This window comes from Strix aluco, chromosome 1, assembly GCF_031877795.1.
Source record: "Strix aluco isolate bStrAlu1 chromosome 1, bStrAlu1.hap1, whole genome shotgun sequence".
NCBI lineage: Eukaryota > Metazoa > Chordata > Aves > Strigiformes > Strigidae > Strix > Strix aluco.
In genome coordinates this window covers 157062806-157607485 of record NC_133931.1, presented here as the reverse complement: position 1 = coordinate 157607485, position 544680 = coordinate 157062806, and the positions used below count along the sequence as shown (strand labels likewise).

The following is a 544680-nucleotide window of genomic DNA, read 5'->3' as shown; positions in this document are numbered from 1 at the left end:
CGGGCCGTGGGCCGTGGCTGCAGGCGCATGCGCAGTGGCGGCCGCCGCACCGCCGCCAGGAGCGGGGAGGGGGGGCCGGTTCGCGGCCCGGCGCGGCCCCGCGGTGCCAGCGGTGGCCTGGGGGCAGGCGGCGGGGAAGGAGGACGAGGAGGAGGAGGAGGAGGAGGAGGAGGAGCAAGTGTTAAGAAGCAGGGGAAGCGTTGCGAAGGGTGCTGAGGCGCCCTCGCCTCCCCTCCCCGGCTCGGAGCGCGGGCTCCCGGCGACGCTACTGAGGGGGCTGCCCTGGGCGGGTGTCTCCCCTCTCCTCCAACCCCAGGCGGGCGGCGCTGAGGGGAGGTGGGCGAGGAGCCGCTATGGAGGGGCACCCCGGGCTGGCTCCAGCGCCCCGCCGTGCTTTCCTCCTCCTGCCCCCGCAGGGTTCAGGTAGCCGGGTGCCTCGGCGTGGCTGCTGCCTGCCTCGCCTCGCCTCAGCGCGGCGAAGGGGAGCGGGAGGGAAGCTGTGGCAGAGTGGACAGCGCGGGAGGTCGGGCTCTGTGGGACCGCAAAGCCAAGAGCCCCGCTGCAGAGGGGGAAATGAAGCTGCTGCCTCTCCAGCGCAGCCCCCGCTTTGTCAGGTGGAGCCCTGCAGCCTCTTTGGCCCAAACCCTCTGTCCTGGTTTAATGTGGAGAGACCACTGGGGAGCCACTCGGTACACAGGCTAACTGCAGTGTAGCAAACCTGCATGCAGACTACCAAGAATTGACTTTTACTTCAAACGAAGACTGCTTAGCGCAGGATCTGTGACTTGAGGTGGCGTTTCAGGGTTGGTTTAAACTTGTCCAAATCCCCATGATGTTAGAAAGGGGAATGGTGGTCCTGTCCTGCTCCCTCCCTCCACCTTGTCCTAGCAGTGTGTTCGTGGGGCCTCTCAGGCTGCTGAAAGTAGGTTTGTAGTTTTCATGGGCAGGAAGATGAAACAAAAGAAAGTCACTTTCCCTCTCCTCAAGCCCAAGCTGCTCTGCTTGGGCCTGGTCTTGTCCCCTGTGCCAGGTCCTGTGTTCACTGACTGCTTTGGGTTGATTTAACGGGCTAAATGAGGGAGTTGGTATCTGTGAGTTGGGCTGGCTCACAGGCAGAAGCACAGGGCTCCAGAGATGGGAAGCGTAACAACCCCTGTCAATGGCAGTGGACAGTGATATTGTCCTGCTGTCCCTCAAATACTGGGAGGATTCCTGTTACACCAAACTGCAAGTTGCTGTTGACACAGGCGGTCCTTTTCTTCCCCTGCTGTCATGTATACATGTATACAATCCTTCCCTTTCTTACACCAGAGCTGGTGTTTATTTGACTTCATGTAAACAATTCAGGGAGATAATTTTTTTCTTTATTTTTCTCCCTTTTTTTTCCCCCCAGAATTAGTTTTTTGCTGATTGAGGTTCCTAAATTGCCTCACTTTGGGGTTAAGCAAGTGCAAGAGTTGGAGCGGGGAAAGTAGAAGCAGACAGCCAGAAGTTGGATGGGGGAGATAAGGGCTGGTGGGACCTCTTTCAATGGTAGCCATTGTGTCATGAAAGCTCAGCGTAATTTCAAGACAGCACAGTCGGGCTGTCTTGCTTGCCTCATTAGTCCTAATGCTGCGGGAGGGTGAGTCTGCAGGAAAGTGGGGTACTCCCTTCATTTGGCTGCAGGATTTAGGTGTAAACTGACTGAGGAACCACACCTGCAAATCGCAGTTTCACAGCAGCATAAACTAAACTAAATTGGTGCTACAGTGGTCCTACTTGCCTGCTACTTCACAAATAGCATTTTCAGGAATTCTGCACTTCCTTTCTGTCCCACTGACATCTGTGTGACCTTGCAGAGGGCTAGTTCAGGGAATTGATCTGGCAAAAAAAAAAAGGGATCTCCGTCCACAGGCATAGCAGAAGGCAAGACCACAAGCAGCCTTTTGTTGATTTTGGTGTGATGTGGCAAATTCGGGATCCCATGCTTCACTGGGCCCTAGGCATTGCAGTAATGAAGATGATGAAAAAGATTATAGATGCCTTGAAAACAAAAATTTATGTATTGTACTTTGAGCTTATTATAATTTTACAAAAAGATGATGAACTGCTCATCATGTTTTCACAATGGATTTCCCTGTGCACATATAAAAAAATGTAATTTTGGATGGAGCTGAATAGTTCTTGTCCTGTGTGTGCAATGCCATTTACGAAGCTAGATTATGAAAACTTGGTGTGGAATTACTAATTGCTTTTATTGAAAACAGGACTCGAGAAACTGCTGGAAATGGAAAAATAAATATCAGAATAAAAAAACTGCTTTGTTAATTTTTTTTAGTGCACTACAATCTGATTCACTGGTGGTGTAAGTTTAAAAAGTAATTTTCTTGCTGTGAAAGTTTTAAAACTAACTTGATCAAATAAGATTGTCTAAACAGAAAAGAACTGAGGAGATGATACTGGACTCTCGGAATATCAAGAACTGTAAACAGTTTCAGTCCACTACACTTTCTGAAAAAAACCCAAGTAGTTTAAAATTCCCCTTTTATTATAGTCCAAGTTAATGTCAACCTCTTCAGACAAAATCCTAAACAAAGAGAGGGGGTAAAGCTCGTGGCACTAGCTTTTCTGAATTCCTCTTGATTCAAAGCAAATATACCGATTAGGTAATCTAATTGCTGTGAATAGCATTGAAACTGAGGAGAAGGGTAAAGTATAATAAGATACACACTTGAAATGCTGAAACTATTTTGTCAGCCCAAAGACGACATCACAAAGCTATGTTAAGGGCGAAAAGCCATGCTGGGATATGTGGCTTTTTTTTTTTTTTTTTTTCCCATTTCATGTAATAAGTGTTTTCTTAGGAAACACAGGAGAAAATATTTGCCTCTCTGTAAAATCAGACGATTAGACTACTGTATTTCATCCTGTTACTACCTCCCAGCACTAGTGCCTTTATATTGTCCAGACATTGATAGAACACTAGAAAATTGGTAGCCTTTTTATCACTGAGGTGTTCTGATAAGTTCTCGGCAATTTCCTTTGAAATCCTAGCACTGAAAAGAATTCTCTTTTTTGTGAGATCAATAAATGTTGGTGGTTTTTTTTTTTTTCTCTGCAAACAAATAGCATTTTGATTTGGCAAATAGAGCTTCTGGATACGCGTTTCTTTTTCTAGCAAGGCAGGAGTAGCACTCTGGTGTCGAATCTAGAGCAGTCCCCCAGCTTGGATAAAGGACATGGGTTTTGTTGTTAGATGTTCTCACAAAGCCCTAGTGGACTTTATACCTAGGGATGTGGGCTAGGCTCCAAAAAGAAGGCATTTTCATTCAAGCCAAAGATCTTTTAAAGCCTCTTATTCACAGTTAAGGAGATTGCTTCCTTTGGAATGCAATCTTCTTTTTGATAGGCAAGCATGTGAGCGTAAATCCACTACTCTCGTGTATTTGTACAATGCATAATATTTTGTAGAGCAATTAAGCCCTGTAATTGAGCACAGAATCAAAATTTCTTTCAGTCTTCTGAATATGACTTGTTAGCAACCAGAGCAATTACAGCAGGAGCTGAGGTAAACGACACCAATCCAGTGAGGCGCATTTCCAACCTGAATTGCACACCAAACCTGTTTCTACGCCCCCATCCCATACAAGTGTGCTGCGCCATTATCGCATGTAATGTCCTGTTCTGGAAAAGGTGAGGATCGGACAGAGAAACAGGCTCGGGGGGGAGAACGCCGTGCTCTTCACTCCTTTGGCTGATAAGAAAGCACGTACTGTGTTTCAGACTCTGTTTCTACCCGCTTTCCTTTCCCAGCAGTGGCTTTAACAGACTGAGACCATGTGCAACCCAGTTATCAGTCTTCTGTAGCGGGCCTGTCAGTCATTCCAGCAGAAAAGCTACTTCCACAGACTGACTTCCCCTTCTGAAAAAGCCTTCCTATGCAGAAGATGCAATCCCATCACTGAAAGAACCATAAAAATCCCTTTAAAACCCTCTGATTAAAAGGTCTCTATCAGAAATAGCAAGCACAGGACATAATAATAAAAATAGAGTGAATTTAAACATGAGTCACTCAGAAAGTTCCCGTAAATTATGCTTGACGTAGCCTAAGTTGACACTGAAGAAATCTGTGAGAAAGTTGTCCTTACATTCCTGTTGGATTCCTCAGCAGCCGGACAGTACTTCTGCATCATGTTCCACCCTGGGTGGCTTGAAGCAAATGTCCAGATTGTGCCTTGGATGTGGCATCCTTCAATCACACACCACCTCCTTTTAATGTATTCTGGAATAACCATTGGCTTTTAGTTGTTTATAGGTTGGAGATCAGTACATCAAGGTTTTTTTTAATACTGTCAGGGGGTAAAACTGTCATATTGTGCTATTTTAAGCAGAAATGTGGCATTTTTTGTTACCTGTGTTGTTTAGGCATTTATTTTACATCTTTTCTTACGTTAATTGTAAAAGGATGATGTGTATCTTCTCAGGTTGAATTTATCAGTGCTGATCATTTTTAAGAATCATTTGAATTCCTCCCTCTGGGGTTAATAATATCAGAATAAAGAAAATATCTTCTGAATATAAATCAATTAATTCACGAAGGAAATTTCTGGTGATGATGTTGCAATGTATGTACCAAGCTTCTTGAAGTATTGCCCATTTCTTCTCACAAGGCCTTAAAGATGAAATTAGATGTAACTGTATAAAAAATGTACTTGTTGAACTCTGCTACGTTTTGGCTTGTGCCATGGATGTTCTTGAAATTACATATTTAATATCAATTGCTTTCACATGCTTGTTTGTAAAGAAGTCAGAGGTTGAAACTAGTAGTCTGGTACTTTTCTTGTACGTACTGAGTCAACTTGATTACAGAAAAGGGGCGTGAGGTGAGTCGGACCGATGCCCAATTACTGGATTACTCCAAGGCATTAATTTGTTCCTTATTGTCAAATATGTTTTAACATGTAGATGCTGCAATTAAATAATTCATCCTGATAAATCTTAAATGATTCATTTGCTAATTTTCTTGAACATGTGATACAGAGAAGGAAGAACGAGTGAAAACCTATGGGTAATGAAAAATAGGAATAACAGATCAAGAACATAGTGTCAGAATTAACGTGTAAGTGGCTAATTCTCTTTTATCGTGGTAGTCTATCATGTCTTCTATAATAACTCAAAGCACTGCTACATAACTTGGTATCCTTTATGTCATTTTTGTACAGTGGCAGAAATGTTTGTTTCTAGTGGTAAAAGTATTTAACTGTGGTTTGTCAAGAGAATGATTGCATCTGTTCCGTGCAGCAGGTTAGTTTGCTAGACCTTGATCAATTGTGCTTTTCTACCTTTCAGTTTCTGTGATGGAATATCATATGCCAGTGTTCTGTGTAAAAACTTTGTATAATGTTGCTGTATAATGATTTAGTGTCATGTTGGAAAAATTTGGGATGCAATAGCTCAACATAATAGTCCATCAGTACAAAATTTTCTAAATTGTTAAACTTAAGAAATTGATTAAACTTCTAGTTAACATACCTATGTGAACTCTTTCAATATAGATGCAGTTACTTTTGTGTTGTCATGCTATTGTTTGTAACAGCAGTATGGAAGAACTAGAAAAGGATCCAAAATACTTGATTCATCTGACCTGAAAAGTAAAAGCTAGTGAGCACACAGTGTACTGTACAGCAGTATCAAGGGATGTGCAGCTGCCTGTATTTTGGCCTTGGAATGGCAAAATATCTGTTCTTGCAAAACAAGTCACGGCATTTTTATTATCTGCAGGAAGCGTGCAAGACAGTGAATGCACTGAAGAATGTGAAAAACTCTGCAGAATGTTACAGTCTCATTACATAGAAACAACTCTCCAAGGCAGGCAGTGTGTTGATACTCATCCTAGTAACGCTAGTGCAGCGGCAGACTCTGCCCACACTTACACAAAGCAACCCACTTCTCACTGCATGGGAATTAGAAGGGAAAGGGAAAAACATGTGTGATCTGATTTGTTGGTCTCTGTTTTGGCTTGCTTTTTTTTCCTGTAATGCAAACCCTGCTATAAATAGGAACAGATTCAGCAGTCATTTATTACTGGAGTAACTCCTACATTACCAGTATTGATCAAGAAAGGTTTTCTCAGGTAAGTAGAAGCTGCAGGGTTCTTCAAAAGAAAACAAAGTTTTCCTTACATACATATAGCTTAAGGCATACATAAATTTGCATACATGTAGTTTAAAATGTTTTTTTTTTAATAAAGAATTATATGCATTTACATTTTTAAATTAATTTAAATTGATTGATTTTTTTGGCTGTTACCTGATTTTGACATGCTTTTCCCCTGTCGTTTGAAAAAAACTTGTCTGACTGCTTGAGAGCTCCCTCTCGTGGTAAACTTTCCCGGAAGATCTTCCCAAGTATTCCCGTCCAAAGGCGCGTAGCTGAAACTTTACCGGCCGGATCTATTACTGATAACGCCGTGCAGCAGAAGAAAGAAGCCAAGCTAGCAGTTGTTACAGATCATATTTTTTGCTTGGCTCTCCACCCTTCTCACATAGAAACCTACTGGTTTGGTATGGATGCAAATATCAGTTGGTGTTTGGGGGGAATTTCTGTAAATGAGTATGCATATGAAAAAAATGTAAGTATTCATCTCCGTTCTAGGAAAAAAAAAACAAGTCATGGATGATTTTATTTTTTACCCCGAAAAGAATAAATTACTGTCCTTGTCTCAAATAGTTTAGAATCTCTTGTATCTGGGTTGGTGCTGCTGAATGTGCAGTTTAAATCAGACTGTACTTCTTACAGCCGTCAGCAGCTTTGACCAAATATCCCCTATGATGGGTCTGCGCTGCAAAAGGGTGAGTTTTTACTAAACTGCTCTGCAGTTCAGAACTGCCACCCGCTCTGTGCAGGAGGAGTACCAAGGGTTTGGAAAAAGAGGGTCAGACTTTGCCCCCTCTCCAAGTCTTGACCTCCCGTGCCTCACCTGGGAAAAGATGTGCATCTGCACCGTCAGGGACTAAAGCAGCAGCCACAAACCCTGCAAACCTTTTGTGCAACGTGGTGGAGTCATTGCAACTGGCTCTTTGAGTCTCCTGTGAGAAAGGCTGAGTCACGCTTTTTGGTACCTCAGCATCAGCCGAAACGTGGGGGTGTGAAGGTTGTTTCTGAAAATACGGAGGCTGTGCCTATTCTCCCTGCTTTCCTATGGTTAAAGTGATGACCTGTCCAGATCTTCCAAGTTAGATTGAATTATACCATTTTAGAATGAAAACTGAAATGAGATAATAGCCATAAATACAGCTCTGAAAATAATAGCACTGTATATCAAGTAAAATAGTGGGAAAAGTAAAATAGATTATGGGGGAAGACAGTAAGGTTGGTTTTGTGTATGTGTATCTTGTGGGTTTTGTAGTTGAATTCATAGTGTTTTAATGATCAACAGATAGCTCACTCCATCATGGAACTAAAGCATTTAGTCACATATAGTTATCTAACTGGGAAACCAGTAACAAAACCACATGAATCCAAGCAACTCAAATTCAGGCAATTTTTGAAAACTAAGGTTGAATTCAGATCCTATGGCTCTGACCAGTACCAGCGATTTGGCTTGCTATTTTGCTTTTTTTTATTTCCAGGAAGAGGTTGAAGTACTGATGTGATGTGTACTGATGGGATCTTTTAAAGAAAGCATGTGGAAATAATAATTAAAGTAATAAAAGTGAGTAAAAGTTTCTTGTAATTAAAATGTAATACAGTTGTCAGAACTTAGATGATAAATTGTTGTATAAACATATATGCACAAATTTAATTAAAAGACCAACCTGTTTCAAAGAATTATTCAGAACAACTTCTAATTTTTCTCTGATATTTTTTGAACCCATGTAGATCTTTAGTTTACTTCCCAACAAATTCTATAGCCACTAATTTATTTGATGTTTGCAGATGCCTTTTGATACATATCTATAAGGAATTTGATACTCATGTACCCTAATCCATAAAGTTGCAGTTAGGACTTTCATAAACCAAGGCTTAGGTGCCAATTTAGCAGTATTTTAATCCAAATTTTAGGTACTTCACCATTTCTACATTCTCGAATGGAAATGATTAGAGAAGTGAACATACAGATTTGATACATAAGCACTTTGAACAGGCACAATTTCTTAGAGTCAAATTACGAGTAGGGGTTTTGTTCCCCTTCTGGAGTCTGTCTTTCTACTGAGAGAACTCACTTATCCACATTGCAGGTCTGGGGGACTATTTCACTATAGAAAAATCAAGAAAAATATCTCATAATATAGGCAGCAATATAAGATAACTTTTTTCCTATAAAATCCCGAGTAATACGCAAATTTGTGGCAGCAGAAGTGGACTCTTTTTAATCTGCTTTTAACTGAGTAACCATAGTGTCTGTGATGCCTCAATTATGAATTCTCTTCTTTTTAATATTGTATGACTCATAGCAGAAACATTCTCGTGTTCATTGCCAGTGTTTAAAGACAATAACCGTCCTGTTTAGAAGTAAATTCCTATTGAGATAAAAATGTCTTCATATGGGTATTTCTGCATACAAATGAAATCCTGTGCTATGCATTTTCCAGAACATATGCCCAGTGCGTAAGGGAACAAGCACGTCAGTGCTCAAAGCGGTGACAGAAGCCAAACCCTACCCCCAGCATGGTACATGGCTGCCTTTGCATTGGACATCTGAACCTCCACCTGCACTCGCTCTAACGGATGTCACGCCAGACACTCATAGGAGATTGAGAATGTGTAAAAGTGAGAGTGATTAGCTGAACATCATCTATAACCAGGCTTCTAGTTCATTTAGTTTAGATACCTGCTTATGTTAAATGTGTTGGCTGATTTTAAACCAGTTTAAATGTTGGTCTATAGCCTGATCCAATTGGCAGGAAAAGACTGTACAACCTCAGCTAAAATAGTATCAATTTAGTGACCAGTAGCTTGTTTGGTTTAATAAAACATCATTCTTCATTCTTAGGTCTCAACAGCGTAACTTTTGTTCAACGATCCTGGTATCAAGCAGATGTTCTTCTCAGTTCACATCGGACCCTGTGAACCACATGGGGATGACTGCAGCGAGGGCTGCAGCCAGAGCAGGCTGCTCCGAGAGCGAAGGCAAGCCACCGGCCGAGGTGACAACAAGGCAAGCCGGGGCAGGGGCCCCACTGTGCCCGGTGCTGCAGCAAGGCGGGCAGAGCGGTGCCCTGGCAGGGCTAGGGTCAGCCAGCGGCCCGCTGGCTGCAGGCGCGAGGCAGGTCCCAGGCCAAGCCCGGTGCCTGACTCGGTGAGGTTTGGGCACAGGCACAGCCATAAGGGACGGCAGGCAGGGGCCCAGGGTGAGAGCTGGAGCTTACATGCAGCTCCCAAGCGAAGCGGGGCGGCTTCCAGCGGGACTTCTCTCAGCTCTTCCTTGCCCACCAGCTTTTCACAGCCATCTGGCCCGAGGTTACACGGCTCCACCACATCAGTGCTGGCCTCCAGCAGTCAGGCCTCTGCTGGGGGGCTACACCCAGGGGCCTCATACTGCGGATTTAATGCTATGTTCATGGTCTCTGATTTGTTGGTTGCAATTAAAACAAACTAATTTCTTACCTCCACATATAGTCTCTCATTTTCTGAAGTGTAAAAATGCTGCTTTATGTGTATGAGAATGGCAGTGTTCTTTTCTCTTAAATCCTTTAAACACCTGGTACTGAATGTAGGAGAACTTGTATCCCACTTCTGTCACAAAGCTATGTGGTAAAGGAGCAAGAGCAGTAGAACCAGTCCATCTGAACTACAGATTTAAATTTGAGATGGACCTGAATGGCAACATCTAAAATGTCAACACAGGGATTTTCCACCCACAGTTCACTTTTATTCATCTCTGTGGTTTTTCTGTGGACATTATAAGTCTAAGGACTATTTTCAAAACTTCAGCTGTAGACCTGGGCTGAGATTCAGAAATCCAGAAAATCCTGTTATGATGAGGTTTAGTGTCAGTCCTTACCTAATCACAACTTTCTTTGAGTGCAGTGAGTGCTGCTTAAGTATGAACTTCCGAAGTATGCCCAAAAAAAGGAACCAAGCACATCTTGGCAATGGGTATGATTCCTCATATTTATAAAAGCAATCCTGGGGCATGATGACATTTTCAAAACTAGCATCCAGTTATATGTATTTTTGGAAAAAAAAAAATGTACTTCAACAGAGGATAAGAATGTATTACTCTCCCAATCTCATTTTTCTGAAGTATCTATGATGACAGTGCTTCCCGATCATCCATTTTATTTCTTCAAGCAAACACTTCAATCAATCAGATTTTGCTAGCTGAGAAGACTGCTAGAGAAGTTGCAACATGCCTGGCATTTTGTAGCACTGCTTTCTTTTCCTCTGGATCCTAGAAGTTTCACTGTGCTCTCTGTTTCACTGGGACAGATGAGACTGGCAACGTTTTCCTTCTTGATGCAATGTAACTGATATTTGATGCTGCTTCAAGACATGCTAACTTGAGCCTAGAGAATGAAGCAGATACGCTGGCTATGTCTGCGCTGCATTTGAGGTTACCCTATCCACATTCACACTGCAGACTGCTGGGTGCTTCCAGGCTATTGCAGGCTTGTCCATATATAGGGATACACTATAGTTATGCCAGAAAAAGAAATCACACCTTTTGGCTTTGAAAGCATTTTTGAGTGCATATTTGTGCAACCTTATGTGTTTAAAGGTGTGGGTTTGTGCAAACTGAAAGCTGCTTCCAAGGCACCATTTCAGGAAGCATGGTGTTTCTATGGCTATGGGACCATGTTCCTGGCCAGGCCAGGAATTTTATTGAAGGAATGTTATTCAATACAAAATACTTTTGCTGTTCTTACTAGCATAAGTTGTAGCCAGAGTCTGTCATAGTCAGCTCCAGAGAGTCTTGCTAGGCAGTGCTCGGCGTCCCAGGGTTGGGTGTTCAGCTGGCATTGCTGGAGGAAGGTCTGCAGCTGCGAGTGAAAGCCAAAGTGAAAACAGAGGTATATTTGCTGTGGCTGTGCTTGTCTGCTACCAACGTTGCTTCTTGCTTGTCACTGCAGGTGCAAGGCAGACTCTGGCCCCAACGTCACAAGCGCTCAGCCTTCTGGAGCTGCAGTGTGTTATCCTCTCTTGCGCCTTGTCGCTGTGATGGTGTGGCCAGCCTAGCAAACAAGATGGCAGAATATCCCACCCATGCTGCAGAACATCTGACATCAGCCCAGGCCTCCTCATTTCACCTACAGGTGGACACGTGAGGAGGATCCTCTGCTAAGCTTAACTAGGTTACCCTCTCGGTGCCTTGGAGTGTGCATAAATAATTGAGAGGGGACAGTCAGGGTCTCTGGCCTCAGGCAGTGCACAGTCTAACACAGTGATACCGCTGAGATCACAGAACCTGGATCACGAAACACAGTTTCAAGTGTACTCTGTACCTTCCATGCCAAGACACAATCATTACATGAAAATCTGAGAACACAACTGTCACAAAACGTCTTCCTGAGCCATAATTGCATCCAGTAGTCCACGTAAATGAATATTTAATCCAAATAACATTTTTCCACAAAGAGGCATGCCCCATCAAAAGATAATGTAAACTGTATCTCACAGAACTGGGCAATGGCTGTGTAATCACTGCTTGAATCCAGACAGTCTTTATCACCTTTAAATTGTGTCTGTAATCTCTTTATAAGCATATAGATCTCAGCAGGTGTTTTGCCTGAAGGGCTGTACAGCAGCGGCCCTTCTGAGAGTAATCAAGCCGAAACTCATCATATGGTTTCAGTATAAAACTGTTACCAATATTTTAAATATTTCCAGCTTTAATTAAGTAAGTTTAGCTACCATTACTCACTCCTATTTAATGTACCACCATTATGGTTTAATTGCAGATTGACTTTCTTTCCATAACCACTAACTAGCAGTTGGTTTTATGAGCCCTGTTTTTCTCCCACTCTGATAGAAGTCCATTATACAATAAAATCTGACTCAATTTCGAATGTGTTCTGGTCACTGTGTTTTATTTTATGTGTCAGTAGTCATAAAGTAGAGGGCTGATCCTGCAACAAGGAGAAAATCCAATATTAAATTAATACATAACAGCTTCGTGCAGTGTAGTTTTTTGACACCGGGAGATGAATTTTGTCAGCGTGGCATTTACAGTTGGTAGTAGATTCAAGAGATACACTGCTGCTCTCAGGAAATAAGTGAAAAGCATGGCATGAATACTATTAGTTTTAGCTCTATTTTGTGGCTAGAAAAAATGAGCTCCCTACTTCTGTCAGTATCCTCTATTTATTTAGACAGTGCTAGGGTAAGGGTGGAAACATGATTTACATGGTAATTGGTTTTAAAAGTCCTTTCATTCCCTTCTACAAGTCAATTTTTAAGATAGAATGGAAAAAAGTGCGTCTTGTTCCTTGATGGTAAGAATATTGTGGGTTGTACAGTATGGTGTGACAGCCACCTCTCCGGTGATACAGAGCTAATTGGCTTGGGGCAGTGCTTCTGGATGCTTCTGCTTTGAGAAGTAGTTCTGGTGGGGCTACATCAGGAATCCCTGCACTGTGCATTAGATAAGTAACCTTGTACATTTCCATCTGTCTTCATCTGTTAGCTCTTCACAATTGTACGCTGCTTCAGACAGCATTTTTTTATTTGCTTGTACAGTAATTCAGTTGCGTTCTTCCTCTGCAGCACAGTAATACTGACAACAGTAGAAAATTGGGACGCTGTCAGGCAGCTTAGTCCCTTTCAGGTGTAGTACAGAGCAGAAAGCAAATGCAAGAAATATGTATTTATCTCCATTCTGAAGTTGCCACAGGCCAGTTTGGTCCCTGGAAAAATTCCAGCTACCCTAAGAGTTGCCCTAACTTGTACCGTAATTGCTGTGTTTCCCATAGGACTTTTCACCACTGTGCATGACAAGTACTAAAGAACATCTCAGCCACACCTCAGACTGCTTTCATGCTGGCTCACACACAGAAAGATCTTTAGCAAACACTACCAGTCTAGTAATTTCTTCATTTTTAGGGAAGACCTCTTCTGGTATAGGTGTTCTTGAGAATGTGAAGAGAAGTAAAAGGGGAGAGACAGGGACAGCTAATGGCCACAATATGTTAATGAATTCTACTGGAACAGAAATCCCTGGGTCTTCTCCTGGGCCTGGCATAAGAGGTCTTCTGGAAAATAACTTCTCTGGTATATTTAAGATAGGTCTATTAGTATATAATTGCTTCAGTTATTGTCTAATTTTGCAAAGACCCTTGCAACACTTGCATGCACTTATAGTTATTTGCTAGGTATTACGGCAAATAAAACCACACTCCCTATGTTCCTCATTGAACGTGTAAAAGCCCAAAATATTTTGCACTCAATCAGGACACCCTGAGCTTGATGTTTTTTCACAAGTATTCTGAGTCATCACCTCAGCTTGCAATAATTGCCCACAGTCCTCCATTCTTTACAGCATTCCCCTTTCCATTTCCTAAAGTCACCATTCTTAATTCCTCTGTTTCCCTGCATATAATCTGGTTAGTCTGCCATTCTCAAACCTGGTTTATTATTCCATGTGAGCATATAAGAAAACAGAAGGGGAAATGAGTTGAAGCAAACTTCTTGTTTGTCAGTGATGCGATACAGTGTCGGCATGCTGTCACAGCACAAGAGCGCAAATGACTGGGTACAACTATAGCACTTCTGAAAAAACATTCTGGTGAGACTTCAGTTTTCATCTTTAATTTTTACCTTTGCTCTTAACAAATGATACATCACAAGCAAAATTTCCCATCTCTCACCGAGCTGTTTTTTGGGCATGTATTTTGATGTGCATGTAATTAGCCCTTATATGAGTTTTATACAAACGGAGATGGTTACCGTTGCATCACTGAATATATTTCTGGCCAATAAAACAGAACATTTAAATAATTAGCATATAAACACAAGGTATGTTGAATGAAAAGTCATATTGAATCATCTACATAGTAAAGAAAAAAATTCTTTTGCTGCTTCATCCCTGAAAATAGGTACCTCGTTAGTCACTGATAAACTGCCATGCCAAGCAGGTAATACTGGTAAGATCAAAATGGAAAAAATGACAGTCATGAGGTGGAACAAAACATGCCATGGGAAAATGAATTGACCTGCTATGATGACTCACATCTAGCTAACCAATCCGAAGCACATTTTTGGAACCCTGTGAAAAGTGGAGGAAGCAGATGCTAGAAACAAATGTAGACATAGAGGTACAGAAAGGATAGACACACAAGCCTGAAAGTGGACAGACACATGCACATCTGGTGTTATCAGAGTTACAGAAGCATGAAGGGTACTATCGGTAAAGAAGCGGTTAGTCTTTGCTTTTTACTGTGTGAAATTCACTTGCTGTCCTAGAGTGACTCCAAGGACAATTTAATGTCAGTTATGCCTAGTCACTGTCAAGCTCCTAGCTAAGTAGTTTGTAGGTAATGCCAGCTGATTGCAAAAGTGACCACTGATAAGCCTGTCAATGCTTGCATGGAGAATGGATAGTAATTAAGCACTCATTTAAACATAATATTTGAAGCAAGAATATACTATCTCGTGTTCCTTGAAATATCTTACTGTATATGTCAACATCTCTGTATCTGAAAGGATGGGAAACAGTGTTAAGTTGCTAAGCATACTAGTTTGAAAGGAATGTGACATTACAGTTTATACCAGTTGGTGTGAATGGAAGAAATGTTGCATATACAAATCAGCTGAATGTCTGATTCCACAGAAGAAGATATCAGTAAGAAAATGGCTTTTTTTCCCCCTAAAAGTGGCTCATTACAAATATTTCAGTCTGTGTATATGACAGTAAGAACTTCCTGGAACTTCAGAGGGAAAGTCAGGCAGAGCAACCTGAGGATTCACAAAGTAAGTATTAGGGATAATCTCCTGAGTTTGTAGAACATAATTTGCATGCTGAATTCCTTACAGTGACATTTTAGGCACTGGCATTAGTCAAGCCATGTCCAGACACTTCATGCCAGGATGAATCATATATGACAAATAGTGCGCTGAAATCTGCCCTAATTTATACAACTTTTGCAAAGGTGTTGACTGAAGTGCAGTCTCATAACATGAACTGGCTCATCCAGTGCCTCTCAAACGCTCCCCTTTAATGTCTGAGTCAGACTCTGTGATGTGCTATGGATGTCCTACCACAACTAGAAGCAACTAGAGCCACAGTTATCTCCTTTGATGAAAAAAAAAAATTAGAAAAAGGCATGTGTTGTAAAAATGCCCCTGATCAAATCATCCTCTCCTTTTTTGTGCAGAAGCACACTGCTAATGCTGGATTGTGGTGCCTGCTTGGAACACATACATTAACATACAGCCAGGAGGATGATGAAATACAAGATTAAACCACATTTTTTGCATCTCGCTTTTTTCAGACTGCACCAGTGCAAGTTTGTCTGTCGTTTCTCCTTTGAACATTGCAAAGCAAGCATTTTTTGGAGGAATCCTCTACAGTGTTGTCAGCAAATCCTGTTGCCATTTCTTTATCCCGAAATTTTTGTGGTCGGACCAAACTTTGCAAAAAAGCTGCCTGTAGTGGCGTTTGTTACATTATGTCACAGAGAAACTTTGTTCTGATTCATTATGTTTGGAACGTGTAAGATAAAAACATCATATTTTGGACAACTTTAACAGTAGGACAAGAGGATCTTCACTGCTTTCAGAAGTGGATTCCCTATATTACTAGAGGTGGCTCTTTGTAAGCCTGTCTGTACATGTATTAAGGAGATGTTTTGAATTGGGTGAAGTTATAAACCCCTCCCTGCACGGACTGTGGAACAACCCTGATCTCAGGGTCTCCTATCTTTTGTTTGATCTTTCAATTTTTTGTAAGGTCCCAGACTGCTGTGCACTGGAGTGGGTTGTTTCCAGAGAATAAGTACCGCAGCTGTTCTTCCTGGACTGCGCTCTTGGGGAACGATTCATTTGATTCCCACATTAGAAGGAGGAACCTTGTATTTACAGCTTTTAAATCGGGTCCTTGCTTTCTTCCTTACATGCTTGTCATCCCCTTTCACCTAAAATTAGGCCTTGGCCTCGGCTGTCGTTGCCTAATACCGCTCCAGCAGCGTGGTTCTGCTCTGTCCAGCACATAGTGGCAAATTCTTCCCCCTGACTGTAAGACCCTTTTACGTACTAGATTCCATCTACACAGTGACAAGGGCAATATGCACAGAGGGGGATACAGAGGATCAGCTCATACGAGCACGCTCAAAAGTATGTCTGGCTTTCGATTCACCTTGGTTCAAAAACCCTCAACGTCACTTGACTGAGTAGGCAGAGCACAGTGTCTCATTGTTTATCTGAATTAGTGAGTGGGTGGCAAATAACTTAGCAAGGAGCAAAGAGCTGAACCGCATGTTGGGGGAGCTGCTGCAAAGGCACACGAGTAGCCCCCGGCTGAGGGACAGATGCTTCCCACCTCACACGTGAGCAACAAGCTGGACTCTGTCGGGCCGCATGTACCCTGCCCACAGATGGACAAAGTTTATTACTGTCTTCTCAAAAAACAAGACTGCTTTGTGCAGTAAAGGAGCTCTAGATAGTTGAACTGTGACTTATTACAGGCTCTTCTCCACCAGAAATGCTGAAAATAAAATACTGTCAATAGAGATGATTGCTTAGTGGTGTAAACCTCTCACTTGCTATAAAAAGAGTCCATTGAATGACAGAACTGAATTTAGCAGGGTTTTTTAGTGAAATTTACCAAGTGAAGGTATTTGTTGGGATCTTACTTACTGTCCTGCTTGTTCCATGTAGCAAGAAGCGATGTCTCTATACTAGTAAGCATTATGCTGTATAATGACTGACTCCCTAATTCCCTACTTCCATCCAGACCTATTTCCAGCTATGTAAAATTATTTCTAATTTAAGATTTTATAAGATATTTCAGGACAAGAAACACTCCAAATAGAAAATACTATTGAAATAAATGCTAGGTCAGCGATGACTTACAAAGCATCTTCCCCAATTAACCAGATTTAATTTCTTTCATATCTTCAATGTAATAAACCTAGTAGTCTTCAAATTATACATGGAGTTTTCCAGTCAAGCCTTGTAATTGCAATGTAATAAACAGGAAAAGGTATTTTTCTTGCATTGAATATACAGACAAAAAACAATACAAAATTTAATTACATACTGTAAAATACCAACAAAAGACAAGTATTAATTTATACTTCTTTGAAGGCTACTCTGTCCTTTGGTTCAAAAAGTATTTGGATTGAATTGATGACATATTTGGACAAAATTATTCATAAAATGTGAAATACAATGCTTTAGAAAGCAATGTTTTAAAGTGAATAAAAGAAAGCTGTTGCTTTAGGTATACCTATATTGCAATAATTAAGAGATTCAATGTTTCCCCATTATCTTTCATCTATTTTGTTACTTTCCATTATTGACACATTTGCATTATTTAGTAATGCAGAATTTAAGCGAAAACTTTCTGACTTTCAAATCTTAAGGGATAGCTTAATTAGCCAAGCTTGTAAGAGCAATTTGTAAAATAAAAACCTCTTCTCTCCTCCGGAGTGAATATAGAATCACATACTTAAGTTTCAGTTGTTTATTATTTCAAAATTAGAAGCAGTAAAAACACAGCATAGTAAGGGGAAGGATATACTGCAAAACACTTGTGTTTCAAGGTCATTAATCCTTTCGTCTCTTAGCTTTAATTAAAGATGTGATAACACTAGAACACTATCCATCTCCTGGTGGGGCCTCTGAAATCCTGTGACAGTTCAAGGAAATGTTCATAGCAAGAATAAGTGCAGTGTAAAGTAAAATTTAGTTCATTATCACAAAAAGCAGACGTTTGATTTTTCACCTGCTTTTAATGCAATATGACAGGTACTTTGTTTTTCATTCCTAAGGGTAAAAATGATTTAAAAATTACATAATTTATATACGTAAAGTAGAATTAATGATTTACTAAGTAACATCAACAGTTCAATACTGAACAAAGGTAGAACAAACCTTTTCTTTCTTTCAACAAACTTTCAGAAGAAGGCTCTGAACTTTTTTCAAACCACACACCATAAACTTTGCACCAAAATGTGTCGACGACAGAGTTTTCACGCCAAAATGTAAGTCAAATACTCATGCATGACTTTGGATTTTTCAGAAATTTATAAGCCGGGTTGAGATTCAGTAAATAGCTGTGCAATCTGCCGAGGATTAAATGACAACAATATTCTCTATTACATCCACCTCTTGTGCATAGTTGCCCCATAACCAACAGATGAGAAACAGGGTGTAAATCTATATCCTCACAAACACTCTCATTCAGAGTTGAAGTGGCCATTTTGAGGGCTACTAGTCACCTGACTTGTATCAGTATATCTATAGCACTGTGTATTTATGCTTTGGCTTATACCAGGATAATTGCTTATGTAAACATTGCTTCTTTTTAAGTAGAGAGTGTGTATCTGGAGGCAGAATGTGACTGTACCCTAATATATGATATACAGGACTATGGTAATACAGCTAAACAGCAAGCAGTTTTATTCAATGCATTGCAAAAAAGCATTTTATACATTTGTATTTATACATCTTGCACCTGACCTTCAGCTTTTGGGAAACATGTTTTATTAGCCTCTCAGCTATTTCCTACTGAACTGAAAGCTGCTGCTGTCTTCTACAAGCTGTTCTGCTTTGTAAATCTTCTAGAACCACAGTCATATGAAGAGTGTAAGCAGTAAAAATAATAACATTTTAAAACTCTTATAAATCTTTTTGAGTGGGACACAATTGTACCACAGATTTTTAAGAGGATATATGAAAACACTTTAGCAATGCTTTTGGTGCTTATTAAGAAGACCCACTACTACAAACTATGACGTGGGACAGTGAGGAGCTGTTTCTTCCTGTTTGTGTGGTGTATTTGAGTAACAAGCACAGGCACTATCATTATGTGATCGGTAATATGGCATGTTTCTGAAGCCTGCTGAGACTTGAGGAAAATTCTAGGGTGCACTCTCCTTGGCCTAATAGCTAATATTCTTGCAGCCATTTACAGAGAATACTGCACTAATGCTCGTCAGATTCCTTGTTTGCTCTGTTCTAGTCCACCTACTATGCAGCAGCTAAAATGACTTACCTAGGTCAACAATTTCCAGGCCTTGCATAATCTCCCTCTCTTCCAGATCTCATTTAAGTTCCTGTTACTTCACCTCTATCTTCTCTTTAGCCTTCTCCGATCCCCACTTCTGCTCCTGCTTGCCATTTACTTCATCTACAAAGTTTTTTTCCGCGCCGCTAGCTATGCATGTGATGCCCTTCTTATTCTAGACCTTCTGCCAGCGCTCTCTCCTCATAGTCACTCTCCTTATTTAGCTTGTGGCTGAAAGGCAATTTTGTTGTAATTACCACCATACACAAGTTTCTACCCTAGTAAGTGCACCGACAGTATTTAGACCTGTTTTACCCCTTCTCCAGCCTCTCATTTCTCCATCCTGACCTGTATTGCATCTGGAATTTAGACTGAAAATGTGTTTTTCTTATTTAGCACTGGAACAGCAGGAGGATGGTATATTGAGCATTCTTGTGAACGTGGCTTTACAGGCACAAAGATAAGCACGGCCCCTGCACATCAGAATTTGCTATCAATGTATCTTCCGGTTCGGGTTCCTCCTCACCTGCGGGAACTATAAAACTCTAATAAATACAAATGAAAATTGAGGAAAATAGGATTAACAGTTCCTCTAAATTTTGAAGCAAAAGGTAAAGGAGTGTCGAATTTGAAGGAAATGGTGGGAATTCTTCCTTGTGCTTTTGATTATGGGCTGTCAGGGAGAAATTTCATTCATAGGTCATGAGAATTTTTCATTTTCTTCTAAATGGGCAGTAGGACTAGATGGGTTATTTGGATCCAATCAGAGCTTCTTCTGACATACAACTTGTTTTCTGCATTCTCACATTTTGGCAACTGATGATAATCACTCCTGATACTCATGGTCAAAACATAATGGTGATAAAAGACTTGGTCCTTACCCTATGTCACCAAAAGATGATGTTAGGAGTATCAAAATGGGGTTGGATCTGAGTGATTAAATGAAGCTTTAGGCAAGAGGACCACCAGATTTAATGAAATGAACAACCAGCTGCCTTATCACTTCCTTTTGCTGATTTTTGATTTGTTTAGTTATAGCATCTCTTTGCCAATGAGTGCAATTGCTACAGGGTAACTCTTACGCTATGGATAAAAGCAGCACGATCAAAATCTACAGAATAAAATACAGCAAATGCAGACTATAATCTTGCTTCAAGTAAATATCTGTACACAGAATTTGTGAACAGAAAGCAAGCATAAAACAGAACATCAGAGTTCAGTGAGAAGTTTTCTGTCTAAAAATCGTAGACAAAATCCATGAAGCATGCAGAAAAGCCAGTTTGCATATTGAAAACAAATCTGACTTTTAGAAATGCTTTTGCAAAACTGTGGTGCTCTACATATACGTAATGGCTGTTTAGGAAAAAAGAGGAAAACTGGGGACACCCAATGATCTGTCTATACTAGAATTAAGTATATTAGTGACCTTGTTAATGCCTAAACACGGCTATAACTCGTCTGTGTTGCATTACTTCAAACATTTTAGGGAAAACCTGTTTTAAAGTGGTTCCCCTAGATACTATCTTAAATTTGTTGAAGAAGGAAGTATAGTCTGTTGTTTAAAGCACAGGACTCTGAGTCAGATGTAGATTATGCCCCCTGCACTGATAACTACTGACTTATGTGGCTTCCTCATCTCTAAATTGGGAAATAGTACTTAACTAGTCAGAGCTAACAAGGAGACAAGTCATTACTGCTTATAATATTATAATTGTAATAATCAGAACAAAGCCTTCAGAGGAATACTGATTTATTAAGAAATCTGTGGGAAAGAAGCAAACCACCTGCATGTTTGAAGTTCTGGTAACTTATTCCAAGACAAAGTGAAATTTCTGTGCCGTGTTGGTGGACAGTTTAGGAATGCAAAGTATCAGTCATTGCATTTGTTAAGCAACAGCCACCTAAAGGTCACCATGGCTCCAAAGTAGAACTATGATCTCATAGCTGCAGTTTTTGCCCTTCCCTGTTCACACCCTTTCCGTGTTTGTGATTGTTATGCTGGAAGGTCCTGATGGCTTCCATCTTCCATATATAGACAGCCGTGTATCTTGTAATGATGTGTAGGGTAACGATACCCCGCAAGGTCTTGATGTTGGAAAAAAAGGGAGGCAACTGCCCAGGTGACCATATCTTAAGACTGATCCGAATCTAAGCTTGTGAGGGTGGAGGTTTTCCCTGGGACAGGAAAGTCAGTGCAAGGCTGACTCAAGCTGAGAGACCAAATGCTTACAAGTGTATGCGGGCAATAAGACCTGGGGAAAAAAACAGAAGCGAGGAACTCACATAGCCAGACAGGAGTAAGGCAGGACAGCTTTCTGTATTCATTCTAAGATAAAAATATTTTTTTTAAATGTAAAATTAACTCAACTACTAGTTGGTTTTGACTGAGCTATGAGAAATCAAGCTGGGTGTTTACTCAGCACAGGGAGGTAGGAATGCACCAAAGAACCGTTAACATATATATTCACTTTTTGTGAATATTGCAAAGGTTTGTAACAGGAGCAACCTGGCAAGGCTCTGAAGGATAATCACTTGGGCCCCACCGACGGTGACTGGAAGCAGCAGAACGAAGACAACTCCATCGCCTCCTTCCTGCTGCCTGTGCCCGGGAAGGCCCGGCTGCTGCTGCCGCAGCATCTCTGGGTTGTATACAGGGATGGTTAACACCGGAGGAGCTGCCCCTCCCAGCGGCGACAGGAGCAGTTAAGCCTGATTTCCCAGTCTCTACCCTCTTCCTCTTATGCCACCTCTTCAGACGTTCATCAGATGACAGAGATGATAGCTCTACCTGGTATAGCACACTTTCAGTATGGAAGGATCGTCGGCTTTACAGCAAAGCTCCTGGTCTCCTACAACATGAGAACAAATCCTTTTAAATAATTCTAAAAGCACTTTTACCACTCCTTTTTGTGGTATGATCACCTCGGGGTTTATGTAATATGAAAATTAGCAGGCTGACAGCCTTAGCTGTCTCGAAGTGGCAGAAAAAAGTGGGAAATGAGAACATGGGTTGAATATTCCTTTTCAGTCTGCAGCCCCGCCAGCCTCGCAGACGGCCTGTCCGGCCTGCTGGAGCTGGGCTGGGCTGAATCAGCAGAAAGCAGGCGTGATGCGGGGAACAGCTCCGTCATCACAGCAACGCGTGAAACTCTGCCTTTGGCTGCCTTAGAGGCATCGCAGCATTTGCCATGGAAATGTAACGCTTTAGCTTATTTAAAACACCGATTCTTAGGGTGGGGTGGGTATGGGACCCTTTGCTCCCCTCTAACGCGTTTCAAGCCGGACACCTCACGATCACCGGTGTGTCATAGCTCACGTTACCGGCTACCGACGTTTTCATGAGCACAGCTCAGCTCCGCGGCCGCGCCTTTCGCTAAGCGGCGCCTCTCCAGAGGCAGCCCGCCAGCTCTCCGCCTGCCCCGGGCTCCCAACACCCCTCTCCCCCTACCGCCTTCCTCCCGCCCCCACCGCACCGGGGCCGGGCCCGCTCCTTTCGGTAAAAACGCGCGGCTCAGGCGGGCTGTGCCGTCGCTCCCACACCCGGAGGGGGGTGTGGGGGTATCTGAGCAATGCGGGGGGGGGTGTGTGTGTGTGTGTATCTCAGCAGCGCGGTGTACACTCCCCACAGACCGTCCCGCCGCTGCCGTGAGGCGACGAAGGCCGCGCTGCGCCTGCGCAAGGGGGACGGGGCGGGGCCACGGCGCGGGGCAGGCGCGCGTGCGTGCGTGACGGCGTCGCGTAGGGAGCGCGCGACGATCCCGGAAGCGTGGGGCTGGGGCCGCCGTCCGGGCAGGCAGCGCGCGCGCGGTGGGCCGGGGCCGCGCGGAGCGGGAAGGGGAGCGCGAAGCTGCGGTGTCGGCGGCTGCCTGCCTGCCTGCCTATTTGCCTGTCCGCCTGCCTGCTCCCCCTCCGCGCGCGGCGGCTGCCGCCGCCATGACGAACTTCATCTCGGTGCAGCTGAAGAAGGCCTCGGAGGTGGACTTGGCCAAGCCGCTGTGCAAGTTCATTCAGCAGAGCTACCCGGGCGGCGACGCCCAGGCCGAGCACTGCCGCGCCGCCGAGGAGCTCAGCAGGCTCCGCAAGAGCGCGCTCGGCCGCCCGCTCGACAAGCACGAGAGCGCGCTCGAGACCCTCCTCAGGTAGGAGCGGGAAGGCCGGGCCGGACCCCTCCGCGCCGCAGTTAGTACACCCCCCCCGTCCCTCCCATCTCCGCCCGCTCCCGGCCTCTCCCGGTGCCCTGCGCGGCTGAGGGGCCCCGGCGGCCGCTCCGGGCCCAGGCCCCGGGCGCGGCGGAGCCGGCACCAGGTGCGGGCGGACCCAGGTGTAGGCGGCGCCCGCGGGGCGGGGCGGCTCCGGCGGGCTGTGGGGGGCGGGCCCGCCTCCCCGCCCGCGGCCTGTGTCCGGGACAGGCGCCCCAGCGCTCGGGTGTCCTGCGGTATCCCGGGGCGCCCCACCGCCACCGCGCGGCTCGGGTGTGGGGCGTTAGGGGGTGTCGTGTGATGGTAGTGCAGGGCGGGCGGGGGAGGCGTCGAGAGGAGGCCTTGGGCCGGCCAACTTCCCCTTCCGAGGGTTTGTAATGTGCCGCTCGCCGCTGGGTCTAGGTAGAAATGATCTTAGAAGAGAGTGGGTGTGTCTTAGCAAAATGTAACGCTGTTACAGTTACAGCTGACGGCTTTCTTTGCAGTTTTCGGTATTTTTTTTCTTGTCATGTTTTCCTTCTGTTTTCTGTGTTTAGCAGCTTAACATTTGCAAAGTCACATCTTTATTTTCTACTTAACACACCTAGTTTCCTATCTGAAAGTTTACTGGTGCCTCTATCGTGCTGGAATTATCATAGGTTAGAGGAGCAAATTATTAACCTGTGCCTTCTGCCCGGTAAACTGCATGATGCCTGCTTTAGGACTAACTGCTCCATCATTCACAAAAGCACTCGCTCTTTCCTGTCTCTCTAGAACACTTACAGATTGCAGTATTGACTTACTCTGGTAATCCTGTTATTCTGTTTCTTTGTGTTGGAAATTTTTGAGCCCATTTATTTGTAGCTCATCTACTCACTGAGGTCACTGTGATTCATTCACTAGGTTAGTGCTGTGTACACACTTCTACTTGCAAAGTTGGGATCAGAGATTGCAATACCAGAATATGAGTTTTTATGTAGTGGCAGCAAGTGTGGTTTTGTTTTTTTTTTTTTAAAAGAAGGAAAAGATAGAGGGATCTTCTAGTATAGGGAGAAATAATACTTGTAGGCATGACATGTTTCTGTAATATCATGAACAAGTAGAAATACATTTGATGTTCACGAGAACTTCTTATAAACTTAAAAAAATGAAGGGGAATGGAAAAGAAGCAAGTGATATTAAAAAGAAGGCAAGATTTGTAAAACGAGTTATTGATCTTTTTTTAGCTTATCAACCCTTCACTGGGTGTTTAGGCTATAAAAGCTATGACTGCAGTGATCATGCTTTACAGTATCTTTGTCGTTTCCTGTTCTATTTCTGTTTATTACTGCGTATGCTTTTCAGGGTACTACTGTGCGTGCCTTTTGAAGGTCAGGAAAGTAATGAGCATCTATGAACCGAAAGAGGGACCCTGCTAGCCAAGTTGGAAGGCATACTATTGTCTTCCCTTGCACTCTGGAATTGAGCTTCCTTTTCTGATGGTATTGGTCAGGTTTGTGATTAGTTTCCATCTGAAATACCTGGTTGGCCCAGCCACATTATATGACTTGACCCTCTCCTAGCAGCTCTACACTGCCAAAAGGAGAAGGCCCTCTCTTCAGTTCTGGTCCTTCTCTCGCACCATTTCTGGAAAGCAAAAGGTGTACGTGGTTTTCTGACAGGTGAGCAACTTGAGTGAGTTCGGTGGAAGGTCAGACGAACATCAGAGCTGGTGCAGAAGAGGGTAAAAGTAGTGTTGCTGGAAGCCAATGGGCTGAGCAGGACCTCCCTCTTTTAGTGCCAGCAGGTCATTAAATTAATTCAAGCCATAGTATGCAACTTCACCTCAGGTTTTCTCTCTGAATAATGAAGGGAAGCCACTTGCAATTGCATAATTACCAGTTTTTCATTTGAGTCAGTTCCATATGCAGCGATCTGTTCTCTCTGCTGTTGATCAGTGATCAGCAGATGCCTTCAGCTGGCCCAGGTGCTGTTGCAGTAGTCATGGGGTGTTGACTGTGCTCAGCACCGGTGCGTGCCATCTTATGTGCAAACACCAAATGATACCCCTGCCCCAAAGAAGCTCCTCTCATAAACCATCTGCAATTTGAATTGTATCATTTGAGAATATTTGTTCCCTTTACAGTGGAAGAAGGATAAGATGAAGGTCTGAATTAACTGTAAATTAGAGAAAATAAAAAAATCAGATGTATATTTTCCCTTACCTCTAACAAGTTATGAGTGGTTTGTCCCTGTTGGACCATTTGTATTCATTACAGTTGCTGGAAAGTAAGTTTGTTCTTATCCTGTAAGAATATTCTGATGTATATTCTGTTAATATTCTGTTAGGTGCAGTTGCTTTAAAAAGTCAGACTGTCTGCACACTCAGAAGTTTGAAGCGTCCAGCTGAGCTTATGCCTGAAAGAGCACAAGCGTCTGAGCACCTTGTGTTTTCTCTGAAAATTCCCTTACTTCTCCAACTTCCAGTACTTTACCGTTGCTATGTAAGAGTTGTATGCAGTCTTATGTTTAAGTAACAACTTTAGCAAGATTTTTGTTGAAGTTGGAGTTTAAAACTGGTTTGTTAGTGAAGTCAGGTTGGAAAAGCTAATTGAAAAGTGGATACCCTTTGCATACATTTACTTCATTACTGCTTTTTATAAACCATAATAGCTGGTAGAGCACTGTAGACCATTTAACTGTTAAGAAATGAGGGCTTAATCTTCTGCTAATTAACCTAGGATTTGTCCACGGTTTTGTAATCTTTAGAAGCCTTGTTTTACTGAGTAGTTACTGCATAATTTTTTCTTTTATGGAAGAAATGAACTCAGTTGCAGGCTCATTTCCCAGGCAGACAGTGACCAGTAAAGCTTTGAAAGTGCTGGTGTGCTGTTGTTTCACTGATGAATGCAAATACTTCTTTTGGAGAAGTATTGGAGGTAGTCAGTGAAAAGGGGCACAGTGTAACTGGGAAAGACCTCAGCCTGCTTCCAAGCTTTCTTTGTGTTGTGAGAATCTGAGTGCTCTGAAGGTGACGTAGGTGAGCTTGGTACAGATGTTTCCCCTTAAATTCTGTCATAGCAGATTTGATTTAGTGTGGTGTTTTTTTTTTTTTTATCCTGAGTATAATTATAGCTTCAAGGGGTTCCCTGCTTCCTCTCTTAATATTAAAGATAGCCTGGGCTTAATTTCCTTTTTCTGGAGGGATGGGGTGGTGGTGCGAGTTTAATAGTTGCGAACAACTCTTGCAGTTCTTTTTTTTTTAAAAAAAAAAGAGGGACTTGGTTTTATTTTGAATGGTCAAATTCTCTGAGGGCTGAGAGTTGCATTTCTGGTTTCCAGCTGTGAGTTCAGGACTCCAGTTCTTATCTAGAAGAGCGAAGGCAGATCTTGGTCTCTTTTATGTTCTTTTGAAGGAGATTTTTCTTTCTGATTCTTTGAGGGAGGAACAGGATTTGAAGTTCTTAATGCAATACGTATCTTTTAATTAAATTCTAATTTAAACCTTGACTTCCAACTCATCTGACTGCAACTCATTTTTACTAGCGTTTAGGAGTGTGTAATGCCTGTGTTGGTGAGAGATTGCTGTACTTCGAGAACTAGATCTGTGTTGCTGACATCTGCCCTCCCTTTCATTGCTGTAGTTGGAACTCGGGCAGTTGATAAGTTTGCATGGTTTCCTGTAGTTCATCACTGTGGCCCAGCCAAACACACAAAGCTCATCTGTGTTGTGTGGCAACTTCTGTTCTTTGTGTCTTGATAGTTAGATTGCTGTAAATCTTGTTTTAAACAACACCTCTACCTTTGCCCTCAACCTTCAATGTGTAACTGACTTGTGCATCAAATGCAGCCTTTCCTTCAATATTTATTTTCATGCTTTATACTGCTTGTTTTATGCTCTTCTGTGGTCAAAATCTTAATTTACCATTGGTATATATGTTTAATTTATGCATACCATTATATTTATATAAGGTAAGCTACTGCTAAACAAAAACAAAATGATTTTACTTTTTGTCTGCAGATTTTTAAAGAGCTCTTAAATCTTGAGTAGAATTCCAGGTTCTTTAATAAAAAGAAATGACATCACATGTTTAAAATAGTAAAGAAAATAGTAACATAAGTTCTGAACTTGATTAAAAACAACCAGACAAAAAGCCCTGTGTTGTTGGTATTCATTGATGTTAAATGCAGCAGCAACGTGCATATTTGGGAGGAACATACACCTCCTTGGCTTATTTTCTTTTTCTTTGTGGCTCTGTTGACATACAAAGAATAGTCTGTCTGCAAACAGCCAAGGCCTAGGCGTACCCAACTTCGCCAGGCCATTTAACAAGCTTTGCCTCTTGACTCTACCCTCATGGCAGAGGACAGGGTAATCGTGGAACGTGGGAAGACAACTTGGCTTTCTTGGTGGCTTTTGGTTAACAAATTAAATTGAGTCAGGCAGAGACAGCATGGGAAGGCTTGCTTTCTTTATGATACTGCATGAAAACGACTGTCGAGACCGGCCAAAGGCAGTGAAGGAAGAACATTAAAATATATCAGCGCTAGTTTGATTTTTTTTTTTTTTTGAACTATACCTTTCACATACTTGATAAGTCACAGTAAATATCTGCAGACTTTTGGTTTTTTTTCACCTTAGGAGTAATTTCAGCTCAATTATTAGTGGAAGTCCTGCTGGGTTACTATTGCAGATTTTGTAGCTTTTGACATGGCTTAGTATATCACGTCTTAAATTGCAGTGGCTCAGTTGAAGTCAGAAATCTGTAGTGTTATATACGCTGGCAGATAAAATTCACTGAAGAATGTGCTGTTGTTGTTTATGACTTTTAAAAATGCTTCTTGAATTTTTAAACAAACAGTTATTGTCTGCAGAACATAGGCCTTGTACATCTGCTTCCTGTCTAGATCAATAGTGATTAATATTTAATAATGTAACGCAAGGAAACCGGGACAATGTTAACCCTAAGTTTCACTGACCGTGAAACTCATTACTGCAAGGTGTTTTGTATATTGGGAGTATAAATTGTTAAAACAAGAATTTGACAGGTACAATGTTGGGTGTATGCCCATATGGCAAGTACTATAGAAAGAGTATAGGAAACAGGCTTCACATGTATTCTCAGCCGTTGGCAGCTTAAAGGTTTTCCGTTTGGAATCCAGCCTGTCATGTTTAGCAAGTGGTGCAGGTGTAGGGTACACCTCAGGAAAACTTTGATTCACTAACTGTTGCCTGGATAGATTGTGTGAGGCGCTATGCTATACTTGCTATATTATCTTTCTGGCTTTCTTTCCTAAACATCTTCCACTGTGAGTAGACAAAATATTGGCACAGAAAAACTTTTGGTTTTAATTCACTGTGACTGCTACAATATACTCTAATGAAAACTAAGCTTACAGCTAAAGAATTTTATCAAGGATTAGGCTCTCCCGTTGATACTGTGCAAGGCAAATGGCATCTACTTCAAAGACCTTGAAGTCTAAACAGATGAGTCAGAAATTGTAGGGTAGTGGGATAGAATGTTCAGATCAAGAGTGTGCAGTGTAGCTTGTTAATATGATGTTAAATGCTGTACTTAATTGACTTTTGCAGCGTGACTTAATGTCTAATGTACTCTTTGTCTTCCTGTATGTACACAGGGACTCCTTTGCATGACATTCTTTTCTAATCCACCCCCCATCAGAAAGTGGAATGGGTCAGCGTCATCTGTGATACTCTTCTCCTCTGAGACAGGGTTTCCACATTAGCTGTGGAAGGCTGCCTTCTATTGAATTTATTCCTGTACTGAAAAAATCCCTTTAGGCAAAATTTCTGTCTGTCCTGCAAATCATCCATAGTTACAAATGAGCTTCACAACTTGTGTGTGAGATTTATGTGCCCTTTTCCTTACATGCCAGTGTAAGAAACAAAACTTTTAATTTGATTTGTTCAATAGCTGTTTTTTTTTTTCCTTGTAGATACTATGATCAGCTGTGTTCAATTGAACCAAAGTTTCCATTCTCTGAAAACCAGGTAAGAAGACTTATCAGACCATTAAACCAAATCATGACACCTATGATGTATGACTTCCCAGCCTCTACCTAATCCACTAAACAGTACTTCTCTTGGGCACACCATTTAATCTCTTGGAGCCTTATTTTCATAGTTCATAGTTTATTTTCTAGTCGGTGCTGTCATGAAGTTTATACTGCAATTTCACTTCTAGTGGCCGTAATTGCCATCATTTTACAGATTCAGAAATGTTTTGGCTTTGGCTAGTGGTCACTGCGGTCTGGGTCAAAAAGACAACTTGTGCTGCACTGATCACTCTTCAACTCTTTTTTTCCCAAGAAATCTATTTCATGCTATGTTCTAAAGGCTTTAAAAAAAGTAATTTCTATGGGAAAACCTTTAGTAATGGATGGATTATGATCTTTGGTTTTGGAAGTAGAACAGATGTTTCATTCACAACAGCTAAAAGAATAAGCCACTTAAGAGCTTACCATTTTATTCCTGCTTCTGCATCTACAAATGACATAATTTTTATATAGATATGGTGTTCATTTAAGGTTTTTTACACTATTTCTTTAGAATCCTGTCTGTAAGGAGAAATTCAGCTTAAATCCTGCCTATTGAAGTCTTCCTCAGATGGAGACTGGAATAGATCTTTAGACTTCTGTATTTTGGTGGAAAAGATGTAGGCTTTCTTTGGATGTGTTTACAAATAGGACAGAATTTACATTTCTTTACTGATCAAATCATATTTAAATGGTAATGTGATGATTAAAAGAAAAAGTTTTTCAGACTTAGAGGTTAGTTACAAGTTAGGGAATAGTTTTAATGCAGTTCAAACTGATTTTAAGTTTTGCATATAGCTGCATTCGCTTGTTGCCAAGAACTTCACTTTGGTTTTTAGTGTGCGAATGTTTTGATATGGTGACCTGCAAACCCTGAGACATGGAAAACTGGAAAACTTTAAGAGCAAGTTCTGCAGATCTGTAAACTGTTCCATCAGAGGGAAGAAGCAGTCAGTGGAAGCAGCAATGAGCAGCTGGGGGCCAGAACTTCCTGAACTAGCGTTGCTGCTAAGAGGAAAATATGTTATCAGACAGTACTGTGCTCTTTCTGAAGTTATTCTGCCCAGCCACTTTAAAACTTGTCTTTTCTGATTTGATACCAGTTGCCTACAACCAGTTTCATCAGCTGAATAAGGAATCAAATTGTGGAAGTTCAAAGCCGATTCTGTGAAGTATTTGCATTGTCGGTGAAATATATGCTGGGAGTGTAATATAAAACACATTGTTTTTACCTGCATTCCCTTCCCTGAGTGTGTTTCCCGATAATGCTGCTATTGAATTCACTCAAAAACGAGTGAATTTTGGTATCGCGAAACAGTTCCAAATATGCTAGTAATTTGGAACAGTGGAAACTGCCTGGTTGGGTGGTTTCTTTAACTGTGATTATACCAGACTGTCAGACTTCTTGGGAGAGGAATATCTTGGTTTGGAAATAAATTTATCTGTCACTCAGAATATGACCAGAGCTGTAAGATTATTTTGAGAATTTCTGTCTTTTCTGCTTGAAATGTTTTGTGCAAACTAACAGGAAGGAAAAAAGGTAGAATAAAGGGGTTTTTAAATAACTCTTGATGATTTCCTGAAACTTCTTGAATGTTTGTAACGTTACAAATGAATTAAATGTTTTACACAATTAGAATATAAAAGGATAAATATGTGAGTTTGGGATATTTTCTGAAGACTTCATATTTAATTTTAGAGATAAAGATCTTTCTTTTTCACAACTTTCAGGTCTGTGTAACATTTACGTGGAAAGATGCTTTTGATAAAGGATCACTTTTTGGAGGATCTGCCAAATTGGGTATGTGAATGTACTGAAAGTGCGAGTATTAATGATATTAAAATTTGAGAATATTTTTATATAGCTGAATTTTTAATAGTTTTCCTATTATTCTCAATATAGCTTTCAAATTAGTTCAACTGTATTGGTAACAGATTAATCACTTCAACACTGGTAATGAGTAAATGGGTACCATGCAAAGAATTGCTATAAAATTGAGACTTAATATTAGTTTTCTAAAGGCATAAGTACAAGTGCAGTCTGATAATAGTTGTGCTTCCTGCTCCTCAGACTTTTTCTGGGAGCAACCCCAACTAACATTAATCAAAATAGTTCATATTAAGTTTTACTAGTAGGTTTTTGGTAATCCAGTTCTTACTGTCCTAAATGAGTAAGATCCTCATGAGACGTGCTTGTTAGTGAGTCCCCTCCAGAAGGGGAGTGATGGTCGCTGGCTTCAGTAGTCTGATACCATATTTTGTTCAAGAGAAAGGAGGGTCTGCCTGTGTGCTGAAATGATTCTCCTATCACTTCTTTTAAAAATATTTTCATACATTTTCATACATTTTCAACACTTAGAAAGGAAAAAAAAAAAGGTATTTGGTTCCTGCAAACATAAGGAGTTTGAGTCTAGGATTCGTTTTAGTCACATAGGGACAATTCTGTGCTGCAAATTCAGGATCATTAAATGGATTTGGAACACTTGCCAATAGAAAAACCAAGACTAAATCTTTCTGAGTTAAGTGAGGAGCTGTTCAGTCATGTGTCATCATTCTTTAGTGTTTCTATTTATATCTAAGTGTTCATCATGACTAGCATTGCAAGATGACCATCGCAATTTTGAAGCTCCAGACAAAGCCTGAAAAAAATGTTAGAATACTTATTCTGTTTTTAGGTTTTTTAAAGTTCTTGTGTCCTTTATATAGTTCTCTGTTAAGAGCTACCAAAGTTACAGTTTTCCATGTTCTGAATACACCTGCTGAAGTTGTGCTTGTGTGAACTGTATGGTGGAACAATAAAGCACATTCCTGTGCCTAAGCAGGTAGTGCACACCTTTCCTTGCTTTATTTTCTAATTGTTCTTCTGGATAATTGGAGACCTTCCTGAAGATGCTGTGTTTTTTCTCAGAATTTGGTTGATTCTATCTTCTTTGGGGCTAACATTTCATGACGATTGAACCTGTTTCAAAGTAAAGCTCAATATTTAGTTATGACTTAAACATAGTCTGTGAATGGCCAGAGATCTATAATTGTGAGAAAAAGAATCAGTAATCATAACATAATGATTACCCTGAGAACTTGAATAAATGTCTTGTTACAGCAGCTTGAGAAAGCTTGCTTGTCTGCAGGTTAATTATATACTAGTCTAAATAATCTGTGAGGCAGATGGCCAGAGATTTATGCAACAGTCCGTGTGAAATATCAAAGAAATTCTTAACTGAGATGTGAGTAATGCTCAGTTAACAAGCAATGGGATAAATTTTATTTTGCAACTTTAAAGCAGATCTTAGTGGAAAGAAATTAGCAAAAGGAGTCTTTTAGTCTTTACAGTGCAGATTATCCAGGTGCTGCTCTCCAGATTAACTATAGCATGTGTGTATCTCTTCGTTACAGATCAGAATTAGCAGTGGGATTTCTCAGTGTAAAGCAAAGTTTTCAGTTACTGAGGGAGCAAAGCTTCTGTTGACTTTTAAGAGGAGGCAATCTTGTCTCCAGATGGAAATTCAATGTAAAACTCCTTTGACTTCCATGGGGCCACGATGCAGGGGTGTGACTTGAGAGCTCTGGCTCTTGCTATGGTGACAAATGGTTTTCTTCCCATTTTGCCCTGAATCCGAAGTCTGTATCACAAGGGTAGCTGACAGATACTGTGACTGCTTGAAAAGTGACCCAGTTCACAGCATGGCATGTAATCTGAAGTATGTTGGCTTTAGTTAATAGGTAGAGCTATAAACAGATGAGTCTGAGGAAAAGCTATATTGCTAAACAGCTGTTCTCACTGTAGTAAATCACACTGGAGATGCAGTCCAGAGTATAAAGTAATTCAGCATATAAAATATTGCTGCACTTCAGAAGCTTTAAAGCTGTATTTTCTTCCCTTTCTTGTGTTTGTTTTAGTCTTTTGAATGATGTGTAAGTTGTACAAGATGTTTTTAGAAAAATTCTGCAAAGTAAACTACAGAATAGAGATGATACAGATAAGTGATTATTATCATGATGAAACACAGTGACTGTGTAACTCACTTTTCACTCAGGGAAACAAAATGGGGAAAATGGCATGTCAGATTTATGGCTGCTTGTCTGAAAACTTAGTGCTGATCAGGGAGTACTGACATGAAATTTCAGCAATACATTAGGTAAATATGTAGCTGTATAAGGAGGCTGGATGTTGGTGAAATAAAACAAATGTGCCTCTTCAGTACATTCATGTTTTAAGGATAACTTAGAAGTTGTACCCGGGTTTGTGAAATTGAAAATTCAGTAGTTTTCTGTTTTCTACAAGAGGAGTGTCTAGACAGTATTTAACAGTAGTAGGAAACTAATATCTACAGGCTTTAGATTTTCCAGTGCTTGCATATGGTCCATAACCTTTTGAAAGCAATTAATAGATTCAAAATGGTTCCTGTTCAGGTATTGCTGTTTCTAGACGTGTGGGCTCCATCCTCTGGGACTATGAAGTACTACAGGAGTTGAGTTAGGACAGACTACTGCCTAGTGAGCACGTTTTAATTAAGCAAACCCTTATCTGTTTCAGTACATGTATAACCAAGATATTTGTCAGCATTTTCAATCTGAAACAATAGCCTTGAGAGGTGAAAAAGTCCCTGCATTTCAATAGATAGCAAGACAGAGCATGTAAAAATCTTTGGCCTCAGTGAGAGAAGGGTAGTTAATCTTGCATTTAAGATACAGTAAGAGCATGTAATTGGGCAGTTATTGCAAAGTGATTATTGCATGGAAGTTCCTATTTCAGATTATTCTTCAGTAATGTGTGTGTTTCTGTATCTTCAGGAGCCAAAAAGCTGCACTCTAGTTAGAAAGACTTCCATGCTTCTTGCCATGCTTTATAGTTCCTCATGTGGAAACGTTTTGTGAAAGTACAAAATTAGACTATGTAAAGCCTTCATAATGAAGATGACTTTGACTTCAAAAGTTTACTATGACTGTGGTGTTTTTTTTGGCTTGAAACTGTTGATATCTTCAAGTACAGCTATTAGTAGTGTTGGCCTCATCTGTAGGATGAATTGACTGAAATTTATTTTCTTAACAGTATGGGTAACTGTTGGTCTTGATTGCAGCTCTGGCAAGTTTGGGGTATGAGAAGACCTGCGTTTTGTTCAACTGTGGAGCACTGGCAAGCCAGATTGCAGCAGAACAGAACCTAGATAACGATGAAGGACTAAAAGCTGCAGCTAAGCACTATCAGGTACAAATGCTCCCTACTTATGCTTAGGAATTCAGAATTACTAATCTTAGAACAGCAAATAAGTATCTCTCTCAATTTGAGCTATATGTACACGTACATAAATATATATACATACTTTCCTCCTCTTAATTGCAGAGGTGGATTGGCAAAGTACCTGGTCCTGGCTCATATTTACCAGCTCTGAAGGATTTTGTTCAATACAGTTCCCTATAACCCTTTCCCCAAGCATGTTGGTAGCTAATAACCTTCAGTTTAAGATTTAAAATTTTAGCTAGTATAAATTTTAGTTTTAACAAGTTATACAGTAGTAATCTCTTTTCTTTTTGGTGGAATGCATTACATTTTCCATGTTCTTATGCCATAAGGTGTAGCCAGTATACCTTTACTTATAGTCTGTCACGATAAACGTCTAGGTGAAAGTGGCTTCAAGAACAAGAAGTCACAGGGAATTGTTTTTAGGGGCAAAACAATAAATGGGAGACCATATACCAAAACCCCTCTATTTTGGGGGAAATTGTTGTATGTATTATATTTGTAAGAGAAAAAAATATGTTTGGAAACATGAAGGATAATATATTATTTTGTTTTACTTAGTTTGCGAGTGGTGCTTTCCAACACATTAAAGACACAGTTTTGTCAGCCTTGAATCGAGAACCTACAGTGGACATCTCTCCAGACACAGTTGGAACTCTCAGTCTTATTATGCTGGCTCAAGCCCAAGAAGTCTTTTTTTTGAAAGCTACAAGAGGTATGTCTTAATTTTCAGCTTGTGTATTTAAAAGCTCATTACAACTTCCGCAAAAACTGACAAGTGTGTAAGTTATTAAGAGCTTGTAAAGGGCCTTTCAGAAGTTGTAATTTTTGTGTTTACTGATTTTTTTTTTTCCCCCCTTCCCCAGTTGCAGGTCATTAAACACAAACTACAGATGCCACTTCAGAATTTGTCTGAGATTCACCTGACAATGCAGTTGTCCAAAACCCTAAGTCTTTATGTCTACAAAGGCTTTTGCTAGTTTATATTTTTTTATTTTTCCTCTTGAGAACAAAAGACATTATTTAAAAGAACTGAGAGTACTAGAGGTGGTGCATAGGGGTTTTACCACTACTCCCTTCCTCCTGTGTTTGGGGAATGATTTCATGAGAATTTAGAAAGAAAGGTATGACTTAGGAAGTTTGCTCAGAGTTTAGGGGAAACAAATTCTGTTTGATTGCTCTTATTTTTGAGAGGAACTATTTGAACCAGTCTAACTTAGAGAATGCCTTGTTTATCTTGGAAAGTGAAATTCTGCGGTAAAATTCCACTGCATAACTACAGATCAGTTCTCTAATTTCTGAGCCTTGCTTTGTGTTTTCTTTAAGTGTCTTCAAGTCCGATGTGTTCGCTATTCCATCTCAAGGCTTGCATTGTAGCTGCAATATTTTAAAGATACATGAGTAAAAACTAAAGCTTCTGATGGCGAAAGATCTATTCTGAGCTGTCTACATGGACAAATGAGTCTCCTCTAGCATTTCCTTTGTTAATAGAAATGTAGTTAATAAGCTAGTATTTTTTCTTAAAGCTCAAGCTCTATGAAGGAAGATGCAACTCCCACACACTAGGTGGGGCTAGAAGGACAGTCTATTTAGATTTTACTTGTTTTGGTTTTATTAAATATGTAATGCACTGGACAGAAACATTTTAGCAAAGTAGTAAGTTGCTAGATCTCATAAGCTCCTTTCCATTTGTCATCTAAATCCTGTTCCAAAGTGAAAAGATCATCTTGGCCTATACCTTAAATGCATTTACATCTTAGAAGGTAAATATATTACATCATAGCTCATGCCTGAAGTGTTGTAGATAGATGTGTGAATGTGCTGGAATGAGCAGACCACTGGGGAATTCTTTTGATTTAATTTTGGCAATTAAGCATACTCTGCAGACTTCCTGATCTCCCCATACCCCCACTCCAAGCTTATCAATCTGGCAGTACATATAAAAAAATCACATGAATCAGAGGATACTTGTTTGTAAGGGCAGCTATTTAGAGCAGTCAGCAATCAATGTTTGCACTGATTGCCTGCCTTCTCTTGGAGTGCTGAATAGCTAGTGCAGGCCAGAGGTGAGTAGAAAAGGAGATAAAGATAGGTGCAGCACGTTCCTGTCTTAAGTTTTGGCTTCAGGAACAGGGTGAGGATGTGAGGTAGGGAATACTGCTGCCACTAGGCACATGCGGCTCTGATATGGAGTAGTGGTTACCACTTGGAGGAGCTGTAGTTATTTATGTCTAGGAATGGTGTTTCTATACTCACCGTAAGCTAACAGTGGTGTGGATCGCCATGGAAAGGACCCTCCCTTCTCTTCTGTGGCACTTCTGCAAACTTTTGAGAGTCTTGACATGGAGTTGGGTTAGAGAACAGATCCTGCTGAAAACTAACTATTTTTTGTGAACTAGATTTCAGCTAAGTTCTTTGACCACAACTGCACAAATGCTTGTGTGGCACAAGGGAAGGGCTGGGAACAAGCTGCCAGAGTTAGTGGGACTGTGGCTTTTATTGGCAGCTTGCCACTGGTATGAGGTAAAGCATCACTCTTAATCCTGCATAAATGCCAGCAGCTGCCAAAAGATTTCTTGTACAACTGACTGAACCTTCAGTGTCATGACGGAAGTGGAAAATGGAAGCTGCTGCTGGGTGTCAAGAGAAGAATGGGATCCCACCTTTGAGTTGCAATGTAAAGCTATGCCCTTAGAATGCAGTTGTTGCTGTTTGAAGATGAAGTAATTTACCTGTTCGCTTGTAAAAACTGATGATAATTATAACTGCTCTTTGTTTTTTCTCCCCTTCCCCCCAGATAAAATGAAAGATGGTATCATAGCTAAACTAGCTAATCAAGCTGCAGATTACTATGGTGATGCTTACAAACAATGTCAGTATAAAGACACTTTGCCCAAGGTTAGTAACTTTCCTGGAAATAATCTGGGATCTGCTGTTACTGTGAATAACTGTTATTGTTACAATGTACTTGATGAAATACACTTAAAATGTACCCTCAAGAAAAGCTGACATAGTGCTACATGTAAGGGGAATGAACCTGTAATTTGAACAACAGAGAAGAATCTAGGAGGCAAAAGATAGTGTGGGGTTTGTAAGTAAGTAAAATCTGATTACATGACGTGTGTTTACTTGCAACACATTTCATTTAAAGCAAACTTGAATTATGGTGGCATTTAGGGATGCCTTCTTACTTAATGCCTTACTAAATCTGGTTTTCAAACTAACACTTTCTAATGGGCCTTAATTGGCTTCTAGTCTCAATGTTTTCATGTGAAATTTGCTCTCACGTTGACAGCATGAATATAGTGGTACTGTTCACTTACCTGTTAATGAAAACCATGACTGGAAGTCAGTGTGTGTCCTCTGTCCTTCTGCCTGCTTTCTCCTCTTCCTCCACCCCAACTCAATCTTAATACTTGTAAATTATCTCAGTTTAGTCTTGACTGTTCATTAGAGTGCTGTTGGGTTTGGAAGGTGCAGAAGGATCTTTTTTCATGCTCTTCGAATATATATACTGTATAACAGGTACTTTAAAAATGAGCAGGTTTTCCGTGTATCAAATGTATCAATTATGTTCAAATCATAAAATAGTAGAAAGCCTTTTGTGCAGTGGTATAAATGTAAAAGTTGGATAAGATTTACTTACTTTTGATATAGCTGGACTCTTGAAACTTATATGTAGGTAAAGTAGGAGATTGTCTTCCATAGCGCTGCTTTTGTGAATGTCCCTGGGAAGCATCCCTTGTTGCTAATTTGCAGTTATTTTTCATTCATTAATAGTTTTGAAACTAAAATAAATATTCCAGCTTGCAGTGGTCTTTCCTGTTACAAATAAAATGTGAAATATACTAGATTTACTAAAAATACATTAGAATAATTACTAAAAATATTTTTACCAGTGATAAATGGAAGTGGTTGATAATCTGGTCCTATAACTGAATATGCAATCTTAGTCAAATAATTGCCAAAATATTTGCCAAAGGCACTCTTATTCCCTCTGGGGGAAAAAAGCCCCAGGTAATATCCCCCCCCCGGTTTCTAATGCAGAATAGAATCGTGGTGATGATGGGAACTGTACTAAAGTAAAAGTATGCATTTTTATTCTTAAGCAACAAATTACACAAATGTCTTTGTAGGCCAGTCAGTGACTTTTTATATATATTTTTTCAAAAAAATGGTTTCTTAAAGTTAAATTGATACCTTGCTTGGCTGCAACTTAATAGATTCTTTTCTGTACGCACATATTTCCTCTCATGCATTCTGTGGCATTTTGCAGATTGGGCCAATTTCTCACTTTGGAATTATGTTCCTGATTTGATTTCTGAGAGGCAATGAGATATAATAAAGCCATTGCTTTGTCTTTTGTTGCTGTGGATCTTTCTAAGCCATAGATCTGCTCCCTGTTCCAGTTGCACAGTAATCTGTCAATTGATTATCTGAAAGAACATAATAAGGTTTGCTGGTTTCATGAGTTAACACCAGCTCTGAGAACAGTTACATGTTTAGGAGTGTGAAATAGAGGTTGACTTGATGCATCGAACTCCAGTTGCAAGGCCTCCCAGACAGCTTTTTCTTCCAAATTTACCACCTTTTTTTTTATCTCTGTGGGGGCAGCAAGTTTGCACAAATGTAAAGAAGCAGGTCTTTATATACTGAGGTCTTTAAAACATCACTCTGGTTTTCCAGTGCTCCTTGATTTAAGAAATAAAACAGTAAGGCCAAATCCTTGATCAAAGACCATGCCTATACTGTGGGCTGCAGCATAATGTTTTCTTCATGTCTTGGTTGGTACTCCTGCAAAGATAAGTGCATTTATGTAAAAGTCTAAAAATGACTTTTAAATCTCTTAAATTGCTTTCCATGTCAATAGTTATTGGTCCTCTTTATTTGTTCTTTGCTTTCATAATGTTACTTTCTTGATAGGCCTGCTGCTGTTTTAAATGTAATTGCTTTGTTAAAAAAAAAAAGCTTCTGTTCCCCCCCTTTCCCTTCTAAGAACACTTTGTCTTGGGTTTGTCTTGGGGGTATTTGGGGGTGTTCTTGCAACTATCCTTTCTAATACATGCATGCATTCCTAATCTTTGAAGTAAATGTTATGACTTCATGGCTTGAATTTCAATTGTAGTTCTTCTAAAATAATGGACACTTCAGAATTTTGCAGCAACAGTTTGCAAAAAGAAAGACTGAATTCAATCCATGCAAAGTCACGTGGTCTCTGACATTTACCTCTAATGTTTTAACCTATCTAAACCATTAATTGGGTGATTCTAATTTCCTTTTCTTCTTCCTTTTTCTTCCTGCATCCCATGTTGTCTGTGGTGGTTAATGTGGTTGGACTTTCCCCTGGTCAGTATTTTTATTTCCAGGAGGTGTTTCCTGTTCTGGCTGCAAAGCACTGCATTATGCAGGCCAATGCAGAGTATCATCAATCTATCCTGGCAAAACAGCAGAAGAAATTTGGTGAAGAAATTGGGAGGTTGCAGGTGGGTAGCTTTTTTTTCTTCTCTGAAAAATATGGGAAAACTTTAAATCCTGAAAAGCTAACTCAGAGTTCTAAAATTCAAATAACTAAGAATGAAGTGTATTAAAAAATTACAAAGCATGTTTATCACATGAATCAAATTATTAGAAGCTGCAAAAATGAGAGGTATTTCTACCTTTTATAAAGATGTATTTTAATGATTTTGTGGCAGTTCGATACTGCTTGACATGTTAAGTCTGTATCTTTATGTTTGCGTAGGCTTCTTATCTCAGTATAGCTAATATAACAGATTTGTTAATAAATTTTCCTAAGTAATGTCATTTAAAAAAATCCCCAAAACATTAAAATTCTGCCTGGTCTATACCTAACTTCTTTCCTGCAATCCTGATTTAAATCAATATTTTTTTAAAAACGTACAAACAGTTGTGTTTTTTTGGCTTTTTTTTTGCCTATCTGGTTTCTAGAGGGACTTGGATATAGATGTTACAGTGAGTAAGGTCTTATGTTTTGAGTAAGGTAGGGGAAAAAATGGCTAAAAATAACTACTTTATTCAAGTCCCCTGGTCCTTGGGGAAAAAAAAAAGTGTTGTTTCGACTGACTTTGTAGGATCCATGTGCAATACCTATTTACTGATATGCAGGATTGTTGAGAGACTTATATAAGAGTATCATGTTGTATTTTGAAAGTCACTATTATGCATTTATTGACTTGAACGGGATGGAGCATGAAACTTTTTTGTATGCTTGCATGACAGTGAGTGAAGCGCCTGTATGAACTCCTAATAGCAAGTGGTTATATTATGACTACGTTCCTAGGTGGTAGATGAAGGTGTATCTGTGGTTTATTCTTGAGTTTCAAATCTGCCTAGCAGACCACCTTTTCTAGGACTCTACTGTAATAGAATATTAATGTCTCTTTTTTTTTTTTTTTTGTGCTCACCCTTGACAGGTCTGGCTATATCAAATTTACTGTCATTGTTAAATTGTATTGTAAATTAGCTTGTGTCCATGATTTTTCTTCATGTTGTGTTATAGGAAATATCCCCTCATGCTGAGTAGTTAAAGTTTTGATGGTTTTTGGTGATTTTTTTTTTTTTTTTTTTAGTGAACCCTGAGGGGAAATAGTCCATTATTACTTATTTTAGCCCTGCTTCATGAACGGCATGTAGTCAGAAGTTAAAATCCTGTCTCTTCTTATTTAACACATTTAGTAACATGAAACTTAAATCCTATTTTCCGTAGTTCTTCAAATACTGCTTCTGTAATGAATCTAAAATAGAGGTTTAGTATCCTTTTTGATGAGTTTTGGAAAAATGCAGTTTCTGTGAAGTAATACTCTTCTTATTTTCCTTTTTAAAAGCTAGAGCAAAGATGCTTTAAATTGGGGGGGGGCAGACATTAATGCACACCCCTGTTTCTTCTCCCCTCATTTTCTGTTTCTGGGAAATGCTAGTTAGACTGTAATATTGTATCAACCCAAACCTTATATTGTGTGATTTATGGCACAATGGAAAGTGGCAAAAAATCTCAGTAGACTTCAGATATACTTCACTTTTAATGTAGCTCAGGTTCCACTTCATAATCCCAAGAAATTTGAGTTTTTTAATTATTGTGATTTTATGTAAACCTCAACTGACATTGCTTCTTAATATTTTGTTTTTACACATTCGCAACTCAAATGTGATCAGGATTGAACAGATACAACCAAAGGACAATGTTTTTTCTTGCATCTCTCCTGCAGTAAACTGGATGTAGGAAAACCAGATACCTCAGGGTTGCATCTAGGCTGAGCAGATAGAAGCGAAGAGACAGCAGACCTCATACTTTATCTTAATTTGCAGTAGGATTTCGGCATAATTTCTGTAGCTTCAGAGCTCAAGGTTAGATGGGTGTTAATGGCAGATGTGAAAAGCAGGACTCCAACCTCTTCCTTCATGAATGTGAGCAAGGTTTGAGGAATAGTTTGTAGGTACCTGCAAAAGCAAGCTGTGGGTTTCATGAAACAACATGAAAATGACATGGTGATGTGTGGTGTATTGGGGTTTTTTTTGGGTTTTTGGTTTGGGTTTTTTTTTTGCGTGAATGGGTGTTTGAAGTGTTGCTGCCTCTGACTCACAATCACTTCTTTTGGATTTTGAAGAGTCACAGTGAAGCTATAGTGAGGTATTAACTTGGTTACTGGTGGTGGTTCCTGTCCCCATATGTCCCCCCTGATCTATTTTAATGAGTAAAATCTTCTTTTTTCTTTTTGATACTTAACAGGGGAGAATATTTTTTTAAGGAAATAATCATATTGATCATATGCATTGTCAGCAGTTACTTGACTAACTGGGAAGCTCATCTGTTTTGCATATATAAGTTTTGTATATATGACAGGGAAAAAGAAAAGTTATTATTTTAATTTTAACTGTATTTTAATTTTTGTTAGCATGCAGCAGACTTGGTGAAAACAGTGGCATCTCGTTATGATGAATATATCAGTGTTAAAGATCTGGTTGACAAAATCAACCGTGCACTTACAGCTGCCAAAAAAGACAATGACTTCATTTACCATGACCGGGTTCCTGACCTGAAAGATTTGGAGTCTGTTGGAAAAGCCAGTCTTGTGAAGTCTACTCCAGTTGTTGTTCCCCTCAGTCAGAAATTCACTGGTAAGTGAAGTCTGTGGAGCGCACAGGGTAATTGTTACCTTGAGAAACACGTGACCACCAAAGTTTGTTTGTACCATGAAAAAGTAAACGTTTACTTTTGAATTGTATTAAGTATACAGCAGTGTTTTTGGAAGTACCATTTGTCTTTTCCAGTTTGTTGTTCTACTGTTTGATGATAAAAAGTACTGGGAGAATAAACCAGAGTTTGAAAATCATTGTCTGCAATGTGCCCTTCTCTTAAACATTTTCTCAGATTCTCTCAGCAACTGTATCTTCTATTATAAACCAACCTTTTTAATTTCAGTAGGAACACTAATATAAGGGAAAAGTATCAAATTGTACAGTCTTAACTAACCTAATTGCCGGCCTTCCATGAAACTGAAAAATTTCAGTTTGTTGACGGTACAGGGGAGTTCAGAAAAAAGATCCCCTCTTCGCTTTCTCGTTTTCTTCATTTAAAAAAGCAGAATTAGAAATGAAGCAGTAGAGAAAATGATTTGTGATCCTACAATTGTTTTAAATATAAAGCCTTTAAATTATTTCTAAATCAATTTCAGCCTTAAACACTGAGATCTAATCTAAAGACCTGTAGAAATAGATTAATTTTTTTTTTAAAGACATCTTGGGGAGTTGAGGAGAGTGTCTTACACTGTTCAGATCAGTCCCTGTAGTACAACCTGTGTGAAAGAGCTGTGAAGGTGTTTGTGTCCTTTTACTCTCACAGTGCAACTTGAGTAATTTATACTACTTCAATTGCAGACCTGTTTGAGAAGATGGTTCCATTGCAAGTTCAGCAATCTCTGAGTGTTTATAACCAGAGAAAGGCAGATCAAGTAAACAGGTTAATAGCCCAGATGAGAGAAGCCACAAATCTGGCAAATGGGTAAGTATGGCTTCTTGTTAAATTTATCAAGAGGAGTTATGGTACAGCCTATAAGGACTGGTTGCCTTGCAGCCTGCAGATGTCCAGGTTACAGCATCTCTTCTTTATTACTGCATGGTAGGCTGGCAAACTTAAGCCATAGCAGGGGTATTTAGAACGTCTTTTCTGCAGATAAGACTGAAAGCATATTAAGAACAAATAATATTTAATTTTCTTCAGTCTTTCTTAATTTTTTAGGAGTCTGACACTTGCTCAGAAGAAGTTCCAGTTCCATTAATCTAGAAGGATTTTCACATTCCAGTGGTCATCTTGATTGTACCAGTGACTCACTGCATGATATTTTTCTCCAAAAAAATTTGTTCTTTAAAGTGAATCATAATAAAAAGAATTACATCAAGCTGAAAGATAGGGATGTAATACAAGGCAGTTGGTTCTTTATCTACCAGATAGTTACTACTGAAAGTGCAAAAAGACTAGGATTTGTTTAGCTTTTAAGAGCTTTGAAACTTACTTTTGGTGAGGTATACACTAGGAATAAGTTTAGAGTTTTCAGTTAGAAATTTCCATTCAGGAGTATGTGAGACTATGTTTCCACTATAATTGACTGTGTGTTTGTTTGGATAGCGGTGTTATTTACAGGATAAACCATCTAATGCTACAAACAAGTTGCTGTTTAACACGTTGACTTTTTCAGTGTGTTGGCTTCCCTCAATCTTCCTGCTGCTATTGAAGATGTGTCTGGTGATACTGTTCCTCAGTCTATTTTGAACAAGTCTAAGTCTGTGATTGAACAAGGAGGAATTCAGACTGTTGATCAGCTGATCAAAGATCTGCCTGAACTGCTACAAAGGAACAAAGAAATTTTAGATGAAGTAAGCTCAGCAACTGCTAACACTAAAACATTCTTAAACACTATCACTGAACTTTTTCTCTTTAAATGGCGAGAGAAAAAGTGCACAATTATCCAAAATGCTTCTAACTTTAATAGCACTTTGAAAATACGCCATGTAAGTGTTTAGTCTATACAAAAACTGTTCTGTCACATGTAGACGTTCCCTTAACAAGTCTCTTGTTTTTAGAATTGTTAAAGGAGGGAAAAAGCTTTCTAAAGAAATTTGGGTGATTTGTGCCTTTCATGGCAGTTTTTTATTTGCCAAATTAAATGTATAAAAGATGTATAAGCATTCTTTATATTTTCTACAATAGCTGTATATTTTGTAGCTGTTTAATGTTTAAAACAGCTTATAATGCATGTAACATTTTACTCTTGTAGTCACTAAGATTATTAGATGAAGAAGAAACCACAGACAATGACCTGCGAACAAAATTCAAAGAGCGCTGGCAGAGAACGCCATCCAACGAGCTCTATAAGCCTTTAAGGGCAGGTAAAGTTTGTGTTTCATGCTTCCGATTCTGGGGATGCTCTAAAAATGTCCATTCTCATTGTCTAAAGTAATTTTCAACAATCTGATATTCTCTTCAAAGACACAAACTTCAGTTTAGGAGAGGTTATGCCAAACTATTCTTACTGTGATATGCACCATTATTTGGAGTTGAGAGATGAAGTGATAACAGAGAATTTGCTGCTGCTTTTGCACCCCTGGAGTGCCTGTGCATGCTACAGTTTCAGAAAGCATATGTAATGCAAACCAGCTGCTCTCCTAAGAATCTGGTTGCAATTACCTCTTAAATGTGTTAGTGTGTTTTAGTTTGTATGTTAACATCTTCTCTTTGTTTGTTCTTTTGTGTATCCCATCGAGGTGTTCTCTTTGATTTGGTGTTTTGTTTTGGTTTTTCCCCCAGCAGTTAGTCAATCTACTTAGGGCCATCACTATATCATGTTTTCTGTGTGCTTAATATGTGTTGTTTTGAACCTAACAAGGGATTGATACCGTTTCCTTAGTTTGGCAAAGTTACAGGGGTTTAAATCTGGGGAGTAGCTCAAACCAGTGTTCGTTCATATACTTTGCTATGTTTCTCTGAAGAATTAATATAGGTGTCTAGTTTATGCACTATTTAAAACATAATTTAGAAACTTAAGTTTTATTTATGAGTATTAATAACTGCACAATATGCGGGCTCATAAAAATATATGAGGACTTGCTAAAAAGCATGAAAACTGTTCTGGTGCAAGACTTGGAAAAAACAAGTTTTGAAATGATATAAACATGCTTTTTTTCCCTCCCACCACCAGAGGGAGCCAATTACCATAATATTTTGAATAAAGCTGTGCAAGCAGATGGCCAAGTTAAAGAGCGCTATCAGTCTCACCGGGATACAATTGCACTTCTGTGTAAGCCAGAGTCAGAACTCAATGCAGCCATTCCTTCTGCCAACCCAGCAAAAACATTACAAGGAAATGAGGTAAAGCTTTGAAATCTGTCTCTTTTGAATAGAAGTGCTATTTGTCTAACAGAGTAAACTTACATGAATTGGTGTGGGAGCTGATCCTTTGCTGCTCTTGTTTCTGTCACAATTGATACAGGAGGTAACTAACATTTGGAAAAGAAGTTGTCTTTTTGTTGAAAATCTGCTTGAGTATATTTTGTTACATCTAGTGTGAGCAAGCTCAATCGCCATGGTTGGCTACAATAAAAGGAGCAATCCTTGATGAATATTTTTGTTACATAGGGTGGTGGAGTGTAGTGCTCAGGTTCTTGGGACAATTAGGCAATGTAAAAGACATGACCCAGTACTTTAAAGTATTGGGCAATTACACCAATTTGCTTTCCAAGAAAGTCATGGCTAATCTAAAGCAATATGACTATTTTTCTTCATAGGAGTCATTTGAAGACAGTGTTTTTGACTGCCATTTTAGAATATCCTATTGGAAGGTATCTGATCAGGTTTTTTTACAAAAAAATAATTTAAAAATTTGTGTAGCAATGAAGTGTTACTGGTGGAAGCAAATCTTTAGAGCAGAGTATAGCTTGAGAAATGCTTGAAGATCTTTGTTTCATTGCATTTTGTCCCAGTTTGTCATCTTAAACACATTTATAAACAAATACTTATGCAGTAGTGTTGCCAGCATCAGTGAGGAGTGCAAGACAGAAACAAGTAATAGAGTATACTTCTGCTATAATTCCTCTAAACATGCTAACTTCTGAAAATTTTTATTGCCTAGGTTGTTAATGTCTTAAGAACTTTGCTGGCCAATCTGGATGAAGTTAAGAAGGAGAGGGAACAACTGGAAAATGACCTGAAATCTGTAAATTTTGACATGACAAGCAAATTCTTGACTGCACTTGCACAGGATGGTGCTATAAATGAGGAGGCTATCTCTGAGGCTGAGTTGGACAGAATTTATGGAAGTTACAAACAGAAAGTGCAAGAGTCCCTGAAAAAGCAGGAAGAACTTCTCAAAAACATTCAGGTACAACACTTTATATGTCTGTCTTCCTCTTAAGCTAAGGAACAATGATTATTCTACCTCTCCAATGCTTTAGAAATCTCACTTTGCTTCCTACTGTTTTGCTTGGTGCTCTGTCATAGGCCAGTTAATACTCCTTTACTCCTCTGATCACTGAAAAATACAGAGGTGTGTTTTGTGTTTGCTGGAAAGAAATGTGAACTTTTAGCAGACTCTCACGAGCTCCAGTGTAAATTCTCTTGGACCTTTTCCTGGCTCACTTCTGCAGATGGCTTTGCTATTGGAAGAAGCTTAACTGGTGTTTTAGGAAGTTTTGGGGTTTGTTCTGTTTCTTCCCCTCATCCCATCTTAATACTTCTTTCTGGGATAACAAGACCTGTCCTTAGTGTCTACTAAAAGACATTTTGGGTCTCTGAAGTACACTTTAGTTTATTCCTAATGGCTATTTACAATGTGCTTGACTTCCAGCATGTGCAAAGCTCAGAGTAAAAATTAATGAGGATTTCCCAAAGTTTATATATAAATTCAGCCTTAATTTGTCAGTAACTCTAGGGACAGGTACCTGAAACATCTGGCAAAAGAGGAAGTCTTAGTGCTTGGACAAGTGACAATTGTGGCTTGATGGGGCCTATTTGTGCACAAGATTAGTTGCAACTTCTTGACTGTAACTTGGATTGCAAGAATAAGAGTCTTTTCCAAAGGGGAAAAAATTGTTTCTAAATGACCATATGGCCCATGTTTATCAAGGATTTTATATTCAAATATCTTACAATATGTCTATTGAGATTTTAGAAGTGTTACTTTGATGTTTGATTGTCCCGGAGTTCAAGCTTGGCTGCTTCTGACAGCTGAAGTAGTCTTTAAGTTTGCTTGCTTGTTTATTTTCCCCAAAGAAATGAGATGTAGTTGATCCTTTTGTAAGTTTTTTGCTTCCCTGTCCTTTTTAATAGCTTGCCAATGTCAACCAGATTTGAGGTAGCACTTCTTAAAAGTACAAACTTTCAGTATGATTTCCTGAATATCAGTGGAGGGTAGTACAGGAGAGAGCCTAATTAGTACAGCCTCTGAAAGAGTGTCTGCAGTATGAGCTGAAGGCAGCCCACAACAGAACAGATAATTAGCTGATACTGCCAGTGAGTTAATATATGTATAGTTCTGAAATAGCCACTGCACTTGGCAGATAGCGAGTATCGGGAAGTACAGTGTGTGGATGGAAGGTGAGGAAAGGCAGGTATTGGGAAAAGGGGGGAGACGCAATGAGTAAGGGGGGGAAAAACCAAAACATGCAGAATCTTACATGGAACTAGCTTGCATTATTTTCACTGCTTGTTTTTCCCCTTCTTTTAAGAATGCACATCAGGATTTTTCAAAGATGAAACAATCAAACAATGAATCTAATTTAAGAGAAGAAGTTTTGAAGAACTTAGCTGTAGCAAATGACAACTTCGTGGAACTTGTAGCCAATTTAAAAGAAGGCACAAAGGTATGGTAACACTTAAGGGATTGGAAGAACTTTTTATTTTGTTTACATAGAGACGTGAATCAAAAATAGTAATAAACTTTGCAGACATGCTAGATGAGAGGTACGTTTCTGAGGATTTTACTACTGCTATGAGGACAGTGAGTTGCTTGAATTTTGATTGTTTCGACAGTTGTGAAATGCTTTTTTGTTCCTGCCTGAAAAGTAAGCTTTTCTGAGCATTGCTTTGTATTAAAATCGGAAAAGTTGTTAATTACAGCTGAGTAACTGATGTTGAAGTACCCAGATGAGCTACTTTATCTGAGGAATTCTTTCATCTGTTCTCCCATGGTATTTAATTACCTTATCAAATTTGTGTTTTATATACTGCTACTGCATATGTGAGCAGAGATGAGGAGGGCTTTATTTAGCTTCCCTTTTTTGATCTGGGCTTCTGGAAGGTGTCTTGCTGCTTCTGTATTAAGTACTTTTTGCTGGTTTATTGATAGCTCACTAGAGGAAAAAAGAAAAAACTCTGAAATGTCTGTGCAAATGAAATGCATGGAACTTACTGAACGCAGTAAAATTTAAAAGAAAAAAAAATCCTGTAAAAAAAATGAAGTTAACCACCAGAAGTGATCTAGTTTTGTTCTGGTTTTAATACATTTTCTAGTTGTCTTTAAACTATTTTTATTTTTTCATACAAATACATATATTAACACCCCCCCCCCCCCCCCCCCGATCGTATAATGTTACAGGGATGGGCAACAGCTGACTAATACTTATTTCTGAAAAGCAGAATAAAATGCACTAGCAAATTGTACTGGAATGGCTGTTTCTGGGCACTGTAATAATACAACACCTATAACTGGATCAATATGTAGAAATATGCTTGCATGGAGTGTGAAAGTATTGATTGAGCATGTTGATAGCTTTTTTTTTCTTCACTAGTTTTACAATGAGCTGACAGAAATCCTGTTGAAATTCCAAAACAAATGCAGTGACATTGTCTTTGCTCGCAAGACTGAAAGAGATGAACTGCTCAAGTAAGATTTCAATATTTTTAGTTTAAGCATTGTAGCAACAGTTAAGTGTTTATCAGAAATGAACCTTTAGGGACATGTTTATTATGGTACTTGATGAAGTGAGAAAGGGAGAGTAGGTGTGTTAAGACTATCACCTCTTCTTTGCCTTGATGCTAACCCCACTCTCTTCTCTCCTGAAAACTAGGAAAATCATAGGAGAAATAAATGGAGAAATCTACTTTGAAGTCTGCTCTCGTGTTCCTATATACAGTTCAGTATGAGTCTGTTGCACCTTATGATCTTACTCTCAGTTCTTTTTGACATGCATTTGTTAATTATTTTATTCTTTCTTTTGAGGAATGTCAGATTTCTCACCTTGCTCCTGCTGTCATTTTGATTTGAGAAATTAGATAAACGTTTCAGCATATGATTGCCTACCATGTGCCCAGTGCTGTGGGGTTAAAAACATTGGAAAATGGTTGGGAAAATAGTCTGATCTGGTCTAATAATTTATCGTTGTATAGATATGTGGGTTGCCTACACTGCTGGGGAGAGAAGCAGATTTTGTCCTTCATGTGAAGGAAAGTGCCTGTTGTTGTCCTCGATGTGTGATCAGGCTAGTATAGTATGCTTCAGCTGTGATTTTTAGGCTCTCCTCTTAAGAGGAAGGCATAACTGAAAAGGCTTGCCTTTAATCAGTATTCTTTAGCAAAGCACGTAGCCTTTTACTAAGGTTTCAGCTGGTAAAACTGCAGCTGTTTTGTGCACGTACCATGTTGTGAATGGGATGCTTAGCCCTCAAATTTTACCTTTCCTAACTTTATCCTTTGTAGAACTGTTCTTTTTCAGTTGTGCTTGTAAATTAATTTTTAGTAACTGTATACAACCCCTTCCACCTCTTTTCCACTTCCTACATGCATGCAATTTGGAAGCTGTAGGCTGCCTAACCAAGGCTTAGGTCTGAATATCTCACATCTCTAATATGTTAACGTTCAGTGTTAAAGCTGTAGGTTTAGTGTTTAACATTCAGCTGAGTCTTGCCATGCTATCTTTTACTGCCTCATGTGTTAACTGCTGACGTGAAACCCTGTCAAGGGTGCCCCTCTTAAGGGCAACGATTGCATTTGGGGTATTTGTAGTATACGTCTACAAAATGTATTTCTCAGTGCAGCCAACCCACAGTTTGAGTGAATAAATTGTTCCCCCCCCAAATATTGACTGTGGGCTGCATCTTCACTTAGTGAAAATAAACTTTTTTAGAAGGTTTCTCAAATTGCGCCCCCCCCGCCCCCCCCCCCCCCCCTCATGATTGCCCATTGGAGGATCAGTTTTAATTTGTGTTTTGAGCTTCACATCTAATGTGTTTGGTCACTTTATGGTCAAAATATACTTCACTCTGAATGATACCACCGTTCTGGAAACCATCGGTCTTTGCAGCAGGATGATCAGGGGCTGGAGCACCTCCCCTGTGAGGACAGGCTGAGAGAGTTGGGGTTGTTCAGCCTGGAGAAGAGATGGCTCCGGGGAGTCCTTCTAGCAGCCTTCCAGTACCTAAAGGGGGCTACAGGAAAGATGGGAAGGGATTCCTGATCAGGGGGTGAGGGATAGGATGAGGGGTAACGGTTCTAAACTGAAAGAGGGTGGATTTAGATTAAGTATAAGGAAGAAATTCTTTCCTGTGAGGGCGGTGAGACACTGGCACAGGTTTCCCAGAGCAGCTGTGGCTGCCCCCTCCCTGGCAGTGTTCAAGGCCAGGCTGGATGGGGCTTTGAGCAACCTGGGCTAGTGGAAGGTGTCCCTGCCCGTGGCAGGGGGGGTGGAACTGGTTGGTCTGTAAGGTCCCTTCCAACCCAAACCATTCTATGGTTCTATGCCATCTTTTAAGATGTTAAGATTTGTTTTTATTAGTTTCAGTCTAATATGGTGTTGAATAGTTACTCCACTACCTTCAAGAAATACTTTGAGATATACATACATATATGTAACATCAGGACAGTATTTCCAGCTTTTTCTCCATCATTCCTCTTTACTGCAGGGGTAATGGCGAGGACGGTTTTCTTGGAGTTTATTTCAGTCTTATTTTTTCTACCAAGTTTCTGCAAAAGTTGCCAGTTTGTTCTCCTTAGGGTCTCACCTTTGCATTCTGTATAATAGGAGCCTGTAGTTTGTTGCTAACTAGACTGTGTACCTTTGTCAGTCTCCCATCTTCTGTGTCAGAATGCCAGGTATCAGGTTCTACCTATCATTTTTACACAAAATTGTCTGAAATCTTAAATGCCTCCTAAAGTCTCTGTGAAGAATCTGCCCGATCTCAAATATTGAATTCTTTGCATTGAGAAATGCACTACACTTCTCTGAATATGTAGCTTAAAATTGCTTCCTTGGAGTTTTTCTGACAAGCTGACTGTAAAATTGTGCTGTTAAATGACAGCTTGTAGTACAACATGACACCAAAGCCTCCTTGTGTCTTACCAAGGTATCTTACCAAGAGTAATTCCAACACCTAGAGGTAACAGAATAGAGAACTTGAAATCTCATGTACTGAGCTATTCAGACTTTTGCCAGGGTTTTTCTGATAGTTATGTTTACCCAGATATAAATGATATTCCAGTCTATCTAGCGGACTCTTTTTTTTTTTTTAAACAGTTCTGTTAGATGTATGGTATTTGTATGCAATTTCATTTAATTTAGGGCAATCTACAAGTAATATGACATGGTTTTTCTTCTGTATTTGAGCATCTCTTTGCATGTCAAAATTATTGAAACTTAATTTCATCCTTTTCCATAGCCTTGAGGTTTCCTTAGGTTGTCAGGAAAGCTTCCAAGTTGCTAAATGTTTTGACTATTCTATAATTTCTGATCCCAAACTTCTTGGCTAATTTGGTGATCTATATCCAGTATTGAGTTGGAACATAAAGACGTTATTAGAAAGTAAGCATAACACTTAACCAGAGGGTTGGCTAGAGGATTTTCAGTGATTTGGACTCCATATTTAGTTTGAGTTAGCTCAGTGATCATGCTTTAAGTACTAGATTTATTCTGTTGCATCTCTAGTTCAGCTTGCTGAAGTGTATAACAAACAATTCTTAAACTAAGCTGTATGCTTGCTTGTTTTGTTTTTAATAGAGATTTGCAGCAAAGCATTGCGAGGGAACCCAGTGCTCCCTCTATTTCTCTGCCTACATATCAGACCACCCCAGCCGGAGGAAGTAAGCCTGCTGCATCATCGACTCCTACTCCAGCACCCAGAACCATGGTGGTAAATATGTGCTATGGAATTAGAGGGTTGAGAATAGTAGGTGGTCCGTACATTGGAACTCCAAACTTGTGTATAGTGCTCCTTAATATATTGGTGTATTTGGAAATGTGCCGAAGTGAAATAGAAGGCAGTGTCTGAACACTTTGCAGAGAGGGGTATTATGTACTATTGGTGTTCATAATTTATAGGTTTGAAATGGAAGGCTTATTGCTTTTTAGATGCTTTGCATTATTATCTGTATAGACTAAATATAGAATGTCCATTTAAAATGAAAAAAAAAATAAACAACTGATCATATAATTGCAGCTTTTGATTCCAAGACTTCCAGAAAGAAGGTCCATCTTAATTCACTTTCTTTTGTTAGGGGACTAAACCACAGCCACCAGCACGGCCACCGCCACCAGTGATTTCTGCAGCAAGCAGTCCCTCTTCTGCATCAGCACCCTCTGGAACGGCTGCAGCTCCTGCTGCTGCTCCTACTCCTACTCCTGCTCCTGCTCCAGGAGCCACTGCACCTGCAGGAAGCACTGCACCTTCACAGGCACAGGGACCTCCTTACCCAACTTATCCAGGTTACCCAGGGTAAGCTATGGGAGTACTTCAGCAGTTCTTCGTTATCCTGTTATCTAAAAGCACCTGTCTGTTGCATGTGACATTTCAAAATCAGTTATTGTTATAATTGAAGAGGTGTTTAGTGTTTGAGGCAAGATGATTTTTTTTCTGTTGTTGTTTTAATCATGTAATTCTTGTTAGAATTGATTGCTGGTACCATTTGTGGGAGGGTTCATTTTAAGTTGTTGTAGTTTAGCTTTTTTAAAGGAGAAGGGAGATAGAAGTGCAGTTCCTTAACTGTGGTTTGTGGACTGTTGCCAGCCGCTGCATAATCAGTTGGTGGTGTTTATCTCAAAAGTGTTGCCATATCTCATTTTTCAAATCTTAGTATCTTGCTAAAGATGATGAAAAAATTCCAGTTGAGTAGTGTGCTTTCTTCTAATGCTTTTTTCCATCTTTCTGGAGTCATCACGAGGAATTGGAGGCAGCTGCTCTCTCCTTCAGTAGCAGGCTCAGCAAATGTTAAAATATGTACAATGATATTAAACATGAGAATCAATTTAGATCAGTACTAGTTCCAGCAAGTTGCCTTTACTCTACCTTCTGTTAGCATTTCTGTTCCATGTATTATCATTTTTTTCATGTTTGATCCTTGAAAGTTACCACACTTCCTGCTGCACAAAAAGGGAAATGAAAGGAAAGCATTTGCAGTGATTGCGTGTCTTTTTGTATCTATTAATGAGTTGTTGTTCGCAAATTATCATCATCAGTATTTTGCAACTAAAGTATGTTTGTTTTTTTCCCCCCCTCCCCACACAGGTATTGCCAGATGCCAATGCCAATGGGCTATAATCCATACATGTATGGTCAATATAATCTGCCATATGCACCCTCACCTGTGTATCAAAACCCTGGACAAGCACCATATCCAGCACCTCAACAACCCGGATACCCTTTTCCTCAGCAGCCTTATTACCCTCAGCAATAATGTATCTGCAAAGAAGTTCTGCTTGTTAAAATTTGGGGAAAATTGGCAATAAGCATACTAAAACTTCTAGCTTTGGTTAATGTACCATACTGAACTGTATGCAGTCTGTAACTCCTGTTTATTATTAACTGCTCAAAAATGTCTAGAACAGTTTTTATTACACTAAACACTTTGAAAGATCTGCTGCAGTGGTTTAGACTGTAGACTAATGCCAGAATTAGATCCTAATTCAGTGGTTTGAAACTGTACACTACATGTTGGCTAGACCAAAATATTTCTTTGCAAAAATCCTATAAGTAACAAATGGGTTCAGATGAGAAAAATGAAGCGGTGCGTGCACTCTGGGTGTGATATGTTCTATGGAACCATATAGCATTTCCTTCTATACTCTATTGGTTTGTATTTTTTGAGTTTAGTTAAAATATGCTATTTTGTCTAATAATCAAGGCCTTGTAAATCATCAGTAAAGAAAATAAATTACTTAAGAATGGTTTAAACACTTGGCATTCTCATTATCATAAAGATGTGTTTTGTGTGTCTGCAGATTCCTTGACTTGCATAACATAACTTCTCAAGTGTTTAGCCTTACAACTGAATTGCCACCTCTTCTCCTTGATTCTGTATTTTTGTGACAGAATCTATAATTAACCATTTAAATGTTCGTAGATTGCAGGTAGAATTTTCCTATAACTTTGAAGTGTGTTGGACTAAAATATGTTCATTACTGTTTTAAAAGAGTGGTTGCTCTTATCTGCAGAATACTACTTAAAAGAAGGGAGATCAGGGTCCCTCTTAGAGGACCAGGGACTGGTTGGTCTAACCCACATTTTCCAAAGAAATGTTGATCAGAAATGTGTTACAGCTCAAAAGAGGGCAACTGTTGATTGTTGGAGCTTTTCAGATTATGTTTTTAAATGATTGCTTTTTTCCCTTGAAAAAAACAAATGTATTCCCTCAGGGAGCTTGTTATCAGTGGAGAAACTTTTTTTGGGGGGGGCGGAAAAAAATACTATCTTGTAAATTAAAGCACACTGAATGTCTACTTTTGGATCCATCTTCTCAAGGGATTAATAACCTTGCACTACGTTTTGCATTAGATAGTGAAGAATATAAGTTTGGGGTTAATGGCTTCTACCAAATATTTACTAACCATCTTTCAGTCTTTTTTTTTTTTTTTGAACATGCTTGTCTAGTGAGGGAGTCTCCATTCCTTTTAGCCCTTGAAATGAATTACTTGGTTCTGTGAGACAGTTAATTTCCTGAGTGCTTCATACAGGATGTTCTGGCCTTACAGAATAGCTATCACAATACCTGTGTTAAATGTTACTGCTTTGTTTTTCTATTTAAGTGCCTGATTAAAATATCGAGGTATATTTTAATGTAGGGGTGTAGAGGGTACCAGTTACTGTAGCATCTGGGTGGAAATCTCACTGGCTCGTGAATACTCTTCCTCATAAAGAAAGCAGCGTACATATCCATATGAGCTCCTTTCTTCCTGTCTCAAGTTCTTGCTATGCGATCACTCCGATTGCTTTGTGAAGACTACCTGTCTTTAATATTCCCTGACCCCAGTAGAAAATGCAGATCAAAACGTAAAAATAAGCATCCTTCCTAGAACATGAGTATCTAATTCCAAACAAATTTGTTAACCCTGTAGAAGCTCAGTGATGTGGGGTAACAGGGTGAAGTAAGGGAATACAGCACCATAGGTACAACTGTGCACAAGGACAGGTGCTTTGCATTGCTTTATAAACATTGCTGAATGGGGTGGCATAGGAACCTCTCCATTTTCTTTAATTTTTTTTTTCCCCTGAGGAGAATATGTAAGAGGCAAGCGAGGACAATGAGCACAAGCTAGGAAGATAACTGGAACCAACAATCAGAACCTGATTTTACTCTAGCTGGAAAAACTAGTTTTCTACTAATTTCACTGTGTCAATGTGAGCAAGTGCAAGTCTGATGCAACCTTTTAAGTTCTAAATTTCTAGTACACTATGGCCTGTAGATTTTTCAGTTTGCACATTAGATGCATTTGCGCTATTGTGTAAGTAAGTTTGTTTCTAGTGCCTCAATTTTTAAAACTTATTTTAATGCTGTATAAAAATATAACTTGGTTCAGCATAAAGAGTCCTAGAACTGAAATTTCCTTATTAAAATTTTGTAGACCTGGAATCACTGTTTAAATATTTTTTTCCAGTTGTGTTGCTGCTTGCTTTAGTATGCTGTTACTTCAATATGTATAGAAATTATGCATTACATGGAGCTTTCACATGACCATTTTTCTCTTTTTTTTTTTTCTAAATAGAACAGAAAAATCCAGAGACATGTATGTATCTGCTTTTAAGCATGCAGCTGTCATGACTTTGGTTGAAATGCTATCTTGTTCTTCTATAGTTTATTAAAAAAAAATCAGTTAGAAAACCTGATTTCATGGCTTTTCTCTTGAGTCCTTTGGCTTCAGACAAGCGTTATTTTGGAAAGGATGGAAATAAGCTGTGGTCCCCCAAGTAAGTTTGTGCTGCAGTGAAGGCGCTCGGTGTGTCAGCTACCATGTGGAACGGCAGCCTGTGTCTGTCCAGGTGCTTCATGGTACAGCTGCTGCTGTGTGTGAGCAGCGGTGTTTAAATCCTGGTAGCCGTGTTTGTTTCCAGAGCGATGGAGTGTATTTCCCTTCGATTACAGGAGGAGGGAATGGTGAGGCCCTTCAGAAACTTTGATTCAAACTTTGTTTTCATGAACTTGTGTTCGGCTGGGTTTCAGATGACTCTCAGCAGCAGGGGTACACCAGGCAAAGCCACAAAAGGCTTGTAAGGGCAGTTAACTTTCACCAGCAGATAAATGGCCCCCATGGGCACTTGGAGAAGTTTTTTTATTTTTTATTTTTTTTAGAAAAAGACTGCATAATACCATGCCTATTGTAGTTGCTGTGTGGAGACAAAAGTTTATAATAATGTCCTTTCAGAGACTTTGAAGTCAAGCGTTTATTTTGCCTTGCATAAAAGCTTTCAATGCAATTAATGAGAAAAGTCTTAGAAGCAAACTAATTATGGATCATCAGTGAAATATCAAACTATTGCAGGGCTAGTAGGTCTTTCCTCATTTTTTTGTTCCTTTTTAATGTGGTTTCAGCCCGTATAAAAAGGTGTTTTCTGTCCTGACTGCTAATTTGACATTGTCAGCTAATGATGGTTCTTTTCCTATCATCCTGAATAGGGTGTAGGATTATTTTGAGTGCTTTTAGGCCTGATCTGTGGGATTTAGTCTGAATTACACTGAATTTAGTCCTTTGCTATTTCAGAGTACCTTGAGGTAGTATTTGGACCTTGATGTTCTGAAACAACATCACCTGTTGCCAGGTAGCTAAAAATGGCAAGAAAAGTCTTTGGAAAGCAAACTTTTTCTTTGCGTTAGCTGAGAGATGTACTTGTTTGTTACTAAAATGTGTTTGCTTCTGAAGAGACTTGTGTCTCAGAACCTGTGTTCTGGCACATATTTATCCTGACTGAACATTAAAGTAGACTAAGCTGAGTGATTGAATTTTTAAGTTTTGGTTGTATACTATTGGATGAAGCTACCTGAATTTTCAAGACTTCACTATGTTTGGTTTAAAAGAAACTGTTTTGAAAGTTCTAGCACTTGAAAAGATGAGCTATTACAGCAGAGCGACACTCAAAATTGCTCTTGTATTATGGGGAGGATTGGGGGCTTTGTTGTTGTTGTCGCTTTTGACTAACATTAGACACCTGTTAGCTTTTTATATTTATTATGACTTTTAAAAGTTATATTTAAAATGGTCAGTGTTTATTATTTTTTAAAAGTTGACATCATGTTTGTCATGATAATTAAATACTGCTAGATTTAAAAAAAGGTCAAAACTATCTTTTCAACTGTTCTAAGTACTTTCCATTATGCTTTTATATTTTGACAAATAGCCAGAAACTTTATACTCAGGTTGAGATTTTTCTGGTTTGGCCTCAAACTTGGAACTATAGTAACTTCTGCTGGCCAGCATCATTACTGTTAATCCTGAACAATGACTTCAGTCTTGCGTTTAATTCCCCTAATTGAGTGTAATAGTCCCTGATGGTAACAACTGTATCTCAGTTGTATCACTTTTTTCTTTTTTTTTTTAAATATAATAGGGTGATGTTTCTAAATCCTTGGGAGAAGCTGGCCACCAATTCTGTTAACTAGGTTAAGAAAAACTTTCTACGATCAATGATGAAAGAGGAGAGACGACTGCCATTGCGAAATCAGTACCAAGTCTTCATCACAATTTACTGCCATTGGTTCTGTTATAAATGCAGAGGCAGAGCCGAAAATATCTTTTATAAATTTATTTGCAATAAGAACAAGTAAAACAAAAGGGCTCGGTACACCGGGGAGCAGGGGGGCTTTCTGCTCTGCACCGACGCACACCAGGTGGTGCTGCGTCACTCCCTTTATAGTCTATCCTTATGCATATTCACAAATGGGCGTAATTCTCCCCAAAAAGTTCCCACCTCCTGGTTGCGCAAGCGCAATAGAGTTTCTCGAACCTTCCCCTGTCCGCACATGCGCAGTAGAGTATCCCGAACTTTCCTGGGCTTTCTGGTGTTGCTAGGGCTCCTGACAGGGGTTCCTCCAGTCAGCAGGGTCCCTTACACTTTCCCGGGCTTTCTGGTGTTGCTGGGGCTCCTGGCAGGGATTCCTCCAGTCATTTTTCACCTGCACAATCCGGTGTTGCTGGGGGCTTCTGACAGGGGTCCTGCCAGTAATTTTCCACTTGCATAACAACAGTCACCGAGGAAAAAAAACCTCCAAACCATTTTAACAATAAAACTACGATAAATGTCCTTTAACTTATGTACATGGCAAATACCAGTAAAGTCACTATATTTTTAACATGAATCACCACCATATTCTTCACAGTTCCTTCAGCTCTTTTGCTGGTGTGTGTTTGGGCAGGCACGCGATCGCGGGGCTGCTTGAGGGAGGGGGTGAAGGAGTGCACGTCAACAGCTGATAGCATCTGGGTGTCAAAAATGCATTTAGAGGCCTGGTTCTGGCTTCCAGTGTGGATGCTGGTGAGATTTACACCAGAATTAGATTTGAGGTTAAGTAACCTTTCACCTAAAGTAATCTCTGTCCTGTGACCTGAAGTAACCTTTATCCTAGAGTAACTTCTGTCCTCTGACCTTGAGGAACCTTTGACCTTGAGGAACCTCTGTCCACTGACCCCAACTAACCTTTGACATCGAGGAACTGCTCTCCATTGACCTCAGGTAACCTTTGACCTTGAAGACCATCTGTCCTGTGACCTCAACCTTTGGCCCAAAGTAACCTTTGACCTCAAGTGACCTCTGTCCACTGACCTTGACTAACATTTGACATAGATTTATCTTGGTTGTGTGACCTTGAGTAACCTGTCCTCTGACCTCAAGTAATCTTTGACCTTGAGGAACCTTTGACCGCAAGTAACCTCCATCCTATGACAAAGGCCAGACTGGCCTCACTCTGGAAATCTGCCTTAGAAAGTAACCTCTGCCCTCGAGTAACCTTTGATCTCCGGTGACCTTTGTCCCATGGCACAGCCAGGCCTGGGCTCACTCTGGAAACCCCCCTTTGAATTTGCTGTGGCGAAGCAGCGTGGTGTGATGCGGGTGGCCAGAGTGCGGGGCTGTCGGAGGACCAGTACGGGGCAAATGGCTTCCGAGGCTGAGCCCCTGCTCCTCCTGCCCCACCTCAGGCGTGCTGCTTGCAGTGGGGGTCCCCTGGCTTCAGCGCTGGTGGCGGGTTCCTCTGCAGAGCTAAATCCCTGGGGCCAGGGTGGAGGACGGGAGCGCCGTCATTCCTATGGTGGGAGTTAGGCTGTCCAGGCTTTACTAATGCTGACTTCCCCTGGAGCGGAGTGGTTGCCTGAAAGAGAAGACTGCCCCGTGTTTTGGCCGGTACAGTGTTTACAGGTTATTGCATTTAAGTGGGGTTTGCTATGGGTCTGCCCACTTCTCAGGGTGTGACAGTGAGAGCACACGTAGCGTACGAGGGGGGGAACGGCAGTGTCGGTGTAAGCTACCTCACAACCAGAGAGTTAACAACAGTGCTGTCTGGCTGAAGATGTTCCCACACAACTCTGGTTTCCCTGCTTTGTATTTCCTACTACGGATTTTTAAGTCTCATTGTCCCACCTTGTTGGACCTCTGAATTTTTACCAGTTTAAAGTAAACTTTTCTGAGTTGTATATTCATGTAAGATAGGGCCAGCCCGTGCTGTTAGCGTTCTCAGAAAATAAATGGCAACAGGGCGTGCAGCGACGCGGTGCTGTGTGCTGAACCTGCAGCAGAGGGCAGGCTGAAATCGCGTAACTGAGAAATGCTCTGCCTTGCCAACAGATCTTGGTGCGACTGTATGCAAAAAGAGATTTTGAGTTCACGTTGGTGGAAGGAAGGGCAATTCGCTCTTAATTAAGCCTTGCCAATTTTAAGCTCATGTAGATAGCATGAACGCTCCTTGGTTGATGACCTGGAGCCTGAACTGTAGAACTAGCCAGGTGCAGGGACAACTATGTCAGCTGCCCACATCCACCATCCTGACCAGCTGCACACTGGACTCAGAGCTGGGATAGGTAAGACCTCACAGTCATCCTAAACTGCTTTATCGCTCTGCAGGAGTTATGTAGCTTTTGGGTATGTTCTACTTTTAGTTGGCATACCCGGACAGGCTCTTTCTGAATTTACTCAGTGTGGTTTAACCCCCCCCCCCCCCGCCTTATCTGATCTGATAAGATGGCTCCTTACCCGGTGCAGTGCAAAATTATCTGATTAGGCTTAAACAGCTGCTGCGATGATGAGACGTTGGAGCAAAGTGGATGGCGAGCGTTATCATGACCGGTTCTGAGAGTGGGAGTATCAAAAAGGAGCGTGTGATGTTGCTGACAGGAGAAAAACACGTCAGCGGTAACAGCTTCGTCACTGTGGGGCAGCTACAATGCTAACAGCAGATGTTGCACCAGGGGTATGAAAAACACTTAGAGGGAAGGTGTCAAAGTGGCCAGAGAGGAGAAAGAGCCAGGAGAAAATGGAAGGAAAACTGAGGGACAGCTGATGGTTGAGGAAATGGGGCTTATCGAATGAGTTTTGGAAGAGGCGTAAGCATGGAAGAAAGGCCCTAGGACTTTGACAGCATGAAGCCATAAACTGTAATGTTTTGGCTGGTGCAAGGAAAACAGAATTAACTGAAACAGAAGAAAAAGAAATGGTAGTAAAGGGAAGGGAAAAAGGAGCTTTAGCTGTGCAGACAGGGAGAGAGAGTTCAGAAAAGGAGTTTAAAGATGAAGGAAACGAATCTTTTCCCCTCCTCTTTGGGAGAGGGAAGAGGTAATGATAAGGAAAGGAGTTAATCAAGAAGGTGATTTCTAGTGGGTGTGAAGATCTGGAGAGCTGGGTGAAACCTAGGGGATGGTGATGGGCAGAGAGGGTCTGCAGAAGGGAAGACGCAGCAGACCAGCTGGATTTGACCATGTTAGCACAGGCTGGCTCTAATGGGGAGTTGGGTCTTAGAAATGAGTAGGAACATCCATGGAGTGACCAATCTGAGTAGAGGAATCAACACAGGTGTGTACATGCCAGTCTCCAGTATCAGAGACAAAAAGGGGACGGTGTGAACCCCGCAGCCTATAAAGGGAAGGAGAGACAGCAGCTCAAGGCGAAGAGCCCAAGAACTGGTAGTAAATAGGAGTATCTCAAAGCAAATGGAGTCTCTCATTTAAGTGAGAAAGCTGACTTTCTTCTCTATTCAGCCTCTTGGTGCCACTAGTTATACTTCATTAGTGAAGGAGCAGTTCATATTCTATTAGTAAATTTTTAATTAGTCAGTAGTTTCTAGCAAGCATTAATTTCCATAAGCAGGGAAGGAATATGTGATCTAGCGCAGAAACAGATGTAGATCCAGCAAAAAAAACCCTGCCTGGTGTATTGCTGTTTTCCAGTGTTGTCATATGGCCACGTTGAAACACTTTTTCTTGTTGTTTTGAAGTAAACAAAACTTTGCAGTGCACCTCCAATCCCCAAATGTAAAGAAGTAACTAACCGAGAGTGTCTGGCAGTTCCTTAACGCTAGGTGGCATTACATGGAAAGACATAACCCAAACCCAAAGCATCCAGCACGTACTGCACTGCTGTTAAATCCCGGCATCTCAACGGCATCATCAGCTTTGTGTGGAAAATTTTGAACAGCATTGTTAAGGGTCAAGATGAGATGATGCAAGCTGATGGAAGAAAAAGTTTTGCAGTGCTACAAAAAGAGATTGTTGTGAAGATACTAGAAAATTGGAATGCTACCTGCAAGTCTCTAGAAGACAGTTTTCTGGATTTAGAGATTTTTTTTTTTTTCCCCCACCTTTGGCTATGTTAAGCATGTGATATTTCACCGCAGGGCTGCCAGTAGGACTTCACAATGGAGGCCCTCCTTCTGTGAAATAACACCTCATACCCATTATTTTTAATGAAGGGGCAGAAGGGCACTAGGTTGTGCAAAATACTGATAGCAGTGACCTACATTATCAGTTAATAACCTTGTTAGTATAAAATATTTCTCCTAATCTCTGAAGAGGAGGTCATAGCAGATGTGGGAGTCTTCCCCTTCTTCCTCTCTGGACAAGGGCCACAATTTTGGATAACTGCTTATGCTGTTGGGTAGCAAAAGCAAAGTGATACGAAGGTGACAGTGCTATTGGAGACTTACTGGTTTCTGCTGTGATGTAGAGCTGACAATAGGACCTTGAGTATTAAATGCTCTGTAATAGGCCAGTTATGGCAGAGAAGGAAGACCGTGTGCCCAGGGTGAATTTATCTGGGCTAATTTTTTACCTCCTGTGGCTTCGTGGTGGCTGTGTTTTGCGTGGCCTCTCATCCACCATGGAGAGAGCGTGAAGAAATGAGCTGGAAACTCAGGGTAACGTAAGTAGAAACTTCATGTGCCTTGGTGTACTATTCCCTAGAGCTGCCCTTGCTGCCTTCTGGGGCGGTGTGAGGAGATCTCTTCCCTGCACAGCTGCAGTAATATTTGGCACATGGCACAGAAAACATGCTGGTATTTGGAGCACACTCAGTAGATTTTTACCTGTTGCTGAATGTTACCTGCACAGAGGTTATTAAAACTGTATCTGTATGTAGCAGCAGGTACAAATCCCCTGTTGTGAAGAGGATAATCCTGAAATACTGCTCAATAGTCATACAGGTCACTTTGAAAATGACCATAGGTGTAAACTGAGTTTTCCTCTTCTAGAACATTGATTAATACAGGTCACAGTGGTTTTATGCAGCTAACTTTAAGCATGGATGATTTCTTAAAGCATATTCAAGATGAGGCTGACAGGGCTTTGTCACAAATATCCTACACAGTAAACTAGCCCCTAAAGCTTTTGAATAAATGCAAATGATCCAGCTAGCAGGTGTCTCATTCAGCCTGATCCTTTTGTCTCCATACATGCTCTGAGCAATACCTGTTGTGGAAGCATTGCTTTGCACACTGTGCTTTAATGCTGTACGTGGGGAAGATCAAATATAAATAGAAATTTGCAATCAGAATGACCTTGAATTCTGCTTGAGAGCCACAGAGTAAAGGTGAGAGCAAAATCAGGCTCTGTGGGAAAGAATCTAGTGTGTGTGTTTGCTGACAGCCTCTGCCACAGCGATCAGAGAAATGGCTGCCAGTTCTTGTAGAGAGCGGATTAGAGATTAGAAAGTGTAGTAAAAGAAGACAAAAGTACGGGCTATACGCTTGCATGCTCTTGCAGCCTACTAGAGTGCAGTCTTGTGTAACTTAGTTCTTGTAATTGGATTACCAACAGTGACAGAGGGGCATAAAAACTATGAATATAAAGGTATGCTGAAGGATTTCATCTCTTCCTGAAATGAGAAATGTAGTGATGGACGCTCAGCATTTCTCCCTAATTTAGCTGGATGATCTGACTTGTCCTTTTTCTTGTCTACATGGCTGTGGGAGGCAGCCTGGTAGCTCATTCTGAAGGAATGAAGAGATGGGCCAAATTTGCTTGACTACTTCATTTTCTTTTTCTGAAGTGTGCAGGTGTCAAGGCAGCCCGAAAGATGGACAAACAGGCAAGAGAGATGTTAGTTATTCTGTTGGCATCCCAGACCTTCAAGCAGGATGTCATTTTGACTGTTTCTAAACAGGAGCCTTGACTTCTAAACTGAAGAACAGATTTCCCATGGCTCTGTGCCTTGTGGCAGGCAGTGTGTCACAGCATTTGATGTCCAAGCAAGTATGAGCTTTCCTACTGGAGCTTTACCTTCTGGAGATGCAGCAGTTACAGAGGTAGGCTTGTTCTCCTCTCATGCAGGTTCTCTACTGTCTAATGAGATTTCTTTGGCTGGGGAACTTACGAGATGACTTCTCCCTTACCTGGATGCTTTCACAAAACTGTTTGCATCTAATTATGCTTGGAACCTCAGCAAATTTGTTCAAAGTTGCTGCAGGCCAGGAGCAGAGTACACAGATGTACGTACACATATGTGCATCCACTCACTCCCTTGCAGGACAGCACCATGGCACAACTGCTGTTTCTATGGAAACAAGGCTAAAAATACTGATTAATGGATTTTATAGACATATCTAACGAGTATTTTCTATCCCGGACAAAGTTATTTGCATCTGTGCTTTCTGTCTGCGTGTGTCTTCACGGGTTTCTAAAAGACTGTGGCTTTTATTTTGTTTTGTTGGTACTCTTTTTCCTCCTATACCCAAAGAAGGACCCTCAGCAGTAGCCCCGGTTGTTATTCCTTATGAAGAAAAATGCTGCATTGCATCACTATGTGCTGCTGAAGCACCTCGATGAGATCAGAAATTCATGTTAAGGATTCTTCTCCCATGTTGGCTGCTCTGCGACCACATCCCGCAGAAAGCAGCCCCTGGGGCACTGACACAGGTAGCCCGAAGCCGGCTGTGTACTGGCGGTTCTTGGACTTTGAATCAGGGACAAGCACTTGCTTCGTGCCAGCGCTGGGAGTGGCAAAAAGGCACATTAGACACTGATTTAGCCTTGCCCTGCAGCTCTCCCAAACGGGCATTCAGGACTGCTGGGCCCTGAGCCCATGGTCTAACGTGCACCAGCACCTGGCTCTGCCTGCCGGTGCCCTGCCCCAAGCAAGCTGCCACAGCCAAACAAAGCCTTTAGAAGCCTACAAAAGTGCTTGTGCAATTTGCATATAAGCAAGACTCTGCACTTCAGAAAATCTTACATTTTATTTCATAAACATAGGCATCTGCTGCTAATTAAAGTAGCAGCATATAATTATACCCTTTCTTATTAGTAGATATAGAGTCTGACAGTTGCTTAGATACAAAATAAGCAACTACAGATTGTCTTCTGCACTTTAACAAGCACAGGGAGCTTGAACAATAGAATTGTAAACTTCTTCTCTATTATCTTCAGTAAATGTGCCTGGGAAAAATATGTTTAATTTCATTGGTAGCTTGTAATTTTAGCTGTAATGTTCTTCAGCTACCTCTCTGCTTTCCTCCATGAAGTACCAACCAAAAACTTTCCAAGGAGAGGTCAGGATACTTCCTTGGGGAAAACATTAGACAGAAGGAACAGCAGTACAGTTAACAGCCACCATTTTGCTGAGACCCCATTTTCTAGCTTTTTTTTTTTCTAATGAAAGTAAGTTTCATCTTATTGATTAAAAAAATCCAGGAGCTAGTGCAGTTGTGTTGTTGTTTGACCCCAGCTGGCAACTAAGCACCAGACAGCTGCTTGCTCACTCCCCTGCAGCAGGATGGGGGAGTGAATCGGAAGGGTAAAAGTAAGAAAACTCATGGGTTGAGATAAAGACAGTTTAATAGGTAAAACAAAAGCTGCGCACACAAGCAAGGCAAAACAATGAATTAATTCACCACTTCCCATAGGCAGGCTGGTGTTCAGCCATCTCCAGGAAAGCAGGGCTCCATCACGCATAATGGTTACTTGGAAAGATGAAATGCCATCGCTCCAGATGTTCCCTGCCTTCCTCCTCCTTCCCCCAGCTTTGTATTGCTGAGCATGATGCCATATGGCATGGAATGTCCCTTTGGGCAGTTGGGGTCAGCTGTCCCGGCTGTGTCTCCTCCCAGCTTCTTGTGCAGTCCCAGCCTGCTGGCTGGTGGGGTGAGAAGCAGAAAAGGCCTTGACTCTGCTTAAGCACTGCTCAGCAGTAATGAAAATGTCCCTGTGCTATCACCACTGTTTTCAGCACAAATCCAAAACATAACCTTATACTAGCTCTATGAAGAAAATTAACTCTATCCCAGCCAGAACCAGCACTGTAGACACTGGCAGATAAATAGGATCATAAAGCAGGCACACACCATAGCTAATATCTTTAAAAGGCAGATGTTACAAAACGTAGTTGCCTTATTTTTTATGGGTTAAGTTCACAGCCAAAGCACTCTGGATGTGACAAGCTGGATCTACAGCTTTCCTAACAAAGTCCCTATTGCTTCTTATCAGAAAACTCATGATGCTGTATTGAGAAATCACTTTTCTTGCCCCACAGAATATGTCAGCTGTATCCTGAGAGGCACATTTGAGTGTGTGACCTTTTCTTTTCTCACATTCTGCTAATAACCCCCAACTTTCTTTGCTCAAAAATCCAAAACTCTGTTGATACACCTACAGTCTCATTGCTCTTGTTATTAAACTGTAGGGAATGTAATCAGAGCAGTTAATGCCACAATAATCCTCCTGATCCGTGCGGTTATCTCTGAAGATATCAGAAATGATGCTGCCTGTAAAAGAGATGATGTATGTTCTGGTTAATTCTGCACCAGCAGACCTTTGGAGGAATACACTGAGCTAACCTTCAAGATACTAAAACACTTGAAGCCACAATGAGATTTCAAATGCCTTTGTTATTGACTATCAAAAATGTTCAATATTTCTTGATGGAAGTGGCTATCTTATTCCTAAAAAAGAAAAAAAATCATCTTGGACAAGGTCTGTCTTTTCTCTACAGCAGTGTTGTAAGAGACCTAAACAAAGGGATGGGGCTTGCAGGGATGTTGGTAGGGCTTGGGCAGCACAGGGTGGCTGGCAAACGCCACAGCCAGCCTTGCTCCTCTGGGAGTGAAACAGCAGCCTTTCTTCTGTGGCCAGTTTGGAGAATTAGGGCTCAGCTGAGCAAAAATCTGAAGTTTCTTTTGCACTTAGTTGTAGCAGCTTTACCAGAATTTAGGGCACTCTTTAGTGGAAAGCTGAAGTCAAAGTTAATAGGCAGACAAGCAGGTGAAACTTGCTCCTCAGGTTTGAGCAGTGCTCGGCCTGCTGTTGAGTTACCTGTTGGATCACCAGTACAGTAGCTTGCTGCACATGGAGATAATGGGATTTTTTTCAGTCACCTGCATAATTTTTAAGGTCTTTAAGTTCTGCTAACTGTGACCCTTTACCAGGCAGAGTCAGATGTGAAATGACCCTCCTGTACAAGAATCTTTAATTTCTGATTTTCCTCATCCTTCCCAAATACGTGATAAGGGTTGCCATCTGTGCTAAGTAGTATTAAATATTTCAGCCAGCAGAGTGTCAGACAGGAGTTTGGGTTCAAGATGGAGGTGGTTGTGCGGTTTGTTAGTAGTAGCTCACAAGCAACATGTCTCCCAGGAGCCCTTCCTGGTGCACATAAGTCCAGGAGATGATGGTTTGCTTACTACTGCCTGTGCAGCCTGGTGGGGCTGACAGGTTGGCAAAGGTTAGGCAGGTGAAGTTAGGCTGTGCAACAGACTTGGAAATTACTTTCACATACTTGTTACTGTCCCAGATTTTACAAAGAAAAAAAAAAAGAGGGGGGAAAGAAAAAAGAAAGAAGGGGAAAGAAAAAACAAGAAGAAAGGAAAAAAGAAAAAAGGAAAAAACACAAGAAGAAGAGAAGGTTTCTGAGCCTGACACAGTCTTTGGGTGTAAACGTTTTATAAGTACTCTGTGATGGCTGAATGTTGGTGGGTTCAGAGCACCTCTTCCCCTCTCCAGATGGCCTTTTAGTGTCAGTGGGTTGTTGCTGTTCTCTCTCCTCTGAAGCATCACCAGTTTTAGATTCTGTCTTATTGTTTTGGCAAACGTGCCTTTCAGTAGCTGGCATGAATATCTGATCAGTCTACTTGACACTTTCCAAGTTGGACAGATCAATAGCACAGGCATTCCTGAAATGCAGATAAAAATGCTTTTTGGTTCAAAGTTCTTGTGCTATGGACAGCATCAGGATGCCAGCAGATAAAGGCCAAGGCACCTTTTACTCTTGCTGTGTCGGTCCCTGGAGTCTGAATCCCTGTCTCCTTCCAGTCTGCATGTGAGCTAGTTGGTTTGCTCTGTGCTGCGTGTCTCCTCACAGCCCACTGTGAAATGACATAAAGGAGGACGCACAGATCAAAAGACACTATTACATAGAAATGTGGGAAAAACATTACAAGAAGGCAAAGTGCTGCAGTGAAGAACTCTTAACGTCTTTCCCCACCTCTGTTTTAGCTACTGGGCTATTTCCCTTTCCTTCCCAGTGTGATATAAATTTTATCATCCCAGTAACATTAATTTGTCAGATCCACCTCTCTCTGAGAGACTCCTGACAAGAGGGTTGCACTGTGAGTTCCTGTGCTCTCTATCTCCCCATCAGATTTTTCAAATATTTTGATGTGGGTTCAGAAGCTTCTTTCTTCTGCTGTTTTTATTTCTCAGCACGAACTTCGTGGTCCCCAGAGGTAGATACAGAATTTAAAGGTAAGCGCAATGCAGTGTCACTGGGTATGCTTCAGGCTCTTGCACACAGAAGCATAACAATCCCTTCACCTCCTTCCAAACGTAAGTAAGTGTAGCCCTGCTTCCCATTGGACAAAGTCATGCAAAAATCAGTAAAATCCTCAGTATAGCCAGCTGAGTTGGCTGTTCACCCTCTTCATCTGTGGGCAGTTGACAGTTGTGTGAGATGCTTTTTAGCAACTTTCTGATGAAGATGCTTGTAAATTTTGTCCCCTCCAGAGCACCACGGATCCTTTCCAGGAAACCAAATTTCAAACCAAGGTCATCTAATAGGTTGTCTACCACAGTCGTGCTTGACATTTTGACTTCAGGCAAGACATGTAGGTGCTCGGTGTGCTATGTCAAAAAGGTATTTCTCGTTTTTATGTCTTGACACAAAGCATCTTCTAACCCAAGCTCAGGCAATGGAGTTACCTAGTGGCGCTGTAGATGATGGGGGTTTGCTTTGTGCTTGGATGCAGGCACTGGGTCTACTGAGAAAACACGTGAGGCTCGTGTGTGATAAGAAAACCAACCTCCAATGAGCTTACATACTCACTCTGTTCCTTGGTATTCCGTTTCTTTCATAGACCTCTCGCTACACCTCCTTTTCTGTACTTTTCAGATCCCTCACCTTTTTTATAGGACTTTTTAATAGTTTTTTTTTTTTAATATTGACCTTTTTTATAAGAGATTCTCTCCAGCCAACGTGCCTCTTTCCAGACAATGCCTCAGGCATCTCACATAATAGACCTCTGAAAGGCTGTGGATGTCCTGTCTGTTGGTTCAGTGTCTGTTTGCCAGTCACCCTGCAGAGGGTTTTGCTACTTCAGCAGCACAAGAGCAGCAAGTAGACCTCATCTTTCTTAAAAAGGGCTTCATAAAACAAGGGGAGGCCGTTCCCAGACATCTGTAACTGTGAGGCTGCAGGAGGAGGCTCTCTGCATGAACAAGAAGTGCTGCCCAGGGACCAGCTGGAGTGGAAATGTTGCTCCCAGTGCTAAAGTCCATGGGCTTTCGGTGCAGGCAGGTGCCTGCATGTCTCTGAGGAGGTAGGGGCTGTGTGGGTGAAGCTGTAGAGGGAGAGACGTGGGGTTACAGCACCAGAAAAGAATGGGAGGGCAGGGAACATCCTTTTTGCTCTATCTGGGGGCGGCACACATGGCCTGGCATAGGACGTAGGTACCAAATTTGTCCCACCATCACTGCAGAGGGATCACAGCAGGTTCAGTCTGAGAGAGCTCTCAGAGCAGATAGCTCTCATTATGTGCAAGTTACAAGTTACTACAGATCCAGGATTGAGTTTCTAATGCAATACACGTGATCTGGGAAAGAAGGTATCTGAGAGGTGGAAAGATGATCCTCCAGCTAGAGTGGGTGTAAAACCCCAAAGTGCCAAAATGGCTTCTCATATCCCAGCATGGGCTGAAACAATATTTAATTTGTGCTTCACAAATGCACAGAGCTCATCAAAGCTGCAAATGAAATCAGCCTCTGTAAACTGACTAGCAAGAAAGGAGGAAAACTGGGGACCCAGGACCTGCTTTGAAACTGCAGGTATCACCAGTGTGAGGGAGAGCCTAGAGCAGGGTACCCTTTGGCAGACAGCTCTTTTCAAGCTGGCTGAGGCTTACCTGTGACAGTCAAGGGATGTCTGAAAGGTACAGCTAATTGGAACACCTTCCTGTATCTTGATGCATCTTATACCTCTAGCATCAGTAGTATCTTTGCTAAAAGGTATCTTGGAGAAACCTTAAATAAGTCCTTAGCAGAAAATTAGATTTCAAGTCTGCCTTTACTCATGTCATGCTTTTCTTTTGTGACTTCCAATATGTTACTCAAGAACTTGCCTCATTGTTTTGCCAGGAAAAAAAAAAAAGTTTTGTTTTTCTCCAAGGTTTGTGAACTGTTCAGCATGAACTTCAGTGAATCTGACAAATCTGGGATGCTTTTGCTTCAGTGGACTATGAGATACCCAGATAAATGCTGTTGCACTGAAAACTGTTTTTTGGTGTCTGCAGTCCAGGCAAAATGGGGAAACATCCATACTGTCACAATGGGGTCATGTTGTTCCCTCTACATAAAACAAAGCTTTTTTCAGAATACAGGTTTCAACAATTTGTTAGTCACTGAGTTTTTGAAAAAGAACCTCCAATTTTCCTGTTAGTTAGTGCTCTTCCTGTGATGTAAACAGTGATGCTCGGTCAAACAACCTGACACCATTATAATGAGCTGTACCTGATACCTTAATGGAAACATCTGTGTGTAGGCTACAGGGGAGGTGAGAAGAAATAGAGACTATTTTTCTGACTGTATTAGTGTGTTCAAAACTCTGTAGGGTCCAGCTAGATAGTCTCTCTTCATACCTTTCCTTGCTCGCTTTCTTTTTCTAAATCTGCTCTGGGTATCCAGCACTGGGTATCCAGGCCCAGTCCCACGTCCTCAACTCACGTGGCAGTTCTGCTGCTCGGGGCTGTATTGGTGGTGGTGAGGAAATCCAGCAACCAGGAAGGACTGTGGTGACACTTGGTGGTTTCTCTGCAAGCACATCCCATGTGCCATGTTGCTCTGTTCTCTAATCCCCTTGAGCAGACATTTTGATTCCCATGTCACACACTTCTGACTTAGGCCACATTTAAGAGCTTTCAGCTTCACCTCCTGTTTCTCCAATGGTTAGAATATTTTTCTTGCATTCTCTGTGCGTCCCTCAAAGGCACTACTGTGCATGAGGGCATTGATCAGCATGCAATACCTCATTCACAAATTTTCCCAGGCACTCTTCTAGACCCAGCCAACAAGGGCATTTTTTAACAGAAATGGGGTTTCAACCTATGTGATACAGTGTCTATGGAGTTGACTGAGCCTGTGGAAAGCTGACAAGAGATAATTTCTTTCAACTGTGAAGCCTTGAACCGTGAAGTTCGCAGCATTGCTCATCCTTTCAGAACACTGTCATAATTTGATGGATTAATCAGGGTTACTTAGCAGGGATGCTTATATGGCAAGACGATTCTCTAGCTTTTCATACAATCGTAGAATATCAGGTTGGAAGGGACCTCAAGGATCATCTGGTCCAACCTTTCTTTTGTGCCTCTTGTGTACAAAACTCAAGGCCAATGAGCAGCTGCATCTGGCTGATACAGTACTGTTAAACTTCAGTACCAAGACCTACGTGAGTTTTACGTTTCACATGTGATCTTTTTTCTCCCTTGAAGATGCTGCTGTACTTTGTCTTTGCTGAGGTGCACAGTTCATTGTAACCTGCATCATAGCATCTGATGACATTCATAGACCCTTTTGCCCCAGCAGCATTGAGGAGACGTGTGTTTTCTATCTCTGGTATGTATTTGTTATTAACAGTCCAGTGCATATCAGCATTATTGTTCAAAGGATATTTATGCTTCAAGTCCTCTGGTGCAAGTTCTGTTGACAGCTTTGAAATCAAACTTTCTGCCCTTCCCCGGTAAGTCTTCAAGCTTCCTAAGGCCTATCTTGGGAGGTGATCAGCTCTCAGACACAAGACCGTGCACAGGTGTGTGTGCCAGTGTCCTGTGGCTCAAGTGTTCTTTGTCCTGAGGAAAGGTCATGAAATGACTTTTGCTAGTGAAGCCAGGGCCTTCGGCTAGGTTGGCTGTGAGATGGCAAAGACTCTTATTGTTACCTGCATACAATATACTCGGGTTGAACTTCGAGGCTTGTGATTCTTCCTGCACCCTTCTGCGTGGCAGCCTGATGTTCGGGTTTCTTTCTTCTCCCATCTTAAAGAGAGGTCAAAAGCAAACTAGCTTGATGCTTTCTTTCCTGCCTGCCCTGGTTTGTGTACCATGTTCTGTGCTTTTGGCACCTGCCTGGGCAGCTTGTATTAATACTTTGATTTTAGTTTTCAGCCTTTGATCTGCTCTCCTTTAGCTATTAATTGTCTTATCCATCAGTGAGACTGTTTTTCCCTCGAGAGGAGATGCTCTCTTCCTCTGCCCTGTTTTCCCTCATATTAGAGCTACAACGTGTTCACAGTGCCTGAACTTAGCTTTGTAATGTATTTTTCTCTAACTCATTGCATACAGTAGAATGCAGCTTCTCAAATGAGATCTCATCTACAAATGGACTTGCTTTTAAATAGAGTCTTGTGGTATCTGAATATGACCATGCCCAGGACTGAAGGGAGGAATGTGTTTTGCAGAATGACAGGGATGTATTTCAGGTTGGAGTCAGCCCCTCATGAAGCAAATGATGCTTCTGCCTCAGATCAAATGCTCAGACTAGAAAATGCTGATCTGACCCACCTGGGGCTGCAAGTTCAGCTTAATAGCATCTTATTCCTGGTGACAGGAACCTTCAGAAACTCTCCAGTGTTGGAAGGCTTGGATCACTTTTTCTCCCCGAAGAGCTCCAGCAGATCAGGAGCAAGCAATATGGTCTGATTATGGCTTCCAGACTAAACTTCATGACTGTTTCAATAAACCTGAAAGCAAAAGCTGAATCTTTTTCTAGGCATCTCCCTACAAATTGTTCTGTTAATTGAAAACCCTTTTTAATTAACATTTTCAGAGTATCCTTCTTGAATAGCCACTAATTAATGTTTGCTCTATTTTGCATAGTACCCAGAATAAAATCTCTTTTTAAGTGTTTTAGTTTAAACCATTGCAATGTGCAGAGTTTTATACCTTCTAAGTGTTTTGGGTTTTCACTGTTTAGGTAGCTTAACTACATATATTTTTAATGCTTTTCCTTTTTCCTTTTAGTTCTGCTGCAGTCTGCTCTCGAAATATCCTGAACCATAGATTTCTCTTCTGTGCTAATTCTGTAAATGCCATAAAGTCTTCCTGTTTCCACATGAAGGTTTTTTTAACCTTCTCTTACCCAGAAAAAAACTTCTGGCTGCCGCAGAGGAATGCCTGCTCTCAGCCATGTTGTTTCAATACAGCTACCTCTTGGCTTGCTAAATATTCCACTTCTAGATGAGAGTCTGTTTTAAAGATTTTAACAAATTGAGTATTTCCTCCCTTTTTCATAAAAAAATAAACACCCTTTTGTCACTAAACACATAAGCTTCTTTTAGCCTCACCACTGCTGAGCGTTAGCAGCACGGTGCGATGAAACCTTATTTTTCTGAGTTACAAAAGGTCTTCTCCACTTGCACGCTGCTGGATGTCTACCCCTCTCTCTCCACGCCTGCCTGCGCTGTGCTGCAATGCTGCCAGTGGGAAGCACCAACCTTCCAGCAGCTGACCTTGCTCCAGAGCTGGGGGCAGCTTTCCAACTGGAAGTGGTAGGTGCCGATAGCACGATGCCCATGCTGATTTGCCTCAGGTCTTGTACCACTGCACTGACGTGATGCTCCAGGCTTTGGAGGGTGCCATCCCAGCACCTCCCACTGACATGGGGCAGCTGGAGTCAGAGCCAGTTTGGGAGCGAGGACAGGCAACCACTGAGTGCCCCCAGAGAAGCAGTAACCCCAAACACAGTGCTTTCCTTATCTAACATTTTTCCCTTGCAGATACACATTTTTCAAGCCCATCCTGCTGCACAAGGTGATGTACCTTATTCTGAGTAAAGGTGGGTCTGGCTGCTCCTGGTCATGCTGACAGCCCTGCGTGAACCTTGCTAGATCCTCAGTTGATCTGAAATCTCCAGATAAGAACATCCCTGCCTCTATTCTTTCATTTTTAGTTGTCAAAAAGATTGCAACACCATTTTTTCTACAGATGGATGTGAACTTGCCCTAACTATCCAAGCCTTTTCCATCTTCATATGAAATTACTTCAGCGTATTTCTACAGAGGGCTACACTGAGTACAGCATACAGGAAAGTTAATAATAGAAAAGCAAAGAAGTTAAAAGTAAAATCTGAAGTTTTAAAATTCATTCATGTTAATAATGCATACTGCTACTTTTTAAAATTCCTTGTTATGTTTTTACAGTGCTATTTCAAAAATCTCTCTATAAAAAAGGCTAAAAATTGAATACAACTCATAACTTTTAAAGTTGCTTATGATTTTAATGGAGAAGCTGCTGGTGACCATTGATTGGTTCAATGATTCACGCAAAGACCTTAGGAGCATGGGAAGAAATTGAGGAAAGGTCACATATTTCCTTTTGTCTTTCTGTTGCTTGTGATACCATTACAACACACTGCAACACTCAGTGAGGCTTCTCTGCTAAGGGCTTGTGAGTGTACTGCCAACTTCATATGCTGTCCTAGCATGAGGTTTAAAAGGGAACCACCAAATTGGCTCTTCTCACCTTCTGGGGGAATATTTTCTAAGGCCTGGAAGGCTGGATGTTTTCCCTCTTCCTTTCTAAAAGGTGGTTAAATTTCCCATGGAATTACCTGGTAAAAAGCCTGAAGAGACAGAAGTCTCTGAACATTTGGGAATAGTCAAGCCCTGGCATGATGATGGATGCTCAGATAGGCAGGTAGGAAGGCTCTTGGTGCACAAAGATTTCTCTTCATGAGTTTTCATACTGCTAGCACTGCTCAAAAGCTGTTCTTCATTTAGTGGTACTTAATGGACTCTCAGAGCCTTTGATATGGGGCAATTTGGCAGATTAACATTGACTTAGAACAGTTTAACAGTTTCTAGGTGCAGTATGTCTGTTGAGCTGGAAATACTTAGATGACAAAGGGTATATGGAAGAAAGAAAATCATTCTTAATATCATTAAGATACATTTGTTTAAAAAATAGAAAAGACTTGCAAACAGAATTTACTGCTTCTAAACACCAGAACAGATAGAAGTACCAAGACTGTTTTGGGGACTTGAATTTTAATGCTTGGAGAAAGCAGTTTGGAGGGATGCAGCTGCAACCAGACAAATAAGGCGGTTCCCAATCAGTGCTCATGGCAAATGCAGGACCTCTTTTTGCAGCCACCTCCACAAGGGTAGGCCCATGGCCAGTGGCTCACACGGACAGATCAGGGAGGTGGCCTTTTTCCTGATTCCAACTCTAAAAAGCAATGAACTCCACTTTGTTTGGGATTCTTCTGGCTGGAGGCCGTAGACAGCAAACAAGAAACACCAGGTGGAGGCAATGCCTCTCCCCAGGAACACATCAACCTCTTAGTGGACCCAGCTGACATCACCTGAAGTCCTTCCCTACCCCTGATCATGCTCTAGGAATCCCATTTCATCCCAGCCCAGGTTGCTCTTGGGCAGTGGCTGGTTTTTGCTGCTGTGTGTCATGCAGGTAGGTATGTGTGTGTGCATGCTGTCTCACTGGGTGTCTGGGTCTGCGCTAGGGCTAGTCCCAACATGGAGGGGACAAAACCTGACTAAGTACATGGTAATTTGAGGCTTTTGCTGGGGTTTGCACTGCTCTGACTATGTGGCTGGTGCTAGCCTGCTTGCTCTGTTACAGCTGGCCTGTGTATGCCTGCACAGTGGCGGCTACGCAGGAGGCTGCCTGTCCCTCTGAAAACCGTGTGCTACTTGGGCTGAAATAGCAAGTGTTGTGCTGCTAGCAGTCAAGGCCAGCTGAGTTCACAAGCTCTTTCAAGGAGGTCTCCGTGGATGAAATCTAACAGGGTAAATAAGATCCCCCTCTGAGAAGGGTCCAGAGGTCCCTGCAGGAGAGGTGGGAATGGGTGCTGTCTTTCCCCTACCTACAGAATGACAGTGTCTGTAAGGCTGACTGCTTACAAAGGGTCTGTAAACCCCGCATCACCTTTGAATTTGCTTTGTAACTCAAGGAAATCTTAACTTGATGCCATACTTTTCCCTGTTAACCAAATTGTCTTGGCCCTGGAGCTGGTTGTTCTCAGGCAGCCCAAGTGCTGGCCACAGCAGCAGTGTAGGATTTCACCACAGCTTGTTCTTTGGTTTTCACAACGTTAACAGGGTGAGCTGAAGAATTTAAAAGGAAAGGGGATAGTTTCCTCATCTAGGGGCACTGGTAACTCTGGGAGCCTTTTCTAGCCTTGTATTTGCCATCCACTTCCCCAGTGGGAAGCCTGAAGGAGCAAAATTAATCTATTTCCTACTGTTTAGCTGTATTTATTTTCCACTGCCTGTGTCTCTGCCTGCAGCACCACTAATGTTCCCAAAGCACCTGAAGTCATTTATTTTCTACCTCTGCCTGTGGCAGTGGTATTGCACCCTAGAAGGTTCTGCCTGAAGCCTTCTGGGCTTTATTGGGGGTGCTCTAGGCATGTGAGAAAATAAATAGACTTAGGAACAGTATGTGTTAAATCCACGGTGGGTGTCTAGACTGCCAAGGTTTGTGTATGTTTTCAGTTTTAATAAGTGTACATAGATATATTGCTAAGTATCTGGTAGGCAAGCATACTCTAGATGCTGCAAACTTGCTATTCGTATGGTCCTCTCAGGAGCCATTTGAACAGCATCAACTTCCTTTTATAAACACTGTAACATTTCTTTAAAAACTTAAATTACTTTTGATGGTCTCCATTTAATTAGTAAAATCTTTGCTATGTTTGTCTTGTTTTATGAGCTTTCCCGGGTCATTCAAAGTCCTCTGTGAATAAGGAGGGTGCTCTGTCATTGCTGGGGCTGTTCAGGTCTTGCTGCTCTGAACTGAGCTGTGCATGCACAGACCAAGGTTCAGGGTTTTGGGAGAGATCAGCTGAGGAAAGGAGCCAGTTGGCTGTTTTTTTCTGAAGAATGGTGAAGTTTGTCATGATTAAATGACTACAGGCTTCAAAAGTAACAAGACTTTAATTCTTTTCCATGATTATAAATGGCTGAGAGTCAAAATAGGTCCATTTATTTCCACAACTGGCTGCCTAGGCAGTGCCTTGTTCATGCTTTGAATAACTTGTGTTTTCCCCCCTTTCATGCTCCCAACTTCCGATGATCTTTTGCAGATGTATCTACACATATTTCACATTTCTCTCAGCTGTGTTCCTTTACCCCAGGTGGCATCACTAATATGGCCTCTAGATCTTCACTGGCATATTTCTGAGCTGCTGGCTCAGTCATATATTTAAAAAAAAAAAAAGAAAAAGTTGCTGGCTTCAAGGTGATCTGGGGACAGCAGCCCTACTAACCAGTTTGTAGCCAGTCTGGTCCCTAACCATGAGCCTACAACCAGGGAAGATCTGAGGAAGGGAGGTGAGAGGGTAAGCCAAGCATGTTTTGCTCTTATTTCATTTGGGTGCTTTTTCTCTTTTGCCTGTATCTTGCTAGCAAAGGCACCTGCTGCTTGTCTGACAACTGGCTAAGGCTCAAGCTGGATAAAAGCTCATGAGATATTTAAAACTTCTGTAATTTGAGCTCCCATGTAGCTTCCCTACTTACCACAGGGGAGACAAATCTTCTTACCCAACTGTCAAATAAGCCCAGCAGCAAAGCTGGAAGCAAGATGTGCGTGACCGCCTGGTCTCTGCGGGAGCTCCCGGGAGCGCTCTTGGTCCTCTCCTGCCTTAGAGGTGTTGCCTGGAGCTTTACAGGGACCTCTGGGGTCATCCTGGGCACTCTGGCACCAAAGAAGTCACCTCTGATGACTTTGCTGAGCAGAGTGGACAAAAGCTGTTTGAGCAATTGATGCAGTTTGAAGTTACAGATGAAAAGGAACTTCTCATCAAATAATTCAACATTTTCTGTAATGCTACTGCCCCCTGGCTTGCTCTTCTGATGACCCTCCATTGGCCTGTGCTCATAGGGGTCACAGAAAAACCTCTCTGTCTATTGAGGAGGGGGTGGAGGAGGAGGAGAAACTAAAAAGAAACTGTTTTTTTTTTTTTTTTTTTTTTTTCTGAAAGACGTTAAGTTCTCTAGAACATCATGTCTATCTGGTCTTGCTATGGATCAAGATCAGTCCCATATACAAATACAGATATTAGGGAAAAAAAAAATTAATGCAAACCAATGTCTTATTCCTGTGAAACTGAAGTAGCTATGCAATAAATACAAAGCATCCAGTCTGTGTTTAACATGCTTTTACTGAAGTTACTCAAAAAGCTATGAAATTAAAAATAACAGCTGATTCTTATGAATTTTCCTTCCTGGGGGTTTATAAATATCTTAGGTATTTTTGTTTTGGATCATGTTTGACATTCACACAGCCCAATGAAGAAGATATATATAAGATGAGTAGCTCTAAAATGCCTTTTTGGAACATTTTGGAGGCTTCTGAGCAGGGTCTGTGCTGAGGCATAATTGACATTATGGCATCTATCCTACCTCTCTAAAACTGAAACATAAAAAAAATGACTTCTCCAGTGCACTCCCCCAGGTCACAGTCCAAATTCTGCTGTTTTTTAGCAATGTGGGCTTTTAAAAAATACACCTTATTGGGAGGTGAGGGAAGGCCCTCCATGAACTTTGCATCCTCTCTGTTGAGGCTGCACCTGAGCCAGCTGCTCCTCCAGATCCTGCCAAGACTCGTGCAGGTATGGCTTATAACATTTGTCTCTAGGAAAAAGCAGATTTCTCAAACAAGAAGGGCAGTGTTGAGAGCTTTCAGAGCTCTGGGTTGCTCACCTTGAGTGAGGTAACTAGCTGCAAAGCAACCAGGCATCCCGTAAGAAAACTCCCTCAGTAAGGCAGTATTTCAGAATTTGCCAAGACTGGGCATTTATCTGCTATTTAGTCAGCACCCATCAGGATAGCAACTAATTGAAGCCAAAGGGACCACTCGTGGTGTAAGATACTGGGCAATGTGAGTAATGATAATACTAGTTGGCCTTTAATTAGCCATTTACAGTTCATTTCAGAGCTTAGAGAGCTCATGTTGGTTTCACTGCTCCTGCATATGGGTTCCTTGTGGATTAATTTGTAGCTCCCACAAAAGTTATGAAGGGCTGGTGACTGCAGAGCTGCTGATGTCTGCAGGTGTTTGCACCATTCTCCTATCACCTCCATTCATCACCTGAGAAATCAGGATTTTTCTCCTCCTTTGTCACAAAATATCTGTGGTCTCTCAGGTGTCTCAAATAAATCTTGCTGATTTCTCTTGGTGCCTGCTAAATTACAGCAGCTTTGCTGCAGGATAACAAGTCTGGCTACCTCCCAGCTGGTTTCTTTGCTGGCTGTCCAGCTGGTAACCTGACCAGGAAAGTGCTATGGTTGTCTGTCACAATGCAGGGTTTATTCTTCTTTCTCATTCCTTATGTCACTGTAAGTATATTTGATTAGGGTTGAACACCTGAAGTCTGTGGGAATTAAAATTCTTGATTATTGCCCATTAACATCTAGGCAGGGAGACTGGTTCTCAACAGGGCTGGATGGGGATTTTTAATTTTTTTTTTTTCTGATGGGTTTCTTTTAGAAATGTATCTTCCTGGAAACATTTTTTTGTTGTTGTTGTTGTTCTTCTGTTGTTGTCTGTGTATTTTAACAGGTAGGCTGACTACTGTGGTGATTGCTGCTGAAAAACGTTGGCTGGACAGATAGGATTAGCAATAAGTTTCAGTGCACCCTTACTGTGTGTCCCTTGAGGTCTGAGATCTTTCCTGGGATCCTGTGGTCTGACTGTTGTGATTTGATGTGGATTGCTGCTATAGCAGTGCTAAATCTCATTAGATTTGACATTGCTGTGAACTCAGAGAGGTGATTTATTGTTAATCAGCTTCTCTGTTAATCTTGTGCATGTCCCCCTGGTGTGTAAAAGCTCCCCACAAACTTATACTAGAGTCTCTTCTTGGCGTTGTCTCCTTGTTTCTGTTTGTGCTTGGCGTGAGCAATTATATGTATTGCAGTGAGTAACATATCATTTGCTGAATCCTGCCAAGAAAAAAGTCTCCTATTCTTCATAGTTGTTTGGGTTTTTTTAAATAAACTGGCTTCTGTAGTATTGGTCCTTGTCTGTTCTGGGAAATGAATCCTTTGCTAAAAATGTTTTTCACCAATACATCTCGCTGTACCAGTATTGAAAGCTAGTCTCATCTTGACAGGGATACAACCCTTTAGAAAACGTGACTAGGATTGAGGAATCCATTTTGGTACCTTTGGTCTTCTTCATTGCTACTAATGAATCACCAACAGGACATGCTCTTGTTTGAGTTTTAAGTGGGCACAGCTTCAAAGGAAAGTTGCTGCTACACAGACAGTGAAATCTAGAGCTGAGTATCCTGCGAAAGGTAGTGAATGCTCATTGTGTGGAGGGGAGTGGCAGTGTTTTTGGGCAACTCAAGTCAATGTTGAGCTTAAGCACAACAGTAGCAATCAACTTGAATATGATTGCTACAAGATCTGCTTGTCCCCACCAAAGATCTTCTCAAACAGAGCCTACAGTGCGGACTCAGACCAAAGGGTGGGAGGGAAGTTGCTGAGGGGAGATGGGCAAAGCCAAAGGAAATGCATTTTTGCCATTTCTGAAACAGAAGCATCTAGATTTAGATCCTGTCTAGAGGCCTTACCCTGCAAAAATAATAGCCACAACAGTACAGGGTTAGATCCTCACTCACCTCCGATTTGTTTGTAAAACTGGAAGGTTTGGATCCCCTCAGCCCTCAGCTCCTGCAGTCTGAAGCTGCTGAAGAGTTTCATAAGGATGTGTAGCTAGTGTTATCCCTGTTAAAAGGGGGGAGAAAACCAAACCACAACCCATCATATACTTTATCAATTAGCAGATTGGATCTGGATAAAGAATTATGCCTACCTGTCCTCAGCAGTTTCCTGGCTGCTGGATTTACTGAGCCTATTCCTCTTGACTGAAACATATATCTGAATACACAAGTTTTCATGCCGCTACTTAATATGGGCAAAGCAGAGAATTTAAAAATCAACCCTTTTGAGGAGCAAATATTTTCAGCCCTTCACTCTTTCACTTTTCTGCCTTTTCACTCTGTTCTCTGAGCTGTGAAAGCTTTTAATTTCTCTGCATTTGACTGTCACCCCTGAGGACATGACTCATCAGCGGAGGGATGGGCACAAAGTTTGTGTTCTGCGGTTTCTTTGTAGGGACACATCTGTCCTGAGGCAGTTCTGCTTTTTGAGTAGCAGGGGGCTTTAGTGAGTAGAAGAAAGGTGTTTTTGACTAGGAATGATAAAGGGTATCTAGTAAAGGCTTCTAAGAAAAATGCTCCCCTAAGTTCCTTCAATTGTGTGTTAATAGGGCTTTGTGTCTGTGAGCATCCAAAGGTAGAGTTTGGTCTGTGGAGGCAGCACAAAAAGACGTGGGCATCCTAGAGGGCCTTCTTTCCCTGTATTGCTCTGAGCTTGGAAGGGTCACTTCTCTGCTTTTGAGCACAGTTCCAGAAGGAGATAGATCTTATTTACACTACAAATAAAACTGTGGGGTGTACCTGGGTTCTGACACATTGCTCCACGGAGAGCTCCCAGCAGCAGTCTTCTCTGTGCAGCCATTTATTCCTTCCTTTGTCCCTTAGGTTGTTCCCACTATCATGGTGTCAGGATGCCCCAGGGAGTTTTGCAACTTCAATTAGCTTGTGCTGACTAATTTACCTGTATATATCAGCTAGCTGGCTTGCTCTGGGGCACAGATGTTTGTGATTTACCGCAGGTGTTCAACACCACTTGGAGCCAAGTCACAAAAGTTTGCTTCTGGACAGATACAAATCCCCTTGGAGTGCTCGGTCTTGCCTGTGAAAAGGCAATAGCTATGTGGAGCTAACTGGCAATACTGATGCATGTATGTATTTTTTAAAATTCCAGTGTGGTCATCCCTGGCTTTACAGTCTCTGTTCAACCTCAAGGAAAGCACGAAGACTTTTTTTCCAAATAAACCATCTCAACTAATTGTCTGGGAGTGCTATGTGACAGGAGGAGTGGGCGTTCTGGTCCCAGAAGATTTACAGCTGGCATGATAGGTGCAGTCTGAAGAGTGTTAATGAAGTGAATGGAAAATAGGAATATTGGACTGGAGAACAAACATGAGGTGGCTGTACAATACAGTGACTTTTCCTGGTTTTCAGACCTAGGAAGGAGCATACCAGTGATCAATCTAGAAACACCTTGCACATGTACTATTGAGATCAGTATGACTGACCATGCATAATTGATATAGTACAGCTCTAGTACTGACTCACTCAAAAGTGGATTTTTTTGGTGATTATGTGTGGAGCAGTGAAGCATTTTGAAATGTCCCTCACCTTCAGACCACTCTGCTGACTGGTATGTGCAGGAGAGGTTGGGTAAGAGTTCTGCGGAAGGGAAAGCTGCTCAAAGCCTCTTTCTCTTGTTCTTGCCAGGTGGGGTAAGTAGTTTTCCTCTTCAAACAGATCAGCCCGAGAAATGTTTCTTTTCTGACTGTCTGCTGTTTTTAGGGCATCCTGGGAAGATATTTTATGATGTTCATGAGTGAGTTCAGCAAATGCATATAATGTTTCTCAAACTCTTTTGCTACTGTTAAGGGAACTTCTGGGATTTTGCTTTTTCTGTTAAAGGTGACTACACGTGTGTAGGAATTTAACTTCATAAGCCCACGAACTTGAAGCTAATGAATGCATTTCCTCCAGTTTCCTATGTCTTTAATCTCAATAGGCTTTGATAATATAAGAACAGGGGAAGGACAGCTTGTTGTGATGGACAGTTTAATCTTACTTGCCTGCTGGTAAAACATACTGGTTGATCTAGAGAACTGCAAAGTATAAATTACCTTTGTACTACTGATAAACAGTAATGGGGGGGAGGGGCGAAACTTAAGGAAATATTACATCTTAATTGTAGTTCTCTGCTGAGATCAACAGATCTGGTTCATCCTTGAACTTCTGCTGTTTACTAAGTCTCTCAACCCCACAATAATTACTTCCTTAACCCTTAGTATGTTGGTGACATAATCTTTGGCACAGCAGTAATTGTATAACAGCTTGATGATGGGACTCTTTTGTCCATGCTTATTATATGGCCAAACCAATTAGCCAGCTAAGTACGTCTGATTCTTCTGTGACTTTGTAAGCAAACTCATAATCTAAATGATGTCTTAATACAAAGAGAGGGAGGTTAGATAATCCCCCTAGTCCCTTAAAAGAGAGTAAACTGCATTCCCTGTTACTTCAGAGCCTCTTTGGCTGCATAGAAAAGGGATAATAGGGGAACAGATTGAAAATACATACCCTGACTTAGTCATGGAACTGTAGGACTGGCAGTGACGCTTGAAGAGCTTGTCACACCCAGCCCGTTGTTCTGCCCTCAGAAGACACAGGACCCTGTCAAGAACTTCTTACTGTGTCTTGCCTCTCTATTATAAGGCAGGGTTGGCTCTTACCAGATTTTCAACCTGATCTGACGTAAGAGAGATTAAAAGTCCTACGACCTGTCAGCTGATGACCAAGCAGACTACAGGTGTCACAGTTTGGGAATGCAAGGATGGATATTGTTTGAGAAGATCAAACATGGGAACACAGAATGAAATTGAGTCTAAGCTGAATATCAGGCCAATGTTTCCCAGCAGTAAGGTCTAACAGTCTGCAGAATACTTCTGGGAAAACGGCAAGATAAATGCTGTTTTGTATGGTCTTTGTGTGAGTGTTCAAAAAACAAAAACTTGTGTACAGGCCTATAAAGGGCTGTACTATGCCATTAGGAATGAGCAGGCATTGCCTTGGCAACACGCACCAGCCGGACCCAGGCTAAGCTGGCTGTGATGGGAGCCACTTGCTGCAGGAGCAGCTTTCTTCCCTGTCTAGGCAGCAAATTACATGTTAGTTAATTGACTGCAGTCTAAGGAAGGGCCTAGGCCTATTTCACAAAGGTGGATATTTCACTAGTTTAACCAAGAGGAGGCTGAAGTTCATGGGAATTCAAGAAGAAGTTTGGTAACCTGTCCACCTCCCAGACCTTGTTCTGACCTTCAGGTGTGCTGACCCTGACCCACCTGTGGCACTTCAGCCTGATTTCAGTGTGTTGCACTGAAGTCTTCTTGTAGCAAATCAAGCCCACCAAATCCAGAGTAGTTGTCTGCCCTGACAGAGGGGATCTATTGCATTTGCCTATTAAGCCTTGTTTTAGATGACTTATTTTTCCTTCTACTCCAAGATCTCAAATCCTGAAGCACTTAAAAGAGCAGGCTCTGTTACCTATCCCACAGGAGTGGGGCAGTGTCAGAGGCATATGATTGTGCTCAGTGTAGCAGGCACCAAAACCAGGCACAGGAGCTCAGCATTTTGAATGTCTAGGAACGGGTAGAATTTTGCTGTCATGTCTTGCGGGAAATGGTCCCCTTCAGAGGAATGAGATCTGCTAACACTGCAGTGTTGTGTGGAAGGGGTGATGTTAATATCTGAACTGCTTTCTGTAACACCTGTATGGGTCACTGACAGCTCTCCAGTTAGCTTGCTGCTGTGAGATGGGAAAGCATGACTGGACTCTGTGTTTTAAATGCAGCCTGTATCTACCTTCTTTAATTGTTTTATGCAAGCCTGTGAGGGCAGGCATGGAGGGCATCCCTTTCAAAGAGCAAAAAGGGGCTCATTTGGCTTTACTCAGTATGCTTAAGAGGCAGAATAAACTTAAATATCCCCTTCAGTTTTGTTAGGAGAAATCCCATTTGCACGTTACACCATTATTAGCAGAGACAATGGGACAAACATTGGTATCCTGTTAATTATGGGCATGTTAATGATATATATTTCTGCAGTCAAATAGCATTGCAAGTCTATTTCCTGTCTTAATTTTGTGCTGTGCTGTTTGAAATGTTAATAAAGCCAGAATTCTCAAAGGTCATCTTATGAATGCATTGGCTTTTTTTTTTTTTCTGTTTTGTTTCAGAACAATTTAAATGAGGTTTTTGTTCCTGATGTTGCTAACAATGTTAACTTTCCTTTTTAATTAACGAAGGTGTGGGTACATGTCTTTGCCCTGGTCAGTGAGTTAAATGAGAAAATCTCTGTATTCTCCTTAAAACAATACCTTGGCATTTTCCTTCCATTATGTGTGTCCTGTGTCTCCTTTCCCCCAGCAGCCTCTACTTCTTTCTTTTCATAGGCTGTGTAAAAGAATGGTTTAAAAAAAAATAGAAAAAAACCCCAAACCCAAAAACCAACAGAAAAGTGCACATTTAGCAGAACTGAGCATAGCATTTTCCAAGCAGCCATTTATCATCCTCGGAAAGTTTTGATTCTTCACAAATAATAAAGGAAAGGACTGGTAATTGCAGTTTTCAGCTAATTGACAGAATTGTGTCGTAAAAGAAGGAGAATTTCTGCATTGCCTTTGCTGATGACACTTGAAGGTTGTTTTAAACTTTCCATTTCTACTAAATTAAGAGACTGTCCTTTGTCTGTGTTCATCATTAATCCAGTAGGTGGTTTTTTCACTTGTTTTTAATACTATTAGATGACAGGGAAGTGGCAAGTATAAAGGATGTTTTCATCAACTCAGTTTGTGTCATAAAGCCCTACAAGTTTGTAATATTCACCTTAATATTGCAAAGTAGTGCCTTATTCAGCTTCTACTTTACAATCTTTCTACTGGTTTCACTGGAAAGTAGATGGAGGCTCTTAAGTATCAGGTGCTTTAATTCATAACCCTCCATAGAGCTTCCTAGGTGTCTTTAACACCTTTTGTCCCAGCCCCGGAGCTGTTCAGTGGTTGTTAAACACACAAACACACTGCCTGGCTTGTTCAATTTCACAGTTAGTGGATGGTAAAGCTTTCAGCTCTGTGAAGCTGAAAGCTGATGCCAGCAACTGCATGCTGAGAGGAGTGCAATGCTTGTGAGAGGTACCCAGGAGGCATCTGAGGAGGCTTCTGGTGCCCAGAGCCCTTGGGCTGTGTTTCTGGAGGGACCAGGCAGCAGCAAGGGCTATCAGCTGCTGCATGCGACCAAGATGCTGGGAGACTGGCTTCACCAACCCAACTGCCCGCCTCCAGGCCCCTGCCATGAATCATAACCCACCCACAGGGAGTTCAGCAAAGGTAACCACCTGGCAGAAAGCTATGGCCTCTGCATCCCCTGTGGCATTAGCATCCGTTGGGACTGATGCAGCTACCCAGCTAGAGCTCACAAGGGAACATGCAGCCTTCTAGGTCTCTGGCTTGCAGGGTATGACAGGGTTTTTACTGCTGCCTGAGGGCAGTAACGAGAATGCCTGTGGGAGGTGTGCCCAGGTAGAAGAACTGCTCAGCTTGGTGGCTGAGCTTCAAGAGGAAGTGGACAGGCTGAGGAGCATCCAGGAGTCTGAGAAGGAGGTTAACTGGTGGAACCATATTCTACCCTCTCTAGAAGAGAAATGTCAGCTAGGTAGAACACATGGCAAGGGGAATCCTGCACCCTCTCCCCACCAGGCAGAAGGGAGTGACTTGAGGGATAGAGGTTAATGGATACAAGTCTCTGCTTGGGGTGGTGGGAGAAGCTCCTCCTTGTCTACCTTGCCTTCCCAGGTGCCCCTATACAACAGATGACAGGCTCTGGAATTGGAAAGACAGAGATGTGACGAGGTGGATGATGAAGCATTGATACTAGAGGAGTCACTGAGATCAGGTCAGCCTATCCCCCACTTCATGACCACCTCTGTGAAATAAAAAATGGCAGCTTATTGTCATAGGTGGCTCCTTTCTAAGGGGAACAGAGGGCCCAATCTGCCAACCAGACCCACATTTTAGGGAAGTCTGCTGCCTCTTTGGGGCTTGGGTTAAAGATGTTGCCAGGAAACTCCTAGTCTGGTATGTCCCTCAGATTATTATCTGTTATTGCTTTTTTATTTGGGTACCAGTGAATTTGTGATAAGAAGTCCAAGAGAGTTCAAAAGAGACTTCAGGGCCTTGGGGAGATTGGTAAAGGGATTAGGAGCGCAGCTGGTATTCTCCTCTATCTTCCCACTTGTAGAGAATGACATCGAAAGAAACAGACATACCCAGCTTATCAGTACCTGCCTCCAAGACTGGTGTCACTGCAGAATTTGGAGGTTTTCGATCATGGAAAACATCAGACCTGCTGGGCCCTGACAGGATTCACCTTTCTCAATGCATTTGAGAAAAAGCATTTGATATTGTCCCCCACGACATCCTTGTCTCCAAATTGGAGAGACATGGATTTGGTGGATGGACCACTCGGTGGACAAGGAATTGGCTTGAATGGTAGCACTCAGAGTTGAGGTCAATGGCTTGATATTTGAGTGGAGAGCAGTGACAAGTGGCGTTCCTTAGAGGTCAGTGTTGGGACCAGCGCCTGTTACGGAGAGTCTCAAATAAACAACCAACTACCAAAAATTAAAAATTTGTCAACACAATTAACTAGCCCTCTGGAAATTACAGGTTCGAATGTCTGTGAGAGGAGAACAGAACAACTTCCTAGGGTTTAACAACAACCCAAAATGCATAACAAAGCACAACTCCTTAGGGTTTAATGACAACGCAAAATGCTCTATCACTCACCTAACAAGTGAGGGCTCTCAACCTCGAGGACCTGCCCAGGGTAGCGTCCCGACCCAAGGCACCTCGAGAAGTTACCTTGGGCAGCATCCTGACCCAAGGGGAGAGTCCTCAACCACAGCTGTGCTGCTCCAGGGCACAAGCTCAAAATGGCTCCGTGGGGGACTCCATTTATACCCAGGCCAAATCTGATCTGTAGTCAATAGCAGCTCCCATTGGTCAAGGGCCCCAACTACCATGAGGCCCCAAGAGCAAAGGCAATCAGGAGCTGCTACACTTCAGCAGCCAAGAAGCCCTATTTTCATTGGGTGGGTGCACTTGCCACAGCGCCGTTTAACAGCTTTGTTGGCAACATGGACAGTGGGATTGAGCGCACCCTCAGCAAGTTCACCGACAACACCAAGCTGTGTGGTGCGGTCGACACACTGGAGGGAAGGAATGTGCCATCCAGAAGGACCTGGACAGGCTGGAGAGGTGGGACTGTGCAAACCTCATGAAGTTCAACAAGGACAAGTGCAAGGTCATGCACATGGGTTGGGGCAATCCCAAGCACAAATACAGGCTGGGTGAGGAGTGGATTGAGAGCAGCCCTGAGGAGAAGGACTTGGGGGTATTAGTGGATGGAAAACTGACTGTGAGCCAGCAATGTGCGATTGCAGCCCAGAAAGCCAACCGTGTCCTGGGCTGCATCAAGAGAAATGTGACCAGCAGGTTTGGGGAGGTAATTCTCCTCCTCTACTCTGCTCTCATGAGGCCCCACCTGGAGTACTGCATCCAGCTCTGGGGCCCCCAACATAAGAAGGACATGGACCTGTTGGAGTGGGTCCAGAGGAATCCACAAAGATGACCGTGGGGCTGGAACACCTGCCTTATGAGGACAGGCTGAGAGTCGGGGTTATTCAGCGCGGAGAAGAGAAGGCTCCAGGGAGACCTTATAGTGGCCTTCCAGTACAACAGACATGAATAAATCTAGAAAATTCCCAAAGAACATTGAGGATAACTTTTTGATACAAGTACTAAGGGAGCCAACTACAAAAGATGGCCTCCTAGACCTGTCGTTTGTCAGTAGAGATGGTCTCATGGGTGAAATGATGACTGGTGGCTGTCTTGGCCACAGTCATCGTGAAATGGTTGATTTTACGATCTTTGATACTAGAAAAACTGTCAGCAGAACTGCTACCCTGGATTTTGGAAGAGCAGACTTTAGGCTGCTCGAAGGATGAGTTAGTAAGGTCCCCTGAGAAACTGCTTTCAAAGGTAGTGGGGTCCATGAATGCTGGTTGCTTTCTAAGAGCCATCTTTAAAGAGTGCAGGAGCAGGCAATTCCAATGTGTCAGAAGTCAAGCAAGCAGGGCAGAAGGACAGCTTGGCTGAACAGGGATCTCCTGGAAGCAAGGTCAGGCTACACATGAGGACTAGAGACACTGTTTACCACTGTAGGGAGAATATTTGTATGGCCAAAGCTCCATTGGAGTTGATGCTTTGCCTGTAAAGTACTGTGGTGGATTACAAAAAACTCTTTTTAAAGTATGTTAACATCAAAAGGAGCACTAAAGAAAATGTTGGTCCATTATTTGATAAGGTTGGCCACCTCACAAATAAAGATGAAGATAAAGCAGAGACTTTTAATGCCTTCTTTGCCTCAGTCTTTAACACCAATGATGAACTCTGGATTGGAGGATTGCAACTGGCGGAGTGATAAACTGCCAGTTGACTTTGAATGGGTACAGGATCTGCTACTGCAACTGAATGCACATAAATCTATGGGACCAATGGGACTCATCCCAGGGTACCGAAAGAGTGGGACAATGCTATTGTGAGACCTCTCTGTTATTTACCAACCATTTTGGGAATCTGGAGAGGTCCTAGTCAACTGGAAACTAGTAAATGTTATTCCAATTTTCAAGAAGGGCAAGAAAGAAGACCCTGGTAATTACAAGACTGTCAATCTCACTCTTGTGCCTGGTAAAATTATTGAGAATGTTATTCTGGGAGTTATTGAAAACACCCCTTGAAAGACAGTGCAGTCAGTCAAAGCCAGCATGGGTTCATGAAGGGAAACTCATGTATTATTAACTTAGTATTCTTTTATATTACAATGTTATCCTCCTAGTGGATGGAAAGAAGGCAGTGGATGTGATTTTTCTTTTTATTTTTTTTTTTTTTAGCAAAGATTTTGATACTGTCTTTCTCAATATCCTCTGGAGAAAATATCCAGCAGACAGCTAGACGTGTACACAGTACGATGGGTGAACAATTGGCTGAAGGGTTGGGCTCAAAGAGTTGTAGTAACTGGGGTAGCATCTGTCTGGCAGCCAGTCACTGGTGGTGTTTCCTAGGGCTCTATTTTAGGGCCATGTCCCTTTAACATTTTTATCGGTGACCTGGACACAGGAGTTGAGTGCACAGTAAGTTTGCTGACAATACTAAATTAGGAGGAGCTTCTAATTCTCTTGAGGGTAGAGAGGCCTTACAGACTGATCTTGATAGATTAGAGTACTGGGCAATCACCAACTCTATGAAATGTAACAAGAACAAATGCTGGATTCTGCACCTGAAATGGAGTAATTCTGGATGTATGGACTGGGGGAGAAGAGGATGGAGTGAAGCCCTTCAGAAAGGAATCTGGGGGTTTTGGTTGATGGCAAGTTCAGTATGAGTCAACAACATGCCCTGACAGCCCAAAGGACCAACCATATCCTGGGGTGCATTAAGCACACTATAGCTAACCAGTCAAAATGAGTGATTGTCCCACCATACTCAGCATTGGTGTGGCCTCAGCTCAAGTACTGTGTGCAGTTTTAGGGTCCACAGTATAAGAAGGATATAAAAATATTAGAATGTGTCCGAAGACAGGCAACAAAGATGGTGAAAGGACTAGAGGGCGTGACTCATAATGAGCAGCTGAGGATAATAAATTTGTTCAGCTTAGAAAAGAAGAGGCCGAGGGGTGACCTCATTGCTGTCCACAACTTCCTCATAATGGGCAGCAGAGAGGGAGGTGCTGATCTCTTCTTTCTGGTGTCCAGTGATAGGATGGGAGTGAATGGCTTAAGGCTGTGTCAGGGGAAGTTGAGGCTGGATGTTGGGAAAAAACTCTTCACTGAGAGGGTGGTCAGGCACTGGAACAGGCTCCCCAGGGAAGTGGTCATGGCCCCAAGCCTGTAGCTGTTTGAGAAGCATTTGGACAATGCTCTTAGATATATGGTTTAACATTTAGGTGGTTCTGCATGGAGTTGGATTCAATGATCCCCATGGGTCCCTTCTCACTCAGGGTATTTTATGATTCTAAGCTGTAACCTGGCTCCCAGTTTTTAAGCCTCTGATGGTGGAGTGAAAAAGAAACTAGCCAGAGTGATAATATGCAGATTTTAGTTTCTACTGGGTTAATCAAAACTGGAATGGGGGGGTAGAGCACAGGGATTTAGCGAGGTATTTTATCAGTTGTACTTGTGTGTACTTATATATCTATGCAGGAGAGGCAAGCCTGAGACCTTCTGAAGTAAACTTGTTATTTTTCATGTCATTTAGACATCATGATCATATTGCATGTAGAGGGCAAATGTGTGAGTGGAATTTTACCTACTTCTAATATGAGCAACACAGAGTTTACTTACTACTTACTTCTTCTATGAAGGTGACTTTGGTCCACTTCCTGTGTGTCTCATTTCACTACTGAGATTGTCGATGTTTTTTACCTTCACTGCCTAGGGCTGGAGAGTTCCTCAAATATTATTTTACAGCACACATTTCCACCCACATCTCTAAATTTACATGTTAGAGCACTTCAAGGGCAGCTTTCCAGGCTGCAAACCCAACTGTGATTCAGGTACAGAGGACACTTCATCAAGCCTCTGAATGGAGTTCAGCGTGTGCACAATATGCAACCATTGCACGGGCATGTCTGGTTTGTCCCTATGTAGAAGATGGGAAAATATTTACCTCGTGTTGAACAGCTCTGGATGAGAGCTGTATGGGAAGAATTCTATGGCATTCATAGCTCAAGAATGCCCACTAGCTTAAAACCAGGGTTGTGGTTGCACAAGCCTCTAATTTAACACAACTACAGAGGTTGGGAACCTCTTGAAATAACAGTGCAAAGGAAAGCTGGGTTTTGCTTATGGCAACTACGGGCAAGCACATTCTCTGAGGCTGGTATTGCTGGGAAAATCAAACAAGAATGCCATTGGACTTGGCAAAGCTCAGAGGACAGGTTTGTGGGAATGCTTGCCCATGGAGCGCAGCGATGGAGCTGCCCCAGACCCTTTTCCCGATGCTGCAGGGGAGAAAGGCTCTGTTTCTCCCTGCTTCTTACTGAGGTTTTCAAGCAGTAATTGATGCAAAGGCTGATCTCTGCTTAATTTGCAAGTGAAAACAGACCAAAAAAACCTACAGGCAGAGATTGTCCTCTACTAAATGTTAAATGAAAAGGAGTGTTTGGAAGAATGTGTGTTGGCATATCTCTTAGACTAAAGTTTCTTATGCCTCTGCTCACAAAGTTTAGAGCCATATCCTCCCCTTCTCAAAAAAACAATAAATGCAAAGAAAGAGACATGGTGAAGTGGGGTTGGGGGGAGTCCCCAAACTACTGGACAATATCCTCTGCAACACCCCTGTTTTGGGAGGTTAAATAGTTTAGCTATGTGGATGTTAGCCACACTATGCTATTGGCCAGCTGGAAACTTTTTTATCATTATAGATTTAGTCCCAAAGTCCAGCCATGTACACAAAGTACTAGCACATCCGTCAAGATGCATTATGCTCTCTATGGCTTTTTATTGTATTTTCTTTAAATAAAGACTGTATATTTGGTTTCATATTAGAAATCTGCTTTGAGAGAAGATTGATGTTTTCAGCAGATTTTGGTATTTTATGATATTTACAAGGCACAGAAAAGTGCAGAGGGAAAACAATGTGACAATAGCTTTTCTCAAGTAGCCCAAATAGTTAAATGGAAGTAAAGTTCTTCGCAGTTCTCTGGCAAAAAATGTCTTTTTTGTTTTGTGAGGTAATTATGGATTTTCACGAGCACTCCTTGCTAATCAGGTTTAATGACACTAAACCCAAATCACATTATAGTTATTTTCCAAGGCTGTGTTGGAGACATGCCACATTAACCCAAAAGAACAAAGCATAGAGATGACAACAATAAGAACAACAGTAAAATGAAAACAGTAGAGAAGCAGGATTCTTACCACCTGTGGCTCTACCCCTTGCACAATGAGAGTAGCACAGCACTAGAGGAACAGGCACTGGTAAAATGATTGATAAATAGCATTGTCCTTGAATCTTCTGGGAATCTAAGGGACTTTGGAAAAGTAATTACTCTTAATTTTATCTTCTTTATTATGATGTCTAGCTGATTAAGCTAACAAAAAACCTGTGTATTGTAGGGTTGCATTGTTGTATTATAATGTGCTGTTCCTTCTTGCGTGCTAAGTCTAACCTTCTTCGGTTGTTCAGTACCAAGAGTTATGACTGAGCCTTGGTCATGAGCTCACAACCTGAAGAAAAAAGGGTGGGGATTTGAGGGGTGGAGGAAACGCCTACAGGAAACTGATGGTGGAATCTCTTGCCTCTGGTGATGTGTAAGGCTTTAGCAGATGGGCATGAAATGATGAAACTAGATCAATTACACTGACCATGTGGAGGACTGAAAAGTGCAGGCCTTGGCAAGTCTCATCCAGCTGGGAAGCTGTTTGCTTCTGGTCTCTACAGATCTGTTGTGTCTTCTGAGAACAGCATATACCAATGTAACAGCAAATGCCAGTGTGTGTTGCTCACTTTGTTCCATACTCTCTTGCATTTACCTTTCCTCTTGTGTGTAAACCCACATGTATTCCATATTTTGTTGAGACTGAATAAATGTTAATGTCATTTAACATACTAGGTACTGGCTTTCTGGGAAAGTATTGCTTTGAAAAAGCAGTAATAATGAAGTTGGTTTAAAAAGAAAGTTTGGGGTTTTTTTCTTCCCCCCCCCCCCCCCCCCCCCCCCCCCGAGAAAACCCAGAATGTTATACAATTTGCATGTTTTTCTCTTGGCTGAATAATAATTTTGGAAAGCCTGTCCATGCAGGCTGTGCTCCAAATGAAGAGTTGATAGGAATTTCATTACTGAGCTGAGGAAGGGATATGATCAAGCTGGAAGTGTCTTAATATTCAGAGCATACTTTTACATACATGCACCTTCTTAGTCCTGGTAAGAAAATAAAGCAACACACTGACACATTTGTATCTCTTTTGCTATTTTGTCATGCGCACTTATTACTTAAAACCCTCCTTGTCATCCTTATTACGTACTGAAGGGATAAGATAAATTACATCACGAATTTCCCTGTGCTATAATTTTGCTGTCTAGCCTCCATAAAACACCGTGAAAACTTCATCTGTAGTTAGTACATGAGTTATTTGTGGTATTGTAAAGAACCAACTGACTGTAACTGTTGTCTTTTGGCACTACACAACTCTCAAAAATGGAGATGTGGTCTAGGATATCATCAATCTTTTCTTTGTGGTTCAGAAAAGGAATCAATTTTCTTTGATAAAAGACCCATTGGTCTTTGTGATCTATAAATCATTCTTTCAAAAGAAGCCCTTTGAAATATCAATTCCAGGTATTCTCACAGAATATCACTTTATAGCTTTTTCTAGGGTTGGAAGATAATCTTGTGCCTATCAAAAAGGAAGATCTGTACTATTTTTCATTGAATTTTGCAACTTTAGTAGAAGCTCTCTCAAGGCCCAGTATTGCCATCTCTAGGCTTGTGTACTGCATGAAGTTAGAGCTTTTGTGTCAAAATAGCATTTCTCTAACGTCTAGCAGTCTGAGATAACTGAATTAAAGCCAGGATCCTATAAAACAGCATTCCTTATGATGTTGAAAATCCTTAGCCCTGTTAATGAGAGATATTGGTATTTTGTGTGTGTTTTTGCTGGGTTTGCTAGTTTTTGTTCTTTTAAATCTTTTTAGTCTTTTTTCCATCACTGGAAAACTGCTTTAGGGACCCTGCTGAAGTAGCCCTTCTATCAGAGGCCTTTCTTATAACTCACTTTGAACATATCTTATGTTCTGTGGAAATACTTGCTATTATGTGAACCTGTTCCGGATGTACCTGCCTGTACCCAGACTATAAGCCAGTACTTTATCACTGTGTGCTCCTTGGTGAAATAGCTGAAGGGGAGGTTGCCAGTTGTCGGTGTCGCTATGTCATTGCATTCCTGCAGCTGGAATAAGTGTGTGGTGTGGTGAGTCTTTTGGGTTTGTTTTCTTTTTTTCTTCTAAAAGCATAAATATCATCAAATTTTGGTTACTCTATGAAGGACAGAAACTTTTCTTCATATAATATGGAAACTGCAGTGGCCATAACTTTAAGGAAAATGCCACACAGTGTAAAAATGCCTGAAAAGATTGCCAGAGAAGGCAACAGAGCAGACACAGGGTGGCTGCCTTTCAGTGGTATAAGAAATGAGCAGCCCTTAAATGTGCAGTTTGTCATTCCTCAGAGGCCTTCAAAAGCCTGCTGTACAAACTAAATAATAATAAACAATGTAGCTCTTTTACATAAATAATCCTTTCTGTTTCTAATCTACTGGTTTATTCCCGCAGTGTCATATTGTTTGGAGTATTTATCTCGAGGTATTGTTATTGATCTCCATTGTGCAAAGGAAATGAATTTATCTGCATGAAACTACATTGTTGGAGAGGCACTCCATGGCTGTATTTACAGTTTTCTTCTGTTTAGCGATTACAGTATTTTTTGGTTGCCTTTTTTTTTTTTTCCTCCCCAATTTATCTTTTAGTTGGCTGGCTCAGAGCAGCAGGATGTTTGGTGTGGGCTGTGAAACAGATTTAAGAAGTCAGAGGTACTTTTAATCCATCCCTAACTTCTTCAGTCTTTAACCTGCCTGTGGAAATAATGTTATTTGTTTCCCTTTTTATAGATTTCTCATAGGGTCATCATCAATCTGTACTTTAAACGTTTCCAAAGAAGTGAGGATGGTCATTAGTAGAGGGCAGAAGGGTGGTGATGGGGGAAGACTACTGAAATTGCATCCTTAGCAAAGCTAAATACGGTAGTCCTAAAGGGTGAGAAAGGGACCAAGATCTGAATCTAGCTGGAGGCCACACAGGATGGGTAGGGTGTTATGGCAAACACATTCCTTGGCCTATATTCCCTGCTGTGAGGAAAAAGTGAGGATTGAAGGCTTGTTCAAAGAGCAGAGCCTTCACCACATAGTTGTCTCATCTAAAGCTGTATAACAAAGAGTGAGAAGCCTCTTAGATCTGATCCTAGGATGAGGGGATAAAAGAGAAAAATCACATTTCTATTTCTGTTCACTCGTCCTTCGCAACATTAGAAACGGGGCGGTTGTTTTTTAGACTTCAGTAAGTCAATTATTTCTTTGCTTTTTACTTGGCTTGTATTATGGGTGGTGTCAAGGTAACCGACAACTACCAAAGCTTTGGTACTGTTCCCATAGGTTTTCTCATCCTTAAAAAGGGAACTGAACTGCTTTTGTGAGACCCAGCATTCTGAGCTGATTCTCTAGAAGATCCAGAACAACCAGGTGCCCCTCAGCCCAGCTGCTTGGGCTGGCTCAGCAGCTGGTTCCTGGGGTCTGAGGGGAAGAGGAGCCTCCTGGTGATTGGCATTAGGCATAAAATACCCAACCCAAAAAGCTCCTTGACCTGCAGCAGGATGTTGGGGAAGGGGTTTGAACTCAAGAGAGTTCTTAAAAATTGCCCTTAGAGTACCTCTTTGCTTTTCCTTATAGACCTCAGATGCCAGTTTGCTTCTTTCCTCCGGATAAGTCAGCTGCACAGAATTACTGTGGAAATCTACTGGCTTCAGCTTCTTGTTTGACTGCCATAAACAAGGAAATCCATATCCTCCTTGCCAGTTGTTCGGCAGAACCAACCTGCTTGTTCCTGGGCGTCTGGGTGAATTGGATTTTGGAAGGATGCTTTGTGTCTTTGAAGTCTTTTCTGGCTAAATATCATTAATCTTCAGAGTGATTCAGTTCTTAAGGTAATTTGTGGCTTTCTTATTTTCTTTAAATCCTTTAAAGGCGTGATATGGAAAAACTTCTTTGCCTCAAGATTATCCAGTGTAATTAGAACAGTGTCACTCAACTTAGTAAAGTCCTTTATAGATTTTTTTTTCTCTGTCTTGTTAAAATTTAAATCCACCATATATGGGAAAAGGTGCACGTTATTGTTAATTTATTCTGTATGTCCCCATACACTGTATGCCTAAGACTAGCCAGCACTACTTGTTTGGTTTTGTGGCTTTTAGGACATTATATTGAGCACAATCGGTTCTGTGAGGGGTTGCTGTCTCTGTGGGAGGCTCTGAGGTGCTCTCCACTTGTATCAGGTTTACTAATTGAAATCCTTGTGTAAAGGATGGTTGTGCAACAAGGCAGTGCAACTGGGATGTCAAATATGAATTTATCCTTACCTATGTGTGTCTATTGATGAAAAAGAGAAACCGCTTGCTAACCCACCTCCATAAAAGCCTTGTTCCTTGGAGGGGAATATTATTTTAATAGTGTCTAGTGTTGGTGTTTCCCTATTCCCTCTAGTGTAAGAGACAGACTGGAGTGAGGCCAGTGGAGGGCTATTAAGATGGTCAGGGGATGGACCATGAGACATACTGGGGAGGTTGAAGGACATGGGTTGGTTTAGTCTTGAGATGGCCAAGGGGGGGCATCTAGGGATCTATTTGCAGCTTTTCCATTCCCTACAGGGGGGCTGTAGAGAAGATGGCGTTTTCTCAGGTGTGCAGTAAAAGGACAAGAGGCAGTGGGCAGAAGTAGCTGCAATGGAAATTCCATGGGATTAAGGGAAAATTATTCACAACAAAGGGTGCTCAAACACAGGAACACAGGGCCCAGAGAGGCTGCGGACTCTCTAACCTCCAAGACTTTCAAATCTTGATGGGTTGAAGCTCTGAGTAACCTGGTCTAATTTTGAAGCTGGCCCTGCTTTGAGCAAGGGATGGGCCTAGACGACCTGTGGATGACTCTTCCAGACTGTATTTATCTATGATTATTAAAATTATGATTTTTTTTTTCTTTTAAAAAGGCAAGCTGCAGTGTTATTTTCAGCTAATATGTTGTCTTTGATGAAGTACTTGCTGTGAATCCTTCTGGTTCTCAACCAGGACCTGAATATGGTTTGTTGATCACCAGCTCCAACTTGAACTCCAACTTGAGCTGTGACTTTCCAGGCTATGTGGATCAGGTTGCTCTCATTTCCAGTGCTCAGGATGATAAAGAAACTGGCTTTTCTCTGCTTCAGTGCTTTATTTGATTGTCCTTATTGTCCAGATACAACTCATATCTTCCTCCTGCAAATACCTTGGTTTGGTAGAAAGCTGACAGGGAAGTCATGGGGTGCTGTTCCCTTTCACGTGCTCATCACTTCAAATTTTATTAATTTAATACTGTTTAAAACACTATTTATTAATTAGAATTTGTATTGCTAAATGTGATATTCTGTCATGCCTTTATCATCATATAAAGGGATGACCATGCTGTTCAGTAGACTTCAATAGCCATTTTGCATAGGTGTAAATGACTATAGAAGGTAAAAGAAGATTTAAGCCAGCCCTGTGCTAGTTGCATATCTGTAATAACTGTTTTCCAAGTATTTTATCTGCATGAGTTTCCTTATTCTTTGGACTTGTCTGTTGTTGTTAAAAGGTCTCTTTCTTTTTTCTTTGGCCTTGGTTTTCTATGCTTCTCATGGCTCTTTGTTTTTAAGTATCACAATTTATTTCTCTATCCGCGCAATGATAAAACCTTCACCTTGTTTCTTTTTCAAAGATTTGACTGACTTGTTCACCACTTGAACCTTGGAAATGAGAGTTTGATTTGTAGCCTGCTGGATCTATAATAATTCTTTGTCCACATAGCTCACATTCTTTGTCAGAAGTTGTAATTTCTTACAAGTTGCTGAATAACTGCGTGGTGTTTTGCTTGCTTTATGTTTGTGTTGATTTCCTGGCAACTTCCACCATTCCCTATTTGTTATTACTGTAGTCTGCTCTCTGTTCAGAGTTCAGTTTTCTCACTTCTACAGGCCTTTGGTATTCCGATTGTCCCATGTGAAGCCTTCAACAGGCCCAGTCTTGTCTAGCAAATATCTGTTTCCATGACTTCATGAGTTACCTTTCCCCTAACAGCCTCTTAGGGGGAACTCTTTGTCTGTAACTTCATGGGAGGTGTACCTGGCTAGATTGCTCACTTTCCAAAAGAATTTAATAGAAAGCTGTTATTTGCAGACATTTCTCCTGCTGTGTCTGAAGGACAGAGGAAGACAACTTAGCTTTCTCATGAGCCTGTGAAGGTGGTTTAACAGCAGGTAGTCGTGCAAAAGTATCTTTTCGAGGACAGGAGGAGTGAGGTCTATAAAAAATATAATAAGTCTTTGTGGTCCAATTTAATTATCTTTCTTTGTGGAGCAAGAGAGTCAGGCTTTATTTTCATAATCTGGAAACTCTAATTTTAGTTTGATAAAATGCCTGGAAAATATTGGGAAAGGCTAAATGGCAAGTTAAATATCCCTCTTAAGTGTTTCAAGCTTATAGAATTCTTTTTTTTTTCAGTTTGATTGCCCTAACTCAAAATCCTTTTTAGTGCCTCTAGGAGTTTGGGAATTGCCATAAACTGCCAGACACATGGTCCATCTCATAATCTCTCTCTCCAGGTGTACAGGCAAGAACACGAAGTTGCCTGTAAGCTGGTTCTGAAGTACTGCTGATTCAGTTCACGTCCTGAGACATGAAGAGATCGTAGCCCTAAAATTTTCAAATGGTTAGTGTTGTGCTTAAATTGTCATTTTTGTTAATCTTCACCTAAAACAACCATGGCAATGCTTTTCACAGCTCAGCTGTGCACTGCTTAAAGCTTTATTTGTAGATTATAACCGAAAGTTTCAAAAATACAAAATCTAATTATTACAGCTGTGCAACTGAGGTAATGGAGCTCTGACAGGGAAATAAAGGGTTAAGGAGCAGGATGTCAATCCATCAAAGGACTAAGCATAGACTGTGGAAGGCCTGTATGGCTCTGTACAAGGAGAATGTATGGCTGGGAAAATTCAGAGTGTAACATCTGCAGGTAACAGCCCAAACGTGAGCTGTATCTGTGGTGCTGCTAATCACTGGAGCTTGTGAGCATGCTTCTCCTATGGGGAAAAAATAATTAACCAAATAGAAAATACATCATAGATGACAATCAATAAAATGGTGTGCAGTGCAGCATACTGATACAGCCTATAGTTTGGGTTCTTTGGATTCAAAGTGCTGTGTTGGACACCATCACCGGTTGTTTAATCAACAATGATGTAATATGTTTACTACCTATCAAATATAACAATAAATCCAGTATTAAATTGAAGCGTGTAGTAAGTTAAGGTTGAGGAATTGGGTTCATTGAAAGAGATGGGATAAGAAATGGCTTCAAGAACAGTGAAACAACTGGTGGGTGATCAGTTGTATTCTGGAGTGCTGACAGTGACTTTGGGGACCTAGCAGTAATAGTTGTTGAAATGCAGACCCTGCTGTGAACAGACAGCAGATTGTTTAATTTAAAACTTATTGCTTTCTGATATTTTTCCAGTCACTTTTTCTTGAGGAGAAATAATTTGGGTACCAACTCTATTTACTCATTGTGTTTGTGTGCATAGCTCCTTTGCCCTTTTAATTTTTTTTGGTGGAGAGGAATGTTGTCTTTCAGCTGACTAGCTAGCAACTTTTCTAATACATCATTCTGCAGGAAAGAGGCTTAGTTCTTGTTGCCTTTGCAGGGTGGGAAATGCTGCCATTTAAGTCAGTAGAACTGCTCTGTTGCAAAACAGCTTTATATATATTAGGAAACAAGTTAAAGGAATTTTTTTTCAGCTGCTTGGACCAAACTGGTTGCCTGGTTTTGGACCCTTCTGCTGCTTTGTGTATCATAATTCTGCAATCAGGCTTTGGTGTCAGAGAAATTTCTGGAACTCTTGCAGATTTTGTTTCGAGAAACTCTTCCCCAGTCTGAGTAGGTGTTTCTTATACAGTTCAAATTATATTCACAAATAACTTGTCTGTATGTGTATACCCCCACCGGCTCTGTGCCTCAGCATGCACCATAGTATTACAGATGAATTCATTAAGATACTTAGACATTCATTGCTGACATTTGTTCTGTTTAATTGAAATAATTTCTTCACCTTCTAAACTTAGCTTTTATGACACATCAAAACTTTAGAACAGTCTCTTTTCAATTATTTATAAGCCTTAAAGTTATTTCTTAATTTCTTGTTTAGTTGTCCCAGATCATGTTTTTATGTGGGTATGTATTCATATAATAGCATGCCCTTCCTCTTAAGAATGCTGCCTAACTTCTAGCTTCCTAGAAAATGCATGTTCTATGAGCTGTATGATGAATGTACAACACAAGCTGCTCTGTTAAAATGTATAGACCATAGTGATGTTATGCTTTTGAAACAGGAGTACTTTAATATGTGTTTGTGCTGTAACCTGTCCACTGCTGCAAGTAACCCAGCATCTGAAGCTGCCTAAATAAGGATTTCTTTGTAACTCAATGATGTTACAACCACAGAAAAGGCAGGACACATTCTGTCTTCACTTATGCTTTTTCCAGTTTACTGAAATCATGGAGGTTTTCATGGCTGAACCTGAGCTTGATTACCTTAACTTACTGATGTGTGAGCCTGCTCTACCATGATACATCCATCCTGTGAGTTTGTAATTGAGCTGGAACAGAGAAGGAAAAGAGGGTAAGGCTTTATTGACAGAACAGCATGTTCTGTGTTCACAGACTTCAGTGCAGTCTTGTATTGTCAACTGAAACATTGCCTCCCCAGCATATAGCTGCTCTCTGGCTGTCTTAATCATTTTGCATTCTAACCTCTAACAGCGCTTTCAATGTGTTAGCACCAGCAGGGTCACTCTGTAAATGAGTCTGAGGAAATGTATCTTGGGTTTGGTCTGGGTTTTTTTTTTTTTTTTTTTGTTGCGTTTGAGAGGGAAGAAAAAAAACCCCCCACTTCTGCAGCACAAATAGGTTTTGCCTGAATGCAGCAAACCCCAAAGGGTGTTGATTTTTTTAAATAGGGGAGTCTCTTCCTAGATTGCTACATCTGCAGTCAAGACGCTGAGGAAGAACAGCCTGATTAAGTTCATCTGCCGACACACGTGCACTGTTCCTGAGAGCTGCGAGGGCTCAACTTTTTTCCAGGTTGAGAGGTTCCCCACCCCCCCGCCCCCCCCCTCGACTTTTTAAACTTAATTTGTCTAGCCAGCCACTTGAGAGGGTGGAGATAGCACTGAGGTGATACGCAAGTCCAAGTCCTTAGAACTGCAAACTTCTCTTTTTGCTCATGTTGAAGTGTGCACCTCTCAGGACCCCTGGCTGAGGCATGTGTTCGAGTTAATTTTCAGTGCAGAAGTTCTCTCAGTTTCTGGGACTGTGTTCTTGCTAAACTGGAGGATTTTTTTTTGGTAGTGTTATAATTGATGATCAGTGTTGGAACTAATACCTTTGCTGTGGGCTGGGCGAGAGAGATTCAGAAAAAACACAGGGTGGTTGTTAGGTGCAGTGAAAAGCAGCCGTGTCTGGTAAAACAAAAAAATAACTTGCAGGAGTTCCATGGAGGTGTCTGTTTTCTTGATGTTCATGTAAGTGCTCAGTATTAGTGTTCATAAAAAGATCTTAGTGCTAATCCTCCTGTAGGTTCCTTTGAAATATAATGTTTAACTTTTTTTCTTATTCCCTTAAAAGTTTTTAACATGCCTCCTACACTTCTTTCAATGAACACACAGTCTCAGATTTATTAATGCATAATGTGTCCCAGAAATCAGTTTAACTGATTCCCATCCATCAGTCAGCAGCACTTCTTCTATTATTTTGCAGAATGGATTTATTTGAAGCCCCATTTTGTAGACTCTGGATGATATCTCTGTCTAAATTCCTGGAGAAGGGAGAGAACCTATCAGTTCTGTTATTTGAGATTGAAGGGTGCATTAGTAAAAGCCAGAAACCTACTTTCCATATGGATATAGAGTTCTATTTTTCAGAAGCTGCCTTTCACTCACACTTCTTAACTCTTAGAAATGAATTTGATGATCAAGAAAGGATCAGCAACACTGGGTAAAGAAATTTTTAAGGCCAGGTCTATGTAGAAATGTGCGGTCTGTAACCATAGAGTATGCTTTCCAAATAAATATAAACTGGAAATGTTATGCCTCAGAGGCGTACAGCACACAAGCCTGGTGCAAAGACTAGATTTATCTTGATATGTTGTCAAGCAAGCATCTTCTGTCCTGCTGTTTCATTTCTGTCCTTCCCCCAACAGTACTCCTAGTTGCCTGTCCTGAGGCACTGATCTTTGCCAAATACAGACTACGTTGATTTGCATTTCTGCTCTGTGGCATTATTGAAGCCTATATAGGGGGATGTAAAGCTAGTATTTGTTAGACCACTTCAGCCATAAAATACTGCCTGTACCAAAGGAATCTAGTGGTTTCTGGTCAGAAATCGGGCAACAACTGGGGCGCAAAGACAAACATTTTCCTTGAGGACCCTTTATCTTAGCTGGCATCTGGGAATGCTTTAGAGCCTCCCCCAGCCAAGCATATCCAAACCTACATCTGGAGCTGATAAAGCTCAGCTACGGCTAGAAAGACTTGCATCTCCTATGGAACAAATCAGGAAATAAGCACCGAAAACAAGTTGGTCAGCAGTGAGGTATACTCTAAGCTAGAAATATTTAAAGCAGAAGCCTGGAATTTGCATTCAAGCAAAGAAAGTGAAAGACATGAGAAATTTCTGGTGCTTAGTCCTACACTCTGGGCATGAAGATGGCTAGCTGCAGTTCCCTTGAAGTGATCCGGTTTGGGTTTGCTGATGGAAAAACTGTGTTACCAGAATTCCCCCTCTATGCACTTGGAAAATTGAGGTTGTCCAGATTTTGAATCAAGCAGCTTCCTGCCATTTAGCAGGAGTTTGTAAAGCCTTAGATTAGTTATATCCTTGTTTTTCCTGGGGATGAAATCTCTGTGCAAGCCCACGGGCAAGGCTCCATTTCATCGTTTCACAGTAAAACGGTGCCTACAGCTTTATGCATTTTCTCAGAGCGTGTGGGGTAGATGTGGAATCTATAACGAACAGCAGCACTTAAAAGTTAGCTAAGAGGCAGATCGTGTATTGGCACTGCAGAGTACTTGAGCAAGCAGTTCACGGCCACCCTGCGCGATTGAGTCATTGCAGTGTTGGAGCTCGAACTGCTGCGCTCTGTACAAACAGTTAACCAGGCGAGTTAGGACTGCTGATGAGTGTAGGCAATTTGGGAGTACAAAAACCTGTGCATCAGCATGTCTAAAATAGGAAAAGATGTAGAAACCTCAAATCTGGAAAAGTTTTATGGGTAAGCAGCACCCACTTGCTTTAATCAAGACTACAGGAGAAGAGCTGAAGGTGACCTGTAAGGATCTGCTGCTTTACCAGGTATAAAAAGAGGCTTGAAGCTGGTGTGTGTAATACCATAATAGTGACTTAAAGACCTGGGAGAAGAGAGCTCAATGTTGATACTTGCCAGTGAGGAAGAGGAAGCCGCAGCTTTTGCGTGAGCAGAGACCTCCTGACTCCCTAGGTCTTAGTTCATTTAACCATTCAGTAGGAATCCATACTAATTGAATGCAGCCCCTTTCTTCCTGCTAAGCAGAGGCTGACAGAACATTACAACAAATTTCAGCCTTTCCTGTTTTGTGTTTTTAATTGTGACTAAAGGGAGCAGGTCAGCCTTGTGACTGTTCCCAGAGGATACAGTTCAGAGGTGTAGCGTACAAAGCATAACATCTCCCTTTTCATAAAATGTATTGCTCCTGTTCAGAGGCAGATTCTGGCCTTTGTGACGTCCTGAGAAAGATCTGTTAAGAACTCTGGTGCAACAGCTAGATAGACAGTCACAGAATTTAATTAATATTTAACATCAGGAAGCCTTCGTTAACTAACAAAATTAAATTGATTTTGAAGAACAAGCAGGAATGGAGATTTGAATAGCCCACGCTCTCCTCTAAAAAGGAGAGCAATGCCATGTGAAAGTCTGGTAATGTGCTTTTTATCTAGAAAGACATTTATGGACAATGTTCTGAACACAGATATCAGTACCTGATTTGTTTTCCAGGCTGTGCCTATGCCTGGACAATTTCATTTTGACAGGACTCTAGTAGTTGCTAGTACTAAGATTGCTGGGTCATTTACGCCTGAGGGAGAGTCCTGATCTTGGTGTTTGGGCTGTGTGCTCTACATGCCATGTGGCTGTCAGCATTCAGGCCCATGACCTTCCTCTGACTGGTGCATCCCATGCCAAGCTTTGGAAAACACACACATGCACACCCGCTACTGCACAGAGTTCACAGAGAGGACACATGAATCACACCAACTTTGTTATTGAAATCTGTGGTCTTTGCCCTTTGCTTATTTGTTTGTAAATGTTTCTGTACAAGAATGAGCTTTGTGCATGTTTGTGTCTAGTTAATAAGTGACAAAATCTGATCTCACTTTATGCTTGCACTTGTTTACTCCCAGAAAGTGATGTGATATAGGTGCTGAGAGATACATCCATTGTGACAACAAAATTAGACCCAGATGTGTTTGTATACTTTCTTTTTGTGATTAAACCTTTTCCTATTGCATTATCTTCAAATCAACAGGTAATAGAGTAATAAATGTTCTACGTAAAGTCCAGGGACACTTATTAGGTCATGTCCTCATAACACAGTCGTAGCTTTGGATGGCACCTTAGTGACAGTAGTATTAGATGGCCAATTAGTAAAGGACAGGCACTTACTATAAATAAAAACCTCAAACTCAAAACAGCTTTAAATCTTAAGTCATTAGAAAGATGAGCTCTGAACTTTCATGTAATCATTTGCACCAGGGCAAAGTAAGTGGAGTACACTGTGACTAACCCTGCAACTAGTAAGCACTAAGTGTAAATGGTCCCCTAAGAGGCAAAACAGGAGAATTGCATGCTGAGGTTTGGTTAGTACTTCAGGTTGCTATAAAAACTTGGGGATAAGGGTGACAGAGAGGAGTTGAAACAGTTTTTACTCTGATAACAAGGTGAGTCATGCTGAAAAAGCCTTTGTTTATCCTGGTTAGTAACTTCAAAGATCAAATATGAAATTAGGGAATGATTGCTTTTCAATAGTAATGTATTGAATCTAGTTTCACTATACAACTAAACAATCTTAACATTTTTTCCAAATCAAAATGATACTACACAAACTTGCAGATGACTAGTAGAAACTTCCATTTATTCAGGAAAGCAAACATTACTAGCCACTAGAAATACTGACCTGAATGTGCTGGTGTGGTTGTATTGTCAAATGTGAAGTTCTTTTGTGTTTTATGGTTGAGTGTGCATTTTTTTCTATACGCATGTGTTGCTTTTCCTTTGAAATACCACAAAAATGTCTTCTCTCCTTTCTTTCTCAAAGGAAGATCAAGAAGTATGTGGCCTATTGGCATATCAGCATTTTCCTGGGATAGGATGGTAATTAAACTTGAATCAAAAAGAACTTGAAATGGAACTCACGTTCTGTTGGGTGAAACATATAATTTGGTGAAACTAATAGTTAGCCTGTGAAAAATGGAACCGGTGTAAGAAAGTTAGTCTTCTGTGGTGGGAAACACTGGAATTCCACAAACTGACTTTTAAAAGTATTTTACAAGGGGCAGTGGATTTAAATAGGTCTTCATTTCAGTCCTGATGATTATGGAATGACCTACACTGTGCTCTTAGCCCCGGGTAGTCCTACAGGCTCCTCCCAGACCTTATTTAAAAACATTATGGAAAATGGGAGAAGTGGTTGTGAGTGTTGATAAGCTAAGGTCATTTAATCCAGATTCACCACTTTGTGGGGAGCTGTGCAATACAAAGATGTAGTTTCATTACCTGCACAGTCTCCGCCATCTTCAGGAAAGTATGGGCTTGTCCATATAACAGGGGATGAGGGAAGGAGGAGAATTTTAGACTGCTGATTTCTTAGATATTTATGACTTTGAGGTGCTTAAATTTAAGACATTTCAGCTGTATCCCCCTTTTAAGAGTGTGCTATTGACTGATGGTAGATATCCTTTCTCTTCTTGGTGTGCTAGTCCCAGGAAACCTCCTTGTAGTCCCCAGTCATTGTGCCGCACACGGAATTTCAGTGCTGGACTCTGCGAGTTTTAAATTTTGTGGCCAAATTCTTGAAACTTTCTTCCTGGGTTGGGGCCGTATTTCTCCTCTGTGTGCAGGTGCATTGCTCAGCTGATAACGACAGTGTTTATTTGTGAAGCTGTAGTGCGGGATAAAAGCAGCCACAGAAAGTAAGGCTGCATCAAAGAGAAAGCGAACGTTTGTTGGGCTGTACAATGCCCACAGCAGGTGTTGCCTGCCTTGGATGCATCACATCGATAGAGATGACAGGAAATCATTTCCATGTTCTTTGCTGGACTATTTGTTACAAGGGACTTAGATGGCTATCTTGCAGAAGAGTGGTGGGCTCTTTTTCCTGTTTCCATTTTCTGTTCTCCCCTGTTCATTGGACTTTTCTGACTGTGTAGAATGCAGTGTATGATCGCTAAGGCCTATCCAAAGAGGTGCAGCCTTTACAGCCAGAAAAATACAGTTCTTCAAGTGCAACTGATGTAGGGAGAATGCTATTTGTGCTTTACAACTTATTATTGTTGAACAATTTAATATTATTGACCATGGAGCAGCCTTGATTAGTCTTAGTTGTAATGCAGACAAATTCTTTAGAGAAGAGGAGATTCATGTGGAATTGGGATAAGTGTTCTTAATAGGCTCTTTCATTTGACAAAGCGGTAGTAATAAACTTGTATTGTTGTATGTGTATTTCCAGACAAGTCAATAATTTGCTTCCAAAACCACTTGGAAATACATGTGGCAACTCATAATGAAAAGGTTTGTTCTAGTTAATCTTCAGCATGTATTTTTTAATCTCTCATTGAAGATTGAACTATGATGCCTAATGTGGTTCGTGAAAGGGACAACCTTGTTATGCTTTGCTAAAAGAAAGTGTTGTACTTGTAGTTTTAAAAGGGATTAAATTAAACTTGACAATGCTGCTGTAAAGAGAGGAAGTAGGGAGAGTCCAGCATCACTGAAGTCATTGCTGGAAAGCAGCACAGCTCTTCATCAATTCCCTGGTAATTTTGCTATAATGAAGTATGGACAGAATCTAAAGAAAATGGCGTAAGCTCCTGCTTAGTCTCAGTCTCTTTAAGTCCTCAAGTAAAAAAGGTTTGTGAATCACCTAGAACTGATGTTTGAGTAAGAGGGATTCATTTGGGACTGAAAGATTTGAAGGATTTGTAAGGATCCTTATACAGTTGTAGTAAAGAAACCCACGCTTGGGGCCTGTCTTAAACAGAAGAACGAAGTTCTGGAAGCTAGTACAGAGCAGGCTTTATATTCAGGGTTGGGGTTGGATATATTTAGGTGTATATATGGTATCCAAATTTTCATTATGAAGAGCTATGGCTTGATTCACTTGCCTGTACATCCACAAAAGATCTCAATTTAAATGACTTAAGATATCCTGCCCGACCTCCAGCTGTTGCTCCGGATCTGCCATGTGGCTGTCTCTGATGTGCCAGAGAATATCAAAGGCTAGTAGGTGACCTGATGCTTTGGCGTCAGGTTCAGGACATACCTGCTCCTTGAAGAGTAAGGTGGGAAAAAGGATGTTTGTGCTCACCAGAGTCTGAAAGGTGTTGGCATGATTGTTCTTCCTTGAAAGCTTTGCTGTGGAAGAACAGCTCAGTTCACTGGGGTTTGTAGTAATGGAGGTTGCCTGGAAGATAACTCTGTACTATGACACTGAATTCCTGGCTAGGCTATATACACTCTGGTACGGAGCTGGGTAGTTCTGTCTCCTTCATTATTTCAATTGTACGTGCTCTCTGGACAGCTGTGTGATGTTTGGGCAGATCCCAACATGAAGGCCACTGCAGTCATTCTCCCTTCTGAATACGGTGGCCCTTTTGATTCTTGTGAAGCCGAAGCAGTCTCTTTATGCTCACTTCTGAATAGAAAGGTTTTGCATGCCTCTTGTGTCCGTACCTGGCCTTTAGGTCAGATGTTTTCTGCTCTCAAGGTCTCTTTCAGGAGCTGTGGCACAGAACTTGGTGTTAATTTTTTTTCTCCTGGGACTTTGGGAGTTAGGAAATGTAAGGAAGTGCCATTCTTGCTGTGTGGGTGAGAAACCTGAGACTGGTGGCTCCTCAGCACATCAGCTGCAGTCAGGTGTGGTTATTAACTATAGTTACAGATAAAGATAACTTGGGTTTTTTTTTATTAAAAAATCACAAATGATGAAGTTAATAAAGGAAATACTGTATGCTTACATGTGACACTAAAATACAAGACTTGTAATCTGTATTATTAATGTTGTATTAAGAATCCCCACAAGCAAATTGTAATGGCTTGTTATAGACTTTATCTTAGTAGGAGCAAGGTGAACAACAGATATCAAAGATCACTTTTTCAGAACAGTAATTGTTTTTAATGAAAACTTTGACTTTATTTCTTGAATGTTTTAAAGTATGCATCTTAATCTGTTTTTTACTTATGCTGTTATCACCAGAAATGCAGTGTGGTTAAACTTAAAGTATCTTCAGATAATAAAACTTTACTGAAGTCTTATATGGGCCCTTGATGTTGAAGCATCTTTATTACCAGTTTATAGACACTTAAAATGTCATTGTCCTATAAGATTAATTGCTCTTGCAACTTCAGTAATGACAATTACCTGGCTTGCCTTGTATTGAATTAAGACATTGTATACTTACGTCTAGAGTCATATGCTTCTTCCATTTTAAATACTCTTACATATGTTATAGAAATTAACAAAACTTTTTTAGATGGGCTTTTTAAAGGCTGATGTAACTTTTAAATCGTATCTGGCTTCTGTTTGTTTACTTGCAGAGCCATTAAAGAGAGAGGCCTAAATCTAAATGATATTGTAATATATTTGATGCCTTACTAAAATATGGGTCTTGACATACTCAGCTGTTATCCTGGTTCTCACCCTTGTACTATTCTGCTCTTTTAGCAAAGTTGAAGAGGGTATTTACTGCTCTTAACAGCTTGGTTACAAAAAAGGACCTGTAGGGTGTCCTAAACTGATTCATTTATTATCTACTTCAAAACAATAACGCAAAGATTGTTATGTCTTCAGTATGGGTAGATAGGGGAGGGAAAGAGATCAGAATGAAAAACTGTGAGGTGATGTAATGAGTTGTCATGGCATGCTGGCATATAAACATCAACATGCTTAGGGGCATTTGCCTGTGTGCAGCGCTTCCGAGCGTGATGCACAGAGATGGTGTTTGCAATTGCCTCCAGGGCAGCTTGGCATGCAGCTACCCGCTATATACTCACAACAGTTTAGCAGAGTGCACAAATGCAATTTGTGGATGCATAAAAATATGTGCTGAGAATATAATTCCTCAGGAGCAAGTGTACTCATCATTTGTCTCAAATTGTTTCTTAATTGAAACACAAAACAGCTCCTCTTTAAACTTCAGACTACTTGAAATCATGTCTGGTAGGGAATATATAAACTGCATCTTCGAGGAATGGTGTGTCTACTTTTTTTTTTTCCACCAGCAGATGCCATTTGGATTAACAAATAAGGATTGTCCTCACAGCACCAGTAGCTGATGAGGTTATCAAATTCTCCTAAATTAAAGAGAACTTGACAGTAGCATAAATCAGGTGTTATTGCTGCACATATAAATGCTCATTTGTTAGCCCAAGTGGTAGTTCATCTTTGCATAGCTGAGGAATTATTTTCTTTCAAGAAAATAATTCAGCAAGTGTATTTGACCAGGTTTGTATACATAAATGACTTCAGTAGCACCCAAAAATGTTTGTTCCTCATCTGGGGCTTTCCATCATCAGAGCTTGGTCTTTTTTTTGGCCTGTGGCATGGGGCAGGGTAATTTCAAGTTGAAACATCCTCTGGTAAATTCACACATATGTGTGTTTCACCTATGATTTTGTTAAATTAAGCTTGTTAAATTCCAGTCTTAATTAAACCTATATCAGATCTGAGGTGTCTGGACCTTGAGTTTTTCACTTTCATTTTATTACAGAGTAGGGATCAGTCTTAAAATCCCAGTTTTGATCCTTAATGTTTGGGGGGGCGTTCAGCACTAGAGTTTTTTGTAACATTCCCTTTGTGGTCTTAAACAAAGTGATTGCACTAGTGGCTATGTTATGTAGCTAAGTATAAGTACTCTGTATGTGGATAATACCTGGGCTTAACAGGTTTCTTTGTTCACAGTCTTATCAGGCATAGCAACAGCTCCTGTGTGTCAAAAGCTTTTGCCTAGGGAATACCCTTCATGCCTTTCTCAGTCAATCTCCTCTTACCACTGAGGTTCCCAATAAGACAAAAATATTTTGCATGCATTTCTGATTTCCTAGTAGAAAAGTTGGTCGCTAAGGTTTTTTTCAGGCCTTGAACTTTGAAGAGGTCCATTTCCTTATGGTTGCCTTTACAGGAACAATTAAAAAGAGCAGGACAAAAGCACCATCAGCCCACAGTAGCTGTACATTAGCACTCAGTGCATCACATTAACTTTCTGGGCCATTTCACTAATTTAGTGGTGTTTTTCAGTGTTTACTAGGTGGGAGTCAGAAAATCTTCATGTTTTATTTCTAACAGTTCAGGATTTAGTACAGTCTAGAAATTATATCATGATCCTTCCATAGTGGAACATGAAGAAAAAGGCTACACATCTATGTGAGCATGACCACACTGGGACTTAGAGTCCTGTGGTGAGTGATGTTAATTCATGGAGGGGAGGTCCTCCTGTCCACACTATTCTGGCCCATAAGAATTCAGTTTACTTTTAACATATTTTAGAAAAACAATTGAGGGATACTTACTGCTGCATTTTTCCTCAAAGCATCCAGTAGGGCAAAAGCACAGGGGATTTGGTTCATTCGCAAGGTGGGCAGAAGCAGTAGAATCCCAATCTGTGTTCACACCTGTTGGTGAAGGGGGACAGATGCTTAGGAATGCAGAAATTGTACTTGGAAGACTCTCTGAGAAATATTTGCTTCTTTAGATTGTCTTTTGGACAGGCCTATATATATTCTCTGTAGAAAAATGCTATAGCTATCCCCATCCCTTTACAAGCTCCCTTTGGTAGTTTTAAAAGGTGCAATCTGGCCTTGCTTTGTTCACATATGCACATTATTTCTAGTTTAAAAAGTCTGCAGTGAGTAAAAGCAGTCACAGGGTAGGATTCATGTGCCTACAACTGAATTTCCTTTACAGTCATTGGAGATCAAATCAGGACAGTCAACAGATTCTGGAGTGTAACTCCTGCTATCCTAAAGCAGCACTTAAATAGGTCAGATAAACGATGCCTGAGAAGCTTATTTCTTTCCACTGATTTTTAGAGGGAGAGTAGGTGGCTGTGTTACAGTCATCAACCCTGTATACACTGAAGTTTGGTGATGTGTGTCCCACTCGTGTCAATGGAGAGGGGTTCCTACAGCAGGGTGCCCTCACTTATGAGTATACAGCTCTGCCCTTCAAAGGGCTGGGCTCTTCTGCAAGCCCTGACGTCAGACTTCATCAGTACGATGTGGAGTCCCCAGATGTTCTAGAATGCTGTACTTGTGTTAAAAGCGACATGCTAAAATTAAAACATTTGAATTTGCATAACGCATAGGAAGGGAGTGGAGGTGCTGCAGGAGGTTTTTGTCAAGTGGGCCTTTTGCTGTAAACCTAGAGCAAGTTAGTGCTGCTTTGACAGGGGCTGGATTATGTGATCTCTGAAGGCCTCTACCACTCTAGCTTATTCTGAGATTCTTCTGCCAAAAAGTCTTTCTACTGCATGATTATTTAGTTCCAGATTTGGAATCAGTGTGTTTAGACAGTTTATCCAGATCACAAAACAACTCTCAGTCTCCGGTGTGGAACCAACCACATTTTCTGACTTACTGCCGAGGCTGGATGAGGAGGTTTGATTAGCTTTTCTCCCTGAGATGAGACTGGATCTTTGCAGACACCCAGAGTACTGTTCTGCAGTACTAAATTAATTTTTTTCCTCCTTCTCTACAAAGAATAAATATATAAATTAGAGTGGAAGAAGATGTTTTTCTGTCTGCTAGGAACATTTTATAAGACTTGGCATGAGTATCCTGGGAGTCTGAGCTAAAGATGGTGAACATATGGGAAAGCCCAGGAGGAAGCATACAGTTTTAGTTTTCAAACCTTGCTCTTGGATTGTTACACTAATGTAATGAAAGGACATTAAATGAGCGGATGTTATTAAACCCTAAAGGTTACTGAGTCCTATTGGGGATCACATTAAAAATGTAATTAAACCAAGTCCAGATATTTTAATTTCTAGCTGGAGATTTATGCAACATAAGCTGATTCTTTTTCCAATTCTGAACTTTATTGAAAATGGGCTTGTTAATTTGCTTATTTCTTTTTAGCAGTAACTGAATAGACGTTGTTTAGGCCCACTTGGCTCTAGTAAAACAGTAAGTACCAATATCAAAGCCATGGTTTGAATCAGATCAAGTATCTGGGAAGATAGATGCTTGTGTACTGTTACTAAAATCTTAGTCCCCTAAAACTTTGTAAAGTCTGCAGACAGATACCCTCTAAGGCTCTGGCTGTGTGTTGTTCCAGACGATCCCTTTGCTGGTGTAATTCTGTCCATTATGGTGTGAGAGAGAACAATAGCCTAAACTGTTAATTCCATTTATTAGGAATCTGAGATAGCACTTATTAATATGGGATTTTTTCCATCTGAAATGTCCCAATTTCATTGTAACATGAATGAAATGATTTTAACTCTTTAATTCTAAGAACATTAAATATCCTATAAAAAATAATTTAGAACTGGTCATCCTGAAACCCCAGAGTTTTCTGGATTTGACTTTTAGTGTCAGACTCAGTTGTTGGAATGGGTCTTTCTTCTACTTTCATCTGACTATCTTAGCTGGTCTTCTCTGACAGTTTAGCTCTATGACATGTTTTCCTCAGGCATGTAGCTGGTCTAAGAGGTTCAGCTTCCTGGTGCTGCAGTTTGCAAGTCTGTGCTGATCCATGCCCCTCTCCAACTTATTTCTTGGACTATTTTAGTGACCTATTTGACACCATGGCTCCACACAGAACAGTACATTTCTGTATGAAGCATGATCTGAGTGTGTCCTGTGGCAGCTCTGGAGTGAGGGATTCTTCCCCCTGGTGATACCATCGCTATTCATGCAGAATATGTGAAAATCAATTGAGAGAGCAAGGGAATAGCTGTCTGCCTTGGTGACTTGTGCACACACTTACTGGTTTGACTGACGCAGAATGACCAGGCACTGTGGCAGGGTGCAGCTGGGGACTGTGAAAGACATGGGTTAAAATCCCCAAGGTCAGGAGAGAGACTCAAACCGAAGACTCACATGCCTTGGGCAGTTGCCTTCACTGTTGGAGAAGATGCAATGGTACTACGGAAACATTCAAGTTTTGAATTTAGAAATAATTCTTGGATAACCGAAGCTGTCTTTTTAGGAGAACTTACTACTGGCTCTTTTTTTTTTTTTGCCTGTTAGACCTGTGAGAATGTGAAAAGGAGGAATCATAGGACAAGGAGGATGATGAGGAATGTTTTTAGTGAAAGGACTATTTCTTTCTTAATATCCAGCCACTGGATAAACAAGCTTGCTGTGCCTGAGACAAACAGTGTAGAGGAAAACTTTTAAGAGATCTACTTTCCTGCTAGAAAGTATTCCTGTTTGAGGGTACTAGTGATGCTTTACAGATCATAGGCAGGCTGGGGTAAAAGCTGATTCAAGGACTGAATTGAGGGAGAAGAGTTTGTATGCAGAAGGAGGATGCGAATCTTTTTCTTTTTGCTGCTCTGTGGTAAGGGTTCATCTTGGGCTGTGTAGTGGTGGGCTACTTAGGTGAGTGACTGTGTCAAATTAGGGAAAAGGCCAATTTAGGATACTTTTCCCCCTTTATCAGTGATCAGAAAAAATAGACAAGTGGGAAGCATTTGGTAATGTGTGACAGTAGCCTCAATATGCAGAACAGCCCGAAGAAACTGGCTCAGCAGCAGATCTGTATGTGGGAGTCAGCCAATGCTCCCACATCAATTAATGAGGTGAGGAAAGAAATGGAAAGGCTTGTTCTCCAAGTTCATTCTCTATGGAAGATTTATCTGGAAAAGCTTCTAAGTAGATTTAATGGAGATCTACACACTCCTGAAAAGAATTTTTACACACAGTTCTAGGCTATTTGAACAGAGGTCGCAAAAGTAAAGTAGGGCAAGTGGTAACAGGTTTCCCCCTGTTGGTTATTTCACGTTTTATTTATTTCTTAGCGAGTGAAAATCCTGTGGAGTTGAGGGCAATATTTGAGCCAGTTATTCTCCTGTTCTCACTGGGGGCATCTCCCTACATGAGCATTTACTGAGGAAGAACTGATGAAGAATGGAGATTAAGGAACCTGATTTCCCCCTAGAAGAGTAGCTCTGGTAGTTTTGTCTTGAAAGGGTGCATGTTAGCACAGGCCAACGTATGAATTTATTCCATATCCAAAATGCTTAATGCTGGCAACATGCCAATGACCAAAAAAAAAAGAAAGGGAGGGGGAGGTGGGTGGTGATGGAAGAGGAGACTAAGTGGCAGCAATGTGTAAAATATATCCTGCTGAAAGGGATAAAGTGATAAGTGAGTGTGCTGTGGGCAAGGGAAACTATTTTAGGTGAGGTCAAAACTGAGGGGGGAATGCTTCTTGAATGCAAGCTGGAGAAGGTCAGGTCTGAAGGGTGCTCAGACTTTTCTCTGCAGTGAGGAGAGGCAGCAGCTAGTTGTGACTCTGCTGTTAGGACTGAGTTTTGAACTGACACCTGTTGCATATGAAAGGTGCGGCAGATTCTCCCCAAAATGCTGGCTGAGCTCAGAACTGGGTTTTCAGGGACTGCAAGAATGAATCAGTCAATTGGCTCATGAGCTAAAATGAATGGAAAGTGGGTCACTATGGAAAGTCAGTGCCTCACGGCAGCTGATGGTTCTGCCTCAAGTGATGCCAGCAATTCTGTGCACTCTCTGTGGGATCTCATCTGTGTGGTGGGTGATGCTGGCAAAATAGGTGTAATGCAAGCAAGGGATCAGAACTCATTTGTTTCTTTCTTTATGCAACCTTGATGCTGTACTGTGCTCCTATTTGTCCTTACACATGCAAACACACAGATTATGAGCTGCTATTATGGCAGCGGGGTGAGAAGTCCCCTGCGGCAGTCTGCTGGGCTTGGGTGAGTTGGTTTGAGCACTGCTGGGACTCTTGCTGTCCATCCAGCATGCAGTTGTTGCTGGAGTTTGGCTAGCTGTACACTGCTGCCCTGGGCTGTGGGAAGCACGGCCCTTGCACAGAAAAGTGTCGTGTCATGCTCTTCCGGAGAAGGAGGGAAAGCGCAGGCTGCTGTCATTTGTGGCAAGGAAGAGAAACTGTATAAGAAAGCCTTATTTTAGAAAAGGAGTAAAGCAGTGGCTAATGTAGGTGCTGAATGCCAGTAACGGAGTTTAGGAGACTGTAACATCCAGAACCAAGCACTCAAAATGCAGAAAGTCCAGAAGCAGTCAAATGCAAAACAGACCTAAATAGTCAAAAGCCTGGAAATACACAACTAGGAAATTTCTGAAGCTTTAGCTTCAACTAGTAGTGTAGGGAATAAAAAAAAGAAAACAAAACATTCCTCATCTCACCTGAACTCCTTCACAACAAACAACCTCTTCAGGTCTCAGGTGTTTTTGAAAATTAGTGGGACCATAAATATTCTTATATAGCACTCTGAATGGTATTATTACACCTTTCAAAGAGGAAAAAATTGTTTTGTGTGACTTAATAATGCATTTCCATGCATCACATTTTACCTGAATTTCTTTTCAATTTAAACTTAAATTGGAATTCCTTTAGCTTTATGATTCTTGTTTGAGGGATTATTACAATATTCCTATAATGTTTTTGCCTTTGCTGTACTGCTGTAATTCCAGACTAATATAGGTTTGATCTAAAATATAGAATGGAAAAGAGCTAGCGCTGGAGTTTGAATGCACTTGAAATTATGTGCATATTTAAAGAAGCCTTCTCTTTCGTAAAATTGTTTGACTAATGGAAGAAAGGTACCCCTATGTTTTCTGACAATTGGTGGGGAAAAAGCTGGATAAACTGGAAATATTGTTCCATCAGTCCTATTGCCTCCCACTCTTGCACACAGTGCTGAGCTCAAGCGAGAGCTCCAGGGACTGGAACTGATTTTATGGAGTAAACAGGTTCCTTTTTATTAAAGCTTATTTTCTCAGCTTTGCAGAACTAAACTTAGTGCTCTGCTGTTGATGTTGCTTTAAAACCTATCACTTAGGTACTTTTAAATCCTTGACAGACCAATTATAATTAACATGATGGGCCTAAATCGCACAAGAATTCTCAGCTCTTGAAGTATCTGCTATGTCAACATAAAAAAAAAAGTAAAATAAATACAATCTCTCACTTAAATTTTTAGGGTACTTTAGTCTTCCACCTTGTAATAGTTATTTCTCCTGAGATATTTGTGTCCTTAGTTTTTCTGCTAGTTGTTCCTTTTAGGCTCAGTACCTGTGGGGCCAGCAGGCCTTAGTGGTTGCAGATACTGTGTTGAAATTTGAATTAGTCATCTTTTCTCTCCTCTTTCTTTGTCTAAACTAGCATAGATTAGGTGGTTAAGGGTGTATGGCACGTAGATACCATTTCACTGAGAATTTCTAAGTGGGGAGAAGATCCTTGTGAGGAAAGTCTCCTTTTCAACAAGAGCTGCCTCCAGATCCCAGAGGCCCTGGAACAAGTGCAGATATGCTTTGCAGTGATCTGGAAGGCAGGAGAAAGATAAGGCTGATCAGGAAATAAACCCATAAACCTATAAAGCATTTGAAATGGGCAGCTTTCCTGCTGTCTCTGCATATATTCAAAGTCTATGTTGTTTGGTGATACCTCTCTCACCCTCACCAAAGATTTTTGTTGTGTTGCTGTTTGCTTTGAAGCTCTAGCAGAACACTGCCATAGTACCAGACTTAATCTGAGGGTCAACAGACAGCAAACTCTGTGGTCACCTAAGTGTCACTGGTGCCATGCCTCGAATACATCCTGGTATGGTTTTCCTTGAAGAAAAGATGACAGTTTTGAAAAAGATCATGAAGTGAGAATTACCAAAGCAACATAAATGGGAGTGTGTTCACTGAAGAAAGGAGAAGTTTCCTTCTAGGATCGGGGGAAGGACAGAAATGAAATAAATCTTTCTTGTAAATGTTATGCACTGGGAAGAGGTGGAGAGAAACTCCTTGCAGGCTTGGCTGAATGATGAAGTTAGCATGAAGTAAGCTAGAGAATAAATTATGTAGAAAATCATATAGTCAGACTTTGAATGTTTTCATAAAGACAGTTTCCCACATGACGTTAATGCTGTTGATAAAACACCCACTTTTTCCTTACATCTCCAGAGGTTTGCTGGATGGTTAATACAAATTTTCCACAGATGGAGATTTAAGAGTTTAGTTTGAACTCGGTTCTAGCTGATTTTTTTTTTTTACAGTCACGGACTGGCATCTAGATGGTAGGTTATTGTAGTAGTTCCCTTTTTTCTTTTACTATTGATTTTCCTGTCAGTATTTCAATCAGTCTGTGATAATTTTTGATCCAGCATTATTTTTGAGAGGGTGTTTCTAAGAGCAGTCGGACCTTTGGAACCAGCATAAGTGGAAAAGAGGTTTTCTGTTGTCCTCTGGATACAAAAACATGACAGCACCTACAAAAAGACAACATATAAATCATGAGCAGAATGTGAATTTGCTGAAGAGGGTCGTTATAGGCTCCTTATGTTAGAACAACTTGACGTTTTCTTAGAGTGGAGACCCTGGAAAAGCATTCAAAATGGAGAACTTGATACGCTTGATGTAAAAAGAGGATGACTTAGTGGAAGTCATGCATGGCATTTTAATATTTACAGCTTTGCTAGGGGAGGAAAAAAATCCAGTGGCTATTTCTAAATGAGTTCTAGCGGTGACCCATGCAGTCCACCCTCTTCTTTTACGCACACAAGGGATCTCTCACTGTAAAGAGTGCTAAGTTTGCATGCTTTAATTTAATATCCTGCTTAAATAGAGTTTAACTGAGACCTTAGCTCTGTTGACATTAGACATAATTATTAGTCAAAGCAAGTACTGTCTTTTATTAAACTAACTGGTAGAGCTGGAAAAAGTAGGCAAGCTCCTGGGTATACAAGGATTTGTCTGTTTTTCCACCTCTCCTAGTCAGTCTAAGAAAAAAGCAAGAAAAGGTATTTTTCCGTTCAAACTTTGTCTTGCTTATGGCCTCAGATCACCACAACTCCATCAACACTGAAGTATACATTATTATTAACTATAACCTGTACTGTAGTTGTGCTATACAAACATGAGGTGGGTCCTGCTGGGAGAGGCTGCAGTCTAATTGGAAACCAGACTCCACTGCAAAGACTAACAGGCATAAGAGGAGGGAGCATCAAGAAGCAATTACTAAAAAAGCACATTGGCCTAGCTCTCCATACAGCTTATTTCAAGGTGCTGGCGTGTGCTGGAGTACACTTCAGAAGTTGCCAGTAGCCCCTCCTCCTTCTTACTGGCAGTTATTTAAGGGCTTGAAGGTAAAAGAGGCATTTTTGAAGGATAAGTTAAGGGGTACGGCTGGAACTGGTGTAATTTAAGAGATTACATGTTAACATTTAGTAGATGTGGGCTTCCAATGTTAAGCTGGTCTTTATGTCCTGTCACAGGTGTTTGGAAAATGAAAGGTTTGGGAAAGCATGGGGAGTTCAGACCTAGGACCTGGATTAAGTCTTGAAGGAGTCAGAGAACACTTACAAAAATTGGTCTGAATTGGGGTTTTGAACAACCAGAAGATCTGAAAGGCTCAGGTTTGATGTTAATGTCAACCTTTAGCTGATGAGATGCTTGAGCCTCTCTCTCCTGCTCAGATGGTAAAATAGGGCTGAAGTCTGCTTGGATTTTCCAGCTGGAATTTTCCACTTTAGCAAAATTTTAACTGGTACAACTCATGTATAAGTGGTGTCAGGGATTCAGAGCATGGTGCAGATACATCTTGGGTGCAAACAGCAGCTGTGGTTACTGTGTTGTATTCACCAGCCATCTCTGGTCTTGTGTGGTATCTGTTAGAGAATGATGCAGATATCCATGGGCAGTTGGAAAGCCATAACAAGCAGACCTTGCTGTAAAAATTAGTCCAGTTTGCAAGAATAACTTATTCAACTGTGCTGTTCCAAGATGAAGTTTTCTAGGATAAAATGGAAACATGGCTAATGAATTTCAATGAATGTACATTAGATCTGGTAGAATGGGGGTCTAATATGTAATAATTAGTACAAAACTCAGGGAAAGGGGATTAAGTGTCTCAAAAGTCAAAGTGTTATATCCTCTCTACTGCCTCATGGTAACCAACATCACCTCCTAACTAAGCTTTCTGCAAGGGTGGGATGTGTAGTGCTTGGCCCCAGAACTGGGTCTGGGTCTGAGTAGACAGTGATTTATATCAGGGTTCAAACCATGTGTAACCCATTTCTATGAAATATTTATATTCCCAAGAAGAATTTTATCATGGGAGGATTTCCCAGCAGGTTAGGCACATACCTATGCAGCCTTCATTTTTCATACTCTGATTTAACTGGGTCTATTCAGGGAAAGAATAATTGCTATGCCATTATGATTTTTGCTTTCTCTTAGAATTACAAGTTTAGCTGTTGCCTGCAAAGTTCTAACCTGAATCTGATGAAACAGGAACAAGGTGCTGCCTTGGACTATAGGTGAAGTTGAATCTTGACTTAGATTGCGTTGCATGATTCCTGGAATAATCTGTAATTTCTCCAACACCACAGCTGCTTGACTTCAAAGGATAGTGGGTGGTAACTTCTTTAAGTCAGCAAAAAGTCCTCTAAACTCAGACAAATTCAGACTGCACGGTCCCAGTAGTGCTATGCTGTTCTGGCAAACCATCCTTAAGGATGAAGTGGCACTGACAAGCCCTGCTGCAAGGGATGTTCAGTCACTGCCCCGGGCTATCAGCTTTCTGAAGCATGTGCTTAGGAAGAGAGCCTCTCCAGGCTCAAACGCTTCCAGGTTGTTTTACTCCCAAAGTTTCCGCTTAGGATTGGGGCCTGAGGAAAGCATTTTCAGTGCCTTCCACCTGCTAATTGTTGTTATCTGTAGCCCTGTTTATCTGATGGTTTCAGAAGGCCGTGAGACTGAGAGGTAGCTCAGCCTATACTGCCTGTGACTGACCTGGCCCACACCTGCTGCCGCCTTGGACTATATATGTTGTGTTTAGCTTTTCCCAGTTGCTTCTTTTTTTTTTTTTTTTAAAAAATAAACCAAAACAGAGCAGTGGAAAAACATGTAGGTTTTGCAGTAATTGTGATTGTAGCATTTGTTAGTAAAAATATTTCTAGTGGTATCCACAACAGCAACTGGGGATCTTCTCTTTACTTTCTCAACCTTATGCTTCAAACTGTAAGCTTTCATCAAGATGTGTATTGATTTTTTTGGGAAGGCTATTTTGATTGTGTGTTCATTTTCTATCATTCTCTCTTTTGGGGAAATCTTTTCTGCCAACCATGATCATTCACATAGCATGAGAAAGAAAAATAAAGAATGAAAAGTGAGACATAGCCAAAATCCAAGAATTCCATCTAGTGCTGGTATTGCATTGCAATATGAATCATGACTCACCAGGCACAAAAATGCTGTAGTTAAGCTTGGGAAGTCAAAACTAACCTATGTTACTCAAGGAGCTCTAAAACACAAGGCTGAGCTGGGCAGAGAGCAGTTCAGATGAATCTACTACCTGTGGTTATTTAAAATGCAAAGCCTATCCAACTTGGCAGCATAATAACTCATTTTTCATCTCTGAAGTGTTTTCAGACTGTTGCTTTTAGTCCCAGAAAAAGAGGGAGGTTGAGGGACTTGCTTCAGGTCACAGAGGGGGCTCTATCAAGGCTAAAATCTGGTTTCTGTCTTTCCTGTCAAAGGTTTTGAAGCCCTGTGCCGTACACTTGATTCCTACTCGACTCAGCATTATGGACCCCAAGAAAAGCCAACTGAAGCCTATATCTAATTTTTTTTTTTTTTTTTAAACAAAGCAATGTCTATATTTTGTTGCTCCACCTCCACTGCAGCAACACTAATGCAAGTTTCAGCCCTGCAGTGGTGAGAATGCAAGGTGTTTGTCAGGTGACGGCTTAGTGTTTCTCATAATGACATCTCCACACAAATGATAATTCAACAATTCTGTGTTCGAGTTATCTGATGGCGATTTTCAGAATCAAAGGTATGGGGATAATTAGGACTCTTGCTAATTGTTCTGTGCATTTTTGGTTTTTTCCTTCTCAATGAAATGAGATTCACATGGATTAATTACTACCTCCTATAAATAAACCCTGTGAATGGCAATCTACATTGCAGAGGCAGAGGGTAGCTGTTGTTTAATATATCACAGCTTTCCACGCACCTGTTCGCCCGATGCTGTTGCCATGGGAACCGTACTTTACAAGAGAAGCTCTGCATAATTAGCATGGATCGAGGTCTATATCAATCAGAATAATTTGGAGGAGTATGAAGAGCCCAAAGGAGAAGGCAAAGCTACTTGTCTCTATACAGAAGGTATCAGACCTCTGCTGCGTGGTAAACAGAAAGGCAGTTACTGGAAGAATTCAGTGGAATTAGCAAATCTAAGGGAACCAAATTATACAAAAGACAGAAAACTTTGTCCCCTTGGTTTTCATTCTGAAACACTGTTGGAATGGGCTTTGAAAAATGAATAAAGACAAAAAAAGAGATACTTGTGTAACTAATTTGGAGGCTTTGTCACAAACTAAGAAATTTCAGAGGCCGCACTAGTGCTCTCAGCCTGGGAGCCTGGCGGTGTTGCATGGCACTGCTGGTAATGCACAGCTCTACCTTTTGGACCTTCTGATTATATTAAGATTTAAAAAAAAATTAATTCTCTGAAATAGATGAGAGAAGGCTAGCAACTTATGTATTCCTTCACTGCTGTTTCATAAGCCCTTGTACAAGTCTAGAGTTCATTGCATTTTGCCTAAACTGTAAGACACATGGCAAACCTACAGATGCTGTTATCCAGCCAGTGCATCATCCTAATCACAGTGCAGCAGATCAAGGCTAGAACAATAGCTGTAACTTTACTTTTTCTTCCTTCTTGTCAGCTGGTGTCAGAAATATCACTTTAAAGAAAAGGGCTTAATGGTTTTGTAAAATGCCTGAAATTGAAAAGTTGTTTTTAAAAAAAGTTGGAAGAGCTCTGTGTGTGTGTATATCCATGCACAAATGACTAAGTGAGTGAATCTTATGCTAATATTGTCTTGGTTGTGAGTCTCAGCTGGATGTGATACAATATTAGTGGAGTGACTGCAGTACGGGAGCTGTCGTAGATTGTAGCTGTATGTGGAGCAGTAAGTTTGAATTCTTTAGGGATCTGAATGCAAGTGTCAATGTAGCATTATATTTCTGTGTTGATAATAAATCATTGATAATATGAGCCATCAAAACAGCTCAAAAGGAAAAGGTGATGAAAACTTGAAAATCTGTTCTCTTTGGCATTAATAATGACAGGAGAGTGTTTCAAACACAATGGATAGTAGAGGTCATCCAACTAAAGGACTTCTGGTAGAACAGTAATGTGATGTGGTGTAGTATGTGTATTGTCTTGGTTTTTGAAACTGCAGTTACTGAAATCAGTCTAGGTTTGAAGAATTTGTAGGCCTTCTACAATAGACAAGTTATAATTTTTGGATGACATGGGAATGGCCTATGCTACTTCATTTAACTTACATAAGAAGCTCATGGTAATCTTCTGTATAGAGCAGATTGTGAGGGGGGGAAAAAACCAGGAATTAAAATCACAAATTGCTTTAGTTCATTTCCATGGTATTTTAGTCCATGTACTGAAATCCTCATTTACCCTCAGGATTTTATTCATGTAGAATCTTGTTGCACTGCTGAGTGCTGCACTAGATTATGGGCTGGAGAAAACTCTTTTGCAACATGTAAACAACAAATCTAGATGAGAAGGTGAGGTGGTTCTTCACCTCTACTGAACCTTGGTGGAGGGGCTTCCACCTGTGCTGTGTCTGCTGTCAGATGGATGGAGGATACTTCATGGGCGCAAGCACAGCTTTGGATGCAGCTATCACAGACTGTGGAAAAAATACCTTTCATAGTTGCTGCTGTGAAAAGACAGGGCCTTGAGTCCTGGGTTTCTTGAGCAGGGGAATGTTCTCACCTCTTCTTCCTCCCCCTTGAACTCCTTCCTGTGCGACATCACAGCTTCGACAGTCAAAGCAGTGTGTGTTCTCTCCCAAAATGGGTGGCTGGAGAGCTCATTTTGGAAAAACAATTTTGAATCCCTTCACTCTAAAGAGGGACTCCAGAAAGGAGACCCATGGGTGCAGCCTTTCATAGCTGTGCTTGCGCCAGCCTGGATTTGCATCAGGCCAGAACTGGGTGCCACCACTGCTGTCTTGGGCAGTCTTGGAAGAACAACTCAAGACAGCTTTCACTTAAAAAGAAAAGTGCTTCAGGAGTTTAACTGCTTCCAGGAAAAGGTTGCAACTGAGAAAAATCTTTTGGGTTGTAACTTTGCAGGGAGGCACCTACATTCAGCAGAACATCCTTTTTTTAAGAGCAAATCTAGCTTTAAGTCACTATTTCAAGTTAAGAATTATAGCTCTGAGAGTAATGATCCAACCTAAGTGCTTCCATAAATTCAATTCATTAAAATAATATTTCCTCTGGCCCCAAAAGTGCCAGATCTCATAAACTACCCATTTGAAATTGTTAGATAAGTTTGGGGGTTTTATTGTTTTTTCAAGAGAAAAATATTGCCTTGAGACTAGGAATGTGTTTGGTACAATTTAGTGAATTTTAGAGGTGTTCTCATTGGACTTGTTCCTTGTTTTACTTTTGTATAAAGGAGAGAACTAAGTCCTTAGCTCTAGTGCTGCAAATCCATTTATACCTGTACAGTAATAATTTAGAGAGAAAGGGAAAGACTTAGTCAGAAAAGCTTAAATAGTGTGGGGACAAGTTTGCAAGGTAATCTTTGTACTGCATTAAGATTGAAGGACGGCGTAGATGAGAGCAGTTAGAAAAATTTCTTAGCCTATGTCAAATTATTCTGTGATCTAGCCTGCTGTTTTACTAGATTTTTCTCTGTGTCTGCTTCCATTTTTTCCCTTTTTTAAAATAAAATAAAAAGCTATCTGTTTTGTCCTGTCTATCAAAAACAGAGGGAAAAATGCATATAAATCTTCCTTAAATATATTACCATCTATTTACATATGCCCCACATACATATCTGAGAAGAGTATGAATAAAAAGTCTCCTGGTAGAAAACCTTGAACTACTGGATGGAAACGAAGATTATTTTAAGCAGATGTTTTTAGTGTTTATAAAGGGGCTGGATTGGGACAGCAGGAAAAAATACTGTAGGTTTGAATTATTTAATAAGGAAAAAGCCTATAGCTTGGGTAACTTCCCTGGCTGCAGCATTGCTGGTACTTTAATGGTAATTGGTTGAGGTATTGTCCCCCATAGAGACGAAATAAGAGTTTACTCCCCACCCCCTGCCCCCAACTCATACCTCAGTTTAGTGGTATTGGAAAAGGACCACTATCACACAAAAGCTAGAGTGAAAAAACTGATTAATTTCCTATGTGCCTTCAAAACCCTCTTTCACCATGACAGACTTAAATCACTGTCAATACTAGTCATTTTGAGGTGAAATGAAAGCCTCGTGTGCATATTTTCTTTTCACAAGCTAGCCAATATACTTGCTGTAAAAATATCATCATACTCTAGGCTTAATTTCAGTGTGTCTGGCTGCAAATAAAAAGACTATAACAAAATTGTTCTATCTTTGAACTTACAGCTGACCAGTGGAAGGTGGTGAAAATGGGACCAAAGATGTCCCAATATATCTTCTAGTCTGTGATAACAATAGCAACAGAGTTGGTACTTTTTGTAAATTCAGAAAACTTCAGTAAATTCAGAAAATGTCATCCTCACACCAAAGAGGTTGTTCAGTCAACAATGTTTACTAAACACCAAGTGATGAGGCAGGCACAATTGCAAGAACTATCTTTAAAGGTTTGAGGGTTAGCATCAGGCATTTGGAGTTCTGGTTTTGCTCAGAAACTGCTTGGTCCAGTTGGTGCCCACAGAATTAGTTTCTTCTGGAAGCATGGATTATTTTTTTGTGTTGTTGGGTTTTTTGCTTGAACTTCTACACCAGAGACCTTCTTAAGTCTGTGTGCCACGCTGGAGAACAGTTGTTGTAAGTTTGCCTTTATTCCCCTTGCCTCTCTTTCTTTTCTAGTCTTTCTTCTCTTGTGGCTTATTCAGGGCTGGAGAGCTGCAATGGGAATGGAAAAGCAGTGAGCCAGAATCAGGTCTATAAGCTTCACCTCTTTGGCAATGCACGTGGCATTAACTCTAGGTCTTCACTACTTCTGTTTCAGTAGTATGCTGGATTACTACACTGACTTTTCAGTGTAAACCTGGCACAATGGGTTTTTTGAAAGCGCTGTGTAATTCAGCTATATCTTATGTAGTCACACAAGGCATATTCTGGATCTTTGCCTTGTGTGGGAAGGATGGAGTAAGAAGAGAGACATACCTCCGTTGCCCAAAATCAGTTAATAACACTCTGTGGGTACATTTGTTTTTGCTGACATATGGGGCTCAGAGGTGCTTTGGAGAGCAAAGGGATGCAGAATTTACCTATCTGAATGAGACTGGGCTTGAAATGTCACATATACTTACAGGGGTCCATTAACCCTTTTTGAGATGCTTGTGTTGGGCATGAACACAGATCTTGATGGACAGCAATGCACTAAAACACAAAGACCTAATTAATGATGGTGCAAGAAAAACACAGCATCCCTAAACCTTCTCTTTGAAACTTAGAGAGTCTTTAGAGATTTGTAGACAGCAGGGGCTGCTTCTGTTGCTTAACTACGTCTTCCGCCACTGACAGAGCAACACCTTGCTTTTATGGTTACTGCAGCAGATTCTCTCTTTCTATCCCCATTTGGCTGCCCACGGAAGTTATTTACAACCTCAGCAGAAAGATCAAGGAACGCTGTGATAACTGGCCCCTATCGACACTGTCAGGTTTCCAGGTCTGTAAGACAAATGTCGCTTCTGGCTCACAGCACCCTGTGTGCTGTGCATTTTGATGCAGATTTTTATTACCTGGCAGGTGGCTTGGGAGTCACAGATGGAAAAAAGGGCTGAGATCAATAATGGAGAATGATCAAGTCATGTCAGAGAGAGGTCAGCAGGCAGCAGTTGTGGAAGTTGCCCCTTGACATGACTCTTGGGGGGGGTGTGTGTGTGTGGTGTGTAGGGGAAGTGCCTTGATTTCTGAAAAGCATCATGCTGTGTTAAAAGCGCCTAATTACAGCTGTCGCTGTGGCCAGCTAAAATAACAAAGAGCTTTGAAGAGGGATGGTGAACAGGCATTTTGTTCTGGTTGTTGGTGTCACTGCTGTCTCTCTTCTTGTACTGGGCTGTGCTGGCCCCAGGGCCCCTAAAGTGCAGGCTCTGTCTTTTCTTAGTTCATAGGGTTGGGAGAAGCCCCGGGAGACCCTCTAGTCCCACATGAGATTGACTGCAGCCATTTTATTCCTGACATGGTCTTATCCTGCCTGCTCTTAAAAACCTCCAGTGTCACCTTCCTTTAATGCGCTCACTTCTCTATATCAACAGGTGCTGCCACTGTTTTATCTGTAGGTATTTCAATAGAGGATTAACTTTTCCAGCTCTAAAAGGCAAGTGGCTAAGACTTCTGGCAAAGCATATGGGCTGCTATTGTGCTTCTATCCTGCTGTACTTCTTCCAGAATCAGAGGAGTCCTGCTTTCTGCAGTAAGACCTGCAGATACTGCTGTTTGATTTCAATGATATACTAACACCTGAGGAAGCCTTAAAACAAAACAAAACCAAATCTTACAATTTTTGCTCTGGTTGCACAAACAGGGCTATGACAAGGAAGGGCCTCATCAAAGTTTCAGATAGAACTCAATAGTAGATTTAGCAACCTCTTCATTTTATCTTGGTTTGTGTCTCCTTGGAATTAGACTAGCAGCAGATTCTGCAGTTTTCTTCCAGCACAATCCAGGAAGATATCTGTAAGAAATTTCTGCATTATAGTCCCTATGTATATCTGTAATTAAAGAAATAAGTATCATAGTTATCTTTCTAATTTCATAATTACCTCTTTGAAATAATAGCCCCATTCCAGGTGTTTTCTAAAATAAAACAGCTAGGGAAATTAATTTCAATTAGAAAGGAAAAAATACAAACTGAAGTGGAGTTTTATTAAAAAAGCCAACCTAAAACCACAATCACAGAAACGCCCCAACCAAACCCAACATGCATTTCTTGGAGGGTACTTCATTTAGGTAATTAAATCTGTGCAGTGTGAATGAACCATTGGCAGCAGTGCCCTTTATCAAATGACATTTAGAGCGCATTAATCTGCTGAATTCTGAGGCTTCCCAGCAGCTTAAAACACATCTGGAGGCAAAAAATCAGTGAATTCTTAATGGAAATGAATAGTCTTTTGGTACGTAGTACAGATGCTCTAGGCTTTCTCACTTGGAAGATTTAGTAATGTTAAGAAACCTGAGTTGTATACATCTAAATTCATAACCAATCACAAGTTTATGGCATGTGCGTGTTGGAGTTCAGAAGAAAGGTAAGTTTTTCATCCAAAAGAAAATGAACCCATGAAGGAACGCTCTTATCTTAGCCATTGCTTTCTTTTCTTTTTCCCTAATCTTTCTTCCAGCACCTTTTGTATTGTCTGTGACCACTGTAAATCCTATTTTCTTCGTGAGACAGGGTTGCAGGGGGAAACTGTTTGATGTGGGATATGTGGAAAGGAGCTCTCAGAGAGCTGCCAAGGCTGGCAGATTTTGGGAGAAAGTCATGCTCGTTAAAGCTCAAAGCCTGAAGTTGAATTCTGCGGCAGAGCCTCTTCTCTTCTCCAGCTTTAGGCAACCCCCAAAAATGATCACTGGAACAGAGCTCGTGAGAACAGATATGGCCTGAAAGCAAATTATTAAGGTCACAACTCTCTTCTGGAGTTTTTCAAAGTGTGTCTGTTGCTATTACTCTTGTAAGATTGCTATTCTTATCAGGAATTACATCTGCAGGGTATGGTAGCACCCACCATCCTGCAGGCCCCATTGAGCTATTTAAGTTTTTCAAAGTATCAATGTTTTTTTTCCCTTAGGCTTTAATTCATTCATGCTGCCCTTCTGGGATGTGGAGGGTCCTTGATGAAGTTTCAGGTTTAACCAAATGCTTGGCACAACTGAAGGGCTCAAAGTTTGCACCTTTGAGTTTGTGTGTAAGTTTTGAAACTGGCCCGGCCATCTCTTAAGAAAGCCTTCTCCGGTAGGAACCCCAAAGTCCTTGGCTTCGTCTTGGGTAAGACTGGAAATTGTTCTCAACCAGCATAGGGAAGGGTGAAAATGAACAGGAAATTTCTCTTTAGAGGTAAAATATGGTCTTGGGGATATTCAGTGTCTGAAAGTATGTACTTTTAGGCTTAGCAAAAACTTATCAGAGCTGTATGTTTTGCTAGCCATGTGCTTCTTCCATTTCAGGGTAAGATCTGGTGCACATCACCTCATCCCACCACCCACATCACCTGAACTAAATGACTGTTTACAATTGCAGCAATTCCTTTGAATTAAGTGTCAGTCCTTTCACTAATAACATGGGACTACAAGCTCGGCAAGGAGGTCCTCAGTGAGCACTGGGAAGGGACGGAATGAAAAATGACCAGGATTCATCCACAGAAAGGGCATATTTCAAATGGTGAGTGGGATTACAGACTGGAAGAACAGAAACTAGTCATTTAGGATCTCTTTGAAATTTGTTCTTCAAAAAGCATTTGCCTTCTAGAGAAAATATTCCTTGAACATTGCAAAACATAAGTGAATTTGCCTTGGATGTATTTTTCATAATTGTTCTCTTTCTTTGTGTTATTAACTAAGGCTATTGCTGCTTAAGGACTTGATCCCTTACAGCCTGTCTTTTTCTCTCTCCTTGATCCTGCAGTGAAGTTATAATACTGCATTTTTTGTGATATTATGATCATTTCCATGGCAACAGACTGATGTCCAAAGTATGGGATCACGACTTTAGTGTGGGATCAGGCAAGAGGAGATAAAGTCCTTATTAAAATACACTTTGTCAATAAGAAGAAAAGGAACTCATAAAAAAAAAATCCATTAATTTTATTATGCATTTCCTTTTCCAACTGAGCATAAGAGCAAATGACAAGTACTTCTTTTAAGGAGCTGTTTGTTTTTTACTTGTCTATGTTTTACTTGTTTATGTTGATCTATAAAATGTTGGTTTGAAAGGAAACATGAACTAAAGAACTGCAGCTATAATGTATACAAAAATTTACTTAAAATCCTCATAGTAAATGTTTTTTGAAGCAGAGAAGTGCTTTCTAATACCAATAGATCGATATAGAGCAATGACCATGAAGAGTTGCTTGACAGACCTTCCCTAGGGAAGATTACCTTTGTGATTTGTTTGTAGGCCCCTTAGGAACTTCCTGGTCCACCCAGCTGTAGCTGTGCTCCATTAGGCTCCCCTAGTCATGATCCCTAACAATTGTTCTGCCTGCAGTCACTCACACCAGGGAAAAAGAAACCACAGCTCCCCAGACCTGTTCTGCAAATCCTTGCATATGCTTAGCAGAGAAGATCACCTCCTGCCCTACTTTGGAATACCCTGAACCCAACAGATATTCTGGAGGGCATTATGAAGGCCAGGCAATGTTAAAAGAAGCCCATCTGCTATTGGCAGTCCAGAGGCATCAAACAAATCTACCCAACAAAAACTCCTACAGTTTTGACACACCTTTGCTTTGTGTGTTCCCCTTCCCTAGAACTGGGGCTAGGTTGGAGAGGACACTGCATGAATGCTTTCTAGATATTTCCAAATAGGAGCTAGAAAGAGGCAAACGATACCTGGTTTAGTAGTCCTATACTGCAAAAGATGCCCTTGATGCAACAAGAGGTGGCCAACTCATCTTCTGTCATGCAGTGGTTCATACAGAGAGGACAGAGAGATTCTTTCTGAATATGAGGCTACAGTCAGTCCTGTCTTCTTCCTCCAAGACCTTGTTCTAAACAGTTGTCACCCCAGCAAGGAAATACCAGGTTATCTGTACTTCTGTGAAGTACATGTGAAAGGGCTGAAGGTATGGCTGGCCAGCCTGTGACAGAGACGAGGGGTAGTGAGGTAAGGATGGCTGAGTCTGGAGCATGAGTCCAAACCTGTCCCTTACTGTCGGCTTCTGAGGAGCCATCATGAGTCAACCTGTGTTACTCTGAACCCTCTTTGCGACTTTTGCCAGCAGACTAACATATCAAACTCTCTGTTCTCATCCCACGGGCCTGATTCTCCTCTGACTTACACTGAAGCATGTCAGAAGAGCTCCCCCTGAGGCCGATATATTGGTGTAAATGAGAAGAAAATCAAGCAGCGAGTGAAGACAGTCGTAGGCTTCAGGATCTGTTCTCCATTTCCATTTGGTGCATGCTGTGATTTATGCACAGAACTCCTATTAGCAACAGTGAGAGAAGAGATACTTACATTGCGAAACAGGATTTTTTTTCTCAGCTGCCCGAAGCTACTTGACATAAGCATGTTGTGAAAGTGATTGGAGATTTAGGGGAAGGAATGCCAAAGAGAAATAAGGGACAAAAACTAATCCTAAACTAAGCAACTGTAAGAATTGTAGGTTTCTTGCTTTTTTCTTTTTTTTTTTTTTCCTTGAAACCTGGAGGGTTTTTTAAGAACTAAATAGGGTTTTTTAACAGCTAAATAACTGTTCTTAATAGTCCTGAATTTTTGGAGTGGCTCTGTGGGTGGGGATTTGCACAGCCACTGATGAGGGTGGAGGTAAAAGGACAAGGAAAGTTGAAAGTGGAAAATCTGGAATTACTTCTCTGCTCATTTCCTTCATTGTAATTTACCTTATAACAGCAGACCTCTACGGAAATACAGCTGTTGCTCTTTCTATTTCGCAAACCAGGTTTTGCTCCTTTTTCCTTTTAATAGGAATGTAACTTTTGATCTGGTTGCCAGCTTCAGAACCATTACAATTAAGATGCGTTTTTCCTCTCTTCTGCCTTCTCTGCAATGTCTTCTAAATTTCCAAGTCTTCTAGATTTCTAGTCTCTTTAACAAAAGGCTTATTCTCTTGCCTTGAGATCTATGCATAAGGGCAAGCTACTCCTTGACGTTATAGGGTAGAATCTACCAGTTCTGCTATTATCCAAGTCCAGGCATTGCAGCAAACTGGCAAGAGTTAATCTTTATTAAGCAAAAGCATATAGGACCCACACAGGCTCTATAGTTGCACTGTATTCTCATGCTTACCATTTCCTTTATTGATTTGCCTGTCTAAATGAGTACTTCTAAACTCTGTGGGTGTTTTCCAATTAGATAAAAGGCAATTCATGTCACCCTGCTGCAGCTCTAACAGCCATAACCAAGAGAGTGCATTGAGGACTTCTCAGCAGAACAACCTAGTTTAATCAAGGCGGCCCCCTTCAGCGCTACCTCATCTGCAGGACATCTCTCTTCACACGCAATGCTTCCTTTATTGGAACTTTAGAGGAATGGGCTGCAGCTACACTAACAGCTGCGGCTGTGCTTTATGGGCCGGCTATATGGTTAGTGGAGAAGATGCATGAGCTTCCCTCTCTCAGGCTGTTTAGGGAAAGTGCTGCTTCTCCAATGAGAACCTAGGTGCGATGCATGCAGAGCCCGGCGCCTTGCTCCAGTAAGAGCTGCCAGCGGCAACACCCTTCCCACATGGGAACAAAAGCATCTCAGAAGATTGTCGCTGCTGTTTATGGGAATGGTGATGCTACTGTGAGAGTTGAATCTGATAAACCTCCTAATGGTCAGAGCCGAACAGGCATTTGCTGAGTGTTATGCATTTGCTGGAGAATCATAGACACTGTCTTTTGTGGGAGAAGCATGTTTTCTTGCATGCGCAGAGAGCTCTGATGTTCCCCTTCCTGAGGCAGTGTGCAGCTGATGGACAATCCCAGGGCATGGCTGAGGAAACCACAAAGGGAAGAGAGGGTTTCAATCTGAAGCTCTGTTTAGCTCAACACTCTGCATCCTATCCTGGTTTTGACCCTTTGAGTTTCTCCTTGCTGCTGTCTTTCATAGTCCTCTGTCACACACTATCCCAGCAGACCACCCAGCTGAAAGACTTTGCGCAGATGCTTCCCTTCTCACCTTTAACAGGGTCCATGTGCTTCTTGCTTCACTATCCAGCACCATGTCCCCACCACTGTCTTTGATTGCTCTAGTGACACATCCCACGTGACAGCCATGGAAGCCTTATGTCTCTGAGCCTGTTTGTCACTTATGTAGGACCACTGGAGGCAACTTCTGATGGATAAAGTGAGCACCCAGCTGCACTTATGCATCAGCTAGAGCTCTGAGAGAGATGGGGGAGTAATTTTTGGCCCCATGTATTTGTTATTAAAAGAAAGAGAGAGAAATGTGGCTGGGTACACAGAATTTAATTTGTGTTGCTTTCTACCTGTAGTCCTCTTGGAAGATACCATGCCTTCGTACAGATTCAGAATCACTGGGTGTCTCTGAGTTAAGGGAAGAGGGATGGATTTCTCTCTGTGTACTCCATGGACTCATTTACTATCTGATAGATCATAAAGTATATTCATAGTGTCCTGCATCACAGAAAGGGCTATTAGCTCAAACTGTAGAGGACAGAAGTGGCAGAGTATAAACTCAGGTGAGATCTGTCTACATACTGAAATGTCTTTACCTGTGTAATAAGGTCTCACCCAGAACCTTTTCAGTATCAAAGGGTCTTTCTCAAGGGACAGGTCCATCTAAGTGCTCCTTGAGACACTAGGGCAATACTGCTACAGACCCCAAACTGTGATTGAGCCTTGTGGAGCATCAGGTGGTTAAGGAATAGTTTTCAGTTGCAATTCCTAGACTGTAGCCAAAGTTACAATGAGGAGTATTTTATTTACCATCAATATATTTTATTGTTACCAAAGTTAATGCTGTATTTTTTTATTTTTCAGTGAGAGGAGAGAAAGGAGTACCCTGTTATTTTGTTTCTTATCCAGTCTAACATGTGATAAGTAAGAGGAGATAGTGCTTTTTATTGTTGTTGGTTTTTTGCTTTGTGGAATTTTGTTTGTTTGCTTTTGAGAAAGGGCAAAAAAGAGAGTGCATGGCATTTAGTTATTATTCTCCTTTATTTTAGGTAGGGTCTGGTATTAGTGCTTGTGCATTGCCTATGCAGAGCAGCCAGAGGAAGCACACCATGATTCTAGAAATTCTGGGTGTGATTTTGAGCAGGTTCTTCTCATTTTTCCTGTGCTTGAAGCAAGAGAGCTGGTCCTTCTTGCTTCAGAAACTACTAGCACTCTTGCTGCAACAGTATGAAGCAAAAGAAGTATCTCAAGTGCTGCTGTGAAGGGTGTTGGTGTAGGCTGCCTGTCAGATATGACTTGGTCTCTCTGGGGTTTGGAGCTCACCTGGCACCTTCTGGCTTGGGGCAGCATGCACAGAGTCAAGAAGCTTTCCAGTGCCCTATGTAGCTTGTCAAAACCAGTTGTTGGACTCCACTGTATTCACAAAATGCAGCTGCATCACCTTTAAGGTGTAAAGAAAAGAGTCACTGCAAAAGGTAACGTGCTTTCTTGGTGAATATAGCTCCTTGTTCTCCTCCCATTGCCACATGTGTCAGCCAGGCTGAATGCTGCAGCAGCTCAGTAGTTGGCTCCCTTGCAGACCCTTTTCAAAGTATATTAACTGTCTGCTTTTAAAAGTCCCTGCTGCCCTTAGTCACAAGACTACTTTAATTCTTCTATTGTGTACGATGTCCCTTAGGTGGCATGTTTCCAGGCCACGGTTCTCAATCCTCAGAGGTGCTGCAGTTTTTGGAGGAAATGGTGTTGAGATCTGACTTGGCAGACCTTGCTCATCAGGAGCATTAAAATACACTGCCAGTGAGAAAATATACAACGATTTGTCCCTCTTCCCCCCACCACCGCAACAACCCCCTGGCTAACCTGCAGCTTTGCATAGCCAGTACATTAATGCCACCTGGCTGCTGTAAAGCAGAATGGGAGATGGCTCTGCTCTGCTTGCCTTTCTTCTGTGGTGTTACTGGCCACGTTAATTTGTGTCTGTCTTCTCTAGCCTGCCCATTTTTCCATTAAACTTGTAGGAACACAATTATATTAGAGACTTATATTCTCTTCTTTCAAATTTGGGCGAAATTAGCCATTGAGTTCAAAAGATGAGGGAGGACTTGCACATTTACATATTTACTGGACAGACAGTATGAATGTATAAGAATCTTATTATTAGAAGGTTAGGTTAAAAATAAATAGTAAAATGCCTGGAAATTTACAGTGTGACTCTCCTTATCTTAAATGTCATCATACAGTATTATATTTGTCTATAAAGATCATTATAAGAACATTCCAGTGAGGAAAAATAAGGAAAAAAACCCCAAATAATCATGGCAAATGGCATTTTTCAACTCTCAGAGCATGAGCAGAGAAGAAAGTAAAAACGAAAAGGTAAAAGGAGTAATATGTTACTCATTTCTCACACTGAGAGACTGAGAAAAATGTGAAAAAGGATATGTTAAGAGTAAAAAAGTAATAGATGAGATGAAAACACTTTGATGGCAGTTTACATTTATTTCCTTCCAAAAATCAAGGCAGTTCATTTTTTTTCAAAATGTGCACTTGAATGCCTCTAGCTGTAAATCTTACAAGTATACTAAAAGACTTTATTAATTTTAGGAATTCTTTAACCTTGCTTTACATCATCTGAGAGATGTAGGTTTACTCAGGAATGTGTAATCACTGAACAAGCACTGCATCAGAGGGCAAGATGAATAGAATTAAGGTTGCCATGGGTACTTTGCTTTTGAATTTCTTCACTTTTGAGTTTAAAGTCTAAACATAAAATTCCCAGTAATTTTTGGCTTTTGTAGTTTAGCACTGAATACACACGTAAATTAACGGCTTACTCATGGCTGCAAGTGTAGCTATTACTGTCTAATGTATAATTCCCTGTAACCAGACAGGCTTTGTTTTTTCCTTATTCTCTAAGTTTTTAATTGCCTAGTGTTTTGCAGTACGACATAAAGAGCAGGTGTTTAGAAACCATGTAGAAATTAAAAAAAAAAAGGAGTAACAGGTTATCTTTTAACCGAGAAATTTCCTCTGGCGTTTGGAAGAATAGAAACAAGATAAATGAAGACCAGTGTTGAGTTAGGGTTTTTATGGGTACTAGTATAGGCTATAAAAAAAAAATAATCAGAAGTAGTAGTCTGTGAATAAAGACATGTAAATGGCATTGATTTGGGGAGTATCAAATTGCAGAGCATTCCTTCTCCTTTACGCAAACTCATGAAAGCAGTCTGTTGCCGTGAGGAGGTTAACTGATTCTAGCCTGAAAGTTTCATCAAAAAGTTGTATCGGATCTGTTTGATGTTCCCACCGGCGCCTGGAGGGGTGTGCAGATGTTGCGGTAGGTGCTGCATTAAAATACAGAAAGCTGAAACCATCCCCAGAGGCCTGAACTTGCCTCCTCTATCGTTTGCAGCAGGGACCGCAGCCTTGCAGGCTGAGGCTTTGAAGCCTGACTTTTGCACCCCTTCAAGCTTAAAGTGCTGAGGCGATGCTCTCATCTCCTGTTGAATAGGCACAAGGGTGACACCGGCATGTGCTGACCCCCTGATTGCAAAATTCTTTAATGAATATTTCCACTACAGCCTCTGTAGACAGAGCCAGGCAGTTACTGCAGAAACTGCCCCGGTCATTAGGAACAGCATAGCTGTTGGATGAGGCTGTCTCACCTTTGCGGGGAGAGTTTTGCAGCCTGTTTTGGGTTATGCCTTGCAACACTTCCTCTGTTAGGCAGTCCCAAGCGAGCAGGGTTGCTCAGAGCTATCCTGGGCATCTGTAGGAGCCTCAGTTGCTGCTGCGCAGGCGTAATCCTGGTCCCGCTCGCAGGGTTTCTCTCTTGGCTAACGCAGTCCTGGAAGACAGGGTATGTCTGTTGGCATCCCTGCACCCCCTGGCAGCGCTGGTTTGTTCCCCAGATTTTAGAGATGTAAAGAACCTAAAAGATCATCCTGTCCATCTGCTTGGCTGGTGCGTGATTGTTCCCCACAGTGTATTTTCAAGTGTTTTGTCTCGCTTAATTGATTCAAGTGGTAGGGCTTTTGTTACTTGTCTTGGGAGACATATTTAAAAATATAATAGACTTCCTTGGTGAAAAATATTTCCTGATATGCAGCCTACACTTTTGCTCGTTTAATTACTACTGCCATTTTGCAATTACCAGTGCTAATTACCATTGCCGTGTTCACTTCTAAAACAATGTCGTGAGTTCTGAAGTAAGCTGGCATTTTAGGATTCTGACAAATACAACCGTACGTGAATACTCATACTGTGGGAAACTCTCCAGTAAAATACAACATCCCATTATAAATCAAAGTAAAGCATTGAGATGTAAAAATTTCTTCTGAAATGAGGAGTTCTGGTAAAAAAACCCCAACGACTTCAAATCAAAATAAATATTTTCAAGTTTGACGTTATTTTAAAGAATTTAATCTAACTTTTAAAAATATGCTTTCATTTTATTCACCTGTCTTTCCAGGTTAACTTTAACTTTTTTTTTTTTTTTTTTTAAATGACTGCTATTCTTAGAGTTAAGCAAAACATTTTCTTTCCTGACTGATGTGTCCTTTGATTCAGATACACGATGATGTTTCATCCTTTGGAGCATAGAATTGTTTTCTCACTATACCTGGGGCACCTGAGGAACTGGGATCCCTGCTTCTGAGACAGTCCCCTGGCAGAATCGCTTTTCATACAAGTCCACAGATCTGGCTCTGACTTTAGAGCAGCCTCTTTGCTGTTCAGCCAAAAATTCAGGGCACCCAAGTAACCCTTACTGCTGCTGTACTGGAGGTCAAGGAGAAATTTGTCTGGAATTATCTGCAATTGCCATAGTCCCATAAACAGGTCATTTTTTAGCCAGTAACTTCCCATGGAAAACTATTTTGTTGGGGAAAAAATTCTGAGCAGGTGTAGGGAGAGTTTCTATGCAAGTGAGCAGAGAAATGATGGTTATATTGGAGCACTGCTAGCAGGACTAAATTCCTTCTGGTTACTGGAGATACATTGGTATGCTATTATGCCTCTTCTCGTCTTGTGAGACGTTCTGGGGGATATCTTTTTAATGGTAATGGCCACACGTTATAAGATGTGCCTTGAGACGAGATGAATTTTATACACTCTTACCTGCATTACAAATGAGACACTTGTGGTATGAGTTGGTGAGAGTTATTCTTGATAGAGTTTAGTCGTTATTTCAGCTTCAGTGCATTTTAATCATGCTTCCTCTGTCAAACATGGCAAATATTTCCATTCTTCACTCAGGTAGCTTTTTCTTTCTCCCATTGGCTCTCAGAAATGAAACAGAGCAACAGAATTATTTCAGTTCATCTCTACGTTTGTGTGTCTCTGCTCTTCACCAAAAGTACGGCATTTAAAAAACCATGTTGTTTTGGGGAACTATTACTATTACCCTAGCTGGCTGATATTCTACAATGCCTGTAAAACTGAAGTGCACTGGAGTGTTTAAGGCTGGAAAAACATTTAATAGTGGGAAGGAAACCTGTACAGAGAATTGTATTTTTTGAGTCCAGTTGCTGGAAGGGTTTGCAGTTTCTAACCAAGTCAAAACAATAGTGGGTAATTTGAAGCAGAGGAACCAGAAATCTCAGTAGGATAAGCAGTGCTCAGGTTGGGGTCTGGAGGCAGTAACTCTAAAATTTTCCCGATTCTCTCCCTGATGTACATTTTAGTCTGGGACAAATCATTCACTCTGTCTCCAGCTTCAGTTTTCCTGAAGGTGATAATGTTTGCAATGATTAAGAAGAGGAACACCGTGCTTATGCAAATGGTGGAGTGTTGGTGTGTTGTTGTTTGCTTTTTTTTTGAGTGTGTGTCTGTGTGTTCTTTTTTTCTCTCCCATATTTAGAATGAATATAAAGCAGGTTTATCTTTTAACATTTTTTCTGAAAACAGATTTGTCTAAGCACTTATATTAGTAGCCAGCCCTCCATAGGGTTGATACACTTGTTCCAGTTTTATGGTACTTTTGTTTCTTTTGCCGGTATACAAGGTAAACTGTGCTTGTGTAAACGGAGGATGAATTCTAGGGAAGAAGAAAGTGGGGAAGAGAAGGTTATGAAATGTGTCAGTGGAAGATATTCTCAAATAATAATTCTAGTACTCTGCAGTCTCCTGGGTTTCAGGGCCTGTAGAAGTAGTAGCAGGCTTCCTTCCTGGACAGGGAAGCAAAACCACCAAACCTTCACCTCTGTGGGAACAAACCACATTTGTGGCAGTGGGGTCCCACCAGGGGCTTTAATGGAAATTTGCAAGTGAGCCAGTCAGGGAAGGAAGTGATGACTGAGAATTAAAAAAACCAAAAAGTCTGTATAAAGAAGGTGAGAGGAACTTTTTTGTAAGCTGTAGAACTAAGGTTTTGCTGTCCTAGAGGAGTCTGAAAGTGGTCTGCAAATAGTGTATTCAAAAATTTGTAAAATAGTAAACCTAAAAAGGTAAGCAGCTGATGACAAGAGAGATCTGGACATCTGTTTTGCCAGAGCTCAAACAGTCATTGCCAGCCAGAAGGAAAATACAGTTCCAGTGGGAAATCACGCGTGCCACTGTGCACTCTGCCTACCTCAAACTCCTCCTCACCTCTGCTTCTTAGGGAACATTTTGTCATTGTCTACCTGAAATCTCCAACTATTTTCACTGTTTCACTATTCTTGCCCTTTCCCCTTTGGGTTAACCTTTTTATTAAGTCACAAAAGTGGCTTAAATTCTCCATCTGCCGTGAAGGGGAAGATTTGAAGCAAAATCCCAGTAAAGATACAGGTTCTTTAATTCCACATGAAGGAAAACAGCTGGAGTGGAAGAACTTTATGGAGAGGGACTGATCTGCACTGTTAGACAGGGCAAGAGCAATAAGAGGAGCCCCAGTGAAAACAGCTGAATCACATAGCTGCAAATGCAGTAATAATAGGATGTAAAGTATATTTCATGCAAAAATTCTCTATAGATGATAAATGGAAAAGAAATCTATTGTACATCTGATTTATGCTGATGTGTTCCTTAGCAGGATGTCTTTCTGTTGGATGGCTTTCCATTTGGATGGTTTTCCTGGGATGGGATGCCATGAAGTCACCATTCTTCTTTAGCCCCTGGTGCAACAGATCTATCTCCTCTGTAACTACCCCCCCTCCCGGGTGCCCTTGCATAGCAGGTATGAGGCTCTGCAAGTGGAACTGAACAATGATGAGGATGATGGTTCATCTAGCTTGGAGGTCTCACCAAGGTTAAGTCAGCCTACACGCTGCACCAAAACTACTCCCATAAAGAAAAAACAATGCGTCATTGTTACAGGAGACTCCTTTCTGAAGGGAACAGAAGGCTCAATATGCAGCCCAGACCCACTTCTTAGGGGGAGGTCTGCTGCCTCCCTGGGGCCTGGGTTAAAGATGTGAAGAGAAAAGTTCCTACCCTGTTATGGCCCTCAGATTATTACCCATTATTGATTTTTCAGGTAGGCAGAGGTGAAATTGCAACAAGAAGTCTGAGGACAGTCAAGAGAGACTTCAGGGCCTTGGGATGACTGGTTAAGGGATCAGGAGCACAAGTAGTGTCGAATAAGTCATGTGAGGAGCGGCTGAGGGAACTGGGGTTATTTAGCCTGGAGAGAAGGAGGCTGAGGGGAGACCTATTGCTCTCTACAACTACCTGAAAGGAGGTTGTAGTGAGGTGGGTGTTGGTCTCTTTTCCCAAGTAACAGGTGATAGGACAAGAGGAACTGGCCTCAAGTTGCACCAGGGGATGTCTAGATTGGTTATTAAGAAAAGTTTCTTCACCAGAAGGGTTGTCAAGCATCGGAACAGGCTGCCCAGGGAAATGGTTGACTCGCCATCCCTGGAACTATTTAAAAGACGTGTAGATGTGGTGCTTAGGGACATGGTTTAGTGGTGGGCTCGGTGGTGTTACGTTTACAGCTGGACTCTATGATCTTAAAGGTCTTTTTCAACCTAAACAAATCTATGCTTCTATGGTTTTACCATTATTTTAATATTTCTTTTGAGTGTCTCGTCTCCTATGAATAACTAATCACAGGCTATTTTGAACTCCTGAATTTGAGGCAAAGTTATATTTTTGATATTGAATGGAGATTTTTTCCATTACAACAGGCTTTGTATTGATTGACATATGTACACTAAATAAAACAAAGTAAGCTCTGTTATGCAAAAAAATTTTTTGGTAATTATTCCATATAGTTGAAACTTATAGTTCCATAATAAAGATAGGTTTGAAACATCAATCTGCAGAAATTTCTTCATGCAGTTTTACTATTGGTCTGGGAGATATTTTATATATATTCTTTGTGCATGGGCTCCCTCTGGAGCTTTGTCTTATAAAAAAAACCCAACCTTGAAGTACTTTTAAAGGTTTTTATCAAAAACATCAAGCAAACAAATGAAACAAAGGTATTGTTTCAGTCACTGCAGCATTCAGTACAAGTCTGTTCTTCATGTATGTTAGATGCGTGACCAGAGTTTCACCATAATTATCTCAGCTGAGGAAAGGAGCCATTAGAATTAATGTCTAGTTGGACATCAGGAGAGCCTTGGGTGAAAACTATGCCACACAGCACAAGAATAATTAATTACAGTACTCTGAAGATGCAAAGTGTCATGAAAATCCCAGGCATTCATCACACCATTTAGAGTCTGATGGCTAATAACAGATTTGATTTTGCTTTCAATGAATCATCATCAAAGGAAATTTTGTTTCTCTGAATATTTTCACTATCTTCCATATGTGTTTTATTAGAGTGTGAGCACACACAAAGGAGAAACATTTAATTTATTAAAATCAGACTCTGCCAGTATTGGTGCAGACACTTTCAGTCCTTTCCCCTGAGAAATTCTAGATAATCTTGGACAGAATTGCATGTCTGAAACATATTTGATGATGCTGAGACATTTACCAACTTTTCTTTATTAAGAACAAAGTAAGCGTTAAGATCTATGTTGGTTTTATCAGAGGAGAAGACAGTCGAAGTCATAATTCCTTGAATTGTGTTATTACTATGTGAAGGGCTTACAAATAACATTATTCTGAGGAGTATTATTCTGAGGAGTATTTTCTCTTTTCTTTATTTTCATAAAATAGGAAGTTATTGTGCTTTAATGAGCTGCATTTCCTTTTTGTTAAGGAAGGATTCTGATTGATATCAGTAACCAAAGACAGATTATGTACTTTAATATTTATCAGTGATCTGTATGCTGTGCTGTCTTGACTTGAGCAGAATTGTAGTTTTGTTCATCTCTAAATGCACCCTGACTATGGGCGAGGCATATCAGAAATTTTGTCACATTCTGACCATTACTGTTCTCACAAGAGATTTTTAATGCCGTAACAGACTTAGAGGAATTTCTGTTGCATGGAGGCCTGACTGGTTTTCTGTTTCTTTTTGAAGCTATTTCAGTGTTTTCTTGGTCTGCCTTTTTTTTTCCCTAACATGAGTGGCACCTTGTACCATCAGTTTACAGACAGTGATATGATGGAGGTATTTCTTACATACTTACTGTAACGAGTTTGTGACCCTCCCTGTAAAGGCATTCTGGTGAAAAGTGATTCTTTTCCTGTGAAGCTCAGGGCAGGATGCAAAGATGTTCAGCTCTGGAAACAATGACTACCCAATCATTTTTCCTGAAAAAAAACCCAAACCCAATAAAACTTTTTTGTTATTAGCAAAAGCTCTTTTGTCTTCTGGGAGTGACCCACAGAACAATGACTCTGCTGTTCTATGCATGAGGAGATCTCATCCTGTTCTGTTGCTCAGGTCCCCTTTGCATTTTATCATATGGGCTATTTTCCTCTTGAGTTACATTGGCCTGGCTGATTTTTCTGAGGTGAGAATGTCATGGATGTTCATACAGAGTTTCTTTGAAGCAGCGGCTGTTTGCTTCAAGCACGTTCCAATTACAATAACATTAATCTTCCTCATTTGTTCATTTTATTTTTGCAGCTCCTCTTTCCTTGTTAGGAAAGGTTGCTAGTGGGTTATAATCTTGCTGTTTATTTTAATTTATTATCTGACGCAAGGCTAACAATATATGGATTTTTAAAAAATAATAGAGCCATTATCCTCAAGACTATTACAAGCTGAATCACTTCTTCAGTTAATAACTCACATTTTTTAAAATTCAATTTGCCAGTTAAACATCCCATTTTCATTTTTAACATTTACTGCTTTTTGGAAAATTTTAATTTCCCAGCATTGTCTTATAATTAAGCTCACTGTGCACATTGTGCAACTCAAAGGGCACTAATAAGCAGGACATCACACAAATTGTTTCAAATTGCTGCCCTTTAAAGAAGACACATTGAACTTAGTGTGGTAAAAGAAAAAGTAAGAGAAGCAGCAAGGTCCAGTGGGAAAAATTGTCATATTGAGCTTTGTGACTATAGTCCTACCTCAGGAACAAAGTTTGTTGAGACTGGCGAAATGTCCGTTTCCTTTCAGGCTGAAACAGTTTTCTGAAAGTCAGTTGCAGTCAGGTTTGGGGCATGGTGCATGCAGGCATTTCTACACCACATTTCTTTTCCTGGGTGCAGTTACTTTTCTCATGTGGTGGGAAATGGAGACAGGGGCTTCAGACTGGCAGTGACTCTGGGCTGAGATCCCACAAGGCTGATCCTTTGAATGTAAAAGCAAAGTGCCTTCCCCAGGTGAGCGCAGAGGTGCAGCAGAAGTTGGTTTGCAGTAGAGATGCAAGGGTAAAAGAGGCAGGTACAGGATCAGCAATATTAGTAAATGAATCTTCTGGGTATCCAGACAGATCCTATTAATTGGGACAGGTCTTGTTTTACCTTGGTGACAGCCCCAACAGCTTGGGGCTAGGCAGATACTGTCAGCACCCTGAAATTTCCCCTTCTCTGTTTTGCTGAGTGGATATCAGGTGTTTTATAAACACATGAAACCCAAGGTTTGTCTTGGTCCTACACTGCTAACAGGGACTCTTTTCCTTTGTCTGCTAGAGCAGCTATTGATGCTGCACAAAGCTGGCAGGAGAGCCCAGCCGGTTGTGCGGGAATAGGAAATAATATTCTGTGATTGATCTGAAAGGCAGAAAAAGGCAAGGGAGGAGTGAATGTAATTGTGTGGGCTCAGCTGTTTACTGTTTGCAGTGTGAGACTGTCATCAGGAGGCTTTTCTGAAGCTCAGGCTTCTTAAGCAAACCCAATGAATTGAACATACAATGTTAGCGCAGGCTGTAGTCCCTCATTTTTCTATGGTTTGGTTAAATAAGGACAGTGCTTGTAGTTTTTCCCTTGGTTCCCTAAAACCCCACTGAAAACTGACTGAAAGTTGTGTGATCATGCTGTGTTTGTTACTGTATCTTTTTTTCTCTCCCTCCCAATTAATGTGTTACTTGGTTAATTTTAAGGTAATTTGATGAAGAGATAGAAGTTTCAGAAATACCAAGTTCCCATTAGTTTCATGAGAGTAGGTGGCTGGTCAGACAAGACAAGCACCCCATGTGTACCCCACAATGGGAAAAGCTTTGGAAAATCTGTAGAGAGCACAGAGATGTGGAAAGCCTTACGTCAAAACTTTCTGGAAACCAGGCTTCCTAGCTTTGCCTGCTAATGGTGCTGTTTGCTTTGCATTTTAAATGAACCAAGTTTGTGATGACAGAATGGGGGTTATTACTTTCATTTGGCTTATGTGAGGAAATTTTCCATACAAATGATACATGAATGGGTTTATGGTCCAATCTGAGGTAAATTTGAGTCTCCTGAATGCTCTGCTCAGCCTGAAAGCTTGGTGATTCATAGGAGTTTGACACCACTGCCAAACTTTCTGATTTATGAGAACATAAAATGTTAAAATATTCTTTTTCTCTTTATAATTGGCCATCCTGGATCTCCTGTGGGGAAGGCCTATTTCACATTAAAATAAAATAAAATTAAATGTCAAAGTTATATTGAGGATGACAAGGATTTTTTCTGTTTAATTAACCATAACATTGTTTTTACACTGAAAGATTAGTTTCCTTTCCTACCTTCTACAGATAACATTCGGAGGGGTATCTGTATGAATCTACAGTTTTTATTCCTCAGTTTATATTCCAGAGAGTTGCATCTCACAGAAACTTTCCAAGAAAAGGCCAGGGAAATCAAAATTGTTAAAGGTCTTATAGCCGTGCCGCTGAAGTATTCTAATCTCTTTGTTGCTGCATGGATGCAAGCCTACAAATATTTCCACTGACCCAAGTTTGTTCTGGGTAACATAAATGGCTGCTTTTGATAGATGGGACCTGTCTTTGCAGAGACCAAGAGGCCAAGTATTTTAGATCTCATGTGATTATGGTTTCCTCTTTTATTCCTGCTTATATGAGCCTGATCCAAAGTCTAGTGAAGGAGATAAGACTTCCTTCATATGGCACTGGAAGGAACATGTAGATAGAGCTGTCTGAAAGATTTTGACAGTTTGTTTTTGTTAAAACTGAAATGGCTGTGTGGTTTCTTTGAGGTACAGGGAGGAGGAACCAAGTAAAAGACTCTGTACTCTCTGGCTGTGAGGAATATGCCTAGAGGGAGAGCCAGAATCCAGTACTGGCTCCTGACCAGGCAGAACAGCCCTGAATCTCTTGCCCTACACTGTAGACAAGTGTCCAGAGTATATGGGGTTCCTTTTTGTTTGTCATTGAGTACTTGAAATTTTGTTTTCTTAATTACTATACAGAGAGACATTAATTTAAGCCAGTTTTCCAACTGGTCCAGCTGATGCATATGGGGTGCCTAGTCTGTCTATTCTCCTTTGGGGTGCTCCTACAGCAGCATGTGACTGCAATGGTATGATGGTCATCCTAAGTGATGAAATTTCCCTCTGTGCAGAGGAAACATGCTTTCCACAGGAATCCTGGTCTAAAAGTGAACAAGGATTTTAACTGGCCTTTGGGGGTAAATTTCAGTGGTGGTTTGTATCAAAGATCAGCCTCTGAACTTTTTCCTTTTCTGGTGTTATTCATGCCTTCTTTGCTTTGGCTGTCATTGAAAAATCCCAGCTTGGTTATTTTCATGGATGCATAGTTTGAGTTGTTTTCTTGTGTATTTTTAAACTTACTCCTTTCCTCCTTCTAGACCCCAAATAATAATTTCTTGTATAATTATCTTGTGTGTGAATTTTTAGAAAAGTATTCTGTTCAAGCTGTCAAGTAGCAATACAACATTTGTGTTAGAAGCAAACACCTACTTAGGTGGTAAAATATGAAATGGGTATGCATGCACAATATTTAAGTGTGTGTCTGTATACATATGTATAAAACCCTGTATTTGTGTGTGTGTATATTCATATATGAATATGTGTAAGTATGTGTGTACACACATAAATATGTATGTGTATGTAGGCAGGTTCTTTTGCTGCAAGTGGGATAGGTCAGCTGCAATCTGTGGAACAACCTTAAATGATCAACATATTGCGTGTTGAAATCAGAAGAGTTATGAAACAGTGAACGTGCGTAATGAGAATACAACAAAATGACGCAAAATATCAGGTAGTTTTGCAGTCAAATGTCTCAAAGTTTTAAGAGAATGTAGGAAAAAAACTCATTATAACTGTCCACTTTTGCAGTTGCTGTCCTGTGCAAATAGACTGCAGAGCATTTTGGAGAGATCAGGAGCAATGGTGTGTTTTCAAGAAACTGCTTTAGAGAAAATGCATTGAAATGTAATATAATGCATTGAAATGTAGCATAATACTGTTTTAATGGAATTTAAAAAGGGTATATTTCAATTAGGCTCACATTGAGTCAAACATTGTCTCTGTTGTGCTAGCTGTATACAAGAGGGTTTTGCAGGAGCAGAAAATGTGTAGTTGTCCTTGCTTATCATGTAAACATCATGTGTATTGTCAAGCCACAGCAGTCTCCCACCATTGAAATAACATCAAGTCTTGACCATTAAAGATGGAATAAATTTATAGCAGAACTGGGAAGGGACAATATCAAAACTGTCAAGGCACAGAATCAGCAAGACAAAACAGTAATAGGATGTCTAAGGGCAGAGTTGGTCTCCTCCTGGGAATAGGATGTCTAAGCAACAGATGATGTTGAGAAATTACTAATACTCCACCAGCTTTCACTGAATTAGTGTCAGACACACTTAGTATAAATGACAAAGGGCAAGATCTCAGCCTTTAACAAGGAAGAACAGAATGGAGACTTCTTGACTAATTTGATATTTTTAAATCAAGCTGGCCTGAGAAACATTATCCACGGCTAAAGCACTGCTGAAATGCCACAGCCAGTTACCAGTAGTCAAAATACTGGGGCTATCTTAGACCCAGTATTACTCAATATTTTCATCAGTCACCTAGAAGATGGGGTAGAGAGCTACTTGTTAAATGCACAGATGACAGTAATCCAGGAGGGACTGCCAGAATACTTTAAGGGAAGACATGAATTCTAAATGACAAATTGAAGCTACTTATCTGAAAACAATAAAAGGCTATGCAACAGTTACAAGGCAAGATGCTACAAGTCAATAGGAGCAATCAATCATGCAAATCCAGGATGGTTAAGTATTGTGGAAAATGGATGAAGAGGAACATGGTAGTCACAAAAACAAAAGAAAAAGAAAAGATGATTCTAGGATGCATAAATGTGAAGTAATTTGTTGCTCAGATACTGCCAAACTGCTCGCCTAGAGTGGTTTGCCCACCTTGGATACCACACTGCACGGAAGACGTGAACCAACAGAAGAACAAAGTAAAAGATCAGAGATTCAAAGACACAACTGAAGCTTCCTAGCATAGAGGAAAGGTGACAGGGTAGGGATGTGGTAACATTTGTCAAATATTCAACATAATGCACATAATTTTGTGGATAAGGTACAGAAAAATGTTGGAAGAGACCTGTCAAGTAGTACAGCCAATGTGTATTTGTAGCCAGCATATGAGCAATTGAGGCATGTACATATGAAGTAACAAGTGTGAACAGAGAGTAGTTAGTTTCAGACTTTAAAATTATTTCTTTAAACTTGGCTTACTTAAATATAAAGATGGAAAATTGACTTGGTTTCCTGCGTAAACTTCAGCCATCCCGATAAACATATGCAATGATGTTTGGATAACAAAAGAGAAAGCATTACCAAGGTGATGCTTAATTGTGCTAAATCCACATATAATCATTCCTATTACAGTGAAGTACTGTAGTATTTAGATGAAGTAAGCCACTTAATGATACATTTGCAGAATCTTCTGTGTTGGTGCTTCTTCACTAATTTACGCTGACAGGGATGAAGAAATGCTCTATTGAAATCCATAGTGCTAGGCAACTGTTAAACATCATTTGACATGCCAATATTAAGGCAGACTCATGTTTTCTTTGATTTTCTTTTTAGTAAATTATTCATTATTTTTATTATAAATGAATGGGCAGAGCTTAAAAAAAAGCCCAAGAAACAGCTAAGAACATGAGGAACCAATGTCGAACTGTTGATGGTCATGGGACAGGTCTTTCTTGTACAAATCTGGAAAAATTAATAGGTGTAGCCTTTGTCCTAAATCATCTTTTTCCAGTCAATTTTCTTAGCAGGGAGTGTTACACAGATTTTGGCTCTCCTTAATGCCAGTTTTATCCAGCCTAATTTATCTGTTGCCATTCAGGTGTCAATTTAGCTAACACAGATATGTTCATGGGGAATGTCTTACACTGGTAGCATCCAATTTGTCTGGGAAAAGAAGGGTCAAGTTAGCATGCTCATCTGTTCTCCTGTTTTAAACATTCTTGCTTATTTTTTTAATCAGAAGTTGGTAAATGATTAAAGAAAGGGGAGCAAATGGTGAAGTCTACAGTTATTTGTAGTTAGAGGTTATTTTCTGGGCATGATCTGGATTCTTTGGTCTCTTCTAATCTTGCCTATGGTGGATGGAGATGGAGGGTATAGTCCTGGCTTAAAACCACCATCTGTTTCTTTTATTTTATTTTATTTCTGATATTTTATTCTTTGTGGTCTTCTTAGCTGAAGTTAAATGCTCTGGAAGTTACTTGAGTTGTTCATGATGTTTTTCCACAGGAGAAAGTGAAATATTCCTAATCTGAGCAGTATTTTTCTTTAAACTTCTTCCTTGCACTTTCCGTGCACTTGCATTAAACCATGCCTTTACCCTTTAAAAATATATATGCAATCTCATCCAAGTGTGAATTCAGAAAAGTAGAGAACAATGTTTGGCTCATTTTCTGAGAAGGGCAGATGGGGTTCTTGGCATCTCTTCATTCTTTATTTCTGAATATTTGGTTGGGTACAGTTTTTAACAGTCTTTGCCTGTTTCTTCCTCCAGGATTTGGTCAGCCTGAATTCTAGAACAGCTGGATCTTTTGTGAAAACTAAATGCCAAAAAGTCCCTCGGGTCCTAGATCAGCAACTTCTTTCTTTCAGTCTTTCATGTCGGAGAGTGACTGATTGTGGCTGAGAATGCTGCGTTTCATAAACTTTTCAGTCGTTTATGACAAATGTAAGGAAATCTCTTCTAATACTGCTTTAGATGAACAACTTGTTCTCTGTTTTCTTGCTGAAAGCTCACTAAGATCTTATTATTCAGAACCCAGCGATTAGTGAGAATAACTTCTGTAAACTGGACTGGGAACGTAGGTAATGTGGCAGTATTTCCTTGAGCCCACTATGTACAGCAGAAAAGAAGAGGAGGAAAGATGTGAATGAATCATTGAAAAATATTGCAGGTACTAGTTAAAGAAAAATATGCACAAACATACAGAATGCTTATTTTATGTTAAAGCAGTACAGCAGACCTGGTTAGAATTTAGTCCACAGGAGCAGTGCTAAGAATTACCTCAACTAGACCTCACTTTGTCCTTTAGGATAACAAGAGGTAATTGTTTTTCAAAATATGAAATAATATTGGGATTTGTTAGATATGAATCCTTTCAGCTTTCTTAAGGCCATGTACATCACCTGTAGATGTTAGAGATGGAAAAGCCTTATTCACTCATGAACAAGGCCATTAACAGGTTTTATTCTCTGGAGTAGTTTCTAGTATTGTGCTCTCCTAGTTCTGTATTGTCTCAACAATAAGGCTGCCTTATCTTCTTCTCAGGAGGCTATTCTACTGTCTAATAGGAATCACTATCAGGAAATACTTGAGATATCAAGTGTACTGTTTCCAGGAGCTCTGATGCAGCAGTGTATGGACAGTTGTTCTGTACTGAGCTGGTGCCAATCCTTCAACACAGAGAAGCTGTCTGAGCTTTGGGCTGCTTGAGTTTGCAGGAAGGTTCTCACCAGAGGAGTTTACTACATCACTGATGGATTTATTTCCCTTAAAATTAATTCTGCACAACACTTCTGAAAATAATTCCTTACTTGTGAAATATTCTGATTAACCAGAGGACAATGACTGATAGCTAATCAACCCTGGCAAAACTGGGCTGCTCCCAAAACTTGTCACAGGACCCACAATTTCATAATGTTCATTTCAGTCATTCCCCTGGTGCACATTAAATATGACCTCTCTGTGTCTGTTGTCATCTTTTGGGCATTTCCACGCTATTGATATCTGCCTTTCCTCATGGTTTGAACAGGTTATGGATACTTGGCTCTCTTAATTCTTCATTATAGCTGAGTCCCTTCATCTAGTTTGTCTTGCTTTTCTTTGAATTCTGTCTGCTTTACTGACAAACAGCAAACACTGCGATCTACTAGCCAGGACTGAAAGCAGTTCAGCAAGTGGAGTCACTCTGGAGCCACAGAAGCAGGGATTTTTACCTCCCGGATTTCTAAGCAGCGGCTGTAATAAGGCTGAAATATATGTATTAATTTTATTCTAAGTGTGCTCAATTATGTGAATCTTTCAGCTCATCTCTAAAGTCAGTGCCTACAGAATACCAAGAAAGCAGGTTACATTGTTAGGGATATTTTATTACCTACTTCATCCCAACCACGAAACTAGTAATAAAGTTTCTTCTCTGTAGTACCTTAGTATATCTTTGATATGCTTGTAATCTTTGTAGATGTTTGCAAAATTCTTAAAATCTCTGGTGGCTGAGCATTTGATGAGGTGCCCTATTGCTGGCTTAACAAGGAAAGCAGCTGAGAGAAGGAACTTTCTGACAGTCAGAGCAGAGCAACCATTAAAGCCCATTTAGAAATCTCTTGCAGCTTTTCTTGGCCAAGGGCTCCCTAGGGTTCTCCCTGGAAATAGTTCTGTCCAACTGCTGTTAAGTAGGGATGTGTGTTGTAGCTCAGCTTTGCAGCCAAGCCAATTCAGTCATCTAGAGGCAAGGTATTAGCGGTATTCACTTGTTATCACATCATCCACTTAAGAGTATGCAAAGTGTGACTATATTAATGATGGAGGGAGCAGGGGGCATGTTGTGTGCGTATGTGTGCTAGTGTGAGGGGAATGTTAACTGAAAGAACCTGCATTTTGTTTTCATCAGAAGTTGCCAAGTTTGCCTTTTGATGTGAGGAACAAGATAAATAACTTGACCAAGTTTTCTCCAGTTTTTGTCAATATAAACCTGAATTCAGGCCACAGAATCCCACAGAGACACTCTATAAGTTTATACTAGTGAGTACAAAATTTGAAACTCTGCCTGCACAGGCTTTTCCATGGTATTAGCTCTAAATTTCCTCTTCATCCCAAACTGTCCTCTTTGCCCATATTGACATACACATCGGGTCTTTTGAGATGTGTTTAATAGAGGAGATCTCCAGTGAGGTGGATCAAGAAGTCTGGCAGTGTGTTGTTCACCAACAACTACAAACCAAAGCTAGCATACTAAACTAATAGGTAGCTCTGCTAATAGTGGCTGGTTAACCTTTGAGACGCCCTCCATTGTTCCTTCCACCATGTGAGACCTCCTCTCCCAAGGGCATTTTGTCCATTGGTAAATGAGAAACCCATCTGTCTTGGATGTGCCATATTCACAGTCTCAACCTGCTCCAGTTGTGTTTTCCCAGTCCTTTTCAGGCAAGAGGACAGATTAATGCTTATATCTCCTCTTCGTATGTTTTTGTGAATCCGTTGCCTGTTCCCTCATAAAATATATCTATCTGCAATAGCAGCCTCATATAATTGAGGGCAACCTCTTGAGACAGTATTGCTATTTACAACCATTGTTTCTCTTCATTGAGATGCACGGTGTTATTTTCATGAAGTAGGGCAGTTCCCAGGGCTTCAAAATGTATTGTTTTATTTTTGTTTTTCTTTATCTGTTGCATTACACATCTGCAAATCTCTAAAGTGTGTGACATCAGGTTTTAACAGTGCAGGCAGGCAGTCTGGTTTTCAATTTTCTGTTGAACAAAATGTCAGAGGGTGAAAAACCCACATTTCGATGATATTGTTCCTTAATTAAATAGTACTAAATGTGGATAGGAAACCGATTCCAAGGTCTTTCAAATAAGTACTTATTTTGATATGATTTCCCAATACCTTTTTAAATTAAGTATAATGGCAATTATTGGTTGCTTCTCACTAGACATTGTTTAAATTCATGTGCATTACATTCTAGTGCTGTCTCAGATGTATCTCTGGGCAGGTAGAATATGCAAGAAAAATGGATTTGATAAAAGCAATTGTTAATTTAGTTGCACTATCTTCTAGTGAGACTATGTCAAAGAAGTGCAAATAGCAGTCTAAGGGAAGTTTATTTTTCTATGCGAGATGAACAAAGGTTGGAAATGTGCACTTCCAGCCATGCTCTACTCTGTACAATACTTCCTGTGTGAGCTAAGCCTTGCCAATAGCTATGAAAATGGACATCCTTGTGTAATTAAAGACATTTTTTATAAAAGCAGACTGACACACATGAAACACAAGTTTTGTCCCAGTGGAGGCAAAGGCTGTTGAATACATGCCTGCAGTCACCAGATCTCTTCTTTAACTCCTTCGGTTTCCCATGTCTATTTTCACCATGGCAGACTTGTTTTGTTCATTTAGACACCTGATTTGGGTACAATTCCTTCTCCTGCTTTATATCCTTGAGAAATCTCTGTGTCTTACCTTATTCTGCTGGGTCACATGTATTGGTGATGACTCCAGCAGTGCTCTGTCCCCACTACCAGGGATTACCTCAGGTATCCCACAGAAGTTGTCTTTGCCTCTAAAGGGAGGCAACTAGACAGCCCCCAAAAGAAAGTTATATGATCAACTCAGTGCTGTCTTAACACTTTTTTTCAGTGGCTGCTGGACTGAACATAGCTCACGGGGCCCACCAAGGTGTGTTGGATTCAAGAGGTCAATCACATAGCCTGAGTTGAGCGCTCTGTATAACATCAGATCTCACTAGCAGTGTAACTCTGTAATTCATTTTTAGATTAAAGCATCTGTCCTGGATTTTAACTTTTTTCTGCATAACTAAGGGAAAAACTGCTAATGTTCAAAACTAGCTGATACAGTGAGGCATTGACATGTTTTGGTAGTTTAAAGAAGCACTAGGGTTTATTGTAGTGAAGCAGAGTATTTGCATTTGATTCTGCAATTCTAATCTCATCAGAGTTAAGACAGCCAAGATAAACCTAAGGCAACTTTATACTTCACATATCTTCTTTACGCAGTCATGCTTAGCAGCGCTGCTATATATTCCCAGGACAACTATGGCCTGTTTTTTAGTGTGTATTGGAGTGTTTCTGTTTTTAATATACAGGTCTGACTTTGAGGAGGAGAAAAACATGCTTTTTGTAAGTTTTTCATGCTGAGAACCACAATTAAAAGTAATTGCTTCTATTTCCAAAGTAAAACATGCCTTTTAAAAAGTATAATGTTCACTAGTACTCAGGGGGACACTTATGCCATGTAGAGACAGTTTCCATATTTCACTTTGTAGGTGCTCCCATCTGCCTCTCTTAAGGCAGTTCTTCCTGAGAAATGAATGAAGCAGTTTCCTGAAAAAAGCCAGTATAAAGGGAAGAGGAGCGCAACATACCAGAAGTAGAAAAATGAAATAAAAGTGATCATTGCATCAATCTAAAGGCATTTGTGCAAATTGCCTCATAAATATAAACAGTGTAGACTGCTGTGATAAGTAGAGACATTTTAAGGTTGAGATGTTTTATATACAAGTCTGATGCTAATTGTAAACTAAAAAGATTATATTGATAAATGAATCTTGTGTTGCATTTTTTTCCCCTTCATAAAATATAGAAATTGCAAGAACTAAAGTAGTTTTACCTAGAAACCATTATAAATAAAGGAGAATCAAGCTAATACATGAACTTTGAGGGCAGACAGAGCAATGTAAAATGGATTTGGAAAAACAGTCCTGACCCAGTAACAAATTTTCCTGAAACAGCCTAACACAGAAGCCCAGATCAGAATATCCCACATTTGGAAACTGGAATTTTATGCCTGGAAAGGAAAAGAGACCCATAAAAAAATGCAGGTTTAGATTAAACAGAAAGGGTAGACGTGGCTTTCTGCATAGCTCATGCCTGCCTGGGATAACCTGCTGTGGTCTGATGCAGCCAAGGGGAAGCAGGCAGGGAGGTCCTCTGTGTTCAACCCCTCCATGGGCAGCAAAACACATACAAAAGCACAGGTGTGGGGGCATACCTTTGCTCTTTCTGGGTTATGAGCTTTATCTTTTTAGGACAACTACTTCACAGTGAGGAACAACTGGACAGGTATTAGTTTTGCCAACTACCTTGATGTTTATGTTCTCTAGTGTGCATGCTACGAAGAGTGCAAAAGTCAGATACTTGCCAAATACTGATGAAAGGAAGCACAGAATTGGGTCCCTTTGCAACCTTTTAAAATGTTCAGAATCTGGTGGGATTTACACAGTGCCATTGTCCTTTCTGGCTTACTGAATGGGCCAAATCCATTTTCCCATTCCCCTTGGACTTCCTCTGTAATTCAACCCCCTGTGCAGATAAATTTTCAAAAAAAAAAAAAAAAAAAATGCAGCTCAAGCTATGAAGTCCAGGCTTTCAGGAATTCTGAGCCTCTGTATGTAAAAGCCTGGTTTTCAGAGGCCGTGTTCATGTAGCCATAGACGTAGGAGGTACTTTTGGAAGGAAGGATGTGGTAGGAGGCTGGGCCACTGGTTGGATGCTTGGGAGATCTGGTGCTCTGACATCCTGCTCTCCATAGGTTTCTTGCAGGATTTGGGGCAGATCACTTTGCCTCTCTGCATCACAGTTACTCAGTTGTAAAACAGGGACAGCTGTCCTCCTCTCTTTCTCAGAGGACTTGTGAAAATAAAGGCATTAAAGATTGTGAAGCCATCTGTTGCTATGGTGATGAGGCTCATTTAGGCACCGAAGAACCAAGATTAGAAACTAATATGTTTCCTTGTACAACTTATTTAGAATATGGATGGGAGGTGCTGACGTATAGGGTCTGGTTCTGCCTCCAGTAATATGGTTATTGATTCTCAGTGGGGACAGGATCAGTCCTCAGTAGATTACAACAGACACATTTTGTTAAACTCTGTGATTTTAAATGCCTCAAATTGGGTCAGTTGCATAATGCCTTATGGTTGCCTGTTACACCAGATAAAAAGGATGTGGAGGATTTTAACACCTGCCATGACTGCTAGATACTTCTACACTTCTTGTCAGGTGTTTGGAGCTAAGGTGTATGCAGTGGAAATGTTGAAATTTAGCAGTGGGGAAACTTTGCAAAATTCCTGGAGGCATGGGGGGAAAAGACTGGGGAAAGTGTAAAGGGGAAGGGATTTCCTTGTTTCAGATCTGTGGCAGTGCTGTCATAGGGAGCACGCTACAGATGACTCAGAGGACATGGAGCAAAGTGTTAGAGGAAAACAGAGTCAGTGGGATACCTGTGATACTGCTGTTGATGGGGAAGGCTGATAAAACTTCCCTTTATGTGGTGGTTTGGCCTGCAGGAGTAGGCTTGATATTCAGAGATCAACAGATTTTGCAAATCCCCTTTGCCTGTCTTTTCTCAGTGCTGTGAGGATATCATTAGTCCATCAACACTGTTTAGTATTATTGAATAATTTAGGTTAGAAGGGACTTCTAGGTCCTCTGGTCCAAACCCCTGCTCAAAGGAAGGCTAACTTCAAAGCCAAACTAGGTTACTTGGATTCTTGCCTAATCAAGTCTTAAAAACTTCCAAGGATGGATATCGCACAAACTTTCCGGGCCCCAGTTTCAGTGCTGATCCTCTGTGAAGAAAGTTTTCCTTATATCTCACCCGCAATTTCCTTGCTGCAAGTTGTGACTGTTGGGTCCTTACTGGCCTACTCTGAGAAAAATTGCCAGGCAAGCTCAGTACCTTGAAGCCATGTAAGTGTGTCAAGGGGATACTGGGATTATTAGCAAATGCAGTTTTGCATGAGCACAAGTCTTACTGCTGGCTGAACCCAAGCTATAGCTTCTGCATGGGACAGCCCTGTACTACCTACACGCTGCCTCTCATCCTCGTTTGCTGGGTATCTCTTGCACTATGCTGCTTTGCACCATCTGTGTTTGCCCTTTGAAAATAAAAGCATATTTAGAATGGGGAGCTTTAATAACCGCTTGGTTCAAATAGATGAAGCATCTGTGGTCGGCTATAAGATGTTTGCTTTTAAATAGCCTATCAAAATATGAAATACTTTCTCTAAATCTGATCTTGAGAGAAGTCCCAGAGATCTATGTCCCATTTCCAGATGGACTAACTTAATATCTCTCTGAATTATTTGGCACATTTTAAATATATTCCTCTTTTCCTTGCACCTGAGACAAAAGTATAATAATACTATGTCAGGATAGCTTGGTGAATTGTTCTGATTCTTATTCTAAGGAACAAGCTATTCCTTTCCAGACTTTTTGGGGCCTGGTTAATATTTTCTCTCTTTTTAAACTTCACATTTTTTTTCCTTATGTATTTGTGTGTCTGGGTTATTCTAGCATCCAATTCTTACCCAACTGTTTTTGCCCACTGTTTTGTTCCTTTTTCCAGCTGCCCTGAAGCTCTGATATCTCTGACGCAGATGGAACATAGGAGCTGGTAAAAAAAACCCAGCAGCTAAATGATTATATGTTCTTGCTTGACCAACGTGAGTTTTTCCTGGTCTTTAACCAAAGCAAATATGACCACTAAATGCAAAATTCTCTGCAGAAAAAGAAACCTAATAAGCCTTCCTTGTTTTCTGTATTTTGCCAAGGCATTTTAGTCAGAAGCAATAGGAAAACATTATTTTCTCACATCCAGGTGAGACATTGATTCTAATTGTTGAGAAAAAATTTTGTTTGTAGAGTTATCTGTGCATCACAGCTAGCTTTGACAGTAATTTTCTTTAAAAATAATAAGCAAACTGTGTAGAACACCAAAGTAAATATTATTTACCATTGTCTATGGTTTAGTAAATCATTTCGGGAGGTAGGATTCATGTTTCCTAGAGTTTATAATATTTGTTTATTTAGTCATTCTTGGCTCTTTCAGATGTTTAAGCTAAGGCTCAAAATCAGCTTTCCTGTACCACTGAGTCATTTCAATGACTTGCACTTTTCATTTGCTTCTCTTGCCTGAAGTAAAAGCCAATAATCATATGTAAATGAACTTCAGAAATTCCACAGGTGCTACATGGATAACTGGCTTGTAAATTGAAATAAGACAGAGTTGGATGCTGCTGAAACATAAAAGTAAAGGCTGCATAACCGTGCTCCTGCTACTGGGACCATGACTTGGCAGGCATTTACCGATTCAGATAACCCTCCTGAGTGGGGCTTGAAAAAACGTAGGAAAGCAGCCTGGGAATCGCTAGTACAGCTCAGGCTGGCCTTGCATAGGCTGTAGCACCTCCACAAGCCCCACCGCCTGCTCCAAGGGAAGCAGAAGCAGTTGCTCTGGGTGCTAATGGCTGGGCTACAAATGTCTTAACTCCTTTCTCCTTATCAGTGCCTCTGTGTTGAAAGGAGCAGAGTTCCTGGCTTTTTCCTTTCAGTCTGTTGGCCTAGGTCTTTGGTTTGCCACGGATATTTTCATTAAGGGGTTGCAAAGCTCTCTTCAGCCTTTTTGTGATTAGCAGACTGTGGCCCACGGTTGCTGAGACAGGTGATGTGGCCTTGCAAAAGCAGTTACAGTTTAGAGTGTTTTTTTTGCCACACTCTCTCAATGGATGATTGATTGCTCTATTATCCTCCGGGGTAGGGAGGGGATCAGCAGACATCGAGTTATCACCAAACAAGAAAAGTGCATCATCCTGGTGTTTCCTGTTCTACTCCAAGCACCTGGGTGAATCCATAGAGACCAAGGGATGCATTTAAATGGCCCAGACTTTTTTTCATTTCCCGGTTTCAGTATTCTCCAAACAGCTCACAACTTTCCAGCTGTTCAGTGTTATGTCCATAGGGCAGGTTTCCATTAGCTGTACCCAGTATTGAGTAAAAGGCTTTCCATGCCAAAAGTCTTTGGACCTTCACTGCATTTCTACATTGGAAATTGGATTTAAACACTGCATCTCTACTGCAAACTTAGGCTTTGCTTTAGAAACTGGACCAGTGTGTTTCAAAGGCCAATGGACTACATGCGTGGCTATGAAAGCAGATTTGCACCATGATTCAAGCTTGATATAAGCAATAACTTAGCTGATTTGGAGGAAATGGCCCTTCATTCCCTTTTCTTCCATTGTTTAGAGAGAGAATGTTTCATGAACAATGACCACATTAAAGTTAGCTTCACAGCTGATAGCTGTATCCCTGCCTGTAGCAATATAATTTCATTTCAACCCTCAGTGACTGCAGTGAAAGATTCAGTGGGTCTGATTATGGTCCTACTCAGGTGTGCTTATGCTGGCACACTTCTGTGGTGGTCTCGTTGTTTGTTTATAACAGTGTCAGAACAAGAACAGAGCTTCTGGGGACAAATCTAGATATCTGGATTATTTCTGTGGAATTCAGCTCATCCCTTACTCTCCCTTATCCTGACTCAAAAGCAAACTGCCTAGACAAGGGACTGAACTAACTTTCTAGGTTGGTACTCTTCCAAGAAAGTCATCATGGAAATTGTGTTACTTGCCAATGGTTCAAAAAACCCCAACAAATACTGCTTGTCTCTTTTCATTGATAGAAAATGGGCGCCAGTCTTAAAGAGGAGGGTTTGAGCTGTGAATCCCAAGCAGACAGAAGCATCTCTTGTAGCCTTGAAGAAGTTGTTGGAGGAAAATGCTGGAGAAACATCCTATCCTTACTGCGTCTGCATTGGTTAGCTAAGGGCAGAGTGCCAATTTTAGGTGGTCCCTTGGTATGCCCGTTTAATGTGCGTTCGATTTTGCTATCATGCACCAAATGCACCATGTGCTAGAGAGACCTGTCACTAGGGGTGTGATCTCTAGAAGTGAGGTACGGCAGTGGCCATCTTCAGTTTTGTCTTTAGCATCACCTTCTTTGACCAATGAGGGAAATTGTTTTAATTGACTTGACTTTATATTTTCTCTAACAGCTAAACTAAGATTTCCTTACATTACAGAACATTTTGCTTTGGTAAAATAAGTAAAAAATCCCATTATTAGACAAGGAGAGGGAAAGAGAGTGAGACATTTTGTCCCTCAATGTATTTTTAAGAAAATTTCAAAGATGGGGTGGTGTTTAGAAATTGACGAAAACTAGATGGCATTTAAATATTAAAAGGCAGGAATTTGCCTTCAGGTAAAGGATGACATTTGCATAGTAACAAGAATGACTCATATGTTGTTAGGTGAATGTCTAACTAGAACCTAAGATTCCTGTGCATCAGTCACCTTCTACCTTAGATGGCAATGGGAAATATGCTAAGCAGGGTATCCAACTCTCCATCATGTCCCACCACAGGAACTGACTGGAGAGAATTCATAAATAAGGTGTAGCAAAATGAGATGCTGAACCAAATTTTATCACTGCACAGGTAAAACTCCCATTGTTTTTTATAGAATTACTGAACTACTTTGTTTTTTCTTTCTTTTTCTTTTTACCATGAAAACCATGCAGGCAGGAAGGGGGAACCCCTTCTTGAAGCAACTGCTTTAGAAGCAACTACTGCAATTTCACTTCTACAGTTTAAATTACATGAAATGATGTGCTGATTTACCTTCTTAACCATGTCTCTCTTCTGCCTAGAATTATAATTTTCAGAACAGAGTATCCAAAGGTAGAAAGTCAGTGAAATGTCTCTGTTAATTTGTGCTGATTTATGGTACCAAAATGGAAGTGATTGGTTCAAACATAATGTTCTGTTTGTAAATCTTTGAACCAGCTTTCCTGCAGAGAATTTGTTTCAAATTCAATTCCTCATCTTAAATTTTTATTATGATTTAACAGTTCAGGCAGGTTAACATCAGCTGAGCTTTCCCTCAGTAACTCAGCTAGAATAGGAACCTGACCCCTTTAGGTACTAATCCCTTTGCTTACACTTTTCCAGAAATGTTATAATTCTGTCACTTGTGGAAAAAATATATCCAAGGCCAACTCAGTTCTTTAGCACTTCCCCCATATTTTTTTATTTTCCATTTTTTTCTCCTATGTCTATAAATTTCTTGCTTATTGGACCTCGAAAATATTCCATACAACTACTGAACCTAGTCTGAAAAGAAAAATATTACTTTCATAAGGAATGCAAGGTGAAATAGATGACAACTTCTACTTTTAATTGCTTCTCTATGCAAAGCATCCAAGCAACTATAGCACTAAAATGCAGAGACTCGGGAGTTATGGTGTCTGCTGGAGTCATACAGAGTGAAAATATGTGACACAGAAACTTCCCCAATTTACACTGCCAGAGCCCAGAGTTGCTTGCCTGCAGTAACTCTCATTAGTTCTGGTTGAACTCAAACAGGTACTTGTATAAGTCCACAAAACACATCTTAACTTGAGATTGAAATATACAGCCTGATAATGAATTGACCTTAGGAAACCTGTGCAATGGCAGAATTAGCCGCTGGTAAGCAGGTATGATGAACATCTGATAGCTTCCTCGAAGGCAACACTGCAGTTTCTGATCACGCAGTTTCCTACTGTGGCTGGGGATCCTGCATTTTTTATTTTTAATAAAAATTGAGGTGTTTTTCCTCATTTCTATCAGGGTGAATAAGGAATTGCTCCACTTCTTACTGGCAAGCAATGGCTTGGAAGAGGTGTCTTAATTAGTTTCCATGGGGAAATCTTTAGGATCTTGTGGGTGGACAGATACAAGAATACTTTTCTATGTGTCTTTTCATGTGCCATGTGGTTATTTCCATGTGAGGAAACGTATGGTATAACTGTGTAACTGTGTGCTACCTGAAATCATTTTGGCCTGCAGATTAAAATAATTTTATGGGAAATTTACTGGCTTGCATGTAGTTCTGCAAGCTTTATTTCAATACAGATACTTACAAAGCTGCCTTTTTTTTTTTTCTTTTTTTTTTTTCCCTTAAGTGCTTTTAAAGAGACTAAAGCAAACTTACCTTGTCTCTCTGTCTCAGAAATGAGTAAGTCTGCCTGTGGATGTTTTAAATCATGTTTTCAGAAGTGAAGATTTCTGCCTACATTATTTAAGTCAAATTCAGCATGACCGTAATTCACTGCTGTAAATTGGGTTTGAAGATGTCTTTGTGTTACTTTTTTCCCCTAACACATGGAAGTTTAGCTCTCCTAAAAAGAATAGCCTCCACCTCATTTGTTGGTATACTTTAATCTTCTAATAATCGGCGCTTAATTTTGGTGTAATCTTGACTCTGTTACTTCCTCTGCCATAATATCATAGGCAAGGTCCTTAACCTCTGCCTGCCTTGAGCGATACACTTAAAGATGGTTATCTAAATAGCAACCTACTTATATTGTTAAAGATCAATTCATTTATTAACTGAAAGCACTCTGAAAATATGAAGTACTATAGATGTAATTTTTATCATTAACAACGCTTCAAAACTGGGAATGCTAATATATTCATTGGCAAAATTTAGTGGGTACTGAAAGAATACCACATTAACTCAAAATAGGAAGGTGTATTATCTGGATACATGTGAAGGTGTATACAGTATTGGGAGTGCAAACGTCCTGATTCTGGGCTTCCCTCATGCCAGCTCGAGTCAGGGAAAATGCCCATTGCCAATAGTGAGTGGTGAGAAGTGTATCAATAATTGGGACTGATTTGCAGTAGGTGTAGATCTATATTATGTAAAAGTGTTAAAGTTTGTTTGTGTCTTATGGTCTGTTTGTAATCCTTACCTATGACCTTCCAGAGTATTTTTCCCTCATCCTCTGTGGGTTGCCTATTTCACATCATGAAAGGATGAGCAAGAAAGAAAATTTATTTCTCGATATTAATTGCTCCAATACATGGTGCTTGTTTGTGCGTCTGTCTTCTTCAAAGTTTGCTCCTGCTCAAAGTGCATGCTTCCTGCTATGTTGTGTTAAAGGACTTTTAGAAAGGAAAGCTGCTGCTCGGTGATGGGGAGGTTGTCGTGCTTTGATCAGCAGCTTTTGTGCCTGCTGAACACCCTTGCTCTGATCTGAATGCTGTCTGCGCCCCTCTGGATTCTTGATCTGTGTGGTTTGTAGTTCTTGTCACAGTATTATGCAAAGCTTGTTAAAATGCTGACGCTTCCCCCACCCCCGGATTATTTTGCCTGTGTTATTTTTGTGACCTCTGGTGGAGACATAGCCTCTGTATACCTCATATACTAATTTGCTGTTGTTTATATCAGAAATAGGATTCTCTAACTTATCTACAACTATCTAGTTGTATGTAGGTATGAAAATATATATTCAGCAAATACATCCCCTTTGTTTTTTTTTACTTTTCTGCCTTCTGTTCTTTTCAGCGCCTCAGTATAGCTCAGACTGACCAAACCTAGAAGCAGCTGCTTACTCCTGGCAGATTTTAACATTCACATCAAAGCACATGACATTCTTAATCCTGGTATCTGTGTAGCCTGCATACATACCCCCAGGGCCATACTCACTACAAAATACCACTTCAATGCTTTCCTTCAAAAGCAGGTGAGGCCAGTGGAGGTAGCCAAGGTATGTCACTGGGCAAGTGGGAGAGACTGGCCTTTTTTCTTACCCCACTGGAGGGGATTCAAACCCACTTCTATAGGACAGAAGTGATTGCCACATAAGTCATTGCATGCTATTTGAGGGCATGCCCCAGATGTCTTTTCCGAGGTGCTAAATATTGTTAATATTAATAAAATACTTTTTTTTTAAACCCCACAGTATATGTCACACTATCATGATCATGAAGAAAACATATGATACCTTAGTTTTACCCTAAGATAAATTTAATGAGATAAGGGACAGCATGGACCTCGTCTAATTTGTCTGCAGTAAAAGGTAACTGGTAATAGCCTTGAGATGTAGGTGGTATGAAAGCAGGTGTTTATTACTTACAGGCATATATTTGCAACAAAAGATGCATTTACATGTAAAATGCATTGCCAAGATTGATCAAAAAACAGTATTGGCAGCAGTGATAAGGCACTTTATGATCAGTCACGTGGCATGGCTTGTCAATCAAAGAGAAATTGCTGCTCTACTCCTCCATGGCCTTTGTAGACACAAGGTCAAGGTAGTGAGAGCACTAACAGTTAGTCAGCTCCTTTGCAGCATCAAAAGCTCCATGTCTGCTCTTATTTGCTAAATATACAAGAAACAGAAATTCTAATTCTCCGAACATCTCATTCCAAGAATAAAAGTTGAAATTTTATCTACACTTTACATGCATGTACTGCATTTACTGTCTTCTGCTGCAGCTGAGACACCCTGCAAACAATAGATGTTCTGCCGTTACCCTTAAATCATGCTGGTAGGGATAGGGACTCGATTCTGCTCTCACACCAGCGACATTCTGAGTGAAGGGCATGGGAGAAACATGTTTTCTTTAAAAAGTGCCATCTGCTTTTTTAATCTTAAGCTGACTTTCATTTATTAGATCACTAAAAAGCCCTCCTTTTGTGGGTTAAAATAAACCCTAATGGTGTATGAGCATAAGCACGTAGCAAAAGGCAGGAATTGTCTTACTTTTGCAGTATAAATTCTTTAGCCATTTCTTTAAGTTATGCAAACAATTCAGGGTGCAAATAACATGGACTAAACTGATTTCAGGAAGGAGAATTCATTGTGCTTAGGGACAGCTGCTCTAATCACTTCATCCTTGCATACGGTGATAGGATTCATCTGTGGAAATATTGTAAAATGCTCATTCCTGTGGCAGTCTAAATCAGCAGCGTGGGAGCTGGCTGCTCTGCAACAGCAGCTGAAAAGCCACCCTTTGCTTTTCCAAAACTATATAGAGGAGGACTCCAGATCTGTAAAAACACATCCTGCATAGCAAACAAAATAAAAAAAAACCAAACCCAGTTTAAATGACATTTCTTTTGAAATGGGAGCAAGAGAACATACCTAACCCTTTTCTGTCTGCTTCTGTCATTGCAGTAAGACTCTGGTATTAGTTTCATAATGCTGTTCAGACATATAAGCACCATTTCCTTTACAACCTCTCAAATTATTCCACAGTTTCACAGGAAGAGATTTCTTGTGCAAAGAGATATTCCCAAATCCCCTAGCCAAGGAGCCAGGTGGATTAAAAAAAATGAACAGAGATAACTCCTCTGCCTTAAGGCAGCTGAATATTTAGCCTATTACTTCTTTTTTTTAAAGCCTTATCTTCCCAAAGCTGTCCTTTCCCCCTCCCCCTCTCTGCCATATGAAAAGCTCAGTATGACTTGGGCAGCTGGCACCTCCAGGTCGCTTGCATGCCACTGCTGCCCAAGCCTCCTAGCCTCCAAAGTATTCCCCTGACATGAGCAAGATTTTTTTTTCCCTTGGAGAAGGATGTGGCCATTTTCAATCTTGTCTGTTAGTGCTGACTCTTCCTTCTACCTCAGTGTATGTAATAACATTAATTAGGGCTGAGCACATACAGGGTACAGCATAGGTGACACTCTGTGTGTACAGAGACGTGGAGGGCCAGTGGAGATGTAACGTACTCGTTATTTAAGGCTCACTAATAATCACAGTTGTTCTGTCTTGGTTGCCAGTTCTTAGATTTGTGTTGAAACATCTTGAACAAAATGTTAGTGAGACCATTTCTGCAGCGTCCTGCTGACTGAATTCAAGGTGCTGCCGCGTTTGCCATCTGCCTGTGAGCTCACAGTGGTAATTATAGCGAGTCTCGCAAGTGCTGGAATGAGAGGTATGTCAAATGCATTTTCCTTCCTTTTGAAGGCAATTTTCATTTTCTCAACTCATTTGAAACCGCATATGATTATCAGTTGCAGGTGCGAGAGCCACACAGAAGACAGACATGTGTACACACCCACAGAGCAAGATATCAACTCCTAGAGTGTCCAGAAGAGCTTACATACTAATCCTGGCACTTTTAAATTAAATATAGTGCTGGAGAATATTCCCTCATTATTACTGCTCCTATCCTTGTGCGTAGAATCATAATGTCTCTCTTATTAGTGTGACAGTATTAAAAAAAAAAAAGCAGTTTATTTTGAATATCACTGGAATAACATGCGCTGGAATTACAAAACACGTATTATAAAAGCTGCTGAAGTGAAAGTCAGTTATGGTTTGCTGAAACTTCCATGGGTTTCTAGTTTTAGTTGAATTGCTGCTGTTACCTGTAGGTTGTTTCAAATCCTTGCAGGGTTAAAAAGGATTGTGAACAGTGGAGAGAGGTAACTGAAGTAGATGTTATTAACAGCCTTCCTCCGGTTGCTGCAGGCATTTCATTTAGTTGCCATTCAGAGCATCTGACTGTATTCTGTCTAGTCGGCGGACGAAAGAGATGAGTCTAGAGGCTGGTCCAGAAGACTTATGTTAGGTGTGTATATTCCCTGCACAGCTGGTGTGGAATGTGATGCACAGAGCAACATATAGGATCCTTGACCCTCAGCCTGGTGCTAACGGTGTGTCCTTCCACGAGGCAGAAGGGAGAGTGGTGGCTTATGGACACAGCCACGGTGAGGATAAGCAGGGTGAAAAGGTTAAAACGGCACTGTGTGAGGAACAGTTTCATTTGGTGCATGAATGCTGCTGAGGAACTGGGGTCCTGGAACTGATTTTTGGTTGGAAAGTGATTAAAGACCTGGTGCATTTGAATATTGGCCACCTTGGAGGAGGAGGTTTGGATCTGGCATGGCACATAGGAGTGAGCTGGATGCAGGGGGCTGCTCCAGTCCTTCAGGAGTCTGCCCGTCTTCATGCCAGGGAGTAGAGAGTCACTTTTCAGGGCTGTGGCTGGGATTCACTCTGAAGCTGTGGAAGAGCAAGCAGGCAGAAGGAAGACTCTTATTATCACATATCTTCTCTACTGATCCACTGAGAAAACCAGGGTAGGAGAGAAGAATGAGTGAAAGTTTGTTCTCCCTGGATTTCCTGCTGGGATCTGCTTGATGTGACCCACTGGAAGAGACAGTATTTGTCTGAAGACAGTTTGCCACCTGTCTGGTTCTGGTGCCTGGCCAGCAGGTGGGAAGGGGTTACTGTGAGAAACTCCCTTTGGCCACTGCTGTCCCTTGTTTCTCCCTTAGAAGAAAAGGGAAACTTTGTCCAAGCTGCATGTTTTCCTAAGTGTGACTGTTTGACCTGCTTCCCAGCCTGCTCACCCTCATGCGATTGGAAAGATAAGGGCTGTGCAAGGAAAGAGCAACCGAAGTTGATTGTCTCAGTGAGGGAGTCTTACAGGCCTTCTGTGCCATGGATAGATTTTAAGGGATATAGCAAAGGGTCCTTCAGGAGAGTGTGAGCAACAGGCATCTCTCAGCCTGCTTAAAACAGGACACTCTTGTATGCTTTGAAGTAAAACCTCTACATTTGTAATTGCAGGCTTAAGGGTCAGGTGTACTCAGCAGTTTAATATGTCAAAGACAAGAACAGACTTGAACTTTCCTGATTTTATGCCTTAACTAAAAGCACAGTGTAATGGTCATCTTTCCTGTTCAAGATTTAAACTAATTCAAGGGCAGTGGAATATCTTGTACTTTTCAGACAAGAACTTCTGTAAGCATGTGGACCAATAAGGTCTTGTTACCCATGGATTTGTGTTTCATGGTAGCTTATGAGCTCCAAAAGATGTCTTTCCCATGACTGGGCTATATGCCATCTTCTTTCCTCACCTTTTTCCATGCCTCATTCATTAGACTCTCTGGTGGCTAATACAGGCTGAGCTCACTCAGCAGTCTTTCTCTAGTGAGGGCAACTACTTGGATACCCAACTGCTTTGCACAAAGTGGAGGGCTTCACTTATCCCGAGCAGTCCACCATTCTGTCAGAGGTAGCTGAAATTAGCCAAAGGGGGCAAAAGTTATTGAGGAACATGTATATAGTGTGATCACATAAGTCATGTTTCCATGGGAACCAGCTAAAAATACATCTGTATGAACACTCAGTGTCTATCGTGATGAACCATTATGTAAGCTTTTTTTTTTGTTTTTTCTCAGTAAAAACATTGCAGCTGCTTGTTAATAATTTGTGGTAGAATTTACAAACAAGTTTACAAGTCATCCTATGTGCAATTGAGTGTGTGCTTATTATATCATCTGTCTTCTCTCCTGCTGACTAAAATGAGAAATTAACAGAGCATCCTGTCTCAAGACTTAAGAACATCCAGAAGATTAAAAATAGCCCGAGGCTTAAAAACTTCTTCACCTGGTAAGACAAATAGAGTTTTGTACTAACAGTCATACAAATGTGAATGTTGTAGCCACATAAGTGCCGTATGTGAGAGGTGGAGACGAAGGCTTAGAGGCCTCTACATCATGGCAAGTGTGCCATATTGCACCGTGGCAACTTGTGAATATTTGCTATTTGCAAGTAATGAGTCGCTGCAGACCAGGAAATTGTCACCAAATAAATTATTCAAATTATAAATACATTCCTACCTTGGGATAAACGTTCTTGGGATAGCAGATTTTTGTGGAGCAGTGCTTTAGGTTGTACGAGATGAGACAAAGAGGGTATTTTACCATGAGGTTGACATATTATAACATCATACATCCTCATGACTAAGATGAATTTCTGTGCTTGAAACTGCTTTTGTCTATGTTTCCAGAAGCAGGTCAGGAATTGTCTGTTGTGCCAACTAAAGGATGGGACTGGATGATGCATTCTTAGGAGACAAATCACTGCAAACATCTGGTTTGAAAAGTATAAAACTATCCAACACTGGACTTCTCCCAGCCATCCTCTAGCCTGTTATAATACTCTGTCTCAACTTACCAGAATTTAATTTATAAATATCTGGAAGCATTTTTTTTCTGTCCTGATTTTTTATTTTAAGTTTCTTTCAAAATCACATTTGAGTTCAAATTGTAAAGCTTAACATCAGAAGGGTTTTTTTTTTTTTAAATTCAGATTTTAACTGTAAGACAATATAAGACCATATATGTAATAGTAAAATTTATGGTGTACATAATACTGTATTATGCATATTGCTCCAAAGAGGGAGGAGGAAAGAATTCATATGTCTTCTGAGCCTCAAAAAATAGCATGCTACTGGACAAATCTTGAGTTGTGAATATTAGCAAATGATGAATAACTTACAGAGCTGGAGTTAATCATCAAAGATATTATTTAAATTAAAAATGAATTCAAGAATTCAACATGCTGTCTCTGGACAATTCATTGATAGAAAAGAAAAAAGGATGAAATTAATCAAATAAATAATTCATTGTAAATCATGTGGCTCTAATTATAACAAGGTGTTAAAAAATAGATCAGCTTCTGAAAGCATGGTTGAGTTCTACTACACATACGTATCACCACAAATGCAGCTGTCGAAGTATAATCCTGGTTTTAATTGCTTTTGGTTCAGGACAATAGTTAGGTACAGGAGTGGTAACAAAGGCATTGACTTACCCCATTTATTAAAAGCTGGTTTTTTGTTTGCTTGCATGATAAAGCACCCTAAGGTAGTGCTTCTGCAATGTGAGAAAGACCAACCTACCCCTCCCAAATCTCTTCAAGGCAAAAGTGTGCACGAAACTGAGGTTTTCTGACCTTCTTTCTCACCAGCTGCCAGCTCAGAGGTCTGTCTCTTTTTCTGAGGGTCTGGTTATTAAAAAGATCAGCCCTTATTCATCTCTCTTGTCCCTCAGAAAGCAGCACTTGCTGATGCTCCTGCAGGACACTCGCCAGTTCTCAGGTGGAGCAGCCAGTGAGAGGAGAGGATCGCCTCGCTGGTGGATGCGGGGACCTTGTCAGGAGCATTGCTTAGCAACCCGCACCCAGCTGAATTTTAGATGGAGGGTGAGGGAGACAGCACAGAAACTAATGAGACGTGTATGAACACATTTGTTCTGAGGCCTCCAGAGTGGCAAATCACCAGACACTTCATCTTCAGCTTCCTGAGCATTTTGATAGCCGAGAGCTGGGTTTAGTAAGCCACACAGGTCCCACTCCCTCGTCCCACTGAGCCACCAGCACTCACACTGCAATGCCTGTACCAGTGAATAGTCAGGATCCAGCATTTATTACATTTTTATTTTTAGCTTTCACTTACTTTCCTCCATAGCAGCAGAATGAGGAGGACTTCTTTCTCAAGTTTTTTTTTTGTATCTGCAAAACAAGTCAGGGTTGGATGCTTCTCGCTTGCAGGAACTGCTTTACACAGGCAAGAACAGATCCATCGCTGTGCCCTGGACTTGTAGAGGTCCCAGTTTAGTTCCCATTATGATAAGGGCTAGCAGCAGTTGTAGTGAGAAGATGAGGGCATTTCTCATGCATTATCTGTATAGATTTTGAGCAAAATGGCTTTTACTGCCTTAGCGACTTTTAGGGCAATGCCAGAACAAAAGCAGCCTAGAAATACCAAGTACAAAAATAGCTGGTGTGTGAACTGGAGCACCCACTTAACTACAAATGGTGCTTTTCCCAGAGAGCTAAAAAGTCCCTGTCCTGTCAAAACTGGTGTGATGATTGGAAGTTTGAGATGCTCCGTGGTGGTGGGTTCACTATTTTTGAATCTCTCTTGCAGATTTGTCACATCATTGGGCCAGGCAACAGCTGGTAGCCTGACTCTGTCACCATGCTGTAAAAGTGTCCAGTCCTTTAGCCATCAGAAATTGCTGAAGATGCTAGTTTTCTCTGCAAGTCAAATAGTAAAGCAGAATGTAACTTGTGTACAGTACCTGTAAGGTGATTGAAAAGTGAGGTGGAAGAGCATGAAAAGATGAGTATAAAGAGGATTAAAATTGCCTTTATATCAGCTGTGCCATATCATATTAGTAAAAATAAAATCATCAGAATAATGCAATCTGACAAATGTATTTACATCAGCATTTTGTTCTCTGAAAATATATTAGCAGCAGCTTTTGCACTGTCCTAGCAAAATTCGCAGTGGAAGAAAATTGCTTACCATTAGTATAAAATAAGGCTTCCATTCTTCCCCTTAAATTTCAGATTCCCAAATGCTACATAATAGTCCCCAATATGCTGGTGACTTTAGGATTTTTCTGATGTTAGCAATTTTGAATGTACTCACAATGTTTTTGCCTTAGTGATATGAAAGCAATCGGCATTGTAGAACAGGAGAAAAAAAAAAAGACCAATACCACGTATTAACCTCAAAACATCACAAAATTCAGATTGCCACATGCTGAATACAAATGTGGTAGCAATGTTCAGAAACTGCAATCAAATAGCTTTGAATGTCAAATGAAATTACTTTGGGAATATTCTAAGCCCTCTTCTTAAACCACACTGGAACATAAATCCCCTGCTTTCATTTGATTAGTCCAAAAGGCTATAGGATATATTACTACATCTAGAAAACATGACTGGAGTCTCAGTCATTAGCATCACTGAACACACGAATTCCCTAAAGTCCTTATTTTTTCTTGCTCTGTGTCTTCTGAATGGCATATAATCAGTGAACTTTTAAAATAAAAACATACCTTAAACTCACTGATAGTAATAAATAATTTATTTTTTAAAGAAAATCCCCTGGGAGGTTTGCATCTGCTCAATTAGAGTGTGACAGCAAAATTTAAAAAATTATGTTATTAGCAAATATTAAGAACTGTGGATAAAGTTATTTTGTTCCTCATAGGTGATAAGAATCTTTGATTGACAAACCCTGCTGCAATAGTAGCGATCAACTTTGGCAACAGAGCTTTGATGTAGTTAAATCACAGACGCGTGCACTCAGTCTGCCCTTAATGAATTGTTGGAGTACTGTGCACTTTTTGCTTTTTTTAACCTGGGACAATGATAACAGAAGGTGAAGACAATTGTGCAAAGACATTGACATGAATAGTAACAACAAGACCTCCAATCCCAGAAAACACCTCAGTTTAAGAAAGGATTTGTGCCTGTGCCTTAGTTCTATTTAATAAGACTTAAACATGATCTTAAGCAGGCAATTAAGCACCCTCCTGTCTCGGGAGCCCTGGGGTCTGCAAGAAATCATTGCTTCTCTCTCGTGGCCTCTTTTTGGAGGAGGTTGAACAGAGCATTGAAATGGCTGTATTGGTCCATGTGACACAGTTCCTTACACTGACTAGACAGACATACAGGGTATGACAAGTAGATAAGGGCAAGTGTTTACTCCTCCTTGCTGGTAAACTCCTCCAGCCTCCAGTGGTTTGAGGTCCTCAGCCTGAGATGCTGTCATCATGTTTAAGAGTCTTTGATGGATTTATTTATTTTCCCCTCCATGATTTTTTTCTGATCGTTTTTGTAACCATGCATTTTTAGCATTCCACAGGTTTGGTAACAACTTCTACAGTCGAGCTGTGCATTCTTTGTTTTGAAGGTATATTTTGAAAACTTTGTTTGATGCCTACTAGTTCTTGCACTAGAAAAGAAAATGAGCAATTTTTTCCTGTTCTCTCTGTCCTTCATGTTTTGCCAACCTCTCTTTTTCTCCATCTCCATTATCTCTTTTTTTCAGATTGAGGAATCGCAATGTATTAGTTGGTCCTTGTTTGGAAGCTGTGCCAAACCTTTGATCATCTTTATCATGTTTCTTTGTGTCTCTTCTAGCTCAACTTCTATTCTATCTGAGATGAGGGGAGCTGAACTGAACACAGTAATCAAGATGTGGGCATAATGATGGTTTTTGGTTTTGTTCTCTATTTCTTTCCTAATAATTCCTAACATTCTAGCTGCTTTTTTTGACAACTACTGAGCACCAAGCTGGCATGTTCACAGTGCTATCTATTATAAATCCAACATCTCTGTCCGGAGTGGTAATAGCTAGTTCAGAGCCCATCACTAGATCTTTAAAGTTAGCAATCTTTTTTTTTTTTTTTCACCTCCTTATATACATTACTTTTCATTGTTGCTTTCACACCTGACACAGAATGTTGTATTGACCCTTTTACTGTGGAATGTTATGTGAGAGCTGCTTTCTGTGTTTGGCACACATATCAGGCCAGAGTTTGAACGGAGTCAAATGCATCTTGGCTCTGAGGACTTCAGTGGAGCCAGGGCCCTTTGCCTTGACAGAAGAGCTGTCTGGTATTTGGAGTACCTTGAATTTCTTGGTTAAACCAATATGTTGTGTGACATATCTCCTTAAGAGATAATTGAATAAAAAATGGAAAAACTGGTCTGTGTGATGGACAAAAGGAGAGAGATCCTTTGGTTTATCTCAAATTCCCTCATGATTCTCACTAGGTAAGAGGTGTTGCCCTTTTTGGTTATGAAAGGATTGTTGCTGACTGCTGCTTTTACACCTACGTGGTGTACAGCTGTGTATCAGCTGATGCTGTGGAAGGAAGGGTCTTCAGGGTCAAAATCTGCAGTTGTTGGTCATATAAGGGTAAATGAATGCACCTTCTTGAATATATCTCCAGGACATGTATTTTCTTGACACGTAGGTCTCTTAAAGATCTATCTCTGTGAGGATGCCTTAAAGAAGTCTGATGTTGTTATAGCAGGGATGTGATTTCTGCACTGTTTTGCATATGGATTCTTTACTGAAGAACCTTATCTTTGGCTTAACCCACTTCATTTACATCTACATTTGTCTTGAGACTGTGACTATAATAATAATAAGCTATAGTTTCTATGGAGTATTTAAATAAATGTCAGTGACGGGCTCTTTCCACAAATATTTTTTTTTGTGGAAAAATAGTCCATATCTGTAGGAGTGAGATGTTATGGAGTCTCAGCAAAGGATACTATTATTACCCCTAGCTGCAACATGAACACAATAATTTATACAACATACTTTTTACATTTGCAAATAACAGTATTAGGATGAAAACGAAAAATAATAGCACTCAGAGATGGGCCCGGATCTATCTAAAGATGCTACTTACACTTTTATTTCAGTTTATTTATACTCAGAAGTCATGGTTCTGTGTGTGGAAAAAGAGAAAGATGAAATCAGCACTTTTCCCTCCAACCAAGATTTATGTGTATGTTGTAATTAAGGCAACAGATTATGCCTCCAATTTTAGAAAATTTTCTGTTTAAAGTTGCAAGTATATATACGCCTCTACAATATCTGACATCTGCTTGAACATACAGATATTTGTTCTGACACTGACAGTTGCAGAAAATGTATTGGCTTTTTTTTTAATTTTGAAACATGTCAGTGCGATAATTAGACCTTAATTCCCGTTTGCCAGTAACATAGATTTTGAAGTCAAGTACTTCCTGATTTATTTGCCAGCCATTTTCTTTAGTCCACACTGGTTGCTTCTGAAACCTGTGATATTTCTGTAAGATGCAAATTTTATTCAATAATGTGCTCAGCCCCTCTCCCTTTACTCCATGTCTTCAGTATCTTGAGACCTGTCAAAGGCAGGACTTTATTGTTCCCTGCTGTTGGCTTACTGATTAGTGAAAGATATATTGTCTCAAGAAGTTTTATAATCCAAAAGAGATGACCTCTGTCTTAGTGGTTGAGTCTCTATAAACATGTCATAAAGCTCTCAAGTGTCTACTCATTTCCAAGCATGCTAGACGTGTTTCCACACCATACAGCTTATCTCACACTAAGTCGATCCACAGGTCAAATGATTTTCCAGTGCTTTCATCAATTCTTGCCCTGAAGAGCACATACAATGCTATGCAAAGCCATAAAATAGGAGAGGATTTTCCACAGCTAAGGGAGTCCATCAGTACCCCCAAATATGTTGTGACTGTAAGATGCAACCTTTCCTATATTTGTTGCTTTGTGTATAAGGTTGTCTGTTTTATGTTGTGCCTCCTGTGCTATTATGGAGTTGTAACCTGATGGTATTTGCTATAAATTGCTACGAATCATTTAAGTTTTGTTACCCTGTCCCCAAGCTCCTAGCATTGTTTACTTCTCCAGATTTTGCTTAGCATTTTCAGGAATTCCATCATAAATGTGCTGGTTCCTTATGCTTGTGATGAAAAGATGATCTTTTGTTCTTTCTTCACAACCTTTAGCATTTTGCTCTGCTCCCATAGCCATGAACATCTCATGCGTACTTCCTTCTTTCTTACAGATCTATCTTCTTTCTCAAAAACCATTCTCTCTTTTTAGAATCTGTTTTGAACAGCACGGAAGACCTGAAAAACATCACAGCAAAAGATAAAGGCAAACAGAAAAGTCAGAGATAAGTCCAGCTCTGGAAAATTTCTAGAAGCAAAGTTGGGAGTTAAGGTCATTTGTGATCTCAGGGGTAAAATATCTTTTCTCACCCATGAGTTTGGTATTGGGTGTTTTAACATTATAGGATTATTAGAGGATAATTCTGCTCAGGACTTGAGTCTTGGATTACTTTTTTACTTACTGTCCTGGTTTAGCCAGGATAGGGTTAAGTTTCCCCAGCAGTGGGGGGGGAGCTCTAGCCGGGTTATTCAGATACCATGTGGACGTCACATCCTGGCACCGAAGTGAGACGGGTCGGTTAACATGTGTGTTATGCCATCACGCTTCTCACTGCTGTATTGGTAGATATTTTGCTCTGTTCATTGTTATTACTGTTATTCTTATTGTTATTGTTGTTGTTTGTTGTGTTGCTGTTACACTGCTGTATTAAACCTTTCCTTATCTCAGCCTTGGGGCTTTGCATTTCACTCCCTTTGTGGGGGAGGGGCAGTGGCCGCGTGGTCTCAGACCCCGGCAGGGGCTAAACCACCACAACTTTGGCGCCCAACGTGGGGCAAGAGAGGGCTGAAATAAGGACAAGAGGAGAAGGTGTGTTAGAGCAATCTGTTAGGTGTAATTTTTTCTGTTTTGTATTGTTTGATAAGAAACGTTTGCAATGCTGACCAATTTGCTTGAGTGGTGGGGCTGGATTAATCCTTATATCTATTGTGCATTCCCAGTGCTGGTGTTTGTTCTCGGTGGAAAATGTATCAAGGGTCTTGTTTTGCTGTATTGGCTGCAAACTGCTTATAATATGGTTGTATCACTGCTTGTGGGGGTGAACCACTGTTATCTGTTTGCTGCCTGGGCTTTTGTTAAGGGTCTCACCCCCTCTATGGGTGAGCCAGGGGAAGAGATTCTCTCAGTTTTTGAGAGTTTCAGCTATCCCTGGAGCCTCCTGGCCACTGTGTTCGCGGCACAATGCTTTCTAAATGTCTGCCAGATCTTGTTTTGGGCGATGCGGTATTTCTCCAACAATAGCACCACCTGGAAACCTGCCCTGAGGGCAGATAGTTGTAAATGGCAAGGTGTGTGAGAAAAGATGGGCAAGTACCTGAGTCAGTGGTCACCCCCAATGCTTTGGGATTTCACTCCCGAACAAATGGAGAGTCCTGATAAACTGGTGGAATATTTGGAAAAGGTGTGCTGCCAATGTGACAAACCCTGGGAGACAAGTCGTTGCGATGTGCTGGGGGCTTGCCCATGCCTACAGTGTCATTTTTAACGCTGTTCACTGCCCTCAAGGGGGAGAAGGGGCTGCAGGATCTGAAAGTGAACCTGCTGGTACAGCAGCTGGGCCAGGGGGACAGGCAGTGCCAGTACCGGTCGCCTCCACCAGCACAGCAGCAGAGCCAGAGGGACAAGCAGTACCAATATCAGTTGCCCCGATATGGAAAACCAAATATACCAAAAAATCCCCTTGCAATGTACAGGGTGATAATGAACCAGGACCATCACGAGAGCAGGAGGAAGAGCCGGAGGTAATCATCCGATCTCCATCTCTCAGTGAGTTGCGAGATATGTGGAAGGATTTCGGCCGCATTCCAGGTGAGCAAATTTACACCTGGCTGCTCCGGTGCTGGGATAGTGGAGCTGCTGGTTTGGAATTGGAGGGGAGAGAGGCCAAGCAGCTGGGACCTTTAGCCAAGCAGGCTGGTATTGACAAGGCAATAGGGAAACCTCAGCCTTTGGAGGCGACTCCTGCTCAGTGTAAGGGAGAGGTACCCCTACAAGGATGATGTTCTATGTTGGTTGGGCAAGTGGACCGACATGGAGAAAGGCATTCAAAACCTCAGGGAAATGGCTGTGTTTGACATGGTCTATGGTGATCTGAATGATGAGCAGTCACCAATGGATCCAGATCAGGCCCCTTGCACACAGCTGGTGTGGCAAAAGTTCCTGCAAAGTGAACCAGAGGGACATTCCAAAGCATTAGCAGTAGTGTCCTGGTGGCGAGACACCCAGACTCAGACAGTGGACGAAGTGACTATCCAGCTCCGGCTATATGAGGGAAGTCTCTCTTCCTCCCTACATGCTTTGGTTTCAGCCGTAGAGGAACTGTCTCAGAGGCTCCAGAAAGTGGAATCGGACATGTCCTATGTTCCACCTGCACGGGCCAATGTCTCAGCTATTAGAAGCAGGCGCTTCCCCACCCAAAGGAAGGGCAGTGGAAGACACACACCACGGGGCACCCTGTGGTTCTTCCTCCGCGACCATGGGGAAAACATGAGAAGGTGGCATGGACAGCCCACTTCTGCCCTAGCTGCACAAGTACAGCAGCTAAAGGGAAGACCACCATGAAAGGGGAGTCTTCCTAGAGAGGTGCAGCTCCAGTGTCTAGTTGGAAATCCCCCAGACAGAATAGAATGGCCAACAGTATGCTTGACCCTCTTGAGGGGACCAGGAAGTCATTCTTGCAGGAGTCACTCTTAGATCAAGTGAGTGATGGTGAGCAGGATTAGAGGGGCCCTGCCTCCAGCCAGGTGGAGGAAAGGGATAATCGGATTTACTGGAAGGTGTGGATCCAATGGCCTGGCACATCAGAACCACAAGAATATAAGGCCTTGGTAGACACTGGCGCACAGTGTACCTTGATGCCATCAAGCCACCGTGGGGTTGAATCCATCTGCATCTCTGGAGTGACAGGGGGGTCCCGACAGCTGACCCTATTAGAAGCTGAAGTAAGCTTAACTGGGAAGGACTGGCATAAGCACCACATTGTGACTGGCCCAGAGGCCCCGTGCATCCTAGGTATAGACTACCTCAGGAGAGGGTACTTTAAAGACCCAAAAGGATACCAGTGGGCCTTTGGTATAACTGCCCTCGAGGAGGTTGAGCAATTGTCCACCTTACCAGGCCTCTCAGAGGACCCCTCAGTGGTGGGGTTGCTTAAGGTTGAAGAGCAGCGAGTGCCAATTGCCACCAAGACGGTGCACCGGCGGCAGTACCATACTAACCGAGATTCTTTGGTCCCCATCCATCAGCTGATCCGTCGACTAGAAAGCCAGAAGGTGATCAGCAAGACTCATTCACCTTTCAACAGCCCTATATGGCCAGTGCGAAAACCTAATGACGAATGGAGACTGACCATGGACTACCGTGGCCTGAATGAAGTTACGCCAGCAATGAGTGCTACAGTGCCGGACATGCTAGAGCTCCAGTATGAGCTGGAGTCAAAGGCAGCCAAGTGGTACACCACGATTGACATCGCTAATGCATTTTTCTCCATTCCAATAGTGCCAGAGTGCAGGCCACAGTTTGCATTCACTTGGAGGGGTATCCAGTACACCTGGAATCGATTGCCCCAGGGGTGGAAACACAGCTCCACCATTTGCCATAGACTGGTCCATACTGCACTGGAGAAAGGTGGGGCTCCAGAACACCTGCAGTTTATTGATGATATCATTGTATGGGGGGACACAGCTGAGGAAGTCTTTGAGAAAGGAAAGAAGATAATTGAAATCCTCCTGAAGGCTGGTTTTGCCATCAAGCGACAGAAAGTTAAGGGGCCTGGAAGGGAGATTCAGTTCCTAGGAATAAAATGGCAAGATGGGCATCGCCACATCCCAATGGAGGTGATAAACAAGATAACAGCCATGGCCCCACCAACCACTAAAAAGGAGACTCAATCTCTCCTGGGCGCTGTGGGGTTCTGGAGGATGCACATCCCAAACTACAGCCTGATTGTGAGCCCTCTCTACCACGTAACCCGCAAGAAGAATGATTTTAAATGGGGCCCAGAGCAACAACAAGCCTTTGAACAAATTAAGCAGGAGATTACCCAGGCAGTGGCCCTCGGGCCAGTCCGGACAGGGCAGGAGATTAAGAACGTGCTCTACACCGCAGCCGGGGAGAATGGCCCTTCCTGGAGCCTTTGGCAGAGAGCAGATGGGGAATCCCGAGGCCGACCTCTAGGCTTTTGGAGCTGGGGATACAAAGGCTCTGAAGCTAACTATACACTGACTGAGAAGGAGATACTGGCAGCATACGAAGGAATTCGAGCTGCCTCAGAAGTGGTCGGCGCTGAGACACAGCTCCTCCTGGCAGCCCGACTGCCGGTGCTGGGATAGATGTTCAAAGGAAAGGCTCCCTCCACACATCATGCAACAGATGCCACGTGGAGTAAATGGGTTGCGTTGATAACCCAACAGGCTCGAATAGGGAACCTCGACCCCCCAGGATTAGTAGAAATGATCATAAACTGGCCAGAGAGCAAAGATGCTGGGATGTCACCAGAACAAGAGGTGAAACTTGCTGAGGAGGCCCCACCATATAATGAGCTGCCAGAGGAGGAGAAGCGATATGCCCTGTTCACTGATGGGTCTTGTCGCATTGTGGGAAAACATCGATGATGGAAGGCTGCAGTGTGGCATCCCACACGAGAAACCACTGAAGCTGTTGAGGGACAAGGTGAATCGAGCCAGTTCGCAGAGGTGAAAGCCATCCAATTGGCTTTGGAGATTGCCGAGCGAGAAAAGTGGCTGAGGCTCTATATCTACACTGACTCGTGGGTGATGGCAAGTGCCCTGTGGATGTGGTTGCAGCAATGGAAACAGAACAACTGGCAACGCAAGGGCAGACCCATCTGGGCCGCTAAAGTATGGCAGGACATCGCAGCCCGGGTGGAGAACCTCGTTGTGAAGGTGCGCCATGTGGACGCCCATATACCCAAGAGTCGAGCCACTGATGAACATCAACACAACCAGCAGGCGGACCAGGCTGCTAAGATTGAAGTGGCTCAGGTGGACTTGGACTGGCAGCGTAAAGGTGAACTGTTCATAGCCCGGTGGGCCCATGAGACCTCGGGCCACCAAGGCAGAGATGCAACATACAGGTGGGCTCGAGATCGAGGGGTGGACCTCACCATTGACACCACCGCAGAGATCATCCATGGATGTGAGACGTGTGCTACGATCAAACAAGCCAAACGGGTGAAGTGCCAGCGGAATAAAGATCGATGGATGAAATATAAATATGGAGAGGCCTGGCAGATCGACTACATCACACTACCACAGACCCGCCAAGGCAAACGCCACGTGCTCACAACGGTGGAAGCAACCACTGGATGGCTCGAAACTTATCCAGTGTCCCACGCCACCGCCCGGAATACCATCCTGGGCCTTGAAGAGCGAGTCCTGTGACGACACAGCACCCCAGAGAGGATTGAGTCGGACAATGGGACTCACTTCCGAAATAACCTCATAGATGCCTGGGCAGAAGAACACGGCATCGAGTGGGTCTACCACATCCCCTACCACACACCAGCCTCCGGGAAGATCGAGCGCTACAATGGACTGTTAAAAACTACACTGAGAGCAATGGGGGGTGAAACCTTCAAACACTGGGACACACATCTGACAAAGGCCACTTGGTTAGTCAACACAAGAGGATCTGCCAATCGAGCTGGCCCGGCTCAGTCAAAACTTCCACGTGCTGTAGACGGGGACAAAGTCCCTGTGGTGCGCATGAGGGACCTGCTGGGAAAAATGGTCTGGGTTAGTCCTGCGCTGGGCAAAGGCAAACCCACCCACGGGATTGTCTTTGCTCAAGGACCTGGGTGCACCTGGTGGGTGATGCAGAAGGATGGAGAGGTCCGATGCGTACCACAAGGGGACTTGATCGTGGGTGAAAACACACCGTGAGTTATACTGTGCTTTTGTTAATTTGTTAATGCTAATTGCTAAATGGCAGCTGGATGTGACGCACATGGTATAGAATAAAGGGGTGGATTATGTCCTGGTTTAGCCAGGATAGGGTTAAGTTTCCCCAGCAGTGGAGGGGGGGAGCTCTAGCCGGGTTATTCAGATACCATGCGGACGTCACAGACGGGTCGGTTAACACGTGTGTTACGCCATCGCGCTTCTCACTGCTGTATTGGTAGATATTTTGCTCTGTTCATTCTTATTACTGTTACTGTTATTGTTGTTGTTTGTTGTGTTGCTGTTGCACTGTTGTATTAAACCTTTCCTTATCTCAGCCCAGGGCTTTGCATTTCACTCCCTTTGTGGGGGAAGGGCAGTGGCCGCATGGTCTCAGACCCCGGCAGAGGCTAAACCACCACACTGTAGCATTCTACAGTATCTTGGTGCTCCGGAGTTCTGGCCAAGTCTTAAAGGAGGGTCAGCAGGGTATAGATTTTTGTATCTGGGCACAGGGGTAGTTCAGGCACTTTGGAAAGTTTGAGTGTTTTTTGAACTGTTTGGATGGAAACAGCTAATCTCTCCAACCTGCACAACTCTACTTTCCTTTGTTCTCTTTGGTTTGCAAGCTCTTTGAGACCAATCTGTACATGTGTTTGTGTAGCACATGGCACAGAGGGCTGTTCTATCAGTTGGGTTCCTGCTTCAGCAGTACTTAATTAAACTCACTATTTCTTTAGAAGAATGAGAAATACACAGCCTGCCTAAAATACACTATCAAATCAGTGCCTTAAAATGGACACGTGAATCTCCTTACTAACTTCTTCCACATGCATGTGCTACTGTGGTTATAAAGACAATACAGCTTCTTGTTTATGTAGTTTCATGAGTGGCCTAGGACAAAGCTGCCCACTGCTGGGGATTGTTTTCAAACCATTGTGTTTGCTGACTCCTAAAGAGGAGAGCAGGAGATGTGTTTAAGAAGCTATTTTACACGTGACTGCAGTTTAGTGCATCTGTTTTTTTTCTGTCTGCAGCCTTCACTCCTGCTGGGTTGTTCCTTCCTAGGCTCTGATGGGACAGCATTTTCATAGGACCTGTCCGCTAAACATCCATGCATGTAAGAGCTAAGGTGTGCAGTCTTGGTAATTCAATGTACCAAGGCACCATGAGATCATGGGGTAGAGAATATGGAAGAATAACGTGCTTGCTTAAATATACGTATTGAGGATTTGACAAATATAAACGTTGTTGTCTCATTTCAGCATTGGTGAGCCCACAGCTGGAGTGACGTCCACTCCTGGGCTCCCCAGTGCGAGAGAGGTGTGGACATACTAGAGTGAGGCCAGTGAAAGACCATAGAGATGATTAAGGATTTGGAGCCTCTCTCATACACGGAGAGGCTGGGAGAGCTAGGGTTGTTCATTCCTGGAAGACGAGACTTTGGGGGATTTCTTCAGTGTGTATAAATACCTGATGGGAGTAAGGAAGAGGGAGCCAGACTCTCCCAGTGGTTCCCTGTGACACAGAACAAGAGTGCAATGGGCACAGATTGAGTTACAAGAAAATCCATCTAAGAATAACTTTTTCTGTGTGAGCACTGGGACAGGTTGCCCAGAGAGGTTGTGGAGTCTCCATCCTTGGCGGTATTCAAAATCAGACTGGACATGGTCCTGGGCATTCTGCTCTAGCTGACCTTGCTTGAACAGGGGTATTGGACTAGGTGATCTCTAGAGGTCCCTTCACACCTCAGCCATGCTGATTCGGTTGTTCCTGTTGACTTTGAGTCCTTAAATGCTTCATTAAATGAAACCAGACTTTTATAAAGGGAAAACAGAAGTCTGTGTTGCTTCCAATGGTTATAATACACTATCAGGTAAATGGCTCAGTCTTCTGAATGTGCTTTTATTTTCCCTTCTGTAAATTTCATACTTTTTCTGAGGACTTTCTTTTCCCTCTTTATTTTCTGACAGCTAAGGGAAGGCTTTCAGTAGAAACTGAAAATTATTTGCTCTAGGAAAGAATCCTGGGCCCAAATGCTCATACATTTTGTCTGATGATAGCCAGATACACTTCTAGGACTATTAAAAAAATAATTCAGATAACACTATTGTTCAGTAATAGAGTGCAACTTGCTTTTACCTGTGCTCTCAGCTAACTTATTCCAAGTCTGGAGAGAGGAAGGTGTTAAAGTCCTACCGCAGGTGCATTTTTTTTTTTTTTTTTAGCTCAAAATCTACCAGCTTCCTGGTTCAGTTATAAAATGGTCACTTCCACAAAGCCAAGTATTCAGCTTCTCAACATTTTATAGTGCTTCAGGTATATTCACTGATTAAACCTCTCAACATCCCTATGATGGAGATGAGTTGGTATATATTGCAAATTAATAACTAAGGAAGTTAATAATTCAGTCACACAGCTATTTTATTTAAGCTTTAGTCCTTTGACTTCTAATTACATGCTGTAACAACCATACTATGCTTCCCTGGTAGGGAAAGTCCTTTAATGAAGAGCTTCGTTCCAGGAAATATCTTGTTCCCCTCCTGCTGATCAGGAGAGCTGTCGGATGGCTTTTCGAATCAGTGTGGCAAAAGAGACGGATTTTACTCCAAGACAAACTTTGGAAAGCAACTTGAGGTTTGATTGGCAGAAGTAAAGGATTTGGGCAGACTTGGCATTAAATGAGGGCAGCAGCTGGTTAAAGTGCCTGAAGCACTGTCAGTCACTTACTAAAGATCTGCTCATGAAACAAGAAAATATGCTGGTAGCAGCACCTGGGTAATCTTCCCTCTCACTCCCCCTCAAATCCAGTATTGGACATATTCAGCAGCCTTGTAGCTCTGTCTTCTGCAGAAGATAACCTGCACCTAGTTTTCTTTCTGTGTGAGGAAGGATTTGAGTTGTGGAAAAGGAAATCCTGACAGCGAGTCTGAGAGGGATAAGCATGGTCTCCTGTGCAAAATTAAGTCAGCTGGTTCATCTCTTGGAACGACTCAAAGCAGCCTTAAGATTATTCTAGTATTTTCCAGGTCGACACTGGCCCCAAGCAGCTGTTCCAGCAGCTGGAGAATCATGGTTGTGAGCTGCTGCTGACATTTGCCTACATAACCTCCGCAGGGAGGAAGAATGATACGGAGTTGGTGTTTCTGGCTTTGTGGTGCATGAATTCCCCATGCAAGGGGAATCTCTGGCTTGTCAGCCAGCGTGGTTTTATGGATCCTTTGTGCTACTGTGGGGATGTACGTTAGAGCCAAGTTCTGTGCTGAAATAAAGCAGAAGATGGCTGCTACTATTTGTAAGGACACAGCTAATTCTTTCTACCCATTTCCATCCTTGCTTGAACTTAAGGAGGCTGTCAGGTTAGTTCCACATTTTTCACCCTCTATATAGATATGTGGCTGAGAAACTTCTCCAGGTTTCCTTCCAAGAAGCTTGGAGCATCTGTGAAGGGTATATTAGAGTGCTTAGATATGATTTGCATCACTGTTCCTTGTAAAGGTGTTGGTCATGTGTGGTTATACAGATGTTTATACTGGGTGGTGATGGTGGGGTAGGACCTGAGGCAGAAAAGCAAAGACCTGTATGGTTTCCTTGACACCTGGACCCAAACTTTTTCTCCAGTGCCAAGTACTTCAGACACTAAGTTAAAATCTGAATACTTCCATGCCTGATTTTCTCTCAGAATGCTGACAGGGCATGTTCTGATGTCAGTGTCATCACAGTTCTTATGATGCAAATTGTCACTCTCTGCTACCCAGCAACGTCTCTTGGGGGACCTATTTCACATTAAAAGACCAGCCTCTGCTCTCAGTGACCCCAGTGTAAATCTAGAATAAATTTTATATTGTCAACAGCAATTATACATGCCATTCAGGGCATAAGTTATGGATGCAGGTCCTGCCCAAAAGTCGATTGAAAACTCTGATGATTAGAAGCTATCTCTTACTGCCCAGTACAGATATTTCCCATCTTCTCAACTTTTGACATGGACTCATTCTTTTCAATCAATCTTTGGATTCACATTCTCATTTCGTGGTGCAAAACCAAACTCGCCTACAAGTGCAAAATATGACCTGGCCATACTCATTTCCATGTGTTGTCTTGGATTTGAGCAGACTGTCCATCAAGAACTGAGTGACCTTTTGCATTTTATTTCTTCACCTGGCTACGGTCACTTGGCTGTGTGTTGGGCAAATTAATGTTGCCTTGGATGGCTCTGGTTTTACCCATTCGGAAAAAAGTTATCTAGCCTCTCTTTCAAAGTCTGCTTTTTTTCCAATTAATTTAAAAGCAAACAGCCTCTTCTTAAAAAAGGAATAACCACCAAAAATGAACAACAAAGAAACTTAAGTAATAGGTGCAAAATAAGCTAAAAGCCTGTTTCAGGTGGGCAGATGCTGTGATATCCTCTTTTTTTTGTCAGTCAAGGTTACTACCAAACTGTAAGAGCTCACTGAATAAACCACTGAACACTGCGAATGCTCCCACTATATCACAATTACAGAAATAGAGGCATAAGTAAGTTTATGCTGATCCACTGGGAACATTTTTAGAAAGTTTAATAGCCCTTAAAATTTCTCATTTCTAACCTGTCATGGGCTTGCCTCATGACTGCTCATTTTGCTGTGTTATAAAAGCAGATAGAAAATCAGATTTCAGGCTGAAGACCTCACCAAAACCATCATTCCTGTTTAAGACAGCAACAGCCACATACTATTTAAGCCTGGATAGCCATTTCTTTCTACATGTACTGCAGCAACATAACAACACATTGCACAGCTTGAAATGCTTCTGGTCTAATTAGAAGAGCTTACAAAATTCTGTGTAAAGATTATATGAAAAGATCACTGAAAAGAATAAATAACATGAGTCTAATTTCTAGTTCTGGGTACTTCACAAATGAGAAAGGCATCTTTAAAATATGCATTCTGTTGATAAGATCACTAAATAGCTGCAGTGATTACACAGGCTTTGAACCCACATCAGTAACTTACTGCTATGTTATCACAGAAAAAGGAATTTTTTAACTGTCTGATGCACTTCCAGTCTAGTAGCTTCAAGTATCTGGATCCTGTCCAAGTGCACCTGAGCAGAGCACCTGTTGTGGCAAAGAGCTTAACAACACACATAACTTTAAGCACAGTAATTATCCCTCTTTTTTAAAAGAGCATTATTCAGTTGAGGGAATTGTCCTTGAAATGAAGGACAGTCATATATGCATTGTTGGATCAGAACAAAAGTACCCAATATATTACAGGATTTCATTTGTGAAATAAGGGCTCCTTTATAGTTGCTTTACATACGTGGCTGGAAACACAATCTTGTATTAGCTGATTCAGTAGTCAGTAGAGAAAGTTGCAAACTATCCTATAAAATCACTCCTGTTGCGATATCAAACAGCTATTAAAAATTGAATTGATTAAGGTTTCAGTATAGTTCCAGAGAAACATGGTTTTAATTAACCTGGCAAATGGGGTTTATTTCTCTGTCATTGTTTTCCCTGCCTTGTTCTGTGTACCTCTTGTGCTGCTCCATTTCAACTGGAGCAGAATGCACGTGCAGAGGAACAGGGAGGCTGGAGAAAGGCAGAGATCACTTTAGGATGAACAGAGCACTCCTCTGGGTGAGCCTGGGTTTGGGGCAGAAACTGAACATGCTGTAAAGGAAGCGTTCATCTTAGCTTGATCTTTTTGTGGGGTAGGAGAAGGGCTTCAGGTTAATTGCCCCTCAGTGAAGACTGTCAGTACTCCAGAAATCCAGCAGTAGATGGCCATTGTTCTTTTTCAGATAGCCCAGTGGGGCTTTGCACTGTTCCTCGTGGAGTGGACGGGCCACTCTTTGAACTGTGTCAGAAGTTTACTCCCCATGACTGTAGCTGCGGTGTGTGGTATGATAGTCTGCTTGGCAGGTTTAGGTTTAAGGTCATTAAACCTTATTTCTACAAGGAGATGTAGTCTGGTACAAACCCCTGCTTACTTGGGGTGCTAGGACCTAGCTGAAATTCTGGATGAACTCAGGAATCTGCTCTTCTGCATTTAAGTGGGAGATTCAATCTGATGAAAACAAAAGCAAATGCAGAGTTTGCATCACTGGCTGGATGTTTTACACCTGCAGTGCTAGAGACTGAAGGAAAGATTTCATGAGGTCCCTTAAAATACCTTCCTCTCACTCCTTGTTAACACAGTTTCTTGTTACATCTTTCTGAGGGTGCAAGTTAAACACATCTCCGGCCTTGAGGTTCCTTATATCCTGTTCCTGATAACACTCTGGTTGGACTAGATGACCTTTAAAGGTCCCTTCCAGCCCAAACTATTCTGATTCTATGATTGTCTTCAGTGACTTCTGTATAGGAAAAAAACCCACTTCAGCCAGACAGAATCATAATGAACCAAGGGTAGAAATTCAGCCAGATTTAAACCAAAGAGGAATCAAAACTGGACAAGATGGATGGAGCAATGCTGAAGAGACATTAGAGCCCTTAGAACACGTTTCTGGGCTATTTAAAGTCCCCACTTTTCTTTTCTGGAGTGGACTGTGGGCAGCCAGGGGTGATCTTGCCGAGGTCCTGGCTGCATGCAGTTTGTGGGGAGGGAAACTTTTGTGCACGATGCCCCTCCCACTCGAGTTCTGTGCTGGTGTGACTCTGCCAGCTTTAGCATGGTTGCTCCTGGTGAAAAATCTGTCTTGTTTCATGTTTTCTCTTCTTCTGCTCTCTTTTGGTGTGTTTTTTAAAATAATTCAGAGGTCTGTGTTTTTTTAAGATTTTGTTTAAACCGTCTTTTTTTGTTGTTAATTCCTATTCCATTAGTTATTGTACTCAAAATATGGCCAGTAACTGTGAATCCATTTCATTTACATGTATTTCATTACTCGTGAGAATTAGAGGGTTCATAACTGACGCAAGTTTTCTGCTTGAGAAGAAAGGTCTAAGTTTTGCTAAGCACTGATGATAAAGGTGGGTAGCCAGGATATAACCAGCTCTCACTGGCACCCCTGTAAGTTAGAGTGTTCTCGGTGCCAAAATGTACTGAAAAATTTGAGAAATTCTTTCTTGCTTTTGAAACATAAAAGAAAATGAAAGCGAGTACTCCCAGGGTGATCCATAATATCAAATGCCTTTCTGGCCATAAGTCAGACTGAAAAAAAGCCTTATGCAGTAGTGTTGGGTGAAACTATGTAGTCATTACAAGTAATAATAATATGAAACTGAACCCCCCTTCATGAAAAGGTTTTCACACTTCTCACTATGTCTTCCGAGACATTCATAAGCAGCTCAGTAGCCATTATCCACTTAGATTAATACTAATACATAGCAAGATTCAGTACATGTAGCATCACAGAAGATGATGTAAGATAAATCTTTGTAGTATTGATAGAAGCAGGTCATATATTTCTCCTTTGTGGATGGATTAATTTGTTATTGTAACAAACTTTTTTTGTTTGCCTTTTTTTTTTTTTTTTTTTTTTAAAGCCTTTGAAAGCCAAAGTACATCCATTCCTGCTATGTTTTTTTATTTTCTGGTAATGGGCATCATTTTAGCTGGATTGAAGTCTCAATTTCAACTGTTTGCTTTATACCAGGGCTTTATCAGGTTACGTCAGGTACTCATATCAGTATTTGTAATTCAGCTGGTTCAGAAAGAAGAGCTGAAAAAGCTATATGCAAAGGAAAAGCAAAATCTGTTTGAGGTCTTAAATTTCCATAGATTTCAGAAAACCAGCTAAGTCCAACTACCAATATTTGAGTTGGGACTGCAAACAGGGGAAGAGGAGGGAAAAAGTGTTTTTTTTTAAAGAGCAATGCACAGAGAAATGGGACTGGAAGGGACAACCTGGGCTGAGGCAAGTCCACTGTTTTGCAAGTACTTATGTCATATAATCCTTTCAGAAAGGGGATCACACTGCACCTTAAAACTAGAAAGAGTTCTTATTCCTCTTTGGGTTCTTGTTATTACTTTCCCATAAGAAGATGGATCTTCTGCCTGTCTCCTCTTCTGATCTCCATCTTAATATGTGATCATGACAAATTGATGCTTTTTTGTGCCCATGCTGTCCTTTAGCATGACATAATTTTTCCTAGTAGGTGTTTATTCTCTGCTGTGCTTGTGGACAGTATTTATATCTCCCGAAGCCTTTGTTTCACTTCTGTTCACAGCCTTTTGGAAGACAAAGCTGTTCCTTTCCTTGATTATCCTAATCACCTGCTCTAGATTAAAAAGTTTTTTTCCTCTGTTTAAATGTGACTGCCTAGAAATGTACTGCAGATGTTATCTCTGTGCAGATGTTATCTCTGTGGCATATATGAGCTATACAATGGCACTGATACTTCCCTGTTTCTACTAGAAACGTTTTAACTGATAACAACTGGAGACTGTATTTACACTTTCTATCATGGCTCTGTCATCCCATCCTGCATGAATACCCCCAGGCCTTTTTACTCTTCTGTCATCACTGACTAAGCTTAGAGAAAAACTTCTTGCTCCTAGTCTCTAAGTGCAAGGTGATGTCACTTTTGTACTATGCAATTTAATTCCATTTCCACTACTCCTGTTCTTGAACATCTCAGGTTCTTCCCACGCAATATGCTAATACTCATCTTTACTGATGACATCCCTCAGCAAATGTCGTAGCTCAGTCCTGGTTTTAACTGAAGTCATTATATGAAAATATGAGACATGAGTGGTTCCCACTGATTTTTAAGCTACAGCCACAGTCAGCTCCGTTTTGCCCAAGAACTTCCTTTTTAAACCCAGAGTGCTACATTCCTTCCACTAATCCCTATCTTCTCCTGCTTAATAAATACCTTCCCATGTGACATTTCATCAAATGCTTTTCTCATGTCAAGCTTGATGAAGGCCCTGCATTTCTTTCATCTAGACAATCACTTATCAAAAGAAAAACAGTTAGTTTATTTTGTGTTGTCATCCAAACCATTGCCCCCAGTCGTTAACTCCTCCACAGGCTCTATTTTCTTTGTCTGCTACAGGCACTATACACAGGCCTAAATGTCTCCTAGCAAGAAAACTCAATCACTCAAAAAATCCCTCACTAATTTTTAAAATACTAATGGTGGTGTCTTTTCATCCCCTTTAAACAGCCAATGTCTTTCCTCTTATAGTCTGATAAAGATTTGCCATAAAATCCAGGTTGCAGAATGACTAAAAGTCATGACCCTTCAGAATAGAAATAATGTTTTAGAAAATAAGAGCCTAGTTCTCTCATTCTTCAAAGTTTAAAGCTTATTTAGGCTTCCAGATAAAGTATGCTTTATTGTTTTCTATCACTACCACATGGATATTTGTCTGTGTCAAAGTGCCACAGACAGCTAGAAGTACATTAGTTGAGTATCTAGTTAAAAGACATCCTGTTGTGAAATACCCGAGCTTTTAAATTATTTTTATTTTGTCTCCTGATAAGGTTTAAAGTGAAACATGGAGGTAAAAGAGCAAGTTTGAAATAGCATCTGCCCAGGCTATGCTTGTTTTTATCTAGGGCTCTACACACCAGCCTTCCTGAGCTCCTAAATTCATTCTTTATTGCAAAAGAATGAATGTTAACACTACCTTTCGTTTCAGTCATGCCATTTCAGCAAATTTACCTCTCTGAATCACTAACTGAACTCAACAAAAGGTTTTTATCTGCTGATAACTTTCCATCTGAGAGATTTAAAGTGCCAGATGACATTAGCTCTAGCTCAACGATGTTATTAAATTCTCACCTTAAATCTCACATACAGAAAGCTCTTGTCAGGTCACATGAACAAGATGATTGCATTAGTCATACTACAAGAGTGATATACTTATTTCAGTAAGTTCACTGTATTCAGGCTGAAGTTTGATCTATGACAGGACACTTCATATCTAACATGGTGGGGTTACTTCAGTGTTTTTACTAGTTATATTCTTGTCATTGTAATTTATATCCCCTTTGCTCTGGAGTATGCATTCCTCAGTATCCTTGCTGCTTTTGTTAAACTGTGATCTGCTACAGTAAAAAAAAAAAAAAAAGCATGATTAGTTTATTCAAGAGATTTCTTTTGTTCATAGTTCAGCTTGAAGCTAACTGTACGGTTTTGAAGTACAGTGTCCATGCCCTGGCCTCTGAATTGCAAAACTAAATTAGCATGACTGACATTTTGCATGTGGGAATTTATGCAGGGATCTACTTGTGAAAAGTTTAAATACACCAGCTGAAACATTGATGAATTATGAATGATTATAATTAAGTGGTTTTATTTATTCATTGTTTTTATTTCATTTCCCCCTTTTTTTGGCTTCTCTTAACCCAGTAATATCCAGATGGCTTGGGATAGATAGATTTTTTTGGTGTGTGTGTTGATCTTGAAGGAAACCGGTGCCATTGACTAGATTTGGGGATTAAAATGCATTTATCTATGGATTAAGAACTCCATATGCCAGTTTTAGTGGGTGTTATGAAATACGAATCAGCTAGCTACAGAATTCCTAATACACTTATGTACTTTTATAGCCTAAATCATCTTAGTATCAGAGCTCTTCAGCAACCTGAATGTACCTACAACACCCATGTGAGTTAAAAGGGTTATCTCTTGATTCTCCTAACGGGATAACTGAACTGCAGAAAGATTAAATGGCTAAGTCAAAGCCAGTAAGAAATCTGCAGCAGACTCAGAGCTAAAAGACAGTTCTCTGGGTTTCAGGCCATTGACTTGAACAGAAAGTTATTTCTCACTCCTTGCATAATAGCCTTATGAAAACCAAAAGCACACCTCCCCAAATGTTCTGTGAATGGGAGCTCCTTAGGCACGGCAGAGCCAGGAGGCAGATGCCTGTCCTCCCTATTTTCAGATCTGTAACTCTGGCATCTTTTGTTGGAAGATCATAGGATGCTTTACAGTCCTGAATTGCGTCTCCCAACCCTTCTGGTAATTACAGGAGGCTTGTGAGTACAATTACCAATGTTTTATAGTTGGGGAAAAGGGAAGATGAAGTGGTTGGTAAGTGTGTGTATCACTGTAAAACTAATCTGTGTATGAGTCGGGAATTGATTTTTGCTTTCCTGAGATCGTCCCATGTCTCATCCGCCAGACCCAGCGCCATCTCTGGAGGAGACCCCCCCCCACCAGTCACGTCAAGGAAACAGCAGCAATGCTCAGCAATGCAGCAGGGGTCTTGTAGTTAATTAAGATTTGCAAATGGTTTGAGAGAGTAGATTTTTAAGTAACATTGGGGTACCTGTGTTGCGCGCAAGTCTCGGAGAACAGTGATGGCCCTGTTTTCTCTATATTATTTACCTCAGCTGCCCCAGCCTCCTGTTAGCACTGGCATGTATGCCACACCAGCTTGTATTGCAACCTTATTTCCTGTGACTCAGAAGTATACCTACATGCATCACATTTGTTCAGTGAAAATACCAGTGGCATTCTGTGCTGAACGAAACCAGATGTGCTTATTTTGGTGTCTTTTTTGGTGTTATAAATATCAAGCAACACCACAAGGAAAGCTCTGGGAGTCCCAGAGCACTTGCAGATGTGTCCTTCTGGTGCTGGGGCTAGATGTGTGCTTCAGTGTGGGCAGTTTTGTAGTCAGCCTTTCTTATCACCATTAGCTTTCCTTTTCCTATTTAAAAATTTATCCCTTGCTCTCCTCTTTTTTCCAATTTCTTTCTGTTGTATTTCTCTAGGCCTTCAGATCCAATAATCATATTAAATCATTTTGACACACACTACTGGCTTATTTGGTATATTTTCCATCAGCCCAAGGACTCTTTGGTCTGGTAATAGGTGTGTTTCTCATGGGACCTTCCCTTTGCCTTTTATGTCATCTGCTGGTTCAGTGGCCATTGCCAACTTAAAATTTCGTGTCTTGCCACTCTCTTTCCTACCTTTCTATACCTCTTTTTTTTTCTTGTACAATTTTTATAAAAGAACAGTATTTTTATTTTTTAATTTTTATTTCACTTTTTTAAAAAAACTACTCCCTAACTCCTTTCATACAGATCTGTCTCTCTTCTTTTCTGTTCTATCAGTCCTGATTTTTTATTTTGGTCTTTTGGCTCCTTTTTAGGGCCCTTTTTCAGCTCTAAGCACCTGCCCAGTATCTCACACAGACCCATGCAGAGGAGTGTATTAGAGAACTGTAAATTATTGTGCATGCCTGAAAAAGCACAAAATGGCTGATGGCTCCTTGAGAGCTTTTCTTCACTGTGGGCTGGGGAGCTTAGAAGAAGCTGTTGCTCCAGAGTTTCAGTCCCCAGTTGGAGTACTTCTCCATGTCCCACAGGTCTGGTTTTCCTTTTCTTCTGACAGCCCCAGCTCTATTTTCTGCTTCGTCCTGCTGCAGGACAGGACAGCGAGAGACCTCATTTTTTTGGTACTGTTTTCCGTCAGTGTGGCCACACAAAGCTGGAGTTGGTCCTGTCCTTTCTTGATTTCTCGCCAATCGTGGTTGGACAGGGGCTGTCCCAGTCTGTTCTATGGCCCCACATTGTTGAGAAGGGGCTTCCCTCTCTTGCAGTGCAGTGTTGGGACCAGGGTGCGGCTGGGACCATGCCATGGGCTGGCTCCTGCAGCACCCAGCTCCACCCTCCACATCCCACCACCCCAGGATGATGCCTTTCCATGCTCTTCCCTCCAGCAAGAGCAGCCAGCATTCAGTGCACCAAAATATCTGTGCAGGCAGGGTTAAATGGCTGCTGCTGCCTTTGGAGCAGTAGTGCAATGGTGCGGGACCCCGCAGGATGCCATTTCTCCCTCCACCTGGTTTGGTTATGTGGACTGTGCTGCAAATGGATGGGATTTGAAATTTGCAGATGGGCAACCTGATCCTTGTGATAGATGCAAGCCTGTGCTCTGTGGTGGTGGATGAAGTGACAGAGGCCATGGCTTGAGGTATCACTGATCTCATGTGTGTAAACTTTACGCTTCCAAGCTTTTTGGCCTTCCTGGTTGTTGACAGTGACATTCTCTAAAGCTTTTTTACCTTAACGTACTGGCATTTATTTAGAACTCCATCTTGACCGAGTTTTATTTTATTCTTTCACGTGTAAAATACATTGTTCGTGAAAACAAGGGACTAAGAGCAGACTAGAGCTAAGCCTAGTAAAAGCAGGTGTTATGCAGTTTGTCACTGCATGACTCTGCTAATGCATCTTTAGTCCAGGACTGTGGTACCCCTGCCATGTTTTAAAGTGCAGAAAGATAAGCGTGCGCTGTATCCTGGAGTGCCTTAGTCTATAAATGTAATTCAGAAATATGGGAAACAGTGATCTGAATCTGATGGCCTTTTTCGACACAATTACAGAAGCAGTGTGAGATGTTGAACATTTGCAGCAAGGGCGCACAGAGTAAACGGGAAGTTGGATGTGAGGACTGTTAATTCAAGCTTAGATAAGCTTCTGACTAAGAGGGTTTTAATTTGGTTTTTATCCTAATATGGTGCTTGTATGATAGCAGTTTTCCTGAGAAGACCTATTACGCCCTGTGGTCATTTGTAGAGCCACCTTTAATGATGAAGATACCTCACACTTTTGAATGGGCCTATACAGACATCAAGGATATGAATCTAAAAATGTGTTGAATATGAAAATGTTTTTATTTGGCTGCAGATGAAGACACTTTAATCTGGAAAAATTGTGTGTAGTTTGAAATGAAATGAAATGAAATGAAATGGGCAACAGATGAAAAAGAATATTTTCTCTCAAGAGGGAGACAGAAAAGATATTTGATCCCATACTGCCATGTTTGTGTCTGTCCTTTCAGGATCACTTCCAGGGAGTTATCAGGAACCTCTCCTGAGCACACGGTGTCCTCAAACTCTTGCTGATATGAATGGGAATTGAAGACTTTCAGTACTGTAGAGGAGAGGTCACAGATAGGAAAGCATATGCCTCCACTGCAACCTCCAGATACACACCAACAAAGTATTAAATCACATTGGCAGAACAAACCAGGTAAGGTTACTAATAATTTTTCAAATGGTTAAACAGCTACAAATCATTCCTCTAGTTACCCTTTGAGACCTCACTGAATAATTAGAGCCTGCAATATAGCTTGAGAATCAATAATCCCTGGCTCTGCATACCTGGGAGTAGTTAAGAACTAGACAGAGAGGAGATGGACAAAACAAGCATCAGCAGATGCACCCTTACTGGGAACACTCAATCTCCATCATTTAATGTGTGTAAAATCAGAGGGAGCTTTTTTCTCTGATTTCATTCAACAACAGGTGGTTAGCTGGTACATGTGAGAAGTTGAGTTTATCTGGTATATTTGGTTTTCTGTTTCTTAAGGGTATAGAAGCAGTTTCTGTGAAAGAGTAGATGGAGAAATCTCAGTTTTTTTAACATGGTTCCCTTTGGTCTTACCTGTTGGAAATGCATGATATCTAAGCAATTTTCCTGACAATGAGTTATGACATCATATCAGGAAAAGGTTTTGGGGTAGGCAGACATTGCAAAAATTGCCGACTATTGCTAGAGTCCTTTGATCTACATGTGTGTGCAAACAAGTGCTCATATAGCTGGATGGCAGCTCTTTGAAATAATATCAGCAGAGAAATGCACTGCTCTTGCTCTTTGTATATTTATGAGTCATTCTCTTTAATACTGATATTGTGAGAACTATTTCTCTCCCTACTTTGTACTCAGCAAATAGTGTGAGAAATAGACACTTTTTTTTTTTTTTTTTTTTTTTTTATTCTGATGGAGTAAAGTTCTCAGGACCTTTCAAGTGTTTATCAGTAGCAGATGCTGGATGAGATATTACTTAACTTTAATGCTGTTTTTGCAAAGGTACAGGTTGTGCAGCTACCAGCACTGTGTGTGCTTGACCAGGTGCTTTCTTCTACAAAGAGCTAAGACTGTGTCCCCCAGGGGGAATGTCATCATCAGCCCCAAGGGTGGCTCTGCAATCTACTTAGCTGTAAGGACTGTGGTCCTTTCAGGTGCCGCAACCGAGCATGGCAGGTTGTCTCCCTCTTCCTCTTGTGCACTTCAGTGATGCAAAGCCTTCCTCAAGAATATTGATTCCTGCAGACAGGGAGGTCTCTCTTGCATAAAGTGATAACAGATATGCACTAATGCAGGCAGAAACACCATGTGGCCCTCAGCATGAACAAAGACCAAGGGCCACGTTCAGAGCCTCTTCAGAAACATTGAACTCAAAGGGGCTGTGTCTCTCTTAAATTTTGGAAAGATTTTGGCCCAGGTTTGCTTTTAAGGGATTTCTGCAAGTGAAGCTGAACGTGCTGACTTTTGCCCTTCCTTACCTGTGTGGGCCATTCTTCAGGGCCAACCAGACATAGGGGTTCACACTGTCATTTGTCTTGGCTGTGCCTGTTTCTACACACCGTATGCCTTGAGCCCATGCTAGTAATACAGATACAAATCAGAAAGGACGTGGATGTTGCTGGAGATAAGCCTGCTCTCAAACTTCCCCACAGCAGGGAAAAGGATGCTCCTGCCTCTGAGAAGTTCCTCAATGCATTTCTGCTTCAATTGATTCTTCAGATTTCACCCTAAAGGTTATTTGGCTTCTTTTGCTATGCCAGGTAATCCCAGTGTTTAGCAATGAGGTATGCTGTTCCTGGCTGTTCCTAATTAATATATTTTAATCTGTCAATAATTAATGTGGAAATCGGGAAGAATAATGCCGTGGAGGCTACAGACTGAGATCTGCTGCCTGGCAACAGTGGATGTACATATCCATTATATCAGGAAATTAGAAACTGGAGCAAGAACTGATCTGTCTGACATTTTGTAAGATGATATAAATGGGCCCACTTAACAAACAGTAGATTTATGTGAGGATATGAATGATACGTGTCTGGGGAAAAGATATTATCTCTCTTATGAGGGTGCAGTTAATACCAGACATCAATTACGTGTAGTTCATTAAAGCCTCTGGGTAATCTTATTTTTGGACTAGATCAGAGTAGCAACCTACAAGGACTGACAGTGGGGTTATCTCAGTAATAATCTCCACTTTTGCATGTAGCATCTCTCATAGGATGGGCTAAGTGAAGTAGCATCTAGACTAACGAAAATAACCTTTTCAGCTGAAGAGACTATGCAGTGAAAAGTAATAGTGGCTTATTATGTCTGAAGTAGTTGCATCAGGAAGGTATATTGAGATATGCCAGTCATGATAGTAGTGATCGTATGATAATGGTTGGTTTATGCACTCACTCCCCATCCTCAGAGGGGTAGCTTTGCCTCTGCCATGTTCATGGTATATGGTTTTATCTAAAATATTTCATCCATACAGATGGAATGACTGAAGCCAGGGAAGATTATGGTACTATTAGAGATAAGGAGGTGACATTTTCTTGCTCCTTCCTGCTCTGGCTAAAATATTCCTTCATATAGTGAGAGATAGTGTTTTAATGGAATCAGTTTGAATGTTGTTTTCTTGAATTTGACTAGTTGTCTCTACCTTTTGAACCCCAAGTATAATGCACCAATTGCTGCTAGGAAATAAAGTAAGCGTTCAATAAGATAAGGTGTTAATGGCTATTGCACTGCCTTATCTTATTCCCAGTTAGTGATGTGACTGTCAGGCAAAGAGACAGGAGGAACAAATTTCTTCAACACACCTGGAAGAAACAGGGTAAAGCTTGGCATGGAGCCTGAGTTTGCAGGGTAACTTCTGAGAACGTCTCGCATTCCTACATTCTGCCACTGAAACAGGTTCCACACTTGCATTTTGACATTAAAACTAACTCCTTCCAAAATCTGCCCCCCTTTTTTATTTTTCTGGTCTTTCTTGTGAAATCTCCTGTGTCATGAAGCATGTGGGTTTGCTGCATCATGGGCTTGGGGATGCAGGAGGCAGTGAGGAGACTGAACACTGCTGGAGGTGTTCCAGGGTCCCCCCAGAGGGGACCAAAGGCTCCCAGAGGGCTGCTGGAGGATGTCAGGAGAGAGAGAGAGGGAAGAGGATGCCTGCTTGTGGCAGAGATGGGCTATCTGGCATCATCCTTTTACCAGAGAGAAGGCTAAAGAGGAGACAATAGAGAAACACTGCTCAAGAGAGGGTCATGATTTTAAGTCTTTAGATGTTAAAGACAGTGTGCTGACTTTCACCAAGTAGCTGTCTGAAACTGCAGCTCTAGGTGGGATGACTTTTCCAAGCCACTTTTTACTTATTTGCTTGAGCTAGAAGCTTCACCAGCACTTAGCATTACCAGCACTAGCACTTTAACTTGCAAACCCTGTCTGTAGGGGAGAAAAAAGAGCTTTGCTGCTCTGGGATCTCCTCTGAGATTACATCCTCCTCCTCCTCCTCCTCCTCCTCCTCCTCCTCAGATGCCTCCCAAGGTGAGAGATCATTGGAGGGATGCTTACCAAGAGCTGCCATCCTTGCAACCCATGCTGAGGCCCTGTGGAGGAGCAATGCTGCCAGGCACTTCTGCTTAAATGCTGTGGCATTGCTGTCCACCTCTTCCTTACTCACCATCTCCCTCCTTTTCCCTTCTCCCCCCAGCATGGATCCTCAGCCTTGCTCACTGTGTGGGTATAATAACAGCTACAGCTCTCCAGAGCTCAACACAGCCTAAAGTATGTTGTGTTTTTGGTAGTGTGTTTCAGGTAATCTCTGTTCATATCTGGGGTTTTCTGTTTCAGAGGCACTCAGAGTAGGTAGTCGTGCCAAATACTGTATAATGAGAGAAAACTGGCAATGCTGATTTACTGAAAGGATTATTTCCCACGGCCCGTTCATACCATCATGCATGGTGTTTGAGTTTTCTGCTTCCCACAACTCTCCCCAAAGCCTTATAGTATCCTCAGACATCTTTTTCTAGTAACTATTCTGCTTTGTGGATTTGAGTCTTTTCTTTTTCACTAGCTGTGTTTATTGGACAAACAATCATGCTCCACATCCAAAGGCAAGAGATAATCTGTGGAAGTTTTAGGACTAGAGGGGGATATTCAGAATGGCATAAAAGCAAATCTGGTGTATACAACATGAGTCAAAGCAGAGTAATTTCCAAAAACCCCAGCACTAAACATCCCTATTAGCAAAGCTTCTGCTCTCTACTTAAAGAGTTGGCAGTAATATAGCTGGCTTCAAAAGTATAAAATTTTATTGTATTACCTGCCTTGTTGCACTATAACTAGCACGGTTCTTTGTTGGGCCATGCTGTGCCTCAGTCCACAGCAGCTGTCAGCTCCTATGGTAGAGAAGATAAGAGAGGAACATATTTCATGGCGCCAGGCTCTGAACAGTGCCCAGCTTGCTCTCATTTTCAGGGCAGCTCTGACTCAGATTTCTGCTGTGGGGCTTTGAAGCAGCAGTGCTGCAAAACAAACAGTCTGTGGGGCTTCATTGCCCTTTCAGAACACAAGGAAACTTGCAGCTTCCTGAAGCTGAAGGATTTTAATTATTTTTTAATTTTTAAAATTTTTTTTCCCTTTCTTTCCTGGTAGCTTTTTTGCTGGTCCTACCTGGTGTTGGTTTTCAGGTTTATTTGCTGCTGTCTCCATATGAAAACCTGCTGTTTTCCTTGCCAAAGTGCTGTCCCTCGCACTAGAGGAGAGTAAGCTAAGCAGGCTTTGCTGGGCTTGGCTGAGACAAACGGACTCCATAGCTCTTCATGACATCTCCACTCCAGGTTTAGCCTTGGCCGCTGCTGTTACTTGTCACCACCTGAGGTCTCACTGAAACCTGAGTTCTTTATCCCTCCTATGTACAATTAAATTAAGTCAGCATGGTTCCCCAGAGAACGCATGGACCAGAAGGGAGAAAATAAGACAGGAAAGAGTAAACGGTTAACTAGTTATCTCTTCCATTTATACTTTTAACGAGATGAATTAAGAATAGCACATTTAATAGCAAATCTCACTACAGCATTTTCTGAAACATCTTTGCTGTGAGGCTGGGAGAGACTTCTAAGGCTGGTGTTCTGATTAAACAGTGTGCTACTGAAGGGCAGCTAATTAGTGAAGCCAAGGTATTTTGGCTGTTTTGGTAGGTTCAATCACATATTGTGAAAGTATAGGAGATGTGAGCATCTCCCAGTCTATTTTTCAAAAGGCTTCCTTTTGTTCAGACTGGCTAAATATGTAATTTCAGGGTTTGTTCCCATTCACACCAATATCCTAAATTTTCACAGAATGTATATAATAATTTGCTGGTCCAGCACAACTTCTGTAAACATTTAATCTCTTACCATTTTGTGTGCATGTGCTGCCTTTTTGCTGCCTGCTTGCATTAACTGGACATCTATTAATGCTCTGTAACCAAAGGCAAGAAATAATCTTTTGAAGACTTGGCATTGGAGGCAGGAACTTTGAATGACATAAAATCATGCTACAACTAAAACTCCATAAAATAAATGAGCATGCAAATATGATACATTCATTAAAAGACCCCCAGATCTTTACATCTCCATCAAAAAACTGTGCAGTTATGCTGAGCATGGTAAATTAATCTCCTTACTCTGTCTTTCCAGGTTTCTTCTTATTGTATTAATTTTTCACCATGTGCACCATTATTCATCTGTATTGGCACCTATGTAACATCGGAATCCAGATGATTACTCAGCAGATGATCTGTATCCCTTTGTGGTCTTTTTACATTTCTCATCTGGTCCCACTGTATATCTTGATAAGCCTTGGAGTAAAAAGTAGGAGAGTATGACAGCAAAAACCTTTGCTATTGAATGCATAAAGCAGAAAAGACTTCACAAGAAGGATCTGTGTTCCTGTTTCCTGTGTTATAGATAGGGTCATTTAGACATGGTGAAATGCTTCAACCTTGGTCACCTAGGAGGCAAACGGCAGAGTCAAGATGAAGACACAGGTATCCTGAGTTCTGATTTAATCTACTTCCCACTGACCCACACTGCCTTTGAAGCCCTGTCATCTGGAGGATGTTGGTTTTTCTCTTGCTCAGTAAGTAGCAGACCCACATAGAGATCTGTGAGAACAATCCTACTGAAGGCAACGAGGAAGGCTTACTTGGATCTTATTTTCTTCCCTTAGTGGTAAAAACAAATAAGACCATAAATCTCCCCTTTCAAAATAGAGTTAATATATGGAAGTGTAAAAAGATACTGTCTTATGTGAAGAGCGAATGATACATGAGCCAAGAATGTGCAATGAATTACATGTGGGTGCTAAATATCCTGCTCATAGTATTATAGCTTTGAGGATCAAGAAATTCTTGTCCTAGATATGTGTGCTGATTCACTGAGAAAATGTGCAGTGTTAAATCACTGTGTCATATTTCTTACCCACGCTGGGGTTAGACCGGAGGTTGCAAACTGGGTTGTCAAAACAGCACACGTGGGATTTCACAACTGTGAAATCTGACTGTTTTAAACACCCATTCAAAATCTATCTTCACTTGAAAATACTAGGAGGTGGGAGGATATGCCAGGAGAAGGATCACCCTGCTGCTTGCTGTGTTTTACAGCTTTATTTCCCTAACCATCTTTTTTAGGCAGCCATCTGAGAGCAGGCCACAGATCAGGTGAACCTTTGAGGTGGCCCTAAAGAGCCATCCATATACTTTTATGTGATGTTTCAAGAGCCCTAAGAAATAAGCAGCAAGCATCCACAACACTAGAGCTTGTAATAGGAACACTGTTGTGTTTAGCATTTCCACTGCAGAATAATTCAGCATTACTGTAAAAGTAATAGCAGATTATGCCCACGTTATGCAGTAGACAATAAGCTCAACATGACCTGGCAATGTGTGCTTCCAGCCCAGAAAGCCAACTGTATCCTGGGCTGCATCAAGAGAAGCGTTAGCAGCAGGTCAAGGAAGGTGATTCTTCCCTACTATTGCACTCTTGTGAGACCCCACCTGGAGTACTGTGATCAGCTCTGGGGCCCCCAAAGTAAAGAGGACATAGACCCGTTGGAACAAGTCCAGAGGAGGGTCATGAAGATGATCAGGGGCTGGAGCACCTCCCTTATGAGGACAGGCTGAGAGAGTTGGGGTTGTTCAGCCTGGAGAAGAGAAGGCTCTGGGAAGACCTTGTAGCGGCCTTCCGGTACGTAAAGGGGGCTACAGGAGAGCTGGAGAGGGACTTTTTCAAGGTCATGTAATGATAGGACAAGGGGTAATGGCTTTAAACTGAAACAGGGTAGATTTAGATTAGAAGTAATGAAGAAGTTCTTCACTGTGAGGGTAGTGAGACACTGGAACAGGTTGCCCAGAGAAGTTATGGATGCTCCATCCCTGGAAGTATTCAAGGCCAGGTTGGACGGGACTTTGAGCAACATTGTCTAGTGGAAGGTGTCCCAGATGATCTTTAAGGTCCCTTCCAACCCAAACCATTCTATGATTTCCTTTGGTACCTTTTGGGGTAGAATCAAGGAGAGGGATTTTCACTACTATCACAACCCACACAGCTCTCATGATTCTCAGTGTCATTTTGTTCTCGAGGAAATAGCATGATTGAAGAGAATGACATTGTCGTGATGTCTTCAACTTTTTCTTTTTTTAAGATTGCTTGGGTATCAAGATTTAAATGAAGACTAGTAGCAGAACCTACAGTCAGGAACTTGCCTGGAACAAAAAAGGAGCTGTATCTTAGCTGCAGAACTGAGTATTTGTTGTACTTGCGCCTCAGATTTCAGTAGTGTTTCTTAGAAACATTAACGTGAATAACATTAGGTCACACATACACACTAGGTCACAGATACAAGTCTTCTTGGGGGATTAACATGTATATAATGCAAAATGTGAGTGAAGGCTACTTAATTATTTTGGCAGAATTGGGTTGGGTACAAGTGGTCTGCTACGAGGTGTTTGTCCTCCGAGGTATTGATTAGAATATTGCCAACCTCAGCAAAGATAGCTGTTTAATGAACATTGAAGGATGCGTCAGTAATCTCACCGAGTTTTAAAATCTTAATTTCCCCGAAGCCAACATTGTGAAAGGTGCCTCTACTCTTCTGTCTTACTGTTATTGCTAACAAAACTGTTAAGGATTTGATGGGCACCAAGACTGTTCTCTTTCAAGACATCACTGGTGCATGTCACTGAGAAGGATGTGATGTAGTTTGCATTATCCCCTCTGCACAGGCTTGTATTGGCAGCTTGCACTGGTGCTGGGTGCCTGGAGCAGCTCACATAAAAGATGTTGCATTTGACATTTCTGTGACCTCTTGTTGTCTGTTTCATAAGTAGCTCGTTGGAATTTTGTTGCTGGTCTTGCAGACTCAAGTAGAAGTTGTCTCTTTTTTTAAAAAAAATTATAGTCTAACTTATACTTCATATGCAAACAAATGCATATTAATAGTAGGAATATATGTTCGGCAAATGATGTCACAGCTGATATCTTCACATACAGTACAAAACAACTATTTGTGCTGAGATGGATGGATGATTATTACCTCTTTGTTTTCTTTTTCATTATCCTTTTGAATTAAAACCTCCTTGCAAAGCCATTATCCTTGCTTTAAACAGCTCTCTATATTGAATATGTCTCTGCCTTTTCTACCCTTTTTTTCTTTGCTTAGATTGAATTCTAATTTTCTGTGATTTCTGAGCTCTAATTTCCTTATTGTTTCATATTTGTACAATGTCCTGTTCATAAATTCAATATGTGCTCACTCTATTTTGTTTCTCAAGTGCATGTAGGCCAAAAAGTAGCAGGAACCTTCTCTAAAAGCTATATTTACAGCTCTAGTGGCAAGCACTTTCCTCCTACACTGGAAAGCTGTGAAAAACTGTCAAGATGTGAGTGTGCATAACAATGCTCCTGATGGCTGGAGCTGATTTATTTTTTAACCGTGGCTTCATTTTTGTCAGTTAGACCAAATACAATGGGAAAGAAGCTCTTCTGATAAAACCCAGCAAAACACAGCAGCATCTCAAACTACACCCAGTTCTGCAGTGCTGCATAGAGTGGGCATAGGTATAATAGAACCAAGAAAGACTACTTGTGCCTAGATCTAGTTCCTTGCTTTTTCAGTTTCAAAATTATCAGGAATGTTCCCTTTACATGTGACAGTACCTGATGACCTCCAAAATTTGTCCTACTTGCCACAAGACTCACTCCAGGACAAAAGTGAAAAAGGACCTCAAAACTGCCACATGCCATAAGAAGGAAAGAGGAAAGGCCGTGGGTGCCATCGGTGTCATAGATCCCTGCAATGGCACTAGCTGTACTCCCTAGAAGTGGACAGTATTTCATAATACAGAGGAAAGCCAATAACTTCTCTGCCCCACCGTTGTTTTCTTGCCAATATGACCCAGGAAGGAAACACCCCTTCCTGTCCTTAATTTAATGATTGGTTTCACCCTAAACATCTGAGGCTGATGCGTACATTTCATCCTGTACATCAGCCAGGCACCTTCAACAATGTGAAGCTAGTAAGTAGGATAGTTTTCCATAACTCTCTCATTATGGGCCAAATTCTGATACTCCTGCTCATACTGGACACTATTTGACTATGGTCTGATTCAAAATGTGAAGTCAGTGCAACCATTGGCTGTGATTTCAGCATATTTGGAGTCAAGCTCTAATTGAATAATCCTGTTAAAGTCAATGGGAGTTCTTGTGAAATAAGGTGTCATTAAATCAGAATAAGGCCATTAGAATGTCATATGGAAGAATGACAAAAGTAATTCAGTTCTGTATATGTCACATTTACTTGCAATGTAGCATTTGTATTTTCTGCAGTCTTTTCTGCACTCAGGATAGATAAAACTATGTCCTTGTGCAGTGGGGAAATACTAAGATACAATAAATGATCGGTTTATTCTTTTTTTTGCGTAAGAATTTAAACTGACTATCCAATGGAAATTTAAAAAATCTGATAGTAGAGAGAAAAAAAAATAGAGCCTTTGGCTACGATCCTACTTCGGCTTCCCTGTTTCATGGTCTTAAACTACTCGTGATATTAAGGCTGAATCCTTTAAAAACCCATCTGATCTCAAAAGTAGCTAGTATGAAATGGAGATAGGAGCATATGTCTAGTACTGGGCTTCTGTTAAGTAGCTGCAGTTGTGATGCCTGTTTCCTGCAGATATCTGTGATAACTGTTTCTCCCTTGTACCATATTCTCTCCTAGACAACCTTTGGGTGACTTTTTTGTCCCACAAAACTCTTGTTTGGTTATGGAGGCTCTGTGGCATTTTAATGGGAAGTGCTGCTTTGATTTTGCAAAGGTGTCCCTGTCTAAAAAAAAACTTCTTGTGCTTATTAGATGAGATAACTTTCATTGGCTAAATGAGCCTTTCAGGCTGGTACCTACTTGATACAACTGGGAAGTAAACCTGCTTGACCTTTCAGCTGAGGTTTAAGCACTCTTAAGCCTTTTGCCTGGCTTGTGAAATATCTCCATCCTTGGTCTGTCAGTGACTGATTTCTTAAGTATTTGTTGTGTGCATTGAAGACAGGCCTGTGATCAGCGTCTTCTCCTCATGCTGTTATCCACCCTTCTCCTCCTCTTGGGTTTCCCCAACACTGGAATTGACCACAGAGATGGATGTGCACTATAGGAATTGGGAAACAGGAAAAAATGCAGAAAATCCCCAAGAAGGAAACAGAGCATCAAGAAATGGTAGTTACTACCCCCTTTTCTAGGCAAATGATGGATGAGGAAGGAGGTTCATGGGAGAGTGAAGAAGAGTTAGATTCAGGTGTCTGGAAATTTGGGAGATGGAAAATAATGACTGAGTAATGTAGAGGGTTGGAAGCAATTAGAGATGGCATAAGGGCTGAAAGAGATGAATGGGCACCAAGGGGAAAGGGACAAAAATTTGAAGTGAAGAAAAGACATAAGAAAGAGGGATAGAGGTTATCCAGAGGCAGATTTTAACTTTTTCCTACACAGTGTAAGAGAGAACTGGTTCTGAGAAACCTTGCGCTGGAGAGAGGATGAGGAAAGGGGACACAAGATGGGAGTAGGAGGAGGGAACAAGTTTTACATTGTCGACTTCTGTAGGCCTGACAAATAAAAAACCTTTGGCTTATCTGGAGAGCACATATAATTTGTCTAGACAAGTGTCATTGTTTATTTTCAGCAGATAAATAGGTTTGCTATATATAGTAGGTAGGCATATCTACTTAAAAGTCTGCTATGGGGACATTTACTCAACATCCCTTATCGCCCCTGTCCTTCATGTTGTGAGTAGGTTACCTCTTCAGCAAGGGCATCTTGTTTTTCTAGACCTTAATTGCAAAACTTGGCAGAGCATTTTAGAACTGATTTAACAACTGCAGACGAATGTCACATGAGACTGGCCTTTTCATGGGCTGGCACGGTTCTCCAAGCAGTTCTACGTGGTCCGTTGTAGGATCTGTCAGTTATTATGAGAAAAGATTCAGCTGTCAGAAGAAAAATGCAGGGCACAGACAGTTGGATACTGACCCATCAGATTGACAGATTGGCAAGAAGGCACACAAAGATGCTTTTGATATTTTCAGGCTACAGTCTCGCTGAATCACTTGGAATAAGAAAAATAATATTTTATCTGTAGTTTACATTTGCTATATAGAGAGAGACCTAAGGTCCTCTTAGGGTGTGCAGAGATAGATGCTTGTGTGAAAGGTGTAAGAAACTTTTTCACAGTCAGTTAAGGATGAACCCCTCTGTAGAACTTTTCTTCTGAACCTTATTCATGTTAGCATGAACCTTATTCATGCTAGTTCATGTCCTGGAGCAAAATATCTTATGGTTTGTGTAAACACTGCATAGCTTAGCTAGTGTAACAATAGATTAATATCTTGGCATCCCTTTAACTTGCAAAAGTCTGAATAATAGTTGATCATTTCCTCCTATTTCTGGTCATTACTCTTGCATAAGTGTGAAAGTCAGTCTTGCTTTGTATACAGCAGTCAGTAGTGTGTGGCCCTGTTATTCATATTCTACTAGCCCATTAATGGAGAACACTGAATGTAGGATGCCTGCATGATCAACAAATTGCTCTGGCTAATCCTCTGTGCATTGTTTTTTAACAACAAATAGCACTCAGTCAAGAAATGAGCAGAACAGCTACATATATACTGGCTTTTCTCCTCATTTTACAGATATTAGGAGGCAGTTTTGTTCTTTTTTCCACGTACAACCTTCATTTTGCTGCACAGCTTGAAATGCTGATGTTTCAATATGGCAAATACTGATTTGCTGAGCCTGATATAGAATTTTCTGAAACTTGTTTTGGGGCATGGACATTGCATCATCCATCAGGGAAATCAAGCTAAACTCAGGCCTCAAATCTGTCTTAGCTCACAAATGAAAAATATCAGTGGACCTAAGTCCCCAACAGCAGACATTTATTTGCCTTACGGAACTGCTGAGCAGTTGATAGACCTGAGAAATTGGTATGCCGCAGGGAGTAAAGGACCAATATATTTCCTAGTTGGAAGCTTTGTTGTAAGTATGGGCATACTTTATAAAATCTCGTGCATTTTAGGGTAATATACACCACCTTCAGCAGTGTTTTTATGAATGAAGGAGAATGATAACAACTCTAAAGCCTTTCTACCTTGTCATGGATCAGTTAGCAGAATCTGGACATTGAAAGGATTTACAGGAGGGGCCTCTCTCCTTTGCTCCTCAACTTCTACCATTAGTCTAACTTCAGTGCTAAGTCCCCAAGTGTTAGCTAAGTGCCGTAAACCTCAACAGGGAAAGTTTGTAGAATTTGTGTCTGAAACTCATCTTGCATAACACCTGTGTTATGGCATATAGTGACAACTGACATGATACACATTGATTTTTCAGACATTGCCTCTTAGCGCAAACAGAAAATTAACGCCACTATGCTAAACACTTGGGCCTCTAGTGCTTCATACTAGATGAACTGGCTTAATGGTTGCTGCTCTTACATATGCAAATAAAAATGTTTGGTGACCTCCAGCTAAGAAGAAGATATCTTTTCATCTTGGACAATGACTTGGTCACTGTTGTTTCTAACTGCCAGGTCTGACTGATTATTTTCATCAGTGCTAAACAGAAACATTCCCAAAATTTGTCAAAGGGACCTTGGTTGTCCCTTATTTTCCTTTTTTTTTTTTTTTTAAACAGGTGGGCAATGTGTCCAACCAACATAGAATTTGATTTTCAGGGAAGGGAGGTGTTCAAGGAGACCTGCCCAGTGCTGATGTAATGCAACAAGGAGAGGTATTCAAACTAGCTTCCAAGAATAAGTTTGAAAAGTCTTTCTAGGAGACGTGTGCTCTAGTATCAGAAGAACTGTGTACCTAACCCATGCCTTCAATCAGTATTATACCATCAGGGGCCTAACTAAAACTGCATGTTCCCAGACCATGTAATTCAAGATCAAGATCATAGTCTGTAAAGTATCTCTCTGCCAGTCATTGCTGTTCAGCGTATAGCTGCACAAATGCATTTGTTTTCTATCCTCACCTTTTCACACTTGCCTGTTAGTTTCTGGTGGATTGGTAGCAGAAAGCTTAGCCTCTGGGAAGTCACACCATATGCCCAATCACAATTGAGTTGGGGTCCCTGCAGTACTTCTTAAAAAAACTTCTGAATATGTTTCTCACATGAAGATCACAAATGGGTTTCACTTGTGAGATGGCAATAACAATCTCTTCTTTGGTCTGTCTTCATGATATGTCATGTAGTAAAGAGCTGAGCTAATGTTCTTCTCCCCCCCTTCCTGCATGCTTTATCCTCTGCTGGTGTTTCTCCTGTTTTTCAGTTCTTAATGTGCCAAAGAGAACAGCTCGCTTCTGACAGTGAAATCACATTTGCAGGGATTGACAAAATAAAATGTTTGTACTTATCTAGTTCCTGAAGACACCAGCTGCACAAAAATGTGCCATCCTCTACATCAGGTTTCTCAGTTGTCCTGTTTTACCTCTTGGATGGATTCTCTCTATTTCCTCCCACCCTTTTCCTCCTGTCCCTGGCATGGGACAGGGAGAAACAGGTCAGAAAGATGTACTGTTTGCACTGCTTATTTACAGTCCAGAGGAAAACAAAGGGAGAAACAAGCAAATCATGAAAGCAGATTTTCTGTCACACAGAAACAGACTGGATCTGTAACACAGCCAACGTGCTTAAATCCAAAAGACAGCATTTTGGTGAATGAGTGGGATCAGATTACAGAAGGAAAACATTCAGGTCTTAAGTTTAGCTAAAGAGTCTGGTACTGATGGGAGCTAGTGTTAGTTCCTCCTCCGCAGACAGCAGCCAGCTACACCAGAAACGCGAGAGCATTGCGTGGTGGGAGCAGCTGTTCCAGATGTCAGAGAGGGGCACAGATTCTCCTCCTGAACAGATGTAAACCAGCACTAATGCTGCCTCGGAGTGACAAACAACATGAGGGAGATATTCAGACCTGAAAGTGAAGCATAATCCCTACTTAGAGATGGAGATATTTATGTAGACTAGCCAAAAGCGTGCTCTGATTGAGCTGAAGCTATGCTATTTTCTGAAACGCTGCCTTCAGCTGTCTCAAAGATCTCAAGTCAGTGACAGAGATGAGCAACTTATTTTGCCCTCTTTCAAACACAATCTGAGGATCTGCATGACATTTTGGAAACTGTATGGGAAAGGGAGCGTAGGTGCAGGGTAACAGAAAAGAATGCAAGAAAAGGAACTGAGTAAAAAATAAAGCAGAGACTGGAGAGCATAAAAGAACAGGTTAACAGACTAGAAAGACAGAGAAGCACAAGAAGAAACCAAAGACAGATACCTGCCATATATAAAAGGTAAAAACAGATCAGATAAAATATTTTAAAACAGAACAGAAGCAATGGGCATTGCCTAAATTCCAATCTCCAGGCTCTGTGGTTTGGCCTATTTTTGTAATTTAAGTAATAAATTTGCATGGTGGGTAGGTAGTTACAAACATAAACCCTGGTTTCTAAACATCTTTATGATTTGTGATGATTAACATCTTTTCCTTCAGAGTTCATAGTCTTTCTTTTGTTCCCTCCTTTCAGTTCCTTCCTTCCTTTCTTCCCTGAAAGAACCTCTCTGCGTTACCTAGTTTCTGAGCAGTTACCAATGAGAAACATCTATCATAATCTATCATGATGAATTAGCAGAATAGCCAAGCACCTTCACAAGATCCTAAGACTTGACACATGATACATGTATGTATAATCTATGTGTAAGTTCTCACTGCCAGCAGAAGTTATGTATGAACCATTAGCCCATACTCCTCCTCTAGAATTATCATTTAAATGAACTCTTTCTTGTAAAAGTTTATTGCTTTAAAAGTAGAAAAAGATAGAGAGAAATTTCACCCAGTTCTCCTGAAAAGAGGTTTTCCTAGCAAAATGAGAGGTAGTTAAACATGGCTTTCTCTAAAGCAAAACAAGTATTTGCAAACTGACTGCTAGATTGCTTGTAGGGAAACAGTCTAATATTTAGTATCCCTGGGCAGCTAATCCTAGCCCTTTGAGAGATATGAATAAATCAGTATCATTATGACCATCTTACAGGTGCCTAAGCTGAAGCAAAGCTTTCACTCCATGGAGACCATAGATACAGTTGGTACTGTAGATCTGCAATCTTTGATCATGATACAATACCTGTTTTAATCCTGAGGAAAGCTAGAGCATTTGTGATGTAAATGCAGAAGAATTTGATGCAAGAAAGCTCGTACAGTGCGATTCATCTTTCTTAGAGCTGATTAAGAATTAGATAATTTATTTTTTGAGCATGAGTCATATTGTTTAAACATTAAACTAAAATCAATCTTCTAATTGTTTAGTCATTATTTCAGAGGAATGGAGATTTATTTACACTCTCTTTCATTAAGTCCTTTACTGCCCTTGCCACAAATTATGACATTTTTCAGAAGGTCACAATAACTTTCTGCAGGAACTAATATTTCTTCCCAAGCCATCCAAAAGATATTTACTTACATGGTCTATGAACTGGACCATGAGCCTGTGAATTGGGAGGTCCCATTTCTTCTTCCTAGTGTCGTCTTAGACTCTTTATAGCATTTTGGACAAATCATGTTGCTAAAGATTGTTGTATCTGTCTGACTTTTGTAAGGAGGTAGATCTGTGGAAGGAACAGGCTTTTGCTAGAGAAGGTTTGAAAAAAATAAATTGGCCTTTTATTTGCATAAGTGCTCATTATGCTGGTGAGGGGATTGTAATTTGATTCTAATACTATGAGTTTGAGGATTGTTGTGGAGATTCCTTAATCATGATATAGCTACAGTAATGGTGATATCCACGTCATTTTCTTCTGAAAGGCTTAAGTAAGTCATGTTTCAGGAAAGATTCTTGTTAAGCTGTGAAAAAAAGGACTATCGTCCCTACTCATGATCAGGCTGTAGAAAATACATCACTACTGTCCACAATTCTCCATCAGGTTTTTTATCCCAGGCTCAATGTACAGGGAAAAGCTGGCCCAGGACATGTGGTCACACTGCATCATGTCTGCTGAGCAGATCAAAATGGAGTCCTTTCTCCTGCCAGATCTTTGCTTCTGCGGCTCATGTGAGTGAAATCTGCATTAAACACTACAGGCAAATTCACATTCGTTGTCTGTTGGTTTGTATATGTGCAGCTGACTGCAAAACTGAGATGTATGTCCCAGAAACAGAACACATTTTGTATGGATAAGGTGGGAGACTGGGGGTTGACCGCCCACTCGGTTGATTGTAAGTATGCAAATCTCAACTGGAGAATAATGTTTGGCCTATGGAATTTTACTTGAATTTAACACCCAAATATGGCATCAGGGAAGCATATCGAGAGGAAATTGTTCATTAGACGTATTCTATGTGTGTGTTTGTGCATATGTATTCTACGGTGGTGCTATATATAAATTTTATGTATTAGCTAGATGTGGATGAGAAGGATGTTTCTTTGAAAGGTTTAATTTCTTGAGTGTTGAGAATGGATCAATTTACAAAAAGAACATACAGTAACAGCAAATCAAATTGACAGTTAAAAAACCCCATAAAATTTCTAGCACATTAGCAAAGCATTATGTATCTCATTACGGACAGACTATAGGAATAGAGTAATGAAAAGATGGCTAATTACAGATGCTCAAACAGAGCACTTCGTGCAGATTGGGTAGTATAATGAAATTAATCAAGTATACATGTTGAATTAGCCCTCAAAGGTCAAAGAAAAATAAGCAGGACATGTGTGAAACTCTGATCTTCCCAAAAAAACAAGTACAGTGTACAAATTAATGTCTGAATCAAGACACTTTGTTAGCAGTTGACAAGACTTTCACACATGCTCATGTCTCCCTAGGTGTATTAAATCTCCCTTTTTCAGAAAGAAATTATGGAGTGGGGAAAGAAGCATGTGATCCCTTTAAAAGGACATTTGGAAGTCAACCAAAGAGACCTTGTTATCAGTCTTTTTGATAAAATGCTTAATCCTCCCCCCGCCGCCCTGTCTATTAAGAAAAAGGCAACATGACAGTGAACTTGGCAGAGTATTGAATCTGAATGTGTGTGAGACTGTAACACCTCCAACAGCTAAACTACTTCTGTTGTTGAGAAGCAGCAGAAGTCTCTCCTCCATTTGTATCTATGGGGAGCTTAAAAAAGGTTTTAGGCTAATGTGCTTTGTTGCTTTTGTCGCTGATTCAGAAAGTGTCTTCTGCCTTAATTTGATTAGAAAGACAAAAGGAAGATTTTTTGTAACTTCTCAAATTATATATCTTGCACATATAATTCTACATCTTTTCTCAAAAAATTCTCTGCTAATGTAAAAGACCTGTATTTTGTCACAAAGAGAGCTTTGCAAAAGTCAAATTACTATAACAACCAAGTACACCTTTTCAATCCAGGAACCATGCTCTTATGCTAGTCTTCCTCTTTTTTTTTAGAATCATAGAATCATTTAGGTTGGAAAGGACCTCTAAGATCATCAAGTCCAACTGTTAACCTAACAGTGCCAAGTCCACCACTAAACCATGTCCCTAAGCATCACATATACACATCTTTTAAATACCTCCAGTGATGGTGACTCCACCACTTCCCTGGGAAGTCTGTTCCAAAAGAGATAACATAGATGGATACCCTCACAGATGCACACCAGGTTTATATAGACTTAAAATGTTCGCTTAAAAAGTTTGGACATATATTTGAGAGACATCCAACTTCATGCACACATGTACATTTCTTCATCTCTACAACTAATCTAGAAGTGAAGCAAGAATAGAGCAAGAAATTTGTCTTAGTTGTTTCTGTACCAAAATACCTACTTTCCTTTCAATATGGTCCTTCTGAAAAGCCAGTGGAGAATATTAATCAGGGTCATTATTGGATGAACTGCATTATTTACCTACTGGTGTGGCTGGGGTCCCACTCTGCCTCTCCTTTCACTTTCCGTGCTGTGGCTCCTCTGAGCTGTTGGCAGCTGATGGAAGAAGAGCTGTCTTCAGACAACTCTATATGCTAGAGGACAAACTGAGGCCCTTTTCAAACCAGAGGCATGGGAAAAATATTTTAAATAATTTTCTCCCCATTTTCCTTACAAGTTGCCCTCTGAAGTCCTTAAATGTAACTAAGAATTTGACCCTCTAACTCGAGTAAGTAAGCACAGTGTAGAACAATTTAGTTTATAACCAATCTGTTTGCTAAGCACTGTGTTACCTTTTCAACTTTATACTTTCCTGTCTGAAAAACTACCAAAAGTCTTAGCACTGCATTGTCAAAAATGAAAAAATAGCACAGATGAATGCACACAAAAACCAAAGCATACAACTCAGCCTTGATCCTCTCTCCACTTCCATCTGTTCTCCCAAAGTAAATTATTACAGTGTGCTGCTTGTGAAAGAAAACAAGCTGGGGTAAGCTATTAAGAAAATAACACTATTTTGGTTTTAAGACTAAAGCAGGGAAAAAATAACTTCATTTAGGCTACTCAGAGATTTTTAAAACTGGAGTTGGTCTTCCCTGGTGTCTATTAAATGAATAAAGCCCCAACCTTTCTGCAGAAATCTGTCAGAACTTCATATGAAAAGCTTTTTGATGTATGCCATAATGATTGGTTTGGAAGTTGTTGAAGGCAGCAGGAGTGAAAATACGGGGAAAAAATTCTGTCCTCCAGGGCTGGATTGTGTTGGGGAAAGTCTGCTGCAAATAATAGTTACAGTAAAGGAACTTTCCCTGGTCTCCTGAAGTGTAGACTGAGGCTTGAATAGCAAAAGTGCCTTTATATGTGCATCAGAACATTTTGGGTGAGTTGTTCCATGTTGCTGTGTGTCCCTTTATCAGTCAGGACTGTGGCCTTCATCTATAGTTGTGAGCAAGGGATTTGAAGGGAGGGATCACAGATGAAAGAATGAAGAGTTAGGAAAGGATAGCTAAGACTTGATCTTTTTGCGCTGGGCCGCTGCTCTGTGGTCAGTCTGGGGAGAGCACCCTTTGTATATAAACAAAACAGAAGCAAATCATCTGGCAACCTTTAAGATTTTAGGTCTGTGAAGATACTGCATTTCCTGACAACTGTATGGAAGAGGAAGAAGTAAGGACCAAGTCCTCATACTGAGTAGACAAAGGAGGTGGGAGCAAAAAAAGGGAAGCTGAAATATTGTTTTCATGTTACTGCTGGTAAAAAAGATGAAAACCAAGTTGAGACTTTTGCCTGGAATAATACTTAGAAACAGAGAAAGAGAAAAACTGATAGGTCTTATTCAGCTCTAGTGATCCCAGATAACAAGACCATAATATGCTTCATGCTAGAAACCAAGAAGTAGAAAAAATCCTTGACCAAGGAGAAGCAGGATCCAGTTGAGATATTCCCTACAGAATGGCAGTGAGACACCAGGGGTCCTGCCTTGAGAAAGGCACTGTAATTCTGGATTGTGCTGGGAGAGAAATTTCCAGTACAGAAGGGGAAGCATTAATGCTTCTATGCAAGGGATGTGGAAGTCTGCATGCTCTTCTGATCAGCCATACTCAAGAAAGATAAATTCAAATTGGAAAAGATACAGAGAAAGGCTACTAGAGTAGCTGAGAGAATGGAGAGCCTTATCTTATAAATAGAGATTAAAGGGACATACTCTCTTTAGATTAGCAGTATTAAGGCTGAGCAGGGATGATTGCTGTCTACACACACGTCAGGAGAGTAAACACTGTAAAGGCATAAAAAACACATTAAGACAAAGATGGCAAATGAACAGAAGATCTAAACTGGCTGTTAATAAGCAAACGATAGAAATTAAAATAAGATTTTCAACCATAAGGTCAGTGCAAAAAACCCCTTCCCCAAGGTTTTAAAAAGTTTGACAGGTTTATGAAAGGAATTATTAACACATTGTTTAAGATTTAGAGTGCTGTCCCTGATGGACCAGACTTGCCTGCCTCATGCCACATTCCCAGAGTAAATAGATGTGTATGTCACCGAGCTGAGATCTCTGCCCTCCTTATGTAACTCTGGAAACATAATATATTGACTAATTAGAACCAAGAAAAAATGTTTGTATGACCACTGACATCAGTTTGCAGGAGAGATTATTGAAAACCATATTTAGCCTTAGAGAAATGCAGGCAAATAACAAGAGGAGCTCAACTATCCAGAAAAAAACAAGGATCAAATGAGACAAACAAGTAGTGGAAAACAAGTATGAGGGTTTAAGATAAAATTTAATGCTAGCAAGACAGAGACAGACAGTCTGAGAATGCAGATGTCTTGCTTTTGAGTGTGGGTGCTAGGGAAAGTGATAGAATGAGTAAGGCTTGGCCACCACCCAAGAGTCCATAAAGTGGGAAACAGGACAGCTTTATGAACTGTGGCTACTACTATCCCAGGCAGAAAAAAGCAGCAGAACGTAGAAAGGATTGATGATAATCAGAGTGTGGCCCTGAAGCTGTGCCCAAGTTGAAACTTCCCTTGTATAAGAGTTGTTTAGATGCCAATCTGTGCTCAGGGAAAAACTTTGAATGAATTTTATAGCCTTGTTGGAGACAAAGCTTCAGATTGTGTTATTTCTTGTTATGGACTGAAGCACATGAGCTTCTGCATGGAGTTTTCTTGTCTGAAGTTCACTTCAGAAGCAGATTATCTACCTTTGCAGTACCAGCAGGTGGCTAATGTCAAGTTGGTAAATTGGCCACAGATATCCCCCTAGAAGGTCTTATGTTGTATTTGGCTAGACAAAAGAGCACTGGTGGACAGTCATGGAATAACACTAATGTGCCATCTGAGATACAGTTGTCCTGGCTCTCTGGCCTGTACTCCTTAGCATAGTGACATCCATGAAAGATGTCTTCAATATGTTTAGAGAATCACAGAATCACAGAATCATTCAGGTTGGAAAAGATCCTTGGGATCATCGAGTCCAACCATCAATCCTACTCTACAAAGTTCTCCCCTACACCATATCCACCAATATCTCATCTAAACGACCCTTAAACACATCCAGGGATGGTGACTCCACCACCTCCCTGGGCAGCCTATTCCACTGTCTGACCACTCTTCCTGTGAAAAATTTTTTCCTAATGTCCAGTCTAAACCTCCCCTGTTGCAGTTTAAAGCCATTCCCTCTTGTTCTGTCACTAATTACCTGTGAGAAGAGACCAGCACCAACCTCTCTACAATGTCCTTTCAGGTAGTTGTAGAGAGTGATGAGGTCTCCCCTCAGCCTTCTCTTCCTCAAGCTAAACAGTCCCAGCTCCTTCCATCGCTCCTCATAGGATTTATTCTCCAGGCCCTTCACCAGCTCCTTGCCCTCCTCTGCACTCGCTCCAACACCTCTATATCTCTCTCGTATTGAGGTGCCCCAAACTGGACACAATACTCAAGGTGTGGCCTCTTTTTTCTAGCCTTACATCTCTGGCAGGTCCAAAGTGTCTTAGTGCAGCTGCTGGCTGAAGGAGGGACCAACAGTCATCATACAGTGCATTAAATCACTGACCAAACGGATTTCATCTGCCCTGTGGCCCAGCTTCAGTGTAATACTGGCAGTACTGATAAGCACCAGTACTAGATCAGAGAAAGGTGAGTAGATGCTACTGATGTGGAAGGAGACCACTTAGAAGCTACTAGCATATGCAAGCTGCTGGCAAGAAAAGTAGCAGAATATCTTGCCCGGATAACCCAGTACAATAAAAGATCCATAGCTGAACGTGATCAAGCATCTACAGTGTATGTTGCCAAGGCCTCAGTATGTTGAAACAAAGATAAAATGATACCTGAAAAAGACATTACTGATGGAAGGTACCAGCAGCTGGAAATAACTTGCTGAGTACGAGAGGTAGCTATGTGGAAGAGGAAATATAGCAAACTGGTATTAGCCTCTGCATTTTTATCAGGAAGATGCTGGTGATCCACAAAAGTACTGAATAGGGTGTGATACAGTGGGTAGTTGAAAGATTCATACTGCAGGTGTGAACAGAGCTCAGAAAGTAAGCAGCACAGGAGAATATGTTGTAGATCAGCTGTGGGTGCAGAACAGGATTTAGTTTAAAGCAGTGCATGTGAATTTCAATGGGGTTAGGAGTTACCTTCACTGGGTGGATTAGAGTTTACCACTCTACAGATTTTCTTTTAAAAATTCAGTGTGACACAAACTCTTTCTTTCTTTCTCTTTCTCTCTCTCTTCCTCTCTCTCTCTTTTTCTCTCTCTTTTTCTCTCTTTCTCTCTCTTTTTATCTATTTCCTTCCTTCCTTCCTTCCTTCCTTCCTTCCTTCCTTCCTTCCTTCCTTCCTTCCTTCCTTCCTTCCTTCCTTCCTTCCTTCCTTCCTTCCTTCCTTCCTTCCTTCCTTCCTTCCTTCCTTCCTTCCTTCCTTCCTTCCTTCCTTCCTTCCTTCCTTCCTTCCTCCCTCCCTCCCTCCCTCCCTCCCTCCCTCCCTCCCTCCCTCCCTCCCTCCCTCCTTCTCTCCTTCTCTCCTTCTCTCCTTCTCTCCTTCTCTCCTTCTTTCTTTCCCTCTTTCTTTCCTTCTTTCCCCAGGAGTTTGGTTTAATGACTGAAATGTAAAAAAAAGTCCATTTCATGCCCAAATTCGAACTGGGAGAACACTTTGGCAAGGACTGTGATCAGGCAGCTAAAAAAGTTAGATGCATCAGAAATGAGACAAGCTTGAGAGCCTTTATCTGAGAAATTTCTGAACTCCATTTTGCACAGAGTGAGGTAGTATTTAAATAATTCAGATGAAATTTGGCTAGATATTGTATATGATACATTTAGTCTCAGTTGAATTCTTTAATGCTTCACTTGAAGTTATATTTTAGTGTACTGGAGGGTCAGATTTGTAAAAAACTCTTTCCTACTTAAAGGAATGAAATGGAAAAGAGATTTTTTTTAGAACTGATTGACACCCTCATGGTAAACTTTTCTGCAAATCTGGCTGAATATATTGGTCTTTACATGACAGTAGATCTCTTCTGAAAATCTGTCTTTAAATATATATCTCAAAGGCACAGAGGTTATAGTTCTTTCTGTAAACAAAGCAAGCTTGTTCAGTGCTTAATCTATTATTATATATATTATATAAAGTCTTACAGACTCCAGAGTCTTACAGACTCTAGAATAGCATAGCTATATGCAGTCTCCCTGATGGGAGTGACCTGTGCCACAAACCAGGCTTGGGAACTCTTTGAGAGCACGTGGGTGGGCAAAAGGCAGTTGCTGCCCAGTGTCTGTGAGCCTTCTGGACTCTCTTTAATGCACTTGCAGGGATGTAGCCCCAGAGGGTAAACTCTGAGTTCCTGATGTGATTTTGGATCAGTTCTTGCACTTTAATATCCCAAATTATGGTCTAACCCAAAACAAAATAAAAATTTCAGTATTACAGCCCTATGTACAGCTGAGGGAGGAAGAAAAGCCAGAAAGCTTTGATAAATGTATTAGATGGCTAATTGTTCAGTTTAGTGCTTGGTTGGTAACGAGATCAGACACATATGGTAATAAGGCTGTGGTTTTACTATTACAAGACACTTTGGGACATTTTGAATATGCAGGGTGCAATGGTATATTAAAGCAAATTCTAGTTCAGTATTTGACAATTTGGCTTTGTTACCATAATACAATTTGTTTTTATTGTAGCAGTGAAGAGGGAAACATTTTGATAATAATTTTCTTTCATTATCCATTTATATTACTTCTTTCTACTCAATATTTTATTTTTATTTTTTTAAACAAAACAGAAAGCCTTTGCAACCAAAGGGGCTGATTAAAAAGAAAAGTAATCCCAGTCTGATTAGTTCTGTTTTCAATAATATTTAGCAAGGAGAGTGTTGGCATAAGACCACAACTTTATTATCAATCAACTCTCCACATATTCTAGACATTTTTACAGAAAAGCCTAAACATGATATTTTAAAATCTTCATGATAGTAAGAAGTTATTGTGCTTGTGATTCTCTCAGGATCTGAAAGAGAGATGGTTTGGAAGGAATGATAATATATTTTATTAAGTCAACTACTATAACTGGAAAAAAAAATGAGAAAAAGCACATGTAGGATCTTGCTGTTTTTTCTTTGCAGCAGTATCAGTCTTGTCTAATAAAAGGTATTGTTTCTTTCTTCAAATCTTGCCTCTTTTGAATCATAAACTTCTTCCATGAAAAATCTTGCTAAGATATTGTTTGTGTGGATTCTAGGGAAAATGTGAGCCCTCTCTTGAAGGAAATGGGAGACCTAGTTACCTGGGACATGGAGAAGGCTGAGGTACTCAATGACTTTTTTGCCTCAGTCTTCGCTGGCAAGTGCTCCAGTCACACCGCCCAAGTTGCAGAAGGCAAAGGCAGGGACTGGGAGAATGAAGAACCACCCACTGTAGGAGAAGATCAGGTTTGAGACCATCTAAGGAACCTGAAGGTGCAGAAGTCCATGGGACCTGATGAGATGCATCCATGGGTCCTGAGGGAACTGGCAAATGAAGTGGCTGAGCCACTATCCATCATATTTGAGAAGTCGTGGCAGTCTGATGAAGTTCCTGCTGATTGGAAAAGGGGAAGCATAACCCCCATTTTTAAAAAGTGAAAAAAAGAAGACATGGGAAACTACAGGCCAGTTAGTCTCACCTCTCTGCCCAGCAAGATCATGGAGTGGATCCTCCTGGAAACTATGCCAAGGCACATGGAAAATAAGGAGGTGATTGGTGACAGCTAACATGGCTTCATTAAGGACAAATCATGCCTGATGAATTTGGTGGCATTCTGTGATGGGGTTACAGCACTGGTGGACAAGGGAAGAGCAACTGACGTCATCCACCTGGACTTGTGCAAAGCATTTGATACCGTCCCGCATGATGTCCTTGTCTCTAAATTGGAGAGACGTAGATTTGATGGATGGACCACTTGGTGGATGAGGAATTGGCTGGATGGTCACACTCAAAGAGTTTCAGTCAACAGCTTAATGTCCAAGTGGAGAGCAGTGATGAGTGCTGTTCCTCAGGGGTCGGTGTTGGGACCAGCGCTGTTTAACGTCTTTGTTGGTGACCAGTGGGATCAAGTGCACCCTCAGCAAGTTTGCTGATGACACCAAGCTGTGTGGTGCGGTCGACACACTGGAGGGAAGGGATGTGCCATCCAGAGGGACCTGGACAGGCTGGAGAGGTGGGACTGTGCAAACCTCATGAAGTTCAACAAGGCCAAGTGCAAGGTCCTGCACGTGGGTCAGGGCAATCCCATGCACAAATACAGGCTGGGTGGGGAATGGCTTAAGAGCAGACCTGTGGAGAAGGACTTGGGGGTGTTGGTTGACGAGAAGCTCAACATGACCTGGCAACATATACTCGCAGCCCAAAAAGCCAACCGTATCCTGGACTGCATCAAAAGAAGCATGAACAGCAGGTTTAAGGAGGTGATTCTCCCCCTCTACACCACTCTCATGAGACCCCATCTGAAGTACTGCATCCAGCTCTGGGGCCTTCAACATAAGAAGGACATGGAACTTCTTCATCGAGTCCAGCCTCTACTATGAAGACAGGCTGAGAGAGTTGGGGTTGTTCAGCCTGAAGAAGAGAAGGCTCCGGGGAGACCATATATCAGTCTGCCAGTACCTAAAAGGGGCCTACAGGAAAGCTGGAGAGGGACTTTTACAAGGTCATGTAATGACAGGACAAGGGGTAATGGCTTTAAATTGAAAGAGAGCAGATTTAGATTGTATGTAAGTAAGAAGTTCTTCCCTGTGAGGGTGGTGAGGCACTGGGACAGGCTGCCCACAGAAGTTGTGGCTGCCCCCTCCCTGGAAGTGTTCAAGGCCAGGTGGGACACGGCTTTGAGCAACCTGGGCTAGTGGAAGGTGTCCTCATGGCAGGGGGCTTGGAACTAGATGACCCTTAAGGTCCCTTCCAACCCAAACCATTCTATGATTCTATTATTCTGTGATTCTCATGTCCCTCAGTCTTTTTGACTATGTCCAGCTACGTCTAGATCTGGTCATTTTCTTTCACAGCCTACTCCTTTCTTCCACAGCTGGATTTTGGCCAGCTGCATGGGTGGCCATGGATATCTCTGCCACCCCCTTTCTGCTGCTGCTGCCCTCTCTCTGTCCTATCTTGCTTTTCCCACAATTATCTTGGTGATGACACCAAGTTGGGTGGGAGTGTTGATCTGCTCGAGGGTAGGAAGGCTCTGCAGAGAGATCTGGACAGGCTGGAGCGATGGGCTAAGGCCAACTGGAGGAGTTTCAATAAGGCCAAATGCCGGGTGCTGCACTTGGGCCACAACAACCCCCAGCAGCGCTACAGGGTTGGGGAGGAGTAGCTGGAGAGCTGCCAGTCAGAGAGGGACCTGGGGGTGTTGATTGGCAGCCGGCTGAACAGGAGCCAGCAGTGTGCCCAGGTGGCCAAGAAGGCCAAGGGCATCCTGGCTTGTATTAGAAATAGTGTGGCCAGCAGGGACAGGGAAGGGATCTTGCCCCTGTACTCGGCACTGGTGAGGCCGCACCTCGATTACTGTGTTCAGTTTTGGGCCCCTCACTACAAAAAGGACATTGAATCACTTGAGCGTGTCCAAAGAAGGGCAACGAAGCTGGTGCAGGGTCTGGAGCACAGGTCTGATGGGGAGCGGCTGAGGGAACTGGGGGGGTTTAGTCTGGAGAAGAGGAGGCTGAGGGGAGACCTCATCGCCCTCTACAACTCCCTGAAAGGAGGGTGCAGAGAGATGGGGATGAGTCTCTTTAACCAAGTAACAAGCGATAGGACAAGAGGGAATGGCCTCAAGCTGCGCCAGGGAAGGTTTAGACTGGATATTAGGAAGCATTTCTTTCCAGAAGGGGTTGTTGGGCATTGGAATGGGCTGCCCAGGGAGGTGGTGGAGTCCCCATCCCTGGAGGGGTTTAAGAGTAAGGTTGACTTAGCACTGAGGGATATGGCATAGTTGGGAATTGTCAGGGTTAGGTCAATGGTTGGACTGGATGATCTTCAAGGTCTTTTCCAACCTAGACGATTCTGTGATTCTGTGATATTCTGTGATATCTTCCTCTTTCCCCAGTGTCAGCCTCAGCAAAAAATACCTTTTCTGTTGTTCCTTATCCACTACCTTCTCTGTATTTTGTCTCTAACCTCTAGGTAGGAGATGCGCCAGAAGAATGAAAAGTGCTTTTGGTTATCTAGACTTAAGCACCAAATTTGCCTGTGCTCATCCCTTATGGCCCTGTCATCCCCTGTAGGGGTAACCATAAGGAGGTTGGATCCTGCTAAATCTGTGGCTGAGAGGTATCTTTCTAGTGTTCTGGTGCACACTTAACATGCCTGATGGTGGGTCCTACCTGCCCACGAGAAAGGAGACATTGCAAGTGGAACTTAAATCTGTGGCTGTTCTTCCTTTTTTTCCCCCCCGAAGGAGAGAGAATATCTGCATTTCGGTATCCAATCTTAACCTGCATTTCACTATCCCATTTTACAGCTTTGAGTTGCTCTTTTTGCAATACAGGCATAGTTAGTTCCAGCTCTTAGCTGTGGTCAGTCATTAAATAAGATGGCGTTATTAAGCTAATTTAAAAAAGTCTAACAGGAGAACAGAGTGCAGACTTCTGCAGGATGTACAATTAACCTTAAGTGAGTGAGGAAGGGAAACAGCAAATTAACAAACCTTTTGCCATTATTCAGTTACCACGCTCAGCTTTCCTCTCTCTGTTAATCAGACAGATTGTTACATGCTTTGGGAAGTTTAGCTGACTTGCCGTATCAGCACAAAGCAGAATCTTGCCGAGGAGATCACACAGTGTTTCCAAAAGCATCTGAAGGAATTTATAGCTTGTGAATTACAAAATCAACTCTAATTAGTCCCAAGAGGCAGTTGCATAAGAAAAACTGAGAACACTGCCTCGTCATATTTGCTGCCTTCTCGTGATTTTCATACGAGACTCTGATAATGAATGTTTTCTAACAACTGGAGCTCAGAGACCCTATGGCTAATAACACTCCTGAGTAAACAGCATCCTGTATTTGCAGTCCCAGAAAGATTGGTTGGATACCGGTACTTTTGCTATGTGTCAATATTACCACAGTTGCACAGAGGTTTCAGCTGGAAGATTCCGTAGCCACCTGGGAAATGTCTGAAGGAAAATGAAGGTCCTGATAGTCTCTCAGTAGCCAAACCATTTGGCAGCTGGTCATTCTTCAGTATATTTTATTTTCTTTTTTTGATGTGTAGGTTTTATTTTTAAGCTCTGGAGGTATGAATTCTTCTCAGTGTTTCTCTAATGGGGTCTGTTCCTACATTATGGAAATCACTGGCAGTTTTGCTGTTATATCAGCAAACTTGATTTCAGATAGGCAGGAGCATGACAGGGGTGAATGCAAACCATCACTCTTGCATACTTTCTAGGTCTTACCATACTCCCTAGCCCACTCCCAGATGTTGTTTTCCTTGGAGTTTAGCATTTGAAACAATGCAAACCAGCTGCCTGCAAAAATCCAGGGAGCCTGAATTAAAAAATTTCCCTCGTGTGGGATCAGTTGAATAGGGATTATAAGGTCAGGCCCATTGATAGATGGCATTCTGAGAACTCCCTAGTCTGAGACAAAGAATTTTAGTATAGTAACAGTTTTCTTGCTATCTGCTACAAAAGCAAATGTAAAATAATGCAATAACTATCTTAGACTTTGCAGACCTGTGTGCCTTGATTTACCAGTCATTACGAACAATTTTATTTGCTAGTTACCTTAAGTCCCTCAGGTCAATAAGTCAGTGGCACCACATATCAGTTGGTTTGACATTATATGAGATATAAGAAGTTATCTTCTTAGTCCGATAATTTACAATTGTCAACCCAAAGCCCAGTTTTGATATTTTTTATTTCTTGTACTGGGGCAGAAGTTTCTCAGAATAATATTCCTAAAATGAATATTTTCAAATGTGAATACCTAGTGTTAGGCATTTTATATGTACTCAATTTTTCACTAGCAATGGAGAAAACAAAGTGACTAGGGAAATCAATGGGAATTGCTGGAAGTTCTGTATTTTTTTAAATTGGGTTGTTTATTTGGTTACTTATATATGGATTTATGTGCTTGTCATTAAGCACCTAAGTAGGAAATGCTTGGCCTCAGGTAGTTTGTGATTTCTCTTCTATATATCTTGATTAGTGGATGCTTGTTGCAAATTCCTTACAGGAAAGTGAAGAAAATCTTCACTCTCCGCACTGGGAAAAAAGAAATATTTGAATTAACAGCTTGATAATTAAAGAGTTTTATTAGTTTTAAAGGTGAAACAGGACCTCAGAGATTCAGGGAAGAAAAGTAGGGAAAGGAAAAAAAAGGTATGCAGAGTAGGAAGAAGGGATGAAAGACAAAACCAAAAATTATATATCGTGGACACATCATAAAATGAGATTAACATGAATGTTAATCTCATTTAAGTTTTGTGTTTGATTGTGAATTAAAGGCTTTGGAATCAAAAGAATCTGACTTTTTGGATTGCTTGTTAGTTTTACTTTTAATACAGAGAAAATCAGCCACCTATCCAATGACAGGATTCCTGACTGGCATTCACAGATAATATTTTACAAGGCAAATCAGGTTTTCTGAAAAGATATTTACAGAACTATAATACTTTTTGTTTCTCAGTCATAGTCTTTGTTACAGACAAAGTGGTCTGTGGTTGACTGAAACACAGACCAGGGGCACCTGCTAAGATCACATTACTTTGTGGTATGCTGAGTGCTGCTGAAGCTCATTGACTCCCTGAATCAACACCTCACACAATGCACACCTGGAATGATCAAAAAGCAGGAGCTAAGTAACGGTTCATTGAAAAGCTTGCACTCTACTGCACCAATAGATTTATTAGATAGGATGATTGTCTCTGCTGTGCATTTGATAAAATACAAATAACAGGGCATTATCACAGAATCTTTGCTCTTACTGTAATAGAGGATGAGTGGGTCTCTTTTGCAATGATATTTGTCCATTAAGTGTTCCAGAAAGGTCATCTATCTTGCCAGTGCATGAAGTTATGACAATAATGTAGTCCTCAGACATTCATTCTGCAGTCTTATATATTAATAAGCATAACTTCTAGGCCATTAAAAATATGTAAAACTTTTAATTAGATATTTAAAGCCATTCAGCCCCACATTCCATTGGCAATGAGCTGCCATCCTGACATCCCTGTATCAGATTAAAACACAAGCCTAACTGCTCAGGGTTTGGATGTGCTGAGAGAATTGCACCAGGACCTGTTTGATCACTGAAGCAAGACAGAAAGGACTGTGATATAGTCTTGATCCTTGTCTGATCCTTGAAACAATATTGGCAAATTGATCAGGTCAGCAATATGTGCAGGTCATAGCAAGGGAGAAGTGTATCAGGTGTTACTGAGGTGTGAGAGGTGGGCTGTTATCAGCTGCTTCTCTGCAGCTCTGATTAGTCCCTCCTCTGTAACACAGCAAATGAAGTAACAGGAAAATTGGGGTGAATCTCAGGGGATCTCCATTATATTCCACTGCCTGGGTTGCTCTGTTTAGTTCTCCGTAATCTAAAAGATATGCCCTTTGGTGCATTTTTTAGTGGTTACTGTCTTGAATTTGGAAGCTGACATTTGCTTTTCCAGTGCTTATGTCTGGATTGCTACTGACACTTCAGATAGACCCTGTGATTTTGGCTTAATTGCTTCTGCCAACAGGCTAGCCAATTTGCATTTCCTAGGTGATGACCTGGCAGAAGATGCAACAAAAAAGCAACGCAGTAGCAAAGTGGTGAAAGAAAAAGAAAAAAATAATTGTTGAGATAGATGACATTTTGAAGTGCCTTGAGTACTCCACAGAAAGACTTAAAGGATCCTCTGGTCTTTCCAGCATGATAACAAATAAGTTTAATGGGCAGTAGGCTGAGAGTTAGTCAAGTGATGAATTGATACAATGGTTATCTCCAAACAACTCATTTACTGTACCTTTTATCTTTGAGGATTTGTGGATGGCTGCCATTTATCTAGACAGATGAATTCATTTACAGGAAGAGGAGAGGCAGAGATACAAAGATTGACGTTTCTACCATGTGATTTGAAGCTATAGTGTAAAGCCCAAGGTCCCTACTGTCCATGGGATGCTCATCTGCTAAGGTGACTGAAATGTAAACGGATCTAGAGAAAAACGACTGCAAAGGGCAGATAAAAGCTATATCCCTGTGAATCCATTTCTATGCAGAGATCAAAAGTGGGTGAATGCCAGAGGACTGCTGACATGCCATGTCATAACAGTCACCCTTGAAAGTGAGATTAATTGACAGCAGACCTACTTTGAAGGGATCTTCCTGGCTGCAGTATCAATCAGGAGCATGCGGGCAACAGGCTGTGGGCATCTGTAGGCATCTCTTGGCTGCTTGTGGATCATGTGGGGCACGGCTGAGACTGCAAAATAGGCCCATCTCAGAAGAGATGGGGAAAGTTATTCAGAGAGGATGGGGTAAGGCAGGGACCCCAAAGAAACGGTAGGAAAAAGATGGAGTGAGAAATGTTGAAGGAAAGATGCAAACTGTTTGGCAAGAAACGGTTGGCAGGGAGTGGAAGGAATGGAGCAAAGGAAATCTGGGAGCTGTCCATGTGGGTCGAGGAGGGAGGTGAGAGCAGAGCTTACTTAGCATGCAGGCAGCAGGAAAAGCTGCTGCCTGCAGCCTTGAAAATGAGAACCAGCCAAGAGATTCATAATCATTTAATTGAGGGAATGACAGTGGGCCGGGAGGGCTGACATTTACCAATTAGATTGAACAGAGCAAAGGAGGGAGTGTTTATATTTAAGAACAGCACTCAAATTCACTCTAAATTGGAGGGAGATGCACAAGAAGAAAAATGTTTGCAATGACTTATCTGAATCATTAGCAATGTTCCTCCAGGTCATTTCTACACTGTTCAAAACTCTGAGTCCTTTACTTGTTTCTCTATTCAGTCTTTTCCTTTTCATTTCTTAGCAATTTATGGCCTCATCATGCAGGTTTTATTCAGGTAAATTTCCCTTTCAGTCTCAAATTAGCGGAGGTTTTGCCTGAGTAATGGCTAAATTATTTGGTTCTTCAAGCTATTATTTCAAGTATTGTAAAGCCATTATTCATCAGTAGTCAATTTGTACCTGACTTGTGCCCTACCTGAATTAAAAAAGAACACTCTGTAAGAAACTGTAAGCCAAAGCCTATAGAGCAGGAGAGAGGTCCACTTCTTATGGGGCTTTGAGCACCGGCAACGCGCAACGCTTCCTAAGAAATACCTTCTAGTGATGAACAAAATATAATAAAATATAATTGTTCAACACCTTCTCGTGATGAACAAAATATAATTATAAAAATAAAATTTAAAAAAGTACTGACATTTCAGTGAACAGAATTGTGCTTAATTGAGTGAAATGGTATTTGTTTTAGTTTTTTTAGTATTTTCCCAGTTGATAAAATAATTGAAGAAAGAGTACTTCAAATTGTGAACACGTACATTCAAACTTTTTCTTTGATAAAAGGTATAAATGCTGAAGACATCTGAAGTGACTTTTGGCAGTGTTTAAAAAAAATCAGAACATTTTTTGAACTGCTTTATCATTGTGATGCGAAAGAAATTTTACTTTGCTTTGCTTTGCTTTCCTCTTGGATGTCTACATTTCTGCTGCCCTTAGCATGTGAAGTTCTCCTCATGACTCTGTCCTTTGCTGAACTTTTCAACTGTGCCACTGGTGTCGAAATACATTTCAGATTTTCCTCTGGCTCTCTGCCAGCAAATATCCTTCTATGCTCACCTGATATCAAGGGGTTGAATATCTCTCCATGGGTTGTATAGTTCATCCCAGAGTCTCTCTAATTTAGAATACCTTGTTACATTTAACTTTTTAAATTAAGATTTTGCCTTTTTTCCTCATTTTTCCAACTTCTTTCATAGCTATGTTCATCTACCTTAAACCTGAGTTAAGTGCCCTGTACCTTATCTGTACCTGTTTTAGAAATTACAAAAAGCCATCTGATGTGGGCTTTACACAGCTATGTGATTGACAAGGACATACTTCCAACCTGTATATTTGAAAAAATGATCGAGGACTTTCTTTGCCTGACACTTTAGATCCTTGTTCTTCAGGAGAAGCGAATCTGCTTTCTGGCTCAGAACTCATTGCTAGGAGCAGAGACTCTATGTTAACTTATTTATTTTCATTGTTTGATACCATCTGGAGGTGACTTATTTCGTGGGAAAGGAAAAAAAGAATCAATCTTTGCAATGACAGAGGACCCCAGGAACTTTGATTACTATCCAAAGTATTTTGAGAGCTAATAAAAGCAGCCAACATGTCATTTCTTGATGATATTTCTTCTCTTCGCACTTACTTTCAGAGCTAATCCAGTGCTCCACGGAGGGGTGCTTGTGTGTGAAAACAAGGAGTTCTTCATTGTCACAAGCCTTAGCATACTGCTCTGGTACACGTGCCTGTGAAATGCATTTCATGCTTCATCTGTTACCTAAATGAGATGTGAAAGCAGTTCACACCTCGTTTACATTTGTGCTGTTTTATGGAACAGCATAGATGCAGTTCCACTGAAAGTAACGAAATGAGGTCACCAACCCCCTTCTCTCTCCTTGGATTGCATCCATGTGGCCTGATCCTTTCAATTCACTAAACTGGAAATGAGTCTATTTCTCTGAAGCAAGTTACTACGAAATGCCAGCATCCTCCAGTGTGCAGAAGTCATCGGTATTTTACAGAGATGTAAGCTGTCCACGCTGAAAATAAAAATGTAAGCTATACATTTACATGAGTTATTTGAACTCAGAGTGACTACTCATGCACTGAACAGAATATAATCAAGGTGAATAAACAGGAAAATTAGCTAAACTGATATGGAAATAACATCAAAAAAGAAAAAGGTGAAAAGAAATCCATGCATCTGTGCTACTACCTCCTTGGCTGAGTTTGCAGCAGACAACTGCAAGAGCATGTCTGAGGGGCTGAGGGCTTGCTAAAAGTGAGGGCACTTCCATGGCTCTGGGAATCCCGGGTGCTGGTTCAGATCCATTTCTGGAGAACTGCAGAGATTTTAACTCCAGAGCCTGGCTCCTTGCTGCCTTACACTTTACACCAGAGTAGAGAAGTGCAAAATCCTACCTTTCTGCCTCAATATGTTGGTTGTTTTTTGTTTTTTGTTTGTTTTAAATTTTGAACCTTTTTATGGTATAAATAGCTTTGTAAGAAAGGACAGTGAAGGCCCAAGAATATAGTTGTAGAATTCAACAACTGCTGTTCTTTCATCAGCTGAATCCTACTGTTGAAAATAGAGTGGAAGCGTAAAACTTACAAGGTGCCATCTACGTTTGTCATCTTGCTAATATTTCAGAAGACACGGACTGAAAACACTAGCTTTCTTCAGGGCTATCCTTATTTTTCTCCTAGTGCTCTGTGTTTGTTATAAGATCAGGATGCCTTGGCTAGACTTCACCTCACATAACTCTGAGACTACAAAATAGCCATGTATGTCTGAGCAGTCGGACTTGACTGCTGCTGTGAATGAAGAGACACATATTTCAGTAGCACGTCTATTCTGTACACATTTTTGCAAGAGAAGATAGAGCATGATATGCAGGTGCCTTTTTCTTTCTGTTGTCTACAAAAGAAGTCTAAAGTGCATGTCTGGGTACCAAGGTTAGGTGAGATGAATCCCTCTTCTTTGTCTGCTAATGGAAGGAAGATGTTAGGATAAAGGAGAAAATTCTCATGTTTCCCTGGGAGGAGGCAGTGCAGGCTGAGGTCACGTCTTCTCAGTGTCCTGCACTAGGGATGCTAATGGTTCTCAGTTCATTTGATAACTGCAAGAAAGGCAGATCAGGGATGCCAGCGCATAAACAAAGAAGCAAACAAAACAAAGCTGTCTTGGCTCCCACCATGTGACAGCAGAAATACTATTGGCTAAGTGGAAAAAGACAAAATCTGTTGAGGAAGAAATACCATTTCCAAGCTTTATAAGAGGAATCACAAACATTAAGAATAAACAAACTGGAGAGTATAAAATATTGGTTGTGTTCCCCTTTTAGTGTTTGCAAGAATGACGAGAGGGAATGTGCTGGACCTGCTGGAGATGTGTGAGACTGTAACGTGCTGAAATGCTTGTCTTACAAAGCTCTGGGGTTAAATCATTATATGAGCAAGAAAACTTAATGAGTAGGTTTCTTCTAATGGCTGGCTCTTTGGCTCAGTTCTGTACAGTGCTGTGTGCCCTCAGACATGACTGAAGGTGCTTGCAGTGATTCACAGGATTCCTCTCTTTGTGCTCAGGTTTAACGAGATGGAGAGAATTGTTTGATTTGTTCCATCATTCAAAGATGATCCTAGCAATAGTGTTAATGCTTTTCTTTCTCTCTGTGCAATGACACTTTTACTTTCTTTTGTTATTATGTGCCTGTTGTTTTTGCAGCTCTCTGTCAGGGCCAGTCTGCAAGGTGTCTGGCCCATGTCACGTAGGCACTTTGCATACATGGATTAACACAGTTCAAAGCAGATCTGGGGTACCTTTCAGTTGTGTGGGCAAGTGTTTGGGCTGCCTCACTGGGGAGCAGCACCATGCTGACTAAATTCCTGAAAAAATACCTGCCCTCCCCCTGCTTTGCAGCTTGCCACACCCTTGTCAGGATTGGAAAAATCTCAGCCCAGGGTTTTTTCTAACTCTTGTTATGTTAAATGCATGAGGTGTATATTTCATTTCCCATTTCTTTTGTATTTTACTTTGCTTTTACTTTGTTGTAGATGCAACACATTGGAGGATTTAAGCCATGATTCCACCCCCACTTCTCCTCTGCAAGGTAACCTTCCTGGGAAACACCTTGGGAACAAAACACTCCTTCAATATATAACTGGAAACACTGAAGAAAAGAAGCAGTGTATTCATTGATGTGGAAAATTTCTCCAAGGCCAAATTACTGTGTGTGGATGGACTGGAAATGTTTACAGTGAATCCTGCTGGACCTGAGGAAGTAGGTGCAGTAGCTAGTTTTACAGTGAGAAATTCGACCATCTTTAAAAGTAGTAATGAGATCTGGAGTATTTTGTGGGCTGAAAAGAGGTGAAAAAAACCACAGTTCCTCTCTATTTAATTCACAGAGTCTAGGTTTATGGGGTCCTGATATATGCATGCAGGCTGCTAGGCTGACATTGCTGACATTTCTAGATGTGTTTTGATCATCTGTGTGAATGACCAAACACTCTGTTGATGGCCAGTGTACTAAGTCCTCTGCAGACTTTTGTAACCTGACAGTGTGTGCAAAGCAGTGCCTGGCAATAAACCAAGAGAGCTAGTGGGAAGTGTATTTTAGCAGGCAAATGGTCCTACTGGTGCCAAACATGGCATAGGATCATCTTTGTGAATGAAGGGCAGGCCTCTTGATTTCTTTTAAGGTTTTACATCTTTCTAATATTCATAGGAATTTAGGTTTTGCCTGAGGCAGTGGTGAGTCAAACCATGCATGGTGAGATCTTTTGCTTTCCTTCGATTGTGTCAGTCTATTCACAAACTCCTGACAAACTCTGAAGTTGTTTCAGGTCAATGTAAATCAGGCAAGCAGTTAGGTAACATTTTCCCTGGCTTGGCAGCAAAGTCCTACTGGTGATCTAAATTGTAAAGCCCAATGTCACGAAAGAACTTCACTGAGCATATTCTTCAGGTTAGCGTAAAGGTCAAGAGTAAGTATTCTTGAAGGGTTCATGTTGATCTGTGGCAAAAAGTTTCTTGGATTTAGCTCTAGTTTCTAGTGCTGATCTCAACCCTGCCAGACCACTGCACCAGATGCTTGGAGGAGAGTGAAGTATGGTTTGCACATGAACTGTCCATATTCAGACCTCCTGAGCTCTAAAAATAATCAGATTTGAGATCCAGTCAGATTTGTTGAGAAAACACATGAAAGCCTCTTTGAGCAGTCTGGGACAACCACGCCTCTACCACAGGCTAAGCTGACACTACCACACATACTAAACTAGCAACTTCTGTGGAGCAAGAGAAGAGAGGGTAGAAAAGAGTGAGAAGGGGAAAAATATGGAAGAGAGCTTCTCCTAAGCAGATAACAGGACAAATGAACAAATATTGGAGATATAAAAAAGTTGGGAAAGGATAAGGGGAATCCCTGTGTTGCTTAGCTAAGGCCAAATAATTCCAATTTTGCCTATCAGAGCAACACTTCTCTGGAATAATGAAATTTTTGCTCAGACTTTTGCATTGGAAAGATGTGTTGTTTCTTGAACTGCTAAAACTGCAGTAAGACTCTCTTAAGTTACATACAGACTTCTGTGAAGAACTTTACATCTTATGTGAAACGGAAGACTCCTGACCTCTGAGTCACCTGGCCAGTATTCAGTTTCTCCTGCTTAGCTTAGCCTTTTCAGAGAAACTACTATGTAATTCATTGGATAAAGTTTTCCTTTTCTTCTGCAAAATACTAAAGGCACATGGGAGTGCTGCTAGAAAATTCCACTTGTGTTCCTTTTATACTCTACTGTAAACCAGGGGCAGAAGTTGTGCTGCCTATGAAGGACAGTGGAGAAAGGAGAAAGCTTTTAAATACACAGAATTTACAAAATTAGGATTTTTTTTCAACCTATCTGGAACTTTATGATCTCACTCCAAGGGTTATGGAGATACTCAGGAGCTAGAGAAAGTCAGGGGCCTGAAGAACTGTTTTGTTTTTTCCATCTGTCCTCCTTTTCTCAGTATCTGCATCTCATGTAGGCAGATCCCCAACTAAATTGTGAAATGTCGCATCCATTATCACAGCACTTACTGTTTAGATGAACATCTTAAGCTGCCAGAATATTCAATAGTAGACCCCTTAACAAAAAAGTAGCATGCTCCATCAAGAACTTGGCTGTTCTTGTATGTGTCAAGCATTTTTTCAGAAAGATGTTGCTTTATTTTTGGCTTTGTTTAGAAGAACATGGAAGTGTTAACAATTTATTCACAGTGTGAGACAAACAGATATTAATAGAATTTTAATGAAGGCCTCTCAACAGGATTTGAAGATTTTTTTATTGAGTGTTGTGTGTGTTCCTGTTAATACTGTGAGAGTCAAAAATACAGGCATCAGAGGACAAGTATGGAAACAACTGAACCACATTGCCAGAGACATCAAGAAAGAAGAAAGTAAGGAGGCAATTTCAGCTGGACAGTACCAGATGCTCTGTCACCACCAAAGCCAAAGCAATTATTTTCAGATTCCCTTACAAATTATCATGTAACAGCATGAACAGAGTCGGGGACACTTGAAATGCATCTTCACATATTGCTCCAAGGTGGAAGGGGCTTCCCTGTTTTGGGTTCATCTTATGTCTCTCTTTAAGTAATTGCTTCTCAGTTCTGCCTCTTTATATATATATATAATTTAAAGCAGCTGCTACCTGCTGATACTCCCTTAAAAGCCTACGTTTTTAAGTACACAGAGGCACAGTTTCAGGCCTCCAGCTTCCCATCCTTACACCTCAGTGACCTTAATAATGCCTCTGCCTACTGAAGTGATAAAGAGAGGATGTACTTCTGTTGGCCCCTGCTCTCTGAAGTGAAATACTGAAGCTTTCATTTTGTTAGTGAGAAAATCCTTGCTATGCACTCTCTCATCTCTGACCCCATATTTTTTTACTGTACTGTAATCTTTTTTTGGGCCACCACTAGCTCTAATGCCTGCTTTTTGTGGGGAGTGCATGATGTATCTATGGAAGGCAGCTTCTCAAAGGCTGAATGCCCTTCCCTGATGAAAGATGCCTTTTGTTAGTGGACAAGAACATAAAGGTCAACTATAACCAAGTGCACGGTACCAACCTACTTACCATCTGAATGCAATAAGGATGCTGGTGACTTCTACTCTATTAGCCCATAGAGTGGGTTTATAATTAGCAATTTCCATTTCAACACAGCACATTGCTGAAGGGCACAGCTTCAGGTGCACTTCATTCCCAAATGAACACTGGTAACTGCATCCCTTCTAAATCTTTGTGCCTTTATACCGTCCAAAACATTACCTGCTTTTAATGTAGAGTATGGCTCAGTCACATTTCCTTTGCCCTCTGCAGTTAGTTTAGCTAGTTTGGTGGCTTTCACCCAATCCTTTTCTTGAAATGTGAGCACGTGGAAAGGCATAAGATGGGTACTCATTCAGGGTCCCAGAAGAAAACCAGATTGGCAGTAGTGACTTGGTGTGATATATAGGTCCATGATGTGTCAGGACTAGTTAACTTAAATCTTAGTGTGTATCAGAACAAAGACCTGTAACTGTAGTCGGTTTTTCCCTCAGTCCCTGGAGAGATTTCTCATGTGTGCCACTGTCACCTACACTTGCCCTGTCAGACTTGGTCTTTCAGTATGGTGGTTAGAAGGAATTAAGCCTAAGAACCATCCTCTTATATAAGGCTTTTAAAGGATCTTACTTTCAGCTAAATACTAACAATACTGAAAATAGCTTACTAACCTCTTCAGGAAGTCAACTAAACTCCTAGATCTTATTCAGAGAAGGGCTTTGCTGAAGTCAATAGAAAAAACTTAGGATCCCTCCCTCCAATGTTCAAGGGCCTTAGGATATTGAAGCCATCACTGCAAAATACTGTAGTGATATCCTAAAGGGAAAAGCAAACATCATGGTTCCAGTTTAGTTTGCTCTAACAGCTTGTGCTCTTAGGAGCAGCTTCCATTTCAGTTTTTTAGACTTTTATCTTGGAGGGCAGGGCAAGTTCACTGCTCACATCTAGCAGGAGCTGCTGCCAAAAGGACAGTTCCGTTTGATTCCTGACACTGCATGCTAGCAAAAGAAAAGAGGCAAAAAGGATTCACTGGTTATGAGGGAGCCTGTGTTTGCAGAAACCCTTCCCTCTCCCTCTCTCTGATTTTTATTGCTTTCATTCTGTATGATGGCATCTTGTTTTACCAAGACACCTGTAGGGTAACTGACTACTTTTATGGTCTTTTATGCACATTCACCTGCATCAGGACAACAGAAGCTACAATATGTTTCATCTGCACCTTGGGAGAAATGTGTTATAGTCACAAGAGACACCAGACAGATCCCTTTCCCCTATTAAACTTGAAGTATCACCTTTGCACCTGCTCATGCTATGGACACCCGCGGTCCCACTGACAGTGCATGAGATGCAGCCCCTTTTCTCCCAATCTTCAGTGCCACCATCTCCTACCCACTGCTTTTATTTATTATGCAAGCCTTACGCATAATTACCCAGTCTTTCCAGGCTCCTGTGTGCATGACCTTATGCTTAAGATTTAATTCTGAAGTGACCTTAAAAAAAATCTGTTTTCTCTGCCCGCTTTCACCCTTTTTATTTTTCTATTTCTATGTATGTGTCTCATGTGCTGAATATTAAATAGGAAAACAAAGATGTATATCATCTGGAGTGGAGAAGGAGCACAGGTGCACCTACCAGGCAGTGAACGAAAACAAAACAATTCATTTAAAAGGTTTTGATTCACTATTGTGCTCTCATGCTTTATTCGACAGCCCGATATGACACCTCGAGTCCGCCTACGCATGCACGCAGCTTGGAATGGAGATATTTTCTTGGCTCCTGCACATTGTGAATTTGTGCCACGGCTCTGCTCGAAGTTGCTTGGCACAGGTGTTTTGCTAAGTCTACTGAGGTGGCGAAGGATAGGGAGGGGATGAGAGAAGAGTGGGGGGTGAAAAAGAAAAAAAAGAAAAGAATATGAAAAGAAAATTATATCTTAAATATTTATAAGTGTATTTCTTTCCCAAATTTGCTAGCCTCACTCCTATTGGCTATAGGCAAAGTTTCCATTCATTTTCCAAGTCTGTGGTTTTGACACATGCTGGGCAATCCTCTGTCTAGCAGGGCACAAGAGCAGAGCTTGGCTCTGGGTGATTTAGACTGGGGGTTTGGGTGGCAACAACAGAAAAGTGACCTCTGTATAGAAATCTTTTGTTATCTACCAGCTTGAGGTTTTGTTTTTAGAAGAACAAATGGTTAGCCAAATTCCCCTAATATTTTATTTGGTCCTGGTCATGGTAGGCAGAAAAAATAACTCTTACATGTCTTAGGGGTGGAGCTGCCTCTCCTGGTTTTGTTCTGACTTGTTGTGTGTCCTTGGAAGTCGCTTCAATCCCTATGCTTTACCTCGCCTTCCTTTGTCTCCTAAGATTGTAAGCTCTTCTTGAGGTAAAATGTTGTTTTTGAAGTGTTTGTGTCATATCTACCACACAGGAATTGGTGAGCTCTCTGGTGGTGGTGGTATGTGGGTGGAATCTGCTCACTCCTCTCCTGCCTGTGAGAGAAGGAGGTGGGATGTGAATTGTCCCAACACCTATGTCTGTGGCCTCATCCCATTTTACTGCAAATCCGTAACTGGATTTAGTCCATTTGTTTTACTCTGCAGATGGAGCCAGAGAGCAGCAACCCTGACTCCTGGCCCCTTTCAGGACACTCCCATGTTATTTCTGCTGTAGCTTCCACACTGTAGGCTGTGAAAGGATGTGTATATAGGGAAAAACAACATCAGGCTGTACGTTTATGGGCTCTGAGCTGTTACTCCTCAGGAGTAAGATCTTGGAGTTTTGACAGATCCTTCAAAACATAAGCTCAATTTTTGGTGGAAATGCTCACTTTTTTTTTGGTGGAAAAACAAATAAAATGTTAGGGATTGCCAAAAAAAGGATTAGAGAACAAAGCAGATAAGCTTGGTTCACTCCTGTCTTTAATACTATATGCATTTCTCATCTTCTTGTCTGAGGAAGAATGTAGTGGAACTAGAAAGGATTCAGAGGCAATGGGGGTGGTTAAAGATATGTAATGACTAAATAAACTAGGACTTTTCAGTCTGGAGAAGAGATGAGAAAATCTTGAAAGTCATGGATAAGGCAGATAAGAATTGATAATATATTTTTTGTGCCAGTGGGAAAGCTAAGGCACATGGAGTGATGCTAGGGAGAGCTAGGCTCAAACCAAACAAAAGGCGGTGGGTGTTTCCTCATGCAGTGGGCAGAAACACATCTGTGCAGCTCCGTGCCAGAGAAAGTTGTGGATGCTAACACTTCGCAGTGAGTTTGAAGGGAGGCTAGACAAGTTTATCCAGTTCCACAGCTGATGTACCTCCAAGATGGTAAAAGTGGTTTCACCAAAATAAAAAAAGATAGTGGCCATGAGATGAGCCTGACACCTATGAAAGCTGGCCAGATTCTGAGCTATCGCTTCCCCTGAAGAAGCAGGGCTACCAAAATGAGCACCAGTTGGTTTGAATAGTTACCCTTTTACCAAAATCTTCAAGCTAAGGGTCATGGATATTAAATAATTATAAGAACAGTCAGAATAAGATAATTCCCTAGTGCAGGCAGAGGGAGCAGTGAGGAAAAAAAGACAGAGTGGCACATTAGGACCGGAAAGGAAAACCTGGGATAGGTTTCTATGTGTATTATCAAGATGTGTTCATAGGGTTTTTGCCATACTGCCTGGCAGGATAGTGGCTCACATGTTTCATAACCTGCTGTGCCAGTCCTGGACCCAGCTCCTGGCCAGTGCTGAGCCAGGAGAGAGACACTGGTTTGAAAAGGCACTTAATGAATGGGTTAATAGGAGAAAATCACGACCCACATGCAAGGGAGCATAAAAAACCTGATAAAACTTTGGACCTGGTTGTACTAGAGTTACCAGGAGAAAAGCAGGAAGATATTCTCTTTAAAAAGGTTAATTCTCTGAAGTGGGGATGTTCCTTAATGGCAGATGACTGACTTCAAGAAATATTGCTAAAACAGTGGATCAAAAATGGAGGAGTGTGAAGTGCAGACTAGCTACTTGTAGGTGTCCTGGAGGTTAGATGAGAGAATGACTGAGGAAGAAATCCCCCCTGGAAAACAGCCTGTGCGTGGGAAGGGCATGCCTGGTTGACAACACTGGGGATGCAGTAGGACCCTGCCCAGAAACAGCAGAAACAACAGCTGAAGAGAGCAGGAGCTAACCAGGTATTCACTGAAGGGTAAAGTTCTGGAAAAACTACATTGGGTTAAAAGATGCTCAATCTGTAGAAAGCACCCAGGTAGGAACTGGAAGAAAATGTACAGTCACCATACGCATAGTTTAATTCATAAAGGACTCATGCTGAGCCACCACAGATGGCATAGAGTACCAGCTACCGCTTAGGATAAGGACTCTGCAACGCAGCTGAAACTCTGTGGTGCCACATGTGTTGTTAATGCTGTGTACACTTGGTACTGAAGGAATCACAAGAGCAGCCATGTTTTCCTGTGTGATGTTCAGTTGCACCTACCAGGAGGAGGAAGTGAGCGAGCAGTTTTTAGTCCCTTAATGGTGTTTTTTTGTTGCCTACAGGGAGATAAATGGTTATAAATTACTTGTAACTCCCCCAAAGGGCATGCTCCCAGGAACATCGTTTGGAAATTAGCAGTTGATGGCAGTGTAGCTAGTTACCTCTGACCCTGATTCTGTGTTTGTAGAGATGCAACCACTGAAGGCTGAGATGATGGTAGATGGGTTGCTGAGCTTACCGCGACGGTTTATGCATGTAGTCATCAGATTATTGTGATCAGGTTTCTGTATGCCCTGGTTATTTCACAAAGTTTTCCAATGGTTCCAGCCAAGCAAGGTCTGAACAGACTATGCCAGTGCAAAGCTTATCCATCCACATGAGGGCTCTCAGGAAAGGTGAACGTGATTGCACTTTAAACTGGATCTGTTACACTGCATTAAGCATTGAAGACGGTGTTTGTATTCCAAATTAAAGAGGTTTTTTTCCAAGTTTCTTTATTCCAATACCAAAACAAAGCCTAGAAAAGAGGGAGCTGCATTTCTATCCAGGAAGACACTAAAAAGCAGTCAGGAAAAAATTCCAAGGGATGCCTTTTCTTGAGAAGGACTTTACACCCTTTAAAAAAATCAAACAATGTCTCCTTGCAGATCCAAAATGTGAGAGTTTGCCTCTCTGTAGTACTTTTCAAGCACCTGCACAGGAGGAATAGAAAAGAGCAAGCAGACAATTTGGGGTGAGAAAAAGAGCTTATTGCCTTTCCATTTCTGTTCTCTGGCTTGCTCCCCCTCCGCACGGTGGGAAAAGTGACAGCTCCAGGCACTTGACCAACTGTGTTTACCTGGTAGTGCTTAACCAGCTTGATAACTATTGCTAATTCTGAGTCAAACAGATTTATCCATATAACTCAGTCTTTTTGTGTGCAATAACCTTTCTGCATGAGTTGCTTTTCCAAGATGGTCGGTGAAATGAAATTGGATGCCATTTCATTTGTACATCTGCTACTACTGTTTTTATTTACTTGAGCTGCTGAATTGTTGTGCAGCTTACAATACAGACAGTGTTTTTATTGGAGGTTTGGAGAATAAATGTCACATCTATGGAGATAAGCAGAGAAGAAGAGGGAGCCAGTGGACATTCTTCCAAATTAGCAAGGGAGACGTGAATGATTTAGACGACTTCAGAAGATCCACATGCAAATGCACTGTCACTGCAGAGCATGAATTTGCAGTATGCCCTTCTTAAACCTGCTCAGAGCCACTGTTGCCTTTCAGTTTTGGAAGTTGTTCACGTGGAAGAGAAGCACTTAAATACATCTGTAATGCTTATGATGATACATGACAAGTACTTTTCAGTGGAGTTTTCTGTAATGACTGATTTTCACAAATCATCAATGTCCTTGGAGTGTCTCTCTGTCACCTAAAAACATGATTACCTGGAAAACATCGGTAGTGGAACCTGCCAGAATTTCTGTATTTCTGACATTGGTATAGTCCACATTATGGTGGGATTATTTTGGACATTTAAGCAAGGTGGATGGGACAGAGTTGTGTTCTGTGAGTCCTCTTTGCAAGTGATAAATTGAACTTCTGCACCATAAGGAAACCATATCTTTACTAGAAAGCTTCCCAAATGTCCACATGCATCATAAAAATGGGAGACATTCTGTTTGAACGGAAGTGTTTTCAGTAAAAAAAAGATTAGTAACTGGTGAAAGGCCAAATAAAGATATATTTTAAGTGCTACGAAGGGATTTATTCTTGAACTAGGAGTAGGTGCTACTTAGCTGTTGAGCAGTGAAGCATTGTATGACACAATAGACTTGGCAAAATGAATAATTTCTAACTCTGGTAGATCTGTAGCTCTCTAGTATTCAGAAATACCAACCAGCTTTTGAACTTTCATTGGAATTGCTTGCAAACAGTTGGATAGACAGGGTAAGAGCTGAATAGATATAATCCACCTGTCTGACTGCTAGCTGGCAAGTCCTGGGAGGAGATATTGATGACAGCAACAAAGATAAGGAAGGAAGTGCGTGGTGATTTCAAGAAGAACAGAGTGATGCTTTTGAAACTGACCCTCCCTCATTGGAATATGACCAGATGGTAGCAGAAATAGCTGATGTAGATCTCAGGAAATTAACTTTTACACAATACATTGCAATTTTTTTGGTAATGATGTTAATTGTTGTCCAAAGATGGACATGAGCAAAGTAATATGCTGAATAGGATTTGTTCTCTGGGCACCAGTGTGGTTCAGTGAGTCCATATAAAAACCACACAAGGCAATAGAGGCATAGTACAGACTGCAAGTGCTGCTGAAAACATCCTCTTGCCATCTGATTAGGATGAGCCTGTTCCAGAGAATAAATGGTAGTAACAGGGCATTTTCACAGCTTATGCACTATATGCCTGGTTGTCAGCACTGTGTGAAGATGAAGAAAGTCCTGCAGAACTGATGCAGCTTTTAAAGTTTACCAGGAGATATCGATAAAAACTGCTGAGAGATGCAAAGTAGATCCAAGGCAAACAGTCTTTTCAAGAGCATAACAGCAAGTCCCACACCAAAGAACACTTTTTTTTCTAGCAGGTCAACAAAGTCAAGCTTAAATAGATTCTTGAACAAAGAATAAGAGAAAAATAAGCACATTACAGAGAAAATTTGTCGATGCTGTACCAGAGTTCATATGCAACGTGCTGACCAAAGATCACTGTGTGGAAGTTGAACTCAAATTATCTCAGAAGCAAGAAGATTCATGTATTCTTTTACCTATGTTTAATGACTCAGATGATAGCTGCAAATCAGTCATAACCCACACATATATCCCTGAGCTCTTCCTGCATTCGTGTCTTGCTCAATATCTCAGAAAGCTGAAACACAGTCCTAATTAGGACACTGTTAATGTAGTATAATGGACTGTGTAAAAGTAGCATGTTCTCCTGGAAACTCTGTGTTTGAAGCACTTGAAAGCAAGTAATCCTAACATTTAGGCAAAGGGAATGCAGCTGTCACCTGCCCTTTTTCAATCTCGGCAAACACTGTGCAAACACCAGTTTTGTCAAATGTTTTCATACCAATGATCCTAGTTCAAAAGGGATAAAAGAGCCCACCACATTTATGCCACAGAAATCCCACTTGTTCTGTCATGCTCTCTGCGTAAATTGTCAAGAAGTAATTTGGGGATAAACTGCACCATGTGGATTCCTCCTCCTGTTCTGGATCCATGAAGTCATGGCTGGGTAACTGATGCCAAGAGGAGTTCGGCCAGTTAGTAGATGTTTGTATTGCCATCACCCAAAGCAGTCTGGGCATCTGGAATTCCACTGTCTACTCCCCACCAAAACAGTGACTGCACTATCAGAGACTGCATGAAGAATGGTCTCAAGAGCCCAGAGACAGGCAAATGACAAGTCTGAACCAACCAAAGATTGATTATAAGGAGGAGAATTATGTGCAGTATCATCTCAACAGAGATTCTGAAGAGGCGAATTATGGTATTAGAAATTTTAGAAACAGTAGTTTTTTCCAAGAGGCTTACAGCAAATCTAACATGCTTTCATTAACAAAAAGAATGTACTTACTTTCCTAACATTTGAAAATAATACATATGAAAAGTGTCATAATGCAAAATATATTCATCAGAATTTAGGAGGGTACTCTTATTAAGAATGTAATCACATCTACTAAGCTACTGGTGAACAAAGATTATTACAATTGATGGGAGCCTATAGACAGAGAGATCTGAAAAACAAAATCAAGGAAAAAAGATCTCAGGTGACACCAATAACATATTTCTTTCCATGGTTCCTTGACTTTGAAGAGAACTTGGGATAATGCAGCAAGTTCTCATGACTTACTGTGAGACACTGGTGGTAGACTGTTACAGACTAGAACTGGATGAATTTTTTAGAAAATTGGAAAGGAATTACTGGCTAGAGTTGAACTAAAATAGGAATCCTGTAAGAGCTTGATCAAAGAAAAAATAGTGTTTTGTGCAACCAGGATAATTGTGTGTGATGTGGGATGAAACATTTTATTACTTTTCTTTTAATATTGCTATTCTTTAGTAAAATTTTTCACTCCTGTTGTTAAATGTTAATTTTTTAAAAAAGAGAATGCAGTTTTACAATGAAAACCCAAAGTTTTAATGAGAGAATGGTAGGGTTTCCTCAGGATTTTCTCTCTCTCCTTGTCTCCCTCTCCCCAGCCTGAAGTGATGAAATGCAGGAGACAGTCGCTGAGGCAGCCAGTCGATAGGAAACCCTTCACACGCCTCTTCTGCTAAAGGGAATTCTTTGCCGCCTTTGATCACAGGGAAGAAGCGGCCAGAAAAAAAGTTGAGTTCTGCCTGCATGTGGCTGAGGTGGTGGTTTGCAATGTTCCTACAAGCCCTTTGATTTCTAGGGCGAGGTGTTTCCCCATTGTGCCTCCTCCTGCCTGGCTCCTCCGGCCTCCCTGGCACCACCTTCATTGATGCACGTTAGAGATGCTTCGCCTTCTTGTCAGAGGGAAACTGTAAAATGAATGGGTTTGAGATCTGCAGAAGGGCTTGTTTAAATGTGTACTGATAGCGGGCACGCTGGGCAGCGAGGGGAGCGTGGCCGGGTCTGAGTCATGGGGTCAGGTAGCCCCTGCTGCCATCGGGAGCACAGGAGCGGGCTGGAGGGCTCTGCCAGGCTCCCACCCTGGCTGGGCTCAGCAAACCATATCAGATGGCCAGGCTGACTGATGAGGGGAGCCGTGCCTGCTGTTTTACAGTTGGGGTTTTACGCCAAATACCTTCCTGGGGTCTCTTCTGCAGTGACGTTAATGTCCTTGACAGGTGGCCATCACTATAGTAGGGTGAGTCGTGGTGCTTGAGAAAATAGAACCTTGAAGCGACAGCATAAGGACATATATCCTTCCCTGGTTGTACTTTTCTGTTTTATGGAGCTGTAAGGAATCACTTTTCCTCCTTTGTGAGGAGATAAGTCAAAAGTAATTTATATTCTTTTTTCAGATCAAACTAACTCTCCAAGTTCTGCCAAATGAATTGGGGTGAAAAAAGAGCAAATAAGGCTCCTGATCTTGGTATGCTCTCCAGGCACAGAAAGATAGACAAGCCTGGATGAGAAGAGAAAGTTTCCTGCTCATCGTGCATCTTAAAGGTCAGTGCCCCTTACACTACATCACTCCCTCCTACCTTTAGGTGGTAAATAGTTCACACAAACCCAGAGTCAGACGATTTAGATCTGGAGCTAGGTTTCAAAGGCTCCAAAAATCAACTTTCTCAGCAGATCTGGGCTTAACTTTGAGCTCATTGGGAAAACAAAGTTCAGCTGCAAAAACTCCACATGGGGTGTGAGATCTGTTTCGCGGCCTCAAATGTGGGTGGTGGGAAACAGTTCTGGTGTCAGATTATGGCCATGTTAGATTCTAGCAAAACTGGATTTTGTTTTTATTTTAGTTCTGCAGAAAGAAGTTTAAAACCCCGGTGAACTCATCAGCCTGGTGCTGCAGTTTCCAAAGTCTTTTCTGAGTGCATCTGTCCAACACAGCGTTGCACTGACTGCCAGGTAAAACTGAAATATGTTGCTCCTCATAAAATACCATGTCATGACATTAAATGCTTAGGGAGAAATATGTATGCAACTGACTGATCAATGGATAACTGAAAGACAGTTCCATCAACATATCTTTAAAATCCTAAGAACATTTTCTTCTTCTTCTTCAAAGATATTTTAGGGCTAGGATGGAAAATGGAGGTGTATACCAACTTAACGCTGTGTTATTTTTTGCATGGCTAGCCAGACCTGCCTGCTGCCCTTCTACCTGCATGCTGAGGTCTGCACCTTCCCTTACCCTCCCTGTACAAGCAGGGGACCTACATAAAAACTATCCTTTCTGAAGAGCCACCTCAAGGGAGGGCAGTTATCTGTAACCTCCATGTAATCCCATGTTGTGGTAGCTTCCTTACTGCGCAGATCTTCTGACTAATCTCTTGTCTCACAGTTCATATTCTTATGTTTAATTTCTCTATGGGGCACTTGGGCCAAATCCTTAAGTGGTGTAAATCATGATGGTGCCATTAGCCATACTGATTTCAGCAAAGCTTCACTGATTTATAGCAGCTGAGGGTCCGGACCCTATTTAAAAACAGAGTTTTCTGAACTCTGAATTCCTGGACATTTTTAAACCTATTTCTTAGAAATGGATATAGCTGAAATAAATAAATAAATGCATAAAGTCAAGAGTATTATAGGATGTGGCTCTGTTTCCATGGAAACCTGATCTTTTTCTTATCCAGTTTTTTTTTCTCCGTTAGCCAATATAACCTCTCTATCCTTCTATTAAAACTCCTCCTCATTAAGCACAAGGTTGCAGGGTTGCAAGAGAAATGTGGGCAGAGAAATATCAGCTTTTGCATCTGTTTGGTGAATTAAAAAAAAAAAAAAGCATCTGAGCTGGAAGGAAGAATGTGGAGGAGGGTAAAAGTAGCAGGAAATATAATCGTATTAAAAATAAAAATATGAATCAGTTTGGGTAATCACTCCATAAATTGGTAGTGGGCATGCAATCCATAAGTCGGTATCTTTTCTTCCTGTATTTGTTCCACTCCGTGTTACATTAAGAGATGCTCTGTCACTTAGGTGTACAACAGGGTGTAGTTTGGAGTAATATGATATGATACTAGTTACGTAATGGTATGTGACCAATAACATTTAAAAGCAGAATTTGCTGGCTGACTGGATTGATGGGTTGATGATGAAGGGGGAGTTGGATATTGTGGCAGTTCTCTGTCTCTTTCTCATTTTCATTTCTGAGTCACTTTCTCAGCCATGGTGACAGGTCTTTCACATTGAGAACTGCCAATGAAGGATTCAATTCTCTTCTGAAAACCTTCTGCTAATTAATTCATACTCTGAAATGCACCTGAATGACAATGGGGGCTTCTGAGCTATTCCTGAGTGCTTCCTACTGGGCCAGATTGCTCTTTCTGTTATAACTTTGCACACAGCTTTTGTCCTGTCTACACTCCTGGTAATGTAGTGGTGATTTTTTTAAGTGGTGACCTGACCCAGCCTTGGGAGCAATAACATTGTTTTTCTCTCTCCCTCTGTTTTGTGGTTGCTCAATAATGTAGTGTGCTTCAGTGGCAAGGTGATGAACTTCTACTGAGGACAGGAGTGCAAGTGCTGAAGTCAAGAGATATTACAGAAAATTACATAAATATTCCTGCATTTTTGTCACCAGTGGCAGCTAGTGTTTTTTAAGCCCATCTTGTGTAAAGATCTTGTTTCAGTAAGCTCCAGGCTGGTCCTGATCTCAGTGTAGTCTTGTAGGTCTTGTGAAGCTGTGATTTCTTCTGCATGGAGAAGGGTCAAGCAGTTTGACCGTGGATGAGATCAGAGGGTGTGAAAGCTCCACAGGGGTGAAAATGGTTTTTTGATTTTCTGAAAAAGCATTAGTCAAGCTTATGTGGTATATGTAAATATTATTCATAGTGAATTTTATGACACCAATTGTGTGTCTGACAGAAAGATATACACTCTAAAGTGTCAAATGACATCTTCTTTTTCCCTCCCTTTCATGCTCCCAACAACTGTAATTCCTCCTTTATGTTGCCTGGCTTCAGAACATGGCTTCCACAGGAGTTTAATTCACTCATGTCTGAAAACACATTTGGGAGTAGGGCAAAACAGACATCCTTCTTTCCAGATCTCCACGCTTGCTCTGTCTTCCCTGACAGCTGGGAACTGCAGCTGGCTCCTCTTCATCATTACAGGGCAGCTGCCCTCTTCCTTCAGCAGCATCTGTTTCAGTGTCCTGTGAAGCTGGTGGCCAGGAAGGAGCCAAGGCCAACCAGAGGGATATGGCCACACTTCTGATTTGCTCATGGAGCAGTAGTAAAACTGGTTTATGTGTTGTCAAGGTGCTAATCAGGCCTGCAAGTGAGAACCTTGTCTGTGATACAGCCACTTTTCTCACCCTAAGCATTCAGCAGAGTTTTGTGTCAGAGAAGTGAGGTGTAAAACTAACTGAGCACGTTGTGTTCATTGTGGCTCGGTGGAGCCATGTTGTATGCACTTTGCAAACCAGGGGGCTTATTTGAAGCAACTAAGCTGGATTTCCAAAAAATCTTCCATGCTATGGCCCCGTCGCTGGCCATATATCCAGGTGTCCAGTCCTAAGAGGGAAAGGCTGGGCATCTGTTAAGCAGGCTGCAAGGTGAATAACTTTTTGCTGGGCTGAAATGAATTCTTGCCACCTTTATATGCAACTGACTCTCTTTCCTGGGATCCTGTATTTCTTCCTCTGTCACATAAACAAATATTATCTGTCATATGGCTAAAATGCCTCTGTCACATGCTTTGTACCCTTTGTGTGACAAGGCCCTGCTTGTACCAACAACATGTGACCAGATACATGTCAGTCATATAATAATAAGGCAGAAGAACTCTGTGATAAGGCAGAAGGTGACCTGAGAGATGACATGAACTGCACATCCAAATAGTTGGATATGACTTCTTCAGATCACTCACAAACTCTCTCACAAAAGCAAGTTACGATGCTTGTCATCAGTAGAAGCAGAGAAAGTCTCCATTTCCCATCGCCAGAAATGATCTCCAGATTCATTCAGTTCCCACAGAGATACTGATTTAATTAAATATGTATCACTTCCTCTAATTATATCTTGGATAAACTTGGTGGGATTAGGGAATAGGAAGGGGGAATTCCCATGGGAAACATCAAGCATGTTACTAATCTGATTTAGAGCCTTTTCTTTACCTAGGAAAATGTATCCTCTGCTAATCCTAGGATGCCTTTGTTCTTGCACTGGACTTCCTTGCAGGAGAGACATCTCTCAAGAGATCTTTCAAGAAGAGATCTTGGCTACAGGAATGTGCTATACCACCAGCAAAGTGCCCAATTACTGATTCGCAGATACAAAGGTCAGAAGAAACCATTTATCTTGTCTGAGCTCCTGCATAACACAGGACATAAGATTTCACCCACTAATTCCTGCATTAAGCCCACAACTTCTGTCTGAGCTAGATAGTGTTTTCTGTATGCCCTGCATTAGTGCTTTATTTCCCACCGTGGGATTGTCTCGTGTTTTATGGATGTACTTTCAGTGGAGAGTAGCTTCAGTGCCCTCTTCCCCTCCCTTCAGGTAGTCACATCATCTGACAGTTCTGTGGGGCCGAGAGTGGAAAGCGGCTCCTTGGGGGTCAGAGGTCTACTGACCTCTGGGCTGTGGCAGAGGGAGCTGGAGGGACGCTTCGGTGCAGTGCTGGGAATGCAGGAGTTGCTGCTGCAGTAACCAGAGGTTGGGAGCCAAAGTTGCAGAGGGAGTGGAAATCTACTAGGAGTGGTCTGGTCCAGTGGGAGCTAGATTGAGCTGTCAAATGTACGTCACATAACCAACGATCGCCCACCAGGTTGTTATGGAGTTTGAGTGGATTTATGAGGACAGTTCTGGGGTTTGATTCTTGTTTTTTGTTTACTGTCATTCTACTTCTTATAGTTGAGATTTTTTTATTAAATATTTACCTATTTAGAATTCAAGTATGCATTCAGGTACACACAACAGTAAAGCAGCTCTGTATATTGAGCTAGTAATTCTATTGAAATACATGCCTGAGATGACAGCTCACACAAATGTCAAAAAACAACAGGTATATTTAAATCAGTAGTCAGCTGGATAAACTGATAAGGAAAATATACCTCTTTAATCTGATTGCTATCAGTAGCATATCTTGGGCTCCCAGATTTTTTTTTTTCTTCACTGGAAAACAGGAGTGAGTACAGGGTCCTTTGTTGTCAGGTGCTCCATGTTTTCTTCCAGTGATGTCAGTTCTTCCCTGGGAGGGGTGCTTGCTGTGGAGAAAATGAGCAGAGGAGTGAGATTAAGTCATTGGCAAAAATATAGGGAAAAAAAAGTGAATTTTAGTTTTGATGAGCAAGTAACTTCCATGGATATTTTAACTGCCCTGCTGAGACAGCAGCTGCTTCACCCGAGCCACTCAGCCCTCCAAAGGGCCTGATGGAGCCTTAGTGGATGGGATGCAGGTAACTGAACTCCTTGTGCTTAGCGCAATAGTGTTACACTCTTGGTAGGATCTCTTCTGCATTGTAGAGAGCTCTAGGTATGTCTGCTCGGCCAGCATAAGTATTAATTTAGCAAGCTATGGTGTGGCTCAGGCTGATAGCAGACGGATCACAAGATGCAGTGTTGGAAGACTGAAGGTTATGAGCCTGTTGATTTTGTTGGAGCAGGACTCTGGTAGGAGATTAGACCACTGTGCTGTTTGCTGAAATGCTGAATGACATCCTTTGTGCCCATTGTTAAAGGCATTGTCCTACCTGATCCCAAATCAGAGCTGCATTGATAAAGGAAAATGTGGATAAGAATAAATCTGCATTTTTTTAGGTCAGGCAGAGAACTAGGTAGAATGTGCTCTCCTGTGTTCTTGTTAACATTTTTACAATTAACACTGCCTACAAAACATCCTTGTGCACTTGTGCCAGTCTCTCTTCTCCACAAACTCCAGTGCACCTGGGTCCACTTCTTGCCAGCCTCCTGAAATCCAGGGAATACTTGACACTGGATCTACATTAACACCACATTTTGTTTGAAGCCCATGGTACTTGCTGGGTGCTTTGTCTTCAACAGCCTTTGTTGCAGGGTTGCCAGCTACCATAACTCTTGGGGGGCTGGTAGCACTAAGCTCATTTCTTCTTTTTTTTGTGTATCGTGGTATCACTTTGAAGAAGATTTATTTTCTCAGAAATGACCTCTTCTATTCTAAAGGTGTGAAGGAAGTTTGAAAATATGAACTTCCAAGCTGAAAAGCACATTTTAAGAAATCCCACATAAAATTTCATGAGATCAGAGGATATGATCAGTGGCTTCTGAATATTGTGTATCTACTGTGACAGTGCACTGTTAACTTTCCTTAGATAGTCTTTTACTGTTTTTCTCTTTTTTCTCCTGGCAGTCTTCCATGTTGCCTTTTGCCTTTTTTTTGTTTTGTTAGACAATGCCAATAGAGTGAAAAGAAGAGCTCTAATATGTGGCATCTGCTGGAATACATTATCAAATTAAAAAAATTAGCACCACAATAGCTCCATTATGTCATAAACTTGAGGATTCTGTGTTGTGTTGACTTCATTATAATTACTCCAGGTGGAGTTAATTATGTTAGGTGTGCCAAAGATCTAGTGATTTCAAATAACTGAGCAAACCTTAAATTGACAAATAAAGATGAATTTCCTATGTCCCTCAAAATCCTTCATTTTGGAGAGAAACTTCTGCCACCCATCTTTGAAATCTCTGCAGTAGTTGGTAGCTTGGCAGTGAATTACCCGATTTTGCTGGCACGTATATAAAACCTGTCTCTCCATAGCAACAAGAGATGATCATGGTAATAAATGCAGCTAAGCCATATATATGTATTTTATTCTGCTGTTCCCTATTCAGTTTGCCTTAAGTGACTTTTCCTTTCATAGTCAGTATAAAGATACCATATAGACTTTTAGGGAGGAGTAGTACCACGACACATAGTTAAGGTTTACAAGATCGAGATGAATTTAGCAGATATCCTTCCCATGCATTGCCTTGAATAGTACAAGAAGGACTATAGGGAGGTGAGCATTTCTCAGTAGAAAGCAGTTGGAGAAATGTGTCAGTTTAAATTTCTTTATGCTGCTTTCAAAATCCCAATCTCGCTTTTTGCTCCAAAGTCCTTTCTAAGTGCCTGCTAAATTCATTGGCAATTGCTGTCTTATTCTCATTTTAACAGGAAGTGGTGGTCATGCACTCATTTAAATAAAAGCCAAAGAAATATATAAGAAGATGAATGCAGAAAGAAAAGGGAAGGGTAGGACTGTAGCAATAGTTTCACCCACTTTGGCTAGTAATGCACAAATCTCTTCTTTTTAATCTAAAAATGAAAAATGCTTCTGATAAATCTTAAGAGTTATTTGATTATGTCATTCACTGTTTTCACCATGTTGCTTTCAAACTTTCTGCATGAATGCCTAGTGTCAGTAGGATATAGCCTCCAGCCTGTGGACCCTATGCAGTTTACAAATCTAATGGCTGCATCCCAGTCACACCCTTTCCCAGGGGAACTGCATGGTCTTCCCCTGTTGACTTGAAATAATTAATCCATAATTACAGCAAGTCAAACCCGCATGTGGTTGCACCATGGCTGTGGATCCGTTCCCATCAGATATGGAAAACGAAAGGCTTTACATCATCTCACATCCTAGCAGAGGGCTGGCTGCTAGAAGAACAAGAAAAAGAGAGTCCCTTCCTTCCACAAAGAACTTCATGTTGCAGACACGGGAAAACCACAGTGGGCAGGGCTGGCTGTACCAGGCAGTAAGAGACGTTACTGTTCAGGAAAGAGGGCAGTGCTCTGAGCCACCCAGAGCCCACCCGCCATGTTTGTATATCTCTATGTTATGACTATAAAGCACACTTTTCTATCCTGCACAGTTGTGCCCAAGAATAGTGGAATTGTGGCATATGACATGTGACCATATGTTGGAAAAATGTATTTTAAAGGGCGCTGCATGCCCTCAGCATGTTTCTCAAAACATCGTTAGCTCCCTGTGGGACATCCTCTCCTCCCCCACAGCAGAGACTTTATAACTGCGGCTTTAAATCTGCAGCAGGAAAACTTTAAAAGCAACTTCACCATCTCAGCTGCCGAGAGACCTTACTATATTCATTCAGATCATTATACCCTACACAACTGTGTAACCTACCTAATTTTTCCTTAATGATTGCTTTCCAACATAAAGAAACATCCCTCCCAAATTGACTCTCTGCAGCCAAAAACAAGAGAGTGACTGGAGGCTGAGAGTGATGAGGATGCATCTGACCTCCTGTTCTAGTCTCATCTCTGCTCAGGAGAGGGCCAGGAAAGGTCACAAGGAGCACAGGGCTAATAACGAGCAGTTTGAGGAAATTGGCCATACAGCTGAGTCACCAGGTGCCTTTTTCTCCAGCTTGCAGTATTTTGCGCTCAGAATGTCCTCTGCTTCTGGCATTCATAAACACATGAATTAAGTTTGCTCAGACATATCCAGAAAATCTGGATATTTATTGACACCAACTGATCTGTAAAACAGAGTTCATATTTTTTCCTGTTTTCTTTCAATGCAGCTTCATTAGATCCAGCATAAAACACAGTAACATACTGCGAGCAACTGAATTATGATTAAGCCTGTAATAATAGCAGAGACATCTGTCAGTGCTGAGCAACAGGTATGTCAGCCTTCCTTTCATCTCCTGAAGGAGAATTATAACAGTGGGCGAAATGAAGGAGGATGAGGTAATGACAGTTGTCTCTAACCTTCGACAAGAAAGTCAAGCAATACTCCTATAGTTCTTTACTGCGGCAACACAGATATAGATCACAGAATCATAGAATTGTTTAGGCTGGAAAAGACCTTTAAGATCATCAAATTCAACCATTAACCTAGCACTGCCAAGTCCACCACTAAACCATGTCCATAAGCACCACATGTACACGTCTTTTAAATACCTCCAGGGATGGTAAAAATATTGAACATTTCACGAATTTGCATGTCATGCTTGTGCAGGGGCCATGATAATCTTCTCTGTATTGTTCCAATTTTAGTACATGTGCTGCCAAATTGAGGTTCTCTCATATGCCATAGCAGTCGTGTGTAGTTTCATATCCAGAGAAAAGTCAGGAGTATTTTTATTATTTCAGATTTATATATTTTAGTTGCATAAAAATAAAGTGTTTTCCTTTTTCATAATATGACATTAATCATCTATTTTGATGTGGAATAGCAGTGTACGGTTGTAGGTAGCATGAAGAAACCAGTCTAAACAGCGTTGCCAATGGAGACAATGAAATCACTCGGATATTCAAAGTTAGGTTTGAATACTGCTGTGAATCAGGACTTTAAACCATAATAGAAAGAAGAGAGGAGACATAGTTTCAGTCCAGTACTGTTGTAAAAAACTGAACTATCCCTAAGTGCTTTAGTCCCATTGAGAGGACAAGAGCTTGTAAGGAACTGAAAGAAGTAATGCCTCAAACATTCATCAACACAGAAAACCTCGAGGACAAGCTGTGGCCTTTGGATTAGTCTAAGGAATGTCACCCAAGGAGGTGGGAGTGTATTGAAGGATGCACCCCCACTCCCTTGCAGTTGGATTGACAAACTCCTTATCTGTCTCAAAGGGGCAGACATAGACTGAGCGAAACCCTATTGTGCAAGCCAGACACCATGCTTGCCTTGCTTAATGACTTGTGTCCTGGTTTAGCCAGGATAGGGTTAAGTTTCCCCAGCAGTGAGGGGGGAAGCTCTAGCCGGGTTATTCATATGCCATGCTGACATCACGTCCAGGTCCAGGCGCCAGAGCACGGGAAGAATCGGTGGACACGTGGGTTGGCGCAGCCGGTTCTCTCACTGCTGTATCGGTATATACCTTGCTCTGTTCATTGTTATCACTATTACTGTTATTGTTATTGTTGTTGTTTGTTGTGTTGCTGTTACACTGCTGTATTAAACCTTTCCTTATCTCAGTCTTGGGGCTTTGTATTTCACTCCCTTTGTGGGGGAGGGGCAGCGGCCACGTGGTCTCAGACCCCGGCAGGGGCTAGACCATCACAACTTGATAATGACTAATGGCTCCTTCACCATTGCAGTGGTAACAAGAACTGATAAGAGGTGAGCATTTCTGGGATGACTGATAAGATCTCTGGGAACAGAGAAAAAACCAAAGCTGGGCAAGGACCACCGACCACCAACTCAACTGGAACCCATGCTCCACCTTTTTCCTCGTCTCTCATGGAAATGAATTTGTGGAATAACTGCCCCTCCTCGTCTAGTATGCTAATCAGCTAATAAGATGAATTTAAAAAGGCAACAGAAACTTTGCTGTGTGTGCACCCATCACCCAGGATTACCAGACCTGAGACAACTCTGGATCTAGGGGTGCTGATCCTCATTTCTTTGACTCTTTCTCTCCTTTCTTTTCCTTTCCTTTCTTTTCTTTCTCATAGATTTACAAGGGACGCATTGCTTATTATCCTTTTCCAAGTTTAAATTGTTCTCAAAAGTAAAACATTTTAACAGGTCATTTGGTGTCGTTTCACCTTAATTTAACCTGAGGGGATCACAGAATCATTGAGATTCTCTGGGCTTCCAGTCCGGGTCATGACAGAGCTATGAGTGTTCATTGCAGGAAATACTCAATTCATGAGAATGTATTTAGCAAAATACGGAGTAATTGTGTTAAATTTTTATTTGGAGCTCAATTTTACCTGTTCTTAAATTACACCATGGTATGGATATAAAAGAAACCAGTATTTTCCTCAGAAGAAGTAATTTCACTTAAGCTATAAAATAATTAGAAGCTTGAAGCAATTATAATACCAATCAGTCATTCAGAAATGGTATCTCCAAACTAAATGCTTTCTTGGAGAAATACGTCCTGAGCTGGGATACCTGTATACCCTGACCACATTACAGTGTTCTTGATCAGAGTACGGAAAGTATTTCAGTGACCCATCACTGTACTCAGAATGCTGCAGCAAGTACATTTTATTTATTCCTTTCCTTAACTTTTTAATAAATGTCATTGTGGTAATTTCCTGTATTCCAAAGAAATATGTTCTTTCCTGTATACCTAGCTCTATGCATTCTGTCAGGTAGCAAATGTTACTGCTGATGGACAGCTTGAGCTCTTTCTTTCAAGCTAATGATTTCATTGTCTGAAGCTCATGCTGGTATTTGAGACTTATATTTTAAAGTCTGGAATTCCAAAATAACAGAAATATCAAGTGAATGTGTCCATGGCAATTCTTTTCAAAATAATTGGGAGACAGGGAAGAAAACAGACAAGTGAAGCATATGTAGCAATAGATGTTTTTTTTTTTAAAAAAAATCTTTAAAACCCAAATGTCAAGAGAAATAGCTAAGGAATTCTCCTTTCCATTAAAGCAATGAAGAAGAAAGAAGCTGCTGCACTACAGAGAGCTAGAGAGAAGTGAAAATGGCACTGCTTAATCCACAGCCACGCCCTGGATTTTATGCCCAGATCTCCCAGATACCTCACAAAAGACAAGAATATATCATAGAATGACAGAATCATAGAATCATTCAGGTTGGAAAAGATCCTTGGATCATCGAGTCCAGCCATCAGCCCTACTCTACAAAGTTCTCCCCTACACCATATCCACCAACATCTCATCTAAACGACCCTTAAACACATCCAGGGATGGTGACTCCACCACCTCCCTGGGCAGCCTGTTCCACTGTCTGACCACTCTTTCTGTGAAAAATTTTTTCCTAATGTCCAGTGTAAACCTCCCCTGTTGCAGTTTAAAACCATTCCCTCTTGTTCTGTCACTAATCACCTGTGAGAAGAGACCAGCACCAACCTCTCTACAATGTCCTTTCAGGTAGTTGTAGAGAGTGATGAGGTCTCCCCTCAGCCTTCTCTTCCTCAAGCTAAACAGTCCCAGCTCCTTTAATCGCTCCTTATAGGATTTGTTCTCCAGGCCCTTCACCAGCTTCGTTGCCCTCCTCTGCACTCGCTCCAGCACCTCGAGATCTCTCTTGTATTGAGGTGCCCAAAACTGGACACAATACATATCAGTGGTTCCAGAGCAGTTTTGCTGTCAAAGCATGAGTGTGGGCAGCAGGGAGAGGCATTTCTAGAAAAGCAAGTCCAAAAATTGTTCTGCTTGTTGCTCCTGCTGCTGTATTTTTGAAGCCTCTCCAGAAGCCTCTGTGATGAGTAGGAAAAGAAAACTGAAGAAAGACTATTTTTTGTCCTTGCAGGACTGTAGGTTGAGGCCACGTGCGTGGGGCACAGGAGCCTAGGCTGACTCATACGCAAGCTATTAAGCTGCTAAGTCTTTCACGTCTGGTTATTGCAGAGCTGGAAGGACTGATGTTAGTGTTATTCCTTGAAGATGGATTTAACAGCCTTCACAAGCCATATCATTTCACACAGGACGCTGTGCTAGAGCAGGTCAGGCTTTATGAAAGCCAGGTTCCTGACATGAGTGATTTCCTGGATTCACTCACCCGCTCAGAGTCAGCTCCCCATTCTGGTAATGCTGTTACCCTGGTTTTAAGCAAGGCTCTCTGCAGATAAGGTGGGCTGTTCTCTAAGAGCCATTTGCAGGATTGGGCCCAAGGGCCTAATGTTCTTAGCTTTTTACTGCAATTAGAGGTACTGGGAATGAAGCTGTTTATTCTTTCAAAGGCCCATTCAAAGGTGAAAAAAAAAAAAAACCAAACCAAATCAGAACAGACAAAGTCTACCTCTGAGTCTTCTATCTCTGAGCTGTAAAAGAAGAATGTGATTTTTACATGGAGTATGCATGGGACCATAAGGCATCTGCTTGTCAGACAGCATGTGCATCCACTGCCCTGTAAGATAGGAAACATTTCTCTTATGCCATTCAGTTAGGGGATCTACACATGTAAATTTAGGGGATGACGATGGCTTCTGGTGAGTAGATGATCTGTCTCAGGGTTCACCTGCTGCCTGATTGTAAGTATGGTTGCGGTCCTGCCTCTTTTTTCATCCTTTCTTTTCTGTGTATGTGCACATGCAGCCTTGCTTTCATTAAATACAGATTTCCTTGATGTTTATGCAGGATACATGTATATTTCTATCAAGTCAGTTGCAATTGAATGGAACATGCCAAACTTCCCAAAGCAAATACAAGCTGCCTGCTATATCTCTACTAGAACATAACATAGAAGCCAAATCTTATCTCAGTCCTTTCCTTGGGAACGATTAATGCTCACTCATCTGAGTCCAACTTTTTACAGCTCATATTACAATGTTTCTTCCCAATTATGCTTAAAACACAGTGGTATATGGCGTTTCTATATAAGGAATATACTAATGTGTTTTGTCACCCAACACATGGTAAAAGTTTTTCAGTTCCCAGGAGAAATGGTCTGTGTGTGTGTGGGAGTTACAGCCACACAAGTCCAACTGCATATATTCTCTGCAGTATGCTTCATTTTTTTGAAAGTGAAATAAAACCAACATCAATAGTATAATTTTTTTCTGCCTTGAAGAAAAAAAAGACAAAGTCCTGGTAGAAGAATATGAGAAGAATGAACAGAAAGATGACCAAGGAAACATTACTGACAGCATGCATGTATACTTAATAAAGGGAAAGGAAGGGGAAATTGGGCTAAAGCAATGGATTGGCCTCCTTGTGCTTTGATATCGCTCACAATGTGTGGTAGTTTCGTCATGGGCTTTGATGGAGGTGGGTGTCTGAGGTAAGTCAACCCAACCAGATTATCCTGTATGATGTGCACAGTGAAGCATCACTGTGGGGCTGTGCTGAAAAAAGCGTCAGGTCCAGGGGGACCAGCTGTTGATAGAGAGGGTGCGTTAATGCAGTGTGCCAGCCTGCTTGCCTGTTTGTCAGCTCCTCTGCTTGTCTTGCTCTATGCAGTTCCCAAAACGGAGATCCAAACAGCAGTGAGACAGCACAGACAAATGCACAGGAATAAGCAAAGAGTTTCAGTGAAATGCCCCAATATGTGTCCTTTTACTCCTTCTAAATGCTGGTAGACTTCCCCTTACCAATCCTTCTTGTTTAAAATAGAGATGTGTTCTGCAGCATCCAGACATTAATGCTGAATAGATGCAGCCTTTTCTATCTGTCAGTTAACCTGCTGCTACTCACTGTGATCTGCAAGAAGCCCACCTAACCTTACCTTGACCTCTAAAATGCACTAAATTTTCAAGACGCTATTCAAAATAGACTGCGCAGTGCTTGTGGATCTGGGGCAGAAGTATTTTATGACTCTGCTACTTCAGGTGTAGATCCATGTGCCTTGGCCTGTTAAACTCTTTGGGGGTTTTGTCTTTGAAATGATCAGTTCAGTGCAACAAGGGAGGGAGGATTATTGGAAAACCAAACCAGAGAACAACAGAAAGGCTTTAGGAAAGAACATTTGGTTGGTGGGAGGAGATGAGGAAGGAGAGGACAGTGATGAACTAGTGACTGTGTTGTTGATGTAGGTGATACTCCTAGGGCCTCCTCCCAAGCCACTGACAAGACTGACAGTGATGGCAGGATGTCATTAACTGGTTAAACAGACGTTTGGAGTGGAGGAATGACGGATGGCTGCTCCATGTGGGATATACAAGTCTGTGTTTAAGCAGGGTGAGTTGGGAGCTTTTCAAACTGCCTGGATCATGACACACACCTCAGCTGCGTTCCCAGATGCACACAGGGGTAAGGGGCGGGTTTGCGTCCATCTCCATCCTGCTTGGCCTCTGGGAGGACACCTCTGTGTTTGGGGTGAAGAGGAGCCATTTTGTGTTTAGAGCAGTTCTCTGGTCTGGAGACTTGAGAGACCATGACTCCGAGGCAGAGACTCAAAAGCACTCACACGTACCTGTTATTTCAGATGCAGCTGGGCTTTGCTCAGCCCCCGGGGGAGGGGGGTTTGGGGCAGCAACCATGTATACAGCCTGGTCCTGAGACCCCTTGCCTCCTTGCTGCCTTGCTCACCCTCGTAGAGCTGCCTACAGCTGCTCTGAAATGAGGACTTAACTTTTCACGGGAAGCAGAGACAGCTAGCAGCCGTTCTTGCAAAGAAAGGCAGTCTTTCTAAAACAAACCAGCATTTCCTTGTCAACGGAATGAGTGCACCACTTGGGTCAGGGCTCTGCCCCTGTAATGTCCTTGTTGGTCAGAGAGTAGCGTATCTGCTCAAGCTTTCTTTCTCAGATCTGGAAAACATTTATCAATGTCTCTCTCACTCCCCCTTATCCATCATATCTCTGCCTCATCTGCTGCCATTCTCAAAGGACTGCTTCGGTCAGAGAAGGAGTCTCTGTTGGAAAGCAGTGCTTAAAAAGGACATTGCTTCCACCTTCTCTTAAAATAAACTGTTCCTTGGTGTCCTTCTCTGATCAGCTCCAGGTGGCTCATTCGCCTTCAGATCAGATGAGTGAAGGCAAATGTCCCCTTTTTTCCATAGGTCCCCTTTGTCTTTCAACCTCAGGCAAGAGTTTAACCCATTTCTCTTATGACCAGGGTTGAATCAGGCTGTTGAATCACACAACTTAAAAATTAAAATATTTCAGAATATTCTGACATTCACTAGACTTAAGAAAACTGAGTTTTAAGAACACCCTAGTAATTGATTGTTTTGATCTTGACACTTCTCTTTGTGGCAGATATACCCCTGTCAGGATCATGCCATATCATTGTTCTTAAAATCCAGCATCTTTCCCAGGTTTTTCCACCCGCTGCTTCTCTTTCACATCCCTCTCAGTCTGCCTACAGCAATCACTTCAATTTCTAGTCTTTTCCCCATGGCAGTCCTTTTCATCAGTGCCTCCTTAGTTCTTTGCACAGCTCCCTGCATCTCTCCTTGTTCCCTGCAACCCCTCTCAAAACACTTCTTGGCGCCTTTCCTGAGTAGGAGTCCCTCTACCTTCCATATCATCCTCCATATCACCACACCAATACTGCTAGTCACAAGGGCCTGAGCGTGAGTATAATCTATTTGGATAAGTAGTTCTGATGTTAAAATGGGAAAACTTTACAACCTGAGCCATTTGCACTGGTATTTTAGTTTGGGAGACCATCAGAAAGAAAAATGATCAGCTGAAAACAGTGGGTTTGTTTTTGTGCTACACCTGTGTGTGAGATTAGAAAACTTAGAAGGGCTAAAATCAAGATGCAGACTTTCAGTTTTGAGCCAAAATCAGGTTTTTTGGGCATGGATATGTAATTTTTATTCATTGGTGGCTTAAACCAGTTTTGGTTTTGGCATGTTCAAAATGAAACAAGGTTTGAAATATCCACATTTCCTTGCATAATGAAACTTCTTTCATAGTCTGAGTACTCCTGCTTCCTACTTCTAGAATGTCCTTTTTTAGGTCAGAGGATTCCTAGATGTGCTTCTACATATTTTTCTGTGGTGCCTTTCTTCTCAGCCAGTCATGGCGCTATCACCAGTGGTTTCCTCCTTTTTAGTCCATGCCCAATTTACGTTTCCAGAACCATAGCCAGAGTGGCACAACCCATGTCTTTGAAAGTTAATTTTGTGTAAAACAACCAGAAATTAAATACAAAATTGTCCCATCTTTGTATGTCTTAAACCTCCACCCAACTCTCTGTTTTCAGACACAGCAAAAACAGGTCCTTCTCCACGCCCCCCCCCCCCCCCCCCAACCTAGAAAAAATTTCCTTTAGACACTCCACCAAAATAAAGGACAAGACTGAGCCATTTCAACATCTGAAAAAAAACCACTTTCAAATACCCTGTAATTTCAAAACTAGTTTTGATTTCTACCAAACTTCTTGGAACAGGAAGGGATAAAATACAACAGAAAACAATCTAATACAATATCTTTTCTGTGTGGGTAGCTAAGGGGCTTAAAATCACATCAAGGTTTGATTTATGATAGTAAAGGTGATGAGTCTAAGCAAATTATCTGGATAGGGAATCATTAGAGGACATTCAGAGTTACCAATGGGATCTTCTTTTACCTGTGTTTTCTGATAACATTTCAGAAACGCTCAAGAGACACCAGCAGCTCAAGTGTTGCATCTATTAAAGGATCCAACAGGCTCTAGCTAAATTATTATTTATTATTTTTATTACACTACTGCCTAAATGTCAAATGATTCACAGCTGTTGCAAAAAAAGGTACAGTCTTTTTACTCTCAGCATCTTTCCTACATTACAGGAATTTATAGCAGACATTTTGCAATCTGGGTCGCTGCTGAGGTGAAATTCCTACCCCCTAGATAGCTGCTGTTATACCAAGTTCCAGTCCATCATGTTGCATGTCATGTCACGTTACATTGTACTGTGCCACATGATATTATTAAGAACTTCCTTCCACATTCCCTCTCCCAGTTGGTGATGCTTTTCCCCCTGGGACCATCGGTTGCAGATACAACTGTGTGATTTAATACATCCGAGCACCTGGCGGTCCCCGAAGGGTTTGCCGAGTAACACGCTGATGAACGCTCGCTGGATGCTGCTGTCACTTCGGCCTCTCTTGCAGCGCTACGGTCTGCTGAATAGCAGAAAGAAGGTCAAAGCGGAGGGCTTGGATTCCAGCTCTAAGTCATGGGGATTGCACTTTCACTTTATTCCCCAACTTTATACTTCATCACCTATCATGCAGCTCTCCGAGGAAAAAGAATAAAAGTAGATTATACACTTTGTAGAAGCAGCAAGTATATTTAGCTGCTGCTGATCTTGTAACTTTTGTTACTTTGTCTGTGGCTAGCCATCCATTCTTGCCAATTACCAATGCGGTGCTTTGACAATAGCGGAATGAGATTCACAGCTACGCAGTCACAGCTTGAGACTTTGCAAATGAACATTCATAGCATGCTTCTCAGCTTCCTTTTTATAGAAAAACTGGCACTTACAATTATATACTTTTTAACAAATAGTCCTTCTGCATCTCTAGCTTCCAAGTTTGCTTTGTGATCCTAAGGGAGCATCCTTGCATTGCTAAACTTCCCAAAAATAAAATGAGATAGAGGGAAATTATGCCCTCTCATAAGCAGGAGTAGCTAACAGAGGGTATTAAATGAAGATATCAGTCATCTGATTCACTCTTTGAAAAATATTGTTAATCTAAAAGTTTTATTATTATTTTTGGCAACACCAACTGCATCTAATCCAAGAGAAAAGCTTTTCTAGCTCAAAGTTTTTATTTCTTGGGAAAAGATGGATATGAAACATTAACATAGCAAAAACCTCAAAGCAAGGAGAAACAATTCACTGTCCTTAAATCTACGGTAATTTCTGCTGAAAAGGAGATGATAAGCGACCAGTACTAATGGTCAGCAGGTAGACTTACAGTGCTGCAGGTCACAAGAGGCTAAGGCCAGTGTCTCAGGGCTGTTAAAGTGAATGTCTCATTCATATCTCATGTCAGTCTTTAGAGTAGCCCAGTGCATATTTATTTCAAGTTTTAGCTGAGTGCTAAATGAATTTTAGCTGAGTGCTATCTCTTAAATCAGCTGGGAGAAAAACCCCAACCCCCTAACAGAAGATGGCTGGGCGATTTTTTGTTGTTTTGGTTTTGACTAGAACACAGATGAGCAAAACCTTCTCCCTTGGTTTTGGTGATTGCTGCTATCACAGTTATGTAGCTGCAGGGCAGGGTGACCCCTACTCTGTATTTCTGTTTTATTGCTTCTTCCTTTCCTTCCCATTCCTACAGATCTCATGCTTCTTCTCTTCCCCTATATCCTCCCAACATGAGACCGGGGTCCAGTTAGTGCACCCCGGCTTCGGTCATAGCCACTCCAGTGGGGGCTGACCTTCCCAGGACATGTTTCTCCATCCAAGGAGAAGCAAATGGTGGTTTTCAATGGTGACAAGACAGATTTGCTAGCTAAACTGAAGCAACCCTTATCAAACCTTCATTTAAGAAAATGAGGTTGTAAGGTAAGAGAAAGTCTTCACCTAATTCGTCCTTACTTGAGACCATTCACTCTGGGAAAAGAGGCAGAGGGAAAGACTGCCTTCTTCAGATGCTTCAGTGAGGTCTTCCCACTTGCTCTCCATCAAGCGCTTTCTCTGTGAATCCATCACACTCTCCTCTTTATAAAGGTAACTTTAAGTCATCAAATTTTGTCCAAAAAAAGCACTTTAACTTTTAGTTTTCTAGATGGGACTGGCTGTTCATGATAAACGCAGTGAGATCGTCAGGAGATTCTCTGAGACAAAATTTTCCATTGTATGTTTAGGAAGTCTTGCTTTCCAACAGCCTGCTATTATATTTGGCCAATATAGTCATACAGTCAATAGTTGAATTGCACAGTTTTCATAAATGGTTACAGATAAGAGCTATTTCCATCATGTCAAACCACTTCCTTGTGTCATTGACATTACCAGAAACAAGGTGATAATGTCTGATACGGTCAATACCTATTAGAACTGGAGACTATAATCAGAGAAATAAATAGAATTTGCTCCACCTAGAATTGTAAAATATCACTGAAGGTACAGTGGTGAGTCACAGTTTGTAAAAGGAGTTGGGAGTACAAGGCAAATAATAAAGTGCTTGAGTGTGTGTTTGTCTATCCTTGTTTATGAAGACATAGTTGTCAATAGAATTGTATTGATGTGCCAAATTGTCTGAAGAAATCCTAGGCATAAATAGTTCTCTAAGGAGGAAACATTTTAATAATTAGTCCTTTTGAAAACTGAGTTAAAATGTATGTCTTTTCTAATTTTAAGGCACATTCTGCAGTCCTAATTCACACAAAACTGTTACTGTCATCATGTTTCCCCTGATAATAGACAGGAAACCATTAATTCCTTATTTTATTTGGAGTGCTACAAATATGAATACTTTAACAATATGACTGTGAGGTAGGCATGGACAAGTTTTAATTCTGTAGTTAAATGTTAGAGTTGATGGAGAAACTAAATTTAAATAAATGTTATTTGCTTACTAAGTTTCTCATATTCAAGTTTAAAAATAGAATGTTTTCATCCTTTTTTTTTAAATTTATATGGGAGTATATTACTCAGGAAATTTTTATATAAATTCCCCCCTTTCCTCTGTCACTGAGACTAACAATATGAATATTATCTAATGTTTTTTACTTTTTCTGTCTTTTTTCTTTTAAAAATGTTTACTCTTTTCAGCTATGGGACTCAACTTTTTAAAACTTAGATTGTTGGCTGGGTTTTTAAAATTTCTTTCTCCTTTTGTTACTCTGTCTTTTCAGTCTTACTGAACTCTCTGATGACTCAAAAGATGGGAAAAAAATCAGTTCTGTTCACTCAAATGTTTATAGTTACAAAAGAAGTAAACAGAATGAAAAGTCTTGAAAGTCTTGAAACCCGCTGAAACCAGAATGCTTATTTAATTTTATATAAGATAACCCATTGAAAAAAAAAAGAAGCTAAAATAACATTTCTTAGCCAAATCTTGTTCTTGACACAATCTCATTTTTTATAGGAAAAATTTCCAGATGACAGTTTTCAACTGCAACAGTTACTAGTTGTAGGAATGACAGAACAGTTGGAGCAGTGGAGCTTTAAACTATTGTTCTTTTCCTCGGGGTAGCCTTGAAAGAATACATTCACCCACTTACCAAGGGTGAACTTATTTTTAGCAGATGACTAAAATATAAAATTTCTTTTTCATTGACATCAATCATCATGATAAATATCTTGATTCTCAGATCTCCTGTGGCCATTTGCAAATATGGAGGGTAAGTAGAAAATACTACGAGACAGTGTAAATGGTTGCAAAATTCTGTATCATCAATGATTTGCATATATTTTTGCTGAGTTTACCTACCTACAAATTTGTGTGACACAGCAATGCAAAGTACAAGAAGTGGACAGTCAAACTTCACAGCAGTATTGCGATCACAGTTAATGATATTCAACAGGGAGCTGAGGGGAGTCTGTTGTTTCAAAATCATGTATTGCCACATATATATATCTCAGTATCTGTAAACTGCAGTTTCTTAGGCAGTATTATACCATCTGAAGAGAGAAATGAAAGCAGCCTTTGCTAGTAAACAGTCAATGGGCATGAAAATCAGATTGGATTAAATAATTAATCTGCAATAACGGTATCTAAACAGGAAGGCACCGTCAATTTGGCAACTGAGGGGATGGGATCCATTTGCTAATGCTGGGGAAATGTTTTCATTATGAAGGATAAACTAACCTTGAGATGAAAGCCATCTAAGCTGTAGACTTATGAGGACAGACTTTGGCTCAGTGTGTAGCAGCTAAATTCAGTGCAATTTACAGTCCCACAATCATGATTAGGTTTCTAATACAAAGCATGGGAATTCAGAAGTTTCTCTTAGGGGAATCTTTCCACATTACATTACATTTTCAGGAGCCCAAAGGCATCTAAATCACACATACCATGGATTTCTTTGATAAGCCAAGCTGCCCTGGCTTCAAAAAGTGGCAGATCAATGATGCAGCTTCTGCCAATGTGCTGGCCCTGCACTGAAATCTGTGAGCTTTCCTGCGACTGAACTGGGGCTGAATTTCTCACGTTTCAAATTCCTGCTCTCCTGTGTGCTGCCGTCTCTTCTCTCAGCCTGTCAGCGCAGTCTGCTTGTGTGTGGGTAGCTGCCACCATGTGATCTGCTCTTCCCCTTATGCGTCTGTAGCCTTAGGGACCACTGAAAATGCTACCTGATGGCTTGCAAGCCTCTGGGTGCATGTGTGTGTGTGTGCACAAGTGTATATATACGCATGTTCATAAAATACCATGTGTATTTATGCCAATGCCCAGGCAGCCAAAATAAATTGTGATTAAGCTCTGTCCTCTCTGAAATTCTGGCTGCAAAAGCAGGCTAATGTCACAATGAGACCTAGGTGCCTAAAGAGGCAGATGAAAGTTTGGGATTTAAAATCACCCTAAATGCTGAAATACCAATGGGTGTTGGATGTTGACAGGCTTTTGAAAATCCTGCCACAACTGCTTTGTACTCTAGATACTAAAACCCGGTTCAAAATTACTGTGGTCCCACTCTGTTTCTGGTCTGTCAAATTTTGCATCATTCTGCAGTCACACCAGTGATGGTGTTGACTCAAGAGAGGAGCGCTACAGCTGGCTGAGCAGCCCTCACTGCTGAGCAGCTCAGGTGTACACCAGGGTTTAAGGGAGACAGAAAAAGTAGGGACCAAACTGTTATAACTGACTTGCAGTGAGAAAGACCTAGCCAGTGCTAGGCTTTAGGATCTCTATACTTTTGTACAACATATAAATGAAGTGAAGAAGGGAGATGTGTGATCATTTTTAAGTATTCTTTTCTTTCTGTTAGTTCTAAGGAAAAATGATCTGGAATCTCTCGTCCCCTCAGTTTAGTTGTTGAAGCACTGCTTGAGTACTGAATTTTTGGCATTTGGATTTCCTGCAGCTGTTAAAATAGATGCTAGCAGAAATACCAGTATGAAAACCCCAAGGAATTCATCAAACATCTGTATTTAAAACAGGCAGGGTAAAAAGTATTTCTCCTCTGTCTGGATTCCCTCTTTGGATAATGCTTTCCACATACTGAAGTTGAAGTATCACACACTGTGTTTTTTGCTGTAGGCTGCTTTTTGGATGAGGAGCAGTATTTAAAAGTATTTATGTAAGTAAAGACAGAGATTTATCATTAGTGAGATTTGTTCCAGAAGTGCAAAGTTAGTTACCTAAACCTCTAATTCATAACTTAATTAAGCTCTTACTTCACTTTAAATTGTTTCAAGTGTAAGAAATCTGGTATTTGACTTGCAGTCCAAGGTATTTCTTTTTCCAGGTCATACTATAAAGGTTCTGCTCTGGAAAAGACTGAAAATAAAGTCTGGTGCATGTACAGACTAAGAGAGGACTGAAACCATTGGGATAAATGGCAGGGAGACACTAACCTGATCAGAGAGACATTTAACAATCTTCTAAGGCACTTATCTGTATTTTTTTTGAGGACACAAGCATCTAAAATTGTCCCTAAGCTACTTAGTCTTGATAGTGCTGCAGATACTGAAACCTCTGAAAGACTTAAGGCAACTGAGGGAGACACTGAGATTTAGCTGACCTGAGCTGCTCCTGAAGAAGCCTACCTCTGTCCTCCAGAGGGAACTGAGGAAGATTCACTTCCCCAGGCTGAAGCTGATCTTGCAAATACCTCTCTGAGACTCTTAAAGTATTTTAGTTCTTGTGTATTTTGATTATCTAATCCAAACCCCTGTGTGAGTGCCCACATACCTTTGAGGATTTATACAGTGGATGGTTTGGCTTGTACCCAAGACTTTCATCTGAATATTAAAACCACTGATGGAGGGAAATATTTGTTAACAGTAAATATAAAACTTTTCAAGGTGTCTTTATAAAACTAGAGGGAGCACAAATACCTTTCTCTGTCCTTTGTGAATTATCATCAAGATACTATCAGATACTATAAGAAATACTCTGTGGGCTCCAAAAGCTCACGAGGATATATATTGGCAGTAGTATTTAGGTAAAGATCAGTATTTTTAGCCTGAGTTGTTCCTTTTGGAAATGTGCTATTTTAGCTTAAGAAATGCTACATGTGTAACTACATCCAAGAATTGTCATCATGGCTTCTCTCAGCCCATGTTTGCTTTGAGAGCTGTGCATGCACTGCAAGCCTACTTACATTAAATTCTTAAATTGGTACACTTTTAGCCCAGACTGCATGGCAGAGGCACTAGCATTTTGCAGCTGTTATTGGTTGGTTTGCCTGAGTTGTAACAGCCTCTAGAATGTGCTTTTATCATTAGGAATATTGACTTATGTTTACCATCTTGGCTTCAAAATCACATCATGGATTTTTCTGTGTTTCTGTGTAGCAACAGGCAGAATAGCAAACCCTGAGACTGCCAAAGAGGAAACTGCAAGCATAGACAAATATCACTGCAATTTCTGTCTACAATTTTATTATTGGTCCCTATAGGTTTTTTTTTTTTCCCCTGGAATAAACCATGTGAGAATATCTGAACTGGTTCTTAGAATCCATTGTAGGAACCTAGGAAGAGGGTGACTTGGCAAGTGCTTACAGAGAAAGACAGGCTATGTCTACATTGAGAGACCCAGGAAAGATTTTGGTTTCTTGAGTTGAGACCTTCTTTGACTATGGTCATACCTACATTAGCAAGTAGTGTGGTGTAAGTGGAGTGGGTCTGGAAATCAATACAACTGGTAACGTGAAAGCAAAACTGCCTCAGAACCAAGGCCTTATGTCAAATGATTTTCATAGATACAGTATATTTTATTATTGTGTGAACAAGAAAAGAGTGCAGCTAAAACATCACAGCTAACCAATAAAAAATGAAGCACTCTACAGAAACATTATGATGCATAAAAAATTAACTCCAGGCTTGTGTATTCAAAACTTAATTACATAGGCTTCAAATCTCATCAGAGTCATTGTTTAACTGCTTTTCCCAGAAACTAAGCTGACTCTTGAAACATTTCATATCTATCATTTATTTTAAAAACATTTTAAATGCAGTAAATGTTTAAACTTCAATGAAAATTCAGTTTCTTTGTCCTGGACTAAGTTTGCTATGAGGATTTTGTTGTATTGCTATTTAGACAGATGTTCTACAAATACAAATATGAATGAAATAAGACTCTTGAGTCCATGGTTAAAATCAATGTAAACTGGCATTGCTTTATTAAAGCTCATGGGGGCAGATTTGCCTTAGTAGAAGAATTTGCTCTTGTCTCATTTTGAGAATGTAATTCAACATGGTCAACATCCTAGTCTGAAAACTGGGGTTTTGGTTCTGGGTAAATCTGAGTACCTGCAAGAGAAGCAAATAGTCACCCAATTCAAGAGTTTATGCTAGTGCTTGAGGCTTTGTTTCTTCACCAAAAACCAGAGGCATTCATGGGCACTGGATGCTCAGTGCAATCCAGAGAGGACTGTTTTGAGATGTTCTAAACATGTTGTCATTTAGTGTCCACATTTTAGAAGCATACCTGTTCTAAGACACAAATAACCAGCTCAAGAAATCCTATATGACAATTATTATGTTTGAGGGTCTGAAATAATCCAGGATGTAATGACAAATTTTTTTTTTTTTTTCCAGTTGAAAAAGAGAAGGAATAATGCTACATCTTCCACTATAGGAAGAATCAACTCATTACTTTTCCTTAATACTATACTGAAAGCTAAGAACTGGTTTTACTTTGTTATCTCCAGTCCTGCCCATGCTTAAATAACGTGTTGAAGTAATGGTGATAATAATACTTGCTGTGCAGCAATATCATGGTCTATCAGGGTGTCACCCCTGCTAATAACTGCTGTGTCTCGGTCCCTCTTTTCTCTTTTGTTTAAGGAAACATTTTTATAATAGGAACATTTTAAATATGGCTGATTTTTTTTTTAACATTCTGCAGCAAATAATGATGATGGGTATAGAGCCTGGCATACTTTTTAACATTGTTGAAATGCTGCATAAGGGATTTGGCTGTCTGAGTCCCATTAAGGTGTATGGGAACCATATGGCCACATCACCAAGTACCACTTTAAAAATGTAGGTGATTCTGTCTGTAACAGAGCACAGGATTTTGAAAGTGCTATTCAGTACTCCTCTTTTTGAACCTGTCTCAGGTTTTTATTTTCTGCATTTAACTCATGGAAATTGCTGTAGATAAAGAGTCATTGTGGAGGCTGGATTCTGGGTCACATCCTGCTTCCCACCGCTTTAGTTTTCCCACTAGTGATGGGGTGGACAAGTCTTCTGCTAGAGTTCTTCTAACAATGTGTCATTTGGGGCACTGTAAACATGTAGCCTGGCTCTGTTCTAAACATTATTTATTAGATGTCTTGGATTCATTTACGCTCCCTGTGAACATCCAAGGCAGGTAAATGTTTACTAACTGAGGAATCTTTCTCATTTGCATGCTGAGAAGTCTGAAATGCAAGCCTCCTGATTTCCCTCTGGCTCCTCTGACTACAATGTGTTATTTAAAGCTTTTCTTTCAGAATTACTAACTAACTTTTAGAAAGGCTAATGTGAGGGACAAGGACAAAGGCCCTTTAGACCTGGTTATGGCAGGAGATGCTCCCATGCCTAATTTCTCTAATGTAGAAACAAGCACAAAAGAAGCTCCCAGGGAAAATGGAGGACCTGGGTTTTGATAAGCTAAAATATGTAGTGAATACTTCTTGCAGGTTTGCAGAGCTATAGGGACCTGCCCTGGGATCCCTGTGTGGATGCCCCTGGCTGAACCTGGCTTGCTGCTGCTGCCAGGGAGGGCAGTGGGATGGCCAGTGCCCTGCTCTGGGGTGAGTCGGTGGTGGTAGCAGCTTGAAGGAGCCAGGAGAGGATGGAAACTTTGAAGAGGTGAAGGTGCATATATATAAATGCATATATAAATATATATATTCAAACACTTGTGTCTTGCAAGGTGCATACACTCTGGTTACCAAAGCATCTCCCTGCTGGTTCTGCTTATCCTACTTTTATACTGTCTGCTATTGCACAAAAAGCTTTAAATAGGCAAAGAACAAGAGAAAGACAAGAAGATGGAAGGAAAGGATAAGAGACAGCATATAACCAGAGAGGATGACTGGCACATACTGCATCTGGCCTGTTTTTTCTTACTGCTACTTATTCCTTGACTCCATTCATGTGGGCTCCATGGCAATTAGGTTTGGGATGTATTTGCAGCTGATAAGGGGAGAGGTTTTCCCATCCAGATAGAAGTGTTTACATTGCACTTGAATGTTTTTAAGCAACTTCAGAGCTGCATCTGATGTAGTTGGACCTGCTTTTCATACTCAAGTGGTCTTTGCTGCCTCCTTCATCATTCAGGCAGCCACTCTTGTGCAAAAGGTGTCTGTGTGCTACAACAAAAATTAGATAGCATCACCTCTTTGTAATTATGTAGCAGAGATCCTTTTGTCTGTATATGAGAATTATAGGGGCATAAACACCTTTGTGCTTCTTCAAAATAAAGGCTGTAACTGAATTTTTAACATAAGCTGAAATGTGTGGCTGGGTTCATTGTAAACCTATGTTTATGGGTAGGTACTGTACATAAGACTGTTGGCAAATAAGTATTGGTGTTCAAACGTGACCCTTACATACATGACTTTCCAGCTGAGGGGAGGGTCTACCTGACATTTAAGTGATAATGATTAGAAAGGAAAAAAAGAGGAAAAAAAATAACTTCTTTGATTCCCCTGAGTTCCTTTGAGTGTCTCCTGGACATAATGATAGCTTCACTGGCATGTAAGAACCAAGAACATGTTGGAGAGACCTCAAGAGACATCACTTACTTCATCTCCTGTCAATCTCAACAATCTTTTGTTTTTGTGGTTTCTGGATACAATATAGATCTCTGTCCCTCTCTGCTCTCTGTCCCACTGTCTTTTCATTTCCAGTCATCAGTGACAATCCAGCTAAATTCCTGCTTGACACTGCTAAAACTCGGTTGCGACAGCAGGTTCTCAGAAATGCCCCAGACGATGGACAAATGCCCCAATTCTCTCAACATCTGTGCTAACCTTGAAACCTTACCTGGTAGGCACAGTGCAGTCAAAAACTAATCAGTGAAATCAAGCTGGGATTTGATCTTGGGAGCTAATAGAAGAAAAAAAAAGATGACTGTGCAAATATGGTATGGCTTTCAAGAGAGGAGATGCACAAAGCCAATCTTAATCATTAGCATCTCAACAGAGTAGTGATAGAAGGACCTGGCAAAGCCTGTCAGCATCTGTGTTAATCCAGTTAATTAGCATGAAAAGACAAACTCCTCTGGAAGTACCTATGTGACGGGCAATTTCTCTTTTATTTTATTAGGATGATTGTTTTAAAGGTTGCAGGCAAAACCGTGCCTGTGTTGCTTTATAGCTTTCCCTTACTGCTATGTTAAAGTTGGGACATGTCAGAGGGTATGTGGGGCTGGGAGGTAGCTTGGGGCAAAGAGCGCTCAGGCAACCTGGCTTCATGAGGCAACAGTGCGATAGGGAGAGTAACTTGAGCTACAGCCTACGCAGTCTGTGTGATTTTCCTCTCCCTCCTCTTCTGCCTTGCTCTTTCAGTGAGGAAAAAAAGAAAGGGGGGAAAAAAAAAAGGAAAAAAAAGGAAAAAAAAAAGGAAAAGGCTGCAATGTGTCACAAAGGAACAGACTGGCAGACATCTGCCTCTTGCCTTATTTATTTAATTCTTGAAAAAAAAAGGAAAGGGTATAGAGCCAACTCTTCACTCCAGAGCCCCCATTCCCTTAACAAACCAAATGGTGGCTGTTGGCAGGGTATTGACAGCTTGTTAATGAAGGAATTCTTGACAAAATGACAACCTGTGTGGGATGCCGTGTGAAGCTGAATCCTCCCACAAACCAGTACTAAGTAATTAGGAGGTGGTGAAAATAGCAACTAACTACTGTTGGGGAGAAGAGGAAGGGGGAAAAGAAAAATTCTCCTAAATTAATTATAAAAGCAGTTCTGGTTTGAAAAGTATCCCTCTTCCCTTTCCCTGAGAACACACAACAATTTTCCCTGAACTGTCTATTTTATCCACAAAGTTTCTCTTAGTGGGCCAAAGGGTGCATCTCAAAAGACTGAGCCTGACGACTGTGAATTCAGTGCTTTTTCTCTGCAAATATGATCAGCAAATGAAGCACTAATGAAAATCAAACAAAATGTTGGCCACTGGGGCTGCCCCTTCTGCTCCCCACAAGGGCCCTTTCCAGTTCACCTTACTCTGTTTTTCCCTTGGTATTTGTCTGGTTGCTTTAAGCAGGTGGGCCCAGCTGTGGATGACTGCACTAGGTTTTAAACCCCAGAGAGGAGGCTGGGTGATGAACCAGCCAAAGTAGAGTGCCTGAGTTACAAAGTGGGCACATTTTTGAAGAGTGGCTCAGCATCATGGGCTTGCAGTAGCAGCAGCATCCACATTCGCAACCATGGCATCAGTATCAGGTGCTAGAGCATTGGTTAGCAGCAGCTGTAGCAAAATTCATGACTTGTGGTGAAATTACATTTCAGGTGGTCATTCAGTTTGGCTCACTAGGGAGATACCATTCTCCATGCTGTCTTGAACATGAGCTCATGACAGTTTAACTAAATGGTACAGAAAAAAAGAAAAATAGTTCATATAAGAAGGAAAACAATGTATTCTTTTTTAAATGTTGATTTTTTTTTTTGTCCCCTAGAAACTGAAAACTTTTGACCAACTGTAACATGCAAAAAGTAACTGAAATAAAATGAGTGGAAAAAAAGAAAAAAAAAATTTAGGGAGTTTTTAAATGAAAGCCAGAATTTTGAGAAATTCAGCTAAATTTGTTGTTTTGTACTTTTAATCTGTCTGGTCTTTTTTGACCTTTTACAGCTTCTGGGAGTGACATTTACTTTCTACAATTACAGTTTCAGATAGGTAATACAGATGGAAATGAACATTGTATACCTTTCATTTTTAAAATAACGTGGAGAAATGAAGCTTGTAGACTTCGAACAGCACTCAAACAGCTTATATGCATTTTCAATTCTTCATGACTTTTTTGTTTTGAATGAGCAAAGGAATGTCACTAACCTTCTTGTATCTCATCTATTACTTAGGTAAGTTTTTTCCCATTTGTGGCTTTTATTAGTCATGCTCTGTTAAAACATTACAAATAAATAACTGTTTCAGAAATTATTCATTGATTCTTGAAGTGGATTATTATCCACTTGTAAAGTGGATTATTATCTTATTATCCATTGATAATAAGAGATCTATACATTTAATTCTATGAAATATTTTTGGAAGGAACAGAGATTGACTTAGTTCTAGTTTATTGCATGAGGTCAAGAATAGACATAAGAAAGAACATTTTAAAGGTTAAAGGCTTCACTTTACAGGGAACTGTCAAGACATCTAATGTTTCAATAACCTGCCGTACCAGTGAGAGGCAAAAGCCAGGTCAGGGATATTTTATTCTTTCCAAGTATACTAACAGAGCTATGAAAAAAGTGTTTATGCTGCAAGTAGACAATCTTGTTTTGCCTGTATCGTGTGCCTTAAATTACTGATTTTTTTTTTTCCAGTGACTTCTCACCCCACTCAGTTTTCAAAGAAAGCAAACCAGTTTTTGATGTTGGATAATTACGCTGCTCAGTAGCATTGGCAAACTAAGGATAGGACATAAATGAATGTTTTATAATTTGGATAGTCAGCATTTTTTGTGATGTGAAGAAGTATAGCAATACTGATGATGAAATTTTGACCCATGCAAATGCATATTAGCATTGGTTCATAAGAATATTGCTTTACATAGATGAAAAAAACAGGACTGAAAGTAATTTCGGTTTCATTTCTGGCAGGTGGATTAAAGATTTTGGAAGTGTTCTTATGACAACAGGATCAAGAAATTACTCTAGAAAAGTAGTATGCAGGGTACATGGTGAATCAATGAACCAGTTTTGTTAAAAATGCATACTGTGAACTCCTTTCTTTTTAGGAGGAGTTACTTCATGTTCTGGCCCTCAGTACAGGGTCACAGGATGCTACTAACCAAAACAAAATATGTCCAAATACAAAGAAAACAAGGCTTGTCAGATGATGGCTTTATTAAAAAAGCAAATAATAAAGAATTAGTCACAGCACTTACTAAAATCTGGACTGTACTGTAGAGGATAATCTTTCCTTCAGGTAAGTGTGTAATAGGTGCTATAATAAACGTTCCCACAAATGGGAAGAAAAAGTATACGACCCCTTTGTGTTTGTGCTGGCAGTTTAGGGCTGGCTTGGTGATAATGAATTAGGAAGAAGTTAATTTTCAGTGAATAGGACTTCTTGTGTGACCGTGCTCCCGGGGTCAGGTTCTTTGCTTGTAGAGAGAGAGGCAAATATTAAGACTACCACTGATTTGAAATTCTCAGGCCTCAGGGGGATGCTGTTGTCTGTGCTGAACATAGATCATGACCTCCCAGTTCTGGTACCCGTGGAGGAAGTGGAACTAGCACTGGTTTCAGTGGAAAATGCTCTCTTGCACACTAGGTAAGAGCTAGCGCTCATCAGTGCTACAGAAGGTGACCCTGAATGGGGCTTGCTCCTCTGTCGTGCTAAGTAAAACACATTTCTTATGTCAAGCACTTTGCAGGCTCAGCCTCAGCGTGCTCAGTCTTTTGTTGTATCAAACTGTCAGTGAGGAGCCACACACCAGAGAATCTCTTCTTGCTCCAGGGTCTTATTTGTCCAAAAGCAATCTGAAATGCAAGTAAATTCCATGTAACCGCATGAGTGAAACTGTTGGAATATTGTCAGCAGAGAGACAGACGTGTGCAAGCAATGCGAACTATGCTAAACACACTTGCATGGGATTTGTTCAGCTGCTAAACAACAAAAAAGTGACTGGATGAGATCTCTCTCATTTATTTTAATAAATCTGTACATTTCTTGTGCTAACTAAAATAAAAGGAGAAGGCTTTTCAAAGCCTGACAAAGTTTACCTATTACTGCTTTATGTATGAGCTCCTATTACACTCAGGTGTTCAGAAAGGCATCCAGGGTGCAGCACAATAATAATATTCTTCAAAGATCTTTCTCTTGTCTTATGGATGAGGAAATGTATATTACTTTGCATTTAAACTTCATGCGGTTGGATTTCCTGTGGAGTAGCAATAACTAGCTGAAATAGAAGCGCCTCAAACATGCTCGCTTTTGTGACACTGCAAAATTAAGTTTAATATTTGCAAATTGGTTATCTAAGCTCATGTTCTGTTTAATACACAGTAAATATTAGGATTCTTTCAGAGCTATATTTCTTTTACATTTCTTGGGATCAGCTGGAGGTACTAAATACTTGACAATTTTGAAAATGAAATTGCTCAGATAGGTGCTGAAGTATGGCCAAGGGAACTCTGTTTCAGGGGGTGATTTTGAAAATTTTGACCTGAGATCTGCCTTGGAATGAATCAAGAAAATGTAGTTACTCTATTTAACACTTTTGTGTATCCTACCCATTCAGCACCAGATTTCGATTTGTCCAAATTCTGTGTTTGTTACAGCTTCACAGTCAACGAGTTCTCTTCACGAAGGCTGTCAACCAAGTGTCTGAATTAGAGCCTGCAATCTGAGTCTGTTTAGATTTAATCATTTCTGTACAGTAGGTAAGGAAAAGAGCAGCACTCAGTAAGCAGCCTTCTTTCCCTCAGCATTCCTGGCTAGTATTGTTCAGGAACTCTCCAAGAAGGGTATTTGTGAATTTTAGAGCAGAAATCTGTTTTCTCTGTTTTCACTGTATGAGCTAGGAAAAATCTCGATAACATCAAGCTGCCTCCTCTCTCACCAGCCAGCACCAGCTTCCATTCTTGCATGGGTGCTGACACTTGGCATAGTTATTTTTTTTTTTCATACAACAGTTGCATTCCCACCAGCGCTCACCAATTCCAATAAGTGATGATGGCTGAGCAAATTGTAACCTGGGGACTCTCCTTCCTGTACCATAGCTAACTGAACTTTCCCGTGCACCACATGACCTCAGTGACGGACTGCCTGTGACTGTATAACTGCACAGTGCCCCACATGGTGAAAACCTGACCCTTGACAGTGATTGCACCAGCATAATCCTGGTTCTACCCATAATACCATGAAGCAGAGCACTATCTCGATGTAAGTAGATTTTACTACAGCGTAGATGTATGTTGAGGGAAGATATAGATGAAGGAAGCTGTACCAGCAGCAAAAATGTACATATGTGGCAATACTTTACAGAACTTCCAGAAGAATAATGGCACTGTTTGGAATTGTTGTTATGCCTTCAAAATAATTTACAAAACCAGACCTAACTAGGGTAAGTAAATAAAAATGAAAAACTGAAAAGCAAGGCAAAGAAAGGTAAAGGAAACTGTCCAAGGAGACTGCACTTAAACCATGGGAATTTCTGACTCCCAGGCACATATTCAGCTCAGTTTGTCAGACCCTGCTGCCTGATTATTATTTAGAGTGAAATGTATGTTGGCTTGTTCACTTTATTTATTCACTTTAATCAACTCATAGCTCCTTCCACTCTAGGGCATTGCTGGTGGACAGAAGATCTATAATTTGGAGAAATCCTAACCCTGGAAATGGGTGAATTGCTACAGCTCTTGTGCAGGTGTCATTTCATAGCAATAGATTCTCTGATTTAGACCAGTGGACATTCTGGGCTAACAGAAACAGAGCTTGTTTAGCAGGCAGAAATATATAATTGGGAAGCTATATGTTGCTGCATCATTATTAGGATAAAAACTAGGGCTAGGAGATGTTTGCTCTGTCTCAACAGCAGGCTATCAATATTTTCAGCAGCATTATTAGTATTTATTGAAATTCTTTTGTAAAGCACTGCTAGTTTACACAGAGGTAATTTACATCAGATAATTAGGATGCCTAAAACCATATACGGAAGGATAGATGATAGTAGTGCTAAGTATTTGATTGTATTACATTGCAATGCTATTCTAGGGGGATTAGAGCATTTTCTGTCACTCTTGATTGCATGGCAACAAAACAAGAAGTTTTTTACACACGTTTCTGCGTCTGAGTGGTTATGAATTCTAGACTGCGCCTTAGAATTAGTCTGATCCTGCACAGTCTAGGTGATACTATCCAGCAAAATAAGATGCAAGTGACATGCCACAAAACACTGAATCTCATGTTTTGCATAAACCATGCTGTTTGCGCATACAAATGTTTTGTAAAGCACCTATGTAGAGCTTTTACCAGTGTGCAGTTTTGAAAGACAGTATTGTCAAATGCAGCCATATTTAGCCATGTTTATTGATAGCATCTTATCACAAGACAATCTTTTCCCTTTACTGTAAGGGAATAATATGCCATCGTCCCATCAAGATTCTGGGCTTGAACTTGACTTTTTCCATTTTGTGAACTGTGAAAAGATCTGGATATTACCAAATCTTTTTTCTGTCCACACAGACAAGTTTTAATTTCAGTTCCATATGCTGTGAAACTTGCTATTTGTCCAGTAAGAGGATGTAGTTCCGTATGTTGTATATAAATTCAGCATACGCTTAGGTTTAGATTGGATCTTGAGCCACACAGCATCCCAAGTTGGTATCAATCAGCCCTAAATTCATGCTGTGTTAGATCCCTAATCAATATTGTGAGCCTGGTACAAACCCCACAGAATTCATTGGGAGCTTTTTGACTCAAAACAGCGGTCTTGGTAAGAATCCACTCTGCTTAACTGAGCTTTCCAGCTAAGACATAGGTCTGACCATGCCGTAGGCCTGTATCATCTCAGAAGGGGCAATCAGCAATGCTACGCTTTGAGGAATTTATTTGCTGCTTCCTCAGTGTATGTCAATAAATGGCATCTGGGTTAACTAGTTTATCTGCTACATATCTGTAGTCATTTGCTGACTCTACTGAGATGCTGAGGGGAAACAAGATGAGACAGCACAGGCACCCCTGCGGTAGAGAGACTAGGGAGTGCATTTCTTCCACATTTGAGCTGTTAAAGGTTGTGAAAGCCTCTATGCCACCTCCTACTGCTTCTTCCTTACACAGGGGCCAGGCAAAATGTGTTGTGCCTGACAGAAAGATTTTGCTAGGTCAGGCATGAGGATGATGCTCTCCAGGGCTAAGGTTTTGTGAAGAGCAGAGGCACAGAGATCCAGGAGCATTACTAAATGGGCCAATCAATACCGAGTCCATTTTTCATCATTCATTCACAGGAAGAAAAGGGATGTCTAACTTAATCATTCCTTATAGAAAATAAACAGGCACCTTGTCAGCCCATGAGAAAAATAATTCACTGATGCCAAGATAATGTTTCTAAACAACTGTCTGTATCAAAGGTGAAATTTAATTGATTATGTGTTAAATATTCTCTCTCTCCCTGTCTCTGACATAACACTCTCATACACACAGAGTGAAAATACCCAGACAGTAGGCCGAACAATTTCCCTCTTGTTGCCATAGAAATTTCAGGCAATTATCTAGTACCATGGCTGGATTGCTTCTAGAGACACAGGGTTTGATTCTTTTACACTTAAATGATGTAAATTAGAAACAGCTCTGCTGAACTCAAGGAATTGTGGAACTGGTGTAAATGAGAGGAGAGTCAGTGTTATAATGTTAGCGATTCTTTCCTTCTTTTGTAATTTTTTAACTAAGTGAAAGAAATGATTGAATTTTTCACATAATCCACAGCACGTCTGTTGTGGCCAAGTTCAAAAGCCTGAGTGGACTGTTACAGCTTTTTAGGATTTTTGTTAATTGCTGCTAAAGTCTTTGGTGCAGGACTTGAGTACTGCTCAAATTCATAGTACAAATATATCCTTCACAGCAGGATTTATGTCTGAATGTGGGAAAAAAAAAAAAAAAAGTAAGAGGAGAAACTAGAAGCATTTGAGCAGAGCAACTTGTTTGGAGTCATAGGCAGATCAAAGGCAGGGTAGCAGCAGATCTCCTGTCTCTCCTGCTCCCATCTTACTAGACAGTGCCTGTGAGTATAAGGGCCGTGCGGCAGGTAACAAGAAGGCAATGCTCCATTAGCTGGATTGCTTATACCAGTATGCATTTGTCAGATCTAGTTCGTAGGCTAAGATCCAACTGGGTATCCCAATAAACTTGATATGACTATGACATCCAGCTGTGGTCTGTTGCTGTTGTGTTGAATTAATCAAGAGTTTGGCGCTCTGTGCTCTTCGTGGTAAGGGAGAGGTGAGGGAGTGGATACAAATGAGACTGATCTTCTTTTATGCCGGGCATGTATATTTGTAACAGGGCATTTGACTCTTGCTCAGGGCACCTGCAGCTCTACATGTCTCTGCCCACCTCCTACAAAAAAGCACTTCCAGTGCCTGCCCAGGAGGGGAACTCAGTGGGCAGCTGAGAGGGAGATGTCCTGATGGAGATGTTCAGGACCTGAGACTTCCTCTAGGTCCAGTCTTACTATCAGGAGGTTGAGTTGGCTTTGACCCAACGCTGGCACAGCAAGGGTGTGACCTGGTGGTGTACAGAGTTTCCAGCCTGGGCTTGGACAAGTGCACCACCAACATCACATATCTGCCAGGGTCCTGTGCCTTCCCCCTTGCCTGGAAAAGCTCATTCCAGCATATATACCAGAGTGCCTGAGAACCGCTGTGTTGGGGATCTGCAAATTCCAAGGCTGGCCTTGCTGTTTGTACATGCAATTATGCGCACATGGTTTTAAATATGTTCATTCGGGCTCATTCCTGGACTCTAGCATGGGGAGTGTGGAGTGTGTGATAGTCCCTGGGACACAGTGCTGATTGTGAACTGGAAGCGTTCACCTCAGAGCATGACGAGGTGCATGGCACACAGCAAGATGTAAGTTGTTGTTTCTCTGAGCAGCATTAGTTTCCCATCTGTAAGCTGATTAGTCTCTCAAGTGCAAAGGCTGATGGGATGGCAGTAGTAGGGATATGAGCCACCACTACATGAACTTTAAATGAATCATGAACAAGTTGAAGTCTATCTCCATGGCCTACAAAAGTCTGTGTCTACAGACAGGTTTTCCAGCAAAAAGTCCCTTGCCAGATAGACCTTCTCTGGGGAGACTTTCCTTCCCTTTCAGATATTTATAGTCATGAGGAGAAAGATTTGCCATGTTATATCTTTCCTTCTGTTTTGTGCTGTAGTATACAAATTTCTAACCTCAGGGTGGTGTTAGGCACCTTCCTTGGGCACTATTTTTATTACTTGCCTCTGTCTAGAAAAGTGATTCTGTAACATTTGCACTCTGCTCTTGCCTGGTAATATTTTCACAGAATTAATGGATGAATGCCTGTCAGTAATACTGCGGGTAGATATTAACACAGTTCAAAGGCATTAAGATGCTGTCATGCCTGAATATGCTGTATGTTCTATAGTAACTTTATTGGGAGCACTGTGGACTTTCACATTTGGACCATCTGTAAATACAGAAGCTCCATGACTCATGTATTTTTTTTCCCTATTTGAACTCAAAGAAAAATTAATCTGGCCCATCTGCAGCTGGACTTGTTTAGAAAATCTGATTGCCTTCCAGACACCAGCCATCCATGCTCCAGGGATGACAGTCTTTCCACATGCTAATTAACTGAGGACAGAAGAAATCATCACAAAACATTCCCATCTTTGTGCCTGCAGCTGTAAATTCAGAATTAAAGTAATTTGGGGAGAAATAATGTTGTGAAGTGTGACAGAAGATTTGCAACTGCCAGTGCTTTTAAAGGAGCTATGCTTATAACCATGCACTGAATGTGATACTGAAATATAATATTCACTTGTTTAGTGACTTCTTTGTTCTGCCAAAAAAGCCCAGCAGAATTTGGGCTCTAGAAAGCATCTACATAATTTAGATTAGAAGCTTGACCAGGAAATTACAGAGATGGGGGCTAGAAGTAACTCAGGTATGGGCCTTTGATGTCTACTCTATTCTCTGTTAAACTAAGCCACTGAGAGTCATTAGGACTCTTTCAAAAAATAAGATGTGCCAGGAGAAATGGCAGAGGCATGAGGCTCAGCTGCTAAATAAGGAAATCTAAATGAGCAATATCTCAAACTCCATAGATTTATGTTATACCAGCTGCCCGAAAGAGACAAATGTTAGTTATTCAAGAGGAATCACACACAGTAAAGTCTTACACACTAAGAATATTATGACATTGGTAACTGCTGCATGCAAATGGGGAAGGTGAAGGATGTCCATAAGGAATTCCTCAGTCATGACTGCACTTTTGTCAGCTTTTATCTTTTACCAAAAATCTTATGATATGTGCTATTTTCCATTGATCTTTGGTGCTATGATAGAAGAATCTCAGATTGCATAGGAAATAAAGAAAATAGTGGGGGGGAAAAGCCTAAAAACATGATGAAAAACATTCCCCATCCAGAAGATGAATGAAAAGAACCTAGCATTTTATCTTTACCTCCAGATTTGTCCTTCAATAAAAGTGAAAATAACTCCTTAGCTGCAGGACTTCGCTCATCACAGTGGCTCTGAGCCGACTGTGTATTCCCATTTACACCCACCCTGATTTCCCAACAGAAATCTTTGTGGGGATGAGTGCATTCAGGGCTGTTCCAAATCCCATTAGTCAGTCAGAGTCTTTCAGTTGCCTGTAGTGGTCTTTGGATCAGCACTGTGATCATTAATAACAAGTTAGAAATGGCCACTCCAGTGTCTGACTACCCCAAAAGACTTCTTATAACATTTTTCTGCTGCAGCAAGCCTAACCAGTGACTGTTCTACTTTTATCTGTACCACTGAGCATAATCGGTCTGCATGAGGAGTGTGAAAAAAGCAGTAAGGAAAATGTCTTCTGCACTTCTGTCTTCCAAGTATCTCCTTTATTTAGGTATGCCTGCATCACTGTCAGTCGAACGCTAGATGCCTTGGTAATGAATTAGAATTCAGCTTCCCCTGAGTATTCTGCACTGAACAGTTTAAAAAAATAATCCTTTTAAAAGAATGACAGATTGAGAGCAAAAGCAGTCCCAGAAGTTTTGTATCCACTTTACGTGTGACTCAAATCCAGGGTGTCCAGCTGGTTCAGACAGAGCTTGCAATGATTTTCATCTTTGTAGTTCCTGGCTCCTTGGGAACGTGTTATTAAACAACCTCCTGTTGCATGGGTACGTTGGTAAATGTGTGTGCTATCCCATGCCTGCGAAAACAGCAAGGGTAGAAAATTTCAGATGGAATCTGGAATGTTAGTGTTTACTAATACAGTGAGCCAGAGCACTCTACAAATACATAGCAGCGGGGTCAGCAATCCATGAAAGGTGGCAGAAAGCAGACAAATTTTTGATGAAAGCAGACAAATTTTTAATAACAATCAGCAAGACCAGTGAAGTGCTGGGAACTAAGTCCACAAAATCTGTAGACAGGTATCTGTGAAAGGTGACACTGGTTGTCTTTTTTTGAGGGGGAAGACTTGGTGGCTGTTGGGAGTTTGTGGATCCCCAGCCTTATGCTGATACAAGACAATACAAATCAGCTGAACAGTAGCATCTTGCACTCATGCTGGGTTTCTACTGAGAAATCTGGTAAAGTAAACACAATCTAGCCAACCTCCTATGAAAGGGACAGGGTCTCATCTTAGATGGGAGTCTGGACATCACCCTGGCAGACATCTAGAGCTGGGATCTGGCCAGAAACTTGGCTCCACATTGTAGATAACATCACTTATAGCAGCAACTTGTTATGTGGATTGTAAAGGTGCACATATAGGGCAGTTATTATTTTAGCTGACACTAAAAATGCATAGCTTCGTTTGGTCCATGTCAGTTAGCTTGTGTGCTGACACTGCTAGAGCCATTTAGTGGATTATGGCAACTTCCTATGTGACTTTTTGATTAACTACATATTCCTCATTCAAATTCCTGCACGAGAGGGGCCTTGACAGAGTGTCAGACTTAAATCTGTCTACTCGTGATGATAGAAGTTTTATACTTTGGTATTGGTATTCCTTCCTAATAGAAAGACACTAACCTTTATTTGACTACAGCTCAGTTGCAGCTTGATTCCTCAAGGAATAGTTTAAACCATTTGAAAGGGAAGTGTACGCTATATAAAATGTGTGGAGAAGATGAGAGATGTATAAGCATGTGAGGCACATGTTTCATTAGCAAGAGGCATTTTCGTGGTGCAGCACACAGAGGAGGATGTGGGCATAAGGTGCCAAGTTCTGTGTCCCACAGGGACTATGCTGGAACTGGTGATGAGAACTTTGTTTCTCCTATAAACTGGTGTGTTTCCAGTTGTGTTTTTCAGCAACAGCGTGTTCCCACAGAAAGCAATTCTTTTCATTGAAAAATACCTACCCAAATCTTTTAGAACAGTTCTGAAGTGTGACTAGCTCTAAATTCAGTAAATGGTGCTTTCCATAGTTGCTGGTGGAATATTTCTCAGATGAGTGGCCATACCTCACAGTACTGTGGATTTCTTTAGTGTGGGACTTAAAAGAGAGATTTGTAAAGACATAAAGAGGAAACAAGTATCTAGTTTCTGTCATCAGATGAAACTATTAATTTAACTAACCTTTGTGCTATCGTACATCGATGTTTCATTTGTGTTCCTATGGCTGATCCTCTGTGTTGGTGTGGTAGTGCCAGTCAATCAAGTATTAAGTTAATTAATTACATGTCTTCTACCTTGCTCTATTTGAGCATATATGAGGCTCTATTTGGCATTCATGTGATACTCAGGAAGGTTTTTGAGTAGGCTATACCACCTTGGCATTTGAGCTGTGACAGTCTGAATCTGTTTGATCTAGAGAAGGAACAAAATATGCCTGAGGTGACCAGTGCTTGGAGTGACTCCACCCTGATTTATTTGTGTTTTGAACTTGGTGGTTCATAATGCACTGAGCAGACATTGAGCACTTTCAGAATTATTCACGCAACAGACGCTTTTACCTCTGCCCCAAGCGATGGTCAGTTTAAACTGTGCCAGCCACATTAGGTAGCCAAGAGGACATTAATGGGGCTGAAGTCAAGTTGTATGCCACAACAAAGAAATAAAATGAAACAATGTGAAAATATTGTCTAAAGAGTCATATTGACTTATCAGTACACGCAAAGTGAACCTTGATATAAAGCCTCAGTTGCAGCTGAGTAGACCCTGCAGACTGTGCAGACTGCATTGGCCCCAGGACAGCAAATTCCTTCAGCAACTTGTGCAACTTACCCACTTTCTCCTTTTGGAAGCTGGCCTTGGGTAAATACCCTCATTTCTCATTGCTGTGAGCTAGTTCGGCCAGCAAGTCTAGCATTGGTGATTGCTCTGGGATGCCCAGAGTGTTTTCTTAACACAGTGTAAGCAGGCAAAGAGACTACTTGATCTGGAGATCTGTACTGTGACTCTTATTTCCCCCATATCTTTTTGAAAGCAGAGGAGGAAGTTTAGTATAAGACAGGGTTAGGGTTGTATTTCTGTGTACGTACAATTGAAGTGGGTTTAGTACGCTATTAATAAGTGCCAGAGTGTTTTGTCTAGCATTAAGAAAGCAACCAAAGAAAAAAAACCTAACCACATTAACCACATTAACATGCAATGTGTGTAGGTGAGCAAGAGATCTGATTACCTTTCTCCTCTATTTATGGATGAAAATGTGGATATAATGGAAATAAAATGACTTTCTAATGACTTTGGTAATGCAGTGTCTCTTAGAAGGGTATTTAGACAGGACTATGACATAGTTGAGAACTGAAATTGTGGCTTTTGGCACTTATTACTTCATTTTAGCCACTAGCTTCTGTTTACTGTGTTACAATTACCAGAGCAATAACTGCAGCCTCAGTTTAGCACACAGTGAGTGCCCAGATTAAGATACAGGAGTCTATGGCAAAACTCCCTTTGGCTTCAGCAGGGCTCTAATTTCTCCTACAGTACACAGTTCCTGGAATCACTGAGTGGCCTGTAAAATGTTTTTAAGCTTTAAAATGCAAAACAAGACATAATAAAGACTAGTCTGAGAACCGACTCTTAAAACATGTGTGCACACTGGGCATGTGAATGAATGAGTAGGTAGCAATACAAATATAAAGCCTGTAAGGGCAGATTACTAATTGTGTTATGCTGGTTTTCTACCTGCACATGAGATATTTAAATTGTAAGAACAGGTCTGGCATCTGTTAGCTTTCTTTTAAACCTTCTTTCAGGCACACACATGCATTTCTTACACTTACTGAACCTACCAATCTGCTTTCAACTTAGCAATATCATTGCCAAATCTTTTTTGTCACTCCAAATAATGTCTGTGAGCGCCCTGAGCAAGTGAGATGTGTATTAGATTTGACTGAGGTCTTGTCAAGGGTCTAGAGAGAAACAGTAGCTGTGGAAGGTAGTACTGTTCTCTGCCACAGCTGAAATTAAGGAAAGCCTTACACAAGATGATGAAAGTTTTCATTTTAAGCACAGGTTTATGTTACAGATTCCTAACACCTCTGGGGATTTCTGTTGAGAGATTGTTAATGGGAAGACCCTTTATAAAAGACAAGTTGTTTAGATTCACTCGTGCACTAGCACAAAACTTTCTTTTAGGATGCCAACACTTTTATTGAGTGAAACCACTTTTTAGAGGAAGTTCATTAGCACTTACTGGATGGTTGTCTTTCTCCCATGTTGCTGTCTGCAGGCTGCCCTGCCTATTCCTTCAGTAGTGGAAAAATATTTTCATATGCAGTATGGAGTGCATACACAGACCATTATTTTTGCCAGTGTGCTACTCACGCTGTGGATGTTTTCCAGTAAATGAGGCAGGAGGCTGTCAGCAAAGGTCAAAGGCTGAGCAGAAAAACAGGCTGAATGTCAGGGAGAGAAGGGGCAGGTTTTCGGTCATGTCTATGGCCCTGAACTCTTGTGGAAACGATGGGACAAGAAGCCATTTACACAGTGGGTACTACGTATGTGGGCAACAGGAACAGCAGCTGTTGCGTAGTATGAAAATGGCCCCTAATATATCTGGAAGACCTTTCATGCAGAAATATGTGCTAGCCTATTCTTATTCTCTAAGTATTAGCCTATTCTTATATAATTATCAATCCTAACATTATCCTAATCCCTATAAAATCCTAATATTAGCCTAATCTTATGCTCTAGCATCAGAGGCAAAAGGAGAAAGGGTCTCACGTTGCTGTTGCAGATGTTTAGCACTGTTAGAGATACATATTAAAACACTGCTCTCTTACAGCTGTGTGTCTGGTTCTGACAGACGCGTCTGCAATATCCATGGAATAAATATGCAGGGCAGCATCTACTTGGTTTGGAAAAAAAAAAGCAGAGTTAAGGCAGACCACATCTTTTGCAGAAGTCAGTGAGTGATTTAGCCGTATCACAAGCTTCTCCATTGTTCTCTTTGCTTCTCCAAAAGTTCTCTGTGGTTTCAGCTCTGAGGTCTCTCATTCAGCTATAGTGTTTTGTCTGTAAAGTCTTCTATTAGTATGGATTTTTAGCACTATAGTGAGCACCCTGGAGAGTGAAATTAAATGTAGATGATGACAGAGTGCTGAAACTCAGCAGAATTACAGTTTCAATTACCCATCTACAAACATGGATCAGAGACATATTCCTAAACCCTCGGTTCCATCTGGGTCTCAAATGACTTCAAACTCACATACAATTTCCTTGTTCAGTTGAAACCTGTCTTATTTCTGCTCATGGTCCATTTATTTTCCTGGGACAGCCATTAAAGACATTTAGTCTGGGAGGCACTAAGAATTGCTTTAGAAACATGAGCTAATATCACTGTTGGGAAATGATCTTCTGCCATCTCACACTCTGCGTCTCCAAATGACGTCTGGTGCAAGTCCAGAGGCTGAAATTAGAAGGTACACTGCAGCTGCTTAAATAACCCAAATTCATTTTGGATGGTTTCTCCAGGATTATAAAACTGTCTCTCACTATGTGCATGATGAGCCAGCCGCTTCTGTGATCTCCAGGCACTGCTAGATCATAATCTTATAATAATAGATATGAAATATAATAAGAATTGTTATTATAAATGTTGACTTAATAGCATGAGTGAATACATCAACTCTGGCAAGTATATCCAGATTTGAGATAACTTGTTCTGTTCTGTATGGTATTTAAGATACCGTGTGGCTAGGCTTAAATGGATGGTATTACAGAGTTTGGTCCATGCCAAAAAAGAAACAAGTGGCAAACCAAAGTATAGGCTCAAACACTCTTGTGGTAAGGCTGGTATAAATACTGAGTCAGGAAGATAAGCATATCAAAACATCAAGTTTTAATGACATAAAAATAGTTCTTTAGAGCAAAGATTTTGGAGCAATTCTCCAGCTTACCTCTCCCAGCGATAAGCATGAGCCTGCCAATTATATATGAAATATCCCACCAGGTTGTGCAAATTCTTTTAGTGTGACCAGGCTGAAAGTCAGTGTCAGATGTTGGCTGTAGCCTTTCAACAAGTGCGTCATTATAAGTAACCACATAGCTTAAGCTATTAGACCTTAAGGTAAAGTGAGGATGCCCTGGGTTCATGCTGTTATTTCATGTTGCTAAGAATTTTGGGGAATATGTGGTACAGTTGAATGGAGTTTCGACTCTTTCTGGTATGCTGCTCATTACAGAAATGGGGATTAACAGAGAAAGAATGTATCAAGCTATTTAGAAATTGCTGAAAGGGTTATGAATGGTGGGCCAGAACTTCAGTAGGCATAAATTGGCACAGCTCAGTTCAACTCAGTGGACTATGCCTATTTTAAATCTGCTGAGATTCCAGCTCATTACATAGAAACCTGCATGCATTTATAGATCATAGCAAGAAAAGGTTAAAATTTAAGATCACAGAACTAAAGCATTAGTAGATAATACTTCCCTTTTCCCTTTTTTTTCAAGTATCAAAGTCAAAATGACCTTTAAAGATGACACAGTGTTCAGGGCACTAGAAATTTATATGTTGCAGAATAAATCCAATATATTATTAGGAAGATACATAGCTATATTTCTTTTTATTACAATTTTATATTTAACTACACTTTTACAAGAAACATCATAAAAAGTTAATGTCTGAGAATTAAAAAAAACCAAAAAGCAACAAGAAAAATCTATCCAGCTACAAGCTCTTAGGAATATATTCAAAACCATGTTTTTGCCCTATTTTAAACACAGTCCAGATATTTCCTTGCTAGCTTTTCTCTCCAGACATCTCAGCTCAAACTAAAATTTTAATTCTAACAGGAAGCTATAAAAAAAGTTTGGGCCTTCTCCTTTCTGCAAATAAGGGAGCTGTGCTGGAGATTTGATGGTGCTCAACAGCGAAGGTATAGCCATTGCAGAGCTATTTTGTGATATAAACGCATCCCTTGCCTTTCAACTTGTCTGAGTGAGAAATGATCTGGCTTTTGCCAGAAGGTCTTCATGGCACAAGTGTTGTCCCATGATTGTTTCTGCTGGAGTACTGAGGGAGGCAGCGGCAGGAGAGGTGAGCAACCGCTGCCAAACATTACTGCTGCCTGTTTCCATTGCTGCGTCCTGTGAATGTGGCGCCAGGGCACTCCAGTTTTATGGCTTGTTTTATTTGTACAAACAGCAACTGCGCACAAAGTGGGTGCACCATGCACGCTGTTGAGGGGATCAGAAAAAAGTCAAGTTCTGAAGAAAAAAAGAAGAGAGAGTTTTGTTGAGCTGTAAGCTCTTTTGCGAGTTTATGCACCTCTCTGGCTTTTGAGAAGCAAAGCTGACAGGCTGATACGGTCCTGATGTTTTGATGTATTTTCTGATAGAGTTCAATAACAAAAAGGCCTAGACACACACGGGTGGATTCATTTTTCCCTTGAACTGGAATAAATCAGGAGCAGTGGCATTACATCAAAGCCACGCTGGTGTAAGCCGCATTGAAATGAGGTTCATTTAGCAGTGCAGTGCTATGAAAGATGTTAGTTTACATAACCCTCCTCAGAAATGAATCTGTTCCCTTCTTTTTTAATGCCACAGAAGCTGTTTGTGATACTTGGCTAAAGATTTCCTATTTTCAGACTCTGTTGGCTGCTGCTTATGATTTTAACCCTTTAGGCTGAAATTCTCCATGCTGGCTCTCTGTCTTGGGCTAATGTTTTGTGAGGAAAGCTGCTCGTGAAGGTGAGTCATAATTTCTCAGAATGCAATTTGGAGGAAACATACTGCTTTGCCCCTGTTAGAAAATGAAACAGCTTTCCCCTTTTCCCTAGCTCTTTGATTTAAAAAATTCAAAATCCCTGGAGGCACAAAAAAAGCCTTAACAGTCCTGAGCAGCCCCACCTGGGGCCTCCCTGCGCATGGCCCATTTTAGCTCAGCTGGGGCCATGGCTTCCCTGCTCTATGGGGTTGTGCTCTGGGTGGGCCCCTGCTCAGGCCTGTGACTTGTCCCGTTGGTTGGGGGGTGCCAGCCCATGCCTGCAGCCATGTCTTCTGCTCTGAGGCTTGGCTCAGCTCCTTGCTGTGTCTGTGGCCACTGAGGGAGCCTCTTGCCAGCCTGGTACTGCTCAGGTACGGTGGGGCTGCGTGCCCCTGCCTGTGGGCTCTGTGGGTCCCAACAGTGGGAGCCATGTTTTCTTACCCCCTCTGAAAGGGGGGAGGACGGGCAATGCTACTAAGGAAACATCCTTAAATAGCAAAGCAGGCACAAGTTCAAAAAAAGTTAAGGCCGCAAGGTTAAGCCCTCAAGAGCTATGAGATGCTGTTCTCAGCTTGTGAATATTAATTGTTTGGCTAGTAATCATTTTCCACAGACCCTGTTTGTCAAATAGCTACTTTTTCAATATTTCTTTTCAGCCAGGCCCGTATGTGGTTGGGGGGCTTTTTTCAGGGCACCCCACCCAAACCCCGCTCCTGGTGTGTAATGGTCTCTTCTTCCCAGGGGCCTGTCAAAGGTTTTCAGGGTTGTGTCTAAATGCTTGTGAGTATTAATCAGTTAATGCTTGTGAGGGCCTAGAGAGGTGAAGTAGCCCCTCCACCCTAATGCTGGAGAACAGAGGCCTGAAAGCAGAGGCTGTGTTAATTTTTTAATTATAAAATATTCTATGATGTCTTTTTAAGTGTCTGCTAATGTGAGATACCAAGCCTTGAAACTCCAGACTGAGTGTTTGCTTTGTGGACTTTATAGAAATGTGTCCAGTTGTATTATTATTTCAGTCCTAGGTGATTACGGGTTCTGCAAATCTGATGCTGTGCATCTTAAAACAGGTACCCAGAATACAAATACAATCATCATACAAATACTGACCACTAGCTAACTCTTTGAGCAACATGACCAGCATCACAGAGAAATGATTTGGCATGTGCAAAGTAGGTGTAAATGCTGTCCTATTCCCTGGATAGGTGAATGCAGTTTTTACAGGCCTGTGGTTTCCTGACAAGACACCTGTTGAGACTTGATATAGTAAACACCTCCAAGTCTTGGGTGCATGTTTCCTTTTGAGAATCTCTTGTCCAAAGTTGTTGTCCTCCTATATATGTATTTACTTAAAGCCTTCTTAAGTTGGGGAACACTTCATCTCTTGTTTTGTAAGCATGCTGCTTATAAGTCTGTCCTTATTGTGGTTGTGAAGAAAAAAGCCTCTTTAGATGAACAAAGAAATACTCAGTTCTAGTTTTCATGTTAATCTTTCACATCTAATATTTCTGAAAGGCATCCAAAAGCACAGGTCTAGTTTTTGTGTACTGTAATTTCAAATTTTCACTTTATGGTGAATTTCTCCAAATGATTTGTATCCTGTGCTCTTGACTACAGTGGGAACCCTGTGTGCATACATATATATATATATAAAATGGAAGGTATATTTCATCCTTTGTAAAACATGAATTTAGCTTTTGGACCCAAATATTCACTGGTTAGAACTCTAAAAAATTTTTTAAAATTTTTCCTCTTCTTCTGACTCCTGGGCTCTTTCTTAGATGAGAAGAGATTTCTATGAACAGAGAATGCATTTAATCTACTATGCTCAAGTGATAGGTAGTAAAAACTTGTACCATATACATACATCCATATTGTACTCTTTGAGCAAAACTGGCATGTTTCTCAGTCTTTTTTTAGCTATCTTTTTCCTATTGTTCAGTAGGAGTACTTTTTTTTCATATTCTAAGACAAATTATTATATTGGTTGGATGAACAAGCAAGAGGACCCTAATTAAAGAATGACTTTTGTAGAAATTTGCACAGCAAATATATTCATTTTAAACACTGAAACTATTTAATATTTGATCCGTAATAAACTCTGTATTTTTTACTTGAATGCTGTGTCCTATTACAGTTAGATAAAAACAGCGGTAACCTCTGTTTCTTCACAGTATGTTTTTGTAAGGGATAAAATTTATGTGTTACTGGAAAATATTACAAGTAGGAAATTTATTGAGTTGTCAGTATGATAAGCATACTGAGCATAAAGTCTGAGGCTTTTGGCAATTATGTGTGAAATTAATGTAGCAGAACTCAGTGCAAGACCTTATTGAAGATTAAGGTGATAGTTATCTTAAATACAGTTGATGGCAGTCGCTCTCATTTTCTCATGGATTTCTCCCACGTGGTTGCTAGCACAGTGCCCAGGTGCTCTGGCTAGGATGATTGGTGTGCCACAAGTAAGATGAGGGATGCTGGCTGGTTGAGCCCTCGTTACACCTTTGGGGTTCCCATTCATGGTGATGACAACTGTTTTTTGCACAGGTCTCTTAGACCTTTTTGGAGTCAGCAGTTGCATCCTATTAAGAAGCTCATCATAGAGTTTCAAGATGACAGAACTTGTGGAGAAAGCTGTATTGGAACAGCGCTTCCCCTTCTACTGCTTTACAACTATGAGGCCTTCAGTTTAAGGATAGCTACAGCCTGGCTGCAGGTGTAACCATCTATAACAAAGGTGGAGGAAAATGCAGATCATGTGCATGGTTAATTTGGGGCAGATGCCTGCTTCAATCAAGATGTGCATATATATATATACACACTTATATATATATATTCACACACACATATTTATGGTGTGGTACCTCCAGCAATACAAAGTTAATGTATTACAGTGTGTCAGGTACCCAGATTACACCTCATTACGCCAAGATACCCAGTATAAAACTGATCCCTTATCCAGTGTCCTGACAATCTAACAAGGGTGTTGGGAAAAACAGGTAACTAAACATGGAAAGCTGTAGTATGTGGGGTTGGGTGGTGTGTGTGAACTAGTTCTTAGATCTCCCACCAAATCCCCACTTGTAGTGCCTTCAGGCAGTATGCATGTATTCCGTGTTGCTCCAGAGTAAATCTAAAGAACAAGCAAGTAGGGCAGCTGCCCCAACACATTTGCAAGCCAACCTTTGTTTCAGGCTGGTCTCTTGAAAAGCTAATGTTTGCAAAGTGCTGTAATCCACTTGGACGAGGTGTGGATGCACTGTAGAACAGTAAATATTAATATTATTGATTTGAAGTAATAAAGTACCTTTTTGTGTTCCTGCTCTTTCAGGAGACATTCCTGAGGGACTGGATGACAGGGCCCTTATTAAACTGGCAGCATGCGTTTTGAGATGAGAAATTACACATCTAATTCTAGCGTTTGTATAAAGAAAATAAAAATCTCTGAGAGGTCCTCAGAGACGGAAGAGGAAGGGGGAGGTCACTGGTATTATTACAGATGGGCCATTCATATTAAATTAAAATGGAAGTTATCATTGCAATTCTGTCTGACGTGAGTTTTCTTTGGAGAAAATGATGTGGCTTGACACAATGTAACCTGACATAATGCGATGTGAGGTTATAAATGAGAGGTACCGTGGGTAGTTGTAATGTATAATTTGACACACTACCTGTGCTATGCATGAGCTGGCAGACAGTGTACTGTGGTTCACTGAGTACCCAGATTGCTTTCAGATGGCAAGCTTACCAGATGCACAAAGGTAAGCTAGCAGTTGTTTGGTAGTTCAGTCATAGACTAAATAACTGTAGGCACACAAACACACTTTTCTTCTGAGCTTCAGGCTGATGCATAGGCACAGGTGCTGAACTAAGAGTCATAAAATACAGCTTGGCGTGTGGGAAAGATCTCTGCTACTATTATAGAGACAGAAATAGAGCAGTGTGGCTTTTGTTTTCTGCCATGAGCTTGGAGAGAGCCAGGCTGGTCTGAACACTCCAGCACTGCTCAGCTAGCTGGGATATGATGGAGTGCAAAGATTAACTTTGAATCAATGAGCCCAAGTCCCTGTGCTCTGATGGTTCCAGCAGTCTCCAGTTCAATAAGAGCATGCTGTTAAAAGTTCATGAATTTTCTGGTAAATCCTGCCTTTTGACCAGGAAAAGGATGGGAGCAGTCAGGGGTGCACTAGTATGTGGTTTTACTGCCAGCATCAGCATTGCAGAAGGGAAACAATTTTTTGTTATTTTTAAAATGAGCACAAGAGAGAAATATATCTATAGGTATGAGTGGCAAAAGAAAGGAGAAGAGAAAAAAATATCTACATTCTGTGGAGTCGTCCTGTCTTGCTTCTGGCAGAAATAGAGCTCAGCTGAATCAGAGAGAAGGGATGTCCAATAGTCTCTTTAGCATATGAAGAATTTTTTTTTTTTTTATCTTAAAATAGGAGTTATTGTGATATAAAGATTATGTAGACTTACCAACCAAGCACCAAATCAGCTAACATTATCTCCAAAAGCAAAGAACGTTGCCGATGTTGTCTGGACACAATGGTTTCAACTAATGAGCAGGAAACACTCCGTGGTTGCAAGAAGGGGAAGAGTGAACATGAAATGTGTTACAAGATGAATCGGGCAGGAGAGCAGCACATGTAAGGTGTATGAAGGAGTTCTTCTGTAGTGTTCACCACTGATAGTGCTCCAAACTGGGTCCAGGTCTGGGCCTATCGATTGCTTGGCTAGCTTAGAATAATATAAGACTTTGAACAGGCAGGCAGCGCCCCATCATCTGGAATAACAATGGATTAGGATCATCTAAGTAGTAGAAAAATCTGAGACAATCCATGTATGCTAGCATTCTCTGTGTACTTACATAGAGAGACAATCTAGGTCCTTCTGGGTTTATTAGCTCCAGTTCAGGGATGGCCCTGGTAATTTCACTCCATCTCTGTCTGTGCTCCCTGATGCCCTAAGTTTTGGGTATAGTGCTGGAGGAAAAAAGATACTATTTCCCATCTGTTACAACATTAGGTCAAATGGGCCTAAAGAAATATGGACTGAGGTGCAAAGACACTTGTTCTGAGGGAGGCATTTTAGGTTGTAAATGTTGCTGGATTTTAGCTGACTGAGCAAAGCCTTTCATGGACCACCTCTGGTTCTAGCGGTGTGAAACTGAGTAGCATCCACAGGTTAATTAGCACAGGCTCTGTGGCATGAGAGGGGCTTGTGGTCCTAGGCCCATCTTTGTCCTGGGTATTGTGCTCTGTAAACTCTGTAAAGTTAGAAATACCTTTTCTGGAAGGAATGTGGGACCATTTACTGCACATAAAATCACCAGTGACCTCACATACCTGTGTTGTCTGCACTTTCAGGCAAAAACCTGTTCATGGTTGGCATCTAGACTTTCGAGTAATTCTGCTGTAAAGCATTACTGTTGTGCCTTTCTCAGCCTTCCTCTCATAGCAGGTGCAAACTTGTGTGGCAGGTGTGTGATGTCTTCTGCAGTCTTTGTCCCCTCTGATGCACCTGTGTTTCTTTCCTAGATTCTAGGAAGGAGAATCCATGAACCTTTTGACTTTTATCTTACTACGTAATCAGAACAAGGTAGGGCATTCCCAACAGCCCTACACTGGGAGCTGAGTCCCACTTTGTAGAAGCACTTATAGAGGGATTTCTGAACTGGCCACAGTCTTTGCCTCACTGGAGCTTTCTTTAGCTTATCTAGCCCACAAGGACCACTGATTAATTTGCCGTGCCAGTATCTATGCAGGGTTTCTATGCTGGATTACATAAGAGCTAATTATTATTGTTACACAAAGTACATAAGTGATTTTTTTGCTGCCTCTGTGCAAAGTGTTTAAGAAAAAAATTCACAAATATCTCCCTCTGCTTGTCTTTTCAGAAATGTGTCTGGATATTCTATAAATGTAGTTTGATTCACATGCACATTTTTCCAATTCTCTGGAGAAAAATGCATTGTTTTAAAAGTTGTAATTATGAAGCTGCATTATTAAATAAAACAGTAATTATTTCCATACAAATATTTTTGAAGCCAACAAACATTAAAAAATTAAAATGTTCTTTTTCTCACCATCTTGTCCAGTGCTGAGTGACTGGATTCCTGCCCATCCTGCGATGATATGCATTCATCATGCATACCACAGCAGAGGCTTCTCTGCAGGCAGAGGTACGGCAAAGCAGAAACAATCTGTGACCAAATTTTTGATGGGTGCAAACTGTCACAGTTCTGTGGGTTTAGCAGCCAATTTCAATGCTCTCAGTTTTTTGGCCCTGGGTTCATGAAAGTAATTGGGTCTGATGAGACAGATAATTTCCAACACCATTCTCCCTCTTACCACTGTGTTTTAGCTCTAGAAAGACTAGGAATGAGGTGTATTTCATTTCTGAAGCAAACGGCTGAAGATATGTTTTATAACTCAGTTACTGCTTAAGCTACACTTGGCATAGCACCTTCCATTGTTTCCACTTTGATCTAGTCTCTTTCTTGCTCCTGACTCTGTTAACCTTTGGCAAAACCAGAGACGAGTAGAATCTAGTGCGTTTGCCCAACTGGCTGCTGTGTTGTAGAACTGCTGCTGTGCAGGAGAGGCCACACATACAGGCACGGCTCCTGCAGAGCCAAGCACTTTGCCAAGGACACATCAGAGGAGCTGGACAGAAATTGGCCGCAGCATGGAAAAAAAAATCATGGCAGAGTCAGAAGAAAAGCTTTTGTTTTAAAACAGAAAGCCCAGTTGTGAGCCAGAGTGAACTCCATTAGCTCGTGTGGAGGAGGAAAAGCAGATAAAGTGCAGGTGTGCTTTAAAAAAAAAGAAAACAAACAACAAATCCACAAACAGACAGAAACCCACTAGAAGTCAAACAACAGCAATGACAAAAAACCCAACCCAAAGTGCTTTCTCTAAGCATAGTGATACCTGTTGAACATTTGTGCAGACTAAGGATCATCTCTCTGTGTGCCTATTCTTTTAAGAGTTTCCAGCTGCTGCTCTTGATTTTGAGATAAAGATATGCATCTGTGTAGTGGTGGCTCTTTTCAGACTTGTCCTTGAAATTCGTTGAGTTTTGAACTTTGCAAAGCTCCCTAGCTATTGATACTCCTTGCCCAAGAAAGCTGCCTGGGAGCACAGAAAGTGTGTCTACTCAGCCAGCACCAGGACCTGCTGGAGTTTGCATAGGGCTGGGTACCTGTAGTGCTGCTCCGACCATCTGGGCTGGGACCCTGCCTCTGTTTCCATAGAAACTGCTCTTCCTCCAAAGCTAAGATGAAGGTCCTTGGGGTGCGCGGGCATCCTCACCTCCAGGTACTGCCCAGCAAAATTAGTTTGACAAAAGGTAAATGCACTTAGTGCTGGAACTGTGGGGAGACATACAAACATCGCTTGCAAAATCAGGTCAAAACCAGAAAATGGTTTTGGTGAGGAGAAAAGGCACACATATTACAAAATGAATTATTTTACCATTTCTAAAGATTAATTAAGACATTTCCCTGTTAGTGTGGGGTTTTTTTTAAAGTCCTTTTAAACTTTGTGTTTCAAAATATCTTTTAGCTTTTTAAAAAGCTTGACCTAGGTAAAATGTGGAGAGAAGGGATAAGCAAAACGGTCATATAACCCCCAGACAAAACAAACCTTTCACATCTATTGTAATTTTTCACCTTGACTTCAAGTGGATGTTTTCCATTTCACTAAATATCCTTTCCCCTGCCTTATTTTGCACTCCTCCTACAAATCATACATATCAAAACTTAAACAGTAATTTTTTTTTTTCTGCACACTTTCCATTTGGTCAAATCAGTTCTTGTTCAGCCATATTCCATGATGTGTTGCTGTTCCTGTGGAGGATGTAGTGGCCTGCTACTGGCTCAGGCAGTGCTGCCTTCTGTCACTGTTACTTAGCAGGACACATGAACTATGTTGAATACTGTGACTCTATCCTCTTCCTTTGCTGCAGGAAACCCCAGAACTTTTGCATTAAATCTCTCAAGCTCTTTTACTGGCTGTTTTTCATGTAAGGGTAAACGTGAAAGAAGGTTTAGCAGAGAGTTTTGAGAAATCTTGGAGGGCAGAACGCACTGGTTTTACTCCTCTGACAATAAAGGGGAGGAGAATATAGATTTTTAAGCCCCTGCAATTTAAATAAATACTTAGATGAAATCTTTTTGCAAAAGTGGGAACATTCTTAAAAAAAAATGCAAAGAGAATGCGCTCTTATTTTAATTTCTGCTACTGTGGGTTGTGTGTGACCTTGACAGAAGATTATCTGATTTTTCAGGGACAGTGAGCACCTACAGTGACTGAGTTTGAGTAGATTTCCACTTGTTTGCCATGATGGCAAATCAGGACCTGGTTATTTAGAACAAGAATCGTCTGGAATTGAAAGCTGCCTGAAAAGGCTGGCTTTGAGTTGTATACCAGGTACAGAACCAGTGCAGCACTTGCCTCAGAGAACTACCAGCATGTTGAGCATTTTTTTTACACTTACAGTGTAAAATATTAAGAGAAGGGATAAGAGTTGACACAGAAAGTCATTATCCCATTCTGTGAAGGAGGTAGCAACTGCTTCTTATTCTCAACAAGAAACCATGAAAGAGAAAAATGAGCAGAGTACCAAAGTGAAATTTTTTACAATGTAATTTTACTGTATGCTCATTTGATACCAAAATGTCAACATGAGGACCTGTTAACAATAAGTTTTAGAAGCTTTAAAATAACAGGGTTAAGGAAAGTTGAACTTTTGTTATGCTGTCCTTGCCTTGGATATATTGTAGTAGGAGAGAGAAGTAATGTGTTTTGTCATCACGAAAGTAATTGTATGTAGTGTTCTTCAGAAAGGTTAAAAAATATCAGTGTAATTAAACCAGTTACCCTTTTTAAAAGTTTAGGCTGATGGTATCTATTGTAACTTGTATATTCTGACAGAGAAGCAGAAGATGCTGAAAGTTTATTCTTTGTCTTATTGTTACCTGTAAAGCTTCTTTGTTTCAGATATTACTAGTATGCACTTTTATGGTGTTCCCAGCCTTACTCGGCAAAATACCACAGTCTTAAAACTAAAAGATGTTCTCTGCCCCGGATACCTTTTTATATTTATATTACTTGCATACTGCACCATTTTCTCATTCTCCTAGTAACTCACCAAAATGGAGAGTAGGATTCAGCTCCCATGGAAGTGAACAGTCGGATTCAGTCCTGAGCATATACTGTCAGTGGTCTGACAAGAAGTCAGCTGGGGAAGAGGAATGGCAGCAGAGGTTCCGCTTCTTTTTTTAATGAACAGAGAAGCTTGCTCATATCTACAGGGGTCAACAGCAGGGTGTGGGGGGGAAGGATTCTGCTGTACTGTAGCAACTGTGTTTCCTTCACATGTGGATGTAAAGGGCACAGGATAGAATTCAGAAATATTCAACTTCTTATGTTAAAAAGCTCACAGCAAGGCTTTGTTTCAGTCAAGCCAGCTATAAAGTCAGAGTGCTGTTGGAAAAAAAAAATCCCCAAATGGTGTGAAAACATACTGAAGAAGCTCATGTTAATGGAAGAGAATTTTTTAGTGGTTTTTTCCTCCTAGTGGAAATGAATATGTGTAAAAAACATTAATCCTTGCTTAATGGTGTAAAAAGACGCAAAGCTTTTCATATTAAGTATTCATGAACACTGACACTGAAAAAAGAAAAAATGCATGCTTGCTTGCTAGTGTATTGTATTTTGTATCCGCTCAAAGGACATAACCCCATGAAAAGTTGAGTAACGGCTGTTGTGATTGTTGCCTACTTGCTACTGTCCCTGAAGCAGAGCTCCTGTAACATGGGCTCTCCTAATGCACTTCAGTGTGAAGTCCTCTGGCTTGATTTAAAACATTGCCGGATGGCATATGAGAAGCAATCACATGATTAATTACTGAGGCACAGTTGTAATGGAAGTAGCCAACTGATAAATAGGCACATCAGCTGCTTCCAAAGTCCACGCATGACTATGCCCTGTTAATATCAGTGACATCAAACTGAACCTCAAATAAATATATATGTAGTCTTTCTACCTGAGGCTTTCTGGATGTCTTCTAAAGGTGGATATTGTTTTTTCTCTTCCAGTATTTTAAGGGAGATATAGAGAGGTTAAGTGATTTGCACAAGGTTATTTAAGTCTAGAAGCTAGGAAGAGAATTTAGTTATTCCACTAAATCTACTTCTTAGATAAAACTCTCTCATCTACCAAAACTGATTTTTGCATAAAACATGAACCAAGAAAGGCATTATTATTTTTGTCTCAAAGTAATGTATTCATATTTAGTGAGGGGGAAATATCAAAATCTGTCTTTTCCAGCTATTTGACTGACAGGCTTCTGCTGTGCTTTTAAGAAGTTTTGTAACATTGATGTTTGATAAACTAGTGTGGATGTGTGTGTGTGTGTATATATATAGATACACACACACATACACATGGCTTTTTCTACATGCAGATTTTGTGCACATGAAGGTACTTGAGAAATCAAACAATTGAAATGCTTAAATAATGCTGAGGGTCCCTACCACTGCCCAGGGAATATAATGTAATTGAATGTAAAATTGTTACAATAGGTATGGATTATCATAAGAGTTTTTTCTTTCTTAAATTTATTCTTCTGGAGAGAATCAGACTTTCTGCATTGCACTGGTAGCTGTTTCCTCATGATTTTGTTGTTTTGCTTCAGGTTGGCAAGGAGAGTCCAAGCCTAGGCCCATAAGATATAACTACAAATACCAAAACCACATTGGTGATACTGGAGGCAACACAAAGAATATGGAGGCAGTTTTCATCTTGAGCCTCTTAGTACCCCAATAATATTCTTCTTAAAACCCCAGATGCTGGAGATGTGTGACAGCCTCAGCAAAAAGAGATTCTGCCCTCAAATCTATTGAAAAACCTTCAATAGTGCAAATGCCACAGAGCTAAAGAATCAGGAGATGGATGAAAGGAATCCTATTTTTGTGTGGTAGAAGAATACAATTCTTAATGCTAACACTGGGATCAGCACTGGAAATACTTTTCTGGGATATGCTACTGATCTGGCATAAGCAATAGATGTTTTGCAAGGGGTTGTGGCAGGATGAGCAACACCTCTCATGTAAGAGAACAGCAACAACGTTAAAGGTCCTGGGAGAAACTACACTGCAAACATTAGTAGGTGAAACTTATTGCCTAAAACGTGCAAGTGAAGAGTCCTCCCTACATTATCATAATAGTTCACTAGTGCTAAAGCAAGCTCTCAGCAGCATATACGTATGTCTAAGTATTTCAAGAAAGAAGACTTGGATTGATTTCATAATTTTCTTTTGCAGAAAGAGAGGCTTTTGTACTCCTAAGAGTCATTATTTTCAGCTTGGCTTTTAATGGGTGACATGCACACAAAATCCCCAAACTATAGAAAAAACTTTAGTTCAAGTAAGCATTCAGACTCTTGAAATAAAAATGACAGGAAGGGGAGAGCACAGTCTGCCTAAAGATCAGGACCTGGCCAGGTACGAGAAAGGTGACTGGCAACTTTTTGCAGTCTGTTTCTTTCCACCATCTTGCTGCCTGAAACGATGCACACTTTTTTTTGCAGCGTCTTTCTAGAGCAGTGAGCCCATCTTGCCTTGGTGCCTGCTGGCTGATGATTGCTGCACCTGTGTTTCCTTAAATTAGTCACAGGTTGGCTAGCAGTGGTCTAATAGCACCCAGTTGACAAAATATAGTTTACTGATTCATTCTCTGTCCCAGGAATAAACTGGGATTATTGAACTATTATTTCCCCCCCACCCCTCGAGGTGATCGCTTTCTTCATGGACAGCAGGAGAAAAGACAAAACAAGCTAAACTAGATTAAGGGATTTCCTCTTATTCCCAGCTCTTATTTTTATTTGTTCTTGTTGTTTCCACCCCCTGCAGTGCTGTGGAACTGCAGCTATGCTTTACCTTGCAGTTAACCTTTGCAAGAGAAATACAGGAATGCAGGTCCTTTCTCCTGCTCTGAGGGGGACTGAAAATGCAAGGTTATAGAAAGGCGAAGGAAATTCAGATATTAAGAATTATTGTTTATGGAGGAGTTTGCCTTGTAGGTAATAGGCACAGAGGATGCACAGCTGAATGGGACATGTATAGACTCATTTTGCAGTGTCTCAGAATGGCACCCATAATACCACACCTCAGCCACCCTGTATAAACCCAGTATACCGGATGACAGTAAGAAAATGCATGTAAGGAAGTACCTCTGTCTGCATTTCTTTTAAAATGTGACAAATGTGGGGTAGGTGCTGGCCACTGTTGCCTGTACATAGAATTTGGGTATTTTGTCAGGGTGTGAAAGACGTTCATTTGGTTTTCTTGCCTGAGAAAGCTGAAAGCTGCCAGTCTTGCTGAGAATGAAACTCTCCAGTTCTTTCCTTTTGATCCCCTGGGTGTTTTTTGGGGTTTTTTGTTGTTGTTTTTTTTTTTTTTTTTTTGGGGGGGGGTGTGTGTTCTTTTTTTTGGGTGGGGCACGGTGTTTGTTGTTTTTTTTTGTTTTGTTTTGGGAAGTGCTTGCAATGAGAAGAGATGCATAAGACCAAACAGAACAAAGGGAGGAGGTACCCTATGTCCTAATAGGATATTTTCCTGGAAATTCTGGTATTCTGCTCCCTCAAAGGATTAACTATTTTATCTTATGATTAGTGTAAAATGCAAGCTTGACATGTCATGTTATAGTGCAGGTAATCAAGGAAGAGCTGAGCAGAGTCCTTTGTTTATCCAGAGTTGCAATTTTGATGGAATATATCTGTTCTCCACCTAAGTCTTGCTTTAGAACCATAAATCCTATTCTGAGCCTGGCCCCAGATATTTTTGCTAGACTAGAATGAGATACATTTGATAAGAAACTTGCTTGTGTGTGTAGTTTTATATATAAAAATTAGAAAGCTGGATTTTCAGTCTTTTGAAAGAGGAGAATACCTTTTCCCTATTCCTGGAGGCTGTGAGAAAGCAGTTTGGGATGCTAAGGTCTGCATAGAATTTTCTGCATATAGCTGAGCCCAGTTCACTTGGAGGCAGTATCCATCTCTCTGGGGGGAACAAACAGGAAAGAAAAGGACCCCTATTTATCCTGCTGTCAAGTAGTAAAACACAAGTTATCAGAAAGTGCCTGTGGTCATCACTGGTGGAAAAAGTGGCCACTGCAATTGCTGCCATAACATGGTCCCCAAAGCATGTGTAGGTATCTAGTTTAAAACGAGTTCAACATGTCTATGTGGTCAGCAGTCCCTGTGCACATTAGACGCAAAACTGAGTTGTGGGACTTGTGTTCCTAGACCATTGCTGTGCTTTCGGGGGAACCTTGCCCTGTGCATTCTTTTCAGGCACCTAAATTTACATTTTGTTTTCTGAAAGACAATGGTTATTCATTCTTTTAAAATATTGATTTCTTTACTCCTGTTCCTCCTGCTTGTAATGCCTTACAAGTCCATTTAGGCCAATTTGCATTGGCTCCTGCAAAATCAAATTGTTAGCTGTATTCTGTAATAAAGCACACAAGAAATCAGTGGCCAGGTTCTTCCTGATTTAAGCAATATCCAGTGGAGTCTGAGAGGTTTGCCATACTGTTCCGTGGGGCAGGATTAGGCCCCAGCTGTGGCTAGATTTCAGGTTTCCAGCCTTCCAAGGGTACCTAGTGAAACAGCAGTGAACAAAGTATTTTAAAATGCAAGATGAGTCTGTTCTCTTAAGAGTGCTCTATTAAAGAAAATTATTCTGAATGCACATGACAGGGTGGAGTGTCACAAATTATGGTCTTCTACTGCAGAAATAAATAGCAAAACAATAGGAACTGAACTGACTCATAAAGCTTAGCATTTTTCATCTACCTTCCCACCTTCATTAGATGAAGCAATTAAAAACTGGCCATGAAACTGTTCAGACATAGAAAATTAAATAGAGCTTTGAAGATGTCACTTTAAGTGTCTATCAATTGTCTGTCATCTCTGAAAAAACAAAAACGAAGGTGACCATTTGATATTTGGCTGCAGAAGAGTCTGAAGTTTTCTAGGGTGTGTGTGTCAGCATCCTGTGAGAAAGTATTTCAGTTTCTGTGCACTTTCCCTGTGCGTTTAACCCTTTGCCTGCTGTGTTGCCAAGCACTTCCCACACAACTGCTCAGCATTCTCTTTCTTTAACCTGATCAGCACAGACAAGGGCTGAGGGGGCTTCAGGGCACTAACAGAAACTCACAGCTTTAATCAGCAGACCTATGGCTCTAGCTACTGAACTGCTGATTATTCGTTAATGGTATTCACTCAAAGAGAAAAGGATTTGTATAAGTCACTACCACTATTTTTTTTCACAGCTGAAATGAAATCCCTGTGTTCTCCCTCTTCTTTTGTTCCACCCAGCTCCTCTGATGCTGGGCTGTGGGGTCTGAAGAGTGTTTGGACTGCAAATTGTGTTTGTGTTCACAAGTGCTGTAGAGAAAAACCTTCCTTCTTTCTCAGGACCTTATAACAGGCTTGGGAACACTGAGCATGTTCTAGCACTGAGCACTGCAAAGACCCTGAATTGCTTTGCTGGAGTCACCTGTAACTTAATTTTACTGACTGACTAACATGCCTGGGGCCTCTCTCTGAGCTCTGTGTTTACAGCTACTTTGGCTTTTTTTCCCCCTTAAGTAAGAGGTTTGCCCTATGCTTACAGGGCTATAGATGGATTTTTATTGACCTCAAGCTGTTTTGTTGCTTCCTGTTTCCCACCAGCTCCTATTTCTAATGGTCAGGCAGTGGCTGGGTTGAATACACCCATGTTCACCTGGGTCTAAATTAATTGGCCTAATTTAAAATTCTAACAGGTGGCTTTAAGCTGTTGCCTGAAACAGGTGGGGATGCCAGGGTGCAGTGACCTGCTAGCCAGGTCTGTGGGAGCAGGGGCTCTCTCTACCCCACGCACAGGTGGAGGTTGCCTGCCCTCAGCCCTGACGCTGCAACACACCGTCTCGCTTTATTGCTCTCCTTTGGAAACCTGCTGGCTGATCGGTAGTTGAGCTGCCTTTCTAATTCTCTGCAAAACTTTCTAAAGCAACCTGTTCATGCTGTGGGCCCGCAGAGATTGCTAGTAAACTGGGGTAGGGAGAAGGGAGGGGAGTTAATTTCACACTGTTTTCTCCTGAATGGTAACAACTGAATTAACTTCTGATATAGAAATGAACAAAGCAGTATGTTTATAGCTATAAGACTCCTGATGACAATGCCATCAAAACAATTTTGTTTTGGTTTTTTTTTTCTTTCCTCTCCTCGGGATTTTTTGACACACCTGGTGTGAGCTGCTCTGAGTTCAGGCTTATTTCAACATGGGCTGGAATAGTGTTTCTGGGGAGAAAACCAGAAGTAAGATGTTTGTGCTGATATAAAAAACCCTCATTTGTAGACAGACTTGTTCCAAGTTACCTCCTTGTTGCTTTCTATTGTTTGACTTTTGTTTCTTGCTTCTGAGACTTCTGTTGCTATTTCAAGATTTTCTGCAATGTGGACCCTGTCTTTGATCTTGTTTTGTTTGTTCTCAATGTTTTTGCAATTCAAGCAGAAGCAAATGATATTTGGAAAACAGTAAGTTTGAACCTTTCAGTGATTGTTCATAGCTGCTAGAAATTCAGAACATACTTTTTTTTTTATTTGGAATATTGCTGATTCTTGTACAATCTATGAGAAAAAACTAAGCTTTTTTTTTTTTAAAAAAAGTTTTTTATCTGTGAAGAAAACTACAGTATTAATTGAAAGACTCACTAAGTGAAGCAGTTTCAGCTGGCAGTGTTGTTCAATGATTGTCACTGTTCTGTTCTTAATTCTGGGAGCCTAAAATTAGACCACTAAATCCAGACCTGCATCTGTCAATGGTCTGGCCTGAGTTTATTTGGGGGGATGCTATTATAACACTGAAAGCTTTTATTTCAGCTGTATTGCAGAGCATTTAGTTTTTTGACAGTGGTGCTACTAAGTAGGTTCCTGAATATGTACGTAGAAATTTATCAGTTTCAACATCAGAAACTTACCTATTTTCTAATGTCTTAGACAGAATTATATCTCTCTGAATGTTTCTGTTAGTTATTTCCATGCTAGCTAAGAAAACTTTGGTGGTTTCTCATTCCAATATTTTCTTTTCTGTAAAAGTTGTCAACGATTCCTAATTCCCTTTGAATGTAGCCTGGGAGATCTAGTTTTGTTAGTGTTCGGTAACTGTGTATTACAAAAATGTCCATATCTGATGGTACGAAGCGGCCTGGGATCTCAGCAAAGATAAGGTTCCAGTCATATAAAATCTTAACAACATCTGATGTTGTTATATTACATAGCTTTGTTATATATATTGTTATATGTTATATCTTGTTGTATATATTGTTGTTGTATATAATATTCCATATTATGAACAGGGTCCCTTGGTAGTGGCCATGTTCCAGAGATATCTGGACAGAAACTGTCCTGTAATTAAAAAGCATATACTTTAATTTTTTCTGTAAAAGGACTAAATCCCTTTGGCAGCTGATAGACAGAACTGCGTATAATTTGGGATATAAAATATAGAAAAATAACGTGTAAAAATGAAAGCCTTTCAGTCATTCCCCCACCCTACATGCCCCAGTGATAAAGCTTGGGAACTTTTGAACTTGTTGGATTTTTTTTTTTTAGTTGTGCTTGTTTATTTGTGAGGAGTTTTGGGCTTGTTGTTTTCTGGAAACTTCAGCAATAAGAACTGTTTGTGGTGGTTTGTTTATCTTGCAGTAGACTGAAGGAAAAGGGTAGAATTATGCTTTCATTCCTTTAAGGAGCTGTCAGTGTGCCATGCATAACTTGAAAGGGTAAGTAAAAGTGGCTCAGAGTGAAATGAGGTTACAAATTATTTATCACTTCCCCTTTAAGAGAAAGATCCCACTTGATCTTTGACTTGTGTTTGTTAAACTCTATTAAACATCAGTGTTAAAATGTGTTACAAGATGCTGTTTGCCATAGATGTCACTTTTTTTAGTTAAATTGTGAGACTTGCCAGTGCAGCAAACAGATATAGTTGATGCTATCTTTATTTTTTCAAAGTGAGAGAACACAAGAAAAAGGAAGGGAGAAGGAAACAAACCCACACAGCCCTAAACCTTAAGGACAGGTGGCTAAAGTATGTCTTTCATTCTTCATTTAAGAAAGGACACTAGTAAGGGTTATGGCTGAAGGTAATAAAATTTTGTGGCTCACTTATAACAGCTCATTCAACAACAAAGAAAAATCATGTTTCTGGAAGCTGCTTCTGTGCTATCTTGCTGAGATACTGCATTGAAACATGATTTTTCTGCAGAGGAAAGCATTTTGAAGGTGGAAAGGTAGAACTTCACCTTTGCAGCAGCTAAACTAGCTTCCCAGGCCAGCTGTCACAAAATATTTACGTTTGTTTACAGTTAAATTAGGAAAAAACCAAGTTGCCTATGCTATGTTCAGTATTGATAATGCCAGCACAGACTTGATGTTGTCAAAATGGATGGAAATCATGTTATGACAGAGCTGGGGCTAGCGGTGGCTGCTGGGCTTTGCTAAACCATGGTGGGAACAGTGCTCAGAAACAGGCTTAGCTGCAGCTTGGACCCTTGAAAGCAGCAGCTTGTTGGCATCACCGCTGAGTTCTGTGGAGCAAAATGTGCAACTCCTTACCTGTGTTACCTAAAACTATTGTACTTTTCTGTGGACAACTTGCACACCATGTCGTAACTTTGTTTAAAAGAAAACTGGCAAAGATTTAATACTTGGATGTCTCAGGCTGGCATCTCCCAGAACTGAAACCTGACTGCCTTGGAAAGAAAAGTTGGGCAAAGTGAGTGTCTTACATGCATTTGAGGTGTGATACTGGGCAACTTGAAGGAAGATGGTGGAGGGAGAGCTAGAGACTTGAGATACTTGACTTTGCAGAGGAGCCATAGCAGGTGAGAGATGGAGTAGCTTTTAATCCATGATTAACTCAATTGAGGTTGCAATTTGTTCCAGCTGGGGTGAACAGACCTTGATGTCTTTGTCCCCAGTTAAATACAAGAGCAGTCTAACCCTTTGACCATGACAGTCAAGCCTGGGCACTGTGTAAAACAATCCCTTACCCATGTTTGTATTAGCTGCGGGACAGCTAGTCTTAAACTAGTCTTTTATTTTTTTGTCTGTTTTCCACAGAGCCCCTCTTGCATTAAGTCGGCTACTGAGTGTACCAGTAAGCAGGCCAACATACAGCATTAATACATTGTTTCAGAGCAGTCTCAAATCAACCTGTGTTTCTTGAAAGAGAGATGCTATTCATACACAGAGATGACTGGTAAAAATCAGATTTTAATTCTTTTCTCTCATAATTGGTTCCATAATGTATTTTTCTAGTCCTGCGAAAGCCTTAAAGTTATCAAAATTATGTAAACTTTCATCCCACGTGTATTTGGATTACTAAATTACTATGGTTTGGGACCTTTCTTAAGACTGATATCTGTTCATACTTGAAAATTCAGTGGAGATCAAGGCTGTGTAAGGTTAGCTGTTGAACAAAGATGCAGTAAGATGTTGTCCTGCTGCCACAGAGCATGCATTCTCCTGCAGTGTCTGGGAATGACTTTGTAATGAGCTGCAGCTGGGTCCCCTAGGCTCATCCAGCACAGGGACTGAATTATCTGTTTGATAAATACTTTTTAGACTTTATCAGATCATATCTAACCTCTGTTTCTATGAAAAGTTTGTATACTGAATGAGACTTTCTCCTCTGGTTGAAATGTTTATATTGGCGAAACCCTGAATATGGGTATGGATTTATATTTCATAGCTAGTTTCTCCTTCCTAATAGAAAGGGCACACTCAGAGAGAAAGGATTATAGTTTACCCTTGTGCTGGCATGAGTCTCTTGATTCAGACTAGTAACCTACAGGAAAACAGCACTGTAGTGTGCCAGAAATCATGAGGTATCCAAATATGAGCGATTCACTTGGTTCTGACAGAGCTGGCCTTGAAAACAAATTTTTATTCACCAGTTTTCATCCCAAAACAGTGACAATTCTAAACTGGGATAAAAAGCTGTCCCCCTCCCACAGAACATGCAATTAAAATATCACAATGTTTTGCTTACGAAAAACTCCCCAGGCTCCCTGACTGCTGCTGTGAGAAGCTGACAGGGGTTGACAGTTTTTCTGCTGTTAATCAGTGGGGATTGCTAGTGAAACTGAAAGGATTATATCGGTTTTGTTCAGCAGCTTCGTGGGCTCGAGGGGTTCCCTGGTGAGTGGGAGACTGTCCTGGGAGTCGCAGACTGGAGTCAGGCAGCTAGGAGCTCAGGTGGCTCCGAAACCTGCAAGTCCTTGCATCTAGCTCCTTATTGCTGAGGAGCGATGTAAATAAACAGTTACAAAACAGGCAGATTTCCAGCCCAGCCTCTGCCTATGTTCTATCAAAAGAAAGTGTTTCTGTGAAATGTTAACATTTGACAAATTGCAGTTTTATGACGGAATAAGGATCAGTTAGAAAATTTGTCGCGTCTGGATTTTGATCTTGCTTGCATCTGACTTAGGAACAATCTGCTCTTTGGATGAACAGGCAAAACCTCCAAGTTTATCTCTGCCTGAGAAGCAAACCATAGCAACGTGCCTTTTACTCATTAAGCCTTATTAGTTTGAGTTTCATGCTATATTGACCGCAGGCATTGTAGCTCTCGCTGTCTTGGAAAGCAGACAAATCTCTGTTCATGACTTACTGCGAGATCTTTGGCAGGCGCAGGCAGTGAAGGTATGCCATCTCTCTGGGACTTAACCCGAGGTAGATACCTGTGCCTGTACAGCAGTGTGTTCATGCACACAAGCAAGTGCGGATGCTTGTGACTTGCTGGTGTACAGGAATGGGTGTAACCATAACTGTGCTGCTTCCACAGGCCGAAAACAATGTGATTTAATTTTTAATTTAATATTTTCTTTCAATTTTTGTTCTTTGAAAGGGGAGTACTTCAAAGCAAATGTCATTGTTCATGTGCCTCTTTAAACCATTGGCAATCTACATCTGCATACCTAAATTCTATTTGAGCACTTTGTTAATCTGTGAGTGATAGTTTCTTATTTAAGCAGCTAGTTTGCAACAAATGGCCTGGAAACAAAGCGTAATCCACAGGAATTTCCTTTATAGCAAATTCTCCCTAAAATAAATTGAGGCTAGCAGCAATAAAGAATGTAAGTCCCTTCCCATCATCACCATTTATGCTATACTCTCTTTTTTTTAAAAATATTTGTTTGTATGGAATTTGTGAAGATAAATAGCTTAATTTTTCATGAAAAGATGGCTGTACTCCAGCAAAAGCTCTACATTTCTAGTAAGACATTCATCTAACTGTGTTTTGTGTCAGTAGTTATGTACGTTTGCTGTTCAAGGCTTTCATAGCCCCAAGGTCCCCTGGGTATTCTTTTGTAGTAAAAACTTTTACCTAAGGTGTCTTAACCTAAGTTGTCCTGGGCTTCTGTTCTTTGTCTTGATACAAACTTCTCAGGTGTATACTTAGAGGGGAATATAAAAACCCCCAAACAAATAAAAAAAGCTCCCAGAAAACACCCAAAACAAAACTCAAAGCAGCATATTCTTGGTATTTTTCCTCCAGATTTGCTGATTTTTACAAACATTTTAGTGCTGATCTATTGAAGTCAATATTTGAATGTCCATCTGAGATATCTTGAATGTCTTGAGGAACACGGGAAGTGATCCCACAGCAGCCAATCAACAAATTGGTAACTTTGTGCTATGACCCAGAAAATGACCTAATCCATTCTCACATAGATTTGTCATCTCTCCAGTAGTGACAAAAAAAACCCAACAAAAAAGCTTACACTTTTCCAGGAAGCAGATGGACATTTTCTTTCTTAGAAAGTTGAGAGTTTTCTGTTGAAAACATGCCATTCTCCAACTGTGCTAGAGCATTTTCTGTGCAAGAGGGAAGGAGAGCAGGTAAAAGACCACATCAGGGCCCAAGATGAAGTTTTTTCTTTAAGAGAGTTCAGTAATCAATTAGAATAACCAGCTGCTTGAATTTCAAGTTCTAAAATGAGGGGATGAACGAGTAGAGTCCACCTCTTCAAAAATTAGTTGAGACAGGGTTTTTTATGGGCAAACCTATGTCCTGTTTTCATTCCTGGGGCAAATGGAAAAATCAAAATTTTGCTTTTTACTCTGGGCTTCCGTGTTTCATCATTTTCATGTCCTTGAAAACTCAGCTTTCATTTGGAAGAAGAAAAAGTTTCACAGCTGTTAGGAAACATTTCCAGAGACAAAGATCGCCAAAAACAAACTAATTATCGTGAAACATGATTTTTCTACAAGACAGTTGAGTGTGAGAGTTAACCAGCTCTTGCCTTTTGGGTCTTTGGTCATAGCAACGTTCTGATAGTGTTTTGTGGAACAAATGGATAGCTTGTCCTGAAGCCACTTCAGGCAAGGTACAGTTTCTAATTATTACCTAATTATGTTGAGCATTTTTGCACTGTTAAGCAGAAATTAAATATTAAGTAAGAATTTAAAGTATATGTTCCTTGTGTAATATTTGTGCTATTTTAACACACAAGCTGTTTGAGAAACATCTTTTTAGAAGGCCATAAACAATGAAAATCCCAAAGTATATTGTTTGTATTAATAAACTATTAATCTACACTATCCCTCTACGCTACATTGAAGTCTCTATGGAGTTCTATGTGGATATAATTTTTCATAGCAAATTCATCCCATAAAACTAAAGACTAGTTGTCAGAGAGAAATACTGTGATCTATAACCTTATTTAGGGTTATCATATCTCTGGATATTCTATCTTTCTCAAACTGGAAGTGGTGGATCATAGAATCTGAGTGTCATGCAATTCTGTGGTGGATTTCCAGATGTGCAAATCACAAGAATTTTGCATCTGCAGGATTTGTTACATCTAATGCATTGTACTGCACTCACTGCACATGTGTGATCTAGTGTGCGTGTTCTTTTCAGGAAATCCTATGCAAAGATCTCTTCCTGGTCTTATCTTGGGCACGGACGGACTGTACAGCTTTGTTTTTGCAACTGTCAAGGTTTTTTCTCTCCCATATAACCTGACAGAGCTACAGTGGCAATTTCACACAAGATAAATCTGGCAATATGTGAAGTACCTTTTGGAGAAAAAGGAGGGAGGGAAGAAGAAACCTGTCACTAACCAGTCTTAGTAATTTTTCTTTTTATCACTTAAACTAAGAAATGCAGGCAAAAGTAGTCCTTGGGAATGGGCTTCCTCTGGTCTAGGAGAAGGGATGTTGGCTAGGAAGTAAGAAGTTTTGGCTTTGGTTCTGACCCTGGTGGATCATCTAAACAAACCAAATCGTTTTGCTTCTCTGTCCCTTTTCCACTGATGGTTATCATTGTGGGCTCTAAATGTAAACTGTGTAGCTTGGGGGCTGAGTGGTTTGCATGGTGCTTAGCGTAACAGAGATCAGTGCTGGTTGGAGCTAGAGGGCTCCATATTAGGTATAAAAATTTCCAGACAAACAATACTACCCAATTAGTGTTCTTAAGACAGATACACAGGTTAAAATGTTGTTTCTAGGAGCATAGTAAAGCAGATGCAGGGGAAAAAAGCATACTACTTCAATGAAGTTTTGTGACTATCTCATTGCAATGAAGCGTCATTCAATTAAAAAGAAATACATTTAGAAATTTCCGGTGGGCTCAAAATAAAATTCTGACTTCCTAATTTCTAGCCAACACAGCTTGTATAAATGCAGCCCTTTGACACAAAAACAACTTGAAATGTATTGAACTCCTTGAAACTGGAGATTTCATTGTGTCAGATACCCACTGTGTATATTGTGCTGAAAAAATCCAAAACCTGGCATAGAAAGACCAAATCAACCTGGCTTTCTCCTTAGAACATTCTCCAATCAGGCTCCTATTCAGCACACAATGCTGTTGCTGACATTACTAAAGTTTGTAATGACATATTTTTCTTGCTGCAACAGAGGAAGAGTTTTTTAAAAAATTACTTGTACTATTTATGGACCTTAGTAAGGCCTTGAATGTTGTGAATCACAAAATTTTTGTCAAGTGATTTCTTTTAAAAGGCATGTAATGGTCTGGCTGTTTGTACAGGAATGGCTGGTAGTGGCAGATTAGTTACTGGTTCAGGCTGTATGCTGTTTTACTCAGTGCTGAGCAGCTGAACTTAAGGGTATAGTGTCCCTAAACTGGGATTGGCAGTTCAACTCAACCGATAGTATATCTTTGGCTGGGAAATTGCTTATTAAAGGATTTCCCTCCCCCCCATCCCTTTTATTATGTGTGTAATTCTAATGACTCCTGTGTGTGTAAATCTAATGATTTATGCAAGGCAATCCTAGAAGAAGAAATTAATTGGTTTGCCATTTGCAAAAATGGATCTTGGTGTGCAGGTGCAATACCATTGAGGGACAGATGTAATGAGGAAGAGTCCTGAAGTAAGATGAGAGTCAAATGGGTATTCGCTGAAATACAGAATTTTCTTGTGTGTGGGAGTAAGGAACTGTTAAATTGTAATTATAGGTTGGTTGTTTGGTCACTGTCCAGCTTTGACCTGTTAATTTCAAGGTCCAAACTTTCTTGTGAAATTATCCGAATAGAATATTTTTAGACTTATGACTGCTGAATGACTCAAGTCCTTGGCCCCTTCTAACACTAAAAGACTTGCAAAAGTATCATAGCCCCATTTTTGAGAATTATTTAAGAGTCTAAATTTTATTGAAAATCAATGAGACTGCATAACTCATCTCTGAAAATAAGAAGTACAATTATAGATCTCTGAGATGGTTTTGGAAATATTACATCAGACTGACTATTCTGAGGTACTTTGTGGGCAAGAAGGATGAGTATTCCAAAAGCAGAGTGTATTAAAGAAAACCTGTAGCTTTTGCTTGTATTTTATATATAAGTTTTTTTTTTTTTTTTCCCCAGCTGTTTAAGTACCTGGATTTCTTGAATTTCTTTGCCATAAATGTTGAAGAAACCATTTAACCACGAAATTTGAAACTTCAGGTTTCTCAAATCAAGGGTCAGGTTCTGGGAAAGAAGAGAGTCGTGTTAGAGATAGAATGAATCAGAATGAAGTTAAATCAATAACAACAGTGCTATTGTCAAAATTTGAAGACAGTGCTCCAAATACAAATTTTCAGAGATGGGGATCTCTGCAAGAATTTCCTCCCTTTATGGGGGGCACTGACATTTATTTCTGCCAGAAATGTGTATATGTTGTGAAATGGCCAAAAGCAGAGGGACACTTCTTTCATAGGAAGTGCTTTAAGTATGATGTACTTTCTCAACCACAGGGACCCTCTGTGAAGACCAAGGACTGCTATAAAGAGAAACCTGACCAAGCAGGACAAACCCATGTTTGCCAACAGGCTTTGTGACCTAGTAAGGAGAGCTTTAAACTAGGAATTACAGGAAAGGGAGATGTCAACCCACAAACAAATGAGGACGAAAGGGACTTTATAATCAACAAAATAAGGATGCCGTGGGCCCATTCCAAGTGTGTGTACACAAATAAGGAAGTGGTGGGAAGACGGCACAGTGGAGAAAACTTTCATAACTTTACTGGGAAATCAGCACAACTGGGTACCTCCCTAAAGCAGGCACACTCATACTTGCAGCATGGGAAACTGTCCATCTGTGCTTCTAGGGCTACAGTCTCAGCAGCATGAGAGACATGGTCGGATAGCTCACACAACTGATGCGTTGCTGTGGATGGATACAGGCTCTTTAGGAAGGACTAGCCAGGACAGTGAGGAGGGGAGTTGCCCTTTATGTAAGAAGGTAGCAGGAATACACAGAGCTCTGTCTTGGTACGGATGATGAGCTAGCGGAGTGCTTATGGGTCAGAATTAGCAGGCAGACCAATGTGGATGATATGGTGGGTGTTTGCTGCGAACTGCCTCATTAGGGAGAAGATGTGGACAAGGCCTTCAAACATCTGTAAGAAGCCTCATGTTCATGGGCTATGGTCCTCATGGGGGACTTTAAACACCCCTATCTCTGCTGAAGCGGCAACACAGCCAGGCATAGGCAATCCAGGAGGATTCTTTCTGGAGTGCATTGATAATAACTTCCTGACACAGGTGATTGAGGAACCAAAGAAAGAAGATACTCTACAGGACCTGTTACTTACAAGAAAGGAAGAACTGGTCTGGAATGTGAAGGTCAGGAGTGGCCTTGGCTGCAATGACCTTGAGATGGTGGACTACAGAATCCTGAGAGGAAGGATCAAGGCAAATAGTGGGATCACAATCTTGGGATTCAGGAGAGCTCTCTTAGACCGGTCCAGGGACCTGCTTCAAAGTATCCCATGGCATACAGTCCTGGAGAGAAGAGGGATCCAGGAGACCTAAATGATTTTCAAGAATGACCTGCTCCAGGAATGGTCCGTTCTGATTTTCAGGAAAACAAGCAAGGGTGGCAGGAATTTGTGTGGATGAACAAGATGCTCCTGACAGAACTTGGATATAAACAATACATGTAACCAGTTCACCCAGGAGGAATACAAAAATACTGAGTGTGCAGAAATGAGATCAAGAAAGCCAAAGCCTGCATGGAGTTGAACCTGACAAGTGAGGTGAGAGGGAATGAGAAAGGCTTCTACAGGTATATCAGAAGCAAAAGGAAAACTAGGGAAAATGTGAACCTGGTATTGAATGGGGTGTCCTCATGACAAAGAATATGGAAAAGGCCAAGGTACTTGATGCCTTCTTTGCCTTGGTCTTTACTGGAAAGATCTGCCGTCAGGAGTCCCAGCCCCCTGAGACTCGTTGGAAAGCCTGGAGCAAGGAAGACATACCCTGGATGGAGGGAGGATCAGGTTAGGGAACACTTAAACTGGACATACACAAGCAGATGGGACCTGATACGAAATGTACCCATGACCCATATCATTATGAGGCTACTCTTTGTTGCCTTTGAAAGGTCACGGAGTTTAAGATGAAGTTCCTGTGGACTCCCACCTTCATGAAGGGTGAGCAGGAGGATCCAGCAAACTACAGGCCAGCCACCCTCACCTTGAACCGTGGGAAAGAGATGGAGCAAATTCTCCTAGAAGCCATTTCTAAAGACATCAAGGAAAAGAATATAGAGGCTGGATGGAGTGGCTGATATACAGATTACTCGGAGAAGGGAGTCTGTGACATCTCCATCCTTGGAGTTACTCAAAATCCAGACATGGCCCTGAGCAGCCTGCTTTCATTGACCCTTCCAAGCCAGAAGGGTTGGACTGGATGATCTCCAGAGGTCCCTTCCTACCTTTACAGTTCTGTTACTCTGTGTTTTAGTGAAATAATTGAAGGAACTGATCTGCTCATAGCCATTCCATGCACACAGAATGATCTTAAGTCAGTGAACAGTATTTATTATAGCTTAATTTGTTCACTTCAGAATTGAATACGCTGAATTATGTTTCTGTTGAATCATGTGTTCTATCCTGGTTAGAAAACTGATAAATTCACTTTTCTGCCAATTATTATTCCAGACTTAATTTGACTTCTCTCACTATTTTTAACAGCTCTTGTACTTAATTTTTGAGCTCAAGAGTTGCCATCTTCTTTAATGGCTGCACTAACAGTCTACAGTTCTGGTTTCTTGAAATAATTCTAAAAAGTTGCATTAGCAGAAAGGCTTACTACTTTGGATTCCAACATCATCTCTTATAAATCTAAAAAAATAATCTTTTGGGGTTTTTTTCAGTATGGGTAAAGATAGCAGTAAATACTGACAAAGAGTACTTTTCTCAAAGTGCTCTAAATTTGTTGGCTAATTAATATTCACAATACTCTTGGGAGATTCATGTATTTAATTATCTTTATTTTATAAGCTCTGGGAATCTGAAACAGTGGCACTTGGGACCTAACAAGCCTTTGCTTTTTGCATTGCTGCCCCAGTACCAAAAAGACTTCCTGCATGACGCATCAGAAAGTGTACGAGTGGAAAGAGAAATGACCTTGAACTGAGTCAAGATCTGCTTTAGCATCTAGCCTGCTCCCAAGCAGAAAGTTTTTTTCATCAAGGAATTTCTTTACTTTTATTCCATGACACCAACACCAATGAAATTTGTGGAGAGGAGACAAATAGAAATTCATCAGTCCATTTCTCTCAAAAATTGTTGCAAGATTTTTCTTATGCTCTGTTTTGTAAGTTTTGCTCATGAGCGTGTTGCAGTGAGTGACAAATGCGTAGACTAAAATAACATTTTTAATAATATTTTGTAAGAAATTAGAACCTGACATTTCAGTTGCATTTCTGTTCTGTGTCCCTTCCCAGTCAATCGTGTCTTTCCAGAGAGGAAAAAACAGGGTAAGTAGTCGTATTATTTCAGATTTTTTTGGAAGGTTGATTAACTGTGCTAGAAAGATGGGGGAATAACTGTTACTCTTCTGGAAAAGCATGCCATAAATTGAGGGCAAAAGTAGTTGAACTACATGGCTCCTGCACAGCAGTAACGTACTTAATTCTTTCACAAGCATCCTTATTAACAAACGTCAAGGCTTTGTATAGTGATCCTTGACAATTCACGCAGCCTTTTAATACAGGAAAGGAATTATTTTACAAGTGTTAATGCAAATATAGATTAAGTTGTTAAACTGACTTGGTTCCTCCTGTGTAGTGGAGTCCCCTGGCTAGTCATCTTGCGTATTTAAAGAAAACACAAGTATTCAAATTTGTCTAGCTCCATCTCTCTAGATAATCTCCTGATTTGGCTATCGGGGAGGTAACTGGTTGTTTTGTGGTCAGATATTCTCCACTTGCAAGGAGAAAGCAAATAAATCTTTCTTTACTAGGAGCTTTTGCTTGCTCATATCAAACAGCTTACACTCACTGTCTTTGAGCAAATAAATTTTGTGGCGTGTGACCTGCCATACCCCCAGACTTCCCCGGTGTTGTGTTGCTTTGGTGCTTCTAAGGCAGGGAACTACTCTTGCACAGTAACCCACCTGCCAGTGTTTACCTATGAAAGTATTCGCTGATACCATGGCAAATATAAATATATATATATATATATATATAGTGCCTAGATGCTTTCATTTTGCTTCTTGAGGAAAAATTAGGTAATGTTGGAAAGCCTATGTTACTTGAGAGGTAACTCCAGAACTCTTCATGTCTCACTTTCTGACAAGTGCTGTTAATCTCAAGGGGTTTCTTGCATAAAGCTGACCTATCAAATGCTACTTTATTTTAGGTCTGTGCGTCTGTGAATTAGCTGCTGATGGACTTTCTCCTGTGGTTTGTGATAAATTTATTAGAGTAATGCTATCAAGTTCAAGGCTGGGCTTCCAATTTAAAGCAAAACTGTTTCATCTTTAGTCATATGCAGATTAAAAGGTGTTGTGAATAATGTTCGCATGCTCCAACTCATTTCTGCAGTCTCCAAGATGGTTTTAGGCACTTACTACTATTAAAACAATAGTCTGTTGTTAAGATTTAAATGGCAATTTTACTTTACCATTGTAGCTGTTTTTTCCTGTATAGATGAATGGATTTGGTCATAACAGTCATGTGAATTGTAACTTCCATTGGAAAATGGTACCTTTAGAGGTATTCTAATGAGACTCTTGCCAGGAATTTTTTTTTCAGCCAAAGTGACAATGAGGAAGAGGCAGAGTAATCAACAGCTCAGTCATTTATCACACTCTTCTAAGCCTTAGCTAGGCCACCAATTTGAACTGTTATCACCCACAAGTGAGACGGGTGCTCTTCTTGGCTGCTCAGTTGTGGGTCTGCTTTACGCTTCATGTGAAGAATTAAATATTCCCTGAGTTGTTCCCTAGCCACCTGTTGCCAGATAGTTAGGATGCTTCGTTGAACACTGAGCTTCTGCTCAGTCAGGTAAAGCAAGGATTTCAGCGTGGCTGGCCCACATTCTGAGTGAGTGTGCTAACCAGTGAGCAGGTCAAGTCATCCGTTCTGAAAGGACGAGTGGGCTGTTGTTTTCCTTCATCGTTTGTTTGTGTTAACACAAACCTATTTTTTTTTTAATATACTTGATTTCATATGAATCCTGAGCAATGCAGTTTTCTTTTTATATGCAGGATGGAGAGCCTGTTTTGTTCCCAGGTCTGTTTGTTATTTCACTTTGATTCAAGCAGAGGGGGCTTCTGAAGTGTGTGTAGGAATATCCTTGTTGAAGTGCTGCATGCTGCCATTCTAGGGCTGACCAAATTTGTTGTGATGATACCTGCATGTTAGTACAGATACTGGTGTGCAGAAGGCAGCCACAGCTGGGCATACTGACACAGACTATACCTCATCCTTTCTCCTTTTTTATATGTCATTGTTGGAAAAAGAACAGAGGAGTAAAGGTCAGTAGAACAATGACAATAGAGTATTTATAGTGGGGTTAAGTAAATAATTTTATAATATTTTTGAGTGATTAAATTGATACTGTAGCCTATTAAATAGAATAAGGTCTGGGTGAGGTGGGGGGAATTAAGGAGATATATCATAGAGTCATCTCAAAATTTAAAAAAAACAAAAACCAAACAAAAAACTCCAAAACTGAGTACTCCACCTGCCAAGCGTGCTCATAAATGTCAGAGGTAATATTGATTTTAAAACAGTTGATTCTTCACAGCAGTTATGAGATCTTTTAGCTTTAAATAAAATATTGTTTCATGCAAATGACAATATAACAGACTTTGACCTCCCAAAATATCCCCTCACACCCCACTTCAGCCTCCTCCCTCTCTTCTCTCCCCCTTCTTCATTGCCCTATCTGCAGTAAAATACCAAACCACTATGTCTTCCCATCCCCTGTGGGCTAAAATGCCTATTGAGAATTGTGTGCAGACAGAGATAATAAAATTAATAAAGTAGTTGTAGCACTCTATCCCAGCACCAATTTGAACTCATGATCAACCTGAGCTTTAGTACATTTTTAAGCCTATTGTAAGTAAATTCTGAGCATGTCATGGTTGGACAAGGAGGGACTTCAGCTGTTCTGAGAAGCTCTACAGAGAGAGATGTAAGTGAAGAGCTAAAGGCAGCAATTATCTAGGAATGTTTATGCAGGTAAAATGTCTGGGATCTTCAATTCTTGTTGGCTTGAATGGGGACCAAGTTGCATATTACCCTTTAGGGCATGACTTTGAGAGTGATGGTTTGGAAAAATGCTGAGGATAGAGGTGTGTCTCATTCTTCTGACTTGCACTGGAGACAATAAAGTCAGCACTGAGGATCTTTGGAAAGAAAAAAATGAAGGTAATGGAAGGAACCTACTGGGTTAGTGAGTTTACTGCTTTCAGATAGTGCCAACAACTATGTTGTGCATCTCATAAATGAGATTGTTTAAAATTAAATGTTTCTAGAATCCCTCCTTCTATCTACAAGTCTATTAACAAATGCTATTCCTCTCATCATCTGAAGCTTTTTTTGAATTCCAGATAGAATGTATCCATGGGCATTTCTTATAATTGTTCTTTTGCTTAAACAGTTTTCTACCTCCCCAAGCTCTGGCATTTACTGTTGAGATACTGTGGTGGGTTGACCATGGCTGGATGCCAGGTTCCCATTAAAGCTGCTCTATCACTCCCTCTCCTCAGCTGGACAGGGGAGAGAAAATATAATGAAAGGCTCAAGGGTTGAGATAAGGACAGGGAGTGGCTTTTTAATTGTTCTCCTTCAGGGATTTTTTGGTTATATGGAAATCTGTACATAACCTTCCAGCTAAGGTCCCACCAGAAAGAGGTATGATGGCTTTTTAATTTTCTCTCTGGCAACACCTCTTGGGATGTGCCCTTTGTCTTTTTCATAGCCATGTCACTCGTCTTGTGAGCAAAGGAAAGACTGAGCCTGCCCAGGCTCAGCAGAGCACTCCATATGGTGCTACGTGGGGAAAGGACTATCGAAGCTGGAGGAGATGGTGGTTACAAATGCTTTGTTGTGAGTGACTGAAGGAGATAACAAGAAACTGTGTTGAAAGGAGCTGTAAGGCTGGAGGGAAGTTATTAGTGGAGTTCCTTGGGGACTGTTTTTGACATTGATCTTATTTATTATTTTCACTAATTACCAAAAAGTAGGATAAAACCAAGAATGTGCTAATGAAATTTGCTAATGGCTTGAAGTTGGAACTACATAAGAGGAGACCATCCTACAGGACTGACCTTGAATAATGATGAATTGGAGATGGAAAGGAATTAGTATTAAAATCACATGAAGTTACACGCTTGGAGGAAAAATAACGAGTATTCCTGAGATTCCTCATTCATTGGGGGAACAAAAAGGTTGAAGAAGGTTCAGCTGTATAGTTTAGTGAGAGGGTGGCTGAGCACCTTGTTTGAAGTGTCTGATCCTCCCGCCACTGGAGGGAGACAAGGACCAACGAGAACAAACACAGGTAAATGTCAGATGATGTGCAAATTCATCTGTAGGAATTGGAAGCAAGTCTGACCTTCGTGATGTGGAGGATATTGCCTTGGATTGATTTGTCTGTCTTCAGTTACACCATGTTGAGATGGACAGAATACAAGATAGTGAATATCACGTGGGAGGGGAAGAGGCATGAGGTGTGTGCTGAGCTGCTGCTTTATTCAGGGCACATATGTGGTTTTGAGATAGTTAAAGAAAAAACAAACCAAACCAAAACTGACTGATCGGGAAATGCAGTTGCTTTGAATCAAAACAGTGCTGAGGATGGTGATGGAAGGACCTCTTAAATAGTTGCTCCCTGGAAAACTGCAATCAGTTTATTTTTAAAATATTTCTCATTTAATTGCAGTGGAATTGTTCTGTATTAATTGTTCTGTATTAATTGTTCTGTATTACTGTTATAAAGTTGGTACTATTGCAGTTCAACCAATAGACTAATTTGTTTTTACATCTTTTTAATAGAAGATAAGAAACTACATACAAGCCAACAAGACTCCATTAAAGACAAGGCACATGTACAGTCATGAATAGAGAGAGTTGTTAACAATAACACCAAAGTTGAAGGAGACGAAGTATTTGAAAGTAAAGAGAATAATCACTTAATCCTATTCTCTGCTCCAAACCAACAAAATTGCAATACTCCAAAATTTTCCTGCTCAGGGCCCAGGACATTAGACAGTAACAAGACTGACATACTGCAGCTGCGATGATTGTTTTCTACGTGTGGGGAAAAAACAGGTAAAGGAATAGGGATAGATCAGACAGGTCTTAATGTAATGATTGCTCCCACTGTTCTTCCCCACGCTATTAAGCTGGATGCTGTGTCTCCACTGTGGAAAATGCTGTACAGCCGACACTGCCTTTCCAGCTAGGATCTACAGTGCTTGGTCACAGAGATCTGTGGTGCATGAATTTCATAGTCTATTTTTAAAGGTAGGATCGGAGGAAATGGCTGCAAATCAAGAAGTTTCTATGCAGTTTGCAAACCAACTTTTTCCTCTCATTTGTCAGAACATTACTCCCTGACTGGAAACTCCCCCCTTGCTTTTTTTCTCGTTTCTTCCTCAGTTCTTTGCCCTTATGGTAGCATCTTTGGGCCGGTGTCCTTATTAAAACCAGATTTCTTTGTTGTAAAGCTCCTGGGGGCTTATATGAACACTTGTCTCTTTTGGTAGAAGTCTCAGGATTGCAACCTTTTGTTGCAGTTTAGCTCTGGTGATACTTGTGCTAGTGTTTCACCTGAAGTCTGCAGTTATTCTACTTCCTCATGAATATGTTAATGAATTATTTCACACTCTTAAAAAAAATATCTTTGCAGTCACAGAGCCAACTTTACATCTTGGGGTGGTATTTAAATAACTTATCTTCATGGAAAATGTATAAGTCTAGGTTAAAAAAAAGGATGGTGAATAAATTCAGTGTGGCACGAATCTGACATCTGCATTGCAAAATATATTCAGTGCAAGTAAATTATGTGGGTTTTTTGTTACAATAGTTCAGAAAATACGCTTTCAAATGTTATTTTAATTACTACCTTTATTCTGCTGTTTCTAAATAAGCTTTCTACTTGGCAACTTACTACCTGAAATCTGATATTCTAAATGTTTCCTCATTTCCTGATGTAAGATGTATCTTTTATGATCACTCTCATATTCTAATTTTCTTCTGTCAGTCAAATTGGTATTTCAGCCTATTGTTTTCATTATACCCATAAAGACACAGGTGCATAATATTACTATCATTTTCTTCATGTCTTATCTTTTCACTTAATTTTCTTTGTGTATGGACTCTGCTGAAGTGATGATGTGCCTCCCAATTCAATGTTTATTTATGACATTTGAGTTATTTTCATTCTAGAAAATTCCTGGACAGACTAATAAGTATTTCATTGTTTTAAAGTTCATTTAAATCAGTATCTTATATAAAAATTGGAGTGTATTAGTACTAAATGTACTAAGAGTTACAAGTATTTTTTTGTATTTGTAGTTTCTGTTATTTTTGTGAACTATTAGAGTCCTCATTAAAAAGCTTGACAATAAGAGCCATACAACCTACTTTCCAGATCAAAGTAGTTCAAAGAAATCTAGATGTGCATATATGATTTAATTAATATTGTGTTTTTTCCAAAGCCTCCTCCAGTAGGTATTTTTTTTCAATTGGGATCAGTGAGTTTGAACAAGGGTTTTTATTTTACAATACTTGTAGCATTCTGGGGTAAAATACTAATCCATGATTTGATTTGGAAATACTTATTGCAACTCTTATGACCACTAAATTTCAGTATCACATAATCTGTACTATCAGCTCTCTATGGGAAAGAACAACGGTTATTTCCATTGATACTAGGGGAACTGACAGCTGGGGAACCTTGTTTCAGGGAAACGCTGTGATTTACTCAGGGCTGACTGGGAAGTCCTTGGCAGAACAGGTCTCCCAGGTTCCAGGCTAATGCTCTGACTCATCTTTCTGTTCACACTCTGCATCCTAAATGCATCCTATCCTCTCCCTATCAGCACCTTGATAATGTGGTTTAGTTGATCAGTGTTATTGGAGCTGTTGCTGGCTGTGTAGTTGTTCTTTAGCTCCATGAAAATGCAGGATTGGGAAGGGGAGTCTCTTCCCTGGTATTACAGATTACCCATGGCCTCAGTGGGTCTGCAGGTGACAGAAGGGAAAGTGTTGTAAGACAGGCAGTTAAAGAGAGCTGAAGCCTAAACTGTAATATTCAAGTGTCAGGAGGAGATACTTCTCCATCCTCTAAAAATAAAGATTTGCTTTAAAACCACAGCAAGAACTTTGTCTCTTTCTGTGTATGAAATAATAGCTTTTAGTTTCTAGCCATAAAGTGGATGAGGTGTATTCCAAAACATGTTACTCCTTTCTTGGTGTGTGCACTCAAGGGTGAAAAGGGTTTGGTGCACTTGGGTGCAAAGGCATTTGAGAGTTTCAAAACTTCAGAAAAATAATTTATACTGTTCTTTCCCAATGCAATAGACTATGTCTGGGTCTTCCGAAGTCATTATTCTTAAGATTTGTACTTCAAATGCCATGGTTAATGGAATACCAAGGGAAGAGACTCAGTATAGTACCAGAGAGTTAGTTGTTGACTTCTGCCAGCCCCGGTAAGTCATTTAGACAGAGGGGACATGAGACTGGGATTGTAACTTAATTGAGGTGTTATAACTGAGCCCTCCAGGGAACTAAAAATGTTTTTGTTCTGGTTGTAAATGTAATGTGGTAGATGTTCCTTGGTGAATAGTTTATGGTTTAAGCTCTTCCTAAAGATAAGCTGGGAAAGAAATCGGCACTGTGACTTCATGATGTGAATCCCTCATGTACTCATGTTATGAATAGGTTTCTGCTGAGCTCTTTGTCTTGGGATGTCTTCAGCACTGAAGGGAAGGATAAAACATTGATGAAAATTACTGTGTGAATTTTCCCTTCTGTTAATATTGGGGGTGAATGTGCTCCTTCTCTTCAAGATGGGCATTGCTTTAAAACATGTTAGCAGGTGCATTAGGGTTAATCCTGATCAGCTGGTGTGTTCTAAAATGTAACAGCCTCCTTTACATTAGATGCCAAGTTGTCGCCCCCTCCCCTGCCCCCTCCACCAGTGCAGGGAACCCTTGGCCACCTGTGGCATGAGAGTTCTTTGATTATTCTGAGAACATACTAATTTTAAAAGGAGTTTTGCTTGAATGTAGATTCCAGGAACAAAATTAAAGAAAACTTAATTTCCAAGTAAAATAAGAACTGTAGTCTTAGACTGGGGCATGAATAGCTTTATATTTGGATGCTTGGAAGAAAAAAATCTGTGTACAGGACTTCTGTTATTTGTTTGTCTTGCTTTAGCAACACACCACTTTAATTCCATTGTTGTGAAGTTGAAATTCACCACTGTGGCAGAGTCATGAGAGATCTGTATGTTTTGGATCTTGGTAAGCTCTACCAGGTTGCTTATATATATAGTCAGATGGGAGCTCAGCCCATCCACAGTCTGGAACAATCAGTTGTGAGTCAGGCCCAGTCAGATGTTCACTGTGTTGGCGAGGGGCTATGGCTGAGGGATTGATTTTTTGTTGAATAGCTAACTCTATTCTAACAATGCTCAGAGACACACTACCTGTGAATAACAATCTCATATTTAACTCATTGGTTTATAATCCTTTATTCTTCCTGAATAATGGTCATAATTAGAATACTTCTGTAATGTAGTTTAGCTTTTGTAAAGCAACTGGTTGTGGAAACGGGTATCTTACTGGGTTGAGATGGAATCCGTTCTATGTATGAGAAGATGCTAGCTAAATTGGCCCAGCCCAGCCTAAAGGGATGGTGACTATTTGTATACTAACAAAAGTCTCAGTTCATTTTGAGAGCTCCACAGTTCAAGAATCAATTGGATTTGCATATCCCAAAAGTTCAGGAATTGATCTCCTAAATGATGATATTCAGGGCATAATGATCATGTCTGCCTGTTATTATGTGATCAAATATATTCCATGGAGGGTGAATTATTTAATCTCTGTGGAAATATGGAATTTTCATGATACATTAGGACTGTAATGGACACTTTTTTTTGCAAAGGAATGAAATTGTTCCGTCTTCTAAACATATGATCTGTGATGCCTTGAAGGCTGCTTGGAGAGGTAGATAATTAGCTACCCCACTGCCTAGAGAAATAGCTTGGAGATTTTTAGAAGCCTTATGCAAATGGTTTGGGGTATTATACAAAATTAGTTTCAGCTAGGCTCAAATTTATCTAATTTAATTTAATTATTGGGAAAAGTAAATCTTTGACTGAGGAAAAGAGGGAAACCTGACAGAAGGAAAAGACAGGGCAAAAAATACACTGGCATATAGACTGCAACAATTAGATACTGATGGATAAATAGCTGCCATTCACTTTGTAGACATTCACCTCTAAGGCATCCTTAATGACTTTGTTTTATAAGACTCCATCAGAATTAACACCCTAGACCACAGGTAAAATAATTACTTAGCAGAATTAAACCCTGTTGCTGAAGATGGCTGTATCCTATTTTAGTGGACTGTGAACTCAATGACAAATCTTTAGCCTCCTGGGATGCTGAAGTTCCAGCTCATTCTGCACATATTGCTTGAAGTTTCAGGGAGTCTCTGCATGGAGTGGATAGTTATCTGAAGGGGAAACCTGACAGTTTTATTAGGCCTGGGTGCCTGCGTGCATGAACTGTGGTGGTCTGTTTTATGCCTGTGTGATGTCTCCAGCAGCCTTCCCATCCCTGGTTTGGTTATGGGTGTATCAAATTTCTTCTTAATCCAAGGAAGATGGTTGGGAGATTAGAGGAACAGGTGGTGCACAGCTGATTGCTGATGGCTAACTGTTAGCTGCCTCTTCAATATGCAGGACTCAGGCAGAGAGCAACAAGGAGAAGGAAACATACTGGAAGCAGCTCAGGCCTTACAGCTTGGCCTGTGGTTTGGGGTTGAACTGAGACCAGAGAAACTGGGAACTGGCAGTTGTGTTGCCTGAGGTAGGTAGGAAGACTGCCAAAGCAGGGCTGTACAATCAGGGAAGACTGTTGTTGCATGGAGGATAAAATGGAGTATGCAGCATGTTGGGGTGGTGTGGATAGGTCAGTGATGTCTATAAAAGAAGAAAGAAGTGCAGATCACTGCTGGGATGATGGACAAAGTGGGTTATTACAGATAGACCTCTGCTGATTCCAGCAGAGCTTGTAAGATTTATACCCACTCTTAATTAGCTGAATTTCTGCAACTTCAGTGAGCTCTTGTTTTGTTTCAACATGGATGATGGCTTTGTAGAGCTGTTTTAACAACTTCAAATGTGATGTGACCACTGTAAGAGCAAATTCATTGAGCAGTCTGAATACATGTTTCTGAAGAAAAGCCTCTTCAGGCAGCACTTGCTTCATTTGCTGCTTTTGGAACATACGCTGAAATTTTCATCTAGGATGCTTCCTTGTGAGCTCTTCATCTTGTTCTTGAGCAGTATTTTGTGGGTAACTTCAAGAATATAATTAGGATTTTGAACTGTAGTAAAAACTTTTTTAATGATAAGTGACTGTTCTTCCATATACTTACCAGTAAAGGAGCTATGTTACTTCACAGGATGAACACAGTTTCAAAGAAACTCAAGAGCGGATTGAAATTGTTTAGGTAACCATCACAGGTATAGGACCATATATAGTACATTGTTACTATAAGATACTTTGAGAATATATTATTGAAGATACAGGCACAGTTTGTGATAATTTGTTATATAGCTCGAACACAGGGTTCTGCTGACCTGTAGTTAAATCACTTCTGAAGTGCAAACTTCAGATGCTCTTGTAGAAGTCCTCCTTGGGCCTTACACCTTAGGGAAGGGAACTGAAGATGATATATTGTGTGGCTGAGAAGTGTGGTATTTTGGGGTTTTTTGGTATACATATCAGTATCTGCTCAAACATTATTCCTAAAGGAATAAAAAACTTAGGGTTGTATACAATTACATATTTACAGGGAACTGTATTTTACAGTGTTTACTAGCTTTTTTGCATCTTCTGGGTGTCATATCATTCCATCTACATATAGCAGATGCTTGATGAGGGCACCGCCTCTCTTCAGTTCTCTGTCACTGGGAAACATAGGCCAAACCAGTCAGTCGAAGAGAAGAGCCAGGGAAAAGCAGACACCTGGCTAGAAGCTAAAGAACAGGTTAACAATCTGTTATCATAACACAAAACAAAAAACCCAACACTGACACAAGAAGTCAGCCATTCCATTCTGGGACAACAGAGGTGTCTCTTCTGCCCAAAACAATATTTGGCAGAAAAGGAAGTTTGTACCTCACCCATGCATACTGGAATTCTGTACGCTTGTGTGGCACCTATTCTGGAGATAATACAAAAATAATGATTAAAAGAACCTTAAACTTTTTTGCAGTTAAACTTCTATTTGGAGAAAGACTTTGTTGTTACATTTTGCTTATATTATTTTTAAATAGATACTTACTGATCTTGGCTTAAAATAATAAGCTGTTGAAACTTGAGGCTATATCCTTTTTATTAGAAACTCATATTTCCATTTTAAAGCAGTTTATTATTACTGGAATGTTCTTCAGGAATAGCTCAAGAATCCTTTCTAGGACCTGCTGCTCTCACCTCATAATGAATGATATTCTTGGCCAAAATCTATAGACAATGTTGAGCAGAAACCAAAGGTAGGTCAAACATTGGTGTTGTCTTCCTTTGATTTCCATTTGAACACCAGGCACATAAATTTTAAGTATGACTTAGGTTTCATACATACTCATCTGACCTTATCTCTGTTAATCAGACTCATTTGCTTCATGTAGCAGTACCCTGATGACAAAACATCTTGAAATCTTTGAGTATCCACTATATAACTAGCCACCTTCTTTTTAGTCACCTTAAACACATGTGAAAATCACTAAAACAGTAGAGAAAGAAACTGTCTTGAAATATGCAAATGTTCATAAATTCTGCTTTCCAGTTTTTATTCATGTGTGCAGCGTGGTGTTAAAACTGGAAACCAAATGAAAAACTTCTGTGAAACCCATATTTTTGGGTCTGGTTTTGGTTATTACTGGTAATTTGCAATGTTCTAACTTCATAAAACTATGAAAAAAAAGGTTTTAAACTGAAGACTTGATATTGCTAAGAAACTTAGGCCTGAAGCTGAATCTAGTACTTGGAAAACCTTGACTGAAGGAATTGGAGAGACATATGTTTTTTTCCACAATACCATAATTTTCATTATTGACTTATCTCCCAGGTTAGAATGATAAATAATAAACCCTCTTTCAGCAAAGAATGAAAACATTATTCTTGCATGTATATGTGGGCCAAAATGCTTTGTCAGTTACGGATGGGCCTTAATATGTGCTTAAATACTAAGAGAAATTCCTCGGTATTTGTGATAGCAACAGCGCCAGTAAAAATACAGACACAGAAACACATGCTGTTTGGCTGAGAGGCAAGAAGGAGCTAATGTTCTGTAAGCATCCAGAGGGAGAATATTTGGGTTTTTTCAAAGCATAGAAAAACACTGGTTAAAGGTAAATGAGCTGCTAGATAGCAACGAATGGTCCTTTGTAAGCCAGCACACTCTTTCCCGCACAAAAAGCAAAGGAAAATCTTCTCTGGATAATTTACCCCGACTTTAATAAATATCGAATGTTCTCTTCCTTCAAGGCACATATTGACTTGCTAACTTTTTCTAATCTGTCTTAATCTTTGTCAATATTTACGTCTTCATGCAATAAATACTGAGAAGTCAACAGAACCCAACTTCATCTCTATTTTTGAACTTGTGCCATTTCTTTGCCCATTTCAGTGAAATTCCTATAGATCTTGAGATGAAAAATTAAAGCTGTTATATAACTGCTGTTATACAGTTTAAAGTAATAAACTTGATGAACCGTTTAGACCTCTGGCTGTAAGCAGAACTCCCCCACTTCTTCTAAAGAGACAGAGAATATTAGATATTTTTTACCTTTGATAAGTATTTCTTGAGACCAACAGTAGTATTGTTATACCGCTAACCAGTTGAATTCCATATTAAATTAAGTATATTATACAACTTCTAATAAGGTTCCTTAGATGGCAGGAAGGGGGCCTTTTGGTGTCAAAACCCAGCTTAAGCCCCTTGATCATTATGCAGATACTGAATTGAGCAGTGCTGAACTGTAGCATGGTGCTGAGGACAGTCTTTCACATCTTTGTTCTGGCACTGAACAGTCTGAGTCAGATCCCTCTAACGCCTGCTCCCCATGAAATCTGAATATGTAGAGCTGCTACTGCTACCTCTCTTGAGGGTTTTGAGGATGTGGGAGCTGTTGGGACATCTTCTGCCTGCAGAGAGCTCAACAGAGCTGTTCTTCCTAGATGAATTTCTTTGTCCTCATTGTGTCCTTAAACTTAACTAAATTTCCAAAGGTCTTGTGAAATTGGTGAAAATGAGTTTTATTACAGGGTTGTTCCTCAGGGTGAAACATTTACTCCTTGAAAACTGCTTGCTTGATTGCAAACAAATTCGTTTTGAGCTAGATAATGGCTGTATTGGTGTGTAAGGCTTCCCTGTACATGCCTTTTGCGCATCTGAACATTAACCTGAGTTCTTCACATGACAAACATACCAAGAGAATTATAGTTCAGCTCTAAGAAGCAACCACTCAAATGTAGTGTGTGTGTGTGCATGGAGGGGAAAGTCCAGTTTAAACACAGAAATGGAAGTATTGGTACAACTCCATGCTGTCTATGAGACAAGTAATATATGGGAGGGAGGGGAGGAGTTGAAGCATACAAGAATGCCTACTGAGAAGAAAGGGGAGCTTGGACTGCAATCTACTCCCCCAGTTGTGATCTATGCCCCATCTTAAATCTCTCAGTCACTATGTGGATGTCTGATGTCATACTGTTGTGATTCATTGTCAGTGCTGAGTCACCCAGAGTATGTGTCTTTGGTGCTGATTAGCAAACTGCCACAGACAGAAATTAATAAAACTGTAATGATTTTCATGGTATTTAATAGAGCTAGTTGCATATTTTCCAGCTGAATGTTTTCCCTTCAGAAAATCAAAACGTTTCCTGGGAAATTACTTATTTCATGGAAAATTTTTGGCCACAGATTGTTGGAACACCTTGTTTCCTTTTGCATGTTTTCATGGTATAAAACTCAAAAGGATAGATTAGCCATGTAAAATTGTGCAGTTTCTTTTCCCCCCAGTTTGAGCCAAGAGAGATTTCAAACTGTAGAAATTTTATGTGACCAAGAAATCAAGGGGAAAAATTGGGGTCTTCCTCAAAAGTGAAGAGACATCATGGTTTTAAGACCTGAATTGTGTTTTGGGATAGAACCGAGTTGAGGACCAACTTTGGCTGTTTAAGTAGCCCTGTTAATTAGCACCATATCCCAACATAGCTACATTCCTTGATACTCCCTAGTAGGAAATTGTAAAATAAGTTACAAAACTTAAAGGGCATTAAATGTCTTCTACCTCAGATACTGAAAACAAGTACTGCAGTAGGAATAGGGATAGGCCATTCATGCTACTGCTTTCTCTTCCTCTGAAATTTCCTGTCTTATTAAAAATCTTCCCAGTAGGATTATTGGGCTGGAATTATACATTAAAAATGAAAACATAGTTGTTGTCCTCTTGCCTGCAAAAATAAGTGGCTAGCTTAACAGTATATTGTTAGAGAAGTCAATTATACCTTAGAATAGGAGGATGAAAAATTTTTAGCAGTGTGTTTGAGACTAAGCCTCTGCTGAAATGCGTGGGATAAAAGAGTAATGATGTAGGTGGGGGTACACAAGTATTTTGGTTTCTGCTTTATGAAGATTTGGGACTGATTGAATCAACCCCCCTGTGAGGGTGTCAGTCCCATTATGTTTGTTACAGGTTGACTGGTGTACTTGTTTTTTCTGAGGTTATCAACACGTTCAATCAAAAAGCTAATATGTGCATTATTGCTTTGCTAGTTTTTAAGCCTTTTTCTCATTATAGGTATTGATCTTGATTAAAAGCTGTTCTCCAAATGTTTGGTTCCATTGACATGAAGTGATTCCTGTCTTCTCTGCTACCAGAGGGAAGGTGTTTTCATTCAGGTTAATTGCTGATGCCTGATGCTACATGCAAATACCAGAGCACTGCTTGAGGTGAAAATTCAAAACTAGGTAGGGAGGAAAAAACCAAAGCAGCGTTAAAATATCCTTTCTTTCTGTATTTACCAGTGCTTTCCTTTAGCATCACAATATGTCAGAGAAAATGTCATGAATACTGTTTTGAAGACAGAAAACTTTCAGCTCTTTGTCAGTGAATGTATAGTGTCTCAGTCCTTTACCAGAAGCAGGGGGAGGGGAAGATGGTAGCAGACAGCAGTGGGTATAGAAATACAACAATCAAAACACAATAACCCTGTGCCAAAAGGAGGACTGAGGTGAGTTCAGACAAAAGCAGAAACCCTGCTATTGTAATCTGAAATGGATGGGTGGACCCTTGTGTCAATGATCATGATGATGTGCACAGGCATAAATCTCCAGTCAGAGTTTGCAGGAACACTTGTAACCTTTTACAATAGATAACTTGTTCAAAAATAATACTTAGAGACACATACATGTACAAATGCATTCTCTATCCAAAGCTTTATTTAGTTAGGGCCTTGTGATGATACTTTGTTTATTGAACTTTATTTATCATGATAAAAGAAAACCTCTACTAGGTTCAAGATGTCCTGAAGTCTTTCCCACTACATTGCACGGTTTTACAGGCAAGAGGGAAGGATGACATAATCAGCACTGGTTCCTATAAAGTTTAGGAATTATATGCCAGATGGACTGGAGGGAAGTTTTAAGACTAGCCATGATGTGTGGCTTAAAAATTTCCAGGATTATTTGATTTGAAGTGTTAATAAACTTTAGTAAACTGTCTCAATGGCAAATGACCCTGACTTAACATTTAGGCTTTATTCCTTGTCTGAAATGGTTTTGACTCTGTTTCTGGCTTTTGGATCCTGCTATATACTTGTCTGTTAGATGGAGATCCTTCCATTATAGGTTTCTGTGTTGTCTTGCAGATATTTAAAAGTCATCATTAAGTTACTCTTCACAGTTAAACAGCCTGATTTTTTTTTTTTATTTATTTTCTTCAGTAGGTCAAATAATTTTTTAATCATTGTCATGACTCTTCCCTGACTTTTTTCATGGTACTTTTCTAGGGTCAAAGTAAAACCTGGAATATTTTGTGACAAAAATGAACGCTTCATGAACTCAGTTTCAAAAGAACCCTAAATGAAATATTTTGGCTTGTTGGTTGCCTGTCTGGAGGATGCTTTTGTCAATATTTTCTCTCAGCAGGCAAAACCAAGGGAAGAAAATGGGGACTCGGTTGTCTTGGAGGCTAAATGCCTTGGCTGTCTGTGCTCTGTTGGTGTTGAATATGTTTATCTGCCCTCAAGACAGCCGTAATCCCATGGCTACCTGTCTGAAAGCCTCTTTTCAGATTGAAATTGACAACAACTTCCCCAACATGTGGACAGGAAGCCATCACTTCAGTTTTCATGATGGATTTTTCTTTTATTAAATTCAGTATGTCATGATAAATAGATTTTCTGTTTGAGAAGTAGGAGGGAAATGGGTAAAATTACTCCAGCTGGGATTCCTGAAGGGTCTTTACTCTTTCCAAGGGTTGTATTGGTTTTTTTTTTTTGTGGTGAGTCTATGACAACATGAGTTTAAGCCCAGTTAATACAGCACAAGAAAAAACTTGAGTCCTAGAGATTGTCATGAGAGAATTCTTCTTCTTCTCTCTTATCACAGAATTGAGCTTTGATGCTACTGCTCCAACCAAGCAGCACCTTGTCCCAGCAGAGCTCTCTTTTCTTGCCCTTTGGAGGGACTTTTCATTGAGTAGGCACTTGCCAACATGACTGAAGGCTTTAAGGCCTTTCAGACACTAGTTCAGAAAAACATCTCAGGTCCCTTGAAAAAAAGTAAGAACTTTAAGTCCTTTGATTGCTATGTCTTGTGATCACAAAGGTCCTTTGGGGTAAGGGTTATTTCTTGCAGTGCCAGGCATTCAACTACTTACTGGGCTACTATGATATTTGGGATAGAAATCAGTGCAAAAGCTAAAAGAATATTCCTTTTTAATATGGAGGTCTTATTTCAATCTAGCTGATACCCATTCTTTAAAATACAATAAAGAAAAGGCAAGTTGTAGATGCATATTTTCACCTGTTTGCCATTGTTTATCCCTTGTCTGAGAAGCACAGAAATTCTACAGCATGCATCTCAAACATGCATAAACCATTTACCTTACTTCACCAAAAATGTAGCTAGAAGTAAGATAAATGTATACTGTCTTAAACTGAAATAATTTATTTTTTACTGATACTCCCAATCAATTTAAACTGTCATCCTTAATTTGTTTTGTTCAACTCTAAATGGAACTGCACCCATAGTAAGAAGGTGGGAAGATAATAAAGTCGCTCTTATTCTTCAGGGATTTTTCTTTCTTTTTAGAAAAGTCTCATGTTAATGAAGCAGATGCTCACTATTGATCTCCTTTTAAGAGCCAAAATAATTTGTATTTAATTGAATGGCATGAATAGTCTTTGTTTTGGTTAAGTCAAAGTAAATATCAGTATGCTTGAACACAAATATTGATATAAAAATGCACTTAAAATCTTCTGCTTTGAAAAATTCTGAGATATCCTCTATTCCTACCATCCTGAATCCCATTAGAAATAAACTCCTACAAGACAGGATCAACTTTTAAGAACACACCTGCTTCTTCAAGGTATTGCTCCTTAAATCTCATTTGTCATTTATCTTCTCATTTGAAGTGCTACATGATAAATGACCTGGTGAAGATAAAATATTTGATTCCGTGCACTTCTTTATTTTTATGCCTTTAATAAAACCCAAGAATTTGCTAGGAAATGTTTTTCCTTTAATGACTTTCCTGATGTGTTTGGATTTCAAATAATGTTTTCATTTTGTCTAGTTCTGTGTGACGTTATTCTGGTTCTTGTGAATGACATTTAAATGATTATTCTTAGGTAATGAATATAATTCTATTCAAAGAATTAATTTTAGAGAAAGTTTCTCTAAAATAGAAGTAAAAAAAACCCCACACAAGATGTAAAGGAAACTTTTTGGCTTTTCTGTATCTAGTTTCCACTATGGAGCATCAGAGGAACACAGAAGTCATCGGTTGTCAGTCATCATATACCAATGACACTGTTTCCAATTTGATTTAGCTTCAGATTAATTGAAACAGGCACTATTGACTGCTGCCGCTGAAAGAACTAGAAGTTATTTCATATGACAAGTCAAACGGGGTGGTTTGGAAGATGAGTCCAACTCTTATACAGACATGCTTATTTTCTGTTTGGTATTTGTCCTTGAAGGAAAGAATCATATTTGCATTTGGAAGGAGATGCTTATTCATAGTTGAATGTGTTATGCATGATCCAATCTACTGAAGGTTTTCCAGTCCCCAGGTGGTTCTTGGATGCCATCATGAAAGGTCATATATTTGGGCTAGCAGTTTTTTTCTTATCTCAGAATTTTTTACCTACAGAAACCTACATCTTTCTACTTCTGCTGGAATTAATCACCTCATATTCTGTCACTTTCTGCCTGCCAGAAATTTTAGGGTCAGGAATAATCAACAGCTTGTTTCTGGATCTTGCTTAATAGATTGGGCAATGAAGCCTACAGCATTTGTGCAGGTCAATGAATTGCTCTTGAAAAACTGGGAGCATCACCCAACAATATATTTAATTTCATTTGGTTCAATGAATAGCTGTTCCATTCCTGGATCAAGCCTGAATCTTGCATACAGTAGCCAGGCAGTTCACTGAAGCTTAGTTATCAGGTTCATTCTAAATAAAATTTCACTAGTTTTATTAAGTGTTTGAGTTTAATAAGAAAAGCCTGAACCAGATTTTCCCTCTCTTCTTGGAACTAAGGTCAAAGCATACATAGATACTGCAGGAAACTGAGCCACAGGATTTTAATGAAAACCTTTACCTGCAAAGTTGATCCCTGGTAGGGAAATTAAAGTGGGAAGGAGACTTTCTTCTACTTGCCACACCACTCTGAAGAAATAACATCACACACCAGGGCAGTAGCACTGCTTTATTGTCAAAATTCAGGTGCTAGAGAAGAGGTCACAATGCCACATGGTGACTCCCACTGGAACAAGTGACCCTGGCACACCTGCATGCACCATCCATCGGCTTCCTTTTTCCACCAGTTTTCCACCAAATTCTGTCTCCGGTTCCTACAGTACTGTGGGAATGGGAGAAATGGCTCAAAATCCCATGTTAACTTCTGAGAAGATATTTCATGTTTAACTTGATATATTGCAGTCTACAAACAGTCTGAACACTTTGAGTTTCAGTTAAGTTACTTACAGGGATGGGCTTTTCCTGGATGTAAGTGTGGCCTAAAGCCACGTGTCCATGCCATAATGTCCATGCAGGAGTAGTTTCTGTGCCAAATGAAAAATAAATCAACATAAATTATTGATACTTCAGATTACTGTGACTGTTCCAAACTGTCAGTCTTTGCTGGAAAATTATATCCTGGCTTTTGGAAGTAAGCATAGGGATCCTGAGGGTTTGCCCAAACAGCTGTCCCCTGAGGAGGAGGAGGAGGAAGTTTGCACTTCTAGTAATGTGCTTTCTGGTGCTTGTGTTTCCACTTCCATTGTGTTCAAACTTATGTTCATCTTCTAGGTGGATGTTTTTAGGAGTCATTGCAATTGGTATACAGTGATGTTCAACACTGGCTAGCCTACATAGATGTCCGTGTAACTTTATTGTAGACAGAGTTTAAATTTTTGTCAAGGTTCAGAGTTTACCAGCCCCCTGGGGTGAGGAGGACTGGGTCACTATTCTAAAACTGCTTGCAGACCTAACATGACAACCTTGCTTAAATCTAGAAGAATGTTTTTTGAAAAAAATGTTATTAAATTTTTTTTAAAGGCAGTTTAAATTCTCCTCCAGAATGTTTTCTATAACCTGTGGTCTAGTTGTAAGCTATTCAAAACTATGCTTTTGCCCCATAAATCATTCTTCACTCTGTCTCAAAGTAGAACATTGTTTTATATAATTTAATTTTTGATTCAGGTATAGTAATGATCAAGTTGAAAAATTAAAAAAAAATGATTGTTTCCCAACCAAATTTGCAGTCATATTCTCTTAACCCATCCCCATTTCAAGGTAAAATAAGTGTGCATGTCTTCCACCAAGGTGTTGACAAATGAGCTGCAGCAGGTGAAGTTACCTCTCCCAGGTGTCCATCCTTCCCCGGAAGAGAGTCAGAGAGGCAGAATGTGTCTGTGAGCCTCAGGCTGTTCAACACAGAGTCTGGCAGCCTTGCTCCAACCCATCAGAAGTGTAAAGCAAGCCGTCAAATTTTGCACTCAAGTGGGAGAAGTGAAAATACATTCCCTCCTGCTGACTATGCAGGCAGGGTGGCAACCCTTCCCTACGGTGATAGCTAACTGTTGCTAGCATCTTTCACTGCCATAGACAAGAGTGTATCAAAGACCTAAACACTTTTCATATATTTAAAGCACCACCTGTCTTGAGAGTGTGCTCTGCCTAGGGTTGGATCAAGGTCTTTGACATCTGCTCTGAGGTGACAGCATTTCATTCACAGCAGTGTTCTTGGACACTTATACAGTATTGAACTGAAAGCTCATATTAATGCAGAATGAAAGTTTCATACCTTAAGTGCATAGAAGTCATGAGAGAAAGTTAACTATCTCATTGTAATATCAATTCACTACTTATATAATTTTTCTAGATTACTGGGAAAACAGCTATTGTATGTAGTAACGCATAAGATGTGCCAAATACAATAGTTAATGTCAAACATTGAGTTAATGAAAATAATTGAGTTTATTTCCTTATTTCTGTGTAGCTAAAACTTTCTGCCTTTAAAGGTGACTTCAAGGCTTTTTTCTTTTCTCAATTTGTGCTTTGGATAGATTAATAAAGAATCTACCTTATGTTTACTGAAATGTAGATGCTTTCTGCTTGACAAATCAGACTGGAATACACAGAGATGGTGCTTCTAGTAGTCAAATTGCTGTCTGAAGGAAGCAAGCGTTTTTAAAAACATCAAAACCAGACCTTTAAAAAAACAAATTAAAAAAACCCAACCTACTTCTTCCCAAACAAGGCATAAACCCTCTTCCTTTCTCCTTTCCAAAGAATCTTCATCTTTAGTACCTGTTACTGCCTGTTACTTTACTGTTAGCAAGCTGTCAGTTATCAGGAGCCTTCTCTCCCCATCCCATCACCAGTGTATTTGGAAAAATGATCAAGATAATGTACTAAAAAGATTGAAAATAATTTCAGTATAGAAACCAGACTAACTACATTCTCCTTTGCTGTTTGAAACTGCACATCTGCATCCTTTTCAGAGCTGGCTAGATCACTGCTACTTTGAAGGACTGTTTTGCTGCAAACCCCTCTCTTTGCTTTTCAGATTATGTGCTGATTAAGTGACTCATGTTGCAGCTCTTGATTGAGAGGTCTGTTTCGGTGATTACATGAGAGTAGTAGTCTAGTGCTCCTAATCCATTTAAATCATTTGTAAATTACTTGCCTTCATTTTCTCTGTTGCTTCTACTATTGTGTGGTACCTTCTTACTCATATGTCAAGGTGAGCTATTTCCCTATGCCTAAAAAATGGGTTCATGTAATCCCACAAAGTATGAGGAAAACAAGGCATTTCACATAAGTTAAGTGTTGAAACTTTATTATAGGATGTGTACGGATTTCCATTGGACAAACAGCTTATCTACCAAGTTGAAAAAATTTCCTTAATTTTCTTCACCTGAGTTATCATGTAATAGTATCAGATCTAAAGGACAACTATTGACAGGAATTACGGGGCTTGATCTTCACAATAGGACCTTCAGCAATGAACTCTTGTCAGGTATTGTTTCCTGGTCCCTACAGTGTCTGAGCTGATTGTTGGACTGTGTAATTTTTTTAGTGTTCTAGGCATTAAGTCTTTTGGAGATGGAACCATCCTTCTTTCTCTGTGCTTGCTGAGCATGAAATTGCAGGGGTTGTTAGATAATAGAGCTGAGATGGTGCAGTGGGTTGGGGCCACTAAAGCGGGGCAGACTCTTCCTTCCTTTCTCCTTTTGCACCCTTCCCCTCCCTTGGGTCTTGCTCTGGGCTGTGTGGTCTTGTGTACTCCTTGCATCAGCTCTAGCTTTTTTGTGACCTTGCCATAAACTAGTTGAACTCACCACCCCAGAAGAAAGACTGTCATTGCATTTGTCAGGTTAGTTTCCTGCTGCATTAATGAGATGAATTCTTTTAACACACAGTTACACAAACATTAAAGTTGTGAATAATTTTCCAATAGGAAAAGTAGTAGAGGCATCCTCCTTCCAAATTTCTTTCATCTCTGTGTATGTAAGTAACACAGATAATGGGTTCTTTTCTATGAGCAATACTAAGGTACTCGGTAATTATTTTATAGTGAAGCTCTCTTTTTTTTGCAGCATATGTAAAATAATACTTTTGCAGCTTGTTACCATCTAATCAGAGACAGGGTTTTACTTTCCCCTTCATGAGCTACATACCTTACCTCGGATAATTGCTTGTGCCTGTTATTAGCTGACTAATAAATGACCGTAACATTGATTTTAATAGTCCATTATAGTGTGGACCCTGGGAGACTAAAAAGGCTGAGATTTTTGAGCATAGAAAAAGAAAAAAATATAAGTCAATTTAATTTTGTTGGATAAAAACTGCAAAGTATAGAACAAAATCAATCTTCACAGCATCAGTTAGTTGTCATTTTCATGATATAGCTTAAATTTATCTTTCGTACAGTTCTCTGCATTAAGATTAAAATTTTATTTTGGAATAGGTTTGATTTTTTTGATATCTTTGTTTTGATACCTTTATTTTGAACTGATACTAAGGAAAAAGATAAGAGTTCCCCAAAGGGAAACTTAAAACCACCTAACCGCATCTGAGTCAGAAGAACTTTTTGGTTTCCCGTTTGTTTCTTTTCTCTTGTGTTATAATGGAAAAGTTGATTCAAAAGGAAAATAGAAACACAATTCTGAAACTGTTAGAACAGTTTATTAAATTGGTATATGGTTCTACCTGATTATCTCAGTTCTCTGAGCTCTGGGACAGGCATTTTTTTCCTCATTTCTAGTGTCATTTCAGGCAACAGGAGATGCTTGAGAATTATCAGGACTTGGCTCACCTCGACTAGAAAGGAGATTGGAGTTGGTAAGCAGGAATATGACTCTGTTAACGCAACTGCTCTCAGGAACAGATGCAGCCTCTGCAGGAATGGGCAGGCTGACCAGCCCTAATCACATCAGCTGGCATGGGGATGGGATGCCTGTCTTTCTTACCTCCCTCCCCCACCAAGCGCTGGCCAGCAACATCCCTGGAGCCTGGAGATAAATCTGCACTTGTTTAATAGTATTGTCGATTCTAATCCAAATTTAGGAACTGTTGTAACACATTAGCACTTGATACCTCTACTCCAGTCTTATTCAGGTAGATTCTAACTGACTTTGTTAATCAGTGACAAAATAGTAGCTTTTTTCCTCTTTTGAGTTCTTTTGGTACTTAAAAAATAAATAAATAAAATCCACATCTTGATGCTACCCTGATTTCTATTGACAAGTATACTTGTTAATGTTGCATGTTTTAAAGAAGCTTCCTTGTTTAAAGGCTAAAAGGTTAATAACTGAACCCAGATTGTCTCCAGTGAATCAAGCTCAATTTTCTTGAGCTTATTGAAAGCAATCTGCTCCAAAGAAGCTAATTAGAGTGAAGAATACAGAATGTCTGGGCAATACTATGTGTTCTCATGTATATATATATATATATATATATATATATATATATATATAAAATGCGTTTCCTTCTTGCAATTTTGTAAAATCATGTAGTTGTGTCTAGCTCACTTTCCCTTTTGGTGGTAGTAGTAGTGAAATCAAAATACATCCCCCTCCAAAATGTCTTATTGGACCTGGTGTGATACAACAACAAGGATGCTCTGATACAGGTAGCTAAGTAACTTTGCTAATAAAAATCGTAATGTCAGATTCATCAGCCTCCTGTGGTCGATTTGATGGCTATTGGCTGGCTTAGAAGACAAAAGGGATGCAAAAAACCACATTTATTTAATTAGGATACTTAGCTGAGGCTTGTAATGTTAAGCAAGTAAGTGTGCTTTCCGTCTGCATTTTTCTTTATATTTAAAGGCACATTTGTCTTACTCTCATGGATTGTTTGTCTTGAATTGAGAGTGGTAATTGAGGAGTCATCGTTGTCATGTTTTGTTCCATGCAGGAGGGAAATATTTCTTCATTATATGGAAGATGACAGTATCACCTCAGACCTAGATGTAGATGACCTTGAATTTAGTAACAGTTGAATTGAAAGGTCTGATTTTTAGACCCATCTGTGTCGTGGGCTGTGGCTTTGCAGGTCTGAGTTTTGACAGCCGTTTCAAAAATTATTTGCTTAAGTCCTGAGAGCCTTATTTTGTGGAAACTATGATCAAACGTGTTAAAATTTTGAACTTGCTTGATATGCTTTAGGCAATGGGTCTGGGGAACTGGTGGTGGATCAGAACTGATGTGGCGTTCACTTGAGCCTGAGCCCTTTAAGGACTCCTTTTAAGCCTTTTGCTTCTGAGAAAGCATTTATACTGGAATATTTACCACTCCTCATACTGTTGGCCTGAGACCTGAAAAGTCTCTACTTCTGTGAAGAATATTAAGGATGTTGGCAATAATCATGTCTACCAGGTAGAAAATGCCTAGATATTATGAAGATGGGTGGGTGGCACAGCCCCCATAGATAAGGAAGTGTCTGTCTTTCAACAGCTACTTTTTACTGGTTCAGAAGCTTTTCTAAATCCTTTTTTGTCTTTCTTAGAGCTATGTTTTAACATAATCCAATTCAGCTTTTAAGCCCTAAAATGTTACAGTTAAAAATAGGTGCTGAGAAAGGGGTTTATTGTTTTTTTGTTTGTTTATTTTCTTCTTTTTTTTCAAAAAAAAAAAAAAAAAAAGCAGCACAAAGTATCAAGGGGGTGGAGGGAGAAATACTTCCAACAGCTTGATCTGCCTTCTCTTTGTATGAGATAGTGAACGTGAAAACCTGAGAGTAATTAATCAATGTGAACTTTCCAGATTCATCATTGTTAAAGTGCACCTGTGCCAAGCAACATTGTGCTGATTCTGGGCAAAAAAATGCAGCATATTCATTAACCACCTCTGGTTTTTGTGCCTCATTTGCAGAGCAGGGGCCAGGGAAAGGCAGGATTTTAGTTCGTGCTGAGCCAGTGCTGTAGAAAGCAAGCAGAGACTTTGGCTAAAGATCTAACCGTGCTCTGGGCTTTTTCCCCTTCGCTGCTTAAACTTTTAACGAGAATGGAGGCTATACCTGAGCACTGATGGTCATTTATCCAGTCCTGTGTACTACATGGCTCCCATAAAGGTGTTTTTAAACAAGTTTAGTAGATGGTAGCTTGGGCATAACCAGGGATTCATTTAGTTGTGTATAGTTTTGGACTCTAGCTTCTTCTACTGCAATGGAGAAGAGTCTGGACACACAGGCAGTTTCTGGAAGGAGAGGAGGTCTTGAAACACAGGCACATGTGGAGCTGATGTCCTCCTCCTGGGCCGTGAGGTGCCTGAGAATTTTTTCTGCCCAGCGGTGATTAGAGCCTGCAGAGCAGTCTCGCTTGTGTTCAGCATGTTTGAGACTCTGCTTGCTCACTGGTGTATACAGCTGTCGAATTTATTTATGTATTAGCCTTGTCTAAGAAAATGTCATACAAAGTTTATTTTGTTGGAACTAATTTTTCTGACAAAATTTTACCTGTGTTAATAAGGAATTAGAGAAAAATATTAACTGAAATTTGAAACTCCATAAACAAAAATTGGCAAACTTCTGAAACACATTCATTTTTATTTTTTGTTTTTAATATATTGTCTTCTCTGCTGCTACAGATATGGAACATTTTATTTTACATGCTTTTGTGTCAAATCATTAAATAGAAAAAAAAAAAAAGAGATTTTCCAAACAGTACTAATTAGAAATTGCCCTAGAGGACATTGAAAATAATGGAATATCCATATACTGACATCAATAATAGTAATATATAATTATAGAGTACTACTTATTTGTCATGAAATAATGAAAATCCCTGCCAAATATGGAAGAAATAATTGGAGCTTCTGATGTAGTACTTCTGAAAACTCAGCATGGTTTTCTGTTCAGAGCTGCCATTTCATGGATTCACAGGAATAAAAACTGGTTTTTGTTTGTTTTGAAATTTCCCACAAAGCAGAAATTCAGAGTTTTGGTCAGCTTTCATACTCTGATAGTTAAAACAACCTTTTCTAGAACAGGAAAGCTATTCACAATCTGTATATTCTTATGTTTGGAATATTAGACTTCTGGCTAGAGAATACAATCAAGGATTTGAAGGAGCTCTTATTCTAACTGTATATATGTCTACCAACCAGCACTGAAATTCTATGACTGTATGATAAGGTGTTCATTCACTTTTTTTTTTTTTTTTTGGTCTTTAGAGTTTAGGCTGACTCAGGTATTTTTCACAATTGTGTTTTAAAATAGGAGAGGAGAGATACTGGGTGTGACTGCCTGACGGAATTCAGGAACTGCACCTGGAGTATAAATAAACAATAAAATAAAGATAAGGATTTATTACATCCTGCAGAGAATCAAGGAAAATAATAATCCATGTCTCCCACACGTCCCACGCTTTTTAGCTGTCCACCTTATACATTGCCTGTACAGGCTGTGTTGTATGCATTTCTCCTAGCTTGTACAATGTGGCTGGCTTTTAACTACAGGCATTTACAACGCCAGCAGCTCTGTAAGCTTGGCCAAGTAAAATATCTTGAATGCTCAATGTGTATATGCAGGCTTGACTGTTACGAGTCAGCTGCAATGACGCACACCAAGTCAAATAAAAGGAACCATTGTGGAACTTAAAAAAAAAAATAAAAAAATCCCCCTCCCTAAGTCTAAGGCCCCATACCCCAGCCGTTAGCCAAGTGTCAAAAACCAGCATTAACAAGAGCAACTGTGATCACTTCACCTATGGATTAGTAATATGACTTATTAATCCTGATAATATTGATAATGAACTGGAATGGCAATTTAGGCTATTGTAAACCTTGTTTATGAAGTGCTACTTGCCATTAAAAAAAATAGATGCTGAGGGGAATTTATGAGTGTCAGAAGTCTTAGCTGAATCTGGAAAACCCTGTGATGATATAGTACCATCCAAACTATTTTACTAATCTTGTCATCCACCAACATGTCAATCATATTGATGATGGATATGCATTTTTGTTGGCACTCCTGACATTCCACTGCGGATATGGGAGGGTAAGAGATGGTTGTGTCATACAGTATTGTAACAACCATAGGGTGATAGATAACTGTGTCAACATGAACTGTGTAAGGACATGAGGCGTGCAGGAAAACAAACTATTAAATGATGTGTTTGCTGTGTTTCAGCCTTTTTTTTTTGTAAGGATGTCATTGCTCCTGGAGACGACTTCCTCATGGAGAAAGGGAGAAGCCATCTAGGAAACTTAAATCTCTGTGCTAGCAGATAGAACTAATGCCGTTGTGTTAGAAGGTATCATCAAGCTGGTGTTCTTAACTTTGGGTTCCACCAGTTATGCTGTTGTTGGTTTGCCCATGCTGTAGACTGCAGCAGAGTTGGGAATAAACAAACTGGTCCAAGTCAGAGTACTGTAGCTTGGGATACTGATCATGGAAGCTGCGAGAAACGAGGTCTTGATAAAGTGGTGTAATACTCCCAGTATCAGTCTCCTGGGACTGCAGTGTCCGTCAGGACCCACTAGGCTCTGATAGGGTTTCTACCTCTTCCCAGCTCTGAGAAAGTTTTTTAAACTATCTAAGCCACTTTCCTATTGGCCTAGACCAGTTAGTGATGTTCATTCATGGGCATGCACTGAACCTGACTATGTAGTCTATAGATTACAAAATTAATGCCTGATGTGTTTTGAGAGCTACTTCCCTTCCCTCTTCACTTTCCCCAACAAAACATTTGCATTCTGTTCTCTTGTGATGCCCCAGGATTTAACCACTGGGAAACAAAATAAATTTAACATAATGCAGAGCCATCTGACAAGGAATTAAGGACTGCAGTTTAGTTTTAGAAAGAGTACCTTACCGTAGGAACTCAAAAGCATTCGAATTGTGACTCTTTAACATGCCTTGAGGCTCTTCATACCTTATCTGAACTCCACCCTTTTAATGAGACAATGTTCCAGCAGTATTTTGTGGTGGGTAATGTTTCTTGCCCAGTCTCTCCTGCTAGTCCTTCTTGCAAATCTTTGCTTGTGATGTTGACTGACTTCCCTAGTCAGAACAAAATCTTGCTCTTAAACACAGCCTGCATTTCTACTCAAGGTGAGAAACTCTAAAATTTGGGTTTTGGAACCAAAAATGTTTTTTTTTTCCACCTGTCTCCCTTTCAGGTTCTTTTGAGACTTATTGCATGAGATGAGTCAGTGTTTGAAATGCAGTCAAAATTCCAGATTTTCAGCCTTGATAGCTGTCAGATAGACTTTTAATCAAGTGTCAGAAAACCAGGCAGCTGCCTGGAATGCTGTGTAGCAGGGGAGGCTTAGACCTAGCATTCATTGCAAAGAACAAAGTAGCATATATAAATTAATATAAATTCCACACTCCCATGCAAAGGGAACAGTATGGTCCCTTTTGTGTTGCTTAGTGTTCCTCCCTAGGATGCCTGCCAACAACCTCCTGTGTCCTTACTGCCCAGCACCTTGTTATGGCTTTGAAGAAATTGTATGTGTGTATCACTAGCCATCACTTTGTGAGATCAACTGCTTTCAGAACTGTCATCTAAAAGCTGAGGTTTTAACTACTGCTTTTAACTGTCCTTATTTAACAGCTAAAATTGCCTTAATGGAAACAAAAAGTTAATGTATTAAAAATACATTTTCTTCAAAAGAAGGGAGAATTGAGATGCCATCTGTACTACTTCTGGCTCTTATTCAGCTCCTTCAAATGAATGCCAAATTAACAGCAGCCCTTCTCCCTCCTTGCTTCCTTCTCCATCCCATAGCTCTTTTTCTAAGGTTCATCCAGAATCCTTGGGAAAGTAGGGAATATCAGCTCTCCAAAAACTTCAGTGGGAGTTTTTCATTTATTCTGTGTTTGTTCTCTGTGGCTGTTACAGCCCTAGCGTTTCATTCCAGGGGTCTGACTTCCTTCCCCTGCAGGGAGGTCGCTGCTTACCTGGGAAGGTTGGGCAGAAAGTTCCTGCTGTGATGCTGCTTGCAGTTACCGGTCTCAGGCGCCACTGGCCAAGGTCCATGGGCATCCCCTGACATTAGTCTCCACATGTTTCTATCATTTCCAGGCTCTTCCCTTATTTTCTCAGACCTCTCCCTGGGCCAGGATCTTCACCACCACCTTTCTGGGCCCCCTTTTTTCTGAAACCACTTCTTCCTTTTAGGGCCCCATCTCTTGGCACCAGTTCTTTTTTCTGGAAACCAAGCTCCTAGTTTCTGCAGTCTAAATAGCATATGTGCAAAAGCACAGCAAGTGATCAGCCTCTTAACTGCTGGGTCCACCTCATGTCTATTAGTTGGAGGATTCAACATGTGCCACTTTTGTTTAATTCAGGTGTTACCATATTTCCAAACAGCCCATACTTGTTGCAACTAGCAAGCAGTAGGCTCCAGCTTGCAGAGTTCAGAAGCTCAGTTTTGGGCATTCACCCATGCACTTACACAGTTATCTGCTGCCTGTTTGTGTTCACAATTTCAGATGTTTTTTACAGTGACTGCAGGTGTCTAATGCTCCTTCTGTGCCATGTGGGATACGGTTCCATCCTTGGACTGGGCACTAAAAGGAACAGAACCTCATGTTTTAAAGGCATAGTTCTTCATGTTTAATAATTTTGATTACATATGTGGGTTTTGCATAGGATAGAAGACGTTTTTAAGGTGGAGACAGAGTGCTAGTGTACCATGTATTATTTCTGCCGAGGTAGGCTGGCTCTGTTTTAAAGAGGAAATTTAGTTACAGTATGTTTGTTTCATGAATCTAGTTATCGGTGCAGTGTTTTCCAAACTGCGATTGCAAGGCTGACACAAAGAAAATTGCTCATGTTGGTGCATAACATACAATCCTGACTAGCTGGGATTGCTGCCTGTACATTTTTCATAACAACAGCATTAGCTAAAACTCTCCTGAATGTCTTCTAAATTCCCTGCTCATCTCTCTTTTGAATAAAAACATTTTCTGTGGGGTTTTTTTGATAATTAATTTGGGGATAGGGTAAGGAAAATATTTTGATGTGACTGGGGAGGGCTGCTGGTGCTTGTGCTACTGCTTAGGTGGGAGGCTTTTTCCTTCCTCCCTTCTATGCTTCCCCCCCGCCCCTTTCTTTAGAAAGAGGCTTAAAGTGGTTCAAAAGAGAGCAAAGCACTGAATTCTCCTATGGAGACTTGTTTCGTAGCCAGGTTCCTATGACAGAAAATGCTTTGCCCCAGCTCTCATGAAGCTTGGTCTGGGGTTTGTGATCAGCATTGTCCCAAAGAAGCACAACTGTTTAGGAAATTTATAGATAGCAATTTGGTCTCCAGTGTAGCAGAGGCTCATCTGTTAATTGCTTTGAAGATTAAAGTCAAGACCTTGAACTGGCATCTGCAACTGACTTTAGAGATAAGCCCCAGCCGTGAACTTCCGTCATCTCCTTCCCAAAGCCTTTGGTATTTAGAGGATAATAGATAAGCAGGATATCCAGGACAGCATCTAACTGATGTAAAAGATTTGTTTTATGGAGACCTAAATGGGCAAAGTCAGTTCTTCTCTCTAGATCTGTTATCCAGGGATCTCTCTAGAGAAGTCAGCCAAAAAAAAAATATGTGAACCTTAGGCCAGGTAGCCACACTGAAATGACAAGAAGTTAGTCAAGTATTGATAACTTTCACTGCATAAATAACAGCCACTCCAGTTTGCTGATTGAATAGATATGATGATTTTTAAGTTAAGATGAATCTAAAAGAACATTTTCCTAGGTGTGGCATTATTTCTTTTTGATGAAACAATGCTTTCTGTCTTCTGGTACTGCACTACTCTGCTCACTCCACCCCCCCAAACCCAATTTGGATTGAGTTGAAATCCTTTACTTAATGAAGTGAAACATCTTATTCTGAGGTTGTTTAACCATTTTGTCACAACCTCTTTTTTTCAAGGCAGTTTCATTTCAAAATGTTTCTTTTTTTCCACATTAAAAATGCTGAAGGTAAATGCTTCTGGCAAGTTAAACAATTTGTTTAGAGATGTTTAGAAATAACTGAATTCCCTAGTAGTTTTGGTTCTATCACTCAAAATGTCATTCTACATCAAGAGCATCTCCATTAGTTAAGTATGATGCAAGAAAATAGGGATGTTTTCTCAGAGATACTCTATTGTCAGCATGTTAGAGGCTGATTTGAATACAATGTTTGTTAAGTGAGGCCTGTGGATGACATTTATTTTTATGGTGTTTGAGAGCAGTGCCTAAGGAATAGTTGTTGCACTTGGCCAAGTAAAAGGACAAAGTTGCAGACACTCCATGTACCACAGAGCTTGTAGCATGTTGCTAAATAGGGGAAAATTAAGACCTTCTGAGGAAGATAGTGACAACAGATTTAATTAGGAGGGGATTCATTTCAAAGGAAAAGAACATAAGGTGTTGAAGTTGAAGGGTAAGGAGTAGAGAACAAGGAAGTAATTGGTGAAATCTAAAATGGAAATGAATTGATGATGCTGCATGGCAGGTAAGAGGAGACAATCTGAACAAATGACCATTGGTGAGAAGTCTGATCAAAAAGTAAGAGGTATGTTTTTTAAAAAAACCACAACAACAACCAAACAAACAGAAACCGACAAAAAATCCCAAAACACCAACCCACTCCCCAACAAAAAACCCCCAACTTAGTTTACTTTGTCTGTTTCTGCTTCTACCTGATTCCCCCGGGATTCCCTTTCCTAGGATTGTCAGTCCTAAAGTTCATTTTTCCCATTAACACTGGTGAGGTAGTCCAGTGTGGGATATGGTTTGCCTGTCTCATGGACTTGGGTAATACAGTCTGTCCTCTCTGCACTGCCTGGCCTGAGAAATCAAACAGTGGGGTTATCCTTCTTAGTGCTTCCCTGATGGTTGTATGTTATAGGTGGTTTTAGATGGATGACTAATGTAACTAGCAGTGTTACTCAGCTCGGGGAAGTGCAGGAGCCAGAGGGAACACACTTCAGGCAGCCACAGGCCCTTCCAAGCTGCAGCCAAGGATGAAGGTATTAAGAAGATGTTGAAATAGGTATGGGGCCCTGAGTTCTCTTTCAGGAGATCATGAGGGTGCCTGAAGAGGGAAAAAAAGTGTGTTTCCACCTTTACATTTTATAGGAGGGAAAGAAGGGAGGAGTAAAAAAAAAAAAGTATGGAGTACCTTGAGTTTCAGAGCTCTTACTCAGCTGCTGTGGAGCTTTCTGAAAATGTTGGGAGAGATCAGTGTTCCCCTTCTGCTCAATGAGCAAAACCCCCTGTTTTTGCTCTCTCTCTTCCCTGCTCCTCTCACTCCCACTGTTTATTGTGCTATATAAAGTGGATGTTGTTCTCTCAGCTACATCCTAGCCCTCCAGCTGGTGCTCTATTTTGAGAAGTAAGATGATGAAAGAGGATCCTATGATTTGGTTCAAATTGCAGCCCCTCTTACCAGCTCGACTGGGGCTCTCCAAAACAAGAGTGGTGCCTTCTTTTTATTTTTTATTAGATGTAAATATACTGATCCTGTAGGTAATGGCTATCCTATGACATGTAAACCAAGCACAAATGGGATTCTTGTTAACTTCAGGAAGCTGCAGATACTTTACTTTTTACTATTTGTTTTCTTTGTAGGAAACACTGGCTACCAAGCACTTGCATAAAATGTGTGAAGAGAAATACAGGGCAACCCTATGGAGCATGGTATTGCTTCTTTGCTCAGTTTTTATTGTAAAAGTGTTTTAAAAGTTAAGCTTCAATAATTGTTGCTTGTAGGTAGCAGAAATGTATCAGTGCTCTTTTCCACAAGTATCTACTACCTGTGTTAAAACTGTCTCTTCTGCAGAAGCAACCAACAATCCCTGTTTTATTGACAAAAATGAGTCTCCAGCTTTAGAGGAAGATGGATGTGGGTAACTGCTGGTTTATGTCCTGAACTAATGTCCCAATGAGAGAGACACACACAAGGATTTCTTGGTTACTGTGCTGTATCAGTGTTTATCTTGGTGTTTATTTTAATCCTAATATGTCTGGTTTTTGAAAGGTAAAATGAGCTTCCTTCGCATGCATGAAGAAAATACTGTTTCTACCTGAGCCCATGCCACAAAAATGTGCCTGAAAAATCATAACTGTTTTTATCTCTGTGCAAAATTGAGACACTAATGGTCTTGAATTCTACAGCTCAAAATGCTACATATCATACTGTTACAGGCTCTGTGGGGCGATTATTGTAAAAGCAAGACAACCTAGGGCAATTACACATAACCTCACTGCATTTCAGATACACAACATGAATAAGCAAAATCTTTGTAGATGCTGTGACTAGCATTCTGCAAGCATGATTAATATGTATGTATCTTTAGCAAATTTGTTACAGAAGTCATAGCTGATGAAGAAAATTTTCAAATGTTTCAGACAATGGCAGCTTTAAAGAAATACAAGCAGCATAACTTTTTTTTTGAGGGGTGTGATGTGTTTCTGAACTAAATTTGGACCAGATCGGTTTACAGGTAGTCCTAATTCAGGTGAGACTTTTAAAGTCAGCTTTGAAAGCTGCAGCTTCAAGCTTCAGTGCATGTTGTCTTGTCATGATCTCTTTAGTGTAGAGGCACTTGTGGGAATGGAGATAATCTTACATTTTTACATAGGGAAAATTCTTTGTCACTTCTTTTAAATTTTTTTAAAAAAATCTAAATAGTGCGGTGTTGTATTTTAAGGATTAATATTGAAAACAAATTATTCATTGGGTAAGTTTTCAAAGGGTTGACTGAACTATGTTTCTCTGTAATTGATCATCCATAGTTTTGAGGTACAAAACCCAAAAACTTCTTTCTAGCTTGAGCAAAACTGTGATGCCAGTTGAAGTTTTCTCTCAGTATAGGCTGTGGTCTTTTATCCACATATTGAGGATTGTTTGGGCCAGGTCTTGAGATGGTACCGGCAGCTCTCACTGACCTAAGAGAGATCAGTAGGTAATACAGTAGCCTGCGGTATCAGCCTGTTGGAACTGAGCAGAGTTTAGTGAATATCCTCTGAAGTCCTGTTTGAAGGCAGCTGTAATTTAGAAGGCTTAAAATACTTGTTATAGATAGCTTGTGACATTCCCGTCCATCTTGTCTGCGATCAAAATACATTAAGAATTGTAAACAAAGGAGCATTCAAAAAACTCAATAATACTGTACTGATTTCTCGCTTTTCCTTTTCTGTCTTCAGGCTATAAAACTCCTTAAAATTGAGTCTTAAAAAAATTAAATTTTAACAGAAGAAAAATATTTTTGTTTTTGAAACAACAATGGCAATATATTGGGGAAAAAGCAATTTTATTCTGCACTGACTAGAGAGAACTTCATACTTAACCCAATCTGTATAAATTCTAGAGATTAACTACAGATGTAAATGTTGCATTGATGTTACCCTTCTCAAAGTTACGAGGTACTTGACTCTGATTCTGACTAATGCCTGTCTACAATATTGGGCCAGTTTCTGCCAATATGAATTTGTATAGACACATGATTACAGGGCCATCATCAGCAAAGAATGTAAGCCATTATGAATAATACAGCTAGGACGTGGATTATCTATTTGTCACTAACTTAACTACTACATTCTAAATAAAAATTCACTGGTTATTAAATCAAAGCAAAGAAAAAGGATCATGCCATCTCTACTTGCTAGAAATTTGCAATGAGTCAGTCACCCAAGTCAACCCCCAACTTTCTCAGTTAGGTAACTAAATGTTTGAATACTGTCCAAATGTTGAAAGTTGTTTGATCTGCATCACTGAACTGGAAGATCTCAATCTTGAAACCGTCCTGTTTTTTACGAAGTTTTGAGACTAAGTATTAAAATGAGAAGGTAAAAAAGTTAATATCAAAGGCAAAAGAAGTAGTTTTGATGCTTTGATATCAAATCAACTGTTGCTGGGTTAGGCTTTGAGTGAGCTCTCGTCTGAAGGAGCGGACCAGATCTATCAAAGGGTCGCTTTGTGTCATTTCTGAGTTGATGACATTAGGCTGTTTTGGAGGAGAGTTGATGAGAATATTGATAACTGTTTACTTTCTTTGAAACTGGACTGTATCAATTCATACCAGAAATGTTAATGAACACTAATTCACCAACTACCACAGATGTTTAAAGATCTATTTATTATCAGTTACTGTTTTCTATAATGATACTCACTATTTCAGGTTAGTTCTTTAAGCAGTTGCTGTTGATAGTTACTTAATTTCAGGCATGATTTTATTTTGAAGCTTTGATCATCCATAACTGATTTCAGCTGAAACTTTTTATTCTCTCTCTCTCTCCAGAAGTTCGCCTTAGACTGCTCCACTAGATAGTCAGAATTGAGAGGAGTGATCTGCACACCTCGCTGAATACTGTAGTTTACCGGCGTTTTGAGAATCTACCTAATTGCCTAAGAGTAAAGTGCTAATTGCTTAAGAGTAAATAGTAGTTTTGATGAACTGCTTTGTCCAAGAATGCCCTAGTAGTTTCAGATTAATTTTTGAGAATGATTTTTAAATATAATTTGAAACTTCTGGTGAGAGCATGAAGAAGGCTCAAACTGAGTTTTTGGAGATCAAGTGATGCAGTTCTTTGGCTACCTAAAAAGGCAACCTAAGAGAACAGCTGTGGAGAGCACAAGTCCTCAAGAGATCAGCAATGCTGGGAATGTAGCACTTAAACATAAGCAGCATAACACAACCTGAGGTTATAACTGTAGCAGGAGAGGAAGAGTTTCTCCTTTTCATAGCTTAGACTTTTCAGGTCCTCATCCATTTGTTTAGTACTTTGGCTGGTTTGATAAAAAAAGGCTTTTCCTGAATTTCCTTTGCTTTGGAGTGGATAAAACTCAAGCCTTGTAAAGGTCCTGAAAGGGACCAACTAGGTTTCTGGGAGTAAAGGAGGCATTTTCAACAAGCTCTCTTTGGAGAGACCAGCTGTACACAGCACAATTTGACAGATGAGTAGGGAAGGAACGAATAGGGATGGAACTGGTATACTTTCTTTCTGTGTGAATTGGCACAGTTCATCACACATAGCTGCCAAATCTCTCCTTAGTTTAATGACCCAGTAGACATCAAGTAGCAGTGAATCTGTGGTTCTTACTGAATGTTTTACTCAGCTCTGGATTAGAGACCCTTGTCACTCAGAACTGTGATTGTAGTTTGCCCCCTAACTGTAGCTGGTGTGGCTTAAGTTTGCCTTAATTGAGGTTGGCTTTAATTTCCTGAATAATAAAGTTCTTTCATAAATGGAGACATAATAATAAATCAAAAAAGTTGTCACAGTAGATCTGACTTTCTTGAACTTACTAAATGCATTAATAAAGATGAAGACAACTAAATGCAAATATAAAACTGAGATTACTATTCTTTTGCAATGTGAAAAATGTCATTTGAATTGCCCTTTCAGACCATGAGGGATTATAATCAACCCCATGGGAACAAATTGTCAAATAAATGCAGATGAAGAGGGGGTACCAGAGGGGATCAAGGGAGTTGAGAGGGTTTGTTTTCTTCTGTTTGGATTTTTTTGAAAACCTTTTGAACACAGCATTCAAAAGTAATTGGACCTTCTTTGGCTAGTTTTACTATATACCATTTTATTTCCCTTTTCATGAGGAAAGAAATAAAAGGACATTTCCATAATACTGGGACAGCTTTAGCTTACAAAGTACAAATCAGAATGTCCTGTTAGCCAGTTGAGGACCTTTCTAATTACTAGTATTTTGCCTTCTAATGATAACAGGACAGACCTTCAAGAAGCTATATAGGTGGCTGGGGAGCCTTCCCCACATCATCTATGCAACATATTTCACTGTACTTTGAGAGTCACACCTGCATAGGCCATGCTTGAATAAAAACAAATATAAAGATATTTGTTCTTTCAGGATGTTATTAGTTTCATTACAGTTCAGGATAGGAACCTGCCTATTGTCCATAGTATTTTTGAATTTGGCAGTATAATTTAACAGCAAACATATAAATGCAGTTAAGAATAGGAATGGGGCAGAATCATAATGAGTTGCAAAATGCCTGAGCTGGTTTTGGTTTGACGTATACTTTGTCCTGCAGCTCTGACCTGCTCCCAAGGCTTTCCATAATTACTTGCAATGATACATAAGGTTTTCTTTCATCAGCCTCTGTTTACAGGAGAGAACCTGTGACTGGATTCTAAACATTGTTTTGCTTCCCATTTCTTGGTCTTTCCAATGTCATCTTGGAGGTTCTGTGGCAGCTTAGCAAAAGTACAATTGATTTGTGGTCATTACTCTTCCCTATCTTCTTTGTCTTTGCTACGTATTGTTCTTTCCTAGTGTCAAGTATCTCGGCTTAGATTTTCCCGAGAGAAAGTAAATTTGGGCTACTTCTCTTTTTTGATGCCCACCTTGACATACTTTAAACATTCCCAGGTTTTTTTATACTTTTGTTCTTTAAATTAAGCGTATTTAACTTATTCCCTGTTAGTTACTTTAATCCCCAATTGCCTTGAAAATGGGGATTCGGATTGGAGTTGCCCTTCCTGAACCTCATCTTGAATTCTTTCTTGATGATGAGAAAGCCCCAATATCACCTGCCTTTCCATGGAAAGGTTTCCTTTTATTACTCAGATTCTGGGAATAATTCAGCTTGTGTTTTACTCCCAGTCTCCTGCACTATTAAATGAATTACAGTTCCCAAGGAGAACCTGTGAGTGCATTGCTTTGATTCGGGGAGGGAAGGATGAAGATGCAGAGTATCTGAGCTGTTTTGTTTTCCTCAAATAACCACAGTCTGGAATCAGTCTTAAAACATGTTTTCCAGAAAGCTTGCAAGTGTTAAGCCTCTATAAAATGATTCATGAGTTAAATGATAAAACAGCATCCTGCTCTTACCAGATATTAGATCCTTATCCTCTTACTCTGTTTGTTTTGGATGTAAACTTATGTTGCCTACTTTAGGCTTTAAATTTCTACAAGCAGGGAGAGACTACTTGTATCTAAGAGTCATGCAGTGCAGTGAATTTTATACATATATGTATGTCACTATACAAGCATTTTTTTCTAAATAGAAGCCTACTCTTATACAATATTTTATTTTCTCATATTTTAGCATCAAATAAAAACACCATTGGATTTAGTATCTGTTCTATCATGGCTTAACTCCAACCATCAACTAAGCACTACGCAGCCACACACTCACTCCTCCTCCCTCCCAGTGGGATGGGGAGGAGAGCTGGAAAAAAATAAGTAAACCTTGTGGGTTGAGATAAGAATGATTTAATAACTAAAATAATAATAATAATAATTGTAATGAAAAGGAATGTAATACGAAAGAGAGAAATAAAACCCAAGATAAGCGATGCACAGTGAAGTTGCTCACCACCCGCTGACCGATGCCCCAGCAGCGATCTGCCCCTCCTGGCCAACTCCCCCCAGTTTGTATACAGAGCATGATGCTCTATGGTATGGAATATCCCTTTGGATAGTTCGGGTCAGCTGTCCTGACCATGCTCCCTCCCAGCTTCTCGTGTACCTGCTTGTTGGCAGAGCATGGGAAAATGAAAATTCCTTAACTTGGGATAAGTGCTCCTTAGCAACAACTAAAACATCAGTGTGTTATCAGTGTTATTCTCCACTAAATCCAAAACCCAGCATAGCTACTAGGGAGAAAATTAACTCTGTCCCAGCTGAAACCAGGACATGTGCATATTTGACCTGGATGAACTGTTCTAGCTATCATCCTGAGCTTGTCTCAATTGTAAATGCTTTCATGCATATATAAAATTAGAAACTTGGAAGAGAGAGTTCTTGCATAGTCACAACCAGGAGCAGAAATAATGAGGCAAAATAATGAGCAGAATTTCCAGTTCTATAAAGGTCTGGAGGGAGAAGTTCGTTCAGTGTTTACCCAAAATGTCAACTGTATGTATTGAACAGGTCCATCTTAACACCTGACTAGTGGAGCCAGCTGGACACAACCATGGGAGGCCAGCATGTGAGATGAAGCATTGGCTCTTTGCAGCCTTCCTGACCTCCTCCTCCCCTTTGGAAATTCTGTAAACTAGAGACAAGGTCTACAAGGGAAAAGAAAGGCCACACTGAAGAACTATGCACCATGAAACTTCTCCAGAGCTTCCTCTAGTTCTGTTTCCTCACCAGAGTTTCAACAGCTGTTGAGACAGCATTTGAAGGCCTTTGTGAAAATGTTACCATTTCCCAGTAGGTGCAGCAGTGTTTAAATCTCTCAGGGTATGGGATTTGAAAGAGATGAAATGTTGAATCCAAAATGCTGCCCTTACTGGAGCTGTAGATGTTGCTGATATGTCATTCAAGCCTTTTGTTTAATCTCATATGAGTCTTTTCCTAAAAACAAATGAACAAGCCAAACTCTACATAACAAACCTATTTAAAAATAATCTTTGGGATCTGATATAACTGTGTTGTGAAATTTTATTTTTGTTCTAGTAAGCATCTTTTTATACTGACTTATGACATTCAAATTGACTTATGTTGAGCTGGGGGAACTTTCAAGTACTAACTGAAACAGTCTGAAAGGAAAATTGGATATTTCTCTGAGAAATTCAAAGCAGAAAGAGTTTTTAAATGATTGAATGGGGGAAAAATATTTTTTTCCCCTAGAAAGTCTTCAACCAACCTGAAACTTACATTTTTTCTGTATCCTTGTTCTAACAAGGAATAAAGTTTCAGTTTTAACTGAAAATGCTTAAATACTAACAATGCTTCTCTGGCATACAAAACTGAAAATAAAATGATACATGCTGTGGCAGAGGACTACATTTTTTGACTCTAAAATATTTCTTCTATGAAGCCATATTTTGGTTGAGAGTGTGCAGATTTCCAGAATTGACACTTTCCTGTGGAAAAATACTCGTTTAGACAAAATGGATATTGGCAGGCAGATTATTTGACAGCTGTAGGTACAACTCTCAAATGATTATGAAAGTGATTTGAAATATAAGAATGGTGAACATAATTTGAAAATTGACCAAAGCTTCTTGTTTCTGTTATGACTGTGTAAAGACTCTAGATAGTATATGATGCTCTCGATACAGTCCTTGTTTCCTGCCTGTGTGTTCACATGGCTCACCATCAGAACCTGTGCCTGAGTCTTCTCTGTGAACATGTAGCAAGTTGTAGCTGATGCAGCTAAGAGCAGCCTACATCTTCATATCAAGGTACACCTCAGTTGCGTGTGCCTGACCTCTTGAGCATAATTTTTTGAGGCTGTTAAAAATTTGACCTGTTTTAAGAATATACAACCTTGGGAGTGGATAGGTGCTCCAAAGAGGGGGAGATACCTTGGCTCTCGCAGCAGGTTATGCCAAAAAAGGGAAAGGCAGCTATATTAGTACTGGCTGTGTGACATACAGATAGAACATATGTATTTTCATGGTGATCCTGCTGTCCCTTGCACAGCGCTCTCATTAAGTGTAATGAGGCTCATCTAAAAGTCTTAATAATCCTTCAATATATTATTAAATCCCAATTATTCATGAACAATGCCAGTGGATGTGCTTGAGGTCAATGTAGCATGCGATTTAATTAGTGCATCGTGTCCAGTTGTATTCACTTATATTGTTTTAATTAGAATGGTAATTGAGAACCGAGTATGTATGTTTTGTCTTGAAATTGCAGTACCTAAACCTATTTGTTGCTGCTGTAATTACTCCTTGCCCTACATCTTCTACCACCCCTCATTTATTTATTATTAAGAAAATTTTTAGAGGAGATACAGCTATTACGTAAAGCTTATTTGTTTCTGACTAGATCACATAATAATGAATGATAATAATAATGAATAATAAATAAAAACTAGATCACATAATAATGAATGATCATCAGAGATGACTGTGAGATGGAGTCTTGCCTGTAATCTCCAGTCTCCTTCTCTGCCATGTTGGATCTTTGGTCCTGATTAACCCATGCAAGACCAGGGCAAAAACAAGGAGACACCTTTTGTGTCTTTCAGTCACTTTATGTGCTTTTCCTGACCCTCAACTCATCATGTCATCAAGTACTCTAAATACCAGCTGTGATCTCATTAACCACATCAGCTGCAGTATCTTCGAGAGTTTTGCCTTTACCAAATTGACTTGAATGTTCTGAGAGAGAAAGTGGAATGGAGAATAAAAATGCAATTTTTACTGAAGTCAGGTTTGCAAATAGATGCAGCCTGACTTGGAGTTTGCCTTTAACATTTGAACACATAAGAGCTAATAATAATTTCTGTTGCAGTGGAACATCTGTTAGATAATCAGAGCTTGAATTAATGGGGAACTGAAAGCAATTAGCTAAAGGTTACAAACTAATTAGTGTAATAATATTATTAAACTAGCCTTTCCATAGCTTAAATTGCAGATAGATTCCATAATATAAAACCCATTATTTTAAGGGACCCCAAAATCTTGAGTTGGAGAACAAAATTAATCAATGGAAAACATTTCTGCAAAGTTGAGAAATTACATTGTATTGGTCTAGGAATACCCTTTAAATTAAAATTAAATTCAAATTAAAACCAACCAAAACCCTTTTCATTTTGGATTTTAACCTTTTTGTCTCACATGAGGTCAGAAAGGTTTGTTTTCACTCATTGTACCATCCATGTAGTCCTTGGAATCTCCTTGGAAACAAATGCAGCATCTTTAATTGAAGAAGGTTCATTATAACTGAAGTTATTAATTTTGTTGTGGATAATATTGAGAGAGACCAGGTTACTTCCTTGACTTCACTTGCTGCTACGGACGCATTCCTGCTTTCACTCAGGTAAAAGGATGTTTTGGATGTGTTTTGCTATTTGGGAGTATCATGTGGCCACTGATTTCAAAAAGGAACAGTTTGGTGGTTTTGGTTTTGTGTGTGGTTTTTTTTTTTTTTTAAGTGATCAGTATGTAGATATTGGTTGAAAATTCAGAAGCTTATCTGAAAGCTGAGGGATTTGGGTGGGTGGGTGGAAATGTGGTGGGCATGTTGACAAGCTCCTTCATAGTTATGTGGATGTTGCTCCTGCAAGGGCTGTGGTACCTGGAAATAAACTGTTCTCCAAGAACTTGAACTAACAAAGTCAAGTTTCTTTTTTGGGTTGTGGTTGGAGTCTCTGCAGTCTAACAGAAAGTGAACTTGTAGCTTTCCCATCTCTAGGTGACTCGTAATTTTTCTTGTGTGAATTCTCTAACGGCAAATAAGTTGAGCTCACTCTTCAGCTTTCCTTGGGCAAGGGCAGTAATAATGCTTCTCATTTATCTGCTTGCTTGTTTTGCTAAACTGTGAAGAAACTCAATATCTTCAAGACAATTACTGCTTTAATAAAACAAAGGTCAGGGGTTCAAAAATCAGTGATGAAGGGAGGAAAGAGACAGAGTGCACATGTACGTATGTCACATGATTACATAAGTTTGTCCCCTTAAATGCACGCTAAAAGCCTCAGTGTTATGTTGTCAGTAACAGCTAATACAGCTCTTCCTTGAACTGCTATATTAACGTCCTGTGTTGTTAGGTTCATTGCTCTTGAGTTTCAGTACAGGTGGATGATGTGGTTTAGTAAGGGATGAACTAATCTTTTTCTAGGAGTGGCTGCAAGGTCCCAGTAAAACTGTCCTTTTGCTTCTGTGCATTTGAAATAAATAAAGTGTGTTTTTAATGAATAAACCATTTAATAATGATTTGTAAGAATTCGGAATAAAAGTATCCAGTGTTGTCTTCCAGCAATGCAGTGAAATCCTATTATGGTAGCTTTTGTTGTACGCACTGATTGAGGGGTTTTTTGGATGTGGTGTGTTTTTTTTTTTTTACTACGGAGACCTCTAATACTTCAACACTTGTAAGGAAACACATGTAAGAAAACGGACAACTGTACTTCATGCACATTGCTATATTTATTTCTTTGTCATCAAATTCCATTCCTTCATCTGTCCTGCTCCCAAACTCACAGCTGTCTGTGGCAGGCTTGTGCTCCGTGCAAATCTCTTGGTCACTTTGCAAGGTTGGCTGTGGTGAATTATTGGTACAGGCCATAGAACTGACTGGGCTGTTCAGTTAGCCAACTTTTGAAATATCTGCTAAGTCTCCATCCAGAACTTCTAAAGGGCTTATTTAACTTGTCTGGAAAAACCAGTTTTGGCACCTTTGTAGAGAGTGCTGTGTTTATTAATAGTCTCCCTCTTGAGTTTTTTTGTTTGTTTGTATTTTTCATGGAGGGATGCCCTGGTCCCATCTGTGCAGCAGTTACTGCTGCATTAGCTCTCTCACTTTTACAAAATTGTGTTACACTTTTAGCATCTGAACAGGAAAACAAGCTTGAAAAGGGAGAAGAATCAAGATACTTTCATAAGCTTTCTTCAAAGTTCAGTCAATGTAAAACACTAAGTCGTTTGGGATGTAGCCTGCTGGAAACTGGGAGCTACCTTCTCATCTTTTCAGCAAGAATCTTTTCCTTTTTGGTGGAGGTTGCTAATCCTTTATTTAACTGTAGGTAGAAGTCCCTCAAAATCAAGGCTGATGCACCCTGGTGGTGTTACCGGGTTTTGTACATCTCTCCTGCCACCAGGCAGCCCACCCTGAGACATGCACCACCTCCTCAGTTGGACTTTGCCCTCCATCCATGGAGAGACAGAGCTGCTCAGCATCCAGAGCTATCATTCTGGCATACTTTGTACACACAGAAAATAGTTCAAAGCAATCCTTAAAGCAGCAGAAAATTATTTTAGTTTTATTCCTTAGAGCGCTCCATTACACATGCATGTGCACATGCGCACAGAGTTTTGCATCTTCTCACTGCCCCAGGCCCCCCATATGTGTTTGCTGCCTGCCTCACTGACACCCTCTTGTGTGAGTCAGCAGTCTGGGAGGGAAGGACAGGCATTACAGCCATTTTTCTTGTTCCTGTTCAGAAAAGAAGCCTGCTTCTGTGACAGAGAATAAAGCTGCTTTCCCCCAGCCCTTTCTAAAACATACACATTGCGCTCAGTGTGATATTTGCTTCTTATTGGCACCATTCAGTGTTTTGTTCCAGTGCCCTTCCAATTATTACTGTATATTAATTTTGATTAGACAGGAGGCTGCTTTGTGAGTCTTGACTTCCTGCCAGTACAATCAAGTGTGAGCCATGGGAATGAAAAGCAAATGTTACTTTCAAAACCTTGTGAAGAATATATTACTTATAATTCACAGTAAATATATATAATTTTAAAATGTCTTTCTTGGTAGACCAGGAATTGAGATAAGGCATCTACCCTACCCTGAAAAGGGGAAGAATATCTGAAAATAGATACTGTATCTGTATAAACTATTTTGTTTATTTGTATATTTTCAATACTCAATCTATGTATTCTTTCAGTTTTTAATTGGCTGTACCTTTAGTGGATCAACAGATGCTATATAAATTAGAGGAGTAGAACCAATGTCAGCTAGAAAAAATAGGAAGGGCATAGGTTCCTAAACTCCGTAACGCAAAATATTCCATGAGGAATTTGGGCAGGAATTTGTTCAGACAAGTTCTGTGGTCTGTGCTGTTGAGAACAGGTGAGCACAGTGTCCCACTCACCTCCCTGGTCTCATCTATAAGTCTCTGAATTCTGCAAGTTTAACTCTCGGAGCTCACAAAAGGCAGTTGCAGTACTTGCACAGAGCTTTTGGGGGTAGGGTCTGAAAAAGCACTTTTGAGTTTCTTTCTTTCCTTTTTCTTGCTCTTCTTATTTTTCTGGCTGAAGTAATTGTCCTTCTTAGTCCTCTTGTTCACCTCACTCCCTCTTTGGCTGGTTACTACTGAGTTGTCATCATACATTACTTACTGTTGAGAGGATACCTCCTATGGCCCTGCTGTACGTAGCTCAGTCAGCAGCAGGTGCTGGAAGAGCAAAGCATGTCAATATTTCATGCATTTAAAATCAAACACATTGACTCACATATGGCTGCTCCGAGGAGCACTATACGTAAGTCTGCTTCCTTTATGTAGGTGTGCTAAACTGCTATCACTAATGTACCACCAGCCTGGCAATATAAATGTGATTATAAGCAAGCAGTATGATAAAGAGCACTATTTAGGTTATGAAACGAAGTACCTGGAAATTACAAAATAGCAGATTTATGCTTGAGGACTGAACAGGACCTTTGTATGTATCCGTATGACAGGAAAATCACATGTGATCATGGAATTACAGAATGGGTCGTAAGGGGTGTGCACAAAGGGGGGAAGGGTTTAGTAGGGACACTTCCTATTTGTTTACTCCTGATTTTACAGCTGCAATATTATTTTAACTTAGCCTTTTGTATGTAACTTAAGTCTGCTGGAGTTAGAACATCATATACTTGCTTTTACCTTTTTCACTCCTTAATCGCTGCCATCTCCTTGAAATCTTCCTTCAGAAGATGAGCTTGAGCTCTGGATTTTTAGTATTTCAGCATGGATTTCCAAGAGCTGAGCTACAGAAGTAACTGCTCTAACTGGGCAGGGTGAGAAGGCTTGCAGTTCAGATGGGGGGGATCATCTGTGTTTGATCAAGGAGGAGTAGCTGAGATGTCTAGTTGCTTTCTTCCATACGTTGCACACATTTTAAGCATACTCTAGATCTGCCAACACAGACCTTGACTTAACAGGTTTATGTACCCTTGTTATTTTTTAACTTGCTACCAGAAAGAGGACCACTCAAACGAAAGGGAAAGAATAATTTTTAGTAGTCTACCTCACTGCCAAACCAAAAACCAGGAAAGGGTGTCTCTGGCTAATGACTTCCAGATTTTCAAGTCGTCTGCATTAGAACTTAACCAAACCACAACAAAAAAAACTCCTCATAAGAGACCTTACGCTGACTGCTTAGAAACTTCATATTTATGAAATGTTAACAGCTTCTCCAAAAAACAAACGTGCCCCCCCCCCCCAAAAAAAACCCAAACCCACAAAAACCCTCAGAAAACTTTTGTATTCATCATACAGCAAATATTAACCTGTTGCAAAAAACCCCCACCAATTGGACTTTGTGACTTAGAAGCTAGTTTTTCATTTTTAATTTTGTTACTATGGGGCTGAGACAATTACTGAAGAAACTGTGAATGTTTGCCAACCCCGGGGAGAGATGAAAGCATAGTACCTTGGCATTTTTGTCCTCAAATTATTCTAGCTGATTTTTTGTACCATTGATGGGTGTGTAGTGGAGGTTTAACCACCTATTGAGCATGGAGGTGATACTGCAAAGCACATGGAAAGGGAAACAAGTAGAAATGTACTGTATGAAAATCTTTCCTCTAGGAAATTAAATTCTTTATAGGATTTCATTTTTCTGGGCTGGAGTTTTGTCTCTAATATCAGTTTTATAACTACCAAAATAAAATTACTTTGGTGTTTCTGTTTTTAAACTGATTGAAAAGAATTAAACTTGATGTCTTATTTAATGGGGAAGATATGTTATTGCCTTTTTATTGATAAAAGAACTCCCACTATGTATTGAGTTTACCATATACTAATGGTATTTCCTACACACAAACTGCAATAGTTTAATTGTCATTTCCGCACTATCCATTGTAAAACGCTGCAGAAATCTTCAAGCAGTCTTGCTCAGAAAATAACTGCCAGTTAATGCAGTAGTTGGAAAGTAAAAGATACATCAAGTCTGACATTTTCTTGATACTTTTTTTGCAAATTTTTCCTAATTTTGAACAAAATCACTTACTCTCCACTTACTTTCTCCCCTCTTCCCATTCCCTCTTTTGATCTGCCTGGCTTCAGGAGGTTTGGGAGTCTGAATACTTATCCTGAGGGACACTTACTGCAACACAAATCATGTTGATGCTGATGAAAGAAAATGTCTCTGCTTTGATTATATAGCAAAACTAGGGAAGATAAAAACCGAAGCCAGGTAATCCTCTGTACTGTGGACTGAGAAAGCAGCAAACGCTAGACCATGCAAATTAATCTAATAAGCAGAAAGCAGACAAAAATCAACAAAGCAATAGAGGCTTTATAAGAATGCTGTGCTTTTGGAAATATTTTTAAAGGCATATTTTAAGGAAATTTATTTATCTCAGTTCTTCTCCATTTCCTGAACAATGGGTGTCAGTGTTATCTCTGCCTAGATACACTGTCACATGAAAGCTCCCATCTGTAGATCCCACCCAATTTCAAAACCTACAAATGTATTTAATCTCTCAAAATCCTTTCACAGAACCAGGGAACATCAACTCTCTGTCATCAGCCTGCTCTTGACTTTTGAAAGAGATTTATTTTACCACCATGGATAGGAGCACTGTGTCTGATGTTAGATGTTTGTAGGTATATTGAACAAACTCTGCAGTGTGTAAGATTTTCTTTTAATTTCCTCTAAGTAACAAGTGCCTGTGTAAAGGGAATAAGCAATGAAATGCCTGACTTTGTTGCTAATCCTTTGTCTTATTAGCAGTTGCCCAGCAGTACCAAGGGATTCCCTCCCCCCTACAGTCCCCAATGCTTTTTTCTAACTTGCTGAATTGTGGCCTTTTAATTTTATAAACGGGGTTTTCAAAAATAAATGCTGGATATATGGTTGAGAGGTGTTTGTGCAACTGTGCGTACATTTTCATACCTGTAGAGCCCCAGGAGTTTAACATGTTTTCTTGATGTGTGACAGTATTGATCTGAGGACTTCCACAAGTCCTGTGCAGCTTGGTCTGAAGGAATGAATCTCTGGGAAAACAAACAAACAGGTTATAAATAAGTAAATGTTTACTTATTTATATTTATTTTCTCAGAGATTCTTTATGTATATATGCATATACATACGTACACACAATATGACAAATTTGACTCTTTTTTTTTTTTTTTTTTTTTTTTTTTTTAAAGGCTCAGACGTGGAGTACAGAGAAATCCTAGTCCTGCCCTGGCTCACATTTTAGTTTACAATGGAAGTGGAGTGACTGAGTGATTATGGGCCTGGCCTGTATTGTCCTCACTCACCCCTCTTAGGTTTTGTCCTCCTTGTGGCAAAATGCTAATTCTTTTTAGCATTAGATGATTGTCTTCTATGCAAAAATAAGCAAACAAACCCCAAACCTGATAGAAATTTTTACAGTCATAAGACATGTATTGTAATTCCACTGTAACTTTCTGAGGCCAACCCTACGCAACCATTTTTTTCTTGGGGTGGACTAGCAAGTAGCTAACAACATGTTTCTGGCTGTATTTTAATGGAAATTTTCAACCATGTTTAACACAGCGGAGGTAACCTAACAGAATAATATATTCTCTTTACCCATTGACTGTGTTCGCCGAGACCACATACTCTGGAAATAACAATTCAGTTTATCAAGTGCTAGGCCTGTACTGCTGGTGGTACCTGTTTGTTTATGCTGTATAGAAGGATGGATGGTTGTTTCAAACTTTGTGAGTCTAAATGTAGGGCACTGTATATTTCGTATAGGAAACGTGAATGTGGTGGGTCAATTAATTTTCCTTTATCATTGTGCTGGGTTTGTGTAGGTAACGGGGGAAGGAGCTGCAGTGGTGGCCCCCTGTGAGAAGCTGCTCAAAGCTCCCCCCGTTCCAAGTCAGACTTGCCTCTGGCCAAGGCTGAGTGAGTTAGTGACAGTGGCTGTGCCTCTGTGATAACATGTTTAAGAAAGGGAATCTGGGAGGAGGAGGAGGAGTGTGAGGAGGACACCTATGCAAACACTGAGGTCAGTGGAAGAAAGGAGGGGGAAGCGGGGGTGTGTGTGTGTGAGTGCAGAGCCCCCCTGCAGCCTGTGGTGAGATGGCAGGGCTGCTCCCCTGCCACCCACAGAGGTCACCAGTGGAGCAGATGCCTGCCTGCAGCTCATGGAGGACCCCATGCTGGAGTAGGTGGCCAAGAATCTGTGGGAAGCCCTTGCTGTTGTAGTTTGGCACTGGGAGGATTAAAAATGCGGGAGAAATCCATGCCAGAGCAGCTTGGGAAGTGCTGAGGCCTGTGGGAGGGACTCATGTCAGAGAAAGTTTGTGGAGGACTGTCTCCCATGAGAGGGACACCATGCTGGAGCTGGGGAAGAATGTGAGGAGTCCTCCCCCCGAGTAGGAAGGAGCAGTGGTCTGACTGTAATCCCCTTTCCTGACCCCCTGTGCATGCTTGTGGGGAGGAGGTAGAGAGATCAGGAACAAAACTGAGCGTGGGAAGAAGGGAGGGATGGGGAAAGGTGTTTTTAAGATGTGGCAATACTTCTCACTGTCCTACTCTGTTAAGTATTATTGTTGTTAGTGTTTGAATTAACTTTATGTTCTTTTTCTTTCCCTAACAAGTCTGTCTCTTACCTGTGACCATAATGGGTGACTCATCCCTCTCTGTCCTTATCTCAGTTCCTGAGCCTTTTGCTTTATTTTCTCCTTCCCATTTCTGAGGGGGAAGAGGTGAGTGAGCAGCTGCATGGTGCTCGGTTTCCCTCTGGGCTCAAACCATGACAATCATAGAACTGGGGACATAGAAGGAGTCATTTCATCTGTTTCTCTGCCTTAACTGTGCATCAGCTGGGTATGGTAAACAGCTGGGCTTCTCCAATTATAAATTCACCTTCCTATGTGCTTTATCTGGGAGATATGCTCAGTGCAGGATCTAAAATACACTGACAGGATTGAGCCACTTCTTATTAAAAGTATTCCTGAAGGAGGATTTGTACTTTCCTGTACCATAGTTCAGTGGTTACAGCAGATGCCCAGAATGTGGGAGACCTGGTTTCTCAGACATCTGCTGGCTTGGAGATGCTCTCACCAGTTTCCTGATAGCCTGTACTTAGACTCTGAAACCCTGGAAAAAGCCAACTTCTAAGATGCCTCCTTCTCAATAGCATGTCATAGTAACTGCTTTAAATGGATTTGTATGAGCAAGCTCTGAATCCAAACACTTCAAAACACAAATCAGTTTCATCTAAGGATACTGAGGATACTAAGCTGCTTCAAAACAATCTCAAATACCAGAAGCGGACCTTAACTAAGCAAGTCAAAGTGCTCTATGGCTGTAACCCTACTGTTTCTTGTGTTGACCTAAAGCTGCTTCAAATATTCCAGTGTGGCAGTCTGATACAGGTTGATCTCTCATGCATTGCATAATCTGAGGTTAGGACTTCAAGTTTCTGCTAGGTTAGAAGCTGTAATGCTGTGCTTTTGTGCATATAGTCTGTTGAGACTCCGTTGTGCCATGTACCTAAAAAGTAAAGGACTTTTTAATCAGATTTGGTAACTGTGTTCAGCACAAGAGAGCATAAGTGAATCTTTAATGAAAATTGCAAATGGTTTGCTTTACCAGAGGATGTGAATTTTCTCTCTGAAGGATTCACTGAAAGCTATTTGAAAACCACCTGATTAAATGGGAAAGGAGAACCTTTAGAATAATTTAAAATTAATTCAATAAACAGCCTAGAGCTTGACCTCATTTGACAGCCAGTCTCTTCCAGACCATTGATCTTCTGACTTCCAGTCACAGTCTGTCTCTTTCTGCTGCCACCAACTCCCTTCCAAAAGGTGGATGCCTTTCTAAGAAATAGTCTCGGACTAAACAGCTGGGATCCTGTTAGCCTTGAAATCTTCACCTAGCAGTCAGCTAAGTTCTCTGAAAGTCATGTGCCAACTTGCTATTCTGCTTCATTTAAGAGGTTTAGCTCTAATTCTTCCAGTGTCCTACATACCAGCATTTTCTCAGCATGCCTGCACTATGCAAGTGAGGGTCATGCAGAATTGCCTGATATGGATCGAGCCAAAGCAGTGAAGTCCCTGTGGATCCATCCAGTGATCTGTGGGATTCCAAAATGGTCCTGAAATAGGTATATCTACATTTTTGTGTTGACACCTTTCAGCAGTGCTTCTTTGCTTGGGACATTGCACCACAAGGGTACAATTGCATTGTTTAGGAACTAGAGTGATCTGAACTAGCTCCAGTGTCTGTGCTACGATCTCACTTTGCAGTTAAGTGTGCTCTTTATGATCTGGATAAAACCTTCTGTTCACAGCAGTCCTATGGGCTAGCCCCCCCCTAATTATACTTTAAGCCCCCCTAATTATACTTTAAAAGGAGTTGTGGTAAACTTAAGCCCTGATTTATCATAAACTTCTCCCGCTTGAATCTAGAACTACCCATGACTCTGCATGCAAATGAATGTATGGGGGAAATTTTTCAAGTCCTTTCTAAGAATCAGGATTTACTGGGACCACACTGTGGCTGTGGAGCTAAGGGATAGCCCAAGGATCAGGCTGTTCTGCTGCAGTGCTGTTGCTCTGACTGCTGGGTGCATGAGGGCTGATCTCATTTTTGGTTCTCGGAATACTGCAATAAAAAGTTTATCCTCGAAATGACAGGTCTCTAAAATATTAAAATCCTTGTATGTTCCCTGCTGTCCTCAGCTAACCCAGCCAGCTGGCAGAGAAAAACCGAAGGAAAATTTTAGACACTTTCCCTCTTCACTAAGGAAGGATTTATGTAAGTGCATATTGGCACATATTCATGTATGAGCACATATACAAGGACTTGCTGAAAATACACTTGCTGTATTAGGTGATAAAAGCTCCTGGGAGTTTAGATTTGGTTTGTATGAATATTAGAAATACTGGCTCTTCAGTGCTACATCTAGGTGTTTATAAGGTTATCCTTTTGTGTGCAACAACACTTAGCTCAAAAAGATCCACTAATTTCATTTTTTAACAAAAGGTGATTGAAGTAAGGGCTATGAATTACTTAGAAAAGCAGCTAGATTTCTTTCTTTTGACAGATACAGAAGATGTTCAGGAAGTCTATATTATTCAGTACCATGCTCCACAGCTCTTACTCATTATGAAAGATAAGTGTTACACTGCTTGCAGTAGTGTGATTAGCCTGCACACTTAAAACATTTTCAGACAGCTCAAGTCTCATTTTCCAAAGTGACTTTTGTTAGATGCACAGGGTGATTAATTTCATTGTTTCTCATGAGATGTAGATTCTTAAGTTAGTGATAACTGTATAGTAGAATATAAAGAGAAGAAGTGTTTATCTGGGGGTAGGAGGGATGGGAGGAATACAGGGCTAGGAATCCTAATCTGGAAAGGAGCAGTGAATATAGAAAGGGAATTGGAAAGTGTCAGAACTCTGCATGGTACCTGCACTTAGGACTGTGTGAGGTGTGACAGGACATTGTAGAAGATGCTGTGCAAGTACAGGACAGATGTGATATGGAGACAGATGGAGCTGTTGCAGTGAAGACAAACACAGTAAAGTATATAATTAAATCTCACATTACAAAGCAATGAGGAAAAAATGAAACAGTTAAAATTCCACAAAGGCAGCACAGTAAATTCTGCTTTCTGTGATGGTTTAAAGGAATATCAATATCAGAAATAGGAATAAAGAACAGATTTATAAAAGTCTTGACTAGATTTCATGTAAGAAATTCAGAGAAGTTATCTGAGGATAGGATGCTGTATTTGCACTTACTACAGATTGTTGTTACTAAAAACAGGGAGGTGTTTGGGGTATGTGCATATGTAATATATTTTGATGAAGTTTCTGATTCCTATAAATTTTAATTTTGCTTTGTGCCTCATATTGTTTATGCTGTCTATTGATAATACAACAGTAAGGTTTCTACTTTTTGAAGGATTCTGGGAGGAAACTTCTCCTTAGATGCATACATGTTATTTCACTGTTACTCTCGGTCCTTCCTCTCTTGAATGTGAAGAGTAGTCCCTTCCTCGTGGGTTAGGACCTTTCTTTCTATAAGTTTCAATATCTTTTCCTTGTCATACCTTCTGGCAAATTTAAAGAGAGGCAAATTAGATATAATAGAGATTGAGTTCTTTTTATAACCTTTTAAATAATTAAGTCCCCTCCACATCTGTACTGTCCAAGAAAGCCTAATCCTCTCTCTCAATTAAAGAACCTTATCATTTCCCTATGTGCCACATATTCCTTCAAGAGTCTTTCCTCATAACAGTTTTGGCAATAGACTTGTGTTCTTTCCTGAATTGTATTTTCACAGGTTATACTAGGTGAGTGTCTAATTAGTATAATTTAAGATTGCATAGTAAGAGATTTATTTGAATTTTTCTTTCTGTAGAAATGATGCACCAAGAAATGACTTTCCTTGTTTTCTTACTTTGAAACTAGTAGAAAAATTTCAGTTTTAATTACAGACTTTATTTCAATGGCACATAATAAACGTGCTTAGCTACTGACCATTGAAAGGGTTATTGGGTGTCAGGGACAGAAAATCCGTCAGATAGTTTGGTAGGAGCCACAGGAGACAACCTTCAATATATTTGAATTATGTATTTCAAATATTACTTCTTCACATAGGACATTATTGCAACATGAATCTTTTTTATTAAAATAAAGAATCTAGTCTTTATAAAAGCATAACATTTTTTAAGACTGAAAAAAAAGTGAGACTCCTTGAATAGGTGACAACATTTATAGCAAGGAAGGCAGATGTGATTCATGTATGAAAGCTGGCTGTGAAAACAGAGAGCTTTCTCCAAGGTCTTATTATAAGTGAGAGGGGCTTCTATGCAAGTCTTATAACATTAAAGGAAAATATTCAGCTGGAGAGAAGTCATTTATCAGTACATGACACTTGTAATTCTGCTTTCCCCAAAGTACCGACTTTCTGGTGAAAATGATCATGTTTCATTCTTTTCTAGGGGCTGCCATAGAAAGAAGCCAGCAGAGTGCTATACTTTTGTACTTGATTTAAATACATAATATGCCAAGTATTTTACTACTTCATCATTGCAACATTATCTATGGATCTATTCTTTCCTTTTTCCAAATAAGTTGAGCACAGAAATAACATTGATGGACATTGTGCTGCTTTGTATTACCATTTTTATTTTAGGGTATGGGGGATATTTTGTGTGTGTCAGGCTTAATAGAGAGCAATCAGTTCATACAGATTACCATGACTCTTAGGAGATTTCCAGTGCAGTGAGACACTGTCCTGTCCCAGGATCCCACATATTTGCTGAATTTCATCTTATACCATGCAAAACCCACTACTCTACAGCTTTGTTCCTGATAAATACGGACTGTAGAAGGCAATTAGCTAGTGGGAGGGCAAGATCATCTTTGCAGATGTAAAGACATAAATAGGTGATAGACAATAGAGACTACCAAAGGAAAAAATAAAATACAGGGAAGATGTGGAAAGGAGACACTGCTTTGCTTAAGGCAACAATTTACAAATGGAGGGAGTGCACAGTGAGGAGGAAGAAGTCTGTCTTCAAATTCTTCAGAGCTGGGAGATTCCAGGTCAAACAGAGGGCATTATGACTGGGAAAATGTGAATGTTCCTCCCATCTCCGGAAAAGGCAAGAATGACTACAGGTCAATTGGCCTCACGTCTATGTCAGGAAATGTTATGGAGGAAGTCCTTAGAGAAGCCACCTCCAGGTATGTGATAGACCATCAGACTGGGAACAGCTAGCATGGATTTACCAAGGGCAAACTGTACCTTACTAATATGACTGCTTTCTTTGGTGGGGTGACTGGCTCTGCAAACAAGGCAAGAGCAATTAAAGCTGTATACTTTGACCTTAGAAAGACCTTTGTTGTTGTTGCTTGTAGTATTCTTGTAGTCAAACTGAGGAAGCATGGCCTGTGTGGACTTCAAGATGGCCGAAAAACTAGCTGGCTCGTCGGCCTCAAAGTGGAGTGGTAGTGGTTCAAAGCCTAACTGGTGGTCAGTTATGAGTAGTATTCCTGAAGGGCTGATGCTGGAGTGTGGTTTAATGTTTTCAGCAGCAGCCTGGACAATGAGCTAGAACACATTTCAGCAAGTTCACAGGTGACTTCTAACTGGGGAGAGTGGCCAATGTAAGCACAGGCAGGGCTGCTCTTCAGAGGGACCTTGACATGCAGCAGAAACAAGTGAACAGGAACCTTGTGAATTTCAGCAAAGGTAAGTGTATCCCTGCATGTGGGATGGGATAACCCCCTGCAAAAGCACAGGCTGGGGACCAGCTGGCTGACAAGCAGCATTGCAGAAAAGGACTGGGGAGTCATGGTGGACAAGAATCCACAGCGCTCCTTTGTGAGGTGAAAGCTAAGTGCATGCTGGTCTGGGTTGATGAAAGCGATTGTTTCCCTCTTTGCCACTCACAAAACAGTATCTGGAGAACTCTGTCTAGTTCTTCCCAGTCCCCTCCAGTACAAGACAGATGTTGACAAACTGATGCAAGTTCTGTGACCCAGGTGACTAGGACTGGCACATGTGAAGAAATGCTGAGTGAGTTCAACTTGTTCAGCGGGGTGAGAAGACTAAGGGGAGATCTTATTACTCTCTACAACTATCTAAAGTTAAATCATAGAGAAGGTGGACCCAGACTCTTCTCAGCAATGTGTGATGTAAGTCCAAGCAAGACATAACAATCACAGGTTGCAATAGGGGAAATTGCAACTCCAAGTAACAAGCGATAGGACAAGAGGAAATGGCCTCAAGCTGCACCAGGGAAGGTTTAGACTGGATATTAGGAAGCATTTCTTTCCAGAAGGGGTTGTTGGGCGTTGTAATGGGCTGCCCAGCGCAGTGGTGGAGTCCCCATCCCTGGAGGTGTTTAAAGGCTGGGTTGACACAGTGCTAAGGGGTATGGTGGAGTTGAGAACTGTCAAAGTTAGGTTAATGGTTGGACTAGATCTTCAAGGTCTTTTCCAACCTAGATGATTCTGTGATATAAGGTTAAAAAAAAATAAAATCCACCGTAAGTCTGATTAAGTACTGGAGGAGGGCCAGAGAAATTGTGAAATCTACATATTTGACAAAACTTGACTAGACAACCTTCGAGCAGAAGGTTGAATTGGATGTCTCCAGATGTCTTCTCCAACCTAAAATTATTCTGTGATTCTCCGAGTCATCTTGGTATAGTATTTTTGATAATCACAAAAAAGCCTGATTGTTGAGTTTTGTCATGCCCATCCACTGCACATCTCTCTCTGTATTCACCAGGAAGACAATATTAGAGGCAGGTAATCACTTCAACATTCAATGTGCAGGGTGAACAACTTATCATTATCAGTAACTGCATCATTAAATATGTAAAAAGCCTTGCTAATCACTGACCATTGTTAAAGATTCATATAGCCTAAATACTTTCCCAGAATTTTAACAGCCTGCTTCTTCAATTAAAAAAAAATAAAAAATGCATCAGAGCACACAGAATGATCAAGGGCAGAAAAGTACAGTTGAAAATGGACATTCTGACTTGTTTGAAAAAGTCACCTAATCAATGGGATCATTAAAGTAATGTATAATCAAGTAGCAGGGAGTGTTCAACAGCTTCCCTATGCATGGAAGTTGTGAATAGAATTTAATTGTTCCCAGACTGACATCTTATCCTGAAATCAAAGTGTTTCTTTAATAATTTTCTTTAATCGCCTTGATTCATTTTTCAGCCACACCATTGTATGAACTCGGAGCTGTTACTAGCAGTCAGCCTAAGGAAAGTTTTGCTGAAGCCTGTAGAGAAGTCTTCAAGAAGCAAACAAGAGGTGTGTTTTATATGTGTATATAAAGCTGCTCTTGTTCAGAGCTCAGAAAAACGTCTTAAGAACTACAGGGTAACACTCAAAGCTATCAAATCCAGGAATATCAGATGAGGAAATAGATTGATGAATATTTACTACTTGTGCTGAATTGTTGCAGTGTTTGAACCCCGTAAGGAAATTTTAATGGAGAGCATCTGTTGAGACCCATTAAGCTTTGTTTCGGTGAAGGCCCTCTTGATAAATGCTGCTGTTCCCAACCAGTGGCTCTGGTGTTGCCTTTGTAGATAATCTTATGATATAATAGGTTAAATATTCATTTATGTCATGTTGAATCCTACCCTTGCACTAAGCTCTCCGGAACCAATTCTGCTGATGTTTTGCATAATGCTGTCACTGACTTGTGTAGGACTTTTGGATCCACAATAAATATAGGATTGGTATTGGAGGGACCTTATGTTATTTCTGCAAAGCACTCTTTTATGTAATGGCTCCAGCAGATAACAGCAACTCTACCTGCTTTATTTGCTGTGCTAAGCAACAGAAGTTTGTTTCGGTTTTGTGTTTTTTGTTTTGGTTTTGAGTTTTGGTTTTTTTTGTTGTTGTGTTTTGTTTTGGTTTTTTTTTTTTTTTTTTAAAGTGCCCCGTTTTTCCAACATTGAAGTAAGAAAAACTTAACAGTAGCTTCAATGGATGTTTGATCTATGAAGACCTATTGATTGTCTAGTGCAAGCATTCTGACAGCTGTGAAATGAATGGATGCTGTGGTGCTAAGGATTAAGGATTTTTAACTGAAGGAGTTCCAGGGCAAGGAGTATGCTTTTTATTGTAAGTAGCAGATGTGGTCACAAGTGGGGTTTACTATTATTTCAGTGTGTCCACCCCGAAGTCTGTCACTGCATGCAGGAGGTATTTTCAATGAAAATATTGATGTTTACAACAGGTATGGCTCTGAGAGGAAACCATTTTATAACGGAGTTAGCAAGCTTGTGGCTGTCTGCCTTTTGCAAAGTAATTATGAGAGCTTTTAGAAAAGAGATTTTCAGATATGGAAATGGAACTGGATATTAGTGGAGTATATCATTTGACATTAGGAGATGCCTCTTTGCCTCTGAAAGCCACATCTAGTGAGGTTTTAACTTTATCATACCTTGCTTTTACTGTGAACTTATCTAGCAAATGTTAATGCTGTACTCAGAGTTTTGTTTAGTCAAAATGTTTCTCCTCAGTATTGGAAGTATGAACGGGTGTGGGTAGGTGGTTCAGTATTGATTTCTGAATTGAAAAGTAAACTGCAGCAGTCTGTCTTCAGTATGCAAGCTCTGAAAGGCAAAAATGCCTCTCATTATGTAAAAGAAAGTACAGGTTTTGGCTATTGTGATTAGATTGTTATGGAAAAGCTTCATAAAATGTAAAGTAGAGTTGTTTTAAATGCTAAAGCACTTTTAAAATACCACCAAAAAGTTGTTTCTAGTTGTTCTCCAATTAAAAGTTATTACTCTCCAGTTTTAGCTTGTTTGTGGAGTAAATTCCTTGGAAACTTATTTATTTCATTCTATTAAATTAATCTAGACTCTTCCATAACATGAACAAAAGAAGACCCCAAGGGTCCTGAACTTACTCTTGGCTGCTATTTTTACCCTATTGGAGACTTTGTCACTGAAGTACAGTGTTATATACTGAGAATGAAATCTGTCAAACAGTTTGGAAAAACGTGGCTAATTTAGCAATGTTAGATAAAACAACTCCTTTCGCTTTTTCCTCTGAGAGTAATAGCCTCTATTTTCAGCACAATTGGCCTTTGGCAACTCTTGGTAACATGGGAAGGTATTTTGGGGAGAGGAAGGAAATAAAAAAGGATTAAACCACAGGGAATTGCAAAGGAGACAGAATGCTGAAGAACAGCACTGCTAAGGAAGAAATAGCTTTACAGCAAGTTCCTGGACTATAGATTTTTATTTTTCATATCTTCCCTATATGGGTTCAAAGTAGGTCAGACACAAAGATGCATGCTTTATCTTACACACATACACATGGATAATACCTCTATTAAAAGGTATGCGTCTATACACAAACACTCAAAGAATGTATAAAAGTGCCCTGTAAGAATGTACTCTAGCCTTTAAATGAGCAGACTGTCATGAAGTTTTGCATTCTATTTCTGTCATCACATTTGCTGTCTAAACAACCTTTAAAAGAGCATTTCATATTCACCCGAGTCCTTGTTTGCACAGGAAGTGCAGGTGCATTTGTCCATTCAGGGAAACTTTTAACTGGTCACCAAAAACTGACATATCCCAAGAAGTAAATGCATATAGACTACTGTTTCCAATCTGGCCATGGATATATTTATATTTTTTTAATGACCACACCATGTTTAATACTTTGAATAATGAATATGCTTCTAGAAATAGCGATCTGCTCTTACATGTTCTAGAAGTTGGAAAAGGCTGTGTTATTTTTTGTCCAATAAAGTATTTCTTGCAAAATATTTAACTTACCAGTTAAACAGGAATAAGTGACTGCCAAACTAATTATTAATAGATTCAACATCTTACACTAGGAAATTCATATAGTACGTTGTCCTTAGTGAGGGAGGGATTAGATTGAATAAGGCAAATTTTAGAATTATTTCTCAAAGGTCTGTTTGTCAGAAGTTAATTTATTGTTTGCCGTGAATGTCTGCATTGAAAAATAGCAGTTTTTGCATTTGTATTTTAATTCTGTTTTGAGGTTGCCACAAGATATCTTAGAAACTCCTGCTATTCTCGCACATTAAATAGCAGACTTGATATGATAGCTACATCTGTACTTTTCTTTTTTTCTTGGAAGGGATTCTACTGTGTAATCATGAAATAGAGTACTTGAACCTTGACGTAGCTACAATAAGGACAACAACTTATTGGGAGAGTTATTCCATTTTGTGGACTCCCAGCATCCTTTATTTTTCAAAGCACTGTTGTTTTTCTGACAAACTTATTTTCTCCCAGAGAAAAAAGTGAAAAGCTTTAATGGATGTATTGAAATTAATTTTCATGAACCATCCTTTAAGTGAAGTAATTTTTAATGATCTGCTGCTAAACTTGTCATTGTGTAAGGGAATTGTATCAGGTGGGTAGACCAATTGTACCCGTGGGTAATTCTGATGGAGCCCAGTCTTGTCAGTGCATGCTTTTCCACTTTTGTTTCTTTGTCCAGAATTTATGCTTAAAATAGCATATAGTGTAAGTGCCCTGGATAATAGGCAGGTGTGATATAAAACCGCTTTATCTTCTTTTACCAGTTGGTATTTCATTGTCAGGCTTCAGTGTTGCAACTGGAGATGCCTTGTAAACCCAAATTTAAGTATGCCACTGCAGGGTAATGACATGAATCTTGTGCTGGACATATCCTATTTGTGTTTTACTGCATAGGTGCATCTTAAAGATATTTTTACTACTTTAATTAGTACCATCTTCATAAGTACATAGTGATGCTAGTGGCAAAATCAGTCTAAATGTTGCTTATGGTAATCTCCCAACCAAAAGTAAATCTGTCTCACTAAGTCTTTCTGTAAATTATTATAAAAGACATGTAAAAGTGTCACTTAAGGACACGACTTAGTGGTGGAACTTGGCAGTGCTAGGTTTATGGTTGGCCTTGATGATCTTAAAGGTCTTTTCCAAATGAAATGTTTCTATGATTATATCTCTTGGAAAAGGACCTTCACATTTTTCCCCTTTTATTTTCCCTTAAGAGATATACGAATCATAAAGCAGAAGTCAAAGATTTATGTAATTTAGGTTTGTTTCTAGTTTTTTTTTTTCCACTCAGCTTTGAAGTTCACAACAGTGCATACTTAGCGTGGAACCTGAATGAAGAGGAAACAGATGAGCAAATAAAGAGAATTAGTCTTTTCATTGTTATAGAGTATGCAACTAGAATGTCTTGAATTTTTAGCTCAGTTATGAACTTCTGACATAATTCAGTTTTGTATATGTTTCCTGATCTTCAAAAATATGGATAATCTGATTTAATAAGATTAAGCCCTATTAATATTTGAGCAGAATGTTAGTAAAGAATTGAATTCTCCTCTCAGTTCTATAAACACAAGTCTAAAAAACCCCTCTTGATTTCTTACAGTATTTGTATGGTAAGGCAGTAGTACAAAGAATTGATGGTAATTTATGGTGCACTGCTTTTGAGCTCTTCAAAAGTACTTGCTTGTAAGATTAGATTATTTTGTTTCCATCTCACTAAATAGTTATTAACTGCACTTCAGTTTACACCAAAGTTCTTTTTACGAACAGTGATTAGATTGAACTTTCAACCAGCATGGGTCTTCCTAGTTCCATGCACAGCAGCTGTGGCTGAATTCGGAAATTGGCCTAAATCTGCAGAATGGCAATTTAGTGATGTATCTACTATTTTTCCTGCTTCTATGCAGAAAAGAGGCACAGGATTTGTCTTCCATGCTACATGTAAAGCTGGCCTGATGCCAGATAAGCATGGATCCTTCAAATTGCTTTCATGTTAGCATTAAGCTGCTCCTAGGCTTTTATAAGAGTAATCTCTCAGTGAAAACAAAACCAAACACCCAAAACCCCAAACCAGCCAAAAACCATGGGGAGGCATTTTCTAGGCTTTTTGCTTTTTACTTTTCTTTTAATAGTTATCAGAAGCAAGGCATCCTGCCTCATTAGTCAACAGCACCTGAGTGTCTCCAAGTGTGTAAGCTGCTCCTCAGTTCCACTGACAAATTTCTTGCCACCTTGATTTAGTAGTAGGTCTCAGGCCTTTTTCCTTAAGGTTACTCATTCTGCAAGGTTTGGTTATATAATTAGTTGGAGTTGTAAAACTACTGTCTCAACTGAGGTTAACAACGTTGATGACATTTTGGAGTCAGTATCGCATGATTTATAGAATCTCTATCTTAGTCTATGAGTTGTGAGCGGTATGCCCTTGTAAAGGTATTGTGCATTCACAGGTTATTCTACAGCATCTGCACAACTGGCCACTTGTGGATCACAGGCATTTTTACAATGTAAATATTAAATACATAGTAACAATAAAGAATTTCATAGCTTAGGCAAACTAAAAAATGTGATTTTTGCTCTTGTGAGTGACTGGCATCTCTTAAAGTTGGACAAGACCACCATGACTTAAACCAGACTACATTGTTTAGTGATTAGAGGTAGAATTATTGTCTTCACTAAGAGATGATAATGTTAAGTATCATTAGTGCAGGACTGGTTTTCAGTAAGAAATCCTTGTGTAGTGAGGTGAAGTGATATTTGCATATGACCTTCATCGAAATGTGCTGACAAAGTCATCTGCTATTTCTAGTGATTAAAATAAATTCAAAATAATGATAAATACTAATTTTAACATGTTTCTGATGTGTTCTAGCTGTCTGTCATAATTATGTGTTGGCACTGATCTCTGGTCTGGTCTTTATGCTACTACCTGAGCCTGATTTTGAAACTGGGTGATGGCTTAGTAAAGTTTCTCTTGATTAGCAGAAGTAAATTTTGTCCCCAAAATAGCCAATAAACTGGTTTTTGCTCCTTATTAGAGATTGTCCTAGTAGTTAACTTCCCAGGGCATTGCCTGAGGCTGAAGTGGTTTCTAACAATCCATCATTAACTTCTATGACAACCACGGGTAGGCTGTGATTGTCAAAATTAGTCATGACATACTGTAAGCCTCCTACTGTCATTCTAAAAAATGCAGTTACACCAGATTTTGCACCATTGCTTAGTGACTGGGTATGAGAATGAATGTGGAACGAGTTTATTTTACATACTCTTGAAGGCAACTTTATGCTGTTCAAGCCCCTCCTTAGTGTCTTAAATGTCTTCTAGTGGAATCACCCATTCTTCAGTATCAATGTCATGTTGTCTTGCATGCATCACAAGTGCTCCCATTATTACCTGCAGCCATGTGCAAATCACTAGAGGGGAGTCAGAATCTGCAAACAGACCTGATGAACTGGAAACAATAATAAGTATAGGATGAATTGTTGATCTTCTGTTGAGAAGAAAATATAGATATGCAGCTTTAGCTTCTCAAATTTAAAATCCATTTTTAAGCAGGTGCTGCATTTTGTACAAATTGCTCCAGCTGCTGGTAACTTATGCATTGACTGTGTTATATGTTCTAAGCAGGACAGAGGGTTAGCATCACATACCTGAGCACTCCCTCTCTTCTCTGGAATGAGTTCATAAGAAAACTCCTGTGCCCTCCCTTCCATTCCTCCCTACAATCCCCAAACACAATACATCTGGTAATCCAGTTGTTTGTATTACCAATAGTTAACTATGTCTCCAGTGTGGTAAATCACATCATGTCACATCAAAAAGATAGATCATTTGAATGGGCATCCTGCCTGATAACATCTTCATAACTGTATTTATACTGTGACCTACTGTCTTTTACTTCTATACTGTAAAGGAACCCTAGACTGACTTTGTTATGAAATAAGTAGAATGGTCACACCCTGTTTGAAGAATTTTGTTTCAAGTTGAAAATTTCCTAGGGGCAGAAAACTTATTACTTCTGTTTCTATATTTAGTCATGATTGATATGAAGACGATGCCTTTCTACTCTGCTAGGATGCAAAACTTAGTAGTTATTAATTTGTTTGGGCCAGTCATGGCTGAACAGAAAATACCTGAATTATAAAGAAGCTCTGGTATGATAAACTGAAGAACAAAGCATGCATTTGAGGAGAACAGAACGCTTCAGGGGCAAACTGAAATACAACTTCAAGTGTTGTGCAACTGATGTCAGTTAACTGGAAATGATAAAGAGTAAACAGATCGTGATGGTATATAGCACCGTAAATCAGAATGGCTTTCTGCGAAGATATGATGAGATAATGCAGGTGTATTTTACTGTGTTTAGTTTTGGGCCCCTCACTACAAAAAGGACATTGAATTACTCAAGCATGTCCAAAGAAGAGCAATGAAGCTGGTACAGGGTCTGGAGCACATGTCGTATGAGGAGCGGCTGAGGGAACTGGGGGGGTTTAGTCTGGAGAAGAGGAGGCTGAGGGGAGACCTCATCGCCCTCTACAGCTACCTGAAAGGAGGGTACAGAGAGATGGGGATGAGTCTCTTGAACCCAGGAACAAGTGATAGGACAAGAGGGAATGGCCTCAAGCTGCACCAAGGCAGGGTTAGACTGGATATTAAGAAGCATTTCTTTCCAGAAGGGGTTGTTGGGCGTTGGAATGGGCTGCCCAGGGCAGGGGTGGAGTCCCCATCCCTGGAGGGGTTTCAGAGTTGGGTTGACCCAGCGCTGAGGGATCTGGTGGAGTTGAGAATGGTCAGTGTGAGGTTAATGGTTGGACTGGATGATCTTCAAAGTCTTTTCCAACCTAGAGGATTCTGTGATTCTGTAAAGAGATGGCAGACAAAGACAGACAAAAGTTTAACAGGCACCATTTTCCCATCTGTGTATGCAACAAGTAGTGAAAAATTGACTGCTTATCCACTGGAATTTGTAACCATGCTTGTAACTGTAGTGCATGAAATTGCCAGTTGCAAATCACCTTAAATTTCAAAAAGCAACTCAATAATGTAAGGAATCAGAGGACTGAAAGAACCTTGAGATGTCATCTAATCCATCCCTTTGTCCCCAAAGAGGATCAAGACAACTTAAAATCATTCCTGAATTGTGTTTATCTAATCTTTTTTAAGACCAAAACCTCTTCAGCTAGAGATTCCATGAAGTCTTCGGCAATCTCTACAATGTGTAACCATCCTTACTGCTACAAAGCTTTTTCTTTTTTTTTTCGCTTTCACTGTAAATTCTTCACTTACCCTATCTGCAATTAGGACAAGGAGACCAAATTATTCTTGTTCCTTTCAGCTGTGCTTATTATATTATGCCTCTCTTCAAACTTCTCTTGTCTAGATTAAGTAACTACTATTCCTTCTTTTTCCATATAGATCATATTTTGCAGACGTCTCACTTTCTCATCGATCTCTTCTGGACTTAGTCCAACTGGAACATGTAATACTCAGCTGAGATCTTACCAGCTTCACAATAAACAAAATGATTACTTTGTATGACTTGCCAACAATACTTTTATTTATGCATCTGACAAATGCTTTTTCTTGAAAGCACAACATTCTTGCCTTATGCTAGCCTGTAATTCATAATCATTGACATCCTCTCCCTTCTGCAAAACAGTTACTAAGCCACTTTTCCTTTCTTATATTTGCAGTTTGATTATTTTTATAAACAGTTGTTCTTATTGATTAGTATCTTGTATTTTTAAATAACTTCTCCAAGTTGCCCATATTTTTGAACAGCAACCATGCTTCAAACATGCTTAAATCTCCTCTACACTAATGTTATTTGCATGTTTAATGAGCATACTTCTTACTGTGTCATACAAATTTGATTAATGATAATCTTCAGTAGTATGGGACCAAGACTAGTCTCTTGTGGAGTTTCATCTTGCACTACTTTCTGGTTTAATGCTGAGCCACTGATAAGTATTCAGAACATGGTTTTCTGTCACACATAAATCTGGTTTTAACAGTGTCATTTAACCCAGATTTTTTTAGCCATGTAATATAAAAATGTTATGTAAAAAAGTGTCAAAAATCCTACTAATGGCTAAATGATGTTTGCTGGTTCTCCCTATCTTGCCCTATATTCAGACATCTACATTTGTACATATACAATAAAATGGTATTATGCATTTATACAGAAAGAGCATAAAACAGGGAAGGTGGTATTCCAAGCTCTGCTTAAAGGGGACTTCTGGAATTGTTTTGTTGGTGTGGAAAGCAGTTCTGATAGCATATTAGAAATGTTGGGTTTTTTTCTTCCAAGAAGTAAGGCAAGGTAGTTGAAGTTCACATCATCCTGCTGTGTGAAGGGGGGCAGCAATCTGATAAATAACAGCAGTGTCGTTTTCATGAAAGAGAGACCTCTCTCTGGTTTTCTGTCTGTATTTGGAACTTCTGATTGAACAAAAGAGTAAAAAGTTATGGGTTAGATCTAGAAACAATAGCGTTTCTAATAAGTGTAGCTAAAGATACATAGTCGGTAGAAAATTTAAAAAGCTCTGGTTTTTTTAAGCTTGGAAGTTTTAACAAATACAAAGTAATATGCTGGTTGTGCAGAAAGGAAGTGTCTGAGAGATGTAGTATGACGGGTTAGAGACTTTTCACCTTCGTACCTTTAGAAATAGTACTGCTCACACTCTGTGCATATTTACCATGTGGTGTCACAGGCTTCAGGCAATACCGGACAGACATGGTCGCATGCGTGTAGCTGCTCAGAAGTGGCCCCTGGGGGGGGGACATTTGGCCGTGTTTGCTGTCTGCTCACGGCTGCTGACGTGCTCGGGGGTTGATTCTTGGCTTCTCTGGGAGTACTCCAAGGGAACACGCACAAACATCCCCCCACACACCCTCCTCTGGATGCTTGCAGACTCGCTACAAGTGCATGTATTTGCCATTTGTCTGCATCCTAAAGTCTGATCTTGGTCTACAAGCCGCTACCGATCCCATCTGTATTTGTAATGATATATCACCATAGCTGGGCAGGGGAGGTTTCCTGAGACATTTTGCAAGGAAAAATGGGGCTAGTAGGTTTGTGGTCCAAAGAGCATCTTGGTAAATGTTTGAAAGGTGGAGCTGTAACTATAGAACTATGCCTTCTCCAAGACTTTTCACAGGGATCTAAATGCAGGTTACATCTTCACAGCAATCTGTCCCTCACTAGAATTTCTGTTCTAGATGTGCTGTAGCTTGTACATATTTCTGTTAAATCAACATATAATATAGAGTAGAATGTATTAAAAAAACACAATAGAGGGAAAAATCCATAAAATCTCTATAATACTTTTGTGAAATATGCAGTGACATTACTTGCAATAGATAACTGTAGTTATGAAATCCATTATTCTTACCTGTTTTCATTCAAGATGTACTTAACCAGGCACCAAATATTTATGAGTTTTTCTAATCTAGTACTTTTGGAGGCACAAATATTACCATGCCCTTTCAAATGGAACGTCACAGCAGGGAATTGGTCCAATGATCAATATTTATTTGGGAGTGCTTGTTGCAAAAGTGCAAAATTACTTTTATAATAACTGTGATCAAGATAAGAGTGCTCTTGCTTATGTGGTGCTATCCAATTTGAAAAATTAAATACAAAACCTAAGCCTTTCCAGGTGGGGAATATCATTGTGATATTGTTCTAAAGCGCTGTAGCACAGGTAGTAACATGAACTAAGTTCCCTGCTAGTCGTAGTACCATGTGGGTAATGTAAATGCTGGGCTATTATCTGGCTTCATGTAATATGCAGCTAGGTAAACCAGGTTGTTTATAAAGTACTTTCTACACAGAGCCAAATTTCCCTCTCTGCTATGGACAGGAGCATAATTTGGCAGAAGTAACTTGGTTGTACCAGGTGATGGGTAATGGTGTGAGGGGAGGATTTTCCTGAGGGTGCATTCAGATGGCATTGGACAAATCTGTTGCTGTTTCTCTCCATTAAAACTCGTTTTCTGAAGAGGAGGTTATCTATGGTAAGGGGGATTTTATCTTTAAAGCGTATGGTGGCTTTTTTCCTTTTCCTAGTCATTTGAGCATGTCTCATATATTCTAGTCATGTAGACTCTACTTGTTTTAGATTTGATGTGTGACAAACCGTAGGGAAATTCAGCATGGCACTTTGAGCTGTCTGATGTCATCCAGGAAGAACTGAAGTTGTAAGATTAGGGTCATATTTCTGAAACTGACAATAGAGCTGAAACCATTAGTGTGGGGTTAAACCTTGGTTATTAAACCCTAGTAATGAGAGAAGGAAGTGATTCTGTTGGCCTGTGGCTGTTGGGGACCCCATTTCAAATTGTGTTATTTCTGACTGGCAGAATCCCTGGTTTAGTGTACCTTTATTATTATTGGTTATCATTATTTTTATTTTAAGAAGTATAATTTCTTTCTATGCTAGAGCAAAACCCAGTTCTGAGACTGCAACTTCTTTCAAAGTCGAATTGAGCTAGAATTTCCCACTACACAATTTGCTATGAAATTGCAGAGGGATTTATATTTGGTAGGAGCTAGCCTTTACATGATGTTTAAAAGAAAGCTTTTTCTGCCTTTGATCCATGTCTGTATTCCCCAGACTCATCCACAAGGGGGACATATCTCTAAACAAATGCACAGCTCATGGTTATTTTTGAATATGCACATTTCTAACCCTTCTTAATTTAAATGATTCTCTTGGAATGTCTTGGGACAACCTCAAAACTGTGCAGGCTGTCACTGAGGAAACTCTCTGACAGGAAGACAGAAAAATGCACTACTTTTTTTTTTTTTTTCTTTTGGGGAGCTTTCTTTTTTGTTTACAGATGGAGATCTAAGTCCTGGGGGAAAATACTTTGCTCACCTGAGTGTCATCATTGACTTCAGATTACTCATGTATATACATGTGCTGAAGACATCATTATGATTTTTTTTTTTTTTTAAGAACGTTACTTCAGCCTTCTTGAGAATGGATTGACATTTCTCCATTTGCTTCAGACATAGCTGAAGCTATCTGGTAATTAATCTAGAGGCTGTGGTAATGAGCATTCCCCGCTCCCTATGTCTGTCTATCTTCTTTCCTAGTAATTAGTACTGTGTGGAACAAAGATTTGAATTAGAGGAAAACAATATAAGGGTTTATTTAACAACTTGACTTCTGTAGTCTAGAAATACAGTTTTCAGTCTGCATTACGAGTATGTTCTAGGGCTTCTAGAAAAATGAGATGTGTAACTGGGGTCCAGTTCACTGTGGGTTCCGCAGTTCTTTCTAACCTTCTGGTATTAAAAAACAATTCTACATGCAAACAGACACTCCTGAAAAGGAAGGAAGGCAAGCTAAGTATGATATCCCATTTTATGAAAAATTTTGAGTGGAACCCTTCACTTATCATTGTCTGACTAAGTTTGAATTTTGGAAAGGGAATTTGGTATTGGAGCAGAATTGCCTTGGCTATTGACTAAAAAAAGAAAACTCTCACTGTGGCCTCGTTCTTCAGCCACTAGCAACCTTTGACTTTTCTTATATGGTGTTAATACCAAATATCTTTGTATGCATGGTATTTAAAGTGTAATTCTGCTTGTATAGTTATTCAGTATCAGAAATGAAAGAGCAAGATATTGTCTCTCTTTTTACCTAGCTGTAAATATCATATTGATGAACATTATTTTCCAGAATAAATTGCTGTGAGTTTACCTAAAATTACTTCCCAAACCCACTCGATGACTCAGACATCATATCATCCACAGGAGACCAAATTAGATTGTCATAAATAATGTGGTTCACATTTATGTTTATTTCTCAGCATCTCATTTGAAATTGTTCTTGTGAATGAGTGACATTTTTTCTATGTATATTTGAAGCGTGTTTTATTAGTTCATTTTCTACTTAAAAATCCCAGATGTCTAAATACAGACTTTCCCATCATCCTCAGCAGGGAAAAGATGGTATCTAGAGATTTCTAACCACATGAGTTTTCATGAGATTATATAGCCCAATACTTAAATTCTGGAAGTACCAAGTGTGTTTAGCATTGACACCACTTTGGCAAAGGTTTGTTAAACCTATTCCCAAAATCCCTATGGGTAAAAATCCATAGAGCCCCGAGTATCTTTTTTAATCCTTTGTAATCCTTGCAGTTAAAAAGCTTTTCCCAGTAACTAACCTAAACCTTATCTGCTCAAAATTTAGCTAATCCTTTATTGCCCTGTCTCCCCACTAGACGTGGGAATGACTGGTTACCTTTCTCTTCAAAGCAACCCTTTGCATTCTGTCATTGTATCTCTTCTCCTGTGATCCTCTTTAGTTTTCTTTTCTTTCCTCACAGATCTTATGTTTCAGGTAGCTCCCCTCTGTTCTCTCATTTGGCTTCATCCTTCTCAAATCTGAACACAGCATTGCAACTGAAATCTCAACAGTACTGAACAGAATAAATAATTACCATCCTTATCTTGCATAGGGTGTTTCTGTTAATACATCTCAAAAGTGATATCTGCCTTTATGTATCATCCTGGAAATGAGTCAATGGTCTGTGATCCTCTCACGCTTCAAATCCTTTTCTTCAGAACGTTTGCCTACCTGGTTTCTCAGTTTTGCACTTGATTTAGCCTTAATAAATGCAGTACTTCACATTTGTCTTTACAGGTTTTTATTTTTTTTCCTTGCTGACATTGGATTATTTTTTCTTTCTTTCAGAGTAATAGCAAACCATGCCAGCTTGGTGTCATCTGTATGTCTTGTGTGTACTCTCTACTCCATGACCTAACTTCTTGATGAAAATAATTAATAGAACTGGGCTTCTGCAGTCTGAGCTGAAATGCTTTCCCAGCTTGAGACAGAACTGCTGACAAATAATCTGTGTTTTAATTTTGGCCCTTTATTACCAACAGTAAGTGCTCTGCAGCATAAACAATTTCAAATTGGCAGCAGCAAATCTTCAGTTTGTCATCTGTGACACCTGGTGCAATCTTTCAAGACAGTGTTCTATATGAAGGTACATTTTATAGTCAAACAGAATGACTCAATCAAAATCTCTATCACCAAAGGTTTGTTTGTTTTGAAAAAGCATCACTGGCAATCTGAAGACAATAAGCCATCCTAGATGTTCCTCAAGGGATCGTATGTTTGCCACGTGTTTGTGTAAAGTGGAGATTTGGCTTATTCAAATGCTTCTCCTATCCCACATTCTAAAGAGACTTCCGCCACTTCTGTTTTCCTAGCCCGATGGCAGTTACCACATGAAGAATGTAAGAATAGCTGTGCCAGGTCAGGCAATGTGCTCCTCTAGCCCTCTGTCCTGTCTCCAAGAGTGGTCAGTAGCAGTGTCCTCAGTAAAAGCACAAGAACAAAGCAAGCATACTGTAACGGTTGTTCCTCCTCACCTCTTTCCCCCATGTTATCTCTCAGCTTCCAATAGTGTATGGTCTCAAGAGCTTTCTTAATCAGAGGTAATATCTTTGTATAGAAAACTATTCCTGGTTTTGTGCAGCTGATTTGCTTGATTGAAATGCATAGTCTCATATTTATCCGGATAAATCTTTGCTCATTTTGCTTCAGTCTTTGCAGGACTGATCAGAACAAAAGGTAGGATGGAGAAGTTTGACATTTCCAAAGTAGGCAGTGTCAAAAATCTTCTCTTCCTGCAAATCTTTGCTCTATGCACCACCTACTGCAGTTTCCAACTTTGCCTATTGATCTGGACCGTCTTGTTTAATCTGAACACAGGGACAACAATATTGATGAGGAGAATATGAAATATTTCCCCTATATATGGTAGCTGCACCAGTAACTACACTCCCTTTCATCAAAAAATATCTGAATACTGTCACTGTAAATCCTGATTCATTGTCAAATGATTTCCTTGTTACTGTTGCTGCTTTCCTCCCACCTTTTAGCAACAACTGTAAAGGGAGTGTTTTTTATTGGATTAATTTTAGTAGACACTTCTTTTGAACTTGTTTTTCCTCTGTTCCAGACCTTTTTTAATAGAATGTGTCATGTATTTTATACTGAATTTAGCATGCAAGCTTGGACTATCTGTGAAGAACTTTTTTTTTCCCCCTGGGGAACTAGCAGTGAGACAGGGTGGTAAAGGCTTGTCTCTAGCTGCTCCCACTATTACAACCACATTGGCAGAATCCTCCTTGCAGAGCTACCACCTGGGCGAAGGGAAGCAGACTGTCTTCTAGCACAGCTATATGCCATCTCTTACTGATGTAGCCTAAACTAATTCCTAACATTTTGCAGGTATTGCTTTGCTGGTGGGGATGTGGGGGTTGATTTTGTTTTTTTGTTTTTTCCCTTGTTTGTTTTTTTCCCCTGCAGGCTTGTAGCTCATAAACCTATTCTAGCAAGAGTTTATAATAAGGACCTGGTATAAAACTCCCCATGTTGACTACAAAATTACTTTCAGGTTATTGCATCTAATCACATTTTTTTTGCTTGTTAGTTTTCTGCTGGATTAGCTAATTGAACAGGCCCACTGAGGGGTCAGAGGAGTGGTAGACCCAGAGAAAAGGAAGGGAAGCAAAGCAAAGTATGACAGGGGAGAAAGGGAGGGAGCTGCCTGCTCCCATACCTGCTTGTGGTAGCAATAAAACTAAACGGGCTTTGCAATCTTGTCAAACTGCACCCTAAAATATGCTGATTTACATGTTGGTTTTCCCAGTCACTGGAAATAATGATCTTCCAGGGAGTATTAAGCCACAGTGAACTTTAAGCCAATTTACTTCTGAATGAGAGCATTCCCATAGGTATGTAACATGCTTTAGCTTCTGCACGCTAATTTCACGCCTTTAAACTCATAACTTCTCAGTGGTCCCCCATGTAGATCTGTCCCAGCTATGTTATTGTTTTCATTATTTTGAATTTAAAAATAAAGGGGAATCGGCAAAAAGTAAATGCAGATAGTGAGATGCTTGAAAAGTTTGCAGCATTTACTACATCTCTTCTTCCTCAGTGACTAGACACCATGTCTAAGCTGAACTCTTAACAGAGCAGCAGCAGATCAATGCCATCATGCTTTCTCTAGAAAAATGTAGATTTCTGCTCAGCACAGATGCACATTACAGTATCTACATAGGTTATTTTGGACTTGATGCTATGCATCCTCTTTTACAATAACGTTCCAAGGCAAGTTAATCTCAGGATAACATGACAACAGCACTCAAAAGGCAATGCTCACTGGAGATGTGTATTGTGCTCCTACTCTCCTTCTCTGCAGTGTACCCGAGTGGAAGGAGGTGGGGGTGGTGGCAGTGGGTACTGAACCATGGTGACAGATTTGACAGCTGCAGAAGCAAGAAGCTTAAGCTTTGAGACAAAGCTCCACGTCCCGGCCATCTGGGAGGCAGCTCCTTTTCCTTGGCTTTGCTGGTGGGTGTTGCCACTCCGACTGCTAGGGCATGGTCTGCTGCCTGTGAGAGTGTGCGGGCTCTTCATCTGCTATTAGGTTGTGAGTATCTGCTTGCTACCATATGGCTGCATTAAAAAGAGACAGAGAGGAGAATAAGCTGTAAAGCAACTGTAAAAATTCTGTTCAATGCTATTCCATGGTGAGAGGACTGCTGGCTCACCCTCCTCTTCCCCCAAGTCATTTCAGTTATGGGTTTAAATAGACACACCTGCATCATTTCTGCCCCTATCATTTCCCCACTGAGCTGCTTGAAACAGAGAGACACTTCTCTGCTTGACACTCTGAATCCTATACTTCAGGGTGCTCGGATAAAGGCCCAGTTGTTGTTTTTTTTCTTTTTTTCCCCTCTGCTATTTGGAGCAGGAGGCTAAGGTGGAAGTAAGTGAGATGGGATTTGCTTTGATGGAGATGTTTCGGAAAAGTTGCCAAGCTTGCTGGCTTGATCTGGTGAGGAAATGGGGGCTCTTCTGTCCTTTGTAAGAGGCTAATTCTATAACACCACAATAGAAGAGAACCATGTAACAGCACCACCAACAACAGAAAGAGGATATTTTGCAATATAATAATTGTCTGTATGGCTGAAGAAGAACAAATGCTTTCCTGGCTCCCCGTGGAACTAATAAAGAAAGGCAAGTTGAGGAGCCTGGGATAATTATTTAGTCATCTTAAATATTTATGAGCTACAGAATGTGCTACATGCAATTTAAGAGGGACCTGACAATTGCAGCATACATCATCTTGTTTCATAGGGGCTAAAAATACTTAATCTTACTCCTTTATAATAAAAGCATTAATCCTAAATATGTCTTAAGCTAAGAATGAAGCTGTAAACTGCAAGAGGAAGGAAAAGAAGGGTTTTTTCCCATTGCAAAGGTGTAGGGTGGGGAAAACACTGCAGAAATAAAAGTTTTGTTGAGAGGATTTTGTGTGAGCTTTCTGGGAGTGGTGATGTTAAGGGATGTTCTTGATATTAAAGAGTATGCCATTGGCTTCACCAAGATCTGGGGAATTTTGCTCTGTTTAGTAGGCTGGAAAAGAGATAAAGTTTCCAACTTCATTTTGGTGACAATAAAATCATTGCTGCAAATCCAAAGGACCAGTTACAGTGGGATAAACTCTCCCCATGCCATCTCTTTACTGTATTATGAAGCCACAAATCCAGAACACAAAGCCTCTTCTCTCACTTTCTCTGGCTTTCACACGGGATTTTGTTCCATGTGTGACTTGCTGATGCATAGTCAGCAGTGAATATTTCCGGAAAGTTTAAGGAGAAATTCATGTTGAGGGACAGATTCCATTGGCCACTGAATTCAGACAAAGTAGAACCCAAGTTTTCTACAACATATTGGTGTATTTTAGGCAGTAAATTTGAGTGCCTGAACAGACTGTCTGAATTTGGGATGTCATAATTTCTGTCTGCATCTGAATGTCCCAATTACTAGCAGTAGTAATAATAAAACCTCAGTTACGTGGTCCTATAGTAGGTAGAAGAATACTATTTGTTCAGTTCCTTTTAGTGAGAGTGTCACTGTTGTGGAAGAGACCTATAATGTCTTTGTTTCTGGTTTCTTCACACGTTGCACAGCACAGAAGTTTGCAAGCATGAATGGATTTGGTCTTATGTATTTTCCCTGTTTGGCAACTCTCTGCAACCAGTATGCTTGAAAATGTTTCAGTAATGTTTTTGGCAGCCTACTTAAATTTTGGCTCTTAATTTTGGCAGTCAACTTTATCCATTGTGATAGCTCAAGAGTGGCCAGGATTAGAGCTATCAGGCATTTGGGTTTCCTCAGACATATCTTACTTTTCTGCCAGGTAATTTTGTCTAGGAGGAATTTTGAATGCCTTGGCATTAGGATAGGATGCATCTCTATATGTGCATCCAAAGTAAATCCACTTGCTTTGTGATACATGGGATTCGGTGTGCACATGCAGATTAAATATACAGAGGCATGTCCAGGAAGCCAAAGACTTTCAGACCATCTTTGCTGAACAGATGTGCATTTGTTATTCAGCGTCACAGGCCATGTGCAAGCCATGTGTGCAGCATGAGCTCTGAGGAGCTGCCTGGTACTAGAGTTCCCTGGCTGGCTGCACGTAGTCAGCACGTGCACAGATTTATGCTCAGAAATCCATGGTCATGTTCTGAAGACAGTCTCTGCATTACATCAGCTATGACTTACACATATCAAACAATCTGTGTTGGAAATGATTGAGGAAAACAAATGTTCTCCTCCTTAGCATCTAAAATACTTGATATCTTTCATGCATAATATAAAGTGTCATATGCAATAGCAGAAATTTAAGGGTTTTAATTTATTGGAATGAAAACGTAGACAGCATACTGTAAAGGGAAAGATGTTGATTTTTATCCAGTGTAAATTGTATAGGTGGGCTGAATATATGGTAGATAGAACATCTCAGAGCAGGGAGCCCAGGAGGCTGCTTATGTTGCATCTCACTTTTCATTGCTGCAAAGTGGAGGGTTTCAAACGCGACACTTGCTTGGGCTTATGCCTGCTTCATGCCATGGTACATGCTCTTATCTTTCTGGCTCAGTGGCAGTAGCAAGAGCGGAATCTGGAGCTTGCTGCAAAAAAGAGAGAGAGAAAAAAAAAAAAGATGAGGGAAAGGGAAACATGTTTTCCAATTAGATAATGGCAAATATCATGCTCGTACTTGTGGTAGGTCAGAAAGGTAACAGCTGAAGGAGTCAAATAATAGACAAATTGATGATGGTAACTAAGAAAATATAAAAGGGACTCAATCTCTCTCTTACTGATAAAGCTGTCTGAGGTGCAGTAGATCAATTTAGCCATGGCTGTTGTTAGGAAATTGCTCTTGTTTGATGTTCCACAAGCAGATCATGCAGTTTCCTAGGAAACATCTTTTTCCACTTAAAATCTAATTTTCTTACATTGCTAGAACTGATGAGTCACCCTGCCTGACTTTTCCTTACTTCCCCTTACCTATTAAAATATACTCACCAGGTGGAAATCCAGGGATTTATTAGTCCTTATCACTGGCTTTTCAATTAACTCTTCTGGTTCCTCCCTGTTATCAGACAGTGCTTGATATGACAAGATAGAAGTCATAGGATAGAAGATGATCAAAACTTGAAAGAAATCATGTATCTCTTCATGGGACATGCCCATGCCCATGCCTCCTAAACTGTGAAGCATTCCCATACAGAATAATTTTTCCTTTATGTCCCACTATGAAATGTCTGCATTCCATTGCCAGTAACGTGCCACCTTACTATTATTACTGTTTGGTTAATTATTACCTTATTCAGCTGATTTATATATGAGCTTAAATTTAGCAATGACAGTTACACCCAGTTACCACAAGAAAATAGATAGATTTTGTTATATATTGCAAACCACGGTCACAATCTGTGATCAGCATCAGTTCTTGGTTGTGATGCTGAATTTTAGGTTCATGTAATGAATGGCACTTATGCTGAATGGAAAGTTGCCAGAGAAAGAGGCAGGGCTTATTCATGGCTGTGGTCAAAGGAACAGAGGTTCATGAACAGGTTGGTAGCTGGAGTTTTCAATGACTGGTGGAATTAACTCCAGCTCCCTGATAAAAAAAAAAAAAAAAAAAAAAAGTTATAATTTACAGTTACCTGTTGTTTGGGCTATATATAAAATCCTTGTAGTTTGCAGATGCCTAATGAGCCCCTGTGGTTACATCATTAATAAAAGGTTGGTCCAGCAGAATATAGCTTCCATGAAAATCCTCTGTGGGCTACATTTCTTATTCTCTTTCCATATGCAGTTGTGCCAGAATCAGTATTCCTGCCACTTCGCAGTGCCTCTGATGCCTCAGCTGTCAGTACACCACTGGTGTGCCAAACACTACTTACTAACACCATGACACTTCAGCTGCTGACAAACAGCTTTCTATTGAAAGGGCAATATCTCTGCATGGGTAAGAGCATGGCTCGGTGTGACTCTACTATCCCAGTAAGAAGACGGATAAAATAATTCCCCATCCTAACTTTATTTTAAAACTTATAAAACTTTTTGTTTTAAGATTTTGGTGTATTTACTTATCATTTGATTATGTACTTGTATCTTATTGCATATCTATTTGTACTCTGCTAGCACGTGGCTTGTTCAGCTGCAGCTGGTGAGTGGGTGGCCTTATCATATAAAGCTATGCATAATGCTTAAAAAATTCGGTAGGCTTGTCACTTGCATTGACTTGCAGTGTTTTTTGTTTATATTTCCTAAACAATAAAAGTTAGAAGGAATGACCATGGGTTTCAAACAGCAAAATTTCAAACTATGGTTTGAAAGCAGTTTCTCTAAATATCATTAGATCATAAAATCTGTGGAAATGGTACTTACGTATCTGTGATCTTGTGGACCTTTTAGAGCTGTTTGCCTTTTTCTTAATGAAGAGCTTTGCAGCTTCATTTCAGATGATTAGTTCAATTAAAATAGGCCTTTCAAGTTAAATTTCAAGTTATTGATGATTGTTTTTAGGACTTAAGGGGCTAGAAGACTGAGTTTCAACAGGACATAGGCTACAGAACTTCACCTCGCACAAGTAGCAGCAAGATTCAAGCCATAAGCTTCTGGTTTGACTGCTGTATTTGTACCTGAAAGGCACGTGCGTTATCACAGAAGGATGTTATGTGACCTAGACTTCACTGAGTGTAAGTTGTTCCAGTATAAAAGGGCTGTATAGATTACACGTTCTCTTTGAAGCTTGCAAACGTGAAAGATGACCTTCATTCAGAGTCTGGACACTTGGAAAATTTTGTGTGAAAATGTGTTGGTGACTTTGATTTTTTTAAAATTTTTTTTAAATGAGTTACTGGCAAGGAGAGACCAGAGAGGCAGGGTAATAATAAAAAGGACATGCTTTAATGTTGTCATTGCTAAATGAAGTATTTGCCAAACATAAATATTCGCCCAAGCTCTGGGACTCACCCTTGATGCAGCAATTACATTTAGCCATATTCAACCCATTGATTGCAGGCAATTGCTGAGGCCTTTTCACATAGATTAGCTTTCTGTATTATGCTACAATAAACAGCATAACCTGCCCGTTCCTTTGAAGAAGAAAACAGGATGGATCAAAACGGGCAACATAATCCACTGCTTCCTAGTAAAATGATGAAACTAATGAGAATTTAGAAGGAACTGGCTGCTGCACTCCGCTTGCGTTCTGCTGGTGATGTATAAGTGCACCTCCCTCTCTTTCATTCCTGTCTCTAGTCCCCTGTCCCCTCCTTGACTAATAATTGTGGTATATCACTGAGTGCTGCCTACATGGCATCTGGTTCAGGTGTGTGTTGCTTCAGAGGCTGGCTGCATCTGGGCACAACATAAAATGCCAGTCTGATATCTTTTATCCTGGTCAATGGTTCTTCGTAGTCTAAAAATGTAGTGAGTTCAATTATAGGATTTATTTACTTATGGCTAGAGATGTGCTGAATGGCTCAGTAGAACCTTCCTAGAAGAGAACAAAGGCTTTTTACTGACCTGTGGGTCATCAGAGTAATTCACAGTCAAAACCACGGATCCACTGCAGAAGCTGAGTCCCCAGATCATGATTTGTTATCAAGGAACAGAGCACAGACAGGAGGATAATTTATAAAACTCGTGCAAAACTCAGCACTTCATGGTTCTCCAGGTCATGTAAACTGTTGCCATGTTTCGATTCATATGGGTCATCCCTGTGTGTTAAGATCAAAATGAAACAGTTGATTTTCTCTAGTTCCTCAGAGAAAAACTGTTCTTCATTTGCTTCATTTGTTATCATACCATTTCATGAGCTTCAGATTTAACATTGCAAGACATGCAGAAGCCCCCAGCTTCTGCAAGTTTGGGAATATTCATGCAATTGTTGACTGGTAACACACACCGTGAATATGTGGGTGTAATTTATATGTATAGAGCATCTAAATCCTGTTAAGCCGATGCAGTCTATTGATGAAAATTCTCACCATTCATTCCTGTCTTTTTGTCTACTCTGTTGGCAAGAAATCATTTAACCTAACACTGATGTAGCTCACACCATCTGTGTATAATCTTTACCTATCTCACATTTGTGTAGTGAGAAGTAACTTTTGTTCAGAGACACTCTGAGATTCTCAAAGTAAAGCCAGACTTTGCTCTTATGTATGCAGTATTGCTCTTGGAGAAAAATGGAACTCTGCTCAGTGTGCTAATGATATAATTATAGGGTCTCTCTTCCAGGAGTAGAAGGAAGATATTAGTTATCATAATGTGCATGAACTTGGACTTCAATGCAAAATTTATAAAGAAGATACAAATGGATCATTTCTACTAAATAGGGTAGGTCTTGGTGAATAATAGCATGGAAAAATAGGCTCAATAAATGTAACCTTTACACTCATGGAAGTGCTCATTATTGCAGGAAGAATGCAACTTCTTGACTTTTTTTTTTTGTGAAGTCTTTTGCTGTATTGCTGATTTTAAGTATTTAAAAGGTAGTTATTGACATTTGATCTCTAGTTAGGGATAGCAACAAATCACATACTGTTGTTGTTGTTCTACTTCCTGACTGTATCAGAATTCTTATAATCAGTGAGATACCTTAGGAATGCTACTGGGAATTTTAATCTGTCCTCCTGGATAACAGGAAGAATAGAGGTTTTGAAAAAATTGTCAACCAGTTTGTCAGTCCTGAGTGGCCAGGCCTTTCCTGAAGCATTGCACCTAGAACGTTTTGTCTCCTTTCTCATATATTGGTTGCACACAGTGTTTAAAATTTACCTTGTCATCATAGTTGCACAAAAACATTACATAAGCAAGTAAGGTCCTAATTGAGATAGATCTTTTTTTACCTTTTTAATTAGTTCTATAAAGGTCTTTAAAGGGGTTTACAAACTTAGATTATGCAGTGTCCCAGTTGCATAAAATCTATTGCTTGCCTTTTATTCATATGCATGCTTAAGATTACTTGTCTTTGTGTGCATATGAGAATAGGTATTGATTTCTTGACAGACTATGTTAAGCAAACAAAAACCCAAAGGAAATAAATTTTCAAGCCTTTGTGACAGGTTTTGCTGTGTTTGCTGTGTTTAGAGATGAATGATTTGAGATGAAATGGAGGAACCTCAAAGAATTAGTGAGATATCATAAGTTTGCGCCAAGGTGAAAAAGTTCAGATATCTTTCTGGATTTGTCCTGGAAGCAAATATTCTGAGTCTGCATACCTGAATGACAAATCTTCCACTTTAAAATGGGTATGTTCAAAGCTTTCTGCTTTTGGGATAGAACAACAATATACATCTGCATTATTCTTTAAAATCTGGCTTTTATCACATTTCTTCCAGCCCTTGCATGTGTAAGGTAGCATGGGATTTGATTTCATAGGAGCAACACACACAGGTACCATACACAGATAACGCTACCATAAGGGTACCCTAAGGTTGGTATGTCAAAACAACTTTCAGAGTTGGAAATTACCAAAATTAAGGATTTCCTAACTTATGAGGACTGACTTTTTAACCTCAATGATGCTATTTTAGTAGTGTCCTTCTGACTTAAGATGTGTTTTTAAGCTTCTTACAACCACAAATCTATTCTCTTCCCTCATTTTCTTTTATCCTATAACATCATACTGACAGCTATAAAAACCATCAACAGATGGGCTCTTCAGGCTGACCGCTCTGAAGCCTGGTACCAGAACAAAGGGGCGCAGTGTCAGATCATTGTTCCCTGTGTGAGAAAGTACCCAAAAGGGAAGTGAAGCACTCTCAGTGGAGTGGAGATCTGCTGATGGCTGAGGGTGGTGAGCTTCAGGGCTCTTTGTTTCTGATCCAAGCCCAGGAGGAGCATGCCACTTGCCCTTCTGCACATTTTCTCCAGACTATATCTCCTCTGTCTCCAGTGCTACCAGGTTGTCTAAATCCTTTTTATTCCCATGCCTAGCTGTATGCATGGGACCCATTTTCAGCTCTTCAGTGGACAGTTTTCATTGCTTAATTCTAGTCTTGTCTTGCTTCTACAAGTCTAGAGGTTTCTCTTCTGATCACCCACGTCTTGTTCCACATTGCCTTTACCAAACTCATGCTCCCAGTTCCCTCCACTCTTTCCTCTTGTAATTTGTGTCCCTTCCTTGCTACTTTCACTTATCACACTAATTATGTTTCCTATTCCCATTTCTCTTGTCAACCTCCTTCCCTGCTCTCATTCAATTACCTCCTCTAGGGAGACCTCTCAGATATGATGACCGGTTCTGTGTGTGATAAATATTTATTCATTTACCACCTTAGATGGTTGGGTCCGATCTTAGTGAATTTGGAGGTGATCAAAGTGACAGACAAAACTTGAACGAGTTATTATGCAAACCTGTCTGTTTGCTGCTACTAACAAGCTGATCGTGATTTTTTAATGTTTTTTTTTTTGAGAGTATTTCTCCAGCTGTATCATTCTCAGATCTAAATTTTATGTGGAGGCTACTCTCAGTGCCACCACTTGTCAATAGTTTTATTTCCCAGCCCAGATGGGATGTCTGGCAAATGACCTTCCCCTAAGGGTCTTTTCATTTCTGCTGAAGAAGCCAGGGCTGGAATGAGAGTCAACATAACTGTCAGGACAATGCTGCACCCAAGTTAACAGTGACCTAATAGGTAATGTGGCTATACTACTATTTTTGATCCATATGGCATTGCAGTGAATGGATAGTCCAGCTAGTACAGGATCCTTGCCCTGTGCTCTGCTACAGGGTGTTGCAAAGTGTGGACCATGAAAATTTCTTATGGGTGCTTCACCATTATCTAGTTTAAGGGTGAGTGCAGTAGATATGTACTGAATGTCCAGTATTAACAAATAATTTGTAGCACAGTTGAATCACCAACAAAACATCCCAGATCTCAGGTGTTAACTATGCTGCAGAGACAAATATAGTCAAGTTCTCCAGGGCTGCCTTCCTTCCCTCCTGCCAACTTTGTAAAGTGGAAACCTTATCACATATAGCATGACAGTATGTGTCTTTTCCCTGAGCCTCCTTGCAGGCATTGGGACTTCGGTCATTCTTTTGCCCAGGAGACTTTATAAGCTTGACACCTTTGTTGGAGGCAGAGCATATGGAAATGAACTGCAATGCAGCATGTAGTATGAAAATGATTTTAAATTCTGTCATTATCACAGTTTAGCATTGTGGTGGGAGCTTTCCCTTAATTACTCCCTAGAGGGGAAAAACTGCTGATACTAACTAGACTGAGGCCATATACTAAACCCAATGCTTTTTTTTAAAATACTAAAAATAAAATATTTATTGTTCACAAGAGCACTTTGTTAAATTTTTTTTTTTTAAAAGAGAGAAAGAAAAAACTTTGTGGGGATTTAGTCCATTGCCTCATGGGTGTCGGTGGCAGATATGGATGTGCATTGCTTCAAGAGGCCAGACTCTCTGTTGGCAACAGCAGTCGGAGATCTGACTCCAGGCAGGTCAGGAGGGTTTCAGGTGGAGCCGAGCACTAGTCATTTGAATGCTCATCTATACACTCTCACTTTGAAGGGACTGTAATTTTTTAAACCTCAACTGCATAGGACATTACATACAAACTTCATAGACTTCAGAGCATTAAATTCACTCTGAATGTCTTTGCGAGAACTTAGGCCAGTATATCCTAGCCTTTATTTTAACCTCTGCTTTCATGTCTCTTCCTAAACGATGATGAAAAGTTTTCCTGACTTTTGTATGCTGCTCTGTTCACTCCTTCCATTCCTCTATAATGCCACATACTCTTTTTCTCCCTCTCCTTTAAATAGTAATGCAATGAATAACTGTCTTAACAAGGTGCATGTATTTTCCAAGTGAGAGCTGTCCTGCGGTCATTAGCGCTCAGTCTAGCAGATGACAGATGAGATTCTAAGAGTGAGGAGATCATCGTATTACTCCTAATTTTACTTCTGACTGGGTGTACAATTTTGGGCAAATCTCTTCTGCTGGCATCTGTTTTCCAGTGAAGGGAAAATTCTGATTGTAACTGCTCAGCAGTGGTTATTTGTGACAGAGGAATGATCTGGCATGGAGAGCAAGAAGTCTCAACTACAAGAATGGGTTAAACTGGCTGGAAGCAGGAATGCCAGAGACAGAACAGACTCCTTGCAAGGGAGGAAACTTTCCTCTCTTGCTGATAAGAAACAGCCTCAGCATTGTCTCAGAGCCAATGGGAGTGCTCTTCCTTCCTGTGTGGCCTCATGGCTGTTAGCTCTGTGGCAGAGAGGGGACAGCTAATAGGGGAGGTCTCTGGGCTGCAGGGCTGGTTTCTGCCATGGCCTGAGAGAACAGTAACAGCCCTGAGTTTGTCCTTGGAACTGAGTGGCAGACGATGCATCAGGGACGCCCAGCAGCTGGGCGCAGAGCGTGGCCACCAAGGGCAGGGACAGCCCCTGGGCCTCCTGGGCACAGCGACTGCCTCGGGGCCAGCACACCAAAGGCTTCCTCTGAAGGGTGCTGGGCAGAGGGGGGTGGGCGGGGCTGCACATGGGGGGCCCTGTCAGTCACCCCCATGTCACAATGCCACCTCCATGTCACAATGCCACTCCCCGGCAACGCAGCAGTCACTGCCCTGGGGCAGTATAAAAGGGGCACCCACCAGTGTCCCGCTGCCAGAGTTGCCCCGGGGACAGCCCGAAGACATCCAAGAGGAGATCCTTGAGGGGAGGGTGGGATTACTGGGTGGGGGCTGAGGGAGGAAGACCAGCGGCTGGAGGAGGCGCCTGGAGGTTCTCCGCTGCAAGGCCAGCACCTGGCAGGGCCATCTTCAAATCTCCTCTGCTGGATGGAAATCCTGCTTCAAGCCTTCAGGGAACAGACACAAACCCCTCAGGAGATGAGAAGAACCACCAACCACTGGAGGTACCTGAGGGTCTCAGGCCTTTTCGTCTGGGTAGCCATGGCCAGCCCAAGGGAATGCCTTCTTGAGGAGCACTGCAGAGCCAGGGGCAGCAGCTGTAAGAAATGGGATGCAGGGATGTTGCCAGGGGTCCCAGTGCTTTGGAGCAGCCGCTAGACAGGCACAGGAAAGATTCTTGCCCCCAAGGTCGATCAGGCCGGGGGCCTTTGGCCACTCTCGGAAGCCCCTGAGATGGCTCCAGGCTGAGGGAGAACAGGGCTCGGGCATCTCCTGGGAGGCGTGACCAGCCTGTGGGATGAGGAGGCAGGTCTTGCTCACCTGCTCAGGGAATAGCCGATCGCCATTGCTGGGGTCAGGAAGGAATTTTCCCCCGGGGTGGATTGGCACTGGTCCCTGGGGGTTTTTTGCCTTCCTCTGCAGCACTGAGCATGACCACTTGCCAGGGCTCCTGTGGTCCCTTTTGGCTGGGTCACTGCCTGCTGCTCATGCACCACGAAGATGGCCTCTCGTGCCCTGCAGCTGGGGGGAGGAAGGCTTTTTTTCCCCCACAGTGGGCTAGCGAGTGTCCACGGGGGTTTTTTGCCTTCCTCTGCAGCGCTGAGCACGGCCCCTGGCCAGGGCTCCTTTGGGCCATGCTGGCCAGGTGCCTGCTGCTCCTGCTCCACGAAGGTGGCCCTCGTGCCCCGCGTCCGGGGGGAGGAAGCTTTCTAGACTCCCAGGGTGGGCCCCAAGGGTGCCCCCCCCGGGGGTCGCTGCTTGTCCTCTGTAGCACTGAGCACAGCCCCTTGTCAGGGCTCCTTTGAGCCTTTTTGCTCGGTTCTTGCCTGCGGCTCTTGCCCCTCCAAGACCCCCCTCGTGCCCTGGCTCTCTTGCCCATCGCAAGCTTGTAGCAGGAGCGACTCTGCTCTTCCCTTGGCTCCATTTCCCCGGGGTTCTTGCTCGTGCCCAGCAGCCTGTGCTTGCAAGGGCTCCAGGCTTGCTGCCCCATCCGGAGCTGCCCCTTTCCAGCTCTCCCTGCCTGCAACACAAGTGCCGGGCGGGCACGAGAGCGCTTCTCATGCATCACTGGCCAGGAAGCACAGTGGAACAAGTTTTGGAAGGCAGAGTGCTTGTCATCGACACGTGTCATACTTAGAGGTACCACACACCTCTTTTCTGTGTGGTCAGTCCTGATACTCTCTTTTCACTTTCTCTTCAGGACACAGGGACTATTGGCCTCTATTCCTGCTGTTACTTTCTGCAGCTCTGACTTCCATTCGCCAGACTGCAAGGGATGTTTTTTTCAAGCTAAAGGGAAGAACACATCAGCCTGCTCCTGACATCTTTTTAAACAATGTAATGCTTAGCAAGCCCTTGCATGGAGAACACTCCCGTCTCTGTAGGCCTTGCCTATAGATCGGGTTTTGTTTTTAGTGTTGTCTGAATAACAACTCCTATGTAGATAAATCAGTTTTCAAGTTTAGAAAGATTACAGTTTGGGGCTTAACCCAAGTTTAGGAGGGCTCAGGCAAAAATAAATTCTCAGAGACTTTGAAGAACTAGTGGAAAAGGACGGGGGTGCAATGAAAGTAGGGATGTCAGCTTTGCCTCCACAAGAGAAGAGGCTATGATCTATGTAGCTGTAGTCACCTACTGCAAGATGCAACCTAAAGAAGATGAGGGCATAAATAAGATGAGGGCTGTTTCTTAAAATCCTTCCTTCAGGGTTTACTTTGAGGTAAGGGATATACAAAGCACCTTGTCCGTATCAAGGCCTTTCTGTAAAAAGGCAATGTTGTTTTAAGTAGCCTTAGAAGTACTGATCCTGTCACTTCCAACAACCAGGGCCTTCTGCTGGACTTAATAGGCATGCCTGGAAGGTAGAGATAGGAAAGCTAAACTTAATTGCTTCATTTTATTTTCATAAAGCTTGGTAATTTTCAGTGAGTGCTTTTATGCAAGCTCTTAAGCCAATTTTTAATTATTTAGCAAAGCATTTAAGCACGTACTTTGATCCACCCTATTCAGCAAAGCACTTAAGCATCTGCTTATGTGCCACTTAAACAGGTTGAAAGAGATGCTTAAGTGTCTGCTTGAATAGGGAAAGATTACTAAATCAGGACTTTTAAGAGGGAGCTGCTCCAATATAGTGATCAGAGATACAGGTAACAAAAAAGTGTCCAGCCCTGTCTGCATTGGGATGACCTGAGAGCAGAGCTGATTACACAGCAATGTAAATGGCTTCTTGCCCCCCGTCCCCCTCCCCAATCCCCCAGCTTTAGGCAGATTTCACACATAGGCTTCAGCTGGTTTTTCTCCCGAATCGATTTTTGTGTGTGCCTGTGTGTAATTTCAGTGTCACCAGCCTGGCGTGCCTGACAGTGCAGTCCTTTTCAGAAGCAATAAGCCATGCAGTCTGATGCAGAAACAAGTCTCCATGGAGCTAATCGGCTTTGTTTTTTTTTCTCTGAGCACTTGCTGGTTTTTTTTCTTGCAGTGATATTGGAGCACTGGGTTAACTCTAACAGAACTATTGACTGACAAACTAATGTCATGAAGTTGTCTTATAAGCTATACTGTGGGAGTAACATATCTTACTGTGTCAGAGGGGCAAAAGATAAACAAGCTCAGTTAGCGGTTAGAATAATCATAGTTTGGCTGTTTCAATGTTTAAACTGTAAATGATTTTAGGAATTCTGGTCCAGGGACTCAGCTGGGGGCACATCTCTGCCTTCGTGCCATGCTGCTAATTATCAGCTCAGGCCTAATTTCTTATGCTGCACCAGAATACAATGTGTATTTTTATGAAGTCACTGAGCTGGTTGCAGCAAGTCAAAATAAGCCAAGCTAAGGTGATATCCTGAATTTGCCTATGCAGAGCACAGCATAAAACAAAAAAACATGTATGCTTGTTGCTCCATCTTTAGAGTTTTCTTTCGTTCTTGTGATTTACTTTGGAAAAGCAGGGTGCTGCCTCTGCATAATGGCTTTAAAATTCCAGAGAAATGAAGAAACTTTATCAGTCAGAACTGCAATGATAAAATTCATCTCACTGAGCAAGTCAAGAGGTCAATGGGGTTTTGAACATATGTAATGCATCATATATGCTCAGGTAGAAGTTGTAGGGGATTTTATGAGGAGATGCACATATTTTGAAGCACACTGGAGTGTCCATACAGACTTGATGAAGAATAAATAATGAAACCTACTTTCAACAGCTTTGTTCACAGTAGGAGCAAAATTCCTCAAAATCCAAAGATTAAAAAAACAAAAAAAGAGAAAAAGATAGGTTTCCAGGATAACAAAGGAGATCTGGCAGTCCATCAGTGGGACAGCTACACCAGCTGACAGGCTGAGAGACTGCTCCAAAATCCCCAGCACACCTGCGTATGTGGAGCCACCTGTCATAGGAGTGAAAAATATATCCTGAGTTCTAGAACTGCAAACTCAGCAACACCTCTGCAAGTGATCAGAGGAGTGAAATGGCCCTTGTGTTAAATTTTTGTTGCCAGAAGGTTTCTTACTGAGGAATAAAAACCACACCAAACTCAGAAAGTAATTTTGAAATTTTTTACAGTGTTAGGACTACTAGAATACATATTGCCATAGTAATGAAAAATGTCTACACCTAAATGATTACATATAGTGTATGTATATAAAGTTGGATAGGGTGAGTTAGGTAGAAATGCTCTGGCTTATATAGTGCTTTGCACTCAGCTCAGGATAATAAAGGGTGAGATACAGGGTGGAGGGAACACAGGACAGGCAAAGCAAAGCTTGCAGAGGGACTCAGGAAAATTCATTCCATATCCCGTACTCACTGTGAATGGCAAATGCTTCCTAGCTCTCAAACTAATTCCACAAGTGTAATATGCAGCAGGAGAGATCAGGGGCCTGAATCTGCACAGGAAACCTACTGGGTAAAATTCTCAGATGATTTTAGGAAACTGAGGGTACTCCAGTGGATGTGAAAACAATCCTTATTGATCCAAGTAATCTGCCTGTGGGGAAAATTCTTGCATAAACTGAGTTCTGCCTAATTCCTGAGTTTATGAATGCCACTGTTTGCCTAAAGGAATTTAGTATGAGTGTAGCACCAGTTTATGCAGCCCAGTGTTTTCTGTCTAGCTGTGGCACACTCCAGTGCTGCAGTAGGAAGTGAAATAAAAACAGCACAACTCCTTCGTGGAGGGGGGATTTTCCAGGCAATTGGTAGAAGGTTCAAGCATAATTGCCTGTAAAAATGATGTAAACAAAAGATGATTGAGTCTCCTCTCAGAGGCACTTAAGTTATCAGCCCATCAGGTACCAAGGACTCAAATTAGAAGTTTAATTTCTCGTTGCTGGGATTTGTCAAATAGTCAGTTCCATAAATTTAGCAATCTCACATCTTCAGATGGCATAGATCCCTTCTCCGGATGACTCTTCATAGTCATTTTATCAGTCCCCAGTTGATTAGAAGTTTACTGTACTTATTTTACCTCTAGCATAGTCTAGTAGTTATCCTTCGGTTTACACTGTACTGCCATCTTCATATTTACCCCTACAGTATATTAATAAGGAATCATCATATAACATTTCAACCTTTGGCTAGACTTGACAATCGGCTCATGTAATTTCATATCAGATGTTTTGTTTGATGGCTGTTCCCGCAACCAGACAGTAGGCATTTTCTTTACCTGCTCCAGTGTAAATTTGCTTTTGTAACCGTAGCTGCCCATAGCTAATGTCCCCAAAGAAGTCATTGTACGATTTCATACAATGTGACTGATGAAATACTTCTGTTCTTAAAAATATCTTGCCTTACAAAAATATCCTAAAACCACATTATTTTTTTCACAGCTATATTGCTGTAGCAAATGGTGGGCATTCACTAGTTACCAGAACCACCAGATCTTCATTTCCTTAAAGCCTCCAGCTGATGAGTCCAATCCCAGGTTTATATCTTGAGGTATTTACATTCAAAGTACATTTAAATTTATTCATCCTTGAATGGATAAATTTGTACTTTGGGCTGTTCAGTCCTACCCCTTCACTCTGGTAGTGTTGTGTGCTGGAAAGGAAAGCACTTGTAATCTTGTTCCCTTTCTAGTGGTGTTTCACAGAAGGCACCACTCCCACACCTCTGGATGCAAGACAAGGAAGCTAAATATTAGAATGAGAAAGATACAGGAATGGGGCGTGTTTTATTGTTAAATGTTTCATTTATTGAAAAATACCAATCTGAGGTAATTTAAAGTGTTTTTGAACTCACTTATAGTGTGCCATCTATATCCAACATACACCCTGGAATGCTTAATTTAAAAAAAACCCTTAAATATCTATTTTATTTTTAATTATAGTTCTTTGTTTTGAAAAGAGCGATGCTTCTCTAACTCAGAAACAAAATGAGGTGATTTGAAAATTTTGTTGCAACCTCAAATGTTTATTTAACAATGCTCTCATTTTTACAAGAAAACCACACATTTTTTCCTTTCGGGTATTCTGAAACCAAACCCAGCCAACAAGTGGAAAACAATGGTATTTGTACAGCTTTAGCTGATGTTAAACTGCTCCTATTTCTTGCCGTGATAGCTGTGCAGAAAGTTCATAGGAATCTCACCCCTTGTGCCATATGTTTCTTTTTGTAACTGGTTCTTGGCTAAGTAGAAATAAATTTCATTCTTTCTTAGAAATTTCCTGGTTGGTAAATTTCCATGGAAACCCAAACATTTGTCAGAAACTGTGGAACCATTGAATATAAAATGTCCCCTTCAACTTCTCTCCATTTTTAATCAACTTCAGCCAGAGACAAGGCTGCTTTCTGCAGGAGCTGCACTTACCTTGCTGCAGTTGCTGAATAATCTAGGACGTTATACTTAATCAGAAAGTCTCGGAAAAAAGGGAAATGTAAGCCATGGCCAGCTGCAAGCTTTTTATTTATTTATTTGCTGTTGAGGTGCAAAATGCAGGATATTCCTAGATTTATAAATTCAGAACCTAAGTGTCTTGATGGTTATATAGAATAAAGATGGTGTGGTAAATATTTTTGTTCTTATCTGTAACACTGATTTTCAGTGTGACTTTGGTCAAGTCAGTAAATAATTCTGAGCTTAGTTCCAGTCAGCTGTAATGCTAAAAGAATAGTGTTTCTTTTCTTCCACCTGTTGTGTAATTTATTACAAACTCTTTGAGGCAGGAACTGATTTTTTTTTCTATGCTTTCGTATGACGCTTAGCCCAAACTTGATGGAAAAAATTAATTTTTCAGTTAGTGGTCATTCTAAGAAATAAAGAATTTGTATGTGTGGGTGAAATGAACAGCTTTCCCCTACAAGATATTTTATTGATTTAAAAAAGTAAAAATGTTTGAGTTGAATGAATCATAAAGCATTGTTTTCAAATTCAAAATTTATGTTCAAATTGTAAATATAAACAATATTTTAAATATTAATTAAATATAGACAGTAATTTAAGTCTGAAAGTTAAGCTTAAATTAGAAGAAAGTTTTGTGACTAGAGAGAGATTTTCAGGGTTTTTTTCTGGCATGAATGTCTAACCGAAACATTAGCATTTTAGTTCTCCTGTAACAACATTTTTTGGGGGGTGGCTTTGGCTCCAAATTTGATCCAGCTGTCTCCAGCATGGTTAGATCCTGATTTTTGAAGGGAACTGGAGGTGTTCTGTAGCAGTATGAGATATTGACCTCACTGCTGCTTAACCTCAGCCCTTCCCTGTACAGATGTAACGGGTACTCAGAGTCTGTCCTGCTGATGAGTTCAGAAGCCATTTCTTCAGCCTTTTGGAAAACTGCCTGTAAATTTGCTAGCGATTTCCTGTGTGTATACATACGCATGTCCTGGCACGGCTCAAACACTGAAATAATAAGCAGATATTGACTTCCACCAAGGTGCCTGCTTCACTGAGCAAGTGTTTATCAATGGATCGATGCATTATTAGCAAGCATCTGACTCCCTGTTAGGGGAGGGCTGCCTGCTGGTAGTGACTTCTCACTGCCAACCACAGGTATTTCATTGTAGAAGGGACATCTTTGGGTAAAGGAGGAGGAGGGTATAAGTGAAAATCAGGAGGGCTTCTGTTTAATTTTTATATATACATATATATAACATTTTAAGTAGTTTTAATTAGTTTTTGTGGATTTTGTGCATTCTCAGTTTAGGATATGTTGACTTTTAACCCATTAATGTATCCCTTTAAGTCAGAAATGCAACAAGTTGGTTCCACTATTAACACCAAAACTAGTCAAGGGATGGAAAAACTATTACTGCAGTAGTAACATTATCTCCACCAGGCTACACAAGTCAGTGTGGCCCACGTTCAGCCACTTCATGACTGAAGCACTCGAAGAGTGAATATAAGTTCCAATTAAAGTCAAGGTACCACAGCTCCAGCTGCTCTGAATCAGTGTAATTCCACAAAAAAAATGCTGGCATTGTGTCAGTCTGTACATGTTGACCCCACAGGTTTGGCTCAGTTAAAACGTGCAGTTAAAATATGGATGTGGATGTTTTCAGAGAACAGCCCTGCAGCATGCTTGGCAAGTGGATGGATAATACCCTGATACAGAAATACTTCTTGGACACGTGCTTAAATTGTGTTACTAATGAAAGTAATTGTACATTTACATCCACGGGAGGCAATCTCTGTCTGAGCCTCCACATTTACCTTTGAGCATGGATTGTGGTTTTATTTAACTTATATTTTATTACTGTTTTGAGGGAGATGTCTTTCAAAATGTGAATTTTCTCTGTTGTTCTTAAGGAGACTGCGTATTCCTTGCTCTGAGATGGCATTTCATGGCCTTGTGTGACTCTTCCAGTGCATCTGTTAATAGTTGCTGACATACTGCAGCCTCACACACTTATCTGCTAACGAAATCGCTCAGGGTTTATGCGCAGACACATGTTAGAGAGCAGTGCCTGGCTTCTGATGTGTCAAAAAAAACCGCTTCAGAAACAGTTCAGTGGCAAAGCCACAAGTTAGGATTGTTTATCATTGTCAACACACTGAACTAACGGCTTTTGTCATGAGAAATGTTAAGATTAAATAAAAGGGTGTAGGGGAGAAAAATTTGTTATTGTTGGGATTACATGTATGCATAGCAAGCAGTTGGATAGCATTTCTTTTCATATGGTATGACATCCAGGTATGAGGAATGCATGCCTGGAGTCTGCAGGAATTGGTATGGTTGGAAGGGAATGCAGAACTTGCTGAAACACAGCGTGATCAAAACTTCTTCAGGTTGTTTTAAAAGCAGGGCTTTGATGACATGCAGCCAGTAGAGATTTCAGTTCACCCCCTGTAGAAGTTGGGTGTTAGACCATAGGTTCTGGAGAAATCTCAACTGGGTCATTGCATTTCTCAAGCCCTTATGAGTTCTCCCTACTGTTTCATGGGGAAAATCCTGTTTCAGTTGCATATGGGATTTTTCAGGCTCATTTTTGGTCCGTCACATTATGCTGCTGTGTTTTCTTGTGCCATGGATAAGGTTGTATGGCAGTGATATAAATTAACTATGTGGGTACAGTATGAGAGAAAACGTGGACCCGAGAAGAAATAGGTCTATTGCAATCCTGTGACTGCATCATTCATCTTTTGCTATGGACTCTACCTTTCCTGGGATTTTTTTCAAAATTTCCTGTTCAACTTTCAGGAGCAGCCAGTCTTGTAATATACACAATTAAAATTTACCTTCTAGGACTTATGCACATATACATATATCCTTTGTTTAAAAGCTCCTGGAATACAGCTGTGCTGTTAGGCATGTGCTCTATGCAGTTTGCAAGGCAGCATAGCATGTGAGGTTTATTGGCCTGTGATTAGACTGACTTCACCATTTGTCAGCTGTGCAGCACACCACAACACACTCAAATGAACAAGATGTTCAGGAGATACCAGCCTGAATTTTTTTTTCCTCTTTCTTTTCCTTCCTTCCCTGTGCTAGTGTAGGGCTTGAGCATGCCCACGCTGTGGCTCCCGCAGAAGTTCTGCAGCATGCTGTGGGATCCAGTTTGGCTCCCCACTGTGAAGGGAGAGGTCTGTGGGAAGACTGGGAAATGCAACTGGTATTTTTTTCATCTTCTGCTGAAATGTTCTGTGATTCTGCTGTGATGTATAGGCATGCAGGAGGAACTTAACTCCAGTCAGCAGCTTGGAGCAAATCCTGCTGGAGCCTTTTTTTCTTTTTCAAAATGAGCACACATTTTTTTGTGCTTTGTTGATGGTTGGGTTTTTCTAAATCTATTTAAAGCCTTATTGTTTTTTGTGTCTGCTTGAACCTCTTACAAGTACAATAGATGAGTCTGTGGACAAGAGCCAAGTGTATTTTCGACCCGTCCATTTACCAAAACGCAAAGGAGGAAGGAAGAGTAGTGGTGCGTGAACAATGATTATTCTAGACTCAGAGCCATAAATCTGTGCTGTCAGACTGGAGCTGACACTTCCTTCTAGCAATGGTTGTCAGACCAAGAGGAACTCTATTAATACTTTGTGTCCTAGTAGATGAAGGGCTTTTTCCCCCCCGAAAAAAAGTTGTCAAGGTTTAATCTATGCTGTATTGAGTCCTAAGGAAATGAATTTGCTCATGGGAAGCAACTAAATGATTTGCAATAAAATGTGGCCTCTCTTCTTTCTCCCTTAACCCCACCACTGATGTCCTCCAGAAACCTGTATGACTTCTGACAGTTCCCCTGGTGCAAATTCTGTGATTAGAGGGGTGTGGATTTATTTGGGAACATGTAAGCAGGCTCCAAAGTCACGCTGTCTTCAGACCAGAAATGTTGATGCTGGATGCAGGTTCCTATTATCTTCATGAATAAGGGAAATAACCAATTGTTTCCGAAATTTGACATGCCAAGTGAAACTGCCTGAAACTGGGATAAAAACAAAAGCAGCACACATCATGAAATAAAGAGGAGTTTGATCCAGTTCTGGAAAAAAAAAAAAAGCTGAATCTTGTAGCTGACTCTCTATGAACTATTTTGCTGTTAATGATTATTTCCATGGGATGCCACGGCAGTTACTTTTTTCTTTTTCAAATTCAAATGTGGTAGTCCTTTTTCCTTATGCCCCATGAAAGCCAAAAGAATGTTGTCTTTGCTGCAAATCCTCTTTATTACAGCCAGCCAGGTTCTCACTTTAAACTTTAGTTCATAGAGCAACCATAATTCTTGCCATAAGCAGAGAAAAATCCTCCAGGTTTACTTTTTTTGTGAAACAGTTGAAAGAGAAGCTGGGCCCTGTGGTGGGTCCTTGTCACTTACCACAGGCCACATCCATCTGTGTTCAATGCATCCCCTGAACAAGTATACCCAGGTGTTGCAACCGTATACACACAGGACTGGTTTCTGGGCATAAATATCAGAAGCAAAGCAAATGAACGGAGTGAATTTTAAATATAAAGTAGTATTGTCACTGTATCTTTTCAGAGATAAAAGCAGATCCAGCAAAGTTAACGAGGATAAAGTTAAAGTAATTCTGCCAGTTAATTTATGTGCAAATTAGATTTACTTGAAGTCTGTGTAGAGAATGACTGTGGATTTTGTATTTAGCTATGTTAAAGTTCTTTGAAACTTTGTCATCAAAGTCATAGATGCTCTTAATTTTGATTATAAAAAAGGATAGAATAGCCAGCAGAGGGAGCAAAGGCTTGTTAACAATAAACCTGTTGGCAAGACCTATGTGACCTTATAGGGTGATCAGGAAGGAAGCAAGCCTGCTCTGTGCCCTCCCTCGGGAATGGCAGGAGAGGTGAGATACGGAGGGTTTGCAAACTTAGAAAAGAAATAAAGTTGTGTGTTACTTTCAGACTTGAATTTAAAGCAGACCATGTTAAAAAATTTGGAAATCCAGCCATGTAAATAAAAAGCCACCCCCACTGGAAAAAAAGAAAAACAGAAAAGAATACCTACACAAAATTTAAGAACCTGGAACATTTTTTTTTTTTTAATTGTTTCATGTTTTTAATGCCAAAATCACTTTCATCTAATAGCCGCAGAGCTTTATGAAATGTATCTTGTGGTTTTGGCCACTGACACAAAATTCTGTCACAGAGGGCTGCATAATGACAATTTGCTGTTAATTGCTATCTAAAATTGCCAATCATTGTAATTTCAGTACAGTCATATTCACAGGTCACTACCAGTCACCTTGGCCAATCCTGAACACTTTGGGAAAAAAAATCAAATTGAAAAAGGAGTGAGAAAATAGTAGGTTTTTTCATGCCCCTTCTCCCCTACCTTTTTCTTTTTCCCCTTCTATCTACAGTGCTCCTGGTTTGCATGTAGATGAAGAAGGTCCTGTAAATTAAGACAGCAGTTTCAGATCTGGCTAGTCCCTGCCATAAGCCTTCCTCATCATCTCTGGAACAGCTGCAGATTTTTGTTGCTGTGAGGCTGGACCAAAAGCACTGAAGAGTGCGTTTGGTATGCTTTCAAAGGGTTAGGCACACTCATCCCCAACCCAGAGAGCTGGTGAGGAGGGAAGAGGCAGAAACATCTCGAGGAAAGAGAAGGCATGTTGACGTGAATCAGGATTTAATGAGCTGACCACCTGCTCTTGAAATCCTTATCTGCAAGATATTTGAGCCTATGAATTCAGACATGACACTTACTGGCTTTCAGCTAATCTTGCTGTCTGGCAGCACAGTCACAAAGAATGTGACCTCAGGAATAGAAAAGATACCTCCTGGATATCCTGGCAGAGCATGTTAATAAACATTTTAACATCAGCAGCGCCTGCTCAGCGGGCTGTAGGTTAGGAGGCACGTAGGATTTCTTTTTAGCTCTAATATTTATTAGGAGTGGGAGCACATAAATTTCAGGTTTGGGGTTCACTTGAATCCTCAGTCTTAGCTGGTAATACCCAGTGTAAGGGAAGAGAGGGAGGTGTGCACCACAACAACATTCTGCAGAATTGTGCCTGCAAGTATGAGATGGGCTTTTGCAACAAGATAGGCTTTTGCAAAGAAAGAGAAAGAGCCATTGAGGAGTGTCTCCCATTGCTCTGTTTTGACCTTTCTATATCTGTCTTCCTCTAAATCTACCAAAAGCGAATGGCTCTGCATCCAAATTAACTGTGTAGCACAGGGCTCCCGTCTGCCCTGTTATCCACACTGCTTGTGGTGCCCTTATTATTATTCAACATACTCTCAATTCAAATAACTTAAGAGAAGCTCCAGCTTAAATTGAGTGGCCATTGTACTTATGGAGCAATGTAGCAACTAAGCCTTGCTAAAGAAGACTACTAGAGTGCCTTGTCCCAACAGGAGAGGTGTTGCTTCATGTTTGCAGAAGGCTTCCCTGTAGTGTGCTGCCCACTATTTTCTTGGTAGAACTTATGACTATGGAAAGCCTGACTTCATCTGCTCATTTCACTTGCAGAAAATGTTGCTGTTAAGGTCAGGAGAAATGTGAAGTCTTTGTAAGGATGGCTGGAATGCAGCATTCAGGGCAAGGCTGCGGTTTTTTTCCCACAACGTGCCTCTGCAGAGAAAGTTGTATTTCCTTAGGCACAATTTTCCTTGTTCAGGAATGTGAGTCCTTGTTACTTTTTTTATTACACAAACTTTACAAATTGAGCTGGCAACACTTCCATTTTCTGATTGAATGGGAAAGTTAGCTGTATGATTTCCTCCCGGAGGCTGATAGCCTTGATCCATTCGTGAATTCTGAATGCTGCCGTGTCAGCGAGCTTTCTTTTTCAGCGTGTTCTCAGTTCGAGAGCACACAAATACAGGTGTGCCACTAATATGTAACTTTGCCTGTTTCTTGCAAGTTAAGAACATAAAGCAATCTGAGAGAAAAACAGGAAAAGATCTCTAAGGTGAGTGGGGAAAAGAAGTTGACTTTTCAGCTGTCCCACAGATGCCTTCTGTGACTTGAAATATATTGCTTGGAACAGTATCCTCCATACCATTTAGGTGCCTAAGTCATGGTTTTCAGAGCCTCACAGGCTGCTCTGTAGTCTAATGTTACACAGAAACCCCTCAGACTCCATTTTAAAAAGTGGATAGTTATTTTGCCTTCATTACTATTTAAAAATCTCATTGCTCTGGGGGTTGGACATATTCTTCTAATCTCCACTCTAAATCTATTTGGGCAAGTTTATACCTATTAATTCTTGTACCAATGTAGTTCTTTTGATTAATTTTTTTCATTCCCTACTTTCCTTTCTCTCAGTTCCTGATATATTTATAGACAGCAATCATATCCCCCTTAGCCTTCCTCTGGCTAGGCTAGGTTAGCCAAATTTTTTAGTTTCCTCTTGTAAAAAAAGGGTTTCTCACTCCTCTGATCATGCTAGAAGCCTTTCACTGCACCTGTTCTGATAATAGATTCATCTTTCTGAGCATGGGTGATCACAGAAGTATGCAGTATTTCAGGCAAAGTTTCATTAGTTCCCTGTGCAATGATGTTCACCATTTCTGTTGGAAGGCTCTCTCATGATCACATTTCATCCATTTCCTTAAAACAATGCAAATAGTATTTGTATTACTTTTGTATTAGAAATGATCACTGGAACTTTTTCTACTACATATGAACTTGTGGTGCAGAACGGTTGCTCTAGGCATGTCCAGCTTCCAATAAAACAGGTTAGGGACCCTATCACTCACCTGTTTTGTTCCCTTAATGATTTCCCTACCATGCACTCTGAGTGATGAGTTTCAGGTGAGGGGAGATCATGTAAATGAAAGTTGTCACAGCACATGCACAGCAGGGAGCTAAATTAAGTCCTGCATTTTTGCATGCTGTATTTTGCAGACACAGCATACTCCTCTAAGCGTCACATAAAGTACCGTAGGCTGAAGTAGTGCCATGTAAGTGTTTGCATGCAGTTGGAACATTTGCTTTACTTGTGAGTAATGAGCCTATTTACAAAATTATGCAGTTCACCCAAATGAATGTCAATGAGGTCTTTAACACTCACCATCATACCTTTTAAATACTCTGACGTATGTCACTCATTCTGTCTGTCCCACTGAAACACTTTGGTACTGAGATTTCGGTTTTACAGTGGCAGGATTGTGGAAGACTAGACTCTAAACTTAATGATGGTCAAGAAGGGAAGACATCTTGTGTGGAGGGGAGAAAATGTTCACTCCGATCAAAAAAAATAAGGTTGTGTTTTTTGCAGATGTGTCTTTGCTTATTTATTACACTCATTTTAAATGGAAGTTGTTTCATAGAATCATAGAATCATTCAGGTTGGGAAAGACCCTTGGGATCATCGAGTCCAACCATCAGCCCTACTGTGCAAAGTTCTCCCCTACACCCTATCCCCCAACATCTCATCTAAATGACCCTTAAACACATCCAGGGATGGTGACTCCACCACCTCCCTGGGCAGCCTATTCCACTGTCTGACCACTCTTTCTGTGAAAATTTTTTTCCTAATATCCAGTCTGAATCTCTGCTCAAAGGCACCAGGTGGTAAAGAAGTCCAGTCTGCTCATTAACCGAATCTAGAAGAGGCCTTTCAAACACCTTTTAAGCTTTGAGACAAATATGGAGAAAATTTAAATCAAGCTCTCCCCATTTTCATTTTACCGTGCTATTATACACACTAATTGATAGCACAGCAGCCCCCTGAAGTAAGCTCCTCAACTTCTGCATGTTGTTTAAGCTCAGCTGATGTCAGTGCAATGGTGGTGATTTATACAAGCTGAGGATGCAGCTTCTCGAGTTCAAAGGAGCTATTGCAAAATATCTGGCCTAAAAGTGTTTTCTGTAGGATTTCTAGTTAAGCTAATGCTTAAAGCAAGACTCTAACTAATTAGGAAAAGGTTTCTTTATGTGTCTTAAGTCCTTTTCCTGGAGAGACTCAGTAAGCAGTGTGTATCTTGACTTTTAACAGAAATGTGAAAAGATGACAGGTGAGTGTTTATTGATTCCACTTACTGTATATAGCAGAGCAGACATATTGGCAATACCAGTCTATGAGTTTGGCTGATGTGATCCTGAGAGCAGAAAAATGTTTTAATAGAAGTAGAGTATAACCTGAGCTTTATTACAGATGTCAGGCTTATTGAAGTGTGACACAAAGAAGGTTTTTGGGTGTTACGGTATATCCACAATGCATGAAATAGTCAGGAGCAAAGTAAGGCTGTTTTCAGTCTCCTTTGTTTGTCAGATCAGCTGGAAAACACAGTCTTTTCCAAGAAGAAAGGATACTAAAAGCATTAATGGCTTCTTTTATCAAGTGTGTTTAAATTCAAGACATCCATTTGGATGAAATATATTTAAAATGGTGGCTGGTTTTTTATTTTCTTTGTTGTGTTTGTTTTTTTCTTTTAGAAAACAAAGCATACTTTTTCTTAATATTTGCTTTCACTGGGGTGCAGAAAACCTAATAAGTCTGGAAGCAGGGGACTTTTAGTTTGATCCACAGCTTTAACTGGAGCTAACTGTGAAATTTAGGTCTGGATTGAGATCCCAAATTTCCCATTCACTTCCAGTGTTTTTCCTCTAATTAATGTTTATAACCTAACAAGTGTTCTATAGCTTATCAGGCCCAGTCAGTAAAATGCAAATAATAAGCTATATTTTTGCACAGTCTTCTAGCACTTTAGGATGACTGTCCTGCTCGTTATCATTGGGACAATTAAGAAGGATATTCTAGCAATGAGTTAATTTATCTGGAATGTAAAATCTTCTTTTATTCCATTTCAGAGGAAGAAATTAGGGGTTATACCAGTAATCTCAAAACACATGTCTGGACTGCTGATCCCATGGCATGCTGTGATTGTATGAGGTTGTTTAATTGGGTATGCTGATCTGAGTTCACTGTTTACATGCACACAACTATTTTGAAAAGGGAGCTTGTTAATGAAAGTAGAAGAAAAACTTTAAAGAAAAAGCACGCTTGGCACTTAACTAGCAAAAGATTTGCTTTCCTCATTAAAGTCATTATAACCAAGCTCAAGAATTGCACATGCACCAGGGAATTACTTGAATTAAGTTAATAAAGTTGTACTTTATTAGGTGTGAGGGGCCTGATTATTCCATTAGTAGTCTGATACAGCCTGAGTTTAGATCTGTCGATTAGAACAAGCAAATTATGAGGATGAAACTGTGAAGCTCCTGGCCATGTGCACCTCTTCACCTGGGTAAAGAGGAAGGCTTTTGTTTCTGTTTTCTTGAGCCACGACGAAATAAATCAGTGCTGCACAGGCTAAACCATTAATCAGTAGTGTTTGGTCTTAGGAAATTTAGAGGAGAGCTGTTCTATTAGTTGGTAGAAGCTCTACATGTTCCTCAACTCTCTCTTAACACATAAGGCCTTGGGAATACACAGCAGGGTGTTGGGGTTACTGCATGTTCTTTTCAGTGCAACTGGCTTTTGTTTGTTTTCTTCTTAGTTACTCAGTTCTTGAAGCAAGATGCAAAAATCGGTTTTATCTATATAGCTGCAGAACACAGTGGACTGGTAATAAGCTGCTTTCAAGCATACAATGTTATCTGTAAAGTGAAATGCTAAAGAGTACCAGCTACTTGCTATGTAAATATCTTGTTTGATAACACTTGCTAAATAGTAAGGTTACCAGTGCATGCCTTTTTGATCTGGGGAATGCTCTTAAAATGTTGCCAGTTTGGATTAAAATTGATTTAATCAGTGACAGAGATGAATCAGTCTTGGAGCCTGGTAAGCATTAGTGTCACACAACAGTGAAGAAGTTGCCTGAAGTGTTGAGTCTGCATGATGGAACTGGAAGTCTCCAAACCCTCTTCATGAAAAATTTTGAGAGCAGACATTTTAAATGCCACACTGTTCAGTGGCAATAGTAAAAGAGTACAAAGACAGCAAAGTAGGATTGTTAAGAATCAAGCAGAAAGCGAATCATTTTTTGTTTTTGAATCACAGAAAACATGAGAAGGTGATGGACAGTAATGCACTTTGGGTAATAAGTCCCACTTCTGAGTGCACCGTAGTAACTTTCCAACCTTAAACAAGTGCTTCTCCTGTCATTTGTCACTAAATGTGGAACTTACCATGAACTGAGCAGATGAGCACGGGCAAAGCACTGCTCATGTCTTATTGGCTTTCCATCAGACTTCTGCTTCCTGAATTGCTTTTTGAAGCATGTGGGTTAGAGAGGGCCTTTCCGGCTGTGTTCACAAGATCAGTAAAATGGAAGAAAATGTAATGTTATTACTATTAATATATTTTAACATAGCGAGATTTTCCCCAGTGAAGACAAAATCTACTTGTCATTATTCACTACAAAACCATCGCAGTCTAAAATGTTTTTTCTGAGAGTGAAGACGATAGGAATTTTGCCACAGAGTTGATCCTATGTTCACTACTGAATGGACAAAATGGTTTAGCCTGGTGTGTTAAGGAGTCAGCTAAGGAGTCATCTTACTAGGCAGATTGTCTTTTCTAGAATACACCATTCTTTACAAAATATTCAATCTGAAGGCAACAAAGAGTTAATAATCAATTGCTACTTAATGACCCTATAATCACCTTATTAAATCCACATAGAATGTGTAGTTAAGTGTACTCAGAGTATTTTAATTTAAAATGTTACCATAAAATCTGCAAGTGGAATTAGTGTAGTGCTTTTGAGATTACATTAGCAGCAAAACAGGGGGTGGATAGTTATTGTTAATTAAACCATACAGACAACATCCAGTGGAATACTAACGGTGTGTAAGATGCATCTATTTATTTAACATCTTACAGTTTCAAGACTCTCTGCCCTCCAACTGCTTTTTTTCCCCTCCTCTCTTTTAATTACCAGGGGACTTTTTGGACTGATTTTATTATTCTATAAGACTGGTGAGACATTGAAGTGAACCTTCCAGTTGTCTCTGGAATGGGCTTGACATTAATATGCTCCATGGAGGGATGGAACAATATTATTTCACTATGAGTTTGTTTATTAAACAATTTTATGGGAGATTTTTTTTCTTCCATCTAACCAGCCTCTGAGGAAAGCTCTTGATTTGATTTCCTCTAATGAAATTGTCCCCCTTCTTATAACCTATTCATGGCCACATGCGTCATGAAGTCCCATATTTTTTTTGCACTTCCTTGCTTAGGTCAAATACCACAAAGAGCCACCTTATTCCCTGATCATTGTCCTTTATCTTCCACCTCATTTACCTTGCAGTACATAAGACTAAGAACACTATTTGTGTGGCATTGTTTTGTTTGAGGGGAATTTGTGACAGACTCGCTGTTTAATCTGTGCTATAGTTCTCACTGCCTTTTGAAGTAACAAAACTTCACCTCTCTGTGATTGCCTTCAGTGTTGCACTCCCCTCTTAAGCTCGTTTTCAATACCTGCCGAGAACTCAGAAAGGGAGTAGTGCTGCATACCTGCCTTTCAGCTGATATATTCCATCATATGCATTAAAGACTGCAGGAATCCCCAGATCTGCCTCCCCAGTTGTTGCCTCTGCTGCTGTCATGGGATCAGTGTCCGTGTGCTGTGCAGCCCTTTTTTGTCTAAAAGGAAGAGTCTTGCCCAACAAACCTTTACTAATATCATAAACTCTGGTAGAGATAAGGTCATGAAGGTTTTACATCTTGTGCCCATGAACTTTACTGATGTTACCTGGCTGCTTTCCAGCCCTGACACTTCAGCAGTCCTACTCGCTTTTTGGTAGTTTCTGCTTTGACTTTTCTCCTTATGTATGAATGCTTTATCAGAGGGTTTATGTGGCTTGGTCCCTGTTCCTACATATTATCTGTCATGGATCACCCCTTGTTCTCCAGATACTTTTTTGCAGACAGTTCCTTGCCTATTTCTTGTACAGGTATCCCTGGCAAACAGAAGAGAGTGCTTATTCCCCTTTACTACTTTCTGAGACACACAAACCTGCCCAAATAACAGAATTTGCAAAAAAATTTTTTATGTTATCCTTCTTATCTTAGATCCCAAAACTACTCTCTCTTGCTCTCATCCATTGTTGTGGAGAGTTTAACTTAGACCCTCTGCATCACTCAGCATTGTTTTTACTTCTCTGTAAAAGGTCACGCACCTCCTAGGCACTAGAAGAATATGATAGAATAATAATGAACATAAGACTATGCACTGGCTGTCAAACAGATCTTTTTACCCCCAGCTATACAAACCATGCAGTTATCTTCATTTTCAGAAAAGCCAGCCAAGTGACTCTTCTAAGCAAATCCAGTGTATGATGTGAAACATTCTTTCCCAAATGCATTTAAGACTACAATCCACTTTGACTCATTTGTTGCTTTATTTAATCTCATTGATCCAGTTTTAGCCCTTTTCCTTCTGTGAAGAAAGGGCATTACAGTTCTCCTTGCTGAAGGTCATAGCCTGGAAACCTGAAAGTTACGTCAAGCCCTTGACCCCTGTGAAGTTGGCAGGACCTCATACATTATTTGGTAATCCTTTCCATTCACCCTCTGTGTGTAGTAGTGCATGTGTGTACAGCCTGCAAATAAGGATTTGCAGAATGGAGCCCTCGCTTTGTTTATAATTGAAAACCATTGTTGGAGAAACAATGATTCAATAACCTTTTCTGAGTCTGGCCTAATGTCTCTCTCCAGAGACTGTGGTGAACACAGTGGTAAATTGATTTTAAAGAGAGTACAGCATTTCTAACTCTTTATGCAAGACTGACTACAGTTTCAGGCTTCTACTTAATAGCTCTGGATAATGCAGGGCTCCAAGCAGCAATGTGGAGTGTATGTGTGTATACCAGGGGCAGACTGCATTATCATCTTCTTTCTTCAGATTTTTCCTACTGAAACAGAAAAAAAAAATAATATTAAGATGAGTGAACAGACCATTTAAATGAAGAAATAAGTGGTAGTTATTTGATTCCCTGTTGTACACAATGGTGATATATAGTTTGGAGGTGGTTACCCTTTTTACATCTCTTGAGGGAGTTTATGTCTTTCCATTTTCACCTCACTACTACGCTGGCCAAAGAGGAAGTTGAAGAACTATAGAAAGGACCAAGAAGCTCTAATCTGAGTGGGTGTCAGGGGGAGAGCATTCCTTCAACTACATATGCAAAACAAAGAAAATCTTTCCTTTCTTGAACTAACAGAACTGACACACTGCTTTAAACACACATGCATACTCATATCCTTTATTCTCAAAATATGAAAAAACTCTGATGTACTCTGATGGAATAAGATTAGCTGGAGATGAAACTGGCAAGGATTGTGAAGGTTGACAAGAAATTCTCCAGTACATCAGAACCGAAAGAAAGGCTAAGGAGAATGTGAGCCTGATACTCAATGGGCCAGGGCACTTAATGACAAATGACTGGGAAAAGGTCCAGGTGCTCAGTCCTTGGCTTGATTTTTTCACTGGTAAGGTCTGCCCTATGGGGTAGTTTCCTGGGTTTATTAGCAGGGCCTGAGGGAGTGAAGCATTATCCAAATTACAGGAAGGTAAAATAAGAAGTGCTTAAACTAATTGAGCATAAACAAATCCATGGGACCAGATAAGGTGCATCTGAAGGAGCTGGCCGATGCCATTTTGAGGCTACTCTCTAACACCTTTGAAAGGTGATGGCAACTGGGGAGGGTTAAAAAAAAAAAAAGAAAGAAAAAAAGGCAGGCAGGCTTCACACCTGTCTTCAAGAAGGGCCAGTCAGCCTTATCTTAGTCCTGGGATGGTAATGGAGCAAATCCTTATGGGAAATCATTTCCAGCTATATGAAAGGGAAGAAGGTGAGTGGGGATGGCCAGAATGGATTTACAACTCCAAATTATGTCTGACCAAACTAACAGCCTTCTATGATGAGGTGAATGGCTCTGTAGATGAGATCCATGGATGCTGTGCACCTTGGATTTTAAGAGGTCTTTTAACATGGTCTGCTAATCTCCAGATAGTCGAACTGATGGCATATAGAGTAGATAAGCAGATAATAAGGTGGGTGAAAAATTGGCTGAACTATCAGGCTCAAAGTGTGGTGATCAGCAGCACAAAGTCCAAGCTGGCAGCTGGTTGCCAGTGGAGTCCCTCAAGGATCAGTACAGGGGCCAATATTATTTAGTTTTTTTGTTAATAACCTGGATGATGGAAGGGAGTGGACTCTCATCAAGTTTGTGGACGATACCAGACCCGTAGGAGCAGTCAATATTTTGGCAGGGAGAGCTGCTATTCAGAGGGAACTGAATAGGTTGGAGAAATGAGGTGACAGGACCCCCATGAAATTCAAGAGAGGAAAAGCCGAAGTTGTGCGCCTGGGACAAAATATCCCCATGCCACAGCAGAGGCCAAGAGCCAGCTGCATAAGAAGTAGTTTTGAAGGAAAAGGAGGTTCTGGTGGGCGAGTTGAACAAGAGTCAGCAGTGCACCCTTGCAGCCAAGAGAGCCAGACACTTACTGGAATGCATTTGTAAGAGTGCAGACAGCACATCTTGGGGAAGTGATTCTGTTCAGTGCAAGTGCAAGTTAGGTATCTTAGCATAAATGGTCTAAATCTCATCCACAAGGGCTAAGTCGATTTTGATATTGACATATATCAGTGCAGTTCAAAATCACAAGTTGTTCAATATAAACAATTTTTTGGGGGGGTTTTAGAGTTGTTTTTTTTAGGAGATTAATTTTACTTTCACAATGTCTCTCGTATTTCAGAGAAACACAGATTGGTAATTGCAGGGTTATTCTCCTCCTTTCCTTGCCAAAGCTAGATCTGTAGCCTGCAACATAAATTAGTTATTGCTGTAAGAGCATAAATGGAAATCTTCTGGTGGTCATGAGATAGTCATGATTGCTAGCTAAAGAATGGAAGAGAGACAATCTTTGTAAGAACAGACATCTTTTTAGATTAGTATATATAGCTGAAAAAAATAGATGTGCTTTCAAGTTCAGAAAATCATCTGGTCTGTTTGCCTAGAAGCTGTCCCTAATCGAGGTGCAAGTTATATTTACAGCTGGGTGGGCTGGAATTCACCGAGGACAAACAAAAGAGCCAAGATTATAATCAGCACAGTAGTGAGGGGGGGCAACAGAGTAAAGTCAGAAGAAAGCCCAAAGAAGCTTAAAAACTTGTCCAATTTACCCATCTCAGTCAGCTGGTCTGGTAAAACAGTTTACATCTCTTTACAAATCTGGCTGCTCTGAATAATTACAGAGAAGATGGGTCAGTTGTCAGCTGACATTAAAAATGTTTTAGTTCCATTAACTTTGTGAGGTTAAGGCAGCTCATGCCCACTAAAGATCTTTTGACCACCATGTATATTAAATCTGCCATTCATCAGGTGGTGCTTGCTCATCCCATGTGGCAACTTCAGTTCAAGCAGAGAATGAGTGACCAAGCAAAGAGGGTGAGGACATCCATCATGTTTAGTGGTTGCTATTAGAAGAAATATATAACCTGCCAGGGGGGTAGAAGGAGGGAATGGGTTCAACTCTGGCAGGAATTGGTGGGCAGGTGATGGCACCTCTTTGCACTATGTGACTAACATAGGTCATTGTTAATAGCTTTCAAATCAGCCCCTGGCAGTTTTCTCTGATATGCTAGGACAATGTGCAAGATACTGATAGGTGTTTTTCTCTCATTTGAAGTTGCTTAGAAAGCAAGTTGATACACTCTTTCCCCCCCCCCCCCCCTTTTCTTTTCCTCTGAAGAGATACATGGACAGTAATATTTAAACTTTTATAAATATTTGAATGATACTCAATAGTGTATTTTCAACTCCTGGACTAAACTATGATTTGGAAGATGTAAATTACAAGAGATTATACCATATTTTTCTCTAATAGCCTGTATTCTGTAACAATTTTATCTGTGTTTTGAAAAAGTCTTCTGCAACAGACATACTCTGATGGTTCAGTGAGTCCATTCAGAAGTACTTTCCACATTGCAAAGGTAATTATCTTTATTAGTGCTGTACCTTGATAGTGTTTCAGCAGAGCATTTAGTAGTGTCAAATTCTATTAAGCATAAACTAGCTCACGGAGGAAATAATTTGGAACTGTGTGTAAACGATGATACCTTAAAAGGTTTAAGTGAGTGTTCTGCTAGGTGGTTTTGCCACTTATTACTAAAAAAAAAAAAAAAGAGACAATATAATTTTTATTTATTTGGGGGGAGGAGGCCTTGGTGTCTTTGGAATGACGTTCTTCCCCTTATAAATAAATGTGGAAAATCTTGAAGCTTCTAGATGCAAACAGCTGATCACTAAGATTACAGACTGCTACCAATTTTTAATCGGTTCAAAAGTGTCATTTTGTTGGTATGTTAAAGTTTGAGTAGTAAAGGAATGCTACATAAACCATGATGCCTTTCTGAAGTGCCTCTTCTTTCTGAACTTGAGCTGAACTGCAGAGATCAGGCAGGAAATTAGCATAGCCAGTATTTGCATGGTTTAGCAATCCAGTAAAAGATGCTTCTAACTCCTCCTCTGTCATGTACTGTTTGTGAAAGCTGAAGTAGCTGTGGAGTTTCTGTAAAGCTATGCCCACATGCATTGAGGAGGTCTCTGGGATGAATTTCAAAATGATCTGTCTCACCTGAGCTGCAGGAGTAACTATGTGAGAAAACCAAGGGAAAGTGCTGAGACCCAGGGAAAGGATTTTGTTAGTGGTAAACAGGAAAATTAAACTCTAGAGGAAGGTTGTGGGGGTGCAAAGTGTGTCCTGCTTGATTTCCCTAGACATCTCAATTTCATTGCATGCCATTTAGTGCTTACGTTCAAGACCGTGCATGTATTAATCATGCTGGAACTGCTGTGCTCAGCTCTCGGGAAGTTTGGCTTTCCTCTCTCCACAGACTCTTTAGCATCTCCAGCTTGCTCAATACTTGCCCTGTGGTTAAAGGGGACTGATATGGAAAAAGAAAAATCCTCTGTACTAGCAGAAAGGACTTACCAAGTATTGTAAGGTAGAATGTTTCCTTTTGCTTGAAGGGCTACCTTTCTCACAGCTCCTCTTCTGGAGTTAGTTACTGTTCTGTTTTGGGGTATGCAATAATAAGGAGCACAGCGAGATGTCTGTGCTTAACACAAGTCGGAGTCATAACCTGACGGTGGCGCAAAGAACACCACTCTGTGCACGTGGCATCCAACTGGGGGAGCTGCTAATGTGATGGTGGGCCAGGTTGGCATTCAAAGGGACCTTGACAGGCTGTGGAAATGGGTTCAACAGAGGCAAATGCAGAGTCCTGCAATGGGGGTGGAACAGGTCCCTGCAGCAGCCCAGGCTGGGGGCCGATCAGCTGGATGAAGTACAGCTCTGTCACAAATGACGTGAGGGTCCTGGTGGACCAGAAGTAGAGTGTGAGCCAGCAGTGGGTCCTGGCAGTGAGGAAGGCTAATTGCCTACCATACTGCCTCAGCATGGCTGTAGCCAGAAGGTTGAAGTGATTATTCACCTCTATTTTGTGCTTGTGAAACTGTACCTGGAGCACTGTGTCCAGTTTTGGGCTTCCCCAGTACTAAAAAAGACAAACTAGTTTTCTAGATACCTACATTTAGACAGCTGGACCCTACCCAAAGACACAGTGCTGTGTCTCTGTGTGCTGAAACCTACTGCAGCAATAACCGTTGAAGAAGCTTTTAAAGCTTGGTTCTTGCTTTTCTTCTACAGCCGCCTTACTTTCCTGAAAATTAAGACTCATGACTACTTCTAAGAAGAGAAATGAGATTGCAAAATGAGAAAGTAAAGAGTGTAGTTGGATCAGAGAGGAAGACCAGGAGCAAAAGCCCTTAAGGAAGTATTTCTGGCTTTAGAGTGTTTGCCTAGGAGTACTGCTATCTGCCTCGGAGTCAGGCCAAATACAGTGGTGTAGGGACAAAAAGGCAGATGGTTTTGGCCACCAGAGAAACAGTAAAGAGTCACAGCTCACAGAAGCTCTTGCCCCCATTGTGGAAGAGGAAAAGACGGGAGAGAAGCAGTTGGAAGAAGGAGGTCTGGCTAGGTTCACCAAAGTGTACACTGTTCTGCACTGTGCCTTTGTAAATAGGTTTATGTTGCACACGTTCGTCTGTTCATAATAAGGTAGTTTCTGTGGATGTTTCCTGGACAAACCAGAATCACTCGTGCAACTCTTTGATTTTGTGTCCATTTCTAGCTTGCCCTTGCTTAGCTAGGCTGTGTTCTGGTGTCCTGTTTCAGCTGTCACTGGCCACGTGAAGACATTATTCCCTCCAGCCACTAGTGATTAACCTCCAGTTACTGCTGAGTTCTTCTGGTGTAATTTGATTCAGTCAGGATGACCTGAACTGGAAAAGGCTATTATGCCACAGACTGGTAGGTCTGACAAAAGTTTCCCTTCTCTAACACAGGTCAGTGATAACTCAAGGTAGTCCAGTAGTAGAAGGGAGCTGCGCTCCCTTCATCTGAGCACAGCTAGGACAGGATGCAGCAAAAATAATGTCAGCATCATTCTTGTATCACCACTTTTTGCCCTTTATCATCCACTTCCTCAAAAGCCTCAACCTATTTTTCAATTCATACATTTGTTTTGACCTGTCTGGTTGTGTCCTATTCTGGGTCCCACGGGGCTGGTAGGAGAGTTTCTGCCCAGCGTCTTGTTTCTGTTTCCTTGCTGGAGGTTTGTGGAAATGTACCCTGATCTGCTTTGGGCAAAATTACCTGCACTAACTAAACCAAAGGCTGAATTTGCCTGAAGCAGGCTAAGCATCTTTAAAGCAGACACACACCAAGTTCTGCCACATGTCAGGGACTCCCATGCTGTCTGGGAGAAGGTAACTTCCAACTAGAGCAAGTACGACTCTGACCAGCCAGCTTGGGTGTGAAAGGGGACATCTGCGCATGAGCTAACGGATGATGCAAACTGAAGGAACATGGATCAATTTTAAAAGAGGAGAGTGCATACATTAAGTTTCACTGGTGTGACTTGTTTCCGTTTAAGCAGTGTAATGTTATGAAGACCTATTCATGTGTTAATGGAACTGCTCCATCTCGCTCTAAAGAAACACTTGCTTTACAAAGCAATATTGATATTTCATTTGTCTGATGGCATTTCTACTTTATGTTCTTTTAGAGCACCTATTTAAAAAAACTTTTTTTTTTCCCTCATACTTTTGCTGTATGTAAGCACTTGTGTCTTTCTTCAAGTATGTGAGCAGTAGTAATGAATGTTAGCACGATTACCATAATAGTCTATATATTTAAAATCAGCTACTTTTATTGTGCTAGTACAATTGCTGATTCGGTGAAATCTGAATTTTGAGCTTGTCTTCTCTGGGAAATTAATCCAGGCTAATTGATGTAAATCAGATTAATTAAACCAGATTAAAGTCATGCAAGGCCTCTCTCGTTTTGAAGAAAAGCTGCCTTAATTCAGTTTTGTTTGATTCACTTCCAAATCAGAGAAACTATTATGATTGAAAATCACTTTATATTCATGTAAGGAGCTGTTTTGCACCAATAATTTAGTATACTCCCTGTGTAGACAGCCCATAGTCTTTATTTCATGTGTGTGTGTGTGTGTGAGAATTCCCTGGCTCTTGCTTTTCAGTATCTGGAGAGCTACTGCTGAGGAACTTGTCTAGAATTAGATTTAGAATTAGAAAGCTTGTCTAGAATTAGATAGAGACCACTCTATTGGAATTTTTCAGCTGAACTACTACATAATTTAACTACCATTTTATACCCTTATGGCTGAAGCTTTCTTGTCGGTACCAGCTTTGGAGGTTGAAAGCAAGGAAGATTATAGTTTAGGAATTTAACCCTGGGTCAAAGCCAAAACTTTGTTTGTCTGCCTATTGCTGACTGTGCTCCTTTAGTCTGGACCAAATATGCTTTCCAGTGCATAACATCACAAAGAAAAACTTTGTCCCAACTAGGGCTGAACACAGAAGGTAACAACAGATGATACAAGCAGGAATGAAATGGGTAATTTGCTGGAAATCTAATTTGATGAGTAAATAACCCTGAATGTCAAGACCACTCTAAATATGTAGGGGATAGTGATTTGATGCTTAAAAGTTTGTGAAATCTTCTTCACTGGAACTTTCTGAAAATACTAGAAAATGGGGTTTGGGAACGGCATAAGTATTGCTGACCCTACCTTGGTATAATCCCATCTTTCTATTATTCATCAACATTATTTTATTAGAACTAATTTCTTCAGATAAAATAAGAAAGAATCTTTCACATCTTCCAAATGGCTCAATTTATTTGTCCACCTCTACATTTGCAATGGTGACACCAGGAATTGGTACAGAAATAGTGGTTGACTCATTATTTTTGTAACAGAATAAATTGTAAATATCAGAAGAAACTTTAGGAATCATGAAAGCCTATCCTAAATTCTTGATCAGTTTTATGTGACAAGAAAATTCAAAATAGTTTGAGTAAGAGCAAAATAAATATCCAGAAGTACAAAAATTCAGAGGTTAAGTACAAAATTTTCTTCGGTTATCCTGATTCAGTCAGTGCAGTAAAACGTGGAAAAGCTGTACTGCTGTAAGTAAGTAAATGCTTTTATCTCTCGGAGGCTGGACTAATACAGAATTTGTAGACAAGAGGATGGCTTTCTGCCCTAAGGTAGCATCAAAGTATACGTTGGAGTCCTCAGTAGTCAGAGGAACTAAATTTTATTAAGTGAAAAGGTCAGTATTTATTAGAATTTTTGTTCTGTGGGCAAGTTTGGTTTTTAGATTTTGTTTATATTATAAATAAGTTTTTTAAAAGCCAAACTAGTATCCAGATAAATGTTGCACAAAATGTTTAGGAATATTTCACTTAACATGTTAACAGTTATTTCAGTGTTGAACTTTGTTTGGTGAGTTACCATCCTGCCTCCTGCGAATGCCATTTCCCATCTCGGGACAAAGCTCCATTGCTAGACTGTTATCTCCCTTATCTGTACTTGCAGTTAAAGACCTTTTGTGAAACACCTCATTATCTTGGCTTGAGCAAATTGGTCTAACCAGTGAGTCTGGGCTGTAGATATGGAAAGAGACTTCAGGCTTTATGACAGCTTTAATATTTGCTTTCATATTTGAATTTGCTTTATATTTTATATAAAATTTGCTTTAATATTTGCACATTTGAATATATGATTCTTAAAATCAAAATATTTCTGTCAAAGAAAATATTTTGTGGAGAAAATAGAAATAAAAAGATCGCAGAAACTGGTGGGTTTTTTTATAGGAAATTGCTGGCTAGTTAAGCTTATGCTTAAGTACCTGCTTGAACAGAAATGCCTTTCTGCATCGGGTTGTCAGCTGTGTGCAAAAACCTCATGATTCCCAAGATTGACACAATGAACATCATAGATATCTTTAAATGTCTCTGCTGCATTAGAAGTTACACAATTTTCTTGTCACTTGAGACAGGTAGAAACTTTAAGGTGTTATACATTTCCCCTTTTCAGTGCTGCTTCTTGCCCTATTGCAGTGCTAACTATTATCCCTCTTATCCACTCTTTTTTTCTTTGACTAGTGCCTTGATGAGTGTTGCAAGCATCAGATGCCTGTTCTAGATCAGTGTTATAAAGTAGCCCTAGTCAGATCATGATGTTACACTGGTCGGGTCCCATGACAGACAAGAGGAGCTAACACTGCCTAAAATAATTGGAAGTAAATTCCTGTACATTTTTTTAAAACTGATTTTGAATGCAGAGTTTGGTGAGGGGGTTGAGGGGTTGGTTTTGCTCTTTCTAATTTTGGCAGCTTTATGAAAAAATAAATATTAATGTCATCTTACCAAAAGCTTTGACAAATTCTCTAAAAAAAGGCACACAGCTTTGGGTGTCAGAGCTCTCTGTGAAATGAGAGGAGAGACAGGAACCCAACAGAACATTAAGATAAGTGAGACAAATGCCCAACTACCACGTATGTAAATAGTAAGAAACTATTTACATACGTGGTAACTATTTCTTTGAGTGCTTTGCAACCAAACACTATGGCTAAAAGCAGAAAAAGGAAAGATTGCTATCCCCATTTCACAGGTACAGAACTGGTCTATTATCAGCCATAACTGTACTAGGCTGGGTGTCACAGAACAGTGAAAAGCTGGAGTGGACTACTTAAAAAACTGTTACTGAAGCTGCAGAGGATGGAATAATTCAGGAAAGGCACTGATGGAATAAAAGATTTGTCTCTTTTTTTTTTTATTTTTTAATTTTCTGAGTTGTTATTTATGTGCTTATTAATGCAAATTGTCAAAAATTGAATAGAAATGTGAGCTTGAGGCAGATATACTTGCTCATGAAAGCTATCTGAGTTCCAAATAACAACAATTATACTGGTTTTCTAGAGAATATCCTCCCAGGCTGTACCTGCCTGTAGCTGGTGAGAAGATGCTTTTCCCCCGCTCCCCTGCTTCAGTGAGGCATTCAGAACATGTCTCAGACTGCTTTGTTTTACTTTCCTTTTATGGTACCATTCGATCTGCTTTCCCAGTAATATAATTAACTTTTAATATTAAAATAAATGCTGTAATAGGGATGATTTATAAACTCTGAGAGGAAAAAGATTGATCTTTTCACAAAATTTAAGAAATTATTGCTTTCAAAAGTGGATTATAAAACTTCTTTGATTGAGTGACAGTGGTGCATTGTATGGATGAATCTTTGAGCCTTGCAGTTGAAAAAGCTATTCAGCAGTTAGAATAATCAGTCTCTATCAGAATTTTAAGCAGGGTTTTTTTTCAGCTCAACATACAAGAAATCTACTTTTTTAGTTTTTAGTGCATTGCAGTATATAATGCTGTATATAATGCACAAGGGAGAGAGTGAAAGGGAAGTTCTCTCTCCATACTCTTTGCTCTCTACCCAAGAGCAGCTGTCAGGCAATTTCTGTGAAAAATAGTTGCTGATTTTTTAAAATTTTTTTTTCTCAACATGTTGCTTATATTAAGGGTCAAATTAAACTAGTTTATGAAGCCTGTGTAATATACAGTGAGTAAAGAACCTGTGTATTGCTACTTTATTCTTTTAAAATGCACTTTTAGATTAAGATGATAACAAAAAACAGTGAATAATTAATGGATAGATCCTTCTTATGATCACACAAAGACCATACCTTTCTGAACAGAAAGGTTACAGCTAAATTCCATTTGTTTCTTTTTAACTTTTACCATCCAACTCAGGTGCCCAGTTTAGGAGGCTAAAATCCCTGGGCTCTCCTTAAGGTCCTTTCAGACTGGGAGCCAAACTTGAAGTGAATCACCCATAAAAAGAAAAGCATCCCACCAGTGCTTGTAGCTATCTCTCTCAGCTGCAATGTTACTGTGTATAGGTGTTTAACTTGGAATTTTTTTTAAAGTTGACAGCACGATTATGCCAAAGAATCTGAAATGCAGGGTCCAGCATCCATGACACAGGCTGAATTTCTGATGATGCGCCTTGCCCATCCTCTGTTGAAAGAAGCTGCTTTAACTTAATATATGAAAGGTTGACTTAGAGTTGCTCATATTTCACAAAACAAATTGCTTAGGGCCTTGGCTTCTGAGAATTCCATTAAATAATCAAATATCTCCTAATGGATGTTATATATGAACTGTCTTTAAAATTATCAAGTCCTGAAGTAATTATTTCCTCTAAAAGTGGCCCTGCTGGGCTGTTAGTGTCACTCAACATGGGATGGTCAGGGTCTCATAACAGTGTAAACTGTCAGCCCTTTCAGAAATCTACATTGCTATGAAATGTGAGGGGAAAAAAAAAAAAAAAAGGAGTTTTTAGGGATTTAGGGAAACTGTACCACTTCATGGCTTCTACCTCAAAATTTCTTGCTTGTTTCTGTTTTACCACAAGAACAAAACACAGAGCTCTTAAAAATTGTCTGTACTACTGATCGCCTCTTTGGGCAGGTTTTCATCCACATATCTACCCAAAGAAAATAGGTGCATGTACTTGCACTGTAAAGCCTAATAAAGAAATGTATATGCTTATCCAATGTTTCTTTCCACTGCCTCTTCTGGATTACTCTTGTGTTCTCCTGTAGCAAGCATAATGCAGATATAATAAAAAGCTTAACCCAAACAGACAGAGAAATGAAAAATCAGGATTTCAGACGATATCTGGCCCTTTCAAATACCATAATAATAAAAGCTCATTCCCATAAAATAAATATATTTAACCTCCAAAGAATTATCAGTGCATTACCTCCCTACCGCTTATGAGAAAGAGATTCAACTGGCTCATGAGTTATCTGTCTTTTATGCTCATGACAGAAAGATAATCATCCTCAGGGGTGATATATGCTAAATACTGCATAACTATGCCAAACTGGCAGCAGCTGCTCCATTCTTTATAGGACTGCCATTTGCTCCCACCCACACCATACAGTCTCTGGACAACTATTGCTTTTCCTTCTGAAACCTATTTCTCTGTATTTAAAACTGTCGTTAAAAGTTCAGCTCCCTGAAGAGTTCTGTAAACTGGGCCACTGTTTGTAAACATGGTGATTCAAAATTAGTTCCTTAATTTCCCTGTAGTCTGCTAGAATGTGGGCTGATTTTATTTTTCCCCCCAAATGCACTGAATGGCACTACAAAAGCAGCAGCAGCAAAGAATCGAGTGAGAGGGGCACCAAATGGGGCCAAATATGCCAAAGTCCCTCTGATTGCTGCCACTGGCATTCCTGAAGGGCAAGTTTGGGTCTTAGCCTAGAGCCTTAGGAGTTGTGCTAGGATGCTCCCTGAGGGTCTGTGGTTTTCTTTATTTGTGTTTTCAGGCTACATGCACAGTTTCTGGAGATAAGTGTCCGTTTTATTTCTGTTTCAGTGTCTCTCTCTTGGTAATCTGGGTTGGTGAATCGCACTCTTAGTCATCTTCTTGATTGTCTAATTAGTAATTATAAGGTCTTGCAGTGACATATTCTAGTGGAGTCTAACCAGCAGTAATCCCACCCAGAGCAGAGTATTTGCTTTTAGTAGCCCATTATGAAAAGGCAGATGATTGTTTTGGTTTCTTTTTGACAGCTGTCATTTAAGGAAATGCAGGATTATAAATAGTAAAGCAAATGTACAACATGAAGGAGTTATAATGATGGGGCTGATTCCTCTCAGGCCATTCTTTAGATTAACCTATCAATGTGCTGCCTTCTTGCGATATATTGAGCATATTCACCTATTTCTGGACAAAACCCTAGCTTTATCAGTGTAGGAAAACCCAGAAGTTTGTCATTTTACCTGTTTGTTTTTAAATATTTTTCTAAGGATTCAAAAATGTATTTCTGATCTTGATACCTTTTTAAAAATCCTTACTGGATTTACAAGTAGCAGCTGGACGCAAAGGACAAGAAGAGAAACGGCAGGAGAGAGAGTAGATTTCTAAAGGGAAAGCTCATCATGAAACTGCTGCTGAGGCAATTTTGCACTTAGGTGGACTCTAGTAGCAGAGTGGAAAATTGTCTGTCTCTCCAATAGCATGATCTTCTTTCTCACTTTGAGAGAGGCTGCTTCTTCCTTACAAACCCCTGGTAGTCTGTGTTGGGAACCCAAAGGTACTCAAGTATATGACAGACTCTGTGCTGTCTGATAAGAGAGTTTGTATTAATCGTGTCAGCCTTGTGGGCTACCTGTCTGTGCTTGTGACAACTTTATGTAACTTGCGTTCTTGTTCTCTTCCCTGTTTCATGTACTTGCCTCACCACAGTATAAGAGACGTTACACTGAATGAGTCAAATTGTTTCACTTTCTTTTCATAAGAGAAATTTTTCATTCTTCTGATGATCTTCCTAGTCATCCTCCCTCATGTACATTTCAGTTTGAATTGACTTTTTAAACATGCTTGGCCAGAGCTGTATTTCAGATGGTGCTTCATCAGAACCGTTATTATTTCCTTAACTCCCAAGGACATGCCTTGTGTCAGGCATCTTAAGACTGCATTTCTCACAACAGCAGTGCATTGATGACTTGTATATCATCCTGAAATAAACTGCTATGTTTCTTTCTTTCTACTTCTTTTCATCTTCACAGGATGAACTCACAAGCCTTAGCTGAATTTATTGGTATTAGTCCTTAAATCTGTGACTTTGCTCTTAAAAGTATTCATTTTCAACCCATACTTACATCTATTTCTCAGTCATCCAGATCTTCCAAAACAATGCTAGAGTCCTTACCATTTTGAGATGCTTCTCTGCATTACATCATTACTGGATTTCATCAGTGTGCTCTTACTTATTATGGCTAAACTGTTGATGAAAATGTGAAATACGGTTGGCCAAAGACTCATCCTTCCTTACTGGTATACTTGTCTTCTCTACAAGCAATCTTTTATAGACCTTATAATATTTTTACTACTACCAATCTTCTCTAGTTTAATAATTTCCAATGTGTTCCTGCGAGATGCTTTAATTAAGTTGAATTAAATGAGACATATAGCATTTCTTTGTGTAGAAAATCAGGTTAATTAGCAAAAAAGATAATAGTTCAATGCAGTCTACACCCATGTACTGTTACATTTCCTTTTCTGGTTAGCACATCTTTTAATTTTTTTGCCTTCAGAATTTTTTTCTAAGTCTCTTCTATCTTTGCATTCACACTATAGGACCCAGACAACTTTTCCCTCATTAATTAAAAAAGTGTAAATTTGTTGTTTTCCATCTACAATCACAGGTATAAAATATTTGCTGCTGAATCTATAATTTAGGTTCTTAATTTCTAAGATGGCAATTACCTAGTCTGTCCAATTTTAACTGCATTTTCTAATTCGTTTGTGGCAATTTCCACTGCTATAGAGTTTTCATTTCCCTTAATATTCCTCTTCTTGCCTTCTGATAGTCTTGTATTGCTGCAGCCTTTTTTATTTCATTCCTTTTCTGTACAATTAAACTAGCCATGAAGATTACGAGTCAAGTCTTTTCTGTTCTTGTCACCTCTCCTCTAAGCCTAACACTCATCTTACCAGTCATGTCAGGCTTGATTCCTAAAGGTCAGATATGCCATATAGTCAGGGAATTATCCATCTGTCAAGAAGGGTTCTGTGCCTATGAATACTTTCTAGGGATTGGACATCCAAAATCTTTCTCCTAGTGCCAGTTCTTTAGCCCCATGTTGATCTTCAGTGTCCTGTCCTATCTCATCCCCTTCTCTAGGGATAAGTTGTAACTATTCTTCTTAGAAGCTGTTTGCCATGAGTGTGATGCTTGTAATACAAATGTGCTGTTGAGTGAAAGGGATTAGGACTTGAGTACAGGTGTACTTTCTCGAGGGATGGCTCTCATCCTCAAAAAGAAGATTGCCACTGAATGGATTTCTTTCATGTGCTTCTCTGAGTATGCCTGCATATATGAAGTACCAGCAGCTGTATTAGACAAGAGATTGAATTTGTTTTGAGTCTGATAGACACACAGGAACATGAAAACTTCAATTTTTTGATATAATAATTGATAGATATAATCTTGCCTCAGTGATGTAGAAAAACACAATATTTTTGCAAGTTCTGCCAAAGTTATCAACATTCACAATAAATGCATAATTTAGTAGGGAAATAGTTGAAAGCAGTGCTTTTCTTGGCTTTTAGCACTGCATGATCTGTGATGTATTAAAAAGCTGGAGGGCAACTTGCATTACAACAGCAGGATCTTACGGCAGCTAGATAAATCAGAACAACTTATCCTACAAAGAGAGGAGAACCTTGAAATTAGTCCTCTTGCATACTAATGACTCAGCTTTACTTGCTTTCTCTGGACAGAAAAATATAGTCCAAAGGACTTGTGATAGGAAAGGTATCTTCAGCCCAGTTGTGTTTTGTATTGTCATAAGGAAGAAGGAATGGTCTTATAAATGTGCCTGTTTCTTCCTTAAGACAGTAGGAGGACCCTGCCTGTCTAAGTAGATCCCTAACTTTGAGAGGCCATGGGAGATGAATTGTAGCATGTGAATATTGGTGGAATGTGACTTTCTTTATTCCTTTTTTTCTCTTTTTTTCTGATAGTCCAGAAAGAAGTGTGCAGTAAAGTAAATTAAAAGCTATTTCAGTGTAAAAGTGCTAAAAAGAGATGTGGCATGTGTTGAGCCTGCAGAACTCAGTTCTCTGGTCATGAGCAAAAGCCTATACAGGTCCAAGAGACAGTTAGACACTTACACAAAACAAAAGGACAAACATCAACTGCAGCTACAAATGGTCACTTAGAAAATGTCTACAAAAAGTACTAGCTGTTCTACCTTAGCATATGATCTCCCACAGCTAGGGTTTCATTTAGGAAGAAAATTCCTTAAAATTTGCCAGGAAAGCTGTTCTAGATTTACTGACTAACTGAACATGTGTAGCTGAGCTAGACATCCTAGCAGATACAGCCAGACCCCAGATACTTGGCATTTACTGATCTTATGACATGCCACTGAATTCCTGAATGTGATGTCTCTCAAAACAACTACGTATTTCCCTGTTTTTACTGGAGTTTAATGTAGGTCAGCCTGTTCTACCCCATAGAAAAATTCACCCTGAAACTATTGCTATTATGAAAAGCCCTGCTTCAGTGGCATTTAGAAAATAAAAGATGCTTTAAATAATAACTACTTGAGATTCATTCTCATCTGATATCACTGAGGCCTCCTAAGTGCAATTATAGAGTTAGAATTCACAATTGTGTGTCACGTATGATTTCTTTTGCTGTATAAATTGTCAGCAAATTTATCCAGCTTCCAGTTCTTGAAGATACTAGATTATAACTTTAAAACTGGTTCTGGAGGGAGATGAAGTGGTATTGCTGTTAATGCTTAATCGTTTCAGGTAATGCTTCATCTACGAAAGAAGCTTTCTTTGGCTGGTGGAGCCAAGGCACTCTCAGCCTGGGGACCTTGTACTGAACACCTTTCTTTTCCTGGGGGTTGCTTACAAAAAATCCCTCCAAAACAGGAGAAATTAGTTTGGAAAGATTAAATGCTAGAACTGAAGCAGATATGAGAAGATGGTAAAATGGAGAGCTTGAGATTAGTTTTAAGATGGAGAGTCTGTGTATGCTGCCGGTGAAGACGGGACTGCGATTCTTGATTCAACTACCTTTAAACAAACTACCAATAGAGTTGGTGGCAGTTGTAGCTGAAGCAGTGCGGAGCAGGTTGTAGATGTAACCATTTATGTATTTTCCCAGGTTTTGAGTGGTTTCTATAGCCCATGGTGGGCTCAGTGATGTTGCAGCATGGATAAAGCTGACTTTGTTGTGTCAGCTTGAGGAAAACTAGCATCTTAACTGCAGTACAATTTCTCTGAGAAATTGTGGCTATGGCCAGGGTTCTCAGTTCTTATTATTTGATGGCAGTTTATAACATCTGTTATTGCTCATTGGGAAGATGGAGTGGTAACTGTGATGGGGTTCTTGAGTATTTGGGTTTTTGTTCCTTCCCCTCCCCAAGACAAAATGACAGAGGTGTTCAGCTGAAGAGCCTTCACATTCATATTTTACATTTTAGTGGAATTTGGGCTATCGGGGTCTAACAGGTGCACCAAATGTGGGTGTCCATCACCTCAGCACTCCTCATGACTTCCAAATGACAAAAATACTTTAATGCCATGGATACCTCTCTGCAATATTGTTCTTGTTGGGTTTTGTGGATTTTTTTAACTTTTCAAAAATGCTAATAATGTGGTTAATATTTCAGACCTTTCCATCAGTGAGGCCTCCAAACGATCCCTTCTGTTTTGGATCTTGTTTGGTTTTTGGTTTCCTTTTGCTAGATGGACAGAGACTAATTGGAAGGAATATATTACAGTTTTTTAAAAAAAGGACAAGTATGAGTGAGTCACAGTCGGCTTGCACCAAAAATGTTTTAGTACCTTGCTATTATAGAGAATACATTTTGTTTCCCTAAAACAGTAGTGGAGATACTTCCACATTGTTTTAATCACGAATGTCACCATTTAAAAATTGCTTTATCAACAAAGATATAGATTTTGGCAAGGAAGAGAAAACCATGATATATTCATGCATCCACATAACAGATCCATGTAATCTGATGCTTTGGAAAACTTCAGGGATCCCCACCCTCTCTGGGTGTTGAACAGGATGGTTTTATTAGTTACAGTCCTGGTAGAAAGTTTTGAGAAAACAGCAACCCAATATTTTCGTACTTGTCAGAAGAATTGCTGCTTCTTCAGTAGAATCCAGCAGCAATTGTCATGAAGGGACTGAAGCAATTCTTCAGATCCGAGGTCTTCATCCTTTGCCATGTAGTTTAACTCCTGGAAAATCGTAGGTTTGGAAATTTTAAAAAAACAATGTGCAAGATATACCACTTATTATCTTTAACTCAGAGCAGTGTACAGATTTTAGACACAGAAAAGCCTATGCTATGGGAAAACTGGAATATTTTGTGCTGGGGTTGGGTTTTTTTTGGCACCTTACATGGAGAGGCATTGGATGGGAAGCAGGTAGAAAGCAGGTGAACTCTGTATTTTATTACATTCAGTTCATGCTAATTTGTGTGATGGCACATGAATTTTGAAAGTAGCGTTCTATTGTGTATTTTCTTTGTGCAGGATGAATGTGAGCAAATAGAAAATACAACTTGTTGACTGGGCTTGCATAGCAAAAAACCTCCCAAAGCTGGTGTTGCCATCAGCAGTTGGGTGGGGGATTAGCAGGGATGGGGGCAGCTCAACAGCAGCTGAGAGGGTGGTGGCCTGCTTCAGGTGGTGGGCTGTGACCTCCTCCACCAGGTCCTCACTCCTTTGTATGCCATGCAAGTTGCCAAGGCAGGCAGGGTGGCATCTTCCCTTCGCAGAGAAGGTCAGAGCAAGTGAGGAAACGCCATGCCATGTGGGAACCTGGCACTGACTCTTTTGTCTCCATTGGTCACATAAAACACTTCTACCCAAGCAGGGGCTCCTGGCCCCTGTAGTCTGTTAGCTGTGGGGAAATTACCACAGGGCAAATGGCTTTCTTCACTACCCTGGTGGGACTTCAGCCAGTATTGAGAGCAGCTCTCTAGCATGAGGTATTGCCCTGCTTGTCAGTGCACCAACATGATAAGGATGGGTCACTCTTAACAGACTAAGGGAGCAAAAGGAAGAAATCCTTTCTGTTGGCTCCTGCTATGCCTCTCCATACAACTGGAACCGCTTCATCCACCTCTGAAACATCACTCTAGACCTGAGCATTAGTTGTTTATTTTAATCCAGTATGTTTATATGGTAAAAGCACAATTTTCCTAACAAAAAAACTGTTACTTCTGACATGTTGTATTATTAAATTATTATTTTCCCCTCCCAGTTCCTATCAAACACATCAAACAAACTGTTGAGAACAGTTTGTTGGAGCCAAATGATTTCTAAGCAGTCGGCATCAATCACGAGCAGATCGTTCTGTCAGACGCTCGGCGGGATGTGTGCTGACGTCCATCAGAGATGATTCAAGTCATCCATGACACATTGCAGAGGTGGCAGAGTGGCAGTGTGTAACACATGCAGGTACCACTGTTAGGATTCAGGGATGCAGAAAGACAAGTATACTTTTTTTTTTTCTTTTTTTCTTTTTTTTTTTTTGAGGCAACATGTGCCTGTCATTTGTTTGTCTCTGCTTACTATGCATCACTTGTGAAGATGCAGATTCCATGTTTCTCAGAAGTCAGGGCTGGACGAAGCTGAGATTTTGCTCATACTGATGATTCTCCCCCTGGAGGATTATAACCAGGTGTCAGGGGACCATTTTTACAGATGGTAAAGATTTTTCTGACAACATGGGCTCCCGGTGGAAAACCAGATCATTAAATTGATTTTTTCTTTTTATTCATATAGAGATGTCCTTACAGTTGCTTGTAAGGAGTTTCTTTCAGATCAAAGTAAGGAGATGGGAAAGTTGTGACTGAAGGGGGTAGATGGGAAAGAAAGGAGAGGTCATAGGCACGTACAGAATAGGCTGCATGCTTTTCTACTTCATGTAAGGAACTACGCTATCTTTGGGACAGGAGATTAGAAACACTTTCCTACGTTCCAGGCCAGAGCCACTGCACTGGACTGTGGAATAATCTGTTCCCCTGAGTATAAGTATTCACTGTTTTTACAGATCCAAAGGAGCTCTGTCAAGAGAGACTGACAGAGATCAATCACAGAATTGTCAACAGCCTGGTGTTTGGCTTTGATGATGGATTCTGAAGTTCAGAATTCCAGTTGGACACTGGAAAAGCAGTGCTCTGGCATATGCAGACATTTGTCTTTGGTTTTCATGACAAACTGCATAAGATTTTAGGATTTTTCTGAGGCACTATGAGAACATTTTTTTAATTTTTAAAATTTCAGGGTTTCATGAATGATGTATTGCTTTTATTTTAATCAATGTTATGGCCACTTTGTCTTGAAAGAGGAGTTTTGAGTTGGTCCTGATATAAGAAAGGAAGGTCACAGGATAGGAAAAGTGGCAGTGTGTTGGTCTGTCTCTAGAGAACACTTTTCTTACATTCCAATGCTTCCGAAATGAAAATACACATGGAGACATTATGTTAATTTTCTGCTTGCTTTTATCAGATTAAGAGACGTACAGTTGGGGTCAATCACAACAGTCCACAGTGACATCAGGATCTTAGTTTTCTGATCAGTTCTTGTAGAAGAAATGTTTCACATAGGTCCACCCTGTCTTCTTGGCAGATCTTACTATTTTTTTTCACATGACTGGGAAATCAAAATGCCTTTTCTCTGAAAGAGCTTCATTTAAAAATAATGACCAAATAATTTGAATTTGGAGCAAACTGCATGAAGAGCTTACCAAAAATGGGTCAGTGCAGAACTTGTAAGGCTAATACTGAACTTTTCTTCTGAAGCTTCTTTCTTACTCTTCTACACTATCTTCTCTAGTTTCCTGCACCTCCCAAATGATATTGTTACTTCCTGTGCTTCAAATTATTAATGTCTAGATAGATGCCTTATATACACCGACCTGGGAGTTTTCTCAGACTGCTCTTAGTATAGTCAATGTGTTTTACAGATTTTCAGAACTAATCTTCTATTATGGAATAAGTTTTCACGTCCAAAAGAATTTATAAATATTATGAACCAAATTCTGCCTCCAGATATGTCCCTGAGTTGGCATCCTTGAAGGCCATTCTGCCTAGGCTTTCATTTTTCAGGGTCATTCCCAATCTTCCTTCCAAACACTCACTTGCACTGGTGAGTCAGCAGGATTCACTTACCTTTCCCAGGAAGATCAGTATTTGCTTAACACAGTGAGTTCACAGGCGAAAACAGCCATTTGTGTCATTACGGATTAACCTCAGAAATAGATTCAATTGCGTTGTGCCTTAAGTAATTTATTTCCAAGGACAGCCTTTCTGTGTGAGCAGGGGACTACAGCTCCCGGTCACACCCAGGCTATGGACATGTTTCTGTGAGCTAGTGGTGACAGTGCTGGCTGTGGGATACTGGACAACAATCTCTTCCACGGAGAGATTAAAAGTCCAATTTATGTTCTCTAATACGTACAAAAATTGGGAATAGGTCAGGACGGAGCAATGAGGGTTTTCTCATATGTCCTAGGAAATGCTTAGAGTAAAGCCTAGGTTTTCTGATACTTGCATGACTGTGAATATTGATCCTGCAGTGTTTTGTATTCAAGAATCACTGCAGTTTGATTTAGCTTGAGCAAAGTATACAGGAACTCTCTTCAGAGTGGAACTGTTATTGCTTTGATGATGAAATAACCTTTACTTCTTTTGGCATTTCAGTCCAGCTAGTTAAGTCTTATGATCTAATTAGCATTTGGTATTTGATAACTTAAGAGACTGTCAAGAACTTTTAAATTAAATATTTCAGAAACAAAATGTCCTGTCTGAGAATTAAACAAAATTTGTTAAAACAATTTTTCTTCTATTAATCACTGTTTACATTCTAGTTTATTCCTTAATGTTTAATGCACAGAATGAAAACTTAATGACCCCAGCATGTAGCGTTTCACTTTGTCCTGAGCTGCTCTTTGTCTTTTTTTATATTTCATTTCTTGGGCAAAAGTTGACAGTCAGAAAACGTCCCCCATTTGCCATTGTCTAAAAACCTTGGGAATGACTGAGCAATAATCCCTGGCAACAAATCATTTTCTGTCTGTCTTAATGAATGTCATTGTAGAGATAATGACCATTGCTCATATATCAGTGGATTGTGTGCTTGAATACTTTGCTGTGTCATGCAATTATTCTATATTAGTGTACAGAAGTACAGGGTAATCAATAGAATTCATGTTTTATGAGAAAAACTGTTCACCCCCATATAGTGTCATCTGATAATTTTGCCTGAATCTGACTTGCATACATTATACATGTCATTTCATAATAATTATATATTTTTTTAACAATTTAACACTGGTAGTCAGCAGATGAAAAACTCTGGAGAGCTCAGACTATTCAAGTCTGAGATTTTAATTTAGGACCATTTGTTTTATTTCCCACGTATAAGTGTGAAAAAGTAGATAATATTCCAGATAACAGGAAGCACCTTTTGCATTCATTTTACAAGAACAGAAGTGAACCAAAAACTAGTTATCCATGTATCTCTGCTTTCTATCCCTGTTCCTTTTTGGTGGCACGGCTTAATTCTCTGTATGCAAGTTGAGGAACTTTAGCCCTATGGCTTGCTGCTTGAGGAAAAATGGTAGTAACTGTTTATGTTCATGACAACGGGAATATACTCTGTGCAGCAGAGCAGAAGAATCTGAATGATATAAAAGAAAGGGAAGGATGGCTGGTGTTTGTATCTCTTTATACAGAAGAACAAATTATCCCTGTGAGAATGGAAACCCTTCCTAAAAATCCAAACATACTGGATAATTTTTATATCAGTAGTATGTGGAAGTCCTGCATGTGCCTAGGATTTTGTTAGGCCATGCCAAATACAAACACAGGTACACAGAAAAGCTTGTAGCACAGGCTGAAGAGGACACAGTGACACAGATGGGTGAAGTCCTCCAAATGATAAAGAAAGTCTGAGGTAGAGCTGAGAACTCAATCAAAATCCATTGCCGTAAACTGAAGATGTTTCATCTTTTCTAAGCACTGAATTTAAAAGAATAGGAAGGTAGTAACACTGAAATAATAATAGCCTGATCCAAGAAATACTGATACCAAAGTGCATGTTGTGCAGTTCAGGCATCTCTGATAACTCATATTCCAAAAGATTTATTTTATAGCAAGCCTTTCCAGCCTTTGGATCTATTTACTGAAGAAACTGAGAACAAAACCACCTTGCTATGTGATACAGCTCAGGGAAAGAAGGGTGGAACGGGTATAGTGAAAGACAGACTTCTTGGGTTGCTTTCCTGACTGCTTGTCTGAAGGAGCTCCTTGCCCACACTCCTGGTGCTTCAGTGGTGACTGTGGAGATGGGGGAAGGAGTATGTTGTGTATGAAGAAATTGTGTTCAGGTGTGACTATTGCTGAGAAGTCACATTGGTAACAGGCTTTTTCTTTCAGGTTCTCAACACCTGTAGATAAAATGTCTCTTACCTGGATTGAATCCATCAATTCTCTTTGATACAGTGGGTCATGCTGTATTCCACTGGGGAACATCCGGTAATGCCTTTTTCCCCTGTTCTTCTCCAAATAGACTACTCATTCTTCTTTGCCCAGCAAAGCCTTCCTCTTCAGGCTTCATCAGATGCTGGTTTTGTCCTTGTTTTGCATAGGATGCCTTTTGAAGAAATTGTTGTACACCTTGTTTTTTGTCCTCAGTTTGCAAATAGCGTGATGATTTATGTCTACTTTTCTGAAAACAAAAAAAAAAAAAAAGGACATAATTTTCCTGTTGAGACAGCATGTGAATGATAGGCTTTTGATAAGGAAGAAATGATAATGGGTGCTGGAGGAAAAGAACCCAATCTTATCTGTGTTTGAACTCAGCATCCATCACTGTTGTGTATGACTGCCTCTCAAAATTATAAATGCAGCATCATATCTTCCTTCAGGAAGGAATGCAGGTTGTTGCTTTTTACTTTTCAGTGAGGGTATAATGAAAAGGTTATGTGGGGAAATGGAATTACATGTTTCTGGGGTTTTCTACATGATCTTCTCTAGTGGTAAATTCCACTCTCACTCTGCTCACCCTCATTTCCTTGTTGAGCTTGACGTTCACTTCTATCACTTAAGTCAGTGTATCTGACTCCAAATACAACTCAGCAACACATTTACAAGTAAAAAGAAGCTATTTTTACCTCATCTTATTTTGCATACTATTAAAAATAATTCTTCATTCCCTTGTGTTTCCAGCATCAACTCTCAAGAGAATATAGGATAAGGAAATGATACCATGCTCTTTGATGCCTCCTTGGCTTGAGTGGAAAGGAGAAGCTTGAGAGACCCTTTTCATATGATCATTTTTGAAAACACTATGTGGCCACACAGAATTGTTCATTGTTGGTAACTGCTGATACTGGTCACAGCCTCCTACTGCCTGTTTTGAAACAGTAAGATAATTTTTTATCATTGTGCAATTTACTCATTTTGCTAGGATGCCATGAAAATTAAGCAGTGTGGTTTTCTACTTTCCCTGCAGATACATGCACACACTCCCCCCAACAGCAGGTCTTTTTCAGCTTGATGAATAAAGATTATTTGAACTTCCAAGAAAATATATGGGAGAAGTACTATTAGCAATGCTACCTGCAAGTGTAGCTGAAACAATGCCTGAACTTTTCTAGGTCACAGTTTTTGCTTTTCCTTCCACGCTAATGTCTGAAAAGCAAACACATAAACCACAGAAAGAAAGGCTGGTACACAGGTGCAATAGTTGCTATTGAACTGAAAACATGGTGCGGTTTTTGTGGTAGTTGCCATAGCAACAAGATCATTTACAGAACATAATCCCATTAGGAGAAAACATTTTTAAACTGAGCTAATTGTACATGAGTTTATATTGCTTCACAACCTGTTTTTGGAAGATTTCATTTTTAGGATACTAATAAAAGACTGATTAAAAGCATTATACATTGTCCTAAATTGCCTACAGAAAAAGAGGAGATAGGAATTATGTAAATTATTGCAGGTATCCTTAGATTGAACCAGTATGATCAAGTAAAGTAATCCATGTGCTCATTTCTGTATTAAAAGTCATGAGATAGCAGCTGTACCTATATTATAGTATCAGCTTGGTCAAACTCTGGTCTTTAGAAAAGTATTCCTCAAATGGCCCTTTCCCTTAGAGATGGTGTTCATGCCTTTAGAGGTCATATGTGTCCATTTTTTAGAAATTTTGGTAAAATTTCCTCTGCGCTGACTTGTACACCAAGAGGGTGTAGAAAGTCAGTTGATCATTGACTGAAGGCAAGCTAATGGATTGTAAAAAGGCAGAATGAATAAAACTATGATGAAATATATCACCTGTGGGAATGCAAAGTTAAATTTAGGAAAAAAAAAGGAAAGTAAAAAGGAGTGCTGAGATCTGCAGGTGCTGTAAGAAACCAGGGATTTCCAGCTAAATATTTTAAGAAGTCATGTTCGAGTCTGTCCTTTGTATTTTAGCCTTGCTTCAGACAAATGTTGCTGCCACATGCTCGTATGATAGAAATAGAGATGTTGTTAATGGTTAAACAGCAGGATTGTTCCTATTTAATTATAGCTGATGGGAATATTCTGCTTAGTAACGCTTCTGGCCATCAGTCATATTTTCATTCAAGAAGTGATGTGTGGAATTCATTGGCACTGCAAGTCAGGGAGGTCAAGAACTTGGAAAGTTTGAAAAGGGGTTTGGATATCTGTATAGTGGCTAAAAATAGCTGCAGTTAGACAATACTGGTGATTATGCCTCTTTGTCTCCTCTCCCTCCCTTTCCATGCCCCTCCACTCCTCATGCAACTATCTTCAATTTAGGTCTTATTTACACCTGAAGCAAATGAGATCAATGTTGTGGGAGGCACAGTGTGGGCTACATGGACACAAACTCTCATGCAGTACAGGATTCAGATATGTCTTGTGAGCAGCAAAACCCGCAGTTCTGGAGGCCAAACTGTGTCTTGGCATGTAGGTGTACTGCTTTATATAAGGTTTCACTGATTTCTGTGGGAGCTTCTCCAGTTTACATAGATCCCTAGGAAACTATCTTTTAAAGGCATAAGAAAGGTGTGAAATTCATTCATCTTCAGAGTGGAAGGAGGCAGAGAGCTCAGAGCCAAACCCATCTTGGTCAGGGATGCATCAGGGGCTGTTGTCTGGAATTGAAATGCCTGTAAGAAGAGGTTTTGGAACAAATTGTCAAAGTAAGCAGTGACAAACAGCCAGGACTAGGCAGTGACCTAAAAGTACTAATGGAAGTCAGGGATAAAATAGCAAAATTGTGAGCTGCTGTATGTAGGCTCTTGTCTAAAGCTACCCCAAGCCTGGAAAGTTGTAAAAGTGATGCCAGTCTTTTAAGAGTGTTTAAGGGCTTTAAATGGGTTCCAGAAGAGATTGTGGAAACTATAGGATGATAAATGTGATGTCTATACCAGGCAAAACAAAAGGAATTATCATGATGAATAGAATTAGGAGACCCATAGTTCACTTGTGAGCTGTGAACTTGGCTTTTGCCTAAAATACAAATAATTTAAAGAAGGTCTGCCTGAAAAACTTTCACATCAACAGCCATGTGGACAGGGAGCTTCAGACTCCACTTGGAACATACCACTTGGATTTCCAAAAGGCAGTTCACAAGGTCCACCGCCAAAAAAAGTTGAGGAAATTGAGAAACTATGAAATAACAATGAATGTCTTTCCCTTTACATAAATTGCCAAAACATAGGAAACACATTAGCTGCAACTCACTGTTTCTTGTGGTGGAGAAGTTGCCAGTGATGTTCTGAAGGGAACTGTGAATCTAAATGACCCAGAAAAGGTACTGAACACTGTTACGATTAATTTTGCTAATTATACTAAAGCATACAAGGCAGCAAAAAGAAAGCTTACCAGAAAGAATTGTAGGAGGTCCTTATGAGACTGTGACTAGGTTAAAATGGTAGATAAAATTCAATACAAGTGTAAAGCAATGTATGGAGAAAACACAATCCTAGCCTTATCTATAAAATCACTTTTCTGAGATAATCCTTAGAAACCAGAGTGAGATCTTGCGGTTATGTCTGTAGAAGTTAAAAAAGTAAACAGAGAAGAAAACAGAAATTATGATCTTTAAAAGACTCAAAGCTGGGAGACTATTCAGGGAGTCTTTCATCTACATGTGCCCTGTGCTTTATAGTCTTTCTTGTGTATCTGCTTTTTGTTGGACGCAGAACACAATTCAAGATACAACCTTGACCTCTTCCATATAGCCATTGTTGGTCTACATTCTGAATGCCCTCTTTTCTTGATTTGAAAGTGTATACATTCATTTCAGCTTAATGAAGTAACTTTATGAAGTTTATTGTTCTTTTCTTTCTTCCTCTCACAAAACACCTGGTATAATAGTAGGTGACATTACATCCACAAATAGCAAAGAGAATATTTGCTGTGCTGATGTGTTTCAAATATATGTCCTCTCTAAGTGGAAAGCACAGAAAATATAAATAAAATCAGAAGAGCTTCCTTTCTCCTCTTCACAGGAATGTTACAGAAGAGGAAGAGCTGGTAAAAATTATTGTAATACAGCTGGATTTGCAAAAGACTTCAATGGATGCAAATAATAGGTGGTAATATTTTTTTAAGCAGGCATTAAACGATGAAGCATAATAGACTCTGAATGTCTTATTTAGAAGGTTTTTATGTAGTCAATGTGATATAAACTATTGCAGTGTCACATGTTATTCTATTGTGATCTACTACATATTTCCTCAAAAATTCTTAAGCTATAGGTTTTGTGTTTTAAAAAAACCCTCCTTTTTTCTGCAGCTGCAACTCTACGAAAGAGTAAGTCAATTCTAACAAAATTTCCTTCTTTGTTTCTAGGTTGCTAAAGTGTCCCACCTGATATTTTAAAAATTTAAAATGAGGTGACAGGTCTATGGAAAGGAAGAAGTAGGACTCTGTATAACCTTTTATTTTTAAAACAAAGGAAAAAGACACTTTCACTGTCCATCCTCTTTGAAATCTTGAAAATTATCACACTTTTGCCTAACTACTAGCTAATAAGTAGCATTTTGGACCAAACTAAGTGTTTTCATTTCATTGTTCACTGCACATCATTAATCTGGTTCTTTAAGGCAAAAGCATAAGTGACTTTCTCTCTCTCTTTATTCTTTTTTACTTCTTTTTTACTTCTTTTTTTCTAAATCAACTAAAATCTCTAAACCCTAAGGGTAGCTATTATGCCTGCAGTAAGAAAAATGCATTGCTTGCAAAACAACTTTGATTCTTGTTTCCATGGGATTTTTTTACTCAAGTTTAACATTTCTGCCAAATCATGTAATGCTGACCTGTATGGTACTCAATTGATTTTACTAGGTCATTAAAAAAAATCTTTAGACAAAATTATTTTAGTTTACAGCCTTTCCAGGTCATGATGCTCAGTCTGATTGCTGATAACAATAAAATTTTACACAGAATGAGGATGGCAGAGTGGTATTAACCCCTGCTCTGGATGTTGTTTGACTCTTAAGAGGACATGTCAGTGTCAGGGCAATTTTTAAAGTCAGGATGGATCTTCTGTGCCATACCACTATTTAAATCTGACACACAGCAAAAGGCATAGGAGGCTGCTGCCCATCTTCATCAGAAAGTTATGAACTGGCTGTGGGAGAGCCTGGATTTTGTATTCCCGAGTCATCTCAAACACCTGGATTGCTTTAGCTTGCCTAGGACTTCAAGTTGGTCAGGCACTGAAATATCCCAAGTGAGGCAGCATGGCCTCTTGTGGATTTGTTAAAACACTTCACTTTTTACCTTTAGAGCTGTTTCAGGATGCTGTTTTGTTTCCCACCATGCTTAAGTGATTATTGTAAAAGTTTACCACTTCAAAGCATTGATGCTGTGAGCATTAAAGTGGACGAATTCATCATGTAAATTGTTATTAGGCGTGAGGGATCTTCATCTGTACATTAAGGACTGGCCTACATTCCTAAATGCTGAACCAAAGATAAGCTCTTTCTTCAAGGTTATGGTAATTTGTGCCGTTCACTCAGCACCTGCTCTAATGGGTTCTCATTCAAATGCTAAAATAGAAAAAAAAAGTATATTTCATTCATTTTAGCTCTTTGTAATCCATGTCCTTCAGTTGAAGGATTTTACAGGCAGTGAATTAGTGCTGAGCTTCTCCCTTGCATTGCTTTTTGTTTTTTCCTGCTCCAACCACAATTAAGCAAAACCCACAAACTCCTTTGAACACAGGCCTCCATCATTCTGAGACAGGGTGTCTGTGAAGGTGGAGGCAGGGTATTGATCCTTTTCAGTAGCTTTCGGGATCGCTTTCTAGGCTTCTGGTGTTGCTTTTCTCACTGCCAGGAGCCTGCTTCAGCTTCTGCATTGATTCAGGGAGCACGGTCACCTGGGCAGCCCCATGTTATTTCAGATGAATCTGGTAACACAAGGTCCAGGAGGCAAAGTCACCCACTGAAACAAACTGGGCTGAACAGCTGCATGAGTTTATTGGGCAATATTTAGTAGACATGGTCTTGATAGGTTAAGGAGGCTGGTGATATTTTCTCTTTATAGCCTTGCAGCCCAGCTGCAGCACCCATCCCTCGTTCAAGCAGATTCTGGTATTTCTTTGATAATTTCCATATCATAGCTGTGGTATTTTCTGTGTCAGGGAACTATGTACTGATCCTTCTAATGCCTGATGCTGACTTATCAGAACTTCATTTGTTTTGTTATTCATGGGTAGTTTATGAATTTACAGGGATCTGAGTTTTCCCATCAGAATTTTATATGGCTCAATAGTATCCTTTTGAAGGAATGTGTTGTCTTTTTAAATCGTATTATGCAGTATTCATCACAGTAGTTTGTTGGTTTTTTAAAGTAAAATATGATCTGTTCTTAAATTGTCTCTCTGTAATATTAGAGCTGGGAAAAAAAAGTTTACCTGTACGATCCCTGATTTTCGTTTTTAGAAAAAGGCTTGAACCATATACTTTTCAGATTGTGCAATATTTTTTTTACACGTTTTCCTCATGCATTTCCCTCTCAGCTTTTTCCTTGTTTCAGTTGAGGTTGGCAGTATAAGCCTCATGAACTAGAAAGCCTCCCTCACAAAATTTCCAGTCTACTTCTGCATTTTGAAGCAAAAAAGAGTAAACCTTAAAATTGAATGATTTGAAATTGTCTAAACCAAATCCAAGCCCCAAGCCTAATAAGGTTTCTGCATCAATCTGTTGCAATATTTTTGTTTCTACATTGAGTCAGGCAGTTGTTAGAATGGAGCACCTCTAACTAGGAAGTAGAAACAATTTTCATATCTATATTTGGCATTCCTGTTTGGTGACTCTAAAAATCTGTCTTTTGTTCTTTTTTGTGACATCTCTGTACTGGACTATTTCAGAGCTGTGTATTGTGCAAAATACTAGATATGGATTCTGAGAGTAAATTAAATTTCATCCTGCTGCCTTCCATTTTATTGTGCTAGCAGTGAGCAGAGCAGTCCAGAAAAAGGTAGTGCTTATGTGCACAAAGGCTACTATGAAAAGACTGCTTGGGTAGTCCTCTTCGTTTTGGCTGGGCAACTTCTTCCTGTGCCATGCAGCAAAGTATCCAGACATCTCCATCAGCCCACATCTTTTAGAAGGTCTCTGCAGACAAGACTCTCTTGCAACACTGTGGGACAGGGAAGGTACCAGGTGTCAAGTCTCCAGTATGCTGGAAGGCACAAAGAGGAGGAAGACATAGCAGGCAGGTAGGGCAGGAGTGATATTATGAAGGGCTGGGAATGGAGAAACTCTCAGTTGTGAAATGAGTTGTAAGTGGATAGGAACTCCATGCTTGGAGGTATCTATCTGAATTTAAATCTGATCCCCATTCTAGTTCTGGATGTTTGTATATAGCCTGATCCAAAGACCATGGGAAGGAAGGGTACTTAGATTCCAGCAGAGTTTGGATACAAGGATAATGTTTTTTTCTTCCTCTCATGAGTAGAGACATCTCAATGTCTTATTTTTAGTTTTTCAAACAAACATACAAACAAAAATCCCTTTTGTTTCACCACTGTTCATTAATTTTCATACAACAGCATTTGTTTTGTGTTGATTCTTATGGATTCTTATGGTAGTCACCATGATAGACCGTATTCCAGGGAAACAGTAGGTAAATGCTAAGGAATTACAATTAAATAAAGCTTCTTGGATTAACTGTGTGATATTTTGCAGAGAAGAAGAAAAAAAAGCCAAATTTTGAGGCTACTCTTCACATATTCCACTTTTCCAGCAAATGACAGGTGTCCCTTTTTCTTGACAGACTCTGAATTTTCTCACTTAGCCAAAAGAAGTCTAAGAGACTTCAGTTGTCCCTTGCTGTGTCTGAAGCAGTAATTTTAAAGATGATATAATTACTAAGTTCTAATGACTTTTGTTACTCCTGCCAAATGCTATGGTAGGACTTCCCCTCCTGCCCTCAACACTAGTGTATAGGATCTGATGCTACATTATTCAATCCATCTATTGCAAATCTGAAGCCTCAGCTTCTTTCCTTCTTTTTCTTAAATTATTAAAAGGATATGAATGATGGAAAAAAGTCTTTCCTCTGCCTGAAGTTTGAAAAGCCCCTGCCTAAGCCCCACAGAGATCCTCTTAATGAGTGTTTTCAAAAATATACAGGAAATAAACTTGTTCTTTGAAGGAGATAAAAGAATAGAAACTCTAAACTACATTTTATAGAACAAATATCTTTCTACAAAACCCACTGTGTGCAATATTAAGCTGCAATATGGAGATACCTGAAAAAATAATCAACAGTGTTTTCATCAAGGTCAAATCTGTCTGACTTTCTCCTTGTATTTTAAAAACATTCTTGTGGGAGGAATTGGTAATGACTTTGAAAATACTTAAGGAAGTGAATGTCACAACTGAGAATATTCATTCTGAAGGTAAATGTGTTTATACATTGGCCTTTGTATGTAGTTCAATGGGTAAACTATTACAGTAAAGATTAGGAGAAATGTGTCCAAAGTGAATAAGGCTTTTCCAAAAATCCAGTAACAACTCCTCTTAAGCAGAATCTTTGGACTTTTCTGTGCTCAAAGAAAAATGTTTTGGAAAGCTCCATCTAAGTAATTTTCCTTCTCTTTTGAGTGATAATTATGTATGTATTTTTACAGTTGCCTTTTAGAGTCTCAGGCACAGACACCTGTTTGTGAACTCTGTTAAATATGGTGCTCTCAACCCAAAGAGAGAAAAAGGGATACAGGTAACCTCTGTATATAACTGTGTAACCCAAACACTTAAAATGATCAAACTTGTGGTAACCAGAAGCACAAATGTACTTGCTTATGGCAATCTAAGTGAGAGATTATGTGCCAAACAGTAATGCATTGGGACTCAGAGGTTATCAGAAAGGATGAAGGATGCTGGGCAAAGATATTCTTGGAAAAGAAAGGACAATGTCATTTCTGAGCAATGTTGAAATAGTCCTCTCTTGGAATAATGAAAAGGAACAACACCTAGAAACCTCAGTTAATCAAACTATCTATCACTAAATATAAGGCTTAGCTGCCTCTGATCTTTGCAATGCCTCCTCTGGGCATTTTCACAGAAGCTTCTGTTTAGTAACTGCTGTGGTGGTTATATCTTTATTTTTTTTGTTAAGAGAACTAAACCTTGCTTCTAATTAAGTAGTCCTACTGATGGCAGCTAACAAAAATCTCTGTATGTCTGGAAAGAAAACAAGGTGGAATAGAAAAGAGCTTTGGTGTCTTGCCAAGGGCAGAGAGCTTTTGGCATTTTTGGAGGATGCTTGAGATCATTACAGTCTCTGAATATTCCAAATCCAGAAAAAAGACATAAAATCAATAACTTCTTCAGTTTGTCCACTAATATTGCCATATTAGTGTATGTTGTTTTCAGATCCTGTCCCTAGAGATTAAGAAACCAAAGACAAGTTGTTATTTTGGGATTATGCTGGGGAAGTATCATTACATAATTGTCTTGGTTTCTATATTTTCACCTGCTTATGCATTACTGGCCAATGTCAGGGAACGGTCAAGACAGATCTTTCATCTGACTGAGTATGGCTATTCTTATGTTATAGTTTTGGTTGAAATCAAAACATGATCCTGAATTTTTATTATTTTTATTTTAAATAGACAGTTCTGCCATAACAAGAAGGAAGAAAATAATATGCTTTGTAATATTCCAGTGATAGAAACTGTAAAACTAGACAGTAAAGAATGGACAGCTTTATGTCTTTGGATCCTCAGATTTTCAGGCTGTTCTGACGATCATTCATGATCAGCTGGTGTTTCTATGAGTTTCTACTGGAGCACTTAGCTTTACAGATGCCATTTTTGTTTCTCCTCTCTGGTGGTTGTGTCAAAAAGGTACAAAACTGCTGAAGGGATTGACTCCATACATTCACAAGAGTACAAAATGTAATTATTTCCTTTTTTTCCTCCTTCTGAAGTAGTAAACTATGGGCGTAGAATATTTTTAAGTAAGAGCACATAAGTAACCTTGTCTATCTTGCAGTGACTGCTAGATATTTCTAGCATGTAATTAATGTATTAACCACTCCAGAATATTTCTTGAAAACCACTTAGGATGTGTTCTTTGAAAGTTTGATTCCATTCTGAAAAGTGACAATACAAAAGTGTCACCTTTTAACTTATCAGATCTGCTCCATATGTGTGTTCAGAGTTTTATCTGCTGACTTCAGAGGCAAAAATATGTCTCTACTGCTTGTTTTACTCTTGTTCATCCTCCAGAAGTGGCACAGTTCCATGAAGAGATATGATTCTGCTCCTTTCTGTGTATCTTTATCATTAGAAGTGTTTATTGAGTTTTAATTAAAAGGATACATCAGATAGCCTCAAGAGACTGTATCCAAATCAGCGATGTTGCTCTAGTTCAATATATACATTGATGACAGCAGAACTACTAAGATATGATAACAGACCTAATTAGTTCTGCACAAACGTTGTTTACTGATGGTCTTGTAGCAGAGAGGGAGGATCTAATCTGGCTTCAGATGCACAGTGATTTTTTTAGAATGGCTAATGGGCAAGGAAATGGGAAGCGAATAACCAATCTCTAAAACTAATAGATTTGATCTGAAATTTCTGAGAGACACCAACTTCTGAACTCCATGTTGCCATTTTTACTGGACTGCTTTTCTTAGAACAATTTGTTGGATCCCCGAGTGGTGGAAAGGGTACCTAAGGGTAATATAAAAGGATATTGAGGTAATTTTAAGGTTTTTCTTTTGGCTCTGTGTATCTGAGCAGGGGCAAAGCAATCCTGGTGTTCAAATTTCTGTTCAGAATTTTGCCAGAATATTATTTTTAGCTTGCTAGCGAGGCGACTTTGTGTGTATGACTCATGTATGCCATGCTGCTGAGTACTTTTATTTATTATTTATACAGCCATGCATATTCCATGAAATGGACATTTCTCTGTCACCTTCATTGATGTCTGAAGAAATGTCTATGGAGAAAAAACCTAGGTCTAAAAAACAACTCCTTGTTAAAGACCATTATGAGGAGTTCAGAATAGAAGGTTTTATTTCCCTAGATTCAACTGGATCAAAGTCCTCAACTTGTCTTATGGGCAGGAACTAAAATTTACAATGAATTAATATTTGGAGGCTTGCCCTCTATCCAAATTTTCTGGCTTGAACCCAGCATCAATTTTCCGCTAGGAGAAGAAAAAAAGACAGCTAATCATAAACACATTCTTGTGATGCTCAGATGCTTGGAAACTATGGTAATGACTGTTGTATAAATATATAGACATAAAGGAAAACCTATAATTGGATTAAAATGTAGAAAAGGAGCATTTCACCTCTTCTCCAAAGCCCTTCAACCTCCCAGATCAGTACATTTGGATTTTTTAATAAATTAAACAAATAGCAATTACATTGGAAAGTTCATAGGCTTATACTTATGCCATGTTATTATTCATTTGAATGTGGTTTTAGAAATGAGATATTACAGGATTTTCATGTTTTCTGCTTGCCTTACTTTTATACCCCACTTAATTGCAAAGTGTTATCTAGTCCCTGTTAGTAAAGTTTTCACCTTTAGACCAGGAGAGGTCTACAGGCTTTTGTGGGTAGCTCTATTCCACTCCCCTGGATGATCACCTATTTTAATAAGAGAAATAAATATAGTGGGAAAGGCTCTTAGGCGAATTGTTTCTATCTTGAAATACTTTTCCACATTCATATCGCACTCAATGCAACAAAACTGAAAAACCTTTCATAATTGCTGTGATATACTGCTTTTAATAGCCTCATAAAAGAAAGTAAAAATAAAATTGAAATGCTAGTTCTTGGGACTGAAAGGATAACTGAACAGCAAAGATGGGTGGAGATGGAGATTTAGGTGAAGCCAGCCCAGCAATGGCTAAAGCCCACGCCACGTTGAGGCATAACATGGGTGCGACACCCACAAAAGAAGTTGCCAAGTAAATTGTACCCCTGTTGCTTTAAATCCATTTACCTCTCGGGGGATTACATGCAACCGATGTGACGTTTGAATAAATAAATGAACACTGTGTTATTCTTGGCTTAGTAGACTATTATAAGACTTATTGCTTCAGGCTGTTGACCAGCTTGTTGATGACATTTTTGTCCATGCATTAGGAAAAGGTGAATCAATATTGGTTATTAACAATCCTTTTATTGCTGTGAGCCTCCTGTGCATATGGGATACAGTCACAGGACCAGCTATGCTGTTCCCAGCTCTGATATTGATTCTACACATGAAACAGAAATATAAACAACAGAAGCCATCTTCTGCCTCCCTCAAACTGTTGGCTGTCTCCCGATATAAAATCACGGATTGTTTTTAAGGGTCTCTTTATGGTTCATTGGGAAGAAGTTCATTCTTCAGATTAAAAAAATCCAGCCATGGGCATTGTCATTGCTCTGGAAATACTCAGTCATCAGCACCTTAAGATGCATCTGTATTCTGCTTGGATGTGTCTCTTCCAAGAAATATTCCTTTCTTGTCTCCTCAAGGTTATGCTCTGGATAATCAGGTCAATTTTTCCCAGGAGCATGGTATTCATTTTACCTAACTTTAGCATTTAAACCTTAGGTGTTTTGTCGAAAAACGTCTATTTAGGCTTTCTGTAGTCAATGGAGAAGACCTTTCAGTAGACATTTGTAGAAGATAGTTGTCTAAGATACTGAAGATAAATTGTCCTCTTGAGCATCAGTTTCCATTGACAACAGAAGCAGTCCAATCAGATAGTTGTGTGTAGGTGCTTACTTTTTAGACTAAAGAAAGCTTAAGCCAATCCAACTTAATATTGTCTTCTGAGATAGCACACTGACCTAGGCAACATGTGAATTTTAATTAAAGGTAAAGTAAAACAAAAAAGATCACATTTCAACCATACACTCAAACAAACTGTATGCCAAAATATACATATTGCATTCAGTCTGACATGTAAAGATAAACATATAAATGTAATTTCTAGCTATGTATGTATGTATGTATGTATGTATGTATCTATCTATCTATCTATCTATCTATCTATCTATCTCCTGACTTAATATATAGAAGGAAATAAATTCAAGGAAAATTTGAGCAATTGGTTCTATTATTTTTCTCTATTTTAAATGCAATGTTGTCTCCTCTACTACAGTATCTGAGTTGACACATATATTTAATATATATCCTTATGATATTACCCTGAAGGAAGTAAAGGAATATGAACCTCATTTCACAGCTGATAAAGTGTGACAGACCAACTAATGCTTGAATTTAGGCTTCTCTCTCTTTCTAATTTCAGTATCTTTAGACGGTGACAAATTGAATAAACTTAGAGAGGGACCTATAGTAAGGACTTGAGCTAGTTCCTACAATATAGCTTCAAACAACAGATCGCCTTTTTGCCCCTTTTTAAAAATTTTCTTTGCTATGTATTTTATGAGGAAGTCTGCTGGCTCATCACTCTTAATTTAGATGGCATCCATTTTTTTCCTTGGAAGGATTGTGCTAACCTATTGGACAGAGCAACAGTATTTACCTACATCTCAAACATAGCCTGAATAATCATCCATTTTTGAGAAATGGGAGACAGGGATATTTTAAAATAATATGTTGTTCCTTTCTGCTGTTTTTCTTTTCTAGGCTTTTCCCTCTCTTCTTATTTCTGTCCCAGTTTTTCTTCCTTGTGTCTTGTGTTTTCCCTTAAACATAATTTTTTAAGTGTTTGGACAGTATATGTTTCCTTTGACTGTGTCTTCCTGTGTTGATAACACCAAATATGTGCACCCATATCTACTTTTTTGTTTAGTTCACTAAGTAACTTAGTGTGCAAAGTATTCTGGTTGTGATTCTTCTCCCAGTTGACTCAGTAGTTTTGAGAGAAACTTTTTCAGTTGTAGCATCCTGCTCCAATTTGATTGTTTCTCTTCTCTGACCTGACATTGTCACAATGGCACACTTAACTAATTTTAGATGGTAAGTATCAGCTAAAGCTTTGGAAGTCAGTGGAGAGTACAATTCAGAGCTTACAGGGGATGAACCATGCTCTGGAGACTCTTCTCTCCTTCTGTTGGCTGTGGGAGGGATCCAGTGCTTTGCTGACATGCAAAGAGTTAGGTATGATGAATCTGGGCCAATGAGTCTCTAGCCAATTAATTAGATGCTAACAAAGAGTTACCTGCTGCAAAGGAATAGTTTAACAAGTAATTTAGGTAAAAATTACTCTTTTTTAATAACTCGACAAAAAAGAAAAAAGTGCTGTGCATGCAAACACAGATACTGGGAATGCTTTGGTTTCATTCAGAGCCCAAATCAATGCTGGTCTTCCTAAATCTATTCCATTGATGACAGATCTGTGTATCCCTTCTATATGGGATTAATCATGCTCCTAGGGACATGATCAGAAGTTTCCCATTAATTTCAGTGAAGTTTGGGTCAAGTTCTGAGGTGGCAGAGACTTTCTTCTTTTGGTCAATTTTTGTTAAGCATTTTTTCTGGTTTATCTTCTTTTCTGTTACCCCAGGAATAGTGTGGTAGAAATGAGACTGTCTAGTTTGTACAGCCCAAGTTGTGCAATACACATGGGCAAGTAGAAGCAGTTTTGTGACTTCTCCTCAAGATTTTCAACCAATTTCTGTTAAGACTTTGGACATACTAATGCAGTCCTAGCTCAGAACCGACAGGCGAGTTTCATTCTTCTGTGCTGGTTGGGAGAGAGAGGAGAATCCCCTTTTCCTTTTAATTTCTCAGGTTTTGGCCCTTTTTAGGCACCAACAGGGCACTTCTAGGCTCCCCTAAAAGGTTTGAAATGTGTCAGCTCCAGAGACTCTCAGCAAGACCTGCAATCCCCTAAGACACTGCTAAAAATCTCTCCTGAGTGTCTGTTTCTTTTCTCCTGGTGATGGTGGCAGGTTGCTGAACTCTTCAGATTGGGTCCTGTTGTTATTAAGGTGCTTGCCTGCCCCCCAAGGATGAACGTCTGTCAACAAGGTGGTTCATTGGCATTCTGCTGTGAAGATGGAAGAAATCTGCCTGTAGCAACACAGCAATGGCAAGGTCGGTGAAACCGAGGGGAGAAAGAAAAGAGTTTGCAAGGCTTTTGCTCTCAGTGGGGGAAATTAAAGGTGGCTTGTGTTATAAAATATTAAATAGTGATTTAATCAGCAGTGAGATATGTAAGTGAGCTTAATTAGAAATACATATTATTCTTTGACTTTAAAGCACAAAATGAAAAATTAAAGCAATCTTAGAGGATATGTAATCAGTGAGGAATAATATGTTGGAAAATGAGCCTGATGTTGTAATTGGTGTATGCAATTAAAATTAATTAATTTTAGTTAGCATACATGCATGCAAATATGAAATCAACGAATTTCAGATATTAAACTCATAATTATAGTGATACTATTGCCAGAGCTAGTGACAGAGGAATTGACTTTTCAATGGTAAATACTTGCTCTTCAGATTTGAGGTCTGGTTCTCTCTGCTATCATGTCAAGCTGAAACCTAATGATTAGAACTATCTGATCAGCCATGATTAAAAAAAAAATTTAGAATCCCCCTCATTTTGACTTGCACTTCCTAGCTTCTCAGCTATATCAGTCATACTCACCTATGGGGTAACTGCAAGACATTTTTCCATCAAAAGCACTTTGAGTTTAAGAAGTTCCCACCCACACACTCACTGGTTGATACACTGGTTGATATCTCCCTCCGCCCCCTCCCTCCCCGATTGCTATCCCTGTCTCTTTGTTAATAGAGGCTTGCGGAACTGTGCTGTAAGCCAACTCCTGAAATGATCCAGCTTTGTGAAAAAAATCTTTCCTCTGGTTTCTATGCAGATTCTTTAATAACTGTTCACCAAAGAGATTTTCTTTATTTTGCCACGTAACATAAACCCCACAATGCCAGCAACAAAATTGCTCCAGTGTAAGGAAATTGTACAGAGTAGCAGCCATCTCAGCTCTGGTCAAAATTTGCTTCAAGTCTTTACAGTTCCTTGCTTTGGAGCCTGACATATTGTTATAAAAGCTCCTGCTTTTCCAAAAGTCATCCAAGGTAACATAGGAGCAATTTTAACACAGAATGATTATATTGCTACTGAAATAAATAAAAAGTCTAAACCAACAGAGGTATGATAACTCTAAAACTACAGTTATTATTAAACATTAGATAGGGTACATTATGCTCTAACATTTTTTGATCCAGTTTAGCCTAGCAATCAGCACCACATTAATCCCTTTCAGATTATATATGCAATCCAAAACAGAAAGCAGACCCCTGTTGGCTCAAAGTGTCATTAAAAAAAAAAAAAAAGCTTTTAAAACAGCTTTAAAGTAAGCTTCCCTGTTCTCCCATGGTATAAACATACATGGAAGGAGAATTCAAGGACACTCTCTAAGAGAAACAGAAAGGAAAGATGTGCTGATGAGTGAAAAGAGGGCAGAGCTCCCCTGCTTCCACCCGTGCGTACCTGCGTACCTGGCACGTCAGATTCCGCCGTGCCTTTGGTTGTCATTTACTCCAGTATTCTCTCCTGTTCTGGCAGCAATCTATTCACTGAAAATACGTTTCCTGACTAAAGACTCCAGCTATTTAAAAGCAGCCTTTTCTCACATGGGGTATCTGTGAAGGCTTGCCCAGGTTACAGGAGCGAGGTGCATGGGGAGGGTGCAGGAATCTCTGAGAGACAATTAGGTGGATACCATTACTGGCACACCTTTGTGCTCAGTGCCTGTCAACTCAGCGAGGAGAGCTGAAGCTGCTTTTACTTTGGCTTCCTCTGCCTGTTTTAGGTACCCGTAGGTTTTTACTTCAATGTCCCTTCCCCCTCTTTTGCACTGTAGCCTATTTGTGTGCGTACTGTATGTTAAATGCAAATTAATGTATTGAAGGAATGATAATTACGTGATGTAGGTAGTCTGTGAGGAAAGATCATGTTTGTATAAAAATGGAACCTGAGCAGAGTTATACAATCGCCAGGAAAACGCCTCATTTGTCTAAGCATTACCACTTTTATCCGCTGCACGCAATAGCAACAGGAATCAAAGCAGCTAACTTTCCATCATCTCAGGACAAAGGTGCCTGTTTGATTCAGCTTCAAGGGCTGCATGCACAATCAGACCCCTGGAGATACTGAAAGACAGGAACCAGAGAGATGCTTCAACAAAGTTCATAGGGAGGAAGCTGCCTGCATGGAAAGAGAAAGAATGAGAAGGGAAATGAAAAATGGGACGGGACATGAATATGCTCAGAGGTCACAGAAAGGTCTAAAAGGGGAAGAAGATATTCAGAAAGACACTTAGAATGGAAATATGGTTGCTATTAAAGCAAAACAGAGTCATTACTTAGGTTTAATGAAGCTGAATTTAATCAAGAAGGAATTGAACAAACTGTTTGATGATTGCACATTGTAATGTAACAACATAGTGTGACAGAGCTTTGCAAAACCCGTGCAAACGCTGTCCCTGCCTCCACACAGATGGAGGTGGAGCAAGCAACCTGCACAGGGGCACAGCTCCTTTTGGTGTCAGGAAGGGTCAGGTCTCCAGGGCCCTCTTTCCCTGGCAAGTGCGGATCTCAGGTGCTGGCACCGGTGGGGGAGGAGAGGACTGCCTTGAGGTGCTGTGTAACAGTCAGCTAGAAGTGAGAAGAGTCAAACAGGGAGCAGCTGGGTGATTAAATCTCCTTTATTCACTGGGTTGCAGCTTTTTCAAAAGATCTTCTGCCTGTTTTCTCCGAGATGTATGTCTCAGCTCTCCCACCCACACGTTGAATGTCAAGCATGGTCATCCCAGATTCTGGGTAGAGAACTGTGCCTCTGTGCATGTGCTTGTGCTGCACAATCCCCGTTGGTCTCAGGGGTGCAAGAAGAGCAGACATCTAACAGGCTCTGTGGCACCCTGGCCACCCTGCTGTCACCTCTCTCACTGGAGAGTTGCCCTGAGCAAGTGCTTGAAAAGTAAGGTAATGCAAAAGTAAATACAGAGCTACAGTCTTCTGGGGTCAAAAGTCTGAGTCCGGAAAGATCCTTTGGGCTGCTTTGTTTCCTGATAATGATTTTGCGGCTTACTATATTTTTGCTTGCTTTAGCTGCTCCACTTTGAACACTGTGGTTCTTTTCATGCTGATATAAGGCGTTGGAAAAATATGTGCATCCAGGAGATTCATAAGTCCTACCTCCTGCAAAGTTACAGGAGAGTTGGCACACACCAGTGCAAAGAGAGAGTGGTTTATTCAGCCACGCCGACGCTGCAAATCTGCTGCTTTGCCTCTTCAGGGCTGGCTCTTGGTCCAGTGCTCCATGCTGGCTGTGCTCAGTGCTTGCTGGCATGACACTTTCTTTGGATTTGCCTTTTGCCAGAATGGCGTGTCTCAGAGGAAAACAGAATATCTGAGGAGGTGCATTCTTCCACCGTATTTCTGTGGCAATAGCGTTTATTGATGCAAACAGTAATAGAGATTGGTGAGGCTCCACAGTGTGTGACTCAGTGGCCATGAAATTGGAATGAATGGAAGAAAGTTTAATTTACTGTCTTTGTATTTGGGCAACAGGTGTAAAGAAGTTAGTGATTTTTTGCCCGTGTACCTATACAGTCATGCTAATTTTCTGAAATTTCACTTTCACATGGCAGAAGATACGACCACAGCTAGGTTATAGTTTGTGTATTCTTTTTACTGAGTGAGTGAAAAAAAAAGGACTGGTCTCTCCTGCTTTAGGATGCAGATGTATTACTCTCATCAAATTTTACTATCAAAAGTCTGAAGGTAGATTTTATGGCAGGCTATTATTCCAGTTTTATGCCCTGGTAACTTTTACGTAGTTCTTTAAGACAGAATGCTTTTAAAGTCACCTTATTTTGCCCCCTTTTCTGTCAACAACTGTTGTTGGTAGCTGCAGTAAAAACAAATTCTGATGTGTGAAAATAACATGCTCTGTTTGCTTTTCAACACAGAGAGATTAAAGGAAATAGTGTGATAATTATTAAGTTTGCTCTTTTAAGTGAATCTGCACATTTTTCATCTGTCCCAACTCCTCATTTTGCTGCAAAAGATGTTTTCCTTTTAACTTGTGTTCATCTGATAGCTGTCCTATTCTTCCAACCAAAGCATAAAATAAATGCAAGAGACAGAGTCTCGAATCCACATAAAGACCTCAGGAAGGAAGAGACGGGTCACTCTGAAACGTCTAAAATCATAGCCTTTTACGAGAGCACTACTACAATTTGAGCAAGAGAAGTAAGCTTTGCTTGTTATTTGTTGAGTCACCTGATCCCTCAGCCAATACCAAGCTTTTTTGTTGGGTATTAAAATTAAAGCTATGAACAGAAACTAGTTGCGTGACATTGTATTGTGACTAGTTATCAGTGAGTTTAATCATCACCTAATGTTAGGAAAAAAGGTATTTAAAGGCAGGGCGTGGTGGCATTACTTCAGTGGTTTTGTAGGAATCTAGCTGCTTTGTCTCCTGCAGAGGTTTTGTGTCTCAGCCTTGTGCTTAGACCCTATTGCCATAAGTGGGAACGAGGCTTCAGAGGCAGTGGAAGATTGCTCCTGGAGCATACGTGCCTTGCATGCAAGAGTGAGGTATTGGCAAAACAACATGAGCGAAAGTTACACAGCTGATTGTACACTGATTCTTTGCCTAAGTGAGGAAGTCAGGTGAAATATGTAAATAGAAGATGGATTTTGTGTCAGTCAGGGATTGAAATGGGCCAGCATTTAATCACACTGTATTGTTACTTCTCAGAACATGTAATGGCACTTTCCAAGCATATAGGCTGCAGGAAAAATAGGTTTCATTAAGTACTCTTGAATTTTCATTTTGACCCCAGGTAATAGCTGAGAACAATGGTGATCATGGATGTTGAAAAGCCAGGCTCCTGCCAATCATGAGATTTTCAAAAAATTGTTTAGGTTAATGTGTTTAAATTAAAACTGAATGGATCGTTTAATCAGGTGCCTCCAGGAGCAAAAAGAAAATGCCAAGTATTGTGTGACTAGTGAAAAAAAACTAAATTCCAAGAATCTCAGCCTGCATCCTGGACCTGAATTGCCTTTTGGAGAAGGTACTTCCTAAAAGTGATGAGAAGTAAAGAGAGAGCTGGAGATGAAGGAACACGGGTGGAAAGTATGTTGTAAAAGAGGGAACTAAGGATTAGCAGGGAATTACCTTCTTATTACTGGCTGCCTTTTAGGTGATTTGTAGGCTGGTTAATTAGTCTTGCTGTGCCAGTATCCTAAATATCTCAAACTGTTCTACTAATGTCACTGTTGAGGAAAGGATGCATAGTTTCTTGATAGGTCTACATGCCTGACTTGGAACACTTTCCAGTCCATGCTACTGGGGACTGTGTATGCAGCTTCCCCAGGCCAGGACCAATATGGGCCAGAGTAATTTACTGGTCCTTGAGGGGATATTCCAGCAGCTAAGGATTTCCAGAGAACAAGGGCCTCTTCTCTGGGGTGCACCTTCTCACCAGATGGGCTTTGGGGCTGAGACAATGCTGACGCCATACCTAGGGCAGCATCTCAGTATGCTGCCGAGTGTCTTTGCAGGCAGGTAACAGGAGAAACTCAAAGAACACCTGGAAGCGTCTCAACTGGCACAGTGCATCTTAAAGCTGTAGACAGGGCATTTTCAACTGGTTAAAACAGGTGCACACACCAGATCCTCAGCTGGGCATCTATGGGCTGACCTACCCTAACTTAACTTCACTGTAGTCGTTGGGGCTGAAACTCCAAACTGAGAATCTCACGCTTCACATTCAAGGGTCTTAGAAGCCTTGGATTGATTTAATATGCACAGAACAATAGTACTTAATCCCTGGAGAACCAACCAAAGTGTATAAAGGACTTCTGCGTGTGTGACAGTTTATTTAAAATCTATCATTATCAAACACAAAGGTGGCAACATATCCGTTTTTCCAGTTGCTTGTAATTTTGCCAAACTTCAGCAATTTGGGCAAAAATTTTTCATGCTGAGTATCTGCCTCAGGCTGATGGTTTCATAATTCTGCTGGTGCTTTGTTTCTGCTTTATGTTATTTTAAAGAGTTTTATATATCTTTTTTTCCTTCTCCTGTTTTAACGTTTCTGTTTCTGCTTAAAATTTTTTGGACTATATTTATTTTGTACAGGAAGAATGAAAAGAAAGCCTTTCATTGTCACTTGAAAGTTAATTGGGGTGTTCTTTGGGGCATTCATCTTGGGACAGTGATACCCAGATGACAAAAGAAAAATGTGCTCCTTCCAGGGCATCGACCTGGCAAAACAGTGGTCTTTGATTGGGCTGAGAATTTGGTCTGATTGCCCTGTTTCCTTGAAACAAAGGGAGAAGCCTCCAACTGCAATGCAGATTCCTTCTCCTGTGTTAGACCCACCTCAAAGATCACATGCAACTCTGCTGATACCCCTGTGCCCGTTTATCACCGCGGATCTGATCACTGCCAGCACTTGGGGTCTTTAATCTGATAAAACTGACAGGAGATGCTTATGCATACCATTAGGAAGGCAATATTCCATATGCTCTCTAATTGGTTTGAATTTATCCTATTATTTCAACATTTAAGTGTTGCTGAACGTAATTTAGATGTGTCAGGCTCATAAAGTGTAGGCTCTGGTGGGAGTTCATTATTGAAAAAAGATACATCCACCAAGGCTTTTTCTGGCTCTTGGCCCAAACCCTCAGCATTTTGCTTACCTCACGTGTGACTTTTGTCTGCTAGCTATACTCCTACATCCATGCTGAAGTAATCTCTGACACATTCTTTTTATTGCTTCCCTTTTGATATAATATCTGTTTTTTTCTGTCACAGGGTGTGTATATAATTTGTTTATTTAAGAGAGTGATAGCTCATTCAGAATGCAGAGTCTCCATAACCAGGGTAAACAAAACACACTTTTGTGAGGATGCTGAAAGATGTGAACAGCATCCTCCATTTTAGTGACTGCCTGGGTAACGCAAAGAAACCTGATAGTCACCATCTTCTAATCTGGGTGTTGTGATCAGTGCTAGTATCTAGTTATTGAAACTGATGAAAGATGAGCTTGTTCCTCCCCCCATGGGAATGCATGGTCCGTGGGCACTACAAACATTGAGAGCTTTTCTTTCTCTTTAGTCCCATTTAATGTCTAATTTGACCATTTGGAAGGCTATATAAAGGTTTGGGACTGTACAGTTTTGTGACGTATTTCTGTAAAAGTTACCCTGAAAAACGTCCTGAGCACCATCACTGAAGAGGTATGAAAGCATACTAATGCCTTCAACACACATGCACTCACATGGCATGGTGGGTAATGAATGACTCAAGCTCCAAGGAATTTGTTCGTTTTCATCACTACCTCTCTAAAAAAAGTTTTTATATGGTTGTCTTACAAATTAGTAAGCAGAATTTAATCCCTTCTGCACTTTAATGAGCCAAAAGATTTATACCCACACCACATTATACAACCTTCTTCTTTTATAAGGCACAGGCATTCTGTAATGGTATATGGTCCTGCTTTGATGGTAGCCTTAATCTCTGAAAGAGAAACCAGTTTCCCTATAGGCATTTTCCCCGATTCCAGTAGCTTTGTGCAGCTTCTTTAGGACATCATCACAAAGCAGGCTGGCAGTAAGGCCAATGATGCCTTCTAAGGACAAATAAATAAGAAAAGGTTCGTGGGTAGAGGTACCACTTTTATTAGACTTGCACAAAAAAAAAAAAAAAAAAATAGGCAAGAGCATGCCTGACAGCTTGCCTTGCTTATGTTGACCATCTGATTTGATGAGAAGACGCCTACAAGAGATGTGTTGTAGACACCTACAAAACAGTGACCTTGCAGGCATGCATGAATTATGACAAATAGGACTTGCAAGCATGTTTCAGGCATTTGGATATGGCCTCACACCTCACACATTTTTCTCACATTTTTCATTGATTTAATCCTGTGATGTGGGGAGGAAAGAGCTCTTTCTGGATGTTGAGAGGGAATATGTAACATAGATTCTGCCTTAACATACACCATCTTGGTGTCACATTTACAAAGCAAACCACCAGTGTTACACCCCTTTTAACTGTTCCTGAATATGCACTTTGGGGATAGTCCTGAATTTCTTTCCCTCACTCTTGATGAAGCCCCCAGTTTGAGTACACTAGGCTGGATTTCTTGAGGGTGAGGCAGATGGTTCTCTGTTCCCCAAGCTGTCTGCCTGCAGCAGTTAGAGATGCATTTTGAGTCTGAAAATCCTTGCTCTCTGGGAAAGGTGAGATTAGAAAAGTAGAGAGAATAGCTGCAAAACAGGCTTCTTTTAAATAGCATAGTATATTATAATTTAGAGTTAGAAAGCATATATATCAAGGAGTTATAATAATAAAAACCTTTCTGTAGATTTCTTCTTTTCTTGAAAGGTTTGGTGCATTACGTAGCCTGCTCACCTCCATCTCTGGGATGAATTAAGCAGTCTTCTTTGCTGGACCTTCTTTTTCTCTCTTTTCCCATCTCTTACTGTGTGACTCACTGCTGTCATTGACATTCTTGGTAATTTACTCTCTTCTCTGGCTCGAGGCTCTATAACAGTTAAATAACTTCTCATCCTGTGCTTAAGAATAGAAAACCATTTTTATATCCAGGTAGACAGCTTTTTCCAAACTGGTGACCCAGCCAAGTCCTTTGAATATCATCCCTTTGAAGCTGCTCGTCTAAGCTGTTTTATCTTTGCCTCTTTATGTTTATTTGTCTGCTTTCAGAGGATTTAACTTCTTCTGTCCTTTGGTTTAACTCTGGCCACAGAGGTTGGATAATATCACTAAGATAAACATGAGATATAATTTTCCACACCAGGTTACTGTAGTTCCTCCAGTGTAGGGAGAGGATTTTGTACCAGTGTCCATATGAATTCCAGGATGTATAAATGTCTTTCCTTTATATAAGATAACTAAAAGCATGATATGATCTTAATTTGAAAATAACTTTTGTTTCACATGTCTTTTCTTACTGGTTGTATCATCTCCTTATCTTTAACTAATCAATTTAATCTACTTTATGCAAACTACTTTCCTTTCAATATATTAGAATGAAATGCATCGCTTTTGAAATTTATATCACAGAATGGCACCACCATCACTGTTTGAACACTATTTCTAAAGGGTTTTCTTTCTTGTGGTTCACTTGGATTTATAATCAGGTGAGATTTTTTTAATTATTTTTTTTACTTCTGTGAGAGGGATGCAGTAGACAGTGTGCAGATGTCATCAACATGATAGGTAGTGTCAAAAATCACAAGAGATGCTGGAACAACTCATACTTTCTTCTCCCTGGATAAAATTTCATGCCCCTAGAGGCCTCTCTACATGAGTATATGTGAGTGGGACATAAACCTGGAAATAAGTGGTTCTGATGCATGGGAACTAAGTAGTAGTAAAGACTGATTTGTAAATAGTTATATACAGCAGGATTTGAAAATCTGTTTACCTGTGGTATATGCCAATTGCTGAAGAATGAAAAGAGTTTTTCCTTGGCCACGGGGCATGTTGCATGTTGTGGTCAGTGTGAGCTGAATTTGACACAAGGAAATGGCTGGAGAAACAGACAGCTTCTCTGAATAACAACAGGTGGATCATAATATTCCAGGCTCGGCAAGGAATTTACAAGTCACTAAGGTAATTAATGACTTTAAATGGGAGGAAAGAACATTTGGATTTACAAGGAACTGCAACTTATTTTTCAGTTTAAATTAATCACTGCTATTGTTTAAATGTCTCAGTGACACTAGGGAAAAAGATGAACTTATTTGTCTTTGGAATTTTAATAGCAATTGCAGTTCTCCATAATAAACATAACCAATATACACTCTCTTGTCATTCAAACTGACTAATGAGATCAGCAAAAGACTGGATAGCCAGGGAACAATATCCACTTGACTGACAGGTACCCACAAGCTCTTTTGAGTATACAGGCAACACAAAGAAAAATTCAAATATTTTCTAATTCTTTAGGTCAAGGATTGTAGGAAACCGGGTTTTTTATTCATAGTAGGATGATGCAAGTGAAGCTCATCTTAAACAATGAAAGGTGAGGGAGCTTTTCCCAAGGGTTTCCAGGAAGTTTGACCTCTTACATATTCCTAGGATGTATTTTTGCACACTTAATCCAAATCCATCCATGGCAGAAGGGACAGTCTTCTAAAGAACACTCACTTTCCCCATCAGCTTTTACCTGCGAGGTTCAATGGCAGTAAGATTTGTAGGAGCATGAGTACAAAGGTGAAATACAAAGAACCCCCTAATCTTTTTGAGTGTGCTGGCATTCCCAAAGTGGCTGTGTGTATGGTAAAATGTCTTTTCGAAATGTCACGAAATGGCTGTCAGAGCTCTGTGGTCCCATGAGTGGCTGCACAGCTCTTAGGCAGTGCTGTATATTGCAGTGCTTGTGTCTCTTTTCAGTTATACTGTTAAACATGTTAAACCTTCTAACGCAGCACAGGAGAAAATTTCACCCAAATGGATGTATTCAGGCAGCTCTATCTTTGAATAATTCTAAATCAAAAATGAGACCCCAAGTATATTTTGCTTGGTTTCAAAGCAAATAATTTGCAAAATCACCAGTATCTCAGAATTTCCACAAGCAGCACAAATACAGTAGGAACTGACTGAAGTTTTTCTCAAGATTACTTCAATTTCCTAAAAAAAAAAGCCCTACAAAAGCTGGCAAATCTCCTATGACCTCTAAGCTTGTAACAAGATGGTTCTGCAGGGTTTGAAGGGCTTAGATATATGACATACAGAAAAAAGCTGTATGATATACAGAAAAAATCAAGAGTACTTGAGCCATGTGGTTCCAGTCAAATACTATGTTTTTTAATGCAGCCAGCTGAAAGACCACAAAGTTAGAAACAAACAAATGTAGACCATATGTACTGAACCAAATCTGTGAAATGCGTACCTCTGATTATAAGCAAAGAGATGCACGTGAAGCACAGTGTAACACCATAGCCAGAAAGATAGGATCTTATAATGATTTGGTCTGTGATAACGCCTCTCAGATTGTGTACACACTAGCAACGCAGCCTCTAGCCCCAAATATTCATAGTCTTCATATAAAATGTGAGTACAGTCCTTTGCTGAGAATTGGAGTCATGAGCGGGACTATGGAGGTGATGTTCGCTTTGTTATATAGTATCTGTGAAATTGCTCCCATGATCCAATGCCAGGTTAAAAAATGCAACTCCAATTTCAGTCTCTTTGTATGTACAAAAAGAGCACCAAAAATGTAATTGCAAGTAAAGCACAAAACGTGACAGCAAAAGTAATTAATCAGTGGGATGGATTACCAAGAAATGCAGTAGACTCTCCATGCCTTAGAAATGTTTCATCAAAGTTAGAGACCTTTATTAATGTTATATTCTAGTTTAAACATAAAGCATTTGGCTTGATTACAGGAATTACTGGGTGAGAATCAATATGATGCAGGAGGTCAGACAAGTTGCTCTCAGTAGTCCCGTCTAGCCTTGAAATCTCTGGGCCTAAGGATTTTCCACAGCTGTAGTGTGTGCAAACAGATGTAATCTTATTGATATTGCTTCCTGCATTCCTTTCTGCTGCTCATGAATAAACATCTCCCTCGTTGAGGATTTTCAATTGCAACCAAATATGAGTTTATTTTCTGAATAACTGTAGACGCAACAGCTACGGTTTTCTTCCCATTGGAAAGCTGTGACTGCCTTCTTTTTGCCTGAGCAGAGGGCAGAGGGTCTGGCCTTGGGGCTTGTAAGATACCAGCCCGATGCATGACTAGATTTGTATCTTTGTGGGAACAGAATATGGAATTACACAGAGTTGGAGGAAAAACATGTCTTCAAGAAGTTGTTTCGTAGCATATCTTGGTCTCCTGGGAGGTGTGGGTTGGGAAGTGAGAATTAGTCCCAAGGCAGATGGATTTATAGCCTGTTGAAGATAAAAGAAAGATGCAATATATAACAGAGTTCTGTTGGCTAATTATACGTCAACGTGATTATTGAATGTCTCTCTCTATAACCAGTCATTAGACATGTGCGTAGATATGCTACCATGCAAGTGCTTAATTTTATATGTATGCTGCTCAGCAGCAGAGTAAATAAACACTGACTACATGCCCTCAGGTAATTCTTTTGTGTTGCACACTCTTTTCACGGACACCTAAGGACATAATATGACACACAACTTTGGAACATCGTTAGCCCATAAAAGCTGCATTATAAAGTATACCGTGAGTGTGAAATTAATTACCTTGCTGGGGCTAACACCAGACTTAATGTTGGCAAGGTAAACTAGGCCAAAGTGAGCTAGGGACGTGATCATGAAAGGAAGACAACTGCTGTTTAACTCAGCAGTAAACCTAATAAGAGTCAAACCGCTGGTGCTGACACAACTGTCAGTATTCTGTTTTTCTAACCATGCAAGAGGAGGATGCAGTAGAGAATGAGATGGCTATAAATGGACAGATGAATTAAATATGGTCATGGATTGAAATTGAGGTCTTCCTTTCCTGCAGGTTTAACTCTTGTTAATAATTTGCCATTTCAAAACTGTCAGGGTTTTGATGAAGAAATGCAGACATGTTAATCAGGTTTCCTGAGAGTATTTATTGTGCTGAGGAAAACTCACTGTTTTGTTACCAGGTCTGAGCTCACTTTCAGAACTGGGAGGTAGAGCATTTTAGAGGATTGTTTTGGAGGATTCAATTTCCTCTTTTCTAAAATCATTATTTTAAATATATATATATATATATGTTCCCTTGTGTGTAAGCTCTTACATTTCTGAATTGCAGTTCCAAATGATACAACAGTATTTTGGGAAATAAGTGGTTTCCCTCAAGCTACGGTTTCCAATTCTTGCCCAGCTCTAGATTTTCAGGACGTCTGTGGGTGAAAGTGAGAATTAGGAGTTGCAAGAGAAGTTTCTGAGAAGTAGGTTACCCAGGGAGGACCATATTGGACTAACTGAGGTGTGGACAAAGACTTCAGCAATAAGGATATTTTTGCATGATGATACAAGATGCCTATAAACTCAATAAAACTAAGTGAAGCCTTTTCTCTGAAGGGACAAAACATTCCTCTACAGTCCTTCCACTCTGTTAAGCAAAACAATTCAGCTCCTCATTCAAACACTGGATTCAGGTTCTCATCTTTTATACGTTCATGGAGCACTTAAGAACAATTTCACTCCCTTCCACAGTTCTCACTGACTTTGGTGATGCAAGGTTACGTCCTTGCACCATGGTGTTGCTTCTTGTCCTGCCCGAATGTCACTTATTTAAGCACAAATATATAACTGTTGTCAGAATAATAACCATAATAACTGCTATTCTGAGCTGATTTCTAGCAAAGTGTTTGGTTTCTGTATGTCAGAAAAGGAGGATGAATAGCCACCGTTTTGCTTCCAGTGGGTAGCAATTTGCTATGTTGCAAAAAGAAGTATGACACAGTCCTTCAAAACTGAACATTTGCTTGCATTACTCTATTATACAGTTAGTTAATGCATAGGTATAGCACACCTGGAATGGAAAATAATTACATCATTGTGGGAAATGCTTGATTTTTAGTTGGTACCTATATATAAATTAAGTCCAATGCAGCATTTTCTGTGGAACATCTCTTAATCTGTTGCTCCTACCCTGTGAACAGCACTATGTTGTCTTCAGAAAAATCATTACATCCTTTTGCTTAAACTTTGTGAGCAAAGACAATACCTGCAGTTTGTGCCCCAGGTCATAAAGAAATGCTAGTATCTGCTTGGACTGCACTAAGTCTAGGGATGTATACAGGTACACTGCTTGCAACATAAACACCAGAAAGCTCAGTACTGGGGCCCCCTAAGTGACATGAAAAATCTTAGTGCTAGTTTCATTAGCAGTCATAAACTTAATGAAGTTTACTTGGCCAAACCTATGCTGAAAGCACTTTTCTTTCATTAAAAAAGTATGGTTTTACTCACCCAGGCCTATTATTAATTATGCGGATTTGAAGAAATGTGTTCATTTAACAACAGTTGATAATACGGCTGTTGTGATATTTCTACACGGTACTGCATACTAATACAGCCATAGTAGCTTTTCACTTGCATGGCTGATGACCACAGAAAGCTTCCATTGCCCAGTATTTAATGACATTTTAAAGGTCCTTTAAAAAGAAGGAAGGGGTTGGGGGGAAAGGAGAAAAAGAAACCCTGCTGCTCTGTCAGGAGAAATTTCCTTTGTGTGTAATGCATTTCCTCAGAACAATGCAGGCTTGCTCTGCAGTCACCAGAGCTGTGCTCATGGTTCTGGAAGATAGTCCTCTACACTTGGCACGAATCCTCTCCTCTCGTTCTTTTGCTTGGCAATGTTGGAATTTTTCTTAACTCCATAAAACTTGAGCCAGGAATCTCTCCCCCCACTCCACCCCAGTTTTGTCTCTGTGCATCAAATTATCATTTTTTAAAGGCACTGTGAAGCAAGAAAACATTTGCTTTAGAATGCCATTATATGCGGCATTACTAATAAAGAACGTAGTGTAAGCTAAAGATTTTTTTTTAAAAAAAGATTTATCTCTAGGACTCATTCTGGGAAGGGGAGATATATAGTTTTTGGATTTAATTTTTTTTTTTAAGAAATCTAAGTCTATGCTTCTGATGACTGTGAAAGAAGCATGAAGTAAATGTCTCTGGTTTTAGCCAAAACCTTTTTTGGTGTAAATTGCACATATGGTGTCAAAGAGTAAGTGCTGCTTTCATCAAGTTACAGGGCAAAATGAAGGGGAAGAGAAGGAGGTGCAGAAGGAGGGTTTGTAGGCCATGTAACAACAGAGCCAGGGGAGGTGCAAATTGTCTCGATGGAGTTTATTTTCCACAAGCATAAGCATGGGTATATCCTGCTTTCACTAATGCTATTAGGCAGGAAACTTCCATTTTTCTGTATAAGTCATTTCTATTGCTGTTTTTTTGTGCATTAATCTGGTGGTGTTTCACAAGGGAGTGAGAAGATATGTTCGTCTTACACGATGTGATCTCAAACTCAGTGAGTGCCTTCCAAGTCTTGGGGTTTAACCAGTGAAGCAAAGCACTTCAGTTTTACCTAAATTAAGCATAATTATCATAAAACCCCCTCGTAACCATAAAATTAACCATAATGAACAGCTTGGTACATATGACTGGATGGCTCCACACTGCATTATTTCTGCATCTGTAGCTTGCACTCAGAACACACTTTCACAATGAAGGCTTTGCAGCAGCCACTCATGGTGGTGAATATTCACACTAACATTCCTGACTCTGAGTTTGGGAATGACCACCTCGTCACGAGGTGTGGAAGTCTGCAGTAAGTAGTAAGTAAGAAAGAGCTGAGGAGAATACGGTTGTCTGGTTAAAGAAATAATACCACCCATGTTTTCAGCATTCATTCGGTGTACATTGCAAGGTTTCTCGCCAGCATTTCAAAACTTGCTTATCCTTTAAAAGGACTGAGTTTTAATTTTTGCTGTCAGCAGCAACAACAACTGAAAAACCCGCAGTACCAATGTTTGTTTCCCCATGGCTCGGTTTGCATCACCAAAACACAGAGGGGCATATTTCAGCCAGAAAGACAAAAACACATGCAGGGAAGCAACTCTTTCCTGATGACATTGGCTACCTGGAAGCTGGCCGGTGTGCGGGGTGAGTGGGAGGTCATGTTGGCTCCCTTCAGGCTGGCTGCACACTGCTTGGCAGGGATTAACTGGCTGCAGTTATGCTGCCACTTCTGGCCTGAGTGACAATTTGGCAGGGTGCTCAGGTGCAAGAAGCAGAGCAGCAATCTGTTCCCTTCCCCAGCCCTCCTGCCCAGAGCAACATTATTTCTTCTCACTTGAGGCTGGCGTTCCCTCCCTTTACTTTATTTGTGTGTGCGAGTGCATGTGCGCCTTTCCCTGCGGTAGTGGCATTTGTAAGACACCAGCATTTGCTCCATCTGGCTCCTGTATCTACGCTCCTTCTCATGGCAGTGGGAATCCAGGATAGATTTAAAAAAAAAAAAAAATGTGGTCACCACTTTTTCCTTCTGTTTTGTTCTCTGATGTGTGGGTGGCACCAGGGTCATCACGTTAGTTCCTTCCCCCTGAGACACGCCTGCAAGGATGTGGCAGTCCGCTGAAAATTAGTAAGAAGCCTGATCAAAGTGTTCCCTGGCCAGGCTTCCTGCACCTTTCCACCTCTAGCACCCTCCCAGCCCCTGCCAGGGTGTAGGACCTAGAGCTACGTGGGTACTCACTGTTGTCAGAAAATGCCAGTTTGCCAAAAATGAAACATTTTGCAGAAGTGCAGTTCAGCCCTTCGTTGGCAAGGTGTTTTTTAGCTGCAGAGGGCAGTGAAAGGAGACTGATGAGGGGGCAGACAGGGAGATAAAAGGGTGAGAGACAAGAGGAGATGGTGTCAGGAGATCACATTCCTTCACCTTGCAGTAGCTAGCATGTGAATTTTTCAGGCGTGGGAGTGCTTCCTTCAAATCTCTCGTCTCTCTGATTTTCAGTAAAATCTGGGCATATGTGCATTTGGACTAAAGGGAAGGGGGGAGGCATGGGAAACAATTTCTGGTTTTTTTCACAAGTATTTTTGAAAGGTGTATGTTTTTCTCTGCATCACATTAAAAATATTTTGAAGACTTTCTGTATTCCACAACTTTTTTTCACGTCATTTCCCTGCCAGCTATCCTATACTCTAATAGTAAATATGACCATTTACACAATAGGTATTGTGAAGAAAGATCTAGCAGTGAGCAGCTAAACCCCATGATGAATAATCAGGAAACAAACATAATCAGTCAAACACTTAGAACTGCATGGTTTTGGAGTGCACGTTTTGCCACTGATATTAACGTAAGAAATGACTGGTTGGTGCCCTATTCTTTGATTAGATATTATGCTGAGATTACATTTTCTAACTCTAATTTTTGTCACTGAAGAGCATTTGAATTGGGGGGGGGGGAGGGATTGGAAGAAAATAATTTGGATTTTTTAGCCCTGAGACTATTACATTCCCACTACTGCTTGATTTCACTGTGATCCAAGCCCTTTGTGCTACACCATTTTCAGAATTAAATTATTCAGGAATGTGCCTGGATTAGACTGCAAAACTGCATTGTGTTACTCATTATGTAATTAATAATTGAAATTTCAGTCTTATTAATATTTTCTGAAATGCATTGCAAAGTTAAAATATAATTAACACATTCACAATCAGTCCTGTCTTCTTCTTTCATGCAAGTCATCAGGAGCATAGTGATACTTCCATTCTAATGACATATCCAGGGAAAAAATAGGCTTATAGCATTCCAAAAGGAAAGACTCTGTAGGTATTAAATGGCTAAGATAATTGGTTAGTGCCATTTTATAGGCTGCATTATGCAGGAGAAGAAGTGTGCATTTGAATGGGATTTGCAATCAGAAAGAGAAGATGAATACTGAGAAAAATACATGTAACAGAATCCTATGTATTAGAGGATAAAACCATTTTAGGTCATCTGGTCCATCTGTGAGATCAAGATAGTTCTCTGCAGCACCTTTTTTAAATGCATTCCCTACTATACCTTGGGTGTTTCCAGTGAGAGACCTGTAATACTCTCCCAGGGAATTTATTTCACAACATAATAGACAGCTGAGCTTCTTCTGATATTCATACTACATCTTCTGTCTTTTCTTCCATTCATTAGATTAAATAAAAAGGGAGGTATGCTCCTGGAGATGTAAATAATATTTGAAATGGTAGTCTTCTTGAGAAAAAATTTATGCTCTGATTGAAACTGGACCAAAACATATAAAAATAAGTAAGAATATGTTCTTGCTGTGTGCTTCTCTGTCAAAGCTTGCTGATGGTCACTGTGCAGTGAAGGCCTGGGAAAAAAGCCATGAGCAATAAAGAAAAAGGAATATGATCCATATATGATAATTCCTGAAGATATTTGATAGGGTTTCATTGATGCATACTGTTGACACTGCATGAAGTTTCAGGGAATGGGGTTTCAGCTCCAGGTTTTGTCGTAGGTTTTGCATGTACCTTTGGAGCACAGAGACGTTGTTGGAATATGTAAGGAAGTTTAACATTCCCTTAAGAATGACCTTGCTTTTCTGTGCCATAAACTGAAAAGGAAAACCTGCTAATTTCAAGTGTTCTAGGCCAAGAAAAAATATATTCATCATAAAAGTGACTGCAGCTAGCTTCAAAAATAATTGGCAGTTAATTTGTTCCTTGCTTTTTGTCATCCCGGTGGAGTTCAGGCAGCTGAGGCCAGACCACAAGTAAGAAATTATCTGTGTGGCTTGAAAATGGCAAAGGTATTCTGTTGGAGGCTATATGAGAAACCAGGCACGGACACCCTGTCCAGGGATCCAGTCTATTTTTTACTAAATAAGTTCCACGTAGAGTAGTTATATGTCTGCCCTGGAAATAAAATGACAGTTGACCTGAGGTGTCAGAAATACTCTTTCAAATGACTCGGAAACTGTTTTTATTCCTGTATCACTTCAAATACCACCTAAATGCCAAAGAAAGCCTTATAACTAGACTAGATAAACTCACTTTAGCAGCCTATAACTGAACCTTTTCAGATCAATATGCAACAGAAGCCTTTACCGTATTTAATAGCTCATTAAATAACTCCCACATTCTTTTACCAGCTCCTTAGGTGATTTCAAGAAATCTACTACCATGACCACTGCTTTGGTGTTCCAACCATGCCTGCACGGAGGCAGTAAGTAGGGACCTCCCAGCTATTCACAGCCCAGTCTTTCAGTCTTTCTGCACATCATGCAACACCCCTTGTATCTCACCATCTTACTCCCCATCTTGCTTTCCACAGAGCTTTCCTCAATAAAGTGCCTGGAAAAATTTTCACCCAGGTACCATACTAATAAAATGCAAAACCAACCTTGACCACTTTTAGCTTCATCAGTTCTTATTTACTTTTTCAGTAAAGAAATAATCTTGTTGTCTAGCAACATGCTTCAGGTTTTGCCAGGCCTATGATTCATCATGTCTCACCTTATTTGACACACCTGCTAAGTCTAAGAGTTAAACAAGGCATGCTTTGTTCTATAAATAAGCAAGCTAAGTGTTGCATCTGATTACCCATTTTGTTTAGTAGCTGCCCATTTTAGGAAAGGTAACAAGCATGGCCAGTTCCTTCATTTAGTGTATGGATGAGTGGGCAAAGGTGACTGAGTGACCTGTGCTTCTCAAGTTATTGCTTCTCATCTGATGTGTGGTAAACGGGCATGTTCAGTTACTGACCAGCTGCAGAGTAAAACTGATCACATATATGCTTTTCATCTGATCTGTGAAGCAGAATGCCTTATCCCTTGGTGTGGTTCACAGCATACTCATTATTGTGGTTTATGTGTCTCAGCTGGTAAGCAAGGGCTCAACTACATTCATTCGCATGCAGGCTCTTCCATCTTCCACAGAAAAACTCTGATCTCTCCTAGCTGCAGGTAATGTTTCTTCTTATACTGTGCTATTTCTTTTGGACTAATGGAAGAAATATATTCATATATATGTACACATATATGCATGCATATATTCACATGTAAATATTTAAATATGTGTATATAAGAAGTGGTAAGTGAAAGTGATATATGTGAAAGAATCACGTACTGGGTCAGGGACTGGAATACTCTATTTGCTGGGTGCGCTCCTCTGAGGCTCCCTTGACTAGTCTTTCATACTGTTTTTGCCTGTGTATGAATAAAAGCTGAGTTCTCCTGAATTTGATAGATATATGGAAATTTGGCTCTTTTATCTGTAGAAGACATAACGTACAGACAGTAGCAAAGCAGGGATCCTTCCCAGATTTTTTTGAATAGGTGTGGCATTGAAGCTGTAAGGGGCTAGAATATGAGCTTGGCATTATGGATAAGAAGTTCCTATTTCCTTCCTTGGCTGCTGAACTTCTTGCAGCTACCTAGTCCTTAGAGAGAAAAGCAGTTTCCAAAACAGTTAATTCCTTGGTTTGTTATTGCCAGCAAAACATACAGGAGACTAAATTGATAGAGACACTTTTAAAGACCATAGAACGATGAGAAATGATGGCATGTTGGGCACCCATTTGGGATTAGGATGCATGATTGCACAGATCCCAGGAGCAGAGCTCCCGCATCTGTTTGCGCAGGTAGGAATTCTGTTTGACAAGGGCACAGGATGACATTAGTGTCACAGCGTTACTGAGTACAGCTTGAACATACTTGGCAATATCCCATGACCTTCTCTCCTACTCTGGTTTCTCCCCTGATAGCAGAACTGTCTGTGGCCATACGTTAATTTTTCTGATGGCTTCTAAAGTTTCTGGATGGAGAATATCAGTGAAGATGGCTGAAGAAAAAAAAAATAAAAGAAATTATTGGTGAGCCCTGAATCACAGGCAGAAAGTTTCATTCTCCTTCCCTACTTTTGTGCGGGCCACTTCAACAGGAGCCCAGGGGACTGCTTAAATCTCCTCTTAAATGGTAAAAATGTAAAGCTGATTTCCCATTGACTGGCATATTATGCAGTCACTCACACTAGGATAAAGCATCTGGAAAGGTGTGGCATTCTGATTTGGTACAATTTTTATTTAATTTCCTCTGGTTTTAATGAAATTATGTAAGGTTTGGGGCTGTGAAGAACTGGAAACCATATGTCTGACTATGCCCATGACTGCCTGCTACTGTGCACTGTAGGAACACTTTCAAAAGTCACTGTGTCTAATTAAAAGCCACCAATGAAGTTCAGCCAGCAGCAGAAGTCTGCTTAGCAAATTGGAGGTTCATGTACAGACAGGAAGGTAGGAATATTAAGAATAAAGTTTGAATTTAAGAAAGACCATTGACTATTGCACATTGTCACTAAATGCTTAATAAGATAAAAATGTTAAAAAACCAGAAAATTAAAAATTATAAATATAGTTCTGGTGTGAGTGTGCCAAGCTAACAGAGGGTGAGCAGAAGCAGTAAGTTTTTTGAGCTTCCATGGAGCTGAAATCTCCAGAGATCACAAGTAGGAGAATATCTGGTCCAATATGTGCATCTATATGGATTTTAAAATATCTGGAGGAGGCAACTGCACTAGAAATGAGAGCTGCAGAAGCTGGGAAGCCAGCACCTGGTAGGCAAATTCACTGATTGCCCCATGGGGTTTTTTGTAGCTGTTGTTGCTCTTCTTATTTTATTCATTTATTTAAAAGTCAGCCAAAAGAAGCTTTATTTAGCCTGTTCCTCTATTCTTTGCTTAGGCAAAATCACTAGCAAATTTTCAACATAAGAAGCAGGGGAGCTCTTAGCAAAAAAGCCTATATGTTGCTATATGTATCCTCACAATACTCTGTGATAAAGATAGTCCAAGGAGATCAAATGATAGTTTTACAAAAATAGCTTCTGCCCTTCTTGAATTCCTATGCTAGATACTGTCACCCTTGTCATAAAGAGCCCCACTGTAAATTCTGGGATTGTTGATGTAGCAGCCTTTAAGATTTCTCAGTATGAAGAGAAAAAGGACAGAAAAATGCAGGCTCTATTTTGGCGTTATCAGCTATAAAACCTCACCTTATTTTATAGGATAATGGCAGGATAGTGTTTATTCTTTTAAATTCCCTTTTTTCAGATATAATCTTGTTTTCATTGTTCAATCAACGCTTTATAGGGATTTATGAACACTCAGAAATTCCACAAAACCTGAGATTCAGATAGTTGGGGAAGAGAATTAAAATCCTGGAAAGCCTGGGAAAACATAGGCAAGTCACATAGATGGGAGGGAAATAAGTGTTTTAAAGAGGATATCTGTCTATGTGTGTGCCATGTGGAATAATTTTCAGTAGATGCATTGGGCAATGTGTGAAGGAATGGGCTCTTTGGTTCAGCTCCAGCCCAAATCAGTAATTGCTGCTATTTTGATAGCAGCTAAGCGGTCCGTGGGAAATGCCTTAGTGGTCTCACTCTAGTCTTATGAGTAGTTGTTCATTACATGAAAGAACTAATGAACTGAGCAAAGAAGAAAATGATGGAGGGAGTTGTGGAGACTGAACAACCTTTCAGTCTGCATTTCAGGGCTAAGATGTACAGTCAGGGTCAGAGAGAGTGTAGAAATTGAGTGGACCAGGACTACAGCTCTTGTGTGGGTAACTTGGATATTTTAGCCAAGAGGGCTGACGCTTTGGTACATCCCATAACCATCAAAATCATGGGGTGATGGATGATGATGACAAAGACTGCTTCAGCCTGGTGGTGTCTCTAGACCTGGATGTGACCAGCTCTGTGAAAATCAGGCTGGTGCTGCCTGCCCTGAATCACGTACTGCTGCCCACGACAGGCCAGCAAGCTGGCAGAGAGGGACATTGCTGGTGCAGGAGTAACGTGGTGGGGCCAGGCACCTTAAAACAGGGTGGCTGGGCAAAAAGAGCAATAAATGCAAAGATAGAAGATGATGATGTGAACCATACTCCCTCTTTCACCATGGGCTGCCTCTGAGATAAATGGGCTTGTGCTTTTATTGAGATTTTCAGATGCAGAGGTGCTGGGGTCGGCTCTGCGGGGCACCTTTCTCCCAGCTCAGTGTGGAGCCTCAGTGTCTCCATTTTCAGCTCCTTGCACATCTAAGAAAGGAGAAGGATGAGAGGTGCCTCCCAGCCGAGAGCCCCAGTGCCTCCCAGGGGCAGCAGCATCAGTGGCTGCTCCTACCTCTGCTCCCCCCGAATGAAATCCTTGCAGAACTGACTGCGCCTGGTGCCAGTATCCCTTTCTATAGGGACTCGTTTGTGTTGCTTACATCATATGCTGGATTTAGAAGACCTCCAGTGTTACCATAGCAACAGTTTCTGCTTAAGTATAGGTGAGAATGTAAGTTAATTTTAAATAAGGTGAAATGAAGGAGGGGGTGAAAAAAGCTCTCACAAAGCGTCTGAAGCCACACAGCTCTATCTGTCTAATCAGTTTTATAAGAAAGCTTCTGAAGTTAATTTTGTATCCCCGAGGTTACAAAAAAAAAGGTCGTTCAGGGCCTGTTTCTTTGGACTGTTACCGCTTGCAGTGGTGGCAGACCTGGGAAGCCTTCATCTCCATTTCCTCTCCATGTTCCCCACGTATGTGTTGCCAAATACTCTGCATGCAGTGAGGTCAGAAGATGAATAAGACCTAGAAACAGCACATCTAGTTGGATGCTCTGAGGCTTCATGGAGTGTGGGATTAATGCAATTTTGCTGCTGCTGGTGGTTGTTAGCAGGAGAGGCTAATATGCTGTCCTCCATTCTGTGGCCCAAACTCTGCCCTCAGTGGTATCCTTAAAACCTGAAGCCTATATATAGAAAAATAATGTATGTATACATAACTGTATGTGTATAAATATGTATATGAATATTTATTGTGTTCTATCATTGGAAATTAACAAAGGAAAAAAATACAATATCCAAAATAGAAATGTTCTGTTTATTATAAAATTATCTGGAGAAGAAAAAGAAATTTGTGTTTGAAAAAGCACCGGTATGAGGAGTGGTGCTCACAAAAGCATTATAGGATTGCCCCTTTTTGCTTTTTACCAGCCCATCTGGAGCACTCTTTCTCTCTCAGCTCCATAATTGGTACTTATCACCATTGTGTGCGGGTGTCTAGTCCATTAAATAAATATCAAGGTAACAGTAAGAGATCCAGAAGCCCACTTAAACATTCACCTAGTCGTTTAACGCTCTGTGATCCATGTTTTGTAAGTTACCTTCTTAATATATACAATTTACAGCTTAAGAGCGGGCAACTTCACAAACAGTAAAGGGCAGTTAATGCAGATCTGTTCATGACACCGGTCATGCTTGTGCTAGAAGATACGCTATCTCCTGAGTGACCTGACAACACCAGTGGGGGCTGACTTCTCTGTTCTCAAATCTGAGTAACAAGAGGATGCTATTTAGATTTTTGTCATAAACAGTTGCCTGGTAACCAGTTTTTGTAAATCTTTTGGCGGCACCAGTAGCACAAGTATCTGTGTCCAGGTGTTTGTCCCTTCCATTTACCTGGAAGCGACAGCCACACAAGAAGAAATGTCATAACTGGCCCATTCATGGCCAACCATTTACTAAACAGTAAGACACAAGAGACTGAGGTAAAATTATGGTGCTGATTTAACAAACAGTGTAACCTTTTAAAAATTTCCTTTCTTTGCCCTGATTTTCAGAACTGCTTTTTCACTTCTTATCTCAGTTTCATTTGTTTGTTTTGCCATGAGTCACTTCCCTGCTGCTGCTTAGTGCAAGAAAAAACATCTCTTTTTCTGGAGTCTGAAAGAGCAAATTTCTAGCATATACGCTCAAGTACTGGAGGAGCTGTGTAATGTTATGAATCACTTGGAAAGACGTTTCCAACTTTCTACTCTGAATTTCTGCAGTTGTGTTTGGTGAACTGATTTATGGTTTCATTTATGTTGGTGATGAGATCTTATATCTGTATGCAGATGTGTGATGTATGCAGAAAGCTCAATTAATTAGAGTATCACATGACTTCAAGCCAGTCACAGTTAAAATCACAAGATAAGAAAGGAGGTGGCCGCTAACATAGTGATTACTAGATTTCTGAAACCATCTGGATTACGTGGTGTGTTCATGTGGGTCAGGCTGCCCTGAGTGTACAGGCCAAATCCGAACTGCTGCTCTGCGGGGGGCAGATAGCTTATTGCATACCTCACAGTGAGCGACACTCCTCAGCATTATATTCACGTGGTACATGTTTTAGAAGGTATTCTTACAGCCTAAGCAGTCAATAAACAACTGGAATATCAGAAAACTTAATGGAAAGAGGTTCTTTGTGTAGCTAATGTGTTATAAAAAGGATCTGAAGGAAGGAAAGTAAAGCAATGGTGGGACGAATCAAGTAGAGGCCCTAAATACAAGGACTAGTGTGAATGAATAACAGGATAAACTGAAGGGATGGGTAGCTCTGAGGGTCAAACAGAAAACAGTAACGATGATGTCATTTTCATGGAAATGTAGAAAAGGGATCCTGTTTACAGAGAGCTCTGATACATGGCACTGACAATGTGAAGTATGCTGTTGATGCTGCCTGAAATGTGTTTCACCTAGGAAAGACAATATGGGGATTATTTTGTGCTGTGTCCAGAATATTTCCTTCCACTTATGGTATTTCCTGAATGGGTACATCCAGATGCAAGGCTATAGCTATACCATAACAGCTCTCCTCCTAATCACAGCAAGAGAAAAGGAACTTGCCTAAGTGTGATGGAGGCCATCTGAAATTTGCCAATCAGACAGTGAGCAAGTTCCCTAAAGGAAACAATTTGGAGTTTCTTCTTTACCTGTGCCAAATGTGTGGCAGGAAAGAAAGGCATCAGTGAGGAGTTTTGAAGGTGTGAGTGTGGATCTCTGGTGGCATCTGCCAAGTACTTCCAAATGTTTGGCAAAGGGGGACTAAGAAAAGCACAACTGTTTGTAGACTCAAATTCTCTACTCAGCAGTCTACAGCTATGACAGAAAATCTGAGTCTACTAAAAGCTGCTAACATCTGCTGTATTTATTGCTATCCCTACAAAGACCCCAAAAGGACTTTTTCTTCCATTCATGACTGTTTGCATTAAATAGTGCTTCCACTGTTAGCCACCATTACCACTTATACACAAAATATACTATTTAAGGTATAGGTAAGGGCATTAGGTAATTTCTCTCACTGTGTTGGAGTACACCTCTCCTCTGAGCAAAGGCTATGTAAGCTGGAAAGAAGTCAAAGTCCTTGATTTTTGCTTGTTATTGCTGGTAACTCGTATAATAATACAATATAAACTGAAATCATAGCCATCTTTGGAGAGAAAGATATCTGAACTACAGAATATTAGTCTGTCTATGGATCGTATTTGAGAGAGGGTAAAATTAGTGGGAAAAACAAATCATCTGATGAGTGAGCTTGATGGCCTTCAGCCCAGGCAAGGAACACAGACAAGAATGGTGGTTGGGAAGAAACAAAGAATAACTGTTCTTAAGGGTGAGGGATGAATATCTGGATTAGGAAGAAAAAGGAATTGAAACTACATCTGAAGTAATGAGTAGATAACAGAACGGTTTTGGAATGAAGACCACCTAGAGACAGTCTCCAACATCATTTAGAGATGTATTTCTAGTGTAGGAAACAATGAAAAAAAGGAAACTAAAGAGGAACACCAAACCTGCTGGGCAGGCTAGCAGAAAGAGAGAGACAAAATACCCCGATTGAAAGTCTGTGTCTAATATGTTGCCTCACTCATGGCAGGGGAAGAGAAGATGTCTTCTGTTAATGTATGTTTTGCTATTTGCTGGAATGAGCTATTCAAAAGCAGTTGCATAGTGTCAGACTATAGACAGTCTTTGGGGCATGTGGTGCCTTTCCTCTGCAGTAATTTATTCCATGTATAGGATTTTGGAAGGATACAGGAGCTTATTGAATAATTTCCACACCACCTCTTTCATTAAGCGTGGAGAGATGGAGGGCAGAGATCATCCTGAATCTGTAGGAAGTGTCTGTATGTTAAAGCTAGTCACAGAATATGGAGCAAAACATCTACTAAAATATTAATGAATTGGGGGAGATGTAGTTTACCAAGAAAGTAAATCACCAGGAGCACATGAAGCCAGGAACTGCAGCTCTTGTGAGCAGTATGGTGACGCTTGTGGATGTAAAGTAGAATATTGATCCAAACCAATAGATTTCATTCAGGTAATTCCTAGGATGTAATGGTGCAGAAAAATGTAAGTAAATTCTCATTTGGTGTTCCAAGCAGGACAGCATTAGTGTTTATGCCAAATTACACCATATAGGATTTTCACAACTGAAAGTCCACCTAGAGAAAATGTTTTCCCAAGAAAGAGGTCTGTTTCATTTTCTGATGATATATCTACATTTTATTCTCGTTGAGCAGTCACAGAGAGTCCAGTTTCATCACAGCTTTGTGCTATGCAGAAGTTTGATGGCTTGAAAAACCATCTTACAAAGAACTTCTGTAATGTAATGCAGGAACACTAATTCATATCCATGGTTGGAATATACTTCTTCCTTTAATTCTTGCATATTTTTCTAAGCGTATTACCTATTTCCTCTCCTGTGGAAGAGTTTCATGTCATACCAGAGAGGCAAAACAGCTCCCAGTCTGTTGGAAAAGGAAGTTTGGGAATAGTACCCTATGGATGGGTCCATGTTGCATTGGACAGAGTGGAATCCGTTTCACTGGACGTTCCTGCCTCTCTCAGCTGTAAGCCCATGAGGAAATCCACACATACTACTCCAAAACTGAGCTAATTTCCATGCATTTGTGCAACACTTCCTTGCACATTTTAGATGTGCTGCTTATTAAAGAACCTGTTGTAAGAATGCATGCTGTTTGTGGGACTGCTGACAGAGTTTTAAAAAGCCTGGAGTAATTATAAGCCTCCTTTGTAATATTTCTGTCTGTAGCTCTCCTTTACTGCTGGTGGAATTAGCAAATACCTCTCTATGAATCAGCAGAAATTATTCACCAGCTTTAAGTAGGGTTATAAATCTTTCGAACAGAGGGAGAGAAAAACTGCTCACCCCATTGCACAAGGTCAGAGATCCTGCCTTCCTTGTTCTGTGTTGTTGAGCCGCTCTTCTCAGTGGGGTTAATGGTGACTGATCTAAACTTGCTCTACTTTTGTAGAGGACTTCATCTTCATTTCCTTCTCACTGACATTTAGATCACCTGTCCCCTTCAAATGAGCCTTTCCTTTTACTGAGCACCGTCAGCTCCATTACTTCATGCTTTCACTCTGTTCACTTCCCTAAATCCAGGGTGCAGGAAAAGGTTTTGATTTTTTTGTGTATTATTTCCTGGAGCTGTTCAGAGTATATTAATTGCACGCTTACTCCCCATGACTCACCTTTGGTTTGCAGTGCTCTGTGAGAGATAACACTGCCACCAGCATCATTCTAGCTTTTCTACAGTGTTTGCTGCACACTTCCTTATTCAGGCCCCTGAAGATATTTTGTCCTTCCAACTTTCAATCCTTTATTGTATATTTTCCTTTGTCCAAGACCCTCCCTGGCTTCAAGGAATATACCTGTATGACCTGGAAAGCAAGAGGGGAGTTGAAAAATAGCTCACCAAACAGAGACACTGGGAAGGCATTTATTCTCTGTCCTTGCTTGCTGACATTTGAGTCCTGCAGGACTAGGGGCAGGTGTCTCAAAGAAGCAAAACCCAAGGAGCTCAAATTACTCTCTGAATGATATGGTAGACTGGATACTAAATGAGACTGGCTCCTTATGCCAGTGGCACCAGTCCTGCCACTCTATCTGCAGCAACATACCAAAGTATCTAGCGAAGCAGGTCATATTTCTTTTCTCTTAGCATGTTCCCCCCTTACCAGAGACCAAAAGCAGGGAGGATTTTAAATACCAAGGATCTGACAATAAAACAAAACCCTGAGTAAAAATGCATATGTTCTATTGAAAATTACAGCCTTGAGTTGATCAAAGGCTGGCCTCAATATGAAACCAAAACTGTGAGCCTGGGCAAGCCTTCACCCATTCCTTACTCCAGCGTGGTCCCAGCTGCTTTTCATATTCTCTTCTGGCCTTTCCTGTCACCATCAGCAAGGATTGCTAGGATATCAAAAAGAAGTGAAACCTACAGTGTTGCAAAGCCTGCCAAACCTCAGGCATGGCACCAGGGTTTACGATGTGTGACATGTTTAAATTAACGAACTCGACTGAAAATTGTGTTAAGAGAAAATTGAAAAATGATGTGAGGGTCTCTTTCATACAATAGGATCTCTGCAATCTCATTTTAAGAAGAGATGGGTGGGAACTGGCTGTTTTTATATCCAAATATATATGAATCTGATGTTTTTGTGCTTGTTTTTGTCTTTTCCCCTTTAAATTCACAGAGAGAGTGAATGAAAAAGTTGTGAGAGGCTAAAGAAATGAAATTTCAGGAGGGGAATGGGGTAGAGAAAGGCTTGTGCACAGTGTTTTTCCCTGATTTTTTTTTTTTTTCCCACATGATGTACCAATGAAATAGGAGTTGAGATGAAAATTGGGTTTGAAAATGGATAACCAAAACTATGCATTCCCAGAAAGCATCAAAACAAAATATTCTCCAAATCAACAAGGTTCTGTGCTACGTTCAGCTGTCCAAAAATTGGCATTTCCTGCTAAAAAAACCCAATTAAATTGCAGCTAGTTTTGTGATTCCATGAGATTCCCAAAGCTGCTGGGTGAATTATCCAGCTGTCAGGTTCTTGTCTGTGCTCCAGCGGCATCAATACTTTGTGTTAGCATGGCACCCTGAACACAGCAGACAACCATTTTCCCTCCCTGGTGCTCTTGCTTCCCAGTTTCCATGGGAGGTGGCTAAGACAGATGAATCAGAAGAGAACTAAGGCATGGCAACAGCCAGATCCCTGATGTGATGTGGAGTGCATCTAGACTGCAGTGTAAGAGATGTGACAGCAAGTTCTATACTTCAGTGCTTTTATTATTATCAGAAGCTGTAGATTTCAAATTACAGCACCAAGCTGAACAATTACAATAATGAGGGAACATAAAAGTTGGTTGAAAATGAGCACTATAGCTCATGACATCCAACTGAAAGAGAAATATTTGTGAGCCTTTAGATGGAAGGCAACAGAGCAGGCAGGCATGTGTTCTGGACCCAGGTGGGACAGAAGGAGAAGGAGTGTCTCTAACCCCCAGTCTCATATAGGGAAGAGCTCACACCTGCCTGCCTTTTATCATCGTAACCTCTTGGCAAATAATGTGTGGGATCAGAGGGTTTAAAGCTTAGTTTAATCCAGAGCTAGCTCAAGTTATAACTCAAGTTCTGTCACTCACTAAAGACCTATCCACATAAAAAATCCAGACAAATATCCCTTCATTTGAGTGCCGAGGAGTTTTTAACACAAGCCTGGGCTACAGCTCAGCAGATCCTAACATGTTTATACTCTCCACACAAATTTGGTCTTTTTGTGTGGTCATCTGGTTGCCTTGTGCTGCTCAAGATTTATGTCACATGTGTCTACCTTCACCTTGATCTACACTAACTCATGTGAATTAACTCAGTAATGAAGACACATCTTTGGAGTTAAAAATTGTGGTAAGGAAAGATCAAACCAGACTACAGAAAGTACTAGGAGCTAAAACTAACCATTCAGTATTAATTCCAGATGCTTCTAGGTAAGGGATAAGGATTAAAAGAAATAATGGCAATAATTCCTGTAAATATAGGAAACTGTAAGAAAGCATGGCTGAGCATAGAGCCAGAACACTCGTCTGCCAGTCTCCACATTTGCTCTCTTTGTGATTTCTTTGTTGACCTTTGGGAAATCAAAGAGTTGAGATTTGTCCTTCAATTTCTCAAGAAGGAAAATCCTGGTGGCAGGTCACATCACACATTTCACCGACCAATACAGATATTGTTTCCCACATCTTTTTCTTTTTTTTCCTTCTCCCATGGGATCACCTAACTCCCCAGCCTCAAGCTTCAATTTGGTAATTAAGATAAAAATAGCTTAAGGAATAGCTTGTAATAGATGGCAGAAACTGTAAACAGAGGTGACATTCATTTACTGTACAAACAACATGAAAAATTAACTCCTATATCATATTATTTTCCTATCTAAATTTTAGACATCAAAGAGGAGTTACTGACAGGAGCAGGGGGCAAGAGATTAGAGGTCTTCGTAAATGATAGTTGCTATGTATCCTTCATTAATATTGTGTGAAATCCTGATCCTATTGAAATTAATGCAAAGTTTTCTACTGACCTCAGGGGGGGCAAAAATTCAGTTCTAAAAACCTGGTGACCTGTTATTCTTTGTTTCAGTTCTTCCACTGTTGTTACTATTTCTAAATATGACCTGTGCATTATCACTTAGATCTATCAAATTCTAAATTTTTTTTCTATGGTCCTGATCCTGGTGTTCCTTATATCAAGGATGATATATCCCACTCTAAAATAAACATTTTCTTTTAATGGCATGTTTTCCAACATTAAGATTGATAACATCAGCTGCACACATGGTACAACTCCTTGTTTTTTGCAGAGTAGATGCTTCAGTAGGATCTTCTATGATGATTCAGCTGGTTGTTCTGCAGTGTCTTAAATACAGTGGATATTTCAATTAAAATGTTGTAGCCAGGAAGCTCTGTGACCTCACTTCTGAGTATGTCATGTCAGATTTGTTTGACAGAACCAATTTGGCATTGCATTCATTCTAGTGTGCATGGGAATGCAATTATGTGTCAAATTCTCTGAAATCTTCAGGGAACTCGGGGCAATCTGCATTTGACAGGCACTATGCTGTTTTGTCCTCCAGATTTTTATCCAGACAGGCACACCTAGCACTTTCTCAATTTTCTCTCTGTCAATTAAGTGTAGTTAAAAATCTTTGATGAGAAATTTTTCAGGTATTTTACTATTCAGAGAAAATCCATTTGAAGACATTTCTCCCTGATAATACAATCTGAAATAAAGGATGCCAAAAATACCTGTTAAAAATATATTGAAAGTAACTTTTACAGCTCCCACATGTATGGCTGAGTTACATCAGTGAATAGGCCTCACGTAGTATTAAAAGTCCATTATCCTTTTCAGAAATCAAACCTGTTGGTTGAGAGAAAGTGTCAGGATATATTTTAAGTGGGAACTAGATGCTCATTTCACTTGCCTACTTGAAAAATCACAAAATTGTTACAAAAAATGGAGTGGTGTTCTTTCCTTAGAAACCTGATGATTCCTTAATCTCCAAACTTTGTTTAAAGATCATTAAGGAAATTCAAAGTAACCAAGATCTTTACTTTCACACATTTTCCAATTAACATTTCACATATATGTTTGTGCTTTTTAAAAACAAGTTATTAATCATTTTGTAGTGGAAAAAGTACAAATGCAATTGCTAAATATATTTATATTTCCTATTTAGTATACAAAACCAATAATAAATTATAGATTGAAAGATCTTCAAAACAGGGTCTGATAATGTCTCAATTTTTTGGTTGACACTTTAGTATATTCCTATGTCATTATAGTATATAAAAGCCTGATATCTGAGGCTATATTCTGCTAGGCAATACCACACTTCTTCCTTGGTGATTTTATGCTCTAAACAGGCTTGCCAAAGGATGTCAAGGCTAGAGGGTTGACGCAGTGATTTCAATCAACTTTTCTGGGCATAAGAGTTGAATCCTGACTCTGATACAGTGCTTATGGTTAAGAACTAACTTTACATTTGCTTCAGCTGATTTCTGTACCTATTGCTTTTGAAGAGCAATGTTTTGTAGGGCTGGGTGACATTACAAGTAATTAACATACTGGAATTGCAGAGTGATCCCTCAGGTATTCTAGTCCTCTTCTTTTTTTGTTTGTGTTTTACTAACTTTGTGTTTTCATATCAGTTTTGCCTAGAGAAAACGATGCAGTACAATACAGCAGGGTATAGTAGATGGATGCTGAATGGTTTAGTTATCACTTGCCCAAGCTTAGCTACTCATTTGTAACTATAATGCCATTTGTAGCTATTCTTTACGCGTCTGAGTGTTGTAGGTAGATACTCGGCAGGGCTCTGCTCGTCAAAGAACATTGAAATCGTAGGTAATAACAAGAAAAAATTTTGTTGTTGTTATTTCCAATCTTCAGTATCTTTTAAGACAGTTACAACATGTAATCTTGTCTTTTGGTCAGTGAAAAAAGACACAGAAGCATCTCTGGTAGCTCAGGATATCCATCTAACCATCACTGTTTATTTCTCCTTCCCTTCATCGTGCTCTGGGCCTTTCAAGTGCTGCTCACTAGCACTGCTGATCTGATTTCAAAGGAGCTATGCCGAGCAGCAGTGAAGGAAGGCTTCACCTTATTCTCTACGCTTTCTTTCCCTTTAGGTTCGTTGCTTTATTTCTTCTCTCAACTCTTTCAAGAGACAAGAAGCCTACACCTGACAGATGGATGCCTTTTTTTCTCTTAATCTTTTCTGAAAATTCCTTTTCGTAAGAAGTAGATTACGGTCACGACACTTGTTTTGCGTTGCTGGATTTGAGCTACTGAGAGCTAATGTAAGTGGTAAGCAGCCGTCTTCTGCCTACGTGCAATCAAAGTCAGTACAAATTCCTAAATTCAAAGGTGGATTCGCATGCTCAGATATACACTTGTTCTCACTGTAATCCATAAAATGTGTTGCTAGCTTCAGTAAGTCTGTTCATTTTAGGGAAAGTGGTTCATTTCAGGGAGATGAGAATCTGGCCCTGAGTGATTGCTTCCTGTGTGTTGCAGTTTATAGGGAGGCGTGTTATATCACTTCATCTTTTAACAGAACCCGCACAGCTCGCTTTTCTGACAAAGAAATGTCTCCACCTGCCATTTGAAATATGCTGATATTATGGACCGTTGCAAACCCACTCCACAATTCAGTGTGATTGGCAGTCACTGCTTGGAGGCTGTGCGAGTGGGGATACAGGAGGTCAAACAGAGCTGTGTTAGTGAGGAAGCTGTCAGGCTCCCTCCTCACTGGGGGCAGGAATCCTCCTCCCTTCCCTGGGCTGGGAAGAGGGGAGCACTGTGGAGCAGGGAACAAACAGATCGAGCATGTTCTTAACCTCCATGGTGCTCCACCAGACTCTCATAAAAGACATTCACCCTCCCACTAAATGAATAAATGAGAGATTGATTGATGACTCAGAAGTGTATTTATTTAAACTTCTATTTTTCTGTGGCTACAGAACAGCTTTCTGAACTTACAGGAAATCAAGCAATTCAGTTCTCCGTAGGTACAAAAGTGCGAGATGGCAACATACATGTCACAATATGCTTATCCCCTTTAAAAGTATTAGAAGATCTTCATGGTTTAAATTTCCTTACTGGTGGAGTCTACAATGATTTCCCTCTTGAATGATTATTGGTTTTTTGTAATAGGGTATGCTGTGGCATGTATTCTCCAACTTGCTGGATGTGTTTTACTTGATTTTTTGGTTTGGTTTTGCTTTTTTTTCAGCAAGCAGAGCCAGTTTACCCCAACAGCTGTGTCTTAAGTAGATTTGGGTTTTGTATCCCGTCTGAAAGGAAACACAGTTCCTATATATCTGCTCAGCTGTTTATTGGGGAAACCTATATCGACTCACTGAACTCCTTATGTATTTTCTTTACATGGACAACATTCATTCCTGTTACTTTTCTTGTATTAACAGTGACACAGAAATTGATAGATCATTGTAGCTTAAAGAAAAACTTTGATGTAAATATTGCTGGAATACAGCTGTTTATAAGATACACAGGGCTACATCTTACACAGAAACTACAATATACTCTTAGATGCAAAACTGAGGGGTGCGCATGTGTTCATGTGCATGCATATATGGTATGCATTTCTGTTGCCAGTTACAGCTGAAGTAAGCATCAGCTGTCATTTACTACCTTTTTTCCTGCCATATAAATACCTTCTTAGCACTTCAGCTTTTCAGATCTTTGAGAAATAGGGACAGTGGTTAAACATAATTTGAATTTAACAGATATTTGATATGACTCACAAAAAGGTCCCACATAAAAAACCTGAAGAAACCAAAGTATTTGTGATTTTATAGTCCTGACACACATTTTAATACATGCAGATTGGAATGGTAGATAGAAATTATCCTTTGCAGTTTTTACAAAACAGCCCATCTGCCTGTCATTTGGAGGATACTGCCATTGCAGCTATAGAAGGACCAAAAAGTGGTCTTTAGTGCTCTGTGTACTTTTTGCTCAAATGTTGAGCAAAAAAGCTCTTTTGCTCAATGTTTCTTTTCCTGCTAGTGTGCCTGTGAGCACTGACTACTGCAATTTTGATTCAGCAGCATTATTACAGATACATAGAAAGCTATTAACACTTCTTGCTTATGTGTGCCTTGACAGGGGTGAGGTTGGATGGCTCACTGTCCTGTAGGGCTCAGTCTGCACCACCATATCCCTCACAGACCTCCAAGGCAGGAATTTCCTCATGCAGAAGATCTGGCTTTGTTGCTAGTTGGCCCATGATAGAGTGGTCTTGCTACTCCTCTGTTTGCTGTGCAGTCCCAGAATAAATCATCACCATATCTATCCAGCATCTCTGTAAATATTCTCCCCACATATCTCTTCATGCCAGCATGTGTGATCTTTGTAGGAAAGGATGTCTCTGTTATGTCTTATTAGCCAGCCACTGGAGAAATAGTTACCATGAATCTTTCTTTCCTCCCTCTGTCCCCTCCTCTGAAAGTTATGCTAGTAACTGGTTTGCTTCATTTGTCTGGACTGTAACTGCACCTTCCGATCAAAACAAAAGCACGGGATTGAAACCTGAAATGTGTAAACTCGGAAGTGTTTTGTGTAAATGAGCTACTAGTTCAAGATAATTTTTGCCTATTAGCACAAACAAGGCAATGAAATTCTCCTACAACAGGTCAGAAGAGGATTTATGGGGTGGCTCATGTTGCTGCAGCACTACGTTCTGTGATGTCTGCCCCAAAAGTCCTAACATGCAAGTCTATGCAGCACACCAAAAGTCAGTGCAGCACCTACAGATGGCATTGCAAAGTGATCTTGGTGAAGCTAGACTGTTCCAGCTTGGATGCTGAACCCACGAGAAAAAACTATAGTCAAATTAATAGTTTAGAGAGCTAATACATAGGTAATGTTGGGTCATTTTGTTTTGTAGAGCTCGTAACATTACTTTCAGATTTGCTGCGGTACAGATGCTGTGGTTAAACAGAAGAGACTTTTTTTAAGACTTCTTCCCTCCTCAGAGGAAAGAGAAGGACAGTGCAATAAGTGGGTTCTTAAACGACACATTTTGATTTACTTTTGATGGTAAAAGCATGATCCTCTGAGTCAACAGGAGTTTTGTCATAGACTTTAGCATGATCAGGGCCTCATCATGCGGCAGACCAGTGCTTGCCCAGTCATCTTACACGTGACAGGTGAATGAAACAGGGTGAGAAGAGAAATCCAAGAGCCTAAGATTCTTTGGCTTCTTCTGGCATAAGTTAGTTGATTGCTCAAGTAGGTCAATGTCTTAGTCATGCTATTACTAAGTATAGGTTGTTATTCTTTGGTTAAGTGAACTACTTGCTCGTTAATGGGTTCTCACTAACAAATCACTGTAGACAGACTATGTAGCAACTTTATTCCTTGGTCTATCTATGAGTATTCAAGGTCATCCTCAGGTTTCAGTAGGAATGGCATCTTGGAATCCAGGATCTAAAAACGTCCTCAAGGTTCCTCTGATCTCCTGAAATCCTGGGATCCCATAATAAACACACTTTCATCAGGCTGATCCCCTAATACTCAGTAACTGTATCCTCAACTGCTTCAGAGTGCTCACTCACACAGCTTGCTTCTTCACTCAATCTCCCTTTATCTTTTTTCTTTTTTTTTTAAAGTAAGAGGCAAACAAATGGGATAATCTCATGTAGCCTCTGAATGGCACGTGAACATTTCTTAAAATACAGCTCAGCAGTTGTCAGCTGTTTCACTGTAGGGATACTTCCTATTAGTCTCCAGGCGTTTAACTTCACTTTTATCTCTTTGGAAATACTATGAAAATATGGAGACCCTAAATCTCTATATTTTGGATTTTAAAAAGCATTTTCCATGTTGGAAACCTTCTGTGTCTTTTTTGTATGTCTGCCATATCCTGCCTGTCTTCTCTGTATGAGTACTATAGACTTTGAGTTAGTACCAACTGTCTAGCACAGAATACAGTCGATGCCAACTTAATATCAATAGTTTGAAGGTAAACTCTCCCCCATCTCCAAATCATAGGTATTTAATAACTCTCTGTGCCATGAAGCCTGAGCATGCTACCATTCTACCTGCCCATAGCTGCGTGGAGTGTCCTCCTTTCAGGCTAAACTAATTTGTAGTTCCAACTCTTTCAAAAGATGATGTCAGCCTCTAAACAGAGAGCCAAATTGGCATCAGGCTGTAGGTGCATAGCCAATCTGCTTTCCATATTGTTCTCTTGGCTTTCATACATCATGAATAATCTGTTCAAGACAGTCTGAAAACCTCAGCACAAGCAGGATGCACTTTGTATCCCTAAAGTCACTTTTCACATTTGCATAGGCCTCATGCCCAGTTAGGAGCCTGTATGCATGAGAGGGAGAAAAAAAGAGAGAGATCTCACAGAAAACAGTTCTGTGATTTTATTTATTTCGATGATACTTCTTGAAACCATGACTGAAGACTGTGATTTTTTCCACTGACATATGCATGCAATTTTTCCTGAGATGCAGGAACCAAATCTGTCAGCCTCCTGATGAGCATTACGGAGAGAAAGACATCCAGGATAATTTAATTAGACCCCAAGAAATAACCCAAACTGAAGGACATTTTCTGCTTGTCAGGGACTAAATTCATCTTTATAACAGGCAAAACCACCACCCTGATTCAGAGACTCCCCTGCTCTCTGATCACCTCTGAATTGCTTTTCCTCTGTGATGTTGAGAGTTCCCTGACTCTTCCTAGAGATTTTCTTCAAGATCCTCAGCTGTGTTAGATCCATAATACACCTAAGGAAGTGAGGAAAAATGTGACCTTGTGCTATAGTCCTAAGTGCTACAAAGAATTATCCAGGTCCAACGAATAATTTAGAACAGCTTCAAGATGTCTAAATTACCCTGACCTGCATTAACCATTGAGGAATAGATGCAATAATAAATGATCACATAGTTACTTGGGAACAGCTGATTCTTCCTCACTTTCTATATAGTTCCCAGCTCTGGAAGAAGGTGTAATGCTGCTTTGGTAAGTTATGGATTGATTGTAGATTTTCAATTCACTGTTGTTTTTTTCCCCCCTGGAGGTGAGTTTAGTGCAGGGGGGGGAAACACACAGCAGCCTGTATTGGACAAAGTAAAGTTGGAGGAAGGGACAGGTAGAGGAAGGAATAAAAATAGGTAAGTGGAAAGATGTATCTTCCTCACTTATCACAACTGAGCTGTCATTGTTGCCAGCGAGGACTCATGGCCTGTGACCCTGAAGGTTTCTCATTATGGCTTGATCCCGTGTTGTGTTGCTTGAGAGACCTGGGCTACTGGGCACAAATGCTGGCTGAGCTCAGGAATACAGGGTCTGTTCTTAGCTCTGCTACAATTCCTAGTCTGACTTTTGCCAAACTTCTGCTCCATTTAAAGTGAGATTTTTCTGATCTGAGAATGATGGAAAGAAGACCCTCTTTTTAATATTTTTTTTTCTTCAAATACAAAGCTGTTGTAGAAGGGGCAAGCTGACATTTTCTACACTTAGGTGATTCTTTCTCTTCTGAACAAAGCAAGAGCTTTGCATGACCAGAGCTCAATGTGTCCCTTTACTGAGTATGTAAGAGTTATGCAATCTGCCTACTCAGAATAATATAGTTACCATTATTAACAATTATATGTAAAATAGTTCATTAAGCCTCTATTTTACAAAAACTAGTATATTAGCTAACTAAAAATGATGTTCAATGACCCATCTGATAATTACCAAAACCAGAACTCACCCTCCATCTGCTTAGAATCATACACAAAACAAGGCACTTAAGTCATCAAAGAATTACTGATCCAAACAATAATGATAGATGAAGCATTGTAAACTGCACTGGTTTATCACAAGTAATAGAATCATATCAAATAACTGTTGTTAATTTGTGCCAGGAAAAAGTGATACACAAAATGTTTCAGATATTGTTCTCACTGTAAGCATCTTTTTCATCCCTGATGCAATTGATTTACATTTTGTGTTATGTTGGTTCTGTAATTTAAAAATTGAAGCTATCTGAGTCCTGTATTTTCAGGATTCCATTGATGGGACTGGAATTTAGACATCCGGTATCGGGGCAACTGAGATGACAGTTTTACAATGTTTGGTATAAATATAGTATATGGAGTAAGTCAACCTATTATTCACCTGTGCAGTATAAATGGTGCCCATAAAGTAGTATATGCTCAATCTTCCATGTGTAGATTTAGAATAGAATAGAATAGCTTTTGCTATTCTCTATATGTAGATTTGCCTCAAAGTGTTAAAATTGAATTTATGGAAGCTATGAGACAGCTTTGAAAGTGGATTTACTGATAGATTTAGCAGTGAACATTTTTTAAAAGTTTAGTAGGTAATGTGAAAAAAAGCATTTGATCTAATTCACTATTATTATGTGAAGGAACTGAGCAGTGGTTGGAGAGGATGGAGTGAAATGCACAGTGGGTCAAAGTTTATAGTATTTAACACCATTTTTAAAGCTGGATGCCCTTTATACAGTGTAGAGGGGAGTACAGTTGAGAGGAAAGAGCCCCAAACTAAACTTCTGGTTTATAGCACTAAAGAAAAAAAAATAAATTATCTTATTTACACTAGAATATTATGAGAAATGGAAATAGCATTTTTTTATCTTTTCATATATGTCACTTCTTCAGGTTCTTTACAAGGACGTACACTTTATGTGGCCATTAATGCTTATTTAGAGTAAGCAGAAGTCTGCTGTGTGTTGGATGTACCATGTAGAAGCTTCAAGGTGACTCCTCAGCAGCTTGCAGGCATTGATGGACCATGGTTTTTAACTTCTTGAGTCAAAATTTTGAAGGTGATTGGCATGTGTGAAATTAAATCAGCAAGAGCTTACAAGCTTATTGAATCACAGCGCAAGCAATGGCAAAATGATCTTCTGCAAGTCTGATGTTTTGACAACAATTAATATCTACTCATGTTCTACTGAAACCAGGGAAAAGGAAGAGGCTTACTTTCTAAACAGAGCCCAGCTATACATGAAGATCTGAAATAGATCTACCTCACAGAGCAGTCATAAATGGGAAACAAATGAATGTCCTCAAAAGGTAGACACATTTTCATCATTTTTTTTCCCTTGAGAATTACCTGTACTTAACCTTTGCTATTGGTGATATTGTAGTTTATACGACACAAAGCAGTTTGCCCCTGTCTGTGCATACCGGTCATTTGTGCTTGGCACTGGCGTATTTCTGAGTCTTAGCCATTATGTGCACACATCAGACAAATAGATTGGGAGAGAAGTGAAGGAAATAAACATGATAGAAGTTAGAGGCAAGTCCATGGGAACTTCAAGCAAATATACGGTCTTAATGTTTTAGGTTAAACTATAATTTGTCAATAATAAACTTAATTCAAACCTTAAACTTTAAACAAAATTATTTATATTACTTTTAATATAATTTTTTAATAGTCTCAAAAGGATAAATTTCTATGAACAACAAAAGGAAGCTGGTAAACACTGGAGAAGATTATTTCTTATTTGTTATTTCTGCATGACTCGTGTTGTACATACATGTTTATAATGTAGAAGATGCCAAGCACATCTGATAAAAATACTTGGAAACGTAAATTGTATTCTATGGGGTATTTCTGAAGTAAAAAAAAAAAAAATTTCTTTGTCTTCAATTCTTATTGATCATTAATGAGTAAAGATTAAGGATAAGTTTACTGTGGTAATTTCTAGTTATTTATTAGATAGACTTGGATATGTCTAAGGCAGAGGCCATATTTCAGCATGAAAACTTCAGGACAGGACCTCTCCACATACACAGGAAAGATAAAGTAAAAATTGATCCTTCTCTTCTGTATTATGAGCTTTCAAAAAATTATTTTAAAGGCTGTTTTGATGAGAGCCTGACTAAATTTTATTTTAATGAAATTTTATCAAAATACAGAATCATAGAGTCACAGAATGGTTTGGTTGGAAGGGACCTAAAAGATCATCCAGTTCCAACCCCCCTGCCATGGGCAGGGACACCTTCCACTAGACCAGGTTGCTCAAAGCCCCGTCCAACTTGGCCTTGAACCCTTCCAGGGAGGGGACAGCCACAGCTGCTCTGGGCAACCTGTTCCAGTGTCTCACCACCCTCACAGTAAAGAACTTCTCCTTTACATCTAATGTAAATCTATCCTCTTTCAGTTTAAAGCCATTGCCCCTTGTCCTATCACTACATGTCCTTGTAAAAAGTCCCTCTCCAGCTTTCTTGTAGGCCCATTTTAGGTACTGGAAGGCCACTATATGGTCTCCCTGGAGCCTTCTCTTTTCCAGGCTGAACAACCCCAACTGTCTCAGCCTGTCTTCATAGGAGCTGTGCTCCACACCCTTGATCGTCTTCGTGGCCCTCCTCTGACTTGCTCCAACAGGTCCATGTCCTTCTGTTGGGGGCCCTAGACCTGGATGCAGTAGTCCAGGTGGGGTCTCATGGGAGCAGAGTAGAGGGGGAGAATCCCCTCCCTCGACCTGCTGGCCACACTTCTCTTGATGCAGCCCAGCATACGGTCAGCTTTCTGGGCTGCAAGCGCACATTGAAGGCTCACAGTCAATTTTCCATCCACTAATACCCCCAAGCCCTTCTCCTCAGGGCTGCTGTCAATTCATTCTCTGCCCAGCCTGTATTTGTGCTTGGGATTCCCATGACCCATGTGGAGGACCTTACACTTGGCCTTGTTGAACTTCATGAGGTTTGCAGAAGCCCACCTCTCCAGCCTGTCCAGGTCCCTCTGGATGGCACACCCCTTCCCTCCAGGATGTTGACCGCACCACACAGCTCAGTGTCATCAGCAAACTTGCTGAGGGTGCGCTCAATCCCACTGTCCATGTCATCAACAAAGATGTTAAACAGCGCTGGTCCCAACGCTGACCCCTGAGGAACGCCACTTGTCCCTGCTCTCTACTCAAACATTGAGCCATTGACTGAAACTCTTTGAGTGTGACCACCCGGCCAATTCCTCATCCACCAAGTGGTCCATCCATGAAACCCATATCTCTTCAATTTAGAGACAATGATGTCGTGCGGGACAGTGTCAAATGGTTTCCACAAGTCCAGGTCGATGACATCAGTTGCTCTTCCCTTGTCCACCAGCACTGTAACCGCATCGTAGAAGGCCACCAAATTTGTCAGGCATGATTTGCCCTTAGTGAAGCCATGTTGGCTGTCACCAATCACTTCCTTATTTTCCATGTGCCTTAACATAGTTTCTGGGAGGATCTGCTCCATGATCTTGTTGGGCACAGAGGTGAGATTGACTGGCCTGTAGTACCCTGGGTTTTCCTTTTTTCCCTTTCTAAAAATGGGGGTTATGTTTCCCCTTTTCCAGTCAGTGGGAACTTCACTGGACTGCCACGACTTCTCAAATATGATGGATAGTGGCTCAGCCACTTCATATGCCAGTTCCCTCAGGACCCACAGATGCATCTCATCAGGTCCCATGGTCTTCTGCACCTTCAGGTTCCTTAGATGGTCTCGAACCTGATCTTCTCCTACAGTGGGTCGTTCTTCATTCTCCCAGTCCCTCCCTTTGCCTTCTGTGACTTGGGTGGTGTGGCTGGAGTACTTGCTGGTGAAGATTGAGGCAAAAAAGTCATTGAGTACTTCAGCCTTCTCCATATCCCAGGTAACCAGGTCTCTCATTGCCTTCCAGAGAGGGCTCACATTTTCTGTAGTCTTCCTTTTATCACCGACATATCTACAGAAACTTTTCTTGTTGTCCTTGATGTTTCTGGCCAGATTTAATTCTATCAGTGCTTTGGCTTTCCTAACCTGATCCCTGGCTGATCAGAAAATTTCTCTGTATTCCTCCCAGACTACCTATCCTTGCTTCAACCCTCCATAGGCTTCCTTGTTGTGTTTTAGTTTGTCCAGAAGCTACTTGTTCATCCACGCAGGCCTCTTGGCATTTTTGCCTGACTTCCTCTTTGTTGGGATGCATCACTCTCTTGGGTGCCTCTTCCCTCCAGGGCTTTATCCCATGGCACTCTACCAAGCAGATCCCTGAAGAGGCCAAAGTCTGTTTTCCTGATGTCCAGGGTAGTGAGCTTGCTGTGCACTCTCCTTGCTGCCTTAATGATCTCAAACTCCACCATTTCATGGTTACTGTGAGCTTCACGTTCCCCACTAGCCCCTCCTTGGTCAGAACAAGGTCCAGCATAGCACCTCTCCTAGTTGGCTCCTTTATCACTTGGAGAAGGAAGTTATCATCACCACATTCTAGGAACCTCCTGCATTGTTTGTGCCCTGCTGTGTTGTCCCTCCAACAGGTATTGAGGTGGTTGAAGCCCTCCATGAGGACCAGGGCTTATGAATGTGAGACTGCTCCTATCTGTCTATGGAGGGCCTTATTCACTTGGTCTTCCTGGTCAAATGGCCTGAGAAGACCCTCACTATGATATCACCTGTCCCTGCCTTTCCTTAAATCCTGACCCATAAACTCTTGGATGGCTCCTCATCCATCCCAAGGTGGAGCTCCATGCACCCCAGCTCGTCATTGACATAAAGGGTGACCCTCTTTTCATCTCCCCTGCCTGTCCTTCCTAGGGAGCCTGGATCCTTCCATTCCAACACTCCAGTCATAGGAGCCATCTTACCTCGTCTCCATGATGCCAATAAGATCATAGCCCCGCAGGCGTGCGCATGTCTCTAGCCCCTCTTCCACGTATATAGTGCTTTTGGAATTGTTTACCTGAAATCATACTCTTCTGATTAACCTTCCTCCCAAGGAGTTCCCCTCTCTTCAACCCAGCTCCATCTGCTAACAACATCAAACTTTAAATGTAAAATAGAAGGCTTAATAACAAAATCTCAAGAATTTTTTTTTTTTTTTTTCTGCCAGGAAAAATCTCTCATTATGTTAAATGGAGATGGTGCTGAACAGAAACAAAAAATGCAACCATGTGCAGGACAGGTCTTGCTTAAATCCAGGTCTCAGGTTTTGAAGACTATGTGAAATGAAATCAAAAGTGTGTGGCTCATTTGGGAAATATTTTCTCACGTGTGTTTAGTGGTAGGTGACTTTTTTCTGTCCTAGTTCAGTAAGCCAGACGATACCCTAATTTTCCCCAAGTGTAAATCTAACCTGGGGATTTTAATGTACCTAGTTCATTTAATGTGTCCATGCCTTCTGGGCACCATCTGCCTATAATATTTTTTGCTGTCCTCTGCCCTACCTGGGATAGGCACTGCACAGATTTAGAGGTGATTCCATACCCATACCATTGAACTTCTGCAGTTTTGCCTCAGTTCTAAAATGCTGTCATGGTGTTGTTAGAAGTTAGCCAGTGAACTGCTTTTCTTCTTAATTTGCTTGCTCATCTCCTTGCAGTATAAGTGAAACAGAAAACATGTCTATTTTCATACAGAGGCATTTTTTTCCATTGATTATTTTCTTATCTTTATATGAGAATATTTTATCCTAGAGCTTAATTGATAGCTGACCTTTTCTCCATCTGCTCTAAGCCAGGGAAGTACAGTGTTTCTCTTGTAATTACATTTCTGCCACAAGGTATTTTTCTTCTTTCAGGAGATCAAAACCATTATTGACAGCAGGATGCAGTCTTTTCAATATTTTAATCAAGAAGCCCACTATGTTTGTCTGATGCTTTAGCCTACCAACATGAGTTTAATAGTCTACTGGTGTATTAACAGCAACTGATCATTGTTCAGAAGATCTAACTAGCCCTAGGTTATATCAACCTGACAGACAGGACTTCAGCTGAGGGCATCAACTCTTCATTAATTGTTTATGCAGATGACCCTCTGGTGGAAAGGTGGGCATTTTCTGATTTGCCTTGGGCAGTATAAACCAGCCTGAAACAACCATTGCAATTACAGGATGTTAATGAGGAAGCAAAGAGAAAGCGGGTGGCATGGAGAGTGCTACTGTGAGCACAGTAGCAGCAAGGGTTTATTCTTGTTCCCACTGCAGCCAGTGGTCAAATTCCTATTGATTTAAAGAGGAGAGGGAGTCGCACTCCTGGCTGAGATCCAGCATGATAGGTTCCCGTATCTCATATAAGCCAATGTCAGGGCATGATGGAACGATGTTCTGTCCTGCACAAGGCTGACATAGTGAATGACTGACTGTTCTTTCTCTAATTGCTCTTGCTTCAGATATTTGGGTCACTAAAGATGCAAGGAGAAGCTGAATGTTTCTCTATCCTATAGTCTTTACTCGGACAGTTGAGAACTGAGAGTATCAATTGGTGCATAGGCTGCGAGATGTGAAGGCTGAGATCAGTAATGGGTGGCTTTTTTCACCTGGTGGAGGAGATGGCATACCTGTTACACTTGAAATTCTCTAGTATCTGCAGTCAGAGTGGTCAGATAGCCTGAGGGCGTGCTTCAGCACTTACAATGGCAAGCTGAGTGGACTGAGACATCTGAATCTCCCCATCATGGAACTCTTTTGAGGAAGAGTGAGGAGTTTTATCAGGAAGCAAACAGATAGATCAAGAACAAAATCACCATGGGATCAGGATGACATCCCTGTTTGCAGAACTGAAAGCAGTGTAAAAACTGCTTGCCCTGTTGTGAAAAATGAGTCCTTAATTGCTTTTGCTTCATTTTATCAGATCAGAAAAGTAAATAGCTACTGCCTGTTCTGAAGTCTGTTTTGGGTAAAGGTGACAACAAAGGTTAACTTTTGCTCTGTTAGGTAGTGTAAATCTAACAGTATTCCCTTCTGAAAACAAAATCAAATTTGTTTATACCAGCGTCTGTTTTGGCACTGGAAAAGTTGGTACTGTGCAATTCTGAGAAGATGTGATCAGGAAGCAAACAAATGTGGTCAACGTAAACTCACGGCAGGAGGAATCTAGAGATTGCTAACTACATATTATTTATTTTTAATATGTAAAATTATGAAACTGTTCCAGGTAGCTTAGCTTTAATTTTTAAAATATTTTTTTCTCTCTTCCTGAACGATTTCAGATTGATAGCCATGGAGAACAAAGTTTCCTAGGAAAATCATTGGCAACTCCCCGATGCAGTCTTGTCCTAATGAACATTGTGTTACGTCCAGAAGGACCACCCATGCAAGACAGTTTTGTGCCCTTGCAGTTCTCCCCTTCTTTGACAGGACTTTGAACCAGGATGATCCATGCCCTTACTTCATCTGTTTATATAGGCAGTTCCTTTCCTGGATCCAAACAGGCAGTCCTGAGCACTCGCACTCCCTTCAGTGTGTCAGCTGTCTTGCATACCTGCAAGACCCTGAACCTTCAGTCTGGGGGAGGAGCCTTCATTTTATTAATATAGTGGGGTTTTTGCTAGGGACAGTTTAGTTGTGTTTGGATGATCTAGCTGTTAAAATCAAAACCAGGGGCTGAACTAGCTGCTAAACATCACCTCTAGCAAATGGTTTGCTTTTCTTGGGAGCCTTTTTACTTATGATCTGTCCTTAGATGGTGAATCCTTCCTTGGCAAGAGGACAATCCCCCATGGCCCATCCCCAGGCCCTGCCCTGTGCTCTCTGACATTGCCACTGGAACCAGCTGGCATTCAATGGACAGCACACTGACAGATAAAAAATGGTACATTTAAGAGAAAACATAGATAACCAGTAAGACAGGTACTGAACACTCATTGTACAAAGGCTGAAACTGGAACAAGACAAAGTATTTAATAGGTAAACAAGGCCTTGCTACTGAGGATGTAATGTAGGTAGCTCTTCTCATCCTTCAGAAAAGGACATTTTCCTGCTGCAAAAGGTATCTCCCCCATTTCCCCTCAAAAGCATCTATTTGTCTGATAAATTTATTAATTAAAAACAAACATTTGTCTTACACCTGCTTAACAAAACCAGATCTCTACATTACTGAAGCTAGGATAAGACTGTCCTTTTGTTTGCTTTTTGTGATTCTGCACTGAACCTGTTGAGTGACAACTGCCTATGTTGAATCTTGGGTTGCATATCCAAAAAACAGGCTGAGAGGGAGGGAAAATTCCCTGTGCATAATTCAGAAATACTGAAGTGAGATGTTCAGCCTGCTCAGATTGCTCCCTCTGTGCTCATCTGGAAGCACAGCTAAGCTGGTGCGGGGTGGGCAAGGGGAGGTGGCTAATAATTTCTGGCTAGCCTTTACCTTCAGTAAATTATTGTCAGACCAGAGCAATGAGGAAGCACAGGGGAATGGTGACTCAGCCATGTGTGTCTGAGTCACAACGCCTCCTGGTCTGCTCTGCCAATGTCGTTTTAATGGAGGGTTTTAGGGTGGGGTTTTTTCTAGCACTTTTTAAGAGCTGTGCCTAGAATCAGACACTAGCTCTAGTGCAAGTTGCCTCCTAACACTTTCTTTTATCTGCTTTACAAACGAGTGAGCTGTGTAACGAGAAGCAAAGGGGTTTTTCCTTAGCATGGCAGTAGTAGTACAACTGATTTAGATATGACTCCTTTATACTGTAGACTGAGGTTAAGTGCTGTTGACTGGTTCAATCAAACAGAAATGCAAGAATTAATATATAAATGGGCATCGTAAATTGGACATATCCTAATCTCTCATGTTTAAGGACATAATATATACGAGACCTATTCTCTGCCACAATAGCCTCTAAACTGTGGTCCTTAGAGAGCTGGGAAATGGGGTCAGATTCACTGGACCAAAATTCCAGGTATACTTCAGTGCCAAGTGTTTATTATTTCCTGTGGCTTGAAGAGCTTGAGTGAGATGGTGGGAAATACTGTGCACAGGGAATGAGGGGGATGTAGGCCCATCAGAGCTTGACCGTGGTTCTGGCTTTTTGGTTTTTTCTGCTTGTATTTCTAGTCCAACCCTTCTATTCAAGAAAGTACCTAGGTAGTTATAAAAAACATCTGGAAACAGAAAGGCTCTTGTGTATCTTTATTCAGCTAGGGCTATATTCAGAAAAGGGGAAAACTATAGATGCTACACAGTTAAAATACCTGCAAAATTCTTACATTTTCTCTGTGTACACTGGCAACAGAATACTGCACAATCCTGTGTGGGTGGATAGTGTGTTTTTTGTCAGGTAATGAGGAGAGGTGTTATGGCCCATTTGTGTTAATGCTTGCACATCCTTTGATCTTTTGCATATACAACCCCCTCCAGCATCATTAGCAGTGTGCTAGGACAATGCAACCTGCACACTTTCCCATGACTGGCAAGTGACTGTGTGGGACATGAAATATGTATTTGAGGATACCAGGAGTGACCGTGTAATAATCCCTATTCCTTCATACTTCAACTTTCAGTCACAATACATAGATATTGAACTCTATAACATATCTTGAAGGCTTGGGCAGAGTTAGGGTAAAGAGGAACGTGATCATTCTTGTCTGTGTCCTCAGTTCCCATAACCAGCAGTTTTGCATAGGCTTCTCTGTTGGGATGGGATAGGATGGGATGATGGGATAGTGCTACAGGAATCTAGAACAAACTCCTGATCTCCCAATTTCATTTCATAATTTCATCAAAAATTCTCCATGTTTCTGCCGTCTGGGCTAAGGCAACAGCTTCTGCAGTTGCTTCTTATGTGGGCTTGACTTACGTGACTAAACAGGCTGTAAAGCTGGCAACTGTCAGAATAATCTTTCCATTAAACTGATGGTCCTTTTTAATGCAGTCTGTTTTCTTTTAATGGTAGATGGTATAGCAGTGCAATGGAAAGCAAATTATTTTTTCTTTTTAGTTTAATCTTCTTAGGGAAAGAGGTAATCCTCTGCTAATTTCCTCCATCAGAGCAAGCATATGTCTCAATCACATTTGTAGCTGGAGCAGAACAGCACTCAGCACTCAAATTATGCTAATAGCCATTTAGATTACTTCTTCTCTGGCATTTATTCATATTGGGGATCCAGAAAGTAAGTCTTTCCACTATGTGAATTTATGTGTTAAATCCACGTTATTTTCATTAGTATCTCTGCAAGCTTTGGAATGCAACTGTCCAGCTACTTGGCTTCTTGTCAGGTAAATGTGAAGCGGTGCTGCAGTCCTACCCCAATGCATCTGAACCCTTACTACTTAGTCTCTCCTACTTTGACCTGGCAGAGACAGGTATGAGAGGGACTGCCAAGTGTTGCCTCAATCAGGGAGCATATTTTATTAAACATGTTTTGCAGGTAGATGAGGTTCAAGTCATGTGGTCATGGCATTCGTGTGAGACACTATAGTTATATCATACAAACTCTTAAAATAATACTGAGGATGGACTACACTATGTATATACAGATGCATATAGAAAGCCAGAAGAAACCTTCTAAAACATGAGTTATAATCTGTGGTCTATAGTATTGATTCCCATGTATGCTGAATACTAGTTTTGGAGTGCTATGCTTTTATACAATATAAACACTTGCAATTTCATTTGTTCCGTGTCTAAACTGATTTTTTTTTTCTGCCTGGTTTTCTTATAGTATCAAAGTATGAATGCTATTGCATATGTGTATATATAATACAGTATGTTAAGAGTGATTGAGGCTAAGTCAATAGGATTGTCACTCATGTTTTGATGTACCTTTCCTTTCCTTGTCAACTTTCCCCTCTGAGCAATTCTTGATGGATTTGTTCTGCTGCTAATAAGCACAACTGAGTAGTAGCTGTGAGAGTGACACTAAATACAAATTTCTTTGCAGCATCTCCTTAACAATGCAGAACAACAGATATCAGTCATTTGTAATTATGTTCTTTGGATGAAATATCTTTTCGTCAAGGTGCACATGAATTGCTGAACTCAGATACAATGGTTGTAAGGATCAGTTGTCATAATCCAGATATTTTATTTTTTAGAAACTGATGGGTATTTAAAAACCTGACCTGAGTGTTTCATGCAACTGTGTACACCTCAGAAAGGGATGACTGGAACTGAGGGAGGATTTTCCTTTACTCAGACTAGGCTTCCAAAAGGTACACTGAAGCCTGTTACAAGCTGTGGAGTGAAAGGTTCTTCAATGTAGATCTGTGTTTAGAGCTAAATTTAGATCTAAATTTGTGCACATATACTTTGGGCCCTTGGCATTTATGATTACAACAGAAACGGGATATCTTCTTTGGCCAGAAGCTGGAGACTAGCTCTGACCAGAGAAAAACATGCAATAATGATACATCACCATCAAAGTTAATAAGAGTGTTGCCTGTGAAAGCAAGACAAGAATAAGTCTTGGCAAATATATTTTTTTTTACCTCTGTTACATCTTTACTACCTTTTTTTTTTTTTTTTTCATAATCAACCATTTAAAATCTTAATTGAATAATAGTTCATTGTTTTTTTTCCATGCTTAAATTTGAAGTTAATTGAAACAGTTGAAAATAGTTGGGTTGCTATTCTCAAATAATCGTTGCTTAGACTTCTGTTTCCTACATAATGTTCAAAGTCAAATCTTCAGCAACATTAGGAAGTATTTTCTTAATTATGCTATGAAGAAAGCATTTGATATACTTTGTTGCTGTGAAACCATTATGTATTTCCTACCATTGGAGAAAATCTTCCTCTAAGACCCAAGATCAACAAAACATTTAAGCAGCTGCTTATGAGATGAAATCCCATCCCAAGGCAATTTTTAAAATACCACTTTTAATCATCTTCTCAGGGATTCTCCATTACTGTTTTATTTAAACTGCTTGGGAACGAAGGAAAACAGAAAAACTTTGGACAATGTTGTTCACAGATGGAAAAAATCCCTGAGGAGAAGCACACCAATAGTTTTCAGTTTCATTCTAGTACTGCAAGGTTTAGATGAATGGATGTTGAAATACAGAAGTAATTTACTGGACCAATTACTCTATTCATTTTATTATTTTATCCAAATGTGTCATTGGGCCAGTCTGCTAATAATTTCATCAATGGTGTTCTCTGTCTCTCAGTCACTAACCGAATGTTTCAAAAATTTGGTTTTACAATAGAAGAGTTTGGATGAGGGATGCATTGTCAGAACTGATTTATGTTGCTTTGGTATGGATTCAGAGTGCTTAGATATTCAGCAGAAATTATCTTCTCTTTCACTTGCATAGCACACAAGCAATCATCTTCTTTCATTATTGTGTGTTAACAAATCATATACATTATTTTTATTAATATCATTACCAAGGTAGCTAAAGGGTCTGAGTAATATGAGGAGTAGTGAGAGATGACCCTGGTTCTGAAGAACTTTTAAGGTATACTGGCAAGAAGTGCATAGGGAAGCAAATTAGAGAAATGACTTATCTAAAATCACAGATAACTGACAGAATTCAGGTTCCTGACTCATAGTGTCCTGTCAGGCCACTGTCTATTTTGGACAGACATGCATTTGCATCTGCATACACACTCAATCTATGCTAATGTGCAATTCTGTTCTTACAAATTGTTCTCTTTCTGAATATTATAAGGATTATCACATCCTTAAGAGGATGACTGAAATACTCAATGATCTGTTAGGGGGTGCCAATTAAAGTTTTAATGCTGTAACAGCTGTTGTCTACTTGTAAATGATTTCTCCTAATTTTGGGATTTTCTGTTAGCACATAAAATGCTTTGTTAATAAATGTGAAAGTCCCCAAGGAATTCTGTGCATTAAACTTTAATAATTGAAGAGTGCAGAGGAATAGCTGAAATAAAAATGACTGCATTACGGAGCAACATTTAAAATGTGCCACCTCTACTAAAGATATAATAAACTTCCATGATACAGCACCTATTTTGTGTTTGGTTTGGGTTTTTTTGTTTTTTTTTTTTTTTTTTTTGTGTGTGTGTTGTTTTTTTTTTTCTCCTCTGGAGTGATCAGCTCTCAAATCCCTTAAACAAGTTAGTCAGGATAGGTTATTTCAAAAATAGTTCCCCTTAAAATCTCTTTGTGTCTAATAACATATTCTGTTACCTTCCAGTACAGGTCTACTAGCATCAGCAAAACTAAAGCTATTTACATCATCTGAAAACTTGGCCCACTGTATGCATAAGGCTATCTAGCATATGCTATTCAAGTGGTGTCTTGAGCAGTTTCCTTTCAAGTCTTCTTTTTGCAATTCCTTGAACTCCTCACATCAAGTCAAATTTGACACAGTACTGGAAAGTGCAGCCTAGGCAAGTGAGCAGCCTGTAGATGATATGAAATATTCAATGATGAGGACTACTGGGGGTAAAATATTTCCATATTGTAAGTTACATATAAGGAAGATTAAAAAGCCAAAATTTACCAATGATTCAGACGACCAACTTTCCCTAAAAGTGTTCCTTACAGTAGACATTTTATCAGCTTCAGTATTTGCAGGGGCTATAGAGGTATATGATGATGATAATGATAATAATATCAATAATAATAACAGTAATAATAATAGTAGCAATAATAGCAATAACAATTAACAATATATGCTACCGTAAGCAACATAACCAGGACAACAGCAATAATAAGACATAAAAAGAAGTAACATAACCAGATGTAATAAACAAAATCCTGCGTATTCCAGGCTAGTGTTATCTGCAGCCAGCATAAGACTTTGCAGGGCTGATCACTGTATTAGCAGACACCAGCTTCATCTTATAATATTGCTATTCTCTTTGGATCTTGCTAGCAAGGCTGGCCGCGATATTTTTTTCCTCACAGGTTTGTTCACATGGTATTTCAGAGAAGTTAGCAGTGCTAGCTGTTGTCCTAGATCATGCATCTCTGAGTGGCTGCTGATGGAGCTCAGTATATTGCGTGTTCAGCAGTGTCTTCGATGTGATTTTAATTTAGATGAGTCAAACTGGTGCATATCTTTTCCACTACAGCACTCATTTGTATACCGCATCATCTCTGTCTCTATGCTAGTCATATACATTATGCATATAGTACATGCTGTCAAATCATTGCAAGGCCCAGGGGTAACCTCTCTCAGATTCACTAGCAGATTTAAAACTGTCCACGGTTGCACACGAGTGGTTTCTATGTCCGAATCAGTGCCTGAGTGGATCTCTGTAGTGGGTCCATAGTCCCCGACTTGGGAGGAGAAGTAGCCTGGGCTTCCCCAGCTAGCAGGGGCAGTGGTGTGGGGCACCGCTGTTTTCCCCCTCTGCTCCCTCAACAGAAAGCAGCTCAACAGATCTGTTGCTGCATCGCCCAAAGGTGTGTTGTGTCATAGAACTGAGGTGGACTGAAGCCACATACTTTTTTCTCTTGTTATCTGAAACAGGCACTCGAGGATCTGAGCTGGCAGAGGTCATCCAGAGCAGTGGCTCTTCACTGAAACACATGGGGAATTTCACCTCTTCAGAAGCAGTGTTTCAGATTTTGTGAAATTCAGTTGCATGTCAGGTTTCCAATTTTGCACTAGAAATAGATGTTTAGGAGTGAACTTTCTTAAGGGGCTACACAGAGGACAGAGAGGTGTCTCCTAGAGTGCAATGCCTTGTAAAGGTAGACCAGTCTGAATTGAGTGGACATCCATAATTTCTTAACATGATATAGGGGATGTTTGTCTGGGCTGATATCTTTGGTTTGAGCACCAATCTTCCTTCCTTTTTCAAATGGCATTTAATTGCACACATCAAAAGCTTTTACTTTGAAAACTATATTGTTAAAGAAATAGCTTGATGAAGTAGAATTTATTAGTCTTCTTTTTTTTATAGTTAGAACAAAACCAAATCAGCACAACAGCTTAATTATGAGTTAATTATTCTAATAACTTTCACTTTCATTTTTATTTTTAATCTTGATTTCTTTTTCTGTGCTGAATAATAGGAGACAACCTAAACAATGAATTAATTATTTACACTAAGCTCCTTGATCTCTTCCTTGTTCTTTCCACCCCCTCTTTTCAGATCATTAGAACTATGAGATAATCAGGACAAGATTTAATTTGCTAGCTCCTTCCTTTCTCCCAACTCCTCCAATTTTTTTTCTCCTCTAAATCCCATTTTTTCTCCTCTTTTACACACACCTTCTTATCTGTATTTAAGTTACTTCAAGAGCAGGTAGAAAAGGAAGGGGAGTTAAAAAGACCCCTATCTGTTATTAGTTTCTCAGTGGGTGAATTTCTGCAGTTCTTGCTGTAGCCTATTGAAGTCAATGGAGCTTTACTGAAATGTTCTTGGGGATCTCCTGTCTCCATTAGAGTCGTTAGAGACTGGGCTTTGCCATTTGGATTTGCTGCATAGGCAATACGGTGTTGTGCAGTACTGAATGCAAGAAAATCCATGTGTCCCCCCATGGTTCATAATTAGCAGCACTCCTCCTCCCTATCTGCTGCAGCTTTCACCCTCGACTTCTACCCCCTGGAAACTGGGAAATAAATCTGGTGATGGAGAGGGAATTATCTGCTGCCTGCAGCTTTGCGGTGCAGGTTTATCCAGAGACATAAGATTAAAACTTCCTTTTCCTGAGAGAGCAGTGGGGAATTGTTGCTGGTGCTGTGCAGGACCAAGGGGTCCAAACAGGATCTGGAGTGCAAGAGGGTTGCTATGAAGATCTCCCAGTGCAAATAAACCAGACCAGTGACGAGTGACTGAAGAAAAATACAGAAGGCTACATCTGCATTGCCTTTTGCGGACAGATGTAAGCATGCTCTGCCTGTGCTTCAAGTGGACTAGAAAATAATATATTTTATATTTTGATGGACCTTTGATGCTTGCAGGTCTGAGTGTAGCTACATGCTTCTGTTTCATAAATAATTTAAAGTCAGGGGCTTGGAGTTGCTTGGGCAGAGCAAGTTCATGCCTGCCTCCACAGTGGGGACCTGAATACCGTGGAGTCTTGAAGACACCTAGTACTCAGCATAGTAGCAGATCAGGGCTAGTGCCTGAGCTCTTCTGATGCACATTTTTTTTTTTTTTTCATTCAGGTTGGAAAAGACCCTTGGGATCATCGAGTCCAGCCATCAGCCCTACTCTACAAAGTTCTCCCCTACACCATATCCCCCAACATCTCATCCAAATGACCATTAAACACATCCAGGGATGGCGACTCCACCACCTCCCTGGGCAGCCTGTTCCACTGCCTGACCACTCTCTCTGTGAAAAATTTTTTCCTAATGTCCAGTCTAAACCTCCCCTGTTGGAGTTTGAGGCCATTCCCTCTTGTTCTGTCACTAATTACCTGTGAGAAGAGACCAGCACCAACCTCTCTACAATGTCCTTTCAGGTAGTTGTAGAGAGTAATGAGGTCTCCCCTCAGCCTTCTCTTCCTCAAACTGAACAGTCCCAGCTCCTTCAATCGTTCCTCATATGATTTATTCTCCAGGCCCTTCACCAGCTTTGTTGCCCTCCTCTGCACTCGCTCCAGCACCTCGATATCTCACTCGTATTGAGGTGCCCAAAACTGGACACAATACTCCAGGTGTGGGCTCACCAGTGCAGAGTACAGGGGGACTATCAGTTGTCTTGTTTCTGCCATGGACATCATAAATATGTACGGATGTTTCTCATCCAACGTTTTGACACGCTATTGTCTATTGGTACTTGTACCTCTAGTCCACTTGAAAAAACACAGGTCCCGATCCCTCTGCCATCACAATTTCACAAGCACTTTAAACTGGAACAAACTATCATTTCCACTAGAGGAGGTCATACTTTCCTCTCATAGGCAGACATTCATTCCTGACTCCATGTTTCTCCCTCCCTTCAGCAGCATGTTTATGCAGCAAGCTGAATCAGAAAACTGATCCACTGCAGAAACCATCCAGCAAAAATGGTTAGGTTGATTTCTTTTGACAGCAACACTCACACCATCTCAAAGTGTGCATGAAAATATGGTTATAGTTTTGCCAACTAGGACACTGATTAAAGATCCAAAAAGTTTTGTGTTTCCTTTTAGCCTGTGCTCTTTTACTGGGTGCAGTGAAATATATGTCTTCAATATAGTAAGTTATACTCCTGTAAGCTACTTAATGTATGTAGTAGTACCTAATGATGCAGAAATTTTGAGCCCATTAAAGTCAAAGAGAGTTTCAGCATTAACTTCAATTAAGCTACGATTTCACATGGAATTTCAGTGTTAATGAAAAACAGATGAGAATAATAACTGTAAATTCTGCTAGTAAATGCTGAAATCTGCAAATCCTACTCAGCATTTACTGCAATGTATTTTTTCCCTGAGTAAGATATGCAAGATTCGACTCAAAAGAGATGCATATTACCTTGCAGAATTGTTGGTTTGATCTATTTTCATGGTCTTACAAAGCTGTCAACATACAACTGTATTTTTTCCAGCTCTTTAAATTGTTCTTTGCATCTTTCTCATCTTTCCTCTTTAGGCCTATGGGAATATTCTTTCTCCCTTTTTTTCATTGCTCAGCTCTCCTTTTTCCCTTTTCCTTATCCTCACCCTCTCCCTATTCTTCTCCCCTCTTGTCCTACTCAGACAACATGCATACTTGTATGCTAAATTCGCTGCCATTTCTAGTATCTGAATAACTGTATTAACTCTGAGAATTTAAGGTACAGTTCTGACGTGTTCTGTGAACAGCTACACCTATACAAATCACACTGACATATGTATTTTTTAAACATTGACTTACCAATGTTTCTGTCTACTGATAATTATAGGTTCAGTCCTGCAAAGGGCTGAGCATCTCCTCCAAGTTGCTGAGCATTACCAAATCCCACTGGTGTTGAAGAAGAGACACAGAATATCTGAGTCACCCAAAACCCCCTTCCACTCCTAATTGGGGTGGTCTATGAAATGGCATGCTTATCAACTCTGGTAGATCTGTCACACTTAAATTATAGTGTATCTGTAGGTGACTTTGTATTTGTTTGTTTTAAAAATTAGTCTATGAACTTTGAGGTACTCTTTGTAGGAAATTAAAATGGCAGATGACTTTTGGATGCATTTGACTTCAGTCTAAAAGTATGTATTGAATAACGAGGTGCATGTTTTCTTGTCCACTTCTGTTTTACATTCTTTCAATATACTTCACTGGCATACTTCTTCAGTTTCCCAGTCTGGCTCTATGGTGAGTAGACAGAGAGCAATAAACATTGGAAGAAGGCTGTGATTGCTGCTTACACAAGTTACATCCAACCAAAGATTGATTTTAAAGTGAGAAAGAGTCTGCTAAGATGACAGATAACTACAGCTTGGCTTCTGAGCCCTTGAGGCCTTCCCAGAGCTTTGTGGCAGATTTGGAAGTGAAATAAGTCTGTGAAATGATGTTGACGGCATCATGGGGTCAAGGGGGTCAAGGGACTAAGGGTCTTACTTTGGGACATTAGAATGTCATAGACAGATTAAAATCATGAAAGGCAAGTCTTAGGGTCAGAAACTTTTGTCCACTGCTTGGGTAAATTAACAAATCATTTTAGCAGTCTCCTAAAAAATACTGCTCTTTAAAAAGTTGCAGACAATGAGTGAGGATGTTTTGGGTCTTGAAAATCAGAAAATTATGCACATTAATGCTGAAATTAAGCTATTTCATCTGTGTCCTGTCAAATTAAACATAAGGTGATATTTTTCATCTTTGAATCTTGACAAATTGGTATTTTTGTGGAACAAAAAATTTGTAGCGTAATAAATCTCTTTCTAGAGTCTTTGAGCTTATTAAAATTAATGGATATCTAAATTGTGAGTTGTTTCAGGCAAATGAAGTCAATATTTGTTTCTGAAGTGGCGGTTATATTTGACCTTAGATTTTCTACTGTTCTGAAATACAGACTTCTTTCTATAAAGAGAAATGATTAGAGTTTGCCTTCATAAACAACATTTTGGTGGACTTACACAAAATCGAATAATTATGGATTCCAACGACTTCAAGAATTTCTTTCTTATTTTTAGTTCAACAGTAGATCAACAAAGGGAAGCGCGGTCCTGCAGCTGCAGCTGGGGAGGAACTACCCCAGGCACTGGCATATTGGTGCTGACCAGCTGGAAAGTAGCTCTGCAGAAAAGGACCTGGGGGTCCTGGTGGACACCAACTTGAACATGAACCAGCAATGTTGCATTGCAGAAGAGAAGGCAAATGGTGTCGTGGGCTGCATTAGTAGGAGTGTTGCCAGCAGGCCAAGGGAGGTGACCCTTCCCTCGCCACCAGATTCAGCACTGGTGAGGTGACACCTGGAGTGCTGTGTCTGGTTTTAGCTCTCCAGTACGAAAGAGATGCACACACTGGAGAGAGTCCAGCAAAAGGCCACAAAGTTGATTAAGGGACTGGAGCATCTCTTCTGTGAGGGAAGGCTGAGAGACTTGGGACTGTTTAGCCTGAAGAAGAGAAGGGGAATCGCATCAATGTGTAGAAATACCTGAAGAGACTGTGCAAAGAGGATGGAGCCAGGCTCTTTTCAGTGGTGCTCAGTGACAGGACCAGAGGCAATGGGCACAGGTTCCCTCTGAACATCAGGAAACATATTTTTACTGTGCAGGTATCTCCATCTGATATTCGAAAGCTGCCTGGACTGGTCCTGAGCAACCAGCTCTAGATGACCCTTCTTAAGCAAGGTGTTAGACAAAATGACCTTGAGAGGTACCTTCCAACCTCAACCATTTTGTGATTCTATGAATTTGGATTTCCTGTAGGGTTCAAATCATTGTATTGGACCTTTGCGAGTGAGAGAAGAGAATGATCTAATTAAGGCATCCATATTCACTTACTCATATCTGATATCATGTTTGTATTTGCAAGTTTCTGCAGAGAGATATCTAAAACTTGGGACTAGCAGGTGCTAAAGCAAATCACTACATAATGCTAGAAACACTAGTTTGCTCTGCCTTCTTTGCCCCTCTCTCTTCTTCTCTATTATTTTATTGTTGTTCTAAATTCTCTTGTTATATCCTATTTGCAGCTGAACTGTGAAACCTTGAGGACCTTGGATGCATCTCTTCTTCTTGCTGGCAGCTAATAGGAACTTTTCAAAGTGGTCCAACATATTGCACCATGTTTGGAGAAAACTGCCAGCAGTAGAGAAGCAGCAGTCACATTTACTGTGGGTGCCACCAGTTTTGCTGGAATCTTCTATCTGAATATGGATGGTGCCCTTGTCAAGGTCTAGGGCTCACTGCAGCAGGGAGGCTCATTTTCTTCAGCAGGGAAAGACCACTCCTATTCTTTACTTCTTACTTTCTGTATGACTGCAGACAAGTCATATGGTTTCTGTTTCCTGGGTGACAAATGAGGAGCATAAGCCCCTCTATCCCACAGGTGGGTCATGAAGATCATAATATGGGACACTTAGTGATACACAGTGTATAAATACATTCAATTTCATATTCTGTTTATCTGTATCATGGAAACATCTGTGAACTGAAGCTGAGATCAGAGTCCCATCCCATTGAACACATTGATCAAGGGAGTCAGTCCCTAGAAACTGAAGCCACAAATCCTGATTCTTGGTCTTGACCCCTGGCAATACTCTGTTCTCCTTGGCAAAATGAAAAAAATTGCAAGTGCTTAGACATAGACCAATTCCTCCTGGGATGTCTCTTAATGAAAATCACTTCATGTATATAATTGAAAAGGTAAGACAAATCAACCAGCCAACCAGATATTCAGAAAAAGGATAGAAAATACATCTTTCTCTTCTCTTTTGTATGTTTACATTGCTTTGCTATAATGATGCCACCTGCTTCCTTTTAGGTGAATAACAGTCTTTTATTTACAAAGTTTTTTCTTGAACATATTCCAGTTCAGGAAGAACATGTTCTTATGCTTCTGGTGAAAAAATCCTCAAACCCAAGACTTACGTATGGGGACAATCTGTCTGTCAATATGCACCAGATGTGTTGACCATAAAGTTGATTTAGTATTCTGCACCCATATTTTCTCATGAGGCGGACTAATGAGAAAGGAAAATAGATAAGGGAAATGTCAAGGAGAATTGCAGTGAAAATTTAGATTGTTTTGCAGACAGGTGAATAGAAATGAGGATAAAAAGCAGAAACTTTCATTCTGCCACAATTGCTTTTGTTGTACAATGCCAGCCACTTTTAAAAACAGAATTTGGGAAGGAAAAAAGCCCTTTGTTACAGAAAACTGGCTGCCTCCATCAAATCTGTAGCTAAACATATTCTTACACTATGCCTGGCAGGAGAGGTAATCACAAACATGACTTGTAGCAAATAAATGTGATTATCAAGTATATTCTAGTTCATTTATGGTGGGCATCTGTGAGAACTTGCACAGTTTTAAAGAATCTATTGTTGGAGAAAAATTCTGTCTTGCTGAAACACAAACACTGTAGGAAATAGGGCTATCTTCAATGATGGAAAAAAGAAATGTTATTGCTGCAGGGTCCTGTATGCTGACTGATGCCCAAGTTCCTTTATCAATCACCATTCAAATGAAATTGTATACTCAGACAGGATATGCTGATGAAATTATTTGTTGTCCCAAACTTATCCAGTATAATTGATCGCTTTATTCTTTCTGAATGTCTCTCTTCTTTTCTTACTGATTTCAAACTAGTTATTTGAAAAAACTTATTTCAGCCTTTTATTATAGGAAGATAGCATAGAACAAAAGAGAGAAACATGAACTAGGATGCAGGAGAACTGGTATTTATGTACTGGTATTTATGTCTTTATGTACTGTATATTATGTCACTGATCTGGTGACTGATTTCAACCAAGTTAAGTGGCAAAAATTTGCAAGTGTGAATGTTCATGGGCAAAGAATAAAACAGGAGAAAGGAACAAAGTATGATTTCAGGATGTAAACAAATATTTGTGAGGCCTGATTTGGAAATTTTCAGCTAGCTCTAAAAATGGCGCATTTAAGCAAATGAAAGGATTTAGGGATTTATTTATTTTTTTTTTTTTAACTTTGAGCCATGAGAACATTTATTTGTCTTCAGTCTTTTCTGAAAAAGAATAAAATGGCTAAATGGACGTCGTGCCAGGACATGCATCTGTTCCATCTAAGTTTCTCTTCACATGGTTGAATTTGTAATGTAGACAAAGAATTAACTTTCCAGATTCTTTCAGTCCTAAATTAATTTTCTTGTGATTCAGTTTTAGTCACCCTACAACCTTCCAGGGCTTTTATTTTTCTCAAAGGTGAGTAATAAAATGACTTATAAAAAACTCACTGTTCTAGTACTGTTATATTTTCCTTCCTTCAAAAGATCTGTCTACATTTGACTCAAACTTTCTCTTACCCTACTTTTAAATTATTACATCATAATGCCATTGATTTCAGGTCAGATCTACAACATCCTGCAGAAGAAAATTAGGTTGAAGTCAAGTCTCTAATTGTAAAGATATTTTTCTGCTACCTGACAGACTACTCATTAACAATATTAGAAATAGGAGATAAGTTGTTAAGCTTGGATTAAATGTCTTAAACCACTGCATGCTACCTTCTTTCATCATTGAATGGCATGAAAGAACAACTGTGAGCTTTCCTAAGATATAAAGAAAATATAACATACAAAATAGATATAAGGTAAGAAAAGGTATTTTTCTGTAAACACAATTACGTTTTCACTGTTAAGATGATGATCTTGTTCATGCTTTTGGAATTTCAGAGATATAATTGTGGTTTTGTTCTAAATATGCAAAAACAAAGCTGGAAGAATTTGTTTTCTCTCAGTATATACATTTATAAAATGTACACTTACATTTTAAAAACTTTTGGGAGCATGTGTGAGAGGTGTGTGTTAAAATACATGTAGTTCTCCACACCCTTTCATACCAATTATAGTTTTTCCATGTGATTGAAGAAATCCCAGCTACCATGCCAAACAGGAACATTTACAGCGGTTTTCTTTGATTTGCGCTGACTTAAAAATATTTCACCCTTGAGGAAATACCCATATGATGTATTTTGTACACCATTAGTAGCAAATTCATCTTAATGAAAATTATTCTCTCTACTTAGAAATCTTCACATTTACGTACGAAGGCTGCTTCATAAGGTCAAATATATGAGTTCTCTTTTTCACGCTAACATGATCAAAGAAAAGGTGAAAGCTGCAAAATATCTGCAAGCCTGCCTGGCACCTGATCAGCTCTGATTTACAAGGATGTTCATGTTACTGTTATTGAATTAATATATTTGCACTAGCCTGCTTTAATTTAGATGTGTTCCAGACCAGTTAACTGGAAGAGCTAAATAGGTGTTTAGTGCTTAATAGATATGATTATTAGTTTTATTTAACTTATTAGTAGAATTGGGTAGAAAATGTTTTTCCTCAGCCTCTGAAGTTTTTGAGATATAAGAAGATTGTTCCTATGCCACATGAGGAAAAGATCATATATTCTGTTGGGGTTTTCATGTGTGCATGTGTGTCCACACACACATGGAGTACTTGTAAGAAAAGAAGGTAAAATTCTTGCTGCATAGCCTGCTGGTGAGGGTGCTTAATAAGAAATATGAGCCCAGAGCAAATGGGCTGAATTTCGGTAATTTTTATGTCTGCAATATTAAGTACTGCAGGATGGGTTTCTCTCCTGTCTGCTCACGAGGTCTGCACTGTACCTGGGTGCCTCTCTCTGAAAAATGCTTAGTCATAGTCATACTGTGAAAGGTTTCATTTCTATGAATCAGTGAATCACAGAGAAAGCATTTGATTGAAAAATTTCCAATGGTTTCCATTTAGTAATTCATTTTTGTGATAGTTTTCTTCTTGTGTATAGCTTTTTTTATCCCCTCTTTTCTTGGAGCATATTTTTCCAAGACAGTTGCTTTCAGATGAATCTGTTGAAATTTTAACAACAGTGTTTCTTCAAACATCTGGCACAACATCTGGGCTTGGAGTCCTGAGAATAACTACCACTGTCCCTCCTGTCCTCCTCATGTGTACTTAAAAATCAAAATGGGTATCTAGTGGTTTTTCTGCTACCTCTGTTAGCATATAACAAATGAGAGACTCCACAGTAAAGGAACAATCTTAGAGAAGGTGAGCATACAGATCTCAAAGGTGGACAGTGCAGTCAGCCGGCAGGTTCTGGGATATTGGGTGCTGTCTCTGCAACAGTTCAGTTTTCTCCCCTTGCTTGGCTTCCTTCTTTCTTTTTCTTGTTCCGGCTGCTTTTTCCTGTCCCCACAATTGCAGTTGGCTCTTGTGTTCAGATTCATCTGCTTTTTTCTATAAAGTGGCTTCAAGCTCCTGTTTCTCTGTGTTTTCTTCCAGCTTCTCATGCTGTGCAGCTACAGGACATGGACAGAAATGTCCAGGTTGCCAGATGTGTCCAAAGAAGAGATTGTCCCAACAGACTTTTTTTCTGGTTGACCTGAACTAGCTATGCTTTTTGTTTCCAGCCACATCAGCTCTTCTGGCTAGGCAGAGTTTTGCATGGTGTGCTTTAATGAACTCACTGGCAGCTTCAGTCTGGTTCATCATATCTAATTTAGCCAACTTTGCAGTCATTACTCCTCAGTAGACAGTGCCATGCTGTCCTAAACTGATGATGGCTGCTTTTCCAGGCCAAACATTCAAATTTACTTGGATGAACCAAGCAAACTCCATTTCTAAACTGTTTTATTGCTCAGACTATGTCTTCCAAATAAGGCACATGCTTAAGTGAAAGAATACTATTTCTATTTTCTGCAACTCAATTTCTTTATCTGAAATAAACAATCACAAGAAATTCCAGTATGTTTCCAAAACTGCTGGGGGTAAATTCAGAAACGGAATATGAGTTTAGTGAGAAGGCAAAGAACAGCACAAATCAAGCAGACTGTATTGTTATCACAAACTTGAGTCTTGACTTCAGGTTCAGTGCACAGTCTTCTTCCTAACCTAACCAGGCCATGAATCTTACCTAGCCAACAGATGTTACCAGAATACACTTGCATACAGCTTGTGCATTACCAGCTCATGCAGCTTAATGGACAGACACAATTTTGTGTGTGAGTTTTTTTTCACTAATGTACACAGTTCTGAGAAAGGTATCTGGATGCTGAGCACCAGGAAAAAGCTTGAGCTTCTTAGTTTTATAGACCACCCTGCTGTAGAAGCTGAAGTCCATGGTGTTAGCTAGCTACCTTGAAACCACCGGTCAAGGATCTTGTTCTTAAGAACCTTTGCTGGATTTGTGGGAGATGTGTTTGAGTTGTGCACACATGCTTATTTCTGACCTTCTTCTCAACTGTTAACCCTCCTCCCTTGTTTGGAAATGCTAAAGGCAAAGCAAGGGCAGTCATGGCATGCACTTAGCTAAACTATTAGCAAGTGGTCTCTTACTGAGGGATAAAGCAGCTTTGTCTGCCTGGTGAAGCAATGAACAAGTCCCAGTGAAGAGCCTTTCCATACTCTGAACATTGTATTTCACATCCGTCTGGGGACTGACAGCTAGCTTCTGCACTTATGTACAAGGCTAACTTGTACTCATGGTACCATGACACTGCCCATTTGACAGATTTGTGGATAAACAGTGTCATATGTTCTCCATTATACATGGGAAGGGCAAACTTCAGAAGGCTTCTGTGCAGATCTTTTAAAAAAATATATCTTTTGAAAACGTCACAGCTGTGGTGCCAACAAAAAACTTTAATAGTAGTTAGGCACTGATGTCTTCTGGCCACTGCTTATTCCAGTGTTCATTGCTCCCTTGTGCTTTCACCATCTGTTTGACATTTGCTTGTAGACTGTTAGGTTTAATGCTAGGCTCATTTTGGGGATGACAACATTTCCAGTGCTGTTTTTGCATGGTTCATAGCCAGAGCAAAGTTCTAGGTGCTAACACAGGGATATGTAGGTACATATATTTTCCTGACACTGCAGATCTAGACAAAGACCCCCACCTATTTTATTACACGCCAGCTCTCTCCTGTTGCTGTCTACATTGGAATCAGGTTTAAGTTTTCAATGCTTTTTAGACACCTTGCCCACCCGCCCCCAACAGCCCCATTTTTTTGAAGCCACTTGGTGTCTTTCAACAACTATGTCAACATTTGGTGGAGATACAGTGTGTAGTTTTAAACACATTAACATAACATCTGCCATCAATAGCTGACACATCTTTCTGCCGTAGGATGGATCGCAGTGCGTATGGCTGGTATTTTCCACTGAATAGATAGGAGGAGAGAAGGGGATGAATGGACAGAAAATTGTGAGCTCTCCAGCTCTCAAAACCAGAGATTTTAAAATCAGTAATTCTACTATCTTCCTCTGTCTTCTAAAACGCCTACAGACAACAGCAGTGAAAAGAGTATGTAGAAACTTGCCATTGTTAATAAAGCTGCACTAATGCATGTATTATGAAAACGAGCAAATGAGTAAGGGAGCTGCCTTAGTTAACCTAGCAGAAGTGTGAATCAAATGCCGCTCTCTCTTGACCTCCTGTAGTTCCCTTACCTCTGTGTTTTAAATATCTGAGAACCTTTCCATATTGTACATTGTACTTTAAGCTTTGTGTTGGGCTTTGTCAGGCCAAAAGCCACAGCTGGTGCCAGGCCCTCATTGTCAGCCTGGGCCCCACAGGGCTTGTCTTTCTCCTCCTTGGAAAGATCAGAGACAACCTGTGGTGTCTCATTTTTTCTTAGCTATTCTGTGCCCACCTGCTCTGCCACCACTTTGATGCCACCAGCATGCTGCAGAGCGGTAGCCTTGCCCTGGGGCTTGGCAGCAGTCTGGGAACATCTCCAGCCAGATGCTGCCTGGGGCCAGGGCCAGTTCCTGCCTTGTGGCACATGTGTTTGGTGACTGTCAGTGGTATCGGCACGTGCACCTCACACGTGCATCCTTCAGTCATGGGTGCAGTCTCCTCCTTCATGATCTGCCTCACTGATGCGAGCCAGCTTGCGTCATGCCCCAAAGTCTGCAATCCTCATATTGCAGTAGTGCTGGGTAGGGAAAACCACAGACTCCACAAATGACACTTCATATAGTGCTTTCAGGGTCTTTAAGAAAAGTTAACAGGCAAGTGTTGCCTGTTGCCACTGTTGCTGTTTTAGCCATGTGTTCCTCTAATGCCCTCTAATAATAATCAATAAGTGCTAGCTATTCCTAAGAAAGAAGCAGTGTGAAGAAAGGGGTGAATATACCATTGTTTGCTAGCACAGAATTGCTCATCACTGGAACTTTAAATGTGGATTGATTGTTTCTCTTTTTGTTTAATGTGAGGCTACTTCAAGTTTTCTAGCAAATAGGTTGTATTTCCTTTCCTCTTGGCTGCACATAGTGTATGCTGGTCTTAAGCACCTTTAAGAAAAACTTACTTTTGTTTAGCTTATTATATCTACCTCATGAGGATGTAGTCGCCATGTACATATTAACAATTAAAAGGGATACCCAGAGAAATCCCAAATAGCTTAGATATCCTTCACACATGCCTTAACCCATTTCCACTAATGTTCTTCTCAGATCATTGGAGACATGGCTTTAAAAAATATAAGTAGTCTAATAAAGGAATAATAACAAGTCAAATATTTTACTGGGAAAATCCCAGTATATGACAACCTCTGCTGTAGAGGGACCTGGTCCTAATGATGATGAGTCCGTCAGAACCAGTAGAAATGACTAACAGGCTAGGTCACATTTTTCTCTTGTCTAGGAAAGTCACCGTATCACCAGAAAGCTGAACATGTGCTGAAACACTATCCCAAACTGGAGCTGAAATCAGTCAGCCTGCACTTTACCTGTGCTTTGGCCACTCACTGCCATCCTATTGGATTTTCTGCAAGTCTGAAGAGGAGAAGTTGAGGTGACTGTAAAGGATAAACAGCAACAAAGAACAAGGTGAGGAGACAGGTGGGGATGTTGGAGTTAGGCTTTCACATCCAGCTCTAGAGGGATCTTCAGGCAACTAAACTTAAACCAGTGCTTTGCTGAAATGGGTCAAAAAGAATATCGGTGAAGAATGTGTTAAAAGAGAAAGGAAATGCCTGAACAGTGTAGTATGGCCATGCTATAGCTCTGTTGCTGGGCCAGAAGGGTGTCTACATGAAATTTCCTATTATAGATAGCCAGGCTGGAATGATGTTTTTGTTTGTAAATCATGTTTTCAAGCCAGATTAAGCCAGATTGAAACACTTTCATAAACGTTAATGATTACTTTGGAAAAGAGTTGTCTTGTAATGTCTCCGGTTCAGGCAACACACAAAAAGGCAAGTCAGTTTCTATATTATTATTCTATCTTTTTTTAGCTAGCATTGACAATATTGAGTGCCAGATTTGCTGCTGTAAGGATTGCCAGTGCTGCATTAGAGACCTTCTGCCTTAAAAGCACATGTATGGAACTAATCAGGTAGTAAATAATATGCACAAGCTGTGTTCTGTGCTCCTGGCAGAAACCAAAAAGGATGTCTTCAAAGTGCAATTAGAACAGCACGTACGTTGTGTCTCCTGGACTATTAAATACTGTATTCTGTAAGAGCCAGACCAAGCATATATGCATGCATATATACTATTGTTGTTACAGTAAAACTAATCTCTCTGTGTCTGGATGTGTTGAAGGAATTTGATGTTTAGGCATTATTAGTTCTGGTTTATCCATTTTTTTTTTCTTTCAGTAGGATTATAATTTGATGTTCATTTTGTATTCAAATCTGTGGAGAACATCAGACCAGACAGTCCCTTAACTGGTGTTTCCCTGGAGTATTTCAGCTGCTGTCTAATGTTGCTTTTCTTTTCTCACAGACAGCAAAACGTATATTATTAGGACATAGCACTAAGTCTGTTTAGTGCAACATAGAGCTACTTAATCAACAATGGAATTTTACATCATTTTAGGTGCAAAAGTAGTTCTTATTTTAATTAGGAATTCCTCTGGATACTTAGAAGTCTTTTTAACAGAGGGCATATCTTTGGGAGCTTTTGATCTCCAGTCCATTTTTTTATGTTGCTGTTTCATCTGTGGAGAGGACATCATCTTAGCTCAAACATTGTGAGGATGTCTAAGGTATTTCCCGGAAAACATTTTGAGAAAGTCAGAGCTGTTGAAAAGAAACCTAAAGCAAATGGATAACAGAACAGGACAAAATGGGTTGAAAGGAACAGAGTCAAAAAGTAGAGGTAGGAGTAGGATAAAAGACAGTTTGGAAGAGGGCTGAAATATTTTGAAAGACTGAGGAGAAAATGGAACAAACGAAAATGTAGACAGAAAAAAGAAAAAATGTAAAACATTCAGCAATAAAGAGAAATGAGCAAAATTTAAAAAAATAAAAAGATTAAAAGTGGAAAAGAGGGAAGAATGAAAGATGGGAGAGAAAGCTTATGAATGATGACAGAGGAAAACCAAAAGTAGATGGATATGTAAATTAATTTGGAGAGAGATTATGTCCTTAAGACTGTCATGTGGGCATTACGTGAGTTTTGCTGACTTCAAGTGAGCAAGGGAGAAAAAAAAAAAAAAGAAGCAAGTTCTATGCTTTGGACAGCAAAGAAGTATGAATATCCAGGAGTCATAAATTATAGGTAAATCTGGGTGGTTCAGAACTGACAACATCAGATTTTGGAAATAGGCTTGTGAGATATTATTTGCACCTGAAGTAGAAAACATATACTGTGACTGGTGCCTGAACTTAGTTTTTTATTTTGGTGGAGAGGATCCATATTTTGTGCTGCCCTACTGAGTCAATGCATAGAGCCTTAGTTTGACCTTTCTTTAACAAATTCTGTAAGGGGGATGAAATTCAGAATCAGTATTGGTTTTGAGTTTGAGAAGATTTGTATTTCTTTAAAGGTTTATCTTAAGCTTAAGTAATCCAGGCCTTATCTAGGCACATTGAGCCCTCAAAATTAAGCTGGGAAGAGTCTTTGAAGGCTGAGATCAATGTATTTGGCAGAAAATTTTCTCGCCAATGTTAGGGTAGCAACTCTGATATGTAAGATCAGGGTTGGACAATATCTCAAGGCGTTCGTATTTTCTGTAGCATTCTTCAGCTGCTCTGAATGCCAGTTTGAAACAGCCCAGTGCGTGAACTTCCTTTCAACACAGGACAGTGACTTCTTACCCAAAAAGTTATGGCACAACTCTAAGGGTGAGTCTAGCAAAGATATGCAGTTACTTGGAAAAAAGAGGTTCTTTTCTGAGGCAAAAAATGCTGACATGTTAAAAGTCAGATCTCAGTGTTAAACTTTTGAAGGTATCTTGACTTAGAAGTGCTGAGTTACCTGTTGAATTTATTAATTTGAAATTGCTTATTCTTAAATCACTCAGTTTATTTACATGTTTTAATATGTGTCTAAGATCTGAACTTTAGTCTTCTGCTGTTTAAAATTTAGGCCTAAATTTATTACCAGGTCTTCAGACTTTACTCTTGTGATATAAAATCATATGAAAAACCTTATTTATTTTTTAAACAGTTAATTGAGACAAACTAACCATGCTTGTCTAGCAAACAAGAACTGTTATCCCTTTTTAGAAAAGTCAAATTTCTGCTGGTTGGTGGTGAACAAAAGATCCAAAAACCTTTATTTAAAAAAATGCAGAAAATCCCATTTTCCTAAACATAGAAAGAATAGAATAGGGCGTATATCTTTGCTAACATCTTTTAGATATAATTCTGCCCAGATGGTACTCTTTCTAGACTGTTCTTCAGAGCTACGCTCCTTTTTCAGTCCATTACCTTCACTTTATCTCTAGTTTTTGCTTTCCTGTGGCTACTGCTGCTCACATGAGCACCTCTACTAAAAATCATTGTCCTAGAACCCTTTTGTACGTGTGCCTGATGTGTACTTCTCTGTTGGCCAGAACCTCATGTTTTGGAAGCTGCAAATTGTTTCCATCTTTTTGCTCCATGAAAGAATTTCTTATGTTTGTTCCTTTCCAAATGAAGAACACTTGTTAAATCATAAACTTTCAATAGAATTTTAGCAAATTGTGACAGTACAATGAAGATCACTGTTATGTATTACTTGGTCATTTTGAAATGGATTTTCTACAAATGTTTTTACCAGTTTTCCAATAGTTTCTCTCAACTTTTTCTAGCAAAAGAATGAGAAAGGAAGGGCTGAGCTTTACACTGAGGTCATGAATGAACTCTGGGTAAAGCACTGGTCTGTTGCAAGCAGCATCAGATCAAGAATCACATTCTATGTGTCTCTAAGCAAGTTGCTTAGTTTTTCATGGTTTAGTTCACAACATAAAAATGCAAACAATAATTTTTGCCTGTTATTTATATTGGCCTTTTAAACAGTTTACTCTTTCCCATAAATGTTTGGGCAGGGTAAGCCCTGGTTTATCTTTGGTTATCTTTACCCATATCTAAAAGCATATCTATCGCACACACTTCAAGGCCATTCTCTTTGTGATACTGTAATATAAGGATGCAGTACTTTTCGTCTTCTCAAGAAAATGTTAGGGCAGTGACAGATGAAGTTTAGATGTTTCTGAGGTTAAGCAAAAAGAAGTTAAGTGCAGAGATTAGTCTCCTGAGAATATTTTATCTACCTGCAGTTTACTTAGGAACAGGTTCCCTCATGAGGTAATCTCTCCTGCTTCAGACCTAGGTAGAAATGCCACAGAACCAGCCTGTCTCTGACGTGTGATGATTTCAGTTATTCACACAGGCTGGGATTCAGTAGGAATATTTAAATGCAATATACCAGTAAAATAAAGAAATCATTAGTTTAACTTAATTCAGTGTTCCTCTCTCTATCAGCCTTAGAATAGGGTTAATATTTTTTCCAGTCAGATCTGCAGTGCATTTTAATTAATGTTGGGAATACTTGTGCAGCGAATGTGTACTTCATGGCCACCTAAACTTTAATGCTTTTATGCTTTTACTTCTATTACAGAGTCACCGCTCTTGTTGGGAAATGGAAGAGAGCTCTATAATATACCTGTGCAAAGTACTTAGTTTATATGGACTTCCAAATTGTTTTCTGTAAATCTTTGCAGCTTTCCAAATGCCTCCACGTGCTAATGTACAAGCAAAGTGTGGTTTTTTTCTTAAACAGACCTTAACATTTCATTATGCTTTTGAATAACAAGTGGTTGATCACGTACTTTAATTACAAGAGCAAATTGAAGGCAGTTGTACTATTCATCAAAATAAATCGCATATTAGTTAACTAATGAAAAGTCAACAGACAGAAGAATAATACCACAGCAGTGTTAGTAAACACAGGGGCAAAATTCTTAGCTGGTGTAAATCAGCATGGCCTTAATCTCATCAACTGAATTGTGCTGGAAGATACCAGGGAATGATCTGACCTTTTTTAGATAAACACGTGAAGAATTATGTGTACTAATTTTCCTTTGGGAAATTAGAGGACAATATTAATTGATATGTTGCTTTTTATCTGTCCTTTCAGATAAAACAAAGAATCATGTTGCTCATATAATGGGAGACTTTGGCTTCTATTCTGGAGAATGTGATTTGCAATTCCCATTTTCCAAGCCGGTCTGATATGCTTACATACAGAGATTAAATGTCTGGGATCAGAAAGTTCAGTCATTGGGTGAAGTAAAGAACTGTGATGCTGCAGATATAACATTTTGAGATCTAGATAAAAGATTAGAGGCTAAAGTTATTAAGTGTAGAAGAAGAAACACATTTCACACGTAAGGATAATGATTTTCTTTTAGGGGAGGAGCAATAGCTGTTCTCAGTGCATTGCTGGCTCACATAAACTCGAGTGTTTTCTCAAAACACTGCTTGGGCCTCTTGTTTTTATTGTTTTGTTTCTTGAGAATCTCCCCAGTGCCGCGGGTGCTTTCCAGATGTACAAAGTTCCTGTTCCTCCTAAACTCATCAGTAAACAGAGGTCAGAAGAAGGAAGTAACGACATGGATTTTCTATAGGAATCGATAGATTTTGCTATAAAGACAGCAGGACAGAAACAGATTTTGAAGCAGGGAGAAAGAGCAGAGGATAGAGGCAGCTTCAAGATAAATTAGTAAAGGTCAGCTGATGCAGAGAGGGACTGCAGAAAGGTGCCACAAGGTCACTCTTTAGGGGTGTGATAAAGGGGCAGGAAGAGAAAAAATGGGGTAGAACAGAGGTAATAGGAAGGGCAAATCTCCTGTTGAAGTGCAGTATTCACATTACTTTAAAAAGACCTTCAATGCATTTGACTATAAGAGTATGTACCAGCACTTGCTTTAAGAATATTATTTGGAGGAAAAAAAATGAAACTCACCTGCCTTATATCTATGAGCAGCTTGTTTTATATGACTATTACTTTTAAAATATTCAACTGATTTTAAAAAAAATTTTTAAAAAAAGGAAAGGCTAATGCTAGAGAATTGGGAAATGCCAGATTTCTGGGAGCTGTGTTGCTCTGAATCTGTTCCCACGTGCTCTCATGCTGTCTATGGTATAATGTAAGGGCACTGTAAAAAGATAGGAAAAAAAATCACATGTAATATTTAAAGACAGCAACACAGTACTCATAGAGGTGGACAGACATTTTCAGAGAAAGGAAGTACTCTAAACCACCCTTACATGGAAAAATATTGAATGAACAAAAAGAATGACTTCAGGGGTCATGCTAAGGGTTTATCTGACCCAGGATTCTGTCTCCATACATACTAATGTATAGAATAATCCCTTCCCCGGCATAGTCTTCCAGTTTCTATTAATCTTCATGATAAAGTGGGCAAAACACATACTAGATGCTTTTTTTTTTTTTTTTTAACCAAAAGCCTACACAAGTGTAGCTACTTTGTAAGGGTTAACAAGAGGGAAGACTGAGGAAGAACAGATTGAAGTACCTTCCATTCGGCATTCAGATCACATATACATGACCTTGAGTTTAAGCAATGGACTTCTTTACAAAAGACATACTTGACTACTTTGGCCTCTCTTTCTCAAGAGCTTCTGATTTCAGTGTATGCCCTTGTCAGTGACTGGCTGTCAATACATGGTGAAGAAATATGTTCAAGTTATTTGCAGTCTATTAATAGATGATTTGTGAACATACAAAATAGGTGATATTATCATGTTATTTATGATGGAAATCATCTATGAAAGAACATGAATTTAAGGTAGCTTAATTTATCAGCTCAGCAAAATCACTAAGTCTCAGAGACATTTTCTTTCAAGATCTCCTACATGACAAATTATTTTTATGTATTTGCAAATGACTATTTGAATAATTTCAAAGATTGTTCCTGGGTGAGTGCTGCACAATCATGAACATTTGTGTAGGGGAGAGCTAGCAGACTCATTTAATTATCCTTTTCCCCTTGCTTTGTATATCAGAAGGCTTGGCTTTGTTTATATCACTTTTTCTTTTGCACAAAGGGGAAATGTTTTAGACACTGGTAATAACTGATGTTTGTGTGAAGAGCAGCTCTGATGGTGTTTGGCTGTCTTGAAAGCTCCTTTTGGTTGTAGGGCTTCTCCACTCCTGGAGCAGAAACAATACCCTGCGACTTAGACAATCAATCACACAGCATGAATAATGAGCAAACACTCAAAGCAACAGTCACATTTGCATAAACCATTCATTCAGTATATTTGAATAACCACCAAATTAATGAAAATCAAAAGGAATCCATGGATCATTTGCCAACAGGAAGGAGGGCTAAAACTGTTGAATAGATGGCTTGCTGAAAAAAATCTACATGGCTCTGTCATTCTAGAAGGAAAAAGAGGAGGCAGGTTGGAGTGAAAATACCAGGAGATGAGCCTCTCCTTGCCTCTTCTTGCCTGCCCTGACAAGGTTTCTTTCCATGTAGTTCCTCTGCATCACTCCATTTCTTCCTGTGACTGTGGTTTTCAAGGGGGGGAAAAATAATCTGTGAACCCCACTTTGCAACAAAGTAGGAGAAAAAGCTAATAGTTAAAAACATGGGTTTAATAGAATTTTTGCAGGTGGAGAACCAGTTGTAAACATTATCGAGAAATATTGGTTTCCAGAGATGCCTGCACTAATCATTTTTTGCTTATGGTACATTACATACCTGGCAAAATCAGTTACATGATGGTCTCTTCAGATACATTCAGAACAAGACAGTTTTGAAATAAACTCAGAAAGATGCATACTTGGATTTTGTCTATTCAATTTCTCTTATTTTTCTCCTTGTTGTAGAAGGTACTGACAATCCTCTGCCAGGAGTCTATATTCAATTTCAAGAAAGTAAACTCTTCCAGCTGTCACAGCTGAAGGCAAAACCTAAAATCAACAAATAGCTTATCAGGAGGTTCTTTTCACTTTGCTGTTCCTGCCACTGCTCAGGCTTCCCATTTCTTGGGAATCCTTTTTTCAAAGAAAAAAAAAAAAACAACCTATGCATCGTTCAAATGTATATGCAATTAATTTCATTAGGAAATTCTGTAATCCTGACATAAGAAGAATTTCATATAGGATAGAAGATCTAATAATGCATGTCTCTGTTAATATTTAAATTAAACAAAACAGTCTGCCTAGTTACTGATTGCTGAACTCTACTTTGTATGAAAATGCTTCCACCTGTTCTTCATACTTTGGCAATATGACATCAACAGCGATTTCATGCATACCAAAATAATTATCCAAATTTGAAGATACATATTTATTGTTTTGATAACTCCCATAAGTAAGGAGAGAGCAGGATGTACTTCAGATAACTCAATCCCTATCAAACATGGCTCTACCAGACAGGCTGGTGGTCTATGTCTCTGTACAGTTCTTCAGCCTGGGCTCTTCCAAAATGTCAATATTTGACACTCTTCATTGCTTAGACCACACGCTGATAGTACTTCCAGACGATTCTCTTCTTGCAGGACAGGTATGTTCAATGGGTTGTTCAGTGTCTTCCAGAGAGACCTTTTAACTTAAGGTGTGTATCAGCAGGTTTAATAGTCATTCTGTTCAACAACGAACATCTTGTACAGCAGTCCCTTTGAAGGCACTAAATCTGACAGATGACAAAACCTGCAAAGCTGCCAGTTCCACGGGGAATCCCATTTTGAGGGAGAAAGAAAGGGAGAACCTCACTCAGGAAGCAGCTTGCTCACTCTTAGAGCAATCCAATGCTCTTTGTGTGTTTGGATTTTCAGATCTTTTTCATTGCTTCTGGGATTCTTCTGGTAGCTGTTGTGTTGACTTTTTTTTTTTAAGGATTATGTATGGAAATACAATATATCTACTTTGTATGGAACTTATCCTACAGGGTTTGGAATATGGGCACAGTGTTACTTGAATGAACTGGGTCTGTCCCTTTGCTTGCTACAGTAAGGGCCTTATGTTCAGAGGTGTCACACTCTTCCTGACTTTCATAGTTACTGTTGTTTCTGTACCTAAATTTTTGCAGGGTAAGCACTCAAAATCATGAACTCCTCTTTCCGAGAAAAAAAATATGGATGTGGAGACCACTTTTCATATGTTTTAGGTATTATTTTAACAATAGCCATCTTATGTAATGTTCGGTTCCAGAAACCTAGAAAGGAAATAGTATAAGATATTGTGCAGATTTCTCATTTTCAGCTTGAACTGCACAGAACACTTCTGCTTTCTCTGTAGGCAAATCAAAGGCCCAGTGATCTAAATGTTCCTTTTCTTGTCTTATTTTGTCCACAGTCAGAGAGCAAAACCTGTGCCGTCTAAATACCAAATATTTATGATTGCTTTTTGGGAAAAGTGTATCTGAAAATTAGTTCCCATGAAAATCAGTTGAATATTTTAAAAGTAACAGTCATATAAAACAAGCTGCTCATAGATATAAGGCAGGTGAGTGTCGTGGTTTAAGTTGCTAGAAATATAAAGTTATTGGCATCTGGAAATTTTGTTGTTATGCTTTTTATATGTTAAACTACATCACAAATGAGCTATTTATTTATGTTTATTTGCTGTTTGTTCTGAAAAAAAACCTGCTGAGATACATACCAGGTGTCTGAGTCCTGTATGACTTTATTTCTCATACCTGCATTTGTCATGGCTTATTGCTTGCCTGACTGCTACTTCCTGTTGATGGCTTGCGTAGTTTTAGACTTTTCTGTCATATTCTTTGTTCTCTGAGCTGTTCCTCAGTCATCTCAAAGGATATGACTTCTAGGTGGTGCTTCTCTTAATGTTCCTGTACTATGAGAGAAAGACAGCAGAGGCTTTGCCCCCCTTCCACAGATATGCAGGCATGTCTGAAGGTGTTCCGACCATAAAGCTCTAGGTCACCGTAAGTGAGCTGTCGCTATCATGTGCATTTCTTCTTTCTCTGCAGCACAGGATCTCATCAGTACCTCTTCTCTTCTCCTCCCAGAACTCACAAGTGTTTCAAATCAGCAAAGCACAAATGAGAACAGTGTGGTAGAAATCAACAGGAGAGCTAGAAGAGTACCCATAAAACAAGCATAAATGAATCACCAGGGGAATGGCAGCTCCAGGGAAGATTCCAGTTACCTGAGGTCATACCCACTTTGTCCTCACAAAATCTCCCTCTCTGCTGCAGAATATTGTATTCACAGCTCTGTTCAGTCTTCTCTGCACTAGCTCTGTATAGTTTTCCACAACCTCCTGACCTCTCTCATGATATTTCTGATGCCTACCCAACAGATCTTAATTAGTACTGGCTTTCCTGCCTACTTTTTAAACTGCAATACCCCTGCTGTCTCTCCCTTTTAAGAAGCAACACTTTACTATCCAGAAATGGTTTTATTTCTTAATAGATCCATCAGCTGTGCTTTTTGTTTTGCCAGTTTAATATGCCCTGACAAACTAGCGCTTGTGAGTGGATCAGCTGGCTTTGTCAGAGCCCCCGCACATTCCTCGGTGTCTTCTACTGCTTCTGGAGGTCAGGCAAATTCAGCCTCCAACTTCCCTATCAAACCTATCTGTCAGCTTTTAATGGCAATCCTTCACCGCTGGTAACTTGCCTGATTTTTATAGTTGAAGACTATAGTCTTCGACTTTTGGCCTCTCACATGCTCCTCACATTTTAAATTAAGTCCTAAAGCTGTAAGTTGCTGTGAGAAAGTTTGGTGTCTGTATGAAGGTTCTGTTGAACAACATGCAGAACCAAAGCCTGGGGCACCAGTATCATCAAGAAAGGACTGTCCTACTACTAAATCTAGAAAATAAATGGAGTCAGAATTATGTGAAGAATTTGTCAGAAATCCAGAGTAATGTGAAGTATTTCAACACACCTCCAGGTTGCTTTGAGATGGGACCCTGCTCCACACCATGCCTGCTCTTATTCCAACCTTCCAGCTCCTCCTTTTAACCACTTTGGTGCATTTCTCCATATTCTTGGAAGCTGTACAGATGATAAAATCACCCAGCTGTATTTGCTCTCTCCCTAGCAAGATACTCGTCTGAATCTTTTACAACCATCTGCTACCTTCTCAGCCATGTAACGGAGCAGAACATCAGCAAAAATCAAATATCTTAGCTAGAGATTTCAGCTTTATCCTAAGCTCAATGAATAATTTTATAATTAGTGATTTTTTCAGTTTAACACCATGAGAGCTGAAGGGCATGGTATCATGTAGGCTTCATTCCCCCATGAAAAGTGGTAGTACTTCTAAATATTCATGACATCATTATACAGTTTATCAAATCCAAATGTATTGCCAGCTTTTAATTTAGAGCACAGCTCAGTCATATTTCACTTCTAGCCAGAAGTGGTTTTTATTTCTTTTAACATTTGAATCCAAAGTATGTAGAATGGGTAGACTGTGAATTTTAAGCTCATCTTGTCTCTCCTCAGATTCTTTCATTTGCACTATTTTGTTTTTATTTCTTAAATAGGTTGTGCTTTTGAGCAACCAATCAATGCAATTCAACAAGATATAATAGGAAAGCACTTCCCAACTGTTACTTCCCATTTTTCACATCTGTAGTTAGGTTCATCAGAATAAAATCTCCAGTCTTGAATGATAGGTTATTTGGGCATGAGATAGGTACTTACCAATGAAAATTCAACCTACTCTAGTTTAATCAAGAAAAACAGTTGTTTGCTCCAGTTAGACTACAGCAAGGAGAAAATAAAACTTAACCAAAACCAAAGAGAAAAATATCTTTATAGCTTATTGGCATCCAGACTATTGCATATTCTTGCAGCTCTACAGACCAGAATCAGAGATGGGGATCTCTTTCTGCTTCTGTTCTTGTATGTATTTCTTTTTTATTTCAAGAAACTGGAAGGTATGGTTAGGTTAGGTATTTGGCATAGGTGAACAGCAGTTGTTGAATGTTGCCATCTGAACATAGGCAACCATAGGAGTCCCATGATTGTTTTCCCTGTAACCACAACAGCACAGCTGTTATAAGCATCTAGGGGATAGGAATACACTTTTCATGTCCCGTGGAGTTCACCTATTTCCTTCCCAGTTTACTTTTCCTAAGTAGCCTGGGAATGTGAGAAGTAGGGACTTTCCAAGCAGAGATAATGATGACGCAAGTCAAAGAAGAGTATCACCGAAAGGTGTAATAATCTTGAGGTTTTATGCTCTATTTCACTTTGGGGCACAGCAGGAACTCTGCTTTTCAGCTCTGTTTTAGTAGGTAGAGGAAGGTTAAGCACACTGTTTCCAAGGGGTTGTGTTGATTGTGATGTTATTTGTCTGCTTGCCTAATCTTACATCAGTATCACTTGAATGCCTTCATCTGAAATCAGGTGCTTTGGATGAACAGAGCAAAGGATGTCCACTGTCCACTTGTCTAAATGGATAAAGCAGAAAAATGTCATTAGAAAAGATACCATGATCACGTCCATATTACAGATGAATCATAGTATCACAGAATCATAGAACGGTTTGGGTTGGAAGCGACCTTAAAGATCATCTAGTTCCAACTCCCCTGCCATGGGCAGGGACACCTTCCACTAGACCAGGTGGCTCAAAGCCCCGTCCAACCTGGCCTTGAACACTGCCAGGGAGGGGGCAGCCACAGCTGCTCTGGGCAACCTGTGCCAGTGTCTCACCACCCTCACAGTGAAGAATTCCTTCCTTATATATAATCTAAATATACCCTCTTTCAGTTTAAAGCCATTACCCCTTGTCTATCACCCCTTGTAAAAAGTCCCTCCCCATCTTTCCTGTAGGACCCCTTTAAGTACTGGAAAGCCGCTGTAAGGTGGAGGCCTTATAGCCTCCTCTTCTCCAGGCTGAAAAACCACAACTCTCTCATCTTGTCCTCATAGGGAGAGGTGCTCCAGCCCTCTGATTGTCTTCATGGCCCTCCTCTGGACTCGCTCCCAAAAGGTCCGTGTCCTTCTTATGTTGGGGTTCCCAGAGCTGAATGCAGTACTCCAGGGAGGGTCACACAAGAGTGGAGTAGAGGGGGAGAATCCCCTCCCTCAACCTGCTGGCCACAATTCTCTTGATGCAACCCAGGATATGGTTGGCTTTCTGGGCTGCGAGCACACATTGCTTGGTCATACTCAGTTTTTCATCCACCAAAACCCCCAAGTCTTTCTCCACAGGGCTGCTATCAAGCCACTCATTGCCCAGCCTGTATTTGTGCTTGGGATTGCCATGACCCATGTTCAGGACCTTGCACTTGGCCTTGTTGAACTTCATGAGGCCACCTCTCAGGCCTGTCAAGGTCCCTCCAGCATGTCAACAACACCACACAGCTCAGTGTCATCAGGGAACTTGCTGAGGGTGCATTTGATCCCACTGTCCATGTCACCAACAAAGATGTTAAAGAGCGCTGGTCCCAACACCAACCCCTGAGGAACACCACTCGTCACTGCTCTCCACTTGGACATTGAACTATTGACTGAAACTCTTTGAGTGTGACCACCCAGCCAATTCCCCATCTACCAAGGTCCATCCATCAAATCCATGACTCTCCAATTCAGGGATGGATGTCATGTGGGACAGTGTCAAATGTTTTGCACAAGTCCAGGTAGATGACATCAGTTGCTCTTCCCTTGTCCACCAGTGCTATAACCCCATTGTAGAATGTCACCAAATTTGCCAGGCACAATTTGCCCTTAGTGAAGCCATGTTGGCTGCCACCAATCACCTCCTTATTTTCCATGTGCCCCAGCATAGTCTCTAGGAGGACTGAAGAATTAAGGCACAGCAGTTGTTGGGTTATGTTGACAAAAGACCAGCCATGTCCTCCAACTACAAGAGAGACATTACATGTATAACAAAACAGGAGATAGTAGCTTAACAGAACAGCTGACCAAGATTGAAATTATTGTAACACTACCATGTCACAAATATCAGAGTGTAAACCCAGCAAAATTGGGCCCTTGGGAAAGAGTAAAGAGGGGCTGGCTGTTTATTAAGAAGGTGATGAGGGTGGTAATGGGGAAGAATTTGGGAGGGAGCAAAGGTGTAAAAAGAGAATAAAAGCAGTAGCAAATCATGTGATTGGATCTGATTGGGGTACAACTGTAACAGTTTTAGTGCTTATGAATATTAGATATTTGTGATTTGTCAGGTTTTGATGTGATTGGTCACTAATCCTTGGTTTCTGTGACAGCAACTGTGGCTGTTCTGTAAATACAGACAGGGGCATTGCGTCAAATCAGTACTGCCTCATACTGCATTTCACCTGGAGAAAGTTTATTTCTGAATCCTCTAGGAACTTCTTAAAAAAGGTTAAGCTGTTGCATATTGATCTCTGTATTATTTTTGAGGGCTTTTACTTTCTATAGGTCTGACGTTAGGAACTGCAATGGCTTTTGTACAGCAGAGTGGTGACTTCAGAAATATGTTTCAGGGTGCCTTGTCCGGTTACAGAGAGAATGATCCGTCCTACTACCTCAGTGATTTTTAGGCTTTCCGAGGCTTAGAATGTACTCTTGATATTGAGTGTGACCTTTCTTTGGTGCAGACACTTTGACTCCACTCTTTTAAAGACAATTGCCTGTTCTTTTGGAAGTGGCTGCCATGCAGTGTAAAGACCTCTGAAGTCCCTTTGCAATCCATTAAAAGATTGGTTTATTTACTGTCTGCTATTGATTATTACTTAATCTTAGTCTTCTTCCCTCAAGGAAAAAGAAATCATCTTTGTGGAGTTTCTGGTTTGTTCTGTGGTCAGTGAGAGGGAAAAGCTGTGATGTAGCTTACTGAAGAGCCTGTTCAGCTTTGAATCAAGTGCATTTGTTTTCATTTTCTAGTTGAGTTACATCCCAAAAAGATATATTTTGACCTAAATTGCAGTGAAAATTGCCAGATTGATGTCCCTAGGGACAAATTTCTCTGTTTACCTGTAGGACAGGTGCAACCAAGGCATTTCTGGCACATGATGTTCCCCAGATCTCTTTTCCTGGTTGTAAATCATGCTTGAGCACCCATAGTCTGTTTAGGCAATCAGAGGAATGAGCACTAACTGCTGTTGTTGGGTGCTCTCCACTAAAACCATATCTGTGGCTCCCACAGTGTTATTGTTTTGAACACTTTTGGTTGGTCCTGATAGTAGGGTTGGTGTAAGCAGCATGGTCAACACACAAAAGCAACCATTTTCACAGAATCATCAAGGTTGGAAACGACCTTGTAGATTATCCAGTCCAACCATTAACCTCACACTGACAGTTCCCAACTACACCATGACCCCAAGTGCTATGTCAGCCCAACTCTTAAACACCTCCAGGGATGGGGACTCCACCACTGCCCTGGGCAGCCCATTCCAATGCCTAACAACCTGTTCTGTAAAGAAATGCTTCCTAATATCCAGTCTAAACCTTCCCTGGCGCAACTTGAGGCCACTCCCTCTTGCCCTATCACTTGTTATGTCATTAAAGAGACTCATCCCCAGCTCTCTGCACCCTCCTTTCAGGTAGTTGTAGAGGGCGATGAGGTCTCCCCTCAGCCTCCTCTTCTCCAGACTAAACACCCCCAGTTCCCTCAGCCACTCCCCATCAGACCTGTGCTCCAGACCCTGCACCAGCTTCGTTGCCCTTCTCTGCACACGCTCGAGTCATTCAATGTCCTTTTTGTAGTGAGGGGCCCAAAACTGAACACAGGAATCGAGGTGCGGCCTCACCAGTGCCGAGTACAGGGGTAAGATCCCTTCCCTGTCCCTGCTGGCCACGCTATTGCTGATACATTTTATTTTGTCCTACTCTGCTCAACAGTCACTGAACAGCAAAGATGTATACCAACTCCACAGTGGGCTAAACCTGCACTAGTGATTTAGGGAAGAATAAGAACCACCAGACAGGACAGAAATGTCTTTTTACAGCAGAGGGAAAAACCTCCCAAATAAGAAAGTCAAGTTGGTTCACAAGAAGCCAGATGGAGGATGCCAACTTTTCTGTGCTTTCATATACTAACTACTGGGCTCCTACCCATTGCAGGGTCTCCTCACAGGCTTCTCATGGCTCTGCTCTCTCTTGGTTGACTCTCGTGTCACCTGACCACCCAGTGAGCAAGAAGTTGTAGGTACAGGAGACAGAGCTGAGAGATGCATATGCTGCCGAGTCACTGAATAGGTAAACTGCTGGGTGGGTGTTGGCAGGTAAAGCACAACAAATGTTAGTTAAGTTCATGCTGCAGGCCTTTTCCTTCCTTTAGGAAGAACTCATTTGGCTCTCTTCTCAATCCAGCCAGCCATCAGTTTGTATGAAACTTTCAGAAACATAATTATCTTTAAGATTTCTGCTACTCTGTCAGATTTCCTTCAAGTTAGCTAAGAGGTCCAAAGGTTCAGAAGAAGAAAGCAGACTGATGAGCAGACAGAGGATGCTGAAGTTTTTGTTCCTTAAAAAACAGGCTTTCAAAAAAAAGAGGAGGGGGAAAACTAAGAGTACAGATTTAATTACTGGTAATTTTCTTGTCCAAAATTATTTTTGAGCTGCATTCTGTATTTAATTATGACAAGAAATTAGTGAAAAGAAATAGTTTCAGTATTTCCTGTAGATTTTGTGTAAAGATTGTGATCAAACCATATATTCTATGGCCTGAGATAGATAAAAGCAAATCTGAACAGCTTGATGCAGTATTTTAATCTCATAAACATGAAAAACAAATCATTACCCATAATTATGAAGTACAATAAAGAATAACAACTATTTCTATTTCTGTAGTTGGGTTTGGGTTTTTTTGTTATTTTGTGTGTTGTGGGTTTTTGTTTTTATTTTTTTACATAAGCAGTGGTTTTAAATGGCTTTTAATTACATACTTGCAATGTACACTAAGAAAGCTCCCTTGCATCTAGCAGCATCCCACATATAGCTGCAAAGTTTCAAAGGTGCTTTTCTTTCCTTCCCTCTATTGTCTTTAAGTGCCAAATATGATAGACCTTCTATCTGACATTCCTGGAGACTGAAAACCTTTATTTCCTGACAGAGGGGCAAATTAGCCCTTCTCTTCTTACCTCCATGCCCCAGCTCTCACCTGGGCAGATGGAAATCTCAGAAGTGCTCAGTACTGTCCCAGCTTTGTTCCCTCTAACAAGGATTGATGACGACAAAGGCTGTAGCTGAACTGGATAATCTTAAAAACCCTATCCCTTATCATCAGCCCTGAACTACCCATGTGTATGTAAGGAAGCAATACAATTTTTCTGACAAGAGGGCCTATGAATAAACTATAGCAAATATGGATAGAGTTCAGAATATTTCCCTAATCCTGACTAAGACCTTAACTCCTCCTGTTTTTGTTTCAGTCTTATATCCCTGAGGTCACAGGATTCTGCCAGTGGAAATCAGAAGGGAATTGGCCCTGTTGCTCTCACTGTGGGAGTGGCTTGTTTATCAAGATGTATGAGCAGCAAAGACACCCATTTCCCCTTTAGCCCGCTTACTTATTAATACTTGATTCTCTTTCAGTATAGAATATTAATAAGCAAAAAGCCTCAAGACATTTGCTTAGGAAAATTCTTCCAAAACCCAGATCTGCTTTTCTGCAAGTTATTAAACATAACTTTCAGCAAAAGATTGACAGTTGTTCTTTTGGTTGGAATTTACAATCCCTCTCTATTATCAAGACACTGTTACACCACACCTAGCAGAGTGCCATGCTTGCGCAGTGGTGGCTGGAACTAGCAGGGCAATTCTGACGTAACCAGTGAAACTTTCTGCGATGTCATGAGTTAAGTGCACATCTGTGAGTTAGGAGTGCGTTTACAGCGATGGAACAAGAAGCTGAAGACAGCCCTTTCTGGTTAGTGTTTTCTGCCAGAGCGCATGAACTCTGGATGACGTGCTAGAAAAGGAACTGCCTGGCTGCTCAGCCCATTCACTTCTCCCCCTTTCCTCTCACCATCCACAGCACCTGTGCTTCCAGCTGTGCAAGTGAGAAACTGCCAGCCAGCCCAGCTAGGATTCTGCATAGTTCAGCATTACCTGTGGTGTTGTTGCATCTCTCTCTTTTTTCTTTTTTTTTTTTTTTGGGGGGGTTGGGAAGAAGGACTGTTTTGTGTACTTGTTTTACAAGTCCTCACTTTTCTTGCAGCAGAGAAGTTTCCAAGCAGATCTTTCTGGCCTGAATCATTCCACTCATTAGTTTAGCAAGACATTTTCACAGCCATCTCCTTAGCAATGGCCCCATGTAACCTGAACCACATAACTTGGACTGAACTCTCCAAGCCCCTCATGTTTAAATGTGAAAGTTCCCAGGCTGTGACTGTGACCAAGCACTGATGTCGAATGTCTAGCCAGGTTGCAGGATCTAAGGCGACTGATGTGGGAGGCAGCCCCTGAGTGCATAACAAGTTAAAGATGGTCCCCCAGGACAGCAGGAGCTAAGTGTGAACAGCTGATCTTTTAGGAGAAAGGATGATCCCTGCAGCTATGTGGCTGTAATCACGTTGCAGGATGCTGGAGGATATTGTGCACCTCTCCTTGATTTACAGCCAGGAAATCCTACAGATATGTGAGCACCTACTCTGTGCGTCTAGCAGCCAGGTAAATCCCAGTCAAAGATGTTATATTGTAGCTTATTAATATGCAAATATAGAGGTTAAAGCCTGATTTAACTACTTGTGATGTTTCTGTTCTGCTCTGTACTCAACTTTTTTTCTTGAGGTACTACTTAATATCTTTCTAAGCAGTTTATGTGTTTTTGAATCTTAGCTATCTAATTCACTTTGTGTACTGAACAAGGAGTTGGGGGAGAGGGAAAATCAGGATTGTAAATATAGGTGAACTTGTGGACTACCTTAAGGCACCTAAAAAAATGCTATTACTTAAAGCATCTTGCCTGGCATGGGTTACCTATTATATCCACTAACTGTGCATGGATGCCCCACAAGATCTAAGGATCTCTAAAATGACAATAAATGCTTAAATCTAGACATGTGGATCCCACTCTGGAGGTTTGTCTCTCTGTTGTGGATTTCATTTCAGAGGTCTAAAGTTACTTACTGTGGGATCAGTGGGCAAGTCTGCATGCCTTTCTTGGATATAGCCTTTAGTATTAAGGTACTGCTGCTAAAAGGGTAGCATATCCCTCAAGTTCATCAGGCATACTCCAGAGAAGCACCTATTGTTCAGAGTGATGAAATTTCCCATTTAATAAAAATATCCAACTATCAGCCAAAAAAAAAAGCCTGATTTAAACGTCCTGCCCTAGTGCCTCTAGTGGCTGTTTGCTCCAGTCAAGTCTCCCTATTAGAACTATTTTTGTCATGAGGTTCTTAGAGAAAAAGGGTGATTCCCCCCCATGGGATTCCCTGATCCAAGGAGGGACTGCTGTGTTAGGAAGAGGAGCTTCTAACAATCATTGTGAGAAGTACAGTGACTAGGCAAGGAAAAACATTCAATATGCTAGAGAAAGCAAACAGAGTTCGTACAAACTTTAGAGTCAATAGAAAATTGGAGGATGTGGTTAAAGACTTTTTTTAAAACTTATTCCATATGTATCACTGTGATTTATTTAAAAAAAATGTTTTAGGAAACAAATTTCAGGGGTTGTGAATAACAAGTGAATTGGTGGATTTCATTCAAGTGAATGTTTGTGGTTCTGCTTTATTGTGTAGATATTGCTGTATCTACGCATTACTTTTCAATTTAATTTTAGTATAAATTAACTTATTCATGCAAATGGCTTTAAAGCTAATACTAAAAGAATTCAGATTAGAAAGTAATGCTATCAGTGACAAAGCTCATTAATGGCTTTTTATCACTGCAAACTGGTGAACTATAACCAGGATAATTGGTGTAAATGGAATATACTGTTTCTTCAGCCAGGTATTCTTTACTCTACATTACATTAATTACTTCAAGGTTTCATTCTGGTCAAATAAAATTTGGATGGCTTATCCACCTCTTTTCTGTAAGGCTGAGCAAATGTCAGGTGTACTGCTTTGAGAAGGCAGAAAGGATAAATCTGCAGCAGGCAAGATAAGGACAGGCAGAGGAGGTAAATACAGAGACTGGAACAGTTGCCACTGCTGATCATTTTCAGGTGGCTGCAGGGAGATTCAGGCAGGATATTCCCACAGAAAAAGGAACTTGGCTTTCCAGAAGGAAAAGATGTTCAGGCTGGAAATTATACTTGTATTTTGCTAGTGCATCAGCTCAGGTTTGCTGGGGGAATAGGGTTGGTTTGGTTGGTTTTTTTAAACCCTTCTTAAGAAGTATGTTACTATTTTAAAGTTGCTTTAAGGTCCAATGAAGGCTGGTCTGCTCTAGGCTTCTCTGAGAAAGCACCTGAACAAAGCAGATGTTTTTTGATCATGGACCTTAAAAGTCCTTACCAGAGGGACAATTTTCTCTAGTAATTCCACATACAGAAATTAAAGTGTAATATGTATCAGCATGCTTTGATACCCTTAAAAGCCCCTCTCAGGGGCCTGTAAACACTAGATAAATACCCCTGACTTAAAGAAGAAGAAGAAGGAGTATTCAGGTAAGAGATCTCTGGTCTCTCTCTGCTGGGAAATATTGATTTATAGCACATGGACAGAGGCTGGTTTCTGAACTGCACCCCCTGTTTTGCTGCCCACTCTTGCTGACATTGCTTGGTTATAGCTCAGAGCGCAGCAAACTTGTGTCCTGTAACAGCTGCTGTGTTGTCTTTCCTTATGTTATCCAGCTTCAGGAGGCAAGAAGAGTTCGCCTCTTTTGTCCAGTTAGTTGAAATGTTGGTTGTTGGTATCTGGAAAATGGTTTGCATTCAAAATAGAGCAAACAAAGTGTCAGTACTCTTCCCTTCTCTGCCTCTCCAGTCTGGATTAGTTAAGGTAAGGAAAACTACTCGGCCATCCTCCCGCCTGGTTTTGTGTCCCACAGGACAAGGAGGAAGGATGCTATGAGGTTTAGGCTTTGAAGGAATAAGAATAAATTGTTGTATTCTGCTCTATGGCAAAAAGTGGGAGAAAGGAGATTTTAACAGTTTGAGAGGCTGGTACAATACACTCTTACTACTTCTTCCTTTTGACCCTCTACCAAAAAAAAAAAAAAAAAAAGGAAAAAAAGAAAAAAATTAACTTGGGTGGAAGGGAAGGAGAAGCTCTGATAAACATCTTCTGAAAGTGAGCACAAACTTCTCCTTTCTTCTTCTTTTATTTCTTCCTCAGTTTATTTGGAGAAAAAATAATGCTTGCAGGGGTTGGGGCATAGTAAACTTACCCAAGTTCAGCCAGCTTTACTTTGTATTCTTGTGGTATTTCTGATAGGCAATAATTCCAAGGGTCTATTTCTTCCCTGTCCTGCACCTCATTTACTGAGTAGATCCTGCACCTGGCAGACAAATCAATTCTAAGCCAACAGATTTCAGAGAGGTTTGGTGCCATGATCTATGCATTTTTCAGCAATTCAACTGGAAAGAGCTCCTTTACCCATCCTAAAAGTTTGCTGCATTAGTCAGTACCTCAGTGAACACTCTGGTACTCAGGACATGTGCAACTAAATGAAATAGGTACTTAAAGATTCATATAATGCATTAACCATTTTTGTAACTTAATTCAAGGCATGATATATACAGCTGACATCAAAAGCCTTTCATAGCTGTTCTTTAATTTCAGTTTCAGTAATGATTATAGATCCAATTAGAAGGAAGCTGATACACATTGAAAAGAATTAACAATACCCCTAATTTCCATGTTGAAGTAATGGCTGCTATTATACACTTCTTGACTTTAATCAGATATTCTCAAAAATTACAGTGGATGTGGATTCATAATGCTCAGCTGATGCTACAAGTCACACTCTCTCACACTCTCTTTCTCTCTGTATTTTTAAAAATAAATTAAATCTCACAAGCATAGAACAAAAGCTGCTTCATGTGCTATGTATTTTTATGGCATGTTAATGTTTACCCAAGCAGCCAAGAAGCAGATCACGAACAGCATGTCACTGGCTGGGAGGGTTTGCTGTATCTGACCCTGAGCTCTAGCTGTGTTAGACAAAAAGTTTAGTCAGGCTTATTTTGATCCTGTCTGATATGGTTTACAAGGGCTGTGTGGCACTATCTCCACATCAGATCTGAGGCTCTTGGTTCAAATTTTGTCTTTGTGGTATTGCAAGGGATGTTGGAGCAGTTTTCACAATGTAAACTAAATAAACCATCGTGACAGTTACATCACCATGAGTGACTGTGGCGAAAAATGCCCCTCTGAACGGAGTCTTTCAGTAAGTGGTAATGTACTTCTTTTCAGAAATAAATGGTAAACTAAACTGGATGAGAGTCTGCCAGTGATTCAGGATGGCTTTGTATCCTCTACGTGATGCTTCATGCTAGAAATTGGTCTGTCTTCAGGGTTGTTCTTATTTCTATGGCTTGTACCAGTTTAAGAGGGAAGAAAGAAATTTGGGTAGATGTGATACACGGGGAATGATTCTACTTACGCAGGTTTTCATCTCATCCATTTACCCTTATGGTAAAATCTGAGTATGCTTCTTCTGATATGGCTGTGTGACTGTCCTTTACCTGTACCTTTATATAACCATTAGGATTTGGTATTTCAGGGAAGTGTATGCCACATGAATAACTGCATGTGCACCTTTTCGATATGGGCAACATCTCAGGCTGTGATGTGAGGTCTCTTCAATTTGACTTGCCTTTCTGACATTTTTGAGTTGGTCTATACACCAGCTTCAGTATGTGTGGGAGAAGGTGGTGTATGTGACATCTCAGGTAGAGACACTGGAGAATATTACATTTTCTCAAGCAATAAAGCCAGGCAGCTTAACTGGGCAAATAAACCTATTTACAGAAATTGAAAG

The 544680-nt window shown here is 40.3% G+C and overlaps 1 protein-coding gene, 1 long non-coding RNA gene and 1 other non-coding gene across 5 annotated transcripts; 2 read left to right on the top strand and 1 right to left on the bottom strand.

Annotated features, from left to right (window-relative positions):
• Nucleotides 1–22906: 22906 nt before the first annotated feature.
• PDCD6IP (programmed cell death 6 interacting protein) lies at nt 22907–54769 on the top strand. 3 transcript variants are annotated; one of them, XM_074841932.1, is made up of 18 exons: nt 22907–23289; nt 29266–29320; nt 31096–31165; nt 34443–34570; nt 35165–35318; nt 37401–37501; nt 39970–40086; nt 42514–42736; nt 43496–43619; nt 44314–44491; nt 44893–45004; nt 45814–45983; nt 46744–46992; nt 48338–48472; nt 49400–49494; nt 52600–52732; nt 53097–53314; nt 54104–54769. In XM_074841932.1, the coding sequence occupies exons 1-18, from the start codon at nt 23084–23086 to the stop codon at nt 54270–54272; spliced, it is 2637 nt and encodes an 878-aa protein (XP_074698033.1). In that variant the 5' UTR covers nt 22907–23083; the 3' UTR covers nt 54273–54769. The 3 variants fall into 3 exon arrangements, with proteins under 3 accessions (XP_074698033.1, XP_074698025.1, XP_074698041.1); XM_074841924.1 differs by having other exon boundaries at nt 39955–40086; XM_074841940.1 differs by lacking the exon at nt 54104–54769 and adding an exon at nt 49679–49743 and having other exon boundaries at nt 39955–40086; nt 53097–53281.
• Nucleotides 54770–104617: 49848 nt separating this feature from the next.
• Nucleotides 104618–511227, top strand: LOC141934449 (uncharacterized). Its single transcript, XR_012626335.1, has 7 exons — nt 104618–104788; nt 194555–194745; nt 230818–231044; nt 242538–242666; nt 243330–243477; nt 243777–243885; nt 510710–511227. It is a non-coding gene; the product is annotated as an uncharacterized LOC141934449 (long non-coding RNA).
• On the bottom strand, nt 251885–251992 carry LOC141934703 (U6 spliceosomal RNA). The gene has a single exon (XR_012626407.1). It is a non-coding gene; the product is annotated as a U6 spliceosomal RNA (small nuclear RNA).
• Nucleotides 511228–544680: the final 33453 nt, after the last annotated feature.

Coding starts and splice junctions, on each gene's coding strand:
- PDCD6IP (XM_074841924.1), top strand. CDS start 23,084: ATGACGAACTTCATCTCGGTGCAGCTGAAGAAGGCCTCGGAGGTGGAC. Junction 34,571..35,164: donor CTGCAGCTAAGCACTATCAG/GTACAAATGCTC, acceptor TGTTTTACTTAG/TTTGCGAGTGGTGCTTTCCA. Junction 45,984..46,743: donor AAACATTACAAGGAAATGAG/GTAAAGCTTTGA, acceptor TTTATTGCCTAG/GTTGTTAATGTCTTAAGAAC.